This window comes from Remersonia thermophila, chromosome 3 (assembly GCF_042764415.1).
Source record: "Remersonia thermophila strain ATCC 22073 chromosome 3, whole genome shotgun sequence".
NCBI lineage: Eukaryota > Fungi > Ascomycota > Sordariomycetes > Sordariales > Chaetomiaceae > Remersonia > Remersonia thermophila.
In genome coordinates, this window is record NC_092219.1 from 3,130,766 (window position 1) to 3,603,023 (window position 472,258).

General features: G+C 59.9%; 141 protein-coding genes and 5 non-coding genes across 146 annotated transcripts; 76 read left to right on the top strand and 70 right to left on the bottom strand.

Moving 5' to 3' along the window:
* Positions 1-1,727: 1,727 nt before the first annotated feature.
* VTJ83DRAFT_3706 (uncharacterized protein) lies at positions 1,728-3,759 on the top strand (the record flags this gene model as incomplete). Its single annotated transcript, XM_071010114.1, has 4 exons — positions 1,728-2,207; positions 2,321-2,407; positions 2,476-2,539; positions 2,624-3,759. 4 exons carry the CDS (start codon positions 1,728-1,730, stop codon positions 3,757-3,759), a joined length of 1,767 nt encoding a protein of 588 aa, XP_070867584.1.
* Positions 3,760-4,075: 316 nt separating this feature from the next.
* VTJ83DRAFT_3707 (uncharacterized protein) lies at positions 4,076-4,444 on the top strand (the record flags this gene model as incomplete). The annotated part of the gene is made up of 1 exon (XM_071010115.1): positions 4,076-4,444. The coding sequence occupies one exon, from the start codon at positions 4,076-4,078 to the stop codon at positions 4,442-4,444; it is 369 nt and encodes a 122-aa protein (XP_070867585.1).
* Positions 4,445-7,174: 2,730 nt separating this feature from the next.
* VTJ83DRAFT_3708 (uncharacterized protein) lies at positions 7,175-8,641 on the bottom strand (the record flags this gene model as incomplete). Its single annotated transcript, XM_071010116.1, has 1 exon — positions 7,175-8,641. One exon carries the CDS (start codon positions 8,639-8,641, stop codon positions 7,175-7,177), a length of 1,467 nt encoding a protein of 488 aa, XP_070867586.1.
* Positions 8,642-8,813: 172 nt separating this feature from the next.
* VTJ83DRAFT_3709 (uncharacterized protein) lies at positions 8,814-9,158 on the bottom strand (the record flags this gene model as incomplete). The annotated part of the gene is made up of 1 exon (XM_071010117.1): positions 8,814-9,158. One exon carries the CDS (start codon positions 9,156-9,158, stop codon positions 8,814-8,816), a length of 345 nt encoding a protein of 114 aa, XP_070867587.1.
* A 2,061-nt stretch (positions 9,159-11,219) lies between these two features.
* On the bottom strand, positions 11,220-13,898 carry VTJ83DRAFT_3710 (uncharacterized protein; the record flags this gene model as incomplete). Its single annotated transcript, XM_071010119.1, has 1 exon — positions 11,220-13,898. The coding sequence occupies one exon, from the start codon at positions 13,896-13,898 to the stop codon at positions 11,220-11,222; it is 2,679 nt and encodes an 892-aa protein (XP_070867588.1).
* A 344-nt stretch (positions 13,899-14,242) lies between these two features.
* VTJ83DRAFT_3711 (uncharacterized protein) lies at positions 14,243-15,022 on the bottom strand (the record flags this gene model as incomplete). Its single annotated transcript, XM_071010120.1, has 3 exons — positions 14,243-14,380; positions 14,455-14,891; positions 14,950-15,022. The coding sequence occupies 3 exons, from the start codon at positions 15,020-15,022 to the stop codon at positions 14,243-14,245; spliced, it is 648 nt and encodes a 215-aa protein (XP_070867589.1).
* Positions 15,023-15,385: 363 nt separating this feature from the next.
* VTJ83DRAFT_3712 (uncharacterized protein) lies at positions 15,386-16,676 on the top strand (the record flags this gene model as incomplete). The annotated part of the gene is made up of 4 exons (XM_071010121.1): positions 15,386-15,415; positions 15,541-15,677; positions 15,741-16,094; positions 16,157-16,676. 4 exons carry the CDS (start codon positions 15,386-15,388, stop codon positions 16,674-16,676), a joined length of 1,041 nt encoding a protein of 346 aa, XP_070867590.1.
* Positions 16,677-20,417: 3,741 nt separating this feature from the next.
* On the bottom strand, positions 20,418-22,876 carry VTJ83DRAFT_3713 (uncharacterized protein; the record flags this gene model as incomplete). Its single annotated transcript, XM_071010122.1, has 3 exons — positions 20,418-20,495; positions 20,567-20,645; positions 20,730-22,876. The coding sequence occupies 3 exons, from the start codon at positions 22,874-22,876 to the stop codon at positions 20,418-20,420; spliced, it is 2,304 nt and encodes a 767-aa protein (XP_070867591.1).
* Positions 22,877-23,937: 1,061 nt separating this feature from the next.
* Positions 23,938-24,835, top strand: VTJ83DRAFT_3714 (uncharacterized protein; the record flags this gene model as incomplete). Its single annotated transcript, XM_071010123.1, has 2 exons — positions 23,938-24,223; positions 24,333-24,835. 2 exons carry the CDS (start codon positions 23,938-23,940, stop codon positions 24,833-24,835), a joined length of 789 nt encoding a protein of 262 aa, XP_070867592.1.
* A 1,247-nt stretch (positions 24,836-26,082) lies between these two features.
* Positions 26,083-27,600, bottom strand: VTJ83DRAFT_3715 (uncharacterized protein; the record flags this gene model as incomplete). Its single annotated transcript, XM_071010124.1, has 1 exon — positions 26,083-27,600. One exon carries the CDS (start codon positions 27,598-27,600, stop codon positions 26,083-26,085), a length of 1,518 nt encoding a protein of 505 aa, XP_070867593.1.
* Positions 27,601-29,112: 1,512 nt separating this feature from the next.
* VTJ83DRAFT_3716 (uncharacterized protein) lies at positions 29,113-30,044 on the top strand (the record flags this gene model as incomplete). The annotated part of the gene is made up of 3 exons (XM_071010125.1): positions 29,113-29,431; positions 29,532-29,700; positions 29,828-30,044. 3 exons carry the CDS (start codon positions 29,113-29,115, stop codon positions 30,042-30,044), a joined length of 705 nt encoding a protein of 234 aa, XP_070867594.1.
* A 2,152-nt stretch (positions 30,045-32,196) lies between these two features.
* On the top strand, positions 32,197-34,290 carry VTJ83DRAFT_3717 (uncharacterized protein; the record flags this gene model as incomplete). Its single annotated transcript, XM_071010126.1, has 1 exon — positions 32,197-34,290. One exon carries the CDS (start codon positions 32,197-32,199, stop codon positions 34,288-34,290), a length of 2,094 nt encoding a protein of 697 aa, XP_070867595.1.
* A 694-nt stretch (positions 34,291-34,984) lies between these two features.
* On the bottom strand, positions 34,985-39,112 carry VTJ83DRAFT_3718 (uncharacterized protein; the record flags this gene model as incomplete). The annotated part of the gene is made up of 3 exons (XM_071010127.1): positions 34,985-36,181; positions 36,275-38,975; positions 39,093-39,112. 3 exons carry the CDS (start codon positions 39,110-39,112, stop codon positions 34,985-34,987), a joined length of 3,918 nt encoding a protein of 1,305 aa, XP_070867596.1.
* Positions 39,113-41,215: 2,103 nt separating this feature from the next.
* Positions 41,216-42,540, top strand: VTJ83DRAFT_3719 (uncharacterized protein; the record flags this gene model as incomplete). The annotated part of the gene is made up of 4 exons (XM_071010128.1): positions 41,216-41,317; positions 41,396-41,719; positions 41,761-42,303; positions 42,487-42,540. 4 exons carry the CDS (start codon positions 41,216-41,218, stop codon positions 42,538-42,540), a joined length of 1,023 nt encoding a protein of 340 aa, XP_070867597.1.
* A 1,598-nt stretch (positions 42,541-44,138) lies between these two features.
* VTJ83DRAFT_3720 (uncharacterized protein) lies at positions 44,139-48,397 on the bottom strand (the record flags this gene model as incomplete). The annotated part of the gene is made up of 4 exons (XM_071010130.1): positions 44,139-44,350; positions 44,569-44,906; positions 44,995-47,653; positions 47,737-48,397. The coding sequence occupies 4 exons, from the start codon at positions 48,395-48,397 to the stop codon at positions 44,139-44,141; spliced, it is 3,870 nt and encodes a 1,289-aa protein (XP_070867598.1).
* A 1,176-nt stretch (positions 48,398-49,573) lies between these two features.
* On the top strand, positions 49,574-57,117 carry VTJ83DRAFT_3721 (uncharacterized protein; the record flags this gene model as incomplete). Its single annotated transcript, XM_071010131.1, has 3 exons — positions 49,574-50,071; positions 50,137-56,523; positions 56,641-57,117. 3 exons carry the CDS (start codon positions 49,574-49,576, stop codon positions 57,115-57,117), a joined length of 7,362 nt encoding a protein of 2,453 aa, XP_070867599.1.
* Positions 57,118-58,172: 1,055 nt separating this feature from the next.
* VTJ83DRAFT_t64 lies at positions 58,173-58,246 on the top strand. Its single transcript has one exon. It is a non-coding gene; the product is annotated as a tRNA-Asn (tRNA).
* Positions 58,247-59,021: 775 nt separating this feature from the next.
* Positions 59,022-59,597, top strand: VTJ83DRAFT_3722 (uncharacterized protein; the record flags this gene model as incomplete). The annotated part of the gene is made up of 2 exons (XM_071010132.1): positions 59,022-59,099; positions 59,196-59,597. The coding sequence occupies 2 exons, from the start codon at positions 59,022-59,024 to the stop codon at positions 59,595-59,597; spliced, it is 480 nt and encodes a 159-aa protein (XP_070867600.1).
* Positions 59,598-60,236: 639 nt separating this feature from the next.
* VTJ83DRAFT_3723 (uncharacterized protein) lies at positions 60,237-61,050 on the top strand (the record flags this gene model as incomplete). Its single annotated transcript, XM_071010133.1, has 3 exons — positions 60,237-60,269; positions 60,332-60,545; positions 60,788-61,050. The coding sequence occupies 3 exons, from the start codon at positions 60,237-60,239 to the stop codon at positions 61,048-61,050; spliced, it is 510 nt and encodes a 169-aa protein (XP_070867601.1).
* Positions 61,051-61,831: 781 nt separating this feature from the next.
* On the bottom strand, positions 61,832-63,137 carry VTJ83DRAFT_3724 (uncharacterized protein; the record flags this gene model as incomplete). The annotated part of the gene is made up of 2 exons (XM_071010134.1): positions 61,832-62,986; positions 63,057-63,137. 2 exons carry the CDS (start codon positions 63,135-63,137, stop codon positions 61,832-61,834), a joined length of 1,236 nt encoding a protein of 411 aa, XP_070867602.1.
* Positions 63,138-65,099: 1,962 nt separating this feature from the next.
* On the top strand, positions 65,100-66,526 carry VTJ83DRAFT_3725 (uncharacterized protein; the record flags this gene model as incomplete). Its single annotated transcript, XM_071010135.1, has 2 exons — positions 65,100-65,165; positions 65,222-66,526. 2 exons carry the CDS (start codon positions 65,100-65,102, stop codon positions 66,524-66,526), a joined length of 1,371 nt encoding a protein of 456 aa, XP_070867603.1.
* A 1,517-nt stretch (positions 66,527-68,043) lies between these two features.
* Positions 68,044-69,834, bottom strand: VTJ83DRAFT_3726 (uncharacterized protein; the record flags this gene model as incomplete). Its single annotated transcript, XM_071010136.1, has 3 exons — positions 68,044-69,474; positions 69,536-69,615; positions 69,732-69,834. The coding sequence occupies 3 exons, from the start codon at positions 69,832-69,834 to the stop codon at positions 68,044-68,046; spliced, it is 1,614 nt and encodes a 537-aa protein (XP_070867604.1).
* A 5,090-nt stretch (positions 69,835-74,924) lies between these two features.
* VTJ83DRAFT_3727 (uncharacterized protein) lies at positions 74,925-77,652 on the top strand (the record flags this gene model as incomplete). The annotated part of the gene is made up of 4 exons (XM_071010137.1): positions 74,925-75,632; positions 75,716-75,820; positions 75,922-77,293; positions 77,453-77,652. The coding sequence occupies 4 exons, from the start codon at positions 74,925-74,927 to the stop codon at positions 77,650-77,652; spliced, it is 2,385 nt and encodes a 794-aa protein (XP_070867605.1).
* Positions 77,653-79,194: 1,542 nt separating this feature from the next.
* VTJ83DRAFT_3728 (uncharacterized protein) lies at positions 79,195-81,021 on the top strand (the record flags this gene model as incomplete). The annotated part of the gene is made up of 1 exon (XM_071010138.1): positions 79,195-81,021. One exon carries the CDS (start codon positions 79,195-79,197, stop codon positions 81,019-81,021), a length of 1,827 nt encoding a protein of 608 aa, XP_070867606.1.
* Positions 81,022-82,452: 1,431 nt separating this feature from the next.
* VTJ83DRAFT_3729 (uncharacterized protein) lies at positions 82,453-83,171 on the bottom strand (the record flags this gene model as incomplete). Its single annotated transcript, XM_071010139.1, has 2 exons — positions 82,453-83,064; positions 83,133-83,171. 2 exons carry the CDS (start codon positions 83,169-83,171, stop codon positions 82,453-82,455), a joined length of 651 nt encoding a protein of 216 aa, XP_070867607.1.
* Positions 83,172-84,204: 1,033 nt separating this feature from the next.
* On the top strand, positions 84,205-84,761 carry VTJ83DRAFT_3730 (uncharacterized protein; the record flags this gene model as incomplete). Its single annotated transcript, XM_071010141.1, has 3 exons — positions 84,205-84,217; positions 84,339-84,625; positions 84,726-84,761. The coding sequence occupies 3 exons, from the start codon at positions 84,205-84,207 to the stop codon at positions 84,759-84,761; spliced, it is 336 nt and encodes a 111-aa protein (XP_070867608.1).
* A 440-nt stretch (positions 84,762-85,201) lies between these two features.
* Positions 85,202-85,662, bottom strand: VTJ83DRAFT_3731 (uncharacterized protein; the record flags this gene model as incomplete). Its single annotated transcript, XM_071010142.1, has 2 exons — positions 85,202-85,474; positions 85,546-85,662. 2 exons carry the CDS (start codon positions 85,660-85,662, stop codon positions 85,202-85,204), a joined length of 390 nt encoding a protein of 129 aa, XP_070867609.1.
* A 763-nt stretch (positions 85,663-86,425) lies between these two features.
* VTJ83DRAFT_3732 (uncharacterized protein) lies at positions 86,426-88,270 on the top strand (the record flags this gene model as incomplete). Its single annotated transcript, XM_071010143.1, has 2 exons — positions 86,426-87,306; positions 87,484-88,270. The coding sequence occupies 2 exons, from the start codon at positions 86,426-86,428 to the stop codon at positions 88,268-88,270; spliced, it is 1,668 nt and encodes a 555-aa protein (XP_070867610.1).
* Positions 88,271-88,647: 377 nt separating this feature from the next.
* On the bottom strand, positions 88,648-89,106 carry VTJ83DRAFT_3733 (uncharacterized protein; the record flags this gene model as incomplete). The annotated part of the gene is made up of 1 exon (XM_071010144.1): positions 88,648-89,106. One exon carries the CDS (start codon positions 89,104-89,106, stop codon positions 88,648-88,650), a length of 459 nt encoding a protein of 152 aa, XP_070867611.1.
* A 1,585-nt stretch (positions 89,107-90,691) lies between these two features.
* On the top strand, positions 90,692-91,975 carry VTJ83DRAFT_3734 (uncharacterized protein; the record flags this gene model as incomplete). The annotated part of the gene is made up of 2 exons (XM_071010145.1): positions 90,692-90,871; positions 91,031-91,975. The coding sequence occupies 2 exons, from the start codon at positions 90,692-90,694 to the stop codon at positions 91,973-91,975; spliced, it is 1,125 nt and encodes a 374-aa protein (XP_070867612.1).
* A 2,634-nt stretch (positions 91,976-94,609) lies between these two features.
* Positions 94,610-95,516, top strand: VTJ83DRAFT_3735 (uncharacterized protein; the record flags this gene model as incomplete). Its single annotated transcript, XM_071010146.1, has 3 exons — positions 94,610-94,619; positions 94,720-95,197; positions 95,279-95,516. The coding sequence occupies 3 exons, from the start codon at positions 94,610-94,612 to the stop codon at positions 95,514-95,516; spliced, it is 726 nt and encodes a 241-aa protein (XP_070867613.1).
* Positions 95,517-96,849: 1,333 nt separating this feature from the next.
* VTJ83DRAFT_3736 (uncharacterized protein) lies at positions 96,850-99,018 on the bottom strand (the record flags this gene model as incomplete). The annotated part of the gene is made up of 2 exons (XM_071010147.1): positions 96,850-97,341; positions 97,447-99,018. The coding sequence occupies 2 exons, from the start codon at positions 99,016-99,018 to the stop codon at positions 96,850-96,852; spliced, it is 2,064 nt and encodes a 687-aa protein (XP_070867614.1).
* Positions 99,019-103,536: 4,518 nt separating this feature from the next.
* Positions 103,537-105,556, top strand: VTJ83DRAFT_3737 (uncharacterized protein; the record flags this gene model as incomplete). Its single annotated transcript, XM_071010148.1, has 3 exons — positions 103,537-103,846; positions 103,939-105,412; positions 105,490-105,556. The coding sequence occupies 3 exons, from the start codon at positions 103,537-103,539 to the stop codon at positions 105,554-105,556; spliced, it is 1,851 nt and encodes a 616-aa protein (XP_070867615.1).
* Positions 105,557-107,480: 1,924 nt separating this feature from the next.
* Positions 107,481-109,777, bottom strand: VTJ83DRAFT_3738 (uncharacterized protein; the record flags this gene model as incomplete). Its single annotated transcript, XM_071010149.1, has 2 exons — positions 107,481-108,870; positions 108,984-109,777. 2 exons carry the CDS (start codon positions 109,775-109,777, stop codon positions 107,481-107,483), a joined length of 2,184 nt encoding a protein of 727 aa, XP_070867616.1.
* A 4,762-nt stretch (positions 109,778-114,539) lies between these two features.
* Positions 114,540-115,115, bottom strand: VTJ83DRAFT_3739 (uncharacterized protein; the record flags this gene model as incomplete). Its single annotated transcript, XM_071010150.1, has 3 exons — positions 114,540-114,807; positions 114,876-114,969; positions 115,055-115,115. The coding sequence occupies 3 exons, from the start codon at positions 115,113-115,115 to the stop codon at positions 114,540-114,542; spliced, it is 423 nt and encodes a 140-aa protein (XP_070867617.1).
* Positions 115,116-117,483: 2,368 nt separating this feature from the next.
* On the bottom strand, positions 117,484-119,974 carry VTJ83DRAFT_3740 (uncharacterized protein; the record flags this gene model as incomplete). Its single annotated transcript, XM_071010152.1, has 2 exons — positions 117,484-118,691; positions 118,840-119,974. 2 exons carry the CDS (start codon positions 119,972-119,974, stop codon positions 117,484-117,486), a joined length of 2,343 nt encoding a protein of 780 aa, XP_070867618.1.
* A 4,448-nt stretch (positions 119,975-124,422) lies between these two features.
* Positions 124,423-126,582, top strand: VTJ83DRAFT_3741 (uncharacterized protein; the record flags this gene model as incomplete). Its single annotated transcript, XM_071010153.1, has 1 exon — positions 124,423-126,582. The coding sequence occupies one exon, from the start codon at positions 124,423-124,425 to the stop codon at positions 126,580-126,582; it is 2,160 nt and encodes a 719-aa protein (XP_070867619.1).
* Positions 126,583-127,049: 467 nt separating this feature from the next.
* Positions 127,050-127,746, bottom strand: VTJ83DRAFT_3742 (uncharacterized protein; the record flags this gene model as incomplete). The annotated part of the gene is made up of 4 exons (XM_071010154.1): positions 127,050-127,101; positions 127,231-127,243; positions 127,361-127,504; positions 127,692-127,746. 4 exons carry the CDS (start codon positions 127,744-127,746, stop codon positions 127,050-127,052), a joined length of 264 nt encoding a protein of 87 aa, XP_070867620.1.
* An 852-nt stretch (positions 127,747-128,598) lies between these two features.
* Positions 128,599-130,133, top strand: VTJ83DRAFT_3743 (uncharacterized protein; the record flags this gene model as incomplete). The annotated part of the gene is made up of 3 exons (XM_071010155.1): positions 128,599-128,991; positions 129,456-129,626; positions 129,750-130,133. 3 exons carry the CDS (start codon positions 128,599-128,601, stop codon positions 130,131-130,133), a joined length of 948 nt encoding a protein of 315 aa, XP_070867621.1.
* A 3,508-nt stretch (positions 130,134-133,641) lies between these two features.
* On the top strand, positions 133,642-136,869 carry VTJ83DRAFT_3744 (uncharacterized protein; the record flags this gene model as incomplete). Its single annotated transcript, XM_071010156.1, has 1 exon — positions 133,642-136,869. The coding sequence occupies one exon, from the start codon at positions 133,642-133,644 to the stop codon at positions 136,867-136,869; it is 3,228 nt and encodes a 1,075-aa protein (XP_070867622.1).
* A 1,005-nt stretch (positions 136,870-137,874) lies between these two features.
* Positions 137,875-139,461, bottom strand: VTJ83DRAFT_3745 (uncharacterized protein; the record flags this gene model as incomplete). Its single annotated transcript, XM_071010157.1, has 1 exon — positions 137,875-139,461. One exon carries the CDS (start codon positions 139,459-139,461, stop codon positions 137,875-137,877), a length of 1,587 nt encoding a protein of 528 aa, XP_070867623.1.
* Positions 139,462-140,867: 1,406 nt separating this feature from the next.
* VTJ83DRAFT_3746 (uncharacterized protein) lies at positions 140,868-142,282 on the top strand (the record flags this gene model as incomplete). Its single annotated transcript, XM_071010158.1, has 3 exons — positions 140,868-141,007; positions 141,117-141,809; positions 141,889-142,282. The coding sequence occupies 3 exons, from the start codon at positions 140,868-140,870 to the stop codon at positions 142,280-142,282; spliced, it is 1,227 nt and encodes a 408-aa protein (XP_070867624.1).
* A 3,881-nt stretch (positions 142,283-146,163) lies between these two features.
* On the bottom strand, positions 146,164-147,624 carry VTJ83DRAFT_3747 (uncharacterized protein; the record flags this gene model as incomplete). The annotated part of the gene is made up of 5 exons (XM_071010159.1): positions 146,164-146,686; positions 146,797-146,966; positions 147,040-147,113; positions 147,193-147,423; positions 147,486-147,624. 5 exons carry the CDS (start codon positions 147,622-147,624, stop codon positions 146,164-146,166), a joined length of 1,137 nt encoding a protein of 378 aa, XP_070867625.1.
* Positions 147,625-151,095: 3,471 nt separating this feature from the next.
* Positions 151,096-153,908, top strand: VTJ83DRAFT_3748 (uncharacterized protein; the record flags this gene model as incomplete). The annotated part of the gene is made up of 7 exons (XM_071010160.1): positions 151,096-151,140; positions 151,237-152,319; positions 152,375-152,869; positions 152,934-153,024; positions 153,084-153,403; positions 153,483-153,699; positions 153,760-153,908. 7 exons carry the CDS (start codon positions 151,096-151,098, stop codon positions 153,906-153,908), a joined length of 2,400 nt encoding a protein of 799 aa, XP_070867626.1.
* A 670-nt stretch (positions 153,909-154,578) lies between these two features.
* On the top strand, positions 154,579-155,226 carry VTJ83DRAFT_3749 (uncharacterized protein; the record flags this gene model as incomplete). The annotated part of the gene is made up of 1 exon (XM_071010161.1): positions 154,579-155,226. The coding sequence occupies one exon, from the start codon at positions 154,579-154,581 to the stop codon at positions 155,224-155,226; it is 648 nt and encodes a 215-aa protein (XP_070867627.1).
* Positions 155,227-156,161: 935 nt separating this feature from the next.
* Positions 156,162-156,822, bottom strand: VTJ83DRAFT_3750 (uncharacterized protein; the record flags this gene model as incomplete). The annotated part of the gene is made up of 2 exons (XM_071010163.1): positions 156,162-156,524; positions 156,778-156,822. The coding sequence occupies 2 exons, from the start codon at positions 156,820-156,822 to the stop codon at positions 156,162-156,164; spliced, it is 408 nt and encodes a 135-aa protein (XP_070867628.1).
* A 2,772-nt stretch (positions 156,823-159,594) lies between these two features.
* Positions 159,595-160,158, bottom strand: VTJ83DRAFT_3751 (uncharacterized protein; the record flags this gene model as incomplete). Its single annotated transcript, XM_071010164.1, has 2 exons — positions 159,595-159,749; positions 159,819-160,158. 2 exons carry the CDS (start codon positions 160,156-160,158, stop codon positions 159,595-159,597), a joined length of 495 nt encoding a protein of 164 aa, XP_070867629.1.
* Positions 160,159-164,250: 4,092 nt separating this feature from the next.
* Positions 164,251-165,498, bottom strand: VTJ83DRAFT_3752 (uncharacterized protein; the record flags this gene model as incomplete). Its single annotated transcript, XM_071010165.1, has 4 exons — positions 164,251-164,447; positions 164,734-164,852; positions 165,120-165,279; positions 165,468-165,498. The coding sequence occupies 4 exons, from the start codon at positions 165,496-165,498 to the stop codon at positions 164,251-164,253; spliced, it is 507 nt and encodes a 168-aa protein (XP_070867630.1).
* A 3,408-nt stretch (positions 165,499-168,906) lies between these two features.
* On the bottom strand, positions 168,907-170,420 carry VTJ83DRAFT_3753 (uncharacterized protein; the record flags this gene model as incomplete). The annotated part of the gene is made up of 2 exons (XM_071010166.1): positions 168,907-169,140; positions 169,209-170,420. The coding sequence occupies 2 exons, from the start codon at positions 170,418-170,420 to the stop codon at positions 168,907-168,909; spliced, it is 1,446 nt and encodes a 481-aa protein (XP_070867631.1).
* Positions 170,421-171,022: 602 nt separating this feature from the next.
* VTJ83DRAFT_3754 (uncharacterized protein) lies at positions 171,023-173,011 on the bottom strand (the record flags this gene model as incomplete). The annotated part of the gene is made up of 2 exons (XM_071010167.1): positions 171,023-172,151; positions 172,218-173,011. 2 exons carry the CDS (start codon positions 173,009-173,011, stop codon positions 171,023-171,025), a joined length of 1,923 nt encoding a protein of 640 aa, XP_070867632.1.
* A 1,681-nt stretch (positions 173,012-174,692) lies between these two features.
* On the top strand, positions 174,693-178,005 carry VTJ83DRAFT_3755 (uncharacterized protein; the record flags this gene model as incomplete). Its single annotated transcript, XM_071010168.1, has 4 exons — positions 174,693-174,701; positions 174,801-174,914; positions 175,012-175,946; positions 176,010-178,005. The coding sequence occupies 4 exons, from the start codon at positions 174,693-174,695 to the stop codon at positions 178,003-178,005; spliced, it is 3,054 nt and encodes a 1,017-aa protein (XP_070867633.1).
* Positions 178,006-180,266: 2,261 nt separating this feature from the next.
* Positions 180,267-181,593, top strand: VTJ83DRAFT_3756 (uncharacterized protein; the record flags this gene model as incomplete). The annotated part of the gene is made up of 2 exons (XM_071010169.1): positions 180,267-180,648; positions 180,722-181,593. The coding sequence occupies 2 exons, from the start codon at positions 180,267-180,269 to the stop codon at positions 181,591-181,593; spliced, it is 1,254 nt and encodes a 417-aa protein (XP_070867634.1).
* A 460-nt stretch (positions 181,594-182,053) lies between these two features.
* VTJ83DRAFT_3757 (uncharacterized protein) lies at positions 182,054-183,655 on the bottom strand (the record flags this gene model as incomplete). Its single annotated transcript, XM_071010170.1, has 3 exons — positions 182,054-182,524; positions 182,584-183,118; positions 183,189-183,655. 3 exons carry the CDS (start codon positions 183,653-183,655, stop codon positions 182,054-182,056), a joined length of 1,473 nt encoding a protein of 490 aa, XP_070867635.1.
* Positions 183,656-184,124: 469 nt separating this feature from the next.
* On the bottom strand, positions 184,125-184,440 carry VTJ83DRAFT_3758 (uncharacterized protein; the record flags this gene model as incomplete). The annotated part of the gene is made up of 2 exons (XM_071010171.1): positions 184,125-184,339; positions 184,401-184,440. 2 exons carry the CDS (start codon positions 184,438-184,440, stop codon positions 184,125-184,127), a joined length of 255 nt encoding a protein of 84 aa, XP_070867636.1.
* Positions 184,441-185,316: 876 nt separating this feature from the next.
* Positions 185,317-186,966, bottom strand: VTJ83DRAFT_3759 (uncharacterized protein; the record flags this gene model as incomplete). The annotated part of the gene is made up of 4 exons (XM_071010172.1): positions 185,317-186,058; positions 186,120-186,244; positions 186,318-186,601; positions 186,669-186,966. 4 exons carry the CDS (start codon positions 186,964-186,966, stop codon positions 185,317-185,319), a joined length of 1,449 nt encoding a protein of 482 aa, XP_070867637.1.
* Positions 186,967-187,577: 611 nt separating this feature from the next.
* On the bottom strand, positions 187,578-189,320 carry VTJ83DRAFT_3760 (uncharacterized protein; the record flags this gene model as incomplete). The annotated part of the gene is made up of 1 exon (XM_071010174.1): positions 187,578-189,320. One exon carries the CDS (start codon positions 189,318-189,320, stop codon positions 187,578-187,580), a length of 1,743 nt encoding a protein of 580 aa, XP_070867638.1.
* A 913-nt stretch (positions 189,321-190,233) lies between these two features.
* On the top strand, positions 190,234-190,332 carry VTJ83DRAFT_t65. The gene has a single exon. It is a non-coding gene; the product is annotated as a tRNA-Ser (tRNA).
* A 767-nt stretch (positions 190,333-191,099) lies between these two features.
* On the bottom strand, positions 191,100-192,810 carry VTJ83DRAFT_3761 (uncharacterized protein; the record flags this gene model as incomplete). Its single annotated transcript, XM_071010175.1, has 4 exons — positions 191,100-191,483; positions 191,565-192,413; positions 192,492-192,569; positions 192,631-192,810. 4 exons carry the CDS (start codon positions 192,808-192,810, stop codon positions 191,100-191,102), a joined length of 1,491 nt encoding a protein of 496 aa, XP_070867639.1.
* An 817-nt stretch (positions 192,811-193,627) lies between these two features.
* VTJ83DRAFT_3762 (uncharacterized protein) lies at positions 193,628-194,860 on the bottom strand (the record flags this gene model as incomplete). The annotated part of the gene is made up of 1 exon (XM_071010176.1): positions 193,628-194,860. The coding sequence occupies one exon, from the start codon at positions 194,858-194,860 to the stop codon at positions 193,628-193,630; it is 1,233 nt and encodes a 410-aa protein (XP_070867640.1).
* A 687-nt stretch (positions 194,861-195,547) lies between these two features.
* On the bottom strand, positions 195,548-196,916 carry VTJ83DRAFT_3763 (uncharacterized protein; the record flags this gene model as incomplete). Its single annotated transcript, XM_071010177.1, has 2 exons — positions 195,548-196,501; positions 196,557-196,916. 2 exons carry the CDS (start codon positions 196,914-196,916, stop codon positions 195,548-195,550), a joined length of 1,314 nt encoding a protein of 437 aa, XP_070867641.1.
* An 828-nt stretch (positions 196,917-197,744) lies between these two features.
* Positions 197,745-198,836, top strand: VTJ83DRAFT_3764 (uncharacterized protein; the record flags this gene model as incomplete). The annotated part of the gene is made up of 2 exons (XM_071010178.1): positions 197,745-198,145; positions 198,281-198,836. The coding sequence occupies 2 exons, from the start codon at positions 197,745-197,747 to the stop codon at positions 198,834-198,836; spliced, it is 957 nt and encodes a 318-aa protein (XP_070867642.1).
* A 1,377-nt stretch (positions 198,837-200,213) lies between these two features.
* On the top strand, positions 200,214-200,696 carry VTJ83DRAFT_3765 (uncharacterized protein; the record flags this gene model as incomplete). Its single annotated transcript, XM_071010179.1, has 2 exons — positions 200,214-200,508; positions 200,611-200,696. The coding sequence occupies 2 exons, from the start codon at positions 200,214-200,216 to the stop codon at positions 200,694-200,696; spliced, it is 381 nt and encodes a 126-aa protein (XP_070867643.1).
* A 562-nt stretch (positions 200,697-201,258) lies between these two features.
* On the bottom strand, positions 201,259-202,935 carry VTJ83DRAFT_3766 (uncharacterized protein; the record flags this gene model as incomplete). Its single annotated transcript, XM_071010180.1, has 2 exons — positions 201,259-201,944; positions 202,008-202,935. The coding sequence occupies 2 exons, from the start codon at positions 202,933-202,935 to the stop codon at positions 201,259-201,261; spliced, it is 1,614 nt and encodes a 537-aa protein (XP_070867644.1).
* Positions 202,936-211,735: 8,800 nt separating this feature from the next.
* On the top strand, positions 211,736-212,380 carry VTJ83DRAFT_3767 (uncharacterized protein; the record flags this gene model as incomplete). The annotated part of the gene is made up of 2 exons (XM_071010181.1): positions 211,736-211,873; positions 211,976-212,380. The coding sequence occupies 2 exons, from the start codon at positions 211,736-211,738 to the stop codon at positions 212,378-212,380; spliced, it is 543 nt and encodes a 180-aa protein (XP_070867645.1).
* A 1,852-nt stretch (positions 212,381-214,232) lies between these two features.
* On the bottom strand, positions 214,233-220,488 carry VTJ83DRAFT_3768 (uncharacterized protein; the record flags this gene model as incomplete). The annotated part of the gene is made up of 4 exons (XM_071010182.1): positions 214,233-214,387; positions 214,452-218,919; positions 218,974-219,264; positions 219,844-220,488. 4 exons carry the CDS (start codon positions 220,486-220,488, stop codon positions 214,233-214,235), a joined length of 5,559 nt encoding a protein of 1,852 aa, XP_070867646.1.
* Positions 220,489-223,066: 2,578 nt separating this feature from the next.
* Positions 223,067-225,081, bottom strand: VTJ83DRAFT_3769 (uncharacterized protein; the record flags this gene model as incomplete). The annotated part of the gene is made up of 3 exons (XM_071010183.1): positions 223,067-223,193; positions 223,279-224,420; positions 224,479-225,081. 3 exons carry the CDS (start codon positions 225,079-225,081, stop codon positions 223,067-223,069), a joined length of 1,872 nt encoding a protein of 623 aa, XP_070867647.1.
* A 1,981-nt stretch (positions 225,082-227,062) lies between these two features.
* Positions 227,063-228,256, top strand: VTJ83DRAFT_3770 (uncharacterized protein; the record flags this gene model as incomplete). Its single annotated transcript, XM_071010185.1, has 3 exons — positions 227,063-227,362; positions 227,429-227,661; positions 227,734-228,256. The coding sequence occupies 3 exons, from the start codon at positions 227,063-227,065 to the stop codon at positions 228,254-228,256; spliced, it is 1,056 nt and encodes a 351-aa protein (XP_070867648.1).
* A 1,538-nt stretch (positions 228,257-229,794) lies between these two features.
* On the top strand, positions 229,795-229,995 carry VTJ83DRAFT_3771 (uncharacterized protein; the record flags this gene model as incomplete). The annotated part of the gene is made up of 1 exon (XM_071010186.1): positions 229,795-229,995. The coding sequence occupies one exon, from the start codon at positions 229,795-229,797 to the stop codon at positions 229,993-229,995; it is 201 nt and encodes a 66-aa protein (XP_070867649.1).
* VTJ83DRAFT_3772 (uncharacterized protein) lies at positions 229,925-231,441 on the bottom strand (the record flags this gene model as incomplete). The annotated part of the gene is made up of 3 exons (XM_071010187.1): positions 229,925-229,986; positions 230,241-230,356; positions 230,423-231,441. The coding sequence occupies 3 exons, from the start codon at positions 231,439-231,441 to the stop codon at positions 229,925-229,927; spliced, it is 1,197 nt and encodes a 398-aa protein (XP_070867650.1).
* Positions 231,442-235,281: 3,840 nt separating this feature from the next.
* Positions 235,282-235,859, top strand: VTJ83DRAFT_3773 (uncharacterized protein; the record flags this gene model as incomplete). The annotated part of the gene is made up of 3 exons (XM_071010188.1): positions 235,282-235,508; positions 235,581-235,732; positions 235,795-235,859. 3 exons carry the CDS (start codon positions 235,282-235,284, stop codon positions 235,857-235,859), a joined length of 444 nt encoding a protein of 147 aa, XP_070867651.1.
* Positions 235,860-237,828: 1,969 nt separating this feature from the next.
* Positions 237,829-238,604, bottom strand: VTJ83DRAFT_3774 (uncharacterized protein; the record flags this gene model as incomplete). Its single annotated transcript, XM_071010189.1, has 2 exons — positions 237,829-237,939; positions 238,002-238,604. The coding sequence occupies 2 exons, from the start codon at positions 238,602-238,604 to the stop codon at positions 237,829-237,831; spliced, it is 714 nt and encodes a 237-aa protein (XP_070867652.1).
* A 765-nt stretch (positions 238,605-239,369) lies between these two features.
* On the bottom strand, positions 239,370-240,506 carry VTJ83DRAFT_3775 (uncharacterized protein; the record flags this gene model as incomplete). The annotated part of the gene is made up of 1 exon (XM_071010190.1): positions 239,370-240,506. The coding sequence occupies one exon, from the start codon at positions 240,504-240,506 to the stop codon at positions 239,370-239,372; it is 1,137 nt and encodes a 378-aa protein (XP_070867653.1).
* Positions 240,507-241,194: 688 nt separating this feature from the next.
* Positions 241,195-242,368, bottom strand: VTJ83DRAFT_3776 (uncharacterized protein; the record flags this gene model as incomplete). Its single annotated transcript, XM_071010191.1, has 2 exons — positions 241,195-241,726; positions 241,794-242,368. 2 exons carry the CDS (start codon positions 242,366-242,368, stop codon positions 241,195-241,197), a joined length of 1,107 nt encoding a protein of 368 aa, XP_070867654.1.
* Positions 242,369-251,068: 8,700 nt separating this feature from the next.
* On the bottom strand, positions 251,069-252,842 carry VTJ83DRAFT_3777 (uncharacterized protein; the record flags this gene model as incomplete). Its single annotated transcript, XM_071010192.1, has 2 exons — positions 251,069-252,495; positions 252,551-252,842. The coding sequence occupies 2 exons, from the start codon at positions 252,840-252,842 to the stop codon at positions 251,069-251,071; spliced, it is 1,719 nt and encodes a 572-aa protein (XP_070867655.1).
* Positions 252,843-253,495: 653 nt separating this feature from the next.
* VTJ83DRAFT_3778 (uncharacterized protein) lies at positions 253,496-254,868 on the top strand (the record flags this gene model as incomplete). Its single annotated transcript, XM_071010193.1, has 5 exons — positions 253,496-253,668; positions 253,808-253,836; positions 253,930-254,056; positions 254,129-254,217; positions 254,279-254,868. 5 exons carry the CDS (start codon positions 253,496-253,498, stop codon positions 254,866-254,868), a joined length of 1,008 nt encoding a protein of 335 aa, XP_070867656.1.
* A 707-nt stretch (positions 254,869-255,575) lies between these two features.
* VTJ83DRAFT_3779 (uncharacterized protein) lies at positions 255,576-256,492 on the bottom strand (the record flags this gene model as incomplete). The annotated part of the gene is made up of 3 exons (XM_071010194.1): positions 255,576-255,750; positions 255,885-256,156; positions 256,232-256,492. The coding sequence occupies 3 exons, from the start codon at positions 256,490-256,492 to the stop codon at positions 255,576-255,578; spliced, it is 708 nt and encodes a 235-aa protein (XP_070867657.1).
* A 1,353-nt stretch (positions 256,493-257,845) lies between these two features.
* On the top strand, positions 257,846-259,413 carry VTJ83DRAFT_3780 (uncharacterized protein; the record flags this gene model as incomplete). Its single annotated transcript, XM_071010196.1, has 4 exons — positions 257,846-257,848; positions 257,902-257,961; positions 258,034-258,843; positions 258,907-259,413. 4 exons carry the CDS (start codon positions 257,846-257,848, stop codon positions 259,411-259,413), a joined length of 1,380 nt encoding a protein of 459 aa, XP_070867658.1.
* Positions 259,414-259,752: 339 nt separating this feature from the next.
* On the bottom strand, positions 259,753-259,861 carry VTJ83DRAFT_t71. Its single transcript has one exon. It is a non-coding gene; the product is annotated as a tRNA-Met (tRNA).
* Positions 259,862-261,288: 1,427 nt separating this feature from the next.
* On the bottom strand, positions 261,289-262,508 carry VTJ83DRAFT_3781 (60S ribosomal protein uL13; the record flags this gene model as incomplete). Its single annotated transcript, XM_071010197.1, has 5 exons — positions 261,289-261,427; positions 261,487-261,745; positions 261,805-261,858; positions 262,035-262,170; positions 262,488-262,508. 5 exons carry the CDS (start codon positions 262,506-262,508, stop codon positions 261,289-261,291), a joined length of 609 nt encoding a protein of 202 aa, XP_070867659.1.
* An 810-nt stretch (positions 262,509-263,318) lies between these two features.
* On the bottom strand, positions 263,319-264,338 carry VTJ83DRAFT_3782 (uncharacterized protein; the record flags this gene model as incomplete). The annotated part of the gene is made up of 1 exon (XM_071010198.1): positions 263,319-264,338. One exon carries the CDS (start codon positions 264,336-264,338, stop codon positions 263,319-263,321), a length of 1,020 nt encoding a protein of 339 aa, XP_070867660.1.
* Positions 264,339-266,412: 2,074 nt separating this feature from the next.
* Positions 266,413-266,866, top strand: VTJ83DRAFT_3783 (uncharacterized protein; the record flags this gene model as incomplete). Its single annotated transcript, XM_071010199.1, has 2 exons — positions 266,413-266,512; positions 266,592-266,866. 2 exons carry the CDS (start codon positions 266,413-266,415, stop codon positions 266,864-266,866), a joined length of 375 nt encoding a protein of 124 aa, XP_070867661.1.
* A 268-nt stretch (positions 266,867-267,134) lies between these two features.
* VTJ83DRAFT_3784 (uncharacterized protein) lies at positions 267,135-268,385 on the bottom strand (the record flags this gene model as incomplete). The annotated part of the gene is made up of 1 exon (XM_071010200.1): positions 267,135-268,385. The coding sequence occupies one exon, from the start codon at positions 268,383-268,385 to the stop codon at positions 267,135-267,137; it is 1,251 nt and encodes a 416-aa protein (XP_070867662.1).
* Positions 268,386-270,597: 2,212 nt separating this feature from the next.
* VTJ83DRAFT_3785 (uncharacterized protein) lies at positions 270,598-273,088 on the top strand (the record flags this gene model as incomplete). Its single annotated transcript, XM_071010201.1, has 4 exons — positions 270,598-271,362; positions 271,436-272,161; positions 272,230-272,341; positions 272,400-273,088. The coding sequence occupies 4 exons, from the start codon at positions 270,598-270,600 to the stop codon at positions 273,086-273,088; spliced, it is 2,292 nt and encodes a 763-aa protein (XP_070867663.1).
* Positions 273,089-274,645: 1,557 nt separating this feature from the next.
* Positions 274,646-276,064, bottom strand: VTJ83DRAFT_3786 (uncharacterized protein; the record flags this gene model as incomplete). Its single annotated transcript, XM_071010202.1, has 3 exons — positions 274,646-275,304; positions 275,394-275,653; positions 275,703-276,064. 3 exons carry the CDS (start codon positions 276,062-276,064, stop codon positions 274,646-274,648), a joined length of 1,281 nt encoding a protein of 426 aa, XP_070867664.1.
* A 752-nt stretch (positions 276,065-276,816) lies between these two features.
* On the bottom strand, positions 276,817-278,017 carry VTJ83DRAFT_3787 (uncharacterized protein; the record flags this gene model as incomplete). Its single annotated transcript, XM_071010203.1, has 4 exons — positions 276,817-276,992; positions 277,050-277,439; positions 277,510-277,766; positions 277,830-278,017. 4 exons carry the CDS (start codon positions 278,015-278,017, stop codon positions 276,817-276,819), a joined length of 1,011 nt encoding a protein of 336 aa, XP_070867665.1.
* Positions 278,018-278,643: 626 nt separating this feature from the next.
* On the top strand, positions 278,644-280,792 carry VTJ83DRAFT_3788 (uncharacterized protein; the record flags this gene model as incomplete). Its single annotated transcript, XM_071010204.1, has 3 exons — positions 278,644-279,638; positions 279,696-280,010; positions 280,066-280,792. 3 exons carry the CDS (start codon positions 278,644-278,646, stop codon positions 280,790-280,792), a joined length of 2,037 nt encoding a protein of 678 aa, XP_070867666.1.
* A 2,065-nt stretch (positions 280,793-282,857) lies between these two features.
* On the top strand, positions 282,858-283,601 carry VTJ83DRAFT_3789 (uncharacterized protein; the record flags this gene model as incomplete). Its single annotated transcript, XM_071010205.1, has 1 exon — positions 282,858-283,601. One exon carries the CDS (start codon positions 282,858-282,860, stop codon positions 283,599-283,601), a length of 744 nt encoding a protein of 247 aa, XP_070867667.1.
* A 179-nt stretch (positions 283,602-283,780) lies between these two features.
* On the top strand, positions 283,781-284,685 carry VTJ83DRAFT_3790 (uncharacterized protein; the record flags this gene model as incomplete). The annotated part of the gene is made up of 4 exons (XM_071010207.1): positions 283,781-284,161; positions 284,229-284,252; positions 284,345-284,430; positions 284,520-284,685. 4 exons carry the CDS (start codon positions 283,781-283,783, stop codon positions 284,683-284,685), a joined length of 657 nt encoding a protein of 218 aa, XP_070867668.1.
* Positions 284,686-287,083: 2,398 nt separating this feature from the next.
* On the top strand, positions 287,084-288,406 carry VTJ83DRAFT_3791 (uncharacterized protein; the record flags this gene model as incomplete). Its single annotated transcript, XM_071010208.1, has 2 exons — positions 287,084-287,365; positions 287,441-288,406. The coding sequence occupies 2 exons, from the start codon at positions 287,084-287,086 to the stop codon at positions 288,404-288,406; spliced, it is 1,248 nt and encodes a 415-aa protein (XP_070867669.1).
* Positions 288,407-289,180: 774 nt separating this feature from the next.
* VTJ83DRAFT_3792 (uncharacterized protein) lies at positions 289,181-290,037 on the bottom strand (the record flags this gene model as incomplete). The annotated part of the gene is made up of 3 exons (XM_071010209.1): positions 289,181-289,267; positions 289,345-289,928; positions 289,992-290,037. 3 exons carry the CDS (start codon positions 290,035-290,037, stop codon positions 289,181-289,183), a joined length of 717 nt encoding a protein of 238 aa, XP_070867670.1.
* Positions 290,038-292,266: 2,229 nt separating this feature from the next.
* Positions 292,267-293,701, bottom strand: VTJ83DRAFT_3793 (uncharacterized protein; the record flags this gene model as incomplete). Its single annotated transcript, XM_071010210.1, has 2 exons — positions 292,267-293,463; positions 293,522-293,701. 2 exons carry the CDS (start codon positions 293,699-293,701, stop codon positions 292,267-292,269), a joined length of 1,377 nt encoding a protein of 458 aa, XP_070867671.1.
* A 469-nt stretch (positions 293,702-294,170) lies between these two features.
* On the top strand, positions 294,171-295,051 carry VTJ83DRAFT_3794 (uncharacterized protein; the record flags this gene model as incomplete). The annotated part of the gene is made up of 3 exons (XM_071010211.1): positions 294,171-294,294; positions 294,348-294,555; positions 294,610-295,051. 3 exons carry the CDS (start codon positions 294,171-294,173, stop codon positions 295,049-295,051), a joined length of 774 nt encoding a protein of 257 aa, XP_070867672.1.
* Positions 295,052-295,890: 839 nt separating this feature from the next.
* On the top strand, positions 295,891-299,136 carry VTJ83DRAFT_3795 (uncharacterized protein; the record flags this gene model as incomplete). Its single annotated transcript, XM_071010212.1, has 1 exon — positions 295,891-299,136. The coding sequence occupies one exon, from the start codon at positions 295,891-295,893 to the stop codon at positions 299,134-299,136; it is 3,246 nt and encodes a 1,081-aa protein (XP_070867673.1).
* A 1,395-nt stretch (positions 299,137-300,531) lies between these two features.
* VTJ83DRAFT_3796 (uncharacterized protein) lies at positions 300,532-302,588 on the top strand (the record flags this gene model as incomplete). The annotated part of the gene is made up of 4 exons (XM_071010213.1): positions 300,532-301,072; positions 301,135-301,519; positions 301,584-301,762; positions 301,843-302,588. 4 exons carry the CDS (start codon positions 300,532-300,534, stop codon positions 302,586-302,588), a joined length of 1,851 nt encoding a protein of 616 aa, XP_070867674.1.
* A 1,936-nt stretch (positions 302,589-304,524) lies between these two features.
* VTJ83DRAFT_3797 (uncharacterized protein) lies at positions 304,525-306,127 on the bottom strand (the record flags this gene model as incomplete). The annotated part of the gene is made up of 2 exons (XM_071010214.1): positions 304,525-305,934; positions 305,999-306,127. 2 exons carry the CDS (start codon positions 306,125-306,127, stop codon positions 304,525-304,527), a joined length of 1,539 nt encoding a protein of 512 aa, XP_070867675.1.
* A 947-nt stretch (positions 306,128-307,074) lies between these two features.
* On the top strand, positions 307,075-308,874 carry VTJ83DRAFT_3798 (uncharacterized protein; the record flags this gene model as incomplete). Its single annotated transcript, XM_071010215.1, has 1 exon — positions 307,075-308,874. One exon carries the CDS (start codon positions 307,075-307,077, stop codon positions 308,872-308,874), a length of 1,800 nt encoding a protein of 599 aa, XP_070867676.1.
* A 799-nt stretch (positions 308,875-309,673) lies between these two features.
* VTJ83DRAFT_3799 (uncharacterized protein) lies at positions 309,674-310,972 on the top strand (the record flags this gene model as incomplete). The annotated part of the gene is made up of 2 exons (XM_071010216.1): positions 309,674-310,736; positions 310,809-310,972. 2 exons carry the CDS (start codon positions 309,674-309,676, stop codon positions 310,970-310,972), a joined length of 1,227 nt encoding a protein of 408 aa, XP_070867677.1.
* A 2,444-nt stretch (positions 310,973-313,416) lies between these two features.
* On the top strand, positions 313,417-314,062 carry VTJ83DRAFT_3800 (uncharacterized protein; the record flags this gene model as incomplete). The annotated part of the gene is made up of 2 exons (XM_071010219.1): positions 313,417-313,829; positions 313,897-314,062. 2 exons carry the CDS (start codon positions 313,417-313,419, stop codon positions 314,060-314,062), a joined length of 579 nt encoding a protein of 192 aa, XP_070867678.1.
* A 2,779-nt stretch (positions 314,063-316,841) lies between these two features.
* On the top strand, positions 316,842-316,949 carry VTJ83DRAFT_t66. Its single transcript has one exon. It is a non-coding gene; the product is annotated as a tRNA-Met (tRNA).
* Positions 316,950-317,426: 477 nt separating this feature from the next.
* VTJ83DRAFT_3801 (uncharacterized protein) lies at positions 317,427-319,001 on the bottom strand (the record flags this gene model as incomplete). The annotated part of the gene is made up of 3 exons (XM_071010220.1): positions 317,427-317,775; positions 317,846-318,523; positions 318,583-319,001. 3 exons carry the CDS (start codon positions 318,999-319,001, stop codon positions 317,427-317,429), a joined length of 1,446 nt encoding a protein of 481 aa, XP_070867679.1.
* A 3,717-nt stretch (positions 319,002-322,718) lies between these two features.
* VTJ83DRAFT_3802 (uncharacterized protein) lies at positions 322,719-325,998 on the top strand (the record flags this gene model as incomplete). Its single annotated transcript, XM_071010221.1, has 6 exons — positions 322,719-322,923; positions 323,013-323,174; positions 323,315-323,638; positions 323,697-325,139; positions 325,210-325,296; positions 325,361-325,998. The coding sequence occupies 6 exons, from the start codon at positions 322,719-322,721 to the stop codon at positions 325,996-325,998; spliced, it is 2,859 nt and encodes a 952-aa protein (XP_070867680.1).
* A 1,800-nt stretch (positions 325,999-327,798) lies between these two features.
* On the bottom strand, positions 327,799-329,341 carry VTJ83DRAFT_3803 (uncharacterized protein; the record flags this gene model as incomplete). The annotated part of the gene is made up of 4 exons (XM_071010222.1): positions 327,799-328,086; positions 328,169-328,564; positions 328,657-328,810; positions 328,893-329,341. The coding sequence occupies 4 exons, from the start codon at positions 329,339-329,341 to the stop codon at positions 327,799-327,801; spliced, it is 1,287 nt and encodes a 428-aa protein (XP_070867681.1).
* A 762-nt stretch (positions 329,342-330,103) lies between these two features.
* VTJ83DRAFT_3804 (uncharacterized protein) lies at positions 330,104-331,512 on the bottom strand (the record flags this gene model as incomplete). The annotated part of the gene is made up of 3 exons (XM_071010223.1): positions 330,104-330,982; positions 331,040-331,326; positions 331,386-331,512. The coding sequence occupies 3 exons, from the start codon at positions 331,510-331,512 to the stop codon at positions 330,104-330,106; spliced, it is 1,293 nt and encodes a 430-aa protein (XP_070867682.1).
* Positions 331,513-334,044: 2,532 nt separating this feature from the next.
* Positions 334,045-335,187, bottom strand: VTJ83DRAFT_3805 (uncharacterized protein; the record flags this gene model as incomplete). Its single annotated transcript, XM_071010224.1, has 6 exons — positions 334,045-334,439; positions 334,520-334,726; positions 334,795-334,868; positions 334,928-334,973; positions 335,047-335,097; positions 335,175-335,187. The coding sequence occupies 6 exons, from the start codon at positions 335,185-335,187 to the stop codon at positions 334,045-334,047; spliced, it is 786 nt and encodes a 261-aa protein (XP_070867683.1).
* A 2,018-nt stretch (positions 335,188-337,205) lies between these two features.
* Positions 337,206-338,502, top strand: VTJ83DRAFT_3806 (uncharacterized protein; the record flags this gene model as incomplete). The annotated part of the gene is made up of 2 exons (XM_071010225.1): positions 337,206-337,611; positions 337,688-338,502. The coding sequence occupies 2 exons, from the start codon at positions 337,206-337,208 to the stop codon at positions 338,500-338,502; spliced, it is 1,221 nt and encodes a 406-aa protein (XP_070867684.1).
* Positions 338,503-342,214: 3,712 nt separating this feature from the next.
* VTJ83DRAFT_3807 (uncharacterized protein) lies at positions 342,215-342,951 on the top strand (the record flags this gene model as incomplete). The annotated part of the gene is made up of 2 exons (XM_071010226.1): positions 342,215-342,623; positions 342,680-342,951. 2 exons carry the CDS (start codon positions 342,215-342,217, stop codon positions 342,949-342,951), a joined length of 681 nt encoding a protein of 226 aa, XP_070867685.1.
* Positions 342,952-343,771: 820 nt separating this feature from the next.
* VTJ83DRAFT_3808 (uncharacterized protein) lies at positions 343,772-345,334 on the top strand (the record flags this gene model as incomplete). The annotated part of the gene is made up of 2 exons (XM_071010227.1): positions 343,772-345,191; positions 345,255-345,334. 2 exons carry the CDS (start codon positions 343,772-343,774, stop codon positions 345,332-345,334), a joined length of 1,500 nt encoding a protein of 499 aa, XP_070867686.1.
* A 3,840-nt stretch (positions 345,335-349,174) lies between these two features.
* Positions 349,175-349,262, top strand: VTJ83DRAFT_t67. Its single transcript has one exon. It is a non-coding gene; the product is annotated as a tRNA-Tyr (tRNA).
* A 279-nt stretch (positions 349,263-349,541) lies between these two features.
* On the bottom strand, positions 349,542-350,655 carry VTJ83DRAFT_3809 (uncharacterized protein; the record flags this gene model as incomplete). Its single annotated transcript, XM_071010228.1, has 2 exons — positions 349,542-350,140; positions 350,211-350,655. 2 exons carry the CDS (start codon positions 350,653-350,655, stop codon positions 349,542-349,544), a joined length of 1,044 nt encoding a protein of 347 aa, XP_070867687.1.
* A 1,082-nt stretch (positions 350,656-351,737) lies between these two features.
* VTJ83DRAFT_3810 (uncharacterized protein) lies at positions 351,738-352,837 on the top strand (the record flags this gene model as incomplete). The annotated part of the gene is made up of 2 exons (XM_071010230.1): positions 351,738-351,975; positions 352,035-352,837. 2 exons carry the CDS (start codon positions 351,738-351,740, stop codon positions 352,835-352,837), a joined length of 1,041 nt encoding a protein of 346 aa, XP_070867688.1.
* A 1,620-nt stretch (positions 352,838-354,457) lies between these two features.
* On the bottom strand, positions 354,458-356,770 carry VTJ83DRAFT_3811 (uncharacterized protein; the record flags this gene model as incomplete). Its single annotated transcript, XM_071010231.1, has 1 exon — positions 354,458-356,770. The coding sequence occupies one exon, from the start codon at positions 356,768-356,770 to the stop codon at positions 354,458-354,460; it is 2,313 nt and encodes a 770-aa protein (XP_070867689.1).
* An 860-nt stretch (positions 356,771-357,630) lies between these two features.
* On the top strand, positions 357,631-358,611 carry VTJ83DRAFT_3812 (uncharacterized protein; the record flags this gene model as incomplete). Its single annotated transcript, XM_071010232.1, has 2 exons — positions 357,631-357,663; positions 357,727-358,611. 2 exons carry the CDS (start codon positions 357,631-357,633, stop codon positions 358,609-358,611), a joined length of 918 nt encoding a protein of 305 aa, XP_070867690.1.
* Positions 358,612-360,539: 1,928 nt separating this feature from the next.
* VTJ83DRAFT_3813 (uncharacterized protein) lies at positions 360,540-362,087 on the top strand (the record flags this gene model as incomplete). Its single annotated transcript, XM_071010233.1, has 1 exon — positions 360,540-362,087. One exon carries the CDS (start codon positions 360,540-360,542, stop codon positions 362,085-362,087), a length of 1,548 nt encoding a protein of 515 aa, XP_070867691.1.
* Positions 362,088-362,719: 632 nt separating this feature from the next.
* Positions 362,720-364,435, top strand: VTJ83DRAFT_3814 (uncharacterized protein; the record flags this gene model as incomplete). The annotated part of the gene is made up of 1 exon (XM_071010234.1): positions 362,720-364,435. One exon carries the CDS (start codon positions 362,720-362,722, stop codon positions 364,433-364,435), a length of 1,716 nt encoding a protein of 571 aa, XP_070867692.1.
* A 561-nt stretch (positions 364,436-364,996) lies between these two features.
* Positions 364,997-365,759, bottom strand: VTJ83DRAFT_3815 (uncharacterized protein; the record flags this gene model as incomplete). The annotated part of the gene is made up of 2 exons (XM_071010235.1): positions 364,997-365,329; positions 365,580-365,759. The coding sequence occupies 2 exons, from the start codon at positions 365,757-365,759 to the stop codon at positions 364,997-364,999; spliced, it is 513 nt and encodes a 170-aa protein (XP_070867693.1).
* A 716-nt stretch (positions 365,760-366,475) lies between these two features.
* Positions 366,476-368,024, bottom strand: VTJ83DRAFT_3816 (uncharacterized protein; the record flags this gene model as incomplete). The annotated part of the gene is made up of 3 exons (XM_071010236.1): positions 366,476-366,985; positions 367,073-367,873; positions 367,968-368,024. 3 exons carry the CDS (start codon positions 368,022-368,024, stop codon positions 366,476-366,478), a joined length of 1,368 nt encoding a protein of 455 aa, XP_070867694.1.
* Positions 368,025-368,549: 525 nt separating this feature from the next.
* VTJ83DRAFT_3817 (uncharacterized protein) lies at positions 368,550-369,005 on the bottom strand (the record flags this gene model as incomplete). Its single annotated transcript, XM_071010237.1, has 2 exons — positions 368,550-368,657; positions 368,724-369,005. The coding sequence occupies 2 exons, from the start codon at positions 369,003-369,005 to the stop codon at positions 368,550-368,552; spliced, it is 390 nt and encodes a 129-aa protein (XP_070867695.1).
* Positions 369,006-369,528: 523 nt separating this feature from the next.
* VTJ83DRAFT_3818 (uncharacterized protein) lies at positions 369,529-370,885 on the top strand (the record flags this gene model as incomplete). The annotated part of the gene is made up of 3 exons (XM_071010238.1): positions 369,529-369,591; positions 369,648-370,060; positions 370,129-370,885. 3 exons carry the CDS (start codon positions 369,529-369,531, stop codon positions 370,883-370,885), a joined length of 1,233 nt encoding a protein of 410 aa, XP_070867696.1.
* Positions 370,886-371,251: 366 nt separating this feature from the next.
* On the bottom strand, positions 371,252-372,553 carry VTJ83DRAFT_3819 (uncharacterized protein; the record flags this gene model as incomplete). Its single annotated transcript, XM_071010239.1, has 2 exons — positions 371,252-372,287; positions 372,363-372,553. The coding sequence occupies 2 exons, from the start codon at positions 372,551-372,553 to the stop codon at positions 371,252-371,254; spliced, it is 1,227 nt and encodes a 408-aa protein (XP_070867697.1).
* A 4,747-nt stretch (positions 372,554-377,300) lies between these two features.
* Positions 377,301-378,314, top strand: VTJ83DRAFT_3820 (uncharacterized protein; the record flags this gene model as incomplete). Its single annotated transcript, XM_071010241.1, has 2 exons — positions 377,301-378,102; positions 378,196-378,314. The coding sequence occupies 2 exons, from the start codon at positions 377,301-377,303 to the stop codon at positions 378,312-378,314; spliced, it is 921 nt and encodes a 306-aa protein (XP_070867698.1).
* Positions 378,315-379,022: 708 nt separating this feature from the next.
* On the top strand, positions 379,023-379,850 carry VTJ83DRAFT_3821 (uncharacterized protein; the record flags this gene model as incomplete). Its single annotated transcript, XM_071010242.1, has 1 exon — positions 379,023-379,850. The coding sequence occupies one exon, from the start codon at positions 379,023-379,025 to the stop codon at positions 379,848-379,850; it is 828 nt and encodes a 275-aa protein (XP_070867699.1).
* An 861-nt stretch (positions 379,851-380,711) lies between these two features.
* Positions 380,712-384,669, top strand: VTJ83DRAFT_3822 (uncharacterized protein; the record flags this gene model as incomplete). Its single annotated transcript, XM_071010243.1, has 2 exons — positions 380,712-382,204; positions 382,257-384,669. The coding sequence occupies 2 exons, from the start codon at positions 380,712-380,714 to the stop codon at positions 384,667-384,669; spliced, it is 3,906 nt and encodes a 1,301-aa protein (XP_070867700.1).
* A 622-nt stretch (positions 384,670-385,291) lies between these two features.
* VTJ83DRAFT_3823 (uncharacterized protein) lies at positions 385,292-386,361 on the bottom strand (the record flags this gene model as incomplete). Its single annotated transcript, XM_071010244.1, has 4 exons — positions 385,292-385,329; positions 385,501-386,148; positions 386,215-386,243; positions 386,300-386,361. 4 exons carry the CDS (start codon positions 386,359-386,361, stop codon positions 385,292-385,294), a joined length of 777 nt encoding a protein of 258 aa, XP_070867701.1.
* An 830-nt stretch (positions 386,362-387,191) lies between these two features.
* Positions 387,192-388,814, top strand: VTJ83DRAFT_3824 (uncharacterized protein; the record flags this gene model as incomplete). The annotated part of the gene is made up of 3 exons (XM_071010245.1): positions 387,192-387,585; positions 387,761-388,060; positions 388,129-388,814. 3 exons carry the CDS (start codon positions 387,192-387,194, stop codon positions 388,812-388,814), a joined length of 1,380 nt encoding a protein of 459 aa, XP_070867702.1.
* A 434-nt stretch (positions 388,815-389,248) lies between these two features.
* Positions 389,249-389,834, top strand: VTJ83DRAFT_3825 (uncharacterized protein; the record flags this gene model as incomplete). Its single annotated transcript, XM_071010246.1, has 2 exons — positions 389,249-389,589; positions 389,732-389,834. 2 exons carry the CDS (start codon positions 389,249-389,251, stop codon positions 389,832-389,834), a joined length of 444 nt encoding a protein of 147 aa, XP_070867703.1.
* A 2,918-nt stretch (positions 389,835-392,752) lies between these two features.
* VTJ83DRAFT_3826 (uncharacterized protein) lies at positions 392,753-394,213 on the top strand (the record flags this gene model as incomplete). The annotated part of the gene is made up of 4 exons (XM_071010247.1): positions 392,753-392,966; positions 393,024-393,091; positions 393,149-393,522; positions 393,592-394,213. 4 exons carry the CDS (start codon positions 392,753-392,755, stop codon positions 394,211-394,213), a joined length of 1,278 nt encoding a protein of 425 aa, XP_070867704.1.
* Positions 394,214-394,777: 564 nt separating this feature from the next.
* On the bottom strand, positions 394,778-398,899 carry VTJ83DRAFT_3827 (uncharacterized protein; the record flags this gene model as incomplete). The annotated part of the gene is made up of 4 exons (XM_071010248.1): positions 394,778-394,794; positions 394,974-396,849; positions 397,156-397,405; positions 398,865-398,899. The coding sequence occupies 4 exons, from the start codon at positions 398,897-398,899 to the stop codon at positions 394,778-394,780; spliced, it is 2,178 nt and encodes a 725-aa protein (XP_070867705.1).
* Positions 398,900-400,723: 1,824 nt separating this feature from the next.
* Positions 400,724-402,847, top strand: VTJ83DRAFT_3828 (uncharacterized protein; the record flags this gene model as incomplete). Its single annotated transcript, XM_071010249.1, has 1 exon — positions 400,724-402,847. One exon carries the CDS (start codon positions 400,724-400,726, stop codon positions 402,845-402,847), a length of 2,124 nt encoding a protein of 707 aa, XP_070867706.1.
* An 805-nt stretch (positions 402,848-403,652) lies between these two features.
* VTJ83DRAFT_3829 (uncharacterized protein) lies at positions 403,653-405,811 on the top strand (the record flags this gene model as incomplete). Its single annotated transcript, XM_071010250.1, has 3 exons — positions 403,653-405,028; positions 405,123-405,673; positions 405,765-405,811. The coding sequence occupies 3 exons, from the start codon at positions 403,653-403,655 to the stop codon at positions 405,809-405,811; spliced, it is 1,974 nt and encodes a 657-aa protein (XP_070867707.1).
* Positions 405,812-406,558: 747 nt separating this feature from the next.
* Positions 406,559-408,606, bottom strand: VTJ83DRAFT_3830 (uncharacterized protein; the record flags this gene model as incomplete). The annotated part of the gene is made up of 4 exons (XM_071010252.1): positions 406,559-406,732; positions 406,825-407,724; positions 407,796-408,204; positions 408,278-408,606. The coding sequence occupies 4 exons, from the start codon at positions 408,604-408,606 to the stop codon at positions 406,559-406,561; spliced, it is 1,812 nt and encodes a 603-aa protein (XP_070867708.1).
* Positions 408,607-411,454: 2,848 nt separating this feature from the next.
* VTJ83DRAFT_3831 (uncharacterized protein) lies at positions 411,455-411,766 on the top strand (the record flags this gene model as incomplete). The annotated part of the gene is made up of 1 exon (XM_071010253.1): positions 411,455-411,766. The coding sequence occupies one exon, from the start codon at positions 411,455-411,457 to the stop codon at positions 411,764-411,766; it is 312 nt and encodes a 103-aa protein (XP_070867709.1).
* A 1,502-nt stretch (positions 411,767-413,268) lies between these two features.
* VTJ83DRAFT_3832 (uncharacterized protein) lies at positions 413,269-415,033 on the top strand (the record flags this gene model as incomplete). The annotated part of the gene is made up of 2 exons (XM_071010254.1): positions 413,269-413,415; positions 413,561-415,033. The coding sequence occupies 2 exons, from the start codon at positions 413,269-413,271 to the stop codon at positions 415,031-415,033; spliced, it is 1,620 nt and encodes a 539-aa protein (XP_070867710.1).
* Positions 415,034-415,451: 418 nt separating this feature from the next.
* Positions 415,452-418,363, bottom strand: VTJ83DRAFT_3833 (uncharacterized protein; the record flags this gene model as incomplete). The annotated part of the gene is made up of 3 exons (XM_071010255.1): positions 415,452-417,989; positions 418,074-418,111; positions 418,189-418,363. 3 exons carry the CDS (start codon positions 418,361-418,363, stop codon positions 415,452-415,454), a joined length of 2,751 nt encoding a protein of 916 aa, XP_070867711.1.
* Positions 418,364-420,458: 2,095 nt separating this feature from the next.
* Positions 420,459-422,678, bottom strand: VTJ83DRAFT_3834 (uncharacterized protein; the record flags this gene model as incomplete). The annotated part of the gene is made up of 1 exon (XM_071010256.1): positions 420,459-422,678. The coding sequence occupies one exon, from the start codon at positions 422,676-422,678 to the stop codon at positions 420,459-420,461; it is 2,220 nt and encodes a 739-aa protein (XP_070867712.1).
* Positions 422,679-424,046: 1,368 nt separating this feature from the next.
* Positions 424,047-425,783, top strand: VTJ83DRAFT_3835 (uncharacterized protein; the record flags this gene model as incomplete). The annotated part of the gene is made up of 2 exons (XM_071010257.1): positions 424,047-424,165; positions 424,259-425,783. The coding sequence occupies 2 exons, from the start codon at positions 424,047-424,049 to the stop codon at positions 425,781-425,783; spliced, it is 1,644 nt and encodes a 547-aa protein (XP_070867713.1).
* A 524-nt stretch (positions 425,784-426,307) lies between these two features.
* Positions 426,308-427,730, bottom strand: VTJ83DRAFT_3836 (uncharacterized protein; the record flags this gene model as incomplete). Its single annotated transcript, XM_071010258.1, has 2 exons — positions 426,308-426,802; positions 426,870-427,730. The coding sequence occupies 2 exons, from the start codon at positions 427,728-427,730 to the stop codon at positions 426,308-426,310; spliced, it is 1,356 nt and encodes a 451-aa protein (XP_070867714.1).
* A 665-nt stretch (positions 427,731-428,395) lies between these two features.
* Positions 428,396-429,243, top strand: VTJ83DRAFT_3837 (uncharacterized protein; the record flags this gene model as incomplete). The annotated part of the gene is made up of 2 exons (XM_071010259.1): positions 428,396-428,601; positions 428,793-429,243. 2 exons carry the CDS (start codon positions 428,396-428,398, stop codon positions 429,241-429,243), a joined length of 657 nt encoding a protein of 218 aa, XP_070867715.1.
* A 415-nt stretch (positions 429,244-429,658) lies between these two features.
* VTJ83DRAFT_3838 (uncharacterized protein) lies at positions 429,659-430,361 on the bottom strand (the record flags this gene model as incomplete). The annotated part of the gene is made up of 2 exons (XM_071010260.1): positions 429,659-430,039; positions 430,125-430,361. 2 exons carry the CDS (start codon positions 430,359-430,361, stop codon positions 429,659-429,661), a joined length of 618 nt encoding a protein of 205 aa, XP_070867716.1.
* A 2,587-nt stretch (positions 430,362-432,948) lies between these two features.
* VTJ83DRAFT_3839 (uncharacterized protein) lies at positions 432,949-434,201 on the top strand (the record flags this gene model as incomplete). Its single annotated transcript, XM_071010261.1, has 4 exons — positions 432,949-433,121; positions 433,186-433,321; positions 433,488-433,512; positions 433,567-434,201. The coding sequence occupies 4 exons, from the start codon at positions 432,949-432,951 to the stop codon at positions 434,199-434,201; spliced, it is 969 nt and encodes a 322-aa protein (XP_070867717.1).
* A 6,517-nt stretch (positions 434,202-440,718) lies between these two features.
* On the bottom strand, positions 440,719-446,176 carry VTJ83DRAFT_3840 (uncharacterized protein; the record flags this gene model as incomplete). Its single annotated transcript, XM_071010263.1, has 2 exons — positions 440,719-445,930; positions 446,091-446,176. The coding sequence occupies 2 exons, from the start codon at positions 446,174-446,176 to the stop codon at positions 440,719-440,721; spliced, it is 5,298 nt and encodes a 1,765-aa protein (XP_070867718.1).
* Positions 446,177-449,154: 2,978 nt separating this feature from the next.
* Positions 449,155-450,864, bottom strand: VTJ83DRAFT_3841 (uncharacterized protein; the record flags this gene model as incomplete). The annotated part of the gene is made up of 3 exons (XM_071010264.1): positions 449,155-449,230; positions 449,310-450,654; positions 450,855-450,864. The coding sequence occupies 3 exons, from the start codon at positions 450,862-450,864 to the stop codon at positions 449,155-449,157; spliced, it is 1,431 nt and encodes a 476-aa protein (XP_070867719.1).
* Positions 450,865-451,476: 612 nt separating this feature from the next.
* VTJ83DRAFT_3842 (uncharacterized protein) lies at positions 451,477-453,088 on the top strand (the record flags this gene model as incomplete). Its single annotated transcript, XM_071010265.1, has 2 exons — positions 451,477-451,608; positions 451,673-453,088. 2 exons carry the CDS (start codon positions 451,477-451,479, stop codon positions 453,086-453,088), a joined length of 1,548 nt encoding a protein of 515 aa, XP_070867720.1.
* A 358-nt stretch (positions 453,089-453,446) lies between these two features.
* Positions 453,447-455,876, bottom strand: VTJ83DRAFT_3843 (uncharacterized protein; the record flags this gene model as incomplete). The annotated part of the gene is made up of 2 exons (XM_071010266.1): positions 453,447-455,789; positions 455,862-455,876. 2 exons carry the CDS (start codon positions 455,874-455,876, stop codon positions 453,447-453,449), a joined length of 2,358 nt encoding a protein of 785 aa, XP_070867721.1.
* Positions 455,877-457,402: 1,526 nt separating this feature from the next.
* Positions 457,403-460,150, top strand: VTJ83DRAFT_3844 (uncharacterized protein; the record flags this gene model as incomplete). The annotated part of the gene is made up of 3 exons (XM_071010267.1): positions 457,403-457,900; positions 457,959-458,708; positions 458,798-460,150. 3 exons carry the CDS (start codon positions 457,403-457,405, stop codon positions 460,148-460,150), a joined length of 2,601 nt encoding a protein of 866 aa, XP_070867722.1.
* A 1,051-nt stretch (positions 460,151-461,201) lies between these two features.
* VTJ83DRAFT_3845 (uncharacterized protein) lies at positions 461,202-462,615 on the top strand (the record flags this gene model as incomplete). Its single annotated transcript, XM_071010268.1, has 2 exons — positions 461,202-461,301; positions 461,573-462,615. The coding sequence occupies 2 exons, from the start codon at positions 461,202-461,204 to the stop codon at positions 462,613-462,615; spliced, it is 1,143 nt and encodes a 380-aa protein (XP_070867723.1).
* Positions 462,616-468,567: 5,952 nt separating this feature from the next.
* On the top strand, positions 468,568-470,632 carry VTJ83DRAFT_3846 (uncharacterized protein; the record flags this gene model as incomplete). Its single annotated transcript, XM_071010269.1, has 3 exons — positions 468,568-468,989; positions 469,048-469,247; positions 469,326-470,632. The coding sequence occupies 3 exons, from the start codon at positions 468,568-468,570 to the stop codon at positions 470,630-470,632; spliced, it is 1,929 nt and encodes a 642-aa protein (XP_070867724.1).
* Between the last annotated feature and the right edge of the window lie 1,626 nt (positions 470,633-472,258).

Sequence of the window (472,258 nt, forward strand, 5' to 3'; positions counted from 1 at the left end):
GCAGGCCAGGGGATCCGCCGTTGAACCCCTAATACCTTAGCGTATAAGTATGTCAGGTAGCATACTATAGGCAGCGTATAGTATGTATGGAAGCTTGACGCCAAACTCCAAGTGCCGCGGAACGAAACCTCTGGCATCAAATGTGTGCTAACCGCTACATTACACTAGTGCAATCATGGCATCCCGGTGGCGGCGGGGGACTTCCTGGGAGACGCTGGACCTCACCCCCGTGTTCTGTACACACCTCACCCACCGCGCCGGGCGAAGAAGCAAGAGCCTGCCAAGCTACCTAGCCATCCATGCAAGAAACGGCAGTTTGACATGGGAGTTTGCCAGGGGTTTTTTTTGTGGTGTAACAACCTGTGCAAGGAAGCGTACAAGCGTACGCATGAGGTGGGTTCATCAATCCTCAGTGCAATGCCGCGACTCCGTCCCTCCCATCCACTCCAACCACGCAAGGGCTCCTGACGACGGGATTCGCGGTCTCTTGGCTTGGTTCCACGTCCATGACTACCTACCTAGGTACCTACATAATGATTTTGTTTGTTGCCGCCGGCGATTGTTGCTACCTTGTACATACATACACCGTACACTCAACACGTCTGCAGGCTGGATGGGTCCTGCTTCTGGCCCGAAGCCGGGTCTTGGAAGAAGGGGCCCGGGCGGACAGGCTGGACACAGCACACACAGCACACACACACACACACACACACACACACACACACACACACACACCCTCCGTAATAGACTTTCTCGCGTCCCAATATGGTGTAGACAGCGGTACACAGTACGGGAGTTTCATCCAATGCTTCAGGTAAGCAGGTACCTAAGGTACCTACCCACAGTCACCCGACACTCTCTGCTCTTTCCTAGAGGCACCGACGGTCGGTACATGTATCGGGACCGAACGTGTATTTTTATTTCTTTGCTTCTTTTTTTTTTTTGGTCCAGTTTCCATTTCCTGCCACCCGATACCCGACGCTCCCCATCGTCGCCCACCGGCCACTCCAGCCTTGTCCTGGTTCCTTTTTATTTTTATTTTTAATATATTTAGGTGTTTTTGTGAACCCCTGCCTGTCTTGTTAACGCCAGACGCCCAGGCTACGGTGGTTCCTCAGTCGGCTAGAGGCAGGCCGTCAAGCTGCAGCACATTTACTACCTTAGCTACTGTACCTAGCAGCCGAGACGGGGCCCTGCTGGTGCTGCCGGGCTGCTGCCAGATTCTCCACTCTTTTGCGCTCCCCGGACAGGGCCATCGCGCAGCACATAAAACCACCAGCCCTTCGTCGTGGGTCCCGCCTGTCCTCCGGTCCCCCGTCCTCTTCCACGCTCGCCGTTGTTGTTGCTGTTGCTGTTGCTGTTGCTGCTGCTGCTCCTGTTGCTGCTGCTCCGCTCCTCCTGCTCCTGCTGCTGCTGCTGCTGCCGCTGCTGCTGCTGCTGCTGTTGCTGTTGCTACCTATACTCGAGTCTCGCTCCCTCTCCGGCCCGGCTGGTCTTGCAGTCGGTTTTCCTTCGCAGGCGAAACCTAAAGACAGGCAGCGAGCGACCCCGTCCCGTCTTGCAAAGCCGCCGCTCGCAATCCCGCCTCCATCGACGCACTCATGCTCCCGGCACAGGCACGACTCCACACGTGGACGCGGACGCTCGACTCCTCTCTCGGCTCTTAGATCGTCACGTTGCAGACGGACCCTCACCTCCTCCGCCCTCTCACAGAACCCTCCTCCGGCATGTTCCAGCCCGAGCCTCCAACCTTTCTTCACCTCACGACCGGGTATGCCATTCCGCAGGGTCTCCCCGATTACAACTTTGAACCCACACCGCTCGGTCTGAACCACGATCGGAGTGCTTCGGCGCCGGGTGCAGCAGGCGGAAATTCGGCGGTCAACAACCTGCTGTACGGGTCGCCTGGGCTGTTCGCCAGCGCCGGCCCCAGCTCTTGCAGCGCGGGTGTCGGCCCCGCCCCGCCCGTCTCCGCCCCGTTCCCTTTCCACTCCACCACAGCGGCAGCAATAACAGCATCAACAACAACAACTACGACGACGACGACAACAACAACAACACCGCCAACATCGTCCGCCGCTGCTCCCACCCTGACCACGTCCGCACATCGCCACCCTTCCATCCCCCTGCTGCCCCAAATGGAGTCGAATAACGACGATATCGCCTCGCAGCAGGAGGCGGCCCGCGGGTACCAGCCAGAGCTCCAGGTAATTCTTGTCATCGCTTTCTCTTCCCCCGTCTGCCGCTTCTTCCTTGCCGAGTGGGCGAGGCCCCAAGAATCCACAGGCTCACACGTGCGGAACCCGCGCCTTGCCAACAGGGCCCTCTCGTGGGCAAAAAGACGCCCATCTCCGCCATCACCGCCGAGTACGCAAAGGCCGACCCGGTCTATGTCCAGAAGACGTCGGTACGTAGAATGCCCGATGGGTGAGGTGCATGTCGTGCTGTTCAGCCTATCCTGACGCATCCTCTTAGGCGCTCCCGCAAACGTACTCTCATTACCGCCCCATCCTGGGAGATGGCAATTGCGGCTGGCGAGGTAAGATGGCGCCGACGCTCTCTCTCTCTCTCTCTTTCTCTCCCTTGCCCTCAGCATGGTCACGGCGATGCTAATGATGCGCAGCCATCGGCTTCGGCTATTTTGAGACGCTCATCAAGATGAGCAACAAGGCCGCCATCGTCGCCGAGAGGCAGCGCCTGGAAAGCCTCAACAGCCTGATCGAGACGGTCGGCGGGTTTTCGTCCCACGTGTACGAGGACTTCGTCGAGGAAACCCTCAACCTCATGGACAAGCTCTCGGGCCTCGCCGACCAACCCCACCAGGCCATCGCCGCCCTCGAAGAAGCCTTCAACTCGGACGCCACCTCCAACTCGATCTTGTACCACCTCCGGATGCTGGCCATCTCGTACCTCAAGGCCAACAGAGAGCGGTTCGAGGGCTTCGTCATCCTCGACTCGGGCGTCGACGGGTACTGCGCCGAGGTTCTCGGGCGCCACGGCGTCGAGATCGACAACCTCGGCGTGATCCTCCTGGTCGACGTGCTCCTCAAGGATGCCGGATTCAGCCTCGAGGTGGCCTACCTGGACCGGAGCGCCGGCTCCGAGGTGAACAAGTACACCTTCCCCGAGGAGGCCGCCGGCCGGCTGGGCCCCACCATCCACCTCCTGTACCGCCCGGACCACTACGACATGCTCTACGTCCCCGAGCCGGGGCCTGTCAACATCCAGGTGCACCGCGTCGCAACCTTTTCTCAGCCTTTCGCTGCCGTGAGCAGCTCCCCCATGGCCATGCACAGCTTCGGAGCCGTCAGCATGCAGGCCATGTCCATGATCCCGGGGTTGGGCATGCAGACGCCGGGTCTTTTGGGTCCCATGCTCCAGCCGACCCCGGCGTCGTTGCCGTACAACCCGGCCGCGGTCCCCTCCGCATGGGTGCCGCAACCCTACGTTGACCCGCTCCAGCAGGCCGCGCCGCCGCCGCCGCCGCCGCCGATGCCGATGCCGACGGCGCCCGCCACGGCCCCGGCGCCATCGGCCGACCCGATCCGCATCAGCGAGTGGTGCTGGCGCAGCGGCGACCATGCCAGCGAAACATGGCGCCGCGAGCAGACGATGCAGACGCCGTCGTTCAGAAACTCGCACTTCAACACGGCGCACTTCAATAACCCCAACTTCCAGCCCGAGGAGTACAGGCCGGACGTGGATGATCGGACCACCCCGCCGCAGGGCGGCGGGAGGAAGAAGTCGACCGGCTCATGAGCCGTGCAAAAGAGGGCTGGTTTCGCCAACCGCGGCCGACAACCAGGCCGCTACCAACGATGGCGCGCGGGCGCATGAGATACTACGACGTTACCGGGACATACTAATATCGGCATTGCAGGGGTGGGTGGGTGTAGGGAGTTTTTTTTCTTTCTTTTTCATTTTTTCCTTTTTTGAGTCAGCCGACGACGAAGAATGACCGGACCGACTTTTTATTTCTCTCTTTCCCTCTCTCTCTTTCAGGTCTCGACGAGGTGAACGAGAGAAACCCCTGTTCTTTTCAGGGGCCATACCCCTTCCCGCTTTGTGGACAGCGATGGGATGGTCTGAAGCCACATGTCGGCCGTGTGAGCTGAGTTCCAACTCCGTCATCTACGCCATCTTTCACGTCGCGGCTTTGGCTTCAACCGGCACGGGCACAGCCATGGGCACAGCCATGGGCACAGCCATGGGCACACGATATTCCCGTCTTGTCTTTTCTTTTTCTCCTCATTTGGTTGTTTCTTATCTACAAGCCCACTACGCAAGGTCTTCATGGTGCATGGTGTCTTCGGCTTCGGATAGGATTTTTTTCACATTCTCCTTCCCCGGTTTTTCTTTCTTCCTCTTTCCAGTTTATTGTCCAGGATATGGGATTGCATCTCACAGGAGAGGATGGAGGCCAAAAAGGGGGGTCGTTGGGTGACGAGGACTTTCAGGCGCGGCGGCCTTGCATGGACGAGGAGCAACGGGGGAAGGGGGGGGGGGGGGGGGGAGCCTCAAAACTGACAGAACAATCATTGTAATACAAAACGGTAGGGGGCAAAGTCTGCTCCGCACCAGAGAGGGGGAGGATGCTGGAGAAGACGGATCGGCCGAGAGGTTAGGCTCGCTCTGGTGCGGGATGAATGATGATGGTTTTAGATGTCTACGTAGCGATCATGATTTTGTATCTAGGTCCTAGCCTGTGGGGGGGGAGAGGGGGGAAAGGAAGCCAGGGCAGAGAAAGCCTAGCTTCTTGTCCAAGGAGGGTAGGAGGGAGGAGGAAGATGATATGAAATGGAATCGGTCACTTGGGCCTTGGTGCCATTCAGTCCATCCAAACCCTACGAGAAGCCACTTACCAGCTACCTGCCTACTTGCTTGCTTGTCTGTGCTGCCTGTCTGGCTTGCAAGCTAGCTAGGCAGGTAGCGAGCCAGCCAAGGTACCGTGCTTTGGCTGGATGTAGGTACCTAGGGCCGCACCGTTTGGGTGATGTGATGGTCTCCGGATGTGACATCTGCCCAATGCCGGCCCTTCAAACGACCCGATGCGGCCCGCTTGACGCTTGACGAAGGGGCATCAGGTGTATGTGTCATCCTGCGCGTGCAGCTGGCGAGCGGCGGGTGGGTTTCCGGTCAAGTGTCAGGTGGTCTCCGGGAAGCGGGGGGGGAGGAGGAAGAGGAGGAAGAGGAGGAAGAGGAGGAAGAGGAGGAAGAGGAGGAGGAGGAGAAGGAGGAGGGTGGGGGAGAGGGGGGAAGCTCCCACGAGGGGCGTGCCGATTGTAAAGGCATGGTATGGCGATTGTCTCACGCCAGCTTCGCGCATGCCATGCGCCGGGCGAGCTGCTAGCACTTTTTGGTAGATTACAGCCAGTAGATTACGGTCAGTAGATTACGGGAGAGCGGTGAGGTGTAGCCTGGTAGGGATAGCTGGATGGTTTTTTTTTTTTTTTTTTTTTTTTTTTTTTTTTTTTTTGAGATGGCTCTCTCTGGTGAGAGAGAGAGCCGGCGAGAGAAAGAGAGAAAAGAAAGAAAGAGAGAAAGAGAGAGAGAGAGAGAGAAAGATAAAGAGAGAGAGAGAGAGAGAGAGAGAGAGAGGTGTTCCATAAGCGGGCATCTCCCGGGCCTGCTTTGCCCACCGCCATGTCCGTCGTCATGACGTAGGGTCCGGTCCCCGTTGCTTGGAAACATGGGCACAAGAAGACGAAGAAAAAAGACGATAGTACGAATGTCTGACACGCACACACACACACACACACACACATTTCCCATCCTACGTCGTCCCACCTGACATCCTCCGCGCGCGGGCCCGAGGTTTTGGGGGGGGAGAAGGGTTGGTTTCCCAGGAGGATAAGCACCGAAAGGTGGCGTTGGGCAATGTGAGACACCCGGCCCGGGGCTGGACAGTAGCGGGAACCGGCTTGCCTCATCTGGGTTAAGAAACCTCCACGTGAAGTGAAGAATGTCGGGGGCTTTCTAGATGGGCGCGGCGGGAGGATTTTTCCTCCCCTCCCCCTCCCCCTCCCCGGGGATCTTGCCGAGGAGAGAGACGGGCTGCGTCAGGGATTGAATCCGATTATTAGGCCCGTCTTGAAGCTTGGCAGACAAGACGATGAACCCGTGGGCTACATGGCAGAAAGGTGCAGGCGGCATTGTGCACGTGTAGGTGCGGTATGGGGAACGGATTTTGTCGGCACGGGATGGCGGCGACGCGATGTCGCAGAACAAGCATTCCTACCAGGAGCGTTGGTTCAGCTAGGCCTGCGCTGGCCCTCGATATCTCAGGGCCGGGACCAGCGGCATGGTCCTTGTCTCGGGGCTCTCACGGGCAGACGTGACGTGCCCGGCTTGGGGGGAAAGGGAGGGGGGGGGGGGGGGGGAGGGGGCTGTCATCCCAACACGTATTCCATACTAATACAGCACACAATACTAACTACATAGGCGCCCAAGGTAGCGAGAGGGTTTGATCCTGCGAGGCACGTCCGGCCCGAATCCCGCCAGACGTTACCCTGACGGCCACGTTGTGTTGCAGTTGCAGGTCCCAGGTGGCGTTGGGAGGCGTGTCCCTGACCACCTTTTCCACGCGACCCTCTCCCTCGGAGCTGGGCCCGGGCGGGTTGGGACGGCTGTGCCACGGACGTACACCGCTGGTACACGGTACACACATACACACATACATATGCATACACACACACACGCACAGAGAGAGACAGGGACTTCTTACGACGACGAGGAGGAGGAGGAGGCTCCACGCACGACGCCGCGAGATTCGGCGGGTTCTGCGCCTTGGGAATTCGCGAGGGCGAGACACTCGTCCCATGCAGGTCAATGAAACGGGAAACCCCGTGGTTCGGCCCACTTGTCGGGTTGTGGATTGATATGCTGTGTAGTGAGGATGATGGCGGTGATGATGATGATGGTGAGGATGATGATGAAGTAAAGGAGGAGGATGGAGTATGCCATGTTGGAGGACAACATCCCGTCTATACCTCCAGAGACAAAAAGAAAACGGGAGTGATGCCTATGTACTGCGCACAAGCCCGTCTCTGTCCGGGGGAGACCTTGCTGTGGTGGGTGTTGAGAAAGGAGGGGAGGGGGGAAGTACGCATTCTTGCAAGCAGTCGTCGCCCTCCTGGAGGTTCCGTCATGCAGTTCTACAACGCATGGCCCGGAATCATGCCCCTACGCCGAGCAACCTCCGGATGCTGTCCAGATACTCGAGCTCCTCGCCAAGATGCTCCGCCGCGTCTGCTCCTCCTTCGCCCTCCTCGTCGTGGCCGGCCTGCTTGCCCCCCTGCTCCTGCGCCGACCGGACCAAGCGCTCCATCAGGCCCAGGACCTCCTCGGTACCGACGCGTTCCACCGCCCCGCTGCCGCGCCCGTCGTGCTCGAGCCCGATGCCCCGCGCAAACTCCTCGGCCCACGCGTCGGCCACGGCTTGCTCTCGGGTCCTTGCCTCCTCGGCGCCGAACCGCTGCTGCCGCAGGAGCATCTCGTCCAGGAGCTCGACCCCGCCGCGGAACAAGTCCCCGGCGGCGTTGACGGTGGCGGTGGCGGCCGCGGCCGCCGCGGGACCGTGCTTGCGGGCCCTCCTCGCCAGCTCGCCGGCCACGCTGGTCACGCCCTTTCCGGCGAGCCCGCACGCGACGAACCTCGACCACGGGTTCGTCCGCTCGTCCCCGCTCCCGTTCCCGCCGCCGTCCCCCCGGCTGTCCGTCCCCGGCAAGGCCACGTTCAGCGCCGTCCCCAGCGCCGTGATGTGCCGTCGAAGATGCACCCCCAGGGCGGCGATCTTGGCCAGCTCCTTGCTGCCAGCCTCCCCGATCTCCGCCTCGGCCCCAGCCCCTTCTTGCTGCAGTTGCTGCTGCTGCCGACGCTGAAGCAGCGGCTGGCGGACGACCCAAACCCCGGGATCCTCCGTCGTGACCGCCTCCAGCCCAAACGCCCGGCCCAGGACGGCGGCGGTCGTCGTCTCGAGGAGGCGCGCGTACGTCCGCACCGTCAGCCCGCCGCCGCCGCCGCGCAGCCCCGCGGGGGCGCAGCAGCTCAGGCGCGCCGCGGCGGCGGCCGCCGCCTCGGGCCCGACGGCGCGCAGGTCGATCACCGGCCACAGCACGACCTGGCCGGGGCCGTGGTAGGTGGTCAGGCCGCCGCGCGGGGAGGCGAGGACCCGGGGGTGGGGGTGGGAGGGGGGCGCTGGGAGGGTTCCTTGTCCTGCCGTGCGCGCGCGGGCTTGCGATGGCACGTGTGCTTGTGCTTGTGCCTGTGCCTGGGCTGGTGCCGGTGCTAGCGCTGGCGCTGCCGTTGGCGCTGGCGCTCCCCGAAGCCCGGCAAAGGGCGGAGGCGGCGCGATTTCCAGCGGGGCGGTCAGCCTCGCAAGCTCCCCCCGTGTCAGGGGCGCGGTCTGGCGGCGGCCGAGGGTGAAGATGGGCGACGGGGTGAAGGAAATGAGCGCGGGGGGCGGCGGAGAAGGCGGCCGCGAGCTGACCCCACCGTCCTGGTGGGCGGCGGCGTCCTTGAAGGCCAGGTGCTCGCGGCGGAGGTGCTCCTGGACCCGGCTGGCGAGGGTGTAGGGGACGTAGTGGGGGTGGAGGCTGGGGAGGTGCAAGTGCCGGAGCCGGAGAGGCTGGGGGGGCGCCATGGTGACGGCCCCGATCGTGGTTGGCCTGTCGGTGGCTTGTTTTCCCCCGGGAGGGGAGGGTGGAGGGACCTCGTTGCGGTGATGTCAGCGATCGTTAGGCGGAGAGGGGGGGGGGGGTCGACCGAGCTGGTGCTGGAGGGAAAAGGTTGGCTGCCAGCCCCGGAGATGCACATCACCGTTCCCCGAGCTGCGGTCGTATGCAACGGACAGCCACAGGAACGGGATGCACGATGCTCACTGGGCGAGGATCGGCAACCTCGAAGCAAAGGTACCCTGATCGGGGGCTGTCGTGTTCGCTGCAGGATGGCTTCTGTTGTTTCTTTTCCTCTTCTGCTCGTCTTCTTTCTGTGGCCGCTGTTTCTCTCCTCCTCCTCCTCCCCCCTGCGTCTCGTCCTGACACCGACAGAAGAGAAACGAATGCGTTTTCCAGGTTCTGGCCCGATTCGTTAGCGTGCGGTCTGGTAGGGGGGTGGGGAGGCCGACGGCCATGGTCGGCGTCGGATGGGGCATGCTTCATGTAGTTCGTGATGCTTGCAAGCACGCCGGCTTGCCACGACTCACCACCTCCTCCCCCCAAGCTAACTACTTGGTTGGGTGCTGCTATGTACCGCGTAGCGTCGGTCTTGGTGTTGTACTTGCAAACGCTTTCTTTTTTTGCGCGAGGTGGAGTCCCGTTCAACCCAAGGCCATGGGTCAGGAAGTTTCTGGCTCGCTATCAGGGCCCCCATGGATGACATTCCTGTCCTCATCGAGTCGAGGTCCCCGAGCTCACAAACCCCCCTTAACTCGGGTTTGTTGGATTTTCGCCCGGCTCGCTGGTCCCACCCCCTTCGACGCGAACGCCCCGCAGCGGTTCATGCCGCTTGCCAGGGGGGCCGGCCCATGCGCCGGCGGCCTTGGCTCTGCCAGGTCTAGGGGATCCCCCTGGCTCGGCGTCTTATAGCACAGCCTACGCAGTACTTACACAGTACAGCTGTGCTGCACGAGGGCACGCCCGTCGCGGACCTCGATCAACAAACCCGCATGCACGCCAACCACACAGTACACAGTATGTACTACTACAGGTAGATAGCTAGTTGGCAGACGGTACCGCCTCTATCGAGGCCAACGACACAATGACGATAACGTTACGCGTCCTGCATGCCAGGTCCCCCGAGGAGATCCCTCTCTCCGATCGTGATGCTCACGACGGCTCAGCGCAAGCATGCCCCTCATGATCAATCACACACACACACACACACGCTGCCAGGGCGAATCGCACCCGGTTCTCTCGTCGAATCTTCCCGCCGTGATGGCCCACGACGACGACGATCTTGTTTCATCGCTCCGATCGGCACGGTCCTTGGGGTGATAACCACGCAGTATGGTGGGCACCGCCCGTCTTCCTTCTTTCGGTCGTTCTACCATCATCCGCCGCACAGCGTCCGCACAAGCCGGCTGGCAGGAGGAAGAGGTGCGTCGGTCCGTATTCGCATCCATGCCCATCCCCTCCCTCTCAGCCAGCTCCCCAACCTGCAGGCAGGCAAGCATTCTAGCTACCTTTGTGGTGTATAGTTATCCGTTCCTTTACACGGCACTCCGTACCTACCTGATGGAGGTTGCTACCTGGCCAAAGGGATTCTCCAAGGTACTTACGTAACTACTGCGTAGGTCCGCAACGCACATCTACTACGGTACAAGTGCTGCTGCAAGGACGGGCTCCTCGGTTCTGCAATGCCACGACGGTCCCGCCCAAACCATTGGCCAACTGCCGATGCAAAGCTCACGTTGTGCATTGCTACTGCTGCTGCTGCTGCCTCCATGTGGCTTGAGAAGAGGGGGGCTAGCAGCTGTCTGCGAGGCACGTATAGTATCGTGCTGTGCTGTGCTTTGCTGTGCTGTGCTGAGCCTATAGCAAAAGACGGTCCGTATGCACATACTTATAACCATATAGAAGAGAGAGAGAGAGAGAGAGAGAGAGAGAGAGAGAGAGAGAGAAAGGAGGGAGAACAAACAACGTACGAGTTGGCAGATCCAGATCCAGAACCACAGCGGACGTCCCGGCGTTGCGGCACCTCGGCGTGGCGTGGCGCGCGCGCCAAGGCTGCCATTGCTGCGAACGGGCCGGGCATCACGTACTCTGCCTCTGCCTCTGCCTCTGCTTCTGCCTCTGCCTCTGCTTCTGCCTCTGACGACGCCCAACGATCCAAGGTTGTTGTTACATCAACGTCACGTCTCCATGAACGCAAGGGCCGGGACCTGCAACGCACGTGCTCTTGGTGTGCTGTGCACGACCGCTCTCTCCTCTCCTCGGAGGGCTTCTGAAAGCTAAACGCGGCCGCTTGCCATGCCGACCCCCCAACGGGGGCGAAGAAACACTACAGAGTAGGCATCTCTCTCTCTCTCTCTCTCATGCCTGGAGCTGGAGAAGCTATAGGAGCAAGGAAGCCTACCTGGTTGGGTGTACGTGCCGGTCGGTGGTTCATGGGAATTGCTGGGTTCATCATGTTTGCGTCACGAGGGGGAGGGTCGTTCATTCTATGATACAGCATGATAGATCGTATGATACAGCGAGCGATGCATGCCCAGGCTGGGCCTCTCACGTTTGCTTTCCCTGGCTCGTATCCTCCTCTTCCTGGGCCCCCTTCAGGTACTCGGCATCCTCCAGATCCTCCGGGTCCTCCACCTCGTCCCCGCCCATCTCCCTCCACAAATCCTCCATCTTGACCCGCTTCCCCCGCTTGTCGCTCAGCCTCGAGACGTCCTGGCCGGTCTGCCGATCCCGCGCGCTCAGCACGCCGAACTGGGGGTGCACGTTCACCTCCACCACCTGGGTCCTCTTCTTCTTGTTGCCGTCCTCCTGCTGGCCGGGCCTCCCGAGGCGGATCTTTCTCGGCGTCCGCGTCTTGGCCCCGAGCGCCCAGAGGTCGCCCCACGCCGCCTTGCGCGCGTCGTGGTAGGCCTGCTTGGAGAAGGACCGCGGCACGACCCAGCGCTCAATGTCGCCGGCGGGCGTGCACACGTCGAGCGTCACGTGGCCCCGGCGCTTGAGCGGGGTCAGGATGTTGCGCGGGAGGGACAGCGGATGCGGCGGCGGCGGCGGCGGCGCCTGGCCGGGCGGGTCCTGCTCGTAGCCGGCAAAGGCGCGGTCCGTCGCCTCCTTGCCCATCAGGTAGGCCGGCGACGGGGCCGGCTGGGCGCCGCGGCGGACGGCGAGGTAGCTGAAGTCAATGTCCTCGTGGCTGCGGTGCGAGGCGCCGAGGATCCGCTGGAGGAAGGGCGGGCGGATGAAGCGCTGGCTAAAGTGGCAAAAGTCCTTGCGGCCCTTGCTGAGGCCGGGCGTCAGGTACATGGGGCACTTGGCGTGGTTGGTGCAGGGCGCGATGATCATGCCGGGCTCGCGCACCCGCTCGCCCTCGGGCTGGATGGCCGCCTCGCGGGGCGCCGACGAGGGCGAGGGCGGCACGATGAACTCGCTCAGCAGCCGGTCCCGCACCTCGGCCACGGCCTCGAAGCCGCGCGGGTGGCCCTTTTCGACCACGATGAGCACGCCGCCCTCGGGCGAGAGCATGCTCCACAGGTTGTCGAGCAGCTCGCGCCGCTTGTACTCCTTGTCGAGCGGCATCAGCACGTGCGACGCGATGATGACGTCAAACACCTTGCGCTGCTGCGGCTCGCCGCCGGCGTCGAGCTTGCGCTCGGCGCCCTCGAGCGAGTGGATGTAGTCGGGGAGCCGCGGCAGGAACGTCGTGTTGTGCAGGAACCGCGACACGCGCTGCCGCAGGTTCTCGTTGCCCACCACCACGGTCCGCTTGCTGGGCGGCTCGCGGCCCGCGACCTCGCCCTTCTCGCGCAGCACGTCCCAGCCGGCCTTGAGGACGTCCTGCCACGCCGCGAGGCCCGCGCCGCCGGCGCCGACGTCGAGCACCCGCGGGCCCGCGCCCCCGGGCCGCGTCAGCAGCTCCCGGAGCCACGCCTCGCCGAGGCGCTTGCGCACCTCGACGAGCACGCTCGTGACGGTGGCGTACAGGCCCGGCATCACGGCGGCCAGGTAGGCATCCGCCTCGATCTTGGACATCCTGTGATGGCCGGCCTGGAGGAGGAGCGGCTTCTGCGGGAGGTTGGACTTGGACTTGGGCGTCGCCGGGCCGTAGGGGAGCCCCGGCCCGCCGAGCACGCGCTCGGCCGTCTCGCGGACGTGCGCGATCTCGGTCCTGGCCAGCAGCTCGCTGATGGGTTCGACCAAGGTGGCCTTGGGCAGCTGCAGCGTGCTGGGCTTGGTGCCGAACCGGCCCAGCCGCGTGTACTCGTGCAGCCGCCGCGAGCCGGCCACCTCGCGCGGCTCGACGAACCGGGCGTCCGGCTCGCCGTCGTCCTCGTCCATCTCCTCCTCCTCTTCTTCCACCTCCTCCTCCTCGGTGATGGTTTCCTCCTCGCGGACCCCCTCTTGGGCAGGCCGAAGCGCGGCGGCTTCGAAGTCGGCCTGCAGCTTGAGCAGCGCTTCGAGCTCGCGCGGGTTGTTGGCCGTGACCTGCAGGTAGTCCAAGGAGCCGCCCTGGGCCAGCGGGAACCGGCCGGCGAGCTCGAGGGCGTCCGCCGCGTCGAGAGCGTCCGCCTCAAGGCCCTCGACGCCTCCTTCTTCCTCCTCGGCGTACTCTTCCTCCGCGCCTAGCTCCTCTGCGTATGGCTCCTCCGCATCGTGGCGCTCTTGCGCGGCGACCTGCTCTTCCATCGCCGTGGACGGATCAAAGGTGTACTCGACCTCCTCGAGATGGCCCTGCTCCGTTTGCCGCAAGAGGGTGGGCTGGCCGCTCCCGCCGGCCGCGGCGCCTCCTCGGTGGAAAGGGATGCCCACATCTTCCGGTCTCGTTTCCCGCAGCGGCGGGCCGTAGAGCCTCTCGTAGACCTTGTATTCCTCGGGCGACAGGTAGCCCGGGGGCAGGGTGTTGCCAAAGGTCTGCCGCGCCTGACGGACGAGGGTCTCGATCTCCTCGGGGGATTGCGGGCCGGCCGGGTCTGTAGGGAGCTTCGCGGGATCCTGCCGGCGCGACGGGGTCGACGAGAAGTGCCTGGCGGTGCCGGCGACAGGCCAGGAGCGGGGCGCGGCGGCGGCGGCGGCGGCGGCGGCGGTCGAGGTCAGCGGCGGTTGGGCGCGGCGGCGCTGCAGAAACGGCTGCGCAGCGGGCCTTGCGCGCGGCAGCAAAAGAGCATCGTAAAAGCTCAGAAGCTGGGCGCGGCACCCGGGACACCGATGCTGCAGTTTTCCCGCCGAAAGCATGGTGCAGCCGTCGTCAATGTTGGGAAAATGGGTGCTGGAGGTGCGTGGCAGACAAGATGCAAAGGGAACTTTTTCTGGGGAGAATCGGCCTGCGATAAGACGAAATGATACCTGACAGCGTGGGGTAACGTTACAATACCGTACGGTAATGATTACGCCCGTCCCTAGGTAGCGTAGCAGGAGTGATTGCGCGGTGCGGCGCCCTCATGCAATAAAGGATCCGTGAGAAGAAAACAAAAGACCAGAAAGCAATGCTCGAAACGGCCCATACCACCCGTGATAACGCCTCAACACCCTACCCAACCATTCGTTGCTTGCCCGCTCATCCACGACGGAGAGGACGACTAGCTCGACCCCAGATCCGCCAGCGTCTTGAATCCGGGACGGGCCGCTGGCCGGCCGGAGCCCGGGGCTTGCCCTCGCGGAGCCGGGGGGTTCTTCAGGTTGAACGGCGAGTTCTCGGCGGCCTTGTACGGGTCGATCTGCCGACAGGTCAGCCAACACTACACACCACGCAGCGTCACGCCAACGACCGGTCATCCACAAGACCACCCACCGAAAACAGCGTCCAGAAATACAGCCCACAGAACGCCACGAGAGCCCGCCACAAGGACGCCAGGTCCCTCGGCAGGGGAAGCCTCGCCGCCGCCGCGGGGGCCGAGGAGGAAGAAGGCCGGGCCACCGGGGTGCCGCCCAGCCGGTGCCCCGCGCCCGAGAAGGCCGTGCCGCCGCCCGGGCCGGCCAGCTTGACGGCCTTGTCGACGGCGGCGGTCAGGGCCGGGGGGTTGGCGCCCTGGATGGTGTCGACGACGCTGCCGGAGCGCAGGACGATGAAGGTGGGCATGGCGCGCACGCCGTACTGCGAGGCGACGTCGCGCTGGGTGTCGACGTTGACCTTGCAGAAGGCGATCTTGCCGGGCTTGGCGTGCTTGGTGGCGAGGGACTCGAAGACGGGCGCGATCATCTTGCAGGGGCCGCACCAGTCGGCGTAGACTGAGTGAAGGGGTAAGCGCCTTGGGGGAGATTTGATCATGTTCCGAGGGGGACTTACAGTCGGCCACGACGATGGTGTGAGAGCCGACGATTTGGCGCCACTCGGCCGAGGACGAGATGTGAGTGGCCATGATGGTGCTTCTTGGAGCAGAGAGCGGCTGGGTTGGGTTGGGTTGGATGGGGATGGTGATCTTGGGTGGTTGAATGAGGTGAAGACGAGAGAGTGACAAGATGAAGCGGCTCAAGACCCTGACCCTGACCCTGGCAACTTGTCCAGAACCGATCGAGCCCAGGGTTAGGGTTATCCCAGTCGGTGGTGGTCGGTGCCCATATCGGGCAGGCGGTCAGGTTTTCTGGAGGAAATTCTGCCGGCTTCAAGACCAAAATCCAGGACGCTTCCAAGACGCTTCATCATCTCTTAAAGAGAGACGGATCATGATCAGCCTCTGACCATCTCAACGTTCAGAGCACCATTCAAAGTAATTGTTTTCAACATGCCACCATCATTCGAGCCTCGGCGGAAAGTGAGTGAAACTCCTTTTTTTTTTTTCGAAAAAAAAAAAAAAAACATGGGATGAGATCAAATCACACACACATAGTCGTTCATCATGACCCTTCATCGGCCGTCGCTAACACACACAATCTCCAGAAGCGCCGTCTGGACGACGAGATGCAGGATGCCAGCGAGGCCAAAGACGTCCACGTGCCGGAGCGCGAGCGCTTCAAGCCGACGGAGCCGAGGGAATGGACCATCTCCATGGCCGTCCCGACAAGCCTGATCACAAAGTATCTTTGCTCCTCCCCCTTGTCCAGCCTGGCTGTCAGAAAAAGAGGCTAACCTTTCCGCAGCTGCGTGACGCGGGAGCAGAGGACCACCGCCGTCGGCAACGTGGCCCGCGCGGCCGCCATCTTCTCGGTCGACGAGGTGGTCATCTTCGACGACAGCCCTGTCGACCAGCGCATCACCAACGCCGACCCGGACGCCTACACGGGCGACGTCGACCCGGCCCACTTCATGGAGCACCTCCTCACCTACCTCGAGACGCCCCCCTTCATGCGCAAGGTTCTGTTCCCCCTGCACCCCAACCTCCGGTCGCAGGGGTTGCTGCCGAGCCTCGAGATGCCGCACCACCCGCACAAGGACGAGTGGTTGCCCTACCGCGAGGGCATGACCCTGGAGCTGCCGCCCAAAGGCGGCCAGGGGTAAGCAAGCGAGCCCCGAGCCCCGAGCCGGCCCCTTCACCAGGCTAACCCACCTCCGCCAGCACCGTCGTCGACATCGGCATGCCCCAAACCGTCACCGTCGCCGAGTCCATCCCCCCCAAGACCCGCGTCACCCTCCGCATGTCGGACGACCCGCGCGGCACCCCGGAGCCCGTCCACCCCGCGACCCCGCGCACCGAGGGCGGCTACTTTTGGGGCTTCACCGTGCGCCGCGCCGGCTCGCTGTCGGCCGTGCTGACCGAGAGCCCCCACGAGGAGGGCTACGACGTGAGCATCGGCACCTCGGAGCGCGGCCTGCCCCTGTCGCGCGCCTTCCCGACCGACCAGAGCCCCCCGGACTTCAAGCACCTGCTCGTCGTCTTTGGCGGGCCGCGCGGCATCGAGTACGCCGCCATGAACGACCCGCAGCTCGGCGAGATGGGCATCGCCGGCGCCAGGACCAAGGAGCTGTTTGACCACTGGGTCAACGTGCTGCCCAACCAGGGCACGAGGAACATCCGGACCGACGAGGCGCTGCTCATCGCCTTGACGGGGTTAAGGAGGCTGTGGGATTACAGCTGACGGGGCCGGCGGGAGCGTTGAGTCACGGTTTTGGGGGTGTTTGTTCTCTCTGTCTTGTGTCGTGATGTTTCTTGTAGATCTTGGACGTTTGCCGAAACCGCGTCTTGATACCCTCCTTCTTGGCGACCATTCCTTTTCCCCCTTTTCATGACACGAGCTGAAGCATGCCGTTAGTCCATCGAGAAACCGGAGCTTTTCCTGGCAATCGTTCCACCACGTCCTCTTCTCTTCTCCTGGAACGACAACGGCGTGGTCTCAAAAAGTGTTACACATGGACTTGAAACTACCAAACTTGATATTGGGGGGGGGGGGGGGGTTCTCCGTGCCGTGAGCATATCATGAACTAGTACACACAGTATGCACAGCTTCGCTGCCCTCTTGCGAGCAAAACAAAAGCGAGCGAAGAGGGAGGGGGAGAGGACGATTAGACACACACCCCTTCCCCTTGTATTTCCTCTCTCCCATCCCAGAACCGAGGGCATGGGGAAACGGATCGGCCTCGGCACTACGCATCCTTGTACGTTGGTCCGTTAACCGTCGAGAAAACGGTCGGTTGAAGAGGAGTTGGGTCGGACAACCTACTAGTAGCCAGGGGTGTGTGTAAGAAGAACTAGAGGAGGAGGAGGAGGAGGAGCGTCAGCCCTCGCTTCGCTCATTACGCTGCTGCAGTGCGTGGGTCTAATGGAGGCTTGTGAGCTTTCGATGCTGCAGTCCCATCGCATGCATCGCCTCACCAATGCTGTGCCTTTTTTTTTCCTTTTTCATCCTCGCCTGCTCGGGCTCGGATCGACGGCCCGCGGCTCCTATGGTCATCGCCTCCTCCTCCTCCTCCTCCTCCTCCCAACATCGCATGGCGCGCCCTCTCTCGCTCGCTTCCACGACAGTCTTGCTGTGCATATAGCACATGCATATTTTTGTCCGAGCGGACCCTCTAGTGGAGGTGGTGCGCTTTGGGAGCTATTTTTTGTTGTTGTTGCTTTGGCGGGTGCACCGCGACGAGAATGCAACGTTCTCCCGTCCGCCATGCAAGAGAAAATCGACCTTGTTGATAGCCCAGCAGGAATGGGTTGTGAAGGTCGGTAGGCCGGTACGTAGGTGATGGTGTGGGTATTTTCCAACCCAATCTACACTGTTGATGGATGGGTTGCTGTGATCCTTTCACTCACCCTGGGACACACACACACACACACACACACATATATATATATATATATATATATACAGACACACCCTTTCAATGCGGGTTCCCAGATGGCGGTGCTCCGAAACCTCTCGCTGACGCCGACCGTCCTTGGTCCATCCGATGGGATTCGATGTATACCGCCAGCATGCCACGCTCACAGTCAGCGGTCATCCACAGCACGGCTCTCACGGCACGGTCCCGACAAAAAGGAAAGAGGAGAAGAAGCAGCAAAGGTGACCAGACCCCTCAGCGTGTACATACATACATATCTCCCAGCACGCACAGGATCTAAGCCGTCGCCGCCGCCGCCGCCGCCAGGCCGTGTAAGGTACCCAGCCGATTGGTGTGGTTGTGTGGATAGCTGCGCCTGGCAGGGGTCCAAGGGCGTGCTATAACGGATCCTGGATGGGAATGGGAAGAAGAAGACACGGGACGCCATCACGAACCGACAAGAAACCTTGGGAGGAGGATTGCTGATGCTGTGTGGAGGCCATTGGACTCATGCAGGAGGAGAAAAAGACGTGGCCGCATGGCGTAACTATTCGAAGGGGCAAGCAAGGAGCCCAGGAATGCTGACAAGTAGGAGGAGGAAGAGAAAGAAGAGTAGAAAAAAAAAAGAAAAAAGGGGGGGAATTCCTGGCCCGTCGTCTGACCCTCCTCAACCACGGGCCAGGTGTTGGTTTCATTCTCTAGCAAACCCGGTGCGCTTTGATGCTTTGGCGTCGACGCGGGGCGAGGACCGCCGCGGCGGCTTGCTGGCCTCTCCCATTGCTGTGCTCTTTATCTCAATGCTATTTGACAAGTCGACCTGTAAAACACAATGGAATGCTTGAGGCCAACGCCATTGCCATGGCCCTTCGCACCCAACCCGCCCTCGCAGCGTTTCTCGCTCCGCTTTTCCGCTCCGGGCCTCAAAACCTCGCATGCACCTCCCTCTCCTTCTCGTCCCACTGCAGCGCCGCCTGCTGCTGCTGCTGCTGCTGCTGCTTCGCCTTCTTCTTTTCCCACCAGCGCTGATCCCTCTGCTTCCCCTCGCCGCCGACGTACAGCGCCTCGCTCGTCACCTTGAGCTCCCCCGTGGCGGCGTCCTCGACCCGCGCGTCGATCCACAGCTTGTAGTGCCTCTTGCCGCGCTCCTCGGGCGGCAGCTCGGCGTCGTCGCGCACCCGGGTGCGCACGACGTAGAAGCCGTTGGCGAGCGTCGCGCGCCGGTAGCTGAGGCCGAGGCTGGCCGTCACGCCGGGCCTGCCGCCCCACGCGAGGAACGCCGCGCGGCCGCACGCCTCGTCGAGGATCGTCGCGAGGCAGCCGCCGTGCACGACGCCCGGCCAGCCCGTCGTCGCGGCCCCGAAGAACACCACCGACGCCACCTCGCCCGTCCGCCGGTGCCGCCACACCCGCTGGTAGCCCCCCACGCCGCGCGACCCGGCCAGCGCGCCGGCCGTCAGGTGCGGCGCCCGCCGCTCCGGCGGGAAGGACGCGTACGCGTCCCACGCCTCCCACTCCGGGTCCTCCCCCTCGGCGCCCGCGCTCAGCTGCTGCACGATGGGGAGCTTGCGGGCCTGCTCGTGCAGGACGCGGATGGCGTGCTCGTCCTCGGGGGTGCCGGGGGTCGGGGGGGGGGCGGGGAGAGAAGCAGGCGGACCGAAGAGCCGGCGGCGGCGCCGATGAGGAGGAAGCTGAGGGCGAAGATAAGGCGGGGCGCGAGGCGGCGGCGGGGGGGAGGGGCGGCTGGTGATGATGATGATGATGATGATGCCGGTGCTGCTGATCCTGCTGCTGGTGCTGGCGCCGGTGCTGGTGGAGAGGTTGAGGTGGGAGGAGGAGGAGGAGGAGAATTCGGAGCAGCAGCGGTGCTGGGAGGAGGTTGTTGTCCCTGATCTTGTCGTTGAAGTGGTGATGTTGAAAAGGCGAGCCGGCGGTGGGGCGTCAGGGCGAGGCGGGGGAGGGCGGCACCCCCGGACCGCGGGTGCCGGGCAGCTGCCCTGAGAAGCGGCTGTATCCTCGAGGCCATGGCAAAAGGAAAAAAAATGGCGTCTCGAGACTCGGCGACCCAGGTTGTGTGTGGTGTTTGTGGTTGACGACAGTCGAGATGGGATGTTGGTTCCAAGTGAAGATGCGGCTCCCTTCGGCACCAAAAGCCGAGGATCAGGAACCGCGTTTTGATTGGTCGACAACCCCTGTCGCCATGGCCGTTTTGGGGGTCTCTGGTGGGGCCCCCGTGGTTGTGGCACAGTACGAATCCAATAGGTGTACTGCGTAGCTTATCACGGAGCTTGGCATCATGGTCATGAAATGAAAACCACAAAAAGGCGAACCGTCTCGATGGATCACTCGTCATGGTCATATCCATTCCTCCTGATCTCTCCCCCGTCTCTGATGATGGCCTCTATAGAAAACACCAACGCACACTCTCGACAGGCTCTCTCAAAAGCCATGCCTACATCCCACAACGCCATGCATACTCATGTATCATCATCATGAGCCCCTCGCAACACCTCTTCCCAATGTGACCGACAGGGTATCACAAAAACACTGGCTTTTCTTTTGTCTTTTCTTCATGACTGCTCCACCGCGGCCGACCCTTCCGCGTCCTCCTCAAAGATGACCAAAACGGTTCCCGCTTTGCAAATGTCCTAATGGCGAAAACATCCCCTCGAGTCAGCCTTGTACATCTCCAGCAAGAGGGCTCGACCAAGACACTTACCCCTTCCTTATGCGCCAGCTTCTTGACCACGCCCTTCTTGGGCGACCGAATGACCGTCTCCATCTTCATGGACTCGATGCTGCGCGTGCGTGCGTGCGTTAGCAGGTTCCCGCTAGCAAAAAACCGACAAGAGCAGAACGAGGGAGAAGAAAAAGGCGCTTACACAACCAAGGGCGTCCCCTTGTCCACCTCCTGCCCCTCGGCCACCTCGTTCCTCAAGATCTTGCACGGCATGGGCGCCACCACGCTGCCCGCCGCCTCGGTCCTCCCCAGGGCGCGGTCCACCCACTTGGGCGTCGCCAGGGTCAGCTCCGTCTTCTCGCCGAGCTGGAACACGGTCAGCCGGTCGGGGGAGGCCGGGTCGCGGACGAGGGTCGTGTCGATGCGCGAGGTCGGGAAGAAGGTCGTCAGCCGGGCCTTGTTGGCGTGCGAGGTTGGTTCGGAGACGATGTTCTCGTACACCCGCGGCGTGCCGGACGTCCCGCCTCGGGCCACCGACACGCTGTAGAGCCCGCGCCCGCGCTGCTCCACCTCGACCTCGACCGTCTCCGGCTCGGCGCCCTCGGCCGCGGCGTCGCCGGCCCGGAAGGTCAGCTTGCGCCGGCTCAGCAGGCCCGCCTCGCCGAACCCGAGGGCGCTTCCGTGCGGCCCCGAGCCCGGGCCCGGGCCCGCGGGCGCGGCGGATGACGACGACGACGACAAGAAAACACCCAACGCGGCCTGGACAAACACCTCGTCGGCCACGCGGCGCGGCGCAAACAGCTCGTCGCGCCAGCGGTCGACGAACCCCGTCTCGACGTCGCCCTCGATAAAGGCCGGGCTGCGGCACAGGCGCTTGAGGAACTCGATGTTGGTGCTCAGGCCGGCGACCTCGTAGTCGCGCAGGGCCAGGTCGAGGCGGCGCACGGCCTCGTCGCGGTCGCGGCCGCGCACGATGAGCTTGGCGATCATGCCGTCGTAGGCCTCGGACACGACGTCGCCCTCGACGAAGCCGGCGTCGATGCGCACGTCGGGCCCCGCGCGCGGGGTCGCGAGGTGGAGCAGGCGGCCCGAGTCCGGGAGGAAGCCGCGGTCCGGGTTCTCGGCGTAGATGCGGGCCTCGATGGCGTGGCCGCGCTCGAGGATGCGCTCCTCGATCTCGTCCTGGGTCAGGGGCAGGCGCTCGCCGGCGGCGACGCGGAACTGCCACTCGACGAGGTCGGTGCCCGTCACCATCTCGGTGGCCGGGTGCTCGACCTGCAGGCGCGTGTTCATCTCCATAAAGTAAAAGGCGCCCGTGTCCTTGTCGAGGATGAACTCGACGGTGCCCGCGCCGACGTAGCCGACGGCGAGGGCGGCGGTGCGGGCCTTGTCCCAGAGGTCGTGGCGGGTGGCGTCGTCGAGCTCGGGGGCCGGCGACTCCTCGAGGATCTTTTGGTGGCGGCGCTGGACGGAGCAGTCGCGCTCGCCGAGGGCGACGCAGTTGCCGTGGCGGTCGGCAAAGATCTGGACCTCGACGTGGCGGGGGCGCTCGACGTACTTTTCGACGAGCATGACCTCGCCGCCGTCGCCGAAGCTGGCGCGGGCCTCGGCGCGGGCGCTGCGCAGCTGGGCGTCGAACTCGGCGTCGGACCGCACGATGCGCATGCCCTTGCCGCCGCCGCCCTTGACGCTCTTGAGCAGCACGGGGTAGCCGATGGCGCCGGCGCGGGCCCGCAGCTGCTCGGGGTCCTGCTCGGGCCCGTGGTAGCCGGGGACGCACGGCACCCCCGCGGCCGTCATGATCTCCTTGCTCCGGGCCTTGTCGCCCATGTCGGCCATGGCCTGGGCGGGCGGGCCGACGAAGACGATGCCGGCGTCCTCGCAGGCGCGGGCGAAGGCGGCGTTCTCGCTGAGGAAGCCATAGCCCGGGTGCAGGGCCTGGATGCCGTGCTGCTTGGCGAGCTGGACGATGCGGGGGCCGTCGAGGTAGGCCGAGGCCGGGCCGAGGGCGATGGCGTGCGGGGAGCACCTGGCGTGCTGCGACGAGGCGTCAACGTCGGTGTAGAGGGTGGTGGTGGTGATGCCCATGGCGGCGGCGGTGCGGGCGATGCGGAGGGCGATCTCGCCGCGGTTGGCGATGAGCAGCGACTTGATGGGGGTCACCTGGGTGGTGGAACCCGAGGCGCGGGGATCGGTGGTGATGGAGCGACGCGAGGATGGCGGCGGCGGCGGCGCGGATGGTGGTGACGGTGATAATGCTTGGGAAAGGCACCGGGCGAGGGGCGACGAGGCCGAGACCGGGGCCAGGGAGGCCCGGAGGCGGCCCGAGGTTCGTTTGAGCGACCTCATGGCGGTGTCGTCGCGTGTGTCGAGGGGTGGTTGGGGGGGGGTTGGCGAGGCTCTCTCTGTGTCTTTGGAGGATCAATGATGGCTCGGGAACGGGAACGGGAGGGATCTCGGAGAGAGAGAGAGAGAGAGAGAGAGAGAGAGAGAGAGAGAGAGAGAGAGAAATCGTAGAGAAAAAGCGGTGTTGACGGTAATCCACGGTAGGAATTGGATGGAGCTCTGGTTTGGTTTTGAGGAAGCAAAGATGGCGGCGGATGTTGCCCAGGGGAAGCCGAAGGGAAGGGGGGAGAGCAACGCCGAAGGTAGCCGGGCCACGGGATGGCTTAGCACGGGGCTTGGCCGGGGGGGGAGGGGGAAGGGTTAGGGGTCGAGCACGTGAACAGCTTAGACAGCTACATGACCATATTCGTCCATACATAGAGACATGCAGTGTAGCCGTCTTTTTGAGAAACCATTCCCACAAACACCAGCCTAGGTCGGGAGATGCGGCCCCTGTCCCCCGTGTCCCTTTGCCACCGGACGGCTTGCTAGGTATTATAGTACTATACACAAGCTGTTTGCCATGTTCGGCGAGAAGCGAGGGAGCTTCCCATGTCGGGTAGTTATGTCATTGGGTGACATTGGGGCGGGCATGTCCTGGTGGGGCCACAACGTCATAGGTGAGAGAGAGAGCAGCCAGTGACCCCGCCGTCTCCCGAGTGGATCCCCTCTCCAACGTTGTCCTCTTGGAAAATTGGGCTCGGGCAGACAAGAGATCCATCTCCACACTTTCGTCCTGGCTGGACTCGCGATCCGTCCGGGCCCCGTTGGGTCTCCACCACCGCCAAACGTCCCCAGGGTCCCCTGATCCGTCAATCCCCAAACAAAGATCCATCCCACCCGCTAGATCAGCCCACTCTGCCGACCCCCGAGGCTGCCCTGTGTCCTCCGTACCGGGGTGGAGGAGATTTTCCTTGCCTTTTTCGTCTTTTGACGACGCCATCGCCGCCGTTTCGGAGCCAGCCGTGCCAGAAGAGCAGTTCACGCTAGGTACCTGCACCGATTCCCATCTTATACGAACCACCATGGACCAGCAAATCCCCCTCAGCCATGAGGCCTCGGCCGGCGACACCAACATGCGCGTCACCACCTCGCTGCCCCCCGAGGTCGTCCAGTGCCTCGAAAACGCCCGCTTCCTGCACCTGGCCACCTGCTCCGACAACATCCCCCACGTCTCCCTCATGAACTACACCTACCTCCCCTCCTCCCTCTACTCGCGCAGCCCCGTCATCATCATGACCACCAACCCGGCCAGCAAAAAGATCAACAACCTGGTCGTCAACCCCCACGTCTCGCTGCTCGTCCATGATTGTCAGTAACCCCCCCCCCCCCACCCCTGTTGTATTTTCTTTTTCCTCTTCCCCTTGGACCTACAAGCTGACTGCTGCTTTCTCTCCCCTCCCCGCTCCCCCAAAAACAGGGGTCTCCCACCGGCCAACGCCCACATCGCAGGCTCGTCGTCTCTCCAGCTCGTCCTCGGGCGTTCCCTCCCGCTCCCCGGTCAGGGAACCCCCCTCGTCCCTCGCCGCCCTGCTCTTCAACCTCAACACCTCGGCCGTCAGCTCCATCAGCGCCACCATCAACGGCTCCGCTCGCCTGGTCGAGCGCGGCTCCGACGAGGAAAGGTACTACCGCGACGTGCACCTCGAGAACAACACGTTTGACGACGCCGCCGAGGGCCTGTTCGGCACGGCGTCCCGGGGCGCGGCGCCGGGAGAGGCGGGCGCCGAGAGCCATGCCGCCGGCCAACCACCGCAGCAACACCGCGGCGAGGGCGCGCGGCTGGCGTCGTGGAACGACACCCGGGTGATCGTGGTGTCCATCAAGGACGTGAGGATAGCGGACTACAAGGGGGCGGTCCGGGACTGGGTCATCGAGAGCCCGGGGAACGCCGAGGAGCCCCTGGTGAACGGGATCTCATGAGCGGCGGGAAGCCTCCATCGGGTCGAGCAAGAGGAGCAGGAAGAGCACCTACCAAGGGCAGATAGGTACCTTGCCGAGGTGCGTGGGACACGGGTTGGTTAGGACAGCATCGAAAATAACACACTTCGCAGAGGGTCACCAGGAAGTCTGTTCGTGATTAGGCGGTCGTGTCATCGTCTGATGATGCCAAGCTCAGAGAGCGTCCTAGCAACGACCCTCGCCCGGTCCTCGGCTGGGTGCGCCACCCCGTCGTCAGGGCTCGCCGGCGGTCCATGCCCGGGGCCCGAGCGGCCTTGCAAGGCCTTTGGGGGAACGTTATAGGCATCAGGTCCCGAACCCATCTCAGGAAGACGACATGCACCAAGCAAGCCACTTCGCTCTGAGCCAACCCTTAACTCACCTTGAACACATGCTCCCCATCGTTGCCGCCTCCAAGGCCCTCTCACCAACCTTCACCCACCCAAAGCCATACCAAAAAAAAAGATGTTCGGTCCCATCCGGCGGTGGTGCAGCAAGCGCCAGCTGGAGCTCGTCGCCATCGCGGTGTACATCGCCTTTCGCGTCCTCCGCCATGCCGACCGGCGGAGCAGGCAGGCCCGGGAGCTGCCGATGGAATGCCAGCCTGCGCTTCTCCTGCTTGGGGAGTTTGATTGACAAGGCTTGACGGAAGGCTTTTGCGGGATCCGGCAAGAGAGGAAGGGGAAGAAGAAGAAGAAGAAGAAGAAGAAGAAGAGGGGTTCCGTGCTCCTTGAGAGACACTCCAAAAAGCAAAAGAAGAAGAAAAAAACAAATCGGATCATGTAGTTTGAACCTTGCATAATGAAAGCCATGCCATGCATTCTCTCAAGCTGGCTTCCAAACGTTCCCTTCTCCCCGTCCGCCATGCTACATGATGCTCCCCTGAACTTTTGTCATGACCCTCCCCAAAAGATGCACACACTTACCTCCCCCCCTAAAAAAAAAGAGAAAAGAAAAGAAAATGAAAAGAAAAAGGAGCAATCGCGTACTTGCTTTGTGCCCGCCGATAAAAATGGTTGCGACAAACAGGGCCCCGACATGACTCCGCTTCCCAGGTATATACTATATAGCAGAGGTGTCGTACAAGTGACATGTCTTCCCATACCCACGTCTGCGATGGCCACCAAGATAGTTACCACCTAGGCGAGATGTCTATATACGCAGTAATCTACATCGCCAAGGTAGCTCCGGAGGAGGGGGAGCCCCCGTTCATCCCGCATCATGCCCCATCACACCGCCTCCCAGTCCATCGCGTCGACCATGAACCCCCACTGCGTCTCGTCCTCGGTGGCCGCGGCCCAGTCGAGCGCCTCGAGCATCTCCTCGTCGTCCTCGTCGCCCCACCGCACCGCGCTGCGCACCCGCGCCTCGGCCATCTTGGACGCCTCCGCGAGCCCCGCAAAGATGACCTCGAGCATGTGCTCGAGCCGGTACGAGTCGAGGGGCGCCGCCACCTTTTTCGTCGGCCGCCACGCGGAGCTCGCGGGGGCGGTTTTGTTGGTCGTCGGGTCGCTCCCCTTCCCTTGGGCCTCTTTTTTTTCTTCTTCGTCTTCCTCTTCTTCCTCTCCGGCCGTCTTCCACCGGTTCCGCAGATCCTTGGCCCGCCCGAGCTGCGCCCTCACCTCGCCCGTCCCCAGCGCCGCGTGCAAGGGGTTGGCCGGGTTGTCGAGCGCGGCCAGCACGTTGGCGTGGTATCGGTGCCGGCTCCTCTTTGGATCGCCCCACCGGCTGGCGGACAAGCCGGGGCGGCCGTGGCTGTTGTTTTCCCTCTCATCCTCTTTGCTCCCTTCTCTTCGTCCTCCTCCTCCTCCTCCTCCTCCTCCTCCTCCTCCTCCTCCTCCTCCTCCTCCTTCTCCTCTTGCTCCTCCTTCTCCTCTTGCTCCTCCTTCCGGTTGCTGCTGCTGCTTCTGCTGTTCGGAAGCAGGAGGAGCAAGGGGAGGAGGAGCCGGCCCGCCCCTCGTCACCTCGACGCCAAACACCCCGAGCAGGTGGACCAGCGCGCGCTCGATCAGCATGTAGTACTCGAAAAAGTCGAGCTTGAACATGAGCTCGGCCTCGGCCACGGCCACGGGGTCGCCGCCGAGCCGGTGGTCGACGGCGAGCCGGTAGCCCTGCGCGAGGAAGGGGAGCTTCCACTGCAGCCGCCGCATGATCTTGGTGTAGCGCGCCAGCTCGTGGTGCGGGGCCGAGCGGACGGTTGCGGATGAGACGGGGGCAGGAGCAGGAGCAGAAGCAGGAGCAGAAGCAGCAGGAGTAGGAGCAGAGGCCGGAGCAGGGACAGGAGCAGAGGCCGGAGCAGGGACAGGAGCAGAGGCCGGAGCAGAGGCCGAAGCAGAGACGGCAGGAGGCTGGGTTCTGGCGATGGTCAAGGTGGCGGTAGCAGCAGCAGCAGCAGTAGCGGCGGCGGCGGCGGTGGTGGTGGTGGTGGTAGTGGAGGAGGAAGAAGAAGGTGGTGGTGGTGGTGGTGGGTGGTGATCATGTTTGTGGTGAGGACCGCGACGCGAGGCGCGGCGGTGGGATGGCTTGCGAGAAGATTCCGGTGCCGGTGTTGCTGCCGTCAAAGAAGAAGCCGAAGCCGAAGCCGACGCCGAAGCTGAAGCTGAAGCGACGGCAGCGGGCGGCTTGGAAGACGCGGCTGCGTTGTTGGCGACGGCAGCAGGCGTGGCAGCGGAAGCATCATCATCGTGAGAGGCGGGGCCATGCCACCCCGGCGGGGCGTGTCGCGAGCTGGCGAGGCCGCGGGCCATGGTGAGAGAGATGGTGGGTGAGCAAGCCAATGACGGGAAGCTCAAAAACCCATGCTACCTCGAACCATGGTTCGGCATGCGAGCGATTTCGCTGTGAACCCTTCTCCAACGTCAATCGGGGTTGAGAAGGTGGATGTACTGCGTATGCATGAGCCACACCGCGCTGCAATGCCCGAGGTTGGGTCGGGTCAGGTCACGTCAGGTCAGCCCCCCTGGAGGTCTGGCCTGGCCTTCTTCGTCTCAGAGCAGAAGAGCAGAGCCTATGGGGCTGAGCAGGGTGGAAACCCCTTCGGCAAGCTCAGGCGCCGTACCCACAGCAGCCTCAGCTGGCAACCCAACGCCGGCAACCCGCTAATACCGAGCGGGTTTTCTTTCCGTCTCACCAAGAGCTCAAGAGACGGATGTGCTGGTCATGGGAGCTCCCGGCGAACAACAAGGGTTAGGTAGGTAGGGTTCATGAAGGGGGGGGGCACCTTGGTAACGGGTGCACTTCGTACTGTGGTGTAACATGGTTTTGGTGAGCCTGCGCACTGTGTGCTGTACTGTACGGCGCCATACCTTTTTACACAGTAGACACTAACGATATAGAGGGACCCTACTCAGTATACTATACTGTACCTATAGGGTAAACCTGACGTACCTGGCTGCATCCCCTTGCCTACCCATCTACGTAAGTTAACTATTGATAGATTCTAGTATCCAAGGTAGCTACCGACCTGGTTGTGAAGGCATCTAGATATCTACGCAGTATGCAGCAATCCGGCTTACACAGCAGAGCCTGATCGGCGACGAATACCTCCCGAATTCGAATCCTCATGTTCCCCATCCCCGGTCGGATCGTTTCTGAGACCCCCGACGACCCGTTCGAGGCTTGAACGGCGGGCGAGCCGGGGCCTGTCAAAGACATTCTGACTCGAGATGCGACGGCCGCGCGCTATCAATAAGCAAACCTGTGCGCACGACCGCCTGAGACAGGACAGCTCGGGGGCTTCCGACGACGCACAAGGACGTCCTATTTCTAGCATTCGATGATAAGTAGACGCCCGCGCGCCCCCCTCCCCGATCCATCCCTCTGCAGGGTGGATTGCGCAACCTACTGTGTACTAGTATAGTATGTGGCAAGGCTCGGATCGCGCGGGGATGCCTACGAAGAAGATGAAGGTGTCTTTGAATTGCCTATTTCTGGCGGCTGGCCACCCCCTGGCGGGATCCGCGGCGTGGGAACGGCTGGTATCGGCGTAGCGTGCTTGTCAGGTCTTCAACAGCCCTGCCTGTGTCTGCCAGGACGCCGAAAATGGAAACCCGGAGCTATCGTCAAGGTCTCTGCGTGCCCACCGTACCCTAGAGACGGGGAGAGGTCGGCGTGCTCAGCGGTCGGTCACGGTGCCGCCTCTTGGGCACGAGTCAGACGCGGCCTTGGATGTTTGTATTTATTCGGCCTGGTGAACGGCGGTTCTCGTCTTGTCCGTCTCGTCCCTCCCTCGCTGCGATTCACCAAGCATCCTTTGCATCATGTTCCCGCTTCGCTTGCTCTCCGCCCTCGCGTCCTTCCTGGCCGTCACGGCCCTGGCGGCCCCTCTCGACAACGTCACCCCCGTGGACGCCGGGCCGCATCTCCACTTCCTCGACGCCCGCCAGGCCCCGGCCGCCGCGTGCCCGACGACCACGGCGTGGGAAGTCTGCCACTACACGACCAAGTACCGGTCGACCACCACCGTGACGAACGGCATCATTTCCATCGGCCGCATCACGTCGACAAAGCGGGTCAAGTCGACGCGAACCATCGACAGCACGTCGACCATCTACGCCCCGACCCCCACAACGCTACAGCGTAAGTCGGTCCGAGGAGGGGGGGGGGGGGGGGGTTGGTTTTGTTGCTGCTTCCATGGGCGGCTTTGCTGACGCGCCGGTTGTTTGTTTCCCTTTTGCAGAAACGACCCAGATAACGGCCTTCGCTACCCAGACGGTCACGGTGACGTGGTGGTACTTCACCACCACCGTCCGATCCCCCGCCTACGCGCCGCCCGAGTCCTGCCGCGTCACGACCATCACCAGCAAGATCCCCGGCACGACCAGCGTGACGCTGACCTATGACCTCTTGTACGTGTGCCCCTCCTCGTCGCTTTGGACATGCCGCAAGGCTCCCCATGCAAGACTGCACACGTCCATGAATACGAAGGACTGACCCCCCCTCCCTCCCCCTTTTTTCCCCTTCTTCCTCTTCCAGGTACTCGACGTCTTGGTTCACCTCGGTCAAGCGCGACACGACGGTGACCGATATGGAGTACAGGATGCGCACCTTTACCGTGACGCGGGCCAAATCAACGGCCTACCTCACGACCGTCACCAGGCCCGTCACGAGCACGACCGTGAAGATTGTCATCGCCACCCACACGTCGGTGATATGGGAGAAGGGGTGCAAGTCGTGGGCTTGCGGGGTGTGAGGAACGGCGGAGAGGGCCGGAAAGAAAAGAAAGGGCTGGCCAGGCTCCTCGACGCCGTGGTGGGTGAGAAGAAGAAGGAGGAAAACAAGAAGAAGCAGCTCGAACAGCGCGTCGCGTCAAGTCAAGCCGAGTCGAGTCGAGTCGCGTCGAGTCGCGTCGAATCGAGGCATCGTCATCCCTGTCTAGATGAACCCCCCCACTTACCCGTTTCGGTATGTAAGATGTCTAGTGTGTACTGTGGTAGGTAGGAAGAATACCATAGGTACACACAGTACAGGAACTAGTTACTGCGGACACTATTATAGTACACTATAGTACTACAGTACACTACCCGAGGTCCTTGGCTTTCTGTACACAATCCCTTCAGCTGCCTGACCTATACTACAATACACCGGACCGTGTACCATAGGTAGCGACCTGCCTAAGTAACACAGCAGATCCTGTGCAACGGGGGTCTGGATCAACAAAAGCTTGTTCGGGTTGCTGCTTGCATCCATGTCGCGCGTGGATCCCATGATTCTCTGTTTCATTCCTCACCATGGCCGTGACCATGACCATGTCCATGACCTCGCACACGTGTACCCTACGTGCAGTGTGACTCGGATGGATCCGGGCCACGTGGTCAGCCTTGCTTGTTCTATCTGCTCTCCAGGTTGTCATGTTTCTTTTTTGTCCTGGTTCTACGATACAAAGCACTTGTTTCTTTTTCTCTTGTCAATCTTTTGCTGTCTTGTGTTTCTATTTTTCTTTTCGGGTGTGTATTTGTCTCTTCCCCGCTTTTCTGTTTCAGTATTTCCCCGTTCTGTTCTTGTTGCTTTCTTTTGCTTGTTTTTTTTTATCTCCAACCTCTCGGATCCATCCAGGTTGTCGGATTGTCGGTCTGTTTCGTCAGGGGACGTGATACGTACTATAGGTACGAGTCGATGGATTCCAGAGCAGTCCATCCCATCCTCTTGAGGAACATGGTGACACCATGCCCCTCTCTTCTCCCTGGATTAACCTCCCCGTTCCGTTCCGTCTCTAATATAGGAACGTACTATAATAGTACAGTAAAACCAATACTTTGTACAACCTGAATCGTCGGCTTGGCCCGGCTCGATGCTATACGCAGAGCTGTCCCCTCGTCCTTGCGTTCCCTGGGTCCATTGCCTAGGGATGACGCACCCGGCAAGGCCTCTGGGAGGACCTCTACGACAGGGTCTTGTTGGTGTTCGAGAGCTCAGTTGCTGGCGAAGGGTACATAGTTATCTATCTCTCCGGGAGCGGTAGACGGGGTGTCTTATACAGCACTTGTCGGATCCCGGGGGCGTCCCGGTTGCCCCGCATCGCCTAGCACATCTCCGAGCCTGTCTCGCAGAGTTGAGGATGGGGTATCCCATCCCACGACGCGTGCTGTGTGGTAGAGTGGTTGGTTCACCAATGGTTCTTCTGGCATTCCGTACCGCTTTTCGTTTTGTATCTCTCTGTGCGGTTGACGTGGCTGTCCCACAGAGGAAAACATCGGGTGAGGGAGCATTTTCGTCCAAGTCGGTCCAGCATCAGACACGTAAGAATGTCTGCCTCGCACTGCCGCTCATACTGTGTACGGACCTCGTCGGACAGCGAGCTCATGTCCAACGGAGCGAGAACATGTCGGCGGTTCGCTCTCCGACCTCCGACCTCCGACCTTGGCCCTCTCTCAGCCCTGACATGGGGTTGCTCGCTCGGAGCTCAAGCAGAGCTCCGATTCCACCCCGCGTCTGTTACATTCGCAGGACCTCTGCCCCTGGGGCTACCTAAGGTATGTACATATGTACAGCCAGGCGCTGGGATCGGAACCCCCCGATACGATGTTCGCGTCGTCAGACGGCGGAAGTTGGCAACACCCGAGGCCGCCCCCCCCCCCCCCGGGACCAGCTCCAACCGTCTCCGCGGCATGGTTCAACACGGCCCTGTAGTAGGTAAGCGGCGATGCATCGAGCATGTCACACGTAGAACGAACTCGGGTATTTAAGGCCGCGGAGCTCAGCAGAGGGACGACCGTAGGGAGCTGCCATAGACATATCCAAACATCATCGTCCAGCTTTTCGCTCGCTGGTCAACGCGATACCTCGCTTGCATCCACCCATCGTGACGTCAGTCTTGACGACCCCCCCCTGATCCCAACCCGCCCATGGCCGCCCCCTTTGACGTGGACGTCTTGATCGTGGGCGCCGGCCCCGTCGGCACCGCCCTCGCCCTCGAGCTGGCCCTCCACGGCGTGTCGTTCCGCATCGTCGACCGCCTGGCCGAGCGCAACGACAAGAGCCGCTCGCTCGTCGTGCAGCCGCGCACCCTCGAGCTGCTCAGCCGCCACGGGGCCGCCGACGCCATGATGGCCCGCGGCCGCATCCTCGCCGGCGGCTCCGCCTACGTCGACGGCCGGCTCGCCAGCCGCCTCGACCTGGACGACCTCGGCACCACCGACACCGAGTTCCCCCTGCCCCTCAACGTCTCCCAGGTCGAGACGGAGCGCTTCCTCGACGAGTGCCTCGCCCGCCACGGCGCCCGGGTCGAGCGCCCCGTCGCCGCCTCGGACATCGTCCAGGACGCCGCCGGCGTCACCGTCACCCTGACCCACCTCGCCGCCGCCGCCGCCGCCACCACCACCACCGCGTCGACCATCCGCGCCCGCTACGTCGTCGGCTGCGACGGCGCCCACAGCGCCGTCCGCCACGCCTCGGCGGCCATGAGGTTCCCGGGGGCCGCGTACCCGCAGGGCTTCGTGCTCTGCGACGCCCGCCTGTCCGAGGGCTCGAACCTGCCGCGGGACCGGCTGCTGCTGTTCCTCGCCGGGACCGACCTGCTCGCGGTGCTGCCCATCGACGGCGAGCACGTGCGCGTCGTCGCGTCGGAGCGGGCCGGCTCCTCTTCCTCCTTCTCCTCCTCCTCCTCCGACAACGACGACGCGGGCGCGCCCTCGCTGGGCCGGCTGCAGGCCCACTTCGCGCGCATGACCCCGCCCGGGTCGGGCCATCTGCGCGACGCCGCCTGGCTGGCGCGGTTCCGCCTGCACCGCCGCATCGTCACGCGCTACCGCGACGGCCGGCTGCTCGTCGCCGGCGACGCCGCCCACATCCACTCGCCCGCCGGCGGGCAGGGCATGAACGCCGGCATCCAGGACGCCGTCAACCTCGGCTGGAAGCTGGCGGCCGCCGTGGCCCTGGAATCCTCCGGCTTCGGCCCCAAACGGCCGGGCCTGTTCTCCTCCGAAGCCGCCGCCGCCGCCGCCGCCGCCGCCGCCTCGGCCCTGCTCGACACGTACGACCTCGAGCGCCGCCCCGTCGGCGAGGACCTCATCCGCGGCACCGACCGGCTCTTCGCCTTCCTGGGCGCCACGCCGGCCTGGCTCGTGCCCCTGCGCGACGCCGCGATCCGGCACGTGGTGCCCCGCGCCGTGCGCGGCGCGGACCGGCGGCGGCGGTTCTTTTCCTTCCTCTCCAACCTCGGCATCTCGTACCGCGGGCGGACGCGGTACGTGGGCGAGGCCCCCGGGCTGGCGGCCGGCGGCCGGGCATTGCAAGGCGGAGATCGGCTGGTCGACGGCCGGGTGTGGGCTTGGGAAGAAGAGGAAGAGGAAGTGGAAGAGGACCGAGGGCGAGGGCAAGGGGCCGCGCAGCAGCAGCAGCAGAAACAGCAGCAGCAGCAGCAGCAAAAACAGCTACGGCAGACGAGCTTGCAGAGGGTATGCGCCGGGCGAAAGCACCACCTTCTTCTCTTCGCCGCGCCGGGCGACGAGAGCGACGAGGACAAGCGGGACGCGCTGCGGCGGGCGGCCGAGGCGGTGGCGGACGCCTGCTGGGCCGAGGTGGAGGCGCACTACGTCGCCACCATCGCCGTCTCCGCCGCCTCCGCCGCCGCCGCCGCTGCCGCCGCCGAGGTGGTCCGTCGGGCCCGGTGGTACGCCGACCTCGAGGGCACGCTGCGCGGCAAGCTGGGGTTCCCCCCGGGGGAGGCCGGGTACGTCCTGGTGCGCCCGGACGGCTACGTCGCGCACGTCGGCCCCCTGGCGAGGCTGGATGCGCTGCTGGGGTTCCTGGAGGGGTACCTGGTGTTGGCGGACGCCAGGCCGGTCCGGTCCTGGTGGGCATGGCTGGCTCCTGTGGCTCCTATGGCTCCTGTGGCTTGGGCGGCGGTGGCCTTGGTGGCGGTCAAGATGCTCGCCGCGAGGTTGGGTCGTGGGGGAGGGGATGAGGGTGGACGTGGTTGGACGAGGCCGGCGTCATGATGCTCTCCGGAGACGGGCTTTCGACTCGTAAGGGCATCGGGGCACGCAGAATCGTCTTGTCGGTTTCTAAGGGGGAAGATTTGCCCCTCTCTCTCTCTCTCTCTCTCTCTCTCTCTCTCTGTCTGTCTGTCTGTATGCCTTTCTTTCCCTTCTCTCCTCTTTTTTTTTGTATTTCATTTTTTTCCATTTCGCTTTGTAAGTAACCTTTTGCTACGTTTTTTCTTGCATGCTTGTTTTTCGACTATTACCATCTTTGTAATGGAAACCATCGTCCCTCTGATGAGTCGAGAGGACGACAGACCCGGGCAGACAGACGTTGGGAATACAAGGCTGGCTAAAAGAATGTTGACGGGATACATCAATGGACATGCATGGAACGTCTAGTTGCCTACGAATTCACAACAACAACAACAAAAAAAAAAAAAAAAAAAACACGTACACCTGAGCTCACTCCACCAGATATAGTAGACGGCGCTACAAGGCGAAAAAAGGACAGACATTCTATGAACCGTCTAAACCATGTATTCAACGCAGGGTCCAAACCCAACAACCAAAAAAGCAGGACGGCGGGCTACTCTCCTCGGAGGAAAGGCATCGTCACCCACAACAATCTTTGCTCTGTTTTTTTTTTTTTTTTTTTTAATCCTTCCCCCCCCGGTTCCTCTCGTAACAGAGCATTCCGCCGGTCCCTTGTTTACTCTTGGAAGATGGGCTCCAAGCCCTCCCAGGCCTTGGGATCCCCCGAGGGACCCGCCCGCTCCCTCCGCTTCCAGTACTCCCCGTTGAACTTCCAGTACTCCTCGCCCGTGATCTCGCACCTCGCCTTGGCGAACCAGGCGGGCACAAACTCCTCGCCCTTGGCCTCCCTCTCGCGCCTCCGCGCGCGCTGGGCCTCTTCGAGGCGGTTCTTTTCGGTGGCGGCGAAATCGTACTCGCCCTCCTCCATGGCGCGCTGGTCCGGGCGGAAGCGCGAGTCGGTGGGGGCGAGCCAGGGGCGCAGCTTGTCGTCGATGTGGTTGAAGGTCAGGACGAAGGGGGTCAGGTTGAAGGGGATGCCCTCGGGGCGGGGGTTGGCCTGCCAGATGAGGTAGGCCTTGTTGGGGTCGGTGATGCCGCCCGCGTGCACGACCGAGTCGTCGCCCGCGTTCTTGCCGTCGGCGTCGACGGTGGCCTCGAAGCCGGGGGTCAGGCGGGCGTAAAGGCGCGAGTTCCAGCGGCCGCCGATGCTGAAGCGGACGCGGCCCGTGGCGTCCACCACCTTGCCCGCGATGCCGTAGGCGCTCGAGGCGGTCCAGCCGCGCTGCTTGAAGTCGAGGTGGCACACCTCGCCCGTGGTCCAGTTCTTGATCTCCATGGGGCCGTAGTTGTCGACGACGGGGTTGCCCGTGATGATGCCGACGACGGACGACGTGACCTTTTTCCACGTGTAAAAATCCTCCTTGCCGCCGTGGGTCGGGCGCAGGCGCAGGAACCAGGTGCCCAGCGGGTTGATGTCGAAGGAGCGGCCGTAAAACTTGGACTTGACGGCCGACTCGCCGTAGTAGGTCCACCTGGGCGACTCGGCCCAGGCGGCGCCGATGGGCGGGTGGTGGCTGACCTGCTCGATGAAGAAGCGGTAGTTCTTGTCCGGGCGCACGTACTCGAACGTCTCGCCGAGCAGCGGGTTGAAGGGCTTGGCGACGCGGTTGATGGTGGAGGCGTACTCGGACGCGGCGAAGGCGGCCACGTAGAGCAGCCGCTCGAGCGAGTCGGCCCGGTCGGCGGCGAGGTCCAGGAGGTCGGCGTACTCCATGTCCTCGCCGCAGCGGTGGAGCAGCGACGTGGGCTCGTTGAACGAGACGGGCAGCGTCATCTTGGTCATGTCCTTGCCGACCATGGACTTGAGGATGCCCTGTAGAAGAAAAGAAGAGGTCAGAAAAAAAAAAAAAGAAAAAGAAAAACAAGAACCAACAAGATCAGGACCGTGAAAAGAAAAACAACTCACCCAGAGGGAAATCTTGGGCCGGTTATCGGCATCCAGCTTGAGACGGGTGCGGATGCCGTTCTCGTAGCCCCGGAACGAGCTGGTGATGTCGTAGGCGTCGTCCGAGATGACCAGCTGCTTCTCCTCCTTGGCGGCGTCGACGTCGGAGGGCGGCAGGGGAGTCACCTCGACCTCGCCGGCGTCGACGGCGTCGAAGAACTCCTCCTCGCCGTCCGACTCGGAATCCGAAATGTCGGGGATCTGGGCGATGGCGGCGGCGGCGGTCGGGCGGCGGGACAGGGTGCGGGCCGGCGACTTGGGGCGGTCGGCCGGGGCGGCGGCCGAGCCGGCGGCCGGCTCCTCCTCTTGGTCCGAATCGGCGGCGGCGGCGGCGGCGGCGGTGGTGGTGGCGGCCGGGGCCAGCTTGGCGCTCTCGACCACCTCCTTGAGGATGCGCTTGGTCAGCTTGCGCTTCATCTCGGCCTCGCCGACGCGGGCCTGCAGCTCCTCCTGCTCGCGGGCGACCTGGGCCATGCTCTCCTCCCACATGCGGCGCATCTCGGACTCGCGGTCGAGGCGGTACTGCCAGTAGGCGTCGCGGTCCTTGGAGATGCGCAGGAGGTCGCCGATGAGGCCCGAGAGCGAGCGGATGGCGGCGTCGTAGGTGGCGAGGGCCTGGGTGGTCTTGGGGTCCGACAGGGCGAGGGTGGGGTTCCGGGTGGACTCGAGGAGGAGGGCCGACGTGACGCTGGCCATGGATTCGAGCTGCAGCCGGGCCGACTGGGCCGTGATGTTGAAGGCGTCCTTGTTGGCCGGCGGGGCCTCGCGGCCGCTCGACCCTTCGCCGTACTCGTCGTCGTCGGCGGCGTCGTCGTCTTCGTCGGGGTCGGCGACGGTGCCTGCCTTGTGATGATGATGGTGGTGGTGGTGGTGGTGTTGTTGGTGGGGCTCGGCGGCTGCCTTGGCATCGGGCTCGGCGCCGGCGTCGACGAAGACGTCTTCGTCGTCCTGGCCGGCGGCCGAGGCGGAGGGCGGGGCGGCGGCCTTGAGGGAGCCCGAGGCGTGGCCGGCCGAGTGCAGGCGGGACAGCTGGACGCTGGAGCGGGGCTCGGCGACGCTGGCGTTGTCGCTGGGGCTTTCGGACAGCTCGGCCTTGGCCTGCTTGAGCAGCTCGGCGTTGCGGGCGCGCTGGCGCTCCTCCTCCTTGGCCTGGTCCTTGGTCCACTGGATCGAGTTGTTGAGGGCCCAGAACCAGCGCTTGGCCTCGACCTCGTGGTTGGCCTTGAGGATGTACCTGACGGACGACTTGCCGTGAATCTCAAACTTTGTCTTTTCGTCGGCGCTCATGTGCAGCTTGGCGATGCGCATGTTGATGGCGCCGCGGCAGGCGGAGCCGGCGTCGTCCTGGTGCTTGTAGTAGCTGAGGACGCCGTCCTCGAGGACGAACCAGCGCAGCTGGTAGCCCTTTCGGTAGTTGGTCCACTTTTTGAGGTAGCCCTTCATCTCGCGGGCCTCGCGGCCGGCGAGGGGGTCCCCCGGGGTGGCCGAGGCGGCGCCCTGGGCGGTGGAGCCCAGGACGGCCTTTTCCTGGATGCCCCGCTGGGCGGCGACGGCGGCGGGCGACTTTTTGAGCATGGCGCGGGTGACCTCGTCCTTGGTCACGTCCTGGGGCAGCTTGCCCTTGCGGTCGCGGCGGAAGGGGTCGGCGCCGTGCAGCAGGAGCACCTGGATGAGGCGCGTGTTTTTCTTGCGGGCGGCCTCGTGCAGCAGGGTGCCGCCGGACTGGACGGTGGCGGGCTCCGAGGCGAACTCGGGGCTGTTGATGTCGAGGACCGTCTTGAAGCGCGACTCCTCCAGGACCTGCTCGAGGGTGGCCAGGTCGCCGTGGAGGATGAGGTCCTGGACCTGCCGGACCTTGCTTTCGGCGAAGAGGGAGCGCGAGAGCTGCAGCAGCTGAAAGATGTCGGGGTTGCGCGCCACGTCGATGGGGAGGCGGCCCTGGTGGTTGGCGATGGCGTCGTTGATGTCCTTGTTGTCGAGCAGCAGGCGCACCACCTGGGTGCGGCCCTGCTGGGCGGCGATGTGCAGCGGCGTGTTGCCGTCCTTGTCGCGGGCGTTGATGTCGAGCGAGCCGGCGCCGTCCGACAGGACGTACTCGACGACGGTCTGCTCGGCGCACTGGATGGCCAGGTGCAGGATGGTGGTGTCCTCGAGGACGGCGGCGGCGGCGGACACGGACGAGATGCTGGCCCGGGAGCCGGCGCCCTCGGCGGACTCGCGGATGGCCCGGGAGATGAAGGCCGTGTCGCCGTTGCGGAGGGCCTCGACGATGCGGAACTTTCGGACCGAGGACTCGAGGGAGGGGCCCTTTTCCGAGATGCTGAGGGAGCGGGCGCCGGCCACGGACGGGGTGTTGGAGGGGACGCGGCCGAAGGCCATGCTCGAGACGGATAGCTTGGAGCTGTGGCCCCTGACGGCGATCGGGTGGGCGGCGGCGTTGGCGGCGGCGTTGGCAGACGACGCGTCCGAGGATCCGGGGGCCGAGGGGGAGGCGGCGACCGAGGTCGAGTTGGCCAGCGGGCTCGCGGTGACGTCTTCCGGGGCCGACATGATGCTGTTGTTGTCGTTGTTGTTGTTGCTGCTGCTGCTGCTGTTGTCTCCTTCGGCGCCTTTGCGCATGAGACGGGCGAGGGCGGACGATTTTCTCCGGCGATGCGAACTGCTACAAGCAAAAGGAGGGTTAGCAGCAGCCCCCTTTGGCACGGATGGTGATGACGAAAATGTGATGACGACGATGATGATGATAAATCCCGTGGGATCAGGTTCTCTCTCGACCCACCTCTCCCCGCTCTCGGACATGATCCGATCTGGCTGAACCGCTCCCCTGGCCGATGCGGTTAGGCAAGGGTAAGGTAGGTAGGTAGACAAATCAAGCTTCAGGCGGCGTGGTGGTGGTGGTGGTGGTGGTGGTTGGTGGTGGTGGTAGTGGTGTGGTGCGCACGACTCGCGAGGTTGTGCCGTGTGTCAGGTGTCACGGTGTTCCAGGAGCTGCAGGTCGGCCACCCAGGTCAAGATGAAGAAGGAAGAGAAACAGTAAGGGACGGAAGCTAGGAGGCTAGGAGGAAAAGGATAAAAAAAAAAAAAGAACGAAACAAGAAGACAAACAACAGAGGATGCGTTCGAGTATGGGTAAAAGACGGTTGGGACTCGTGAGATGCTCCGGCCAGCTCACCAAGGTTCAGATTCCGGCCAGTCCGTTCCCCGAGTCCAGGCCCGTCAGTCAATCAGGGGCCGTTTGAGGGTGGAAATGCAACCTGCTCTAGTCCCGGCCAGGTCGGGTCTCGTCTCGTCCAAGTCCACTCCCAAGTCCACACTCGCTCGCTCGCTTGGGCTTGGCGGAGAGGTCCAGCGTGAACAAACAAGAACGCCAGGTTCAGGATTTGGGCGGACCAGCACGGGGCAACCCCGCGGCGGGCCAGGCACGGGGATTGGTTGGGTAAAGGCGCCTTGGGCGGGCAGCTTGGAAACCGAATGACGGGAGGGGATGGAATGGCGGCTGGCGGCGTGACATGACGTTGGTTGTGTTCCACTTCGAGGTGAACCAACTACCTAAGGTACCACAGTGGTTGGTTACGTGAAGTTGCCTCTTCTGCCGGTCGCTGGTGGGGGGTGGAGGGAAGATCCGCTTTGGCACTGTCAGCAGCCCGGCGGCGAGGCGGGAGTGGGGCAGGGCTGGATGGAAGGGCGCTTGAGCAACCCTAACCCTGATGAGAGGATGGGCACGGGGGAGGACCCACCCACCACGCCTGACCAGCTCTCGTATCGAAAGATAGCTAACTACTATACTTGTACGCTCACCAACTACCTACCTACCGTAGGGAACCTACATACTTGGGCTGTGTACGCAGTATGCGACCTACCGTAGGGGACCTACCGGGGCCCGAACACTATGTACTGCGTACACTACCTGAGCCACGCTGGAGCCCCACCAGGCCGCCTGGGCTGGCTGACACAAGTCAGGTAACGTTACCCTACAGAGGTGAATGCGAGATAAGATAAGATACCTTTGCCTCATCCGGACGGTACCAATACATTCATTACATACTGCGTACACTACAACCTGAATGCCATGGGACCAGACGACCAGACGGGCAGTCGGACAGGGAAGCTGATGTTGCAGCCGAAAACACCCTGCAGTTCGCTTCTTGACAGCTTCTCAGACGTCACAACTACAGAGTCCATGGTCCATGGGTGAGCTACCTTTGATTCATTCATTGATTCCTTCTTATTTTTTTATTTCTTTGCTTCTCCTTTCTTTTCCTCGGCTCCTGCGGCTGGAGCATGGGAATCCCCTCCCCCCAAATGACCGACAATGCCGGTAACGAACGTAACGTAACACCGTTCCTTTACAAAACGCCCTCCTCCCCCGGGACCGGGTTCCGTGCCGAAGGGATGAACCTCGGCATCCGTCAACGCTATAAGGAAACAGGGGGTGCTTCCATCAAGTTGCATCATGATTGAAATAGGGCGTGGAGGAATTCTTGCATGAGAAGCAGCCCATCATCATCAACATCGTCGTCAGCATCATCATCATCGTCCATTGTTTTGATCGGCCAGTTCTTTCTTTGCTTCTTGTTGTTCTTCTTGGTTTACAACAGCGGTGTAGAGTCCCTATCCTCATCCCGTGTCGGCTCTCTCTTATATACCTACACACGACTTGGACACGCCGAAAAGACCATCTTGGATCGCATCGCATTGAAGCCAACGTCGTGGGCCCAATCACCACGTACCGCCCTATCTACTCCTTGTCCCTACGGTCTTGACGACCACCTGTGACGGCCGTGTAAGCAGGCAAACAGGCCGACGGGCGGGCAGGCTGTCTGTGGTGGATATCACAGCCTCGAGAAACCTCGGCCGCTTCACCTCGTTCTCATCCTCCCAGAACCTTCCTTGCCTTTCGCCATGGACGACCGGCCGACCCTGCTCCGGCTGCCCCCGGACGACCCCAACAAGGCGCCCATCGAGAACGCTCTCGAGGTGACCGAGCTGGCCGTCCTAGGTCCTGTACGTGCCCTGCCAGAAACCCCCCCCCCCCCCTTATGCGACACGGAGAGAGGGTAGGCTCTGACCTGGCCTCGGCAGAACATCTTCACCAACGCCCGGCGCATCTGGCACCCCCCGGGCGCCCGGGGCATCTACGGCGGCACCGTCATCGCCATGTGCCTCGCCGCCGCCCAGCGCACCGTGCCCGCCGACTTCCTCGTCCACTCGTGCCACTGCTACTTTCTCCTCGCCGGCTCCGCCTCCCAGCCCATCCTCTTCCACGTCGAGCAGGTCCGCGACGGCCGCAGCTTCGCCACCCGCACCGTCCAGGCCCGCCAGCGCGGCCGCTGCATCTTCACCACCACCATCTCCTTCGTCAAGGACGTCGAGGGCGAGGGCGGCGACGCCGACCCGGGCGCCTTTGTGACCCACGCCAGCGAGATGCCCGCGGCGACGACGGCCAGGCCCTGCAGCCCCCGGCCCCCGGCTCCGACGTCGAGCCCGGGTTCATGGGCCTGGGGCCCTTCATGGGCACCCCCATCACCGTGGTCAACCGCGACAGCCCCAAGGCCGAGGACAAGAAGACGCGCCAGTGGGTGCGCGCCCGCGGGACCATCGCCGGCGGGCCCGCCGCCCACCTCGCCGCCCTCGCCTACGTGTCGGACAGCTACTTCATCGGCACCGTCACCCGCCTGCACCGCCTGTGGCGGTTCCCGTTCCCGCCCGAGCGCTTCGACGCGCTGCCCCCCGAGACGCGCGACAAGGTCGCCACCCTGCACCGCTGGGAGGGCATGGGCGACGACCCCCGCGACATGGTCGGCCGCCCGTCCATCGGCATGATGGTCAGCCTCGACCACACCATCTACTTCCACGCCCCGCGCAGGGTCAAGGCCGACGAGTGGATGCTGTCCGAGATGGAGAGCCCCTGGGCCGCCGACGGCCGCGCCGTCGTCATGCAAAAGATCTTTGCCAAGGACGGCACCTTGCTCGCCACGTGCGTCCAAGAGGTGAGCTTTTTTTTTTTTTTTTTTTTCCTTTTTTTTCCTTTTTTTTCTCTTTTTTTTTCCTTTTTCTTTTCCTTTTTTTTCTTTTTTTTCTTTCTTTTTTTTCTTTTTTTGTTCCTTTTTTCTTCCTTTTCTTTTTCTTGCAATGCATTGTTTGCTAACAAGAGAATGTTTTGTCACATACAGGGCCTGGTCCGCCTTCAAAAACCGACCCAGCCAGGAAAGGAGTCCAAGATGTAAACAAGAGAAACGAAGCGTGTACCACAGTATTACGTGCCCCCTGACCCTCACAACCGGATCCAACCGAACCGGCATTGAACCCACAAGCTTATCGATTTCGGCTTGCGAGATGCCATCCTATACACCCCGCAATAGAGCTTCCACCTTTGCAATGTCTTCCCTCTCGTTGCGCTGTCTTCGGGGGGGGGGTCCGGGAATCCTTTTCGCCATGCCTGCTTCATGAGCTCCCGAGGGTGTAGTTGGACCCAGATGCTATGCTCCTCCAGCCACTCCTTTGTAGCCTTGGCTGTAATATAGATGCGTGCGTTGTCGTCTGGGAACAACCTGCTAGGCCTGTAGCACGGCGCCAAAAACCCCTCCTCTAGAGCCTAGAGGCGCGACGCCAACGTCGGGGGGGGGGGGGGGTCCGAGATGAGGTCAAGTTGTTGTTGTTTTACCACGACCGTACCTTGCCTACCTTGGCTTTGTTGCAGAGCTGCATTCCATGCCATGCCAGTGTCTGCCTTCTCCAAGAATCCCATCAGGCTCGTTGCCAGCGTCACGATGCGGCGTGTCTTGTACAAGTCTTCCATAGAGGCGCGTGGTATTTTCTACAGAGGCTCATGGATTCCTGCTGGTTCCATCCAGTATTATGAACAAGGCCCTCGCGGCCGGTAACCTCGTCTTCTTCCGGGCCGTGGACCGACGCCGAAGCCCCGCCGGGATCGATGGATGGCTCGGTCGGTGGGGTGGCTAACGGAACTCTCTTCCGGCCCTCCTCCCCTCCCCCAGTCCCCGGCGTGAGGCCGTCATGTTAGGGTGGGGTGGGAAAAGAAAAGAAAAACGCTGGCATCTTGCTGTGCATCATATCTCTGACACGCCCGCCTCCCAACGGCGGGGAGAGGACCTTCCACTCAAACACTGCGATTCTTCCTCTTCATCCTCCTCCGCCTTCTCCTCCTCCTCCTCTTCCTCCTCTTGGAGTTACTCCAAATATGCTTTCGTTCGTCGTTCCCACACCCGTTAAGCATGTCGTGTTGGTTGCTGCTCTCCCAAGCTTTTCACCCAGGGAGGGCCTGGGTGTCTGTGCTCTGTGCTCTGTGCTCGGTGCTCTGTGCAATGCACCCATCCTTGCTGTCTCCGGGCCGCCTCCTCGTTCCCTGGGTCAATCCATCCCTCCTCTTACCATTTCTTCCCCCTTCTTTCCCTTTTCCCAATAGGGGAAAAGCGTGTCGTTAGGCCCGTTTCTCTTTCTCTCTTTCTCTCTCCGTGGGCGTGAATCGTCGTGATCGTCATGGCTGGCCCCGAAGTGCTCAAGCAGCGGGGCGGGGCGCCGTCTGCAGCAGGCAGGCAGGCAGAGAAGCAGCGCCCAAAAGCAGCAACGCGGAGGGCGGAAGGGAATAGCCGGACAAGAAATCTACTAGTCGGAAAAGAAGAAACACAAACAGACGGTCCAGCCTTGGGCTTGGACCCGAGGATGGCGCGCGCGGGGAGAATGAGGAGGCAAGGGGGGAAGAAGGGAAGAAAGGGAGGGGGGGGGGGGGGGGGTTGGGTGATATCCTTGGCTGTTGTGCGTGCTGTCAAAAGCATCCGAGGGGAAACGCGGGCGGGCTTTCATCTCAGATCTTGACATGGCCCAAGCTGAGGACTCTAGATGGATCCTGGAGGAACTTTGCGCGGAACTCGACGATGCCCCGCGCGATGACGTCAAAGTCCTTAACCTTGTCGGCCTTGAACTTTTGTAGCACCTCACACAGGCCGCCGACGAAGCGGACCTTTTCCTCACCCTCGAATTCGTCCGCGTTGCCAAGCTCCAAGAGGATGTGATCATCTGTGGAATGCGATAAAACACCAGGAGTCAGCTTCCTGGGGAGGGGCAAGGGGGCAGGAAGAGGAAGAGGTAGATGGAAAGAGAGAGGAGTGAATGGACGGAGGTGGATGTAGGCATGTATGCATGTATGTGTTGCGTGGATGCGCGGTGTGTGTATGTGTGTGGCGACGAGGGCGCTGGAGGTTAGCGGACCGCATGAGGGCCGAGCCGGGACTTACCAGCTGGGACGATGTCGGCAAAGTGCTGGAGCTCGCAGTTCTCGAGGCACTGTTGCTGGGTGAGTTCGTACGGGCAGAGCTCCTTGAAAGGGTCCATCTTGTGGCTGTAGGTCAGCGACTTGAGGCCGCCGGTCACCGTCTTGTGGAATTCGGGGTGGAATCGGTAGTTGCGGAAGCAGCGCAGCGGGCTCTCGTAGGGCTTCAAGGCGGAGGAGGTCGCCGTGGTCGTCGTCGTCGGCGGCTTGTCGTACACCTGCTTCCTGGTCAGCCCGAGGATGGCGCGGTCGTCGGGAGAAACGACCTCTACGTTGGCGGCAGCCTCGGCTTCGATTTCCTGACTGTTGACCCAACGTCAGTCGCTGTCGTCTGTACGATCATGGAATCCAGCTGGATCAAAAGAAACAAAAAGCTCCAAGGGCAACGTACGCTGCCTCGCGGGGGTGCGCCACGCTGGAGATTTGCTCCAGCGCCGAAACGGGGGGCTCCGTGTCGACGGCGCTCGCGGGCTGGGCGTCCGCGGCGCGATCCGGCTCTGTCGTCGTTTCGGGGCTGGGCGACCTAGACTCTAGCTCCATCGGCGTCGTCTCGTCGTTTCCATCCACATCGGCATCAGCATCGACATCAGCATCGGCATCAGTATCGGTATCTGCCTGCTCGGTGACCGCGAGATCGGCCGTGTCCTGATGCGTTGGCGCCTCCGCGGGCGGCGGAGCGGCCGAGGCATGGGTATCGACAGGCGGCGACGGGGACGGTTCGGACGGCGGTGCGTCGTTGGTGACGGGCACGGCCTCGGCGGCCACCTCCTGGACCGGGCCTTGCTCCGGATCCAACGTCGACGTCGTCTCCGCGGGCCCGCCTTGCTCTCGGGCGGGCTGCGAGGCTTTCTTTTCCTGCCCGTCGGCCTCGAGCGCCGGGGAGGGAGGCTCGATCGCCTCCGCCTCCGCCTGCGGGCGCGGGCCATCATCCTGCTGGCCGCCGGCGGCAGGAGACGCCGCGTCCAGCTGCAGCAGCTCGTCGGCCAGCCTCTTCTTCTCGGCCAGCTCCCTGTCGATCTCGGCCTTCAGGCGCGCCTCCTCGTCCCGGAGCTGCTCCAGGCGCCGCATCTTCTCCGTGAGGGTCGACTCGACGCGCGGGAGCTCCAAGCTCAGAAGGCGGCCGCGGAGCTGGGCGCGCTGAGCCGGATCCATGGCGGCGAGGTCGGACGGCTTGGGCAGCTTCGCCGTCGCCGGGTCCTGGCCGGGCTGAGGGGTCGCCGGGTGGGAGCGCTCTGGAGTGCTGACGGATCCGGCCGGCTGAGCCGTGGAGGCGCTGTTGTTCTCCTTGGCCTCGCAGGAAGGCGTGGCAGGTTTCGGGGTGATGGATCCGCCAGCCGCCTGCTTGAGCTTCCTCCTCGCCTCGGCGAGGGCGATCTTGCGCTTCATCTCCTCGATGGCCTTTTGCTTCAGCTCCAGCTCCCTCTGCGCCTTGCTGTTGGTGTTGTTGTTGTTGTTGTTGCTGTTGCTGCTGCTGCTGGTCAAAAGGCCGCTCGGGGGGGTCACGGAGGGCGCCGGGCTGGAGAACTGGCGCGGGGAAGCCGTCGCATCCGGGAGAGGGGGGAAGTCGCGGAGGGCGCGCCCGCGAGCAGAGCCGCGCGGCGACGGCGGGCGTGCCTGGTCCGCCGAGGTCTCGTCGGCCTGCGAGCCGGCTTCTTCCATGCTCACGTCGCCGTCGTCCTCGTCGTCGCTCATGTGGATGATCAGAGAGGTCTCGTGCGGGCGCGCTTGGCCGAAGGGCCGCTTCGGGGGCGGCACGGACGAGGAGGCGTAGTCGTCGACAAAGTCGGCGGCGACAGGACGCTTCCGCACGGGGATGTGGTTGGGATTGGACGAGATGGACAGCAAGCCGGGGATCGGAGGCGGCGCCGGCGCCGGCGACGGAGCGCCCCGGGGACCGGTCGGCGGCTGGGCGACGCTGGTGGGAGGCGGCGGAGGGACGGCGGTCGGGGTCCGAGCGAAACCGGGCGCCGGGTGGTGCTTGGCCGGCGAGGGGAAACAGCCCGCCCAGGGCGGAGCGGCGGCGGCGGCCGGCAGAGGCCCGGCGACGGCGCGGGGACCGGTCGGGATGGCCGAGGGAGGCGTCGCCGGGCTCGCCGCAGCGGTCGCGCCACCCCCGGGGCTTGCGGCTGCCTTTTTCTGGGCTTCCCGCGACTTGTTGAGAGCGGCGATCTTTTGCTGGAGCAAGCGCTCCGTTTCTCCCCACTGCTTGGGCTTGGGGCCCGCCGAGTCAGGCGCCGAGGCCGTCGCCGCCGAGGCCGTTGCCGCGGCCGATCCCTGCGCCGGACCCGCAGGCGCGGTCGGCTTCGGCGCGTTGTCGACGGCGGGTGGCTTCGGGTTCGCCTTGGCTCTGGCTTGCCTCTCTGCGAGAAGCCGGGCGATGCGGTCCTTTCGCTCCTCGCCCTTGGGAGGCTGCTCTGCCGGCATGGCGGAGGCGGGTTTCCCTGGCTTGGCGGACGGTTCTTGGGGCTGCGAAGCGGGAGAAGCGGCTTGGTCCGGCGTGCTGGCGTCGGTTGAGCCGCCGGCCGCTTGTTGTTTTGCTGCTGCTTTGGGCTCCGTCGTCGTCGTCGTCGTTGTTGTTGTTGTTGTCGTCGTCGTCGTCGTCGTCGGCTTTGTCTCCGTCGCCGGCTTGGGAATGTCGAGGTTGAGATCGCGAAAGAGGCGCTGGATGATGTTCTGGTCAAACCCTTCGAGGAGGTAGTCGTGGTACTTGACGTCGGGCAAGAGTTGCAGGATGGCTTTCTGCGCCTCCTTCTTGGCTTCCAGCAGAGATTTGCAAGACGCCAGAGGGTTCTTGACCTCGACGGTGCCAGGCGCGGGTCCGGCAGATCCGGCAGGCCCGGCAGGCCCGGCGAGGGGTGTGGAGGGCACAGGGGCCGCGTGATTCGCCGGCGGGAGGCTTGTGCTCGGAGCCGTTGCCCCCGACGATGCGTCCGCCTGCGAGCTGCCTGGGACGGGAGCGGGCTTGTCGGATCCGGACCGAGCAGGGGGGATGTCGCTGTGCGACTCGCGGGGCGACAGGAAGGGCGAGTAGGAAGCGGAACGTTCACGGGCTGCTAAGCATGGTTGCTGCCGTTAGCTCCAGGGGCGCGGACGCGGGCGCGGGCTCAGGTGCGAGGGAGGACGGGTGTTGTACCTTCAGGGGCTTCGGGGATTTCCCGGCGCTCCTCCTCTTGGTCCGACTCGTAGAAGCCTCCATCCGGGGTATCAACCGCACTCGCTGGCTGACTAGGATCGCCGGCGGTGGGCGGAGGGCACGGGAGGGGGCCGGGAGCCGGTTGCGCAGGGGCGTCCGGGGTGTAGTCGTCCTGCGGCTCGTAGAGGCTCTCAAACTGACCCTCGCTCAGCTCGCCCTCTTCCAGGTCCGAATCGGGTGCCGGCCGTGACGCCGGCGCGGCAGCCTGCGGCGGGTTTGCCTCTGTCCGTTGCGCCATGGACGACGCGGCTGCTGGAGGGAGGCCCTGTGCGGCAGATGCGCCGGAGCCGGGCGCCCCTGAACCCGGCGGTTGGCTCCATGGCGGCACGCTTCCTGGTTGCCAGCCGGGTTGTGTGCCGGGAACAGGCGGTGGCCCTATGCCTAGGCCCGGGATATGGATGGCATTTTGCTCAAAGGCGGCATGGGCGGCATCACGGTTCCCCTGGACGGCGGATGGGTAGTAGGCGGCATCGTGAGCGGGAGGCGCGTAGCCACCGCCGGGCATCGGAAAGGCATAGGGGTTCGGAGGAGGAGGAGGAGGAACAGGAGGTTGGCCATGGTACTGGCTGTGGCCGTGGCCGTACAGCGGATAGTGGGACATGGCGGGAGTGTCTAGTCTGGTCTGTCTTTTGTCAAGAGCCTGTCGCTACGGGCAGGACATGTCGCTCAGGGGTTGCTTCTCGTTATCGTAAGCAGCGCCGACGGTGATCTCCAGCCTCGCGTCGCGGGGTGAACGCGATGTGTGATGAAGACTCGGCCAATATCAGGTCAGGTCTGGGATGGAACAAGGGCCGGCGAATGGCGCATGGCCCCGTGAAAAGTGTTGTCGGCCGAGTCTATGCCTGTGTGCTCTACGCCGATCACAGAGCTGCTGGGACGGCGTGGTGTAGCTGAACCGTCTGAAGGAGGTTGTATAGTAGTTGTGGTTTTTTGTATTATTTTTTTGCTTTGGCTCTGAAGGGGCTGACAGCCGAAGAAGCGCGTTGACCTTGTTTCACACCCGACGGATGCTTGGTTCAAGGGTTCAAGGGTTCAAGGGTTGCGTGAGAGATGGCAAATGCGAGAGAAAGACGCCAATCCTGTTTCGCTTCTTTGCTTAAGTAAGCAATTGTTGGCTGCTGTGTGACATGAAATGCCAAGACATGTCTCCCTCCAATGGCCGGAGTTTTGCCGGGGCTGGGGGGGGGCTCCCCAATGGTTTGTTTACTTTGGACCGGGGTTTGCACGGGGCAACCAAGGGACCTCAAAGGCGGTGGGAGTTGGGCCTCTCTCTTTCTCTCTCGCTCTTCTATCTCTCCCTCTCTGACCAGTAAACGAACAGCTACCCTCTCATCTGTTTGTTTTCTTTGCTTTCCCCTCCTTCCAACCTCCCCCACCCCTCCTCCCCCCCCAGACGGATTCTTCCTCCCTGGTCCCCTCCCCTGAGGTTACGATTCGTGATCTCTTGTTGGGCTCCTACGTCAGGGATCTCATCCGTCTTCGTTTCTTTGGCCGGGTCATTGCATTGTCTTGTCTGTCTGTCTGTCCGTCTGTCTGACGGATCGCCTTGGGCGCAGGGCTCGCCGCATTTTTTTTCTTCTGCTTTGTTGACGTCTCCTGAATCAACGAATGTTTACACAACAACACAGTACATGCATGCCCCAAGTCGTCCCCTCCGACACCGACACCCCTACATCGCATTCGACAACGACATACCCTGGTCGCCCTTCCATGACCTTGCCGACCCCGCCGCCGCGTATCTGATCCCCCTCCCCCGCCCCGAGATATACGCGCCGCCATGTCGGTCCGCAACAATCCCTTTATGAGGAGCAACACCTCGGCCTCCACGGCCTCCTCCACCAGCTCCCTCGGCCTCGGGCGGCCCAAGTCCTTCATGGGGTCACCTCCCTCGCTAGGAAGCAGCGCCGCCGCCGCCCCTCCGCCACCCAGCCACGGCGCCGTCCACGCCCGCACGCAGTCTCACCACGCCTTGCCCCCCGCGCCGGGTCCTCCGGCAGGGCCTGGCGGCGGCATCGGCAGCCATGCGAGCCAGGGAGGCCACGGACGCGGCCTGTCCAAGGAGAACGCCCCCGGCTCCACGACCTTTGCGCCGTCGTACCTCAAGACCGAAGACATGCGGAAACCGACCGACATCGTCAAGGGCATCGAGGGCGAGAACGACTTCTCGGGCAAAAAGTATGTCTGGTTGAAGGACCCGCAGACGGCCTTTGTCAAGGGCTGGGTGGTGGAGGAGCTGCCAGGCAATCGCCTGCTGGTGCAGTGCGACGACGGGAGCGTGAGTTGCTTCCGAGATGCCACGGAGGCTTGGTCCGGAGAGAGGCTAACGACGGAACGTTGCAGCAACGAGAAGCCGACGCCGAGACGGTCGACAAGGTCAACCCGGCCAAGTTCGACAAGGCCAACGACATGGCCGAGCTGACGCACCTCAACGAGGCGTCGGTCGTGCACAACCTCCACACGCGCTACATGGCGGACCTCATCTACACCTACTCGGGGCTCTTCCTCGTCACCGTCAACCCGTACGCGCCGCTGCCCATCTACACCCAGGAGTACGTCAACATGTACCGCGGCCGGAACCGCGAGGACAACAAGCCGCACATCTTCGCCATGGCCGACGAGGCGTACCGCAACATGGTGGACGAGAACGAGAACCAGAGCATCCTCGTCACGGGCGAGTCGGGCGCCGGCAAGACGGAAAACACCAAAAAGGTGATACAGTACCTGGCGGCCGTGGCGCACTCGCCGTCGCCGGCCCGGGCCGGGGCCGTCCGGGCCCGGCCGGAGCACTCGACGCTGTCGGCGCAGATCCTGCGCGCCAACCCGATCCTCGAGGCCTTTGGCAACGCGCAGACGGTGCGCAACAACAACTCGTCGCGCTTCGGCAAGTTCATCCGCATCGAGTTCGACCGCGCCGGGTCCATCTGCGGCGCCTTCATCGACTGGTACCTGCTGGAAAAGTCGCGCGTGGTCCGCGTCAACGCCCAGGAGCGCAACTACCACGTCTTCTACCAGCTGCTCCGCGGCGCCGACCGCCGGCTGCGGCAGGCCTTCCTGCTGGGCGACATGGACGTGGCCGACTTTGCCTACACGCGCGACGGCCAGGAGACCATCGCCGGCGTGTCGGACCGCGACGAGTGGGAGTCGCTCCTCGAGGCCTTCGCCGTCATGGGCTTCTCGGACGACGAGCAGCTGGCCATCCTGCGCACCGTCGCCGCCGTGCTCCACCTCGGCAACATCGCCGTCGTCAAGGAGAGCCGGTCGGCCGACCAGGCCCGCCTGCCGCCCGACGCCAAGGAGGTGGCCGACAAGGTGTGCCGGCTGCTCGGCGTGCCCCTCGAGCCCTTCCTCCAGGGCCTGCTGCACCCCCGCGTCAAGGCCGGCCGCGAGTGGGTAGAGAAGGTCCAGACGCCCGAGCAGGTCCGCTTCAGCCTCGACGCCCTGGCCAAGGGCATCTACGAGCGCGCGTTTGGCGACCTGGTGCAGCGCATCAACCGCCAGCTGGACCGCGCGGGCCGGGGCCTCGACGACACGCGCTTCATCGGCGTGCTCGACATCGCCGGCTTCGAGATCTTTGAGCACAACAGCTTCGAGCAGCTGTGCATCAACTACACCAACGAGAAGCTGCAGCAGTTCTTCAACCACCACATGTTTGTGCTCGAGCAGGAGGAGTACGCGCGCGAGCAGATCGAGTGGCAGTTTATCGACTTTGGCAAGGACCTGCAGCCGACCATCGACCTCATCGAGCTGTCCAACCCCATCGGCGTCTTCTCGTGCCTCGACGAGGACTGCGTCATGCCCAAGGCCACCGACAAGACCTTCACCGAGAAGCTCAACGCGCTGTGGGACAAGAAGTCGCCCAAGTACCGGCCCTCGCGCCTCGGCCAGGGGTTCGTGCTGACGCACTACGCCGCCGAGGTCGAGTACTCGACCGAGGGCTGGCTCGAGAAGAACAAGGACCCCGTCAACGACAACCTGACGCGCCTGCTGGCCGCCTCGAGCGACCCGCACATCGCCCGCCTCTTCGCCGACTGCGCCGACCAGGACGACGAGGCGGGCGGCATGCGCAGCCGCGTCAAGAAGGGCCTGTTCCGCACCGTCGCCCAGCGCCACAAGGAGCAGCTGTCGAGCCTCATGGCGCAGCTGCACCTCACCCACCCGCACTTTGTGCGCTGCATCCTGCCCAACCACACCAAGAAGCCCAAGCAGTGGAGCGGGCCCCTCGTCCTCGACCAGCTCCGCTGCAACGGCGTCCTCGAGGGCATCCGCATCGCCCGCACCGGCTTCCCCAACCGCCTGCCCTTCGCCGAGTTCCGCCAGCGCTACGAGGTGCTCTGCCGCGACATGCCCAAGGGCTACCTCGAGGGCCAGGCCGCGGCCCGCCTCATGCTCGACAAGTTCGGCCTCGACCGCTCCCTGTACCGCATCGGCCTGACAAAGGTCTTCTTCCGCGCCGGCGTGCTCGCCGAGCTCGAGGAGAAGCGCGACGCCCTCATCACCGAGATCATGTCCAAGTTCCAGTCGGTCGCCCGCGGCTACATGCAGCGCCGCCTCGCCTACAAGCGCCTCTACCGCACCGAGGCGACGCGCGTCATCCAGCGCAACTTCCACGTCTACCTGGACCTCTGCGACAACCCCTGGTGGCAGCTGCTGGTGCGCATGAAGCCGCTGCTCGGCGCCACGCGCACCGCCGCCGAGGTCAAGAAGCGCGACGACATGATCCGCCAGCTCAACGACAAGATGCAGCGCGAGCACGAGAACCGCAAGCGGCTCGAGGAGGAGCGCCGCAACGTGCACGCCGAGCTGCTGCGCATCCAGCAGACGCTCGAGAGCGAGCGCGCCCTGGCCCTCGACAAGGAGGAGATCTTCAAGCGCCTGCAGCTGCGCGAGGCCGAGCTCGAGGACAAGCTGGCGGGGGCCCTCGAGGACCAGGAGCGGCTCGAGGACCAGCTCGACGCGCTGCTCGAGGCCAAGAAGCGCGCCGAGGAGGACGTCGAGCGGTTCCGCGCCCAGCTCGAGCAGGCCGCCGGCATCATCTCGCGCCTCGAGCACGAAAAGTCGGAGCTCGCCGGCCGCGTCGCCGACCTCGAGCGCGCCATCGACGACATCGCGCGCCAGCAGGCCGACCGCAGCGAGCAGGAGGCGGCCCTCGAGGCCGACATCAAGATGCTGCAGAGCCAGCTGGCGCTCAAGGACCGCAAGGTGCGCGACCTCGAGGCCAAGGCGCTCCAGACGGACCAGGACGCCGAGGTGAGGCTGGCGACGGCCCACAAGGAGCTGCAGGTGTCGCGGGCCAAGAACGCGGCCCTCAGCGGCGAGAACCGCGACCTCCAGCAGCAGCTGGCCCAGCTGTCCAAGACGTCGACCGACTACGAGGACCTGGTGCGCAAGAAGGAGAGCGAGCTCGCCCTGCTGCGCGCCGACAACCGGAAGCTCGAGGCGGAGCGCCGCGGCTTCGAGGACCAGCGCAAGACGCTGGGCGCCGAGCGCGACAAGGCCGCCGAGCGGCTCCGCGAGGTCCAGGCGCAGCTGGCGGCCATGACGTCGCAGCAGGCGCAGCTGCAGCGCGAGGCCGAGGACGCCAAGCGGCTGCTCGAGGCCCGCCTGTCGGAGGACGCGCAGGCCGACCAGAACCGCCAGGTGCTCGAGGCGCAGATCCAGGACCTCAAGAAGGAGCTGTACGAGACGCAGATGGCCCTCAGCCGGGAGCGCCAGTCGCGCGACGACGTGCAGCTGCTCTCGGAGCACCGGTACCAGACGCTCAAGGACGAGTACGACCACCTCAACGAGTCCAAGATCACCATCGAGAAGGAGCTGTACGCGGCGCAGGACACGCTGCGACGCACCAAGGAGGCGCGCGCCGCCGCCGAGCGCGAGCGCGACGAGGCGCGCGACGAGATCCGCCGCCTCCGCGTGGCCAAGACGCAGGCCGAGGAGGCGCGCCGCGAGGCCGAGCTCGCCGGCGAGCGCGCCGCGCTCAAGGTGGCCCGCGAGCGCGAGGCCAGCCTGCACAAGGACCTCGAGGCGGCCCACGGGCGCCTGCGCTGGTTCGAGGACGAGGTGGCCAAGCTCAACCGCCAGATCGAAGGGCTCAACAAGGCCATCCTCGCGTCGAGCGAGTCGGGGCTCAAGAACGACCAGGCCAAGGAGCGCCTCGAGCGCGAGCTCCAGACCGTCAAGAGCCGCCTCGCCGCCTCGGAGAACGACAACCGCGCCCTGCTCAACAAGCTGCAGCAAAAGGGCCTCGAGATCGCCCGCTCGACGTCGCGCGCCACCGAGGCGTCGCGCGGCCAGATCCTGGCCCTGCAGCGCGACAAGGCCCGCCTCGAGGAGCACAACGCCAAGCTCCACAAGCAGCTCGGCGACTCGCACGTCACCATCGCCTCGCTCGAGAAGCGCCTCGAGAAGCTGCAGCTCGACCTCGAGGACCTCAACCACGAGGTGGCCCGCGAGGTGCAGAGCAGCCGCAACGCCGAAAAGGCCACGTCCGAGTTCACGGTGCAGCTCGCCGAGGCCAACCGCAACCTCGAGTCCGAGAAGCAGCTCCGCCAGCAGGCCCAGGGCGCCGTCCGCTCCCTGCAGTCGTCCCTCGACGCCCGCGACAGGGAGCTCGCCGAGCTGCGCGCCCAGCTGCTCAAGGCCCTCAAGACGGTCGATCCCGACGCGGCGCTGCCTCCGCCCCAGGCCGACGGCGGCTCCGGCTCCGAGCAGCTGCTCAGCAAGAACTTTGATCTGGTCCGCAAGATCGAGGACCTGCAGCAGAACCTTCGGGTCCAGACGGCGGCGCGCGCCAACGCCGAGGCGCAGGTCACGGAGCTGCGTGCCGCCGCCGCCGCCGCCGCCGCCGCCGCCCGCAACGAGTCGCCCGCCCGCCGCGGCCGCGACCGCGACCGCGACCGCGACCACGACGAGGCGGCGGACGCCCTCTTTGGATCGTCGTCGTCGCCCACGCAGAAGCGGTCCAAGGCCAACGGGCGGCCCTACGGGGCGCCCCCGACGACGCCGCCGCCGCGCCGGTTCGCGACGGCGGCGGACGGGGACTACCACCTCCAAGACTCGGTGCGGTCGGACAAGACGGCCGACATCCTCAGCTTCAACAACCGCATGGACCTCAAGGCCGAGGTCGAAGAGCTGCAGAACCAGCTGCAGCTCGCGCAGATGCAGAACCGCCACCTGCAGAGCCAGCTCGAGCGGGCGCTGCAGGGCGGGTCGGGCGAGGGGGGGACGGCGGCGGGCGCGTACCCGGACGACAGCGACCGCGTGCGCAAGCTGGAGCAGGCCAACGGCCGTCTGCAGGACATGCTGGACCAGTCGTCCAAGCAGGTGTCGGCGCTCGAGAAGGCGCTGCACATGGGGGAGCTCTCGCTGCGGGACCTCCAGACCAAGTCGTACGAGGAGATCCTGGACGTGCTGCACAGCCAGGAGGCGGCGCGGCGGCGGCTGTTCATGGACCACAGCGACGCCATCGCCGAGCTGGCCGACATGAAGGGCCACCTCGAGCGGCTCCGGCACGACCGCGCCAAGCTCGAGGTCGACTTCCGCGACGCGCGCTCCGACCTGCAGGAGATGACGCTGGCGCGCGAGCAGGAGGCGGCGAGCCGCGGGCAGCTGCTGCAGGAGTGCGCCGACCTCCAGATCCGCCTCGACGCCGAGAGCTCCAAGCTCGCCGACGTGACGGCCAGCCTGAACCTCTACAAGAGCCGGGCCGACGAGTACTTTAGCAAGCTGGAGCAGGCCGAGATCGCGGTGCTCAAGGCGACGCGGGCCGAGCAGTTCGCCAAGACGCAGGCCAAGGAGGCCGAGGACAGCTGCGCCGAGATGATGGCGGAGCGGAACCGGCTCGAGGCCACCATCGAGGACCTGCAGGCCCAGACGCAGCGGCTCGAGGAGCGGCTCGAGGACATGTCGACGGACCTCGAGGCGGCCATGCAGGCCAAGAAGCGCCTGCAGCACGAGCTCGAGGACTACCGGAGCCAGCGGGCGCAGGACGTCGAGGACAAGGAGAGCAGCATGGAGCAGCTGCGCAAAAAGTACCAGGCCGAGTTCGCGACGCTCACCAAGGAGCTCGACCTGACGCGCGAGGAGAAGCTGTTCAAGCAGGCCGAGATCGCCCGCCTGCGCGAGGAGCTCGACGACCTGCGGTCCAAGTGGGACGACGAGGTGCTCAACAGCTCGACGTGGTCCAAGGAGAAGGCGCGCCTGCAGGCGACGCTGGCCGACGTGGTGGCGTCCAAGGACGAGGCCGTCGCCGCGCACAACGAGGCGCAGGCCAAGATCGTGTCGCTGCTGTCGCAGGTCCGCCAGCTGCGCTCCACCGTCGACGAGATCACGGCCGACCGCGACGGCCTGCTGCGCGAGAAGCGCAGCATCGAGGCCCGCCTCGAGGAGGCCAAGGCCGGGCTCGAGGAGCTGGCCAGCAAGGGCGAGACGTCGTCGCTGCGCGACGCCGCCACCATGGACAAGGAGATCCTCGAGCTCAAGGCCGGCCTGGCCCAGCAGGAGGACATCGCCGCCGCCGCCGTCGAGAAGATGCGCCGCGCCGAGGCGCTGGCGTCCGAGATGCAAAAGGACATTGTGGCCGAGCGCGAGGCGAGCGCCGAGCTGCAGAAGCAAAAGGCGGCCCTCGAAAAGAGCCTCAACGAGGCCCAGCTCAAGCTCATCGACCTCGAGACCAAGGGGTACTCGACGGCCAGCCAGGACATCAAGTTTTTGCATAAGAGAATTCAAGAGGTTTGTTTTTGTCGTCTTTTACCCTTGCCCTTCCCCCGCTCCAAAAAAAAAAACAAATAAAAAAGAATCAAAAATTACGGTTCGCAAGGATGCTGACACGAATCGCTTTGCCGGCAGCTTGAATCCCAGCTCGAGGCCCACGAGACCGAGGCCGCCAAGTCGCAGCGCTCGGTGCGCAACGTCGACCGCATCGTCAAGGACCTGCAGTCGCAGATCGAGCGGCGCGACAAGCACAACGCCCAGCTCTCCGAGGACGTGGCGCGCATGCGCGACCGGTGCGACAAGCTGCTGCGCACCATCGAGGAGCTCCAGCAGAGCGAGGGCGAGCACGAGCTCGCCGCGCGCCGCGCCGAGCGCGAGCTCCGCGACGAAAAGGAGCGCGCCCAGCAGCTCGAGCGCGAGCTCGAGGCCTGGAAGACGCGCGTCGAAAAGGCGAGCAGCGTCGCCGGCAGCGTCTACGGCGGCGGCGGGAGCATCCGGGACCGCCACGTCGGCTGGGGCCCCGGCGTCGGCGTCAGCGAGGACGGCGTGAGGGTGCCCCAGAGGAAGAGCAGCCTTAGCAGGGTGCCTTCGATGACCAAGGGGTTCTTGTGAAGGAGGGGTAGAGTGTGATTTTTGTTGTTTTTTTTTCGTCAAGGTGGTGTGTAAGAAGGGGGTGAAGGGACGGGGTTGGTTGTATTGTGTTGTGCCTGCGTGCCTGTGCGCTGCTGGTTTGCATGGGGGGAAAACAAGGGAGGTTCTTTATCTTGTACGAGGAACTGGCCTGGACTGGAACCGGACTGGACTGGGCTGGGTTTTTTTTTTCTTATGGCGGTTGGGTTGGTTCGTTCAGATTTCCTTTTTTTTTTCGGCTTCTTTGTTTTCTGCTGGGACGCTACCATGATGGTTGGGGCGGAAGAGAGTCGAGCCTCGATGAGAGACGACGACGACAACGACGACGACAATGATGATGATAATGGTAACTAGTTGTTATGGGCATTGTTGAAGACGGGACGGTTTCCGTCTCCCTCCATCTTTCTTTGTGCACCACGATCATGGAAAGTCATCGCAAGGACCCAAACACCACGGCATGATCATGACGACCGGTTCCCGTACACCCTTGGCCTCGACCACGGAGACAAGGTTGTGTGCTCTTGCACCTACTGCGTAGCCGACTCGACCTCGAGCGCCGAGCGCCCCCTCGGCCGACTGGCCCCCATCCCCCCACCTCGCAGAGCCTTGTCTGTCCTTCTTCATGTTTGCGCATGGAGCTTGGAGGGGAGGCTGGCATAGATGTATAGTACACGGGTGTCCGTGGGTGGACGTCCAAGAATCAGACGGAGGTGAAGCTTGGCATTGTTGTTGGTGGTGCGGACCGGAATCCCTTGGCTTGAACGCTGCGGAGTGAGGCCACGAGAGAAGAGGGAACTATGTATAGTACGTGGTGTGGTTAGTTCAAACCGGAGCAAGAATCCCGGTGTAGTGGCATTCGTTTGTTTACTAACTCCATAGTTAGTGCTACGCAGTATGGAGACTTGAAGGATGGACCCCCCCCCTTGATGGATCCCCTCGGCTCCCCCATTTTGACGTTCGCCTCTTGCGACATGGATCGGGTCGGGTAATATCTTGGATGCTACCCGCACGGGGATCCCAACTAGGAAATCAGGATATCCTTCGTGGCGCAATTGGTTAGCGCGTCTGACTGTTAATCAGGAGGTTGGAAGTTCGAGCCTTCCCGAAGGAGATCTCCTTTGCTTTTTTTTCCCTTTTCATTTTCTTTTTCTCTCCATCCTTGAGCCGTTTTGATTTCATCAAACCTTTCCACATGCTACTTGTTGTGGCTGGAAGGGTTTGCCTCCCGGCAGGGTAGAGCATGTCATGTCTGGCTTGGGAGCTGGGTGGTTAATGAAATGCAGGCCAGGGGCCATCCTCCAATGCGCATCGCCGACGCCCTGCATGACGGGGTGGCCGCGCTTTCAGCATGCCGTCAACGAGCCCCCATTTGCTCCCGGGACGGGCCAAGTCCTCGCCCGCCGATCCGTAGAGGCAGGGAGCCAGGCGCCCCGCGATGAGCTAGCGACGGGAAGCCGATCTGCTCCCTCGCGGCCCTCCGGGTCGGACAGCCAACGAGCCGCAAGAGCTCAAGGCTCTGCAATCGAAGCCCTCTTCCCTTCCCTTCGCGAAGCTCGGGGGACCCTGAAGGGCCGCCGGCGAATCACAGAACCTGCGGCCGGGGCTGGCGGGGGACGACGTGGTCCGACAGGACGCGTTCGTCTGAACGGCTCGGCCGGAGACGTTTGTTGAGAGCGTCAGCGTCCGGCGTGGCAGGGATCTTGGGTCCTGGGACCTACCAACCCCTCCAGAACCCAACGATATATATTACATCAAAGACATCACCGTCGACCGCAGCGCGGTGTTGGTTTTGGCGGTCTTTCCGCAGCAAATCTGCCCGCCATCCTGCCGGTAGCCTCTCTGTCTGTCTGATAAAACCGTCATCAACAACACGCAACACGCCCATCATGAAGAGCCTTGTCCTCCTCGTCGCTGCTGCCGGCGCGGCCATGGCTCAGAACTTTGAAGGCCAGCCGGCCTGCGCCGTACGTTACCGTCCCCTCCCCCCTCCTTCTCGTCCTTCCTCCTGCAACAACGCGTCCTGCGGGCAGCAACCCCCCGCTAACCAACACCGCTTCTAGACCGGCTGCCTCATCAGCGCCATCTCCGCCGCCGGCTGCGCGCCCGACGACATCGGGTGCCAGTGCGGCCCGACGCAGTCCGTCATCGCCGTCAGCGTCGCGCCATGCCTCATCTCGGCCTGCGCGGCCAGCGACCTGATCCAGGCCCAGAGCGCGGGGGAGGCCCAGTGCCGGAAGTACTCGGCCACGCTGGCTTCTACGGATGCCACAACCACGCCGGGGACGGCCGCCACGACCACGACGACGGCGACGACGACGACGGGGCCCGAGGCGACGGGGGCCACGGCGGCCACGGCGGCCACGACGAGCTCGAGCACGGGGGCGGCGGCGGCGGTTACGCCGGCCGTGGTGGGGGCTGGGGCTGCGCTGTTGGGGATGCTGGGGGCAGCTGGGGCTTTGTGAGAGGGAGGCTCGGGGGTCAAGATTGGGATGCGAGGTAGAATGAATGAATGTCTTGGTAATGCCGGGAAGGGTACGCGAGGGAGGTTGGGAGGAGAGACACGGGCTGAATCATTTCTGGGAACCGTAAGGGTGATGGATGGATGGATGTAATACAGAATGTTTCACGGCTCGAGCCTGAACGGGATCGTTTTGCTACATCCACCAGCACGGCGCCGTCCCCGAGAAACGCTCATGAGAAGGAAGAAAGAACGCTAGTTACTCTTCCCAGAACCCTCGAGCCGCCTTGCCAGGAATGTACTTATGTCGTTGCGGTCGTTGGATGCATCAAAGGAGGTTGCAACAGGGGCTTATACCAGCAGCGGCATCGTACCGTAACGTACATTCTGCACAGTAATAATCGTCTCCACACATGGCGGTCTTAGGCGGGCCAACCTCAAACACCAACACCACCAACACCAACACCACCACCACCACCAGGTCTCCGTGGCGGCGCACATATATGTACCCAGAGTCAGGTAGCTCAGAAATCTAGAAACAAACAGAGAGAATCACGGTCGGTTCAGGGAGCCGTCTGTTCCTTCGCCAACCTTTTGCACCGCTCCCAGGGCCGTCTCGCCGAGGGAGATCAGGACGTGCAAAATGGCAACCGACGTCGCCCTCGAAACCTCCATGGCAAGTCGCTTCCCCGGCAGCCAAGCCCTCCTCTCGGATCCCGCGGCGCTAATTCGCACCAGGGCACCATCGTCGTGGAGCTGTACAACCAGCACGCGCCCAAGACGTGTCAAAACTTTGCGACGCTGGCCTCGCGGGGGTACTACGACGGCACCATCTTCCACCGCATCATTGCCGACTTTATGGTGCAGGGCGGCGACCCGACGGGCACGGGCCGCGGCGGGAGCAGCATCTACGGGGAGACGTTTGAAGATGAGATTCGCCCTGATTTGAAGCGTGAGTTTTTTTTTTTTTTTTTTTTTTTTTTTTTGTTTATTTATTTCGTTTGTCTCTTCTGTTGTGTTCTCCTTTTCCCACCTCCCACCTCTCTCACACTCACAACTTCTTTTGCCCTTACCTTGAACCCCCCCCCCCCCCCCACACACACACAACATACACACACACATACAAAAGTTCCCCCCTCCCAGAAACCTAGAAAAAAAAAGCCAAACGCCAGGAGGGCTAACCAAAAAAACAAGACACGGGCGCCGGCATCCTCTCCATGGCCAACGCCGGCCCCAACACCAACGGCTCGCAGTTCTTCCTCACCCTGGCCCCGACCCCCTGGCTCGACGGCAAGCACACCATCTTTGGCCGCGTCAAGAAGGGCATCCGCGTGCTGCAGCGCATGGGCCTCGTGCCGACCGACGCCGAGGACCGCCCCAAGACCGAGGTCAAGATCGTCCGGGCCTACGTGGTGGACAAGGAGGAAGGGGGAGGAGGGGGGGAGGGGGCCTTTTGAAAGAAGAAAAAAGACGACATGCGCGTATACGCATCCTTGGCAACAGAAACGCCTTCGTGATTTTGATCGTTCTATAGATCTTGCTCAGGTCTCTCTGCCAGGCATGTCTGACCGGCCACCTGTGTTCCATGCTCCGGGAGATTCCATACGGACAGACAGAAGACAAGCTCGACGGCTCGCCCGGAACTTTGAGGGAGCGAGCCAAGTCGTTCCCATCTCCTCCGCGTCTCATGTTCATGTTGCCATAAGAACAGGGGCACGCCCGTGGCAGGAGGCCGAGGGTTGCGGCCGGCTCCTCCTCCCAGCCTCCCTCCTTTCGTGATTCAACAACCCGACCGGTCATTTTGTTTCCTAACGCCATCATGGTTTCCTGCCTCATCGCTGCCGTGAAAGAAACACGGTCTAGAGAATAAAAAAACAAGACTGTGCCTCGCGCTACCCCTGCCCGCTCCCGAAACCCGTCAAAGCAGGCAGAATACCATTGCCACCAAATAGGCCCGAACCCCCCCTCCCCCCGTGAGCACATGAAATGCCAAAAAACCAAGAGAAACGCCGCGACCCGACCAGCCCGCCGAGGGCAAATGCAATGAGGTATCTGACTGACTCGGGGAAAAACCAAATCGATGCAATGTGTTGGAAGAAGACCAAAAGAAAAGAAACAAAGTCGAAGAGGTCGGCCCGCAAGGCAACGACTCTGCAGACCGCGGGCTCGTTCCGACACACAAAAAGGACCCAAAAAGCGGGTTGGAGAAGACGGAAAAAAAAAAAAAAAGAACGCTTCTTAACGCGGAGGAGGCGACGACAAGGTACCGGACGATTCGCTCTCCAAGTCGCGTTCCCGCTTGGTCTTTTTCAAGCTGCCCGGGGATGGCAGCGGCGGCTTGGGGGGTCCCAGCTTGATCTTTTTGGACGGCGAGGCGCTCTTGGGCACCGGGGTGGGTTTCTTGGGCGCCACCTGCACGGTCGAGTCCTTGGCGTCGTCGGCGTCGTCGGGCTTTTGCTCCACGTTGAGCATGGAGCTGGTCTTGGGCTTGTCCTTCTTGCCGAGGCTGGCCGCCATGGAGGGCGGGACCTTGGCCTTGAGGATCACCTTTTTGGTGAGCGCGTGGGAGCCGCCGGCCGCCTTGAGCTTGGTTTTCTTCTTGGGGTTGCCGGGCAGGTCCGAGTCCTCGGCGTCGTCGTCCAGCTCGTCGGCGTCGCGCTTGCGGGGGCTGGCGGCGCGGCTGCCCGGCAGGGGGGTGCCTTTCTGGCTGCTGGGCGGGGTGTTGTCGTTGTTTTGGCTGCCGCCGTTGCTGCCGTTGCTGATCTTTTGGGCGGCGGCGCGGCTGGCGGTGCGGCCGCTGTTGCCGATGCACGAGCCCATGTGGTTGTTGAGACGCGTCACGAGGATGCAGCGCTTGCACTTGGAGCAGGTGGCGCTGGGGAAGCTGAGCACGTTGGGCGGGCGGTCCTTGGCGCTGCCCGTGTCCGGGGCGGGCGAGCTCGGGTCGTTGGGGTCGAACTTTTGGTCCTTTTTCTTCTTGCCGCGGCCGGGCCCGGGGGCGACCCACGTCTGGCCGTAGATGTCGTAGCCGGGCTTCTGGATGTAGGGATGCTTCTTGCAGTAGATGACGCCCGGGTCGGGCTTGCGCGCGCCCTTGCCGTCGGTCGGGTACAGGAGGCGCGGGAGGTGGCAGCGCGGGCACAGGATTTCCTGGGTGGTCTTGAGCGGGTTGCCCTTGAGCGTCACCTGGCCGTCCTTGTACACGGCCGCGTCCGTGTCGATGACGATGTCGGGCTTGGGGTCGGCGGCGGCGGCGCCGTCGGTGGCGTTCATGGCCAGCTTCTCCACCTTGATGGCGGCCGTGTTGGCGCGGGCCAGCTTTTCGTCGCGGTGCACCTTGATGAGGAGGTCGTGGACAATGTTGTACACGAGGTCGTCCAGAATGGCATGCGACTGCATGGGGGACCCCAGGTCAGCACGGTGCGGAGAGCGTTCGGCGCGGCGACGCTGCCCGACGACTTACAAGCTTGTCCATGGGCGATGCATCCTCGGGGGCGACGATGACGCCGGCCTTGCCGGTCCCGTCCGCGTCGGAGGATGACATGATGGCGGTGCTTTGTCGCGGTGGTGGTGGTGGTGGTGGCGGTGGTGATGGTGATGGCGGCGGAACGGGAGGGTTGGTGTTTACGGGGACGTTGCGATGGGGCACCTCCAAAGCGACAGGCCGCACCATGCACACACAACACACGGGTACACGGGTTGCGGATTGATCCGGGGCGTTGAATTTTTGGAGTCGGGTCTTGGTCTTGCAAGGTCTTGGGGCTCCTGGTCGGTTCCAAGTCCCGGGGGGGGGGGGGGGTGGTCGGGTGGGCTTTGGTCGGAAACGGCAAAAAGGGTGAACAGGAACCCGCCACCACCAACGAACGAACGGATCAACTCAACGGATGCAAAAGACGTCCTTTGGCCGCGCGACAGGCTCGAGACAACCAGAATCGCGACGATCCGTGGATGATAGTGGACGACAATGTCAATGTCTTGAAGACTTGGTTCTTTTTTGTTCTTTTCTGTGAAGAAGAAAAAAAAGAACGGGGAAAACACAACAGGCGAAACGGGAAGGCCGTAAAAAAGAGAGGGAAACCAATTCGTGTGTGTTCGTGTGTGAGATGCGTGCCGCGTGCTGCAGTGCTGCAAGTGCTGCAAGCGCTGCAGTGCTGTGTGGGCACTGGGTACCTAGGTACCGTACTGTGTAGGTATGGTGGACACAAAAGACGGCCCGGGTACCAGGGACCTGAGTTAGGTACCGGATGGTGAGGTATGGAAGGCTGCTTGCCCTTCGAAGTTTGCTTGGTGGTCGCCGGTCGCCGGTCGCTGAGTCGGTTGCAAGTTGCAGGCGAGCAGCTCGATGATGTCGACCGAGGCTCTCCAGCCCAGCGTCCCCTACTCGGCGGATTGGTATGGAGGAGGGAAGGGGGGGGGGAAGAGAGTGTTGAACACGACCTAACTGGCGAATGGTTGAATGGTGAAAAGTGTCAAGGTGGAAAAAAAGGCTGTCTCAGCCCGCTGTGATTTTGTCAGAAGGTCGATGCGCTGGGCAGGCGAAGGCGATCCCTGGGCGTCGAGTGGAGCACGCCTACGTCAGGTACAGCAGGGCAATACACGGACACGGGACTCCAACCAATGCACCGATGCGCCATGCGACAGGGCAGGCCTACTGCGTACTGTGCACAGGGACCAGAGAGAACCCACCCTGCTGCCATCCTGGCCTCGGGTTGGTCGCGGTGAACAATTACTATGTACTAACCTACCTGCCTACTACTACACAGTAGATACCTATTCATGAACCTTGAAAAGGTGGTGGCAGCGTGGTGTAGATGAATACCGAAATTACGGTACTGTACTGCGTGGGTTGTGTAAGTGGTGTTGCGTCCATGGGAAGAGAACAAGGACGGGCGACAACAGCCCTCCCAATCCCAAGACGCCAATCCACCAAAAATGAACTGTGACGCCATGAGATCCCCTGTTCCCCGGTTCGGTTGTTGGGATCTTCCAGCCACCCTCACCGCCCCGGGGATTCTGCCGGTCAAACGAAAAAGGGCGGTGTCAAGTCCCCGTCTTCCCGAGCCTGGAAACCTCCAAAGCGCGCCCCAAGAGCGAAAGAGTGGGGCCCCTGGATTGCCCCCCCCGATGGAGTGGACAATGCGCTTGCGCTCTGCCCGGACCCCGGTGCCGGCTTGGGGGGGTCCCCCGTTCCCGCGGGTCTGGCCAAACAGAGGCCGGTGGGCCGGTGTTGAGACAAAAATATATGACATCCAGCACAAAAAGTCATGCAAGCAGGGTGTGAGGTGGGTAGGCAAGCCACCGCCAGCCTGTTGGAATCCCGCCTTTAACAGCCTTGGGAGCCCCACGAGCACGAGACCACCGAGCCGCCGCCGTCACCGACACGGCCTAGCCAGACCTGAATCCCCCATCCCCTCCCCGCTGCGAGTCGACCACCCATCGACACAACCCACCTCACACAATCCACCCATCCACCCATCCACCCATCCATCCATCCCCCCCGGGCACCATGACGCGGACCCAGCAGTCCTCCATCCGCTCCTTCTTCCAGCCCAGGTCCCAGACCGAGCTCCCCGTCACGGCCCGGCCCCGGCCCCGGCTCCTCCCAAGGCGCCCCCGCCCGCCCAACAGCAACCACCCGTTGCGACGCCGCCGGCCGCGCCACCGCTTCCGCCGGCTCCGGCTCCGGCTCCGGCTCCGGCTCCGGCTTCGGGCAAGCCGGCCGGGAACGTCGTCGTCCTCCCGCCCGACGGCGTCCCCGTGCTCCCGTCCCCGCCGTCCCTCCCCCAGGGCGCCACCATTGCGCCGCTCGAGGCGCACCACATCCCCGCCCTGCGGCGCATCAACTCGCTCCTCCTGCCCGTCCCCTACCCGGACTCGTTCTACACCAAGGCCCTGGACCCGGCCGAGTCGGGCCTCTTCTCGCGCGTCATCCTGTGGCAGGACGCGGCCGGCGACGCGCCCAAGGTCGTCGGCGGCCTCGTGTGCCGCCTCGAGCCGGACCGCTTCGTCGACGCCGACGGCCGGCCCGCGGCCGCCCTCCCCGACCTGCCCCGGAACCCGGCCCCGATCACCCCGGACGTGCGCCACCACGCCATCTACATCCAGTCCCTCGGCGTGTTGTCGCCCTACCGCTCCCTGGGCCTCGCCGCCGCCGCGCTCGACCACGTCATCGCCACGGCCGCCATCCTGCCCGCCGCCGGCAGCTCCGTCGACGTGCGCACCGTCTACGCCCACGTCTGGTCCGAGAACGCCGACGGCCTGCGCTGGTACGAGGCCCGCGGCTTCCAGCGCGTCGGCGCCGGGCCCGTCCAGGGCTACTACTTCAAGCTGAGGCCCGACACGGCGTGGGTCGTGCGCCGCCACGTCGGCGCCAGCGCGGGGATCCTGCCCGCCGCCGCCGCCGCCGCAACGGCAACGACGACAGCAGCAGCAGCAACAACAACGGCGGCCTCCGCCCCTCCGAAACCCACCGTCCTCGCCGCGGCCATCAACCTCGCTTCCGGCCCTCCCTCCGCCTCCTCCTCCCCCGCCTCCCCCCAAGATCAATCGCAACAACAACAACAACAACAACAGCCGCCTCAATCGTCGGCACCGTCGACCTCCGCGACATCCACCTCCACCTCGGCCGGCGGCCCGCCGCGCCGGGGCCCCCCTTCCACGGCCGCCTCGTCCGCCCGCTCCTCGACCCTCTCCTTCCAAAACGCCCGCCCCGAAACCGAGTGGAACGACCTCCCGGCCGATATGATTAGCGGCGGGCCTCCCGCGGCGGGGTCGCGCGGCGGCGGCGGCACCGGCAACGGCAGCGGCAGCGGCAGCACCGCCGCCGCCGGCAACGCGGCGGGGTTGGCCAGCTCCAAGAGCGCCTCGTCCGCGGGGGGCAAGAAGCGAAGGGACAGGGCGTATCCTACCGCGGCGTTTGGGTTGTCCTCCTAAAGCACCTCTTTTCTTTCTCTCTCTCTCTCTTTCCTTCCCCCACCCCTTTGTTTTCCTCCTTCTTTTTCGATTTGGTCAGGGGATAGTATTGCTGGTTCGATAGAGAAGGTATCGTTAGAGTGTCTTTTTAATTGTCCTTTTTTTTTTTTCTCTTTTTTGTTCTTTCCCTTTTTTTGGGCCGTCAAGTGCCATGTATGTAGGTATGTACTGTGTACGTACGACGACTTGTCGTCGAACCTCACCAGGGACCGAGTAGGTGGGTGGGTGGGTGTGTGTACTTGGGTGTGTTGCGGTGTGTAAGATCAGAGGTACCTGTGTTGTAACGGTCAGGGAAATAAGGTACATATCACCTTGGGTACCAAGGTCGCAGGATAGATTTGGGGGAAATCAAGCGGAGTTGGGTGACTACATAGAAGTACCCACAGTAGAGCGGTAGAGCGGGAACGGAGAAGGGGGAGGGGGTTGGGCAGGAGTGCATGTAACTAGGTACGTGCTGTGGCCGGTAAAGTTATAGTAGACGCGAGGGCTCTTTACGACAAGAGAGACCTTTTCCTCAATGTCTTTGAGAAAGCCGCGGTGGATGAGACACCCAGTTTCACTCCTCCACCACCTGACTTACCGTGTACCCCTCACGCTCCACTCCATCGCGCGCAAACCTGGGAAGCAAGGCTTCGTTTGTTGGTGTTTGTTGGTGTCCATCACAGCCAGCACATCACCGCTGCGTAAGCATCCTCGAAGCTCGAGAGCAAAATCCTCATAAGCTCATTCATTGACCGCAGTACCCCTCAGTAATAACCATCGCTAAACTCCCATGGGACAAACTACCTAGTTTTCATCAAACAATCGCCATGCCAAGGCTTCGCACCTCTGGGTCTGGGTCAAGACAGAAAAGAAAAAAAAGCAAAACTCAAACAGAAACAAAAAAAAAAAAAAAAAGAACATACAAAACGCTAGGTGGCCACGCATTTCTTCTCCCCCTCCCCTAGGTCACTTGACCACGTGTGTGACAGGCAAATCATGAATGGTCGTTAAAAACCAACCTTCTTTCCTTTCCTTTCCTTCAGGCAATACAAATACCTTGAGTGACCAGAAGCAGAAAAAAAAAAAAAAAAAAAAAAAACACTGACCCGATCCTGACCAGTACACCACCTTCGTCATACGTAACCTACCCTACCCTACTCCTTCTCCCCTTCCTTCGCGGCCCAAAGACCAACGCAAAACGGCATAACCACAGAGGCCCGTCCCGCGACGACGACAACGACGACGACCCAAAAATAATAAAAGAAAAAAAAAAAAAAAACAGCCACCCGCCGGCTCGCTCGCGTGCAACCGCTCGCAAACTCTCGGATCGCCCGGCGTCCATCTGGCCGGCCGGGAAGGAGATATATACACAACGTTCACCACCTCGAAGGGGTCCTATCGACGCGAGTCGTCCGCGTCGTCACTTACATGACGACGCAGCACTTCTCCGTCCGCTTGCCACTGACGATCTGCAACACAGGCGCCACCCAGGCTCCCTAAGCCGAATGGGTGGCTCCAACCTGATCGCTCTCGTCCGAGACAGCGGCCGTCGCGGCGGTGGCCCGGGCCTCCTGCCGCAGCTCGCTTAGGATCTCCTCGGTGGGCGCGTTCTTCTCCGCCCCGGCGGCCACCAACGCGATGAGGGCGGCGCCGACGCCCGAGCCGTCCTGGGCCAGGCCGATGCGGATGCGCTTGGCGCCCTCCTCGCCGATGCCCTCGATGGCGCGGAGGGCCTCGTAGATCATGTCCTCAAAGTACGGGTAGTTCTCGACCAGGCTGCCGTCGACGCCCACGTTGACCGTGTCGTCGGCGCGCTCGGGATCGGCGAGGCGGCCCGACTTAAGAACCACGGCGCCGATGGCGACGGCGGCCAGGCGCGCGGCGCGGCGGCCGATAGCCTCCGCGATGGCCTTGAACGCCTGGGCGTCCTCGAAGGCCGGGGCCGAGATCTGCAGCGTCTCCTGCAGCGTTTCGCGAAGGACCGACAGCTTCGGCGTGTGGTCGCCGGCGGCGTGCGACAGGATGGACGTGTCGACGCCCCACGCCTTCCAGATGCCCGACGTCTCGGCGATGTCGGTGGTGGACCGGCGGTCGTTGGTGCTCGAGTTCTCGTCGCGGAAGAGCGAAACGTCGGGCTTCTTCATGAGGTCGTTGATGACGAGCCGCAGCAGCTCGCCGAGGAACATGCCCGAGACGCGCTTCTCGTACATCTGGAAGCCCGGGTTGGGCGTCTCCTTGTCCAGGGCCGCGTCCCAGGGCGTGTTGGGCAGCACGTTGAGCTGGTTGTCGAAGGAGCCCCACTCGGTGTTGATCACCATGTCGCCGGTCGAGGTATCGTACTCCCCCACCAGCGGCTTCTTCAGGTTGCTCAGCTTCTCCAGGTACGCGCCGTTGGTGCCGGTGCCGAAGATGGCGCCCAGGATGGAGCCCTGCGAGCCCGGCGAGCTGTACGAGTGGGCCATGAGGGTGCCCACCGTGTCGTTGACGAGGGCCGCCACCTTGACGGGCAGGTGAAGCTTGTCGATCTCGGTCTGCAGGAGGGCGCACACGTCCTTGCCGACGGCATCGGGAATGTCGAAGCCCTTGGTCCAGCGGATCAGGGTGCCCTTGTTGATGCCCACCTGCTGCACGGGGAAGCTAAAGGTAAAGCCCATGCGGAACACGTGCTCGTCCTTGTAGCCGTCGGGGGAGCTGACCGTCATGCGGCGCCGGATGTGCGCCTCAAAGTGGTCGCCGTGGTGCTTCTCGAGGAACTTTTTGATCTGCTGCGCGAGGAAGGCAAACAGGTCCTCGGCCTTCTTGGCCACCATGAGCTCTTTCGGGACCGCCACCTTGTCCGAGGTGATGTTGAAGGTCGTGTCGCCGTTGAGCTTGACGGAGCAAACGCGGAAGTTGGTACCACCCAGGTCGACAGCCATGTACAGGCCCTGCGAACAAGACAAGTCAGCCAAGGAGGCGCGCGCGCCCACGGCGGGATTCGACACCAACCTTCTCCTTTCCGGTCGGCACGCCGGTGACGTAGGTTGGGATCTGGCTCAGGCTCGTTCCATCCTTTTCCAGGCCCTCGTCTACGAACGAACGAAGAAAAAAAAGAGTCAGCCAAATCGCGGGCGGCGGTGTTGCGGCCAAAGGGAGGGGGGGAGCCGCGGTGCGAGCCGTGGTGCGAGCCGTGCGGCAAACATACCCATCTGACGGAGGAACTCGCGCACCGACTTGTTGACATCGTCGTCGGTAAACTCGAACTGCTTGACGATGGATTGTGTCTCAGCAAGGAGCGGCGACGCCATTGTGACGGGTGCGAAGACGATGATCGTCTGCGGTAGAGAGGTGCAGCTAGACGTGTGTGCGAGCGGATGCGAGGTGCGATCCTTGCTGAGAGGGACAGAAACCGGCGCCGATGTCACAACCCCGCGGAAAGAGTGGTTGTGTCTATCTTTCGCTGGGGAGAGTTGGTGGGAGGGGTTGGAGGGAGAAAAGACGGGCCGGGCTGTCTTTCAGGATGAGAAAGGAAGGATACCGAGAATTGAGGCCTGTCCGCGTAACTCTTGTTAAAAAAAAAAATTCCGAACGAAGCAATGTCGGGTTTTGAGATGCTCAAAAAGAAAGGCGAGAGGCGATGGGGGGTGTACATAGATAGCCGATTACCTTACCTAGGACAAGCGGCTGGCTCGAATGGATTAATGGTTCCGAGCCTCAGCTGTTGGTGGGGCCTTTCTGGAAGGAGGGGTGAAGCTTTCGGAGGCACAGCGAACCCACCCCGGCGGCTCCCAGGGCTCCCTGATCCGGCCCCTGAGGGAATTGCAGGGAAGTGCAGGGGGGCACATGCCCTGGACCGCCCCGGGCAGCCCAAGGTGACGTTTTGGGGGGCACGAGAATAGGTACGTACCGGAACCGACGGATATGCTCAGGGCCCAAGCCGCCAAAATCCCCACGGAATACGAACAAAACTGAGCTGAATGGTCTCCTGACCTGACTCCGTTGCGGATTGCCAGCTTGTCGTTTGTTTTATTTTTTTCTATGTTGAGAGGGCTCCACGGTCTTGATACGATGCTCCCAAGCTTTTTGAGGTCCAAGGAATCCACCCGGGCCTTAGCGTATGGGGAAAGCTATGACGTCCACCTCTCTCCCCCCCCCCCCCCCCCCCACAGTGGGGGAAGAACCAAGTTTGGGTGAGTTTGGGGTTAGCGCGCCCATAGCCCTGGCCTCGACAAGGGCAAAACGGGCCGGATTTGGGTCACGACTTGCCCCGGTGGCTCCCAGGCTGGCGTCGCTTGATGCGCGCGCCCTGCTGCCAAAATTCTGCTGCTGCGGTTTCGGCGGCGGAATAATCTCTCAACCTGAACCCCCAAAACCAGGCCCCAAGCCGGACCCCTTCCTCTCTCTCTCTCCCCCCCCCCCCCCCCCCGGGCCCCTTGGAAGAAAGCATGTATTGCGTAGTGTAGCGTACCTGACCGAAACACATCGGACGCGCAACATGCCCATGTCGCAGTTGGCAACTGACGCCACTGCCGTTCTGGAAGCGCCCGGCCGTTCCAGCGGCGCTAGCTCGGCCGTTCGCCACAGCAGCCGAAGCTCGTTTATGCCGGCTCGGGAAGGGCCTCGACAGCCCATCCTCGATGCATCTCCCGGCCTGAGAACCTGATGGATGTCCGGAGATGGACGGATGGACGGCCGGATGCCGAGGAGAGCTGGGGATGGATAGTCGCTCTGTACACAGTACATGGCCCTGGCAGAAGCCGGAGACGGTCTCCAAGAGACACACCACGACGCGATTCGTAACGAACTCGCCTACATACACCACCGTGGCATGCTTGAGTCGCAGTCGACGGTTGGCCTTGGGATCCGTGCGTGGGCCTTTTGACGGCATCCAACGCAACGCAATTAACCACCCAACAAGACTGACGTTATTTTGTTGGATGGGCCTGCATGCCGGGGTCTCAGCCTTCACCTGTCGCGACAATCACCATCGGGAGGCCAAGACCCGATGCACGCCGCCCTGCTACCCGGGTGTCTTTGCGGATGCACCCTAAATTCAGGTACCAAGAACCCGACGAGAACCCGCAATCACGTCGCTCCCCGCCAGGGGCAGCAGCAGCCTGCGGGACCTACATACATGGCCACGCCAACCAAACGCCGCGGGAGACCAGGGGAGAAGAGATAAGGGCCACCAGCCACGGATGTGAATATTGGTAGCTGGAGCTGGCTGCGTGCTCCACCGTGGACCTACGTCTGTACACTACGGTACGTACGCAGCAGCCAACAAGCTAGCGTACATAGCGTCATGAAGCCCGCTCAACAAGGAAAATGTCCTTTCCTGCCTGCTAGAAATAGCCCCAAGCTCGTGGGAAGCGTCATGGGGGGAATGTTCCTGGTGTTGTTGGTCGTCCGCGGCAACAGGGGGATGGTCCGCACCTATAGTAGGCTTCCGGCGCCCGACGGGATTCTGGGACGCCAACGCAACACAGCACACCATGGCTCGCTCGCCCTCGTCGCCGACCGCCCAGCAGAATCCCTGTCCGCGGGAGCCTCCACGGTGCTCGTCAAAATGCACCCAGGCGGCCAAGGTGGTAGCGTGGAAAGCGACGGATGGAGACTTCGGGATGTGGCACGCCGCACCTTGAGACCAGACCAGACCGGATCAGAGGGATGCGTCCCAACGGTCAAGCTCTGAATGTTTGTTTCAGAGGAGGAACTCGCGTTTAATTTGCAGCCGGCGCGCATTTTTTTTCCCACCCCCTGCGGTGGTCGCCTCTTGGTTCTGTGGCTGCGCCGCTCGACGCCCCCCATGTTTTGAACCCAACCCTCGACGAACGATTCCAGCAAAAAGAGGCCAAGCTGGCGCAACTCGAGGGGGGTGGAACCGCCGAGCGGGTTGGATCCATGGGAATGCGGCGTCAGGATGCGGCGTGTCTTGGAGAGAACGATGCCAATGCGACGAGGAAGAAGAAAGAACGCTCAAGCAAATAACTAATACACAGTACTCCCAAGCGTTGTTGGGCGAAGAAATGGCCCAGATGCTCCCAGATGCTTCTGTTCCCATGTCTTATCTGAACCCGGAGCTGAACCGTTGTGCTGGGTGTGCTTGGAGGCTCCCCAGCGAGACCTTCAAGAAGGATCTGCAACATTTACCGGGAACGTCGCTACCGCTTGTCTGAGGTGTCTTTCAACAAAACAAAAGGAGAAAAAAAGCAAAAAAAGGAATGGCAATAACGAAAACATGAGAAAAAGAAAAAAGAGAGGGAGAGAGAGAGAGAGAGACTGTACACGGTAAGATGGTAAGATGGAGGAATGGACTGGAAATCACATGCATTTGCTTCTCTTCTGTCTTGGGGCGAGAGGCCCATGACGTTTTGGGGAGATCAATGGAATGAAATGAGGTCAACATTTTTCTCTGAAGCCGGCCAGGTTCAGGGGGTGTGACCGCGTCTTGGCCCACCAATCAGCGGCGTCCATGATTACAAGCCGCTGATTGGCCAGATCCCGCGGGTGTCCGCCATCTGCGGCGTCGCTCAGCCACACACACGCTCAGCCACACCTCGGGCTTTTCTCTCGAGTCCTCCCAGCCCACAAGTCCTACGAGGTCCTACCATCACGACCGTCCCATCTAGGCCTAGTTCAGGCACCCGCGCCAAGCACCGCCGTAGCGTGAGTGGCCTTTAGGTTGCAATGGTCCCACAGATGACGGAAACCCTGGCGGCAATACATACACAGTACACGGTAAATGAATCTCTGTTGGCATGGGCGGGAATGGAGATGCGCTCGGGCCTGTCTGGAACTCCCAACAACTCCCAACGGTCGTGAGCCAGTTGCTGCGTACGCCGCAAAACAGGACGGCTGGGAAGACGATGGGATGGGAGACGACAGGATGGGAGACGGTGAGGACCTTTTCTAGGCCCGTCATCACGTCACCGCAGCAGGCCTAACGCGATGAAGACGGGTCCCACTGAGCTGAAAGGCGATGGGGGTCCGCAGCCTTTTCTGAAATCTCACCCACCTCGTGCCAACCATGCAAACCAAACCGCCGTTTTCCATGGTGTGGGTTTGTCATTCTCCATCCACCGGGCTGCTGCTGTACTCTCTGATGTCGGTGGTCGGGAGACGAGACGGGGCTTCATGGCCGGAGCGGTCCGGGGCGGCTTGGATCATGTTGTTCTCTTACAACGTGCTGTGTCACTAACTCTTTGGCAATGAGCGAGCCTCTGCGCCTCGAGTTGCCTCTGCTGGGTGCACGAGGGCGGGATCGTCACAACCATGTGGCGACAGGTTTGTCGTGCGCTCCCAAGTCCTAGGAAAGCTAACCGCCTCAAGGTACTTGGTTCTACACAGCAAGGTACCTTTTTATTAGCTAACCTTGGCCCCTTGGTTAGGACCTTGGACGGGACTGGGACCGGGACTGGAACCGCTTCCTCCAAGCCAAGCAACGCGTGCCGTGTAGCTTAGGTACATGGAAACCATGCTTCCAGTGCTTACGTTGTAAGGTGGCTCTTCCAGTTCTTGTGATTCTTTGTTGGTTTCGGGATCCCAGAAGGGCATGTAGGTAGGTAGCGAAGATGGGAAGATAGCCTTCTGTTCTTATATTCTCAACTTTCTCTCTCTTACTACGTAGTAATACACCCTCGTTTGGGCGCTCGTCTGCCCGGTCCATCTGGTGTGAGCTTCCCCCCTCCCCCCCTGCAAGGAACCATCCACGAACCGAAACCCACAACCCCCCCCTCCCCCGCGCTGGCGGTGCCAATGCCCTCACATCAACCCAACTTGCTCAGCCTTACGAGGGGGAGACTAAGCCCGAGACACGCAGCACCCGGCTCGTCACCCGCCGGCTTGTTCACCCGTTTGCCCTCGCCCACCCGCCTGTCGTTTTCTTTCACCTTTTCTGTCCTTACATATTTGGCGCATCACTCAGTCCAGCGCTGGCCAGCCGACCTACCCTCATCCAATCTCCAACACGGCATCTACTAGTAGCAACCTGGAAGTCGGGGGTCTCAGCCACTCGGCTGTCGAATGCTTTTGACCTTTGCACAAGGAAGCTTTGCGAACTGCGGCATCAGCACCAAAGCACCACGCTCCTCAGCGAACGAACCGCCATTCTCGCCCGTCCTGCCCACCGGCCGCATCTGCTGCTCCCTCACTCACTGGCTGCAACCCCGAAAGTCCTACCCCCCTCCCCCCCCCCCCCCCTGGTCGCAACGACACCCTCAGTCAATTTTCCCCTCTCGTTGCCCGTTTCAGCTGTTCCTCTCTTTGGGTTTCCGCCCAGCCTGCACGCCGCCCACAGCCTCCTCGCTCGACCGTCTCACCCCCTCCCGCCGATCCCCCGCCCCCTCCCCTATAATACTCTTTTTCCCTTCTCGTCTGACGCTTTTTCCCCCCATCCCTTATGAGTTCTCTGAACTCGCGCCTCAAAGGCTTCGGTTTCAAGCGAAAGTCGAGCGCCATCAACCCGCTCCAGGGGAGCCCCGGCCCCTCCTCCAACGGCAACGGCAATAACAACAACAACAACAACAACATCGCTCCCAACCATCCCGGCACCCCTCAGATCCAGCCGAACAGGACCTCCTTCCAGAACCCAACGCCGCCCCCGTCCTCGTCCTCGTCGGGTCCCCCTCACCTCCCGCCGCTCTCGTCGTCGTCGTCGTCGTTGTCGTCGTCCCGTCCGGCACCCTCCCTGCCGTCGGCCATACCCAACTCCCCCCCCACCAACATCCCAATGAACCATCCAGGCGCCGGTCCGCGACCGCCCAGCTACTCGGCCAACTATCCCCCCGGTCCTCCCGGCGGCGCCCTCGGACGCACCAGCCCCCTCGCGGGCCAAGGCCCCGGTCGCACCCCGCCCTCCCAGATGGTCGGAGGTCCCCCGCCCATCAACACGGGCCCTCCGCCGGTCGCCGGGTACCCGCCCCCGGTCATGGGAGGCGGCCCTCCTCCCGTCCCCGGCGGCCCTCCCGGCTACGGCGCCCCTCCCGTCGGCTACCCTCCCGCGGCGCCCCCGCAGCCCGTTGGCCCCGTGGCGACCTATCAGCGCAACGCCGCCGAGGTCGAGGGCAACAGCCGGAGCAAGGCCCAGCTCATCGTCGGCATCGACTTTGTAAGTGCTCTCGTGCTCGTGCTCGGCCAGGCTAGTAGAGCCTACGAGATACATGTACATGCTCACGCTCCTGCTTTCCCCAGGGTACCACCTTCTCCGGCGTGGCGTTTGCCTTTGCGACAAACAACGAAGCCAAAGAGGACATCATCACCGAGTGGCCCGGTGCTGGCTCCTACACCAAGCAAAAGGTAGGATTTTTTTTTTGATTCTCTTTCTCTTTGTCTCTTTCTGTCTGTCTGTCTGTCGGTCTGTCTGCTGACACGCACGACCTGCCTCTTTTTGCCAACAGATTCCTACCGTGCTCTACTATGATCAGTACCAAAAGGTGGTGGGCTGGGGTCCCGATATCGCTGATGCCCTCGCTCCCACCGGCTACCCCAAGCCCGGCGTGCAAAAGGTGGAATGGTTCAAGCTGCAGCTGATGCTCTCCGGCAACACGTACATCGACCCCATCAACCTGCCGCCGCTGCCGCCGGGAAAGTCCGAGATCGACGTGGCGGCCGACTACCTGTTCAAGCTCCGCCAGGCCATGCGCACGGCGCTCCAAAAGACGCTCGGCGAGGTGTTCAACCGCGAGGAGAGGAACATCCGGTACTACCTGACGGTGCCCGCCATCTGGAACGACGCCGGCAAGGCGGCCACGCGCGCGGCCGCCATCCAGGCCGGCTTCCTCCGGGACGAGAACGACAACCGGCTGACCCTCATCAGCGAGCCCGAGGCGGCCGCGCTCTTTTGCTCCAAGACGGGCCTGCTGAGCCTCAAGGTGCACGACGCCGTGCTCATCGTCGACTGCGGCGGCGGCACCGTCGACCTCATCGCCTACGAGGTGGAGGACGAGAACCCCTTCACGGTCGCCGAGTGCACGGCCGGCTCGGGCGACTCGTGCGGCTCGACGGCGCTGAACCGCAACTTTAGCAACATCCTGCGCACCAAGATCCGCAAGATGAAGCTGCCCGACGGGTCCAAGACGGCCGGCCGCGTCTACGCCAAGTGCATCATGGACTTTGAGAACCGCATCAAGGCCGACTTCCGCAACAACGGCCAAAAGTGGGCCGTCGACGTGGGCATCGAGGCCGAGTTCCCCGAGGCCGGCATCGAGGAGGGCTACATGACCTTCACCAACGAGGAGATCCTGCAGTGCTTCGAGCCCGTCGTCAACCGCATCCTCGAGCTCGTGCGGAACCAGATCATCGCCATCCAGGCGCAGAACCGGACCCTGCAAAACATCCTGGTCGTCGGCGGCTTCGGCGCCTCCGAGTACCTGTTTCAGCAGATCAAGCTGCACGTGCCGCCCCAGTTCCAGTCCAAGGTGGTGCGCCCCATGGACTCGGTCGCCGCCATCGTCAAGGGCGCCGTCACGGCCGGCATCACGGAGCGCGTCATCACGCACCGCGTCGCCCGCCGCCACTACCTCATGGCCACCCTGCAGCCCTTCAAGGAGGGCTACCACCCGGAGGCCTACCGCGTGCCCTCGCTCGACGGCAAGGACCGCTGCAAGTTTACGCGCCAGATCTTTGTGCAAAAGGGCCAAAAGGTCAAGATCGGCGAGCCCGTCAAGGTCTCCTTCTTCCGCCAGGTCGCCCCGGGCGCCACCCTCATGTACGAAGACATCCTGTACGCCTGCGACGACGACGTGTGCCCGGAGTATACCAAGGATCCAAGTACGTGTGTCCATTATTTTGCCCCCCTCTCCCCATGTTTTGTTGCTGCTCCCTTTTTTTTTCCTTTTTTTTTCGGGGGGTGTTGTTGCTGCTGCTTCACCTCCTTGGGCGTTTCCAAAGACGACAAAGCTCACATAGGCTGACAAAACAAAAAAACAGGAATCAAGGAGGTGGTCACGCTCACCTCGGACCTGTCGCGCAAGAACCTCGAGAAGGATTTCGAGCGCATGGACACCCCGCAGGGCACCTTCTACCGCGTCTACTTCGACATCTACCTGACCCTCGACGGCTCCGAGTTCAGCGCCGAGCTCGTCTGCCAAGGCGAGGTGATGGGTCGCTGCCGTGCAAGGTTCCGATAAACCAGGAAAAACAAAACGCAACAAGGGATCACGGACGCGGTACATGGCATGTTGGGACAGGGAGTTCTTGGTGCTTTCGATTGTTTTTCTTCCTTTTTTTCTCCTTTTCTTCCTCTCTCTCTCCCCATTCCTCGTTTCCCATCCGCATCGGATCTACTCCCAATGATACCTATTTCATGATCAAGAAGTAAACATCTGCGCAGTGGTTTTTTTTTTCCCTTGTGAGCATAATAGTGGTTGAATGAATGCGGAGGCCGGAGGTTTTTACATGCAACAAGAGAGACATGTCAATCATGTCCAAGGTTGGGTGGTTGGTTGGGGCCGGCAGTGCGTGCGAGTGGAGAGTCTTGTGGTTGTGGGTTGTGTGGGTTGGAGGGGGCTGGTCAACCAAGATGGTGAGTGGTGGATGTGGCGATGGAGACCGGCGATGTACATGGATATCAAAGGTTGGTGGAGATGTCCAAGGTGAATAGTAATGCAAGGAAGAGGCGCCCCCCCCCACACACACAATATGGTGAGCAAGAGGAGGCTGGAAGAAGAAGAAAAAGGTGGGGTTTGTTCTTGGATATCCTCAGCCAGACGTCAAACCATGTCTTGCGCAAGCCCAATGTACCGGCATGTAGAAGAGTGTTGGGTGTGGTATTTTGCGAGCCCGTGGTGTCTGCTGGAAGCTATGATGGGAGCGCCAGATGGAACAGGGCCTTTCCCGCTCTACCTCATGCGCTCGCGAAGCATCCTATAGCATGTCGTCAGGTCTAGGGCCAGGTTTCTGGGGAGCGATCGGCCTTCTCTCGTACCTCGTGATGAAGCTGGCGGCCGCCGTCGTCAGCTGCCCGGACAGATCCATCCCGCCGTGGATACAAGGAGGCTGGAAAGGGGTTGTCTATCGAGGCCCATGGAGAAGTCACGGAGGCTCGGCTCGGCGCCTCGGTATGTCTCCTCCTCGTCCTCGTCCTCCTCCACCACCACCACCACTACCACCACGCGACTTTCGCATCGTGATCAAGACGGCCAAGATGCTCCAGCCTTGCCTTACCAACCCCTCCTTGGCTGCTTTCCTCGCTTTAAGGTCCTGGGGGCCCCCCCCTCCCTCCTCCCTCCCCTCGCCAGGCCAACGCCGTCCGGATGTCGTCCACCTCACACGAGCGTCTTCCTTCATGATGGTGAGGACCCGGCGTGCTTCCTGGATCACGATACCTTGACGCGGGTTTCATGTCACTCTTTCAGCCCTTACTCACATCACAGCCTCACGCTCTCTCTCTCTCTTTCTCTCTGTCGATCCCTTGTTGAAGCCTCTTCCACTCTCCTTCTGTACTCAGACATCGCTGTCCTACGCTGGCGCCGTCTAGACACTCCTTGGACTTGTGATCTATCCGCCTTTGACAGAGCTGCGTCCTTCCCCCCAAGTCTCCAGGAAACCGAACAAACACAAACGAAGTCGCCTTAGCAGCCAGACCTCTCTCAACGCCCGTGGGCAGCCCGTGGGGGATCCGGTACTTTCTCCTGGGCGTTGTCCAGGGGAAGGCAGGCTAATACGCCATCATGAAACCCGCAGCGGTCCCTTTCCTTTCTCTCCTCCTCCTCTTCCTTACATCGCCGGTGGCCGCTCGTCCGTGTTCCAAAAAGTCTACACGTAGACGCTGCACCAAACGGACAAGCGTCACAACGGTCAGCAACAGCTTCGTACCTCCCATCAAAACCGTCAACAGAGTTGTCTCCGACCCCAGCACCGCCAGCTCGTTCCCTTCCTTTGACCCCTGGAGCCCAACAGCACCGAGCACAACCCCCTCGACCACCGCCTCGCTGCCCAGCTTGATCACCAGCGTTACGACCGACGCCTCGACGAGCGTCACGCCGGGCCGCGATAGCTTTCCGCCGTTCGACATCACCGCCACATCTTCCAGCAACGCTTACCACTCCTTTGACTCCTGGGACCCAGCAACGCCAAGTACGACAGCCGCTTCGCTACCTCTCAGCTTCGGCACAAGCGTCTCGACCAGCACCCAGCCAAGCGTCGCGCCGAGCGGCGATTCATTTCCGCCGTTCCACACCGCTCCTAGATCTTCCAGCGATGCGAACTCCTTCCCCGGGTCGAACTCCTTCGACTCCTGGGACCTGATCACTCCCAGCACGATCGCGACGGGGTCGCTGCCCAGCTTGAGCATCAGCGTCACGTTGACCAGCGACGCTGACACGTCGTTCGACGCCACCCCATCTTCCAACGATCTTAGTTCCTTCACTTCCTTGGACTCCTTCAGCCCATGGAGCCCGACGGTGCCAACCGTGACCTTCTCCTCCCCGAGCAGCGCCTTCAGCTTGGACGCTCCAACGAGCATGGCGCCAGCCGGCGAGACCTCTCAGCCCCTGAGCTTCATCAGCAAAGGCACCACGACCTCGGACGATCGGGCCTCTTGGATCCCAGCCCCCTCGGACTTGACGACGGCCCCGCCGTCCTTCCTGAGCACGGCTTCCACGGCCGACACCGAGACGGATGCCACGCTCAGCAGCAGCAGCAGCAGCAGCATCCCTCCATCGTTCAGCGCCATGTCGACCGAAGATGTCTACGATATCACCTCGTGGAGCTCGGCCGCTCTGGATGCGTCCACCTTTTCCGAGACAGCAGATGCTTCCGACGCAACGGCTTCGCTGGACCTGACAACCACCGTCTACTCAACCACCACCGTCTACTCCACGACCACCGTCTACTCCACAAAGACGCGGGATTCGACAGCTGGTCCAAGCTCGACGCCTAGTCTCGACCTGACAAGCGCTCTGGAGCCGACTTCTACTCCGGACACAACTCCTCTGGAACCGACTTTTACTCTGGAGACAACTACTCTGGAACCGACTTCTACTCCGGACACAACTCCTCTGGACTCGACGACGACCAGCCATGACTCGACGAGCCGTCTGGATCCCACAACCGCCCCGGACGCCTCGGACGCCACCACCATGACCCTCTCGACGCCGAGCACGAGCTCGACGACCTCCGCTCCGACGAGCGCCGCTTCGACGGCCGCCGCCGCCGACGCGGCGGAAACCCCGCGGCCCGGCCCCGACGCGCCGATCCAGCTCAAGATCACCAACGACTGCGGCGAGGCCATCTGGCCCGCCATCCTGACCCAGAGCGGCACCAGCCCGGGGACGGGGGGGTTCGAGCTGGCGGCGGGGGGCCGCAGGGTCCTGTTTGTCAGCGGCGACTGGGCGGGTCGCGTCTGGGGCAGGACCAACTGCTCCTTCAACGCCGACGGCAGCGGGCCGAGCGCGCCCGGCGGCGTCAACGGGCACGGCGCGGCGTGCCTGACGGGCGACTGCGGCGGCCGGTTGGACTGCCACGTTGCGGTACGTTGCATCCTACGCACGCGTTAGAAACCCACGGAACCTCCTCGTGGCGAAAGGAAGCCCGGGAGCCCCGGGTGGAGGCGGCTTGGAACGCGGAACAATGAAGAAGAAGAAGAAAAGAAAAGCTAACGGTTTGCCGCGAAACAGGGCCACGTGCCGGCGACGCTCGCCGAGTTCACCCTCCGGGGCGGCGACCGCCACGACCAGACCTTTTACGACATTTCGCTGGTGGACGGCTACAACCTGCCCGTGGCCATCGTGTTCCACCCGGGCGCGGACGCGGCGTGGATCCCGCCGAGCCTGACGAACCCGGCGTGCGTCGCGTCGCCGGGGTCCCTGACGTCGGTGGCCGAGGCGTACGAGGCGCCCGCCGCGCGGTCCTACGCCCACGACCCGCGCTACCCGCTGCCGTACGAGCCGACGAGACGGCCGCGTCCCTCGGCGCCTGGTGCCCGCGCCCGCTGCTCAGCCTCGCCCCCTCGCCGTCTCCCGGCGGCGATGACGATGACAATGACCGCCCGGCGTTCCAGCCGTGCCTCTCGCAGTGCAGCGCCACGGGGTCGCCCGAGGACTGCTGCGCCGGCGGCTTCAACTCGCCCGACGTGTGCCGGCCGAGCGCCTACAGCCTGCGCGCCAAGCGCGCGTGCCCGGACGCCTACAGCTTCGCGTACGACGACCAGGCGAGCACCTTTGTGGTGCCGGCGGTGGCGGGCGGGGCGGGCGACGGCGCCGGGTGGGAGGTGGTGTTTTGCCCGCGCGGCCGGAGCACCGACATCCTGGGGGCGCTGGGGCGCGAGTCCGGGTTCGTCGGGGCCGGCGGCAGGCTGAGCCCCGAGGAGCTCGAAAGGCTCCGCGATCGGGCGTACGTGGAGGCGGCGGTGGCGAGGGCGAGGGCGAGGAGAGCATGATGCCATAATACTACGCCGTCGTGGGCGGGACGGGGAAGGGGGTGGGGGTTTCTGACCGAGGAGTTTCTGGAAAAGCATCTATGCATTAGCGTTGGGCGGCTGTCGTCATGTTTGCGTTGGGTGGGTGGCGGCGGTGGTGATGGTAGTGGTGTGGTGTCGTTGAGCTGCTCGTTGGCGTTTGAGGTGTTGTCTATGTGTGCGTATGTGTGTATGTATGTATGGATGTATGTATGTATGTGTGTGTGCGTATGTATGCGTGTCGTTCTGGGGAGGCTAGGTGTATTCTCTCCCATGTCATGATATCATCAGCGTAGGGATTCCCTGGCTGGAGGTTTCTTTTTTTTTTTTTTTTTTTTTTTTTCCTTCAGGTGGCTAGTTCTTCGGATGTTGTAATGCGAGTTTCGTTTCCGTCCACAGAGCAATGCCATCAACAAGACAAGAAACAACCCCCCCCCCTATATGAGCCGGTGAAATTAGGTACACTTCCAAGGCAGATGCCAGAATACGAATATCTCTCCCCCTCTCTCCACAGCGCTCTCGTCGTCTCTCCTCACCCCCTCCTTGCCTTCCTCTGCCGCTCCCACTCGGCCCTCTCCTCCTCATCGCTCCCGCTGAACTCGGCATCCTCGTCGTCCTCGTGGCCGTGCGCGCCGGCCGCGGCAGCCGCTCCCTTCACGTCGGCCGCCGACACAAAGTCGCCGGCGTTGAGCGCCGCGTACTCGTGCTTCCGGATCACCTCCTTCAGGCCCTCGTTGCTCGGGTCGACCAGCTGCAGCGGGGTCAGGCCGGCCTTGTTCTTGGCGCGCGGGTTGGAGCCGGCCTCGAGCATCATGTCGACGAGCTCGTTGCCAAAGTCGCGCTGGGCCTCGGGCTCCGAGTTGATCCAGCGGACGGCGCTGTGCAGCGGGGTGTCGCCGTCGGCGCGGTTGACGGGGTCGCACTCGAAGCCGGGCTGGTCGAGGAGCATGTCGATGATCTCGTAGTTGCCGCGCAGGGCGGCCTCGTGGTAGAGGTGGTTGCCCAGGACGGTGGTGGTGGTGTTGAGGAGGTGGGCGGCGGCCTCCTCGTTGTCGGCGTACGGCGGCGAGGACAAGATCTCGGAGAGGAGGTCGGTGTTGTTGCGCCGGCAGGCCTCGATGAGGAGCTCGGCGGTCGAGGCGCCCTGTGGGAGTGAAACGAGATGAGCGAGCGGCTTGGCCGGGCTGGGGGAAGGGGGCTTTCGGTACTCACCTCGTGCTCCTCTTCTTTTGGTTGGTGACGGTGAGCCATGGTGGTGTATGTAGGTCGCAGCAGCAGCAGCGGCAGAAGTAGCAGCAGAAGTAGCAGCGGCCGGGGTGTCTTGAGGAGGGAGCCGTCGGCGACGATGCGCTTGAAGAAAGAGACGTAAAGTTGGGTAGGGAAAGGGGGGGAGGCCGTTGAGGTGTTGTTGGTGTTGTTTGTTGGTTCGGGGAGCTTTTTGGTGGCGGGGCAACGGGAAGAGTCGGTCAAAAGCTCTCCGGATACGCTGGAAGTCGCCGTGCTTTCTTTCTCTTTTTTTCTTTTTGGTCTGTTGAGGGAGTGGAAACGGCGTTGAAGGAGGGAGAAGGAGACGGAAGAGTGGAAAAGTCAAAGGTTGTGGTTTAGGTCGTTCTTGTCAAGGTACCGTCAGGCCTGGAGCCGCGCGGCTGCTTTCGCCAGGTCCACGAAGCCCAGCGTTTCAGCGTTTCAGCGCTGGCGCATCCACGGTCCTGGCGCTCTGACGGACGTCAAAGTCCAAAGTCTCCATGGGGGCGGCCCTGCCAGGAGGCGGCGCTGGCTTACTGCGTAGGTAAGTTGGTTATTAGTTAGTAACTCAGCTAGCTGAGTTAGGTAATTAACGGTAACGTTGGTGCACCAGCCCCGCTCATGTCCGCCATGGGAATGGAAAGGCGGGGCAGAGGGCCCCACTTTTCGCTGCACGGCCCGGATGGACCCACTGAAAGTTTGCTCCCGTCGAGAAAGTTTCCAGGACGGAAAGTCAGCGCAGGACGGACTGACTGACCAACCGACCGACCGACTGACTGGCTGACTGGTTGACTGGCTTTTGAGCAAGACGAGGGAGTCGACTTACAAGAGTTGCTGGTTGGAAAAGACAACCAAGACAAAAAAAGAAATCCCTCGACGTTGCGAGGTTCTACAGTTCAGCTTGAACCGTTTCATTCCATCCGAGACACCCAACCCTCTATTCTCTCATCCCCCGAAAGCCTTCATTCACATCCCATATTACCTCCCCCCCTTCTCCTTCTCCCCTCCCCCTTTCCAACCAAGTCCAACATACAACAAGATGCCCATCCTCTGTAAGCTCTTCCTCTTCCTCTGCCCTCCCTTACCAACCTGCCTCCTGTGTACAACAACAACAACAACGCCCACAAAAACAACCACCGCCAACACCCGCTGGCAGCTAACCTTCCCGCCCAGTCTGCCCCTACTGCGCCAACCTGCTCATCCTGTCGCGCATGGACACGGGCTACAACCGGCTCGAGTGCCGGACCTGCCCCTACCAGCACGCCATCGACATGCCCATCTACTCGCGCAAGTACTTCCCGCGCAAGGAAAAGGAAGACGTGTTTGGCGGGCCGGGCGCCTGGGACAACGCCCAAAAGGGCCGCGTGCAGTGCCCCACGGCGGATTGCAACGGCAACGAGGCCGCCTTCTTCCAGGTGCAGATCCGCAGCGCCGACGAGCCCATGACCACGTTTTACAAGGTTCGCATCCCTCTCTCCTCTGTCCTGGGTCCAAGGCGGGCCTTTCCTCGCATCCAGCGGGACGGCGGGACGGGCTGGGCTGATGATGGCGGGTTGACAGTGCATGACGTGCGGGCACCGGTGGAGGGAAAACTAAAGCAAAACGGTGTCGGGGAGGTATGGGCGGGCCATGGGGCTCGAGGTCGGGGCGGTCACTGCATGGCAAGGCGTTTGGGGGCTTGGATGCTTGTTGTATGTTGTTCTATTCTATGGGGTATCTTGACAAGAAAAAGGAAAACAAAAAGGCGATCCGGTACTTCTCGGAGGGTTTATTCTTTTTTGGGTGCGCCGGCTTTCAACCTTGACGCCCTGCACCTCGTCCTCTTTCGAGGGACAGCAGACGCTGTGGGTGGCGTGTCTGTCATGGCTATCCGTCCGCGCCTGTCATGTTGGCGGCTCGGCTCGGCTCGGCGGGGTGCTTCGTCCCAGGCGCCATCCGCAGGGTGATCACCAGGAAGAACGGTATCCGCGGGCGCCGAAACGGTGGTGGGTAGGCTGTGGCGTTGTTTGTTGCTCGGCCCAGAGACGTCGCCGCTCTCACCCCTCGACGTGCCACTCGACCGACGTCTTCATGCCTTCCAGCGCCAGCGCGTTGGCCAGGTCCGGGCTGATGATGTCCTGGCGAAACTTTTCCTGCTGCAGGAGCTCGAGCATCTTGAGCGTCGCCGTCGGGAACGTCAGGTACTTGAGGTAGGGCGGCCGCGTCCAGTACTGCAGGTAGTCGAGGTAGGCGACAAAGGCCGGGTTCGTCAGGAACTTGCGGGACGCGAGGTAGTTGAGGTATTGCGGATTGCCGAGCGCTTGGACGAACTGGAGGGAGACGGGCTTGTCAGCGAGGCTGGCCAAGGGAGAAAGAAAGAAAGAAGCTTGTTGCGGCGCACCTCCAGCTCCAGTTCGAATCGCGTGTGCCCTCCGTACTTGGGCTCGTCGGCACCGGTCTCGGGGAGCGGGGGCGGCTCCAGGGCGGTGCTGTCGACCGACATGGGTTCTGATTCCATCTTGGTCTGCGAAAAGATGGGGGTGAGTGGGAGGGAGTGAGTGGCAATGCGTCTTGCGCAGAGAGATGCGTTGGTTGGGTGGGAAAGCAAAAGACTGGAAGATGGGGGAATCACAAGCTCGAAACGAAATGGCAGAGGGAGGTCGAGGAGGCGCACCTCGATGGCTGGTCCAGGCTCAGGCTCAGGTCGGTTTTGATTGGTTTCTCAGGCCCAGGGCACATGGGCCGGGACCCGGGAGAGCCCCGCCAGCAGTAATTACCGATTCCGTTGTACTATAATTACACGCACACACGCTACCGTTATTACGCCGTCCACGGTGTACGCAGTACACAGTAATCGTAACAGCCACGACCACAACAACACCTGCTGCTGAAAGGGCGGTGGTATGAAATACAAAAGAGTCACTAATACAACAAACGCCCTTCTCGTCACTTCAAACAACCTCCTCCTCTCCTCTCCTCTTCTCTTCCATGTTCCGCTCTCTCCCCCCCCCTGGACTCACATCGTACATTGTCCTCGGGTGCCATCATCGACGCTGAATATCGTCGGCCGCGGCATGGTTCCGACCTAGTCATCCATCCGCCTTGCCCAAACCATTCCATTCCTTTTTTGTTCCGCCTGCCTTGCCCTCGGGATAGCCATTCATATCTTTCTGGGCCTACCAGGCCAACATCGGCTTGCTTCTGGCTTGCTTCTGGCTTGCTCCTCCTCGTCGTCTCGTCGTGCCCTCCCACCCGCCGGCCGCCCTTCTCCCGCGCGCATCATGCCTTCAGAAGACACGGCCACCGGCGAGGCCGGCGCACGGCCGAGCCTCGAGCCCGTGCTGGACGCGCTCGTCTCCATCCTGGAACCTCACTACTTCCTCATGATCCTCGCCCCGCTGGCCATCATCTGGCTCGGCGCCCACGGCTCGCTGCGCCGCCCGGCCTCGGCGGCCCCCGCCCCGCCAAAGAAGGGCGAAAAGCGGCGCGACGAGGAAAAGTTCGCCGAGGGCCTCGCCGCCTCGGACGCCATCCGCTACCCCTTGATGCTCGGCGCCGTCCTCGTCGGCCTCTACTACCTCCTCCAGTGGCTGCAGGACCCGGCCATCTTGAACAAGATGCTCCGCGGCTACATGACCGTCATGTCGGTCGCCGGCCTGGGCCAGCTGGCCGGAGACGCCCTGGACGTCGTGACGAGCCTGGCCTTCCCCGCCATGTGGGCGGACGATCGGGGCGCCGTCTACCACATCGACCCCCGCCGCCGCTGCCAGTACGCGCTGGACAGGGACGCGGGGGCCAGGGTGGTTCTCCCGGGGAGGAAGACGCCGCTCCCCGGCCGTCTGGACGGCTGGGTCCCGCCGGCGGCCGGGCCGTGGCTCTGGGAGCTGCGCGACCTCTTCGCCGAGGAATGGACGCTGCGGGCCGTCCTCTGCGGGAACAAGCTGGGCGAGCACGAGATTCGGCTTAACGACCTCTTGCGCTTCGTCATGGCCGCGGCGGTGGCTCTGGCGTACCACCTCACCGGCTGGAACGCCTTGTCCAACCTCTTGAGCTTTGCCATGTGCTACTTTTCTTTTACGCTCATCTCTCCCACCTCCTTCGGCATCGGCACCGCCGTCCTCGTGAGCCTGTTTGTCTACGACGTGGTCATGGTGTTTTACACGTACGTACCCCGCCCCCCGCGCCCTGGCTCGCTTTCTCCTCTCCTCTCCTCTCCTCTCCTACCCTGGGCCATCGCGCGCACGCACGCACACACACACACACACACACACACACATATATATATATATATATATGTATATATATACACAAAAGACTGACGGAACCCCCTCCTGTCCAGGCCCTACATGATCACCGTCGCCAAAGCCATCGACGCGCCCATCAAGCTCACCTTTGAAACCGCCAAGGGCGCCAGCATGCTCGGCCTCGGCGACATCATCATCCCCGGCATGATGATGGCGCTGGCGCTGCGCTTCGACCTGTTTATGCACTACCAGCGGCAGATCAAGCTGGAGCCCGTGCAGCTGCTGTCCGAGTCCGTCGCGGCACCCAACGACCCAACGACCTTGCCGACGACGACAAGGACGATCGCCGCCACGACAGGCCATCGCCGCATCAAGCCTACGTACATGGACACCCGCGGGCAGTGGGGGAACCGGTTTTGGACGACGCCCTTGGGCCGCCTCTCGCCCGTGCCCGGCGCCCCCGAGCCCGCCTCCGCGACGGCGTTTCCCAAGCCCTACTTTTACGCCTCGCTGGCCGGCTACGCGGGCGCCATGGTGGTGACCATGGTGGTGATGCTCGTGTTCCGCCACGGCCAGCCGGCGCTGCTGTACCTGGTGCCCGGCGTGACAGGGGCGCTGTGGCTCACGGGCTTGGCGCGGGGGGAAATCAAGGATATGTGGGCGTACACGGAGGATGGGAGCTTGGATACCGAGGACGTGGTGGTGGAGGTGGACGGGGAGGGAAAGGTGGTCGAGAGGGAAAAGGCCGAGGGGAACGGCGCGCCCAAGGAGGGCGACCCAAAGGCCCAGGACAAGGAAGACAAGCAGCGGGCGCCAACGGGGTTGAAAGAGCTGTTTGTGCTTTCGATTACCGCGCAGCGGCTTGTGGAATCGGCGTCTTGAGGGAGAGAGAGAGAGAGAGTGAGAAAGAGGAGAACGGGGTCATGGATCATGAGGGGACAGCGTTTGGTTTTCGTTTTGTCATCCTTCAAAGATGTATGGGAACTCTCTAACGCAGCATAGACAGACTTGACTTGACAGCAACAAGACAGCGATGATTCCGTTTTCTAATGGCAAGATGTTCTTTGATTGCTATCTAGAACGGCTCACCAAAAAACCCCATCAACACACTCTGCACAAAGCCATGCGCCCTTTGCGCCCGGCCTTCGAAACGCCAGGCCAGGCTCGGGCTTCTTGTCGGGTTGCCCTACTCTCGGCGTTATGAAGGGCTGACTTGGTGCGTCTCAAACTCAACATCAACTCGGTCAACTTCTCGAGCGTCAGGCGCTCATAGTGCCGGCGTCTCCCCTTGCAGCACCTAGCCGCCGCCAGAAGAAAGAAATTGCGGACCCGCCCTCTCCCGCCCGCCGCCCAACGCAAGCCAGCCGGGGCCTACAAGCACCCTTTCCGGCGGACTCTGCATCACTCGACGAGTGGAAAGAGTGCAACGCCTCCAAGGGGCCGGGCCATCCGGAGTGGATTTGCGTTTTGGCGGGCAGGCAAGGGAGAGGAAAGGCCAGGGCGGCGGCGGCCGTCTTTCCAAGTCCCCCCTGTTTCCCACGCTTCCTCCATCCATTCCGCACGCGACAAGACCGCGAACAGAAAGAGAGAGAAAAGCAGAGGGAGAGGACAGGAAGGCCGGGCAGATACAGCTTTCCATCGGCGAAAAGGACCAAGGACGGAGGAAACGAAGAAAAAAAAACATCGCAACATCCTGAGGCTAGCTGCGATCGCCTCATCGAGGTGCAGACCGAATTGCAGCTTCCCTCATGGCCGCGGGAGCCAACGGGCTCAACCGCGGCACGTCGAGGAGGAGAAGGAACTCAAGGTCAACTCGTCCGGCGAGAGTCTGCCTTCTAAGGGGCGGGAAGGGTTCCGCTCGACGCCGTCCTCCCCGGAGGGGGGAGGGGCCTCAACCCTCTCTGCATCTCCCCCTCCCTTCGCAACCCCTCCCGTCTCGGGGAAAGGAGGAGCAGGGAGGGAGGAAGAAGAAGAGAGAGAAGGTTGAGAACGGCGGAGCAGAGGGGTAACGCTCAACGCGGTCAACGAGGCGGCATCCCGACTCGACGGCTTCTACGGCCCCGTGAAGGGGGGGGAGGGCCGGAGCCGGAATCGGGGAACACCTCGGTCCAGCGGAACGGTGCGCTCAACGCTTGCGGGAGGGTTGAAAGGTCGTCAAAAGCCGCTCTGGCGAGAAGGGGTGGTGGTGGTGGTGGTGGTGGTGGTGGTGGTGCAAGACCGGGAGCGAGATTTTGACGGCCAGGGAAGCGGAACGCGGGAGACCACCCGCGAGGCACCGATGAGGAGGAGGAGGAGGGAAAGCCTCCGCCTGTTCCCCAGGCGCCGGGCGGGTGATACGGTGGTTGGTGGGTTGGTTTCTATGCGCTCAACACGTTGGGTGAGCCCGAGGTTTGGCGGTTCGTGGTCGGTCTCTTGTCCATCATCAAAAGAGGGGGGGGCGCGCATCCAAAGATGAGACGAGAAACCCCCGACGGGATACCCGCGGCGGAGCTGAGAACTTGTCGGGGGGGGCGCATTGTCGACACGACGCGGGGGAAAGCAGCGCCGATCGGGCGACGGAGGAGAGTTGCGCTCTTCCCCGATCAGCCGACGGCCGAAGTGTGCAAGGTCGTCACGGACGAGAGAGGGGGAGACCATGACGACCGACAATGTCCGGAAAGGGGGTGGTTGAGGGAGCATCAACCGTCCTCCCCCCCCCCCCCCTCTCTACCCCCTAAAAAGGGGGGGAGAGGGTCCCCCCGGGGCGAGGAGAGCGAAGGCCTCGGGGAGGGGAAAAGGGAGGGGTTGGGGCTCACTGACAAAACAACAAGAGGAAAATCCAGCGACATCCAGCGGGAGAGAGAGAGAGCCTTAAAATACCTGAACGCCGGCCGGCCGTATTAGTTGGTGCTTTTTTTCCCTCCCCCCGCAACGGCGGGCGATGGAACCGGCGCGGCGCCTAAGGTGACACTGCATGCGTTCGCAACCGAGCTCGCCGTGTGTCAGATCGAGGTCCAAATCGTCCGTTTAACGAGGTTCCTCCCCCGTCGCCGACCCTCCCCAACACCTCCTTCATCTGCTGGAGGAGGCTTTAGCCCCCGGTGCCCGAGACGCTCTTTGCGCTCATCATCAGATCATTTTTGTTGAAAAAAGTGAAACCCGCGCCGAACCTCAGCGTTGCCGAGCCTCAGCGTTTCCCCCCTCCCCCCCTCGGCGTGTCGCACCGCAAACGCCAAAGATCGTCAGCCAAAACGGCGCCGTCGAAAGGCGCACGGACGAAAAGCAACTCCACACCCTTTTTTTCCCTCCTCCCCCCCGGCGAAGATGCCTCCTGGTCAGCAGCCACCGGCGCAACAGCAGCAGCAGCAGCAGCAGCAGCAGCAGCAGCAGCAGCAGAAACAGGAGGAACCATGGCAGCCCGAAAACGCCAAAATCGGCCTCTGGATCGTCGACACGCGGAAATGGTACCCCGGGGTAACGGCGAGCAAGCAGCTTGAAACCCATGTACGTGGTGCTATCTGGTGATTCTCCGTTGCAACAGAAAACATACGATCCGATCCTCCCGATCCTCCCTCCCCCCCCCTTGACCTGAAACAAACCTACCCCCCTCTCCCCCCTGCCCTGGCTAACGACAACCACCACCGCCACCACACCAACCACCAGGCCGCCCGGGCCCTCAAGCTCATCCCCCCGAGCAGCCGGCCCAAGATCCTCCGCTACTACCACCCGCGCGACGCCAAGATGGCGCTCGCCTCGGCGCTGCTCAAGCAGTACGCGGTGGCGCGGCTGCACGGCACGCCCTGGTCGCGCACGCGCGCCGGCGGCGGCCTCCGCGCCGACGGCCTCCGCAAGCCCGCCTACGTCGACCCGGACACGGGCGAGCAGCCCGTCGAGTTCAACGTGTCGCACCAGGCCGGCGTCGTGGTCGTGGCGGCCGTGGCGGGGTACCGGCCGTCGTCGGGGCCGCCGTCGGGACCCGCGGCGGTGGAGGTGGGCGTGGACGTGGTGTGCACGTCCGAGTCGCGCGAGCGGGACCGGGCGGCGCTGCGCAGGCCGGACGGGTGGGCCAGGCACGTCGACACGTTTGCGGACGTCATGGCGCCGGGGGAGGTGGCGTTTCTGAAGCAGCGGCTGCCGGCGGAGCTGGCGGCGGCGGCGACGACGGCGGCGGCGAGGGACGACCTCCAGCTGCGCTACTTTTACGCCTTTTGGGCGCTGCGCGAGGCGTACGTCAAGATGACGGGCGAGGCGCTCGGGGCGCCGTGGCTCGCCGAGCTCGAGTTTCGCGGGGTCCGGCCGCCCCGGCCCACGGCCGGGTGGGACGCGCGGCCGCGCGAGAACGACGAGGCGGCGGCGGCGGCGGCAGCAGCGGCGGACGACGAGAACGGGCCGCCCCCCGACGAGGTGGTTCGCGACATGGAGATTTGGTTCCGCGGGGAGCGGCTGCGCGACGTCAACATGTCGCTGAGGTCGGTCGGGCCCGACTACATGATCGCCACGGCGGTGAGGACGCCGGGCCGGAGCGAGGATGCCGTGCGCTGGAGGATAGGGCCCTACGTGGAGCTGTCGCTCGACGAGATCCTCGACTTTGCCGAGGCGAGCGGGTGACGGGCGGGCGACGGGCGGCCGCCCCACGCCACGCCATGCCGGGAACCTCTGACAAGAGCAGCAGCAGCAGCAGCAACAACGACAACGACAACAATAACAGCAGTAACAACAACAACAACAGCAGCAGCAGCAGAGGTGGGGTCGGTCTGTGGAAAGAAAGGATGGGTGTACAAGTAGGCGGCCCCAGGTGAGGGTTGTGGGTTCATGTGTCTTGGTGGTTGAACATTCGTGTTTGAGATACAGCTTCTAGCGTGAATCCTTTTTTTTCCTCTGGCGAGTCCCTGAACCGTCAACTGTTTCTGATTCCCGCCACAACCTCTTTTTTTTTTTTTTTTTCTTATTGTTCATCTCTTTTCTCGGCTGAACGCGTTCCTGAGGTCCCTCCGTTCCCCCCCAGAGAAGAGTGAGATGGGGTCCGCGGAACCCGTTCATGCTCCTCCTTGCCATCCAATGCCCAAAGCTGAGATGCGATCGCTTTTACGTACCCTCGGGCTGGCGGGCCACCTCAACGTCACGACCATCACAGAATGGCAGGTTCATACGTTCGGGTGGTCGGGGGGGGGGGGGGGGGGGGCGTTGGCGTGAGTTCCCGAAACAAGGAAATCAACAACAATGCCATGCCCGAGAGGAAACGGTGACTTGAGCCATCTCGGCATGCGGGTGGCGGCGGTTGTGAGATTTTGCATGATCAAGTCAGCTTTCAGCTTTGGTGGTTTTACCTCTCTATCTTTCTCTGCCAGCCGCGCTAGATACCGACGCTGTGTATGCGTCTGTGTGTGTGTGTGTGTGTGTGTGTGTGTGTGTGTGTGTGTGTGTGTGTGTGTGTGTGTGTGTGTGTGTCTTCTTTTCTCGGCATCAACGCATGAACAGATAAAAAGTAAGCGTCAAGCCATATGGGCCAGGCCGGTGGGGAGCCGGGAGGATGCTTGATGCCCGTCGAGGGGGGGGGGGGGGGGGGGCCGACCCTCTTTCTGGGACCTGTAACTACTTGGTAGGCCCCGCCGCCCTACCTAAGAAACCAAGCAGGCCAGCTGGTGGTGACCTTTGCCCGGTGTGTGGGTGCGGCTGTCGGTGAGGCGCTGCGCTGGGTGCACCAGAGCTGCCAGGGCCACCAGAGCTCCCGGCACGGCAGACGGCCTGGTCCTTGACACGTCGCTCCACGGCGGGCGTCCATAAGCCGAGACCAATGACGCTGCGCCAACTGGAGCACCGAGAAAGCCAACGGCGAGGAGCGATTCGTTAGTCGGTCAGCAGCAAGCAGGCATTTCCGTCGCTGCGGAATGTGGCCCATCCCGGTTCTATTCATGGAAAGCCAGCAGTGCTCCCAGCACGAGAAACAGTTTGGCGCAGGTACCGTTCTTTTGTCAGTGGCCAAGCGGGGAGTCTTATCAATAGGTCATCGGAAAGGGAATCTGGAGAGAGAACCCCCCATCTTTTTTTTTTTTTTTTGTTCTTGTTGTTGGAGCCCGTCCAAGTAGGGGGGCAAAAAAAGAGAGAGACAGAGAGAGCAAGCAAGCAAGCAAGCAAGCAAGTAGCAATTGGTGAAAGGTACCGTCCAACAAGAATCCTCAGAAGAAGAAAAAAAAAAAAAGAGGCCCAACCCTGGAAGCAGCTAGTGTATACCTAGTACACAGCACACCCGTGGTGGCCTGTGGTGGCCCGTGGTGTCCCGTGGTGTGTGTGTGCGCTCGTTGGCTGCCAGAAATGACGTCAAGGGTTTCCCCATCCATCCCACCCTGGGGTCAGGGTCGGAGGGGTCATTCGCTCGTGATCACCGCCGGCCGTGTGGGGCCGATGACAAAGCCGACGATTGGCGCGAAGCATCGGACGCCAAGACGTGGCTGCCGAGAAAAGCCTGCGTCATCGCCCGCCAAGCCCCCGTCCCGGGCCCTGGGCGGACCCACTTGGCGGGGCCAGCCTTCAGCTTTGCTGTCGCCGGAAGCAGGTCATGGCACTATGTACTTACCTCGCTACGCTACACATGGCCCATGGGCTTGACTTGTTCCCATTCCCTGCCGGTGTGCTGGTTTGGTGGAGAGGGGGGGGCTCTGGAAATGGGAATGGGAACGGGGAACGGGAACAGGGAGAGCTGGCATGGTGACCGGGGATCACCGACCCGACCTGACCCTGGAGCTCCAGAGAGAAGATGGCCCGTTTTCAAGATTGGGCATGCATCCTGTCCATCATCTGCCCATCCAACGTAAACCACGACGTAAACCACGGTGGCTCGGCGGGACCTAGGTCATCATCATCCTCCTCCCTTCTTTTATTCTTCTCCCCGTCCCCCCCTCTCTCTTCTCTTTTTTCTTTTTTCCCAACCTGCCATGACTCGCCTTCCTTAACCCTCCCCGTCTCTTGGGCCTCCGAACACTCCCATTCTCCTTAGCGAGTCTTTTTTTTCTGGTTCTCCGGTGACATCCATATCCCATCCTCCTCTTGTGCTTTGCTCTGTTGTTCGTGTAGCAACTCGGATTCGCATCTCACGAGAACAAGAAAAAAGAAGAAGCAATTCTTGTTTCGAGCAACCACTTCCTACCTACTCTCACGCCCTCTCTCTCTCTGTCTCTCTCACAAACACTCCCACTCGAAACCACACACACACACACACACACACACCACACAAAGTAGCCCATCATGGCGAGATGTAAGCCTCTGCTGCCGACGCTCTCTCTCTCTCTCTCTCATCGACCAATGCCACCCGAGGAGACCGCAAGACTAACCGCCTCCCTTTCTCTCCTTTCCAGCGCTCGCCCCCGTGGCCCTCCTCCTGATGGCGGGCTCCCTCGTCCTGCTCTGGTTCGTCATCCTCTCGGGCCTCACCCGGACCTCGCCGCTGCGGCAGACCTACTTCCTCCGCGCCGAGACGCTCGGCATCGACGGCGCCCGCCCCGTCTCGCAGTGGACCTTCTTCCGCATCTGCGGCCTCGGCAACCTCGACTGCGGGCCCTCCCGCCCGGCGCTGCCCCTCGGCGACGCCTGGGCCTCCTCCGCCGACGCCGTCCCCGATGAGCTCATCGGCAACTTTGGCAACGGCACCACGAGCTACAGCTACTGGTACATGTGGCGCTTCGGCTGGGTGTTTTACCTGCTCGCCCTGCTCTTCGAGGTGATTGCCTTGATCGTCGGCATGCTCGCCCTGTGCAGCCGCGTCGGCTCCGTCCTCGCCGGCATCGTCTCCGCCGTCGCCTTTGTCTTCCTGGCCGCGGGCGTGAGCTTGATGACGTACGTTTTCCTCTCCCTACTCTCTCTCTCTCTCTCTCTCTCTCCCTCTCTCCCTCGCAACTAACCCCTTTCTCTTCCCAGCGCCACCTTCGTCAAGATGCGCAACGCCTTCGTCAACGACGGGCGCGACGCCTCCCTCGGCGCCTACGCCTTCGGCTTCAGCTGGGGCGCCGTCGCCGCCCTCCTCATCGCCACCGTCCTCTTCTGCGCCTCGAGCCGCAAGTCCAAGCGCGACGCGCCGCCGCCCCCCGCCGGCCGCCCCCGCACCTACCCCTGGAACCGGCACACGACCCACCCCGTCAAGACCGACTACGCCTAGGGGCCGACGCTCGGCGCCGCGGGGCGGGCCCGGACCGTCTGAATCGTTCTCATCCCGTCCCTTCCCCTCCCCTCCCATCCTGTCCCCTCCCATCCCATCCCATCCCATCCCGCACCAAAGGCTCTCTCCATCTACCCTAGGTACCAAAAACTACCCTCCCGCCCCCCCAAGCGGGTAAAGGTAGCAAGTCGTAGGGCCGGTCATGGAGATGTGTGGTTGTTGTTGGTGTCTCTCTTTCGGACCAAGTTGGGGAGGAGGGAGGTGCAAAAAAGGGGTGGAGCAGAACATGGTTGATGAATGACTTTTTCTTCTTTTCTTCTTTTTTTCTTCTTATTTCTAAAAAGACAATGGCGGAAAGTAATGAGATGGAACCATGGAAACGGAAATGGAAGGGGGATCGGGCCGATGATGATGATGATGATCTGAGTGGAAGCACAGCAGGGAAACGCATAAAGGTGGGGAGGGCGCGCGCGCGCGCGCGCGCGAGTTAACGCTCATTTCATGTTTTTTAATGATGATGATACCTGGAGGTGGTCAGTTGATGAAGACATTTGTTCTCCCCTGGACCTTGCGTATGGCTGGAATGAATTGTCGTGATTTCATTGATTCTATCGCCTTAGGGGAGGATGAAACCTTCACATCATTATTGGGCTGTCCAATCTGCTTTCTTACTCTCTCTCTCTCCCTCTCTTGCTCTCTCGCTCTCTCTCTGCAACGTGCATGTGGTCCCTAAATCAAAAAGAAAAAAAAAAAAGGTGGCGAGAGCCGTCTCGTGTAGTAATAAAACATTTTCAAAAGCCATGGAAAGAAACCATCTCTGCCGACCCCTCCTCCCCTACATGTCTCCTTCATGGTCCGTCCAATCCATCCCTAACAAGCTGCCCTGCAGACCCTCGGCCAACATGGCAAAAACACCAGATTGTCCCCCCCCCAACCTGACCCAAGTAGAATCATCATGATGCTAGGGTGGATGACGCATTACGCACCGGGCAAGACGGAGCACAGCTACCGCCTGGTAGAACAAGAAAACAATGTGCGTCAGTCCATCCGTCGTCTGGTCCTCAAGGTGGAGAGTCGTGGAAAAATCCTGGGCAGAAAACCGAGTGGAGAAGAGAATATGTACAAGAAGCGAATCGGGAAATCGTTCTCCCCGACGGGGAGCGTCTTCCGCCGTCTCTGCTGAGACCCCTGAAAGACGGGGTAAGGGCCGTACTATGTATTCAACCGGCCTCCGGGCGTCCAAGCCCAGCCAAACGGAAAAATCAAGCAACAAGAGCCCGAGGCTCGTGAGAAGAGAAAAGAAAAAGCAAACGAGGTGCACCGTCCATGAACATCACCGTTTCGATGGGGTCCCTACAGGGCTGACCGAGTCCAGCGGCGCGGCATGCAACGCGGGCTTTTTGATGCTCGCCGTCGCGCTGCCGAGGTTGTCCTGGTTTTTGCGCGCGAGCACGCCGCGAACCCAAGCCGCCACCACGGGGTCACCGTCGACACGCTGCTGCTGCTGCTGCTGTCCTGGACTCGCGTCTTCCGGCTTACCGGCGCTGCTGCTTGTCGAGGTGCCGTCAAGGCGCAAGGCGCGCTCCGCGGCATCGGCAAGGGCGCCGTCGCCAGCCGCCGTCTTGTCGTTCTCCTCCTCGGGGCTCTCTTCCTCCTCGGTGATGGTCTCGGGTTTGGTGAGCCCTTGGATCCACGGGTGGGCGAGCAGCATCGGATACGTGTGGCGCTGGTGCGGGTTCTTGTTGAGGCAGCACCGCACAAAGTCGTGGGCGTGGGCCGAGAAGCCCTCGGAGGGCAGAGAGGGCGGCTCGCCGTCTACGATGGCCTGGAAGCAGAAAAGGGGACAAGGGTTAGCACCCAAAGGGGAGGGATGACGAGGTCCGGCCGGGGAGAGAGTGGGGAGGGTGGGGGCCACGCGAGGGATACGTACGCTTAGCTGGCTAAAGATGGTGCTCGAGACCTCGGGCGGGTAGGGATAGCGGCCCAAGGCGCACTCGATGATGGTGAGACCCAGGCTCCAAATGTCGCTCTGCACGTTGTAGGTGCCGCTGGGGACGGCGCCGGGCACCAAGGCGCCGCCGTTGATGCGCTCGGGGGCCATGTAGCTCTGGCAGCCGATGTTGGTCTTGGCCATGCTGGCGACGAGGTTCCCCGAGACGCCAAAGTCGCAAATCTTGACCTGGCCGCGGGTGTTGACGAGGATGTTGGTGGGCTTGACGTCGCGGTGGATGATGTTGTGGTCGTCCTTGAGCGTCTTGAGGCCCATGACGGCGCTGTAGGTGATCCTGCGGAGCACCTCCTCGGGGATGCCGCCCGCGTACAGCTTGTCGATGCTCCCGGCGTCCATGCATTCGATGCAGATGTAGACGGCGCCCTCCTGGAAGAAGGCGCCATAAAAGTCGATGATGTAGGGCGAGACGCACTCGTGCAGGATGACGAGCTCCTTGAGGATGGTGGCAAACTTGGCCTCGTCGAGCTCGAGCCGGATCTCCTTCATGGCCATGATGGCCCCGGACGTCGCGCGCCCCGCCGAGGAGGCGGGCTGGGACGACGGCGACGCCTTGGGGGGCTCCTCGGGCGCGGCCGAGGCGGGCGGCTTCCGGAACTGGCTCAGGCCCTGGCCGAAGCGCGGGGCCTTGGGCCGCGCGTGGCGGACCTTGTAGACGGTGCCGTAGTTGCCCTTGCCCAGCTCCTCCAGCACCTCGACCTCGTCGAGCGATATCGAAAAGGTCTGGCCGTTGGCAAAGTTGACGCCGGTCCGGGTGATGGTGGCGGCGCCGTCGAACGTGATCCAGCCCTGCTCCGTGTCGATGTACTTTTTGAAGTCGCTCAGCCGGGAGCCCTGGCCCTCGCCGTTGAGCACCGGCCTTTGGGGTTCGTTCTTGGCGAGATCGGACAGCCGCGGGGTCGCGACGGGCGACGAGGCGTCGGATCCGGGCAGGCCGCCCAGCTTCATGGCCCGGCGTTCGCTCAAGCTGGGGGGCTTCTTCGCGGCCGGCACCACCGGCGCCGACTTGGGGAAGCCGGGCGGCAAGGGCCGGGTGAGCATCCCGGGCAGCTTGAGGTTGGCCGGGGCGCCGCCGGCAAACGTGCCCGCCGGGCTGCCCATGGGGCTGCCCATGGGCCGGGCCCCGGGAGGACCGGCGCCTCGGGAGGCCATGGCCAAGCGCTGCTCCTGCAAGGCGCGGGCCTTGGCCATGAGGTCGGACGGCAGGTTCGTGGCGCTCGGGGTCGGGCGCCTCGCGGTGCTGAGAAGCCCCGTGACGCTCGAGGTGGCGCTCATGTGGCCGGCGGCGGGGTCCGACACGGTCCTCAACGACGGCACGCGGCGGGGCGGGTCTCCCGGCGGGGGGAAGCTTGGAGAGGGGAAGTCGGAGTCGGCGCTGGGGGTGTCGAGCGGCGTGCTCGCCTCGGACGAGTCGTCGGGCGAGCCCGGCGAGGCTGGGTGGTGGTGGAAGGGATCGGCGGGCGCGGCCGGGTCGACGTTGCCGTGGGCCCCCATGGTCAAGGACGAGGGGCTGGGCTGGGGCTCAGAGCGAAGCGGGAGAGGTCTGGGCGGCCTGGGGAGCGAGCATGCGGCGGGGCGATTGGCGTAGATGACGGGCCTGGCCGGTGGTGGTTTCGGGCTTTTGGTTGATATTCTCGCTGGTTGGGAGGAGGAGGTGGTGGTCGTCGTCTCTCTGGGGGCCAGGACGTGGTCCAACAAGAGCCACGACGGGCCGGGCTGGCTCAAGCCCCGGTTTCCAAGGCACGCACCTTGACGCCGTCGCAGCGGACTGGGTCGTCTTGGCGAGCGATGGAGCAAGCGACGGCCTGGCCGAGCAAGTGGCCGGGTCCGTTGTTGCAAGACCCAAGCACGGGCGGGCGGGAAGCGGCTATTTTTGGTCCAACAAAGATATGATGATGAGGTGGTCTAGCGGCACACAATCGGCGACGAGATACGAGCGAGACCCGTTGACCGACGCGAGCGATCCAGCTGGGTCGGAAACGGATGCAGAAGGGAGAAGAAGCCACTCGCAAAAAAAGAACAAGAGCACTGGACAGCCGGCGAGCGACCTGGGCGGCTCCGAGTCCGAGTGCAGCGGATGGACAGCAACAAAGCAGCCTTGTTGTCCTTTTGTCCTTTTGTCCTTTTTTTTTTATTTATTTATTTGAGTCCCAAGGCGTCAAGAGCTGGAGAGAAGGGCTGCTCGCACACACACATACAGAGAGAGAGAGAGAATGAGAGAGAGAAGGAGGGAGAGGTAAAGAGAAAGGGAGAGAGAGAGAGGTAGAGAAATAAATCGGCTGCGTGCCCTGGATAGATGTGGACGGGCAAGCTTAGGACGACAAGGGCCGAATCCAAAGATGGAGGAACCTAAAAGAGCTGCTTGGGGGAATATCTCGAAGCTTGAGTCACGTTAGGTAGGTTCGACTTGAGCACAGAGGAAAGCGTAAGGTAGGTAGCATGTGGTTCGCCCGGCGGGTCCGAGCCAATCGAAGCCGGGGACGGGGGAAACGCGCTCAAGCAACCAAAAAAAAAGGTGCGGGAAAGAGAAGGAGGCAGCCAGCCCAGACGGCTCCCCCCTCCCGATCCCCCGAGACGACTTTGTGTTGGAAAGCTGGAAGCAGCAGCAGCCCTGTCTTGCTTTCAAGTCTTCTCCACACCGTTTTTTTGTGTGCCTCTCTCCGGTCTGGTCTCGTCTGGTCTGTTAGGTTCCCCCGTCCCGTCCAACAACATGGGAAGCCGGTGCCAAAAAAAAACCCCACCGCTGTCATTCGGTGAGGTCGGGCCCAGTGGTGGATGTCCTTGGGGGTCTCCAACCAATGCAATGCATCATGCACAAGCCCTATTTCAGGTTCCTCAAGTTCCTCGGGTTCCTCGGGTTCTTCGGGTTCCTCAGGCTCCTAAGGCTCCTAAGGCTCCCCAGGTTCCTCAGGTTCCTCAGGTGCTTTCTCTCCATTGCTCGGTACTGTGTAGGTCCAGAGCACCCGGGATCGGCGTCATCGGCGCAGGTTGGGTTCATCACCTAGGTACTGCCTAGGTAGCTACGTCAGGCCCCATGCAGACTCGGATGCGTACATACAGACAGCGGGGACGCGGTAGGTACTGCTTCGGTACAGAGTGGTCGACCGCCCTTCGCTTCTCCATCCCCCTCCAAGCTGCTTGGCTACCTGGCTACCTGGCTACCTGGCCTTGGCTGACTGACTCTGTCGGTGGCGATAACTACTCGGCATGCTGCGACCAGACATGTCAATGGCGGTGGGGCCCCCTTCTTTCGCCTTGGCCCCGCTAACTAGCGGGGAGCTTCCGCGCCCAAGCTTGCAGAACAAAGCGAACAAGGCGACGAGCATACCCGGATGGGGGATGGGGGATGGGGGACCACGGCCCGTCGTCTCTCTTTTGTCCCTGGCACGGCTGATGGGCCGCCCCCCCCCCCCCCCGGGCGATGGGCCGCTTGTGCTTGTGCCGACCACCTATAGTAGACGATCTAGGTAGCTAGTGACGTAGGTAGACGTACGTCAGGTACCCTCATGCGGCCCCATGGGTGGACGTCCCTCCGAGCAACAACAACAACAACAACAACCAAGGCTTTTCCCCCTCTTGTTGGTTGCCATGCATCGCCGCCTTCTGCCCGCCCTGTCATTTCCCGATCCGGCTTTTTTTTTTGTTGTTTTCCAACACTGGCGCCCACCTCAGCAAGCTGGTGGACACTAGCCAAGCACTGGACCCTCGGCGATGCAAGATGACGTCTTGGGGAAGGGGTTTGAAGGATCATAGCAGGGATGCATGTCGGTCATCCTCCCCCGGGTCAAGATGTCGAGACGATCCCGACATGGTCTCTTGACTGGAGAACACTACGACGCTATGCAGCTCCCAAGGGCACACTGCTACGTACAGCCTCGCCGAGTGGCATGTTGCTGAAACGAGTGGTGCTCGGTCTCGGATGTGTTGGTACGTTTTAGCGCATTTCCATGTCGGCACCTGAAACGTCGCTCATGGCTCGTGAACCCTCCGGCCTTTCTTGTTTTTCAATGTGGAGACTGGCGGCGTTCGCCGGGCCTGCGGCAGTCGTGTTGACGACACGACACGGACACGACGCGCGCTTTCAGCAAAGCCTTGAGCAACCGAGGAGATGCACAGGCAACAAGCTTGACATCACGGCGACGCAAACTTCTGACAAGATGCATGTGGGTAGTGCAGCCGAGCGATACCTTGCGGCCCCTCTAGGTCCCGGTAGGTACCTTACGTACGGCACCTAGGTTTCTCCTCGCAGGGCTCTCCGGGGACGGCTACCCGCCCACGTGGTGTGCTTAAAGGCACCAAGGAGCGAGCGAGACGGCGGGTGGAAGATCTGGGCGCCCGGCCCGAGATCGAGCAAGCTTCTATGGGGGGCATCCATGATAAAAGCATGCCGGTTGTTGACGTTGCAAAACCCACTTTTTCCCAGATGGGGGGTGGGTTTTGAAACAGGGCCGGCGATGGTCAGCGACGGACCAACCACATGGTCGTCTCGCCCAACGTCATTGGCTCCCCGTCATTGGTCGAGGGCGGCAGAATAGCCTCTTTGGGGCACAGCTCAGGGCGGCGGTTCCTTTTCCTCGGCGTCTTGACAGAACAAATTTCAATTCGCAGCGGAGTGGTCGGGTTGCCAATGGCTTTTCTTTTCTGGCTGTTCAGAGGGGCGGCTTGTCCGTGTCTTGTCGTAAGGAAAGCAGGTTGTTTAGTGAATCGTTTCTCGGTTGGTCCAAGAGGCAGCCAACGTTCGACCAGGCCCACCGTCTCGCAGTGGTGGTGACTTGGTACGGTGTAAGAGGAACAAAAGCCCAACACTCAGCCTCTTGGGCGACGTGGAGGGCCCTGCCGCAAAAAGGCAGATTCTTCTTTTGGGGGGGGTTCAACCTTGAAGCCTTGGGCTGTCCTACGCCGTATGCAAGTGCAACTTCAAGGCTGTTTGGGCTGTCTCCAAGTGTGTCAATTTCTCGGACGTGATTTGATGACGTTCGTGATGGAAGAACAGATTGGTTCGGGCATACGCCATCGCAAGAGTGGGTTCTGCGATGCAGGGCGCTTGCGCTGTTTCCCCACGGACCTGATCCGGGACCTGATCCGGGATCTGAACCCGGACCGCGGGCGGCATCCATCCATCCATCCATCCCACGGGCATTCAGCACGTTTCGCACACCTGCCATGCCCTTCCTGTTTTCCTGCCTTCGTGCCTTGTTGTTGTGACTCTTGCCAAGACGTGCCCCGCCCCAGCACCAGCAGCAGCAGCAGCAGCAGCCGGTAGGTGGTTTACTTCTTCAACAGGGAAACGGATGACGGTCGAAGTATCCAAGGGCTGATTTCTTTGACCACCAACAACAACAACAAAAAGAACAAACAGGTCCGAAACAAGCAGGCCTGAAGCTTGTTGGCCCTAGTCTTCCATATGTACTATGGGTGGTCATCTATCTATCTACAAGGAAAAACACATTCGTCATTCTCTTACCTTATTTCTTTTTTTTTCTTCTGCTTCGTTTTCTCTCCAACGACTACGGTACCTTACCCAAAGTGTAAACTTTGCCATCCATCGTTCCCTCGCAGGTCCCTTATCAGCCTCGCTGCAGGCTGCCCCCAGGCTCTTCACGGCACACAAAGTGGGACGGTGGTACACCTTTCCCGTCTCCAGCGCTGACCCCCCCCCTCCCCGGAACCCTCCTCCCACTCACATCACGCCGTCCAACCTTATCAAACCCTCCTGTCGCCGCAACCCACGTCTCGGACGGCCTAGACTGGGTCCCCGACTGCGCCATCCTACGCCATCCTCCGCCATCCCACCCCCCCCAAAACCCGCAGTTTTGCCATCGCTGCCTCTCCATCGTTTGTTTTCATAAAGATCCCCGGCCCCATCCGTCGGTCCTCTTTTTTCCCCCTGGCACTTACATCGCTCCGGGCCCTACCAATGCGCCTCTGTTAAGCCGGTCTGGCCATCGACATCTCCCACCCGCCCGACTCTGCTCCATCGCCAGCCTGCCGCCACACAGCCTCGATCCCTTGATGGGTTTCCTGCAGATACGCGCTCCCACCTCGTTGAGGCTGTCCATGACAGCTGCCGGGGACACGTTTGACCCATTGGCCATCACCACATCCTCCTCGTCGCCTTTTGCCGTCTTCCGCGCCCCCAATGGCAACGGCGGCGCATCCCATCCATCCCTCGACCGCCTGATCGTCTTGGTCTTCGGCGCCGTCTTGGAGGTGGTCTGCGTCAGCCTGCCCGGTTACATCATCGCGCGGCTTGGCCACTTCGACGCCGACAAGCAAAAGTTTCTCGCCAACCTCAACGTCATGCTGTTTACGCCATGTCTCAGTAGGTCTTCAACGCCCTAGCGCTTGCGCTTGCGGTTTCTTGCGCCATGCAAGAGAGAAATGGGGAGCGGCGCTGACCAGCGTCTTCTCAAGTCTTCACCAAGCTCGCTTCCCAGCTCAACGCCAACAAGCTCGTCGAGCTGGGCATCATCCCCGTCATCTTCGTCATCCAGACCTTCGTCTCGTGGTCCGTCTCGCGCATCGTCGCCCGCTGCTTCGGCTTCAACCGCCGCGCTTCCAACTTCGTCACCGCCATGGGCGTCTTTGGCAACTCCAACTCGCTCCCCATCTCGCTCGTCATCTCGCTCTCGCAGACGTTGAAGGGCCTGCACTGGGATAGGATACCGGGGGATACCGACGACGAGGTGGCCGCCCGCGGCATCCTCTACCTCCTCATTTTCCAGCAGCTCGGCCAGCTGGTGCGCTGGAGCTGGGGCTACCACGTGCTGCTGGCGCCCAAGTCGAAGTACCCCGAGCACGCCAGCGAGTCGGCCGAGGAGGGCCGCTTCCTGGATGGCGAGTCGCTGGCCAACGACGGCGACGACAGCGACAACGACACCGAGACGCAGCACCTGCTGGAGGGCGCCGGCATCCTCCATTTGGACCCCGAGGAGCACCGCCGTCACCACGACTACCACCACCACCATCACCACCACCGCCCGTCGAGCCCAACCCACACCGACGACTCCCACTCCCAGTATTACCCGGCCGGCCGGACGCCCGTCGCCGGCTCCTCGGGCGCTTCGCCGCACGACTCGGAAGACGAGGGCCACGACCCGGCCTGGAAGCCCGACGTCAAGCCCCGCGCCAACGGCCTCGTCCCGACCGGCGGCGACCTCGCCGAGCACGAAACCCTCGACCACATCCTCTCCTTCCCCCGCATCAAGCCCACCGACGACGTCGAGCTCCCCTCCGGCGTCCAGGGCGTCGCGCTTCGCTTCCGGCGGTTCCTGCGCAGGACGGAGCACCGCGCCTGCGAGCACCTCTGCGCCGCCGGCCGGCGCGCCTACGCGGCGCTGCCGGCTCCCGCGCAGTCGGCCCTCTCGGCCACCCTCCGCGCCTGGCAGCGCGTCTACCGCTTCCTCTGGGACTTTATGAACCCGCCCCTCTGGGCCATGCTCATGGCCATCATCGTGGCCTCGGTCCCGGGCCTGCAGTCGCTCTTTTTCCAGGAGGGCTCGTTCGTCAAGACGTCGGTGACGAGCGCCATCAGCTCGTCAGCCGGCGTCGCCGTTCCGCTGATCCTGGTCGTGCTGGGCGCCAACCTCGCCCGCAACACCCAGGCCACCGAGGACGAGATGGACCCGGAGGAAAGGGCCATCGGCACCAAGCTGCTCGTCGCCAGCCTCGTCAGCCGCATGCTCCTGCCCACCCTCATCATGGCGCCCATCCTGGCCCTCTTCGCAAAGTACGTGCCCGTCAGCATCCTCGACGACCCCATCTTCGTCGTGGTCTGCTTCCTGCTCACGGGCGCCCCGAGCGCCCTCCAGCTGGCCCAGATCTGCCAGATCAACAACGTGTACGAGACGGTCATGAGCAAGATTTTGTTCCAGAGCTATGTCATCTGGTGAGCTTTTTTTTTTTTTTTCTTTCTGTCCTTCTTTCCAAGCGGGCGTGACGGATGTGCTAACGCAAAGAATGCAGGATCTTGCCATCGACGCTCGTCCTGGTGGTGTGCGCGTTAGAGGTCGTCGAGTGGGCCACTCTCTGAGGTCCCTCCGACTCGCCTTTTCTTGTAAAAAAAATAAGGAGGGGTGGTTGGCTCATCCTACCAAGACTGGCGACCATAAACCGCCAGCTCCTTGACCCTTTCGGTGATGTACTATATAATCATTGTTTTACTGGCGGTCTGTATTCATAGTTTGGCGTTGGGCGTTGGAGAGCACCTCTCTCGACACGGTTGGCCTTTTTTTTTATTTTGGGGTAGAATGGGCAGGATGGATGTACCGGTGGGATTCTGTTTCCACTCTTTCTCTCTCCCTCTCAGTTCTTTTCGGTTTGTTTTGGGGCGGCAGCTCCCCCCCCCTTGGGTTTAGCCGGATGGTTTTTTTAGCGGGGATTTTCGGACACGACGTGCTATGATAGACGAGGCCAAACAAGCCTAACAAAAATGAGATGGGTGAATGCTGCGCATGAGAGATGAGGAGGAGGAGGAGAAGGTTCATTTGGAATGGGAGGGAGGACCTTGTGTAAGCTCTTACTTGGTTGAAATGCTCAGTCTGGATTGTGTGTGTTTGTGTGTGTTTGTGTGTGTCCACCACCGCCGTTGACATAGCGGGCGCTTGGAAAGGCAAAGTCCAAGGGGAGAATCTATGAAAGGTAATTGGGAATTCTTTGAAACATATATCCTGTTGCTTTACGTACATACGCCGTTTGTTCTCTTTTTTCTTTTTTCTCTTTTTACTTTCTTTTTGTGGGGCGGGGGGGGGGGGGGGGGGGGGAGAGGGGGACGGGTTGATGGAAACAGGGATGGAAGTAGCTAGCATCTGGGGCCGTTCTCACGAGGGGAGACAGCATGCGCTCTGCGTATTTCTTCTTTGGCTACCAAGTCTCGAGGCACTCCGTTGTCAAAGGGATCGATGGAGGGTAGAGCATCAAGAGGAGAATTGCTCTGGGAAGTCGCACTGGTACATATATATATAACTATATAACTAGTACAGAGGCAGCAAGACGTAGGCTGTGTAATCATCGAGGGACAAAAGAAGACCCCATGGGCAAAAGGAAAAAAAGCAAACAATAAAAAAAGGCTCGGGCATACCGAGAAGCATCAAAGACCAGACACACAAATGACGAATGACGGTTAGGCGGCATCCACACCATGGCAATGTCAAATCACCCATGAAGAACCAAGGAATGAATATGGCTACAATTGTATTGTAATGATTTGGTTTCAACGCCGGCTGGGTAAACCCCTACACTCCATACATATATATCTATCCCAGCTACTACCATTGCGGGCGACAAGGGAGAGAGACGGGGAAATGACAAAAACTACCATGATGACAATGGTGCCTGACAAGTGCTGCTTTGTTTTTACACACACACTCCAAGTGGCGCCGCTTCTGTGCGCGCCAGCTATCTCAAGACCTTGTCGAGAAACAAACCGCAGCTTGGAACGCAATATTAAGAGAAATTTCCTGCCGCCCAGAATGCCAACACCGAGACTTTGTGTGTCCTGCCCCTGAAGTCAAGAGAAATGGTCAAAAGCAGCCAACTGCCAAAGATATCCCCCCTTGCCCTGCCGAGATTGCAACCCGTAAAAAGAGGAAAAGAAAAAACCCCGAAACAAAAGAAAGCCGATGGTTGCAGCCGTATGATGCGGGCGCGCGCTATATATCCCGTTGTTCTGTACTGCCTACGAGGGTTGTGCCCAATCTGCGGGCGCCGTCGAGAGAGAGGGAATCCAACCCTTATTATACTCCAAAAGATCCAACGCCCCGATGCTCGCAAGACAAGGTCAGACAAAAGAAAAAAAAAATGAGACAGCAATATCAGTGAGAGCAGAGGCGTGTGGGGCGAGCGAGAGATAGGACCTAGACACCATCACGGCACGGTGGATGGACAGGCAGCGAGCGCGTCAAGCCAACCAGGCATCGTGGCGCTCCCAACACCTTCGACCCCTTGTTCCGGCGTGACTACCTCGCCAGGGTGTTGAAGTCGAGGTGATGTTCTGGAGCGATAGGACTTATGGCCATGGCGCTTAGCGGATGGCTCATGTCGGTGCTCGCTCGTTGCAAGGCGTGGAAATCGCCCACGGTTCGTATTTGGGGCAGGTTGCCCATGGCGGCGAAGCTGGCCGACCGCTGCTGCTGCTGGGGGGCCGCTCTTGACATCAAGTTGCCGTTCCCCGGCGCCGCCTGCTGCGCCAACCCGCCGTTCATGCCGCCGGCGCCGAGGCCTTGGTTGAGGTGCATCTGGGGCGCGAGGTTCATGTTGGGGGCCGAATTCGCGCCGTTCGAGTTCAACCCTTGCATGTGCGGATTGGAGCTCGGAAACGTCGACACGGGCGTGTGGGGGGGCTGCTGGTTCATGCCGCCGGGGGTGCCGAGGGCGGGAGGCGGCGCGTGGCTCAGAGGGCTCATGACCATCTCGGGCATCGAGGTAAACTCGGCCGACAGGCCGTGTTGCAGCTCGATTCCGGGCGACATGATGCTCGGGGAGCTGCCAAAGGGCGACGAAACGTCGTTGCCGCCCGTCGGCGGGCCGCTGGGGCTCCTCGAGTCGGGCGTGGCCGTCATGTCGTTGAAGCGAGGCACGGCGAACTTGCTGTCAAAGTCGCCCGAGGAGTAGACGCCGCCGGGAGGGTACATGGTGCTGGCGCCGAAGCCGTCAAAGATGTCCATGTTGCAGGCGGGCGCGGGGGCCGCCTCGGGGGCGTTCTCGAGCATGGGGCTGGCGAGCTTGGGGAGCGCCGAGGCGACGCGGCTGAGCAGCAGGGGGAGGAAGCGGTGGTCGCCGTTGCGGAGGAGGGTGACCACGTTGAGGATCTTGCGGAGCTGATCTTGGGGTCCGGGGGTGAAGGGGGTCCGCGGGGCCGGCAGCACCGAGAGGATGTCGGCGAGGGCGTTGGCCACGTTGAACAGGTGCTCGCAGAGGGTCAGGCCGTGCAGGCCGAGGTTTCCGGGCAGCTGGGACGCCATGCGGAGGAGCTCGTTGATGGGATCGGCGTACTGGGCCTCGGGGTTGGTGATGTTGCCGTTGGCCACGCCGAGGCTCCAGGCCTTGTGCTTCAGCCACTGCTGGTTCATCGACATCTCGGCCAGCTGGGCCTGGTTATCGTTCAGGTAGGGCGGCAAGACCTCCTGGAGCTGCTTCTCGAGGGTGGCAATGTACGTGTCGGAGCATTCGGCCCTCGCCTTGTTCCAGAGCGGGAGCAGGGCCTCGTTGAACCCGCGGAACAAGCCGACCAGGCGCAGGGACTGGGTACCGTTGCGGACGAAGGGATCGGCGTGGTGGTCCTGCGCCTGAGGCAGGTTGATGGTCGCCGGGAGCGTCAGGGGACGGCGGTGTTGGAGAGCGCAGGCGCTAGAAGAGGAGAGACCAAGGGTTAGAGCGGTTGGATTCTCACGCTTGCGCGGGAGGAGGAGGAGGAGGAGGAGGAGGGGGGGGGGGGGGGGGGGACCGGAGAGGCAGCCTACCGTTCCGTCACGAAAAGGAGCCAGTAGAGGCGGCGGCGGCGCGAGGCATCGATGCTGTCGTTGCTATCGTACTGCAGATACGCCTGCTCCTCGTGCATCCTGGCCAGGTAGGCCAGGGTCGTCGCCTCGCGCAGATGGAACCAGGCCTTGTCGTGCATCTCAAGGCCGTTGTGGACGGCAAACAGGAAATAGCTGGTGCAGAGGGTGTTGGGAGTGGGGTTGGCGGCGTAGTCGTAGCCCTTGCGCACGCGGAGGGTTTCCTCCATCAAAAGGGTGCTCGTCATGATGTTGCCGCCGAACATCATGTCCGGGCTAAAGGGGTCGTGGACGGACGCGGAGGGCAGCACCATGCCGGGCTGCAGGCAGACGAGGGCGCAAAGCGACGTGACGAGGCAGTAGGTCTCGAGGTTCTGCTCCATGTACATGACGTCCTGCTCGAGGCGCTGGCGCTCGAGGATGGGCATGGTGGGATACATGTGGTCGAAGAAGAAGTTGATGCAGGCGTTGAGCATCTCCTTGGACAGCAGCCTCGGGGTCGGGGCGAGCGAGATGCTGGGGCCGGCGCCGTTCAGGCCGGCGTGCAGCTTGGCCGTCAGGCTGGACTGGCGCTGCGTCTCCTTGAGCTCGTTGATGACCTTTGCGCGGGAGCCCTTGGGGCCCTTCTTCTGGGGGATGGCATTGTAGGTGCAGGCGAGCTGAGAGGCGGAGCAGTTGCGGCAGGGAGCGATGCCGTCGCACTTGACCTTGCGGCGGTGGCAGGCGTCGCACGCCCGCTTGACGGCGGTGGTGGTCATCTTGACCGCTTCGTGTCGTGTCGTCGTCGTGGTCTCGTCTTGGTCTCGACCCTCAGCTCGGCGGGCACGGCGCCGTGTGACCGCCGTGTGTCCTTGTGGAGGTTGGCTGGAGGCGGACAGCGGGCCGGCGCGTGTCACCGTGTCGGCATCCACAGCCTGGTCCGATGGCGAACGGGATCCGGGGCGCCGGAAATCGGGGCGGGAGGGTGGTGAAATCGTGGGGTTGGGATGGTTCTCCGGATTCAATGGCAAGCGATCTGGGGAAATCGGCCCGGAACGACGAGGTCGACGGATGGGTCGTAGGACATGGGGCAAGGGCTCGTAGCGTGTGTCTGTCTGTGTGTGAATGTGTGCGCTGGTCACCGGTGATGGTCGTGGCCGGGAAAGCGGCCAGGAAAGGAGGGATCGGACGGCGGTCTCGAAGAGATCGGATGGGATGGTGGTGGTGGTGGTGATGGTGGTGATGGCGATGAAATGGGAGAGCCCGGCCGCAGGAACGGGGGAAAAAAAAAGCTAGTACAAAGCGAGCGGGCGGGTAGACAGACAGCGATGGGGACTAGGACCGAGTAAAGAGCGCGGAAGAGAGGGGGATGAGACGGGAAATGAACCTCAGCAGGCGCTGGGAGTCGACCGGGACCAAACGGGCTTAGGGTGAAAACTGCAATGGGGGTCCCAGGGTTCTCTTGGTCCGGGGAGGCTTCTTGCCTGCAGGGGAAAGGGGCCAATGAGGGCCTTGCAATCCGGGGCCGCCGCCCTCCCATCTGAAAGCCGCAGCCAAAAAAGGCCCATGCCCGTTCATGCCCCGGGCCAAAACGTGCCAAAACGTGCCAAAAACGGAGCCCGTTTTCCCTTGCCCGTCCAAGGGCACCTCGGCGTCCACCTCACGCTCTTCCAGCGCCCGGTCCGTCAGCATCAGGTCCAGGTCGGTGCTTGCTTTCATCCTCGGCAAGCATAAACGAACCAGCGCGGGCCCGAGTTTGGCGGTTCATGCTGGCTGCTCTGCGCAGCAAGTGGTGGCGGGCGGCGCGCCTCAACGGAGCGTCCGTGATGCCATGCATTCATTCATTCCCCTCTGCGTCCCTCTGCGATGAAGGCGAGGCCAGGCACCTGGGCCTGGGCTTGCAATCCTTCGCCATCGCAATGCCGCCGGCTCGCGCTGGCCCTATCCGACGCCGATCTCTGCCCCGAAGGGGACGTCTCTTTGCGCTGGACACCCCAGCTGGCTGCAAATGGTTGGGGGGGCCAGTCACACGAGGTCCGAAAGATGGCGGGCGACAGTCAATTCCCCCCTCCCCCCAAGAAAGAAAAAACGGTGAAAGGTGGCCTTGCTGATCTGTCAAGAGTCAGCCACGGACGGATGGATGTCCGCTCCCGCCCGCCCGCGTCGTTGCTTGTGTGGTTGGCCCTGGCATGGCATCTTCATTCACCTCGTCGGTCGGTTCGTTGCCGTGGTTGCTGGCTGTTGGCGGCGGGCCATCTGTTGGGCTTCTTGCTTGTTCACAAGCTGAGCCCGGCCCAGGCTCACACCCAACACGGGCTCGTGGCGTTTGCTGTCTGTCCGTTTTCTCTCTCCTCTCCGTCCCGCGGCAGGTCCCGTACGTCCGCCTTGGCGCGCAGCAACGTTGCCGCTGCCGTTGGTTGGGGCTCGTGCTGGCGGGTAGGCCGCCCGGGCATCTTTCCATGTGTCTTCCAGGTCTCGTTACTCTTCCGCTGTTGGTCGCATGGGGCACCCAGACTCGCCAGCGGATGCTCGAGGGAATGTCTCACCAGGCCAGGGATGATCCAAGGCGATCCATTACCATCAACGAGCGACACATTATTGCGACCGTTTTTTTTTTTTCGGGTCTTCGACAACGCAAAGCCAGGTAAAACGGGCGCGGAGGGTTGCATCAAGAGCGGGAACAAAGCTGGGGTTGATGGAAGGGATGGAATGCGGAGGAGAATGGGGGACCCCAACCCATCCGCCCCACAATCGGTCCGATGAGGGTTTCCCGGCGCGTGGTTGGCTGGCGTGCGCGATGAGGACCCACGCACAGATCGCACGCAGGGCGGGGGTGGCCTGGACCCGACGAGCGGGTCCCCTTCTTGTTGTCTCCCTCCGCAAACCGCCAATTCCCAGCCCCAAGGGCAACAAACATGGAAGACCGCCGCAGCAACGCAGGCACAACGTTCAGCGGAGCCAGCTGATCTGCGACAGGTGGCCATCGGGTGCCCTCATTCATCCCAAAAGTCCCCCTTGCCGTAGGTACAAGGGGGGGGTGTGCTATTGTTTTTTTTTTTCCTGTTGCTTTTCAACGCTGTGCGACAGGAGAAGAAGGCTCGACGAAAAAAAGAGACGCACTCGGTTGGCCAGCGGCCACGAGCACGCTAACGACTTACGCAGTAAGCGACGCCTCCTCAGCCTTGCGAGCCTCCAGAAGCAACAGAACGCAAAAACCGTCAGCCTCGTCCCGACAATGGGACAACGTGCAACCGGGGGGGGGAAGAAAGAAGTGTTCAACTCCGGGCCGGCCCTCGTCGGCTCGCACCCGATGGATGCCCCGATGGACCGTCAGGAGCCCGGAACATCCTGACCAAACCATGAAAGAGACAGGAAGAGCAACCACCTCTCCCAAACGCCCGTCGGCCGGATTGTGGGCTCCGTTACGACGGTGCTCGACCCGGACGACGTCAACCCGTCGCCCGGCAGTGCGTCTGGCGACGCATCAAACAGCTCAACAGCTCTTGGCCCGGCCAAGAAGGGCCGATGCCGACGAGCAACGCATGTCGAGGGCCCATGCATCAATGAGGAAGCGCGCCTCGCCACAAGGCTCGCGGCGACGCATTCCCTACTATGTTCTGGCGAACCCGACGCATCGCCGTGACAAACTGACTCCCGTCGTCCCCGCCGGCGCCATCATGCACCGAGCACCCTGATGTCCCCGTGCTCCCCCGGGTTCTGGGGAATCCCTGCTCTCCGCCAAGACGAGAGAGACGGCCATGCCCAGCAACTACGTAAGAGGCGAATCGAGCAGCATGCTGTATTAGGTCCGGACGTGTCCAGAAGAAGGCATCACCGCCGAGGCATTGTCATGAGAGGCGGCCGGAGTCCGGGAGTTGCGGCCATGAGGGATCACCCGAATACGTCGGGAAGCAGAGATTTTTTTTTTTTTTTTCTCTTTTTTACGACTTTCCCTGTTCATCCAGCGTTTTCCCTGGCGTCCACACCCATCACATTCACATGCGCGCCTGGCTCTGGCTCGCTCTGGCTCTTCCTTTGGCTGGTTTTCTTTTTGTAGCTGCCAGCGACCGAGGGGTCCACGGACGGGGCGTTGGTGATGGCCGAGAGAAAGAGAGAGACTTCGAGCATGTAACGATGCCCGGTGCCGGAAACAATCTCAGACATCGCACCTGTGGCCCGGAATGCGTGTGTGCCCAACGAGGGAAGAATGATGCATCTGAGACAGGCATTTTTTTTCCCTCCCCACGTGGGAGCGCTTCCGAGAGCTTGGTTAGTGTGCAGCATGTATGTACGTCCGCTGCTGCGGATGTGGCAGCCGGCCCGGTGGTTTCTGTAGCTGTCAAAAGCGGTGAGATGATGACAACGCCGTGGTTGTTTGTAGTAGTAGTAGCAGCAGCAGCGGTGGTGGTGTTGGTGGTGGCCACCGCTGCGAGAGCTCCCGTTGCGCTCCTCATCACGCCGACGTTGGCCCTCAAACCATCCCCAATCAGGTGCCGTACAGATGGGCTGCCCAATTCTGGAGTCTTCGCCGATCCCGCGGCTTTGGTAGGAGCCAGATAGACGACCAGCTCTTCCAAAAAAACCACGCATGCTCTTATGAGGCGAGGCGAGGCGAGCTAATATTAACTAGTATGGAAACATGATGTCAAGCAAACACCACCGCCGTGAAGCCACCGAGCAACGCCGAGCATCCATCCCGGCGAAGCCCTCGCAATGGAACGACACATCCGGCCCCTTGGACGCTTATAGTACCTACCCCTCAAGGTGACTAGGTACATCGCCTATTCGGCGCATCCTGAATCCGGATCCCATACCCCCCCGCCTTTCCTAGCTTGGTTTCCCCGAAACTGCTGGCTCCTGGACGACCAGGGGGGGCCCAGCATCAATACCACCGTTTACAAGCGTCTCTGCAAGAGCCGCACATCCTGTGTGCCTCAGGTAGATGCAGGAGGGTGCGTTGAACCCGGAGGCCGAGGTAGGGTAAGGCGCCGCGGTCGGCCGAGGGTCCTGAGGACGTGGCTCAAGATGGGCGAAGTCCATGGAGAGATGCTTTGAGGCAAACACCGACCTGCTCCCATAGGTATCCCACTGGCTGGACATGGCATGAGAGTCAAGGACCCTGCAAGCCCGGGAGCGTCTCGTCAGTGCTGAGGATGAACCGCCGCACACCACAGGACCCGGGCATTGCAAGGGACTTTCGTTGCATGAGAGGCAGGACTCGACTCCAGAAACCTGCCGACGATGAAGAATCAGAAAGAACTCTTCACTCTGTTCATGACGTCCTTCGATTATGCGTTTGTTCTGGGCAGCCATGACGAAACATCATCAAGACCTTGCTCATGGAGAACAACAGCACCGCCTAGAAGCCCGCAAGCAACGGCCATTCACAACGATCATTACCAACACTACGAAAACAACACATTATGTTGACCAAAGCAAACTCTCCAGCACAACCAAGCCGACTGGCCCCAACCTCCCAGCCCCCTCTTCTCCCCCTCCTTGCCATCTCCTCCGCCCATCCGTCCCAAGCGCCGCCCCGGCTCAGGCCCGAATGCCGCACGACGAGAGCGCCACCTGCCTCACGTCGGCGTCGATTCTGCCCAGCTCCACGGCGCGACCGTTGGTCAGGTCGTTCATGGCGCGTAGGCCAATGTTGAGGCCGTTGGACGCGCGGTCAACCGCCAGGATGTGCACCGTCCGCCCGTTGTACGTCGCCGCCCAGCACGTGCCGCAGCTGGGCGAGTTCCACCCGCCAACGGCCTGGGCGCCGCCGATGTAGGGGAAGCTGGGGATCTGGCCCTGGGTTTGCCTGACCAAAAGAGAAAAAAAAAACGTCAGCATGCGGTACGAGAAGAGCGGGTAAAGAGGCAAACGTACCAGCCGAAGCGGGTGATGAGTCCGTTATGCCCATCCGAGCACGACACCACGCTCAGGGACCGGCCGGCATCGTCGTAGCCCACGTCGTAGCTCACTGTGCCAGAGGGCGTTAGCCGTGGGGAAGCAAGACGGAGGCAGGGCGTCCCTCCCAAGGACCTAGGTCTCCGTCCTGGACGCACCTTGGGCGGCCGACGCAGCGGCGAGGAGCGACGAGACGCTAAAGATGGCGGAGAGACGCATGTTGACGGTTGATGGCGAGCGGGTCGGAAGAACGCTGGCTAGCCGGTTGGATGTCGGGTGTGCGGATATGTGCGAGTGAAGCGTCGGAATGCTGTTGCTGCTCTTGATGGTGATGATGTTGATGGCGATGATGGCGATGATGACGATGATGGCGATGGTGATGGAAGAGAAGAGCAGAGCAGACAGGATTTGTCCTGCTTCCACCCATCTTTATATAGACGACGAGCCGCAGGCTTTGGCATCTTTGCTCTCTCTCTTCCTTGCCTCCCTTCACCTTCCGTCTTGGTATGTTGTTTCTCGTATGGAAGCTCTGATGTTTGCCCCGTGACGCAACTGCACTAGCCCGGGTGGGCTTCTTTTGCTCCCACGTCTCTCCTGTCCGACCCCCAACCCGAGATTCGTTTGCAGTCACGATACCCGACCCGGCCACCTCTGATCCCCGGGTGCCCACGGAGGGGAGGGGGGGAAGAGCCCCTCTCCCGCCCTCCACCTGCATCCTCCCCCGCCGTGTGAAAGCACCCTGGTGTCGTGATGGCCAGCTCACCGCATGGCACAGCGGGCAAGCGAACATTCCAGGCCTTGGGGGCCGGGTTGGACTTGGCTTCCGCCGAGCTGCGTCCGGACCGTCAGCTTCTCGGACAGGTCCATCCATCCTGCTTACTTGCTACCTCAGGTCATTCGAGACAGGTTGAGCTCGAAATGACATTCCTTCCGGTTGCCTCACTTCACTTCCATCCATCGAGGTACCTATCGCAAGCTTTCCGCCTGCCTTCCCAATGCGCTCCGCAGCAAGAAAGAGAGCCGTGGATGGAGGAAGACGGTTTGGATGGATACAACCCCGAGGGGGGCCCCCCAGGAATACGAGGTTCGGCAGCCGTCGATCATGCAGCCCTGACCTCATCCGGGGCAGCAGGTATTTACCGGGCAGTTTTCACCATGACCGCGACTACTACCCCTACTACTACTACTACCACCACCACTTGGTAGGTGGTAGCTACCTTACCCGCCGACCGGCATGTAACCATATGCCGATGGTGTGGTAACGCGCCGTGCTTCCCCGGATCTACGGTACGTCAACGGCGCATGCCCGATGCCGCAGGAGACGGCGGTGAGGGCAGGCCGTACGTATTTCGCAGCCGTTGTTGATGTTGGGAGATCTGGCCCGGGTGGAATACGAACCCCGGGGGAGGTTCGAATTGAGAGGTGCGCTGGCCGTCCGCCAGGGAACGAGGTTTCAGTCATCCCTGGGGGGGGGGGGGGGCGGGGGGTGGACCTTGAGGGCGACGATCCAGCCCAACTCCATTCCGGCGAAGCAGCCAGTTAATATCTAGGAAGAAGATGCGGTGGGCGACTGCGGTTGTGCTACCGCAGCACAGCCGCGCGTCTATCCCTCCAAGCCTCTCTCGGTTGTAGCGTAGGAGCTCGGATTCCTATTTTGGTGTGTCTTGGTGCTTGGTTGTACGCTGCAAGGTTCTTTGCAACGTTCTCTTTATCCCCCTCTCTTGTGCATCCTCTCAGCTTGAGATTTCAGCATTTCCCCGATGGCAAACCGAGGGACCTGGGACCTGGCCGTCTGAACTTGGACAAGGACAAAAAAAGATCCCCAGAAAGGAAGCTCGGGATGCTGTTTTGTCATGCAACGCTGCTGATCTATCTGGTTGCACAGTACGGCGATGCCGGGACCAGCGGAGAACTCCCCCTGCTCACACGGCCAAAGCCTGAACAAGCACCAAGCACCCAACACATCCCCATGAGGCCGGCAGACCAAAAGTTAGGGCGAGGGGAGAGAGAGACAGACAGACAGAGAGAGAGAGAGAGGGAGAGGGAGAGAGAGAGAGAGAGAGAGAGAGAGAAAGAAAGAAACACCGCTAGAACAAAGTCAAGGGCAATATATTCCTACATAATCCCTGAAACACCCATCCACATGGCACCCTATCCTTTCCCGCAACCCCGGCCTGTGTGTCGTCGTCGTCGTCGTCGTCGTCGCAGTCCGTGGCTGGTTTCTCAACTGCCTCCCCTCCCCCTCTTTCCTCCTCCATCCCCATCGAACTGCCCTTCTCCCCCTCATCGGAAGTCTCACGGAAATCATTTCGTCTTCCATTTCCCACAGACCTTCCGCCACCACAACGATACCGCCACGCGGACACACAAAACCTGACCACCTCCACCCGACAACCCCCCTCCCTTCATACTTGCACACTTCGCTGCACGCCCGTTGGGAACCAACAACAACCCCACCCCCCCACCCACCGAGAAACGCTGAACCAGACCCCGACCGAAGAGAGAGAGAGAGAGAGAGAGAGATCAAAAGACCCATGAAAACAAGACCAAGAAAACCGCAAAAAGAGAAAAGCGCAAGGAGCAAGCTTTAGCTCCGCCTGTCGCCGCTCGAGGAGCCAAAGTCGGGTTCCTGCACCATCTTTTTGTCCTTCCTCGCCTTGATGACCAGCTCGGCCATGATCTGGATGTGATCGGCCGGGAAGTGGTAGTTGGGGAACCCGGGGACGCGCTTGAGGTGGTCGCGGTCGGGGGGCCCCAGCAGGCTGACGATCTCGAGGGTGTTTGTCGAGTACCAGATGTAGTCGATGACCTCGGCGAAGCCGGGAACGTAGTTGGTAAAGGTGAGCTCGTCCGGGGTGCCGTTGAGGTGCACGTAGGCGGAGCGCATGCTGAAGGGGTGCTCGATGCCGTCGCGGGTGAAGCTGCCGTACTGGTGGCCGCCAAAGTCCGGGTGGCTGGGCGCCACGCGGCCCCGCGAGAGCAGCTCGTAGACGCTGCTGTCGTAGGTCGAGTTGTAGTCGCCGCAGATGAGCAGCGGAATGTCGGTGTTGTTGCGGTACTCCTGCGAGGGGCCCGGCTCGGGCAGCTCGACGCGCTGCTCGCCGTCCTCGAGCGGCGCCTGGATCATCTTCTTGTCCTTGAGCGGCGGCCACCGGGCGTACTTTTCGGCGAGGCGCGTGACGTTCTCCATCATGATGGCCGTCTGCACCAGCTTGACGTCGGCCAGGGTCGGCTCCCAGGCCAGGTGCGTGTTGACCACGATGAGGCGCGCGCCCGTCTGCCGGCTCTCGAAGAAGCAGACCAGGCCGATGTTGTCCTTGGGCATGACGCGGTTGAAGATGTCGTGCTGGTTCTTCATGTCGGGACGGTTGATGGCAATGTTGGCGTAGTCGAGCAGCTGCTTGTCGAGCAGGATCCACCTGTCGGCCTTGTAAAAGACGGCGCAGCCGTCGACCGACTGGGCGTCCTTCTCCGACATGGTCTTGGCCTTGGGCCGCGGCCAGTGCACGCCCTTGTAGCCGTCCTGCGCCAGGTTCGGGCTGAAGAAGTCGCGGAACACGTCGGTGGCGATCTCCTGGAGGCACAGGATGTCGGCTTCCCGCTCGTGCAGCTCTTGAATGATCCGCTCGCGGCGGTATTCCCACTGGAGGGCCGCGGGCGGCGTGTAGCCGTAGAGCGTGGGCGTGGCGAACTTCTCGCACAGGATGTTCCACGTCAGGATCTTGACGCGCTCGAGATTCGGCGACACGTCCTCTTGGATGACGATGCACTTTCGTTCGGCAGGAGGGATCGGAACTAAAGAGGCCGTACGGGGGGGGGTCGGGCTCGGATTAGCCACTCGTAATGCGTGCGCGCGCGCGCGCGCGTGCAGGGTGCCGGGGTGCCGGGGGGGGGGGGGGGGGGGAAAGGAGGACGAGGCGGAGCGGCAGGGCTCGAGACTTACCGGGCGCTTTCAGGAGGAGCTTGTTGACCAGGCTCTTTGTGTCTCCCGTCATGATCTCCTGCTTAAGGGAAGGGTCAAGGGGGTTGCCCTCGATGCCGAGCATCTCGAGCAGGTACAGCGAGCCCAGCTCCGAGGGGAGGTCGCGGATCTGGTTGTTGAAGAGGTAGAGCGACTTGAGGTTGGTGCACATGCCGATCTCCGGGGGTAGGTCGGCGATGAGGTTGTTGGAGGCGTCGAGATGCCGCAGGTGGCGTAGCCGGCCGATATCGGGCGGGAGGTAGGTGAGGCGGTTGGAGGCGATGTAGAGCTCCTGGAGGAACTCGTAGGCGAACAGCGGCGGGGCCAGGACGCGCAACCCCTGGCCGCTCATGTCGAGGTTGTACCAGTCCTGCCTCTTGTTGGTCTTGTCGAGGCTCCAGGGCCGCCTCCTGTCATCCTCGCCGTCGACCGAGGGGCCCGCGTCGCCTCCCACGCCGCCCGAGCCGCCAATTCCCCGGTTCTCGGCCGCCTTGAGCCTCGCGTAAAAGTGCGGCTGATGCTGCTCCGTCATGGTGGCGTGGGCGCGCTCGGCCTCCTTGTGCAGCCGCAGCTGCTCGGCCCAGTGCTCCGTGATCTGCTGGGCCTGGGAGCCCCGGACGGCCGAGCCGTGGCCGTTCTGCATGGCGGACGCGGTGAAGGGGCTCGCGTTGGACAGGACGCCGCTCGAGAAGGCCGAGTGGCCCATCAGGGAGGCGCCGCCATGGTCTTGCTGGAGGCCCTGGTGGTGCTGGCCGTGGGCCTGGTGGGGGTGGGCCGACTGCTGCTGGAAGTTGTACAGCATGGGCATGGCCTGCTGCCGGCCCGGGGCGCCATTGATGCGGGAATTGTGCCCCTGCTGGTGGCCCTGGCCGTACATGCCGCGTGTGTTGTGGTGGGCGGAGCCGGGAGCCGGGGAAGCGGAGAGCAACGACGCCGGTTGAGACGCGGTGGTGGTGGTAGAGGTGGTGGCGGAGGCAGCGGCGGCGGCGGCGGCGGCGAGCTGGGTGAGGAGCGAGTTTAGAAAGAGCCCGTTGGCGAGATGGTCGCTCGCGGGGCCGGCTTGGGACGGTGGATTCGAGAAGGCGTGCTGCAGCAGATGGCGCTGACCATCGGCCATCTACGAACGGCGCGGGGGAGGGTCGGGCGGAAGGGCGGTCGGGCAACGGATCCGGAGGTGGTCGCGGGTGCGGGAGAAGCGGCGTGGAGATGTCGAGGCTCGGAGCGGCAGGGTTCGCATGGGGGCACAGCAAGATGGTCGGTCAGGCATGGATGCAGTGCGCTGGTCGACTTGCCGCGGCGGCTGACAGGCAAAACGGCCGGCTCAGAGAGCCATCCACCAGCAAGGTCGCGGGGGGTGGGAGGAAGACGCGAAGGAGCAACGCAAAGCAGAGGCGGCGCCGTGGATTCGCTCGAATGGCTCCGGAGGGCGGCGGGTCGGGCGGTGACGGGATGGTTGGGATGGGGTATGTGGGATGTTGGGAGAAGGAGGACCGCCGGGAAAGCGGGGGGAAGAGAAGAGGATGTAATGTTTTTTTTTTTTTTTCCTTTTTTCTTTTTTCCCCTAACCTTTGTATCGTTGATGGTGGTCGTCCTTGGCTGGAATCCCGAGGCCTGCAGGGTGGACGATAAAGGAGGGCGGAGGGAGGGAAGACGGGGGAGATCAGGAAGGTTGGCGGTGATGGCTAAGTAAAGTGACGTGGTGACGATACTGCAGCAAGGGGGGGGGGGGGGGGGAGAAGGTGGATGTTGAGGTCGACGTCGGGTGTTGAGAGGCGAGTGGGTCTTTTGGTGTTGCAGCGACAAAAGCCCAGGACGCCCAGGACGCCCAGGACAGCAGCTGAAGCGACCGTGTGCAACAGCTGGGACGCCACACAATCCGGGTCTGGCCCCCCCCCCCCCTCACTGCCCTCTGGTGGTAGTAAGTGCGTACCTGTTGTGCACGCTACAATGGGCCCAACTACCTCTACATACTAGGTAGGTAGGCCTGTACCGGTTGCAAACCACCTACCTGAGGCACCTATGGAGGATGCAGAAGGAAGGAAAAACAAAAAGAAATTCTGGCGCTGGAACCACAAGCACAGGGAACCAGTCCAATGGACATTCCGGACCATGCATGACGGGACTGTATTATTGTATGTGCAAAGGGGGGACCTGAAGCAGAGGGGAGCACCTGATGGGAGAGGGGAGGATGGAGGCCGGTTCAGGGGAACCTGGAAATGCCCGGCGGAGAGGTCCAGGTGCCTAGGTACCTGAGGTTGCCCGGTGGTTTGTTGGCCGTCATGCCTGGTGGAGCATCGAAAGCGATGCATACATAAGGTATGCAGCAGGTCGGGTGGTTTGACCAACCGAATCCATGAAAAGTGGAGGAGGAACAGAAGAAGGACCTGGACTGACCTGCTACTGTACTGAGTACTGCGTAGTAACCTAACTGCTGCGTGCTCCGTGCTGCGTGCACAGTACCGCACAGTAGGTGGGTACAAGTCCGGTAACGCTACGAGACTGGGAGCAAGGCTGACGCCCGCTGCTGGGGGGGGGGGGGGGGGTTTGAGGGTTGAGGAAGCTCTTTCTGCCCCTGTCACGTGATCCATCCCTCCTCGTCGCCTCGTCTCGTCTTGGCGCCGGGGGCTGCTTTCCGGGTTGGGTTGGAGCGAGTTCGGTTGGAGCGAGTTCGTGAACTCCTTGTATGTACAAGTGACTCGGTGCTCCGAGCTCCGTACAGCATTTGCATTGTGGCAAGCCACAGCCTCGTCTTTGCCTCGTTCCCTCCGCATCGTCGTTTAGGAGGTGTACTATACACCGTAACGACAATACAAAGTCCCGAGGTGCAGCTCCCGTCACAAAGCGGACAGGCCAAGAGGTCCGCTCTTGTGTTGGGGATGTGCTGGTGCTCTGCATGATCGGCATCCAGGTGGACAGCCAGTGTCTCGGAAGCTTGCTGTCTCTCTCTCTCTCTCTCTCTCTCTCTCTCTCTCTCTCTCTCTCCGTGTGCTGCCCCTCGCCGCAGGGTTCAGGTTCCTGGGATGCTTTCAGCCACGACGTTGACGCCTTTCTGGGAGGAGGTACGGAGCACTCCGGGTTAGTATTGACTCTGGCCGATCGACTGCCGGCAGCAAGCGTCGTAGCCGGCCGCCACCAGTTGGTTTCCAGAGATGTGTATAGTACCAAGCGCTGCACGCTTCCATCGCTGCAGGCCGCTCCGTCGGTACCGGGCACCCAGCCCAGAACGGCATCCAACAGTCATTTATCCTTACAATGGGCCTCCTCGGCAATACTCCCGACTTGGCCCGGCGTGTGATATAGCCGTCAGCATGCGAACCCGCCGGCAGGCCCAAAGAAACGCTCGCCATGGGCGTGCAGCCGGACGGACAGGCATGCCGGTGGGTGCATGCGGGTGCAGCCAAAAGTTGCAGCACGACCGTTGACATCCACCCTTTCGGGCATGCCGGCACGGCCGCAGCACGACTTCCCCGGAATCTCGTCGATAAGAGAGAGACGCCCGGCGCGTGCCATGCTGCGCTGCAGAAAATGCCACGGCGCCGGCATGGATATCCCTCCACGGACATCCGTATGTAGCATGTGCAGAGCCCGCCAAACACCAATGACAGCGCTGGACGCCTCCTCAACGGCATCTTCTCCCAGGCCGGGGGACCAGCGCCGAGCCAGGGGATGGGGACCTGGCCAGAAGAGCGAAGCTGTTCCTGGGGAGACAACCAATCCGAGAGGCACGAGCGGTGCGGGGAAGCTCCAAACAGCGCTCCCTCAGCGCCGACGTCCCCACACGACTTGGACCACCAGCAGAAACCAGGCGAAGCTTGCGGCCGGTCGGGGGGAAGGGGGGGGGGGGGTTCCGGTTCGGTGCGAGGCTAGAGGACATCATGCCCTATCGAGCAGCATGCCGTCGCATGGCAAGGAACAGGACACATGGAATCGCCATGTGCTATGTAACCGGACAAGACGCCTCCCACAGAAAAAGTCCCCTCCCCCTGGAGCCCGGCGTCCGTGGGTTGTCCGTCGTTGGGTTCTTAAGCTCTTAAGCCTCCGATGCCTGTCTCATGGGCGCGCCGTGAGATCTTGCATTCGCTCTCAACAACAATTCGGAGCTCCCCCCCCCCCCCCCCCCCGGAGCCAAACCTCCCCGACGTGCAGCCCTCCCTCATCGCACGCCCTGTTGTTCCCCTCTCCGCCTTGCCGGCTCGCTTGAGATTGAATTCCCGTCCATAAATAACACGGCAAGCAGCCCTCGCAGCCAACAGCGGCGCGGGACATCACAACGTTTGTGGGTGCTTCGGGCCGTGGCGACCGTACCGCGAGCCCCACCAGACAGGACGGTTGTTGGAAAAAAGGGTTCATCGCCCAGGTGGAATCCCCTCCGTCTCGCCTGCGCCCAAGGGCTCGGAACCAGGCTGCCGGCACCACTGCGAGATTTTGGTCGGGCGACGCTCACTAGCTCGACGGCCGGCGAGAAATAAATCCTGGGCCCCGGACCACGCGCTTCTCCCTCTTGGGGCTTCTCCAGCGCCGTCATGTGGTGACCGACACCAGACACCTCGACAGCACAACGTCCAAGACGGTCATCCGCATCCGAAACAGCGACGCACTTGGACCCCAGAGCTGCCGGGTTCCAAGAGCCAACCTTGCGCGGGCGTCTTGTCCACCAAGGACATCTCCCAGAGGTCGGTGCGGCATTGGGTGCGCCCTGCCGGAGACGTATTGCTTTTTTCTTTTTTTTTTTTTTTTCTTGACGAACCAGGCGACTTGACCTTGACCTGCCCGCCTCTCTCGGCAGCGTCGGGCGGCCGGATTCCAAGACCCTCAACAGGGGCCCGGCGCCAGCGCCAGCGCAGCCATCATTGCCGACACGCTGCGGGTCTGACGACGGGAACCAGAGCCGCCGCTCACCGGTCGCAAGAGAAACAGCCGGTGGGGACAGGGTCGCGAAACAACGGGCAAAACAAACAGCGAGAGGAGCGAGAGGCGGCAACGAGTCCAGAGTCGGCATCACCGAGGCAAACGGGCGGGCGGCCACTCCCGTGCCATCGCTTGAACCGGGTTCAGGGCCTTGTTCAAGCATCGGCGCAAGGGTTTCTCTCCAACGTCTGAAAAAAAAAAAAAAAAACGACAGCTGTCGATTTGGGAAGGTCTGGGATTATTCAACGGCGTTTTTTTTTTATGTTTTGCCGGGAGGAGGGTTGACGAAGGACGAAAAAAAAAAAGGGGCCTGGAACAGCTCTTAGAGAGAGAGAGAGAGGGAGGGAGAGGAGAGAGACACCGATGGTACACGGTGATACACGGTGATACATACGTACGCAGTACAGGTTGAACGGTCGGTTTGAGCGGCTGGATCCTGCTGGATCCCACTAAATCCCACCTGGAGCTGCAGCACGCACCCAACGCACCGGAACACGCGCCGCGGACAGCCCCCCCGGCGGGGCGTTTTGGCGAGCCCCCGGCCCCCGGCCCAGCGTTCTCGCCCCCCCTTTTCCCGGGCCCCTCCCCGCCCCTGTGCTGGGGGACCGACATTGAAAGGCAAGCGACGCGGGAAATAGCTCGCTTGGGTGGTCCAGGATGGAGTTTCTCACGGGCTACGCCGCGGCCAAGGCCCCGTACCTCACTTATCAGGTCGAGGATTCTCCGCAATCGCGCTCCAAGCCCACCCGTTCCAATTCGACCTCAGGGGCCGGACGAAAGAAGCGATCGAGATTTCACGGCCACACCCGGACCAACAGCGCGAGCACCACCAGCAGCGGAGGGCGCCCCGAGCCGCACCCGCACGACCAGGCCCCCACCGGCTGGTTGCAGCAGACCCCCCGACCGGCGCCGGTGCCGACCTCGACGCCAGCGGGCCCGGCGACGACACGACGCTGGCGTCCGCCGCCCCGGCAGCAGCAGCTGGACCCGGCGGCGAAGCGACGTCGAGCTCCCGGGACAAGAAGCACAGCACCCTCGGCCGGCGCCGCAACTCGTTCAAGGATCGCGACCGAATCATGCCTTCGGGGCTCAAGTACTTCCACGACAAGCAGCTGCCCGCCACCCCTCGGCTCAACACCCAGGACGCCGGCGCAGGCAAGCCCCTCGGCGGCCCCGGCACCGCCTCGGAGCCCCCTCCGCCCGAACGCCCCGCCTCGGCCACCGCGACGATCCCGAGCGCCTTCGGAAGCCCGGCCGTGCCCCCTCTCCCTCCGACCGCCGCCTCCTCCACACCACCCCCGCCATGGCCCCTACGCCGCCGCCGCCGTCGACGCCGGCGCCGGCGTCCGCGCCGACAGCGTGTCGAGCATCTCGGGCGAGCTGACGACTACGATGACGGCGGCGACGACGACCGCGACGACGACCACGACGACTACGACGACGACGACGCACGAGTCCATCTACCACCAGCGGCCGTTCGTCGTCCGCAACGGGCGCACCTACCTCGCCGACCCCACGCTCCCCTACCCGCTGCCCGTCGACCTCGAGGAGCTGCACCGGCAGTCCCTCAAAACCCTGCTGCTGATGCAGCTGTACGGGCGGCCCATCTGCGCTCCCGCCTTCAAGGACAAGCCGCCGTCCCGCATCCTCGATGTCGGCTGCGGCTCGGGCTTCTGGAGCATGATGTGCTACAAGCACTACGAGGCGCGCGGCCAGCACCACGACATGCACTTCACGGGGCTCGACATCGTGCCGCTGCCGCCCCACGCCGGCCGCGGCGGCGCCGTCGCCGCGCTGGACCAGGACATGCGCTGGACCTTTGTGCAGCACGACCTGCGCCGCCTGCCGCTGCCCTTCCCCGACGCCAGCTTCGATTTCGTCATGGTCAAGGACATGTCCCTGGCCACGCCGTCGACCCACCACCAGCTCCTCATCGAGGAGTACATCCGCATCCTCACCCCGGGGGGCACCATCGAGATCTGGGAGACGGACCAGCTCGTGCGCATGCTGCGCCCCCACGTGCCCGACCTCCCGCCGACCTCGGGCCCCATCGAGGACGAGCCGACCCCCGCGGCCTCGGCCTCGGCCAGCATCATCAGCCACGACGACGACGACAACGACGACGGCGGCGGCGCTTCCTCCCCGCAGCAGCCGCCGCACAACATCAACAACAACAACAACATCAACGCCATCGGCGGCGCCTACATCCTCACCCCGCACACCCCGCTCAGCACGCCCATCAACAACTTCCTGTCCGAGTACAACGCCTGGGCCCAGCGCGCCCTCGACGCCCGCGCCCTCTCGCCCATGCCATGCACCACCATCGGCCCGCTGCTCGTGCAGGAGGCCGACGCCCTGGCGGGCTCGGTCGGCAGCCGCCGCCTGGCGGTGCCGCTGTCGGACGTGCGGTGGGAGAAGGAAGGCGTCGGCGGCGTGCTGACCAAGGACGGGAAGAAAGCGACGGTTTCTGCCGCTGCTGGCGGCGGCGGCGGCGGCGGCGGCGGCGGCGGTGGCGGTGGCGTTGGCAGCGCGGCGGGGGCCGGGGCGGACGCGGCAGGGTTGGGAGCGGCCGGGTCGGCAGGGAAAGGGGAAGGCAGGGTCCTGGACCCGGCGGGCGCGGCGCTGCGGCGGACGGCGTTGATGATCCTGGTGCAGAGGATCATGGGGCTCGAGCCCATGCTGAGGGAAGCGAGCGGGAAGAGCCAGGACGAGTGGGATACGTGGATGGGCAAGATGATGAACAACCTGGTCAGGGACCACGGGACCAGCTTGGGGGAGTGCTTGGAGGTGGGAGCTTGGTGGGCAAAGAAGAGGTGATGAGATTTTTTTTTTTCTTTCCTTTTCTTTTTTCTTTTCCTTTCCCCTTGTTGCATTCTCGTTTTCATGGCTTCCTAGGTTGCCCAAGGTAGTACCTAGGTACCTACCTACCTAGGTATGTGCCATGTCATGTGTGTATGGATCTGGGGAATCCGGTGGGACGACACGGCGGGCGTAGGCATCGGCATCTGGGAAGACTCAACTGGGCAGAAAGAAAGGGCGGCTGACAACGGCGCGGTGGCTGGTTCATCTCGCCTCGAGCAGGCGGGTGAACGGCCAGGTCGGGCATGCACGAAGGGACGACGGAGACTTTTGGATTCGTAACGACGGGCTCCATGGGACGAGAGCCATCATGAGCTAAGCATTCAAAGAAAAGAAAGCCATCTTCTGAACTTGACGCTCCGAACCCCGACCGTGACGATCTCACGTGCGTTATACCGAAAGGATGCCGGCTACCTAACCTGGGCTTACGCCCCGTCGTACCGCTGCCGCAGTGTCCGGTATCGTTTGAGGTAGTAGCTTGGGTGTTTTGGCGCATGGCCGTTAGCTGAGCGTCACCCAAATCCCAACCCAGCCAGCTCCCGAAACAAAATAAAATAATAATAATAATAATAATAAAAGGGCCTTGATTTCAGCGACGCGACTTACAGCGCTTCGATCTCTGCTCCGCATGGCGCCGTTCATCATCCACCACCACCACCACCGCCGGGTCAGCAACAACACATGCACACAGAGAGACAAGGATACGCTGGGACCGGGCTCGCGGCGCGGCACCCACCTTTTCTTACAAAGTCGGCGTGGGCGAGCGCCTTGCGGATCTCGGCCTCGTCGGTGAGGTGCGCTTTGGCGGCGAAGGCGCGGTGCAATCGCTCCCGGAACCATGCGTAGCCCTGGGGATAGTCGCGGCCTAGGAACAAGAGTTCTTTTTGAGGGGAGGGGGGGGAAGAGTTAAAGTGTCAGTGTAAGTGCAGGAGGTCTCTTGAGAATAAGGTAGGTGGGGCAGGTAACTAGGTAGAGACAAGGCCATATACCTGGGTATAGGCGTAGGCTTAGGGACCTAGGTAGGTAGGTAGGTAGGCGAAAGGACAGAGGTGAGAGAGACAACGTACGCTTGTAAATGGCAATGACCTGCCTCCGCAGCTCGGGGTTTGGGGCCGGGCTCATGGTGTTTTTTAATGGAAAAAGGCAACTTTGTGTGTGTGTGTGTGTGTGTGTGTGTGTGTATGCTGCTACGGTCCCATCATGGTGCGTGATGGTTACTTGCTTAGAGAGGTTTGCCACCACGCTGCTATGCCCTCTGTCGGATGCCCTCTGTCGGCCGGCGTGGTTGTCGTTTGTGGAGAGTTATGCTCTTCCCGTCCTTGGGTAGGTCCTCAGCACCAAAGGGCCCGTAAGTTACGGGTCTTGGCCGGTTAGGCCAGAGAGGCAATCTTATCTTATCGACCTCGGCCCAAACCCGGGACGTACCACATGGCGACAGGGGGGGGGGGGGGGGGGAGGGGGGAGGGGGACGAGAGGTTGACTCTCTCTCTGTCTCTTTCTGTCTTTCTGCTGTTACACTGGAACGAAAGGTATGGAACTGTCCTGGAGGTATATGACGAGGTTTCTTCTCTAGACCAGACATAGGCTCCCATTTCCTCGGTTTCTTCGTGGTCAAGAGGCATCACTACTTGTACATACGCCGACTATACTGCGTATAGTAGATGTGACTTTGACAACGGCGGGCTCGCTTCGGCGTCCCGCTCGCTCCCCGCCGTGCCGAAAGAGACCGAGCCGATTGCGACAGCGCCAAGGATGGAGCCCAGGAGACTTCAACCCACATCAACAATAGGGTAACCTGGAATCTACCATGAGCTGCCGTGTAAACGGAATCCGTAGCCTTTCTTACCTCCGTTCAAGAACCGAGCTTTGTTGAGTTTCATTCGAGCCCTCTTTGAGCCAGTCGACCGATTCAGGCCGCATCCCCCCCCCCCCCCCCCCCTTCTCCCCCTCGCATAGACTTCCTATTCGCCAGCCATGTCATCAACAACATTCTTCTCTCCCGGACCAGCCCGCAGATGGCTCGTCTCGGCCCGTCCTCTCACTCAACGACGACCTTTCTTGGCCGTCGGCAGCCCGCGGCTCTTTTCATCTCAACATAGCCCGGAGCCCAGCTCAAGCGCCTCGGATGCGTCCTCTTCTCTGCCACCCCCACCGCCGCCGCAACGATGGATCTCGGACCTGCGCGCCCGCGTCGGCAAGTGCATCATCTTTGGCTGCAACGAGGCCCAGATCGCCCGTGCCGCCGCCGTCATGCGCGCCCTGGCCACCGAGTGGCGTGTGCTGCTCGCCGGGTCCGAGGGCTATCTGACGGGCGGCCGGGCCGGGCTGGACGGGCGCGATATCGCCTGGGGAGAGCAGGATCCTTTTGTAAGTCGAGCCGTGCCGCGTGCTGTGAATCTGTGTGTGTGTCCCGTGCGTATGCAGGGTCGGCGCCGGGGGTGGGGATGGGAAGGGGAGCGGAACAACGACAAAACAAGGAGAGCGGCGACGAGAGAGCCGCCAGGCAGGGCGGCTTTTGTCTGTCAGGGGAGGCCAAGTCCTGCAGACGCACCTTTGGCGTGACAGCACCTGGACGGCTACTTTCGCCTTCACCTGCTAGGTTGACTAGCACGTCCCCAGACCAGGGAAATTCCCATCCCGTTCATTGGCTTGACCTGTCGGCCACGGGTCATGTAGATCAAGCACATCTACTGTTGACCAATGTTCCCCCCACCCACGGCCAGCCGATGGCTCGGACAGCTCTCGCCTCCACCAGCACCGTGCCCTCGGGTCGTGGAAGCAGCCTGTTCCTTGGCTATCAAGCTGACACCGGGTCGGTTCTCGCGACGCAGGGCCACATCAACAATACCAACTACTTCCGCTACGCCGAGGCGGGCCGCTTCTGCTGGATCACCAACCTTGCCGTCCACGTTGACCCGGAGAACCGCGAGCGGTGGCTCGAGCTGATGACGCCCCGATCGACCGGCTTGATCTTGCGCAGCATCAAGGCCGACTTCAAATTCGTAAGACCCGCCGCCCTCCGCCCTCCGTTCTGCCCGAGAGGCGCCCGCCTCGGACGTCTCGTTTCCCTTTTCCTCCCCGCGGAGCGCTAACCAGCGCCGCTGCTTTTCTTTCCCGCTCTGCAGCCGCTCGTCTACCCCGACAAGATCTCCGTCTACCACCGACTCTCGGCGCCCCCGCTCCCCGAAGCCGCCGGGCCCCACCAGGCCGCGCCCCAGCCCCCGAGCTCCTTCACCCTCACCTCCCTCATCCTCTCGCACAACCACCGCCGCGTCGCCTGCCGCCTCGACGAGGACATTGTGGTGTACGACTACCGGCGCGGCGCCAAGACGGCCCTGCCGGAGTTCATGGCGCGCGTGCTGCAGGGCGTGTGGGCGGACCAGGAGCGGGAGACGCGGCGCGCGAGGGAGCGCGTCTGGGAGCTCGTGGCCGCGGTGGAGGCGCTCGAGAGGGACACGTGGAACCGGGAGGGGGCGGTGGAGGACCTGGGGTCGGCGAAAAGGGCTTGATCGTTGGCTCTTCTTTTCTTTTCTTTTTTTTTTTTTTTTTTGGCTGCAGGTCAAGCAGGGTAGCAAGGGGAACCAGGCGAAGTGGGAACGTTGGGGTGAGATTTGGTGAGATGGAGGTGAGGGATGAGGGATGAGAGATGGTGGGGAGAATGGGCATGGCGTATGCTGCCCAGGCAATGCTTTGCCGTTGGAGGATGAGGAGAAGGGATTGGGAATTTTCGTCCAGATGAAAGCACCTCAAGGCCAGGTGCTTCTACAGAGTAGAGAGGGTGAGATACGGTATCTCGCGAGCCGGGACAGGGCAGGCATGGCCACATGGAGCCGAACGCCGACTTGTTTCGATGCCAACAGCAGGATCCCGCTGTCGTTGGGTGATCAACCTCTGCTCTTGTTGTGGAGAACGATCACGTTCGATTGGGCTTGCGGGCTGGGCCGTCTGATGTTTCCTCCAAGAGCTTCTTGGCAGCCAGGGGAGCGTGTCTCCGTTACGGACTCGGGGCCGATGTGGCACGTATCGGTGTATAGTAGCAGGTGATCATTCTCTTTTTCCTCTGACCACCGGACGTGCATGGAAGCGCATCCTCTGCTCAGGTGCACAAAGGCCGTGCTACGCGACGCTTGGTGAGGCAAACGCACGCCGCAGTAGCTCCCGGGGGCAGTGAGCGTTGCGCAGCTCCCCAAACAGGGAGCCCGCCGAGGCCAAGGCTCCGGGCGAGCATGAAGTGGCGACGGCCAGCATCAAATGCATGTGTCGAGACATAACGCTCGCCAAGTACGTAGGTATGTATTATGTACCCAACCCGCTCCCCCCCGCCGCCCTTTCACCCGGCGCCCGTCTCTCAAACGGCGTTATTTCCTTGGGGGGGTAAGCCAACAACTTTTTCGCAAAGGGCAAGCGGGCGAATGGCAGTTCGGAGAGTAACGTCAAGCTTTTCGTCTTGCAGCCTGCGGTGCGACCTTTAAGAAGGAAAATGGAATGGGGATAGTACGAGGTCGAGGGACCTAGAGCCCCGGGAGAGCCAAGAGATGATCGCCAAGCTTTCTTCCCCCCCCCCCTCGTCGCCCGAAAACGCTGCGGGTCTCGTCTTGTCGTTGCTTGTTTTCACTTCAGTTCGTGCGCGGGGGGGTTGTGAGGGGTGAGGGGGAAAGCTTCCGGAGCATGTACTATACTACGCAGTATAGCTACGCACCGTACTTACTTCCCGCCTGTGGCTGTATCACGGGATGCTCAGAGCTGGGTCTGGTCAGAGGGATGGCGACGGGCACCGTCGACCGTCGACCTGTGCGTGACTTGGGTTGTCGGGTGCATTGCATTGTGTTTACGTGGGCTTGCATGAACGGATGACGTCCCCATCTCCCCCTCTCGACAGCCATGTCCTCTCTGAACGAAAGCCTACCTTACCCACGCATGGGTTTTACCCGTGGCACTTGGTTCGGGAGGGGAAGGTGTCTTGACATGATTGCCGGATCCTAAATCTTTGAGGCGGGGGGGAGGGAACGGAGGGTTGGTTGGCCTGGCCAATGTGTGCGAACGGATATTGGCACCAAATGCCGAGCGAGCGAACGAAACGATGTCGCCGTAACGGTCAACTGCCGGGGGTGAAACCTTTTTTTTCCTACTTTTGTCTTTGAAAGCGACCCTCACCGTTGAGAGTGGGTGCACCGCTTTCTGTCTGGGATCACGCGCGGTTCGTGGACACCTACAACCTGGTGATTCCTGTTGTGTCCGCCAATTTCCCCCATAACCTCCTTGATGCGGATTCAGAAGCGAAAACCAGACTGAATACGATCCAGGTAGGTAAGGGAGAGGAGGGAGGGGGGATACCCAGCCTCAGGCTCACGGACTCCATCCTCCCCGGCCTGGCGCGCCAACGTGGTGCTTGAGCCAGGGATCCAAGGAGAGATCAACAACGATGGTGTAGGGGTGTCGGAAAATGGGACTACACTACTAGCCGCAGCCTCGGCATGGTGCTACTGAACTCCATTTGCTGTGCGGCATGGAGGGTTTCGGTCTTTGCCGGGAGTTGGGATTCCTCTATTCCCTGCCCGTCGCCTACAGCACCTCACTGAGAGTAGGTAGGTCATGTGTAAGTAGCGTACAGATGAGTTACATGGAATGAAAGAAAAGACTCGGCAGCAAAGTGGCGTATGCGTAGGTAGCCGGGGCGATTTCGAGCTTCCAGGTTCGGTGAACGGGTGTTCTCGACACGGAAAGTCTTCAGCTCCACGAGGCCTGGTTCACGCAGGTTCCATGCTTCCATGATCCACCCAAGGACGTTGTGATGGTGGACCCCGTTTCGACACCCGAAGAGGCCGGCGGTCGTGCAGTGGAGGTTGAGGGATGGATGTATGTGGGCCAAACCCTGGGCTGGGACATGAGACTCGACTCGTCGAAAGGCAAAGAAGCCGAACCGGTTGCACCGGAAGAGGAGCAGGTACGTATGTACACTCCTTGGTTGTTCTGTTATGGATAGACGGGATGGATGGAGGGTGACAGCGGAGGAGGCTTCGGTTGTCGTTCGTTTCCCGTGGGCTTCTTCAAGTCTTGGGGGTTCCAGCCATGGACGGTCAAAATTCTCGTAAACCCTGAGTCATAGCGCCGCTGCTTTTCTTCCAAGAGTTCGCTGGCCCGACCGGGCCATCTGAAGCACAGGACTTGGATGCATCGACCGCACTCCGTATGCTTGTACTGTGTAGACCTAGCACCCGACCTGCAGCAAGGTACCCAAGGATTCTGCCATCATAGCAGAACAGGAAGAATGTTTCCAGGGTTTCCCTCTTTTCTTCTCCTTCTTTTTCTTTTTTGAGAAAGAATCTATTTATTTTCTTTTGTTGTTTTACCGTCCGGTTTTTTTTTTTTTTTCCTTTCTTCTCTTTTTTTTTTTTTTTTGGCCCTGGACGCCGCCGTGGAATCATCCCGCGCTTCCAGGTTCCATGCTTTGCAATGCGACCCTTGTACGGAGGTACCCCGAGGTACAAGTACCTTGCGTCCAGCGGAGCGGAGCCCCTTGTCACAAGCGACCGACAGGCGTAGCCGCAGTGGACCCACGACGGAAAAAGACCTGAAGGTACGGAGCATTCATTTCCCTGCGCACTTCCGGCCCGACGATGCTGTAACTGAGGCTCCACCAAGCACAGTGCCAACTAGTAATGCCCGGTGGCTTCAACGCCGCTTCTCTGCCCCCCCCCCCCCCCCCAAATTCGTTGGCTGCCGTTTCTTCCATCCTATCCTTTCAAACCACCCACCACAACCCCAACCCCATCGCCAGCCTTCAGACCCCATCTCCTCCGCCCGGAAGTGCGACGACGACAGTGGCGAGCTCCGTCCCTCTGTCACTCCGAGACCCGTTCCGGGCGAAATTTGGGCCCGTCGACCCCGAGCAATTCCCGCCGACAAGCCGAGCATCACCACCGGTCCTCCCGTCTCCCGCCGACTCGACAGACGACACCCTCTCCTGCTCGCCTCGATCGTTCGGATAGCTGGCCCAGCGCCATTCTGGGTCGGCTGATGCGTATGCCTCGCGCGTCCAACGCAGGAAAGCGACAGCACGGATCCAGCAACCACCGCGACACCCGCCATGAGAATGGCCTCGTAGGCCCCGGCAAGCGCGTCGTCAAGCGAAAAAGTCAGGCCCAGCTTGACGACGGCGCCCGCGCCCGCGCCCCCGCCGACAGCGCCTCCGTCCCGCCCCTCCCTCCGCTGCCCGTCGCCGCGGCGAATGGTTCACCCATCCACCCCGACGACATGGCGCCCGAGCACAGGGCCACCGAGCTGCTGCGCCGGGGGTCGCTGGGCACCTTTTCCGAGTCTTCGTCCGCCGCCGACTCGCTGCCTGCCTCGTCCGGCCATGCCGCCGCCGCCACCACCACCACCACCGCCGCCGCCGCCTCCGAGGAGACCACGCACCGCCGCATCGACGTCAACGACGCCAAAAACACCAACGTCCACCGCGACCCCGGCCCCCTGGACCTCGCCATCACCGTGTTGCGCTCCTGCCCCCTCGCCGACACCATCGCCATCCTCATCATCCTGCTGCAGGCCTCGCCCGCCGTCCTCGCCGTCATCTACATGCTCTTCACCGTCTTGACCTTCGTGCCCCCCGTCACCACGAGCTCCGGCCTGAGCGTCACCGAAATCTTTGACGGCAGCCATGCGACCCCGTCCCTGTGGACCCTCATCTGGATGGACGGCATCATGCTGCTCATCTGGCTGTTCCTCTGGGCTCCGATGCAGCAGTTCATCCTGGACCTGGCCCACGTCGTCATCTCGTACACCCTGGGGGGCGGCAGCACCTCGGGAAACGGCACCACCTCCAACATCCTCCTCTGCGTGAGCATCGTCGGCGCGTCGCACTGGATCCAGCGCTGGAACGGCCTGGCGAGCCTGTCCACCCTGATCGGCCCGAACCGCTTCTTCTCTGCGGACCCCGGACCGCCCGACGTGCGCATGCTCGACAAGAAGGGCGCGTACAGCTGGGTGCGCAGCGTGCTGGCCATTCACATCCTGACCCAGGGGCTCGTCCGTTACATCCGCGAGTGGTACCTGCGGAGGGAGCGGCGGGATCAGCAGTCGCAGGGCTTGGCGGATCCCGAGTCGGGCAAGTCCGTCTCGTTCCCAGCCGATGGCTGCTCCGACGTCGCCATGCTGGCGGCCGACGGCGACGCCCACCTGCAAACGAGCGCGTGCCACCTTCCGAGCAAGAAGCGCCGCAAGCAGAGCGCCCAGGTCCGCATCAAGCAGCCGCTGTGGGCCGCGCTGGCCAGCACCAAGATCGTCATGGTCAAGGAGTACGAGCTGTCGCACGCCGCCAGCGAGTCGGCCGGCGCCAACGCCACCGACATCCACAACCTGGGCAACGCCCCGTTCAACACGCAGCCCGAGCAGATCTGGATCTGCTACGTGGGTTGCGACGAGGTGTGCTTCAACACGAGCCACTTCCCCGACGCGGCGGGCGAGAGCCCCGCTCCTCTCGAAGACAGCAGGCCCGGCGTCGACCTTTCCAAGCCCTTCTACGTCCGGGTCAACAACGCCGTCTGGCAGCCCACGCGCATCACCCCCATGGAGAACCCTGAGGAGGAGAGCTGCCAGGGCACGCGCTGGACGGGCGACATCTACGGGCTCACGCCGCTCTCCAGCTACGAGTGCGAGTTTGTGAGCACGCGGACCGGCGAGGTCATCTACTCGACGAGTGTTAGGACCGTTCCCGCGAGGAGCAAGGACCCCGAGGCCGCCCCGAAGGCCGCCGGCAACGTCCGGGCCCACGCCCGGCACGACTCCCCGGCGACCACGCTGCGGGCGTCCATCGCCGCCGCCGAGCTGAAGCTGGCCGACGAGAAGGCCAGGCTCAAGGCCGTCCGCAAGGACAACAACCGGCGGCTGAACGCCATGCGCAAGGAGATCGAGAAGCTCACGTCGGCCGTCCAGTCGGCCGGCGGCGACGACGAGAAGCTGCGCCAAAAGATCGCCCAGAACCGCATCCAGGAGAGGCGCGCCGAGGAGTCCACCAGCGAGCTCGAGGCCCAGCTCAAGGAGCTCGAGACGGTGCCCGAAGAGCTTCTCAAGCGCCACCGCGACAAGCAGAGCGAGTGGACGTCGGAGAAGGCGAGGTTCGACCAGGCCCGCGCCGCCTTCAAGACGTTCAAGGCCTCCATCGACAAGGAGATCAAGGCCCTCGAGGAGGAAAAGGTCAGCCTGCAGGCCAAGCGGAACAAGATTGCCGCCCGCATCGCCAAGGTGGACGACGAGCACGCCCGCATCACGGACGCCAACGTGCGCGGCCTGAACGAGGCCGAGCGCCGCCGCCAGGAGCGCGCCAACCTCCTCGCCGACCTCGCCCGCGCCGAGCAAAACCTCCGGGACAGGATCCAGAACCTGCGCGCCGCCAACGCCACCAAGCAGGCCCAGATCCAAGCCATGGCCAACAGCCTGCAGGAGTACCTGGCCACGTTCCACCATGAGGATCCGGCGGCGGCCTACGATATGGGCCTGCAGCCGCCGCCGCCGCCGCCGCCGTCGTCGTCGTCGCAGCAGCAGCAGCAGCAGCACAGCACCCACTTCGCCGCCGCGACGAGCCCGTGGGGCGTGCCGACGTCGGCTCCGGCCCAGTACGCCGCCGCCCCCGCGCAGCCAGCCTGGCCTCCCGTGTCGATGCCGGCCGCTTCCATGCCGCTGTCCGCCCAGGCCACCCCGCTGATGGCGCCCATGCAGCTCTCGGCCTTTTCGACCCCCATCCACGTGAGCACGCCGCCCCAGCCGACCCACCGCACCCGCGGCCGCTCCTCGTCCATGCTGAGCGACGTCTCGGGCTTCACCCACCTGACCGACGAGGAGGATGCCGTCCCCCATCACCACCTTCACCATTATCACCACCACCACCACCACCACCACCAGCAGATCCATTCCAACCCCCACGCGAGCGCCCCCGCCGTCGGTGCGATCGGCCCTCCCGTGAGCCTTTACCGGAGCGGCCCTCTCCCCGGCAGCGGAAACGGCACGCCCGCCGGCACGGCCACCCTCCGCGGCCCGGCTCCCGGGCTTCACCTCAAGGCCGGCTCGGGATCCGGGTCGGGCTCGTTTGGCACCATCGGCTCCGGCTTTGGGTCGGGCTCCGGGTCGGGCTCGGGCTCGGGATCGGGTTCGGAACGCAGCAGCGTGCGCTCGGGCAGCGGCAGCGGGGCCAGCCTCGGTGAGGCTGCCGCGGCTGCCGCGGCGGTGGCTGCCGCCACAACTGCGTGACGGAGAGCGAGCGTTTTTTTTTTTTTTCTTTTCTTTTCTGCCTCCTGAGCTCTGTGTGGGTGGGGTGTGGGGTGTGCAGGGAGGTGGTCGTGATGAGGCTGGCGTCTACGTGGCTTGTATCATGATGCCTTTGGCCATGGCAGCGGTTGAGCCTTGCAGCAGCGGCGACGGCGACGGCGACGACGACGATGACGACGGTAACATTGTGTTCTTGTCTCTTGTCTGTCTGTCTGGGTTGCTGTCTGGTCTGGTCTGGTCTGGTCCGTGCGATCTGTCCATTGTCCATAGAGATGCTGTTGGATGTAAAAAGCGCTTGCGTTGGTCCACGCGAAAAAAATAAAAATGTTTGTTGTTCCCCTGGCTTGGCTTGGCTTGGCTTGCCGTTTCATCATGTATGAGGCCTGTATGCTGCTGCTGTATATGAATCCGTCCAGTGTGTGTGTGTGTGTGTGTGTGTGTGTGTGTGTGTTTGCGTATGCGGCTTGATACCTTTGCCCAAGCTTGCATTGTCCAGCGAAAGCATCGTGCCATGCGGCATGGTTTCCTCGTCGTTGGACCCTCACCTACCAAGGCCTCTCCAGATCGTTGGGGGTCTCCATGCCTGCGTGGCCGGAATGAACGGTCCTTGGCCTGAAAAAGAGATTCGCGTCTCAGAGACAAACCATCCATACGCACCACCTCCCGAGGACCCGAGGAACCTCTACAGGCGGGCAGCTATCAGGCCGTCATTGCAACGAAGCGGGACCGGACTGCCTTCTGCCTTTCCTCAACACGGCATTTCTCCTGGAATCCACGTCCGAGTTGTAGACATGAGATGCGTTTTTTGTCTTTTTGTAGCGGGGTATCATTCCTCCCAATGTCGACCAACAACACACTATCAGATGCCATGATCTATCCATGCCATGTTCCGCCTCCTTGTAGATTCCTTCCGCCCGTCCGAGATCCGAGATATCCATCCCCATGCAAGCACATACATACACGACAAGCCAACAAAAAAAGGCTCTCTCAATGCTCCTCCCCGGACTCTCCAAAAGGATAATTAAACTTGAGCAGGCCATTCAGCCCGCCGACCCAAGAATCGTCGTCCTCGGACACGCCGTTCCCGTTCGCCGTCCCCGACGACGCGCGGATGACGCAGGGGACGCCGCCGCGCCAGCCGTCGGGGCCCTTTTCGAGCCGCTCGCCCTCGACGCGCACCTCCATGCCGACGCCGACGGCGACGCGGCGCTTGCCGTCGATGCTCACGGGCAGGTCGCGGCCGCGGTTGCGGCGGCTCAGCTTGAGCACGACCTTGGTGTGCAGGGGCAGGACGAGGGGGCGGAAGCTGAGGCTGCGCGGGCTGATCGGGGTGATGAGCAGCGACTTGACGAGCGGGTGGACGATGGACCCGCCGGCGCTGAGCGAGTAGGCGGTGGAGCCCGTCGGGGTGCTGATGAGGATGCCGTCGGCCACGGCCTCGGTCAGGAAGTGGCCGTTGACGTAGATGTCGATGATGGCGAGGTGCGGATGGGAGCCGCGGTCGATGGAGACCTCGTTGATGGCGTGGAGATAGGGCGGTGGCTGAGATGATGAGGAGGAGGAGAAGCATCCGTTGTCGACGGCTGCCATGGGCGGGCCGAGGTCGGGCTCGGCGGTCGAGGTGGGGAGCAAGTGCTCGTTGATGCAGCGGCCACGGCTGTCGTAAATGCCGACGCGGAGGCGGTTGCGGAGCAGGATCTTGGAGGTGCGGTTCGGCCCCATGCACTGGCCGTTGCCGCGGACGGCATCCCAGGCCGGCTGGGGGACGAAGTCGACGGGGACGGGGTCGGACGCGGACGCGGACGCAGCAGTAGCAGCCGTAGCAGCAGCCGCAGCCGTGCGGGTGTGCGGGTGCGCGAGATGCTCGACGGGGACGGAGCAGCCGCTCATGTAGCACTCTCGCCAGGCGCGCTTGTATTCGTCAAACTTCCACTCGCCGAGGAAGCCGAGGGTGCCCATGCTGAAGGCCAGGATCGGGGGGACGCTGTTGTGCATGGAGAAGAGGCTGGCGGCGCGCAGGATGGTGCCGTCGCCGCCCATGGTAGTCACAAGATCGATCTTGTTGGCGAACAGGGCGGGTGCGTTGTGGGGCTCGGTCGTGTAGATGGGGAAGGGCAGGGTCTCGTGGATGTCACGGGCGACGTGGCTCTCGAAGACGAGGTTCATGCCCGGGTAGTTGTTGTGGACGTGCTTGGCGAACTCGACGGCCTTGAGGGTGACGCGGGGCGCGTGCAGCTTGGGCATGAGCAGGACGTTGCGGGGAGGCCGGGGCCAGTACAGCGAGAGCAGCGATGACGTCTTGGTCTGTTGGTAATGGGGGACGATGCGGTCTTCCAGGGTGGCGGCGTCGAGGATCTGCTGGCGGACGGCCGAGGCGGAAAAGGGTCGTGCCCTGGGGGGGTGGTGGTGGTGGTGGTGGTGGTGGTGGTGGTGGTGAGGGTTCCGCCGGAGGGCCGTCCATGCGGGGAGTCGGCCCCCGGGGCGGCGCGGCGGCATCGTCACGGCGGCTGCCGAGCTCACGGCGGAGGGAGGGCAATGGCGGGTTCGAGCCAGGACGAGGAACGGCCTCGACATGGCGACATGGCGGTGATGCAGCCTGCCTGGTAGGTACCTTGGATTACCACCTATGCAGCAGGACGAAACGGGACGTGGTTGGGAGTAGACGGCTTGGCGAATTGGTTTGTGTAGGTAGGAAGGCTAGGAGCTATCCAACGCTCCCGCACAAAGAATCCATGACCCCAGGTTCCAGGTTGCAAGTTGGAGTTGGGAAGTTTTGGAGTTTCCAGGATTTCCTCCAAGCACGTCTTTGTGAGTGGAGTCGAGGTCTTTCCATTGTCATCATCATGATGCTTGTGACAGCGGGGGGACGAGCCTGCAGCCAACGGGAGCCAATGGGAACCCATGGAAGCTAGGGAAGCCAAGGTGTAGGGCGTTCGGCCGGCGTTCGGCTGTTGGGGGGGCGGGGCGGGGCAGAGTGCGGGGCAGCTTTGGGGGGCCTTACTGCCCATGTGTTAGTTCCAGTTGGAGCCTGAGGTGGCATGCTGGAAATGTCGGAGATACGGAGGGAATGCAAGGCCGATGGAGAGGCTGCATGGCAGGCGGGCTGGCCGGGCTGGACAGGACAGCAGGCTTGACAGTGCCAAGGCCCGCCAAAGGCTGCAGGCGGATGATGCAAATGGCGGGGCACTGGAAGGGAGCTGAGGTGGTGCTACCGTAGTTACCCGCTCGCTCTCTTCTTCGTCGCGTGCCTGTTCATGTGTCCACCAGTCCATGTCAAAACCGTCCCCGTCATCCCCCCCCCGGAACCGGGGCTAGGTCGCTCGCCAGGGACAAACCGCCAAAACGGTAGAAGGGCGACCGACCGACCGACCGACCGACCGATCCATGTGATCCGCCCCCATCTCGCTACAGCTTGTCGTCGGTTTCCCCTCCGCCCCCCCTTCACTTTTCCATACTCCCTCCCGTCGCTCCGGCGAACGTATCCCACCGTTCTACATACCTACGGTCCCGACCTACACTGCCGTGCACTCGTTTCGTTGCACCCTCGTTTCACCCTCGTGGCACGCTTGTGGCACCCTCGCTGTACGCTTGTTGGATCTTTGTGCCATCCTGCTGGCGGTGGGCGGCGGGTGTTGGCCCATCCTCTCCTTTGGGTGCCGCCGTTTTGGTTTGGGGTGCGTGTGGCTCCCGGTGGTCTGCCTTGCCGCTTAGACCTGCATGACTCAACGTTCACCTGCAGCTGGCGCCTGTTCTCATCATCAAGACGCCTGTGGAGCCAAATCCCAGGTTACCCGGTCGTCTTGTTGTTGACTTTCCGAGGGGCGGCTGCCCGCCTGTCGTCGGCTCGGCGTTTATAACCTGCCTACGTACTTACCTTACCCAAGCTCCTCCCATCTCTTCCTCGCCGCATCGCACTGCTGCCCTGCCCTCTCCCCGGGCCCAGGACGCTGACATCCAGCGTGCGACGCGCGTCGCCCAACATGACCACCACCAAGACCAAGCCGCCCTCCCCGGCGCCGGTACCCGGAGGCCACCCTTCGGGCCGCGAGAAGCACGGCCAAATCGTGCAGGTCCTCCGGGCCGTGTCCTTCACCCTCTACTTCTTGACTGGCGCCGTCGCGTACGAAGCCCTTTTTTCCTTCTGACTTCTCTTCCCTCTTCCTCTGTTGCGTGCTCGATGGATGTCGGGATGGACGGACCCATAGCTAACGCGGTCTCTGGCGCTCTAGCATCCACACCACCCAGCTCCTCGGTGCGCCCCTCTACTGGATCAACCGCAACCTCTACTATGCCTACATGTCCCTCACCAAGCAGTCCTTTGGCGTGCTCATCACCACCATGACCCAGTGGTGGGGCCCCACCACCATCCGCATCAGCGGCGATGCCTCCGTGGCCGGCCAGATCCGCAAGACCACGGACGGCCTGGTCGAGTTCTCGTTCCCCGAGCGCCTGGTCATGATCGCGAACCACCAGATCTACACGGATTGGCTGTACCTCTGGTGGGTCGGCTACGCCAACCGCCCCGCGATGCACGGCTCGCTCTACATTATCCTCAAGGAGTCGCTCAAGTACATCCCCATCGTCGGGCCCGGCATGCTCTTCTACGGCTTCATCTTCATGTCCCGCAAGATGGCCGTCGATCAGCCGCGCCTGGCCCACCGCCTCGGCAAGCTCCAGACCCCCAAGACCGCGCCCGACGGCTCCAAGTACCTCGACCCCATGTGGCTCCTCCTGTTCCCCGAGGGCACCAACGCCTCGCGCAACGGCCGCAACAAGTCGGCTCGCTGGGCCGACAAGATCGGCGTCAAGGATCCCGAGCACGTCCTGCTGCCCCGGAGCACCGGAACCTACTACTGCCTCACCCAGCTCAGGGGCACCGTGGACTACATCTACGACTGCACCGTCGCCTACGAGGGCGTCCCGTACGTGCTCACCCCTCTCGCCCGTCTTTTTCCCCAAAGCTTGCGTCCTGCTAACATGCTTCGCCCCTCGCCGTTCCAGCCGCGGGAAATACGGCGAGGAAATCTTCACCCTATCGGGCTCCTACATCCGGGGCCAGCCGCCCAAGTCGGTCAACTTTTACTGGCGCCGCTTCCGCATCGCAGACATTCCCCTGGGCACCCACGAGGAGTTCGACGCCTGGCTGCGCGACCGCTGGTACGAGAAGGACGCCCTCATGGAGCAATACGTCACCACCGGCCGCTTCCCCGAGACCCCGGTCGGCGGCGACGCCGACGCGGCGGCCGCCCGCGGCCACGTCCCCATCCTCGAGACAGAGGTCCGCACCCGCTACCCCTGGGAGCTCCTCAGCATCTTCACCGTCCCGCTCTCCGTCGGCCTGGTCGTTCACATCGGCCTCAGGATCTGGTCCCGTTTCGGTTCGGCGCTCTTCTAAGCTCTTTTGGCGTTTGGTGCGAGAGATGCCATGAGATACCCCTTCTCTTTCTTCATGGGCTGTTTGCATGAACGGATGCTCGGGGATGGCTTGGGTTGGAGGGCCTGCGCGGACAGGGTCATGGGCATGGACATGATACGACCACGGATATCGATGGCGTTGAAGAGGTTGGGTGGATGGTCGGACGAGGCATGTAGGGGCGGTCGGTCGGCTTTTTCATTGGGGAGCGGTTGGACTCAAACGTCCGTGTTGATAGCGCTTATGTAGTTCATGTCTTTCGGGCTCGGCGTTTTTCATGGGGGAAGAAAGGCGATACCTACCTTATGGATCTTTAGCGGTTGAGCGGGGGGGACGGACGGGCTATGCGGGACTCCGCTCTGGCGTGTCTTTATTGAATATGACTGATTTGAAATGGGAATCTCTCTCCATCCCCTTCTTGACTTGGAACAAGATGACCCTATACCGGAGTTGGATTTCTTTTTCTTTTCCTTTTTTTTTTTTTTTTTGGGGGGGGGGGGGGTGGTGGGTCTGCTCAGTTGGTTGGATAGGGAATCATATAACGATAGGCATAGGGGCCGCCGTCGATATCGAAAAAAGCAACAAAAAGCCTCTCGAGGCTGGGATTCTGAAATTTGTGTTCTTTCCGGGAGCTCGTTACACTACTATACGCAGTAATTACACCCCAAAGGTTGGCTCTTGTTTTGTTGCGGCTCTGGGGCCCCGCTCCGTTCCCTACGTGTACGCAGTACTGCGTACTAGTATGTACCCCGGTCCCATCCCGCCATGTGGGTCGGGGGCCGGGGCCGGGGCCGGGGCGTAGGACCCACATCGCCGGTCCCCTCAGGTCCCGTCAAGCCTCTTGTGTAACCCGGGGCTGGTTGGTGGTGGCTTATAATAGAAGAAGTATATGTACACAGTACTATACATAGTTAGTTACCCCTGAAGTGCAACCAAGCCCGCTCATGTTTTGCTTCTAGAGATTTCTTCCGTCTCCGAGCCGATAACGTATTCGCAACAGCACCTGGCCCGCTTTTGTAGGAGACTTCTATGTATTACCCTCAACCGGCTCTCGCTCTCCACCTCCAAGGCTGCAATCGATGCTTTTTCTTTTTTTTCAATCTCTCAAAAGGATACTATACCTCGTTGAGGTTCCTCCGCACACCGGGGGAGTTGCCTACGCATTGAAACGCTTGAAAGGGCCTTTTCAGCCGTGGTAAACGGGGTTCTGTCGTTCCGGGACCGGTGGCTGGCCTCATCCGCCACGGCGAGAGGCCGGACGCGGCCAGGCTACCTAGAGGGGGAAACGATGGGCAAATGGCCCGTTGTCACCCCCCCACCCTCCCCCCCCCCCCCCCCCCAAGAAAAAAAAAGTAAGAAAAAGAAATCTTTCGCGGGTGTGACGACAGGGGAGCGGATTCCTGTGTCCGGCCGTCGGTTCTCGTAGGCGAGCTCGGCGACATGCCTGTGGCGTTTCAGCACGGCGTCGGCGGACGCTTGGGCTGGACGTTGGGCATCAACGGCAAGAAACAAGGCGGGTGACAAGAAAGGCCACGCAAGCCCGTGGTCTCTGTTCCTTTGGCAGGTATAGCGTTGTGCGTAGGTCCCTTGGGCGCCTTGCTTGAGCCTCGCTTGCGCCGTTTCACGCTCGCCTCAACCACCGCGAACAATAGCGTCACCGTCGTTACCATCATTCCTATGTACTAGTACATCCTTGTGCTTTGGGATCGGTCGAATCAAAATTCCTGGTTTGGCCTCTCATCTTTCCCCCCTCCGCACTTTGTGCGCCGTATTGTTGATCCGCTGATCGCCCTGGCCCTCTCGGAGCTGCCTATCGGACCGTCGCACAACCACCGTTAATGATGCGCCTTGGTCAGTCCTTGGGGAGACGAAGGGAGAGAGAGGAGATTGGGGGGAGGCTCCCAGCAAGATGGTCATGGATGGAGGACGAAGATGATAGGAGGGGCAGCGGCTTTCAAAGAGGATGTTGGCGGGAGGAACGTGCGGATCGCCGTCACCCCCCGAACGCACGGCATTCTCCGCGAGCCGTCCCGCGGATTCCGGCCATCTGGCAGTCTCTCAAAGCTTCCAGGGCGTTCCACATGATTTCAGCGACCAGCAGGTGACCCGCTTGCCTGCAGCGGGCGGATCGCCCGGGCATGAACTTGGCGATGCATGGTTGGGTGACGCCGCGGAAGATTAAGCCATCCTCTCGCACCCCAACGCGGCATCCTACGCAACCAGGCGATCAGATACGCAGTATGTACGCAGTACTGGTTGGGAAAAAAACTAACAAACCTCATGGCTTCAGAAACAGGGTTCAGCATAGTTACTGTGTACATAAGGTGGGGGTAAGCCTGGGGTAGGAAGCTTGGATCCTTCCCTTCATTTCCCTGCCCCCCCCCCCCCCCCCCCCCCCCCCTTTTCTGCGCCTTGGCTTTCTTCGTTAGCTGCTCGTAACCGAGGATGCGACAGACCGTAGCGCCATGCAAGAGTTACGCGCACAACACGGTACGCAGTACATGCGCTCCCGAAGGCTTGCAGGCTCTGGAGAGCCAGGATTGCACGTGGGGAGATGGATTCCCTCATCGCAACCCCGACAGCTGAAGTTAGGGCACGGCATGCTCCGCCCGGTGGTTAGAAAGGGCCTTTGAGATGCCCGCAGAGGTCTGAACCAACGCGTGGGTGTTTACGGCTGGGAGCGGGCGGCCGGGGTCGGGGTCGAGGCTCAACTCCCGGACCCCCTTACTATAAGCCTTGTCCTTTGTTGTCAACTTGGGTGATTCGCCGGCCGCTGTTGCCCCTCCCGCCATGCTTGTAGGCCGTTTTTGATCCCTTTGGCAGATATGACGGCGGAGTGGCCGTTAGAGCTTGGCAGCCGGTTGCGGAGCGTCGTGGTCGCCTATATAGTACCATCCTTCGCTAACGTAATAGCAAGCCGGCCGTGCTTCGACAAGGCCATCTCGGGGGACAAACTAACTCCTGTTTGAGAAACGGGGATTCCAGCCGGTCGGGCGGTTGCCGCGTTCCAACCGGATTTGTCCAAGAACAACGTCCATCGGCGATGGCTGCCCGCTCCTCCCAATGGAAAGGGGCAGAAGAGAAGCTTCACGGCGATCGATCTACGGCTGCCGTCGGCAACCCCGCGCTGTAATTACAGATGAAGGCATTTTGCCTGCCGATGAGCTACCTCCCATCTTGGGCACGATTGCAGCGGCAATGGAGGGGTGTCAAGAAGGAAGACGGTAGGTGTCCCGATCGCGTCCCCGCCGAAGAATACCACCGCGGATCAACACCACGGGAGGGTGGTCAGCTCGGCAGGCAGCGGGCCAAAACCGGCAATGTACCCATCGTGGATCCTACGAGCTGAGGGCCAATGATGGCGCTTTGAATACAAATCCGAAGCTTGCCTCGTGGCAGTCGGTGGCCGTGGTTCGTTCATTAGGGTATGCGTTAGCTTGTCGGGTCCCCATGCTATTACTCGAGACATCTCAGGGCACACAGAGAGAGGTGCCCCGAGCAGTCAGCATCCTGAGTGCTGAGGCATGGTGGTTGCAGAGGTAATTATGGAACGGAGAGACCAAAAGACCCATCGGGAATCCCACGGTGAGACAGCAGGACGAGGAAATTCCAATTTCGAAACGGCTTGGATCTTTTCTCGTCCGGTGCAAGACCATGCTGTACGAGTTTCTTGACCACATTGATACAAGACACCGGTGTGGTTGGGCCTTGTCGCGGCATGCTTGCCCCTGATTTGCCACAAAGGCGGCAGCCCCAGCAGCCGCCGTAAAAGCGATCCTGCGCACCCAACCCCTTCTGACGAACATGCTGCGGGACCAGCCTGGAAGAAATCCAAACAAACGGTACTTGATCGTGGGTGTGCATCAGACTGAACCGCTGCTGTTGACGTCCTCGCTGTCGTCCAATATAAAGGCCGCCGAGCCAGCGGTGTACCTTGGCGGCTTGTACACAGGGTTCGGCAATGCCGGATAGCTCCTCTTCATCGCACGGAGCCCATCGCCACCGAATGCAGCTTCCCAAGGCGCCCTCATGGCCAGGGGGATATTCCAGGCGAGGTGCGGGTTGCGCAGCCATAAACGCACCACGTGGCGTCCCGGTCCGGTCTCGGAGTCAACGTAGGGGTCCCGCGCATGGAGGAGGGCCAGGTTGTTGATGAACACCATGTCCCCTTGCTGCAGGTCCAGCCGGTGGCGGAACTTGGTTGCCAGCTCCGAGAGAACCTCGAGCGCCATACGCTGCCGCCGAGTCAAAGCGGGAACGGGAAAGCCGCCGTCGACAGCGGCGGTCGCGGGATGAAGGCCCAGCCGTCCAGGATCCACGCTGATCAGAACCTTGTCGGAGATGTGCATGAGCGGCGCGACAAAGTACTTGGGAGGATTGACGGACCTGGGCGGGAACGTTAGCAGCGCCGAAGCCGAAGTTCCGGGGCATGGAAGCGAGGAGAAATCAAATGAAGCATCGGGCGGCCGGCGGTTGTGGGAAGGGGGGGGACGAACACTTGAATCGGCCAGCTCGGGTCGCACAGCTGCTCCAGAACGTCGGGATACGAGGCCATCAGCTCCTTATAGATGGTCCATGCCGATGCCACGTACGTATCGCCACCGGCATGTGCCTTGGAACGAACGTGAAGAGCAAGCACCTCCGTACCCATATCGCAGTGCCACGCCTGTGCGAGACTTATCAGCCCTGCCAAGAGCGCATCATCTGGCCTGTTGGCCGAGACGCTGTAGTAAACCTACAAGCCCGGTGGTGGTGTGAATGCCATGGCGCATCTCAGGCGGCGCTGTCCAAATCTTGGAGTCGGTGACATGGGCTAGGTGGCCAGGACGACCGTTGGAATCAGCGAAAGCCCAACATGAGAGCTGAGCCCAAGGAACCCGAGGCAGACATACTCAGCATGGAACCCTTTTTATCCTGAACGCCCCTCTGCTCTCCAAGATAGCTGGAGATGCCGAGGAAGATGATGACGTTGTCCTCGGCCGTGTAGTTCTGGGGGTTGGGTCCCCGGACAATGGCAAATCCTTGGCCTTGGTGGACTTGATGGCTTGCGCGCTCAAGCTGCGTCGCGAGGGTGGGGAGCGGAAAGGTTGCGCGTGAAACAGCGTCTGGATCCACCTCGGCCACTGCTTAGAGAGTTAGCTAGGAGATAGGAGGATCGAACCCAGAGCAGCCGAGCATGACTGACGCTTGCACGCTTCCAACGCGGCCTCAACCTCGGCAACGTCTCTCTCCGTGAGATCGACAACAAGAGGGCCGCCGGATCGGACCAGTTCCGTCGGTAGCCATCCCATCGGGTGGCTGCGAATGGCGGCACCTGGTCCCATTGTCTTGCCCGCTGCTCACGCTGTGAAAAACGCTGTCCAGAACTTCCGGCACGGGGCGAGCTTTTCTCTCTCTCGCACACACGCTCCCTCAGGAACCTTTAAGTCAATATCCGACCTTCTAGCACGCTTGTTGACCGGTCCTCGCCCTTTCCCGTGGTAACCCGGTGGCAGAAAGGCGCGGCGTCATAGTCTTATACTTCCACAGCGCCCGTGGACTCGGCTTGCCCTTCGGCTCTGTGTGGGGGTCTAGGGAGATCGGTGATCTCCACTCAGATGGCTACTATGGTGCTATGTGTAACTCCTCATCCCAAGAGCCAAGGAGGGAGGGTCGGCCAAAGAACGGGTTGGGTGCAGATGACATGGCGCCGTAGAAGCTATCGAACATGACCGGGCGGGAGGTGTGCTCAACCGCCATTCGCCTGGAGGGGGGGGGGGGGGGGGGGGGGGGGGAGGGGGGAGGGGGGGCAATGCTCATCACGGCCGGAGGGCGGGGGCATACACGTTACACATTGGTGGGTGTTGCGGCCAAATGCTCGAGGTTGAGACCCCCCGAACGGATTCACGCGGACCCAAGGGCCGAGAGAGAGAGACGCTGGAAAACTCCCGCGGTTACGACGCGGGCTGCTCAGCATTCTGGAAGAGTCCCCTAGGCCTACACAGGAACCTTCCGCCGGTCCAGCGGGAGGGGATGACGTTCACGACTGGAACAGGACAGATCGCAACAACAGCTTTCTAACCTGCCAGAATCAACCGAGATGTACCCTTGATCCCACCCCCCCTTCCCCCCTCGTCCCCTCTCGAACGAACATGACAGACCGCACAGTCCACGGACGAGGTGAGCGCCCAAAGCGCCGATCATGATCCCCCGCGGACCAACAAATGGAGATTACCTGCCTGTCTTGGACATAGTTAGAGCAGAGTTCGGGAGAGCAAGCACCACGACTCGGCTTGCAACGATTGGGCGTCACCACTTGGACAAACTGCAAATTCGCCAGCGATGCTCGAGCACCGAGCACATCCGGAAATCCTCAGCCGCACACAAGGGGCACGGTTCAGATAGCATGATGGAACGTTATCCTTTCGCCCTTTCGCTCCACCGCACAAACCCTTCGCGCGACCTGAGCGCTGGAGGTTGTGGAACCTTCAGCAAAGTCCAGGGCTTTCAGGCTTCAGGTCTCCGTCGCAGGCGGGGCCTCCTCTCTCGAAGGGGCTAGGGCTGAAGGAGGTCTGTTGGGACGCTAGGATGTGGTGGCAGGGCCAGGGGGGGGGGGGGGGGGCATCTTGTTCCGGCGCAAGATTTGTTGCCCAAGGCGGGTCAGAGGCATCGGATGGGTCGTATCGCTCGGGGCGGTCCGATGCCCGTGCCGTTAATGTGAGATGGTGCTTGAACAAGAAGTCAATCTCGCGGCGTTTGTTGCGAGGCATCACACGTCTTACAGGCGCTAACACCATTCCGACCGACCACGCAGGACATCGCCACCGATGCGTCCTGCAACGAGCCAAAACCAGCAATTGATCCCCGGGAAACCTGGCATCCATGGGGTTTGTCGACGTCTCGGGAACAGCGAGTACGGGCTGATTGACGGCTGGAGGACCAGGAGGGAGAACAAGGTTACGTTGCGACGCCCGGCCAGCCGCATTCCAGGAAACGTTCTGTCTCCGCCGCCACCCGCGCCCCGGAGCCCGCGTCCTGCTTCCTGCTCCCACGTGCTCCGTTGCTTCCAGCGGTGCTGCGCAGCGACCGTGTGTACTGCGTATAGTACTGTTCCCGCCGCGTTAGAGAATGCCCGGGAGGTGTATTGGTTTCAGGTGTCGTCCAGCCATGATGATCCCTCTGCGCACCAAGCCCGGTCCTTGCGTTCGGCACCCTCCCCGATTGGGTAGGTCCCGGTTCTGGAAAGCTGCTCGCCGTAGCGTTGGGCTAAGATCGACGGGCGACGGAATGAGCAGGGCCGGAAGCCATGGACAAAAAGGGAGAGCCGCATATGGGATTGCTGTTGTTTCCCATGGCGTGCATGGCATTTCCTTTCCAGCGTTCCAGACCCCATCTCTCCTTGGGGGCTGACCCCCGGGAAAAAGGTTTCCCCCAAGCCACAAAGGGGTCGGCCGGGGTGGCTTTCAACAGGTCATGGCCCCGTCCTCCCAACGTGGACGGAGAGATGGCCATGCTTCACACAATATTAGCTATTGACATGGAGCAGCGCACGTCGGGTTCTCAGGCTCTGGGAGCCGGCTCCCAGCCGGGCTCGAAATCGCACTTCACCTCCTCCTTCGCAGAAACAGAGCAGCAGCGGAATCCGGGGACGCAGTCTCGCTGGCTTGACGGCTCAATCCCTTTTGAGCAATGATGGGCTTCGGCCCAGGATGTGATGGAACGGGGGGGGGATTCGGCCGAGCTGTAACCCTCCCACACGACCAACTTCCCAACGCTAGCCAACCTGCAGCTAAGGCTGCCGTCAGCGACGTGAAAATGAACTCGCATCCACCATTGGCATCTCTTGATCTTCCAGCCCCATCGGTTTCGAACCGCTCGGGAAGGCGACCTGGGCGACCCAACAACAAATTCATTGAGCTAATCCATCGAGCCCAGGGCGCCGTGGCCCGGACAGGAGCTTTTCTCTCGTTTCCTCTGCAGCATGCTTGCTTCTTGCGTCCTTGGTGGGATGCAGCCGGCAGCGAGATTGGTGGCGTCTGGAATGCGACAGGTCTGATTTTTGTTGTGTTATCATTGCAGTGAGACGGGGGCTGTGTAACCTGGGAGCCATCATCTTTGGGAATCGTCCCTCTTCCAACTCGACAAAAACGAGTCTCTCGCTGTCTCAACGACTCGAGGCTGGATGGATGGTGAGCCGCCATCTGGGTGGCGTTGGTGTTCCCTCGGTTCCTCCTCCCATCCACATAACTTCCCAAACCTCACGTCGTGCCATTTCGCATCTTGCAACCCTCCTTCAAGTCCCCCGAACACCCCTCGACATTGCCTCACCTTACCGTTGTCGTACAGAGCAGAGTAACTGGGGGGAACAGCATTGACGGGCTTCTGCTCCTGATTCGTGCACTATTCCCCCCCCCCCCCCCCCTCTCCCCCTCCGCCCGTCGAGACGAGAACATCACTCAAGCTTATGTCCCCGCGGCAAGCGCCGACTTAATTCGACTCAACGCACCATCCTCGGCCTAGGCAACTCCACGGCCCGGCCGAGTCCTGCCCAGGTGCTGGGCCACTCACACAGACCTTGAACCACACCACGGCACGGCACCCGTGGACGACAACTGCCGGGTCGAATATCGCTCGTCCGCAGAGAGCCACAGGTCAACGTTGCTTGACCTAGATACACGGTCCCCAAAAGGCATTGCGACTGCGGCCACGTGACAGCGTGTTGCCTGCCGACGTGAGCTTCCGTGCTGCGAAGGCGGCTTGCTTGGTGGAACGTGGGGAGTTGCATCGAGCCCGGCTCCTCGGGCGGAACTGTCACAATGAAAACGGAGCATCAGGACTTGGGTTCGCCTATTTACCTGCTCGTAAACATCCCCGTCCCCACCCCTCCCCCTTGACCTTTCCCGGGGTTAATACGGCAGAGAGTCTCGCTGACCTCAGCTCACCTGTTCTGGGCCTAGCCGGCGAGTGGACATCCTGAGATCCTCCGAACCGGTGGGAAAGGGAACTCCGGCCCGACCCGTTCCTGGACCAGCGATTATCCGCCGCTCGAGGTGACCAAGGCTGAACGGGCACAACCCTCCACGCTCGCCGTGGACGCGAGCGGGCGGCCGGACGTCACCGCTTACCACTCGCCAGGCCCCGATTACCCGTCATGCCACCCTGCGGAGCATTCCGAGCCTTTGCCCACGGGGCCGACCGGCTTCGTTGATTTCCCTGCATGGTCGGGGGCTCCCGAACAAGGACGCTACGTGACGAGCAGTCTTCCGTTTCATGCGGTCCTACAAGCCTCGCTGGGCCCCCCCACGGACGGTGTCCTCCCTGGGTGGGGTGGTTGTCCTCGGTCGCCGATAGAGCTTCCTCCTCTAGATCCGTCGCTCTGTTGTTGGACCATGCCGGAACCTGCCAACTGGCCGCTGGCCTATGCCGGAGCGCCCTCCAGCCATGGATGGGATGCCCAATCTGCTTCTTCAGGCTTTCTTCCCCCACCGCTGCCCGAGCCAACGGCCTTCCACGCTTTCGCAGAGACCTCTCCGAATGGTCCGCGGGGGCACGGGCACTCAGAGGTGCTGGCTCCTGAGAACGGTGGTCCATCCAGGCGTGCGTCGGATGCCAGCACCGAAAGCTCTGCGAACGACAAACGCAGCCCTGGCGAAGCAGAGGAGCCCTGCGAGCACCCTCGCCCGTTGCTACCCGCGCCGGATATCCCGCCCGCCTCCACCGGGATTCAAGCGGTAGCTTTCGGCCTTGATGGAGCACAAGGTTCTCGCGTAGAGTGGGCCGCTCAGAGACACTTGAACCACCATGAACCGTTGCAAGCTGCAGGGGTTCGAATGGCGACTGGATCGGCGGAACGTCCAGCGAGCAAGCCCTCGGGAGGCCTAGCGGGTGGCATGCCGCGAATCCGCAGACGACCGAGTCGACGGGGTTCATCGGGCCGCACAATACAAGGCCAAGCCGAGACGGATGAATGCAGGTGGAAAGAGACGTCGAAAACCCGACAGCTGGGCGCTTGTCTCCGGTGTCATAACCAGCGGGTCCGTGTAAGTCGGGAGCGCCAAAGACATCGCTCGCTGCTCCTACGCTGACGGTGTCAAGTGTGTTCCGAACAAGCAGAACCCCCTCGATCCGTGTGAGACATGCCTCATGGTCCGGAGAGACACGAAGAAGACCATTCATCATCTCCCATGTCTGAGATTCAAGGTGACGTCAATGACGCTCTACCGACCAGGCGGGCTGGGCCTCACCGGGCGCTTCGACCACACCCAGATAGCCGATATCCCTGGCTGCTCCGACGCGGTTTTCGTCATCGACATTGCACAGGGGCTCTGCTCCCACCCGCTGCGCGTCAAGGTCCGGCGTTTCACGCCATGGGAGACCGACGTCACTTGCCGGAGATATGTGCACGGCGGGGTCGCCAGGTCGCAGGATGTCGGCGCGTTTTGCCTCGCAGATATCGAGACGACCGCCAAGGAGTTTGGCGAGTACGTCGAGCGATACGCGTTTAGCGGCCTCGTCGAGGCATTCCGGGGCTCCGACAGCATCGTGCAGGACGTCTTTTCCATGATCGCAAAGCATTACTCCTCCCTTCCGGTAAGAAGATGCCACGAGCGTGGTCGACAGCCTATGTACAGGGACTCACTACCGGACGGCTTAGGATGATACTCAGGACGTGGCCTGGGGCGCCAAAAGGTCTCCGGGGCAGAAGGAGTTCCTGCAGAAGCTGGTCCACCTCTGGTTTGCAATCCGTGAGTGGCCATCACCCAACGAGCCCGCGGCGAGGCATCCCTGACTGACTTTTGCGCAGGGCACGGGTCCGGCTCAGCATGGATTGCCGGCGAAGAGCGCCTGGGCATCGAACCGGGAAGCGGAGACGGCCATCCGCTCGTCGGACAGGTCTCCGTCCCGAGGCTGGTCGTGGCCCAGTTCGACAGCATCCGGTGCGAGCGCTTCTACAAGCCCTACGCGCAGGACGTGCTCCGACGGCTGGAGGCTCTTCTCCCATCACACCACAAGGAATCGTGGTTCACGGTGTTCTTGGCCACGTTTCTGCTGCTGCACCTCACATCCAACACCTCGGCGGATCGCTACCGCCACTCCCAGCAGAACCAACAAGTGAACCCGAGGGTGAGAGCACTCCTGCCATGTCCCTTCCGCGCTGCTGAGCTCCCAAGAGCCAAGCCAGGAGACTGATGGCACGCCGCAGGAAACCCGGTACGGCGCCCTCAACCATCCGCTGACGGGGTGGATGGAGGAAATCCACCAGAGCGCGGCTATGCTGCTGGCACACTGGCACTACTTCAGCCGCTGCGATCTCGCAGCGATCGACCAACCCGACTCGGAGGACGGCAGACCCTTGATGTTCCTTGAGCCGCATCAAAGAGAGTTCGTCAAGAACATTGCGAGCCGCATGAAAGCCAGGCGTAAGCGATTCCTTTCCGACGGGTAGCTGGGACATGTTCGGGTGCTAAGGAAGACTCTAGTGCCGTTCATTCCAGCAACGCCTGCTCAAGGCTGCTGGGAACACGAGCTGTTCTGGGTTTCGAGAATGTTTACGTCAAAATCGGGGAAGCGCGGCTGGTCGGCCCCCGAGACGTTCACGCGCGCCAAGCCGTCCGTCGGATGCGACTGAGCGTATAACTATTATACCCAAGAAACCGGGGGGGGGGGGGGGGGCGGTAATGGATGAAGAGGGGTTTAGACCCGGTGGTGTCTGTCTCTACGTAGAGAGATTCTTCTCAGGATGGGTTCCGACGGGCCAAGATTGATTTCATGCTGGGTTCGGTTGGCCGGTGTTATTTGCTCCGGACTTACACAAAAGGGTCAAGGTCGGATGGACAGGTGACAAGTGACAGCGAGTTGTGCTTAGTCATCACGTAATGCACGATAAGATAGGCGTTTTGCACTCTTGGCACGCAGCGACAACCGAACTCACAGCTGAGGTGTCCTTTTGGGACACATCGCTCCAAGTTTGCCTGGTGGCCATTGTTCCAAACAACAACTCCCACTTTTTTCTTGCGACTGATACCCAGCTTCTGGCTTTCGTCTGTTAGCCAGAGTCGCAGATCGCATACCGGACAGCTGACCTATCCATTGGGACATACGACAACCTTTCCGGACCAAGGCATCGTGGAGTCTTCTTTATCGCGAGCCACGCAGAGCCACGCATCGTTGACTGGCCCGGACCCGGTCACCAAAACCCCCCTCACGGCCTCGTCCTACCCTCGACATATCCACACACACACACACACACTGTGTACACAAGGAGAGAGAGACTAGAGAATCGACACCCCGCCGCCACCATGTCCGACCTCGAAACCTTTGATTTCATCCCCCTTCAAATCAACCCGCAATCCAAGGCCATCAGCGCCGCCCCGTCCGCCGCCACCACCTATCCCGCCTCCTTCAACAAGGCCCTCGAGGCCGAGCTCGAGGCCCTCAACGCCCTCCACCGCTCCCTGCACGCCCTCGAGCCCCCGCACATCGTGCCCCCGCCGCCGGTGCCCGTCAACCCCAAGCGCAGCGCCAACATCAACAAGCTCCGCGAGTCCGGAAACGCAGAGTACCGCAAGCAGCGCCACGCCGAGGCCGTCAAGTTCTACGGGCTCGGCCTGCAGATGGCGCTGACCCGCCCGGCGTGGGAGCCGAGCCAGCTGGTGCGCGAGGAGGTGCACGCGCTCTACAGCAACCGCGCCCAGGCGCACATCCAGCTCGGCAAGTGGCCCGAGGGCGCGGCCGACGCCGAGGCGAGCGTCGAGGCCAAGAGGCAGGGCAACGCCAAGGCCTGGTTCCGGCGGGGGAAGTGCCTGATGGAGATGGGGCGGCTGGACGAGGCGAGGGAGTGGGTGGCGCGCGGGCTCGAGTTTGAGGGCGAGGAGAAGGAGCTGATTGAGCTGCTGCGCGAGGTGGAGGGGAAACTGAAGGAGGAAAAGGAGAAGAGGGACGCTTGATTTTGCTGGGTGGAGGGCGCAAGGAATGGGAAGAAGAGGCAAGGAGGGGTTCAAGGCAGGGGAAACGGGTGGTGTCGTAGGGGATGAGGAGGATGAGGATGATGATGGTGATGATGATGGAGAGGAGTTCTGCTCCATGGGCGAGGGAGCAGCGCATGGTGAGAGCTGTGTCCTTTTGTGTATTTTTTTTTTTTCCTTTGCTGTTTGGCGTTCAGGTTCCTTTCTTTGGGTCAAGGAGTGATAGATATCCTGATCATTACAGAGTTGGGATTCTGCATCGTAAACCCTCGAGAGCCCTCCCAGGATATAGATAGTGCTTCCTGTTGAGAAGTCGGCAAAGCAAATCACTGCATATTGTCAAATGGCCTTCCCAAACTGGTTCACATTAACCGCCCCTGCCCCAAGTCTACCATGTCAACGGTTCCCGCAACGAACAAGACCTCCGTAGCCTCTCCTGGCTTCTATAGGCAAGACAGGCGTCCGTCCATCCTCGCGTGCCTGAATCTACCTCTCCCGATGAAAAGATCACAATGCTGAACCCGACCGTTCCCAACAAGTACCAAATACACAAAACACAAATGATGCGCGAGATCCCATGCCACAGACACAGCAAAGCTCGTTCCTCTCTCCTTCACGCCGATCATCCCGAATGATTAACCCTTCCATCGCCGGTCCTTCTGTCAACGCCGCGGTGGCGTTTCTCGAGTTGCTGGGTGGTTCAACTCCTCCCGACTGCTCCCGACTCCGCTCATGCCGGTTTCTTTTCCGAACGACGTCCGCATTTGCGTCGCGATGCCGCCTGTCTATCGTGCCTGGCTCAATCCCTCACACGCCCGCATGGATGGGTGGATAGACGCATGACCAGAGTTTTTCTCGTTTCGCTCGCTCCATCTCTTCTTGCCTCCCTCTCTTCCTCCCTCCACGTCGAGCGCTCCTCAAAGAGCCTGCTTCTCTTCCGTGACCTCCACATCGCCCGCGGCGGCGGCAGGAGCGGGCGGGACGGCGGCGACGAGGGTGACCGAGCTCTTGCGGCGGGGCCGCATGACGGCGTCTTGGCTGGTCATGCGGCGGTCCAGGGCGCGCTCAAGCTTGGCCTTGAGGGCGAGATCGGCCAGCTCGGTCGACTTGGTCTCGGTCAGCAGTACGCGCTGGTCGTCGGCGAGGCGCGGGCTGCGCATGCGCTCGAGACCGTCGACGATGGGGCGGATTTCGGCGTTGACGCTGTCGGTGCTGACCACCGTCGGGGTGATGGACGGCGCGTTCATGCTGTAGGTGCTGAAGCGGACGGAGTTGCGGGCCTGAGCCATGGTGAAGATGAGTGCGCGTGTGGTTAGCGAATGCTCAGTGCTGCTGCTGCTGCTGCTGCTCTGCTGCTGCTGCTCTGCTGCTGCTCTGCTGCTGCTGCTCTGCTGCAGGTAGTGGTGGCGATGGTGATGGTGATGGTGATGAGCGGTGGTCTGTTGGGAGCGGGCAGGGTTGGTGGGCTGAGAAGAGCTCCGCTGACGGGGGATGGGAGGAGAAAAAGGGTGGGCTTGAGTGGAAGACACTAACCGACGGGGCCATGATGGGACGCGACGAATCCAGCGAGGCAGGCATGTTTAATTCTCGGTGGCACCGATGTGGATTCCTCAAGGATTGATGGCCCTTGCTGATTGTGACGTGGGAACGTGGCTGACAGGCACCAAAAACATGAGACACGGACAGGGAGAAGGATGGGAGCGAAGCTAATCCCAGCCACGTGGAACGGTTTTTGGGCCCGGGGGGTTCCGAATTTCGGTACGGTGCCGGCTGTCAAAAAGAGATGGGCCGTGCAGTGCGTTCGTGAGGAGTTATGTACGTATGGACGTAGATATTTTCGATTGCTGAGACGAGCGACGGATTCGTGTGGGGAGAGGTCAAATAAACGAATTTCAGGAACAAACCACGGTGAATGGCTGTCTGTCGTTGGAGAAAGGGCAGTGACACAAGCCCCCCCCCCCGACAGGCCAGCCGAGACCAGAGAAACGAGCACCACCGCTGCCGCAAAAGTCGCTCGAAAAAAGTGGGTCCAGGGGAGGGGGGGGGGGGGGGGGGGGGGGCTGTTGACAGGGAAGGATTGGGGTTGTGGGCCGGAACCTGCTCAGCTCACCCCACGGAACCATGGACCAACAAGCGACCACCGGTCGATCACGAGCTCACATGAACCTGGGAGCTGGGATGAGGGGGAATCGCAATCAAGTTGACGTTATCGCAATAAGGCCAGCGAGAACGGTTGGCCTGGGAGGCAGAGGTGGGCTCTCCAGTACCTGGGTGTGCACTAGTTACTGCCTACCTATGCTGTGTACAAGTGGTCAGTTATGTGTACATACGGAGGTTAACCGCCCGATGCCATCCAATCTGCCAGTTTGGTTTAAGCCATTGTGCACCGGAGGCCGTACATAAAGTTATCCGAATCATACGCTCCCGTGGTAGAAGGGCAGCGCACCCTTGGTCACCCATCAACTATCCCGTGACTATCAGACATCCATTCGTCCGATCGTGTCGCCATTTGCTCCAAGCACCGAACAGCTTCGGCAACCCGCCGATCCAAATCTCTGGCCATCGACTCTGCATCAGCTCAAGACACGCAACTTCCGTACTATACATACACCACCGACCATGCCATGCTGAAAGTTGAAACATCTTCACCACCAGGCAGTCCTGTGGGGGGGGAGGATGGAGGGGGCCTTGCCGCGACACCATTCACCACCGCCCGGACGGCACGGAGGCCCTTTGGCGTGATGAAACACTCGGCAACGCGCAGGACCCGGCCCCGATGCCGAGCGTCGGACCCCGCCTGCAGGTCAAGTAAGCGAGGAAGAGCACGTGGCACCATTTCGTGCGTTGCAGACAGTCGTCATGACAGCACCGCGGAGGATGCGAGCCAAGACGGCTCAACCGGCATGGCGGGACTTGGACGTTCGGCGTCGCATGCCAAGGAGGCGAACACAACCTCGATGTCTATATCCAGGTTTGTTTTTTTCTTTTTTTTCTAATGTACAACGACTTCTGTAGGCACTCTTGTAAAGGTAGCACGGCCAGGGCCGGTCGACGCTGGATCGAAGAGGGTGAATCGGAAACCGGCGGCTCAGCCAGCCTGTTCCTGTCCTGTCTTGCCTCAACACCGGCCACCCTTGTCGATCCCATATCCGCATCCCCGTGGCACCGGATTTGTCTCCCTGTCGCGACTTGAGACAGCAAAGAAAAGGGTTCACGTCGGGCGGATCTTGCAGAATTGCGGTGTTGGACAGGCCGCGATGGGGGTTCTGTTCTGTGCCGCCACACCGAAGCTGAATATACAGGGTGCTTTGGGTAGGTAAGGGACCTACATAGTTGTCCATCGTCGTATTCAAAGGCCCCACGACTGCGGCATGTGGCGACGATCCTGGATCAGGTCTCTTCGCCAGCAGCTACACCGGGAACCTTGATGGGTCGACCGTTTGGTAGGGGAAGAGGTAACCATTCGAAAGGGTAACCCAGTCGCCAAGCCGGCCCTGACGTTGGGAACTGTGCAAAGATAAAAGACGCCGGATACTGATCGCTCTCCGGCTGGCCGGTCGAGCCCAAGTCAGAATTGAAGGCTTCCCATGTCGTGTCCTAAATAAGGTAAATGGGTTTTAGACATCTCGAGTTTCGTCGCATTGGATCCCCTCGAGCTTTAAACACTAATAGCAATCTATAATAAGAACACTAACCACCTCGACTTTCTACCTACTTGGGTAGGTTAGACAGCTCTGTTTTTTTTTTTTTTTTTTTTTTTTTTTTTTTTTTTTTTGCATTTGTGGACAGGGCAACCTGGAAACTGGAAGAAACCAGCATTCAATGCAACAACGTAGAGTCCTGAAAGGGCCGTCTGACCTCGGGCTACGAGACTTCTCCACCTCCAGATTGCCTCCATCTCACGTGCGAACCTCGAACGCTCTAGGTTGGGATGAGATGGCCAACTCTTCCAGCTTTGTTTGTCAGCCCTTGGCCCTCTTCCTCAAGATTTGTTTCATTTGATCAGTCTTATTCAATACCGGACGACATGTAGCCTCTGCCCAACAGCTTCCCAATCTTCTGCTAATCCCAGTCTCGAAACCCATCGAGTCTCCGCATAGTAGTAGAATTATCCGCCCTGAGTCTCTGCGTCCTGGCTCCCGTCTCTGTCATATGGACCAGCGGCAGAAAGACAACAACCTCTAGGTCCCAAAGCGAAAAAGTTGTGGCTATCACGGAGTCCTTGCTTCCTGATCTTTCCCATCTAAACCCAAGAAAAAAACGAAAAGAGAAAAAAACAGGTATTACAGTGTGTACAATCTTCGACCGTCCTATTGGCTCTTACGTTGTCTCGTGAACCCTCTTCTCTTCCTAGCTCAACGAGACGGCCTTTTCCTTGCCGCGATAGTCCAGCTTGATGTTGTACGCTGAAACGGAGCTTCCTGAACGGAAGGATGGCCGTCGCACCCGCGTCTCTTTTCCCTTCCTCCCGCTTTTGCGGTAGGTTTCCTCAGAACCGCACGAGGCTTGAGAGCCGCGTCAAGGACGAGGTCAACATGCGATCCCTTGCGCTGGGCGGGCAAGAAGCCACTTACCATCTTTGGCGCAGCTCACGCAACAGCCGTGATCGCATCGCTCGACCCAGTCCAAGCCCCCGGTCAACGCGTTTCTCTCCTGTCGCGGGCGCATGTTGCTGCACCATCCGCCGCCATTCCGCCCCCCGCATTGACAACAGGTCCACCCTTCACCGTAGGTATGCCGAAAGTCGCAGTTTGCCAACGGACAAGACGCCGAGGATGACTGCGAGACTGCAAACGTGATGTTCTGGCACGGAGTTTCATAGCCCGTCGACAGGTCGATCACGGCCGAGGGGCAGTAGTGCCATGTGACGGACTGGTGACCGCAGGGATGGTTATGGGGGTGTCCGTGGCACATGGCTTCAAGTCCCACCCGAGATGCAGCAAGCCGCGTGTGTGTCGGTGTGGATAGGGCAACGTCGTCGTGCTGGAGAGGAGAGGGAGAAAAGAGGAGCTTGGTAGCGCTCAAGCACAGCGATCGGACCACCTCGATGATAACCGGTTTGTGCACAACAGCGAAGCCGGCGCTAATCGGCCCAGAGGTATTTATACTCGTGTCGGTTGCCTTCTCCCGACCTCAACCTGGCACTTGCTGCATTATCCGGGCTCCATGAACAAGGCCTGACATGGCCAGCCACCTCGTGTCTGCCATCCCCGAACCTGTGGTTTAAGACTGCCGAGTCACCTCCAGGGGTTGTAGTCGCCGACTCAACCTTCACATCACACAGCAGATGGGCGATTCACGACGTCCGTATGGGCCATGTCCAGAAATCGATGCTCAGGATACTAGGCCCTTACCAAACCGGGTTTTGCGCCACTGGCCGTGCCATGAGAAGTTCCCTGTGTGGTGGACCTGCCCCCATGCCATGGCTTCAGGGCACATTCGACGTTTCTGTCTTTTGTCTGCTCAAACGCTACCTCGTACGGCTGATCCCCAGTGATGTCTTGGACGCCCGGCGAATCAATCCTCTCCTCCTTCAGTTCCCATTTGTAGCTTTCCAGCTTTCCAAGGTTTGTCGGCCGCTCGTAGCACAGCGATCCAAGTGGAGGGTTTCCACGTCCAAGCCAATCAAGGGCGCCGATTGGTCCCGACCGAGCGCGTCCTCAGCATCCAGGGTCGGCAAAAAGCAACACTTCCTAGCATCAAGAGCTGAAGCTGATCCCGAAGGCCTAGGATCAGCGCTATGGAATTGGACCGCGAAAAATGGGCAACTGTCTCCATGACGTATCTCGTCGGTGTGTTGGTGTGCCGTGTCAGACTCTGTTCGGTCCGGGCGGTGGGGAGGGGGGGTAGGGGGGGCCAGCAGGATCTCCGACTGTTTGCCAATGCAACACAAGATCTTGCAGTGATGAGCCACGATCACCTGCTGTAACGTTAACGTTACCATGGTCCTGGGAGCGGCAAGGGGGCTGCGTCCCCCGTGGTCCTGATTCTGCCAGTTCGTCTCATGAATGCCGCTCATAACCAGAACCTGGTCGAGATCGGCACGGATGCAGCCGGATATCTGAACGGGCTCTCAGAGTGCGTACTTCTATATTTATTTGCGGGAGCCATTGGCAGCTTGAAACCTGCCTCACACAGTAACATCAACTCATTCCGTCCTAGGCCATCGGAAGCCTTCACTCATACACCCGTTCCGCAGGACAAGCAGGGCCATGTGTCTTGCAATTCAACCTTGTACCTTCAAATCCTACCTTCGGAGTGTGTCAGAACCATCACCCTTCCCGCCCTCACCACTTTCCTGTCACGTAAGACAACAGGTCCACCTGTATCACGCGTTCATGCCCTTTTTTTTGCGAATCAAGGAACCGGAACGCTCAGGCTGCCATGGATTGGACGGAGAGCCTTCATCAGGCGAAGGGGAACCTGGTGGTGGCCAAAGTACACGGCTTCTTGCAGCCAATGACTTGAAAGAGCATTCTCCAAAGGAAAAGGGGGGTGACTCAGTGTGGCTCCTATCACGGAATGGGCTTTGAGTTTGCCACGCTAGGAACAATGGCAAGATCGGTGCTTTCTCGCTGTGTTGTCCTGGATTCTACGGTGAAGGACGTTTTCACCGTAGCGGGAGGAGTACCATAGGTCCCTGAAGGGCGGTGAGAATTCCGTGGGGAGGACGGTACGTCGAGTCTCAACCTCGTGCTACCTTCCTTCTTTTCATACTGCATCCACCCAGACGTCGGATACTCGGCTCTTTCAATGCAACTCGGCGTCTACATCGGCTCAATAACCCAGCCGCCAGTCCTCCCGTTGTAGCCTCCCGTCATCGGATCTCAGTACGTGATCGGCTTCCTGCATACACGAGTCCTGTGTGACCTCAGTGTCTCCATCATAGTGGGAGTGTCTGGGCGCACATTCATGCCTGTTTGGGGAAGAAGATTCAACTTGCTCCGCCCGCCCCATCACCTCCTTGCAAGCGTCATAGGCATCCAAAAAAAAAAAAAAAAAAGACCTTACCAACCTGAAGGAAACGTCCCCAGGGGCTGACCAGGCCTTGTACGGCCTGATCATAACCAGTGGGGGCCAGATCCTTCTCGCCCTCCCCGGTGCGGAGAGCTTCCCGCTCTGGCCCGAAAGCGCGGGTAACACGCTGTTGGATCGTCCGGAAACGCTAGCCGGCAAGGTGCAGTGATGGACACGCCACGAAAGCCCAGCAACCGCTCTGGGGACCCGGAAGGCGTCAGCCTAGGCTACCGCGGGTCTCAGAGCCGTGACTGGCTGGGAACGACGGCGCAACGTGCTGGGGTTCCCTGCGGCTGATGATCGCCTGCATCGCGGCTGGTCGGCTCCGCGCTTTGGGACGCACGGCTGGCACGTAATACTGTGTATATACACGGGACACCAATCAAAGCGTCCACGACGGGACGGCGTGGGGGGCTCCCATGGGATGACGGCGTGGGCTCCGGGCCCGGCTATGTCCGAAAGTGGAATCCAGCTGTTTGAAGCTCTTGAATCGCCGCTACATATATATGAGGTAGGTAGGAAAGCATAGTAACCAACCTTGGCAAACAAATAGCTATTGTACCATGTAATAGGTCCTCAAGCAGCTTCGTTCGGTATTGCCTACTGATTATTGAACGGTTCAGGGTTCGCTTGGCCTTATTCCCACCAGCCGTTACGGATGGCCGGGAGCAAGCAGCCCCCAAGTGTGAAACCAGATGCATGGGTGCCTCGGCCGGCCTTCAACGCCTCACTCTCGCTCTCGTCAACGCCTTGAACTTTGGAAGCGCCAATCGTTTGTCATCGCCGCTTTCAGACGGAATCTGCAGATGGCACTTAGTCACTGCGCACAGTCGTGAAGCATTTTGAATCGCAGCTGTAGACGACACACAAGCTTTACAGTACGTGTTGTTTTAGGCACGGCCTGTCGTGATGGTCAGTGTGCTTTTGCGATAGTGTGACAGCAAAAACGGATCCGCTGATGCTGCCATCAGCTAGTGCACCATATATACCTGCTACTGCAACACACCCCCCAGACCGAGGCGATTAGTCGAGGTCTGAGTCCCCTGGTGCACTTCTTTTACCTTGACTTGGAGTTAGAGGAAATTTCATCTCTATCCTCCATCGCACCCCCCAGCGGGTGCCCGGGTGTTTTATTTATTAGACGCCACCCTAAAAACGTCCTTTTCTGGGTGTCAGGGGTGCAAACACAGGTTTCGAACTCAGAGCCTTCTCATTGTATATGACTTTTACAGTACAGGTAGCACTAGTTATCAACATACCGCTGCGTAAACAGAAGAGGACCGGGCTCATAACTGTGACAGCAAAAACAGATCCGCTGATGCTGCCATCAGCTAGTGCACCATATATACCTGCTACTGCAACAGATAGCGAGGTAGAGCTGTGGCGTTCTGTCAGGCAACACCCGTGAAGCCGTCTCGTAAACCATCGAGCGGGCATCGCCACCGGGGATACGGAGGCTAATATAGGTGTCCCTTGTTAATCCCTTTTCAGCCCAGGAACTCAGGGAGCTACCGATGAACTGGTACCAGCACGCCTAGGTAGTATGCCTTGATACCTCAACCAGGTAGGCAAGCGGCCACACCGGATGAAAAGGTTTCAGTACCGTAAAAAGGTCTATGCCATGAAGAGAATAAAGTCGTATCAGAAGCGACAGCACAGGGGAATCAACGAGAGGAGAAATCGGACACTTGCCCAGCTGTTCCCGCGCTTTTTCTTTTCTTCAGCCTTGCCCCGGCCTCACCTTTGCCAAGATTCTCGTTATTTCATGATGGTCATGCCCAGATCTCAGATCTCATTTGCCCAACCCAGGGGCTCGCCATGTTCTCTCATCTGGTCCCCAGGTATCACAAATCCGTCAGTTCGTCAGCCTCACGGAGGCTCCCGATTTGCCCCAGCCCTCCCAGAGGGAAAATGCGCCATCCCCTCTCAGAGAGAAAGAAGCACAACGCCGATGGTTGATCATCCATCCCCTAACGCACCCCGCCCGCGTCACCACCGCCTCGTGCCGCTGCTGCTCATCCCAGACCTCGACCCCGCGGTTGACGCGGACCCCGCCGTGGCAGAGGAGGAGGGCGAAGCCGAGGATGGAGAGGCGGACAACGCCGCGCCGGCCGGGTCAGCCCTGCAGCCCTCGCAAATCTCATGATAGCAGAACGTGTCCGGGCTTGAGCGCATTCGGTGCATGCCTGGTGGGTGGGGGAGATGAGGATAATCTGTCAGACAAGGCTTCCGAACCGAGATCTTGCGGCGGGTTGGAGGCGGCTTATGGTGGATGAAGTGGGTGGTCAAGGAGGGAAGGGTAGTGGGGGGTAAGAGAGGGGGGGGGGGGGGGGGGGCCGTTTTCGCCAAAAACTTTGATTGATATGGGGTTTGCGTTGGGGGAACTTTAATCCTGGGTTTGAGAGGCCGGGGATATAGGTCTGCATTCCCCTCTACCTAGGATCGATAATCAAAGGGAAATCAGCGACTTACATTGGCGAGACTCGTTGCCTTGCCCGCCACACTGGCAGCAAATCCAACGGCCGCCGAGTTGGGCCACGCGACAGACGCCCATATGGCAGTCGGGGGAGATGAGGCAGCCTCCGATGGCGCTGTGGTGAAGAAAATGCAGCGAGTTAGCCCTGGGATGTCCATGACAAGTTCGCCCTCCGTATTGATGTCTCCCATCTCCTAGTCCTCGGGTTTGATTCTGGGCTCGGCATGCAGCGCCAGTTGAACCGGAAGGCCGCGCTACATGGACCACGGGGTAATACCGGCGCTCGTTCTTTGGTTCTATTCTTCCTTTCTCTTTCCCACCATTTATCTTTTTCATCTTTGCCCTCACGACCACTTGCTCGACAACTCAAAGTAAGACATACCATGGATCGTTGTAGTCGATCTGATTCAACAAGGCAACGTCGTCGCCAAAGTGGGTCGACTCACAGGGTATGAAACCACCGGTGGTTGGATCCTTGGTGGCGAACTGGCAGTAGCTGTAGTTGACTGCCATTTCGATTGAGCGATTACAAGGCGGGAGGTCTGGGATATAGCTGTCGTTAGCTGAAAGTCATGCTAGGACTTTGATTGATTTGCATATCCCAGTCTGTCGGTTGAAACCCCACGTGAGACCTGGAGAAGCGAGAGTTTAAGGCAATGAGGACCGGGCAGGCCAAGAGAGTAGTAACCAGCGTGAACCGGGGAGACTGGAAAGAAAAGAAGACACGTACGATGATAATGGGCATAACTCCACGTGCACATCTTTGCTGTTCCTCTCTACCGATGTGTCTGCTGGCCGGCCTCGCCGCCTTTGACGCTTGCCCTGGTTGGTTGCCTGATGCTTACGGGAGTCGATATTCTTGTCGCCTGATATGGTTGGGTTTCCGCAGCCCTCCTTTGGCGTCGGCACTTCAGACCACGAGGGGAGGCTCTTGATGGGATGGGCACCAAGGCCGCCGGCCGGATGTCGTCCAATGTACAATGATATCGCGGAGGGTGCTCGTGGCGGATGTCGACCGGGTGATACCTCGAGCGCCAGGGTTTGTTTGCTGTAGAGTTCTTCGATATGTTGCTCTGCTGGCTGAGATACGATGGCGAAACTGGGAGCAAGAATCGGCGTCCAGGCGGCGGAGACCCGGGATCTCTGCTACCTTCTTATCGAAGTCAAAGAGAATAAGTCAAGGTCTTGATCTTCGATCCGGGCCACGATAACGTTCCGATGCTCCTCGATGTTAGGCTGGTCGATGATGGCTGATCGACGACAGCGGGTCCGTCGAAGGGTATGGTGTCCCAGGGAAGATATATATCGATAATATACCGCAGATGCTGGCAGTGGATGCATACGTCTGATACCGTGTGCTACGCCGGCTTTCCTCCTGCGTCCTGGATTGGGAGGTCTCACCGTGTCTTCGTCTCCAACAGCCGTGCACTGGTCGTCACCAACCCCTCGGTGTTCCGCCTAGGAGGGGGTTTGTCGACATACTCAAGTCTCCGTCGGTGGCTAAGCTCCCAGTCCGAAACGTTGGCGACGTCCTGCTTAGAGATTGATATCCAGGAGGAAAGGAGAGCATGGTCCTCATCGATACAGATGGGAAACACTAGGCGCTAGGAACACCGCCATGTTTCTCGTCCAACCCCAAAGGGGCCCCCCGTTCTAGACGACAGCCACTAAGGCTTTCAACCTAGCGGAAACGGTGTGTGGGTGGAGTTGCAACCCTCCATGCACCCGCTTTCCGGCGCGGTGGGTGCATGGCGAGGACCTGGCCCAGGGCTGTGTGCTCAATCGAGACAGGAGTGACACAGAACCTGAGACATAGCCATCTCTCCCCGCCCCCAACAGCGACAAAATATGGTCGGTAACGGTATCATGAGGAACCACGGCTTGCAGAAACCGCGGGGGAGGTTTTCCATTGTGCACATGCGGACTTTGCCAGAACAGGGTTGGCCTGGTCACCTCGATTACCCGACATCAAAGCCCGGGGATGGAATCTAGAGGGCCCTTCTCCCAACACCGAAGGCCCCGCGACCGGGCCCGCCATCACCTGAGCAAAAGTCCCCAATGGCATTCCTCGGATATTGTCAGTAGTTGCGCTAACAATGAGATGGTATCCCATTGGTAGTCCATACGCTAACGCATCCCTTTGGCGTTACTCTCATTTGCGTCTCTCCACCAGCCTGCTTTGCGGCACACCAACCTTGCGATAGGTATGGAAGAATAGGAGGTTGAGCTGGGCGACGGGAACTGCTGGACAATGCGTCCAGAACACCACGGGGCCAAAGCCCATGCAGGTGCACCGCCACGGTTCTTGAAGCATAGCGAGGATCCAAGATCAAAGCGGTGGAGGTTCGACATCACGACGCAACGACGGGCAACCCATCCCCCTTCCCCCCGGGCCTGGTGGTTGGACGGACTTTGCCATCCGCTCGTCTCGTCACATCGCTCATCTTCCGGCAGGCATCAATCGCCCATGGCAATCTGCGAGGGACCGTCGTCAAGTGGGCGACGGGACGCGGCTCTTACACACGTACACCACACAGCCACCCCCGTCCCCTTCAGGCTTCTATGCAGCATGCAAGGGTGCCGCTTGGTCGGGGAGCAGAAGATCTACGCCCAATGACGATCGCCGAGACAAAACAAGCTCAACCAAGCCTTTGCCCAGACCCTCGCCCGGGGATAGCGTCCGTCATCCAAACCTCTCGGCATCAAGCTACCACGGCATGATACCAACGTCAATCGTGGAGTTGTGGGACTTCAGGTCTTCGTCGTGGCCGGGCGGTCGGGCGCCAGCGAGGACATGTTCACCGAGAGGGCCGCGAGAGAAAAAAGCAGGCTTTACGTTGATTAACAATTTGCGAAATTGCCCTTCGGCGCGAACCTCACCTCTCAGGCCTCGGCGTTAGTTATCATCGTCTCCACACCCCTCGACCCTCGCCGTCTAACCCCCTCCAAGTACACTAATGAACCAACTACCCGATTCGCCATCCGCCTGGTGTTCCCCAGGAGCGGGTTGGCTCCGCAAACCGCCCTCGGCCGGCGCCCCTGGGTTCGCGCCAACATCGGACAAACGGTAGGCTTTTGTTGTTTCCGCTGCCATCCCGCCAAAGCGATGCTTGCGATTGAGCCCTCATTCGAACAAGTCGGAGTCCTGGCGTGTTAGGACGCTTCGTTGGGTTTCGGAACTGGCGTCTACGCCCCGAAGCCTTGAAACGAAACAGACCTTCTATAGGCCGCACCGAACTTTGACGTGGATTCCGGAGCGTTTCTCTGCGTTGCGTCGCCTTCAACTCCATACCGCCCATCACCAACCGCCGTTTCAGACATCTCCTCCCCTCGGTGCACCCTTCACAGTCACTTTCGGCACCTGGGTTCAGGCTTGCCGTCCACGGCTGTCGAAACGGGTCTCAGTGCCGCAGCGACTTGGCTTGCTGTTCTGGTAGACACCCCCTCTTGGTGAAACAAACGGCAGTGCCCTCTGCTCTGCTAAACGTACGTTGCGTGCGTGCGGCATAATCGTGCGGCTCCTCAGCCACGCTGCCGAACTGACGGAGGCTTCCCGGTCCCAAGCATCGTCAAAGTGACCACGACGCACAGGTCCACGAGGTTGCCAAATGCGACAGAGTGCCGGGCGGCATTGCTCTCAGGGCTGCATGGCGGGGTGTCACGTCGATCCCGGCCCACGTTGACAGGAGAACAGCATGGTGAAGAAACGTAAAAGATCCTCGGTCTACGTCGAGACAACGTTACGGCTCATCGAGGAACGAGGGATGTACATAGGACGAGCGGACGAGGGGCCGCGTGGCGAGCGCAGCTGTTACACAGTAGACAAGCACGCGGCAAGGCGCCCGCCACCCAACCCGCCTCCTGGGATACAAAGGCCTTGCTTTTTTTTTGTCTCATCTCATCTCATACGCACCCGCCGGTATGTCTCAAGCCAAGAGGCCGGTAGCGGCCTCGTCACGACAGTCGTAACACCCGCGCGGGTACCCGTGCCGCTGACGAGGCTGTGATGGGGAATCTATCTGTCATGAAATCGGCTGTTCTATCTGCCTCAGGTATGTCAAAGAAGAGCCTGGTTCGACCGTGCCCGCGCGCCACGCACGCCCCCCTGGATTGGATTGGGAGCTCGTCTATTCCTTCCCTCCATCTCGAGGAGGTGGTTGGGGTTTGGGCTATGAAGTCGCCTGGGAGAAGGACACGACGGCCCATTTCCCGTTCCACGCCCACTTCCGGGCCCCCGTGTCGCCTCCGCCACCTTCCGTCTTCCTCAGCTCCTCGTCCTCCCCGGGCTTGAGCCCCACGACCACGTCGGCCTTGCATGTCCTCAGCGACAGCACGTTGACCCCCGACTTGGGGCCCAGGGGCCCAAGGGCCTCGGGGAAGGGCGTCGTCGGGTCCCAGGCGACCTGTTCGCGCGTCAGCCAATGCCTTTTTCTTTCACGAGGCCATGTTTGTAGAAGAGAGCACCACTTACATCCCCGACCAGCTTTCGATAGTTCAGATCCCCCTTGAAGATCGTCAGGACGCCTTGGCGCAGGTCCTCCACCAGGTCGGGCGCCTCAAAGGGCAGCCTCCAAAAGCTCCCGGGGCCCGTCCAGGCGCGGTTCGGCCGCAGCACGAGGCGGCCGTCGGCGTGCAGGCGGCTCCAGTCGCCAAACAGGAACTCGAGCTGCGCGACCTCGTCGTCGGTCAGCTTGGGCGGCGTCACCCCGCGCAGCTCGTCCTCGCCCGAGGGCGTCTCGAAGAAGGCGCGGGGCGCGGCCAGCGCGTTGAGCAGCGCCGCAAAGTCGGACGGCAGCACGTCCGACACGAACCACGGGATGCTCTTGGGGTGGAGCACCACGGTGGTCGCCAGCCCGGCGGCCAAGAGGTAGCCCGCCAGGACGAGGTCGACAAAGAGCTCGAAGCCGGCGTTGTCGAGCACGATGTCGACGCGCCGCTCGGCCTGGCCCGACGCCCGGAGGCGCTCCAGGTGCTCGTGCACGCGCGGCAGGTCGTTGACGAGAATGTTCTTCTCGGCCGCGCGGCGCGCCTCGGACCCCTGGATCTGCCCGATCGTGTCGTACGAGAGCACCAGCAGCAGGGACAGGTCGCTGGCGTTGCCCCACAGGCAGACGTCGCACATCTCGGCGAACAGCAGCCTGTCGGCCTCGGCGTCGCGCGGCGGCGCCGCCGCCGCCGCCTTGTCGCGGAGCTGCGGGATCAGCTCGTGGTAGCGCGCGGCCAGCTCGAGCACGGCGGCCCGCGACGACCGGAACGACTTGATCTTTTGCCGCGCGAAGACGTCGTAGCTCTTCCAGTGCTGGGAGAGGGTGAAGGAGGTGGACATGCGCCGGAAGAGATAGCACTCGGTGAAGAGCCAGGGGGCGTCCAGCCAGGTGAGGTTGCCCCCGCGCCGGGCCAGCTCGTCGTTGTAGACGGCCACGTCGGGGAAGCCGTCGTCCCGGAGGGGCGTCAAGGCCCGGTTGTGCTGGAGTTCGTACTTGAGCTGGGCGAGCTCGCCCAGGATCTTCTTGCCCTCAGCCTGCTTTTCGGCCTCGGTGGCATCGTTGCTGGCGCCGACGGTGCGGTAGACGTCGTCGATGGCTTGCGTGATGATGATGGGCCAGCGCTCTCGCGAGGTGGAGTAGGCGAAGGAGGTCGGGTCGCCCGTTGAATAGGCTGGCAGCTTTGGGTCGTGATCCATGGTGGTAGGTCGAGGCTGAGGTGTTGTCGAGCGGTGGATACGGTGACGAGGTGGGTAGGTTGGAAGTGCGAAGTGGGGAGGATGTTGCCGTTGTTGTTGTTGTTGTTGTTGACTTGGACCTGAATTGGTTTTGGCGGGGCAGCTTTCTCTCTTTGGAGGGGCCATCCATTGGAGTTGGGCAAGGCGGGGTTCGGGTTGGGGTTGTTGACATGACGAGGGGCACAGTGGCATTGGATGGTGGGGGGGCACAGAGCGGGATGCCTGACCCTTGGTGCTCTTCACAACAACACCACACACACGCACATACTGCATTTGGAGCCAAGATGTGGTGGATGATGAGGTCTTTATATCATGAATCAATCTGTATTCTTGTAATGTACCTGATCTACCATGATTTCATCTGGATTGTCTGACTTGAGAGGGGTTGGTGTCCCGATATGTTTTGATCTGATGCCCGTTGACTCCCTGAACTCCAAATGGTATCTCAAACGCCTATACAATGAAAACGAAACAGAAAAAAAAAAAGAAAAACCCAAACAAAGCCTTATAGAACCTGCCGAGAATCACATCGATCCGGCAACGACAAGACCCATTGTTCTTTTTCAATACCCCCTCGCCGTAACCGCCCCAACAGCCAACAGCTCCACCCGTCCAGCATAGAGCCTCATCATATGCGCCACGGGGTCTCCCCACAGGACACCGCGCAGCTGCGCGTCCGTAACCACCTGCGCGATGGCGCCCTCGCCCAGCCGTTCCTCGACCGTCCTCGATTTCTTTGCCGTCTTGACGCGACCCGGATCGCCCGAGCGGAGCACCACGATCCGGCCTGCCAGGCTGAGGGTGCAGTCCGGGACCGGCCAGGTGGGCTTCTTGGTTGGCTCCGGCGAGGAGGACGATGGGGAGGGCGGCGACGACGGCTTCGCCTTGGCCTTGGCCTTGGCCTTTTCTGCCGTCGTCGTCGTCATCGTCATCGTCGACGAGGACGGCTTTCGCGACCTCTTGCTCTCCGGCATCTTGACGACCGAGGTTGCGACGGGCTTCGACTTGGGCGCCGGCGCGGCAAACAGCTCCAGCAAGCTCCTCACGTAGCCCCGGTCCGCCCGCGTGACGGGGTCGCCCTCGTTGACAAAGGCGAGGAAAACGCTCTTGCGCAGCTGCGGCCGACGGCCCTCCTCGTCCGCGGGCTTCACGATGGGCTTCACGCTGACAGGCGGCGCTCCGAACGTCACGCAGTGCACCCGCTTGAAGCACCCCGCCACGGCGGTCAGCTCGCTCTCGGCCTCGGGCGTCGCGGCGAGCATGTGGGCGTAGAGCAGGGCCGCGATGGCGCCGCCCGCGCTGTGGCCCGTGATGAGCAGCGAGTGGGACGCGCGGCCGGGGTCCTCTTCCAAGAGCTGGCGCAGGCGACGGGCGACGGGGCCGACCATGTTGCGTGCGACCGACAGGAAGCCGGCGTGGCATAGGTTGTTGTGGTCGTCGAGGAAGCCGCGCGGGGAGGTCGGCGTCGTGTCAAGATTGACCGCCCAGTCCATAAAGGTGGCGGTGCCGCGGATGGCAAACACGATGGTGTTCATGTAGTCCATGGGGACGGATTTGATGACCATGGTTTTGGTGCCAGAGAACCAGCTCGCGTTGATGTGGGTGTCGCGCTCGGCCTGGCTAGACGGGGGTTCGTAGACCCGCTCCGAGTACTGCGCAGCCAGGCAGAGCAAGGGGTAGGTTGGGATGTACCTGGGAGGCGGTGAGTGCCACGCCCGTCGTGCTATGGCCAGCAGGGAGGGCCTAGGGTTGACGTACAGCTTCAGGGGCGGGAGATCCATGGGCAGCTTGGAGTTTGCGTAGAGGTCGACTTTCGCAAAGAGGCCGCCAGAGCTTCCTCCTCGTGCGGGAGCACTTGTTGGGCTCTTGGAAGCGTGCCGTTTCGAGGGTTTCTTCTCGGTCTTGGAATGCGCCTTCTTCTTCGTCTCCGTCGCAGTCGCAGCTTGCGAGGAAGCCGACGGCGTGATGGCATCCCCGGGCTGCCATGCGTAGATGTCATGCTCTCGGCCATTGTACGCTCCCTGGTCAATGGCCGTCAAGACGTTGTCGAAGCGGTGCGAGATCTCGGTCACGAGGCAATTCCCCTGCTGGACGAGCTGGGTGCCCGAGGCGTGCCACGACGGCAGCACATCGCCCAGCCAGTGCGGCAGCCCTTGGTAGAGGTCCTTGGCCAAGTCGACGGCCGTCTCGAGATGTAGCTTCCCGGAAGGCGGGGAGGGCGTCGTGGCGATCGATGCATCTGGGCGAGGCGGCAGCGGGGGAGGGGCCCCGAGGTAGTAGTGGTGCTGATTCACAATGATGGGCGGATACGTCCCCGGTTGGGCGTATGCCGGCGGCGCCGATGGCCCTCCGTTCCAGCCGGCGGGTGCAGGGAGAAGGCCGGCCGGCTGGAACGGCAGCGCTAGCTGGTGCGGACTGCCGGGGCCCGGTTGCCAACCTTGGGGGGCTGGGTTGGGCGGCGCCGCGGTCGAACGTTTCTGCTCCCGCTTTCGGTCTTTGGACGGCTGCGACGGCGACTTCTTCACCTTCTTGTATCTGACGAAGAAGGCCATGCCGGAGGTTGGTGGTGGCGGTCCAGCATTGGCAATGGCGCGTGAGTGGGTTCTTTCTCGCAACCTCTAGCAAGCAGCGAGCTGTTCACCGGGAGGGAGAGGACGGGGTTGGGTCCGTGATACGTGATAGCTGCATCCTATGAGAGAGGACCTCGGAAGAAGAAAGAAGAAAGCAGCCAAGCTTGCCCAGGGCGACAGGGCCGCATCCCAGAGGTCTTATGAACACGGGCTCCCCTCCCCTCCCCGATTCCTCGGACGTCGCGGGCAAACGGCCGTGGGTCTGGTCCCGGCGGGAGTGCCTTGCCGGCGTGGCAGCCAAGCCATCGTCGCATCCCGGTCAGTGGCGACATCCGGCTCTCATTCGCCGGAGGCCAGTTGCCTCGCCTCGAATCGCCTTCGAGGGTGGCGGATTTGCAGCGATGCACGCCAGACACACCGCTGGAATCACGGGCCCGTGTCTTTCCCCAAGCCGGGGCCGATGGCGGTCGTCTCGCCCACCACCGGCGAGCTAGCCGCCGCGGCTCGCGCAGGTCGAGAGCGGGGAAGAGCTGCCCGACCCTCGTCGACCTCTCTTGGTCTGGGGGGGATCGAGATGCAGGTGCCCGCATGCATGCAAAAGACTGGATGTCCAGTAACGGCGCGCGGGGGCCTGCATGATGCATTCTTTGATGTGCCGAATTTGGTTGACGGTTTCAAGGCGAACGGGTGGACGAGGCGCACCCTGACTCGTTCCCTTGCAGGGAGAGGTCGCCTTGAAGCTGCATTCAACGCCATCTCCACCCGCGTCGAGTCATAGGCAGGGGGAGGAGTGCCGTGTGGGGATTGCATCATGACGATTGGGACGATTGGTACCCGAAACAATGACCCCACAGAGAGATAGGTACCTAAAACTTCGTTCCAGGTACGTAGGCTGCTTGGCTACACGGAAGCCCGGCAGTAGGTGACGTGGAACGGCGGGACGGTGGGAAGAAAAGCAGGGCGGACAGACCCTCCCTTGAATGGGAGCCAGGCCCTTTGCTGAATCTTCGGAGCCCAGGTCATGCGGGGAATTGGGCCGAAGAATCAGGCATGGTTCTTGGACGAGGTGCGTACGGAGCGACTAGTGTACCCTCGAGCCAAAGACTCTTTCGTCCATGACATGCTCGCCGGGGCGGTTGTTGTTGCTGCTGCTGTTGCTGCTGCTGTTGCTGCTGTTGTTGTTGCTGGATGAATGGAATGTCCGATTCCCGGGTTAGGTTAATAGGTCCCCAGGCCCAGGGGAGGGCCATTGGATGGACGGTCCGGCCCGGGGCTTCTGGCTGCCGCCGGGTGCCTGCCACATGCCCGGACCGCCAGCGGCCTGGCCTGGCGGGGCCCTGAGGGGTTCAGGGCCGTACTATACTGTGTGCACAGCAGCAGGTTCGGGGAGGTTGCTTGGCTCTGGCGGGGCCTGAAACCGGCACTGGCTCCAACCCCCCTCCAGGTTGATTGGACCAGAGCCAACCGCCCCCCAAAGCAGGCCAATCTTATCTGGAGCATCCACCATCACCACCTTCGCGTCCATTCATGCCGGCCATCATCCCGACTGCCACCTACCTTTGTGTAGACGGCGACGTCTCCCGTTGTTGAGACACCCCCCCCCCCCCCCCCCTAGAGCTGAGCTGCAGAGTCGGGCAGGCTCCGAGATGCAGCCGCAGACGCCATGGATTTTGTATGTCCCGCACCGACGACCCTGGGTGCCGATGCGGTATCAACATCATATCATCGTGATCATGCATCCGCCCTGACTGACGTCGACGCGCCTCCGTAGTGGTCCCGCCTCCTAGCCCACACGCCGCTGTCGTCGGCCGGCTCCCGCAAGGACTTTGCCAAAGATCCCGCCCGTCGCCTGCATCGCTTCGAGAAGGAATACAACCAGCTGCTGGTAAGCCGCATGCCCGCTTGCCGCCCTTGATCGCTGGCCACGGCCCCTCGGGACTCTGACCTTTGCCTGCCTACCTTCCTGCCTGCCTGTCCACCAGCACGCATGGCGCACTTCGTCCAGCCTTGCCAACGACCAGGAGGCGGCCGAGCACGTCGAGATCCGCCTCCAAGAGCTCACCAACCTTCTCAACGACGAGTCCCGCCGCCCGCTGCCCCATCCGTGCATCTCGTTCGCCGCCGCGAAGCAGGTCTACATCCCCGTGGCCAAGATCGCCATCAGCTCTGCCAACGAGTGGATCGTCAAGGAGGCCGTCCTCTTCTTTGCGAGCCTCATCGACAGCGAGGAGGAGGCCTTTGTCGAGAACGACGCCTTTGCCACCAGCCTGACCAACCTCTTGGTGCGCATCACGGGCCCCAGCGGCCTCCGCCTCAGCGCCGACACCGAGAGCCGCGTCGTCGAGCTTGCCTTCAACATCACCACCAAGATCCGCCTCAACCCGGACATACTGAACGCCTGGTTCAAGACGCGTCAAGATGCCCGCCCGGGCCCGCGACAGCTCGACCACCGCGAAAAGTTCGCCGGCAGGACCCAGAAGCAGGACTTTCCCCTCTTCTACCTGCTCATGGACTACATCCACCACGAAGGCAAGGTCGGCGACTTTGCCCGAACCGGCCTCCTGTACCTGATCGAGACCGCCTCCAGCTCCGTCCTTCTCGAGCAGTGGATCGTCGAGAGCGACCTGTCCACCCTGATGGCCACGGGCCTCGGCGCCCTGTACAGCCAGCTGAGCCGCAAGCTCGTCATCGATCATCCTCCCCACGAGCTGCCCCCCATCCTCGCCTTCTCCGACTACCAGCACCCAAAGTCCAACTACGACGTCGTCAGCTCGTGCTCCTTCCAGTTCCAAGCCCACCTCGACACCTTCCTCTCCCATCTCCTCTTCTGGCAGGACGTCCTGAACCACTGCCGCTCCGTCGAGGTCAAGTCGACCCTGCTGGAGCATTTCCAGGTCATCTTTTTGCAGCAGCTACTGTTTGTGGACCCCCCTTTTGCCAGCTCGTAACGTTCGTTGCTCACCGCGCACGCGCCCCGCAGATACCCTTCCTTGCTTGAATCGTCCGACGTGGACGGCGGCTCATCGGTGGCCGTCTTGACCTATCTCCGCCGCATCCTCGAATCGCTCGACCACCCAGACATGGTCAACCTCATCCTCCACTATCTCCTGGGCCTCCCGGACATCGTTGCCGCGTCCGTCGCCTCCGATGCCGGCGACGTGGTCAGCGCGGCGCGGAAGCGCAAGTCCCTCGACCTCGCCACCATGATGGCCTCCAAGGGCGAGGCCGCCGCCGACCCGTTGCTCTTCAACCTGGTGGACCTCATCTTGTCCTGTCTCCGCTCCCAGAACGAGCAGACCGTCTACGTGACGCTGCAGCTCGTGTCGGTGATCCTCAAGAGGCATCACCGGTACGCCGTCATCACCCTCCTCTACACCGAGGGCGTGCTGGACGACTCGCACCACCGCACCTCGGGCGCCCACCAGCAAGAGATTGAGTACCTCATGACGCTGGCCGGCAGCATCGGGGGCCAGGACAACTTCGACGAGGTCTACGACAACGTCCTCAAGGACACGCTGGTGCGTCTCGAGAACCACCCGTGTTCCGTCAAGCTGGTCATACCCAAGGCGGCCACGCGCAACCAAAAGCTGCCCGCCGTGCCCGATTCCCACCCCGGCGCGCCGAGAGACGTGCGGTCTCACACGCTCCACCCGAGCGACCCCCTGCTGAATATCGTGCTGGACCGGCTCGAGACCTTCTTCCTCAACCCCGTCGATACCAACCTGGCCCTGACGGAGGCCATCTTCGACCTGGCCGCCTGCGGCTTCATGCACCTCGAGGGATGGTTTCTGCGGAGCCCCATGAGCTACGTTTACGAGGAGGACGACGACCCTCCGCTGCCGGATCCCCCTCTCGACCCGGAATCCCAGGAGTTCATCGAGTACAAGCAGATGCAGTCCATGCAGGAGGCGCGGCGGCGTCCGCGATGGGTGCCCTCGAGCCTGCCACGCCTCCTCAAGATCCTTCACACGCTGTGCGACCAGGTTGCTGCTTACCGCGAGACGATCCCGCGTTTTGACGACCTGCTCCAGCAACGGCGCGAGGCGTTCCAAATCGCCGACTGCGCCAGCCAGCCGCTCCCGCTCTACCCCGCCCGCACCGCCACGCCCCTCTCGCAATCCTCCACCATGCCCGGCACGCCGGCCCCCGAGCGGACGCTGCAGCCTGACGACTCGCGTCCTTCGACCTCGCGCGAGCGGCCTTCCGGGCTCGAGGGCTTCGCCCAGCGCCTCCTCTCGGAGCTCAGCACCCCGTCCCGCGCCGGCAGTCCTCTCAGCCGCAAGGAGGGCCGGCGCGTGCAGGATCGTCCCTCGGACTCTCCGCTGCGCCCGCCCGCGCACATGGCAGGCCGCGCCGTCTCCCCGGGCTACTCTCCGTCTCCGAGCGTCGTCGGCACGCCCGGGCCGTGGGACGCCGCAGCCAACAGGCCGCTCCCGCCGGCGCCCATGCCGCCCGACGATGTTTTTTCAAGCCAGGCGCGGGCGTTCCAGGCCATCGACCAGAGCCTTCTCGCTCGTCGGGTCGGCATCCCTCGGGTTAGCAAAGCTGCCGGGTCAGACAAGGTGGTGCATTCCGAGCCTGACGGAAGCGTCTTTGACCGGCAGCGCACCGCCGGCGGGGTGTCGGAGGAGGATGAGAAGCTCGCGGCCGACGAGGAGGAGGCGACGGCGGCGGAAGGGGGCGGAGAGGACGCGCTGCTGGCGCCGTCGGAGGATGGGTCGGTGAGCGACGAGGGCGGAGGAGATGGCGGCGGCGGCGGCGGCATCGGCGACGGCGCCAGCGGGCCAGCGGGCGGTGCGGGAGACGAGGATCTGCGAACCCCGACCACCGCCACGGCTCCGACGGCCGAGAAGTCGACAGAGGTGTCGGTGTCGCATGTTTTGACCAACGCCATCGTGTTGCAGGCGTTCTTGTTTGAGCTGGCGAGCCTGGTGCAGGTGCGCGCAGGGCTGTTTGATGAGGTGCGGTTTGCTTAGAGGGCAGCGGGAACGGCTGCTGCTGCTGCTGCTGCTGCTGCTGCTGCTCTTGATGCTCCTCCCGCCGCCCGATGGGGGTTGGATCTGGGAGAGCGCCGGGGCGCCGGCGGTTTGCCAGAGCAGGAGAAGGACATGAAACTATTGCACCGGCGGAGAGCTACTGCATGTTACGTCAGGCCTGGGCCCGAAGATGGGCCCGCAGGTAGGCCCAAAGATAGACCTGGAGCTGGATCCGGACTTGGGCCGGGGCCGGAGTCGGGGTTGCGGACAGTCTCGAAGGGCACACGGGTCATGTCGGCTGACAGCCAGTGGTTGGGTCCGGAATTTGAGGCGAAGGCTGTGCTGGGGGCTTTGTTTTCGAGGATGGGTCGTGGTAATGATGGGGGGACGTAAATTGTGCGTAGCAAGCGCCTGATGCATTGCTTGGTGTTTTCGGTGAATGTCTGGCATCCAGGTTGGGGAAAGCAGATAGGTGTTTGATTGCGCTTAGTTCGGAGCAACTAGTTAGTTCGTGTACTGTGTAGACCACGGTCGCAAGCTTGGCCGCATTTTACGGCCATGTATTCGTTGCGACGTTTTGTTGTTGTGATTACTAGTACTGCGTATGCCTACTGCGTACGCCTATCGCGGCTGCGCACCCTGCTTTCGGGGTGTCTCAGGAACGGTACAAGGATGTCCGAGTTACATTACGTCGTTGTGCATGCCTGGGCGCTCGTCCGCTCGGTTCTGTGGGTGGCACCGACTGTCCAGTACTACGCAAGGTACCCCATCGACAATCACGGTGAAGATAACTTTACTCGGTGCTGCCGAAGCTTGCCCGGGGTGAGGTGGGTCGGATTACGTACAGCCCGGGCGTCAGTCGACCTGTCCATGTCGCCTTAGCCTGGAGCCCATCCCCGGCGCCGGGAAGGCCTCGTGCCTCGTGCCTTATGCGTTGACGCTGCAGCAGGGCGGATGCCACTGGCCCCGGCTTCTCGCAGAAAACACGCGGCTTCCACCCTTCGATCCGCTTGCATTCCGGCACTGGCCTGACCTGTCTGTCTGAGCCGCGGAGCTGGAACCGTCCGGGTTTGATGAGACGGATGGGGCGGTTGCCAAGCTCCCAGGATCCCGGGCCAAGCTGCCGATCAGGTGAAAGGATTCCAGGGCCAAAGAAGATTGGGAAAAAAAAAGAAAAGAAAAGAAAAGAAGAAGTTTGATGCCCGAGTACAACAATGCATGCTGCTGTTTGTTCATGCCTAAGAGAGAGAGAGAGAGAACACACAAGTCCACAACACAATGCCGACAATGGGGAGCCAGCACAATCAATCCTCATCACACCCGGTGGGCCAAACAGCCTGCTTAGCCCTCATGCTATCCCTTTTGTGGCTGAAGGATTCCTGACGAATTTTTGCTGCCATCAAATGGGGACAAATGGTTTGCACTTGGCCGGGACTTGGCTGGCACGCCCAGAAATCCGGGAGACTTTTGGGGCGGTGAGGTGATGTTGTGGTACGTCAGGGGGAAGACGCGACATACATATATGGGTGCCCCCCCCTGATGAGACGCACGCCGCGCTAAGCTGGGGCTTACGGCGTCTTGGCTGACGAAATTGGCGTGGTGCGGTGTGAGGAACGTCAAATTTAACTTAATAAATGCGACAGGCTCCCCGCGCGCGCCCTCGCGCCAGCTCCCTCGGCAGCAAAATCCGAGGACGGGACATGATGTTTGGAGCGCGACAAGGCTTTCTCTGGAGATTTGCATCCGATCTATCTCTCCTGACAAAAAAACGCACCGCGGTGGGACAAGGCGACGGACAGGACGCACAGCACGGACAGGACCGGGCCCTGCGAATCATTTACCCACTACGGATACGTCACGCTGCATAAAGTGGGTTTTGGCGCTCTTTCTTTTTTGTGTGGCTCCGCTCCCTGAGCCCCAGCCTCGCGTCGCCGACGACGACGACCTCACCAAGCCACGACTTTCCCTCGCCGTGTCCATGACTCCGTTGTTCGGCGCTTGACGGAATCTCGACAACGCTGCGCCCCGCCGGCTACGGGACTGAGAGCAACAACTTTCCACCATAGCAATAGCAACAACAGCAACAAACAACAACTACAGCAACAGCGACAACGGCGACGGGGCAGACGTCAGGGAACGAGGCCCCCACCCCCCTAGTTCAGCCGAGGAGGACCAACCACTACTATCGCCACTACTATCGCCACTACTATCACCACTATCACCACCACCCACCCATCCCATCCCATCCATCCACGCACGCCATGGCCAAGTTCAGACGAACTCTCCTGGTGGCGACGGCGGTTGCCGCCGTCGCATCAGCACAGCAGCAGCAGCAACCACCAGAAGATACAACGCAGCAGCCCGAGGGGCTGCACGCGCTCATGTTGTCGGCGGGAAAGCTGTATTTTGGCACAGCGACCGACGTCGGCAACCACAACGACGAGAAATACCAGGCAATCCTGGCCCACCAGGGCGAGTTTGGCATCATCACCCCCGAAAACTCGCAGAAGTGGGAGGTGACGGAGCCGCGCCGCAATCAGTTCGTCTACACGACCGCCGACACGGTTGCCGAGAAGGCCCAGGATAACGGCCACCTGCTCAGGTGTCATACGTTGACCTGGCATTCGCAGCTGCCACCATTTGGTAAGAATCATCCGCTCAGCAGGAGCGCGCACCCCTGGCACAAGACTAACACCGCCCCTCCTCCTCCTCCCAGTCTCGAGCGGCTCTTGGAATGCCAGCGACCTCACCGACATCCTCACCACCCACATCACCAACGTCATGACGCACTTCAAAGGCCGGTGCTACGCCTGGGATGTGGTCAACGAGGCGCTCGAGGAAGACGGCACGTACCGCGAGTCGGTCTTTTACGAGGTCCTCGGCGACAAGTACATACCCTTGTCCTTCAAGATCGCCGCGCAGGCCGACCCGGAGGCCAAGCTCTACTACAACGACTTCAACCTCGAAACCTCGCCCAAAAAGGCCGACGGCGCCGAGCGCATCGTGAAGCTGGTCCGGGACGCGGGCGAGCGCATCGACGGCGTCGGCTTCCAGGGCCACCTCATCGTCGGGCAGACGCCGTCGCGCCGGGCCCTGGCGGCCCTGCTGTCCCGCTTCGCCCGCCTCGGCGTCGAGGTTGCCTGGACCGAGCTCGACATCGCCCACGACTTCTCGTCCGCCGCCTCCAACGGCTCGTCCGCCGCCAACGCCACGCAGCTCGAGCAGCAGGCGGCCGACTACGTCAGCGTCGTCGGCGCGTGCCTCGACGAGCCCCGGTGCGTCGGCGTCACGGTCTGGCAGTTCACCGACAAGTACAGCTGGGTGCCCTTGGCGTTCCCGGGCCGCGGCGAGCCGTGCCTGTGGACCGCCACATACACAAAGAAGCCGGCCTACGACGCCGTCTCCAAGCTGCTGAGGGAGGCGGCCGCCAACAAGACGGGCGTGAGCACCTCCTCGGCGCCGACGCTGCCGACCCCAAGCTCGATCTCGGGGGCCGCAGCGGCGTTGAGCCGAGGCGGAAGCGGCGGTGCGTTGTTGTCGCCGTTGCTCGGCGTGGTGGGAGGCTTGATGGCCATGTTTGTGTTATAAACAAAGAAGAAGAGGAGGAGGAGGAGGAGAAGGAGGGCCGCGGAGGAAAGTGATACCCAGTACTCAGTTGAGCTCCTGAAGAAGCGGGGGATGTATTGCATCTGCACTGCACTTTGCATCACACACTGGCGGGGGTATGTTTGGGTTTCTTTTTTTTTTTTTTTTCTTTTGTCGTTTTTGTTTCTTTATTGGACCCATATATAGAAGGTTTGGTTTGCTTTCCAGCAAAGGGGTATACCAATGGCATAGTATATATATCGTGTAGCAACTTGGGGACGAAATATTCAACGCTTGATACCTCTTCCTCTTCCTTCTCCTCCTCCTTCCGTCCATACCATGGTAAACTTGACACGTATTTCCATTGTGTCCCGCACGTCGGTGCGAGGGGGAACGGAACTACCTGAGCTCTCCGCCTAGGTAACGTTTACCGAACGCAGCACCCAACAACGCCTGTCCATTCTCACGCGGGCAACACTCCCTGCGGGAAATGGAACAGGTCCTCCGGATCCACCGCCTTCTTGATGGCCTGCAGCCTCGGCAAGTGCCTGCCCCAGTAGTTTTGCTGAGCCTCCTCCTGGCCGAGCCGGTGGTTCGGGTAGTTGATGTACATGCCCCAGTCGTCCCTGTCCATCCCCTGGGTGATGTTGCCGACAAAGTTGTCCATGAGGAGGTGCCCGTCGGCCGGGTACGCGACGCCGTGGTCGACGCGGTCGTACAGCAAAAACATGAAGAGGGCGTCGCGGTACGCGTACGCCGTGTGGTCCGAGGCGGGCTTGGAGACGGCGGACGTCTTGCCGCCGTGGAAGTCCATCTGGACGTGCCAGTCCCGCGGGCTCGCCTTGGCGTGCTGGAACCAGTAGCCGACAAAGGCCCGGAGCTGCTCGTCGCTGAGGGCCTTGGTGTAGAGGCTGGTCGAGAAGAAGGTGTCGTGCTGCCGGCTGCATGTCAGCGGGGGTGGCTCGACGCGCGGCGGAACGGGGTCTAGCTCACATCCTCGTGGCCGTGCTGCTGATCAATGTTGGTCATGCCGCCAAAGTGCCTGGCCTGATCCACCCAGTCGCCCGTCTTCACCAGGGCGAGGTTGGCGCCCGTGGCCTTGAGCAGCGGGGCGAGAGCCGCCTGCAGGCCCTCTCTGCCGCCGTGATACAGGCCCTCAAAGTTGACAAACCGGCGGGCGATGAACAGGCGCATGTTCAGCTCGGCCGGCATGGTGTCGGCAAACTCCTGCGCGGCCTTGAGGCCCGCCAGCGCCCGCTCCTCGGTAGGCCACTGCACGGCCGCGATGAACCACGTCACCTTTTCGGGCACCTCAAACGTCCTGAAGCGAAACTCGGTCACGATGCCCATGGACCCGCCGGCGCCGCGCAGGGCCCAGAACAGATCCGGGTTCTCCGTTTCGGAGCACCTCACCATCGTCGAGTTGGCCAGCACCACGGTGGCGCCGACGAGCCAGTCCGAGGCGAGGCCGCGGGTGTGGGAGCTCATGCCGAATCCGCCGTGGAGGACGTGGCCGCCGGCTCCGACGCTGTGAGCTGTCAGCAACCGCTCTTCCTCTCCACCCCTCCCCCCAGAACGTGTCCAAGCAAGACGCTCACCCTGGGCAAGTGCCGTGGCTGATAGCCCTCTTCCCCTGGTTATACGCCTCCCAGGCAAAGTGCCCCAGTCGGGTACCGCCCTCGGCCGTGACGATGCCCGTCTCCTTATCCAGGACGACCTTGTTCATGCGCGACATCTCGATGACGACGTGGCCATCCTCTCCGCCAAGCCCAAAGTTCGCATAGCTATGCCCGCCGCACTTGGGGGTGGCCCTGAAGCCGTTCTCCCTCGCGCACGTCACGGCGTCCTGGATGTGCTTGACCGTCGTCGCCGCGACGACGGCAGCCGGGGTGTATCTGAGAGCGAGGTTGAACCCCGTGGCATCGAGCTTGTACTCTGGAGACCCGACTTCGTCGACGGGTACCTCGGCTGCAGCCAGGCAGTCGAGCAGCGCCGCGGACCTGGCGGATACAGGCGAGCTGGTTGCCGCGCCCAGGAGGGCGAAAAGGGGGGCGATGCGGCGCATGAGGGTTGGTGGACGGGTGGCGTGATGCGGACCAGAGAGAGAACGGGCCGGTGTTTCGGCAGACGTTGGTGCCCCGTGGGGATGGAGAGCCGCGGGTCTTAAGGCGTCTGGGGTCAGATCGTGGGGAACGGCCTGGACAGGCGGCGCCGCCCGAAAGATATACGTTGCAGGGCAACTGCGGGAATGCGCGCTGCGATGGCTCTTCGGACGGCTCTCCGCCGTGGATGGCGGGCAGCGAAAACGAACAGACAGGCGCCATGACGCCACCCGAAATCATGGATCGTATGGAGCTCTCTCCGTGGCGATGCCTCGCTTCTGCCCCGTGATCCTCCTCTCGGTGCCAGCAGAGCCATGGATCGGATCACTGAGCGTTTTACCGGCCGTGGGATAGATTAACCAGGGCTGATCTCGGGGCAGACGGGGAGCACGCGACAGACGTCCCGAAAACTCATATGCCCTTGTCGTGGGTTCAGTGAGGCCGGGGAGCTGGAACGGAGCGGAAGATGAATCCCGCCGGAAACACGTCGATCTCCCGTGCTCTGCTCGGGCGTAAGGTCTCGGAGTGCGTCTGGCCATTGCGGTTGCGGGCGCAAAGCTCGAGTCGACGTCCTCCCCACAGCGTTGGCGGTGATAGACTCCTGGCCGTGGTGTCGGGAACGATATTAACGTGGCATTGAGAGGGGCCTGGGGAGGTCAGCAAAGCCACGGTGCGCCGGTGAGATCCGGGATAGGATCTCCGACGTACCTATCGCATGGAATGTTCGATGCTTGCTCGTGGACAACATCCACGAATGCTGTGACCCCGAGGGGCCGCGCTTCTCCGCGTCAGGGGCAGCAGAGATGCGTCCATTGCCTCATAATGGGCCGATTCAATCGCGGTTGTCGTCTAGACTGGACGGCTCGAAATTATCCGGCAATCACCTCCAAAAAGAGGCCCATCAGCGACGAAGTTGGTATCTGATGTTCATCGCTGGTTTTTCTGTTGCGCGATGAGTTTAGCCCTAGATTACCATAGCTGAGACCAGTTTCATTCGTCCAAAACCTCACGAATCGCTTCATGTTGGATAGCCTCAGATCATGAAGACCAGCTGGTTGACGTCGGGTAGTTCCGAAGTCAGCAGAAGAGGTCCGGAGCCGAGTGTCTGTACGCGGTAGTTATTCCGGTGTGGGGGTGCATGCAACGGTTGGAGCCTTGCAAGGCTATATAGTACTTCAGGCTGCCGGCTCAAGAGGTCGCTCACAAATTTACCCAGGCCCATCTCAGACCTGACCGAGCCGGCCGTCGGTTCTGTGTTCCGATGTGCTGTGGCCGGGAGACGGACGGGTTGCGCGGCTCCAGATTTCTCTATGGATCCATCCTCATGGAAGAGCTATGATAGTCTCTCCCACGCGCGCTCGTGGTGCAAACGACCATCCAAGAAACCCGGGCTTTTCAAGACCTGGTCAGGCTGTACAATCTCGCTTGAGTTTTCCCTGATGCGGAAACGGGAAGAGGGAAACATGCCGGATGAGCATTCATGGTCGTTAAGGAATATCCGCCCCGTGAAGCCAGAGTTTGTACCAGAGGTGACGTTGCTGACCCGAGAAAGTGATGCCAGGGGCCCGTGCAAACTTTGGCAGCGGGATCCCCAGTAAGGTGCCTGCATAAGAGGGAGTATTGTTCAAATGAACGGTGAAGAGATGCTGCACCGCGGTAGGTGAATCGCTGGATCGGGCGGGTTCTCAGGAGTTTTCCCCTGGAACAAGGCATCCCAGTGAAGTCGATAGAGAGCTCCGCTCTGGCGCGACTCCAGCCACAACACGCTCTTGAGCCGGGTGAGGACATCATCCCAGGTGTTGAGCTGTAACGACGCCGCCACGTCCTTTGCTGCGTCACGGATCCAGGAGTACAGAGGGGTGCCGGCCGAGGCCGCCATCCCAACCGCGAGAAGCCAGACACACATCGAGGGATGGGTAATAGATGCTGTTGGCTCTAGTTGCTTTAGGTGACCGTCGAAATGACGGAGGATGCGGTTGAAGATTACTGCATGGGAAAAGTAGGTCGGCCCTTGGAGCATAAACATGAACAGGATAATGCCATAGCGAATTGCTTCCGCCAACGGCGTCGTTGGCCCCGTTGAAAGATCAGAACTGGTGAGCAAGAGACGGTGAATGACGAAGCAGGTTAAGTCGTGGAGGCGTGCGCTCGTGAGAGGCGTGTGGCTGGCCCGCCGGAAGACGCCATGGAGGCGGGTGAGAGTGTTGGCTGGTTCCCTGCCTATGTCGAGACCACCGGGCAACTCTGGGTGGTCATGGAGGGCGGCTGGGCTGAATAGCCACTCCGGGATGGGGGGTATTCCGGAGCCCGTTCCGGCATCGTCTTGGGTGTCGAACTGAGGGTGGCCCATGATGAGCATTGATACCCTTGCTGCCTGTCAGCCGCTTCTAGTGCGAAGGAAAACATGAGATACGGCGATCGACTCACCAGCTAACCATCCTCGCCGTTAGGGGACTGGTCTGGCGAACCTGGCTGATCCCGCCTCGCATGTCCACCAGCTTCTTCACTCCATTCACATGCATTTCGGCGACTTTGATGTTGCCCTTGCCAAACTAGGGGGTGGACCGTCAGCGGCGTCTTGACAGGGTCCAGATACATGAAAAGGAAAAAACGGGAAGTGCTCACTTCGATGGTTGCCAAGGTGATGACGGAGTTCATGGTGCCATCCTGCACAGCCAGCGCCGTGTCCTCCACCTTGCGCCTCAACAGGGCCACGGAGTCGGCCATGAGAAGCTCGGACGTGTGGAAGCCTTCTTGGGCGTGCATCTCCTCATCCAGACACGCCGTCTGGAGCGAGACGTTGAAGAGCGCCGGATCGCCGAGAGCGATGGGCCACCATGAGACCAGAAAGGGGTTCGTGGTGGCGTCGAGGTCAAGAGGGTAGTATTGAAAGGCGATCTTGTGCAGGACTGCTCTGGGGGGTCAGCGCAGGTCCTCCAAGGCGAGAGGAGGGCAAGGTGCATGGCCCTTACGCACAGCTGTGAATGAGGCGCTGGACGTGGTCTCGTGATAACCTCGTCGGAGGGTACGACTCAAAGGGATCGACTGGAGCGAACCTGTAGCAGCCCGTCAGGGCGTATGGCTGGCATGCCATGGGCCTGTTATGGAGGACTCCATTTGGAGTCGCAGGAGCCGTCGGCGCCGTGAGGGGCTCGTTGGCGTAGGCACACTGGATATTACGTTTGATGCAGCGGGAACAGCGGGGAGTGGCGAGGTCACAGCTGTGCTTGGACCTGGCGCACGCAGCACAAGACCTTCGAAGCGTGTGGCGCATTAGAGATGGGTGAATGACTTGCTTATTGTATTCCTGTGGTTCTGGCTTGGAGAGGGAGGGGGGGTGGAAGGGGGGGAGGAGGGGGGCCAAAAGAGGGTTCCCTCGATAGGTGAGATGTGTGATGATGAGACGGACGCGATGGGATTCGACGGGCTTTCCCCCCAACCGAGCGACTAAGGTATCTTGCGTAGGTAGATACAACCTGACTACCTACCTAGGTAGCTTCAGGGACCTATCGGGTGATCAGGGAATCTCCGTGGGGTTGATGTGGTGAGAGTGAGAGTGAGGTGGGTGGGAGTGCCAGGTTGGGTGAGATCTGACAGGCGCTGCGAGACCCGCCGATGGACCAAGATGATGCTGCATTCCACTGCGACGCAACGGCTCTCGGCGCCTAACTGCTTCAGGACTAGTCTCCGCCGCGATTGTGCAACCTGCGAGCCGGCCTCCCGGACGCTTTTTGGAAGGCAACTCAGGCTTGGCAGCCCGAACAAGGTAATACCTCAAGGTATCGATGTGCTGCAAGGACCGAACCATCTCTGATTCTACATAAGACTGGCCTACAGAAGCTAGTTACTCGGTAGTAATGACCTTCTTCTTCACCATCCCTTCACCTACTTCCCAATACCCTTCCCCGCCCTCACCACCTCCGTCTCCGAGACATACTGCCCCAGTCCCGTGTATCTCCACCGGGTGAAGTAAGCATCCGGGGTCCCCTTGGGGCAGTCAAGCCCGCTGCCGGCCCCGTTGCACGTCGCGTAGACGCCCAGCAAGGTACCCACAAACGACCCGGTGCCGCCGCTCAGAAGCTCCGCCGACGCCCGGCCCACCTCGATCCGGCTCGCCCGGTTGCCCGCCCGCGACGCCGAGAGGATGTACTCGGTCGGCTTCTCCATGGCGATCTCCAGCCGCACCGTTTCCGCCCGCCCCCACGACTTGGGGATCTTCCGCGTGGTCACCACCCCTGACGCGTTGAACCGCAGCGTCGGCTCGCCGTCCAGGCGCACCACGCCCAGGTGAATGTTGGCGTGCTGCGTCAGGAATGCCACGATGCCCGCCTCCTCGCCGTTCTTGCGGGGTGAGAAGGACAGGTCCACCTCGAAGCGAAACACGCTGTGGGTCTGCCGCCGGCCGATGAACGAGATGGCCCGGGCCGCGGGCTCGCTGCCTCCCGGCGCGCCTTCGAGGTCGTTGCGGCTCAGCCGGACCCGCAAGCCCTTTCCGCGCACGGCCGCGATGTGCCCTGGCCGCGGCACGCGCCAGTACACGAGGTTCTTGGGGATCGCGCCTCCGCCGGTGAAGTCGTAGGCATCCGGGTCCTCGTTGAACGGCCCGTCCCCCGGCACGTCGCGCGACCGCGGCGGCAGCGGCCAGCCCGACATCACCCCCCTCACGGGCTCCAGGATCGGCCATTCGCCCTCGCGCCACGTCACGGGGAAGAGCACCGTCTCGCGGCCCATGGGGTACGACTTGTACGCCGGGCCGGACCGCGTGGCAAGGCACATCCCCCACCAGTTCCCCTGCGCGTCCTGGAAGAGGTCCCCGTGCCCGACCGTCTGGAAGTACTCGTTGGTGCCGCGGTTCGTCAGGATCGGGTTCCCCTCGTACGGCTCGTAGGGGCCCGTGATGTTGCGCGCCCGCGCGATGGTGATGGCGTGGTCCTCGGCGGTCCCGCCCTCGGCGATCAAGAGGTAGTAGTACCCGTCGCGCTTGTAAATGTGCGGGCCCTCGGGCCAGACGCCGCCCGTGCCGTTCCAGAGCTCCACGGCGGGGGTCATCTCGCCGGTCTCGAGGTTCATTTCCTGCAGGATGATGCCCTGCGTCGCGACGTAGGCCTTGCCGTCGTCGTCCCAGAACAGGTCGGGGTCGATCTTGGGCGCGTGGAAGAAGACGGGGTCGCTCCACGCCTCGTCGCGGAACGGGTCGGTGGTTTTGAAGAGAACGCCGGCTTCCTTGCCCTCGACGCCCAGGTACTCGCAGATGACGTAGAAGACGCCTTCGCGGAACCGGATGGTCGCCGCGAACATGCCGTATTGCTGCTCCGTGGTGGCCCAGCTGTAGCCCGGGAGCTGAGACTCGCGGTTCCATGCGTGGCTTGCCAGACGCCAGTTGATGAGGTCGCGGGAGGCGTAGACAGGGAGGCCGGGGAAGGAGATGAAGGTGGACGTGACGCAGTAGAAGAGGCCTTCGACGTATATGCAGGACGGGTCGGAGTGCCAGCCGGGGAGCACGGGGTTGTGGAAGGTTGAGTTGGCCACGGCCGAGGTAGGGGCGGCGGCGGCCGTGCCGGGCATCGCCACCATGATGCCCTGGACCAGGGCCAGCGCCGGGTAGAGGAGACGGGTTAGCGACTTCATCGTGCTGCAAACCCACCCGTGGCTTTCGGGAATGGACCGGCGAGGTTGAGCCTGGCTGGCGATGGCAGTCAAGCGGGCATCTGCTCCCCTTTTTATTCTGCCGCGGCAGCAGCCGGCAGGGGGTTGGGATCTCGGCCCATGACCGCCTGGCGATGGCGACGGAATGGCATTCACCGGCGAGAGCTCGGCCGTCCGTTGGATCCGTACCCGGCTCAAATCAACACCGCATAACCATACATAGCCCGCGCGGGCAGGAACACGAACCACGAAGCGACACCGAGATAGAACGCCAGACGCGGGGCAGCGGGTATAGAGCTCACGGGCTCCGTCGACACGAAAGCTCCCTCCAATAGGATCGCCATGAAGGCCCATTCGGTTCTCTCGCACGGCGGAGGATATACCCGCCAGCCGGGTTGAGCACGCTCATCGAGCATGGTAGGTGGTAGTTCGAGACTCGCTTGCCGCTGGACGGTGTCATTGGCCGCGTCCCCTTGCACCGGCATGACCCGCGCCGCGCAGATCTGGTTGGAGCGCTTTTAATGTCGCCAGGTGAGGTGAGCCAAGGCCGGATCGGGGTGCGCAACGGGCTGAGGGATCGCTGCCGCTCAAGGCCCGGAGGAGCTTGCCGTACACGGCATGTCTTGAGAGCGTGGATCAGAGAGAATAAGGAGTCCGCACCATCAACAAATGCGCCCAAGGAGTGGTGGATGCAGCACATTGGAGCACTTCGGTGAAGCAATAAAACTACAAGAACGATCTCGTTGGAAGTCTTGGGAGTGGTTTGAATAAACAGAACTTCAGAAGAGGGGGACACACATCGAATATAATGCTGCGCTCAACTGACCTCTATGCTGCTTGACAGAGAGCGCGTTTGGGTATTTAAGTTTGTATACAGTCTGTACGAACCAAATCAGTCACTTTGGCGGAGTGGTTAACGCGCTGCCCTGCTAATCTACAGTTAGCATGTTAGGCAGTTCCTTCGGGAGCGTAGGTTCGAATCCTACAGGTGACGTTGTTTTTTCCTCTTTTCTTTTCCACCCTTCTGGGCGCCAACTTTTTACCGGAAAACATTGAACACCCTTTTTGCTCCATTCTCACGAAAAAAAAAAAAAAAATAAAAAATAAAAAAATAGGAAAGCAGATTGGTCGTTTTGGGTGCCACCGTTGGGATGTTTTTTTTCTGTTCTCTGGATCAAGAGGTCTGATGCGCAACCAGGATCCCCAGAAGCTGTCAGATCTGGTGGATGTGCATGCATTCCACTCCAACCCACCACCTTTGTAGATTCAGTGAGACCAGCGGAGCAGCAGACGGTACAGAGGACGGGACTGCCTGCCCGGGCCTCTTTCTATCCTCGCCTCCACGACGTTGCTGCACCTGTAGCACCGCCATATGGCGCCTTTGCCTACCTGGCGAACAATCTCCCTGGCACTCCTATATCAAGATTGGCAGGATGTAGGTGGTAAGACTGTAGTTGACCACTATTCCTTTGCATCTGGACAAGTTATGGTGCGGCTTGTTCCCAAATCAGGATTAATCAATTCGCCATGTAATGCCAGTTACTGATCCAAAGTATGCTATCCACTAGCTACGCCGTACTGATGCAGTCCAGTGTGCTGTATGTTGTTTTTCTCGAGCTCCAAGCCATCCGCCAACTCCATCCCATGACGCGCCATGACCAGCCAACCCAATGCAACCCGAAGGATCATGTGTACGGGTACCATAATGAAACATCTCTCATCCAGAACCTTTTCCCTTTCCCTTCTCATCGAGTGCGCCTCTTACGCAACCCGATCGTTATTGTTCCCCCCGACCGTGCTCGGGCTGCTCAGCGACCCCTCTTCTTCGTCCATCGTCTCATGCCGCAGCAGCTTCCTGCGAGACGCGTGTTCCTCGTCCTCATCGTCGCTCACGAGGCCGTCGAGCTCGAACTCGTTGGCGTCGCGAAGGTGCGCGGCGCTGACCGCCTGCGGCTGGCGGGCGCTGCCGTTGCGCGGCTGGGCGCGGTCGTAGACGTGGATGAGGACCATGACGAAGAGGAACATGACGGCGGCGACGCTGAAGAGCACGAGGATGAAGGCCACGGCGTCCATGCTCGAGGAGGCCATGAAGGCCATCTGCTCCTCGGTGGCGGACATAAAGAGGAAGCCGGCCGAGTAGAGGAGCTGGGAATCGCGTTAGCCGGGGGTGGTTGCGACGGAGCGGGGGAACGCATGCGGAAAGGGAGGGGAAGGGGAGGAGCGTACATAGACGGGAATGTACTGGAAGCTGTGCGTCTGGGTTTCGTCATGTTCGTCGATGGTGGGACGGTCGCGCAGGACAAAGGCGACCTCGATGATGCGCGCCAGGCCGGCGGCCATCAGGGTGTAGCCAAACATGGTGTGGGTCATGGCGCTGTACATGAGCTCCTGCGGGTGGGCGGACATGGCCCAGCCGGTGATGAGGATGACAAAGCCCGGGATGAAGTTGCGCTTGGGGTTGCCATCGCGGTCCTTGCTCAGCCAAATCCCCACCAGCCCCGCGCTCCACCAGATGATGCCCATGGTGGTGTGCTGCCAGTCGTTCTTGACCCAGTCGGTGCCCCAGCGGTGCTCGGTGAAGGTGTTGACGCAGCCCCAGGCAGCGATGACGGCGCTGTCAAAGAACTCCTGGCTGCGGCCCGTGCGGCGGAGCCACAGCTGGCCGACAAGCAGCAGGATGGTCAGGACGATGCCGTAGGCGATGAAAGCGCCGCCCATGATGAAGTGGGCCAGGCACTGGCCCAGGTGGTCGCCCTGGCAGAAGCCGAGGGCCGTGATGCCGCCGAACACCATCTGAACCCACGCGTAGAGGGGAAACGCCTTGCCGTTGATGCTGTGGGCAAGGCGGAGCGGGGGCCGGATGACGGCGTGGATGCCGCGCTCGAGGTGCAGCTTGAGGTAGATGCCCATGACCACTTGTCCGATCATGAGGAAGAAAAGAGGCGTCGCGGCCATGGCGTGGACGTTCTTGGGGTGGAATTGGCGGCCGCCGTGCAGGTGGCCGAGGGCGTACCCGATCAAGGCGATCGCGGTGCCAAGGGATTGTAGCGGGACATGCCATCGGTTCTTGATGATCTGTAGAGCAGAGCAGATTGTCAGCTCGATAAACCTTTTCTGGGCGGGACCATGTGTGCCGGCCGGGTTCCCACGCACCCCGAGAACCATGCCCAGAGGGAAGAGCACGCCAAAGGCGAGCATCTGCAGAAAGATGTGAATCCATAGGATCGTGTCCTGGAAACCGTCAGCCACCGTCGTGGTGTCGCGTGGTTCAAGCTGGGCTGGTTGGACGAACGAGCGGATCAACAGAGACGGTCATGCCCTCGGGGATCTTGTCGGTCTGGTGACCTTCGTGTGCGAACGCTGCGGGCAGGAATGCGGCCGTGGTAAGCAGCATCACCCCGAGGGGCGAGACCCGGAGAGGGAAAGCTGAGCGGGACGCTGCGCTTCCGCACCGGAGACCGAGGGCTGGCATGGTGCAGGGAGGGGGGGGACCGAGTACGCGGCCCGTTTTGACGTTGGGGGACGGGTCCGGGGCGGAAATCGACGGCGGGGGAGGCGCAGAAGCCTTGAGACCCAGGCCTTTTCGGCGGCTTGTGGTCGCTGCTGTGGACGGGCGCGATGGTTGGGTTTGTCCCACGGTGTAGACGTGTAAAGCAGAAGAAAGCACAGCAGCACTCAGGAGAGTGTCTACGGCGGTGGGCCGTAAGCGATTTGGTGCTGTCAAGCCGAGAAGTACGGATGTCTCGGGATTCCGAATCTAAGAACGACAGTCCAAGATATCATTGCCCGGAAAATGCACTGTGCCAAGACGGTCGCCATGTAAAGACGCGCCGGTGATTGGCTGTGCAGCTGTGTATAGTACGCAGTAAGTAGATCAGTGGGGCTCCGTCTCACGCTAGCGCCATTCCTTCCCAAGGACGAAGACAAGATGAAGGATGGACGTTACACCGTAGAGAACAGGCGTGTACTGTGGCATTCATGCGTCAGGAGATGGGATAAGGCACGGAGTTTTGGCGAACAATCTTGATCATCCGGATTGGCAGAAAACGTTGCGAAATGCGGCTGAGGAATGCACTTTGGAGTTGACTGGAGCAGAGCGAAAAGCAAAGCTGGTTTCGGACGTTGACTAACACAGCAAGTCCCGTTGTGTTATCGCAACCCTAACCCCGGTCGTCCCGCTCAGGTACCTTGTACATCGAGCGCCCAGCATGTGATACGAACCGACAAACAGGTAGTCTACCTTATCCAGCTGCCGAAATCATGCATGCGTTATCTCTCCCTGACCCATCTCACTTCCCCTCGGCCGCCAGCTTCATGTCCTCCTCCCACTCCTTCTGCACCAACTCGGCAAACGCATCGTCCTCCAGCAGCTTCCACGCCACGCGCGCCATGCCACGCCCGCAATCAATGGCGCGGGCCAGCGCGTCCTCGGTCCCCGCCGACGCCGCGAACCCGGGGGTGTGGTTCGACGCGCCGGCCGGCGACTCGATGCCAAACACGCCGTGGAACCCCGGGCACTCGTAGCAGACGTTGCCCATGTCGGTGCTCCCGGGCAGCACCTCGGCGGCGCCCGGCCCGTCGAGCGCCACCTTGCCCTCGCACCCGGCCTCCTCCATCGCCTCGACGTAGGCCTTGCAGATGGCCTTGCTCGGCCGCACGTCGGCGTACGAGTTGAGCGGCTCGTAGCGCACGGTGCAGCCCGTCGCGAGCGCCGCGCCGTCCATGCAGTTCTTGACCCGCTGCCACAGCGCCTCGGCCGTCGCCCGCGTGGCGCTCCGCACGTAGTACTCGAGCACGCAGTCCGCCGGGGTGACGTTGGGCCGGGTGCCGCCGGCGCGGATGACGCCGTGGATGCGCTCGTGCGGCCGGATCTGCTGGCGGAGCATGCTGACGCCGTTGTACGACAGGCACACGGCGTCGAGCGCGTTGACGCCGTCCCAGGGGGCGATGGCGGCGTGCGCCTCGCGGCCCTGGAAGAAGGCCCGCATCTTGACGTTGGCCAGCATGCGGATCTGGGCGATCCCGCGGACGCCGGGGGGCAGGAGGCGCGCGGAGCCCGGGTGCACCATGAGCGCGGCCGACGCGCCCTGGTACGCCCCGTTCTCGATCAGCTTGAGCTTGCCGCCGCCGCCCTCCTCGGCGGGGGTGCCCAGGAGGCGGAGGCGGCCGGGCCGGCCCGAGGCCTTGAGCGCCGCGGCGGCGCCGAGGAAGGCGGCGAACGAGGCCGACGAGATCAGGTTGTGCCCGCAGGCGTGGCCGATGCCCGGCAGGGCGTCGTACTCGGCGTTGAAGATGACGAGGCGCCCGCCGGAGCCGATCTCGGCGGAGAAGGCCGTCTCGAGGCCGTAGGCGTGGGGGGTGACGTTGAAGCCGAGGGACTGCAGAGCGGCCACGAAAGCGTCGTGGGCCTTGTGCTCTTCGTAAGCCAGCTCGGGGTTGTCGTGTATGTGCTTGTTGAGAGACGCGATCTCGGCATGACGCTGCCGGATCTCGTCGTCGATGGTGTTGTTCCGATGGGCCATGGTGATCGATGTTGTCGTTGTCGAACCGGGAGGGGGAGGTGGAAGCAGGTGGTGCACAAAGGGGAGATCTCGATGGGTGCGGCGACTGTTGCAGCTGGGCTTCACCTCTGTCCTTTTTCACTCGCAGGCCGAAGTACCCGATTCTTGCATCACCCTCGTTTCCCTGCCTCCATCCGCTCGGCGTGCCTGGCTTTGCAAGTTTGCGGACCCAGACCCGCGGCCGGCATTGCCTCTCCCGATGCGGTGGCGGGGCGGGGGAGCATCCGGTGGGGGCGTGCGGGCTGGTCCAGGCTGCGGCCCGCTTCGTGACAGGGTCCAGTAAAACTGTCAGAAACCCCCGAGGCATCTCGGTTCGGTGGGGACCGCGGATTGCCGCCCTCGGGACTGGACCTTTGCCCCAGCGTCGTGTTGGCATGCAACTATTGGCATGCTCACGACCAGGACACCCTGCTCGTGGTGACCGAGGCAGCTCCCGAGCCCGCCATGTTCACGGTCTGGAATGCCCCGACGCAAGCGAGGCCACGGCTGAATGCGGGAACCGCATGGCCCGGATATTGTCTAACAGTCCCCATGACGTCACGTTGCCAGCATCGAAAACGGACAGCCACCACAAGGTATCACGCCTGTAGCATATAGACCAACCGCTAGTTATCCACAACCCCAACGTTCCATTCAGGCCAAGCCGGGCTACAGATCCACCTTGAGCGCCACGGCCCCTTGCGACATGAACCCGGAAACAAACAACCACGCCTTCCTCTTGCCATCCTCCTCCTTCGGATCCAGCGCCACCAGCACCCCGCCGCTGGCGGTGCGCAGCCGCGTGCCGTCGTCGTCGAACAGCACGCGCTTCTCCCACCTGCCCGGCGCCACGGGCCGCATGTACGTCACCATCACCGGGTCCTTGGCAGCCGGGTCGCGCTGGTTCGCGGCGAGGTGGATGGCCCGCGAGACGCCCGTCTCGAGGAACCCGCTCCTGTCGTCGTCGGCGGTCGCGTAGGGGTCGGCAAAGTAGCTCGGGTTGTCGGCGACGTGGCTGATGTCGACCGACTCGACGACCGTGATGTTGCCGGCGGCGTCGCCCGCCGCCAGGAGCCGGCCGAGGTGCATGACCCCGCTGGCGGCGCTCGAGATGACGATCTCGTCCTCGGTGCGGCCGTGGCCGAGGCCGTTGGTGTTGTGCAGGCCGGTGAGGACGATGCGGGCGGTCACGCCGTCCGAGGGGTCCGCCGCCGCCTCCTTGACGGAGCCAAGCTGCAGGTGCACGATCTCTCCCCACGTAGAGCCGTAGTAGAGGTCCTCGATGGTGCGCATCAGGCCGTGGTCGCGGTGGCGGTGGTCGTTGCTCACGTAGATGGAGCTGGGGCTCCGCGCGAACACGTCGTTGGGCGTCCGGACCAGCGGGTGCCAGACAGAACGGAGGTGCTGGGCGGACGAAGAGCCGAGCACGTGGCGGAAGATCTCGAGCTGCGAACGGGCGCGCGGCCCCTTCTTTCCGCCGGGCTGGGTCTCGGGGAGGTGGTTGATGGCGATGATGTACACGGCTTTGCCGTCGGCGGCGTCAGGGTCAGCGATGACGTCGATTCCGTGCGTCACGAAGGCACCTTTGAAGCCTTCCAGCTGGAGCCTCTGCGATGTGAAGGTCTGCACGGGCCGGTTAGCCCGGGAACGTCGCCGGTCTTGCGTCCGCGTCACGCACCTTGGGATCGATGACGTGGATGGAGCCCTGGCTGCGGCCTCCCAGCTCGGGATCGTCAAAGTTGGCCAACGGAGGGAACCACCGGAAGCGGACGCTGGCGTCATCCTCGCAGGCCGTGAAGATGGTGCCGCTGGGGGCGTAGTAGTGGAGGTCCTCGCAGTGGACCGTGTCGGGAATAACGGTGACTTGGCCCTCGGCAACGGCTCCGGGGGGATACTTGCGGAAGACCCCGAGGACAACCACCGCCCTTTGGAGGTGGGGGCCAACCGAATACAGCAGGTAGGCGAGCAGCGCTCCGAGGAGCGAGACGGTCAACGATCTCATGGCGGCAGCGGATTCCCGTCTCCAGGGGCGGTTCATACAAGCATCCGATTGTCGAGGAGGGAAACGAAGCGTGAAAGATCGGCAGCAGGCGGCGGCGCCCGCTAATAACGCTCATCGCACCGGTAGGCACCCCGCCGGTCTGCACCACGCACGACATGAACCTCGGGCCGGGCCAAGGCATTGGGCACGGGGGGAAGCCATGGCACGTTGGGAGCTGCGGGGAAAGTTGGAGAACATTGGAGACGGGGGAGACGAAGCCAAGCATGGCTCCCTTGCGCTTAGGGCCCTGCGAAGCCACGTCAAAGCAAAACATTGTTCGGGGGTAGCTTTTCCATCTTAGACACCCATCCGCCGAGGGAGGCGCTCTTAGGAAGTCGTGAGATCCAATGGTAGCTATCTGCATTTGTCACATCGAGGTCCGGCTTCCGATGCGCGTCAACGAGGTCACCAGACGGTGAGGTCGCCGTCCTCTGTGCCAAGTAGTTAACTACCTTGTACGACGTACCTATTCGACGGGTAGCGATCCGTCGGGTCCACCCGGCAAACCTTGTGCACCCCTGCCGCGCCACGCCCGACGACCCTGATCCAGCAAAGGGTTGCTGCGTACCCACGAATAATTACTACGTATAACTACTGCTAGTACGCAGTACATACCTTTCGCGGCCCCACTTGGCAATCGGCCGATCCCGACATCCGACACCTGAGGTGATGCCCGGACCACCTCACTCAGGCCATCCACAAGCCTCAAAGCCTCAACAGCCGCCTTCCCCTTCACGCGACGGAACCTGTATATCCAAGGAGGGCTCAATCTTGAAGGTAGGAAATCCATTGTTTTTTTTTTTCTCAGCAACAAAACGACCATATATGGGCTCGATAACCCCTCCAAGCTTTGTGCCCCGGCCGCCCGCTGCTGCCCCGGCCCGAGATGATTCCTTGCCTTCTAGCCTAGGGGCCAGCGGCCCGCCCAACCCTCCGAACCGGCCCAACGAGCAGCTCGAGTCGCCGCTCTTTGGCATGCTCCCGGCCGAGCTGCGCGCCATGATATTCACCGAGCTGTTTGGTGGCCGACGTGTCCATCTCGAGTTCATGACGCACCCCAGCCGCGCCGACAAGGTGGGCAACCGTCGACGATGGCGCCACGGCGTCTGTGAGGATGACCCCTCCTCCGTCTCCTTCCGCCGCGTCGTGGCACGCCAGCATTACTGTCTCAACGTGTCACGCCGACGAGTGCTCGACATATCTATGCTGTTTACTTGCCGACGAGCGTGAGTCTTGTCTCTCTTTTGCGCTCTCTCTCCCTCTCTCTCTCTCTGGCGCGTCGCGCGCGCACGTTGCGGACGGATGTTAGGTCAACGTCCGTCCCCGCAGTCCCCACGCTAAACCAACCCCCATGGCCCCAGGCTTGTCGAATGCATCCCCATCCTGTACCAGCGCAACAGCTTTCTCATCATCAACACGGGCAGCCGCCGCCTGCCTGTTGACGACATCCGCAGCCTCCAGGCCAAGGTGCCCAAGCACTGGCCGCTCATCCAGTCGCTCGAGATCAAGTGGGAGGTGGCCCCCTTTGACCGCAACCAGGCGAGCATGGTCCCGCACTTTGGGGGGCGCGATGCCTACGAGGCCTTTTGGGATGCTCTCGCTGAGATGCCCGCCCTCACCCGCCTGCGCATTGCCCTGCTGATGCCGCGCTGGCTCCCGACCCTTTTGGCACCCTCCGCCGTCGATCTGAAGGACTCGTATCTGGGACCCATTGGCCGCCTCAAACACTTGCGTGTCTGCGAGGTTATCATGCCCAAGTCGTACATGCCCCTGTTTGGTGATGGAGAGTGCGACTCCTTTGTGGCGAGCCCAGGCGGGCTCCGCCATCGTATATTTTGGGTTGATGACCCGGGGAACCTGGCGACGGGGCCAGCCATGGCCAACATATTTCACCTGCTTCCCATAGCGCTGACCTGAAGGCAAAGTGCATCATCATCATCATCCTCATCATCATGGTTGCTCCCGTTCCTCCAGGATTCGAAGCAGGCATCCATCACCGATGGTCCTATGCCGTGAGGTATCACGTTGGCACTCAGGAGGTCTAGTTCCGCCTGCGTGAACAACCGAAATATCCAACCCGACCGAGGGCCTTGAGGCGTTTGCTGCGATGTAGGGATAAGGGATCAATGGAGCAAAAAAGCCGACCCCGAAACACCTACTGTGGAAGAAGCGCCTGCCGGAGGATACCAATCTCCAAAGCCCCCTCAACGCTCCTGTCTCCCACAGCAGCATTCTTGAGAATGCCTCCTTCGACATTCAGGTGGCACTCTTACAGATGAGCCCGCGCATTGAGCAGAAGTGGGTTCCTCCTTAAGACATCCTTTGGACATGGCTGACAGGCCTGCAAGTTCGCTGCTTCCCTTCTCGATAACGTGCTTGCAATCGATCCGAATGCCACAGTATCTACCGCTTCGCGCCCTACTCATCCACCGGCAGTGGCTGCAGCAGCGGTGGCGGCAGCGGCAGTTCGCCGCGCGCCCACCGCATGTGACCTGGCTGCTGAGCGGGAAAGCCAAGGAGAACGAGGAGCAGAAAAACGCCCGAGGGAGAAACAATGGGGATGCGACCTGGTTCCGTCGCAGAAGTCAATCATCGCACCCACCAAGTCACGGGCCCAGTCAAGATTTCACCGACAAGACTATTGTGGGGTTCGATGGTGATGGAGGATGGTGGACTATGCGCTGCATGCTGCCAATGTCTACTTCGATGCTGGGTGCATGCTATGTTATGGGATTGCTAGTTGTTGAAGAATCTTGTCGGCGATGTGAGACAATCAAGCTCTCTCTCTGTTGACTCTTGATGTTTGCTGCTTGCGACCTTCAGGGGCTGGCTGGCTTGGATCAGCTGGTTGCCAGCTGTTCCATTCGCCTTGGCGGTCCGGATCTCGTTGCCGCCGGCAATTCAGACCCACTAAAATTTCCAGCGCCAAGGTCGAACAACATCCTCTGAACAAGCCATCAAACCATCCCTCCTGCCACCCCTTTGGATGAGGCCATGTCCCACCGTTGAACTGTTTGGACGACCAATGCCCCCTCTTTACGACTAGTTACCTGCTTCCCCGGCCAATCTTTGAACCGACCAGGCCTCCAACGCCCCTCTCTCCCAAGAACCCTGGACGACTGAACGACCAAAAAACGGAACCCCCCCCCCCCCTATACCAACATCGGCCAGCCGGTTGACCGAGACTTTCCCACCGGGGCACGCGAACATTCAAGAACCGAACGGCCGAAAAGAGGCCAGGGCAGCAAACAGCCCTTTTAAACACAGAGCAACAAGGAGGAAAAGAAAACAAAAATGTCGTCCGTCAAGAACCCCAACTTCCTCTCCAAGAACCGCCTCTCTGCCCGCGCGGCCAAGCGCAAGAAGCAGCGCCAAAAGGCCGCCGAGCGGAACCGCCTGATGAAGCTCCCGGGCGGCGAGGAGCTGGCCAAGGACGTGAAACGGGGCGCCAGGCCCGGGCTGCTACCCACCAGCGGGCCGCGCGCGGCCATCAGCAAAAAGAAGCAGAGGAAGCTGGAGAAGATGAGGGGGTATGCCTTGAAGAGGAAGCTGGAGCAGGGGCTGATTGGGGAGGAGATGGCGGTGGATGGTAGGTTGCTTTTCTTCTTTTTTTTTTTTCTATTTTTTCTCTGTTTTGGATTGGGAAGGCAACAATGCCCCATGCGACGGTGCTAACATCCGCGACTCGCAGATGTCCCTCAGGACGGCAAGGGAAAGCAGCAAGACAAGGAGCAGGATGTGCAAGGCGGGGATGCTGCCGAGATGGACATTGAGTGAAGGGGCCAGCGGCCGATGAGCTTCTTGGATATATACCCTATCCCCCCGAGGAACAGATCAAGCAAGCAAAGGGTGAGCTGAGGAGGATATGGCAAACTTCCAAGCAACCCGGCGGGCTGAGGTCAGTTTTAACGATGGCACGCCCACGGGTTCGGCCTGGCTTGGAGAGCGCGGGAGGGTTACAGAAAGATGCCATCGATCAAACGACTACGGCACAGCCATCGTTGCCGTGAAACCCCTCCCGCGTCGGTGATCTTCGAGCCCATTACGCCCCGCCATCCATGGCATGGATGGGCGGGCTTGGTGAAATGAAGACTGGGAAGAGGAGGAAGAGATCACCGAGATGCGACGCGCTGGAGAGATTTGCACGAGGCCACCACAAAGCAGCACCACAAAGCTAGCATTACGCAACTACGATGTTGTAAATAGGCAGGCAAAGTAAAAACTCTAAATTGAACCACCAACCCACACGCCCATGGCCTTTTTCTTGGCTTAACGAGACAAGAGCAGAACAAAGCAAAACCAACCCTGGGTTGTTCCTCCCCACGCCATGTTCCGTTATTTACAAGAGGACCATGGACGCGCCGACGGCCATGGCGACGACGACGTACATGCCAACGGCAAGCTCGCCGAGCATGAGGCCGCCGCGGGCCGGGCCAAAAGCAACGCCGGCGTTCTCGCTCTCCTCGGGGCCATCCTCGCCGGTCGAGGTAGCGGCAGCCTCGTTCACAGCGCTGGCGCTGGCGAGCAGAGTCGCGCACTTGCCCTCAGCCTGGCCGGAGCCGCCAACGAGGGTGGCCTTGCCGCCAAAGTCGCAAGCGCTCGGATCGCTGTTCTGGAGCTGGTAGTACTGGTCGAGGACGAAGGCGAGCTGCTCGCGGGCATTGCACATGCTGTAGGCGCCGTAGACGCCAGTGGTGGCATTCCCGCTGATGCCGACGCAGGCCTCGGGAGCCGCGCCGCAGATGTAGTTGAAGATCTCGCCGTAATCCTTGACTTTGAGGCTGTCGGCAGGGACGCAGGCAGCGGCCGAGTACATGCAGTCGCAGGTCTCGCGGTCGGGCTTGGGAGGAAGGACCGAGCCCGTGACCTTCCAGTGCTCGTCGATGGGCGGGCACGGCTGGGGGCTGTTGGTAGGGGTGTAGGCGCTCATGGAGGTGGACGAGGGGTTGACGGAGGCCATGGCAGTCTTGAGAGTATCAAAGTTCTTCATCGTCTTGGCCGTGTTGCCCTTCATCTCAACGAGACCTGAAAGCGGGAGGTTGTCAGGAAATTGGCATCATAACGATACGAAGGGAAGAAAAAGCTCACCATAGTCGTTCGCCTCCTGGTGGAACATGTAGACGATGCCGCCAGAGAAGACGTCGGTCATCTCGTCCGAGTACAGGGCCTTGGTCTCCTCCCAGATACGGCCATCGGCGCCGTTGGGCAGGTTGCAGCCGTACTCGGCAAAGAAGACGGGGACAGAGTAGTTCTGGAAGAACTCGACCTGCTTGTCGAAGCCCGACAGGGACATGCTGCTCTTGCCGCACCACGAGTAGATGTTGTAGCCCCAGTAGTCAATCGAGTCCTCCTCGGGACCGCAGTTGAAGTAGTGGGAGCTCTGGATGCGGATATCGGGGTCATCGTTGGCGGCGTAGCCGACGCCCATCCAGCGGTCAAAGTTGTCATTGATGTAGGCCTTGGTATCGCGCACGGCAGCCTTGACGTAGGCCGACGCGGGGGTGTTGGTCCTGTTGTTCGACACCTCGTTGCCAGCGAAGAAGCCAATGACGTTGCTGTACTTGCTCAGGCTCTTGACGACCGCCGTGTAGCGCTCATACAGCTCGACGTTCCACTTGGGGTCGTCACGATTGATGGAGAGCGCGGGCTCGCTCAGGTCACTGATGACGTAGATGCCAGCCTCGTCAAGCAGCTTCATGCACTCATCGTGGTCGGCATCGGGGTCGATGGCATAGGTACGAATGGTGTTGGTGCGGAGCGCCTTAAGGAGAGGAACGTCGCGCTTGCAGGCCTCGGGATTGGCGAGCGGATCGGCGTACTTGACGTTGCTCGCGCTGGTGCTGGTGCTGGTACCAGGAGCGCCATACTCCTGCTGGTAGGCGATGCCGTTCATGAAGAACTGGGTGCCGTTCTCGTAGAAGAACTTGGTACCCTTCATGACGATGGGAGGGAGAGCGGCCGAGGCCTGCCCCAGGAGGAGCGAGGCCGACAGGAGGGACGCAGACGCGGTGCGCATGGTGAAGGTGTGCTTTGCGATTAGAGGTTTCTGTCAATAGAGCGGTTCCAAGTTCGAGTCTTCAGTTGGAGGTTTCGGATTGTCGTGTAGACGTGGACGCGGTCGTTGGCCAAGACGCGCAAAGTGAGACAAGGAGCGAGCAGAAAAAGAAAAAAAGAAATCTTCAAAAAGCGATCAGTGTCAACGAGTGTCAGGAATAGAAGGCTGTGCAAACCTGCACCGGTTGCAGCACCCTTCGTTGTGAATTACAAAATGGACTAGAGAGTTGCCCAAGATGAGAGAGAAGTCGGAAGGGGATGGGGGTTCAAGAAGGCGAACAAGATGAGAGTCAGGAGAACGGGGGATGCACGCTAACTTAAAAAGAGACCCGGCGACGAACCGCTGCTCCTCATGAACCCTGCCGGCTGGGTCGGGACGAAACTGTTTGTGGAAAGGCAATGTCCAATCATGAGCGCTAGCGCAGCCGTTCGCACGGGGTACCGTCTCCACCGCATGCCTGCAGAAGGGGCGGCCACAAGCGCGAGATGAGAATGCGACATTCGTCAGGGGGAAACGCTCCGGGGGCCTGCGCTTGTGGAACAACACAGCCTGAGCCACTTAGCAGCACCGCGCGAGGATTGGCTTCCTTCTGATCTTGCCCTGCAGTAACGTACACTACTGCGTAGAGACTGGGAGAACACAACGACTCGTCCGCCGAAAAAAAATTCTTGAGTTGCCGGCCACCTCTGGTCTGGTCGGCCTCCTGTCCATTCCTTTCAGAGCACCTAGGCAAGAGGCGAGCTGAAAGCTGCACCAAAGCAGCCATTTCTGGGTGGCCATCTTCCGTCCGAGTCCGCAATCTGCAATCCCTGGCCAATCGACAGGGCATCCGGGGTTGGCTGACCGCTCAGAATGCCCAGGTCTCGCCCAGAGGATGCCCAGCTGGAGCGAAATTGAGTAGCGGCATGGATAAGTTCTCGGCCTGGACTTCCAAGCAACAAGACAATTTCCAGACCCCCCCCCTCTCTCTCTCCCCAGGCCCCTCTCGCTCATTCGGCCTCTGATTGCTGGCTTCTGGCTGCTGGCTTGAGCGGCTCGGTGGATCGGCCGAGTGCCGCCGTTGCGCAGACGCCATGGAGCTTCTGGGGCAACACGACATGAACATGGAAATCTCGTATGGCATTCCCACGCAGATCGGGAGATGGGCCGCAATAATATGCCGAGCATGCAACGCTGTTTGACTGCTGCTTCAGAACCTGGGCTTGGCTCCGGCGTTCCGCGGCATGCACCTGGCTGGGCAGATGTCCGGTCCGGGGAATGCATGACCTTGGACAAACAGTTTGGTTTGAGGACCTCAGCGACCGACAGTCACCGCCCCTTGGGAACCCTGTTGCGCCATGCCAACTTCTCTTGCCGATGGATCGGTTTTCACTTGTCCTGTTCTTGGCCCTCCCCCCGAGTTGGCTTGGCCATGTCCCGTTCTGCCGTCCACTTGGGCAGCGGTCCTCAACGGCAAAATGTCCATTCGTCGCCTCCTCTTGGCGCTGTCGGACATGTCGGACCTGCAGGGATACCCTTCTCCACTGTCAGGTTATCGGTGTCAGGTGCATCCAGTCGAACCTTCCCAGTTGGTGGCAGATGGTTTCAAGGTGTTCTTGGAAGGGACGGGGTATCCTTGTCGTGTGTCGTCGGGTCCGCCAGAAGCTGGGCAACAGGGTTGAAGAAGAGAGGAGAGGAGCGGAGAGGAGAGGAGATGGACTTGGCGCTGAACAAAGGATACGGGGGTTTACGCACCTTCTTTCTTCAACTTTGCCACAAACGGGCTCACTATCTGGGAAGGCGAGGGGGCTCATTAGTAAACGTCCCACGCGTAGCCATACAAGATCAAACAACAAAGTGAACGGCCGGTAGATGCATCTCAGATTGGATGTTTGTCGATCCTGGTGCGAGGCACTCTGTGGCTTAATTTGACGCAAAACGAAAAGGTTTGGTTCATCATAGCATCGGGGGGCTGGATCAAGGGGAGGACATGAATCTGTGCTCTATACCTACCGGTACACAGTGGGACGCCATCGTCTTGGCCTCTCGATCAAGAAAGTGAGGCTGCTGCATGTCACCGTCGGCGGTTGTTGAAAGGACGACATCAAGGAGGGGGGGGGGGGGGGGGGTCCTGAAGAAAAGCAAGATTAGTAGACATCTAGTCCTGATGGCGATGGCAACCCTGGTGAGCGAGCGCAGTTGAATGGCGGCCTCGAATCAGCCATTTCAGTCTTGCCATCGTCTCCACGGGGGATTAGTTAGGAGACTCGGCGAGTCTCCGTCCCCGATTCCGTGCAAGAAGCTCCAACCAACGCAAACAATAGTCATCCTCCTCGGGCCAAACCCTACCAAAAAACACAAGAAATAGGCAAGATGCTCACCTTTGCCATCTGCGAACTGGCACACGAGGATGGCTCGATCCACGCCCTCTCGTGCCCCTACCACATTGGTGGAACTTTGATACGCGAGCATCTCAGAGACGAACCGATAGTCAGCGCAGTCCAGAATCGGCCTGTGTGATCCAGGAGACTATGAGTCACGGATGACGGCCCAAAGACTCAGATCAACTCTCGTCAGTTGGCAGCATGTGATGGGGAGTTCCCAGGCTCAGATGGATTCTAAGCATTTTGTCATCATATGATGCCGCCATCCTGTGATAAGTGAAACGGAAAACTGGCGTACCTTTTCTCATTAGGGGAAGGGTCGTTCTGACGTTAGAAGTTTTGGGCGACAAATCCTGAGAGCATCATAGGTCAGCAGGCGTCATGGTCGTCGAAATTGTGGAAGATGCTTCGCGGCCGTTGCGACATATCAGATCGAGCAGTTCTATTGGATATCATGGCCTTTTCGGGCTCAAATGGATATTACGGAAATATTGATCATCATTATCGCGGGGAATATCGCCATCACCTCAGGAAGTGGCGCTCAAGGGGGGAGAAGGCTCACCTTCATCCACAGGGAACTAGATCTCGAGGAAAGCGAAGGCATTCTCCAAGAGTTTCTGGGAGAATCATCTTCACAAGTCAGCACATACCATGGTGGCCAAAACAGCGGGGATATAATGGCGGTTAGCGGGTGCTCATGGCTCAGAGCAAGAGGGATGATTTGTGCATCAGGGCCTTTGCAGGCTCACAGCAAGGCTGAAATCAATGATCATCATTGTCGCGAGGAGGGTCGTGGTGAACTTTGAGGAGGGGGTAAACTCGCCTTCGTTCGCGGTGAGATGGGCTCCAGGTCAACCCAAGGCATCCAGGTTGAAGATTCTGGGGGAGAACTTTATAAGTCAGTAGATGTCAAGACCACTTAAGGATGAAGGGAGTTGACGACGGGGAGGAGGTTGGCTCAGAGGGAGAGCCCTCCTAATTTCATGGACTTGGGCATTACCACCAGCTTCAAATGAAGCACAAAATTCATCATTGCCAGGCCAGATGGTGTTGTTAAATGAATAAGACTCACATTGGCATTTTCAAAGGTATGCTCGCTGCATGGCCCTCGGACAAGCCCCTGAGAGAAGTCAACTATCAGCAGGGCTCCGGAATGACCAAAGACAGGAGGAAAACATGACGACGTAGGGCATTGTCAGAACATGAAGGCTTCAGCTCATCGCCGTAGTGTTCCAGAGGCTCGAGAGAATGTCGTCTTTCATCATGATATTGCCGAACCGGAGGGGAATGAAAAGGGGGAGAGCATGCCTTGGTTGTTTACCTGGTGGTCCTGGTGAAAGGCTCAGAAGTTAGCCAATGTCATGACGAAGAGAATCGACAAATCCACGCAGACCCAAACCCGCAGTGTCAGAGAAATGAGTACATATCTGTGTTCTTGTCATTGCCTGGGATCTCCAGGCTCAGACCAACAACAAATAGAATTTCATCATCCCAGCGCTGGACAGAGGGAAGATTGGAGGGGTTCTTGAGCATACCTTCAGCGTTTCTCTCTTAACCGTGACTTGTCTATACAGCGTAGTGACACAACTGAGCCTTGAAGAGAGACAGATGTGAGCATCTTGATATTCTGGGGACCAGAGGAACCACATAAACACCAGGGGCTGACACAAGAATCAGAACAATGAGAAGCTTGTTGTCGGTGATTACCATGTGGCGAATCCCAGGCTCCCCCCGAGGAAGATGCTTCATCATTGTCGCGAAAACAGAGAGGAACGAAAGGGGAGGCTTGCCTTTGTATTCAAAAGAAAGTCGCAGGGGCCGGTATGGTTGACACTAACGAGACGGCAACGGTCAGCAAACGTCATTCTGGCGGCCTTCACCTCGAGGAAAAGAGTCATGGCAACCGGGGTGCGTCTTCAGATCAAGAGAACCAGGCTTTTGTGCATCGTTCATTCCCTGGGTGTAGGTTCCCAGGCTCAGAACAGACTCGATGTTTTGGCTTGTCATCATGGACGCGCCGGACCGGACAGAGAATCAAGGAGGGTTGGAGACTTGCCTTCGAAGTCTGCGGGCGTGGTCCCCATGTTCAGGGCATGATCCGATATGTCTCCTGGGTAAACTCAGCGATCAGCCAACGGCCATATCCAGAGCGACACAAGTTGTAATTGGACTCAGCAGCGGCCGGAAAATGTCAGATCAACTGTGGTTGTGTTTCTCATCACCGCCTAGCACGTGCCAGGCTCGAGTCGATGAGGATTGTTTGTCATCATTGTATGCCGCCAACTGGTGTCTGGAAAAGGGGGGGGGAGGGGGGGGGACGGGGCTGCTTGCCTTAATAGCTTTGGCTCTTGCTTGCGTGTTAGAAGCGGCGCTGTACTGTACGTTCCTGAGCCTGAACTGTGAGCAAAGGTGTGACCGTCGTGGTAGGGTTGCGATCGCCCGGGGTGAAGAGAGGTTGGGGAAGAGATATGAAGCTTGCCTAAGTGACTGTCGATGCCACATGGGCCAAACCGGACCATGCCAGATCTCCATGAGATTTCGTCCAACAGGTTTCTAGGGTGACTTCAACGGTTAGCATGGATATCAGGGCGAATCAAGCAGCGGGTGAAGTCTCTGGTTGGCCAGGGAAGTCTCAGAACAAGCGCACTACTAAGTGGGTCATCAACGCCCTCGAGGAACAGATCCCGGGCTCAAAGTGATGTTCGACTGTATCATCATGACAGACCAAAGTGACTCAAGGGAGGGGAAGGGGCGGGATACGTGCCTATGCCATGTCGAAAGCTCAGCCCTGAGCTGAGCTGGGTCAACTTGAACCGTCTATGCATAGTCTGGCGCTTTGCAAGGCACGGCGTGGAAATCTTCTATGAGATCCTCAGTTAGTAGGGTCCAGAAGCGATTGATCGCGGAAGTGAGAGGTCACGGTCAAAACGCTGCCTCAGAGTAAAAGTCTGGTTGATCATCATCATCTCGGACCGGATCATTGGACTTTTCGTCTTCGGTTCAGACCATTGTCTTGTTTCATCATCGGCGCGCTGAAATGAGACAAGTAAGAGAGAAGGATTGACTTGCCTGAGCTGGCATCGGCCTGGGATGGGAGACTTGTAAGCTCCCTAATCCCCTATGTCGTATGTGCGGAGCTCCTGGAGAGAGAGGGCTGGTTAGCAGACTATCGATGGACCTCGACTCCGCGTAGCAAGTGACTCGATGACCGAGGAGGATCAGAAAAAACCGAACGATGGAGGTGTTTTCAGTGCCTTCATGAAGGCTCATTTTAACCTGCTGTTTTCATCATGACCGGGCCAAGCAATGGCAAGCCGCCAGAGGATCAGGGGATGACTTGCGTGAGCTCTCGCTGGACTTCGCTCTCATCTTGGACCAGGTGTGTATTCTTGATGGGCGGCGATGATGATATCCAACAGTTGCCGGCGCTCGATCGACGACTCTCGGAAGAGGGAACTGGATGTTTGGCCCATATTAGCAGACGAAACGCTCCAAGGAATAAAAGGACGGAAGTGACGAATGAGAGGTCATCGCTCAGACACCGCCTATAGCTTGTAGTTAAGTAGTTTTCATTGACCAACACTCGAAGTCGAATGTGGTGCTCGTCAATACCGGTCTCCTCATGGCAGGAGACGGTCAGACAGGAGGGGAGTAACACTTGCCTGTCGTCGGTCGGACACCAAACTGATCGAGGCAGCTTTGATGTTCTGTTCGAACTTGACGATGATGATCTCGTCAAGACAGGTGGCTCGAAGGCCCGTGGTAGCAGAGAAAGAGGAGAAAGGTGAGAAAGGGAGGAGGACTGACTAGGAGCCGGTCGTCCTCGATGAGGTTTCATGGCCGACCGACTCCGCGAGCGGAGCCGAGACGACGATGAGGATAAGCAAAGAGAAAAAAGCAAGCTACAAATAGAAAGAAAAAGAGGGAAAACAAATACCATGGTGATAAGCCAGAGCCGAAATCCTGGGGTGCCCGACGGTGGGTGGTGTTGGTGGTGGAAGAGAAGAAGATGACGAGGAAAGATGGGACTTCCAGAAGAGCGAAAAGAAGATATAGACAGCCGAGGAAGGCAAAGAAGAAGCGAATCTTCCAAATGTTGAGCTCGCAGACAATAGAAATATCGCTGGAGAATAAATCAAGGCGGCTGGCGACAAACATCTCGGCGGCGACTCACGGTCTGATCACCAAAGGCGGCGAATAGCGCGGTTCCGTGGAGATATTTCTTCAGGGCACACATTCCGCAGGATTCCGCGGTCCAGATTCCTCAAGAAATACAGAAAGAAAACAATATGAACAGAAGATTTCAGGTTTGAAGAGTCAGGCGCGGGTCCAGCGCCCGTTTAGGCCGTCAGCCCGGTCGTCCCGGCGATGTCGTCGATGGGGCGAGCCCTGCAGCTCGAGCAGCGCTAGCACCGCAGCCTGGATCTCGTCCAGGAGCCTTCCAGCTTAGCGCCATAGTCATAGGCCACGGAAACTGGACGTTGGCGTCGACAGCGCGGAGTGATGAGGTCATAAGAGGATCGCGTAGATTCAGGGGGCCATTCAGGGGTAACACAATTCTTTGGCAGATTCGGCGGAATGTATGTTCAGGCTAGCTCAACCGTCACGAGAGAGGACACCGGAACGTATCTGAGACTCTGGGTTACTTATAGGAGGGTTACGATAGTCAATGTGTTGGGAGATGGGTGATGCAAACTTCAACAGGATGTATTTGTGAACGACTTGAAGGTAAGCGGATAGCAGTGCTGCTGGTTGTGCAACCCATTTGACACCAAGGACAGCTTACAAACGACGACGAAATTGCAAAGTAACGGCCTCGCCAGGGCGTAGGGCTTTTCCATGCATGGATGTTCAGAAACAGAATCGTCGCTGCCAACTTGTTTACAGAAAGACCATAGTTCGTTGTCGTCATCACGCAGCGCCTGGGGCTCACCCCTGGTTGTCAAAGTCTCCTTGACCGTGACCCGTCCCTACGGAGGGGAGCCGAGCAAGAAGCACTTTCGGAGAGGGCATAGGAAATGCGACAGACAATGACTGGAAGTCAAGGCTTCCAGAATGGTAGTTGCTGATAAATGACTGCCTTGGCCCCCAAGGAGGTTCGACGCAGCTGGACGAGATCGTCGATGGAAAGAGTTCTGATCCTGCTGTTCCAGCAAAGAAATCTCACATAGAGATGCTCAAGCACAGTATTTCATTTAGGAAATAGGTTACCTGAATAAAAGGAGCATAGGTGGTGCTGCTTGGTACTCAGCCCACCTAGGTCGTTAGGGTATGAGCTTAGACATGACCTTCATAGGCGGCGGCTGCTCAGACCAGGCCTATTGTTCAACCCAGGCACCCAGCATGCGTCGACAGCGGCTCATTATATGCCAAAAAAAAAAAAAAAAAGGAAAAGAAACGATCATCAGAACAGCCAAGTACATAGCTTTCCCGACCTTGAGGCAACGATTGTAGCCGACTCAAACGTTGCCATGGTTGGTGGACTGTGGCGATCTTCTACAATGAGAGTTGTCCCTGATCTCAAAGTCGTTGCTGCCGCATTGCCATGTGGTTACTGGCATTGATCTGCCCAAGGCCCCTTGTTCTAAACCACCAGTGGCACGCAAGCGTTCCCAGCTTGTTCTTTGAGACTCACCAGCCATGACCAAATTGTTCTCCCAGTGGCTTTGGAAACCTCAGGGGTTGCCTAAGTCAGCTCACGATCAAAGCATAGATCTCATTTTCAAGGAAGCGGAGCAAATTTCTCGCCATAGAATAGGTACTGTGGGCCAGTCGATGTTGGTGGCATTGATTGCGATTGACCAGCGACTCCCAATACCATCCTTGAGGGTGGATGCACAATATATTGTGTTTTCTCATCTCGCAGCCAAGCGTAGGGGATCCAGGTGTAATAGTTGTTTATCGTCAACGGCTAGGTAACTATACGTTGCCCGAGAAACCGCAGGTCGAGGGTGATGCCAACCGCCAAGACGGGCCATTTTCCTGGGTGCAAGCTGACCTCGTTGTTATAAGATAGTCCGAGCTCTGTTTGCATTGCTTTGCGTGTCCTGATGAGAGATCTGGGCCAGCAGCGAAGCATAATTACCTGTCGCCAAGCACGCAGCCGGGAAACCTATCGGGGACGAACAAGGAGCTGGCTGTCTCAGCGCCAAGCCAGGCGGCTAGTGCAGTCGGTCCGACGTCATGGGTAGGTGTGCTCCTTGAACCTCACGACCTGGGACCACAAGAAAAAGCTTCGTGTCTCACGTTAGCCCACAAAACAAAAACCTGTACCCTTTCCAGGAAGCTCTCGGTTATCCTCCTGCATATGACCAAGTAGATTTGACCGCCTGCATCACGCATCCCGCGTCACGCTGAACACCACGCGCGCCTACGCGAACCCGGCGTCCAATTACACCATGTCCTCGCAAGAGAGCATCATCTCCAGGTTGCTCGGCTCGGCCCAACGCGTCGCCGACAATGTCATACCCCCAGAGACCCGGCAGAGGGTTTACACCCAAACTCGAGCCTTCGCTGAACAACGCCCTTTCCTTATGGTAGGTGACAACCGGGCAACAAAGCGGCCTGCCCCAAACCTGGAGCGCGGGCCCTTCATTATCCCAGGCGAGAAAGCAGATGCTAATAACAAACCCGCCCAGACCTTCCTGACCCTCCAAGCCCTCTTCGCCGCTTTCCCGCTCCTCCTCCTCCTCGCCACCCTCCTCATCTCCTTGGCCTTCTTCGCCGGCGCGGCCCTCCTCGCCTTCGCCTTCGTCTCCAGCGCCGTCTGCCTCGCCCTCTTCTTCACCACCGTGTTTATCGTCTTCCCGGTGTTCGTCGTCACCTCGACCGCTGCGACGTTCACCGGGGCCGGTGCGGTGGGCGCGTATGTTGTTGCGCGGTGGGCCTGGAATTGCTGCGTCTCGGTGCGGGCTGAGAATGGTGGCGCGCCTCGGGCTGGGACGTTGGGGATCGACAAGAAGATTGAGGATGCGAAGAAGGCGTTTGAAGGTTACACCAACGGCGGAGGAGGATGGGGCGAAAAGGCGTGCAACGGGGAGTAAGCGCCGTTCTTCTCCCCGCTGCTGCGCAAGTCAAAGTCGAAGACGGAGAAGATATCTTCGTCCACAATATGGAGATGGATCAGGGACATCTTTTTGATTGGGGTTTGGATGGGAATGAGAGGCTTAAGCGGTGATGGGCTGAAGACATCTCGAGATAGACTGTCCCGAGAAGAGAGCCGTTGTCAATAATGAGCTTGATAATACCCCATAGTACAGGCTTTGAATGAATCCACCTCGCAACAACGCTGTATCTGCGTCCAACAAGCCTTCGCTTTCCCACTCAGAGGCCGTTCGGGTTGTATAACGCGATTTGGGAATACTCCGCATAGTAACAATCCCACGAGGCAGCCTGGAGTTCGCCCTCTACCGAGCCACATCACCGCATTTCAGCCAGTAGCAAAACCGCACCTGACCCTCGCCCTTGTGCGCGCTTCGACATGTGCACAGTAAACTACCCAGCGCTCTTCCAACGAGTCAGTGCCTGCGAAGGTCCTGGGCTGGGACCGGGTACATGACTCGAAGCACTCGAGCACCTCTGGGTGGGGCCGGGGGGCTGCTCGGTGAAGCAGTTCGTACCGGTAATTACGGAACTTTTCTCGCTTTCGCCAGCACCGCCGGTTGATCCTCATTCTTTTCTGCATCTCACGGACCAAGACGCCGGCCGGTGCTGGGCGAAGCAAACATGAGGTCGGCGCCTCCCCCGTCCTTCACGAATGCGGCAATCCAGCATCGCTTGCAGCTCAGCCGTTGGGCGATCTGAAACAACCAACATGAGCCACAATCGCTCGCTGGGCGGAGCCATTCCGGGCCAGATGCTTATGTCTTTATTCTCATCCCCCTTCGGCTCCCCGGGGGAGCAAGCGGCCACGCAGCAAGCCCAACCGACGTTGCATCGCGATGTTGTATGCCCGTCAGCGTCGCTGCAGGCAGCAAAGATCGTCCTTACGTGCTGCTCGTCCATCGGACTGCAGCTCCGCGGGATATCACGGCATGGAGAAGAGTCATGGTGCATAGCGGAGTCAACGATGCAAAAAGGCCGGGTTGACGACCTTCCATAGAAGGAAACTAGGTTGGCTTTGCCATGTTCCCGCGATGAGGCGATGGAATATGTGGAAATATCTGTCTCATAATTTACCCAACGTAGGTACCTTGGGTACCTTGCCGACGGTACCACGGAAGGTAGGTCGTCCTGAGGCGTCATCACCGTAGGGGGTATGACTTCTAGAAATGGAAACATCCCAACGGCACATACCAATGTACGATCGAAGGGTTGCGGGATGCAGCTCTTTCAATTGACCAAGCCAAGATACTATCTAACTCCTGTAGGCGAGGTGAGGTGACCCTTGATCTAGTATTATTATTGCCTCTGAACCACGGGCGTCAACATCTTTTCTCTCCCCCTCCCGACTTCCCCCCTTTGACCGATTCAGCACGCATCAGCCTAACATACATCAACACAACCTACGTAGTAGAAAAGTGTGAAGGCTTGGAAGAAAAAAAATAAGAACAATATGTAAAAGAAATAACAAAAGGAGAGAACACCTCGCTGTATCTGCCCGATCCTTGTTCCGATCCGTCCATGTATGCGTGTGTCCTGATGTAACATGTATGATACCTTCCACTCCCAGCCCCCTCTTCTCTCTCCTTATCCGTCCGGTCGTAACCACATACAGCACGGGAAACAACCCCGCCCCTTTTTCCTTGCCGTGATGCATAATCTTACAATTCCTCCTGCTTTCGTTCGCTACGCCAGAGGTGCTGGTGCGATTGGACCTCCTGAAAAGGGCTGTGGGAACGAACGAGCACACCCCCATCGCAGCCTTCCCAACCCCGATGAGCTCGACCCCATCTACTAGATGTCGATCTCCCCATCGGCGATCGCCAGCTTCTGCTTGGTCGTCTTTGCCTTCTTGCTACCAGCCTTCTTGCGCTTGCCGGCACGTCCGTCGACTTCAGCGCTTGGCGTGGCCGTGCCGGAGGCCTTATTATCATCGAAGTGACCCTCACCTGTTGAAGCCAGTTAGCAACCCGGTCGGAAGACGAAAACCGCCAGATGCGGAGAGACACTCACCCTCATGATACATATCATCCAAGCTAAGCTCTTTCCCTTCGGTCCGCTTCCGCTTTCCGCCCTTCTTCTTCTGGAGCTTATCCAGCTCGCCGCTCTCCAGCAACTCCTTCTCCCTCTTCTCGATGAGCTCCGCCTGCTCGTCATCGGCAAGCCACATGGCAATATCGCGGTTCCGATTCTCGGGCAGGCGCCGGCCTGAGAAATCGACACCACCGCCGGAAGCGCCGCCCGTAATAACCACGCGCTGCACCTCCTCCTTCTGCATGGCACGCTTGCGAATCCGCTCTTCGATGGTGCCCCTCGTGATAAGCCGGTACACGGTAACCTGCTTTGTCTGGCCCAGGCGATGCGCGCGGTCCATGGCCTGCGAGTCGATGGTGGGGTTCCAGTCCGAGTCGTAGAAGATGACCGTGTCGGCGGTTGTGAGGTTGATACCCAAGCCACCGGCACGGGTCGAGAGCAGGAAGATGAAAATCTCCGGCCGCGTCTGAAAGTCTGCGACCGTGTCTCTGCGATCCTCGAGCTTTGTCGACCCATCCAACCGGCAGTACTTGTAGTTGCGGTACGTCAGGTACTCCTCCATCAGGTCGATCATGCGCGTCATCTGGAAATAGAGCAGCACGCGGTGGCCCTCCTCCTTGAGCTTGCGCAGCAGCTCGTCCAGCTTGGCCAGCTTGCCCGAATCGGTGACGAAGCGCTGCATGGACGGCACCGTGATGTTGGTGAAGCGCTGCTTTTCCTTGTCCGGCGCGGGCAGCAGCGGCGGGAGAGGGTACATGTGGACGGGCACGTTCTGCGTGACGAAGGCCTTGGCCTCGGCCGGCGTGGGACCGAACAGCGCCTTGCGCATGGGCGCGTTGAAGAGGATGCTTTCGCGCTCGATAACGGCGCCGCGGCTGCTGCAGACGACGTCGATTGGGGGCGCCGTGGCGCGGTACCTAGCCGCTTGCTCGAGACGGGTCAATCCCATGTCATCCCAGCTTGACCGCGACACGTTCATCAGGTTGTGCAGGACACCCTGCTCGGTGATGTCGGCCAACGGGCGTGGATCCTGACGCTCGCGAATCTGGAACATCGCATGCGCAGGCGTCCAGCGCTCGTCCTCGGGCTCGCAGTAGACGATCTTCATGGCGCCAAGGCGGTCCTTCTTGGAGGCCAGCTCGACGGCACGGGCAAACATGTCCTGATGGCTGGCACGGTACGCCTCCTGCGGGCTCACGTCGGCGAAACGGAGCCACGAGAACTGGTCGGCGTTCTCGGTGCTGTCACGGAGGTTGTGCGGCGACCAGATGTTCATCAGGTGATCCAGGTACTGGCTGCGGAAGCCGGCAGCTGGGTTGTTGGCGCTGGGCTTGTGCAGGCGGCCGTCCTCGCGCCAGACAAGACGCGGCAGCTCGTACTCGATCAAGCTGCGAGTGGAGTAGCCAACTGTGACATTGGTGCCCTCGCGAACAAACGAGGCCGTCTCGGCAAAGTAGCCGCACGACAGCGGAGATGAGGTGTCGGCGCGTTCGAAGAGGTCCGGGTGGTTGCAGACCTTGCGGAACTGCATGACGAGGTTCATGAGGCTGGCCGAGTCGTCGCTGTCGCCGATGGTGGCCTTCTCGATCAGATCCATAATGCTGATCTGGTTGCGAAGATTCTGGTACATGGCGCGCTGGCGGTAGGTGAGATCGCAGAAGACGTCGAGCTCGATCTTGTCGCCGAGCTCCTTTTGGACGTGCTTCTTGACGCGACGCAGCATGAAGGGCTTCAGGATCATGTGCAGGCGCTTCAGCTGGTCCTCGTTGAGCTTGGTGTTGCTCTGGGCGTGCGACTCGATGTCCTTGGAGAACCATTCGCTGAACTCGTCGTGCGAGTCGAACAGCGACGGCATGATGAAGTGCAGCAAGGCCCACAGCTCCTGCATGTTGTTCTGGATGGGCGTGCCCGTCAGCAGCAGGCGGTTGCGGCAGTGGAAGCCAAGCAGGCACTTCCAGCGCGAGCTCTGCGAGCTCTTGATGGCCTGGGCCTCGTCGAGGATCATGTACTGCCACTTCATCTTCTGGAAGTAGGCCACGTCCGAGACGACGAGCTGGTACGACGTGACCATGACATGGAAGGGCGCGTCCTTCTTGTAGGTGGTGTGCTTGCGGTCCCAGAACTTGCGCAGCACCTTGCGGTCGGCGGCGGTACCCCAGTACGGCAGCACCTTGAACTCGGGAACGAACTTTGTGATTTCTTGCTGCCAGTTGTGCAGGGTAGACGCCGGGGCGACGACCAGGAAGGGGCCCCAGATGTCGTAGCGCTCGGCCAGGTAGGCCATGACGGAGATGGACTGCACCGTCTTGCCGAGACCCATTTCGTCGGCGAGGATGCCGTTGATGCCCTGCTCGTAGAGGTTGACCAGCCAGTTGAGGCCCTTGAGCTGGTACTCCTTGAGCTGGCAGTTGAGGAGCTTGGGCTGCTCGATCTCGACGTCGCCGAGGCCCGTGGGATTCTGGAAGTTCATCTCGCCGTCCTCGTCGAGCTTGGCCTCGTCCTTGTTGAACTCGCGGGCCTTCTTCTGCGCCTCGGCGATGGCGTTCTGGGCGTTGGCCATGGCGGCGGCGCGGAGGGCCGACTCGTCCTCGTTGTCGAAATCGAGGCTGTCGAAGTTGGTCACCTTTTCGCCGATGGGCCCGGTAGGCTCTTCAATGTTGAGCGCCAGTTCCGGAATCTTGTCCTTGTCGGCGGCGGCGGCGGCGGCGGCGGCCTCGTCCGGGTGGTCGGTGCTGCGCTCGACCTCGTTCGTCTTGATCTTCTTGCCGATGAAGTGCGAGTACAGCTCGGTCTGGGAGATGAGGAAGTTGAGCTTGCGCTTCTGCCGAGCCGCTTCGCGATCCGCCTCCTCCTTGCGCGCGTTCTCGAGCTCGAGCTTCTCGGCGGCCTTGCGCAGGTCGCGCTCCTCGCGTTCGTTGCGCTTCCAGAAGCCCATCATGTCGCGCATGACGCGCTTGGCGCGGGCCTGCAGGTCCTTGGTGCCCTTGTTGGTGCGCAGCTGCCACCGCTTCGCCTCCTTGGAGGCCAGGATGGCCGTCTTCTTGAGGTTGGACGCCTTGGTCGCGTACGAGTCGGTGGCGAGGCGGAACACCTTGCCGACGTCCTTGCGGGAGAGGTCGCGCCAGATTTGGTCGTAGATCTGGTTGAAGCCCTTGGACTGGAACTTGGTCTCGAGCGGGTCCTTGGGCTCCTCGGGGGCGGCCTTCTCCTTCTCCTTGGCATCCTTGGGCTCCTTGTTCTCCTTGTCGCCGTCGTCCTTGGACGGCTTGGACTTGGTGAACTTGATGCGGACCTTGGCCGTCTCTTCCTTGCTCGGAAGCTCCTCGCCGGCATCCAGAGCGGCCTGTGCGGCCTCGGCCGTCTCCTTCTCGGCCTGCTTCTGCTCCTTGGACTTCTTGAGCCGGCCGCCGGAACGGCCCTTGCCCTTGCCCTTGCCGGGTTCCATGCCGTCGGCAGAAAAGGTGGCCATGGTGCCGCCCTCGAGGTTCGGCTCGATGGGAGGGATGTTGCGGGCGGGGCCCTTGATTCCCTTCTGGAGGATGTACTTGGTCTGCTGAACCTTCTTCTCGGCGCGCTCGGCCTCGCGCATGTACTTTTGACGCTCCGCCTCGTCTTGGGCCGCCTGAGCACGGGCCAGGGCGGCGGCCTTCTGGTCGAGGGTGGTGGCCATGGACTTCTCACGCCGCCGCTTGCGTTGCATGTCCTTCTTGCGCTCCTTCTCGGCGAAGAGCTCTTGCTCGCGGACCTCCTGGAGCGCGTCGTCGTAATTGGCCTCGTAGTACCGCGTCTTTCCGACGTCACCCAGCTGCTGCAGCTTCTCGGCCTCGATCTGGGCAAAGTCGGCCCGGCGGACCCGGTGCTGGACGAGATCGCGACGGTTCATTTCGCGGCGCCGGCGCTGGGCGCGTTCCTGCCACGCCTGGAACTCGTCCTCGAAGTCCGTTTCGTCGACGTCGTCAAAGTCGAGCTGCTCCATGAGCTCCCGGATCTTTTTCTCTTTTTCGGCCGGGAACGTCTTGTGCTTTGCAACGCCGTTGGCGAGCCGCTTAGTCGGGATCTTGATGGGGGTGGACACGTCGGCTTTTGGCGGGGCGGGCCGTCGCGGGATCTTGGGAGTCGACGACTCAACGGTCCTGATATCCACGATCCGCGGCGGCTTGATGGATTTGGTGCTGCTGCCGCGGGCCTGCTTCTTCTCCCCATCTGCGGCCTTATCTGCGGCCTTGTCCGCCTTGTCCGCCTTGCCCGCCTTGTCCGCCTTGCCCGCCTTGTCCGCCTTGTCCGTCTTGTCCGTCTTGTCCGTCTTGTCGACCTTGATGTGGATCTTGTCGGATCTGGCGGGTGTCGCGTCGACCACGGGGGAGGTCGGTCGGGGCTTTGGAGCCGGCGGCTCGGCGCTCGACAGAATGTTGGAGAACGACATGACGCCCGCGGCACGGCTCGGCGTCTGGGAATACGTTAGCAAGGGCGTTCCAGGGACAACGTGCCCTGCTGGACTTACGCTCGTCCCGGATGGGGCCGGCGACTCGGTCCGCGTCAGGGAAGGCAAGGCCGACGAGCCGTGCCCGTTGGTGGTGGCGCTGGGCATCGTGATATTCCGCAAGCTCGGCGAGGTGCTCGCAGCCGGCCTTGGGGGAGGGCTGATGGAACCGTGAACGGAATGATGATGACCGCGGGAAACGGGGCTGCGCGGTCGATACGACGCGCCCGACGGCGATGCGTAGGTTCCGTTGTTGCTGGCGTAGTACTCAGAAGCGGCGGATGGTTGGGGGTAGTTGTAAGGATCGCGAGGCTGACGAGACGCGAAGAAAAACCATCCGGTTAGCAAGGCATGCGATCGATGTGGGTTGAGTTTGATTAAGAATTACAAAAGGAACTAAAGCATTTGAGGGCGCGAATGGAAGACGATGATGATGTTGAGGATGTTGGATTGTGGTGTGGTGTGGTGTGGTGTGGTGGGAAATGGATCGGGGCGGCGAGGTTGGGTTGTGGGAAATGAAAGAGTGCGCGGGACGCGGAGGTGAAAGGGGGAAAAAGAAGGAACTGAAACCCCAAAAGCCCTGGGGCCTCGACGTCGTGGTTTGTTGGTTGGTGGAGGTGGGCTTTTTTTGGTGGTGCTGTGTCCGTGCAGCAAGGGAGGAGGAGGACGGGAGGAATGGGATGATTGACAACGTTGAAGGATGGAAACCCGTTGATCCGCTGCCGCTAAAAACGACGGGATACCGCCGATATGCAACAAGGGGGAACAAAACGCAAAGACGAGCGAGCCGTGTTGGTGGAGTGACGGAAGTGATAAAAGACGTTGGAGCTTTTGGCCCCTTGAACAGGAAAAAGTAACAAGATGCCTAAGTAGGAGATTTGCGTTGCTTACCTGTGGCTTTGGCGGAGATGTCTGCGCGCCGGTCCGCCACGTCGAACCCGTGTCCGAGCCCCTGCTCCGCGTGTTGTCTCGACTGCTGCTATCCGTGGTGGGATCGTAGAAACCGCTCGACGTCACGGGCTTTTCGCGTATCGGCTCATGGTCGCGCCGCTCGGCAGGGAAATACACCGGAGGCGCGTGCAGCGGCGATCGGGGTGGCTGCTGGTGTTGCTGCGCCGTCGTCGTCGTCGTCGTTGTTGTTGTTGTCGTCGCGGCCGCCGTGGGAGCCGTGGACGCGATCCCTGGTGGAGCTTGGAGGTGTGGCGGCAGCGAAACCGCGGACGACGCGTACGGAGTCGGGCTGTTGAGAATCGATCGGGATGTTGGGGCGCTTTGGTGATGGCGGTAGTCGGTGGGTTGCGTTGGCGATCTCAGGCTGAAGGGCGGCGGTTGCGGCCGAGGCGGTGGCGGCGCAGTCGCAGGCGTCGTCGAGCTGACACTGACAGGATTGAGAATGTCGCGCAGGCCCCCGCGCGGGCCACGATCCTCGCTGGCGCCGACCCGCGAGTTGCCGGCGTTGTTGTTGTTGTTGTTGCTGCTGCCGCCACCGTCCTCGTCGAAATGAGGAGGCCGCTGCAGCACCGAATATCGCTCCATGACAGCAGGTTGGGCTGGGACTTTACTCTCTGGATTCTACGTTTTGTCCCCGGGCCATCGACTGCCCAGCAGCGCGGGTCACGTCGAAGGCACGGCAGGTTCGGGGATCGAGGATGGGCAGCTAGCTTCCTGCTTGACCGAGCTCCAATCGCACAGAGGGCGATGTGGCGGATGGGGTCGAAACAAGAGAAAAAGGAGCCGGGCTGGTGGTTACAGCACCTGACCTCGCGGTGGAGGGGAGTCGAACGCGGCGACGATGCTGCGCGTGGTTCCCGTCTCTACGGCGTTGAGGCTCGGCGCAGATGGTTTCGCATCGAACGAGATGAGAGACAAGTAGATAGGTGGGTAGGTAGTAGGTAAGGCAGGTTACGCGGTTGCGATGGTGCTCAGGTCTGGCCTCCGTTTTTGGTTCGCTCGGAAAATCATCAAGAACAAAAGACAATCATGGAAAGCGGCATCAGGCCCCTGGCGAGCAGCTGACTCGGGCGGTGCGACTGGCGATGACGCCGGGGATGTGGTTGATGGGGGGGTATCGTGGGTGGGTGTGTCCTGGTGGTGGTGATGGTGGTGGGTGATGAAGATGGGGAAGAGATGGAAACACGGGGGCGACGGCGATGGGATGGGGGGGAAAGGATTTTTGGTGGTTGGCAATCCCCGGCAGCCGGGCGTGGGCTGCCCGGCTGCGTCGCTGCACTCGGTTTGGCCACATCTGCGTCGCTGCGTTGGTGTGCCGTGCAGAGTCTTTCCCAGAAAATGCCCCCTTTGACTTCCGCTTCTGAGCTCCTCTTCGCGATCCACCCATGCGACCGATTCAGCAAAGTTGGGTGCCACGCGCCCCCGACGCCCGCCTAGAACGCGGACCCCCCGGGACCCACTGTTAATGAATTGCCTTCCTTTGAGAGTTGGCTCAACGTCTTTGCATCGTTGCTGCACGGCGGCTTCGGGGCATCTCGAGGACGCAGAATGCGCAGCATCATCGAGGCATGGTTCTCCTTTACCGCATTGCTCGTGGCATGTCTGCAACTCGCCGGCTTCCTTCGTTGTGCTTCGCGATGGTCCATCGCCTCCCAGCCCAGTACCGGCAACCCCCTAGCACCCTCCGCACACCCCTCCCCTGCGACCCAGGAACGACCCCATCTCAGCCCCGGCCCCAATTACCCGCTGGGCTGCACGCGGCTTGCCCGGAGGAGCCTTGTTTCTCCCGCGTTTCGAGCCAACCAAGAGCTCGGATGGCGTCAGGCATCGCACGTCAGATCTCGAGGCGTCATCTTCCCTCGGGTAGGTTGTTTGGGAAGCTTTTGAGCCCTTCCTGGATTTTCACCTCAAGGTGGACACTTGACTGACAACACAACGCCCCATCCGCACGCACGCACGCCCCAGGTTCCATCGTCGTCATCTGGGCTCCGTCATGCGCCAAATGGCGATTGATTTTGCGGAGCAACAGCAAGCCGCCGACCTGGCCGGCGTCGCCTCGCCAGCTCCCCCCACCACCCCCCCCCCCCCCCCCCCCCCCAACGCGACGTGCTTCCATGGATTGTCCGCCGGATCCACTCACAACCGGATTTCGGACAAGGGTCAGATTCAACGCTTCACGATGTCCAGAAGAAGACAATGAAAAATGGCAGACGCTAGGGCCTCGGCTCCTCTTTGTCCGTGGACAAACAAACGCGAGGATGCGGACAGTGTATTTGATGCAGACTAACAGGAAATCTATTCGCCATGGTCAGACGAAGCAGCAACTCGCGCAACTCGAGATGGACAATCTCCATTGGCTGGGCTACCCGTCATCCAATGGGAAGGAGCTTAAAAAGCATCTTGCTGACACCCGCCGACGAACTGACTGCCATCATCGCCTTGACAAGCCACGTATGAACAATCAATGTGCAAAGACGAAATGTCAACGCCGAATGCTCCATTGTCAGAGACTAGAAAAAGCCCGGGATAGCTATCCCCTCCCTTCCATGTCTGCCGCTGTCTGAACATCGAAACGCGTTGATGACAAGTTGCTCCGAGCTTTGGGGGTTGACTGATGCATCGGCACTGGCCACCTGACGACTGTGGGGGGTTCCATCGCCGCCGCCACCACCACCACCAGCACGTAACACACGCACCCTACTTTTGAATCGCCAAGCATGCACACCCCCTAACGCTGAGTACATACTGCGTACTGTATAGTACTGTCGAGTAACACAATGCTGAACACCACGTTTCATTGTCATCAAGGCCCGGTTGCTTTTTTTTTCTAGGCAAGCTGCCAAAACATGCGTCTAATCCTTTCGCGGAACGCATCACGCGAGAAAAGGTCACAGTCTATATCCACCACCATCCCAGCAAGAACAAAGACACAGAGCAGATTACCGCCATCCGATGTATCCATCCAACCGCCCACTCCGTATTTGGTTTGCTTTCCCGTGACCGCTTGCAGCCCTACCCTCCCTCCTGTGCGTTGCGCTGCGCGGCTTGCGCATTACTGCCTCGCGGCCGGGCGTGCTGGTTCGGACGCGGTGGTTTCAACCCCGATTCCGCTGTGGATTGACTCTGCTCGCATTCAACTCAATGATGCAGCTTCGCCACCGTCTCAGACGGCGCCCGCAGAAATCATCTTCTTCCGCAGGTAGTTCTTGTACTCGGTGATGGTGCCGTCCCATGGCTTGATGGTCCTGTTCTCGCACACCAAGATCTGCTTGGCAATCTTGTCCAAGAGCCTGTCCCAAGACGGTTAGCTTCGGGTCACCTTCGCGCATGCCATCGTTTGCGTGGATCGAAAAAAAAAAGAAAAGAAAAACTCACCGGAAGTCGTGGGAGACGACAATGACACCACCGCTGAAGGCATTGATGGCCTCGGCCAGGCTGTCAATGGTAGGAATGTCGAGACCGTTGGTCGGCTCGTCCAGCAGCAGCATGTTGGGGCCGTCGATGGCCAGCAAGGCAAACACGATACGGCTCTTCTGACCGTCCGACAGGGTGCCGATAAGCGACGTCTGGGCCTCGCCCGTCAGGCCGTAGCGGCCAAGCTGCTGTCGCCAGTACTGTATGTCCTGCGACTTCTCCTTGTACTTCTCACGCACAAAGTCAAGCGCCGACTTGGTCAGGTCGAGCTGCTCGGCCGAGTGCTGCGAGTAGAGGCCGAGCTTGAGATGGGTGTGCCTCGTGACGGAGCCCGAAGTAGGGGAGAGCTTGCCGGTCATGAGGCGGAGGAGCGTCGACTTGCCCACACCGTTGGGGCCTACGAGCGCCGTGCGCGAGTCCATGTCGAAGCCGAGGTCGATGTTGCGGTAGAGGTCGTCCTTGGGGTCGCCAGAGTACGAGAAGGTGACGTCGTCGAACGACAGGACGGGCGGCGGCAGCTTCTCGACGTCGGCGAACCGGAACGAAAACACGCGGTCGGGGATGACGGGCTGGATGAAACCCTCGGCCTCCATCTTGTCCAAAATCTTTTGCCGCGACTTGGCCTGCCTGACCAGGTTGGCATACGTACCGGCGCTGGCAATGAACTTCTTGATGTGGGCAATTTCCTCCTGCTGCTTGTGGTAGGCCTTCATCTGGTTCGTCTCCTGCTCGGCCCGGGTCTTGACGTAGCTGTCGTAGTTGCCGCCATAGTACATGAGCTTCCTCTGCCTCATGTCGATCATGGATGTGCACACGCCGTTCAGGAAATCCTGCGAGTGCGAAACCAGCACGAGGGTCCGCTCCCACTTCTTGAGGTACTCCTCCAACCACACGCAGGCCTCGAGGTCCAAGTGGGCCGTGGGGTCGTCGAGAAGCAGCAGCGACGGCTTGACGAACAGGGCCTTGGCCAGGGCAACGCGCATCTTCCAACCACCGGACATGTCCTTGGTCTTCTTGTGGATGGTCGTCTTGTTGAAGCCGAGACCCGTCAGGATCAGCGAGGCACGCGTCGCGAAGGTCGAAGGGTCCATCTTTTCCATGTGCTGCATTGGCTCGTTAGCATGGTTGTCTGTTGGCGTCGGGGTGTTCGCAACAACTCACGTCGTAGAGATCCATGAGCACCGGCGACTCAGGACCTTCCTCCTCGAGGATCTTCTCCGCCAGCTTCTCGAGGCGCTCCATCTCGAGCTCGGCCTCCTTGAGAACCCACTCGAGGGCGCCCAGCTCGCTTGCAGGAGCACCTTCGTTGAGGAGATAGATGTCGATGTGCTCGGGGATCGGGAACTCGCGGGCGGCGATGGCCTTCAGGAGGGTACTCTTGCCGCAGCCGTTTTCTCCCAGCAGGCCGTACCGCTTGCCCATGGTGAGCTCGAGAGTCGAGTCGGTGATGAGCACGCGGCCGTGGAACACCAAGCTAGCGCTGGTGATCTTGACGTCCTTGCTGGCGGGGGTGGATGCCAGAACACCGGTGGTGACGCGGTCGGAGAGGCCGTGGCGGTCCATCTGATCGGCGAGGCGCTTGACCTCATCCATCTTGTCGGCCGAGGTAGCGGGGGCATCCGAGTCTTCGCCGTTGACCGACGCAGCGGCGCTGGCATTCTTGGAATTGGCCTTTGACCGCGACGCCACGGTCTTCTTGCCTTCGGCGGCGGCGGCGGCGCGCTTAGCGAGGCGCTTTTCCTTGGAGCTGGACGCCGGCGGCATCTTGGACGTGGAGGCGGGGTGAAAACGATGTGTTGATGGAGACGAAGGAAGAGATACGCCCAGGGATGCGATCAAAAGTCGCCGGCAGTTTCAACGTTCAATGAAATGAGCCTCGTCGAGGTCTGTTCAGCCCTGGAAGAAGGGGGGGGCGAGACGTTGATGCTGCGCCTTGTGGTTGGTTTGGCCACGGGCAAGACTTGTAAAGGTGGGGGAGTTGGGCTTGGTGGGGCAAAGAGTTTCTGAAAATTTCTGATAACCGATAGCAGCCTGAGAGACATCAGGCATTAAGGCACACACACCAACGATACCTACACAGTAGGTAGCTGTTTGCCGCCACGCTCGCTCGCCCCTGAGATGGAATGTGGCTGAGTTTGGGACAAAACCTCGCAAAAGCACCATGTTTTTATTGTCTAGCATTTTCATCACTTTGTGTTTTTTCTTGCTGCTTTGTTGAACGGTTACATTCGTGGCGTCGGCCTTTGGCTGTTTAAAGTCGGTCATCTCGACGTCATTCCGTCTAACCTCCTTCACGTGATCTAACTGGCAGCTTGGTGTGTGGATTTTGCAGGTGCCACAAACCGTTGCACAGGCGCTTCTTGGAATACTGCCCAGACGCGACGACTGCTGACACTTCAGCCAGGAGAGGGATGGCGTGGAAAGATGGATGGATTCAACTGCATCGAGATGTCATCATGCCCACCAGATCATCGATGCTTTTTAACACCTGCTTGTCTGGTATGCCAGGTAGGCAAGGTACTTACACAGTATGTCTCGCGCCCGGACAATTAGAGTGCATGCACGGGAACACACCAACGAAACCTTTTTCTCAAAACCCACCCACGGTGCTGAGCCTCAGGTTCCCAACTTGAATGTCTGAAGATGATACATCACCTCAGGCACGGGGGCTGTTGTGCTATTGCAGCTCCATCATACAGGGGCATATCGTCGCAGCCCTGGAGTTTATAGAAAGGTACGGCTAACCCGCGCGTCGCCTCGATGCCACCTCGATCGGCATCCTGAAAAGCGTCATGTCCTATCCTGGGCAGGCAGGATGGCCAAAGGATGCAAAGTCGGCAGACTGTGTCAAGCACAATCGGAACCGAGACCCACCCAAAAAGCGACCCGACAAACGACCGGCCCGGGTAGTGCTGACGGCCCGGTTGGGGTCCGTTTGGTGGGAACGCGCGTGTGCTGCGGGAGGCGCAGTTGGGAGCAATGCGGTGGCTGTCCTCTGGACAACGGAAATTGGCACCGCCTGTCAAACAAAGAAACCCGCTCTGGGACCCTCGACCGGCTCGAGATCGAATCAGGGGGTTCCGAGAAAGCGTGCGGCTCTTTTCTGCGACACGAAAATGCCATTTTGCCACGGGCCAAGAGAAAGAAACGTGGAATGGGTGTGATGATGATCCTCAGCAACCCCCGGACAGGGGCCCGTTACACGGGTGCCTAAATGACCAGGTCGTCCGCTCTCAAACCGAATCCCAAGAATCCAAGCGCCCACACCCCCCGGCGTAGGGTGCCCGGCCGTGTCGAGGGGGAGTTTTTTTGGGGGGATTTTTCTTCATTACAAGAGCCCAGCGTCAACGGTCGGGTTCGTTGGTTTGGTTTGGTTTGGTTTGGTTTGGAGCACAAATCCCATCCAAGCCGTTTGTTCGCCGACTTCTCTTCATTGATTCCGGTTCTGGCACGCAGCTAGACATGTGCGCCATTCCTCGCTGCTGACGCGACTTTTGCACGGTATTGGGGTCCCATTCCGTCCGCTGCGGGCATTGGGTGCAGTCTCCCGAACAGCTGCTGCGAGCATGCTTCTTCCCCCGACGAGGCAGTTTGTCCAATTACACGGAGCCGTTGAAACCGCATCTCCTCCAAGGCGTGCACCGGCTCCCGGAGGCTCGATATGCTGGGAACCAGACGCAGAAGAAGAGTCGCTCCAACTCTCCCAGCTCCGTCCTAGCCCGGCCGTTCGGACGCATCCCCCTCGATGTGGGGGAACAAGTCTCGCCTACAGCCGTCCCGGCCGCCTCCTCCGTTCGACCCCTTTGTTGAAGCCTGGCTCGAATCGCTCCCGCTCCCGGCCGTCAAGCCGTCGCGCAAGGAGCTTCGACAGTGGAAGCTCACCGACTACCACGGCCTCGGCAAGAGCGTCTTCGTTACCTGCCTCATCCTCCGGGCCGCATCGCTGGTGGTTGCTCTGACGGTGACGGTGTTGACGGCCTCCGTCGTAGCTCGCCGACCGGCCGTCCGCGAGGCCCACGAGCGCCTCGTCCCGTGTCTCGTTGTGGTTTGTGTTGTCCACCTCCTCCGCCTGTCTGCAACACCCACGCTGACCAAACTCGTCCCACGACAGTGCCCCATGGTGGCGCTCTGGAACATTGCCGAGTTCGCCGTTGCGTACGTCGTCCGCGATGGCGGGTTATCGCCCAACTTCCATGTGGTGGTTGACAGCCTTCTCTTCGTGGGTGTGGCCACGGCCATGGGCACGCTGCTTGTCGATGTCATCTGCGGCGTGACCGAGTTTGGGGCCTCCTTTAGCTCGGCCAGCGAGGAAATCGCCTGTGTGTGCTTCCTCGTGGCGCTCATGTACGTCCGCACCCTCTACAGGACTACAATCATCACATTGATTTTGGCTTGCCGGCTGACATCGGCACACAGGGTCATCCATTCTTTCCTGCTATTCTTCTTCGTTTGCAACTTCGTCGAAAACAAGCGGCGACAGCTCCAACCTCGGGTGACGCACCGCGCCGTGGTTCCTCACTACGCACAGGCTGCCCGCTATGGGCCGCACGCCGGGCTTTCTGGAGAAGGCATTCAGCCACCAGCAGCCCGCGATGCGTTGAAACGGGGACCGATGATGACAGCCATAGAGATGGATGAGTTCCGCGTGTCCCGGCAACATCACCATGGCTTCGGGACCGTCTCGCCCCCACTGGCCACACCTGCCATCCACGAAACAACAACAGCAAACTCCCTCGCCGCCGATGCGGGCGCCAGCGAAAGGGCTGCAGTTGCCCAGGCCATGTCTGGGCTGTGGGACGTCGGGGGGAAACCCTCCTACCAGCATGGGCCGCCTCGCGTGGGGGACGGCGAGGAAGAGGAGGAGGGGGAACTTGGAGTTGACGCCCGGCCTGCTCCAGAACAGCCCCCACCGCTTCCTGCAAAGATTCGGTACATGTGAAGGGGTGGTGGAGATAGCGATGTGGGACCCAAGGCCCCCCTCTCCTTCTGGCAAAGTCCTCGTTGCGGTCAATTTGGTTGGTTCCCTTCGGCATGAATGGTGGTGAGAACCACAACTGGACGTTCTGTGGCATATCGTTGGGCCTGCCGCAGCGGAGCATCCAGTGGGGACTTTTGGTGCTCTTGGATGTTGTCTATTATTATCTACACTTGATTTCATTTTTCACGCGTAGGATACCCCCGAATGGCAATTTGATTTTTCTTAGCGAACGCGGCGGGATTTCCTGGATGGAATCGCTAATTCCGACAGCCATCGGAGCATGGCTTGCGAACTCCCCAGCGGCGGAGTGCTGCGTTGTGAGTAGGGACTGGCGGCCACCCTCCAAAGAGACCGGGCACGGAGAAGGAGGTGAAAGCACAATTGCCGTTTGCAAGATGCGAGATGCGTGTGGCTGCCGTTGGTGGAGCTCCGGCATTAGCATTCGTCTCTGACCAATGCTGTTTTAGAGAATTCTGGTGCCTAACGTCAGGCCATGCCCGGTGCTACCGTGACGGCCCTCTGGACCCGTCACGCCTTGTCCAAGCTGGGCCAAGTCGCTGAACGGAACCGGGCAACATGCTGTAAGGGGGACAAAAAGGAGGTTGTGTTGATTGTTGGTGCAGGCGAGAAGGGGATACGTCATTGGACTGGTCGTAAAGAGGCCCTCGTATAGAGGCCCTCGTAAAGAGGCTCTGGAATGGGAAATGGGCCACAGCTGGTAAAGGCCCAGCTGGCCTTGAGCAAAGGATGTGTCGGAACTCCAAACACAAAAGGAATAAGCACCGCTCTTGCTTGTGGCGTTTTCCTCGGATGACGACGGTGGCGATAGCATTCCCAGGTAGGTTGTCGAGAAGAAGACGAACCGTCGGGATGGTTGCACGAAAAATAAACCAAACAACACCGCCTTGACGCCATGACGGCCCTCGAGTTACGACGTCTACACCCTCGCCGCCAACCAACGAAACGGCCGACTGACCGCCAGACCCCACGACGCCGAGCGTCTTGCCTACGTGACCCTGCCCTTCCCAACTGCCCCGGCCCGCCCATCAGTTGCGACGGTGCAAATTGTATCCCCCACCCCGATCTTCCCGACCAAGGCATCCCCAGCAGAGAGGCGAGCTGGACCACGTTGAGCCACTCCTTGCGACCGATGTCGATGCCCAAGTTGCTGCAGCCGCTGCATGCGATTTCTGGATTTCAGGATACCAGAACGGAGAACGAGTTTGGGAAACGGACGACCGAACAAGGGAAAGAAGCGCAGGAGTAAATTGAACCTGGGAAAGGGGGCGTCTATCACCACACGCCCCGCTGGCATGGCATCAATGATACCGCAGCGGCCCATAGGGTCGGAAAGAACCCGACAGCCACCACACTCCCCGACGCTACAGCGGGAGAGAATAGGGGATGTACAAGTATAGAGAAGCCACACAAGTCGACGCGGGTGCGGACCGTGGGTCAGGCTGAACGGTGGCTCCCTAGGATGGCAGCCTCCATCGGAGATGGGTAGCCAGTCGCCTACAAGCCGTGAGCCAGGACTGGTTGGTTGGTTGGTTGGCTGGCTGGCTGGCTTGCGGGATTTCGTTAACAGGCGCACGGTGGCAGGGGGTGGGCTCTCCCGTCTCGGCTTCTTCAAAGATCTGCGATCTCTTGGATCCAAGTATACACCTTTTCCGCCACGGTCTCGCTGTGATCTGGTTTGATGGTTAGCTTTGGTGACAGCTACCTAATGTCAAGATAATTGAACACTTCAGGCTGACGGGTTTGGATAGTCATCCTGGCTTCGTGCTTGCGACATTCATAAAAACACCAAACGAGCCGCAAGCAATCCCTATTCAGGCAGTACAAAAATGGTGCCGAGATAAACAAGGAAGCGGACGGCCAGGGATAATACATTTCTGACACGCGGATGGATGGGAGGGGGGGAAGGTTGGACGGTAGCACTCACGAATGCAAAAGGCATGCGGCAGCCCCGCCTCGTCGACCACGACCTTCGCCCGGCCCTTTTCATGTTTCTGCCTCCGCTCGACAAATTCGGCCCTTGCCTCATCCGCCACCCAATGGCTGAAACGGAACCTGGTTAGATCTTGGAATACCATGAGCGGGGGGTTACGGGCGCAGACGACGTACTCTTTCTCGCCAAAGAACAAGAAGAATTTGCTTTTCTTGTTGGCATCCTCAGCGCCGACGGCGTCGTCTTCTTTCTCCTCCTCCACCACCTCCCTAAGGTCCCCCTCCCCCTCCCACATTCCCTCCTCCCACTTTTCCTCACCAATCTTCCTCATCTCATCGGCGCCCATGTGCAACGCCTGCCAAATGGCGTCCCTTTGCCTGAGAAACCGTTCCGTCGTGGCGGCCGCGTCCTCCGGAAACCCGCCGGTGAGGCGCCGGACGATGCTCGTCCGCAACCACGATGGCCAGAATGGCAGGTCGAGGAAAAAGAACAACAGGTCAGCGGCGGGGCGGGTGACGAAGCGGTTGAGATTGTACGGGGAGATGTGGTTGGCAAGGAACGTCATGACTTGGCCGCGCGGGGACAGGGCGATGTGCGTCAGGGTGGGGAAGAGGAGGATGGCGGATGTCAGGGGAAGGGCGGCGAAAGCGTCGTGGGATGGTGGCTGCTGTTGCCGGTTCCGTTGTGCCTTGCGAGCGAGGTAGTGCCGGTGGAAGACCTCGACCGTGATGTACGCGCCAACGGAATGGCCCATGAGGATGATCTCGTCGAACCCCCCGGCGCGGCTTCCATGCTGCGGATTGTTGCCGTCACCCGGGGGAGCCGACCGGTTGAGACGGCCGAGGTGCTCGCACACGCCGCGGATCTGGTCCTCGAGGTTGAAGGGCTCCGCTGCCGCCGGGCCCTCGGGTCCATCCGTCAGGGCACCAAAGGCTGGCTCATGGTCTTCGTCGGCGAAGCCCAGAAGGTTGCGGCCGTGGATGTGGAAGGCGTGGCGGCAGCTAGGCTGCGCTTCCTTCTCGTCCAGAAGCTGACGCAGCGTCGCAAGGAAAGGCTCGTAGTAGCCTATGAGGCCAGGGTTTCCAGGAATCATGCAAATCAGAGAATGCTTGCGATCGGTGTCGTCCCGATTCCGAGACGGGAAATCGAGAGTTGGCACATGGTCAGGCTTGAGCGTTGCCGTTCGTGTCCCCATCTCTTCGCCAATGGTGACTTGAACGTTGTGTGTTGTTCTCGTTCTTGATGAGAGTCAAACCGCGCCGTTTTCTTCTTAACTGGTCGGTTTTTTGGTCTGACGTTGTGTTACCCAGCTCATCTTCCTGGGCCTCACCACGGAGCTGCTGAAAACAGGGCATCCATTGAGCCAGCGAGCTTGTGAGAGTGGGCCCCAGCTGCTCGACAAGATCCCCCATTCGTCCCAGTCCCTCCGCCGGTGCCGAACTGCCGAGGGGCATGGGTGATGGCCAGGGGTGTTCACCTCCCTACGCCGTAATTGGTGTTCTAGTGTTGAACAAGACGCGGACCCGTTGACCATGTTGATGGAGGCGAAACTCGAGACTGAAAAGTGACAAAAAATTACAACACCCGGCATCCGCTCCCTCCATGCTGTGGTTCTTTACTGTGCCCTCAGGTTGGGGCCAGATTTTCTGCACCTGCGTCGAAAACGACCGAAGAACCGATGAAGATGCCGGTACTCCGGTATGTCCTTGATTTGTAGGCTCCTGGTATAACTACCTGGTTGATGTCATCATATAATATAGGGTACCTCGACGGGATTGGCGCATTTGCTACTGTTAGCGCACAACAGTGGACACTATCACAGGGCTGAAACGCTGGAACGCATATCTCCATTTCTCGTGCGAGCTACTCTAATTACAATTGTCTTTGCAACTTTCCTCCACTCTTACTCATGGAGCGGGCTAATGGGACCTCCAAGGTCCTGTCGCCCGTTGAAACCCTGCCAGCTTTCTAAACATGATGATATCCACCTTTGGTTTCACATAGTTCGGGGCAAAGTCGAAATGGCGTCTCAACAATGTCCTCCTTTCCTCATATTTCCTCTGCTCGCCAAGTTGTTGTTCTTGAAGGCGCTTTACCGCGATAACTATAGGCAGAGCGTTTTGATACCCGAGCCCAAAACTTTCTTAGTAAGCCGCGCAAGGAGGCCGATCGTGACATAGGGCCTTAGCTGCTCGTCACGCAGCATAATATTCAGGATTCTCACCGTTTCCTCAAGGTTTGGTAAGTTAAAAAGGGATGTGGAAGGGAGCCCGGCGTATGGCAGCGGGATTGATGCCCCAAGGAGCGTTATTCGCCAGGATGACGAAGGGATTACGACGTTGATCTTTGTCGTTAGCTGCGCCATCCCAACTTCGCAAGAACTCGAGGAGCGAAGTACGGGCGTGTTTTTGTTCGTCCTGGTTACGCCTACCAAGGATACCGTCGGCGTCATCAACGAATCGGAGGTGAGGGTAAAGTTTGCGCACCAGGTGCTACCAAAGATGTTACCCGGCGAGATGCAAATCATGCTAAGCCGCCGGCACTTGGCCATGCCTGCGCCAGGAGAGTCTTCCCCGTTCCTGGAGGCGCAAAGGACATGACCCCTGGCCCGCGATTGTGTTATAACACGCCGTACTTCAGCTGCTCCGCGCGCACCATTGACACGTGGAGAATGCGTTCAAGCAATTCAATGATCTTTTGGTTAATGTATATATTGGAGGAGTCGTCCGGAGTGATCTCTGCCACAGAAAACACGCCCAGGACGCTGCAAGGTCAGTTCATGGTTCACTGAGCAGGGCTGACTAAATCGTTCCAGGCAATCACAGGTATTGGTGTCGTTGCATATTAAAAGTGAGCTGAGTCTCCCGTTCATTCCATCCAATCCTCTCATAGCTGGATCAGTTGAGGCTCTCCTGCTCGCTCCATCTACTGATCTCATCGCTAGCTGTGCTGAAGAATTTTGGTCCTGATTTTGATCACAAGGCTTGAGGTGGTGTATAAGGGTGTTGCGACACATGAGGTCATATTGGCATGAAATAACCTGCATCTTCCACACCGGGGATGTGCTCGGTGGCGTTGTGCACATAGAGCTGTGCTCAAGGAATACGAGACGCCTGGCTCCTAACTATCATAGGTATTCTGGTCCTCGTCGGCGGGGGGCTGGCCATCGGCCCTTGCATCAGTGACTGTTGAAAAGGCGTCGGCCCATTCAACTTTACAATATATGCTTGGTAGCTCGGTGCTCTCTGTCTACTAATCGCTAAGGCCAGCCTGGTCGAAGAGTAATCATGGAACGATTTTCTCTACCGGTGCGCGAAATGCCGCTCTGTCTCAGAGCTCCGCGCTGTTACAGGGATTGATGGCCAGCTGACTGTTGCTAAGCTGCTGCACGATGAAATGGATCTCGATCCTCGAGACACGGGGGTTATTCAATACAATATTCCGGAACAAGTATGACGGCGGCTTTTCTATCGATGTCCCAATAACGAACAAGACGCTGCTTCTAAGCGGGTTGGTTATGATTAAGCTTGAGGAAGCTTTGGGCCACGCCCTTGTGTGTCTGGATGTGAGAAGGGGGGCTGAGCAGAGCGTCATTGAACATCGTGACATGGGCACCAAGAGGAAGCGGTCAGTCTGCCGACAGATCGACAGGCTTGCTCAAGCCGCTTCAACCGAGGTCAACAACGGGGCGCCAGCACGCCAGTTCAGGTTTCCACTGAAGGACGATTGTTTGGAATGGCGGAGGGTTTGAGGTGTTTATAATGTTCTGGATGCGGAGTTCATCTGACGGCGCATATGGTTGTCTTCGCTGTTTCTTCGTCGCCTTTCATAGGTAGCAAATTACTTCCAGCATCACTTTCTGTCTTCTTTCCTGCTCATTGTATCGTATGAAAACCAGGAAGCGATCGTTCACCTGATATCAAAGATCAATTCTTCACATCACGATTATAAACCAGATAGTGTTGATTCTTAATGTTCAAATCTAACAGTCAATATATGATATACGAGCGAGTGTTTACTGTGGGCCTTGGTTATTCCCTGGCTTGTCCTCCTAAGCGCAACGCCACAAGAAACTTGATATCGTCGAGAACGCGCAGCCAAAAATTAGTTCCTACCAAAAGCAATCTACGGTAGAGGATGTAATGCTCTCATTGCCTCTGCCAGTGGAAACGACGGTCCACATCCCGAAGATAGATGGCCATGCTACCCTCTCAACCCGAGATGGTTGCATCCGAGTGCAACCCTCAGCTGGGTTGTTGTCCATCGGCTATCTGTTGTGTATCGTGCCCCCCCCCCCTGTTGTGTACGGTGCGTGGCCGACCGGATGAAGGAGAGCCCGCATGCATATTGTCTTCACCGCCGCACCCTCCATCCCAACTCCCTATCTGGGGCATTTCTTGATACGACAATCAACAACCTCATAAATGGTTGACTTCATCTTGAGGCTCAAATACTGCAAGCTCGGCTCTTGCCAACTTTGGCCAGCGCCGTCCGACTATCAATATTGCCGGCCAATCGCCGGGTGTATCGTTAAGCTTGCTGCCACCAACGGGTCCCGCCCGTCTTGATTTATCCGGCCACGCTTGATTAAACGAGACTCTGGGGCGTCCGGGAGTGTTCATCTATTATTAGCTTCGCTCCCGGGACCGAGAGGACGAACCTCTGTTTTGGCGGATATCAAAGCAGTGCTTCCCCGGTAGGCCATGCTGTCCATCAATCACCCAGAAAGCCGGATCCCGATTGACACCGACTGACCACACCACCCTCACCTGCAGCCGCACCTCCGGTACCCCTCAATCAAGCCGTCTTGTCCCTGACACCAGCTGCTACCTTGCGTTGCCATCGTCTTTATTAAGTCGGGGACGATTGACAGAGAGACGGGAAGCGGCTTGGCCGGCCATTCATGCGGACGATCTCAAATCGGTGGACGTAGAAAGATCGCGATATAATAACGCGCAGATCGGAGCCTGCCCGGGCTATCAGCCATCGCTTTGGACCCTTTAATACGACCCTGACTTACTCACCGTTCTTCACGATGAAGTCGGCTCTCTCCCTCTTGCTTCTCGGCATCGGCGCCTTTCAGGGTGCCATGGCCGCCAACTTCATCAGCTCCTGCGATGCCAGCTCCGTCAAGGTCAATGGCCGCACCCTGCAAGCCAACTGCCGCAACATCTTTGGCCAGCTCACCTGCTCCAAGCTGGACCTGACAAAATGCCTTAAGAACGTCTCGGGCAGCTTGCAGGCTGATCCAACAGGGGCCGGGTAAGGAATTCAAAAGGAGACCTCGCGGAAATTGTCGCCGCGAGATGGCCATACACTGACTCACCTTGACAGGCCGCATCTCGACCAGTGCGTCAAGTGCACCAACGGGAAGCCTGACGGCGCCCTCGTCATCGGCGACCCGGTGCCGCAACTGCTCTACTGCCAATGCAACCCAGGGGGTGGTGTAGCCCAGTCCAACTGGCCCACTGCGGCGTTTGATCTCAGTTGGTTCCCTTGTTCTTGTTTGGCCAGGGCATAGTCACGTCGCTGACAACCCTTCTCACAGATACCATTGTCGACAACAGCAACGGGGTTCTGGAGTGTTACAAGACCAGAGGCACCGCGTGCTAATCACCAACCTATACGACGGCTTGCTCTTTTTCTTTGCTTCGCTTCGCTTCTTGTACAGTCGGTTATGGCGGTTACGAGCTATGAATTATGACATCCCGGTTTTTCTTCACATCAGATGGCACATCTTGCCAGTTGGCTCAGTGTTGAATATGGTGTGGGCGGGAGCAGACAAGCTCCCAAATCGTAACACAACACTGATTCTGGATAAAAGACAACCGCCTCGAAGGCCATTTACTAGCCGTCGCTCATGCCGCGCTCAGATCGATGAAGCGAAAGTGGTTCCAACACCTCACCCGGCACTAAGGTGCTCCTCAAAGTCCTTCCGGATGATTTGAATCTACCCAGATTTCCAACTTTCATGTCATCAAGATTCTTCCGTCTTGATACAAAACGGGTGCAAAAGCGAGATCAAGGGGCGCTGACTCCACCGCTCTCGCCACTCTACATCAAAACAACTGGAATCGAGGACCCAAGTCCAGACTCAAATCCAGAGTGCGTTTTTATCAAGGATGCCAGCAGTGTGGAGGAACCATGCGTTACGGTAGTCGATACTGGGGGATGCTGTTGGATGCTGCTCTCGCTGCCGCTGCCGACGTCGAAGCTAAGAATGGCACCATTGCTCGCACCCACGCTGAATCCAAGTTGTAGCTGGATTCGGGACTGGGGAAGAAACTTCCGGAGCTGGCGCTGGCTGCGTCTCAGAGGGGCATGGCGGACTCGTTGGTAAGGATGGTGGTGCTGAAGCTGCCACTAGGGTCTTCCGTGCTTGTTGCCGAGTGTGTTCCCGGATTGTCGCTAAGCACCTGAACGCCGGATACCCCACGACTTTTAACGCCCGATGTAATGATGTAGCCTACTCCAAGTGATTTGAGACGGTCGGCTAGGTTTGCATGAGGTCACTGACGTCTCGTTAGACTCAGCCAGGCCAGTGCCTGTGCTGAAACCCCCGCTTGGGACAACGGTACTGACGGCAACGGACGTCTCGGACGTTAAGGTGAGCGTCAAAAAGCTGACCATGTCCTCTTCATTGGTAGTGGAGGTTGTCCAAGTTGAATTGTGCCAGTGACCAGTTAACGTCTCGATGGGATGGACCGAGGAAGTCGAGTTGACGTGCGCCGATGGCCAAGGTACGTATATGGTGGTAGTCTGGACGATGCCAGTAGTGTTCCAGGGCGCGTGATGGACGGTGATGGTTAGAACCTCAGTCGCTGTGACGGTGGTCGGCTCACAGGGGGGAACGGGATGATGACTGTTTCCAAGCCCCACGCCAAGGGCGAGGGAAGGACTTGGCCGGTTGGTTAGGTATCCCCCCTACGACTATCAGGAAGGTTGAGATTGGATCGGATTGGGTGCCCTCGCCTGATGCTCAGAAGAGCTAACGAGCGCAAGACACCTGGCATGGTGACGGGAATTCTTACGGTAAATGCTAAAATGAAGAAGCTTTGAAGGACTACGGAACTACTTGACGCAAAAATGACAGCGAGAGATGTCGTGGCATTTTATAGTGATGAGGTTCTCAGCGCAAGAACGGGCACGACGCGTTTGTATCCTGAGCACTTTCGGGTTGCGATCCACTACAGAGTCTTCTCTGCTCGTGGGCGACGGATCTACTTCCTAAAGTACATGATAGCTCATTGCTGCGACATGGTACCGATGGGTCTTTCCCGTCCATGCAATGTTCGGCACCCGAGGACGACATAATTGAGGGACCGCGATTAGCGCGATGGGCTGTGAGCAAACAGAGCATGACGGCTCCGCCGCAAGGCGAATTTTGCGAACCTTGCTCGATAGGCAAGCTGCCGTGAGACTTTTCCACGCATGCACTTAGGTTCGCCATGCAGAGAACACCGCAGAGGGCCCCGCAACCGGGCTTGTGGCACACAGCGCTTGGCAGCTGTCGGTGGTGGGCATCGAAATACTTGCGACAGGTTGGGCCATTATGCAAGGGAATAAATAACAGAGTCGTGGTTCACAGCTCCGTTTTCTCATCAGGAATCCCCCCCACGAACCGCTCCTCAGCGGTCTTCCAGTTGATGACATGCCAAATGTTCTCCACATACGCCGCCTTGCCGTTCAGATACTGTCATCGCAGTCAGTCAACGCACGCAGCTCTCAAAAGTTCACAACCGACGGGGCACCAACCTGAAGGTAATAAGCATGCTCCCACATATCCACGCCCAGCACGGGTACGTCCCCTCCCACGACCGGATCCTGATCCTTGGTCGTCACAATCCTCAACCTCCCGCTCCCTTCCTCCTTGACCAACCACCCCCATCCACTCCCCTGGATCCCCAACGCGACCCTCCCAAACTCCTCCTTGAACCCCTGCAAGCTCGTCCACTGACGCTCAATCGCCTTCACCAACCTCGGCGCGACCTCCTCCGGCGCCTTCGCCTCCCTGCTCCCCGGCGGTGCCAAGTTCTTCCAAAACAGCGAGTGGTTAATATGCCCGCCGCCGTGAAACCGGATATCCCTCTGGAGCTCGATCTGACGGGCAACGTCTCCCGCGGCAACGGCCGCGACGTGCGCGTCCAGAGCGCGGTTGAGCCCGGCCACATAGGCGGCGTGGTGTTTGGAGTGGTGAAGCTCCATGATTTGGGCCGAGATGTGCGGCTCGAGGGCATCGTAAGCAAAGGGGAGGGGTGGGAGGGTTTGGGCGGTCAGGCCTGTAGACGAAAGGTTGCCCGCGGCCTGGAGGGGGTTTTGGAGGGCAAGATAGTGCCAAAGGGTGCTGAGGTTGACCATGTTTGATGGCTTTGTAGGACGCTTGTTTCCGATGTCCGTGTTACTAAAGATGGTGATAAGAGCGGATGAGTTTAGGACCGTGAGTCGAGTGTGTGGGTTGGAGAAGTGGGTTGAAGAAATGACCTTGAGGTCGGTCGGCTCAAAGCCACAGTTGAATGTCGTCACGTCGCGTTCCAGTGCATTGAAGTCGCACGCGTTTGTCAGCGGTCCAACGGTACCATGAACCCTGAAACGGCCGTTTCAGGGGGCCACAGTGGGGTTCACCCCGGGATTCCACCGGCTGCCAACAGCCGCAACAGGCGTCCCGAAGCGGCAGTCCGGGGAACAGTCCAGACGGTTGCCATTGGCCTCCCAGCAGGCTGTCGTTGTGTCGTTGTCATATCTCAAGCGGCTGTTCGTGTCAACCAGGACCGAAGGTCACCTCGTTGGCCATTCAGGCAACCCAATGCCAATCCAGTGGCTTGAGAAGGCGAGCCTGGTGGGCCTGGGCAGGATACCCCCGTGCCTCGTCGCCCGGGGTTTCTTTGTGTTGACCACCAGAAGGCGAGGTCAAGGGGCTACCATGCGAAATGATGGTTGAGACATCCTACGCAACGGATCCATGAAGAGAACAAAGAAGTGAATTCGAGTCCACAAAGCGGCCTGCAAACGCAAAGATGCAACTAATTGCTTTCCAATGACCTATATATAATCTTAGAGAGTACGCCGCGAACTCCATGCCCAAATCCATCTCACAAACCCTCCCCCGGATCAGTTTGAATCAAATCAAGAACACAACGCCTCATCCCAATCCGACCACCGCTTGATCACCTCATCCACCGCCCTGACCGCATCGATCGTGGCCTCCACCTCGAACCACTCGCGATGCTCGCGCCCGCAAGCCTCGCACTTCTCTCTGTCCGCCACGCGCAGGCCGCGGCCCGTCAGCTCGATGTGCACGAGCCGCTCGACCTTGTGGCTGTGCGGCATCTTGCGCGGCCCCGCCGCGACCCCCGAAGGCTTGGGGCGGGTGCTGCTGCCGCCGCTTGACGGCACGTACGGATAGTACCGGACCAGCGAGAGGTTATACCCGCACTGGCGTTGCCACTCGTTGAGGCGGCGCTGGACGTTGGTGGCGCGGCCGATCTTGAGCAGGATCGTCTTCTTCTTGCCCGGCGCGCCTCCGTTGTCGGCGTCCCCGTCCCCCGACCGAGCGAACGCCGCGAGCAAGTCGCTGAGCTTGCGCACGGTATCCGAGCTGGGGGGCGCCAGCAGCGAGCGCGCCGCCTCACGCGGCGGCGTCGACGCGTCCGACTCGGACGTCAGCCAGAAGATGTAGATATACCCAGGCTCATCTTGCTGCGAGATGGGTTTGGCGAGCTCCTCCTGCAGCTTCGCGGCCGTCTCGGGGGGCGTGTCGGGTGGGATCAGGACCTTGTTCTTCGACTTTCTGCCACCGGGCTTCGAGGACGGCTGAATGGGCGTCGGGGCCGGACGCGGCGGCGGGTCGACGTCGTCAAACGGAATTGAAAGGTTGAGACAGCAGCAGAGCGAGAACAGCCTCGGCTTTGTGGTGGTAGGGCGGGAGTCGTGGTTTCCGGAGGAAATGTGGGAGAGCCCTAGCCTCTCGGCCAGCGTGTCGATGCTAGAGCGCTGTTGGAGGATCAAGTGGGATTTCTTGGGTGGGCTGGAAGCTGCGGCGGCGGCGGCGGCGGCAGCCTGGTCCTTGTGCTGCCAGCAGTACTGGCTCTCGTCGGTCGGGTCATCGCGGTGTTTCTTCTTGGAGGGTCTGGGTGCGTCTTCAGAGACGAGGGATCGCCTGCACGGGCGGCCGCTCGAGGTGATGCCTCTGCATGTTGTCGCCGGGTCCAGGGAGTCGGTGCGGCCCAGCCGCGCCTCGGGCGTGTTGGCGTAGACGGGCATTGGGAGGGGTGGAGGGTGTCGGTCGCGCTTCCAACTGGCGATTGTGTGACGAACGGCTCGAGCAATGCCGTCGGCCAAAACTAGGGGAATTTATGGAGGAATTGGTGGAAGAAGGAACCGATGAGCTGTCACGAGTTCAGGGCGAACATTGTCGTGGGCCTCCATGATGGGCTGCTGGCCTGGCCTCGTTTTGAATCTTAGCGCCGGAGTGGACTCGGCTGACTGGAGCGACTCGTCTCAGGTCCCAATCCAGGGGGCGGAGATGAGGCTGGGGCTGGCGGGACGACTGCGTGGCTGGGCTGGGATCCTTGGCACCGACGATTCGCCCCGTTGCCACATAAGATCGTCAGGCACAAACCGGCATGCTGGTGCCAGCGAACCCATGACGTGACTTTCCTTGGGTACCTTTGACCTTGCGCGTGTATATGAGTTGTCCTTGGGTGCAAGCATAACGGTTGCGGTCCTAGATTCCTATCTCGAGAACAATGTTACTCCCAATCGGAATACCAAAACCTTTGCTCGAAGGGGTATCAGAGTGCTCCAAAGCCGCCAAAAAACATATGCCACTAGCAACGTTCAAGCATAGTCTCACCAGATGCTTAAGAGGGGATGGGCGATGGTGAGCAAGCCAGGCCAAGCAAGCAAGAAAAAGAGACATGGAAAGCTGTCCCCAACTCCCCACCCACACTTATGACCACGAGGCCTCCTCATCACCAAAGACGTCCGCGCCGCTCCTGCCCTTGGCCTTCTTCCCGACGACCACCTCCTCCACGGGTCCGCCCCTCACAGACCCCGTAGCCACCGCCGTCGTAGTCGACCGCGCCGCCGTCAAACCATCGTCCGAGTCATCCGTGTAGGGCTCGTGGTCATCTTGCTCATTGTCGACAAACAGGCGGGCCGGCTCCTCCTCCCCGCGGCGGCCGCGCATCCAGCGCGGCACCGTGATGTTCCAGTCGCGCTTGGGGCGGAGGGCGGACAACCCGGGGAGCTTGCTCCGGACGGACGTGAACCCTAGCAGCGGGGGAGGCCGGCGCACGGCGGGCAGGCGGGGCCGCGAGACGGTCTCGTACCAGGGAATGGGCGGCAGGGAGTCCGGTCGTAGGCGGTGGCCGCAATGCGGGCAGTCGGCGGGGACAGCGCGCCAGGCGGCGTACTCGACCAGGCCAGGGAGAGCCAGGCCGGCGCTGAACTCACGCAGGGCGAGGGAGAGGTGGATCAAGCTACGACGCAGTTAGCTTCGGCAAGGATGGCGTATCGAAGAAGGGGAGGAAGGGTGTTCCATCTCACAAGTTGACCAACAATGGGATGGTGCAATACGCCGCGAGCATGGCCAGGTCGGCGCGGGGCGGACCACGCTGACCGCGCCCCTCGGCCGCGACCCCGATCCATGTGAAGACCAGCACGACCATCAAGGCGGCCGCCAGGGCCAAATCCACGATGAACACTAAAATGCGGTGCGTCCACACAGATCCGCTCTTTGTCCCATTGGCTTCGGCCTCAGAGCCACCCTCGCCGGGATCATCCTCCAAGCCCCCCTCAACATCCACCTCCGAGCGGTGAGGCTGCTTGCCCTTGCCCGAGCCTGTCCGTCGCCGCTCGGCAAGCAGTAGAAGCAGCGAAACAACAGCCGAGAAGAAAAGAGGGACCAAACCCAGTGCGGGAACCACCTTGTTAGACAGAACGCCGTGGGTGATGCATAGCGGAAGTGCTGGGATGAAGGACAGGATGGCTGCGGTGCGGAGAAAGGGACACGACAGGGTGGTGGCGGCAGGGCTGGGCGGGTTGCTTGATGCGGGTCTGGATTGGAATCCGGAAGGGTGACGGTACGTCGTATGGGGTGCGTCGGGATCGGTGGTTGACATGATGGTGACGGCTTTGCTGGTATTCTATGGTGGTTGTGGTGGCCGTGGTGGTCGTGGCGGAGGACCCGACGCTGCTGTGATAAGCTGGGGGGGGACCGCGTGGGATCGTGCAGTATCCAAATGCGGGGGGGGGGGTTGATTTGGACCACAATCGTCGACCTGGGGCCAAGAGTCACAGCATCTGCCTCTTGAGGGAGTACGAAAGTTTGCGTCCAACAAATCAAGGTATACGATGCGATGTTTGGGCAACCGTGGATGAAATAGGCGTCGGAAGTCTCTCCGGCTAGGCATGTGAATGCGAGGACGGAGAGGTTCCGCAGGTCTCACTGATAGCGCGGGTTGCGGCGGCACCCGTGATTGACCGGCCCGCGAAGCGATAACCGTCGTTTGGGTGGAGCTCCAATCTGCTGCAGAAGTTGGAGTCTGAGCGGAACGCCCCCACTCACTCAGTCGTCGCTGGGCTCTTGACCTACACTAATTCTATGAAGGGAAACCCACTGCTCAATCGACAAAACACCCGCCATCAAGCGGTCGCAGCGATCGTTTACCAAGCGCTTTGATCGCGCTATCCGAAGGTCCAGCGAACGCGTCAACACAACTCAGGTGCATCTACCCGGCTGGGTTATGCAGCTTTCCGACGTCAGGGTTGGCACAATAAGGTAGAAGATGGACTCTCCATGATAACTCAGAAAAGCAGCTTTTTTTGCAGAGCAACCTGGGCTCCCGGCCTTTACCGGGCCTCTCAATTGTACTTGTCCCGTCCTTCCCGGCCCCACAGGTTTGCCCGATGAAATGTACTGTGTAATCTTGCTGAAATGTTGCCCTTCTGCCGCGGACTGTCGCCGCTTGACCGGGTTACGCCGGACCACCCTCGGCTCCGAGGGATGTGGTTGTAAATGACTGGTCTGCAGAAATAGAAGCGTGCTGTGCCAACGCATGACATTTCAACTCGCATGACTCCTGGCGGAACCAACCAGGTTGGGCAACTGTCGTACACCTCACGGAGCCCGGATCGTTGTGACGAACACCGAACGAGGCTGAGGGGCGACATGGTGGCGAACCGAACAACATCAGGTTTGCGATAGAGATCCAGAACGTGATGTCCGGCAGTGATGCAACATGCATGCGGGCCAACACCTGTTGAGCCGCGCGGGCGGGGATTGAGAGTTTGGCCCAGCTGATTCCTCCTCTCCTCATCAGGTACTACGGCGTATTCAGAACGCGCACCGGGATTTCAGTGGAAAACGTTTGTTGAGGCGCCTGAGCGGAAGTGGCAGTCCAATGAGACGCCTCCCTTCACTATGGTTCCCGTCATGCCACAAGAGCGACAACGATCGTGCAAGCCAGCTTTGATACTTGGACATATACACTTAAATATCATGCTCGAGGTACCATTCTTAACCTCGCACAATGATCTTCGACTTTACACGACAGCCTTCAACCCACACAGTTGTCGGCGAGTTCACACAGGTTTTCCCCCAAGTCTATTTTAGTCTCATCCAGGTACAAGATGTGTAAGTGACACCACACACTCCACCAATCCACCAGCCAGCCTCTGCGGTCCCGCTGATCGCACCCACGCAGCTTCTCAATCAGACCCCACCAACAGCGTCGTGAATAACACTACCGACGAAATCCTCCTCAGCAGCATCGGTACATCGACCGATAACACATCCTCCTTCACCAACGTTCCGGCTCCCGGCCCCCAGGAAATCGTTGAACCTTCAAGAACCCACACTGCCTCCTTTCCCAACACTACGGATGTTGACCTTCTGAGGGGTGTTGGTGCCTGGGCAAATGATGTTCCCTTCCCTGCCAGAGTTGCGGGTCGCTCGTGTACGTCGTCCATCCCAACCCTTTCTGAGCGGGAAGCACTGCCCGCGAACCAACGCCATTTAATGCAAATTCCAGTGAACGCCTTATTTGAGGATATTATACGCGAGCCTTGCGAGTATCCTCCTCCGTGGTATTCCTTCGTTGCATTTTACGAAGGGCGATATCACTGGGTTGCCAGTCGGCCTCCTCATGTGGGTTTGGATACGGCGTATCCCTCCCAGGTGGTTCTTGACGAAGACATCGCTCTATCAGAGAGGCAAGCCGGTTCGTTTTTCAGCACGGGCGATTCAGGGCCCGAGGCTGAAGCAGGCTCGGCTTCCATCATGACCTCACTGGAGCCCGAGGACCACAAGCAAGGCGCGGAGGAACACTCGGCTGCCCACGCGAATGCAGAGGTGGTGGGAAGTTCACGGGCGCAGGTGGATGTGTGAAAGGTGAAACGAACCCAGCCCGTCACGACTCAAGAACCGTTTGGGCGGGGTGTGCGTTCGTCATTGGCTGCGGCTGCACGATCACTTTCCGGGATGGCGGAAGGGCCGCAGCTGGGCAGAAGTCGGGCACTCCCATCCTGGAAACGCCAGACTCCGGGACCCACCCATGCATCCGTTTAGCCCCACTCGGCCCGCTTTATGGGTCACACTCGGCGCCGGCTGAGGAGGTTTCCAGCCGGGATTTGCTCCGAACCACCCCCCCCCCCCCCCCCGCCCAACCTCCCGATGTTCTCTCCCCTACATCAAACATCAAATGATGCATTACGTTGTGGAAATAACAAGGTTCACAAGGCAAATAGAGCAAGGAGACTGCGAGACTACACCGGGTGCAACTTTCTTAGCGGTGCCAAGCGAGGTCTGCTGCCAGCTGATCTCCTGCGGTCCTGTCAGCTGGTGGCTACCGGCAATCCTTCGCCCAGCCGATGCTGCCGGCCCGGCGCCATCAAACCGACACATTGTGTTGCTTCAGCCGAGCGAGTACCTGCAGATGCCTGCATTCCAATGCGCGACGCGCCTTTTGTTGCAACACATGATTGTGGAACAACGTTCTGCGTGGGCCGTTGCGACGCAGTGCTATCGTTGAAAGGGGGTGGAATACAAAATGTCTGCTGCAGATTGTTCTGGCCGTGACTTCGTCGCGGCACACAGATTGACACCATCCGCTGTTGTGTCGGATGGTAGCCATAGATGCGGCGGACGGTGGTTTGGTTATATTGCAATGCCCCACCTTGGTTTACAAACACCAACGCAACATTTCCAGCATAATACCCGTGAAAAAGCAAGTGCACAATGACTGAGCGCAGGTCTATCAACAGCCCAAGCCACTGTTACTCAAAAGGCAACGAAAGGCAGCCGGGTTCACGCGGCTGATGCTTCGGTGGTTTGGGCTGGGAAATCCTTGGGCGGTGTGATTGTCAGGGAGACGGGGCCACCCGCCCTCCCTCGAATCCCAGCTCCGCAACCGCAACCCAACCACATGGATGCTTCGACGTAACGCCCTGTTTTCACGTCCCTAATCTGTGGTGATCGTGCGCTGTGCGACTGTCCTCGTAACGCCCTAGCCAGGCGGCTACGAGCCGAACCGCTCCATCCTGCCGGGGTCTGGCGCTGATCGGCGGATTGTACTCGGCCAGAACAACTAGGCAAGATAGGACGCTGATGTTGTATGTCTGGGGGGGAGGCTCCGCGACGGGCAGTAGGGTGGCAAGTTTGTTGGAAACAGCCCCGTCTTATTGATCTTCAACAGGATTGGATTCCTGGGATGGCGTTTTCAGTCCTGCCCTATCTATCGTCGGATCCAACCTGTATTGAAGGATCCTGACAGGGGCCTGATGTTGGTTTTCTCGCACACCCATAGCGCCCCTTGGGTCCACCCACGTCACTGCCTCGGGGGAGGGATTTGCTTGGCCATTGTGATCCTGCCACTTCCGTTGAACTATGGATCTGATGGCCGTTTAAATGGGGGTTTGGACATGCGAGGAGCATCCGTCGGAGCGGTTGAGAGGCGACCTCTTCGACGGGGTGGGCGCTCCATGGGGGTCTCGAGGGCAGCTAGAGGCGGGGCATCGCCGCTCGCTAGTTGGCGTCATTGCGTGCATCGCAACGCTCGCTGCAAAGGACCCCGGGGTTCCCGCTGCAATCTGGATGGATGACATGCATCGGAGACAATATAAAAGGGACAGGCACGTCTGGCGTTTGAACCCGAGGTTTCTGCGTCTTCGCCGACATTGTTCAGGAGTGGACCTGTGCGATCAAGATAGTGCACCCTCAAAGCGCGATTCAAAATGGGTAAGTACATGTGATGAATTATTTTGATGGATTGACTGTGAAGCTAACAACAGACCTCTATGAACCTCACCACCCATCTAGCTTCTCTGGCTCAAAGCCATGCTGCTGATGGTCTGTTGGTGGGAATCGGCGCTTGGGCAACCAGTGCTCCCGACACCGTCGGTGAGCCTGACCCGCGGCAAGGTATGGTGCTATTATCTTTCCTCTGTCCCCCTAAACTGCATCCAGACAGTTGAACGGCACCAAACTCACCCTTGCCTCAGCGCACGCTGCCATCGAGAACGTTATGCACCGGCCGTGGGACTATCCTCCTTCATGGTCATCTCTCCTCGCCCACAATGACAAGCACCTCTCGGAAAGCGCTGGCCCCCGTTGGGCGGAGCATCATCCCCTCGAGGCAGTCGGAGAGGATGGTGGTTTGACGGGTGAAGGAGCGCATTTACAATCAAGTCTGGGCTATCTTGAACCAGAAACAATGAAGAATGCGGGAAACGAGGCGGCATCCCCACAAACGTGACTGTTGGGCAACACGTTAGAAACTCTAGAAGTTAGAGGCAGATGGCAATTGGAACGAGCAATGTACGATAATTAGGCAGACGGGGCGCTGGTAATTCCAACATCGAAAGCACTTGGTGATGGTTAACTGCCTCAAAGTGAAAAAACTAAAAAGAAAGAAAGAAAAGAAAAAACACCGGCCTTTTTTGGACATTTCTCCATGAATCCGACAAAGTTCAAGACACAAACTCCCTTTTGGATTGAATAAGATAAGTAGGCCTATTTTTTCCGCAGAGCCTCACAGCAAATTCTGTGAGGCTCTCAGCAGAGCGCGAACCAGAAAAGCTCGGCTTCCTTCACCTAGCCTCATGGCTCTGGTATTTTGAAGAGGCAACTTCGAGGCCAGCCCCTTTTTCTTGCATAGGCTCTTTCTAAAGTTAGAATTCGCTTCGTTTCTCCCCAAGAAACAGGGGCTGGCAGGCCATGTGGGCCGTGTAGGTCGAGTGCTGCTGCTTGACTGCCCTGTTGAGTTCAGACACCTAGGTAGGTAGGCCGTGGATGGAATGAGGGATTCCTATGGCATGGCTCAAGCCCAGTATCACACCTACTGAGGGGTCGGACTGGACTGCGGCTGCGGCTGGATCCAAACGTGCCGCAGAAAATGCGGTAACGGACGGCGTACAAGATATGACATTGTCCTTCAAAGGCATGGTAGGAGAATGAATGATGTTGGCCGTTCCGGCGTTATGCTCCAGGGTTCCATGGAAACGCTTTGCCCCGCTGCGCAGTGCTGAATGATTGCGCTGGTTGGTTCAGTGAGACCATCTCCGACGGCGGCTATCTCAGGGCCCAGCCCAGCGTCGCACTTCGCTGAGGGCACCATCATCACGAAGCGTAGTCGTGGATGCCCCTTCGTGAAATTGGGCTGGTTGCCTTGTTTCTTTTGCTTTTTTTGTTGTTAATCAGGCGACATATGTTTGGTCTTGATTCGGGCACTGTGATGGCCCGGACCTGTGAGAGTGTATACGGCGGAAAGGAGCGGTTGGAAGCTGTTGTTCCAAGGAAGAAAACAACTATCTGATATGCTTCTCCTGGAGGCTCCTTATATATACGATGGATGCCTAGAATAGCGGTCTGAGCAGGCAGAATGCCTGCGAGGGTTCAGGACCAGGGTATAAGTCCCTATAGATCCTGTTACAGGCACCTAGTAGCGACTTTCCTTCAGATCAAAATCAAATGATCGGAAATGGGAAAAAATGGGCGTTGACGCCTTCTGCAAGGCGGTTACGCTACAGGCAATAGTTCAACGTCCAAGTGATGCAAAAGTAAAGAACCCGTCAGACTGGTCAACCAAGCGACCTGGGAAGTGCTGAAATTGGGTCAGATGGCGTAGAATTTGCTCAACAACACAACCGCCCGCAGCTAAGCTTTTGGGGAGGCTACAGTAGGTAGTGATCAGCTTGGTCAGATGCCTTCTCGGCTGTATTTGTCGTTTTGGGGAGCAAGCGAACAGGCTGGCACATGCGCGAACTGAGCGGAGCTGAGATCCAAGAAGATCAACACGACTCAGGACTCCTTCTCTCCTGCAGTCCTATTTTTGTTTGCTTCCTTCGCCCTGACCTTTCAATTGTGTCTTCTTACTAGTACGCCGGGCGTCACAAAGCGCAGTTCATCTGATCGTTGGAGGAATCGGCCAGCAGAAAAATCGGATTCGGGAACAGGGGCATCAGAACCAGGGCTCGGGGCTTTCGGGCGGCGAGCCTGTGTGGGTTTCTGAGGAGGACGGCTTGGTGCGCGGGCTATTCCCGCCTTATTTGGGAGTTCCCATAATAGTTTTCTGATCCCTAGGTGAATCCAGACGTTTATGCGCCTAATTACCGAATTGGACATCGAGGCCCCGATCGAACACCATCAACAGGGGCGGTTCTGCACCGAGGCCGTGACAGCCACGCCCCCCGGTTGATGCTTCGCCCCAAACGCCTTCCAACATGCACACTTGCTTTCGAAATCAACGCCAGAACGTGACCAAAGTTGAACCAACTGGACAACTAATCTGTCATAGCCATGCCGTATCTGAGCAACACTGTTTGCCATCTATCAGTGCCCGGGGCTTCCCCCCCCTTGTCTACTCCTTCGGCCTCGGGCTTCAAAGAAGATCAAAAGCATCGCGCGCGGGGGGAGGAGGGGGGGCTGCACAGGCTTAGAACGCTGAGCCATTTCACGAACGCAATCAGTACCACATCACCGTCCGTTCGGACGTTGGCGGGCTGGATTCGAGATCACTCCCTAGCTGCATGTCAAGAAATGGCCCAGCAACAAGGCTGGTGAGGCAAACTTGTTCTATTTTCGGAGGTAAGTATTCATTCTGCCCAAGTCACACGCCAGTCTCAACCACTTCCGGTGATCACCGTTGCAATGGGCCCATGCTTCCGTCGATTCATTGGGAATGGCATGGAAATTATGCGAGCTCAGGCTTCAGCAGACGTGGCACCAGTCCAGGCTCACATCTCTGCTCCAGAAACCGGGATCCGGGGCACCACTGTCGCCACGGACAGGTGGCGCTGGGCTGAAACAGTCCCCATTTTCACACGTTCTTGGTGAGCCCAGGCGTGTCACCGTGCCATCGGTGGCGCTGGAGGGGGGGACGCGTCATTTGTTGCTTGGTCATGCGGCGGCCCTCGCAGAGCGGGCTTCCCATACCCGTCTGCCGTACCTTAGTCACTCAAGACGAGACTCAGAGGATGTGTGTTAGCCTAGCATGCAGGCTTAGGTGGTGGGCCAGATACAGAGACTGCACGCAAGGCTCCGGGCTCTCCCGTGAGCGCATGAGTTTTGGGAGCAGCTGCCGGCAGTGAATGGTTGATGCCTGGTTGCGGGTAGACTGTTCTGGCGCCGAGCGCACGGCCATCTCTATTACAGCCTTACGACCGCAGCTCTGTGGGTATCCAACCTCCACTGATCCGGATTATTCTATGTTTGAATGTCCTACTGCGTACACCGCCAGTAATCCAGCAAAGTTCGTCCGGTTCTATGGAACACCGATCCGTTCTGTCGATCTAGTAGTAATAGACCGTGAACGGTATACTTCCCGGCCTCTTCCGCACGGACGGTTCAGCTGCAGAAGAGCAGGGTTGGTGATATGCATGCATTAGCCCACTGGTTGGTGCAAACCCCCTGGTTTGGTTTGTCCAAAAACAACTTTGGCATTCCGTTTCTGTAGCCATTCTGGGACGCATCCGATCCGCTGTCGCCGGCTGGATCTCCTCCATGGTAGTTATCGTTCATTCATGCTTCTATGTACGCAACGCGGGAACGGAAGGTTTGCATCCCGAAGCGGCAAGACATGCCATGCCATATTTCATTGCTATTTTCCGACGCGAGATGAACGCATCAGCCCGGATGGAGGTCACTGGGATATCAGGTGAATGCAGGGAACTGTGCCACCCAGAAAACATCTCCGCGATTCGCAATCATGACCCCAGGGAGTCGGTGACGCCGGCTCCCAGAAGGGGACGAGCACAATGTGGTCCAGTGAGTAGAGAGGGCAGCCGAGGACAGACACTACTTCAAATCCGTAAAAAAAGAAAAAGAATCCTTTTCTGGTCAAAGAGCGCCATCAAAGGTGGCGCCTGAACAGAGCATCCGAGATAGCGTAAGCCAAAGATGGCCAAATGTCGAAACCTGCAGCGTAGGGCAGTAGGCATGGTCCATTTCTGGAGCTGGATGGCCCATGCCAACGACTGGAAGACTGGATGCAAAGAGCAAGGAACAGGTGACGCTGCACGTGACATGATTCGTTTCCCATCAGGTCGTCCGGCGCATGTTTGTTTTACCTTGGAACCAATCTCTGACCCTTCAAGCCCGCCTTCGTCCCGGTCGTCTCCCAATCACCTCCCAGTCACCTCCCAACCTCCTGGTTGTTTATCTAGGAATTTGCCACCAACGCCTCAAACATGCAGAGATTGATATCACAGACGCCGATATGCTGCCCAACAAGAACCCACCAAAAAACAAAACCCAAACGGCACGCTCGTGGCGGATCTAACCCATCCAGGCTTGCCATCCCCCCGTTGTACACAGGCAGCCCAGTCTACTCCTCCGGCCCCGACCTCCCATCCAACCACTTGCTCATGTACGGCCCGTCCAGCCAGTAGCCCAGCTTGGCGTAGTAGCTACGCACGCCCACCCCGGAAATGACGCTAATCTTTTCGCTCCCATGCTCCTCTCTTGCAATGCGCTCCGCCTCCTCCATCAACAGCGTCCCGAATCCCTGATGCTGAAACTTGCGCGGGTCGCGCGCATGCACTGGCACCGCCATGCCATACACATGCAGCTCGCGCACCAAGCTTGTCGGCTGCCCAACAAGCTCCTCGCGGAAAGTGTACTTCTTGGAACACTTGCGCAACCTCAGCAGCGCGACGAGGATGTCCTGCTCCGGGTCCTCATACGCCAGGAACGTCTCCCAGCCGCCGTTCGCCATGTAGTCTCGACGCACCAGCTCGATCTGGCTTGGCCGGATCTTGTGTTTGACCTCGTTGATGCCCACCTCGCGCGTGCGCACGTCGCGGCACGTGGTGCCAAAGTCCTTCATGCGCGCAAGGGCCAGCTCGCGGAGGTTGCCGTTCTCGACGCCCGACGTGACCAGCGGCATCGGGATATCGCGCTGGACGCGGTAGATGCGGGTCCACGGCGGGACGAGAGCAAGGATGCGCGCGACGAGGTCGATCAGGCCGTTGGGCGTGTAGTTGCGGTAGCGGCCGGTGCGCCAGAGCTCGTAGAGGCCAGTGCCGCGGATGACGAGGGTTGGGTAGATTTTGAGCCCGTCCGTGCGAAAGGCCGGGTTTTCGAAGTACTCACGGAATTGGTCCAGGTCGCGCTCCATGCCGACGTTGGGGAGATCCGGCATCATGTGGCTAACCACCTTAAAGCCGGCGTCTTTGGCGAGGCAAAACGTCTCGGCCACGGCGGCCACTGTGTGGCCGCGGTTGGTGTCGCGGGCCACGTCCTCGTACAACGACTGCACACCAATCTCTAGGCGCGTGCACCCGTACCGCAGCATGCTCGACAAGTGCGGCTGCAGGCAGTAGTCGGGTCGTGTCTCAATGGTAATACCAACGCACTTGATGCTGCTCTGTTCGCCGGCGCGCACCGCCTCATCCACGTCGAGGGTCGAGTATCCGCTGAGCGCGTTGTGCAGCTGAGAGATGAACTCGTCACGATAGGACTCTGGCAGCGACATGAAGGTGCCACCCATGATGATGTATTCGACCTTGTCGACCGAGTGACCCAAGGCCTTGAGTTGGTCGACGCGCCCGCGCGCCTGTTCAAAGGGGTCGTACCGCGCGCGGATAGCCCGCATCGACGTCGGCTCGTACCCCGTGTATGACTGGGTGCTGTACTCAAAGTCGGAATCCGGGCCACCAGGGCAGTAGACGCAGATGTTGCCCGTGTAGGCGATATGCGGACATCGGTGGGGCTTGCACATGACGGCGACAACGGCGATGCCAGACGAGGTGCCTGAGCTGCTGTCAGAGCGGTGCGGCCAACAGAAGAGAAGTTGGGATGAGCGTACGAATGGGCTTTGCAATGAGCCTCGGAAGAATGTACTTTTTGTAGTGCTCCGGCACAGCGGCAATGATGGCTGTCAATGGCGGCACGTTGTTGATCTTGTGCTTCTTTGCAAACTTGGCGCGGAGGGTGTTGAGGTTGATGTCCTTCCGGGGACGGCTTGGATCCTTGGAAGCTTCATGGTCCTCGATGAGGGCGTTGGCGATGTCGGCGCAACACCGGAGGAAGCGCTCGTTCTCTGGCGGGAGGTTGGCATCTTTTTTCCGGGTAGTTGCCGTGACGGTTGTTGTCGCCATCGTGGCGGAGGTATGTGTGCTTCGATCCCGGAAGTTCTCTTATAGACCCGCGTATTTTCAGAGACTGCTGTCCTGATTTCTATGAACCTATGTGTGGTCAATTCCGACGTTTGGTTGACAATGGAGGTTTGCCGGATGATGTCGAGGCCGGGACGAATTTTGGTGGGGTTAGAGGGGCGTCGTAGCGAAGCAGGCGGGGGAAATTGACTAAGCGCGAGACCCGCGCGTCAAGGAGCGCTTGTTAGACGCGCCGCCATCCGATGATTGCCGCAGCCAAGGCCGAGCCTGAGATCGGAAAAACACTGCCGCCGTTCATGGGCGGCATTCCCTGGTTCTGGCCAATGAGAGCATGTCGGGCCCCCCCCTTGCAACCTGGGATCAAAGAGGGGGGGAGGGCCCGGTTGGCTGGGGCTTTGGCTGCCGCGACAATTTTGGGACGATGGCGGTTTGGGGCCATGGCCATGACGACGGGTTGCTGCCGAATCCATCCAGTACGGTTCCAATCTTGAATCTCGGTTTTGATTTCGCTGCCAAACACCACTACCGCCTCGGCTCTGCGCTCTGTACCTATCGGCGTGCTCCCGATCTTTCTTGTTTTCCCTCCTTCCCTTTGACTTCTTTTTGCTTTCTTCGATTCCTCAAACCACGCCGCCATGCGGGCATTCTCGAGGCATTCGCGGCCCACGGGCGCTCTCCTGCGCCAGCTCGCCCAGCGGAGCTACAGCTCGACGTCGACCCCCTCTCCCTACGCCGCCACCATCAACAACCTGAAAATCAACAGCGACACCAAGGTCATCTTCCAGGGCTTCACGGGCAAGCAGGGAACGTGAGTTGCGACCATCAGTCCCCTTCTCCGCCGTCATTTGCCCCTTATCGCATGCGCGACCTGTCCCGAGGTTTGCAGGTCAGGGGTAAAGGTGGTCGAGTCATCCGAGTCATGTGCTCATGCAAGCCGTCACCAACAGGTTCCACGCTCAACAAGCCATCGACTATGGTAAACACTCCCTTGCGACGGCGGACCGCCCCGAACTATGGCAAGATGCGCTTGTCGACGGACTCGGGATCTGATTATTCGCGCGATTTGTAGGCACCAAGGTTGTCGGCGGCACAAACCCCAAGAAGGCCGGCCAGACGCACCTCGGCCTTCCCGTCTTCGCCAACGTTAGCGAGGCCGTGAAGGAGACGGGCGCTACTGCGACGGCCATTTTCGTGCCGTAAGCCAGCCATCCATCCATAGTCCACTGCCGCGATCAACCGCTGACCAGCGACCGCGCCCCCTCCCACAGGCCCCCGCTTGCCGCCGCCGGCATCGAGGAGGCTGTTGCCGCCGAGGTGCCGCTCGTCGTCTGCATTACCGAGGGCATTCCCCAGCATGGTCAGTCACGCAGCGCCGGACGCCCGAGAGCAGCACGTGGCAGGTTCTAACCGAGCGGCAGACATGGTCCGCATCACCTCGATTCTCAAGTCCCAGAACAAGACCCGCCTCGTCGGTCCCAACTGCCCCGGAATCATCGCCCCCGGGCAGTGCAAGATTGGCATCATGCCCGGCTTCATCCACAAGCGCGGCCGCATCGGCATCGTCAGCCGCTCCGGCACGCTAACCTACGAGGCCGTCAACCAGACCACCCACGCCGGCCTGGGCCAGTCGCTCGTGGTCGGCATCGGCGGCGACCCCTTCAGCGGCACCAACTTCATTGACTGCCTCAAAGTGTTCCTCGAGGATGAGGAGACGGACGGCATCATCATGATTGGCGAGATCGGCGGCTCCGCCGAGGAGGACGCCGCCGAGTTCCTGCGCCAGCACAACACCAAGAACGGCGGCAAGCCCGTCGTCTCGTTCATCGCTGGCATCTCGGCGCCCCCCGGCCGCCGCATGGGCCACGCCGGCGCCATCGTCTCGGGCGGCAAGGGCGGTGCGGACTCCAAGATCCGTGCCCTCGAGTCCGCCGGTGTCATCGTCGAGCGCTCGCCCGCTGGGCTTGGCAAGGCGATGCGCGATGAGTTTGTCCGTCGGGATCTGCTCTGATGGACGACGTCAGTTTGAGAGCCATGTTGCGTTTCCGTGCACTCGATAGCCGGCCTTGTACATGTTGATATCTTCGTCGTCGCTTCCACACCATGGAAAGTGTGGGGAAGGATGGAGAGCGTGGTTCCACGACGAGCTGCGCACCAACCGCAGCGTCTTGCAGCATCTCGATTCTATAGACTTGGGGGTCGGGAGTCCGGCATAATAATCGTGCTTTTCGAACCTCTGTCCCTCTCGTTGAACTGCGTATCTCGTGAACTCCAAGCTGCGCTCATCTAACGACGACGCACGCACGGCAAGGCTACAAGCGTTTGGCAACGTCGCAAACCACCGTCGGATTCCGAAGCCCATGGGTGCGTTCCCAGAATCCAGGCACCTATCGACGACGCATGGAGCGATTCCCTGTATTCTCTGCCGGCGAGTAATCGATGCCATTACAACAAAGCCAAAAAAAAAAAAAAAAAGGAAAAACAAAAGCAAAGATTCCCCAGGACGTCCCAGTCCGCGAACTCCTTTCCCGATGCTTTCTAAACACATATTCATGATGGATGGTGGTGGTGGCGGCGATAAGGTCCTTTATGACCAGCTCCCCGCACCGTTTCGCGCTCAAGTGCTGACCCAATAACCCGTCTTCCTGCCCTTTCTGCCTATCCTGTGCCTACGATCTCCCACCGCCCGCGACCCATTCCTGGAGCGGCCCGGGTTCGCTACTGCTCGCCCAAGAGCCTTGCTGTAATGTCGCCCATGTACGCCTCCTCCAGTTCATAGTCCTCGCCGCCGTTGCGGTCGATCCCCACGTAGATGAACGCCTCGACGACGGCGTCCACGTCGAAGCCCATGTTGACGAAGCGGTCGACCAGGTCCTTGTTGTACCCTTTGTATCTGGAGCCGGGGGGTCGAGAGAGGAGGGAAGAGGATTTGTTAGCGCGACGTCGGTCGACTTGATTCCACATGGCTTGTGTCTGCAAGGCGCTGCGGGTCTCGCGGTTTCTCGCCGGGTACGGGAGGCAACATACCTGGACGGGTCGTCCTTCTTGGGCGGCGGAATGGCCTTTTCGTAGTTGTGGGTGAGGGTTTCCCTCCTTGGGGCGCCGGCGTACTTGACGGCCCAGTCGTGGGCCTTCTTTGCAAACTCGTTGGGCGACTCCATCATCATGGACGCCACCTCGGCGTCCTGCGGATCCTTGGGGTTCGGCGACTCGAGGAGCATGCGCAGCGAGATAAGCGCCATCTTGATGGTGCCCACCGGCGACCAGCCGGACCCGAGGGTGTCGAGGCAGATGGCGCCCTGTTGGAGTCAAGCGTTAGCCCTCCCTCGGTTCCTAGCTTTCCCTTCCACCAAGATCTCTCGGGCCAAGCTCACCGTGACGCTGCTGACATTGGGATGCCAAATCTTGGTGTCGAAGCGCATGGTGGGCGACTTGAAGGGGTACATGTCCGGGATGACAATGTCGACCTGGAACGTGCCGCCGGCGTACGGGGTGTCGGGTGGCCCGATGAAGGAGCCCTTCAGGCGCGTCAGATCGGCCGGGTCGACGGGGCTAGCGAAGACGCCCGAGTTGTCCTTGTCATTGTTGATGTCGGCCAGCTCTTTGGCGATCCGGCGCTCCCGCGTGGTGGCCATCCTGCGGGCGGTGTATGGAAAGAGGCCCAGAGGCGGAGCGTGGGTGGGTGATTCGACGAGACGTTGACGACGGGCGCGGGGCTCGGGGAATACGGCGGTGGTGCTGCGGCGCACAAGTGGACGGCAGGACGAGAGGTGCTGGCCGCGAGGATGCGCAAATGTCGGGTGTGGTGGAGAGGGACCTGAACGACCCGAGCGAGGCAGCGCCCGATGGGTTTTGGTTTCGGGAGCGGCAAACGCGCAGGGAAAACGGCTGCCCGGTGGCAAACGGATCAAAAGTCAGGAAATTAAGGAAACAACGCGGAGGGTGAAGATATCAAGCTTTCAACTACGATAAAAGTGGCTACTTGTGTGTGTCATGTGCGGAATACGGGGGTTGTAAGAGGGTAAGAAGTGAACGGTCCGGAGAGGGCGGCCGGGAGCATGACCCAAGCGTGACGGCATGTATGTACACAGTAAACGGGATGGAAGAGTGCCCCTCCACCGGCCCTGTCTCATCTCTCAGGTCCATCGTGGTGGGACGTGCTGGGACGTGCTGCGTGGGGCTGCCTGCCTGTGGTGGCTCGCCCATTCACCTCCAACATGCCAAACTCGATGAAATCACGGGCAGCCGGACGTTGGGGTCCCGCAGCCCGACAAAACTCCGCTGGGCCAGATTGGCATTCCGTTTTCGGTTTACTGGGCGTTTGTTCCATACGAAGGCTGATTGCACCCCATCCAACGTTTATCTTGGGTTAAGACTCGGAAGTTTTGTACGACTTGAAACCCCAACCCAAGTCCTTGTACTGTGTATGTCCTGTCTGTCGCAGCCAAGAGCAAGGGTGGCGGCTACGCGTGGTTCCATGGCTACGAACGGATAACGGCGTGCTGGGAAGAAATGAGGCTGATGCTGGGTGATCTAAATCAGCGCCGGCTGCTCTGCTCGGTCTTGGAGCTTTCCGACGCTGGACGTGCTGTGTGGGATGTAGCACGGACAGAAGCAGATCGAGCTGATGGCGGGGTGAAACTGGGCGAAACTGGGAACCTTGGAAGCGGCATGCGCCTGGCAGCCTGAGGGACCCACCATGCTTTCCCGTTTGGGTTTGAGGGTGGCTCGTGCCGCAGTGGCTCATGGTTGGCGCGTCCCTCTGCCGCCTAGCAGCTCCCAACGATAGCGAGCTCATCGCAGCTCAACCACACAACATCATCTCCTGACCTCACCAACCAAGCCAGCCTCCCCCCCGAATCGAGATTCCGCCCGTACCATCCGGGTCGCACACTCGCCGCTATCTGGTCGAATTTCTCCATTTCCGAATCAAACCGTCATCTGCACATCGCCTACCCTTGACCGCCGGGGTGTAACCCATCGTCACCATGGTACGGCTCTTTGGATAGCGGGGGTTCGGGCGTTCGTTGCTAACTGGACGCAGGGTCAAAATCAGTCGGGAATGGGGGGTGGTAGAGAAGGGGGAGGTGACAAGGACAAGAAGGTGTGATACCCATGGACCAAACCGCCCGCCGCCCGAGCAACCACTGCTGACAGGCCCATCCCGAAAACGTAGAAGGACAAGCCCAAGTACGAGCCGCCCCCGAGGCCGACAACCCGCGTCGGCCGCAAGAAGAAGAAGGCTGGTGGCAGCAGCGCTGCGGCCAAGTTGCCTCCCGTGTTCCCGACCAGCCGATGCAAGCTCAGGCTGCTGCGCATGCAGCGCATCCATGACCACCTGATCCTCGAAGAAGAATATATCGAGAACCAAGAACGTCTCCGCAAGGCGAAGCTGGCCAAGGACGACACCGCTCCTACCTCGGAGCTGGACTCCAACGACCGGTTGGCCGACGAGCGCAGCCGTGTCGACGACATGCGGGGCAGCCCCATGGGCGTCGGCACGCTCGAGGAGATGATCGATGACGACCACGCCATCGTGTCCAGCACCGCGGGCCCCGAATACTACGTCAGCATTATGAGCTTCGTCGACAAGGACCTGCTCGAGCCAGGTGCCAGCGTGCTGTTGCACCACAAGACTGTCAGCATTGTCGGCGTGCTCACCGATGACACGGACCCCGCCGTCAGCGTCATGAAGCTGGACAAGGCGCCGACGGAGTCGTACGCAGACATTGGAGGCTTGGAGCAACAGATCCAAGAAGTCAGGGAGTCGGTCGAGCTGCCGCTGCTCCACCCGGAGCTCTACGAGGAAATGGGCATCAAGCCGCCCAAGGGTGTCATCTTGTACGGCGCTCCGGGAACTGGCAAGACGCTGCTCGCCAAGGCCGTGGCAAATCAAACTTCGGCAACATTCCTGCGCATTGTCGGAAGCGAGTTGATTCAGAAGTATCTCGGCGACGGCCCTCGGCTGGTACGCCAGCTTTTCCAGGTAAGAAAGCCCGTGCTCATCCCACGCTGCCCTTGTTTGCGAAGCATTCTAACGGGCCAACAGGTCGCCGCCGAAAACGCCCCGTCCATTGTGTTCATCGACGAAATTGATGCTATTGGCACCAAGCGTTACGATTCCACGTCGGGCGGCGAGCGCGAGGTGCAGCGCACCATGCTTGAGCTGCTGAACCAGCTTGACGGCTTCGACGACCGGGGCGACGTCAAGGTTATCATGGCAACCAACAAGATCGAGTCGCTCGACCCCGCGCTGATTCGTCCGGGCCGTATCGACCGCAAGATTTTGTTTGAGAATCCGGACCAGAATACCAAGCGCAAGATCTTCGCCCTGCACACGAGCAAGATGTCGCTCAACGAGGATGTCGACCTGGAGGAGTTTATTGCGCAGAAAGACGATCTCTCGGGTGCCGACATCAAGGCCATTTGCTCTGAGGCGGGTCTCATGGCTCTGCGCGAGCGCCGCATGCGCGTCCAGATGGCTGATTTCCGGGCCGCCCGCGAGCGTGTCCTGCGCACCAAACAGGAGGGCGAGCCTGAGGGATTGTATCTGTAGTATCCTAGGAGCAGTAGCTAGCGTGCTGGAAGCGGTCGGGCATGCCAGCGGTCAATAGACATTCGATCTAGGATGACACCAGTGTCTAACTTGTCGCGATTTTCATCGTCCACAGAAAAAAAAAAAAAAAACAATCCAGACCATCGCCGTCATCTCATGCTTTTCCAAATCCCGGACAGAGCTGAGGAGGACCTACCCGACATGTGCATGATCTGCCCAAACCAGTTACACTGTCAACAACACCATCGTCACACAACAACAGCATGAGGCACAATACACCCACCACCAAGAAAAAAAAATCGCAACCGTTCCGTTATCGGGGAACGGAGGCAAAAGTTATGGGAACTGTGAGGCTCGAACTCACGACCTCAGGATTACTCCAGCGTCTAGCTGGATCATACTCTTAGACAGTATGAGACCTGCGCTCTTCCGACTGAGCCAAGCTCCCTTGCTTGTTCGCTTGGTGGTGTGAAGGTCCGGGATGTCCCTCTATCTTCGGCATAATTCCCACCCAAGCTCCACAACAGACAAACAGACGCTCTCCCTGATCTTGTATGGGTGACCCAATAAATATCTCACAGCTCTTGGGTGACGCCGTCTGTCCCCTCGAGGCCGAGAAACTGCGCGCCGTGGAGAAGCACCCGGCCCAGACGCCTCGTGGCGGTCGATGGAGAGATACCCTGGGAGGCGTGACCGAGGCGAAGGCCGTGGACAGGCTCCGGAGAGCGGCCAGGGTTGCCGGGAGGAGGTGGACGACGATTCTCTCGTCGAAACAAGACAAGCATCTAGCCCCCGCGGCTGACAGAGCAGGTGAGGCTCGTTTCCATAGTCCCTTCATGTCACCACATACCGACATCGACGCAAAGGTGGGAACACTCCAAGACCATATCTGCCTCTCTACGGAGGCATCGCCGGGCTAGCCCACCCGGGCCTCATGAATCTGCCACAGTGACACGACTCCGAACTGCTCAGGTACCTATACAACCATCCCAGACAACCTGAAACTCAGTCAGTACGTCATGGTACCCACCTGCTTTCCCGGCGAGACCCTCCACAATGCTCCATCAGGTGTTCCAAGGCAGCTCAGGGTGTTTTGCCCAGGCAAAGGTGAGTGCTCCAAGAAAAACCCACAAACGCGTCTCGTAAACTCGCAAACGGTCCACCACACCTCGTCTACCAGCAGTAGAGGGGGTTCCACGCAGGAGTCGGCAAACAAGACCGCATTCCCGGCACATGGCAAAGGGCATCACCGGAAACAGCACGCGGCAGCAGGTCAGAGCACGGTCAGTCTTTCGTTCAGCCAGCCCACCAGGCTCCAACATCCTTTCTCATTCCACTTCACTGCTGAACTGGCGGGCCAGAGTCCAGGATTATCGTCGTGTTATTCAGCATGAGCGGGGCCCCTGGCCGGACAGAGGTGAGCCGCTCGCAAGCGTCAGGTGGTGAGAGAGACAGAGAGGAACAGATCCTGCCGGTCAGCTGGCCGAACGAATAGCCAGCCAGCCAGCCCAGAGCCCGTCCTGACGTCCCTCTCCCAAAAACACCGAACGAGAAGCAGCCCCCATCCGCCAGAGAGCCGGGTATTGTTTTTCGTTTTTTGTTCTTGTTTCTCGAAGCCGTCGTCATCCCGTGCAACCTCTTGTGCTCCATTTGGTTGATCTCATGGTATTTTATGAGGTCCCGCCCAAGCCTGAGGGAACGCACAGTGAGAGTCAGATAGCCCCGTTTGCCATTTCCCCTCCCCGAGGTAGCCCCATCCACACGCAAATGAAGTTTGATGCCCTGAACCACCGCGCCAATCTAGAGTGAAATCGCATAAAGGACAAGGAGGAGGTGTGCGAGAGAAGAGAGAAGTTGTGTTTCGGACCACTATCTCTAGTAGCCGAAGGCCGCGAGGGCCTCGGTCGTCTTCGCGTCGACGTTCGCCTTCTTCTTCGCCTCCGAAAGCTGCCTCGCCGCCAGCTTCTTGCGCTCGTAGTAGGCAGCGCCCTTCGCCTTGCGCCGCTCCTCGAGCCTGTGACAGAGTCAGCATATCCACGTGGTATCAAAGCTAGAGTTCTCGGCTCCACGCACCTCTCGACAACGTCCTGGTACTTCCAGCCGACCTCGTGGCTGAGACGGCCGACGGTGCAGTACTTGCGGCCGGGCTGCAGGCGCAGGACACGGAGAGCCTGGGGCACCACCATCTTCTTCTTCTTGTCGTACGGGGGAGGGACACCCTCGAAGACCTTGAGGCGCTCAAGAGCGGCGGCACCGCGGGCGGTCTTGTGGGGGATCATGCCGCGGACGGCCTTGAAGAAGATGCGGGACGGAGCGCGGAAGTGGAAGGGACCTGCAAGCGGTCAATATCGAGGCATCGGGAACGGACCGGGTCGAGGGGCTTCGACTCACCACCGCGAGTGGGGTTGTACCGCGTCATCTTGCGGAGGTAGGCGTGGTACTTGACTGCAGCGGAGAGTCAGCGTCTGCCGTTCACGAGGGTCGTTGTTTTTCCAAAAGGATATCCCCAAGGCCGGTGGCAATCGTGGCCTGGGGTCTCCTCCCTAGCACCTCGCGCTAGGCGTTGGTCGCGCGACCAAGATACCAAACGGGGATTCGAAGAGAAAACCGGGGAAACGTACGCTTCGCGCGGAAGAACTCGCCCGAGATGTTGAGGGCCTCGCAGCGAACGACGACAATCTTCTGGCCGCTCAGCAGCTGCTTGGCAACGATGCTGGCCAGACGGCCAAGCAGGTGGCCCTTGCCATCGATCACGACCTGTTGTGTGCAATACCTTGTCAGCGTTCTGTGCCCTTGCTTCGATTTGTGCGCCTTGTTCGAAGCCCCCTCTATCCTCCAGTCGACGGTGTCGCTCCGCCCCTCCTCCAACCACGGCCGCCCTCGCGTCTGAGATGGTCGCTCGTCCGGCGGTGTCGTGTTGTGCTTCGCGTCTGACCGCATCGTGAAAGGACGCTCGAGGCGGCTGGGGAGGGAAGAGAGGACGTGGGCTCCGCGCCGGGGCGGGCAGCTCTTCACGAATGCGATGCGTGCGTGCGTGCGTCAATTGCGCAGGGCGGGGAGAGGATAGAACGTACCACAGACTCGAACGAAGACATGTTTGCCGCGGTGATCTGGCTAAAGGAAAGAAAAGAAAAGGTTGATCAGTCACAGTCCGGCTGATCGAGTAGCAGCTGGCCTGCTTCCTTACCCTCGTGGTTGTTGATGGTCGTGCGTCTTCGGACTTTCAACAAAAGTGTGTGATTTGAAAATTGGCCCTTGGGGTCAGTTTGCGATACGGAAATGCGCTAGTCCTGATTGGGATGCGATGAAGGCCCACAATTGAGCTCTGATTGCTGCCTGAGGCGAAGATAGGGTTAGACCTACGGTGCCCGGACAGTGGGGCTCAGCCTGGTCTCTTCCCCGGACGCGCCGGCCGCCAGCGGGCAAACTATTGCTGGCAGCCGGCTGGCTGTGGTTCTCCTTGGCATCGACACGCGGGCAGCCCCTCACCAGCTCGTGTCACATCTCTTCATTCCACTTCCCATAGAACGGACCTCACTGATGATAGGGCATTTAATTGTCGGGTTTGTGTTCCTGCAGCATCTTCGGAGCAGCCATCGAAATGTGGATGGGGAGCACAGGATTGCAACTTGAAACAGACCTGTGATGCAACGCTTCGAATGCCGAGATGATCCAGATGGGAGATGAGCACGTGCCGTAGGTCAACGGTACAAACAGTATTACTAGTACACCGGCCAACCCTGCCGCCATGACTGCGGGAACAAAAAGACGAACAGCAGATGCAAAGAGGTACGCTCATGCCAAAGAGTGGGCGAGAGAATCCCAGTTCCGCGCGCAAAACGATAGCATCTCCTGCAACGCATATCCAGTTGATCAGACGGAAAGGTCTCGGTCGCCGACGCCTCTCACGTCGCTCTCATCTTGTTAGCCTCATCGAGCTGCCTCATTACCCCCTGTACCTCAATGACAAGCTCCTTCCTCCTCTGTTTCGCTCCCCTTTCCACGTCGGTATCCACAACCCCGTCATACTTGAGGAGGACATGCTGCAGCAGCGTCTCAGAGAGCCTGAGGTACTCTTCGCCGCGCTTCTTCTCGTCCTGCGGCGGTCGAGCAATGAACTCTGCGCACCTGGGCAGATACTTCTTGTGGAACTCGGCGGCGATGGCGTTGAGCCTCTCGATAGGTCCACCAGGGATCCCGACGGGTGGTGAGGACGGGGGCGCGCTTGCCACCGAGACGGCGGAGCCCGAGGGTGAGTGGGTGCGGACCATCGAATTGGCCCTCCTCCTGTTGCTATCCCGGGGAACCTCGAGGCCGACGTTGGAGCCGCTCTCGCGAGGACTGTGCGGCTGTCCTTCCCACCCGCTGAAGCGGCCCACCCGCGGCGAGGTGGCCGTAGATGTCCGCCCTTCGTACCCAACAAGGGAAGACTCTGCGCTGCTCTCACCTCCGTAGCCCTGATCCTCCAGGACCATGAGGATTTCGCTGTTGTTTTTGACGCCGTACTCGCGGATGGGCAAATCGTTCTTTTTTAACTTGCGCCCCTTGTAGTAGAGCTTGAGGCGTTTCGCCTGGCGATCCGAGAGGTTAAGGATCATCTGGATGCGGTCGCGCACGTCAGAGACCCGGAGCTTGCCATCGCCAATGGAGTAGGCCGGAAACGCTTCCGGGTAGCCCACGCCCTGGTGCTTGATGTGCAGGATGTCATCCTCAGGCTGGTAGTGGTCGAACCCGGACGACGGAGCAGACTGGGAGTAGTCGTCGTATGACGGCTGCGAGGCGTACGGCCTGGGGATGTCTATGCCATGGTCCTCCAGGTCTGCCGAGGTGATGTAGCTGTAGTCCTGTTCCGTGACGTGGGGTACGCCATCCTGAGAACTGAACGGGGACAGAGTCCAGCTGTTGGAAAAGCCGTATCGTGACATGCCTTTCCTGTTGCCCTTCCCGATTCGCAAAGATATGGCCTGAATGAGACTGAAGAGGAGGATAGCCCCAAGGGTGGTGTAAAGAACGGTCGGGGACAGCCCGGTGACGGACTGGAAAGAGTCGGATATGCCCGCCGCGCGATCAACTGCAGCGTCCAGGTAGGGCTGCAGGGAAGTGGGGAGACGGGGCAGAGCCGATGTGAGCCTCACGTGGAGCGTTGCGAGGTAGGCACCAAGAGATGCCCAAGCTGCGGAGATGGACGACGCCACTTTGGCGGCGGATTGGGTGGTCTTACGACAGAACTGCCGTCGACCGACAAGGCAAAAAAGGGAGGTAAAAAACCAAAGACAAAGGGAAAGATGATTATATCAGCCGGCTCGCCGCCGGGCGCGGTGGATGCGGAGACGCAAGGGATCGTGAACTGTAGTGGGCGTATGCATCAGTCGGACGGAAGGACTGGCAGTCGAATGACCACGTTGAGGCTCAAAGCCGTCGCCGCGGGAAAGGCGCACGAGATATGCGCTGGCCTCGCGCAAAGGGACCAGAAATGAATAAGAAAACAGCCGACGGTTCTCGTCAATGGCCGCCCTCGGCACAAGCAAACCTGCTTTTTCGTCCTTGGTTGTCACTGTTGATGGTCAACTGATGCAATGTGTGGCGGGTTTCGGTCAGCTTTTGGTTGCAGGGGACTTGAAGCAAAAACAGAAACGGGCATGTGGATAAGACGGGCCAGGGCATGAACGTTGGTTAGTTATCGGACGGCCCCGCATCCAAGAGCAAAGTGGGGTCCATTCCGGCAGCCGGAAAGCTGCGGATTTTGCAACCAAGACGGGAGGACGTTGGAGCTGCTGAAGGCATGAACCAATTGCGACCAAGCGGTTTCCTCGCCTTACGTACAAAGTTCAGACCCAACTCACCAGGATGTCACCAAAGGGATGAACCTGTTGGCGCGTTACGCGTACGCCTCTCTTGAAAGGTGCTTGGTGGGGTTGTACACACTACTTGCACATGCGATGTGCCCTAGACAACGACATTCCGGCTGTCCGGTTGAGGCGCATCTTGAGATAGCTGGTCGCCTTGTTGCTACTGTAGATGGCTTTATGCCCGAAGAGCTCACCGGGCCTAACCGTCGTCACCCGGCATCGTGCTTCCATGAAGCCCCAGAGGTGCCCGGTGCGTACCTATCCAACAGGCCGAGCGAGAGCAGTTGTTCCTGGACGCGTGAGGCCATCACAATCGCCAGGGCTGCATGTCATCGAGACATTTTCTACTGAGTCACTGCCCCGGCCTGTGCGTCTCAGCGGGCGCTGGCAAACCAAAGAACAGCTCTGGAGCTCGTTGGTATGAGGTCATCCATGGATACCGTGTTGTTTTGCCTCGGGGCCTCGTGTCTTGCTCGTGGCTGGGTAGCCCGGATGCATGGCTGGCTGGTGGTGCTTTGTTGCCTCGATGATTCGACGCCGATCCCAGGCAGCTAAAATCCGCAGACAGGTCCCGAAACCCCATCGAGGGCCTATATAGGTAATCACATTCGAGACAAGCTGGGATTCAGCTGGTGAAGAAGTCGAACCTAGCGGAGGAGCATCCTTGCACAGGCCGCAGCTGTGTCATTCCTGGATGACTAAAGACAGCAAAGCGGGATCCGCTTGGAATCCCGAGCTTGGCGCGGTGGCAGCGGATCTGTTTCGGCGACATCCCTAATGACGGTTCAAGATTTGGAATCGCCAGTCTCGCAGATTCTGGAGCCAGCCCGCTCGCCCGTGGTACAAATATTTCTGTTTTTATTCCTCAACGTAGACGGCAAATCAACCCATTGTTCACATCAGGGGGTTAGCAATTGCTTAGACGCTCTTTAATTCGTCAGCTGCCAGGCCCAGACCGAGCTGCGCTTGACAAATCCGATCCCGCTTTCTGCATCCCTCTGGTTGCAAATACGTACATCCACTTGTGAGGATAACTCGGTCGGCAGCGGCTGCCCCAAAAGTCCACTCTTTTTGCCCCTCCTCCCCAGCTACCGGCCTGAGGTACATAAGCCGCACCGGGCACGTCAACCACCCCGCATCATCCGCATCCATGTCCTTCATCTTCCGCAGACTCTTCGGAACCACGCCCACGGTCACCATGGAGGCCGCTCAGAAGAAAGCCCAACAGCTGATTGACGACAATGCCGTCAGTAAGTTTGCGTTTGCCGCTCGCTCCCCTCTCCTCCGTACCGCCCCGGCGCGGAACTGAGCCCTGACAACTCTCCGCAGTGGTGTTCAGCAAGTCGTACTGCCCGTACTGCAATAACACGAAGCGCATCCTCAACGGCCTCGACGCCAAGTTCACGACCTACGAGCTGAACCAGGAGGCCGACGGCGACGACATCCAGAACGCGCTGCATCAGATGACGGGCCAGCGCACCGTGCCCAACATATTCATCGGCCGCGTCCACATCGGCGGCAACTCGGACCTCGAGAACGTCGTGAAGAACGGCAAGGACGGAAAGAGCATCACGGAGCTGTTGACCGAGGCGGGTGCGCTTTGAGGGAGGGATACGGTGGGCGGCGGTGGTGATGATAATGGGCAAGGAGGGGGGTATCTTGGTCGCAAGAGATAGTTTTAAGGATACCCTATGCAAAGAAGCATGGAATAGACGGACGGTTTGGCTAAGGGTTTGCTTGCGGTGTATACGTGCATGCTTCATCGCCTCGGCTTTGACGACGACGCGGCATTGCAATGCATACCCTTCTGAGCGTATTGCGCCTGACTCCAGGATTGCTGCACGCCTTGTAGTTGTACAAGAAAAAGCGCTCTCAGACGTTCGCGTTCGCCACTGGCAGAACCTGCGACGCGACAGTGCCCACAGGCCTCTCCACAAACCCCATGATGCCCTCGACGATATTCGTCCTGGCCGGCTCGCTCGCCACCTTCTTGCCCGCCAAATAATTCAACCACAGCGTCCGCGATACGCGTTCGTCCTCGATAACCCCAATCACCTCCCTCCCACTCGCCTTCTTCTTCCCCGGGCCGCTGCCATCATAAGCAATGCTCAACCGCCCCTTCTCGTCCCTCACAAGCAACAGTTCCCTCTGCTTGGGCACGCTCCCCCTGTTAAACGCCGTCCGGAACTCCCTAACCGCCTCCCCAAACTTGTCATCCATCGCCGCCCCTTCTGGCGCGCGCGCCTGGATCGCGCGCACGAACCCGTCGCGCAGGTGGTGGAAATCGGTGTCCCGCACGGGCACGACGCGGAAGGCGGAGCGAGCCGGCACCCCGCTCGCGAGCAAGGCGTCCCAGGTTCGCTCGCTCTCGGCCGGATCGAGGAGCGCGGCGCGGAGCTGGTCGCGCTCCGAAGGGACGAGGGTCGTGGCGAGCGGGTTGACCTTCTTGACAAGTGCGTTTTGCAGCGCGGCGATATCGGAGGTCGCGACGTAGTACCCGACGACGTAGACCTGGAAGTTGAGGAAGGTGACGGTGCGGAGGCCGAGGCCGACGAGGGTGTACTCTGTCGTGCTGCCGTCAGGCGTTGGCGGGACGACGAGGGGCTGAGACGTTTTGTCCGAGGGGAGGGCTGGCGATTTCGGGGCCGTGAACGCAGGGAGGTGGAGGACGCGCGGGAAGAAGGGCACGGTGCCGTTACCGGTGGGGACGATCTCGCGGCCTTGGTCGTCGTGGATGACGACCTTGCGGTCCGCGGCGGCGGGTGAGGCGAGCGGATCGGACGCCGGCAGGTTGGAGTCCAGCTTGTGACCCTTTTCGAGCTCGAGCTTGAGCTTCCACGCGGTGTAGACGAAGGAGACGACACCGGCGATGGCGCCCGACCAGAGGAAGATGCGGCGGTTGCGATGGTAGTTGACAGCCTGCTCGGACATGCGCTGGATGTCGAGAGTCTCAATGGCCCTGCCCGATAATCTCTCTTGCCGGCGGCGGCGGTTGAAGAGCGTCCGGCGCGGGGTCCAGCTCAGGGCCGGGAGTGAGCTATGAGAACCGGCGGCGGTGACGGCGGCCGCCGGGGACCGGGCCAGGCCGGCAGTTCGGCCGATTGTGCGACGTTGCAGCAACATGATCGAAATGTAGAAGCGGAACAGCCTAATATTCCTTCCTTTTCAGCAGTGGCTGTCCCTCATGACATGTATTTCAGGAGTTGTGTTGCCCCCGTCTACTTCTACAGCCTTCCTCAAGGTCGAGTCGATGATTGCGGCATCGTTCGATCCTGGCAACGAAGATCCAGACTTTTGTCGGGTGTTGACATCATTCCGCCGAGCCCTGCCAAGACCCCGCTCCGGTGCCGTGCCCCGTTTCATGCACATGCCCCATCTTTGCCGGTGATGCTTCTATGGAGGGATAAGAGTGGAACATGTTCAGGATGCAGCGTATCCAGGCGCGAACACACAAGTCCGGGTCGTTGCACGGTAGGACGACCTGAGGTAACACTTCATCATCTTCATCACGACAGCAAGACCTTGAACCCCCTTGCGGGGAGACGAGGTGTTCTGGTGCCGCTGCTGGCTGTGTGGGTCAAAAGGGAACTTGGATGACCTCATGGTAAGAAGTAGCAGCTCGGCTCGACCGAACCAAGCCCGGGCCAGTAGGAGCACATACTGCGTACTATAGTTCATCGACGGCACAATGTCTCGCATGCGCAAAGCTGCATGGGGCTGTCCTCGTGGTGCAGGGTTGGGTTGGCAACTTGAGCCGGCAAAAGCATCTTCCAACCAACCATGGTGATAGGGAGGTAACCAAGCTCCCATCCCTCTGCATGAGCTTCTGAGCGAATAACATACCACCAAATCTTCTCTCCATCTTCTTGGACCACGTGCAGCAGACATTACAGGCTCGGTGGACCAGGAGCCTGTGTCCAATGTGGACGCCTCATCATGGCTGGCGGTTGGAGCCCAGACCCTGCCGCCACCTCGAGCGGGCAGCAAAGAGTCACATCTTGGGCCACGCGGTTTGCCGCAGGTTGTAACGTACTCAAGGATTCTCTTTGTCCCGAGACTGGTGCGAAACACACCAAGGAACGCAGGAGAGGTTGGAGAGGGAGAAAACAGGGAGAACTTGGCAGGGCTTTCCAGCCTCGACGATGGGCGGGATACCTACCTACGAAGAGGACAAACACCGGCAGGCACTGAATTTACGCTCGGGTTCTTCAGTTGAGCTAGATAGCGTAAGGTCATCTCGGGATCTGGGTTTGGGTCCAGTACGATTGCCGATGGGAATCAACAAAGAACGCATCAGGACCCCGGTGCACCCTTCCCATTGCCTGTGTGCCTGCCCGTCTGATGTGTGACAGGAACTCAGAGACCCACTCTCCATCCACCACCTACTGCGTACACAGTATTGGACAGAAGTGGATCCCGCCCGCCACCAACCAAACCCCCGCCTCCGTCCAGCACGACGCCGCAGCTCCCATGCCCATCGGCTGCAGCCAACTTCCATGCTGCGCTACTGCTGCCAGACTCAGCGAAGAGGACGGGGTTAGTGATGGAAGCCACCTATTTTTGTTCTAGACGGCATAAGGGCGCGAAGTTATTGGACGACTGGTGAGTTTCGTCAAGCAACCTCAGCTGGGGCCAGGAAGGTTCACAGTGCCCACGGAAGACTGACCTTACCATGACCAACATCTGAGGCACGGCAGAACCGGGCGAACCATGCGAACCCAAGCGGCGCCCTGAGCACCAGCCTCACGAGGTCCCCACGCCGCCCAAGCCTGTGAGGTGTTTCACCCAAACGGCCGCTGCCAGCTGCCTCTCTTCACCTCAACCTGACCCTCCCTCAACCCAATAACACCCCGACGTCAGCTTCCCGACTTCCGGCCCGCCTTAACCCCGTGGCTGCTCCAAGACGCATCCTTTCCGGATCCGAACAGCCTGATCCCCCCCCCCCCCCGCCCGCCGTGGATGCAGCACAACCCGTGCAGCACAAACAGGGCCCATCGCGACAGGCCTAGGAGCCGCTTGTGTGGTGCCTGCGATCCCTCCGACTTCGTCTTGACGACATCAAGTCCCGGGCATTCCGCCTGCCCCCAGCCCTTCACTGACTGAGCCTGCGGCTCTGCTTACTATTTCTTAAGAACAACTAGCGACCGGGATCGCCGTCGAGCAAAACATCCACACCCATCGATCTCGGCCGGTTCTGCTGTCGGCTGCGACCTCGTCCGTTCGCGGAGACATCTGCATCGGCAGCCGATTACCTGTTGCCTCGTCTGCGCCCCCTCTTTTCGTCCACGCGACACCTTCCCGACGCCATCCCTCCAGGGGGCAGAAAGCCGCAACCATGCCGCGCAGCGCTTCCCGCAACACCGCTTCCACGACCCCGCGGAATCCCGCCAACTCGCGATCTTCCTCGGGCAGCAGCTCGCCCGCCCCGGCCGAGAACGAGGAATCCGACTTCTTCGCCGCAGGCAACGAATCCGAATCGTCGCTCGGCGTGCCAAACATTCAAGATATGCGAGTTGACGACGACGCCTGTCTCCCGCCCGTCCACAGGCTGCCAAATGAGATACTCATCTCCATCTTCGCGAGGCTCAGCAGCTCGGCGGACCTTCTCCGTGCCATGCTAACATGCAAGCGTTGGGCTCGCAACGCAGTCGACCTACTCTGGCACCGCCCGTCGTGTTCCAGCTGGGAGAAGCATAAGAAGATCTGCCAAACCCTCAGCCTCTCGGATCCCTACTTCGACTATCGCCACTTCGTCAAGCGCATCAACCTAGCTGCCCTGGCGCCCGACGTCAGCGATGGCACCGTGATGCCTCTGTCCGAGTGCAACCGCGTTGAACGCTTAACGCTGACGGGATGCAACAAGCTGACCGACACTGGCCTCGTCGCCCTCATCACCAACAGCCACCACCTGTACTCGCTCGACGTCTCGGCTCAGCCTCCGCTCTCGACGGTGACATCGAACGACCACATCACCGACGCCTCCATTAACGCCCTGGCCGAGAACTGCCCGCAGCTCCAGGGCCTCAACATTTCGGGATGCCACCGTATATCGAACGAGAGCTTGATCCACCTGGCCAAAAGCTGCCGGTATCTCAGGAGGGTATGTGCTCTTGGCTTGCTCTCATTGATCCTCAGAATCATCTGCTAATACCTTGCGCTTTGTTGTCCTGCAGCTCAAACTCAACGACTGCGGCCAGGTCCAGGACGAGGCCGTATTTGCGTTTGCCGAAAACTGCCCGAACATCCTCGAGATCGACCTCAACCAGTGCCGCCTCGTCACAAATGCCCCAGTCACAGCTCTCTTCACACAGGGCACTGCGCTCCGCGAGCTTCGCTTGGCCAACTGCGAGCTGTTGGACGACGAGGCCTTCCTCGCTCTGCCGTCCAACAGGACCTTTGACCACCTGCGGATCCTCGACATCAGCAACTCGATGGGCATCACGGACCGCGCCATTGAGAAGATTATCGAGGTGGCCCCGCGCCTGAGGAATCTGGTTCTTCAAAAGTGCCGCAACCTAACCGACGCCGCCGTGTACGCCATATCGAAGCTGGGCAAGAACCTGCATTTCCTGCACTTGGGCCATTGCAGCCACATCACAGACGATGGTGTTAAGCGTCTGGTGGCCAGCTGCAACCGGATACGTTACATCGACTTGGGATGCTGCACAAATCTCACCGATGACTCGGTCAGCAAGCTGGCAATCCTACCAAAGCTCAAGAGGATCGGCCTTGTCAAATGTGCCAACATTACGGACGCAAGCGTCATCGCCCTGGCCAATGCCAATCGCCGGCCCCGCGTTCGGAAGGACGCGCAGGGAAATATAATCCAAGACCATTTCACCACCATGAGCTCCCTTGAGCGGGTACATCTCAGCTATTGCACCAACTTGACCCAGGCTGTAAGTATCCCTGCCGGCCTGGTGAATCTAGCAGAGAGAGAATGAGAGGTACTAACGCCTCTTGCCAGAGCATTATCCGTCTCCTGAACTCGTGCCCTCGTTTGACCCATCTGAGCTTGACCGGAGTCCAAGCCTTCCTGAGAGGCGACTTGGAGCAGTTCTCACGGCCTGCCCCAGCAGGTAACGATCCCCTTGTTTGATCCAAGCACAGGGATGGCCGCTAACATTCATGCTACAGAGTTCACAGAACACCAAAGATCTGTCTTCTGCGTCTTCTCGGGCCAGGGCGTGGTGAATCTCCGCAGGCATCTTAATAATATCTTGGCTGCAGAATACCACGAGTCCCGAGAACCATCCGCACCGCGGAATGCACCTCCTACGGCGTCTGTGGTGAGCCAGATATTGCCTCCGGAACTGGCGTTTGCGGATGGCGATGTCGATGCGGCAGAAATGGAGGACGAGGAAGGAGATGATACTGCCCCCGATGGCCCGGCCGTGGCTCCACCGCCAGCTTCTAACCCAGTCATCCCCGTTGTCCAGCAAGCCATGCCTGCACATACGGGAGTTGACAACGCCGAGCTGGAGCCGTTCTCTTTCGTCTACCCCCCGCGATATGGGCCCCTCAGCGCCATGGCAGCCCCTGCGGGGCCGTCCAGCCAGACGCCCAATCCAGGTTCTAGCGGGACATCCACCCCTTCCGCTTCCCAGGCTACCATCGTACCGGCGGGTCATGCAGCGATACTAGCTCAAGTTCACAACCAGACTGCCGCGGGGTCCTCGGGGAATGCTGCCGTCACGGCAGCAGCGGCAACGAGCAATGATCCCCGCCCGCATGTTCCCCTCGCTCATCTCGACGCAACAGCCACCTCGGAGCAGATTGAGCAGGTCGTGGACCAGCAAAACGTTGCTTTGTCCTCGGGGACGTGAAACGGGGATTGACCTAAGTACACAGGATAGAGCACCCGCGTTGAGTTTGTGCGTTCCGCAGGGGTCTCCGTCAAGGATGGCTAAAGATTGGTCGTTTTTTATGTTATTTCTTTTCTCCTGGCAACTGAGCAAGCCTTAGAGAATGGTTTCCATGCTGCTTTCCCCCTCCTTGCTGTTTATGTGTTCGGCATTTCTCTTTCTCTTACGTCTAGACTTCGGGGCCGGGGTTTCGCCCTCCTCCCCCCTTTCTTTTTCCTTTGGGGAACATTGGTTTAGAGGCGTGGCATTGGGATTACGTGGATGGATCCTCTAACCCTCCACGAGCGTTGGGAATAAACAAGGTATGGAGGAGAGGATCGGGATGGGAAGGAGGGAGAAGGTAGCATTACAGATGGATGGACGGAGGAGGGGAGTGTCTGAAGCTATGATTTCATTACTCCTAAGGATCTGTATGTGATGGTTTTGATACCTACTATGCATGATAACCCACCTACCTTGGTAATTAGGTTCTTCTTGTTTCATGGCCCCGATGATGACCCCGGTTTTATCACACAGCTATGATTTCCCCCACTCAAAGTGATCCTCATGGGTCCGACAGGAGACGATTTGTAACTTATCGTTGAGAGGACACGCTGGCTGGCGGGGATACAAACGCAATGCACTAACAACAACGTATCGGCCCGGTACAGATGGGATATAGGAACATGGATCGTGACCCCGCCCCCGCTGGCGAACTTTTGGTAAGAAAGACGGCCGATAGTTATATACACTGGTAACCCAGATGAGAGCATGGTTTGCCTTTTCAGCTCATGTCAAACCGGGAGCTGGAGAAGAGAGATTGAAACTTCCTAACATCTCCATGGAGATTATCCAACGCCAAACACGAGCGTGACTGCTGCCCCTTCCAGATTGCTTCATGTCTTGTGACAACGTCTTGAGGAGCTGGGTTGAAAAGTATGGTTGCAATATCAGACGTTATCCCCCTCGCGTCTATGGAAGGAAGCCTACCATAATTACCTCCCTAGAGGAGGAGCAGATCAGCAACAGGATCTTAAACCAGGTTCAACAGTGGTTCAGTGATCAAACTTTTATGCAGATGCAGAGATCGATCAATCTTGGGCTATGATGTATACTTGGTTAACGCTCCATCGAGAGCTCACCAGACTTTGACTCTTGTTATATCATTACATCCAACTACAATTCCTAATGCCCGAACCGACACGGCCGTTTTCCGCCTCTCCCGATATTATACGCACACTCACGATGTACAGTCTACCGACCAACGCCGCAGTCTCCTGTGTATTATCCCATCTATTTGCCGGGGATTCGCGTTCCAAAGTCGTCGCCGTTGAGATGGCACCGGCCAGCGGCGAGGATTGTGTGTAGGTAGAATCGTTTGGTAAAGTTTCTCTGTCCGCCAAACAATACCGGAAAAAAAAATCAAAAAATAAAAAGGGAGAGAGAGAAATGTCCAGGGGCTTGGAGAGCCCACATCAAGCATTATCCCCCTACCCCTTCTTGCCCCCCACAACTCCCGTACCGACCTCCGCATTCCCCTCAGGAGCCCCAACTCCTGCTGTTCCGCCCGCCCCCAATCCTATTTGTCCCCGCCCCCGTCGTGGCTGACACCGGGGTCGCCCGGACGTTTACGCTCTCCAGCTCGGCCCGATCCAGCCCGTTCGCACCCAGCTCCTGCGGCACCTGCGCGTACACCTCGGCGCCATCGTACCCGGCGTACAGCTCACTCGGCGGCGGGCCGCCGCCCGGCGCGGCAGGTGGGGGGACGTAGTACCCCGCGTAGTTTGCGTAGGGGTGAGACGAGGGGAGCTTTTGATCGGCAGGCCACGAGCCTTCGACTTCGTGCGACGCGCCGGTGGAGCCCGGGAGGTAGGTGGCCGTGGATGGGGCGCCGGGCGGGAGGCCGTCGGGGTTGAAGTCGCCGTAGGCTTGCTGCTGCTCGAGCTCTCGAGCGCGCTTTTGGCGTCGTTGCCAGAGGTACCAGGCCAGAAAGGCGAGGAGGAGGGCGGAGACCGCAGCGCCGACGGCGATGCCTGCCGTTGCGCCCACGGAGAGGCCTGCGCTGCTGGAGGATTCGGCGAGGGCGTCGTTAGAGCTGGCGGCGCCGGGGTTGGTGCCGCTCGTGATGGTGCTGCCATTGGCGTCGGTACGTGGCGGAGGGGTGGTGGTAGGGAGGGAGGTGGTGGAATCGGTAGTGCCTGTTGTACATATCGTCAGCCCGTCTTGCAGGTGGCCTCGGGGGAAGTTGTCGGTGGTGGTAATAGGGGGGGGGGGGGGGGGGCTGTACCGGTCGCCTGCGGGAGGTCAGAGGCCTTGAAGTTGAGCTGGTACATGGGCGCGAGTAGCACCATGTCCCGTGTTCTCGTCACCACCTGTCCCTCTGAGCTTCCGTCCGTGGCGGTGAAAGTGACGAGGTCGGGCAAGGTAGCCGGCCCGACGTTGACCATACGGCCGTTGACGCAGCTGCCCGTGGTGACGACGGTCGTGTGGCCTCGGTCGGCGTCCGCGACGCACGTGTTGCCGTTACGGTTGTCGCAGCGGTAGCCCCTAGAGAAATCAGCCGAGGCTTTGTATCTTTTCTTGAGCTGCGACATACACCGGACAGCATCCGATGGCTGTCTCTCCGGGCACCAGGGTGAACTGATGCGCCCATTCGGACCGCCCGCCATGCTCGGCGGTGCACGCCGTCGTGTAGCCAACAGGGCAGGATATCCCCGGAGAGTAGTAGCCCCATCCCATAAACGGCCATTGCGGCGAACCGGCCGCGGCCGTGGCGGGCGGCCAGCACCTCGTGTGGTCCTCGGCGCGTCCCTCCCCGTTCGACACGACACATTGTTGGCCCCGGAAGCCCTCGTCGCAGGTGGAACAGAGGACGATGTTCACTTTGCAGTCCTCAGGCATGGTCCATGCCGTCGTGAGAGGACCGAGGGCGGTGCCCTTATGACCTGTGATGGTCATTGTGAAAGCGTGGTCTGGATGGCGACCGCGAGTCGCGGCGGCGATGGACGGAGAAGGAGTCGGTTGATGATGTGGCGGTTTGAAGGATTATCACCGTGGGATCAAGCTCACGACGGGCGTCAGGTTCGGCATTTTTTTGACATGAGCATGGACAGAGAGATGACCATGGAGCCTTTGCACCCCCGGCCGCTGAGATGGACTGTAACGGTCACACATGCGGCCGGCCCCCTGGCGATTCTTAGCGTCTCAAGGATCCGCTGAGGTTCATGGCATTGGTTGATGGGCCCTCTGAGCCGCGCTGAGATCCTCTTGATCCTGGGAGGCGCCGACCGAGAGCCCAATCAAGCCTGGCGCATCTGGTTTGGCCGTTGCTACGCCGCTCTCGTGCCTGGCCCTAGGTTTCTTTCCCTCCACTCGTGGGTTCCGGCCCCCACGGGATCGGCACTTACGGGTGTACCGGAGCTGGGGTGCGAACAGCTGAATGCACAGCTCTGTGACTCCAGACGAGGTTTGCATGCGTGCCGGGATCTGAACGGCAGTCGACCGTATGCGTGCATGTGGATGTGGATAAGTGAGGGAGGAGAAAGGGAGAGGGGAGGGGGGGCGGACACGATATTTAAAGAGCATGTAAAGATTCGCGAACGGGGGGACATGGTAATCAGATCCTAAGAGTCTGCAATGCAATCACACCCGTAAATATCAAGCTTACACACCAAACGATCGAATGGTCAAATGGTGAAAAACACAGACAGCTAAAACAGGGCTAGAGCATTGGACGGCGAAGCAATGAGCCCTGGATGGTTGAGCGGAACCGACGTCAGCAAGAAGCTGTAGCGACCCGTCCTTTTGCAGTACTCGCTGAGAGCCCTGAGGTCCCAGAGCTCGCCGATTGGCATACCGAACTGGTTAAGCAGCCACCGATGCAAGACTGCCACCAACATGTTAGCTCCATCGCGCTGTAGCCGCTCCAGGAACTCAAGCTCACCTAGATCCTCCATCTTGCCCACAGTTCCGTTTGGCTTGACCGGCGGGAGGGCTTCAAAGGCGATAGCGTCTCCGGCGACGGCTGCGAAGCGGTGATTCCACAGCCAGCGCGCCGTCTCCTCGGTTCCGTGCACACCCGAGAGCTTCGCGGCTTGAAACTTTGCCATATCCTCGGGTGTTGGGGCCTCGAGCATCTCAGTGAAGCCGGTACGGACGATGAGGATGTCGCCGTACTTGAATTCGACACCTTGATGCTTAGCCGCTTTTTCGAGGTCTTCGGCAGTGATGCGGTAGCCGTCAAGAGGGTGATACGGGGTCCCTGTGATGTGCTCGTGATACCGTTTCCAGTCGATGAAGACGCCGCGGCCGGCGATTGCGCCCCGGGCATGCCCTGGATGGTGTCAGCCAAGCCTACCGTCACATTAAAATCCGTTGTTTGCTAGCAGTGACAGGTTGCTTACATTGATCCACTGTCGGAAGGGTGTTTTCGGCAGTTGATTGCACCGAAAAGTCTTCCAAGGAAGCCCTCAGGCCATTGTAGGCGATCCCGTTGACGGTGAAGTGGCATTGACTGTCCCACTGGCTGCTGGCCTGGGTGTTCAGCTCAAGCTCCTCGTCGAAAATTTCACAGTCCACGCCGACCTCGTTCAGGTGCATGGGGCGATGGACGGGAGGCTTGCGGCCCGTGATGGGGATCTTAACAGCATTGAGAGGCCAGCTGAAAGAGGTCAGCTGTCCTGCCCTGGACTCGTTGGTATCGTCGCGGGCGTTGTGGGCTTACTTGAGTGAGATGGAAACGCCGTCCTTGACCTCGGCGGCGGCCGCCGCCACGACATTGGGAGTGAGGAAGTTGAGAGTGCCAAGGACATCTTTATTGCCATCTTTGTCAAAGAGTCCCCAGGTGCACCCTTGGGGTTGTCCCTCGACCTTGGGAAGGTTGTCGAAGTCGGGAACCAAGGCGGGATCCATGAAGAACAGCGGTCAGTGCTAGTCATTGATGGTGTTTTGTTTCACGCTGCTTCCCACAGCAAGAGGTTGTGTATTGTGCTAAGTGATGTAGGTACATGGCACCACAGGCCGGGTCTCCTCAGACCCCGAGGTTGAAGGACAAGGCATGCAGGATTCCTGCATTGGAGATGCACTGCTGCAATGCAGCAGATGTAATTACTCCGGAGCCGTGCATGACTGCAGCCAGCCCCATGACTCCCCGATGCCCCGCTCGATAAGACGCGTTCAAGACGGCATGTGTGCGGCGTGGTAGGGTCTGGAATCACGCCTGATATGGGCGGAACACCGTATCTGTCGACCAGCTGCAACGCTGCATAGCTCCCCTCGCGTTCCCGCCTCAGCATCGTGCCCATGGCTAGGCACCTGAGCGGCGAGCAACGGCCTTGTCGAACCGTCCGAGCCAAGAGGTGATGGCGTCATGTATGTATATACTGCCTGCCACCAAAAGGCTGTGCCCGAGAACCCGCTCGAACCATCCTGGCTGGCATAGGTGCTGTAGCCGTTCGTCCTGACACCAGGACCAAACAATAACGTCAAGTCTAGACTGCTCTCCCTCTCGCCTTTTCCCTCTCTCGATATCCATCAACATGGCGTCCAACTTAGATCCTCTCAATGGCTCTGCTCATAACGGGTCTGCTTCCGATGACACTCACATACTCCCCAGCCCGGAGGATCTGAAGCTGTTCAAGCTCTCGCAAAAGTACACCGCCGAGGCGACCAAGCGCCTGCGCCCTGATGGCGTAGACCAGTTTATCCCTCTCAAGAAATCCGGGGGTGAGAGACTCCGTGCTCTGGCAGAGGACCCTTGGGTGGACCACACTGCTCTGAACGCCAAAAAGTGTCCCGTTGCTGAGGGCACAATATACAAGTTCCTGATCCTAGGTGCTGGATATGGCGGCCTGCTCCTTGCTGCGCACCTGATCGACGCCAGTCTCGTCACCGAGCCCGACGATCTTCGTCTTGTCGACGCCGCTGGCGGCTTCGGCGGCACCTGGTGGTGGAATCGCTATGCCGGCCTCCACTGTGATGTGGAGAGCTACACGTACATGCCGCTGCTCGAGGAAACCAGCTATGTGCCCACCCATAAGTACGCATCCGGTACCGAGCTGCGCGAGCACGCCGACCGCATCGCCACTCAGTGGAACCTGCACGACAAAGCCTTTTTCCGCGCCACCGTCAAGACTGTGCGTTGGGATGAGGCCTCCCAGCTGTGGAAGGTTGAGGTGACCGAGGACCGGGGCCCGTCCGAGCCGAGCCGGGAGCTAAGCCTGCAGGCGCAATACGTCTTGCTTGCGTCGGGCATCCTCGCTATCCCTCAAGTCCCCAAGATCCCCGGCCTCGACTCATTTTCCGGGCCTATTTTCCATACGGCTCGCTGGGACTACAAGCTGACCGGCGGGACCCCCGAGGATCCGACCCTGACGGGCCTTGAGGGCAAGCGCGTGGGCATCATCGGCACGGGCGCGACCGCCATCCAGGTCGTTCCGAAGCTGGCCAAGTACGCTAAGGAGCTCTATGTGTTTCAGCGCACACCGTCGGTGGTGTCGTGGCGTGGTCAGCGTCCGACCGATCCGGTGAAATGGTGAGTGAGCTTCCTGAACGGCGGCAGCTGGTCTGATGCTTACATTCTCGTCCCCAGGAAAACCAAAATCGCATACAAGAAGGGCTGGCAGCGGGAGAGGCGCCTGAACTATGACTTGTACCAGACCGATGCCGCTGAACAGGGTCAGGAGAATATGGTGGCCGACGGCTGGACCGAGATGCCAGCCTATTCTGGCCTTCTCGGTTCGCCCAGGCATCCCATTGTGGAGCCCACACCCGATAAGATCGCCGAGCATGTTGGCCGCCTGTTCAAGCTGGACATGGCTCACTCGGAGCGCATGCGCGCGCGGACAGAAGAGATCGTCAAGGACCCGGAGACCGCCAGCAAACTGAAGGCGTGGTATCCATGCTGGTGGGCATCTCCCGAATCCGGTCTAATTCCAAGAGCAGGGCTTACTTGGAAACAGGTGTAAGCGGCCAACTTTCAGCGACGAGTATCTCCAGGCCTTCAACCAGGAGAACGTCCACCTCGTCGACACGGACGGCAAGGGCGTCGACAACGCAAACCAGAGCGGCCTGGTTGTCGCCGGGAAGGAGTATCCCCTGGACATCCTCATTCTCGGCACCGGGTACGTAACCCCAGCCGTCGGTGGCGGCAGCCCTGCCGCGCGCGCAGGTATCGAGATCTATGGCCGCGGCGGCAAGTCCCTCGACGACAAGTGGAGGAACAACCACGGAGCCGCGACGCTACACGGCATCTGCACGAATGGTTTCCCCAACCTATTCTTCATGCCCTTGGCGCAGTCAGGCCAGGCGGTTAACAACGTTTTCACCTTGGATGTCGGCGCCGAGCACATCGTTCACTTTGTCGCGTGTGCCGAAGCCAGGGCTGGACAGGGGGCTGTTATCGAGGTGACGAGCCCCGCCGAGGAAGCCTGGACGTTCGAAATTGTGAAGCAAGCGGCTTGGCATAGCTCGATGGCGGGATGCACGCCAGGGTATCTCTCAAACGAGGGCGAGTTCCTGCGGCATCAGCAGCAGCAGGCGAAGCAAGCCCAGGACCCGGCCGCACAGTTTAGGCAGGCAAGACATGGGACCTGGACGAGAGGGATTGCGTCATATCTGAAAGTGCTGCAGGGGTATCGCGATGAGGGGTCGCTGCAAGGGGTCGAGGTAACGGCGAGGACGACTTGATGGATGGTAACGCTGAGATAGTTGAGAGGTTGTTGGATATGATTATCTCACACGCCTGGAAGAAAGGGTGTTCTAGATAGAGCTAAAGTACATGATCCTCATGTCTTTCAGGGGTTATAGGAGGCGTCTTGTGAAACTGCATAGTGGTGCCTACCAACTCTCATGGAGTGGCTGACAGGAAGCCCACCGTATATCGCAAGCTGGCGATAACGGCCGAGTCGTAGCCATATTGTAAGTGAGCAAGGGAAATGAGGAGGGTGATGAATATCGCGGTCTTTTCTGAAAGTTAAAGGCTGCGCTGCCGCGGTTGTTGTGCCGGCAGAAGGGGGGAGGATGTCACGATGATAGAGGTAGATGGCGGTGGGCTGTTGAGGAAAGCCGACTAGAATATGTGTGGCGAGTCAGGAGTACTTTGTGACAGGATGGAGGGGAGGGGATGCTCCTCATCTAGACTATGAGTTACTCACGGCAGGAAACTTGGGAAGCTGACAGGTCCAGGTACGTATATCAGCTACTCTGGATTAAAGACGACCGCTAGTTGCTGTCCAACAGCAGAGCATCAGGATTTGGCTAAGCCCCAATAGTGCATTTAGTCATATGTCTACATGGGCCAATCCTGATGAATCCTCCCACCAACGAAGGTTAAATAAACCAATGGGTCGACCTAGGTTACTAGGACACAGGAATAACACAAACTTGATGACAAGGGCGTGAGAAAATCGCACACGAAGGCATGGAATACTATAATAATGGATAGTAAGGGATACTTGTAGGTGACGCCGCCAATGACGTATCATGCCTTGCTGACGGCCGTCGTGACAAGACTATAACCACGATGGAACTATGGATAAAATCTCGTAATAGTACAAGACAGGAAAGGCTATTATTGTACTCTTGATGGCGACAGCCAACCCGGAAGCGTCTGGCCAGGCTGTGGAGTTGATAGCCAGTCCTGACGTATTACTACTCACTAGAAATCCTTCCGGTCGCTTCCGATCGCAGGGACTGCATCATGAAATCTCCGACACGTGAGATAGACTATTTCAGCATATCAGATCTCTTGGCCTCACCAACATCAGCATGACCACTCGCACCAGCTGTACGCATTCCGGATATGCGGTGGAAGAGCATTCTCATACACAGGCAGGATACTGCTCCCTCTGGAAAGCAATGACACCACAGTCCGCTGCAACCTCGTAACTTTCTTTCGGGCCCGCCAAGAATCCAGGGTTCGTTACATGATCTTATTCCCGTTGGCTGGGTTGCTAGCTATTCTCCGACTGGTCACAGACGCGGCGCTTGTCCCGTCCATGTCTCCGGGGCATGATGTTGATTTTCGGAATACCTAGTGTCCGACCAGGGACCCCAACATGTCAACCAGCTCTCAGCAGTTGACTAGTCCAGGCCTATGGCGCCATGTTAACCATGATGCCGGACGCATGGTGGGAGGGTTCCGAGACGGAGGTCGCCCGTTCTGCCGGTGAGGGTAATTATAACAATGGTTGCAAGTTGGAATTCCAAATGTCGATTCCTTGCGACGGGAAGAACGGCCCGATACCCAAGTAGCAATTGCTGGTTAATGTAGAGAATGTGTCACCTCACCCACGCGACCTGAAGCCTTGGTCTTTCACGAGGTTTGGTTTCATACGGCCGAGTATTTCGGCATTTAACAGTGCATGACGAGACGCTGGATATGGGAGGTTGCTTCACACAGAAAAGCAGAGAGCATCAGGCCGAGCATTGAAAAAGACCATAAAAGAGGAGGGCGCCAATTCCAGCTGACATCAGGGAGAATCAAGGCGGTCTATGCTTGGACAGGTGAGGTTGGGCACGAAGAAAACATGACGAAAGCAACAGGATGGCATGCATTCCAGGGTTGACGTCGAACCCGAGGGTTAATTTAATGCCCCACTTGTTAGGATGAGAAAGCGGGGCATGCCGCCTTCGCGGGACATCCAAGGCTCCTGTGAAGCTCCAGCCCAGAGCTGCCGTCCTCAACCCAACTTACAATCTTCAGCTGCTCCTGTCGTCGGGAACGATAAACGCGCATCCACAGATCATCACCATGGGCCGGTCAACTCCTCGCAAATCACGGCAACGCAGCGGCGGCAACGGCCCGCGGCAAGTTGCGGCATCCGACTACGAGTCCGACACGGCGCAATATCTGGAGCGGCGCGAAGCCGAAGCACCCACCGCCAACGCCAACCCGCAGCCTGCACGCGATAACACCGAGCTCAGCCTGCGCGTCCTGCGCCGCTATCGCCCGAAGATCCAGTCCATCCTCGCTGTCGCCGCCAACGCCGTCGCCTACCACTTCCTCGAATCCACCCAAGGCTGGGAGAAGCACGGCGTCGAGGGCACCTTGTTCGTTTGTGACCAGGACCCCGTCATCACCCCCACCGGCCACACCCTGCCGCACGTCTGCGTCTTTATCCTCAACCGCCGTTCCATGGATAACCTCGTCATCGACCTGCTTAACGTCACGGATTGCGAGGTGGTGGGCGAGCTGATTGTGTTCCGGCTGGCTGACGAGGCGAGCCAGAAGGCCCCGGGCGAGGAGGACGGAAGCGCCAAAAAGATCATCGGGCTGTGGCTCCACGCGGACGAGAGCAACACACGCGAGCTGCATGCCAGCCTGATCACGGCGGCGTGGCAGCAAGCACGCCAGGCTTACGATGCGTACCTCCAGGCCGCAACGGCAGCCGTGGTCGCCAACAACGGCCTCTCATCGGGTGGCGACTACGCCGGAGATTATGGCGGTGGAAAGAGGCTGAGCATGTCGGAGCTGTTTTGCAAGAACGGAGCCTGATGGGGCCTGGCTCTATCGAGCTGGCCCCAAGCGCCGTACAGTGTTCTGGCGCCGTTCTTCTCACTGTACCGTCCCGATGATGCTGTACCTGCCCCCTCTCAGCCTGAGCACATCAAACGCCACCACCAACCGAACTCGCCATCGCATTCCATTCCGTCTGGGCTCGGATGCGCAACACGATGGCAGCAACTGACGCTTCTCTCGCATCGCCAAGCAGCAATGTTCTAGAATCAGCGATCCGGACCCAGATGTCCCTGGTATCATCGTTCGATTCTTGGCTAGCCAGCAACGCAACGGCGGCCCCTCCCGGACCGCTCCGCGATGTCATCGCCAAGGTGCAGCGGCGCCTTGACAGGTACAAGCGCTGGCTGGCGGCGGCGGTGGCGGCGGCGGCGAGCAAGACACCGCGCAACTTGTCAGAGGAGGAGGTCGACGGCCAGTCTTGGGACATGGAGGCACGCACGCAGGCCGACGACGGATCCATTCTCGTCACGGTCCCGGGCTCTGACAGGCCCATTCGAATCACGGCCAAAGAGAATGACGCGCAGGACCTGATAGGTGTATGTAATCTCGGGATCCCAAAGAAGCGAGTCCATTTCATCGCTAATGGTCCCGGCTTTGCCGCAGGTTATCGGTTCCATGGCCCAAATCGTATGCGTTTCCTTGCCGCGTCGTAACATGCATTGGCGCGCTTCGATTCGAGTTGCTGATGCTGGTGTGTTCATGTTTCCTTGGCGATGCAGTGTGCTTCTTTTGCCAAAGCAGAGACGGCCTTGCAGACCCTGATCCAAACTGTCGACGAGGCGGAGAAGGAGTCGTCACATTTAACGTAGGCACACCCAACCTACCAGAGATTTTCCCGCCCGAAACCGATCCATGGATCCAACCCGTCGTTAGTGCTGACATACAAGGCTGCAGCCAGGACCCTGATGTCACGGTCAAAGCGTACATTCGCAATCTTCAGGAGTACAACGAGGTCAAGGACATCGGGCAGCAGCTCATCAGCCTGGTTGCGGAGAACCGACGAGTGCCGGTCAGGGCGCTCTATGAAAGCAACGAGTTTGGCGTGGGCCTTCCTCAATGACGGGAAGGAAGTTGCCGAGATGATGGAGTCGCGGTCGGAGTTTTCTTGCATGCAGGACATGGTAGCGAGGGCGATGAATTGCATTGCAGGATTTGCCCCGGATAACGACTCTTCTCAGGACAAAACAAGGTTCATGCAAAAAAATGTACTCGCCTCTGGCACCTTCTCCGGATTAGTGTAGAAGGGTCGCACTGACGGCTAAATACATGCCAGACATCACCCAGGCTACATACGTCCAGCTTCTTGGTGAGTTTCGCCTTTTTGGGGAAACAGAAACAAAACAATTCCAAAACAGCGAGTGAGCCAGCGGATGATCTCGTGTTATTGCACGTGTTTATGCGGCCCCAAACACCGGCCGCGTCTGGGCCCAGTTCCCGAATCCCAGCAGCTTTGGTACCGTGAAGGCTGTGTTTTACAGCGCATCGTCAAGTAGATGCTCCGGTCAGGAGAAGTACATACGGTGTAGTGACATACGCAGTACATACCGTATCAATCAGCAGAAAACTTTTTTGCTCGCCATTTTATGCGCGGGATGGGGCAGCCGTAGAAAACCTTCTTTCAGGCATGGAATGGTTGCATGCCGGCGTAGCGAAAAACTGGGCCGCATGCTGGCGTTACATAAATAGTTAATCTTGTCAAACTCGCTCGCTTGCAGACGATGATCTTGGGCCCCGCGTCTTCGAAGCACCCTAGACCATAATAACCAGAGAGAATCCGGATGTGGCTAAGCAGGCCGACCGCGATGCTGGCTTGGTTCGTCTTGCCCTACTTTGTGAGCTATACATAACTACCATCCGCTAGTTAACTTACTCAGTCGTATTTGTAGTTCGCGAGCAGAAGCGGTCGAGAGTCCGGCGACCGGGGAAACAGAGCACAGTGCCGAAGACTCACACTAGTGTCGTGTAGAGAGGCGCTACACTGCACTAAAACAGACAGCATCATCCCTGGAGGCAAGTGGACTCTCCCGGGACTCGGGGTTTCAACCCGTCCTCCCGTCCAGCAATCACCCAAACGTTGCGGTTCAGCCGCGACCAACTGGACGGACGGGTAATCTTGTCTGACGGCCCAGAGTAGCATCGTAGGGATCGTTGGTAACTTGGTAAGGCGTCCTAGTTCAGGCGAACTACTTCATGGTTAGCTTGGTCTCGCGCCCCAAGACGCCAGGGGACTCCGGGCGCTCTGGATCGTTCGTCAAATTTTGTTTCAAGAACCGACCGAAGGCAGGAGAACAGGCGAGCTGCTCAACACGGTAGTCGGGACTTGCCACAGAGCAACAGAGCGGCGATCACTTTACTACAAACCTACAAGCAGCGGGAGTCTCCGTGGCGTGAGGTCCGAGGGTCATCTCAGGGGCCCTCATCGGTTGCCTCGACGAGATGCGCTAGGGAGGCCTTAGCGCTGCGCGGCTGGAGTCGAAGATTGTTCGGCATTGCCTGTTGGTAGCTGGGGGCACGGACCGAGGTGATTCTAGACCTGATCGGGATCCGATGCCAACGATACGACCGTCTCCCGATTTGGAGAGCAAAAGGTAAACATGTGTCTACGGCTCTTGGGAGATGTTTCTGGGGTTGGCATGGCATGGCAGCGACGATGATATCAACTGGAAAGCAGTTTTGTGGCCTCTGGCCATGAAGATTGCGGATCATGTACCCAGCTCCCATTGTCAAAAAGCAAATCGTAACGCAAACCGTTCCCTTTCTGCACGAAGAAAGGGGTCCTGACGAACCAGGGACCTTGTTACCCCAGACATGAAGGTGCCATGCATCATGACATCCCGGGGGGGGCGGCGCTCTGTTGCTGACTCGGTGACAGCCGCACGGACCTTCATCAGCAGTGGAACATCTCAGGCATTTCCGCGCTTGGCCTAGCTTGAGGGCTAGCTAGGGAACCTAACTTTTTGGTACGTAACCCTCTCCGGCAGCTCAGGGGTCTGCGACCTTGGTCCAAGCCTTTACGGGGAAATTCATGGCGTGTACGATCGTCCTGAGACTCCGGGTGCTGACAAGACTAGCAGGGACAGGGGCTCAACCGTTTTCCATCCCTCCGCATCTATCCCTTTTCATGGGACGCACGATGGCACCATGGATCGCCCAGAAAACAGAAAAGGAGTCAAGATCCCCCTTCCTCCTGTCTCGCCGTTGAGCTTGCTGTTGGGAAGTGCCTGGTGGTGGCTCGAAGGAAGATCTCCCGCGCCTGTTTTCCAATCCGTCGTTTGCTCGTCTCGACTCTTTTTCGTCACCCTAGTGTGTCTGTCAGCTACGGAGGGAACGACGAAGAGGAGACAGTGTGTTCACGCGACCCCTTCAACCGAGAACGGCACCTCAGGTTAGGTGCGGCAGGTCCCATCAGTTTTCATCATCAAGCCGAAGCACAACGAGATCGTCGAGCCGATTCCGATATGGACCCATCAGCAGCAGCAGGTCCCGGTGGCCCGCCCGGCGGTGCGCCCGGAGGCGCCCCCGGTGGTGGCCCTCCGGGTGGTGCTTTCGCCGGCCCCCCGGATCCCAGGTTCATCCCGGCGCCTCCTTCGCCGGCCGCTGAGAGCTTGGCGTACGCATTCGCCAAGGTTACCATCGCCCTGAACATCATCTCGTTCCTCCTGCTGCTGGCCCGCATCGCCACGCGGTCATTCCCGGCGTTCCGCATGGCTTGGGATGACTATCTGATCGTAGGAGCTTGGGTGAGTGTTCCCCTGAGAGGACGGCGGGGATGCTGCGTGTATATCGGTGCTGACGCGGTCATACCTTATGGGTAGGCCTTCATGTTCGCCAGCTCCGTTCTCCTCCTCCGGACGCTGCCATACGCCCTGGGCGGCGACCCCTCCACCTTCACCTTGGCCGACGTCATTGAGGCCAACCGTCTGGCCGTGCTCTCGCTTCCGCTCTGGGCGTGGTGCATGGCGCTCATCAAGATGTCGGTGTGCGCCATGTTGTTGCGCCTGCAGCAATCCGTCACCTGGCGCCGCTTCCTCTGGGGAATGATAGCCGCCACCCTTGTCGTCAGCGTCTACAACACGCTATTCCAGGTCCTGCAGTGCATCCCTTTGCACGCCGCCTGGGATCTCCTCGGCCTCGTCAAGGACGCCAAGTGCGTCAGCAAGGAAGGAATCCGCATCAACCTGATTTGCATCTCCGCCTTCAACATCCTAACCGACATCATCTCGGCCATGATGCCCGTCACCTTCCTCAAAAAGGTCCAGATCCCCCTCCGCGAGCGCATTGTCATCGGATTGCTCATGGCGCTGGGTCTCTTCGCTGCCGTCGCCTCTACCCTCAAGGCCGTTTACTCGGCCAATTTCGGCCGCACCGATGACTTCAACCTGGAAGGCATCACCGTCGGCACCTGGTCCGTCATCGAGGAGCATACCGCCTTCATCGCGGCTTGCATCCCGTGCCTGCGCTCGCCCTTCCAGCGCCTGCTCGAGCGCTGCGGTATCCTGACGCCGCGCGGCACGACAGTTGGCGCCTCGGGCGCGGTTCCCGCCAGTGGTGGCTACGGACGTATGACGGGGGACCGCGACGGAACGAACCTGCGCGGCGCCATCAGCATGCGCAGCATGAAGAGCACGGGCCATGGAAGCGGACAAAGCGAGGAGGATATCCTCTCAAGCCAGAAGGCGAAGAACGGCGAGATCTGGTGCACGACTGAGGTGAATGTCGAGGCCGCGGAAGGCAACGGCCGGGCAGTGAACATGCCGCGGAGGGACTGGGAAAACGTGTAGGCTGGATAACATGAGTGGTCGATTTTTTCTTTTTTTTTTTTTGCGTGCGGGACTGCTGGAGGGGACAAAACTCCGGATCGTCTTGGGTACTTTGGCATTTATCAAGTTGCCGTAGGGAATTTTATGTCTGAAGCTGCGCGGAAATAGATGGATTATTACCATTATGATGGCATCAGTTGATGTTACAACAGTTACGTGTGTCTTGGGAACATAGTAAATTACGTGATGTGTGAAGACTCTTCGAAAGCAAAGGCAACGTCACGAGCTACGCCCGCTCCTTGATGTGCGATAAGACGATAAGAGATAGCGAGGGTGGCGCTCAGTGGTCCGAGCGCCCAGACCTGGTTGGTCTGTGCACCCAGGTCCCTGGTGGGGTTTTATTCGCCACCGAGGGCCGTACTCTGGTTGTGTTCCCTCGCGCAACCACACCATCAATAGAACACCGGTAAGGTACGCGATCCAGCCCATGACAGGCAAGAAAGGTATCACTCGTTCAAACGGTCTACATCCACAAGGCACCGGATTAGATGTACCAAAAGAGTCAATATATACTATATCGAGCATCCCCTCTTCGTACCTGAGGAGGCCAACCCGCGTCTAAACTATTCACAAGAAGTTTCAAGAGAATATATGCCAGATGACACAACCCCGGAGCACAAAACAGGTTACTCCTGACCGGCCTCCCTGGACGCAAAGATATCCCCTCGCCTAGCATGCACTACACAGCACCACGCCATTCTCCACGCCGGCTAGATGCACCCAGTTGCCAAACGTTTAGCACTGGAAGACATCCGGGCCGGGGATGACGTAGTTGGTGACGGGCGGCCACCAGATGCTGATCTTGACGCCGGGGTCGGTGCCCTAAACAAAACGTGTTAGCCCTTTGATTCTTCCCAGGCTCTCGATGCTAGCATCGTGACCGCAGGAGTCCGACGTACCTTGTAAGCACCCGGGAAGCTGACGGTGTTGCTGGGCTTCTTGGTGCCGGTGCCGCCGACAACGTTGATCTGGGCGCACTCCATGTAGAACTGAGCGCCGGGGTAGTTGCCCGCGCCGTGGAGCGCGATCATCTCAGCACGCAGCAGGTACTGGCCGGGCTCGATGCACTCGGGGATCTTGATGTTGTGGCGGCCCTGGCCGTAGATGACGCGCTCGGTGCCCCAGGTGGTGCCATCGAAGCCTTCGTGCTGGATCTTGAACCAGCCGCCGCCGACGCCCGAGTCGGTCCTGGCGTCGTTGACCTTCTTCAGGTAGGCGAGAGTCGGGCCCTTGTGGCTGCTGTCCATGATGTCGTTGGGGGAGGTGCCCGTCGTGCTAAGCATGTACCGCCAGATGGCCGTCACGTTCTGGCCGGCCTGGACGGTGATGACCGTGTTGGTCGGGGAGGTGGGGTTCGGCGGGCCGTTGCAGGCGAGCGAGTTGGAGGTGACATCCTCGATGGGGCCGTTGTACGAGGGGACGCGGACGCCGTTGCCGGTGCCGTAGTTGACGCCGCCAACCTCGAGAGAGGTGAAGATGGTGTCTGGGAGGTAACGTCAGTCAGGTGCGCTCTAGAGCCAAGATCGGCGCGACCGGGGGCACTCACGGGCGCTGGCGGCACCGGCCAGCATCAGAGGAGCGAGGACCTTCATGGTTGCGGCTTGGCTGAGTGGTTAACGAGGCGAGGTGTGTCTGCAGTTGCAACGACCACGGCTAAGCTGTGCTGCTGTCACCTGGACCGTATCATCGTGTGGGAGACACGCCCTGTATTATATGCTCCCACCATCTCACGCCTCGCGGTCGTGCTTCCACGATTTTCCTTGCCATGCTTGTTGGCGAGGGACCTGTGGGGTCTGGGGATTCCTCCCTCCAACCCCTGTCTCAACGGCCGTGAGGTTGCACCCGGACTTAGCTCCCGGCGAAGTGGATGGCCAAGCTCCAACGGATCGCAAAACCTGTAGTTCATGTGAAGGCTTGCGCGTGGAGTGACGGCAATGCCGTGCTCGTCGAGAGGCGGAGGAGAGGCGGCAACCATGCCGAGTTGGTGCAGGCGCCGGCCATGCTGGGCGCACTCGAGCGGTCACACGGAGCCTGAAGGTCCGCACAATCTAATTTACACCCTCCGGCAGCCTTACCGATAACTCCTAGAGCGGCCGAGCCAAGCTTCTGGGCCTTCGTCAGCGGAGCCGCTGTTGGGCTTCCTGGCCTCCGTGCCGTGTCTTGGCCGGGGATGTGAGAGATGTTGTCACCGCCTTGACCGCCGTCACGGTCGAAATGGCAGATGTTTGGTCTTGATGTTCCTGGTTTCAAGGAGGCGGCAACCCCACGCCTCTTCCCGCTGACACCAGCGCACGGCGACGCGCTCAAGACGGACGGAGATGCTGGCCCCGCCCTCCGATTCCTGCGATCGGCGATGCAATGCCCCAACAACGCGGGGATTTACAGGTCAGGAAGGCTCATTGGGCCGGTGTCCGGCCCGGAGCGTCCAGGGCTTCCGGGGACGAGTGCTGTGATGGCGCCTCCTGGCCGGACCGTCGTCCGCCGAGCGGCATGTTACGAAATGCCTGCCTTCTGTACATACGCAATACACAGTATTGGCAAAGAGTCAACCCTCGCTTACAGTTGTTCAATGACCAGGCGGAGCGCGTCCGTCAGCATGAGTAAGTTGCAATTTCCATTGGAATCGTCAAGGGTGGGTGGATGGAGTAGATCCACTGGATCTCAAGGGACGCGATGAGGCGAAAGCCGACAACACCATCTCGCGTCCACACACGCTCACGCATATGGTGCATCGGAGGCTCAGATGCCGGAATCGGCGAGTAGATGTGAAAGAAGAGAGGACTGTGCCTTGTTTGACGGGCGCAATCCCCAGATGGGCAGGAGAAACAAACGAAAGGATAGGCGTTCAAGTTTAGCCTATTAACCGCCGCTGCGCTCTGCTGCCACAAGATCTTTACAAATCGCTGCGTCATTACGCGCTGCGATGTTTGGCAGTAACCTGAATGGCCTGACGGTTGCCCGAAAACCGGGTTCACAACCTGGCATTGGTGAAAAGGGGGCTAATCAATGCCGACCCACGACTGTGGTGTGTGATGTTGGTTCGATGACGAGAGGCGTCTGGCGCGGCAACAAAATGGCGCACTTCATTCTGCCCCGCGTTAATTTAATACTTACGGCTTCTCTAAGCTTCGTGACTTGTAGCCGATGAACAGATCTCTATTCTTTTCCATGCCCAGAGTCATCGCAATTTCAAGATTACGATAGGATGGAATCCAAAAACTCATCCAGTGTTGATTAGAAACCCCACCTGACAGTACAGACATGCTAGTTTTGTGGCAGTGCTTTAATTAGCAGGCCGAAGACGGAGGGGTCATGTTGGACATCTCATCTAATTACAGGGTGTTGTGGCGGAGAAGCAGCCGTCTTGGATCTCCGCTTTTGCTGTCGTACTAGAGCTATATGCCATATCTGCACAGTGGCCGACGATAGATCATCTTAGTCTTGACGGGAGCGCTCTCCAGATGCGGCCGTGGACGGACTACTTGTACGTCGTGTCCATCACGATTCTCACATCCACGCTTTTGGCATAACAGCAGCGGGGGCAGCTAGTGCGGCTTGTCTCGTTTATACAGCCTCGGAAGACCCATACCTTTAGCGAGGCAAGGGATCACATACGCATGTATATAGTAATGTGTAGAACAGCCACAGATATCCCCCCAATCACAGCCAATGTCTCCGGAACAGAAGCAGAAGCTCAGGATTGGGTCTCCTTTTTCACCACAGAAATGATTCAAGCAGTTAATCCCCTCCGCATGCATGATTGACTGCTGGTATACCCATTACTGGATTACACATTCCTGTCTCTCTTCCCATGGCTCAACTCAACTATAGACGCGTACCCTCGCAGTCTGGGATACCACTTCCACCAGAACTGGCACAAAAACAGTCACTGCCATGATCTGTCCAAACCCCCAGTCATCACCCTCATAGCTCTCACCCGTGGCCCGGGTCAGCTGCATCTGAAATGTTCGCAGCCGCCAGAACCCCCACAGCAAGGGCGCCGCAAGACACATCGGCACGGCCAGCACGGCAAACACCGCAGGCGGTCTCCAGCACGCGGCAAATGCACCACGAACCGCGATCATCATAGCCACGCCCTCGTCACGGGGTGGACCATCTCTGATGTTTCCACGTCTCGTCCTTCTTGCAGCCCCTTGGTCTTCCTCGTGTTGCTCCTCTTGACCCTCAGCATCCGACCCATCTTCTCTTGGCCTCCCATCATACGGGGGATAAAAGCACACCCTATGCAATACCGAGCGCACCAGCAGACCCAGCGCGAAGAGTAGCACCAATACTGAGCTTGCCAAGTGTGCCGCGCCGAGGACCGAGCTCTCCCTCTCAGTCAGCCACTCCACGCCTGCGCCCTCCCCGTCGCCAAAACACAACCTGGACAAGGCTTTCCACTCCTCCATTGTGGGTTTTGGCACACCGCCATCCCCTCCGCCGTCTCCACCGTCGCTGCCTATCTCAGCCGGCGCCCAGACACGCACCGAGTGTGAGAGAAACGGATAGGCAGACGCAATCACGCTCACGGCGAAGAGGGCTTTGCGAACGATCGTACGGGGGCCGTCCTCACGCACACGTGGCTGCTGCTGTTGTCCCAGTCCCCATCCCCGTCCCTGCAGTTGATGATCCTGCCCCTGAGGGCGAGGCCCCCCATCGCTTGGAAATCTTACAATCGACCTTGGTGCAAACGACAGCACCGCAACGGGATACACCAGGGGCAATACCGTCGCAGCAGAGGCTAGCGCAGCGGCGCGGGCGTCGTAGTCACCGACGAAAAAAGCCCGCGGTGAGCCCGCAGGGGCCCAGTCTTTGGGGACGAGGACAACGGTGGTGGCGGCGGCGATGGCGAGGGCGAAGTAGACGGCTGCGTCGAAGAAGGCGGCTAGGGCAGCGGTTAGGATGGTTTGGAGGGCGGCTTTGCTGCGTCGGGAGAGGCGGAGGAAGGGGGTCAGGAGGAGGAGAAGGGAGAGGAGCGGCCCGAGAAAGTTGGAGAGGGTATAACCTATGGCGACCTGTGGAGGGTTAGCGGTGCGGAAGGGCGAAAGGAGGGGGATGGAGACCGCCGCGTACGCCGATGCCCGAGATGTCTGGCACCCCGTATCCCCACAGAGCGCCGCAGATCGGGACCCGGCACTGCTGGAGTGTTTCGTTGAACGAGGTCCTGCTCCGCACTTCGTCCAGGTATGTTCCAAAGTTGCGGAAGGCCTCCAAGCCTGTACAGTCCATGAACGCGACAAGGTCGGCTGTCATGATTGCGGATCATCACATATGATTCCGCGATGACACCGAACTTGGTGTGCTTGTTTGAGCTTATGTTGGAAGCATGTCCAAGACACCCCGTGTGGTCGGTCTTATCAGGGGAACCAGCCGCACTCGTAGCATCGGCCAGGCAAGGCTTGGCCTTTTCAGCCTCATTCGCCATATCGACCCAACACAGCTGCTTGGTACGCCTGAGCTGAGCTTCAACCTGCATTAGCGGCATCGACCACCCGACTTTGAGCGATGCGCATGAACTGAGCTTGCAGCCGCGTGGCGTCCAATGAGAATGACAGGCTCGGTGCTTCCTGGAACCCCTGAATGAGTACTGCGTAAATACTGCGTAGGCATCGTATGAACTAGGACCTTAAATTTCCCTTCCGTCATCTTCAGTCGTGATGAAGCTACTACCGAGGAGACTTCTCGCCCTTGAAGTTTCATCCTCGTGCTGGGCTGCGTCGCGATGGATATTGCACCGACACGTGGTGTGACGGCTACCGGCATGGCCATCACACCACCCCCGTCCATCCGCGGGCCCAAAAGAAAATGGGCACGGCAAAAAGAGCTCGACACGTGCGGAGTGGAAGGTAAGCCGGCTCCCTTGAGCGGCGGACGAGACGATTTTGACCCGACATTGTAGCAACGGATTTGGATCGCGGGTTGGTCTGCCGTGGCGATCGGACTTGCGCAACTGCGCCAACGGCCATTGGTACCGCCTTAACGCAAACTCGCCTGTTTGTTTTTTGTTGTGAGTTGAGCGAAGATGAATGCACACCGCCTTATACGGCATGTATCGACTCGTCCGACGTTGGGACGTTCTTAACTTCAGACCCAAACGCCCTTACCTGGTAGGCTTTTCTCTGGAATTGTGATTAAAGCCTCACCATCTGATGATAGACTAGCACCGCTGCCGGCTCGACGCTCTGCCAGACATGGAGTTGGGTTTCGGATGGGGCGCTTGGGTTCGGCTGTGGCAGGACGGGCGGTGTCATACCGATATTGCCCGAGCCTACCTTGACAACTTCAAGCACGACATCTACTGGGAAGACCACCACCAGAGCCACTACTCCAGGCACTGCATCTCCCACAGATGACGCACCCCCAACGCTTACGGGGGGTGTAGGCCCATCCCAGCCTGGGTACAGCGCCCCGCTGAACCGGGATACCGCGATCGGTATCGCGGTTGGTGTTGGGCTTCCCGTGGTCATTGTTATTTGCCTTGGCATCTTTTTGGTGTACAATCGCAGGCAACGGAAGAAGGCTGCGGCGCAGCAGAATACGCAACCGTCGCTGCAGGGTACGAACGCGGCAGTAGAGACGAAGCATCGAGTGGCAACCTGGTAAGTTAGGGTCAACGGAAGGGATAGGACCTCACGGCATTTGCAGCATCAGTTCCTAGGGTACAGAGGCATCGCAGGACTGGCTGTGGGACATGGACAAGGGGAAAATAAGCGTCTTGAAGGATGAGCAGCCTCGCGCCGGGTTGTTGAGGCAGCGTGTAATCTTGTTATTTTTTCGGGATAGCTTGAGACCTGGACATTTCCTCATTGCAGCACACATGAGAACATATATGGACTGGGCCTGGGCGGTGGTAAGTGAAGCACCGTCGTTGCGTTGACCGGGAGGATCAACAACCTAGTAGTAAGTCGGTCAAGTTGAGCGTGTGACCCGCGAAAGGTAATCTGCCTTTGTCAGGTGGGCACAGAGGCAACTGTGGACCCTTCCTATAAGAGGATTAGCGCAACATGGACAGGGTTGCTCCAAATAAAGGTCAGGTCCCTGGCTGCCCCACCGATGACATGCCTTATGCATCCCACCACAGCCGGCGTCATCAATGCCTCGATGGCTCGGAGCTCATGCACAAGCAGACGCCTTCGATTTGATGGTTCTTCGACCAACTTGACTCTGTCAATACCCATACGTGTTCGCTGAGATCACACCGTCTGCAGCCAGCGGCCATGCAGCCACCAGTTGCCAAGCCTCCTCCTACAACATAGCCCCGCTGTCCGCGCTGCTTGACTCGAGAATCCGTTTCTCAGACATGTCCCGAATGCGACCTTGTTGACCGAAGCCCCCGAAATCCACTCGACGTTTTGACACGGCGTCTTAACAGCGCACCGAGATACACAGAGCCTCTGTGTTTCTTTTTTGCTTGTTAACCCGCCTCGCATCCCCAGGCCGCCATGGCCTCGTCTGGGACACCTCCGCACTCCCCGATGCCGGACACGCCCGACCCGCTCTCGACGAACGCATACTCCCTCCACCGAGCCGTGCGTGCCCGTCGCGCCGAGTATATCCGAAGCCACCGTTTGCGCATCAAGATTGGCACCTGGAACGTCGCCGCGTGCCCCGGCACCGACAAGGACCTGGCGCGGTGGTTTGTTGATGGCGAGGGCCTGGATCCCGCGCTCGGCTCATCCTCAAAGCCCCCAGATGCTGGAGCTCCAGAATGGACCGGCTTCAACCGGGGTTCTTCAACGCCCCAAGATGACGAAGCTATCCAACTTGCCGGCGACAAGATCGGCCTGTACGTGCTGGGACTCCAGGAGGTTAACGTCCTCACGGCCCCAAGCCAGTACATGACGTGGATCTACGGAGCCGACGAGGAAACGCCTGCCAAATGGAAGGAGGCCGTGGAGGCAGCTCTGCCCGAAGGATACCAGCTTGTCGTCTCGGAACTTCTCGCCGGAATGCTGCTTCTCGTCTATGCCTCCCCAGAAATCGCCCCGATTGTGAGCAACGTCAGCACCAGCGCCGTTGGCGCCGGAGCCCTTGGGTACTTGGGCAACAAGGGCGGCGTGTGCGCCCGCATCGTTTTGGGCGAGGCCACCCAGCTGGTGTTTGTCAATTCGCACCTGGCGAGCGGCGTTGAAGACTATTATCTGGAACGCCGCATTGGCCAGGTCGAACAAGTAGTGGCCCAGGCTCGCTTCGAGCCTCTTGTTATCTCAGGCGTTGCGGAGGAGGAATCAACAAAGCTCGGTGACGAGGACTTTGCCTTCTGGTTTGGCGACCTGAATTTCCGTCTCGACCGCCTGCCTGGCGACGACATCCGTCGCTTGCTGATGCTTCACACTCGAGGCGAATACGACCTGTCTAAAAAGGGCCTGCGTCGGGAGAGCTCCCTTGACGGTGAGCCCATCGTTGTTCACCACGAGGTTTCTAACGGGAATGAGGAGCCCGACGCGCAGCAAAAGCAACCTCCCGAGGCCGGAGATGGCGACGATGACTCTCTAAACCTTCCCGACCCCGACGAGTTCCCTGAGAATCCCCATGACGACCCGGCATCGCTCCAATCTACCCTTGACTCGTTGCTCCCACACGACCAGCTGAGACGCATGGTCAAAGAACGCAAGGTGTTCCACGATGGGTGGCGTGAGGGTCCGATATCCTTCCTGCCGACCTATAAGTACGACGTTGGCACCGTCGCCCTGTTCGACTCAAGTGAGAAACGCCGTCCACCAAGCTGGTGTGACCGCATCCTGTATCGCACACGCCGAGATCTCGAAAAGCATATCCAACAGGTTCAGGAGGAGGAAGCGCGGCGTAGGCGGGACGAGGAGCTCAAGGCCCGGGGCGTCGGAGAAGATGACGACGAGGATGTGTTGTTTTCTTACGATCCAGAGACCGACGGCGAAGAGCAGCCCAAGCCGCAGACCGTGGGATACGATGAATACGATGATGCCGACGATGGACAGGGCGATGGCCAGGGTCCTGACCAGGCCTCCAGCAGGATACACCTCGAGCTTTACACGTCCCACCAGAGGATCACTTCCTCCGATCACAAGCCAGTCAGCGCCATCTTCCACATTCACTTCGACGCTGCAGTCCCCGAGCTCAAGGCCAAAGTTCACGCCGAGGTCGCCCGCCTTCTGGACCGCGCAGAGAACGAGGGCCGGCCCGTTGTCACGGTGGTTTTGGACCATCATGACGGGCGTCCTGCGCAGGGCGGCTCCGAATCATCCGCTCCACAAGTCGACATGGGCGACGTTGAGTTTCTAAAGAAGTATACTGCTTCGCTTACCTTGGCCAACACTGGCGGCGTGCCGGCGACGGTATCCTTCGTCGAGAAGCCTGGCGCGGAGGATTCCGGAGACGAGTCGAACCAGGTACCGTGGCTGACCACCTCTTTTGTTCACGCCGAGACTCCTGGGGATGACCCCGAGTCCGTGGACCTGGAAAAAGAGGTTACATTGCAACCGGGTGAGACCCTGGGTGCCGTGTTGGATGTCCTGGTCGACGACGTCAGATACGCCAGGATGTTGAACGAGGGCGAAGCGGCCCTGGAGGATGTCTTGGTTCTGCGGGTCGCCAACGGCCGCGATCACTTCATCCCGGTTCGGGCGTCGTGGTCCCCGACCTCCGTTGGTCGCTCGGTCGAGGAGCTCATTCGGGTTCCTGACGGCGGCATCCGTTCCTTGGCCCGCTTGTTGTTGGAAGAGCGCGGCAAACTTGGCGCTATCCCTTACAGCCTTCCAGTCCACCGCCCAGCGCCTAAGGAATTGTTCCGCCTCACGGAAGCTGTTGAGACCATGACCCAGCGAGTCGTGGCCGAGTCTCAAATGCTTGACGATCTCATCATTCCGGCTGAGCCCGGCTGGCCATTTGACGAAGATGCTTGCGTCTCGGCAGACTCGGACACGCGGAGGGCCCACGTGGTTTGCATCCTCCGCGCCTTGGACCTTGACCAACCGGTCCAGACAGCGTTTGCTCCCGAGACCCCGGCCTTGGAGCGTCTTGAAGCTGTTGCCCAAACCCTGCTCCTCTTTCTTCGCGGCCTCACTGACGGTATCATCCCGACCCCGCTCTGGAACCGTATCGACCAGGCCGCACTCTCCATCCCGGCCCTGGCCAACCCCTCCACCAGCACCAACGTTAGCGCCATCCCACCAACTATCGACGATACCGCTCTTGACAACGACCGCACCACCGTCCTCGACATACTCCAGTCTGCGCCCAACCACAACATCTGCTTTGTCTTCCTAACCACCACCCTCGCTCGCATCGTCTCGGAGCTATCACCCCTTACGAAATCTGAATGGGATGCACTTAGAAATGACCCTCCCACCTCGCCGACCGCGGTGTCGTCGTCAGCGGCCTCCGTGGCGTCTTCCTCCATTTCCACAACCTCCAGCGCCTCCTCCGGGGCGGCAGCCGTCGCCCGCGGCATCGGCGGCGTGTTGGGCGGTGTGGGAAGGAAGTCGCTCAGTCTGGTACGGCGGAACACGGTGGGTACCAACGCGCAGGCGATAGCGGCGCTGGAGAGAAGGAGAGCGAGGGAGAAAAGGATTGCGGAGGTGTTTGCGGATGTCGTCTGTCGCAGTGGCGGGTTGGATGGTGCAGAGGGGAAACTGGGTGTGAAGGAGAGGAGAATTGCGGAGGCGAGGAGGCGGGCGGTGTTGGAGTTGTTTTTGATGAGGAGGGAGTGATGCGTTAGTTGAGCCCTGGTACTGCGCCTGGCCTTTTTCCTGTTTGTCGGCGAGAGAGTGACTAGAAGGTGTTTTATGGTTGGCGTTCAAAGTCAGGAGATGGGGGCGTGGGATGGGGAGGTACTTAAATCTATAGTACATGGCGTTTCGCAGTGCGTCGAATTGGCGGTGAGAGAGAATTACAATGCCGTTGCCTGAGATTCAGCAGTAAGGGTAGGTAGGTACTTAGTTAGTCATGGAGAAATGCGCACACCACGTCTGAAGCATCAAGCCTTCACAGAATTACATCAAGAATACCTCAGCATAATATGCCCCCGGGTACCAGTGAATAACAATGATGCGGAAGACACCGTCTATGGCTCCCAGCCTTGCGCAGCTGCACTTTCGTTGCTCATGGTCCATCTCCCCTGGGGAGAAGCCTGGTGCACAGGCAATTTGTGCCTTCATTGCGGCGGGCGTTGTTACCACTCAGTATTTCTTGATGTCGAGGGGATCCCGGAGACGTTACAGTTCATAGCTAGGTCCTGATACTTTCACGCCAAGTGTATGTGGAGGATTGCTTGAACAGTGGGTGGAGTACTATGATGATATCTATATATTACCTTCTGGAAACCTGCTTGGCCGAACGTCGGCCGTACCTCATGATACTCCTGCGCTACCCTCTTGAGTGACGTAGACCATTCAATCAACATTAATTACGTCAAAGGCTACGACGCGATGGGACATCGAAAGGTCAAAGACCTTGGAAGGTCTGGTCAGCGAAAGTGCCTACCACTGGAGCGTAATACCGTGGGGTTGACTCGGCCAACATGGGGCAGGCCAGTGCGTGGGCCCAACGCACAGAAGCGAGATTTATTTGCCCGGAGGATAGTAATATACTTTGCTATTTCCAGGAGACACAATCTATCCAGCTTGGCGTCCATTACCCGGATCTATGTACCGCCTGCCGGGACGAGAACCTGGGATGCTACCCTGGGTAAGGAGACGCATATCGGGATGACGACGCAAGGCCGGCCGGATCGAACCCGGCCCTTGGTTCTCCGCACACCGTGGAACTGACATGGCACGTTAGCTGTCATCAGGAACGACACTATGCAGGCCATGCCGGGCAAAGTCCCGAGACGACTGGTGTCGGTAGGATCCATGAGTCCAGACCCCTCCTTGAGGCGTCCGTGTTAAATTGTTGATGCTGTCACGAGCGCACGAGGTGAGCTCCGAGGTTTCGTCCGTCAGTGCAACATTCCGCCAGCTCCAGCGGTCGTTGACCGATTGGATTTAGGTATATCAGTCGAGGGCCCTGTGTTAGCTTCTGAGGCTCAGTATTCAAAGTGTGTTTATGTAGACCATCTGAGCCTGGCCGCTGTTCAGAGCTTACACCAGCCCTCCGCCGTGAGGATGAAGCCAGCCCAGGGTCTGCTTGGTCTGACGGCCCTCCTACCCTTCGTCGCGGCCAGAGCGAACTGTCCTCTCTATGGCCCTCTGCTACCTTTGCCGAAGAACCTACTCCTTGAGCCAGCCATTTACGGCGTCGCAGGCGCTCTAAACGACGTCTTTCATAACGCCATCGACAATGACACAAGCACTGGGTCCGAGCGTTTCTCGTACGCCGTCGAGGTCTTTTCTGGCAGCGAGGACCGACCGCTGTGGGCGCGGTATTGGACCGCGCCGAACCTGGCTACGCTGAACACAACGGGCGTCAGGGAAATTGATGGAAACACTGTGTTTCGGATCGGGAGCGTGACCAAGATCTATACGGTGCTGGCGTTCTTAGCCACTGTCGGTGACGGTGTCTGGAACGACCCGGTGACCAAGTACGTGCCTGAGTTGGCAGAGATTGCTGCAAAGAACATGGGGAGATCGCCCATCTATGCGACAGACTGGGAATCCATCACGGTCGGTTCCTTGGCGAGTCAGACATCAGGATTGATACGGGATTGTAAGCCGCTGCACCCACAGCTCGCGTTCGCGAGATGCATCAGAGTCGCTGATCCAACTTAGATGCGCTCCTCGGTGAGCTCAGCTACCAGATGAACCTCACAGACCTCCATCCGCTCGGCTTCCCACCGCTCCCCCTGGAGTCATTCCCGCCATGCGGAAGTTGGCCAACCTGCAACCGGACACAGCTGTACGAAGGCCTTTCGCGGCTCCCACCGTCGTTCCCGCCCTTCGTCACGCCCGCCTATTCGGATCTGAACTTTGTGCTGCTGGCCCACATCGCGGAGCAGATTACAGGCAAGCCTTGGAAGCAGCTGCTCGAAGACTCGGTTCTGAAGCCGCTTGGGCTGAAACACACCTTCTACGAGACCCCAGAGGATGAGCTGGGAGTTATTCCGGGGTCGCGATTTGCGACGTCGTGGGCGGGCAATCTAGGGGAAGAGTCGGCGTAAGTGTCTTGAAGCTTGGCGTCGTGAGACCGAACGTGCCCTAAAGTCATCGTTGGCGTGCAGAACCGGCAACATGTACACCTCGGCCAGTGATATGTCGGCCTTTGGCCGCGCCATCCTCCGGTCGACGTTGATCAAGCCGGCCATGACCAGGCGATGGCTGAAGCCGGCGTCCTTCAGCTCCGACCCCCGGGCTGCGGTCGGCATGCCTTGGGGCATTCGGCGAGTTCAGTTGGAAAAGAGTAAGCGTTCCCATGTCGAAATCACGAGAATCGCCCCGGCCCCAAAGGTTGCCTTAGCTCACCGGAGTCAACCTGCCCAGACGGAACCTACCAATTTGTCCACACGTTCAACAAACTCGGCAGCATCGGCTCCTACAGCGCCATGCTCGCTCTCATCCCCGAGCTAGATCTGGGCTTTTCGATCCTCGCAGCAGGTGTGGTCCCCGCCGGCTTACCGACCGGCATCGCCGAAGCTCTCAGCGAAACATACATCTCCACAATGACTTGGATTGCCCGCTCTCAAGCAACTGCCACCTACGCGGGCCGCTACGTGCACGAGAGCCTCCTGGCGCTGGAGAACGGCAGCGACACGCTACCAAAGATGGACAACGACACGGCGCCGTTCCTCAACTCCTCCCTCACCATCACCGTCGACCCCTCCGTCCCTGGCCTGGGCGTGGAAGCGTGGTTCTCCAACGGCACCGACATGTCCCTCGTTGCGACTGCCATCACGGCCAACGTCTCCAGCGAGTACTTTGCGATGCTGCAGCCATCCGTGCGGTTGTACCCAACCGGCCTGGAGGAGACATCCGGAGGGAATGAAACATTGCCCGACGGGCGGGTGGTGGCAAGGAAGGTGGCATTCAAGGCCGTGTTTGAGGATATTTCGGCGCCGGACATGCCAGGCGGAAACTACGTCACGGAGTGCGCATCGTGGGTGGGTGTCACGGGCGTGGTGTATGGGTCGATCCCCCTGGATCTATTCGTGTTTGAGTTTGGGGAGGATGGGAAGGTAGTGGCGGTGGTGAATGAGGGGCTGAGGGTGCGATTGGTGAAGGTGGGTTGATGGAAATGGAAGGCGATTGTGTACTCAGAGAGAGAAGGACGAATGCCCATGCGTGATCATCAGGGGCGCTGTACAGACTAGCAACGAGGTGCGCATTGCGAGTAGGAGAGCCGGTAATACAAATACATCATCAAACGCCGACCCCTTTGCTCGTGGCCTATCTTGGGTGTCCTCTTGAGGTAATACCGAAAGCAAGACAGGTCCCTGAGACAGGCACATGCCAATATAAGCATCTGCAATTCGGCTTGAAAGAAGTTCCCTAAGCATCTGAATTGTCTTCAGGAGCCAGCCCTCAGACCTTCTTCTCCTTCCCCTTTCCGTGGCCCTGCCGTCTCACTCTGAACCACACGAGTCGCCTAGCTACGGGTCCTTTGTGGCAAGACGGCGCGGATTTCACTGCGACGGGGCTGCGCAGCGGAGCCTTGGGTGTGTCATGAGCCCACGAGGGGAGGAGCCCCTTCTCCTCCAGAGCCGCGAGGGAGGGCCACTGGTAACATGACTATCGTGTACCCCAAGCAAATCATAGCAGTTCTTGAGTTCGGCTCGCATCAACAGAACGCTGTTGTTGAGAGCGTTCTTTCTTTGGACATGCTCGTCAAGTATTCTGGCGGCGCGTTCAACGAGAGGCGCCCACTCCTGAACAATGCGGGGGATTTGCCTGTTGTGAAGTCTGCACATGGATATCCGGGCCAGGTTTCTGAGGTCGTCTCGCGTGACCTTGCTCGGCGTGTTGGCGGCCATCTTGCTCTGCTGAGCCATGATGGGATCGGCGGCTTCGCCCTCCTTCCACCCGCACCGGGCGTTGTTTTTACTCGGAGCCAGGGCGATGCACTGGACCGTCTTGGAGGTGTAGGCGTCAGTGATCTTGAGGCTATTGAACCATAAAACGTGGAAAAGCCCCGGGCTTCATGTCTCGCACTGCGTCCTCAACCATGTTATGGCGCAGGAACGTTGATAGATGATTACATCGCCGCCTCTCACTGGTCGTGGACGGTTCTGATAATCCAGCTCCAGTGCCCGATGTTCACCGTAACGTCGCGTCCATACTATGGTTGACCTCCTGAGAAGTCTCTGTGCCGGCCAGCACTTGATACATTTGTGCCATCAGGCCCGCTTCCACGAAGATGGCTGCAGCCACCGGTGCCGAGGGACCCAGAGACATGTACGATAGCTATCTAGCTCGGATATTATGACATGTGCAATTCTATGCCCCCACCATAGTTGGACCCGTGCAGAGCAGGACGCTGTATACTAGGAGCCGATGGGTCCGAGCACTCAAGGTGTACGTTGTGGTTTGCCATGTTGTTGCAGTAGCAGGTATATATGGTGCACTAGCTGATGGCAGCATCAGCGGATCCGTTTTTGCTGTCACAGTTATGAGCCCGGTCCTCTTCTGTTTACGCAGCGGTATGTTGATAGTGCTACCTGCACTGTAAAAGTCACATACAATGAGAAGGCTCTGAGTTCGAAACCTGTGTTTGCACACCTGACACAAAGGACGTTTTTAGGGTGGCGTCTGATAAATAAACACCCGGGCACCCCTCGGGGGTGCGATGGAGGATAGAGATGAAATTTCCTCTAACTCCAAGTCAGGATAAATAAGTGCACCAGGGGACTCAGACCTCGACTAATCGCCTCGGTCTGGGGGGTGTGTTGCAGTAGCAGGTATATATGGTGCACTAGCTGATGGCAGCATCAGCGGATCCGTTTTTGCTGTCACACATGTAGGTACAAGAGAGGGGGTTTAGACATGACACGGGGACCCAGCGCCCTCGGCATTTGACTCTACAAAACATCGCAGACTGACCCACCAAATCCTGGATTCAGTGAAGACGCATGCTGAAAGTTCATTCAATGTGATCGCTTTCGTTATTACGGGCTTAGTATCAGCTCCGACGTGTTTATGCCCATTTCATCAAACGATCATATTAACGCGTCAATAATTCCCCGCGTTTACCACAGCGTACCGCAACAGTCCCATGGTGGCACCGAGGAGGATGCACACCGGGGCGTTAATGCCAAAGTACCTGCCTCCAACGTAGCTCGTGGCCGTAATAACGACCCACCAGGGGTCGTCGGCAAGACTGCGGCCGGACTGGAAGCCCTCGTCAATGTAGCCCACGAGGAAAATGCGGTAGACGGCCGTGTAGATAAGCCCGACGGCGCCGGCGTTGATGCCGCGCAGAACGCTTTTTACCCAGCGGCGGTTGCGCACAGCGCTCCAGATGCCCATCGTCCCATGCACAAGGACCATGCCTGGCGTGAAGATGCCGATCCAGGCAATGAAAGCGCCGGCGACCGAGCTGTGCCCGCCGTTGAGCGCCGTCAGGCTGCCCAGAAATACGGCAAAGTTAAAATTGGGCCCTGGGAAGGCTTGGATGATGGCGAGCCCGATGAGGAAGTCACGGGGAGAGACCCAGCCCTCGGCAACAACGTACTCGCGCAGCAGGGGCACAACGACGGGGCCGCCGCCGAAGATGATGGTGCCGGCGAGGTACATGTTGGCAAAGAGGCGGTAGAGCAGAGGCTGTTCGGGCAGGGCGCCGCGCAGCGCTGTCGCCACGATGAAGGTGACAAAGAACGTGCCGATGATGGCGGTGCCAGTCTTCCAATTCAGCGAAGCAGGGAGGGTGAGCTGATGAGAGCTTGGGATGATGCGGGGCTCCTCCTCTTTGGTCGATGCTTTCGGCTTTTCGTTCTCGGCGACGGGGAGATCCGACACGGGGGCCGTCGTGGGTGTGCCGCTGAGGGATTGCGTCTGGATGGTGTTAAGCTCTTGGGGGGGCGTGTTGGTCTGGACCTCGGGCGCATCCTCGGGCTCGACCGCCTTCTTCTTCCGGGGCCGGAGCTCTTTGGCAGCATTCACTACCTTAGCCAGCGGGCGATGGATCCACCGGTAATCCCAGACGAGGGTAATAATGCCCGAGATGATCATCAGCACAGGGAAGTACCACAAGGCGTTGTACAGCATGCCGGCGGCGCCGGTCAAGAAGACGATGAAGCGAGTAATCTTGTCGGTGACAGCCTTGCGGGACAGCTCAACGGCAGCGAGAGCGATGACACCGACGGTCGCCGCGTTTAGACCAGATAGCAAGGCGTAGACAGGACGTGGCAGGGTCTCGTTAATGTTGTGGACGCCAATGGAGAGGGCGAACATGCCGATGGCGCCAGGCAAACTCCAGAAGAGAAAGCTGAGGACGGCAGCCCACAGACCATCACGGATCAGGTTGATGCAGTAGAGCATCTTGGTGCTGGCCGGGCCGGACAGCGACTGGGAGATGCTGAACAGCTCCTGAAAGATGCGATCGTCAATCCATTCTATCTTTTTGACGAACTTGTCGTTGAACTAAGGAGCAGAGGGTCAGATGGGCCTTGGGTTCCGGGTTTCACACGACGGCGAAGCAACCCACAATCTTGAAGTGGACAGGAGGACCGCCAAAAGCTGTGATTCCGAGATGCCAGTTGGCGCGGAACACCTTGGCTGCGCGGCGGGCCAGCGTCGCGATGCGGCGACTCATGTTGGCGGCGGCTGGGCTCATTGCAGTCGGATGAGGTCGAAACAGACGGCGGTGGAGCCGTCAGCTACGGAGCAAAACAGCTAACGGAGGTCATGGAAGAGAGGCCGAGGCGCGGTGCGACCGCGTCTTCTTGAAGAAAGGCGGGTTGTCATGGATGTTCACCTTGTACCGGGGATTGCCATGGCCGGGATCGATGATGCCATCGGCAACTCGCCTAATTGGGCCGACTGAAAGGTGCCGACACAGTGGCTTGCCACAGGGCTGGCTTTGGAACCGCGCCCGGACGTCCCCGCGCGGCACGTTGTCGTGGGACGGATGCTGAGTGGCTGTTTGGGATCCTTGCCGAATGGGCTCCGCGTTTGTCAAGGTATTGATCGTGGGGGGTGGGGGTGGGGGTTCGTTGCAGGGCTTTGTGCGACCACCAGAAATACGTCGTGGTTATGATTATAAAATGCCCAGAATGAGAATCTCCCGTTCATGCCAGAGATCCCACACCCAGCAAAATACCAGCAAAAACCTGAATTGCGCCTTGCTGCCTGAGGCGACAAAGGGAGGTGCTGCGGACCGTCGCGTCGGTATGGAAGGAGAGACGTCTTGTGGCGGCCTAAAAAGGGTGGAGCGGCAACGCCCGACTGGAGCCAATCAAATTGTCAGCAAGAGCTGAGACCAAATCTTGGGCCCGGTACTCTGTACACGTGGAGGTGGCTTAAGAGTTGGGAGAAAAACAAACCCCAGAAAAAGGGCGAGACAGATGCGGCTGCTCCCGCGCTTCCCTTGGTTTAGTGACACTGGAAGACCGACTTCTGTTTCTCCCCCACGTGCATGTTTATGTTTCTGTATCCCCTGTCTTAGACCTCCCACCATCCCGTGCTCGTCATTTTCACGCCGCGCCGCGCATTGCATCGCGTCTCCGATGCACCACGCCAATCGATAACGGTGCTGTAATTAATATCTATCTCTTTTTGACCATGGCGATCCTCGGGCGGCGGAGAACAGTTCTTCTCTTCTTCTCCTGCATTTTTCTCTTTTTCCTATATTCGTCCCGCCGCCTCCAGGATGACGCTGCCTGGTTGCGCTTCCGTGGCGCTGGCGCCACCGGAGATGCCGCGCTCTTCCGACCAACGCGATGGAGCCGTATCAAGCCGCTATATCCCGTCACGGACATGCGCAAACCCCCATCAGGCCGCCCGCTGTCGCTGCCCAAGGTCCAGACGGACTTTGCTCCCGAGTCCGAGTCGGCTCGCGCTGTACGTCTCAAGCGCCGCGACGCCGTCCGCGATGCCATGAGGCATTGTTGGTCCTCGTACCGCAAGTATGCTTGGATGAGCGACGAGCTGAAGCCCGTCTCGGGTGGCAAGCACAACCCCTTTGGCGGATGGGGCGCCACCTTGGTTGACAGTCTTGACACCCTCTGGATCATGGGTCTCAAGGAGGAGTTTGAGGAGGCCGTCGCCGCCGCCGCCACCATCAACTTCGACAAGGTCCCGAACCAGGAGATCAACGTGTTCGAAACCAACATCCGCTACCTGGGTGGGTTCCTCGCCGCCTACGACCTTAGCGGCGACAAGCGCATGCTTGCCAAGGCTCGGGAAGTCGGCGAGTTGCTCTACGCCGCTTTCGATACCCCGAACCGCATGCCCGTCTCCCGCTGGGATACCCGGAACGCCATCTGGGGCATCGGTCAGGTTGCAAGCCACCATGTCGTTGTTGCCGAGATTGGGACCCTATCGCTCGAGTTCATCCGCCTCTCCATGCTGACTGGTGATCCCAAGTGGTACGATGCTGTGGACCGCATCACAGAGGTGTTCAAGGAGCAGCAGCAGTCAACCCGCCTGCCAGGCATGTGGCCTTCCATCGTCAATTCTCGCGAGAAGAACTTTAGTGACCACCCCGACTACACCCTCGGCGCTCTGGCAGACTCGCTGTACGAGTATTTCCCAAAAGCCCATGCCCTCGTGGGCGGCCAGCTTCCCGTGTACCGCGAGCTCTACGAGACATCCATGGATACCGCGATCCGTCACAACCTCTTCCGACCCATGCTCCCGGACGAAAAGGACGTGCTCATCTCGGGCCACATCTACGTCGGCAAGAACAATGGACGTCTCAATGAGCCTCAACTGCGGCCCGAGGCCCAGCATCTGGTGTGCTTTGCCGGTGGCATGTTGGCCCTGGGCGGCAAGCTAATCCAGAACGATACCCACGTCAAAATCGGCGAGAAGCTGATGGACGGGTGCGTCTGGACCTACCAAGCCATGCCTACCGGCATCATGCCCGAGTCCTTCCACATGCTGCCCTGCGAGTCGGCCGACCACTGCCCATGGGACGAGGACAAGTGGCGACAGGCCGTGCTGAAGAAGGCCAACCTGAACCCCAACATGGATGCCAAGGATGCCGACGCCGAGATTGCCCGCCGCCGTATCCCAAAGGGCTTCACGGTCGTTTCCGACCCGCGTTACGTGCTGCGCCCCGAGGCCATCGAGAGCGTCTTCATCCTGTACCGCATTACCGGCCGCAGCGACCTTCCCGATACGGCCTGGAACATGTTCGAGGCTATACAGGAGCATACCAAGACGGACCTGGCCAACTCGGCCATTGTCGATGTTTCCATCACCGAGGGCAAGGCCGTGCCGAACGACTCCATGGAAAGCTTTTGGCTCGGTGAAACGCTCAAGTACTTCTACCTCATGTTCAGCGAGCCCGACTTTATCAGCCTGGACGAATACGTCTTCAATACCGAAGCTCACCCGTTCAAGCGACTGCTCCCATGACCGATCATCGGCCTTGGCTTATCGCTCACCGCACCTTCTCCCTGCAGCGGCTGGTCACGTCGTCGGGATAAGTACGATATTGCATGGTTGCATATGTCTTGCATGCTGGGTAATTTTGGCAAAGTGTCTCACTGCATCTGTTACTAGATTTCCGGACTCGATGGCTTGGAATGGAAATTATTGTTTCACGGGCCCGTCATCCCCGCAAACACTGTCGGCAATGAAAGACCTTCGCTGCCTTTGAGCTGCCAGAGCCCAGAAACGATACGCTTTTATAGACGCAAGTGACAACACTCTCTCAATCTCCACACCGCGTTGGCGTTCGACCCGTCTTGACCCGCGTGCGGCCGGGATGATACTCCGGGGTATGGATCGGGGCCGTTGCTGATGTGGGCTTTTGCGGGGCCGTGATACCGACCATGTCGAGCACGCCATTCTCTGGTCTGATTTGCAACTATCCTTCGACGGCAAGAGCAGCAACAGTGCGATATGCAAACATCCATCGCTTGTCGTAGTGGAGATGGTTAGAAGCACCGGGTACCAACTACCGCCGTATCGGTCTATGCGTTTCGGACCATGCCATGACGCAATCCCGAGGTGTTTGGTGCTCATCGAATGCCAGGGAAACAGTAACGCCGTCCGCCAACGCAAGAATGCGCATTTCGAGTATAAAGCAGCTCTTGTCCCGGGAAGAGGGGGTTGCTATTTTTCAGAGCCACCGGCATCCAGCAGGCGTTTCTTTGTCCCAACCCTTTCGCTTTTGTTCAATTTGTCGATCAAAATCCACGCAGGCACCTCCATGGCCCCCGGCATCCTCGTCGACGAGCCGCAGCCGGCCGCTGCTCCCGTTGGAGCCATCAAGCGCAATGACGGCCTGCCTCGTGAACTCTTCCCCGACGGCATCCGCACTTCGGGCCAGCATCCTCCTCTTTACGATCAACTGAAGCCTTACTCGGCCTTCCCCCAAACCATCACCGGTCCCACCGTCTGGCAGCGCTCTGATTTCGAAGGTCATCCGGAGCGTTGGGTGCACCGCTTCACCGCCGACGAGATCGCCGAACTCTCTTCCGCCGCCGACGCGTTCCTCGCATCGGGTGTGCCGTTGACGGGCATTGCTAAGGAGCTCTTCCCTCTGCCCGCCTTCTCCCAGACCTTGCACACCATTCGCAACGACCTGCTCAACGGCAAGGGCTTCGTCCTCTTCAAGGGGTTCCCCGTCGACCAATGGACCATTGAGAAAACAGCCACCGCCTACATGGGTCTGGGCACGCACCTGGGCTACCCCGTCTCACAGAACAGCCGGGGCCACGTGCTGGGCCACGTCAAGGACGTGGGCGACGACCCGACGCAGATCCACTCGGTCCGCATCTATCGCACCGCGGCGAGGCAGTTCTTCCACGCCGACGAGGCGGACTTTGTTGGCTTGCTCTGCCTGCACCGGGCCCAGGAAGGCGGCGAGAGCGATATTGTCAGCGTGCACAATGTCTGGAACGTGCTGCAGCGCGAGCACCCCGATGTGGCAGAGCTGCTGACCAAGCCCATCTGGTATTTCGATCGGAAGGGCGAGCTCTCTCAGGGCCAGGACGAGTGGATCCGCAAGGCCGTCTTCTACCTGGAGAGAGACGACAAACAAGATGGCACCGCGCCGAGGGTGTACGCCAAATGGGACCCGTACTTCATCAAGAGCCTGCAGCGGTTCTGGGACGCCGGCGTCGTTCCTCCGCTGAGCGACGAGCAGAAGCGCGCGGCGGAAATCCTGGAGCAGGTTTGCCAGCGCGAGGCGCTGCATATGATTCTGGAGGTGGGGGATATTCAGATTGTCGCCAACTCGCATCTTTTGCATGCGCGGACAGCGTACAAAGGTCAGTCATCTCACCCTCTGGAATTGGCCGCCTGCGATGGATGGCTTTGCTAACATGCCTTCTCTGGTACAGACTTCGCACCCCCGGCCCCTCGGCGCCACCTGATGAGGCTGTGGCTGTCCACGCCCGAAGACGAGGGCGGCTGGGCTTTGCCCTTCCCTGACAGTCATGAGAAGAAGCGCGGCGGTGTCCAGGTCGACAATACCCCACCAAAGGCGCCGCTTGATGCTGAGTAGGAGGAATTCCAATGTTCTAGGGAAAAGCCTGGGGTTTAGGTGTTCGTGGCGTTGGCATGGGCACTATTATTAATCTTTGGTGTTTGAAAGTTGGTTCTGACTGTTGGGACTTTTCCTTCTCATTTGCTTGCGCCGGGCTGTACATTCAATCAGGGCCATGACTTGATGAATACATATAGTGACTTCCCACTCAAGGAAGGGAGGACATTGTGCAGACTGCGGTTATCACGGGATGCTCAAGTACTCTCCGAAACAGAGTCATGGCTTGTGTCGGCTGAAGCACCATCCCCCTTGTGGAACACCCGTGCGAGGCCGCATATCATGAACAGGATACCTTGACTGTTTAAACCCTCGTCAACCCCTGGCTCCTTCCATCAACCGGGGAGGGGGGTGGGAGAGACTGAAAGTACACACACAGTAAGACACGACCGGGGAAGACGCTCATGTAGAACACTGATCAACCAGTAATTGAACTATGAAACTTCTCAAACATCCAAACATGTACCAAATTCCACGTATCTGTATGCCTATTCTACTCCAAGCCAAATGAAAGAGCCCGGTTTATCACATGCTGTTGCGGCAGGGACTTGGACTGCTCAGATCACATGAGCTTCGTGTCAAGTCCTGAGTTGGGCCAACTTCAAGAACAGTGAGTATTAGTTTCTGTCCCAGCTCTCGCCCCGTGCGAGTGCCGCGGCTCCTGGACAAGGCTAACTGAGACATGCTCGAGTTCAAAGACAAGGGGAGGTCACCCTAGAATGCCTCGCGGCGGTTTGTTTGACTCAGCTGTCTTCCTGACAAGGGAGTGAGGGAGAAAGGGGCAAGTTGCATACCAACGCGGCATGGTTCCCACGGTAACTACACTTTCGGGTGGAAAAGACAATTGAATTCCTTGAGCGGACCGCAGGATCGCTGTCCTATGTCGATTTGTTTTAGCGGTCAAGACGCAGATCATTGCAGAGATGAGCAAGCGCATCGCCATTCTCAGCGTGGCGGATGAGAAGATTGGCGGAGGTAAGCAGTTCGGTACCTGCCGCCAAGCGCTGGGGGACATCGGATGATCATCGAAACCCATGCTGACGTTTATTGATCCACCTGGGGCTCGATGCGCTGCCTTGTTTTCCTACGGGCGTGCAAGCAAATACAGGGGCGAGGTGCCCTGGGACAGAGGGGTCCCACACGCAGCCAGGGCTAGGTACTTAGTAAGACGCGGCGTCGCCACCGCTCTGCCATCCACCTAGGTAGTAGGACGGGGCGTCGCCACCGCGCTGCCATCCTCTCTGGCGGCAATTACACACCTTTCCTGAGGTAAGGTGGTCAGGTCAGTGCGAGAAAAGCCGATGAACCGTGGGAATGGTGAGTGGGCGGCAGGAGACCAAAGTCATTTCCAACGACAGACCAGATCCTGCTTCACTGCAAAGAGCTGCGCACAAACTAGCGGTGAAGCTGTGTTCGTCGACCCGAAGAGTTCAGAGTCATGATCGTCCCTGATGCGGTGGCCGGGTCGGTGCCGAGCCTGGGCTTGCAGAAGAAGAGGCTTTACCCTACTGCCAAACCGTCAGCCAATCAGATGCCCTGGCCGCTTCCCATCAGGGCAGGAGTCCAGGGGCTCCACTCTGGCAACAACGGCGCCGGTTCAAGCCGCGACGGATCCATCATGGGATGGTGTCAATTGTGTTGTCCAGAGAGAGACTCGGAAATATAGCATGGTTTGATCGGGTTGCTAGCTCCCAATACGCCGAATTCACTGTTGCAAGCCCGTCCATGCAGCTCATTCTCCGCCTGGCCACAAAGATGTGGGGTTCTCTGGCTGCTTACCTGATCAATACGAGCTCTCCACGTCTGCCGGGCGTCGGCATGTAGCACCGTTCAGCGGGTCACGGACCACCCGGAAAGTGCCCGCAGGTTCAACGGTCGCAACCCAACCCGTAATTAGGTATCTGGTCCACCCAATCCAATTGCTCTCAGTCATCCCCTTGCCACCCTCGGAAATCTGGAGTCAACCCACCCGACCACCCTGCTTGCGACATCGGTTACAGCTGCTGGGCTGGTCCCACCACCCAGCTACTGTCCATCCGATCGGAACCCCACGCTGCTATCCATAGTCGCCTCTGGCTCTCCTAGGTAACAAGCCGCACCGAGGTGAGGCAATGGATCCAAAGCCACGCTTACGGCTGAGACTGAATGGGCGGTTACCTAGGAGATGGATGATCCTGGAATACCAGCATAGGAAGTTTGGTCAGAAAACAGTATATAAGATCTGGCCTCGCCATGGGAATTTGCAAAGGTGAAAACCATCCATCCTGTTTCATCATTCTAAGACATTCAAGAGCAGCCTGAAAGCCGGGCGAGGTACCATCAGATCTTGTCAACCACCACCTTCCATTCCAATCAGTTTCACACCCACAAGACACCCCTAAAACGACTTGAACGTTTCCGTCAAGATGTACTTGCACCTATCCCTCGCCGCCTTGCTCCTGGGCCTCGCTGCTGCATCACCCGTTGCTGCACCAGCTCCCATCAGCGTTTCACCGGCAGGTTGTGCAGACAATTCGTTCAAGAACTTCTCTTGGCAGGCTCAGAACTTCGACTTCCAGGCCTCGTACATCTTCACAACGCCCTCCCACCAAAACTCTTGGGGCTATGTCAGCTTCGATCTGTTCAACCCAGCCGTTCAAAAGACAACCCGCTGCGAGGCCGCGAGCAACCAACTCAGCGACTTCTTCTACGGCACTGTCCAGTATAAGTGCAACGACACGGCTCTTATCCGCGAGACGAGCTTCGACTTCAACCGTCCTCTAAACCAACTCCGCGTCAAGCAGAGGTGGACCTGCGACGACCGTAATCCCATGTACCCGTACGCTTTTATCCGACGTGCCCTTGATGGCGGTATGCCGTTTGTGTGCCAGGCTAACCAGAAGCAGCATCACCATCAATGCACAGGGCAATGTCAACCTGACTCTCTCATGCACTGACAATACGTGGAAGAACCCGAGCTGGCAGATCGGCCAGATCTACTCTAGCCGCACCATTCAGTGTCAACCGGTGAACAGCCCCATCCTACCTCAAGAAATGAGCGCTGTGATGTAAAGTTGGGGAATCTCTGGTTTAATGACTATACGACTGGACGACATTGGATAATAGCGATGTGGAATTGCATTTGCTAGGGGATCATTAATCACGTATATGGCTGGGGAACTGGGCAACGTTAGTAAATCTAATGAGAACATGTACATTCCTAAACCTCTTGTCTGCTTCAATCTCATCCCCTTTTGTGATTTTCGAAGCCACTTCTGCAACAAGCTTTATCATGGCGACTAATCTTTTAATACTTGCATGTGCTCACGACACGATAGCCCCATCTTCTCAGAGAAGTCATCTTAACCGTTTCAGCATCCACCCCCAGGATGCTCCCTGCTGGTCCCACCTCCTGCCCGTTCTCCCGGTGCGATAACCCTATTTTCTTAACCAAATGTCATACCCACTCCAGTACCCACCCCCGGCAGTATGGACCTCCCTGCTGGCTCCACTGCCTAAACCTCACCCTTGCCTGCACCGCTGTTACCCCAAGCACAGGCCCCGAGCTATTCACACCCACTTCAACGGCGCCACCTTCATCCACAGCGGATCAGCCTACCCGAACGGGTAATTGCTCGATCCTCGATCGTAGTACTTCAGGTGCTTGAGATCTGTTAACAACGGGCCGTGCGTAACAGGCTGCCCCTGGCGGCCTGCGCCTCCATCTAGATCCAAAACTGCCCCTACGCCTCGGCAGGCCGCGAACGTTACGTTGGAAATCTCCATGTGACGTAAATCATGGCATGAAAGAAAAAAAAAAAAAAAGAAAAAGAAACTTGAAAAATGGCACTGGTTTTGCGGACAGTCTCATTAAATGCGAATGAATGTGGAGCCTGATGACCAGTGTCAATGTCCTGCAGCAGTTATCGGGATGCCTCTAATAATCGGCAATGAAACGTCGAATAATGACCGTATATCGGTGCCTCTCCTGGAGGGCCTATAACCCTATAATGCAGGGTACGGCTACAACTATGACAGGATCGTAGGGTTGACCTCTATCCTATCCCTGCCAAGAAGGGTTCCCTGGGTGCTTAAACCAGTGCTCTGGGCATTCTGCTACCCGAAACCACCCGTATAGGCATCTTCGTATATTTCTCAGCTCTCTTCAGGGCAACCACCGGAAGATTCTCTTCTTTCAATCGAACGACGGCTGCCAACCACTCCGATCTGCCATATACACTCTCAGGGCCAGGGCTCATCACATCAGCCCAACACATGACTGCCGGCATTGCTACGGAAGAGGGTTGCTAGCACCCTTGTGCAGGGGCAACTTTTGGTGAATGTGGATGGGCCATCTAGTAGTGCCAAGCAGCTGTCGTCAGGTCACTCAGAGAGCCTACCGATGCACAAGCGCCTACTGTGTAGCCTGAGATCATGGAGAAAGTAAACAGCTCGGGAGGCCACTAGCCAAGGCAGCCAGTCACCTCACCAAACACAACAAATCACGAATCATACATCCGAGAGTTGCAAGCGGCCGTCCTGATCCTTGGATGACATCGCGGCCTAGACCACAGTCTCCGGCCCTGGTCTCGATCTGTTCACGATGTCACGACGTCATCCATGACTTTTTGACATCCGATCCTCGCACTCACGGATCGGTGATAAAACCACCACGGCTATGATGATGGAAACAGCACGGCAGTTCGCCGTCCACTCAACACAGCCGTGAAACTCTCCTCCTAGCAATAGCGCTCCCAGCAAACGCGGCGACCCGGCTTAGCGGAAGGAAGCCAAAAGAGGAAAAGCAGGCAAATACAAACATCTTGAGCCGCTGTCCCACGGCTGCTTTGGACCTAACCGTTTGCCACCATGGCCCACAAGCCCCTCCGCCAACGGGCGGCGGAAAAGGCTCGCGGCGACAATCCCGCCAACCCCTCGCAGCTTGGGGACCCCATTGACCTGAAAGCCGAGACCAGCGACGGGCCAGATCCTGTCGAGAGCGGCTGCGATGCCGAGGCCCTGGACAACGTGCTTATCCGGTCCCCTGACGGCAAGCACCGCCACTACGCCATCGCGAGGTCCGCCATGGAGGGGCATGACTTCAACGAGCAGGGAACGGAGGAGGTAACGATTGTTGGGCTTGGGGATGGAGCCGGGCCGATCGGGGGCGCGGTGGTGAAGGTGAGATCCAAGTTGTGAGCTGGTGGGGTGGAGGCGAAGGAATGGGGGTTGGGCAGGTTTGTCTAGGTTCGTCATGGGGAAAATTGATCGGGCAGCTCATGGGAACCGAGACTTATGGCGGAACTAGCGGAGAAAAAAAAAAAAAAGTGGTGGCAAGAACAGTTGGAGAACAAACATAGGCCCATCAGGGCCAGGGGGGATATCAGACTCCGGGACTTGGAGATAGCTACGTAATGAGCCCAATTATAAAAAAGCGGAGTCCGTGTCTTTAATACACTCCACTACGCCACTCTTAACCTTACCTCACTCTCGGGACCGACCCAACATAGCGGTTTCCCCACAGCCAACTCCGCAATATCGCTGATGGGTCCATGTACAAGTACTAGTTAGTACGCAGTTTGTACGGAAACAAGGGTTGCTGTAATTATAGGTGCGATAATCACACGTTGCAGCACCGTTATTACCAAGATAGCTAGCTGATTTCCCGTTCTGTTTGGCATCAAGTTATGCAAGTATGAAGCATGCAACTAGGGTCTAGGGAAACAGACTGAGATGAACAATGTTTGGACGTGTGCATGGGAAGAGCGACGGCAACAATAATCACCAACGCTCCAGCTGGCCCCGTTGCACGTGCGCTTATTAAAGCTAAAATCGCCAAGAAGGCTCTCAAGGGAGCTTGGCTCAGTCGGAAGAGCGCAGGTCTCATACCGGATATGGTATGATCCAGCTTAACGTTGGAGTTATCCTGAGGTCGTGAGTTCGAGCCTCACAGTTCCCATATCTTTTGCCTCTCCGCACACGGAGGTCAGATATTTTCTTTTTTCTGTTTCAGCAGCGTTTTGCTTTCTGCATGACGGGGTTTTCTTCAACGAATCGCCCGTGGGACAAGGCTTGGGGCACGTTGCAGATTCAGAGGCAGCAAACCCCTCTCGAGACCTTATTTGTTCCTATGGCCAACACACCTCGCTTTGTCATTTTAGTGAATGGGATGAACCAAGTGCGTAAAAAAACAACATTTCATTTGACTATGGTATCTCCGCAAACGCGTCCAGGCAGTACCAAAGGAAACAGGAATTAAAACTAAGTATCGCCTGCTAAGACCGCATGGCTGGCTTCGCAAGACAGGTATCACAGAAGAAGCAGAAAAGCAGGCCAACTCCCCATCCCCCAGTGATATCCATCTCTACCCAAGACACCCCATCACTTCTTTCGGCGCTTGTCACCGCCAACGTACCAGCCAAGCAAACCCAGGCGTTTAAGCCTTGTCAGAGCCGACGCCCTTGATGGAGGCAGCAGGGCTGGTAGCGGCGGGCGGGGTGCCGGCGTGGTCAACCGATCGGGTGATCTCGACGTAGTCGTAAGCGAACTCGCCGAGCTCAGCGTCGTCGAGGCCAATCTCCTCCTCCTCAGCTGAGACGCGCAGCGACAGGCCGGGGATGAGGTTCATGACGAAGAGGATGAGGCACGTCACGACGAAGGAGTACGAGAAGCCGGCGACACTATCGGCGAGCTGGTAGGCAAGCTGGATCCAGTTGCCGTTGACCCAGCCACCGGGGATCGCGCTCTCGCCAAAGCTAGAGCCATCCAGAGCGGCGATGTAGTCGCTTTGATTCCGTTAGCATCTTGCGGCAGAATGTGGGTTGAAGGGGCAAGGGAGGACTGGCGGAGACGTACGTAGCAAAGATACCCGTGAGCAGGTTGCCGACGATGCCGCCAACGCCATGCTCAGCAAAGATATCCATGGGCTCGTCGATGCCGATCAGGAACTTGATCTTGGTGGCAAAGTTGCATACGATGCCGCCGACGACACCGAAGATGACGGCAGCCCAGGGCGGGACATAGCCGGCAGCCGGTGTGATGGCAACGAGACCAGCGATGGCGCCCGAGCAGAAGCCAACGGTGCTCCACTTCTTGTCGAGACGGTAGTCGAGCAGGCACCAGGTGAAGCCACCGACGCCAGCAGCGATGTGGGTGACCAGGCAGGCCATGACGGCGCGGAGGTTGGCAGCGAGGGCAGAGCCACCGTTGAAACCGAACCAGCCAACCCACAGGAAGACAGTGCCGAGGACGACGTGGGTGACGTTGTGCGGGCGGTAGGGAAGGCCGTTGACCTTGTTGTAGCCGGTGCGCTTGCCGAGCATGAGCGAGTAGGCGAGGGCGGCAGCGCCGGAAGCGATGTGGACGGGGGTACCGCCAGCGAAGTCGAGACCACCCATCTTGAAGGACCAACCGTTGCCGTTCCAGGTCCAGTAGGCGATGGGGTCGTAGACGATCGTCGCCCATATGAACATGAAAACGATGCACGGCAGCATGCGGCCACGGTCAGCAGCAGCGCCGATGGCGAGGGCAGGCCTAGACAAAGGTTTGTCAGCAAAGCTCAGGCACGCATCCAGCTGCGGTCGAAAACCTACGTGAGAGCCGCAAACATGCCCTGGTAGAGGCAGAAGAGGAGGTCGGGCAGCTTGCTGGAGCCGACGCTGGGCTGGGCAAGCACCTTCATCAGGCCGAAGTTGGAAAGGTCGCCGATGAAGGAGCTGCCGGTGTGGGAGAAGGTGAGGGAGTAGCCCCAGAAGAACCACTGGAATCCTACTACGGCTGTTGAAATGAACGCCAGCCAGATGAGGGCCAGGGCCGACTTGCGGCGGGCGAGGCCGCTGTAGAAGAAGCCGATGCCGGGAATCATCAGCAGCACGAGGGCCGAGCACATGAGGATCCAGGCGAAGTCGCCCGTCGAGTAGTAGACATTGAGGTCCTCGATCATCGGATTGCCGCCAGGGTCGGCGACGGCCTCCTCGGGGCCCTCCCACTCCACTAGCGGGCCGGCGGACATGGTGAGAGATGGATGGCGAGTCCCGGAGCGTCGATGTAGGATCCGTAGGCGTAGAGATCGGGGACGAGGTCAACAGAGAGCTTGGCTGCTGCCCCCTTGGGTGATCTTGGTGAGATCGACAGCGCGACGGTAGTCTGGGAGTATAGTAAGGAAGCCACCTTCCAGCTGCAAGACATTCCGCTGGGAGCGACCCGGGGTCATATACTGCAGACATGCCATCCATCGCCCGCCAGGTTATCCGTGTTGATCCGTGGCTTACCCCCATGGCGCGCTGGGGCCTGTCGCGTCGAAACGATAAGACCATTGACTGAGTCGTTATCACGCATTACCCACAGGCGATCAGTTTCATTGATTTCCATTCCAGACATACATCGCGCTTGGTTCGGGTCGGCGTCCACGGGTTGGATGTGACCCACTGATAAGAAACGCCCAGGTCGGGGATGGTTGGTGGGGGTTCGGCGGGAGGAACTAGCTGCAACGACACCCACCTCAGTGGGCGATGCAGGTCGGAGTGGGTGGGTTGCCAGTCGGTGCGGAGGTTACATTGCCAAAGGTTAAACCGGAGGGCCATCCAGAACCTCGGTTCACTTGAACGGGCCGTCTGTCAAGTGTCTTGCGGTGTGCTGGATCGATGTTAGCTTGACATCGCAGCTGGTTTATTGGGTTTTTCTTATCCGGGTTGCATTAACCAGTTAGAGCTGAGGTAGCAAGACAGCATGCTCGACTCGGACTGGACAGAAAGTCCCAGGATGGAGACCTACGGGCCGTTTGCTGATGAATGTGAACATGGAAACTCCCGTCTGCGTCGCGTGCTTGGTTCCAACGGGTTGGACTGACATTCAGTACGGTGTAAGGTACCTCCCAGTGCCTACTGGACCAACAAACTCAACGACAAACCACCAAGCTTGCTGGAGATGAGATGAGATGAGTGACTAGACACCTCCGCAAATTACTCAGTCATCATGCCTTTCCAACGTCTTGCGTGTCCCTCCTGACGAATCACACGACGGGTGATAACGGCCATGTCCAGCTTTTGCTGCATTTAGGGAGGGGGGGGGTTGGTTGGACATTGATGCCAGTAGCGTGCAAAGCACCTCACAGCCCAACTTGCTGTTTTGCGTTCTTTCGCTTGCGACCTACAAGATCAATCAGAAGAATCAACGACGAGATCAGTGTTGGCATACCCCCAATATTCTTTACGTCTCAGCATCTCAGACCACCACCCGATATGTTGGACCCTAGGGGCTGTTTGGTCGGGCGATGCTTATCAGTGACAAGGGCTTGCGGGCAGCCCTGTGATGGTGGGATCGTTGTCACGGGCGTTATCTCTTGGCGTTTGCCCCACTCCACCTTGGCGTCCTTCTTGGCGCGGCGAGCTGAGCTTTGTCACGCCTGATCGGCAGACGGGATCCGACTCCAAATCGGGGAGGACCGGGCGACTCGGAACAGAGGTACGGGATCTTACGTTGAAACTTGCGTTGTACTAACCCTCAACTCGGCTTCACAATCGCGACTGATGTCATGCCCGTAGAAATGTCCGGGAGAAGCGTGGTCCCCAGCGTTGCCGCCACACCACGGCGATGGCTCGGGGTCTCAGTTCCCCCTTGCTTCTCCACGCATGTGGCGCTCCCGCGTTTGCTTTTGCCAATCCTCCGTAGGTGGAGCCTGCGATCCGCCTTGGCAAACCTTGTTTCGTCTTGAGCTGAATGGACAGCATTTGAACCCTTGGTTGGCGTGGTGGTTTGGTCGTGGCCCACGAGGGAGCAGGCCATGACATCACCGGCGAGCCGATTTTGGGGCGTGGAGGGCAACGCGCCTCAAGCTCGCAGCTCTTTCTCTTCGTGGCGGTGTTACGGGGGTGTGAAACATGCAACAGACAGGAGAAGATAGCGAGGGCATCCGTAACATGATGGATGGCCAAACTACATATGTGCCCTTTTGCATCAAAGTCATGCCGACGCAAGGGATGAGTTTAATGAGCAGGGCTGTGTTGCACTCGGCTGAAGCCCAGCCGCGTGGGAGGTCGTGGAGAGCAGCCTGTCATCCAACACTGGAACCCCGACGCAGCCAGGAGTGCGTCGGAGGCAGTGCATGTGCAGGAACAACGTCAGGGTCCACGTTGATTCCTCTCAGGTACATAGCTGCGCTCCCCAAAATTAGACCATCTCCATCGTCTTCCATCAGAAAGCCGCTAGCCCTGTGGCTGATGTTGGAGCCCTCGAAGCTTCCTTGGTCGCTAGGTGGCTTGGTGCAGCCAAACCTTCGTTTATAAAACAGACTGGCTCCACGCTGTCGCACCTCGAATGCTACCAGATTTGTTGCCTGGGTGCTGTGAGAATGAAGCCTCGCCGGATGTCATTCATTCTTCCTCTCAAGGCGGTCCTTGGACATCGTCATCCATTGGATGATGCTCCCCATGGGCAAGGCGGGCGGCCATCTTCAACGGTCCTCGACAGTATGTTTTCGGCCCTGGTGGGAGTGTCAGCTGGCAGCACTAAGCCATTGGAACCGGCAATTGCCGTCCATCCCCTCACCACTTCCGGCCAGCTGCCATGTGTAATACAGCACGCGAGCAGCCAGCCCCTCCAATCCACGCGTAGGTGGTAGGCGGCCCTGATGACCACGAGACAATTGTACGGAAGAAAGCAGCTACCCCTCTCGTCAACCTGCAGGCAGGCTCCGCAGTTTCGCTTTGCCCCGTATGCATGTTTGCACCTCAAACAACGCCCGACCGCATTCAGGAATTCCTACCTAACGGTCTTGTCCTCATCGCCCACGGCTGGGACTGCTTGCCGTCCGGTTGCCCCCCCAGGTCCAGTCTGCCTACAAACTCTCCCCTAGACGACTCATCGGCCGACCCGACCTTGCGGATCCTTCCCCGTCCTACTTGGGCCCAGGAGCTCTGCCTTATCGTTACCTGAGTTCAATCAAGCCATTCAGTGTTCCTCTGATCGTTTCGAGAATCCGGTCCTCGGTCGAGTCCAGGCTTCCTGTCGTCTGTGCCCGGTTGATCCGGACTAGGTTCATTCATGTCTTGTGTCGTTTGATACTGTAACTTGGAAACGTTCGGTCGAAAACACCCCGTCGCAGTACATTTCATCCCGACATTGGGCGTCCTAAACCTTGCGCGGAAATTAAGCTCTCATCCCGACACTCACGAGCGGATTAATCCTCGGGCGTGATCGGGTCCAAGTCGAGAATCCAGGTTCTTCTGGCTGTTATCTTGACGCTTCCAGCCTGGTCCCTGTTCTGCCTGGTAGGCATCAAACAACAACCAAGTGCATCTGTCCCACAGCTGCATCCCGTCATCTTTGATGGCCTTGATGCTGTGGGGGGTTGTGCACTAATAGCTGGGCCCATCGATCACCATTGTGCTCACTTCTCCGCCTGGTACGACGAAAGGTTCTCTCCCTACCTACGTCGTCGACACCCCAGGGCGGTCTTTATTCATCCAAGCTCCATAACCATATGTCGGTTGTGGGTTAAGCTCGGCGCTCCCCCGACGCTTCGTCTCGTCTTTTCTCCGTGACGCTTGGTCCCGACAACACGTCACTTTGACGAACCCCGACTTGTGCCTCAGTGGGTACCTTGATGAGCTTGAAACGAGGATTGGACGACTCTCCCAAGGTCATAGACCATGTCAAGACCTCTATCTTTCTCCTCCATCACTCTTGTTGATCCTTTTTCCTTTCAGTCTTCTATTCCCTCAACCTTGTAATGGTCCCAACTAGATCACCCAGTCGTGCATCGCTTGTTTCCCATATCATGACCCTCCTTCACTTTCGACAAAAGCTCAAGGCAGCAGTGCGAAAGTGGAAGACGCTTCAGGGAACACATCGAGAATTTCCTAAAGACAAAAGCCCTGTGTGCACCGAAACCTTGAATAGTAAGGAGGATCATCCGAAAAGCGCGTCATTCTCCAGTAAGTGAGAGAAGACCTAAGCTCATCTTGTTCTCCTTGTCCCGCTCTGTCCTCCTCTTCCCTCTTGCCCACCGTTAATCCGCCCTTAGGTGTCCTCACTGTCACGGGCACACCGAAACCTCCCCGCACCAACTCGTTGGCCGCACCGGCATCCCACCTTAACCATCCATCTTTAGACAGCTCATCCAACACCGCCGCGAACATCCCTACAGATACCCCAAAAGAAATGGCGTCTTTGGCCTACCCTATGGGTAAGCGCTTGCTAGATCTATTCTTGCCACCACAATCTCTTACATTCCCTTGAATCGATCTCTGTAACCCGACTCCTTCTTCTCCCATCGATACCGCTCAAGCAGACTTCTGTTTGGCAACCCTGCTGACCTGACGACAGACAACAGTTGTTGCTCGCAAGACTCTGCCTGCGAGCTCCCGCCTTCCGATCCCATGGACCTCGACGACACGGAACCAAACCCAAGCAATGAACCTCGGCATGTAGTTCTCTCCCCATACCCAATCCTTGACCAGGGAGACTCCTCCGAGCGCTTTGTGATCAGATGGCAATTCTTCTTCCATCGACCCTCGGCGGTCAAAGACGGCCCGCTTTCCGACTTCCGCCATCTCCTCAAATCGGCGGCATGTGTCTCCTGCAAGACCCCGTTCAAGCTGAGCGCCGCCGACATCAGAGACAGGACCAAAGAACTTGTCACCAACCTCCGTATGTTCCACTGCAGCTTACAGGTGTCGAGGTAGAAACCCAGGACTGACAAACATAGGCATGATGCACTCTTACGTCCTCTGCTGCACATGCCAGCGCTGGAGCTGCATCGGAGGTGACCAGTATCATGAGTACGAAAGGTTCTCTGACGAGAAGCACCAAGTTCAGCGATGCTTCAAAACCACACGGTGTTGCAACGGAGGAACCTTGTTTTTGGTGTTTTCTCTGCTTTGTGGGCCACCCACAACTTCGATGCCACACAACGCAGCACCAAAGCCGGTCTCTCAGCAAGGACCATCAGCTGCAGGTACTATCTTTCAGCACAAGGCCAAGGCAAAGCCCAAGCACCAGGTATCTTCACTCCCAAAGGGTACAGGATACGGCCCGGAATCCGGCCCCCATTCAGAGTACGTTGGCGCTGCGTGGTCCCGCCATCCTGGAGGGGAAATAACTGCAACTTTACAGTTGTATTTTGAGGCCCTTGCGGATGCCTGGCCGTCCACCGCAGCGCAATGGTTTGCTCTGGATCCTCCCTTCCAAGAAGCCTTAATGGCCATGCTGTCCAGGAGCCCAATGCTTCATCATGCGGCCGATCTGCTTCGGTATGCCTCTATCGAGGAGATGGCCAACTTTCTGGACCCGATTCATGCGGTGCTCGATTTCTTGGAGGCGGTGTACCGCAACACCCACACCTGCCAGGTCCTGCTCTATCCTCTTCCTCGCTTGCCGGAGAAGGAGCAGCTCATTAGTATCGTTTTCGAAGACACCAAGAGCCACAGGCATCTTGGGACTGCAGAGCCAGAAAAGGCCCAGCCGCTGGCTGCTGTTATTGAACATCTGGCCATCCCTTGCCGCAAGTTCCTGGATGCGGCTCGCAAGTCAGGAGATGCCGTATCCGATATCGACGATCCCATGCTTGGGCTGATTGAGAGAATGTGCACATTTGCCAACCTTATCGGTGCCCTCCGTCAGCACTCGAGCCCACCCGAGGAGTCGGAGCCCCGCGAGAGTCCGAGGCTCTCTCTACCGCGATTCTTCGGGCCCAATGTGACCACACGGAGGATGCGCGCCGCTGCGGAGAAGGACGCCGAGCTCACCGTTGCCCTGGAGCAGGCCAAGCAGCGATCGGAATGGCACCGCGCCAACTGCGTAAAGGACGTCCCGGACGACGTGATCATGAATGCCTCCTACTTCGGGGGAAAGGCCAAGGCCATCGATAGCTCGAGTCTCACGCCGGGGCGCATGAAGAAAATTCTTGCCCAAGTGTCGTCGCTGAGCACGGACCTACCCGAGGGAATCTACGTCTGCCATGGCGAGAGCCGTCTCGACGTGCTCCGGATCATCATCATTGGCCCTCTCGGCACACCTTACGAGCATGGCATTTTTGAGTTCGACATGTTCTGCGGCCCCGAGTTTCCCCAGAAACCGCCCGAGATGTTCTACCGGACGACAGGAAGCGGGCGCTCTAGGTTTAATCCCAACCTGTACAGCAACGGAAAGAGTACGCCGAGCCTCAGTTCTCAGTTGTGGGCTCATGTGACTGACTGCGGTTTCTTTCAAACGTATTATAGTCTGTCTGTCGCTTCTCGGCACATGGCAAGGCCAGCCCTGGGAGCCCCAGAGTTCGACCATCCTGCAAATTCTGGTCTCCATACAAGGTATGACTTCATTACCCTCATTGTTGCCTGTGAGCTAGCCCGGAGGTCTAACAGGGGTGCCAAGGCATGATCTTCACCAGCGAACCTTACTACAACGAACCGGGCCACGAACTTTCCCCCCAGCCCGACGTCTCTGCAAAGTACAATAGAGAAATCGACTTGATGACGGTTCGAGACGCCATCCTGCCTTGGCTGGTGGCCCGCCTGGGGCCCCCTCCGCAGCCGGCGTCTAAGGAGAGCGGCCCAAGCACCTCGGAGAATGCCACGCCATTCCCGCCGACGCAACCAACACCCTCGCTCGAAAAGGGGCCGATGTCTTCACCGCCAGGAGAGCCGATGGAAGGGGTGATTGTGACAACGTCCGGAGCCATCTCAATCAGTGCGCCCCCGGTTCTGCCATCCGGCATTGCTCCCGCAACCACCGGTTTGGGGCCTCAGCTTATCCTTCCGCCTGCCCTGGCGTATCAACTTCCGGAAGGGATTCCTCGCCCGCCTCCGCTCCCGAATTCTGAGCCGGAGAAGATAGAAGACCCCATCTTCGGCGACGTCATCCGCAGGCACTTCGAGTTCAACGCCAAAGAAATCCTTGAGACAGCGCGCGGCTGGGTAAAGAAAGCTGAAGGCCATAGCACCCATGCCAGGCTGGCCCAGGCCGTCCAAAAGCTTGAGAGCCTGATGATCGCGCACCGATTCAGCAACTAGGAGACCGATCCTGTCGTCTGCTCGCGAGCTGGCGGCAAAGCCTGACGTTGGTACAGCGAAGAACCTCTGATGACGACGAAGGCTGACAGCAGCGGAAAGGCATTCCAAGACAATTTCCCCACGTTCGGCCCTCCTCCCTGGTTTTCCTCCACCGTCGCTGAACAAAGAGCAGAAGGATGCACTCAAGATGACGATCAAAGACCTTGATGCTAAAATGGCAGGGGCCGCATCGACGTCTTTAAGTAGTGGCTCTGTTCCTGTCCCAGCTCCGCTGCCACAACTCGCATTCGTTGAAGCCCTGGATGAGATCCCTTCCCGGCCAGCAATGCCATCGTCGTCGATGTGCCGATCGGCTTCCGCCGCGCCTCCTCCACCGCCACCGATATCTGCGTTTTTTACAGCCCAGGGCAAGATGATCCCGCATCCAACTCCATGGGTGGGCGGGTCTTCCAGCCACAGCCCGGCTCCTATCCTGCTTCCGCCGCCAGATGGCCTCATCATGCTGCTCTCTGCGTCCCACCAGGCCGGCAGGCACGGATCGGAGGTCGAGTAGCAGCAGAACGCCTCAGATGGGGAGGCTTTGACGCTGAAGAAGACGGGAAGAGCAAAGAGTCGTGACACACAGTGAGGAGGATTGCAGCGGGCCCGGAAGAACAAGATTCTCTGTTTTTCGTTTCTGTTTTTAATTCCTTTTCTTCTCTTTTTCATCCTTGTGTTCTGTTTTCATCTTTTTGCTTTCGTGGCTCGCTGGGTATGGCCTCTACGAATGGAGCAACCCGGCTCGGATGAAGCGGTGGGTTTCCTTATCATGACAGTTTTTTATGAGACTAGCCTTGGGGCAGAGGGGTAGGTCACATTGGCAGAAGAGTGAATGGCAGGCGGGATGGATGGAACATGGAAGACATAGGCGTAGGAGAATATGGAGCGGATTCGAGGGAGATTTGCTGGGTGGATGAGCTGCCTCAAGCAAGGGTCCAACTCCGCCTGAGACACGGCACCGGAGCCTCAATAGCATAGGTACGAAGTAGTTAGGCAAGTAAACCGGGAGGTCTACTGGCGCTGGGCAGCAGCGGTGACGTGTGATTCTGTTCGTCGCCACGTGAATATGCAGACATTGAAATCCCTTCTTATACCATTGCATAGCTGGGTGCATACTACGATACTACGTACCTGAATATCACCAGCAACCCATGCTCCAAACCCACAACCTGTGTGCTATCCAAGGTGTACATCAGCTTCGCCGCTGGCATCAGTAGTGCACGGCTCCCATCTCCACTTTAGCTTCTATACATGGCCTCTTCATAGGCACAATGGCTATGGGCCCATCAAGCTCGGGGTAGGGCCTTGGTGACCGGCTGCGTACCATCCTTGATCCACGCGGCACCAAACCGTCAATTTTGGGGGCGGTTGGAGATGCCCTGGCGTAAAGTGCAGGGTACGTCTCCCGACCCGGACAGCATCGGGGACGTTGCTCCTTAGAAGCTAGCGCTGCTGCTGTGACCTCAGGTAGGTATCATCCAACAACACACCGCAAATTATTCTCTTTCTACCACATGCTCTCCGCATGCGAATTCCCATAGTAGCCAACCAGTCGAGAAGTCCAGCCGGATATCACACCGTCACCATTGACTCCCGGAAACACCGGCTCCCGACCCGGACGCGACGCCAAGTCCCATGGATCCATGGCACGAGATTGAACTCTACCGCCTCCCTCTCTATATCCCCAACCTCAGGTGCAAAAAGGAAAAAAGAAATAAGAAAGAAAAGAAAACAACGCCATTGTCCCATTGTCTGCAAACCTCACAAAGGCGGACCAAACGGGTCCCCCAGCCCCCCGCCCCCTTTCCCATCCCTTCCTCCTTCCACTTTTCTTCGCTTTGCCGCCCCTAACGGCTCGCCAAACACGGCGGCATCGGCATCGAGCGAGCCCTTCCCTGACCGACCCCCGTCCTCATCTTCCGAGTCGACGTTGCGCGCGGCCTGCTCGCGCCGTCTCCGCTGCAGCTCGACCAGGTTCCAGCGGTCCGGGTCGCGGCAGGCCTTGAGCTTCTTTCTGAGAGGGGCGATCTGGGCTTTGATGACCGCTTTCTGTTTCGAGGATGCTCGGTTAGTCTCCGGGTCATGCGAACAAGGTAAGGAATGCGGCAGTCTGTGGGTAAACGAGGCGTACATTCGTCCAGTGCTCCCTCCGCTCGGGCAGCTCGCGGGAGAGCATGTCGCGACAGGCCTCGATGGCACCGAGGACCTTGTCACGGACCTGAGAGCCAATGACCTCGGCCTTGTTGTCTTCGCCGGAGCGGCTCTTCTTGGACGGTGCGGGAGTTCCGCCGCCGCCGCCGCTATCCGGAACCGGCGTGCCAGGGCCCGAGCTGTTATCGGCTGCCGACGGCGGCGCCACGTAATGGAATGTCTTGGTAATGAAGCGCTCGGCGAGAGCCCGGTCGGCCAGGCTCAGCGCGGCGAGCATGATCTGGCTCGGGGTGAAGTGGAAGTAGGCGTCGGTGATGAGCGGGCTGAAGCGGAGGATCTCGCGGGCGCGTGCCTCGGCGGCCCCCAGGCGTGCGGGCTGGCCAGAGGGAAGGAAGGGTCAGCAATGATGGCCCCGTTATGGCTGGATAAGCAGAAAAGAGAGAGAGAAAGAGAGAAAAAAAATCCCACGTCAATGTCCGGCAGCGTCGCAAGCTCCATGATGGCTCCCCGGAGCGCGCGGAACGGATGCTTCACGTCAAGCGCAAACCGCAGGCCCTGGCATAGCAAGAACTCGCCCGCGAGAATCTCCTCCGGGTGTTCCTTGCCAAACGTCCTCCCAAACCTGGGCGCGCAACTCTGTCAGTCAAAAAAACTCCAGGGCATTCGCCCGTCCACCCCGCACGCGAAGAGGAGGAAAAACCGACTCTGATATGCTCACAAACGACCCCTCGGCCTTGCACCCAAAGAAAAGCGCCACGATGAGCATGTCCTGCGGCGGGTACGTCATGATGCTGTTGGTCACGTAAAACCTCCGGAAAAACACCGCCGCCGTGGCCTTGATCTCGTCCGACATCTCGGCGTGGTCCCCCGCGCGCAGCAGCTCCGACGTGAAGAAGGCCACGAGCTGGGCCTCCTCGGCGGGCGTCAGAAACTCGGGGAGCTGCGGGCCCGGGGCCGGCGTGCTCCCCGAAGGATCGGGAGTATTCGTGCTCGACGCGGCGGCGGAAGGTGGTTGTGAGTAGGACAGGCGTTCGGCGATGCGGGCGCGGGCGGCAGCGTTGGTGGTCTCGCGCATGGCGGCCAGCTGGGCCGGGGAGAAGGACCATAGCTGGTACTGCGAGGTTTGCCGGTAGCGGGCGTCCTCGGTCGCCATGGCGGCGGGGGCGGGGAGGGTGTCGAGGGGGTGATGTGGGCACTTTGTATGAGAACCGTCGCCGCCGCTTGAGGTTGCTGTCGCGGTATCGTGTTGGTCGGGTCCGGAGCTTAGGGGCAAGGCCAAAGGAGTTACGAGTCGTGCACTTCGTAGAGCTCGAATCGTCGGGGTAAGATGTCGGGGCGTTACCCAACGTAACTAGGGAGGAGAGCTGTGCGATTCAAGTTTGGGAGGGTTCAAGTGGCATTACTGCGTATGCATGGAACAGTTTGAAGCTTCTTCCATGTTTGATGAGTTCCAGATGTTGCAACCTCAATGGCGGACGCTGGAATTGACATCCAGGACACCCCACAGTGCCAGCCGGGGCGGTTGCTTGGCGGCGCAGGGGTGGGCCCGCCCAAAGGCCCACCGTGGGTCCGGGAGCTCCAAGCGCGAATGGCTTGCGACGCGGCGCAACTTTCTCAAAACCAAGTATTGACCTCTACTTGACCTAAACTCTGCATTGGGGTGCGCGCATCCCCGTGCGCACTCTATTTCATAGGGATGATTTACCCAACCAAAGGCTTCCATCTGACCACCCTGACCACCCTGACCACCCTGACCACGCGGGGCCCGCCGACAAACCGACAACCAGCGATCCCCCGAGAAGACATGAAACGCCAAACGCCGTCCCGAATCTATCACCGACCATCCCTTCGCTTCCAGCCGTTCCTTGCCGATCATGAACCATGCGCATAACATCACGACGTTCGTTAAAGGTGTCTAGAAACGCCGGGCAGGCACCGGCGGTGCTGGCTTCTTGGCCCGGCTGGGGGGTGGCGGCGGCGGCGCCTTCTTAACGCCCGTGACCAGTCCGCCTCCGAGTCCGGCGCTTGCATGGTGGCTTGGTGTGTGGCTGAGACTACCCGCGCTGGTGGCCGAGCTGACGCTGTGGTTGCTCCAATCCGGGCTGCCCGAGTCACTCGCCGTATCAGATTCGCGGTCGCCAAAGACGTCATCGTCACGCGCCGGGACGCCCCGGTTGACGGGGCGTAGCTGCCCACGGAGGGCGCTCATATCGATGGGCACCGCTTGAGCGGCGGCTGGAGGGGCGATATATGACAGACGACTGCGTTCGCGGTCAAGAGCAGCGCCGCCCTGAAAGCTGCCGCTGTTATCCCGGCCGATCGACGGGCGCGTGGGGCCGTCGGGCTGCTGCGTGCGAGGGTTGGCGCGAACGGGCATGCGCACCGCCGGGGCAGTCGATTCGAGTTCTGCGGAATTCGGCCGGTAGGAGCGCTCCTTGATGCTTTGCGTCGCGCTGGTCTGGCTCCTGAGCGCAGGCCTTGATTCGGCAGGGCTGTAGCTACGAGGAGATGCCGAGGCAGGCCAGTTCTGCCGGGCGCGACGGAGCTCCTCGACACACCGCTCGTGGTATTCCAGCTCGGCATCCAGGAACCTCGTCAGATCCTGCATGTTGTCGGCCTCGGCGTCCTGGATGTCTTGCATGCGGCGCAGCACATCATCCGTCGACTCTTCGTATTTGACCTTGGCGTTGCGGAGCTCCTCCTCGAGACGAGGGTCGTCTCGCTTAGCCTTCTGGACCTTAGTGATGCACGCATCATAGTTCAAACGCCGGTTCTCCAGCTTCTTGCGGGCAGCCTTCAGGATTCGATTAGCATTGGGCCGAAGAGAGACCGGGAAGCCGGGAGAACCCACATGGTATTCCTTCATGGTCGCCAGAGACCTCTCGAGACACTCGAGCCACGTTGCCGTTGCTTCGTTGACGAAGGCCTCTTGGATCGACGAGATGCGCTCGTTGGCGCGGCCCATCGTTATGAGGCAGTTGCCATAGTCGGAGTCGGCCTGGAATTCCTCGCCGTGGCTGACCATGGTGCGTCCCAAGTACCCAACAGGGAGCGGCTTGTCCTTGTCCTCGGCGGCCTCGACACGACGGCCCATCCACTTGACGTACTGATTCATGGATCGTTGGAGACGTTCCATGCCTGTGACGAATACATCAGCATGACTGCGCTCTGTTAAGCTTGGGGGGTTTCAAGCTCACCATCGAAGCGGAGCGCCATCTCGGCCTCAAGCATCTTGAAGTCCTCCGACATGTTGGTCTTGGCTTCGGCGCCCATCTTTTCGCCGGCCCATTGGAAGGCACGGTCGAATCTCTTGCTGATATTCATGGCTGCTGAAAGACTATGCGACGATGCAATCGACTTTGACGGTGTTTGAAGGAACGTCCTCTCCAGGAGGGAAGAAAAAAGAGCCGAGTTTAAACTTCTGGCGTGTGGGGGTTGTCAACTCGGCGGTGACGTTTACCAGCCTCGCGGATTTGGACTGGTGGTGGTTGGTGTAAGTCAGGGATGTCAAGTCCCAACGAATGTACTTGGCCCACGCGTGAGTTGAGGACAACAAGGCAAGCAGATGGGAAGCAAAACGAGAGGCTGGGAATTCATCCAAGGCGGGATGCAAAGGGTATATAAAAGCTAAACGAATGTGGGAGAGTGCCCAGCGGTCTGGGTCTGGCTCTCAAGGGACTAGGAGTGGCAATGAGATGGATGTTTGGATTGCGAAACTCTTGGTCAAACGGTTGAATGGGAGATGCGGGTCCCATCTCCAGGGGCCGAGGGGTCTCGCCTCTCTGGAGCCGTGCTGGCCAGTCCATCTGCAGGCGCGGGTGGCCCGCGGCCGCCGGACTCGACCCACCCAATCTTGGGGGTCGTACCTGGACGGAACGTGCAACCGACTCCTACCTTCCATGGCCACACCCACAACAGGAAAGAAGGAAGTAACCTACTGCGCGGGTGGAAGCAACGCAATCTCCCCATCGCGTCCTCATGGAAGGAAGGTTTGAACGGGAGGTTGAAGCGCTCACTCGGAAGCCCGGGTTGCCCATCACAAGCCCCCCCAACAAATCCAAACACCGCCTTTCAAATCCCCACGTAGATCAAAGTTTTAGCCAGGAGAACCCCTTGGTCCAAACAGACAGCACGCGCGCCTCTGCACATTCCAGCGTCAACCGCCCCGTCCTGGTCTCCACATGCCTGGTCTGCGCCGCCCCATGGAACCGCCCGATGCAGCCGGCGGCAGGCTGCTTCGTATGGCCCAGAGCAACCCATCTACTGTGTAGAGACCCGAGACCAGGCTGAAAAAAAATGGGGAATGGGATGTTGCCGGCCAGTGGCCTTCCCAGTCCACCGGGCCTCGTTCCGTCAAGTGCGCAGCATCGGATGACACTTGAACCTGCATGATTTCAACGTCGATTTGACGACGATGGCGAGTTGCGCCTTGTGTGTTTCGACGCCAGGACGGACAGTTGGCAAACAACCAACCTACAGCAAAGTTTCCATTTCCCGCTCCGGCAAAAATCCCCATCCATCAGGTCTTCGGCAACCGATCCGTCGCGTCGTCGTTGCGCTGCAGGCGCTGCAGGCGCTGCCGGCGTCGCCAGGCGAGAGGGTCAGTCGGCCCGGGAAGCCCGAGGCGTTGGCTGGCTTTGTGATCCTTTTTCCCCATCGGCCTAGGTACCTTCTTTCAGCCTTGATTCTCCCTCAACGATAAATGTCTTGTGTGATGTCTCCAAGGCAGGCCGGCGCCATGGTGGTGGAGGTGACACAAACACACCTCCGCCTTCTCGTGCGCACTGCAGCGTGGGTGTTGTAGGCCCTGAAACGTCTAAAAGCGCTTCCAGCGCCTCTTGGAGTCCTCCAGTTGGCATGTACAAACAAAGCATGGCGGACAAGCTGTGGGTTCCATCCAGGGGCAACCGCCAATCCCCGCCAAGGCATATGCGGGTTCCGAAACGCGTTGTAAACCCCACGATCGTCCCCACGCCGACGCTGCACAAGGGTCCCTGCCATCCGAACCGGGAAGTCCAGTTTCATCTCTAGGTCGTGTTGCCATGGCAAACCAACGCGGTTTGGGGATGTCCGTATCGGTCCCTCCGAGGAAAGGCTCAGGCTGAGTTTCCATGTCAAGGCCAAACCACAGAAGAGGTCATTGGCGCCAGCGTCATTCGGCAGACCTAGCCTCTTGTCTTCCAATGGTTGGAAGGTCACCGTACTCTGTATTGCGGTCCCGTATTCGACGGTTCGATCGACACACCGGTCATGCCCCTAACCGGACGTGGACGAGACAGAACTTCTAGTCAACCCCAAGCGTCAATGCTCCAGCTTTAGTTCATCCGAACAAGCATTCTACATAGTATACAATCCATGGACAGCTTCGGGGCTCCACGCCCTCCCATCTCGCTTCCATTGACGCGACACACCGCACGCAACAGCCGGGACCAGGTCATCCCCTGGAGCCGCCGATCTCCCGCTAGGCGGGCGTTTGGATCTCGATCTTGGGCGTTTCGGTTGGCTGTTGGCCTGTTTGTGTCCACTGTAGGCCATCACAGAAGAAACCGACCCGCTGCAGGGCGTAGGACGCTCTTGGGCAACGCACGCAAGTCTCTTTGATCAAAGTACAGTAAAAGCCAAGACAAAACAAGAATAGAAGAAAACAGCTCCATCGATCGATGGGACCGGGACAACAACAGACATGCGTCTCTAACCGAGACCCTTCCTGTTTACTCGCGGCACCCTGCCTGCTTGTCTACATTAACCAATGCTTTCCCTTACCCATACGCCGAAAACAGTGTCTGTGAGTGTGTATGCGTGCTTCTAGGTGTTCAAACCCGCCGCTTCCCTCCCTCGCAGTTCCCATCCCGCTGCTCAAACCGTCCCGCTGATGCTCAGCTCCCTGATTTCCTGCAATACCTGCTCGACCCTCGTATCCAACTGGCCCTGCGCGTACTGCTCGCGCGTGTCCGGATCGAGGTACTGCTGGACCTGCGCCATGCGGCTGTAGGCCTCGGCGCAGAACCGCAGCTGGATCTTGACGAGGGCCTCGAAGGAGGGATCGAGGTAGGGCACGCGCAGGTCGATGAGCTGCGGCAGCTCGGAGCACAACTGCTCGTTGAGCTGCTCGTACGCCGCCTTGGCCATTTCCATCTCCTTCTCGGCGCGAGGCAGCTTCGTTACGTCCTTGTCGGGCTTTTCGACGAGCTTTTTCACCTTGGCGCGCAGGGCGTCGTAGTCGAGAAGTTTGTGGCCGCGTTTCTTGATACCTGTAGGCGAGGAAGGGGGGAGGTGGGTGTTAGGGAGGATGGCGAACACGAGACGGGCAGGGAGAAGGAGGGATGCATACACTCATTGACGTCCGGGAAGTAGGCGCAGAAACGTTGGATGGGCTCCAGCACAGTGGTCCGATATGGCCCGTCCAGCGCCTTGATGGTCTCGGCGTCGAGGTCCTCGACAGCTTGCTTGTAGCTCCTGCTCACGCCGTCCTTGGCCCCGGAGTCGCCGTAGAAGGCGTCGATCGTCTCGGCGATACGCATTTGTGATGCGGTCATGGCTGTTCCAGGGGTGTCAGACGTCAGACGGGGTCCATCCTCCTCGATATGCTGGCGTTGAAAATCGCACCTCGTAATGAGTCTAGGTACCCCTTGGCCTCTTTTTGTAACCGCAACGACGCCGCTTCCATTGTCCTGAATCGCCTGCAAGCAGTCTCAGTACCTGGGTCGTTGGGGTCGGTGTCCCGCATCCCTCCTCGTACCTCTCCTCGACTTCATAGTCCCGGTCGTTTGTCTTTTCGACATGGCCTGATCCCTCCAGCATCAGCATCGCGGTCGGACGGTCGAGTAGGCGGCGGAAAGCCTCGGGGAGGCGACGTACCGGTCTTCATCATCACCTGCGTCGTTGCGCGATTGACATTTTTCTTGAAACCTGCCGTCCGCCGCCATTGTTAGCATTGCGCTGCGCTGACGCGACGGACAGGAGACGGGTGTGGCGGGGTTACGTACCCGCCCACGACATGTTGGGCGATTGATGCTGTAAACGATGCGGCGAGAAGGGACAGGGTCGTGATGGAGGTGGAGAGTTTGTCTTGACAGCAAGCGCTGCTCCGATCGGGTATCGTTGAGTCGGTATCGCTGGAGTTGATGGATTCAGGGAGAGATGCTTCTCGGAGTGGCAATGACGCTTTGGATCCTCGATGAGCCTGCGCAGTGACGATGATGTGTGGCGGTGCCCGTGACGGGAACCTGGAAGAGCCACGTGCCAAGCCGCCAGTTGGGCAGGGCCCAAGCCACGAGCGGACATGACGGGATACCGAAAAAAGGTGGGTCCACGGAACGTCAGCGCTGTTATAGCCGGTCCACCAGGCCCTTTGAACAAGAGCAAGATGACTTGTGTGTCAGGGCAGCGCAGTTTAGCATGAGACACGATATGCCTACAGGATAAAAGTTGTCTACGAGGGACTAGGCTTGCTGCTTCGTGGCAGCAAAGCCTCCACTGCTTCCACAGAGCCCCGTTTCCCACCGACTTCACTTCTCATTCAGCTTTCTTCACCACCATTGCCGACTCACCATGACTTTTCCAAGAATTCCTGACATTGCAACACGGGATTGCACGTTAGCAGGACTGGCGTTATTACAGCCGCATCAAAAACCACAGAAACCAAAACTTAGCTAAGAATGGGCGTTACACTCTCGAAACCTTTCACCGGGAGTAAAGGTATCAACAGGTGAAAGAAACCCCAATGCCTTTGCGAATTCTCTTTGTCCACCTGCGTGTTTTCAACCACGCTATGACCAGCTTCCAGGAAAAGTCGATACGGCTGGTTGTGCCTAATTGCCTGCTGCATAGACCTTTGCGAAGCTTTCAGCAAACGGCTGAATCATTTCCCATCCAATTGTAACACGGGAGTCCTATGCAGCGTCCATGTTAGCTAGTTCAGCAGGGTCAGCTACATCACTTTCATAAGCTGCCCCACGTCCGTATCACAGCCCCAACTTGATTCTTATATAACGACAGGAAGCCTCAAACGCCGCAGCCCTTTTAGACGACAGCAGGAGCGCACTGTGAAGAAGATATAGAGTCCTTAATGTCCTCACCCCGACTGCTGCGAGCATAGTGACACCCCGGAGACTCGCGACAGCGTATCTTTCTGTACATGGCTATGTCTATAACAACTGTAGGCCTCGCTATAATTATGAGAACAACTTCATGGTTCACCGATCCCGTCCGTCGGGTTTCTACCTTGGCTCTGCGCTCGATTTCCTGGCGCAACAGGTACGACCAGCCGGGCACGACACCCCTTGGTCACGAACCTGTTTGTCTCAGGTGCTGTTTATGGTGTGTAAGGGATGATGAAGTAGAACGAGAAGTGTAAGGAAGAGAAGGAGATGGGCGCGGTGACAAGAGGGAAGAGAGAAACGACTTGGAAGAAGGGGCCTATAACCTTAGGGTTGGGGTTGGCTGCAGGGTTTCGCTAGCAGCCGAACACACCAGGAGAACTCCCGTTCATCAAATCGCTTCTTCTCACTTGGCGGCGGCTCAGGTTGCCCCGCATCAAGAACACGCGAGGGGACCTATCCATGGAGAAGTCTCAGTGGGCCAACCCCTATACGGCTTTTCGGGCTTAGGTTGTGCAACATTCTAATCTTTGACCCTAACATTTTGGCGTTGTGTTTTTTCTTCCTCGGACTTTGCTCGTGACCGCTCTTTTTCTGGACCCTGAACCATGATAGCCCAGCCACTGTACTGCCATAAGCCAGGGCCGCGATCGGCCAGGCGGCGACGACGGGGCGCTCCACGCCACCACTCTTGCAGCTTATCGCGGCAGCCCTAGCGGGGCGGTTTAGCATTGGATTACGACCATAGCAGCAAAATTCCTAACCACCCCGCCTGCCGTCTTGTCGACATCATCAGTGAGAGAACCACGGTCAATATCTCTGGGGCACTGCTCGTGATTCCCAAAGTCGGGCCCTAACACCCACAAGAGGACCCACGCCACGCTGCTTGGTGCGGATCCTACTGACCGTTCCCCTGTCATGGCGGAGCCGACAAACACGCCGGTACCCCCGGCCACCCCGGATCTGGAGTCGGACCCGATGGCCCGGTCAGCCGTGCCTCAGCCGTTGACTCCAAAGCGGCATACCGTCCTGCACATTGGCGACCCCATCAAGTACAACCCCAACACGTATGCCGAGTTCGCCGATGCCTTCAAGGTGATCCGTCCGAGCGCCGCCGAGCGCGAGCGCGGCGAGTTCATACGCGCCCTCAAGGAACGCCGCTGGGGGGACTTTAGCGCTATCTTCCGGCCCTTCTGGGGCAGCGGCGGTGAGATGGGCAAGTGGGATGCCGAGCTTATCTCCCTATTACCACACACCGTGAGAGTGTTTGCCAGCGCCGGCGCCGGGTTCGATTGGGTGGACACGAGGTTGCTAGGAGAGAGGGGTGAGTCCTGCCATCCGGCCAATTTTTTCATTTTTGTTTTCGAGATCCTAGGAGCAACGCTACTCACACGATAAAGGAATCATCTACTGCAACTCAGGCCTTGCCGCGGCCGAAGCCGTGGCCGACTTCGCCGTGGCCATGATCATCTCCACCTTCCGGCACCTCCCCTGGTGCATGGGCGCCGCAACCATCGGCGCCACCATCAGCCCCTCCTCCCCGGAGGATTCCTTCAGGGCATGTCACCTTCTCGCAACGGCCGTTAGCCACAACCCACGAGGCCACGTCCTCGGCCTCATCGGTCTGGGTAACATCGGGCAGCAGCTCGCCGCCAAGATGGGCTCGCCGGCTTTCGGCATGCGCATCGCCTACTACGACGTCGAGCGCAAGCCGATCGCACTCGAAACACAACTTGGCGCAACCTTCCACCCGACCCTTGACTCCCTCCTCGCCGCCTCTGACTGCGTCGTGCTCTGCACACCCGCCTTCCCAGACGGCAAGCCGCTGCTCACGGCCTCGACCTTCTCCAAGTTCCGCCGCGGCGCGCGCTTCGTAAACGTTGCGCGCGGCTCGCTCGTAGACGAGGACGCCCTGGCCGACGCTCTGGAGAAGGGAGGCATCAGCGCTGCAGCGCTGGACGTACACGCCGCAGAGCCTCGAGTGAACCCGAGGTTGCTGCGCATGGCGACAGACCTTGTCCCTCGCGATGGCCAGACGCACCCTCCCGGACCGGGGAGGGTGATGTTGACGTGCCATAATGCGGGCGGTACGGTAGAGACGCACGAAGGGTTTGAGGAGCTGAGTATGAGGAATATTCTGGCTGTTTTAAGAGATGGCGAACCGATTACGCCGGTGAATCTGGGGTTTTTGAAGAAAGTGGAAGACGGAAAGTAGCACGAACTAAAGCCATGCTTGAATGCGAGAGCAGGGGGGGATATATGACAGGAGGAACGGTTTCTGGTCCAGGTAGGGACTGTGTCTCATGGAGAAGTACTCCTGACTACCTAGAAACCTGCCTTGCCTGACAGTGCGTGGATTGCCATGGAGTTAGGGCTGGCGGGGAGTGGTTAGCGCATTCCTGCGTCTTCCCAGGTCGACATTCTTGATCATGCGTCCTTGTTCCTCTCCCATCCGGCACAGTATCATACGTACGTCCAGAGCTGGCTCAACAGTGCCGTACATGACACCAACTCCTTGGCCATACTTTCACGATAATTATGGGCGGTCTCAACAGACGTGCAGGAAGATGGTGACTTGGCACTGGTGGCCAGCACCGCCATCCACATCCTCGATATCCTCTCAGCCGCGTCTTCCACCATATGTCTGGCTAGCACAAATGTTCCAGGCCATGCTTGCTGGTCGGCTGGATGTTGCCCATAGCTGCAAGATGCATGAAGTACCATCGTGGGCTGTAGGCGGGGTGGTAGGCTGCGAGGCGAGTTCAAAGGATCACCAAAAGAAGAATGCCGTCAGCTTCCGGGAGTTGGGGTGCTTGAGCGTCCATAGCTTTGTGAAGCCTAACAGGTAACAAGAGCTGGGCCTTTGGGCTGGACGAGCGGGCGAGCCGGGACCAGGGAAAAAGGAACCCAGAGAGACGAGTGTTGGGTGGCAACCCACCTGCCTTAATACGTACCCAGCTGCTGGCCTTGCATCCTTCAAGGGTCGGGCGGTTGGCAGACCTCCAGTAGGCTACACATGGATAGAAGAGTAGGGTCGTGACACAGGCCTGCAAAACGGACGCACCCTACGGCGCAAGGCCCACTCGCCGCCATCCAACACAAGAATCTCCTTCCCCTCCTCCGCGCAGCCACGCACAATCAAAAGAGTTGGGCAAACATCGGAGGATTCTGGAGATGGAAGGAGCTGAAGCTACATGTCGTGGCAATAACAGCATTGAGAGTTCTGTTACATGTGTTACTAGGACGGTTATTGCTGGTCCATACGTGCGCCACAGGACGGAACGTTTGGCGTGGGATTCTCCGCCGGCATGGCGGTTGGGTGGCGCGCCATTACATTGGTTGTTGCTCCGTTCCCTGCGGTTCCGCACGATGATCCAGGGAATGCCGCTCGCGCTGATCCCCAGCATGGCGAGGCCACCCAGCGCGCCGCCGATGATAGCGCCATTCGGAGCACTACCACTTATGGTATAGCTTTCGCTGGTGCTGTTCGTGTCGCTACTGCTGTCACTCGTAGTCGTGGAGGAAATGCTTATAGGACGGGAGATGGTAACCATGGTTGTTTTAGAGACGGTAACAAAGGCTGTGCTTGTGTCAGAACCGAGCCAGGGCGTGGTGAGCAAGGCAGAGACGGTGTCAGTCTTGCCACACAAAATCAAAGGCAGGGTACGACTCCCAGACAACAAGATATGCGTTTCACACATGGGGTATTTACTCATCCAGCTGCAGCTGACGTGTTAGTGGACAGGACGGTGATGCGCGGGGCCAGACACCAGGGGGTAAGGAGGGACTTACCAACAACCAGTAGACTCGCCCATATTCTCACGAGCGCCTCCTAGAACTCGTAATAATTCCAACAGGTAGTAGGGAAAAGGTTCGATTCGCTCGACAAGCAAACCATTGCACTCATGCCTGTGACGCAGGTGAGACCGGGCGGGCAGGCATGTGCGGACGCTGTTGGAAAAGCTCAGTTGCGAGATTGAATTCGCCTTCAAGGGTAGCTTTAAGGGGTAATAGACTCATATATCACACTGCAGTACCATCCACAACCCGGACCCGGATCCTTCTGTCTCTTCGCCAAATCCAGGGGCGGTCCGTCAGTTGGCTTTGGAGTTCACCCATCCGCGTTGCTGGGTGTCGGACCGGCCGTTATCCTGGGAGGGGGGTAGTAGTTAACGCCGCCAGGACGGCCCAGCAGTTCCTTGAGGCAAACAAAGGCATTCGCGCCTGATGCCGCGAGCACTCAGAGGAGAGATCGCATGGCGGGCTTACAATCCGTGGACCAGACCGTATTAACGGCTTGGTATGATAGCGGTACGAAAGAGTCCCTGGTCGCATCAAGACGTCGTCAACGAGTTCTGGAGGGTTGGGACGTTGGAATGCCCAACAACGAGCCTCATATCAAGTCTCCATTGACATCGGACAGAGTGTAAGTGAGGTTGGCCTCAATCTGATAGAGCAGTTGGCAAACTGGAGCCAAGCAAAGAAAAACAGAGAGACAGACACTGGGAGATTATGCCCCCCCTCGCCCCCCCCCCCCCCCCCCGAATCTGCCACACCCATGAGGGCATTGGGCTTGATCGTGGGTGGGCTTGGGCTCTTCGAGGCTCCCGAGCGGGTATGCGCAGCTGAAGAGATGGACAAGCAGGGGGGAGGACCAGGTTTGGTGCTGGTGCTGACGAATGAAGACTGCTGAGGCGCACACTACCTAATTAGTCTAAGATAGGAGGTATGCAGCCTGGCCGACTCGTCATGCGAGGCGGGACTCTCTTTCGTTGCAGCATACGATTGCGAGTTGAGGGAGCTGTGTTCAGATGGTTGCCGCCTCGGGGCATGCCAAGTCCAGACCCCAGGGCCAAGATCACAACCTCCACGAAGGTAGAGTATTTAGAGGTACCTCTCGGCTCAGGCCCGGGGCCCAGCTGTTCACCTCCCATCCTCCATTGCGATTTTGCGATCGGGTACTTCCAGCTTCAGGTTGCTACTGTGTATAGTATTTTTACAAAGGTAAATGACAAACTTGCCGAACTGTCTTAAAATTACCTCGATATCATGCTTTCCGACTGCGAGGTATCGGATTTGACTCTGCTTCTAGCCGCCATGCTATATTTATACCAATTAACTACCTCGCTTTGGGTCCATTTGTTCCAAGTGGTCCACTAGTTAACGTTAACTAGTTAGCTGGTAACTAGTCCATACAACCTTTGCACCTTGCCTCAGCTGTGGGGCTACCCTTACGCACTGTCTCGCTGCTGGGCTTCACGTGTTCAACCTTGTGGCGTCGATTGCCGTGGGCGCGGGAGTCAACTGGATGCGCCGATGGAGATGGCGGTGAAATGACAATGTCTTGCCTTGTTCTAGACAGGGTGATGCTAGTCGGCATACCCATCTCAACAAAAGACAGCCGGTATCTCTAAGGTATCGAGATAGGTAAGCGACCGGCAACCGCGCTTGGGAAGAAGATGCGGTTTGCGGGCCTTGGCCGTTCGCTTCTATGAATGTGGCTGAAGATGACTTGGCTTCGAGCGAGCGCAGTCAAGTCCGTGTCCATCATGTCAGCAAGACGGCCGCGGCATTTCGACAACCCCGCGACAAAACCCGAGATGCCGCTGCATCCAGTTCAGCAGGCCGATTCTATAGGCACTTCAGAACAAACCTGATCTACTCATTACTGTGTATGGACATTTCCATCTCGGGGTCTCTGCCGAGTGGCTGCTGACTCGTGACACGCAGTACCCTAACCCTTATGTCGTCCTGTCCCCACCACAAACCTGCAAACCATGGGAGCGAATTTCCATGACGAGCAGACTCCTCATGTCAAGCGCCAGTCTCACGAGCAGATGAACGAGATCCGGGCATTTGACCAAAACCTGACAGCCACGAAGCCATTCTCTCCGTTACCAACATCCCCTCCTGACCACTCCGACACCATGGCGCAACCATGTCGCATCCTTGTCATGGCGAGCGGGAACGGCTCCAACTTCCAGGCGCTAATTGATGCCGTCGCCGACGGTCGGATCCCAGACTCCAAAATCATCCGCCTGGTTGTCAACCGGGGGAAGGCATACGCCACGACCCGGGCAGACCGTGCTCACATTCCCTGGGAGTACTTCAACCTCATCTCAAACGGTTTCCAGGCCAAGGGCGAGACCGACCCAACCAAGATCCAGGAGTCGAGGAACAACTATGACGCGGCGCTGGCGGAGAAGGTCTTGTCCTGGGACGACAAGCCAGATCTGATTGTGCTTGCCGGGTGGATGTATGTTTTTGGCACGCACTTCCTCGACCCCATTGCTGCGGCGGGCATCAAGATTATCAACCTGCATCCGGCGCTACCAGGTATGGCGTAACCCTAGAAAGCCCTACTCAACCATTCACCAGCTGACCGTGTTAAGGCAAATATGACGGGGCCGGGGCAATCGAGCGGGCCTTCAACGACTTCAAAGCCGGCAAGCTAGAGAACAACCGGACGGGCATCATGGTCCACTATGTCATCGCCCAGGTGGACCGGGGTGAGCCGATCTTGGTCAGGGAAATCGAGTGTCGCGAGGGCGAAGACCTACATCAGCTCGAAGAGAGAATTCACTCTCATGAGCACGAGCTGATCGTTGAGGCTACTGCCAAAGTTGTCAAGGAGATTGCAGCTGCAAAGGCTGCAGCGCAATAGAAAGGTGCATAGGTAGCTTCGCCAGCAAAAGTCCAAAGACATCCAGTTGGGTTCCAACGCTAGATGCAAAACGTCACTAAGGTACCGTACCTTAGCTACATAGGTACCTATAGCCTGCGATGGCAAATGGTTTCGATACGCGTCGACGTTCTATCTGACTCGGTGGAGATACTTGAACTCAGGGAGCGTCCGCCGAAGTGCCCGGTAAGTGCTACGGTAATCTAGGTACGTCGCCTAGTGTACCTTCATTTATGGGGCGATCTTGCCTGCCTCCTGCAAAACAACCTAGGCAGTGCTCGAATACAGTTGCCATTGCCAAAGGTAAGGTGCCCACCTGACCTTACCTAGGTACCATATCTTGTATCCCTAGCCTTCGGGAGTCACACGGAACGTATCATAAATGATCATCTCTAGGTACACCAGGTTCAGGAGGAAAAGCTTGCCATTGGTACTAGCTACCTAAGACCTGCCTTAGAGTCGAAGGGCGCAAGCCCACTGCTGTATTTGGCAGGATCCACCTCCGCCTGCCTAAGCTCGTGGGGCGGCCATGGGGAATCATTTAGCTTTGTTTAGGCAGCAGCCCCCCTAGGTAACTAAATGTAAAGCAGAGCTTCACAACCGCCCAAGGGTTCGCATCAGACCTGGGTTGTCAATAGGTATATAGTAACCATCACTTTCCGGATTTTCTTGTCAAGCTGTAACAAAGATTTCGGAACACGCAGTTCTAGCCCATGCTTTCAGCCGCCAGCGAGCTCGCAATTTCCACCCCGCCATCCGAACCGGGCTCACTGGACTCGTCACCTCGACCTCGACCTCAATCATGAGCTCCCTTGTGGCTCGAAACGCATCTGATGCGTCGTCGCCAACATCGTTGCCGTGTGCCATGGACCCCCAGTCAACATCCGCGCTGGTTCACCTCCCACTCGAGATCCTTCTCCGCATCACGCACCACATCTCGACCGTCGATCTTGGCAATGTTCGATTGACCTGCCGCGCCTTGGAGCGGGCAACCTTTAGCTTTTTCTCACATGAGTTCTTTCGCAAGAAGCAATTCATGGTCTCCACCTTCAGCCTGCAAGCGCTGCTCGACATTTCTAAGCATCCAACCCTGTCTCCGTGTCTCAAGCACCTCATTCTTAGCACGGACCGCCCAGAGGCCATCGGGATGTGGGGTCTAAACGGACAGCCCATGACTGAGGAGGAAAGCGCCCAACTCGAGCTTGCCCTAGCAGATCAGATGCAGCTGATGACCACGGGTCGTCTTCGCGACCTGTTGACAGAGGTCTTCACGAACCTGAAACACCTCGAGACGGTCGACATTCGAGACTTCGACTCTCCGAGCCGCCGTCGTGACCGTACCCAGTGGAGGAGCTACGGTGCCCGTACGCTTGAGGCCGCAGCAAGGACCACGGTGCGCTCCCGCGCATGGATCATCAACGATCCTTATCCGAGCCAGGTATTCACTGCCACCACAGCCGCCCTTGCAGCGGCGCAGGCCCGTCCCAGGAGCATTGAGGTCCTAGAACGGAACCGAGGCGGTAATGGGCCCTTCGCTCTTCAGGATGCCGCCTTCTTTATACCTGGACACATCGACTCGTCGATGGCCTCACTTCTTGGCAGCCTCCAGTCGTTGCACCTTTCCGTGTCGTTTCACACTCGCAGGGAGCCCTTCATGATTCAGAAGTTCCTCGCGCTCGCGACCAACGTAACCTGGCTGCGGTTAAACTTCCACTGTCCTCAAATAACGCACCCAGAGTGCGTTATCTCGTGGCTAGGGCAAGACCCGGATTGTTCACAGGCCAGGCCGTTTGAGACACCATCTCCCAAGCTGCCCATGCTTGAGCGACTTGATCTCGGGGATGCCACACTCAGCTACAAGAGCGTCCTACGGTGTCTGGCCAAGTTTGCCCCGACTTTAAAGTCGGTATATCTGCGACGCATTTGCTTCCAAGACGACGACAACATTAACAGGGATGAGCCAATTAACCCCTGGGATTCGTTCCTGAAGGCTATCCCCAGGACTTCGAACCTGGACCTGAAAGTCCTCGACATCAGCTATCCCCGGACATCAACCTATCAGTGGTGGATCGACATCACGTTCGACAAGCCCGGCGGCCGAAATCCCGCAACCCAGTGGCGGTGCACCACGAGCACATTGACTATGGAGAAGGCCATAGAGCAGGTCCGGGGGGCCATCAGAATCAAGTGGCCGACTTCGGAACAGTCAGTCCCCACGGAAGGTAAGCTGCTGGAATGGCAACGGTGCAGCGTCCAGTTCTGAGACTAACTTTAACAATCTACAGAGAGCGATACTGAAGAGAGCGAAGAGACAGAAGAGGAAGAAGGCAACGAGAATGACGGGAGCGAGCAGGCCGCGGAATAAGACCGAGCAGGAGGACAGGGTCTGAGATGTCTTGTAGAAACTTGCCCATACCCCCGCTTATTTCCCTCGATTCTTCGCTTCTTGGGCAGTAATATTGGTCAGCCACCTTAAACCGAGCTTGGATTTTGTACCAGTTGGTTTTGCTGGCCCTCCAAGTTTGCCTTGCTGTTTCATATTGTGATGGCCCGGACCTGTGAGAGTGCATACGGCGGAAAGGAGTGATTGGAAGCTGTTGTTCAAAGGAAGAAAACAACTATCTGATGTGCCTCTTCTGGAGGCTCCTTATATACACGATGGATGCCCAGAATGGCGGTCTGAGCAGGCAGAATGCCTGCTGGGGTTCAGGACCAGGGTATGAGTCCCCATAGATCCTGTCACACATATCCCGTGGCCGGAGTCCCTACAGGGTCTGGCAAGTGAGATAAAAGCCCTTGGGCACGCAATTATTGAACCCACAGGGCAGACCAAAGCAAACTAAGGACCGAGATCGTATTCTAACCACTGGCAAAACACACCAAGAAGAGACAAACAAGGTGTGACAGACGACTCGCCCCCTTATCTCCATCGCTAACCAACCCATCTTCCTGTCAAGAACCTGCAGACATCGGCCCCCGTAAGCCTCAGTATACTATGAAAGCCCTGACCTCCGTCGGATTTCCGAGTTTGTTTTCTCCCGCCTTTCCCGTGAAAAACGTGATCCGACAGTGTTCATGATTATGGAGCTCGAATCTGGTCGGTGCAGTTGTCGATGGCTTAGAGCCCGGGGTAAACTTGACGCTTTTGACCGTTGGGTATCTTCCGTCCTTATGGACGAGCTTCCGACATCCACGGAGGTCATTGGAAGAATGGATGAGCGTCGGGCCCTCTGCCGTTCGAAATTCGAGCTTCCAGGCGGAGATAAGCGTGCCTGGTACAGGCAAGAGGAGGAGGATGAAGGTAGCCTTCATTTTTGCAAGGCTGGCTGGAGAGTTGGTGGCTGTTAGGGACGTTTAGCGAGCGAGATTTGGAGACACATTCTATCAGTGAAGACTGACTTAGAACAATTTGTGTTCTTGACGCGGTGGGGTTGAATTTTTGGGTTGCTAGGTTGACTTGGAGGTGTTGATCTGAACTTTCAATGACTGTTAAGTGCCTTATATCCTTTTTCTTCGCTGGCATTGCAACCATCCGTTGGATGTGTTGAATATGATGTGTGATCAGGTGAACTGGGGTCGATCATTCTCCTGCCCGTTATGTTTCACCCATCAATATAAATTTCAAAAGTGAACCACACACCGGGTTTCCAACCACTAGCACAAACCGCCAAGGAAAACGATTCACTTCGTTCTCTCTTACCTCCAATTATTCTCCCTTCCCCGAACACCTTGAGACAGATAGCTTTCTCTAGTGCCTCTCACCGCCAACTAACCCACCTTTCTCAGAAGCTCCGAGACAAACAGCTCACCCTCCTATCCCCCACCGTCAACCAATCTACTTTTCCCAAACACGCTGAGGCAAACGACTTGCTCTATTATTATCTACCACTGATTAACTTGCCTTCCTCAACAACCTAAGACAGATGGCGTACTCCCTTCTATCTTCTATCCTACCGCCAACGGACCTATTTCTCCCAAACACACCGAGACAAGAAACTCGCTCCCTTGTGCCCTATTGCCAGCCAGCTCATCTCCCCTCCTAGAATCTCACGAAACCCATCTCCCCCACCCCCCCCCCCCCCCCTTCTCCCTCTAAGCCTTGATATACATTGAAGGTCCCGATCGGCTTCGGGGCATAGGTATGGCCCTCGCTCCCGTCGGGATACGCTGGTTCCTTGCAGGGCTCATCGGAAGATACTCAGTAGCGTAAACCGGACGGGGGTATCCCCTTCCGGTTACTCCGGTTACTTGGTATACACATGCTAATACGGCTCTCTTGACCTTACGTCTCGATGGGTCCAGGTGGGCTCCCGGCATATCGTTTGATTGGGAAAAGCACCAGACAACGTATGCTTCCTACGATTTGTCGTGTAAAGGTTGAGCTTCCTGGCGGAGGTTCGATACGGTATCTTGCCGACTCGGACCGATGTAACAAATCTCCTTCTGCACATCATCATTTAGTTTGAACTCACGGGCTATCTAGCGGCATGATAGAGTAATAAGGGCGAGTTCCCGGCAAGGACCCCTCTCCTAGCCTTCAGGGCCAGCCTGCGGATAATGGGGGACGTCTCCTCTGAAGGATCGGTCTTACAGTTAAGACATACCTAGAACAAAGCCACTTGTGCTCTGATATTCAATGATGTATTTCAGGATACTACAGATGATCAGTAATATCTTACCTGACAGATCAATGCATTATTGTTTACGCCTGATATTTGAGCTAACTCTGGCCATCTATACAGACAGTGATAGGTGAGGAGAATGTCGACACAGGAGGGTGAAAAGGGAATGAGGATGACGGGAGCGGACAGTCTACACAGTGAAATTGAACCCGGAACGCAGATCAATGCGAACAAAGGATCAAGCTTTCTTTCTAACTACCATCTTAAAACGACCGAGACGGACTTGTTTCCTCATCCCCCACCGCCAGGTGCTCCGCCTTTCTCCTTCCTTACAGGCGTTAGGACAGACGATCCACCGAGAGATCTCGGAGATCAGGAGGGAACGCTTAGGCTTTCGGGCTACCTCGCTGAATGCCATGACAAGCACATCAAGATTAATACTCCCAGTGTCTGTGTATCATGAGATAGATGCCAACAAGCACTAATCATATAAACATAAAAACATCTCTATAAGAGTTACTCTCACCAAACTGTCGTAGTCTCAGTGTCGCGGAAAGCATTGCAAGATATCAGATGTTGCGAGGTTGATCCCTAGATTATTTCTCTGTACCACTGTGTGTGTGTTGGGGTTGGGTAGAAAAGGGGAGAGGAGGGGGGGGGGGGGGGCGTGGCTGAGTGAGACGGTACGGGTAGCCGACTGGCTGCCAGTGCGAACAGATTCAGAACAGATTGAAGGAGAGAATTGCTGCAACAGATAAGGGGAAAACCATGAAGGTTGGTTGAGCCTTCTACTGTATGACTACATGCCACTGTGCCACCGACCCAGTGTACATGTTGAGAATGAGCCCGAGACATGAAAACCATCGTAGAATTGAGTCATGTTTGTAAATAAAAGGTAGCTGACCAAGCCATGTCCGTCGCTACCTATACTAGTGATTGACTCGCCGACATGTTGATCGAGTTCTCCTTTGGAACGCCCTTGGTTCAGCAGGTTGATTGACCAATGAATAGACCTACATCCATGAAGATAATACACCGTCTTGGAGCTTACAGAACCTACCCATCTGACCGGCCATGAACCAGCTGGTCATAGGGGTGCTTATCTATTAATTAATTGATTAGACATAATTACAAGGAACTGTGCAGGCAAAGGAGTTCGACGTTGAGCCAACCTACCACCAACTGCTTCCATCTTGATTCTTCACTGACTTGCTCATTGCGTACTTTGTTCACCTTTTCGACATCTTTAAGGCGGCACATGGAGTAAAGTCAACGTCCTTTCGCTCAGAGGTAACCAACCTAACTGCCCTTGGCATATCCATGGTATGTTTGTTGGTCGAGGATGCATTCTCTACATCGATGGACGCTTATGAGCCTGTGGAAGGATAACACAGAATTAAATGCCATATCAGGAGGTTGTTGGGGATAAAGAAAAGCTACATGATGACCCTGTCCAGATCTTTTGGAAGTTGTATCAGCGAACTGGCAATGGCCTGGGATGTAGTTTTGAAAAGCTTGCCAATGAGCAATCGGACAGGCTAGCCAAATGAGGACGAAACAGGACATCCGCCAATCACAAATAACCCCTTGTGGTGTAGTTGGCTATCACGTTCGGCTGTAATGGAAATTATTGATACCGAAAGGTCACCGGCTCGATTCCGGTCGAGGGGACATTTTGTTTTTTTCCATGTTTTTTTTTTCTTTTTCTGCCCACGTGCACATATCGCCGGCAGCACCGCGGCGCCTCAAGTGCCATTCTAGCTTGCTTTATTATAAGCTGTTTATATACCGCAAACACTCGTCTGACGAGATGCTACAGTAGAACTTACCCATATTACAAAAACATATCCCAAACAAAGGGCCGTCTGAGAGGAACCGTGTAAACCCCGCGCCTAGAGATACCGACCATCCTCAAGCCCATCCTACTGTATACGCATTATCCATAAATATTTATACCATCTCTCCACCCTTTTCGTTCTTCCAAGTGCCCGCGTAATGGTGCTTGACCAACGGCGGGGGCACATGGAAGTCTTCGCCAAAAGCTTGCTTGAACTTATTGACGCTTGCAGAAAACGAGTACCCAGGGAGAATCAAAATGTCGCCAACAAGCTTCGGCTGGGCGAGCTTGATGACCTCCGCGTCCCTAAAGTTGAAGAGCTTCCTGGCGCTTTTCATGACGCCCCTTGTAAAGGCGCGCGGGCCCGTGGCGTCGACCACGTCGCCCAGCATGTCCTTCTCCAAGTCGGCCGGGTCGGTGATGTTGTGCTTCTTCATGCCCTGGCGGATGTTTTCCATGATGTGGTCGAGGGCCGCCTCGACGTGCGGAAGCCCCGGCGTCGCCACGATGGTCCACGTCGCAAACTGCCGGATGATGTTGTCGCCCCATCCCGCGTCAAACTCCCATCCGACAACGAGCTTCGCCTTGCCCTGGTACTCGGAGGGGATCCACTTGCTGATCGGCTGCTCGCAGGACACGTCCAGGTCGAGGTAGACGCCGCCCTCGGCGAAGAGGAGCAGGTAGCGGAGGATGTCCGCTTTCCAGATGGGGACTGGTGGAGAAAGGGTCAATTAGCAAACGGCCATGGGGAAGAGGAGAAGCACCAAGGGAAGAAAACATACCTGTGAGTTTGAGAAAGGTGTCGACCAGCTCCGGGTGCGTGGCGCTGAACCGGGTTTTGACGTATTCGTCGGCCGTCGGATCCGACATGAAGTGAACAAGGTGATCTGGGTTCTTGCGCACGCAAGTCTCGGTCCATTTGCGCGTCTTGTCTGTCAGGCCCATGGGGCCGAGCTTGTACCAGATCTGCTTCGGGATATCGCTGATTGGCGCCTGATAGCTGATGTGGCTGCCATCGGGCTGGTGCTGTTGTTGATGCTGCTGCTGCTGGTTTGCAGCCTCGGGTGATTGTTTTTGTGGCTGTGATCCCCATGCAACGGATTCAGGAGCACCAAAGAAGAGCAAGAATAGCGTCAGCAGGCTGCTGATGGCGATGAGAGGAATGAGCTTCCATGAGAGCCGCGGCCGTAGGCCGGTGGGCATCCCGGCCTGGACAGTTGCCAACATATGGATGGTGGTGATGGTGAAGACGTCACACCATGGCCGTGGGAGCTGATGGGGGGGCGAAGAAGCCGAGCGACAATCGTGCAGGTGCGTCCTCCTCCAGAGCAACGCCTCCTGGAATCTGCAGCCGGCTTGGAATATCAAGGAATCAGAAGTTCCAGGTTGTTCTGGAGTTGCTAGATCCAAACGAACGTGAATGTGTCTGTTGTCAGGTCTACTCGGTCCCTGGGGCTGAGCTCTTTGCTGTGCACATTGTCAGCCCGAGGAGAGAGCGGGATATCCGACACACGAATATCAGGATGCTCGTGTTCAATCACGGCCCCTCAGCTGAGGCACGAGATGCACATCAGCGGCTCAGCCTTGGGATGGCCCAATGGGGAGGGAAGGCAGCGGGATGCAGGATGATTTCGGCTGGGAACGTTGCCACAGACGGCAACCCCCTGACGCAGGACAAGGGCTGTTGGCACTAATCCACTTCTGTGTCCCTTTTTCTCGCTTGGCGACGCAGGGCTGGCATCAAAAGCAACCAAGGCCTTCGGGGCCCTGAAGAGGAACGATCTGCTGGCACTCTGACGCGCCAGGGGCTTGTTGGGTAACTACGCAGTAACAAGGGTTTGCTGCAACGGGAAATGCGTCTGGGGCACAACCCAGTCGACACACCTTCAACGCGCACAGTGGATCATCAATGGAACGGAGGACGATTCTGGTCTGGCGCGGGGACGAAGCTGTCCACTGGGTCCTCATCTTTCTCCAACGGTCTTAAAAATAGAGTCGCGAGTGGATGGCCGTGGAGATGGGTCCCCACGGTCCTGGTGGGGATACTGTGGTAATGGCGGCCTTCGGTCCTGTTTGCCGCCCACCCCGGAGTAGCGCGGCAGTTCAGCGGCTAATGCGACAACACCGCAGCCAGGAAATAGCATCGGCGCTTCGAGGCGCCGAGTAATAGTAGCACTGAATCTCCCTTATGGGGAGTTCTGCTTGCCCGCTTCTCGTCGTCGCCTTTTGCCTGTAGTCGTTCGCCCTTCACCATCATCATTGTCCCTACGAGTTCCCGGCGGCGACAAAGGGAGACCACCCTCGCCGCCATGCGTCTCCTTCCACTTCTTGCTGGGCTGCTGACGCCGGCGTTTGCGCTCATGGAATTTATTATTCCTCCCAAAGCAGGACCGGTGGGAGACCTGCGCGGCATCCCGACGTACGAGGTCGGCAGCTTTCTCGAAGTCACCTGGACCGCCGGCAAGCCTGGGAAAGCGGCCTCGGTCACCCTCTGGCAGCTAGATCCTAGAACCTACGAGTGGTTTGGTAGCATCGAATATGTTATCCGTATGCTCATCAACCAAGATTAACGAGATAGAATCGTTTACTCACAAAGACCATCACAGAAAACACCGTCGATGTCACCAGCGTCTCCTGGGTGGTGGGCACCAGGAAAGACCTCTCCGTCTCCAACCTCTTCATGATGAGCGTGTTCGAAGCTGGAAATACGTCGCCTGATTCCAACAGCCAATACTTCTACATTGTCCGACCAGGCCAGACACCAACTCCAGCCACCACAAACAGGAACCTCCGCACTCAGACCGTCTCCAGCAGCTCTGCCCCAACCCAGATCCTCTCTGCCACGGGAATCTCAACCTCTTCCTCCACTGAAGCTTCCTCAGCAAGTGCTTCATCTAAGGAGGACGACGACAACACCACCACCAGCACCACGACCTCCATCACCACTAGCGCCGAACCCACCAGCACCACACCGCCCCCCTTTTTCCCCGCCGACAGCGCCCGTCTCACCGACGAATCCTCCACCAACGACGGCCTCAGCACCACTGCCAGGATCACCATCGGCGTCTTGGTCCCGTTCGGAGTCATCCTCGGCGCCGTGGTCATGTACCTCTGGCACTTGAACCATCGGAAGCGGGATCTGGAGGCCGGGCCCCCTCCATGGAGCGGGCAGCAGCAAAACGTGAACGTGAACCTCTCTGCGCCCTTGGCAGGGTACTACAAACTTGAGGGGGGGTCTATAGAGGCGCGGGTGACACCGCCGCCGGAAACCTATCAACGGGATGATGGGACATATCGGGGAGGGTCAGCAAATCAGGGGGCTGTCAATGGCGGTAGCGGGTATACGTACCCGTCGGCGGCGACGGTGAGGGAACCGCAGGGGATGCCGGCTGAGTTGCCGGGGAGTTGAGACGGGGGGGCAAGAATACCCATCGTACGATAGGAAGAGGGGGGGTGGGTGATGCGGCAGGTTTGGCATTTCGCTCGATCTCCTGGGGTTTGGATTCATGCTCATTACTGTTTCATGGCATTTTTTTGATATTTTTCTGTCTCTGGCGTTTTTTCTAGAATCAACGGACGCCTATCTTCTGGGTCTTTGTGGGTAGGTTGGGGTATTCAAGGGGTGAGGTGTTCGGACTTGTCATTATTTCAGTCAAGCATACGGCGAGATACCCAGATCTGTCACTCTTATGAGCGAGGGCTCCCATCATCATGTTATGAAAAGAAATGGAACCGCCATCAAAGATAGCTTTCTTAATCTCGACCATTCTTTTTTTTTTTTTTTTTTTTTTTTTTTTTTTCATGTGCAATCCCGATTGACCGTGTTCACCTTCGGTGGTGACCATTCGGTAGCAAGCCGACAACTGAGAACAGTAGTTATCGCTTACGACGCTCACTCCGAAGCCTCCAAGACCACCAGGTCACGTCGTGGACGCATCTCCTCGAGGCATGATCCGCAATTCGATCCCCCGGGGCATCCCAACGTTTTCCAGTGTGTTTCGGTTGCTCCGGACACTGTGAGGGATGTGGTGACGATACGCGCTCTCGCTTCGCTAATGCAACCCCCCGGCGGCTCCGGCGGCAGTTGGGCCAATCAATGCCTTGCAGGTGGCCCGGATTTTAGTGTCCGCTTGCATGGCAGGCAGGCTTGGGAACTTTGTGGTTGTTGCTGACAGCGTCAATATCCAATGTTCATGTTGGGGGAATACTACTAGTTTCTGCTTCAGAAGCTCAAAGCTTCCTTGGGTCAATCAACGTAGTTATCACGTATAGAACCCAGGACGCAAGCCGACGACGACCAACCCCCCTTGCTTATGCAGGATTGTGCTTGTGTGTTTCGAGCCATCTTGCTGTAATCACCAAAACTTCGTCCAGGCTCAGCATAGAAGTACGAACCCTGGCCCGGGGACAGGACACCTGGCGTTGGATCATTGACATCCCAGAGACGACGGCGACCAGGGTGATGAGGATGCGAGCACAGATATGCATTTTTGCCGTTGGGGGGTCCGAGGGTTGAGAGGTTTGACCTGTGACGAGGGCAAGGGTATTCTTTGCTTCGGTTGCAAGAACACAGACAGCGTTACGAGAAAGTGGTATATTGCCTCCCCCACGTCAACGTATCGTCAGGTCGTGGAACAGAGTTCTCAGATGGCTCATCTCAACCAACTCTCTCGTGAACTGAGTATTCCTGGTTCTTTCCTGAGGTTTTGGACAGGCCAACGTGATGTGTCCCAGATTGAATCTTTGCAAGCAGGAATAAAAAACTATCACGTAAGGTACTTCCCGGCCTTCGTCCTTCGGAAGGGACCTTAGCAAACCTGGAAATGGTGGAAATGTACTATTCAGCCTGGGAATGAAAACGCTCATCGGCCCCTCTCCTAAGTTTTTGATATCAAAATGCCAATGACTATATACAAACTCCGGACCAAAAACCAGAACGCCAATGTCATGCTCCCAGCGATCCTCAAATCGTTGCGTCAAAACATCAAGAAACCATATCCATCATGCGACTATGCTTTTGCGATCATGATCAGCGAAGCATGTACGTCAGATCCGGGAGGTTCCTGAGGATACGCTCCGCAACGTCGTCCGGATCTTCATCATAGCCGAGTTGCGTCCCATCAGCGTCGAGGCTTGGTTTGCCCCTGCGGGGTTCGGGAGAAGCCTGAAGCGGTCCTGTCGTTGGCGATGGTTTGTCCAAAGGTATTGCAGCAGGAATATCAGCGAGAAGGGCAGCAGCTGAGCTTTGGGGTGCGGGCTCCGCTGCCGGCTTTGTCGGGGCCGGGGCCTCAAAGATTGAAAAGTCGACCGAGCCCCAAGGATCTTCGTTCGGGGCCGAGACGGCAGAGGCTGTCGTGTCGACGGGGGGAACGGTCGGCGGTTCTGGCGTGGCGGACACAACGGCGTTCAATGTGGTTGGAATGGCGGAAAGGATCGTTGCAGGAGGCGGCTGCGACGTGACGGGCGATGAGACCATCTCGCCCCATTCGTCCTCGTCCTCGTCGTCCTCCGTGGCAGGTTTTTTCGGGAGGTTGTTCAGCGCACTGACAGTAGGCCTGAGGACCGTCGGCGGTGCAGGCATCGGCGGAACCTTGGCTGTCGGAACATCGGGGGTTTGTGGGGTGTTCATTAACACGCTAGGCGGTTGATGGCCAGGGGTAATGTTTGCTGGCGGGTCCGACACGGGCGAGCTGCTCCAGCTGAAGGATGCAACAACCGCCGACCCCAGACTGCCCGACGGTCGATGGTTCCCCGACGCTTCGATCCCAGCCATGCCGTCCAAGCTTGTCTTCGGAGGCTGAAGCGAGCTGTTCCGCGAGTGTGCTTTTTTCCTCCCGAAGACGGCCTCCAGGGCAACAGGCTCGGCGGTCGAGTCCCAGCCAAACATGTTCTTCTGCGTTTTGGAAATGCCGCCGCCGAGTTGCACGCGCCCCGCAATGGAGTCTTCTTCCACCCAGCGGCGGACGATCTTGATGGTTTCGCCGTGAACGGTGGAAGTGGACCATGTCACACGTCGGTAATTGTCATCATCTGCGGCGTCGTGCCGGCGGGACGAGCCTAGCCTGGAGATGCGATACCAGGTCTTGCGCTGCGAGATCTCGGTAAAGCTGTCCCGGAGAATGTAGTCCGGCACGTCGTCCTCCACCTTGGGGTTGCGGGCATGCTGCTCCACACCCCCAAAGATGTTGCCTATCAAGCTCGGATCCACGGCGAACTTGAGAGTGCCGAACTTTGCGGCCGGGCTCGTTGACGAGCGTGGCCTATCTGCATTTTGAAAGGGGCTGGTTGCGGCAGCGTCGATTTCCTGGTTGCGCCCAGGCGAACTCGGCGGTTCTGATGCTGGCGGTTCACGAGGCGCTGGCTCGTCATCGTCTGCTTCCTCAAACTCCCCGAAATCGATGTCGTCCGAGTCGTCTTTCTTCCCCACGCTCAATGGGCTCTTGGTGCAGGCCCTGATGGTCTGTGGCTCTTCGATGGCTGCCTTGGCGAGACTATCAAACTTGTCGACTAGCTCCTGAACCTTGCCGGACACCTTCCTCGCGACCGGGAGGTGCGGCGTGAGCTCTTCGTCGACAGAGGTATGGGGGGACTCCTGGCGATCTTCTTCGTGGTCGGTGGTCTCGTTGGATGGTGTGGAGGGATGGTCCTCTTGCGAAGGTGCCAATGATTCGGTGCTCAGGGTCGTGTCGTTGGTAGCTAGCGTGGCTTGCGCAACGGGCTCCTCTGCCGCGTCCGACGTGACCAGAGGAGGGACCGCATCGGCAGTTGATACGTGGCATATTGCTCGGGCTTCATCCCCCGGCGTATCCCAGACAGGCTCATCCACAAGCCCCAACCCAGCCGCCTGCAGGGGTTCCGTCGGGGCATCAACGGATGACGCATCGTGAACGACCAGGCGCGGGGTGTTGACGGCATCGTCCAGGGGCGGCTCGGGGGAGAATTCGCTGGCCCAGGGGTCGGGGGACGGCTGTCGGAGGGAGAAGCCATTGGGCTGCTTGGGTGTAGCGAGGGTTGCGGGCCAGGCAATCGGGGTCTCTTTCTCCAATGCCTCGTCACGCGGCGTGGGAGCTCGATGCGGGCTCGAGGACCCGGACCCCCATCCGCCGGCCCAGATCGAGTGTGCTGGGGGCTCTGGCACGCCCCATTCTACATGAGCACCGCCGTCGTCACCTGCCCATGGCGACGGGTCCAGGGCGGAGGGGAGCCGCGGCGAGTTGGACGGGGAGAGAAGGGCTCTCGGAGGAGGAACAAGGTCCGACTTGGCGGGAGAGGAGGCAAGCTTCGAATCCTTCGCGTCGGCGTCTGGCGCGGCCCATGGCGAGCCCCACGGATCGTCCATCATGCACCGCGGCGATGGTCATGTTGCGGGCGCGCGATCTCTCGGGCTGGTCTGTCGACGCAGCGAGGAGGGACGGGATGGAAAGCGCGCTGCGAAGGAGTGGGTAGACACACTCGATAAGGGTCGGGATTACGCAAGCAGCGTTGAGGACATTTTCAGCGAGCGAGGTCGGGAAGACGGCTCGACACGGAGCGGTGGCGGGTTGGGATGAGAGCAGCGTAAGGAAAGGAATTAGGGGGTTGAAGATGTCCCTGAAGTGCGCCGCGTGGCGTTGGCGGGTCGCAGCGGCAGCAGCGGCCGCAGCGGCCGAGCCGGGAGGTTGTGCGTCAGCGACCAATCCAAACTCGGGTGTGGATAAGGAGGCTTGACCGTCCTTATCCGATCCCTACATGCCTTCGTTAAACGGAGCGACGCTGGCACTGAGGATGGGAAGTTTCAATCTTCCGGCTGACAGCCACCTTCAAAACTTCCAAAAAATAAAAATAAAAAAATCTGGCTTGCTCTCAAAAGGGAGCAAAACTTCTCAGGCTCATCGCTAGCCACCTCTGTTTTCTGGTGATTCGGATGTTGGATAGGTACTGTCTACTAACGTTATCACAGGCAAGCAAGGATCCCACTTGGCTACCTACCCCCCCCCCCCCCCCCCCCGCCGCGGGCCTCAGGTCCCATGTGCTTGGCATGCACCTCAACAGGTCGTTGAAGGCTGCTCCACCTTGCTGAGAAAGCAAACAGGCCGATCATGGCCGATGGTGGGGGAGGGGCACCAATGAATGACAGACTGCCTCCCTTTCTTCATCGTCCCAAGTCCAGACGGGAACGCCGCGAGCTTTTTGTTATCGACACCCACCCTCTCGAAGCCCATCATGTCGCTTTCTAAAGTCAGACACATCATCCTGGTGAGTGAGCTCGCCCCGCATTCCCATGGGTGCTGCTTTCAAATAAGCTAATGGCCCCTTCAGGTGCTCTCGGGGAAAGGAGGCGTCGGCAAGTCCTCGGTGACAACCCAGCTGGCCTTGTCGCTCACCTTGCAAGGCCACTCGGTCGGCGTCCTTGATGTCGATCTCACCGGCCCCTCCATCCCGCGCATGTTCGGCGTCGAGGACGCCAAAGTAACGCAGGCGCCCGGCGGGTGGCTGCCTGTGACAGTGCACGAAGGCGATGCCGCTGCCGGCCTCGGGCCGCTGCGCGTCATGAGCCTGGGGTTCCTGCTTCCCCGCCGCGGCGACGCCGTGGTGTGGCGCGGGCCCAAGAAGACGGCCATGGTGCGCCAGTTCCTGACCGATGTCTTCTGGGACGAGCTCGACTACCTGCTGATCGACACGCCGCCGGGCACGAGCGACGAGCACATCTCGCTGGCCGAGACGCTGCTGCAAAGGGCGCGCCCCGGCCAGCTCGCCGGCGCCGTGGTTGTGACGACCCCTCAGGCCGTGGCCACGGCCGACGTGCGCAAGGAGCTCAACTTTTGCGCAAAGACGGGCATCCGCGTCCTCGGCGTGGTGGAGAACATGAGCGGCTTCGTGTGCCCCAACTGCAGCGAGTGCACCAACATCTTTATGAGCGGCGGCGGCGAGGTCATGGCCCGGGATTTCCACGTCCGGTTCCTGGGCCGCGTCCCCATCGACCCCCAGTTTTTGGTGCTCATCGAGACTGGCAAGACCCCGAGGTACCCCAAGGGCACCGTCGTGGAGGGGCAGGACCTGTCGTCGGCTGATGCAACACCTGTTGTTGAGGGTGGGGAATCACGAGACTCTGCGTTGCTGGTGCACAAATACAAGTCCTGCTCGCTCGCGCCCATCTTTGCCACCATCACGGCCGATGCCGTTGCCAGCGTCGTGGCGTCGTAAGGACCAGGGAGCAACACCATGCAAGGCGCATCATGGATGGCTGGCGCCTCGAGCCGTGGCCTGTCCGACACGGCGAGGGGCGATGGTGGCTGCCGCGGCCGAGATGATCGTTTGCAGCCCCCAACAGCAAGGTGGTTCGGCGCCCCGACCACAACGACGCAAAGATCATACGCCGCGGCATCGCGTTGGAGGGCGCCGTCATCCGGTGCGCGGGCCGGAAATGCCGTCGTGCAGCCGACGCCTCGCCTACCAGCAGACGTATCACCGTCATTTTGGACGGCCTGCATCTCGCTGACGCTGAGCGATTTTTCGGCGCGTTGCCAACGTCCATCAAGACCGGAAACGGGGATCCAGAAGACAGGGCTGCCCAACGGTCTCGACATGGGCTTGGAGCTTGGATGTTACCTACGAGGGGCTACCCCCGGCCCGTTGCGGCTCTAGGCTGAATTGACGTCGGCCAAGGTGGCGGTGCCAAGTGGTGGTGCGAAGGAGAAAAGGCTGAGCCCTAGTTATCATGTGAATATGGAAAGAGACCGTGGGAGAGCTCAGCGGGGCCATGCTGTCGGGGAACAGGGCGTTACCTACTATACAGCCCCCTTCCAGATAGATCCACGGATCATGCTCTGTTCATTTGGACGGCAACACCACAAGTACTAGTATGTACTGGGCGTTTACAAGACCCCACCGGGGCATGTTCCGAACCTCAGAGGGCTCCCCGCCTTCACCACAGGTGCGAATGGACTCTCTTCAGTTCCATGGCACTTCCGTCTCGTCAGGATTCTGCCCGACGTATCGCCGTGCTCGGCCTCAATGCCTCTCCAGACGTCAGCGGTGTACAGAGGACAGCCATCCATGGCTACTACCATGACCATGCAAACAACAAATGGGCCGACATGGACACAGATGGATATGCAGAGTCGGGGAACCAAGACAGCTCGGTGGGGACCGGCGTTGAGGTTCGCGGGTCCTGCCCTGAAGAAGCGGGGCTTGGCATGGAAATTTCTTGCCCCGCCGAACTTTTGGATTCTTTGCAGGCCTCTTGAAATACCGAATAAAAACCAAACCTGGCCCAACCTCACGCCCACTGGCCACTCGAAACTTTCGGCTCGTGTCCCCCATCTTAGACCATCCACCCAGTTCGCAACCCTCCCAATCCACCCCTAAATACTTGCCTTGCTTCCCGCTGTATCTTTGCTGCAACCTCGACCGCCCGAGAAAATTTCCCTCACACCCTCCGCTGCGTGCACCCGGACCGAATAAATCCCTCCCCACCTCTCCTCTTCCGCTGCCATGCGCGCCGCCTGAATCCCGACCATCTTGCTCAACCTGCCGGACTCGTCGTCTCTGGACTGGCAGCTCTGGCTCTCTTCTTCTTCTTCTTCTTCCCTGCGTCTCTCCCCGGTCAATGACCGCGACTGACCTCCTGCGCTTCCTCTCGAAACCTGCAAAGTCGGTCCTCAAGCATTGATTTGCTCGTCCCGCGCGCCCGAGCTCCAGGAGCCCCCGCTGACGTTGTGCTCCCATTGTACCCCTCAGGCCCCGATAGCACGCCTCCCCGACGGGCCCTGAAACCCTCCCGAACCGCTCCTGCTCGACACCGCCCTCGTCGGCACGGTCGAGGCGCGCCAGCACACCCCTTCACCCGCCCGTGACAGCGCATCCCTCCAAAAGCTCGCCCACCATTCCCCTCCTCAAGTTCTACCACATCCCCGTCCGCGGCCGCCCCCCCTAACGTCCCCTTGGTGACGTTCGATTCCCGCTCCCATACCCTGCTGCTGGCGACACTCGCAGTCCCCAGCGCACCACTTCCTGTGGGCCTACTCTCTCAAACGGACGCCGCATAGTTCGTTTGAGCGGCAGTTAGTGTCCCGCGGACGCCCTCGCCAGGAACCACCGTCGCTGCCGGAACCCTTTTCTCGCCCGCGACAATGCTCCGCCACGAGATCCCTGACAACTGCACCTTCTCGCCCGCCCCGGGCAGCCTCCAGCTCACCATCAACCACGATGTCGCCGCCGACCTCGACTCGACCAACGCCTTTGAGGGCCCCGAGAAGCTGCTCGAGGTCTGGTTCGCCCCGAGCCCCAATGCGCTGCCCAGCACCGCCCGCGAGACCGGCCTAAAGGCCGTCAGCCCGTCCACCTGGGAGGGCATGCTGGACCTGGTCAACTGCAAGGTCCTGTCCATCGTCAAGTCGGACCACGTCGACGCCTACCTGCTGTCCGAGTCCAGCATGTTTGTGTTCCCCCACAAGATCATCCTCAAGACGTGCGGCACCACCACCCTGCTGCTGGGCCTGCGCCGCCTCCTGCGCATCGCCGCCGTCGACGCCGGCTTCCCCTTCCACAACGCGGCTTCGCTCGAGGATGTCCACGTTGCGGCCACCCCGTACCGCGTCTTCTACAGCCGCAAAAACTTCCTCTTCCCCCACCGCCAGCAGGGGCCCCACAGCAGCTGGAAGGAGGAGGTCAAGTTCCTGGACGACACTTTTGAGAACGGCAGCGCCTACCTCGTCGGCCGCATGAACGCCGATCATTGGTACCTGTACATGACGTCGCCGTCCAGCGCCGCCCTGACGCCGCCCCTCACCCCGCGTTCCAGCCACGCCGGCAGCCCTGCCCGCAGCGCCAAGATCCCGACCGGCATCGTGACGGCGTCGAGCGCCGCCGTCGACAGCGACACCGACGAGACCCTCGAGATCCTTATGATGGACCTCGATCCCGAGCTTGCAAAGCAGTTCTACCTGGAGCAGGCGAGTGCGGTCGCCAGCGAACGGGTGCCCGAGCAAGCCGAGGAGGCGCGTCGCGCGGCCCATGACAGCCTGGGCGATATCGACGCGACCGTCGACGTGTTTGCCAACTGCGGCGAGTCCGACCTCACCGGCGGCGCCGCGGCGGACCGCGAGATGACACCCACCGAGGTCCAGACCACCGAAGGCCACGCCCTCGGCACCGTCGTTTCCGAGACGTGCGGCCTCGCCCAGGTGTATCCGACGTCGGACTATCCGGACGCGCGCATCGACGCCTACCTCTTCACGCCCTGCGGCTACTCCGCGAACGGCGTCGTGCCGGCCCCCAACGCCTCGGCCAACGACCAGGGCAACAAGCCCGCCCACTACTGGACCGTCCACGTCACTCCCGAGCCCATCTGCTCGTATGCCTCGTTCGAAACCAACGTCCCGAGCGGCCAGAACGGCCGCCAGACGTCGGATATCATCGAGCACGTCGTCAACATCTTCAAGCCCGGCCGCTTCACCGTGACGTTCTTTGAGACCAAGAACAGGCGGGCCGACGACGCCCAGGGCGTGCACCCCGCCGCCCACGGAAGCGGCGTCAACAAGCGCATGGATGGCGTCAAGGGGTACCGTCGCATGGACCGCATTGTTCACGAGTTTGACGATTATTATCTCGTGTTCCGCTACTTTGAGCGTGAGGGGTGGCTTGGCGACAAGCGCGCTCGAGTTGGCGAGGATTGCTAGTTGCAAAAGAAGGGTTGGCGCCAGGGGCGGATGGCATCTGGGTGGCAAGTTATGCTATCTCTCTCTTGTACCTTTCTCCTGGTTTTCTTTTTTTTCCTTTTCGCTCGCCGTGCCTCCTCTCGGCGTTCTTCTGGCATGTTGCTGTTTTGCTTGTTCTGTCGCTTTGGCTTCTGCTGGGTCTTGGCCGATTGTATCCTCCCTTGGTTCAAATCAACATTGGACATTATTACCTTGTCGAGTTCATGGGGGTGGCTTTTGCTTCCTCCATTCCAGGCGTGTCTCACCCCTGAAGCATTCCTTCAGCACCTGACTGACCACCCGTTTTCTGTTGGTGGGCTTTTTCTTTTCTTTTCTTTTTTTTTTTTCCGACATCGCCCGCCTTGACGAAGAATGCCGTCTGAAATACATGGCAGAACATTCTCTGCTTCCCCGCCACTCGTTATTCCCATGGCTCCCATCATGGCAGGTGGTTGGTGACCTTTTCCAATGGAGCAGCCGATCTTCTATGAGAATGTACCCCTTGCCTTGGTGCTTGCGACTTGAACTGTGCCTTTTGCGTCCGGTTGCTGCATGACAGGTACCATTATCACGCTTGAGATCGTTGGCCCCCGGGGTGTTGCGACAGATCAGAGATGGCTTCGCTTGCCTCCGTTACGGCAAGCCAGACCGAAAGTCAGAGTTCTCGAGGGCCACACATCACGCAGTGGCTTCCACAGCTGGTCCTAGGCGCCTTGATTTCCGTCTGCGGCGCTTCAGCGATCGGCCTCGCGCTGTCCGCCGTGGTGTTTAGCCGTCCAGAAGAGATGTCGAAGAGGGGACATGGCATCGCGCAGAGCTTCGTTATGTTCGCCGTGAGTACACTCCTTGTTCACGGGTCCACCATGTCTGTCCTGACATCGATTGAACCCATCCGCGTCCACTACGCGCTCCAGTCCATGACCTCGCTTTTCTACATCCCCCTCCATCTCCTTGCCTGCCGCAGGGGCGAGTCTCTCTACCTCTCCATCGACATCCCCTATTTCCTCCACGAGCTGCACGCCTGGGCCAACATGGCCATCCAGGTCACCGTGGCATTGTGGGCTACGGCCATCATCCCCGTGGTCGTGGGAATCCATCGCGGGCTGGATGCCCAAAGCACCGTGTACCTCAAGGTCGACATGTTTGCCTGCGCCACCGGGCTGGTCTTTAGCGGCATTGTGCTTGCCGTGCTCCGTTTCGCTCACAGGCCATTTGCACTGCCTTGGCTCTCCCCGCTGCCCTTCGACGAGGAGGCGGGCACAGAGCGGGATTTTGACAGCCTCGAGTTCAAGGACAAGTCACCTCCCTCTCTCTCCGAGGAAGAGGAATCCACGACGACAAGCAGCTCGCCCCGCGGTATCCGAAGCATCAGCCCTCCCAGCATCGCCAGCGGCGGATCAACGGCGAGCCAATCCGCCTCTTCTTCCTCCTCCTCCTCCGGCCGCCGCGCGAGGGCGCGCTCCCGCAGCAGCAAGATGGCGCTCCAGAGACGATACGTCCGAGACGGCTACGCCTCCTCGCCGGCACCCGTCGCGAGCATTCCCGTTCGTCTGGCGATGCCTGCGCCGGCCAAGCGGCAAGGCAGGCAGAGGCCGGGCTCGTCGTCGGCGGAGTCGGCTTCTGACGTCGCCTCCGCCGCGGAAAGCAGCGGCACCGGCGGCACGGCGCCGACGAGCGCCTGCTCGAGCACGGCGGACCCTGCGGAAGCGAAATGCGGCGACGGCAACGGCGGCGGCGGCGGGTACGGGCAGAAGCAGCGGCCGGCGAGGGCCAGACAGAGCGGCCCACAGCTGTTTTTCGCGGCTGCGGCCGCGGCCAAGGGCGCGGCGTTGTCGTTGCCGTCCTCCGGACCGCGGTCGACGGCGGGTTCGGCGGGCTCGTCGTCGGGAGCGTCGGGTCCGGGGCCGGCGAGGAAGAAGCTTAGGTCGATCGGACGGGTGGCGGCGGCGGGGCAGGCCGGGTCTTCTGGAGAGGGAGGGTCGAGAGGAAGAGGGGACAAGGCGGCGCCTCCGTCGGTGACGCAGGCTGGGGCGGGGGAGGGTCCCTTGGTGATTCGGTTCCGGAGGAAGGCGGCTGCGCAGGTGCCTGCGCTGAAGCCTGACGTTGGGGACGGGCAAGGGAGTGGTGGAGAGGATGGTAGGGGGGACGGACCTAGTGCTGGTGGTGGTGGTGGTGGTGGTGGTGGTGGTGCTGATGCTGGAGCAGGTGAGATGGATAAGGCGGGCTCTGACGGCGGAGACTCTCCTCCTAGTCCCGCATCGCAGCGTATGTACAGAGTTCCAGGAGCTTGGATATCGCACGGAGTGCTTGGTGAGGGTGCTGAGGAGTAATGAGTTTTCACGATGTAGTATTTGTCTTGTGTATTCCCTTACCCCCTTTCGGGGGCTTTTCACCCCCTGTAATGGCGTAATCAATTCAATTGCAACGGGGAAGGAATGGAATTATTTGATAATACTGTCTTCTCTCATTCTGATTCATGGGTTTACTCCTTTACAGATATTTACATAGGCGTTTCATCGCTCAAGACTTGTCCGCTGTTACGACACGAATGGCTCTCAGCGTCCAGATCTTGCTCAATCGGTTCAAACCTTTCAAGTATGGTTTTTCTCACCTTGATTATTTGACGCCCGAATCATCCGAGTACGGATCAACAACATGGAACAACGCTGGCAGTCCCACCTTCAAGAGAGGAAAGCGTCATTGAAAACTATCAGTGGCTACAGCGACGAAAGCAATACTCTCTGACAGACGCCAGAAACTCCCCTCTCCCCCGGGGAAACCGTCCCGTTTACCCCCCCCCCCCCCCCCAAACCCCCCAGGCCTCAAGACCGCGCTCTCCAATCCAAACACCGGGGATATCAACCAAGCAGAAACTGACCACCAAAGATGGTTCACACCACCCGCCGCGTCTTGCCCGTCTCAACCTCGTACACCCACCCGCTGATCGTCACCTCGCCCGGCACCAGCCGCGAGGCCTTGAGGAACTCCACGTCCTTGCGCACCGCCTCCTCGAGGTCCGGGAAGGCCAGGAAGTCGAGGTTCTTGGCCTTGAGCTCGGCCGAGGCCTCGGCGCCGAGGCGCTGCTCGACGAGCGCGTAGGCGTCGGCGTTGGTGAAGGTCAGCATGCCGCAGCCCGTGTGCTTGACGAGCAGGATCTCGTTGGTGCCGAGGAGCTGCTCCGAGATGATGATGGAGCGGAGGGCGTCGACGGCGGAGGCGCCGGCCTGGAAGGGAGGAAGGGAGAGTAGATTAGGGATGGTTGCTCGTTGGTTGTTTACGATCCCATGTATGATGATTACACCATGGAAGAACCGGCCCTCTCTCTTGTTCTGCAGGGACCTTCGCATTGGGAAGCCATGGAAAGGAAGGGGGGGAAAAGCGCTCAAGGTGTGTGCGTGTGACACAGGGGAAAGAAACCCTGGTCATAGCCCACCCGCTAGAACGCTTGCACATAGAAAGAGCATGATAACTCACATTGCGAATGACGTGGGCATCGCCGAGCTCGATGCCAAAAGCCGCCGCCGGGTCGATACGGGCATCCATGCAGGTGAGGACGAGATACTTTTTGGCGGGCGGCAGGGCGAGGTGGCCCTTGGTGAAGGTGGCCGAGTAGCGCTCCGAAGAGGCCTCGAGGTTGGCTTGGATGGCGGACATGATGATGGTCTCGTTGGTTTACGGGAAACTGCTTTCGCGAAATCGAGGGGAAGACAGACTGCGACGGATGCAGAACGTGGTCCAAAGAGTAACGAAAAGACGTGGAAAATGGAGAGTTGGTTCGTCAACACCAAGGCCAAAGTACAAGTCGAACTACACGGCGAATATTATATATACACGCATTCGCAGCACCCGGACCCCACAGCGCGGGGATGGGGCGGGACCGGGTGGGCGGCGCGGCATGCTCCAATCCGGGATGCCCAGATTCCATGACATCGCGAGAAGGGAATTCGCCGATGGTCCCCATTCAAATCCCCATAACACAAAGGAGTCTTGGCGGGGTACGACCGCTGCATTGGGAATAGCAGCTCGATGTGCCGATTGCGTGCTTGCGGGTTCGGCGATTCCCCTCATTCCCCCGTCCCCAATCACGGTGCCGGTGTGCGTGGGCGGGCACACACACCATGAAGCCACCTCCTCTCATCATCCGAGCGATCTGCACCTTGCATGGACGCATGCCAAACCGCGTTGTTGGAGCCGTCGCTGTTGAGAAAGGCATCGCGGTTAGGCGAACCTGCGTGGGATGGCAGCGGCCCATCCTTGCCAGATAAAGTCTCCGACACCAGCTCGCGATGTGCGCTCTTCAGCATACACATTGAGACATGCATATACCGTTCGCTGGCGCTATCCCCGCAGCAAGGGCGACAGCCCCGCGCTCAGTGCCGTTGGTTCCTCCGGCGCTGCCTCTCGATGCGGGCGAGGAGTTGCTCCTTCTCCTCGAGCGACCGCTTCTGCTCGTACTCTTGCGCCGCCTTGCGGGCGCGCTCGGCCTCGGTCCTGTCGGCGCGCTCGTTCATGGCCTTCTTGGCGTCGTTCAGGGACTTTTTGAGGCTGTCAAACATGCTCTCGGACGCCGGCCGGGGCGCCGAGTAGACGGCCTGCCCGACGCGGGGCGCGCTCGCGTTCAGGACGCGAGGCGCCTGCCACGTGCCCTCCACCGCTCCCTTGGGGGCGGGGACTTCCAGCCGCCTCAAACCGGTCAGGCGGCGGAACCACGCCTGGTGCATGAGCCAGGTCTGGATGGTGTGCAGCACGGCCGAGACGAGGAAGTACCAGGTGATGCCGGACGGGAGGAAGACGGCGACGACGGTGGAAAGGGGAATCACGATGAGGCTCATCATGCGCACCATCTTCTGCTGCTGCTCGGCCATGAAGGGAAGGGGTATCTGTTGCAGCGCAAGCGCGTGGAGGTCAGCCAAGAGCACGGGGGTGAAAGCCGGTCACCGCCGGAGGGAAAGTGGGGATGCACGCACCCGCATGCCAATGCTCATCATGATGCCGGTTGCGATGGGCAGGATAAAATAGGGGTCGGCGATGGTAAGGTCGGTGAACCAGAACAAGCCGCCCGTCTCGAGGGACGGCACCGGCAGGGCCGACATGCCCTTGATCAGGCGGAACATGCCGATGCCGAGAGGCAGCTGGATGAGGGGAATAAAGCCCTTGAGCATGCTGTAGCCACCCTCCTTGTTCAAGAGTTGCACCTTGGCCCTCGACTGGGCGGCGGCAAGGTGGTTGCCGGCGATCATGTTGTGCTTCATTTCCTCCATGGCGGCGATGTAGCGCGGGTCCTTGGAGATGCTCTGGTAGCGGAGAGCGTTCTCCGAGGCGTCGAGCTGGGGCTTGATGAGGACAAGACGGACGGCGAGGGCGACGGCAGCGATCGAGGCCCACCACGGCAGGCCGGTGTAGACGTAGATGGATTCGAGCACCGTCTGCATCAAGGAGGTCGGGCCCCATCCGAAGTCCAGGCCCAGGGTCTTGAGGAAGCCAATCTGTTCGGGAATGTTGAGAAGGTCGCTACCGCTCAGCTCGAGGGGGGTCGCGGAGACGTCAGGGAGAGCCGAGGGGTCGGCCGGCGCGGCGGGAGGGGTGGTGGACTGCGTCGAGGCGTTGCGGGCTTGGCCGAGGGCGAAGAGCTGTTGGGATGCCGCCGTGAAGGCCAATGGGCCCCCTATCCTCCTCGTGGTAGATGCGCCATGGCGGGCGGCCCGGCTGCTTTGCAAGGCGGTGCTGAAATGCCGGGGGAACGGTCGGGGTGACGTCTTAGGGAGCGTCTAGCAGGAGCCAGCCGGTCAGTCACAGCAGAGGGGGGGGAGGGGGAGATGGACGAGATAGCCGCCACGCGGTCACACTGGAAAAGTCACTCACCGTCCTCGCCAGCCCCAGGACGGGACTGGACCGTAGAATTCCTCGGCTGGGGAGCATAATGGCGTGGCTGCTGCGGGGAAGACGGGCGTGCTGATCGCAAATCCCAAAAAAAATCGTGAGAAGTGGAAGAGCCGCGACTTGGCGGGAAAGTTTTGGGTGGGTCGTCCCGGTTTCCGGTGGCTGACCCCGGGAAAAAGTGGGGCGCGCGCGGGACATTGACCGAGACCTGCCGATTCATTGCGACAGTCGGGCAGCTGGAAGCCGATCCCGACGGCGCGGGAGCCCGTGCATAGTTTGAACAAGAAAAGACAGTGCCTTTGCCATGCCGAGTTCAACGTAATCAACTATCCTGCCCAGTCCGCCCCCCCCATGAGTCCCATATCTACACAGAAGAAAACCTCAAACATCTTGAGGGTTGCCCCTTGCTTTCCCCTCACCCATCCCGCCGTCTCTGGTCCGGGAGCGTAAAAGACAGGATGGGGTGTGTTGTTTTGCTTGATTTTTGTTCCCTTGACTGCCCCAGAAAATGCCGCGCGATCGATACGGAGGACATGACAATGCCAGCGTGCGCCCGCGAAAAAATCATTCCAGGCTCGTCAGGTCGTCGAGCTCGTTCCTCCCGTCCAGCTTCTCCACGACCTCGATACCGGGGCCGATCGCGTGCGCTCGCCGCCTCGACTCGGGGAATACCTGTGCACAATGTCGTCAGCCAGCGTCCAGAGACTTATCCTCGTACAATCCCGGAGGCGCACGCACCCTCGTGTTGCTCCACCCTAACCTATACGCCGCCTCGTGGGCAAACAGCTCGCCAAACCCGAGCATCATGCCGTTGATGAAGGGAAGCAGCAAGTTGATGGCGGCGCCGCGGATGATGGACCAGATGGTGGGCGGCCGGTAGAGCACAATGGCTCCGCTGCCGCCGCTGGGGGAAGCCGAGGACGAGAGCGGCGACGCTTCGTGGGCCGAGTACTGCTCGCTGTCGGACCGGATCGTCACCCCGGACTCGGCCATGGGGTTTGGCGGCTCTTCGGAGGCCATGATGCAGGGTCGCCGGGATGAGCGGTGTGACGTTTGACCGGAAGGGAACGAAAGGCGGTTGTGGCGGAGGATAGGTTGGCCGGTGACGCCAAAGAAGGTCGACGGGAGGCACGAGGGTTGAACGGATCGAGGGGACGGACCTGAAGGCACCCGACGTTCGTTCCAAGCTTTGGGCGGGCTGTTGCAAGTGGGTCAGCGGCTGACAGGGGTAGATCGGAGGATTGCCCCACCGTGAACCAACGCAGGCTGTCTTATGTAAACCATCTCTCCGCGGGGCTGACGCGGGGCACCTTCACGCGGGACGTCCATTCGCAAGCGGCAGTCGTGGCTCAGAGCTGCCTGATTGCATCCAAGCCAATCCATCCAAATCCAACTTGGAACCTCTGGAAAACAAAACTGCAAACAAAATCTGTCCACCTTTCCAGGCTGCACCTTTTCCTTTTTTTTTCAACTTCACCAGATCAAGGTCTGGCATTGCCAACGAAACTCCGCCCTCCTCCCCCCTCCCCAATTTCCCGTTGCAATGGCAGACCACGACACCCTGATCAGCAACTTCTGCGAGCTGACAGGGACCTCTGCGCAACAGGTAACGCTGCGCTTCGTTGCCAAAATGCTGGGTCCTTTTTTTGCTGACCGCCACAGGCCACGGAGTATCTCAGCAGCAGCAACTGGGACATCGACGCCGCCGTAACTTCCTACTACGCCGACATGGACGAAGGGGATCACCAGGCTTCCGCTCCCGTACCCGGTCCCGAGTACACAGGGCCGCGCACTCTGGATGGCCGGCCGGCTCCCCAGTCCGCCGCATCCTCATCTTCGTCGACTGCTAAGAAGCCGCAAAAGCGGACGGGACTTGCGACCTTGAGCTCGCTGCGCAGCGGGCCCAGCCATGACCGCTCCGATGACGATGAGGACGACGATGACGACGACGAGCGCCGCGGCCCTCGTGACCTGTTTGCTGGCGGCGAGAAGTCAGGGCTTGCTGTTCAGGACCCCGCCCAGCGCTCTTCGGACCCCCGGAGGTTGATCAATGATATTTTCGCCAAAGCCCGGTCGTAAGCATCCCTTCTCCATGGCAGCAGCCCGTGGCGACGCGAGCTTCATCTGACACAACCCTGCACAGCAACGCCCGGCAACCAAGGGAAGAATCCGACGCCGGCCCCTCTCGGGGGTGGGCATTCCGCGGCACCGGCCACACGCTTGGCGGCGACGGCGTCGAGAGCCGCGAGATTCCCGACCCCCGCGGCAGCGCCATCCCGACGGCGACCAGCAGCCAGCCGGTTCAAGAGCGCACTCTGCATATCTGGAACGACGGCTTCAGCGTGGACGACGGGCCGCTGCACCGCTACGACGACCCCGAGAATCGCCAGGACCTCGAGATGATACGCCAGGGACGCGCCCCGCTCCACCTGATGAACGTCCAGGTCGACCAGCGCGTTGACGTCAAGCTGCAGCAGCACAACGAGAATTACAAGCCTCTCCCCAGGGTCTACCGCCCGTTCAGCGGTCAGGGCCGGCGCTTGGGAAGCCCCGTTCCGGGCGAGTCGGTGCCCCCGGTTGCTGCCGCGGCTCCTGCCGCGGCGGCCGCGGGGTCGACCTCGGCAACGGCCACCACGGGCGTCGACGAGTCGCAACCAACGCTCATGCTCCGCATCCAGCTTCCCGACGGCACCCGCCTCCCGGCACGGTTTAACACCACCCAGACGGTTGGCGACGTTTACGACTTCATTCAGCGCGCGTCGCCATCGCTCGCAAGCAGCACCCGGCCGTGGGTGCTGTCAACCACATTCCCGAACAAGGAGCATGAGGAGAAGGGCCTTGTGTTGGGCGACATGGCAGAGTTTAAGAAGGGTGGCACGGCCGTTGTGAAGTGGAAGTAGATGGGCAGATGGGCAGATGGGCAGGGCGCTACATGGCTGCGGGATGGATTTCGGCGTGCCGAGGTGGTTTTCCATTGTCATGCGAGACGGGATGAAGATGGTGTAGCTCGGCCTCCAGCTGCAAGGTCCTGCCGACTGCCTCCGGCAACGAAAGGAGCCACCGCCAGATCAATGGCAGACAGAGGGTTGTCGTAGACAATGAACCTTTCCAAATGTAATGTTCTCAAGTGTGTCAGATGGTCTCAAGCCAAGACCGGGGTGATGAAACGCCCATAACGCCGTGGTATCACACCTCCCTTCCACACGCTGACATGTCGAGTCTGTACCTGATCTCCCCTTTCCCACGCTCTTGGGTCGGCTGATTTCTCAAGCCTCCACAGCGTTCGTCACCTCCCCATAGCCCGAATACCCCGTCGCCTGCGATGGCTGCGCCTGCACGACCGGCCCATCCAAGAACTTGAACCACGACCTCGCCGCCGCCACGTTCAGCTTGGCGCTGTTGAACCTCGCCTCCCCCGGCGGCATGCACACGAGAATGTAGGTGTTTGTGGTGAACTTTGTCGCGAACATGCTGAAGATGGCGCCCATCTTGTACTCAAAGTCGGAAAACTGCTCGGCGTTGCGCGGCGTCCCCGTGTACTTGGAGCACGTGTGCTTCCAGCTCTTGAGGATGTTGCTCATGCGCTCGAACCGGTCGCCGTACGGGTTGCGGTCGCCCTCGCGGGAGGTCCAGCGGGAGACGACCAGGAACGAGGTGCGCTCAAAGAGGAGGATCTCGTCGGCGTCGATGGCCACGCCGAGGCTGGCCAGCTGGGTCTCGATGACCGACAGGTTGGGCACGAGGTCGTGGATGATGGACGCCCAGGCCTTGTACAGGGACTGGTCCCAGATGGAGGTGGCGAAGAGCTGGAGGTGGATCGAGGGTTCCGGGGTCGGGCTCGGGGACGGGCGGCCGGCCGGGTGCGGATGCTGATGCTGTTGCTGCTGTTGCTGCTGCTGCTGCTGCTGCTGCAGGAGCAGCTGCTGCTGTTGGTGCTTGCGCATGACGGCCTCGGCCTCGGCCGTCTTGCGGCGCACGAGGGCCGCACGCTGGTCGAAGACGTCCTCGCGCAGCGAGGGCTGGATCAGATCCATCTTGTGGATGAGGACAAAGACGCGGGCGTCGCGAGAGTACTGAACCAGCGCGCTGACCACGTTGACGTAAGTGGCCAGGTCGCGGTCCACGTCGCGCGACTCGATGTCGAAGACGTAGATGAGCACGCCGACGTTGCTGAAGACGTGGGCGCGCTGCTGGGAGAGGTAATTCTCCATAAAGGCCTCCTGCCCGCCGCAGTCCCAGAGGTTCAGCGTGAGGTTGCCGAGGAACTTGACATGGGAAAGGTCGATGTCGATGGTGGCGCCTCTGAGGAAGCAGGTCAGCGGTGTGTGTGTGTGGGGGGGGGGGGGGGGGTTGGTGAGCATAAGTTTGAAAACTTACAGTCGTCGCGTGTCTCGGGCGAGATAGTTGCTAAAGATGATGCTTCGCATGCTTGACTTTCCCGATCCGCTCTTGCCCATGAGCAGGACCTTCTGCTTCTTGACCTTTTTGAGCTGAGCCTGAGCCGCCGCGCTCAGCGCTGCCGGGTCTACGGCAACCCCGGGGGCGCCCGTGTTCTCGAGATCCGACATGGCGGTTTCGGTTAGGTCATCGGCTGGTATGTCTGAGCGAGAGGAGGACGAAAGGGGAAGCCTCTGTTCCTCTTGGCAAGCAGTGAGCTGTCCCAACTTGTGATGAACAGCGACCCGGGGCCGAAGGCTAGCGATAGCGATGCCGATGTGAGATGCGGCAAGCCAAGCCAAGCTTCAGCCAGCCCGATGGACACGCCCCATGCCATCATGAGGCAGGTGTATCACGTGATCAAACAAGGGTTCGGGGGTTTCCTCCGTCACCACGGTGAGACCAGGAAGGGAGAGAACATGCATCACTTCAGGGCCAATCATCATGTCACATACTATGGGAACCCAAGGCCGAGTCTAAGTTGAAGCCGTTGAGAGATCTGGGAGACCTTGGCTTGTCGTAGTTGGCCCGACTACGAAAACCACGGTACCCAGCTACCTTGCAGCTTGTTCTTGTCCTTTTTTAGCCAGGCTATCCTCTGTCGTCCCCTCGCCCCGCCTTGGGGCTGGGCCAGGAAAGACGGTACGTATTAGCGGCATGCACCCAAGATTCCGCGAATTCCGCGTTTTGAGAGTGCTGCAGGGTGTCGGGTTCCCAAGACCATCGTTTAAGTCTTCGGACAAATTCCTGGCCGTGAAGGAGTAAGACGTCCATCGATTGCCTATCGGCGCATGGGGTATTGCTGTTGTTGGTCGTCGTACACACTCTGGCTCTCGCTTAACTATTACCGGATTGAGTTGTCATTTAAGAGTCCTGTAGTTTTCTGTTAGTCATAGAAAATGGAAACACCATTCTGACAGTTTATCTGCTTTAAAATTAAAATACTTAATCGGTATCTAATAATATCGTTTAAAGATTCTATATAGGTAGTTATAATAAACCTTTAGCGTTCGGTTTGCTTTCCTATTTTAATTATTAGATTAATTATAGCCTTAGTTACCGCCTTTTCTATTATTATTCCTACCTTTTCCTCGTCTATAGCTACCCTTTAACCTAAAAGACTTGCCTTTGCCGTTACCGCTATTTTTCTTATTAGACTTTTATTTTAATAAGTCTTACTAGTTAGATAACTGCCTATATCCTTCGAAAGTAGCGTAAATATACGGTAAAATACGTACCCCGGCTCCGTTCTAAAGGAGAAATCGGTGTAGCTAGTTTATATATACCTTTATAGTTTCCTTAGAGTCGCTTCGGATAACTCTGTTAGCTAGAAATATATATTTAATATAGGCTTATCCTAGAGCAATACGCTTTTAAATAGTATTTAAAAAAACCGTAATAACTAAGAGACTAATTATATCGGTAACTCCGTTTACAAGTACGTTATAATACTCGTAACGGAAGTCTATAAACTATTTAAAAGGGTTTATAGCTGTTTTAGCTCTGTCGAAAACGTTAAGGAAAGCCTTACGAAACGCCTTTATCTTTACCGCCTAAATAGGAATAATTTAAGCTTCTAGAATACGTAGAACGTTATAGTAGATCTATAGCTGTCTTATCGACGTAAAGAGATTAAAAGCGTTTTCGAGTAGATCCTTCCGAACGGTATTAAAGATAAAATAATATATTATATTATAAACCTTCCTCTAATCGTTCGAATCGTTTTGTAAGGTCTTTAGGAAGTATTGGAAGAGGTTCTACTCGTATATATAATTTACGTCGGACTTAAAGGGTTCTTTTGGTTTTTCCGGTTTAGGGCCCCTTTCCTTCGGATTAGCGTTCTGCTAGTCCCAAAGCTTTCGCTAGTATTAAATCCTAAGCTGTTGCTAGACCTTTAAGTAGGCGTTTGCGTAAAACGGCTTTTAGTTATTATTAAAGATCTTTAGAACTGTTTTAACGTTTACTTCTAGTTTATAAATCTGTTATACGCTGTAGGTACAAGCTTCGTTTCGGACGTAATCAAACTATCGTCCCTAGTCGCGGAAGGTCTCTAGCTGTACGACGCTAAAAGTGTAATCCTTAAGGACTAAGTCCATTTTACCGAGGAAGGTACTTTAATAGTTAGCGACGGGTTTTAAGAGAGAGAGGAGTAAATAAACGAGCTAAGCGCTTTAAAGATTAATTTAAAGGTTTATAGTAAAAAGGGGAGGTTCTCTTTCTGCGTAGCAGGAAGGCACCGGGCTTATAACTATAATGGCCCGGACCTGTAAAAGTATATACGATGGAAAGGAGTGGTTGGAAGCTGTTATTCAAAGGAAGAAAACAACTATCTGATATGCCTCTCCTGGAGGCTCCTTATATACACGATGGATGCCTAGAATGGCGGTCTGAGCAGGCAGAATGACTGCTGGGGTTCAGGACCGGGGTATAAGTCCCTATAGATCCTGTTACACAATGAGACTGAGACTATGAAATAGCCAACAATGAGCCTGCCTCGGTAAGTTCTGACAACTCCTTGCGGCGTTTTTGTATTTCTATTTCCCATTAATAAGCTTCATGGTTTCTTGAGCTCTCTGAGGTGATTTATTTTGAGTATGGTAATCAGTCGCCTGGGCAAGGGAGCTAAAAGTCAAGGACTTGGATACCTAGCTTAGAAGGACGGCTGCGGGGAAGGACGTTGTTGGTTCCTTGACCCTCATTGTCATGGATACCGACAACGCAACATAACAGGGACAGTGCATAATGGTTATTGAATCGGCATGCAGAAATCCTAGGAACCTTCACAATAGTTTCTATGTATACCAAGTGGTAATTAACTCAAAGCATGGATTCTTGGCAATGGTGTCCTTACGCTCGCCCTTTGCGCCACCCCCCCACCCCCCCCCCCCCCCCTAGAGAGACTTTACACTTTCCCTAGCCGAGCCTACGTTCCAAGCTGTTCCTTCATTGTCCACCACCCTACAACTTGCTGGACGTACAGGAGCTGTCCCGCTTGCATTGAGAAAAGGACTGCTATCGCTCAACCCTTTATATCGTTCTGCTACGTAACAATATGGGAACATGGGAGCGACCTGGTTCGTCCTTGTCTCTCCTGTCAAGCCGCGTCTAACTCCCGAGTCCATGTTGGTACCAGACCAAGGCACAATCCTACTCCCATGAAGGACCTAGAGTAACTAATCCAGATTCCCTAACGCGTGCCACCTTTGGAATCGGGCCGTTCATCTAATTGACGCATGCTCCTCTCTGCTGCAGGTGTTAACCCGATCCCGAGAGAGGGAACAACTCGGAGAGCTAGACTCAAGCAGATCCCCTCCGCGTCACTTTGACAGATTGCCGCCGAAACCAATCTTCCTTGTTTCCATTTCCAGTTGAGTCGTCTGATGGCATACTGTCTTGGCTCCCATTGCAACCATGCCGATGCACTCAATATGTATGATTGCCGTCATTGCAAGATTGGCACCCCTATGTCATTCTCGTCAAGTTGCATCCGCTATATCTGAAGGATGAGGGCTTCCTTCAAACCATAAAAGGACCGCAGGACTCCCTCCGGAATAACCAACTCACCTCCCCAGAGACAGACTCTCTGGACACTTCACCCTGTCAGGATTGAATCTATTGCCCTCATAGTTCCAATTTCTTGCACCCCCAGTCTGTTACTTGTCCAACATGTATATTGCCGCAGCTCTTCTCCCGCTTCTCAGCACCCTGGCTGCCGCTATACCGGTGGCTAACCCAACGCCGGCTCCTGGCCAGGGAGGCGGCATCGCTCCGCGTATACAGAACGGCGAGCACATCGTGTTCTCGACTTACACCGTCACGGTGAAGCCCGGGAAGAGGGGCGCGACAGCAAGCACCATTGTGAATCTCCCCACCGTCACGGTCACTCTGGGCAACGAAGTTGTAATCGGTGCCCTGTAGTAGCCGGGGCCGACTGTCAGCTATACTGTTGAGCTGTCGACGGTGGTCGTGCACCCGATCCAGACCGGCGTTGCGTACGTCAAAGCCCGGGGGCAGGATGCGCCGAGTGTTTAGGATCTTCCCGCAATGACAACGAAACACGGCAACTGGCGGAAGGCGGAGTTCAATAAGCTTAAGAGCTACCATGACCGTCAAGCTGTTCAACTCACGAGCGGAGAGGGAGGGTATCCTTGAGGTACCCATCCTACCTGGGCACTGGTTTGGATTTGCGGTTGGCTTGCAGGGAAAGGGATCTACGTGGTGGATTCAAGGACATGTATATGCATTCAGTAGGGAGTTCAGTCATAGCCAAGAGCCTTTTCGAACCAAGACACTGAAACCAGCCTACCTTTGATGTCCTTTACTTCCTTTCCTCAACATAATGGCATGATTGCTGCGGCATGACAAAGAAGCTCTTGTCTTCGAAAGGTATCGAGCCTGTGATGTTGTTATGTTTCTTATCCACTGTTTCTTTCATACAGGTGATTATTAAAGTAGGCTATAATGCACGGGTATTTCTCGCCTGTGTTCAAGCTGCCCTTTGACGGTGGAGGCACACATAATGGAAGAGCCTGGACGCTTCCGACAACGATACTTCTTTGGCATTGCCTCTGTTATTCAACGGTAATCCCCCACCATTGCTATCGTCTCTTTGTAAGAGGCCAGAGATCAAGCCAGGCACAAATCCCTTGGCTGGCCAACGAGTTTGCGCTGTTCCTTTCCTGCCGTTGCGTCACATTCCATGTCAACAATACGCTTGTCTTTATATCGTCACAATTGCTTGTACCCAACAGACCTGGCCTTTATCACCATGTCCCTCCTCCAAGGAATCATTCCTTCGTTTCTCTTTCCATTGCCGTTCCCATCGAACCTCAACGTCGAAGCTATACTCTTCCCATCTCACCAACAACCGCCATCAACATGAAGATCTCCAAGCCCCCACACCCCCTCACTCTCGCCGCTCTCCTCGGCATCGCCGCCCTGACCGACGCGCACATGATGCTTGTCTACCCTCAAGCCCTCCGTTCCAAGCTTAACCCTCACACAACCCCCGACATGATCGATTACAGTCTCACCTCCCCTCTCAGCAACGACGGATCCGATTTCCCTTGCAAGGGCAGCCTTTCCCTCCTCGGCACCCTGAACGGAGCCTCCGTTGCCAGGTGGACCGTCGGAGGCGAGTACAACTTTACCCTGGCCGGCGGCGCGACGCATAATGGCGGCTCATGCCAGGTAGCGGTGTCCGTGGATGATGGGGCGAGGTTCTATGTGCTGCATAGCTACGAGGGAGGGTGTCCCATCGTCTCTTCTGCTCCAGGCACAGGGTCTGGGGCTGGTACTGGGGTCGGGAGTTCGTTCCGCTTTCGGCTGCCCCGGGATACGCCGCCGCGGAAGGGGGCGGTGTTTGCGTGGACGTGGTTCAACAACCTGGGGAATCGGGAGATGTACATGAACTGCGCGGTGGTGGATGTGGTGGGTGGACACGGAGGTAGCGAGAAGGTGCCGTTTGAGAGCCGGCCGGCATTGTTCATGGCGAACATCGGGAATGGGTGTCGCACGGTGGAGGGGAAGGATGTCAAGTTCCCGGATCCGGGGCCGGATGTGGATGTCAACTCGCGCGCCGGACTGATGACGCCTCTGGGAAACTGTGGAGGAGGCGGCGAATCCTCCAGAAGGGGGACGGGCAGCGGCACTCAGGACGTCGGAAGCTCGGAGAATCAAGGTGAGCTCCCTCTTAAAGCCCGTCGAGCGTCCTCACAGCGTTTCCCGTTCTAGTTACGATCACAGAAAACGGCCGCTGACCATAATCGAACAGGATGGACGCGCGGAAACTACTGGCCTCACGGATTCATGTCCGCCGCCGTGAAGCGCCACGGGCCCCTCTACCTAGTTGTGCTTCTTTGCATGGTCCTCTTTGCATTCTTCCTTTCCTAAGGGCAACTCAGGTGGAGGGTCGGGTTCCATTGGACAGGAGCTGGCTTTCGTGCTGCCGACGGAGAGAGGCAATCAGGGAAACAGAGTGCCTGGCATGATGGCAACGGGGCCGGGACGACGGTAGATGTGACATCTGAGCACCTCCAAGATCCCTACAGAATACTGAGAATGCCCGGAATCTCAGAACTCGTCTTTTCTTCGCTTTTCATCTTTCGCTTGCAGTGCTTTACCTAGTTCGTTGATCAACATGTCGAACCAGTTGACTCCGGGTATCATACGGCTAAAGTTATTGAGGGCAAATGTTCACGAAGATGTAATACTGTCGGATTCTGGCAAGGAGCTGAATCCTTCTGGCCGGCCTTGTACCCAGTTCAGGCTCTTGCCAAGACAATAACTAATGAACTAAAGTTCAGCCTGCAAGGGACTTGTGCAGTCTCCACTGTTGACTTTCTAATTTGAGGGCTGCTCAGGTTGGTCATCGCCTGCCGGTAGTTACCCCTGAAGTCCTCAGCTAAGGGTCCACTCCAGGAGATTCAGGTGGCGGCCTTGGACTTGGTGGTGCAGTAAAAAGTCACGGACCTCGACCATCAGAACGAGTATTGCATAGTGAATGATTTCTGAGCTCCTCTCCTACCTGATCGCAGCCACAAGAACATCTACATCCTAGGTACCTAAACTCTAATTCATAATCCCCGCCAGCCTGCGGAAATGCATTCATCAGCAACCCTCACCACCTTCCTGGCCCTCGCCAACCTCGCCCTGGCCGCTCCTAATGGCTGGTCCAAGACCACCTATGCCGACGACGGCCCGACGAAGCTCGACGATTGCGGCTGTGAGCCCGTCTACGAGGCCATCCTCCGCTGCCAGACCGTGCCTCGCGACAACACGGGCGACAAGAAGGTGCGCGAGTGCGTGTGCATCCCCAATCCGGACGGCTGGTACCCGTACATGAACACGTGCCGGTCCTGCCTGTCCCCGGGGTCCTACGAGGAGAACGACTTCTTCGACAACTTTTCGCGCCTCGTGACGCAGCTGTTTACGTCGTGCACCGAGTTTGGCGGGGCGGTACGTTCGACCGGGGACAGCTTGTGCGCGAGCAACGCGTACCACGAGACGTGCGTGTCGCTGGGCGTGAGCGGGCGGGCCAGTTGGGCAAGCTACGAGGTGTTCAGGGAAAAGAGGGTGGACAATGGGACGTATGTGCTGGCGCTAGGAGAGATGCCGCCGGGTGGATGGCCTCAGCCGTCGTCGAGTTCCTCAAGCGAATCCAGCTCGTCGAGCTCGTCAAAGGTGACCAAGACGACGGCGGCGGCGACGGCGGCGACAACGACGGAGACGGAGGGAGCTGAGGCTACGAGCACCGACACCAAGGCCCCCGACGCGACGGCGACGGCGACGACCACGGGCGCTACAACCACCGGCCCTGAACCATCATCCCCCCCCTCCGACTCATCGGCGACAAGGCTTGGGAGCGCATGGCATGCCGTGGGTATGGTTGGGTTTGTCGTGGCTGGAGTCGGGGCCGTTCTTTTGTGATGTGGATGGGTGCAAGCTTCAGGGGCTTAAGAAGTCGGATTGGCCAAATCAATCAAGCCTGTCCGGGGTCGGTCCATTCATAATTATATATCTCTTCTCTGTTCTCTCGCTCGCCTCCAGCCGCAGGAATGCTGTAATACCGTGTATGACTCGCCAGCCGCGCTTTTCCACTTTGGCCTCCGCTGAGGCTGTTGGCGCCGCAGCGGCATGGGTCGCGTACCAAGGTGTTGCCGTCGCGTCAAGCAGGATGCTGGGGATGCTTGTGACGCTATCTGGTGCTGCATCTGGAAGCTTGCAGCCCGGGCGCTTACGACGCTCCCGCCGTTGGTGATTTGCGGCTGTTTCAGCGGCTACCGATGCACTTCAGAAACGACTGGTTGGTGTGGCTCCAGCTTGACACTGCAGATCGACCCTGCATGAGACTTGAAGACGCTCAACCCGCCAATCGAAGGCGACTGCTTTTCCCCGCCGCAGGCGATCGAAAGCCCGTTCTATCCTCCTGGGCCCGGACACAGCGTTGCTGTGGACCTGGCCTGGCCACGACATGCCTCCCAATGCTGACAGCTGCATCCCACATGCAGCCTTGGGTTCAAGGCGGACGCCCGCCCGACCTGCAGCATGATAACTGTTGGTTCCGGCATCCGGCATCCGTCGATGGATACCATCTCCCAAGGCTCGGCCGAGCATCTTTTGTAGCGACTGCTTGTGTGATAGGGCTGTCCCCCAAAGGCTCGACGAATTCCCAAGAGATATTTGCCTCTCCATGCCCAATCCGCAGATCCCGCTCTTCACATTGGTATCCGTCTCTGGCGACTCCCCAAGTTCGTTCGTCATGAACCATCACGCATAACCCGTGGTGACATGGACTCCGAATTCAACGAGGCCACTCGGCTCCTCGAGGCCCAGCGGGCTCTTGAACGGGGCGAGCAGCCCCTGGGCTGGATCCGGAATCGCCTGTCTTCCCAAGCCGGCACCACTTACACGCCCCGCGAGGTGAACAAGGTCCTTGCCGAGGTCGTCGAGAACGATGGCTCTGTCGGCCTCGTCAAGGCCTTGCTGGCCATGGGTGCCGATGTCAACTTCCGTCGCCGCCGCTCCGCGTCCTGGTCCAAAATTACAAGCCGCAGCGTTCCGGAAGACCGAAGCGACATCCTCCGCCGCGCCGTCATCAGGTGCCGCCCAGAAACCGTCCACGCCATCGCCGCCCGGGCCGACCAGGTCAATCTTGACAGCGTCCTCCACGACGCCGTTGTCCGCGGCAATCTCGCTGTGCTATCGGCCCTTCTCGAGCACGGCGCCAGCCCTGTCTCTCTCCACGACGACTTCCAAGAGGTCGTCTACCACAACAACCTGCCCCTGCTCCGCGTTCTCTTGTCCGGCCACCACCTGCCCTGCCTGGCCTGCCGCTCCGCCGGCCTTCGCATCGCCATTGAGAACCGATCGCCCGACGCCGTCCGCCTTCTTCTGGACCACTGGGCAGACGTGAACTACGCAGATGGCATCGCCTTGACGCGGGCCGTGGAGCTGGCGCGTCCCGACCTCGTCGCCCTCCTGCTCTCAGGCTCTGTGCAGCCCTCCTCCCGCTCCCTGGACGCCGCCGTGGGCAAGCTCCGCCCGCTCCTCGGTGGGGGATCTGATGACCTCATCACGCGTGACATGCTCGAGTTGTGTCTTGCCGCTGGCGCCAGCGGGCTTGAAACCGCTCGCCTCATCACCGAAGACTTTATCGAGCTTGTCAGGCGCCGGCATGTCAGCTTCATCAGGACGATTCTGCAGTACCAGAAGCCGCCAGGCCAGTACGAAGCCGCCGCCTTGGTCGAAGCCATTCGGGCGGAGCAGCTGGATGTGGTCACAACGCTTCTTAGCTTCAAGCCTTCCCCGGGTAATCTCGCCGCCGCCATCTCGCAGGCTGTTGGCGTCGGCAGCCCGCTCTTTCGCTACGAGGCGACTCGGCTCCTTGTCCAGTCCGGGGCTCAAGGCTCCTGTGCCGCAGAGGCCCTGGTCAAAACGGTTCATTCTCTTGTTGCGAACATTCGACGCGCTGATAAAGCTGGTACGGAACGCGACAGGAAGATATTGTCCCTCCTGCTGCACGAAGGGAGAGCCGATGTCAACCATGGGAAAGGCGAGGCTTTGCAGGTCGCGGTCCGGACAGGATGCGCCGACGTTGTTGACGAGATCCTGGCAAAGGAGCCGTCTCCAGAGTCGCTGGGCCCGGCATTAGCGTGGGCTGTAGAGGTTCGTGACGAGAAGAACAAGCTACGGCTGGTCGAGGCGCTTGTTCGGCGCCAGGTGCATGAGGATGCGGCAAGCAAGGTGTTGATCCAGGTCATCAAAATGGAGCCTGATAACGTGTAAGTCTTACACCCTTCTCGTGCTCAAGACACGAGCTGATGGCATTCTCAGGAGCGTTGTCGAGCTGCTCCTTACTCGAGCATCTGTCAACTACAACAGCGGCGAGGTCTTTGTCCACGCCATCCGAAATTTCCGCCCCGAAACGTTCCACATGTTACTCGGCCAGACCATCAACCACCAAGCGTTGCTTACGGTCGTCACAGAAGCTCTCAAGTCCCCAAGGCCGACCAGGAGGACGCTATTTGCAGACCTTTTGGCTCGGCTTGAACGAGATCACCTCAATGCGGCCCTCAGGCACGTTGTGTTTGAACAAGACTCGGACATTACCTTGCTGAGGATGCTCCTCGACGTTGGTGCTGAAGCAGCGCACGATGATGGAATATGCGTCAAGCACGCTGCCTCCGCACTGGATAAAGATGTTTTGCGTGTTCTTTCGGAGCAGCTTTCCCGTCACAGCGCCATTTACAGCCAGGCCCTTGCATCCATGGTCTCTCGTGGAAAGCAGTGGATCGCCCCAGAGCACATCGAAATCCTCGAGCTTCTCCTCCAACACGGAGCATCTGGGCCGGCCGCCAGCAAGGCCATGATCGAGGTTGTCGATCATCTTGCTGGAAAAGACGGGCCCAACGCCGCTCTGGCCAAGACGCTGCTCCGAAAGCTCTTTGCCGCCAACATTGATGTCAACCACGAAAACGGCAAGGCCATGGGCCTTGCGGCAAGCCGAGGCGACCCATTCCTCCTCTCTCTTCTGCTGAGCAACGGCTCCACATCGTCAGCAGCGACTCTTGCCCTTACGGCGGCCATCCTGGCTCGCCATGAAGAGTCCCGATTTCTTCAGCTCATCGCCGTTTTTGCCGACAGGCGATCTGCCATGCCGGACTTCAACCGATCTATTCCTGGCATGCCGCCGCCCATCTTCCAATGCCTCAGGGCGTATCCGGGATCGGTGGCCCTTCTTGAGAGTCTCGTTAAGGCTGGCTGCCGGCTCGACCTGACGATTCCAATGCACGTTTTGCCTAAGGAAGATAGAACGGCTAGTCTCGAGCCCGAGCCTGTCTCCGTGCTCATGTGGGCCATCCTGCAAAAGGAGGATATCTGCCCCTCCTCCATCGTGGAGGCGGTGATCCGATTTGGGGCAGATGTTTCGTACACCACTCCCAAGTCCCGGACCAACCCGTTGCTGGTTGCCGTCCGCTGCGGAAACACAGACGCCGTGCGCATCCTGCTCGCGGCCGGAGCAAAAGTCTCAGCCAAGGATGCCGCGGGAAACTCGGCGCTATTTTATGCGTCCCGTGCCGGGCGCGCAGACCTCGTCAAGCTCCTGCTCACCCGCAGCCCTCCTGTTAACGACGGCAGTCTTCACGAAGCGTCCCGCAGGTTCCACGTCTCGGTCATCAAACTCCTCCTCGAAGCCGGCCACGACCCGAACTTCCGCTGCAGCAAACACGGCGGCCGCACCGCTCTCGGCGAAATCGCGCTCACTGCTCTGCCACCAACCGACGCCGACGCAACCGCCGCGGCCGAGCAAGCCTTGGACCTCCTCGCCGCTGCAGACGCCAGTCCCTTGCTCAAAGTTCAAGGCAAAACAGTCATCTTCCTCGCCCTTGATAACCCTCACAACGAACCCATCACGCGTCTCCTCCTGCGCCGCATCCTGCATCGCACACTCAACAGCCTCGAGAACACATACGAACAAGATAACCTGCATTACTCACCTACCATGTACATCGCCAAGGGCGTCCTTCTCGGGCCGTCATCCATGAGCCTTCTGCAGCTCCTGCTCACCCACGGCGCGGAGCACCGCTTCCATGCCTCTCTTGGGCACCCCCAACCCCACGACGCGGTCGGGCTTCCGGAGGAGATCCGCGAGCATGAGCGCGAGCGCGCCGCCCGCGAAGCGGAGAAGCCTCCGTTTCCGGCGCGGGTGGAGGTAGAGGTCCAGCATCGCGAGCTTGCTACGCCGGCGCCGCCCCCGCAGCAGCGCCGACCGCCCCATCCTCGCCCGCACCGCTACCCACGGCACGGGGACGTCGGCGCCAAGCTCCCTCCCACGTACGAGGACGAGGTCGTGCGTACCCCTGTTCTCCCCCCGCAACGCACCACCCCCGACCCCCGACGCGGGGAGGGTGCCGCCCAGCTCGCGCGCGAGAACTGGCGCATGGTGCAGGAATACGAGGCACAGCAGCAGCGGTACTACCTCCAGCAGCAGCCGCAGCAGCATCACCACACATCCCCGCAAAACCAGGAGCAGAACCAGCCGTGGGACCTCGGAGGACATGGCGACGCGATGATGACGGAGCTGCGCACGCACCGCGGCAATGTCATTGGCGTAGTGGACCTGGAGGAGCTACGCCGTTGGCAAAAGTTGGAGAGTGAGGAGAGGGTGAGGAAGGAGAGGGAAGGGCTTGGGAGGGGCAGGGGGCTCGGACGAGGCATGGGACGGGGGTGGGTACTGGTTTCGTGATCGATCTATCTCTTTGCCTCTCCATGATTTTGTTTTCATGGTCATACTTTTCTTCGCATTTTGTTTGGGGATTGTTCGGCAGGGAGTTGCCATTTTCGGGCGTTCGTCTGGGGTCTGGGTGAGGAGTCTTTGACTTTGTGATGCTTGAGCGGAATACCTAAGGGATGGAGAGGCAATGGCGTTGGGTAGGGATGTTTATTTTATGCATTCCATCACGAATGTAATGGCATGGACGTTTTGTTGTCTTTCAATCAATAATGACAATGTTGACTTCATGTTCTGTCTTTTCTTGCTATCCAGATGAACCCACGGAGGAGGTTCCTGTGGCCGATATCCACGGAGGGAAAAGCATGCTCCCAGGCTATAGGATTCACCATCATCCATCCATCCTTCTCAGAGCCATATGCTACATATAAAGCTACACCAAATACTTTGAGGCCTTTCACACTGCTATGAGAATTATTTTAACGCTTGCTTTTTCGGTCCCTCGCTCTCAAACCGACACCAGTGCAGCAAACGTGCATCGAAACCAATCTGATCCTCCTCGCAATGTGTTTTGACATGCTATTCTTAGCAGTCCAGCCTACCGCTAGTCTTTCTTTTTAGCCTTCGAGCCTCCGCCTTATTGGCGGCGGTTCTGCGCGTAGATGAAGTTCGCGCCTGAAAATAGAGCTGTCAGTACGTGGCGGGCTTGGAACCTGCAAGGCTCGCGAGACGCCGGCGGACAGCTGACAAGTCCACAGCATCTTAGCGGCGCGTAGAAGCTTCCATAGCCTATTATGGCTCACCAAGTAACGAAAGAAGAAGAAGCAAAATCGTGGCGATACTCACCGACAGGCGAAAGCCCGTTCTCCCTAGCCCACTCCCTCACGCCCTTCGTCTTGCCATCCCCTTGCCGGGCCCCTCCCGCCACCTCATACCCCCACCTCTGCCTCTCCTTGGGCCTCGACAGCCTCAGATCGTCCGTGGTCCCGTTGCTCGGCACAAATGCCAGCAGCACATACCGGTGGGGCCCCGTCTTCTCGGGCGGCGTGGGGGCCTTGTAAGAGACCACCTCGTGCAGCTCCCTCAGCGGCATCGGCAAGCAGGGCGTCGGGTCCTTGGGGTCGCACGGCGGCTCCTGCGGGCCGTGATGGTGGTGCCCGTGCTTGTGGTGGTGGTGGGCGCGGCCCCAGGCGATCCAGTGGCAGTACTCGGAGAACTTGGGGTCGTCGCGCGTGGGGGCGTCGGGGTCGGTGAGGACGATTACGTAGGTGGTGTTGGAGTGGGATTTCTTGCCCTTGGCGTCGTCGTGGGCGACGGACGGGGTGACTGTGGGGTGGACGGGTTTGTCGGAGGGCAGGGAGGCGGGGATGTCGTGCAGGGTGATGGAGGGCTCGTCGTGGAGTTTGTTTGGGTCGATGGTGTTGCCGAGCTCGGCGCGAAGGTGGGAGGACCAGTTGGCGTGGAGACTAATAGAGGGAACGAAGTTGTCGATTACTGGAGGAGCTTTGGTCAGTTCGTTGGCAAGGAGGGTGGGAAAAGGGGTTGGAGGGGTGTAAATACCGGTGGGAATGATCTCGGCCTTCTTCAACCTGCCAGGGTAGTTGTCAGCACTTGGCTAATGCCATGTGCTATGCTAGGGACGTACTTCTTACGGACTGTCTCGCCCGATTGCGGGAGAGCCTCTTCAACAGCTGCCTCCTCGGCCATGACGTGTTGAGGATACAGTTCGTAAGGGTGAGGAGATGATTTAGCTGTTGCTACGACAACGGCAACAAGAAAAGAGTAGATACAAAACATTGGCACCATCGTGCAAGGTTTTATGCAGAGAAGTCCGAATCTATCAATTCTTATAATAGATCTTTTAGAATCGTCTTCATTCTCAATTCAGGTCTTCCCATAGTCACAACGGCCATTGCGAGAGAGTCGAGTTGTCTCTTCGGAGTCAGTGGGACAATGATGTCATCTCGTTGTTCTCCCATCAGCCCACTCTCATACGGCGAGGTAGGCGACGATCTGATGTTGCTGTCGGCGTTTATTGAATCGCGATGATGTCACCCACACGTTTAAACGCATACATCCTGAGTAAAAGAGACATGCACAAATCTGGTTTGCAGGGAATCACAGACCAAACACTGGGGCATCTCTATGGAAACCGAATACATGGGATAAAGATGAGAGTGATATTGGCCCCTCTGTCAAAATATTTCGTCATCTCTAGACCACCATTGACAACATATCCATGGGCGAGACTCGGCTTAAAGCGGCTGGTTGGGGCGAGTGTCGACCTGGTAAGGTGGTATAGAGCCAGTTGGAATGATCGAGGATCTTCATCTCCCAGAACACCCATGAAGAGCCTCGCCACAGTCTCTAGGGCCTCAAAACAGGCATCATTATTATACAAAGGCACATCATTTGTTGTTTGCCTGAAGGACGCAGAACACTCGCAACGATCCAGACGCTCCCAGTCCATTCGTATCACAACTTGTCAACAAGCTTCCCTCGGATATCACCCGTTCAGGCATATGCGGAAACTCAAGATGGCCCCCCCAACCGACTTACAGCTGGGACTCGGGGTTCGACTACTCCGCGAGAATGTCACCCCCTTCCCGCCCCTCGACGACCCAGAGTCTGAACGAAGGCTCGGGGGCTTCATTTCAAATCTCATCGCTGGCGACGATGTCCGGGTGGTGCTGATTGGCGACGGATCCCACGGCACGTCCGAGTTTTACGAGGCGCGCGCCGTCATGACGCGCCGCCTCATCGAGCACCACGGCTTCAACATCGTCGCTGTCGAAGCAGACTGGCCAGACGCCGAGGCCGTTGATCGCTACGTGCGCCACCGTCCAGGTCCGGGCCCGCGCGCAAGCGTTGACCCGGTGTCGGAGGCGAAGCGGTCGGGCAGAGAGCCTGCGTTTATGAGGTTTCCAACGTGTGCGTGTACCTCCTTTCCTGCCGGCATCGATCCATCGCCGATTCTCCAGGGATATGGTGTTTGAGAGTCTCACTGTTGATTCAGGGATGTGGCGTAACCAAGAGGTTCAGCACTTCATCGAGTGGCTGCGTAGGTACAACCACGGTCGAGACCCCAAAGCCCCTGACGCGGTAGGTTTCTACGGGCTGGATTTGTACTCGCTGGGGCCCTCGATGCATGCCGTTGCCGACTATTTGGAGCACGTGGACAAGGAGATGGCGAAGCAGGCGCAGAAGCGCTACAAACACCTGATGCTCTGGGCCGATGCCCCGCACGATTACGGCGTCGAGGCCCTCTCCGGCGGGTTCCGTGACTGCGAGAAGGACGTCGTGCGGATGTTGCATGACGTGCTGTCGAGAAAGGCCCAGTACGCCGCTTGGGATCACGGCGGAGACGAGTTCCACAGCTGCGAACAGAACGCACGCGTCGTCCAGGGTGAGTCGGGCGTAATAGTCTCCCGGAAGACCCCCGCGACGACAACCAAGCTAACACCCCACCGCCAGACGCTGAACAGTACTACAAGATCATGTGCCACGGCCGTGACGAATCTTGGAACCTACGAGACCGGCACATGTTTGACTGTCTTTCGCGCATCATCCAGCACCGCAGCGTCAGGACCGGCAAGAACCCGGCGGGCATCCCCGGACGCGCCGTGGTGTGGGTGCACAACAGCCACGCGGGCGACGCGCGGGCAACCAGCATGGGCTGGGCGCGCGAGGAGCTCAACATCGGGCAGCTGTGCCGCGAGGCTTACGGGCGCAGCGCCGTCCGCCTCGTCGGCTGCTGTACCCACGGCGGTACCGTCGCTGCCGCGAGGAGGTGGGATGGCGACATGCAGATTATGAGGCTGATGCCGGCACTGCCGGGGAGCTATGAGGAGATGATGCACGCTGCGGTGAGTTGGTCGCAACAGGGGGATGGAAAGCCCAAGAACTTTGTGCTAGATCTGCGTGAAGGGAAGTGTGATGAGGCGCTGCGCGAGGAGCTCCTGAAGAAGCGGCTGGAAAGATTTATCGGGGTCATCTACTCCCCTCATACGGAGAGGCAGTCGCATTATTCGATGGCGGTGTTGCCGGAGCAGTTTGATGGTCTGGCTTGGCTCGACGAGACGAGACATGTTGGTGCTCTCGAGGTTCACCAGCCGCATGTGGCGCTCGAGTACGACGAGACGTGGCCGTTTGGGCTATAAGGGTGATGTGGAAGGAGAACATCAAGGAAATGGCAATGAAGTGATGAGTGCGCTATGAGGGCCAGGAAAGGTTGTTGATAGGAGTCGAGGAGGATGGAGGGCGAGGTGAAGAATATTGTTGGGAATGGGAGAATCCGGACCAGGGCGGTCAAGATTGAAAGCCCAGTACGTCATCTGGGTAAGTCCTGCGGGGTTTTCCATCGCAAGCTTTTTGCCTGTGGACACCAGATCAAGTATCTAAGGTATGATACGGGATGTATGGAATTATGTCACTTTGGTGTCTCTCCGATGATATCTGCGGGGTTGTCTTCGGACCGCCGCCCTCTACGTCATTCCACTCACCGTCCACTGGGATACTGCTCCAGAGTTCGGGCGATTTGCTTGCTTGCTCTACTTCATCTTCTCATGACCATTGTGGAAATCTCATAATCACCATGTCCAACGCACACAGCAACCGCGAACGTGGTCTTCGCGCCGCGCTTAACAACCCTCGCGTGTCCGAGGAGGCGAAGCAGCACGACCGCGAACTGCTGGCCAGCGAGTTTGGCGAACACATGGAAGGAGAACCCCAGCCCGCGACGCAGTCCAAGCGGCGGGCGTCGTCCAGCAAGAAGGGCGCCGGCGCAAAAGTCGAGCCACCCAAGGCCGCAGCAACCGAGGCTCCCCCTGAAGCCCCGGCGACGACGGGCCGCAGGACGCGCCGGACATCGAGCGGCGACACGGGAATGCACCCGGAGCAGCAGGTGAAGAGTGAAGAAAAGGATAAGCATAACGTGTGAGTGCTTTGTGCCTTCACGCCTTACACGGTCCTTGAGTGGCGCAGTGCTCAACCCTCGCTCACTCCGTGCCATTGTATACTTTCTCCCTTGCCACGCCGCCCTTGTCATGCACACGTCTTGGTTGACTCTGTCCCAAAGCATCCGAGGACTCAAGGCCGCCCTCAAGAACCCCAACGTGTCGGAGAAGGCCAAGGAAGCCGACCGCAAGAAGCTGGCAGAGCTGGGCGAGCCGGTGGAGTGATGGAGAAGGGGCTTCCCCAGGGCGTGTATAGCGTGTCATGGTGTTTTAGTTAATGCTTTTGCGTTCTTGAGTACGTTCTCGCAGTGTTTGGAAAACGATGTTGGGAAGCCAGATCCCTCGCTAGGTAGTACTTGGCAAAAACAACTCTCGATAACTATCCGGTTTTACCCCTGAGTTGGTTCCTCGTTCTTTTGCACAAAGCAACACCCCGTAGCAAATGCGACATAAGCGGATAAAGAATTCAGCCTTTGCTGACCAGTGGCGTGATGTCCTTCGATTTGGAGTTCAAGCATGACACCATCTCCTGGCCGTGGCCCCTTTGGGCTCACCACAACCCCTCGCCCTCCAACATCTTCGAACCATCCTGGATCGTCGTGGTCTCCCATGCCCGCCGCTTAGGGTGACATGCGTGATTATCCGTCAACAAGGTCAGCGGCAAGGGACTCGGGTACCTGCGACCACTGTGATGGCCATTGGCGAATGGAGACGCGGGATCATGGTGCGAGACCAACAGAAAGGATCGGAGAGGAGACCTGAAAACAATTGACGCGGACAACCAACAGATAAACCTGAAGATGCCGGTGTAAACCAGCTGTAACCTATATCACGCTTCTTTTCCGCGGAGCATGCATGCTACGTTTCCCCCGTCCCGAAGCACATGGCCAACCAACTACCACGTACACCAACAGAGGACCAATTACACCCTCGGTCACCTCGAAGAACCACACCGGCAAGGATGAAGTAGCATAGGCCCCGGAAGAAAGAAAAAACACACAAGGTTGAAACAATCCCACCCAAAAGATGAGCTCCGGGTGCAGTTTCCGAGTGGCGTTGGGGAGGCATCGTGTTGGTGACATGCCTTACAGGTCGGGAGGTGACTGATGTGGCATCAGGCTCCCGACCAACGGCATGAGAGATTCATATGAGATGGCTCTTGGCGGCAATCAGGGCAGAAACAATTCCACACTCGGGCAGCTCTGGAGCACACTGAGTTGTTACATGCACTGCTGTGGCAGCCTGCGGGTGCTTCGAGAAGCACTGGATTATATTATACGTAGAGGGCTGGGTGAGGGTTGCAATGCCGCTCCAACGAATGCGCATCTAAATTGCCCAGGCAAATTCAGGGGTCTGATACTACCTTGGGTACCTCGCACGTCCTGCGTGCGATTCGGTCCCTGAGAGCAAACCAACCCCAGAATGCGCCTTTGACGCTACGTACTATAGTATACGGATCGGCCTACAAGCAGCGATGCGTCGTGGAGGTGCAAGCGGTATCGTTCATCACCGGCATTGGAAGCCTGAACCATGACGGCACTCACGCCGCACCGCACCAAGCATCATGACGAACCATGGTACCGTGCAACGTTGGTACGTAAGATGGCCCGTATGTAGAGCATAGCCTGCCGGGCAGCCGGATGCATCTCTGGTGAGTGCCGGGATATGACGGTCGGGCCGGGGCCCGTCGTGCTGACCCGGCGTCCCCGCCCATCGCGCGCAGAGACAATGGTGTCTCGCTAACAGAGCGATTGTGTGGGACAGCCCCTGGCTGACAACGTGGGATTGGGATCAACCAAATACCACGCCATGATCGAACGCGTGGATTCGCTTTCCTCCACTCTCCACGGTCGTCCCGCCAGTCGGTGAGCGAGCGCCTTGCAGATGGTGTCTTGTTGGATCTTTTGGCTGGTTGGAGAAAGCAGAAGAAGAGACGGGAGGCTCAAGCATTCAGGTCAGGGAAACCGTCTTGGCACGGACCAACCTTCGGGCGTTTCCTGCAGCGCTTGCCTTCGGTTAACGGTTGTGCACCGTCCCTTGAAAATCCCTTCCGCAGTTTTCCGCTCAAGCTCGACTTCCGTTTGGGGAGAAAGACCGAGTCGACCGAGGAAGCGGAAAGGGCAATGGAAACGAAAACGAAGATCCTTGAAGGCAGGGGGGGAAGGGCACGGAAAATTCTTCAGCGCCTGCCCTGGACTACGCACGTGCAATCTCGTGAATCGCTTGCCGGAAGCGGCAAGCCCACAGGGTCGCGCTGCAGCCCACGAGATGCAGACCCAGCATCGGCCAACCCTAGAACCAACGCCACAAACGGCCGTTGGATCATGCGCGTTTCTCCTTCCAGTTTCGCAGGGACGCTTGCCAGCTCACCTGTTTCACCGCGGCTTGCTTACGTACTCTGTACACAGTAACTAAGGTACCTAGGTACCTACCTATATACGAGCAGTGTACAGTAACTATGTAGGGCCACCCGTGCGTCCATCGCCATGCGAGTGTGGGCTCGGCTCTTCAGCACCAAAGAAAAAACCCCGGTCACACATATAACCTTTAGCACCACGCCGTCGCAGGATCTTCGGCATCGTAGCATACTAGTACGCAGCCACGCCAGCCAAGATCCCACCTCCGCATCGCATAACCTCGAGTCAACGCCACGCAGTAGTGGGACTGGCAGAGTCTCACCCCGTCCGCACCACCTCCGCAACCCGCCAACGGCGCTCGGGCTGCCAAGCGGGCAACACCCCTGGTTTTCTGTTTCGTCGTTCTGTACTTCGATTGGGTACCGTGCTGAAGCGATGGGGTTCGGCCACGCCCCCCCCCCCCCCCCCCTGTGTACCGCTCCTTCGTCACCACACCACGGGGACATGTTGCAACTCTAGGCCAGGGGCCGTGCGCCCCCCTCATCGCGTGTGCTGCATGCAGCCCGTCAGTTGACCCTTGCTTATAGTTACAGTGCCGGGTCCTATGTTCATCCCCCGCCCTCAAGATATGTGGCGGCGATCTTGCATATGTTCTGGATCTCCCCGCTAGGGCTCGATTTCATAGCGACCTTGCTCCATCCTCCCACGTGGGAGCTTTCCTCAACGACGCATGTAGACAGCTCTCTCCCGCATCCCATCAACATACATCCCCGGAGGTCAAACGCCATGGCCGGCTCAAGTCCCGATCCCGCCCGGGACAACGAGTCCCGGGTCACCGAAATCATCGTCATCCTCTCCGTGACCTGCACGCTATCGACTCTGGCCGTCTTGTTGCGAATCTACTCCCGCGCGATTGTGCTGCGGAGCTTCGGTGCCGACGACTTTATGATTGTCCCGGCTCAGATCTTGACAATCGCATCGGCAGTCGCCATCGGTCTTGGTACGAAGGCAACAAGCAGCCCTCGGCCGCGGATGGATCATGCTAACATCGCAACAGAGGCCAAGTATGGACTCGGCCGCCATGTCTGGATGATGCCCCCCGAAAACTTTGTTCCCTACATGAAGGCAAGTAGCGTTGGGCCCCCCTCCCTCTTCGGGCGTGTTGTATTGACGGTCCAGCAGTCCTTCTACACGTCCATCGTCGTTTACAACGTCGCCGTGTGCCTGACAAAAATCTCCATCCTCCTCATGTACTACCGGCTCTTCTCGAACACGGTCCTGCGGCCAATCATCTTTGTCGGCCTTGGTTTTCTCGGCAGCTGGGCCGTCACGCTGTCTATCCTGCTGCCCATGGTGTGCATGCCTGTCCACAAGTTCTGGGAGCCCGACGCCCCAGGAGTCTGCCTCAACCAGCTCGCCATTTGGTACGTCATGGCGGGCATCAACGTCTTCACCGACTTTTCGCTCTTGATCATGCCCATGCCGCTCATCAAGTCTCTCAACCTGCCTGCGCGCCAAAAGGCTCTGCTCTTTGCCATCTTTACCCTTGGAATCTTGTAAGTTGCCACCCGCTTGCTGCTCCGCCCTCGCATGGAGCACATGCTGATATCCGCTCCTCCCAACAGCCCCTGCGCCGTTTCCATCTACCGCATCCGCACCCTCGGCGCCGCCGCCGTCGCCACCGACCCGACCTGGGACAACGTCGACGCCGCCACCTTCTCCTTCCTCGAGCTTTCGGTCGGCGTCGTCACCGTGTGCCTGCCCACGCTGCGTCCGTTCCTCGCCCGCGTCATGCCCGGCGTGTTCGGCCACCTGTTGCAACAATCGTCAGGAGGGCACCGGTCCGGTCCCGGCGGCTATGGAACAGGCGCCACGGGACGCGGGAGCCGGAACCCCAGGAGGGGAGCGAGCGGGGTCTCGGCTTCGTCGCTCAGCGGTGCTCGGTCTCCGGTGCTCAAGAGCAAGATACTGTCCGAGTCGGATAGTACGGAGGAGCTGAGGTCGGCCGCGTCGATGGGCTCGCATCATCTGAGGAGCATCGGGGAGAACGATATCGAATTTGGGGCCATCGATCCCCGCCTGGAACGGAAAGGAAAGCCGGGGCTCGTCTACAGCGTGAGCGTCGTGGGCGGGCCGAGCTCGCCGGGAGGGAGGCCGCGGTCCGACTCCGCGGGCATCAAGGCGACGACGACGGTTACGCAGCAGATCACGTTCAGCGTGGAACAGACGGAGAAAACGCAGTACTGACTTTAGCTAATTTTTCCCTACAGCTGTATTACCACCATTTTAATTGGTTTAGGAGTTTCCAGGAGTTTAAGATACCCGGTTTGATTTTGGCTTGGATTTTGGCAGTGTGCTTTTGCATCAACATGATCCCGAGTTTTCTCGTAGGCGTTGACGTCGTTTGTCCAAGGCCTGAATGCGATAGCTTGGAACGGACAGCACCCCCTTTTCCCCGATCATTGATTGCCCCGGACAACTCTTGTTTACGGTCCCAACGCAGCATCACGAGTCTGGAATGATATCATCGGATGTAAACGGCAGTCTCCCGCGCTACCGAAACGACGATTCCAAAAATTCCATGAAATCAAGCCATGTTCAAACAACGACCCCAAAAATACCAAACCAACTCCTTATTCCCAACCGTAATTTTACGAAACCATTCATCCTTCACGTGCTCTTCAAGCTTCTCAACTTCTCAACTCCTGAAACATCCTACCCCCTTTCTCCCCCTCCACAGCCACCCCGCGTATATCGGAACGGTCTGACCGCACCCCGTCTCAAGTGTTTCCTCCAACCAATACCCGTTGCCTAGACCCCCATAGCCCCTGGCGTCCACGTCGTGCGGTCGCAAGACGGTTTCTTCTCGCAGCAAGGGAACTGGGCGACCTTGGCCTTGTAGTTCCCACGGCAGCCCGCATAGCCGCGGCTTGATTCTGTCCTTCTCCTCCTCCTCCTCCTCCTCCTCCAGCTCCATCCCCATCCCGTTTCCCATTCCCGCTTCCACCCCCTGCCTTCGCGTCGGTCGTCGCCTTCGCCTTCGGCGGCGGCGGCGGATACAGCCCCGTCGGCACCGGCGGCTTGGCCGTGATCCTGCGCGCCCCGTGGATCGCAAACGCCGGGTCCAGCCTGATGGCGTCCCGGAACCGATCCACGTCCGCCGCGTAGCTCCCCCCGTCGCGCCACGCGCCGCTCGACGGCAGCGCGACGGGCCGCATGGCGCGGTGCAGCGCGTCCCGCGGCCTCTCCAGGCTCTCCCAGCGCAGACGGTTGTAGCGGGTCAGGAACGCCCGCAGGCGCGCCGCGGTGAAGTCGGCGTGCAGGGAGCGGCCCGAAGGGGCCTTGCACACGCCGAGCGGGGGGTGGGCGCTGTAGAAGCTGCGGTGGTGTTGCTGTTGTTGTTGTTGTCGTTGGGGCGTCGGGTGGGATGGTCTGCCGGGTTTGACTCCGGCTGTCTTGTGCATTTTGATGGGCTTTTTCGGTAGCGGCAGCGGCGGTGGTAATTGTTGCTCCTGTTGCTTTGATGATGGGGGCGGAGCCTTTTGGTTCTCTTGCCTCTTGTCAGAGGGCCCTTTCTCTTGCTCCTTTCTAGGATGCTCTTCGTCCGGGTGCGTTGTCCATTTCGTGCCGGGAGCTTCCGAGGAGGTTTCGGCCACGGGGGCCTGTGATATGTTCACCTGGACGAGTGGCTTTCGCGCTGGCGGTATCGGCGGCGGTCCTAAGGGCCCCTCGCCATCGGTCTTCTGCCTCTTCGGGGGTGACTTCGGCATCGAGCCTTCGCGGGTACGCTTTGTGGAACTCTTCTGCGTGTCCGCCGGGGCCAGGGTCGGACGGGCGGTCCCCGGGTAGGTGACCCCCATCAGGTAGTGTAACGAGGTGAGCAGTTCGGTGACCATCTGCCTGGACGCAGTCCCTTGCCAGGCCGGTATCTTGTCCCAGCCGAGCACCTCAAAGCGGAGGAAGGCCATCGCGTTGGCGATGGTGTGGAGGCCGCAGCTCCAGCCGTCAACTTGGTTACGTGTAGACACGAGCACCGTTTGGCCATTTGGGTGCGGCGGATGTCCAGAGGCACGAAGCCACTTCTCCAGAGCCTTCCGGGCTTCGTTTGCACGTTTCAGTGCGTTTCTGCCCGGCATGGAGTCGAAGTACCAGCTGTCGCCGGTGTGGCGCCGGTAAATGATGACACCCCAGTGGCTCCCGAGGAAATTGAAGAGGTGAACGGTAAATCTTGCCTGGAGAAACTTGCTCCTGTACTCATCCCTGTCCTGGGGCTCGAGGAAGCCGTGCGGATCAGTCAGGGGTTGAGCCTCCATTTCGGTGCTGAGCGTGAAGGGGATATCTGGAGCGATCCACCACCTTGCGGTCTGGCGGGGACCCAGCCTCGCGCCCGGCTGGTCCTGAATCCATGTCATGAGCCGTTCCAAGAGGTGATAGATCTCTGGTCCATCGAGCCAGCCGTCCTCCACCAATCTCTTGTCGTCGGGGATCATCATCCCCTCCCTCGCTTTCCGGAGACCGTTGAGGCACGTAACAAAGCCCTCCTGCCTCTTCCACGTTGGGTTGCTGGCTTGGCTGGGCTCATGGATATCCAAGACGGGGTGCGAGATATTTGGCCAGATGTAACTGTCGAGGACCTTTACGGCTTTGGCGGCTTGTCGCGCTTTGGCTTGTTTAGCGGCCTTCTCAGCCGCCCTAAGCTGAGCTGCGGCGGCTTCCTTTTCTTTGGTAGCTGCGGCCGAATCGGAAGAGTTATTGCCAGCGGCTCTCGCCTTAGCCCTGGCAAAGCTGACAGCCCGGATGGCCTTCCAATCTTCAGCGTCTTGGGCAGCATCGGCGGCCTTGCCGTCTTGGCTGTTTCCGCCCTCCTTGTCATCCTTGCTCTTCTTCCTCGTGCCGGGATGGGCCGTAAGCTCAACTTGAAGCAGTGGACTGCCTGATGATATCGGAATGAGGGCCCCGGGGAAGGGCACGGGGTGATTGGAACTGGGTAACTGGAGGACCAGGGATGCGGCAGGCGTGGGTGTTCCACCGAACTCAACCAGATAGCTGGGACTTATGGGTGGTCCTGTTGACGTCGGCGGTGCTGTGGTGGGGGCTGGCGGGGCTGGCAATGCTGTAGATGTGGTGGGTGACGTTCGGCCTTGTCCTCCCGCTGATGCCGGCACTGGTGACCCTGTCTTGGCCGGTACGTTAGCTGGAGCCGCGGTATTTGTGGCTGGTGCCGTCGTGGGTGAAGCATTGCTCTTGGCGGGGTCCCAGTTGCTGATGCCCATCAGATAGTGCAGCGAGTCGAGCAGCTCCCTGCGCATCTGATCCGGGCTCGATGTGTTCCAGCCCGAGATTCTGTACCAGCCCAGCGCCTCGTAACGAAGAAAGGCCACGGTGTTGGCGATAACGTGTAGGCCGCAGCTCCAGCCGTCGTTCTGCTCCTTTTGATCGCTGGGAAGGACCGAATAGTTTGTGCTATTCGGAGGTGCAGGAAACCCGGATCTTTTGAGCCAGTCTTCCAGAGCTTGTCGCGCGGCGTCTGAGCGGACCTTGCCGGCGCGTTTTACGGAATCGAGATACCAGCTATTGCCGGAATCACGCGCCAGGATGATGACACTCCAATGGTTGTCCGTTGTGCTGTGGACAAGGTGAACAGTAAACCTCGCATTCGTGAAATAGTCCCGGTGCAGTTGCTGCTCCGACGCTGAGACCAAGCCTTTCTCAGCCAGCGTCGGGGTGATCTGGCGTCGCCGATGGCGGCCGGGCCTGATATGGAGCGCATAAGGGGTGGGGGGCACAATCCACCACCTCCTCTGTGGTTGCCGCCGGTCTCCCAGCCGCGCCCCCGGCTCGTCTTGCAGCCATGTCACCAGCCGCTCCGCTAGATGATAGACCTGATCCTCCGACAGGAAGTTGCTGTTCCGCGCGTCCAAGAGTCCGTTATGGCAGCATGCCCAGGCCTCTTCCTCTCGACCGGCGTTAGCATTGTCGAGTGCATCCAAGACTGGATGCCGAATCGTGGTAAAGTGTGGCCTAAGGGCGTTCATCTCAGGGGTTCCTGGTGTGACTGGCTGGTTCAACAACGGTTCACTTGCCAGAGAACGCAGCTGGAAGCTCGGATGTAGGTCAGTTGGAGGGTGACTGGGGCCGGGCAACTGAAGAGATTGAGGAACACCCTCCGTGCCTGTCGCGTCCAAGGCATCGTGGTAACACCTCTCCGCCCTGCGGAATGCTGCTAAAGTCGCCATCTTGAAGTCGTTTTTCCAAGACCCTTGCGATGGGCTTTAGGTTCGTGAGAATTGGTTAATTACAGGCCCGGTTGGGATATAGCAGCCATGAAGGCGATCGAGCGTTGTGATGAAGAGAAGAGATTACCGAAGTTAACTCCAGAACGGTGGGCAGAGAAAACCATCTCTCTGTAAGCCTATCACAATAACTATGGGTATTCCCGTTTCTTTGATGAGCACGGTCGGTACTCGACCCACGGTGAATGGCGACAGGAGAAAGAAACAAAGCCAGTCCAATGCCGGACTGGGCCGCTGCGGACAGATCCGGCGCGTTGAGCACATCTTTGCTTTGTTCAGGTCAATCGGCTCTCTCATAAGGGTATTATTCATTCCGCCCCAGGAATCCATCATGACTGTTCATGCTGCTATGAGCCTGGCAGCGTGTGACGAGTCATGTAAAGCTGAGTGTATATTATTGAGTTTCTACAATCCAGCTGCGGTAGCTGCGCATTAGTTACACAATAGCGACCGTCTTGGTATCTACACCCGCCCAAACCTTCTAGCGATGAAAGGCGTGCACCACCAGACACTTTCGCACATACACATCCAACCGCTCTTCCCCCTTAGCCACACCAGGAATGTTCGCCACATTCGCGCTTCTCCCCGGATCCGCCCTTGCCAACAGCAGCGACACCACCTCGGTGCTCGGCGTCGACATGATGCCCTGCCACATATTATACGTCGCTGCACGCAACATGACGTGCGGGCGAAGTGCGGGCGCTAAAGTGAGCGCTGATCCACGGTGTTGGAGTTGTCCATTTGCAAGATGCCGCCGCGGCCTCCCTGAATGGATGGGCAGTTGCCAAGATGGAATGTCTTAGGGGGAGAGACGGTGCGCAGGCTTGAGCCTGCGTAGCAGGACGCGATGGGTATTAATTTCCCTGCTACAGGAGAAGGCTGACTGCCCATCACTTAACCCTATTCCTCGGCTTTTGTCTATTCTTGGCTGGCGGTTCACTCTTTGGCTCATCTTGGCATTTCCACGAGTCAAAAGCTCACAGCCGCTATCTAGAGCTGGCGTGATGCTGCAGAGGACGCGGCTCTCGCAGGATTGATGTCTAATCCACCCCCTCCCCTTGGCCGCTGGGTTGAGTACCCGCCTAGATATTTAACGTCATCATCATCAAGAGGAAAGCCGTGCGCTGCGAGAAACAGACATCCCTTCTCCAAGCCATGGAAGATCCCAGTGACCGACGAAAGGCCACTGCCCGGCACTGGTCGACTTACGGCCAGCCGGATGTGGCGCCTAAAAGTCGCGTCGTGCCCGAGGAGTGGAGGCATTTCCCTTCCTCGCAGCCCGAGACCACCTTGTGGTATGTACACGATCGCGCCTGACTAGCTTCCGCTGCTGATTCTGGAGTTCAAGCCTTGGATGAGCAACGCGCCGCGCGGCAACAAGCTCATCATTCTCTCCGTCCTGGTGGGGGATGTCATCAAGCTGCATAACCTCTTTTCGACGTCACAGGATCCAGACATGCACGCCTCCGAGGACAGGTGGTTTGTGTACAGCGAAGGGGTGAGCTCGTGATGCTGGCGTTATCATTTTGCGCCAGGAATCCATCACAACTGCTCTTGCTGCTATAAGCGTTGCAATCTGTGAGGCCAGCCATCTTCTGTGTTTTGATTAGAGGTGCAATACAGCTTTCCTTGTCGACAGTTCACAATCAAATTGGCTTAGCTCGTCTGATGTTGCTATGAAACTTGGTCGCTTGCGGAGTGATGGCATCCTTGAACGTCCCTCACCCTTACATCATCTTGGACATATGGACATCTGGTCCCCTCGTCAATGCCGAATAGACAGATGGCACCCCGCGCAGAAAACGCTCACTGACCTCGATGACGGGTGTCCTCTTCCACTCCGTCGCATCCACCCCACCCCGAAACCCCAACACAAGGTGTTGTGACAGCATCGAGAACCGGGATGCCGGAAGCAGAGAAGGCAGAGCCAGAAAAGGCCGCGGCAGTGGCCAGCACCGCGAACGAGTCGGTTGGCCAGGTCACTATCGGGGTACGTCGCTGGTCCGCTTCTATGCAGCATACGTCTCTTGGGTATTAATGCGGTCTCTGAGCCTAACCCCCTGAGTTTGCTCAGCCATCAAGCGCCGGCAACAACCAAGCCGCCGAACATTGCGAGACCCGCGAGGCTCTCAATGTGACTGAAGCCGACTTGGCTGAGGCTATGCAAATCGCCAGCAGGTTCACCCTTGACGATACCAAGCGGGTAAGCGTTGCCACAACCCCTTGTGCCTTAGATATCCAGGTTCTTACGGCTGCTCGCTCCCAGTTGATGACTCAGGTGCACAAGCAGCACTCTCGGGATGCCAACTTCCCCATTCAGATCATCGAGAAGATTGAGTCCTTTCTCCGTTAGCACCATGATCGTCCTGTGTGGGTTGCTCAAGCAGAACAGACTGACCAAAGCAATTTAGACAATGAGGACGTGTTCAGAAACCGCCACAAGCATGCGCATCTGATCGAGGAGATGAAGATCCAGGCCGCCTTGATTACCAACAATTCGCCCTACGCCGAAGTCCGCTCCGTAGTCGACAACCACGACGACCCGTCGATGCCCGTTTCCACCATTCGAGCGTGGGCCATGGGAATCTTCTTTGCCTGCTGCATTTCGTTTATCAATGCCTTCTTCGACGTTCGCCTTCCCAGCATCACCGTCGTGGCCACCGTTCCGCAGCTCCTTGCCTACCCCCTGGGCAAGTTCCTCGAACGTGTGCTGCCCGACGCTGGTCTCACCCTGTTTGGCGTTCGCCACAGCCTCAACCCCGGGCCCTTCAACAAAAAGGAGCACATGCTCATCACCATCATGTCCAACGTTGCCAAGAGCGTGCCATACACCAACTACATCGTCTGGATCCAGCTGTTGCCGCAGTTCTTCAACCAGCCGTGGGCCATCAACGTTGGGTACCAGGACCTGATCGCTCTCTCTACCAACTTCATCGGCTACGGCCTCGCAGGCGTCTGCCGGCGGTTTCTCGTGTACCCCGCGTCATGCGTGTGGCCGTCGTCCCTGGTCACGATTGCCCTGAACTCGGCCTTCCACGATGCCTCCACCGAGACCGCTACCGTTGAGGGCCCATTCAAGTTCTCGGGGAAAATGACCAGGCTGCGCTTCTTTAGCTGGGCTTTCGTTCTCATGCTTGTCTACTTCTGGCTTCCCAACTACCTCTTCGCCGCCCTGAGCTACTTCAGCTGGATGACGTGGATCGCACCCCACAACATCAACCTCGCCAACATCACGGGCGGCTCCACCGGCCTCGGGCTGAACCCTCTTCCGACGTTGGACTGGAACATCTTTACGTACCACATCGACCCCTTGATGGTGCCCTTCTTTTCGACGTTCAACTTTTTCCTTGGCGCCCTCGGATCCATGTTGATCATTGTTGCCTTGTACTATTCCAACGCCTTCAGCACCGCCTATCTCCCCATCAACTCGAACCGGCCGTTTGATCACTTTGCCCAGCCGTACAATGTCAGTTCCATCATTGACGCCAGGGGCATCTTCGACGCTGAGAAATACGAGGCGTACTCGCCTCCTTTCCTGTCGGCGAGCAACATCGTCACCTACATGTTCTTCTTTGCGGTGTATTCGGCCACGGTGGCCTACGGCGTTCTCTATCACCGGCATGACATCATGCTGGGTCTCCGCGACGTCTGGACGAGCGTGAGACAATGGCAGGTTCGGCTCGGCAAGCGACGAGGCGCCAGGCTGGAGGCCGATGTGGAGGAAAACGTCAACATGTTGGACGTGCACAACCGATTGATGCGCGCGTATCCCGAGGTGCCCGAGTGGTGGTACATGATCTGCCTGGCCATAGCCATCGCCCTCGGCATGGTCGGCATCGCCGCATGGCCAACCAGCACGACGCCGTTTGTGGTTCTCTACGGGATCGCGCTGTGCGCCGTCTTCATCATCCCCATCGGCATCATCATGGCCATGACGGGCGTGCAGGTGACGCTCAACGTGCTGGCAGAGTTCATCGGCGGCGTCTGGGTCGAGGGCAACGCCATCGCCATGTGCTTCTTCAAATCGTACGGCTATGTCACGTGCGCCCACGCGCTCTCGTTCAGCGCCGATCTGAAGCTGGCGCACTACCTCAAGATTCCGCCGCGGTTCACGTTTTGGGCTCAGATGGTGCCGACGCTGGTTTCAACGTTCATCAGCATCGCCGTCCTGCAATACCAGGTGCACATCGAGAACATCTGCACCCAGGGTGCCCCCTTTCGATTCACGTGTCCCGGGCCCAACACCTTTTTCACGGCGGCGGTCTTTTGGGGCACCGTCGGCCCGCGCAAGATCTGGGGCGCGGGTGGCCAGTACGTCATCACGCTGCTCGGGTTCCCGTTTGGCGTGCTTCTGGTGGTCTGCTTCCATCTTTTGAGCAAGAAATGGCCCAAGAACCCCGTCGTTCGCAACGCCCATCCCGTGGTCATGATGAACGGCGCCTTGTCGTGGGCTCCGTTCAACCTGGCGTACATTTGGCCGGCGGTGCCTGTGGCGGCATTTTCGTGGCTGTATCTCAAGAAGAGGTACCTCGGTTGGTGGTCCAAGGTAAGACGGCTCTCGCTGCTGGGACGTGAGGAGGATGGCTGACAAAGAGTGTGTCAAGTACAACTACGTGACCTCGGCAGCGTTCTCCTGCGCCATCGCCATCAGCGGGATCGTTATCTTCTTTGCGCTGCAGATTTTCGATATCGAGCTGAAGTGGTGGGGGAACACGGTGGTTGGCCAGGGCTGCGATGGGACCGGTGGATGCGTGTTGAAGGCGTTGCCGGCAGGGGAATACTTTGGGCCAAGGATTGGGGAGTTTCATTAGACGGATGTGGTTGAAGCCGACGATGCGGAGAGGTTTTTCTTTTGACATCATTGCGTTGATTACTTGTAGGTGATCTTGGAACTGGCTCTTTACGGTAACTCTAGCTTTATTGTTTCCAATGTGTACCTAGTAGCAGGTCTCGATGGGACATGTTTTGGCAGGGCAAAGAGTGATGGGGGAGGGCATCCGATGAGGGGCCAGCCCCAGCACACTACCATAAGAAACGCCTTTTCTGATTGTTTGTCCACCCTTACATCTGGAAACTATGGCTCTGCCTGAGAATTCCTGCCCTTCTAGTTTGTCCAAGTCGAGCGTGGTGTTGGCATGGACATGAGAGCAGCAAGGCGAACAGCGGAGAAAGAAGGTCGAGGTTGCGCCTGGACGGCATGTTCCGCGCCCCGATGCGGCCAAGACGTGCCCCACTTACCGGTTTCAGCAACCAATGGGGCCGGGCTGCAGGGGTGTGCCAGCGTGCAGTCTCGCTGAGATTTCAATTCACGGTTCCGGTTGCACTTGGCTTCACTTCTCTTCTTTTTCCCATCTCACCCATCTGCACCTTTCTTCAGAGAAAGGAGCCTTGGTATGTCGGCTTGGGTCCCCATCGTCCGAAGGGTCCATCCTGCTTCGATTCTGACTCCCTTTGGGATTTCTGGGACGCTGTCTCGCTCTCAATTTCGCCTGCGACGCCTGACCAACCTCCCCGCCACGTCGTCCATAGCCACTCTCACTCCTCTGACCAAGACCGCCGCCATGACGGGCGAATCCAACGCCGAGCGCGTTCCCTACGCGCAATTGAACGGCAGGCTCAAGCCCCAGCTTCTCCAGGCTCTCCAGGCCCACGGCTTCACCCACATGACACCGGTCCAGGAGAAGGTGCTCCATCTGCCAACCTTCACCCAGGACTGTCTCGTCCAGGCCAAGACGGGCACCGGCAAGACGCTCGCCTTCCTGCTGCCTGCTCTTCAGAACCTGCTCGGCATCAAGGACCTGGATCGCTCCTCGGTCGGCCTGCTGGTTCTCGCCCCGACGCGCGAGCTGGCCCAGCAGATCCGCGACGAGTGCGACAAGCTCACCAGCGCTTGCCGCCCGCCCCTGGAGTGCCACATCGCCGTCGGCGGCAGCAACCGCAAGTCCCACCTGACCAGGTTCCTCCACGGCAACCCCGCCGTCCTCGTGGCCACCCCGGGCCGCCTGATCGACTACCTTGGCGAGCCCGCCGCGCGCGACAAGCTGACCAAGATCCGCTGCCTCGTGCTGGACGAGGCCGACCGCATGCTCGACGCCGGCTTCGCCCCGGCCCTGCGCCAGATCCTGCAGCAGATCCCGCCCAAGGCCCAGGCCGGGTGGCAGGGCATGTGCTTCAGCGCCACCGTCCCGCCCGAGATCCAGCAGATGCTGCCGCTGGTGCTGAGCAAAGACCACGTGCGCCTCTCGACCATTGACGAGAACGAGGCGCCCACCATCGACACGGTCCCGCAGTGCGTGTACCCCGTGGCGTCGGTGGCGGATGTGCTGCCGACGCTGCACTCGGTCCTGTCCTGCGCCCGCGCGGACAACCCGGCCCTCAAGGCCGTCATCTTTTGCCCGACGGCCCGGCACGCCGGGTTGCTGTACCACGTCTTCGGCCACACGGGCGGGGCCGCGCCGCCGAAGCTGCCCGTCTTCCAGATGCAATCGCGCATGTCGCAGGCCCAGCGCAACCGGACGGTCGAGGAGTTCAAGAACACGGACCGGGGGCTGCTGTTCGCGTCCGACGTGGTCGGCCGCGGCATGGACTTCCCCGACGTCAACCTCGTCGTGCAAATCGGCGTGCCCGCGGAGAAGGACCAGTACGTCCACCGCGTCGGCCGCACCGGCCGCGCGGGCAAGGTCGGCGAGGCCGTGATGATCCTCGCCCCGGAGGAGATGTGGTTCGTCGAGACCAACCCGGACTTTCCGATCCGCAACGCCGGGCCTTTGTACGTCCTTCCCCCGAATCTCCATCCCACCTGACCTCGCCTCCCCCGCCTGGTGACGACCTCATGAAGCTGACCAAGAGAAAACCGCGCGCAGCAACCACCCCAAAGCCTCCACCTGGCCCTCCGAGAGCATCATCCAGTCCGCCCTCGCCCGCGTCCCCGCTCAGGCCAAGGAGCAGGCCTACATCGGCAACCTGGGCTTCATCAAGTCGCTCATGAAGCGCTACCGCCTCGACCCCCCCGGGGTCGTCGCGCTCGCCAACCGGTTCGCCGCCGCCTTTGGCTGCGACGGCATCCCTGTCCTGAGCCCCATGCTCGTCGGCAAGATGGGCTTGAAGAACGTTCCAGGGCTGGTGGTGGAGGGGAAGGGGCTGATTGGAGGCGGCGGAAGGCAGGGTGGTGGTGGTGCTCCCTCGGCGGCTCGCGGCGGCAGCAACAGCGGCCCTGGAGGGAGGGGCGGCGCGCATCCCGTCGCTGGCCGCGGCCCTAGAGACCAAGCCTCTGCCCCGACGCCGGACGGCAGTGGTGAAACACGCGCCGGTGGGAGGGGCGGATTCAGGAGGAGGGGTAAGGGCCGCGGAGGCGTCGCGGGTGGGGCTGGTCCCGGGCCCAACCCTGGCGCGGGCAGGAGCACGAGGGACGATGGTGAGGAACCCAGCCGGAAGAGGAGGCGGCATTAATTCATGTACTTGTGTTTTGTGTGTTGGGCTAATCTTTTCTGGTGTCATCTCCGCAGGTATGGCTCGCCGCCAGGCTAGGGTGGGTCTGGAGGTTCAGGCCTGAAGGCCTTTGAAGGGCTATGTGTTGTCGTTTCTTGATGATGCTTGATGGTTGATACCTCTCTCTCTCTCTCTCTCTCTCTCTCGCAACTACGGACTTCAGGGTTGGTTCGGATGGGGTATTGGGGCGATTGCTGGCTGGATGGATGGCGCTGGTCAAGGAAACAATAGAGGCATTCGATACCATAGGGGGATGGGGGGATCGGCTGGATCTGAGGAAAATGCACCCGGATGCATCGATGGCACTTTGAGACCGTGATCATGGGCTCCACACTTTTTTGTTTTGTCTCCGTCTTCTTGTCCCCCGGGCCTCGATGGGGGTAGTTATTGTTCTTCTCACAATCGACTCGTTTCACATCCAAGATGGTGAAAGTTCAGAAGGAGGAAAAGGTCCTACTTTGACAGCGGTGGCGACGCGCCAGTATCACGAGGTTCGTAAAAGTTGGAAAATTCAAAAAAAAAAAAAAAAAAAGAAATCTAATTAATACACGAGTTATAGCTGATATGTACCTATATATACAAGAAATCACAAAAAGAAGAAAAGAAATGCCCAAGGATTGTTATATGCTTCGCCACCCGTACGCCGAATAGTGTTTTGCTTCTCAAGTGTATCCGTTCCAAACCGTTTCTAAGGAAAAGACAAGATGAAGATATGAGAGAAAAATAAAAAAAAAGGAAAACTTGTGAAGGACTGTAAAGGTAGTTGGGGGTTGTGTGTCACTAAAGTTTTTTTTTTTTTTTTTTTTGGGCTCTAAAGCTTCTTGCAAAGCCTCGTGCCCGTCTCGATCTGCTCCCAGTTCTCGGTGCCGGGGGTCGAGACGGCGTAGAAGACGCCCTCGGGGTCGTACTTCTTCTTGATGTTGAGCAGCTTGGGGTAGTTGGTGCCCCAGAAGGCGTCCTGCCAGTTGGGGGTAAAGGGGTCGGCCTGGCGTGGTTCCGCGTCAGCATTTCTGTCCCTCTTGTGTTGGAAAAGGCAAAAAAAAAAAGAAAAAAAAAAAAAAAAAAAGAAAAACTCACCTCGTTGACGTAAGAGCAGCCGTTGGGGGAGGCGTCGCGCAGGGCCTTGTCGACCACGTTGGTCAGGCGGTTCTGCGCCTCGGCCTTGACGTTGAGCGGGGCGTTGCCGCCGACGGGGACGATGGTGATGAGCTTGTCGACGACGTGGCGGAAGCGCGGGTTGATGGCGCTCTGGGACCACTGGCTCTGGGGAAGGCCGCGGCCGGCGTTCCACATGTGGCCGACCATGAAGCTGCCGGCGGCGAGGACCTTCTTGAAGGCGTCAACGACGGCGGCCGGGTTGGCCTCGACGTCCTCGCGGGCGAGGGTCCAGCCGCCCGTGAGGGCCGAGTTGCCGGCGACCTCGGCCTCGAACATGGCGTTGTAGAGGTCGTAAAAGGTGGGGAAGGAGGCGTTGCTGGTGGTGTAGGGCACGCCGAGCGCGTTGAGCTCGTTGAACATGGGCTGCAGCAGGGCGGCCAGCTCCTGCGGGGTCTTGCCGATGCCGACGAAGGGGTGCACGCGGAGGTTGTGGCCCATGGTGCCCAGCTCGTAGTAGACGTACAGGCCCTCGTCGACCCACTGGGTCGAGTAGCTGTGGAAGATGCCGACGGCGTTCCAGAAGAGGTCGACCGCGTTGGGGTCGGTGCTGCCCGAGAGGTTGATGTCGAGGTTCACGCCGGCCGACGGCTTGTCGTCAAAGAGCTTGAAGGTGGCCTCGACGATGACGCCGAAAGCGCCGGGGCCGCCGCCCTTGAGCGCCCAGAAGAGGTCCGAGTTGGTCCTGGGGCTGGCGGTCCGGAACTGGCCGTCGGCGGTGACCACCTTGAACTCGAGGGCCGTGTCGGCAAGGAAGCCGTGGAAGTTGGTGAAGGGGCCGTGGCCGCCGCCCTGGACGAGACCACCCGAGACGCCGACGGTCTGAAGGAGAAAAGGTTAGCAACGGCGCGGAGGCGGGAGACGGGCACCAAAAAAAGCGGCATAAAACGTACGGCGCACTCGCCGGTCACGACGACCTTGGGAGGGTTGAGCTTGTTGGCCTTCTCGAGAACCTCAAACGCCTGGACGCCGGCGCCCAGGGTGACGGCGGGGCCGGAGTAGCCGCAGCCGCCCATCCACCTCTTGTGGAACTTGATGTCCTTGAGGCTGTGGGTGTTGATGATGAGGGAGCCCCAGCCGACGCTGCGGCCAAGGAAGTCATGGCCCGTGTTGCGGATGACGAGGCGGAGGTTGTTCTGGCGGGCAAAGTCGACGCCGGCCTTGATGTGCTGCATCTTCTTGGCGTTCAGGACGATCGGCCCGTAGTAGCCCAGCGTGCACGAGTCAGAAGGGTTGGTCGTAGGGCGGCACGTATCGTTGGTGAAGTATGTCCAGAGACCGGCCGCGGCGAAGTGGTCGATTCTGAGGGTTTGTGTTAGTTCGCTATATCGGAGGAGGAGGAAGAAGAGAGACGATTGGGGGGAGGGGTACGTACTGGAACTGCTCATCGTACCAGTTGGCCGTCACCGTCTGGCACTCGGCCTCGTTGTACGTGTTCACCACGCCGAAGGGGCCCTCGAACGTGTTGTAGCAGGCGGCTCCCGGCGGGATGTGAACCTGGAGGTTGCCGTTGACGGTGTTGTTGAACCGACGCCATTTGGCGCTGTCCGGCCAGCACGGGTCGCCGGGGTGACACTTGCAGGCATAGTTTTGGCCGTTCTCGGTCTTCATGACCCACTTGGACGGCGCGGGGCCGGGAACGGCGGCGGCATCCTGGGCGAGCAGGAGCGCGCCGCTCACCAAGCCGAAGACGGCGCTCTTCATGGTGGTGGTGGTGGTGGTGGGTGGTGGCTCAGGGGGGGGGGGGGGGGGGGAGGGGGAGCCGCCGGGTACCAGAGGCGAGGAGGGTGAGGATAAGATCCGAGCTTCCGCGGGAACGAAGATCACGGGGAGATGATGGTGGTTTAATAACACGGCTCTGCCGCCATGTGCATCCATGTCTATGCCCCTTCGCCGGAACCGTGGGTTGTTACCGAGCACCATTCAGTTCCAGAAGCCTTGAATTCCCCCTGGGCAATCCCACGAATCGAAACTCAGGGTTCCTGCATCGGTACGACGCTGTTTCGTGGCTATATCCATGTCCCGACGCATGGCTAAGATTGCACGGCGTTGGTTCAAGCAGCGCAACGTTGCCAGGGTGTTGAAGAAATCACCATGCCAGGGCCATCCCGGGCCGCCGCGTCCGGGTTGCCTCGGTCCGGCGCCCGGGGGGGGGCAGGGGGGTGCTATCTTGGGGGCTAGCCGGAGAATCCTGAATGGACCGCGGGCGCTTGTACATGCTTGTACGTAGGGACCAACAAAGAGACGCGCCTAGGGTCGCCTATGGTTGCCCAGGGGGCAGGGAGGTTGCGAGGGCGGTGTAACCCAAGACTCCCATCCGGCCGGTCAGCACACCGAGCGAGCCTCGCTTCAGGTCTCCTGCCTAGGTATACTATGGCACGTTAATAAGGTCTTACGGCTCGGAGGCTCTCCCCGAAAACGTCGAATTTCCCGGCAATCTGGGTTGGGCACGATATGGGCCATTTGATTGATTTCCCTTGGGCCGTGGTGTACTGTGTACTATACTATACGTCGTGGATGAGGGGTTTTTTTTTTTTTCTTTTAAATATGGGTAATGGTGATCTGACTGAAAGGCCCTGCATCTCATCTGCAAACCGCCGTTGTTGCCGAACCAGCCGCGAACTAGCTACGTTGCTCAGTGAACGTTACATGTTAGTTCACGTTAGCGTCGTGTGGCCCTCAACTGTTTGATCGTTTGACGTTTCATGGAAAATGAACGGAGGCGGAGAAACGTTGAGGAAGTGGAGAGTGAAGGGGAGAGAAGGGTGAGGGCGACAAACACCGCGCCACCTTCGTTGGTTTGATGTTGGTGTCGATGGTGTGTCCTCGGCGTGGTTACTGCGTAGTCAGGAGCAGGGGGGGGCGGGGGGCGGGCTTGACTCGGGCATCGCGAGATGAGATGAGACGTTGTCGATCCAAACGCCCGCCGGGGGGTTTTTTTTGGTGCGGAAAGCGGACCCGTGCCCCAGAGCAACCGAGAAAGCCAAGCATGGAGCGTTACGGTTTTTGTCCTAGGCCCTGAAGCCACACGGCCCGTCGTGGTCAGCAAGCTGCTGCTCGGCGGCGGGCGTGGGGGATGAGTCGCACGATGCCGCTCAACCGGTGTCGTACGACCGTACGACCGAGGATGCCGCAACAAAACAACAAAAAACCATACAAGTCGCTCGGGATGGCGACCAACACACCACCATGATTTGAATTTGTTTACGTAGAGAGTAACGCTTGCGCTGCATTACCAACCAACCCCCTTCGGCGCGACATTGTGTTGCAGGAAGCGTGGTTTGGAGACAGTCTGGCCAATGCGTGTGGGGTAACGGTACATCAAATGTGACGTCGCGATCCAATATTATATCCCGATACGTCTCAATATATGGGGCGAGGTAATCTCTCTTGCTATGTCTCCTTGCTCTGTTGGTTCAACCGAGCACGTGAGAAGACTTGAACAGGCCCAAGGACTCCCTGTGTGCTCGTGCTAGACCTGTGCTCATGGCAGGGGAACTGGCCGTCTGGGAAGATGGAATTGGAATCGGATGAAGCCTCAGAGGAGCGGAAACCCGACGTCGGATGAACCTCGAGGATCACCACGTGTTTGGGTGGCTGACGTCACGAGAGGCTCAAAATCATGAATCTCCCCGCGTCAGCCGTTTCCAAGAGAGAGCGCTCTGTTGCACCGTTCTCCTTGGCAGGGCTTGGACAAGGCAGCCTCTTCCACGCTCACGCTCGACGGGCCCTGCCACCACCGCCGCTGTCGGGCGCGCCTTTTGCCCGACCGTTCGGTGTGTGTGTGTGTGTGTCAAGTCGCGGCGAGCAACGACTGAACATGGGCATGCATCGCTTGCTTTCACTTTCATTCGAGCTCCCGTCGTCTTGGCTTGATCTCGGCGTTCTGCAAAGACGGAGCGAGCGAGAAGAGAACGCAGCTGCGTACGAGCTCTGCTCTATCGTCGGGGGGACGGGACCCTTGGATGAGCCGGAAGAGTGTACCTCCCGCGGCCGAGGCGTTTGACGGAGGGCCGCAGGAAAAAAGGCAAACAGGAGCAGAGAAGGGAGAATTCGTGGGATAATAGTGCACGTTTTGACCGCAGCAAGTTGCCCACAGTAAGCCTCAGTTACACGGCCTTCCCAGTTGGGGTGGGTCATTTCACAAACCGTCATCTCTCACGGAGAGGCCGACGTCCAATGAACCGGGGGGAAAACGAGGGAACCGGGCAAACGCCGCGATGTCATGGTGTGTGTGTTTTAAAAAGCCGTCGCGCGTCCATCGTACGCCTGGCCGGGCGATAAACAGACAGGAACCTGTCCGGTCGGTGTTCTTGTGTCACTCATTCCCAGGTCTTTCTACTACAAGGAATAAAGTTTCTCTGCGCCAGCTACCGGCTTCCCTACCTAGGTACCTACCCAAGACCTAGGTGCTTGAATTACTCGTGAAGCCAGCCCAGCCCAACGCACCTAGGTTTCTACCTGATCGTTGGGAGTCACCTTTTCTCCACACACCCGCTTCGTTGCTTTGTCCTGAGCAAGCGATCGCATAATTATTCCACCGCCCATCGATATGGACCGCCCATCCACGCCCCCTTCGCACCGCCGCCGCATGGCCATCTACCACCCCCGCATGAGCCCGACTCCCCTGGAAGATGCGACCAAAATCATGCTTCCCGTCGGCCTGCCGCCGCTTGCTTTTCGGCCAGAGGCCTTGAGCCAAGCCCTGGACAGCGACGCCGACCGCAAACCCGACTTTTCGAGCTTCTCCTGGGCCCAGCCATCACGGGGTCCCTTTTCGGTTGTTCCCATGTCGCCACGGACGGTAGCCGCGGACGCGAAGACGGGTGAGAGGTTCGAGAGCGTCCGGCCTGGTAATGAATAGAGGAGCTCGAGGGGGAGCGATGCCAAGGTAGGTGCCGGTTTTCTTTTCTCTCTCTCTTTTTTGCCCTTTTTGTTTCTCTTTTTTTTTTTTTTTCTCTCTTTTTTTCATTCCTGTCAGTTGCAACCTGTTTGTCGTCGGTGAAACGAACCAACTGACAACTCCAGCGGGGTTGGAATGCTAGGTTGGGTACATTTTGTATAATAATTCGAGTGCTGCTGTCTAGGGGATGGATTTCATTCATAAGCGGCCTGGAGGAGGGAGGACACATGGAAAAGGAGGGAATCATGGCGGTTCATTCATGGTTTGGAAGGAGTTCGGAGTTGGAATGGGTTTGCTGTTTGTTGGTTGCTTGCCCGTGGAAAGAAATCACCGGTGCACCTGGTACACCTTGAGACGTTACTATGTCATTATGATAAGCAGCTGCGATAATTATACCCGAGGCCCCTTGTCTTTGAATTCGATCCTTTTGTGAACGGCTTCTGAGACCCAATCCAGCGCCGCCAAGATCCCTCTGCAGCCTGCAAGTGTCCAAACTCCCGTCTCTCCGGGCTTACCGCATGCTGTATTATCGCTTCGTGCGTTGGATCCATTTCATGGGCTTGAAGAAAGCAACTTCTCGCTGCCTGCCAACCTCGACGGGTTCCCATCCCAATAGACCTTGCCCGCGTGTCTTGGGCTTGTCGTTCCGTTCTGCGGGCGGTCAGCGCTAGTTCGTGGCGAATGGGTCGGTGACGCAGCCTGGTCTTCGGGTCACCTTGCTTCCGAGGCTGGCGCGGGGTCAGCTGGCGCCCTTCAGGTCCCGCTACCCCTGGTTAGCGTTTGTTATCTGTTGGGCTACGGTGCCATGGCCTGTACTATATAACTTTGTTCTGTTGTGGATGCATGCGCGGAACCGCATCGTATTGGTGGTGATCTCGGAGGCTGAATCCAGCTCATCGTCCTCCAGCCACTCATCAACCCCCACCACCATTCTCCCCCGTCCCGTTCATCCACGGGCAGAGCCCCAGAAGCAAGCGTGAATGTGATGGTTCCCGGGAAACACAATATCCGCGCTGCTCCTAGGCCGCTGGGCCGATGGGATCCCGTCTTGTGATTGCATCTCGGGAGATGTACCACCCCACCCCCCCCCCCCCCCCTGCGTGCTGTATCTTCGCACCCATCTCCTTCTCCTACGGGCAGGCTTTGACATGGGACAGCCCGCTCAGAGTCCCGGGACAGAAAGAAGCGCAGGCGTGCTGCCGAAAACATATTCACCTTCGATGCAAGCCTACCACCGCCGCATATTCCCTTTACCAGGTTGGCGGCACGGGAGCTGATCTCGGTGGGGGAGGGGGACCACCTGCAAGCGAGCGAGGTACTTAACCTCCATCACATCGCACAGCGTCCAGCTGGTTTGACCCGAGCATCAATCATGGCTCCGTTGTCATGAACCCTCGGGTGTTGTTGAAACGAAGGACGCCCTCCCCAGCACGCCCTCTTTCCGTCCATCTCCTTCTCCCATCATGATATCACCACGGCTTCTTTTAGCCCTCGCCTGGGCGTGGCTTCTCTTCATGGCTCTCCCTGTCGACGCCGGGGACGGCAAAGGGAAAGGAAAGGGGAATGGGAAGGGCAAAGGGTCCAACGGCGACGGCGGCCCCGAGGACATTGTAAGTCTTGGTTGCCTCGTCCCCGCCCTACGTAATTTGGAGTTATTACATGCCATCCACCACCACCACCACCTCCTCCTCCTCCACCGTCACACACGCCTCCCCCTCCCTGCCGGCCAAGCTAACACGGCTCTTCCGCGCGCAGTGCACCCTCCTCACCCACCACCTCCCGGCCTCCCAGGTCCACCCGGCCACCTCGCCCCTCTACGCCGAGCTCGGCAGCTACTGGTCGGCGCGCCAGTCCTCCCGGCCGTCGTGCTTCGCGCTCCCCCGCACCACCGCGGAGCTCTCGGCGCTGCTCCGCCTCCTGACCGACCGCGGCGCGCCCTTCGCCGTCAAGGGGGGCGGCCACACGACCTTCCCGGGCGGCTCGGGCACGTCGCTCCCCGGCAGCGTCGTCGTCGACCTGTCGCGGCTCAACCGCGCCGTCGCCGTCAGCGCGGACCGCGCGACGGTGGCCGTGGGGCCCGGGCTGCGGTGGTCCAACGTGACCGACGTCCTGGACCCGCTCGGCCTGGCCGTGGTGGGCGGGCGCGCCGCCTCGGTCGGCGTCGCCGGGCTGCTCCTCGGCGGCGGCATCTCGTACCTCTCGGGCCTGCGCGGCTGGGCGTGCGACAACGTCCGGGCGTACGAGGTGGTCCTCGCCGACGGGCGCGTCGTCCGGGCCACGCCCCGGCGGCACGAGGACCTGTACTGGGCCCTGCGGGGCGGCGGGGGCAGCGCCTTTGGCGTCGTGGCGCGCTTCGAGCTGGCCGCCTACGAGCAGGGGCCCCTGTGGGCGAGCCGCCAGCTGTTCCCCGCGGACGCGGCCCGGGAGCTCATCCCGCTGATGCACGACCTGCTGGTGGCCCGGCTGCCCGCGGACCCGGCCGCGCACGCGTGGCTCGTCGTCGCCGACGTCCCCGAGCTGGGCGGGCCGGTGGTGCTGGTCGACCAGTTCCACGCGGCGCACGCCGCGCCCTCGGCGGCGGCGGCGGCGGCGGCGGCGGCCCCGCCGGCGGCGTTCGCGGCCTTCCACGCCGAGGACATCCGCTCGCGTGCCTTCCTCACGCACGTGCGCCGCGCCACCGTCGGCGGCCTGCTCGTCGACGCCGACTCGCCCGGCGGGTCGCGGCAGACGTGGTGGACCACGACGGTCAAGGCGACGGGCACGCCGGCGCTGCTGCTCGACGTGCACGCGCTGTACGCGGCGCACGCGGAGCGCCTCCGCGGCGGCGCCGCCGCCGCCGGGGCCTTTGTCTCGGCGGGCTTGGTGCTCCAGGCCATCTCGACCAACGTGCTGCAGGCCATGCGGGTCAACGGGGGCAACGCGCTGGGGCTGGCGCCCGACGAAGGGCCGCTCATGCTGATCCAGCTGTCGGCCGTGTGGGCCGACCCGGCGCTCGACGACGTGGTCGAGCGCGCGTGCCGCGAGACGATCCGGAGCATCGACGCGCTCGCGGCCGAGCGCGGGGCCAGGACCAAGAACGGCTTCGTCTACATGAACTACGCCGGCCAGGGCCAGGACGTGCTGGCCGGGTACGGCAAGGCGAACCGGGACCGGCTGAGAAAGGTCGCCCACAAGTACGACCCCCAGGGCAAGCTGGACAGGTTGTGGAAGGGTTACTTCAAACCGTAGGGGAAGGTTTTGGATACCAGAGGGAAGGGGGGTGGAGGTGGATGTGAGGTCATTGGAGACTACCCTATATGAATTGGATGGAAATTCATAAACGGGAGGATGCCCGCCGAAGAAGCCCCCGAGAAGGAAAAACATGAACCATGACGATGACGATAATGTGTTGTAGGGAATATGTAATCGGCGCAATGAACAAGGGCTTCTCACCTCGCTGGATTCCATCATGCAGGGTATCTTATTGTTTGGCGAGTTAATCCCCAACTCCATGAAACACGTTTTGTGACCCGAGAACCCAAGAGAATCCGATACGTTCATTCATTACATTAATCACACACCCACATCCACACCCACACCAATGCACGTCATACCCCTTCCATCCTGTCCCTTGTTCCTCCCCCCTTTTTTTTTCTTCTTCTCTTTTTCATTCCGTCGGGTGAACCAGCATCTCCTTGCACACCCACAACCTCTCCTGCGCCTCCTGCAGCAGCTCCGAGTGCGCCTCGGAGAACACGTTGCGCAGCGCGTCCAGGAGGTCCGGCAGGCCGTCGGCGAGGCTCAGGGCCGCGCTCTCCGTCAGCTCGGGCAGGTTGCCGATGTTGCACAGGTACGCCGCCACGCGCCGGTGGTTCACGGGCGGGGGCTTCTCGGCGCGGTACCCGCCGCCGTTGGGGTGGCCCTGCGGGGGGTCCTGCATCAGGTCCTGCCGGCTGAGGGCGCGCACGAAGGACCAGATGCTCAGCGCCGCGTAGTACATGACCCAGGGGCGGTGCGGGTCCGGCTCGGTGCGGCACGAGTACGTCTGCATCTCGACGGACGGACCGCTGCTGTTGCTGCCGCCGCCGCCGCCGCCGCCGCCGCTGCCGCTGCCATGGTTACCGCCGCCGCCCTCGCGGTCGCCCCCGATGCTTCCGCTGCGCCGCGGCTCGACCAGGACGCGCTGGAGGAGCCGGAAGGCGTGCAGCACGGCGTGCCTCGTGGACGGGAGCGCGGCCCACTTCCGCATGCGGGCGACCACGTTGGTGTAGTCCCTGACCGACACCTTGCGGCCCAGCAGGCGCTTGGCGCCGGCGTAGACCTGGCAGTCGATGATGTCGACGTGCATGCTGATGTGGGCGAGGTGGTAGAGGACGGCGGCGCTGTGGACGGGGCCGTTGGAACCGGGGGCGTCGGCGCCGGCCACGTTGCCCGCGGCGCCCTGGGCCTCGTCGAAGCTGCACTTCCAGTCGTCAAAGGCCTTGAGCAGGATCTTTTTCCACACCTCATGCGTCTCGGGCGACGACGGCGCGAAGTCGATCCACTTGAGGTGGGCCTCGCGGCGGCTGAGGTGCCAGCCGACGCTCAAGAGGCCCGACATGATGATCATGCGGCCGAACGAGTGGGTGCGCACCTCCTTGCCGTGGAGGGCGCGCTTCAGGCCGTCGAGGAACGAGATGGGCCGGACGCCGTACATGCGGAGGTTCTGGTCGAGCTGGCGCACCGTCTCCGGGTTCGACGCGGTCCACATGTTGTTGTCGCAGGGGAGCGGCAGGCGGATCTCGTGGGGCGCCATGTCGGCGGCGTGGCCGAACATGGCGGCGTGGATGATGTCGAGCATGAAGGCGGCGAACACGACGCGGTGCATGGCTTCCGTCTCGGCCCAGCGGCACCACCAGGCGTGGGCGTCCATGTTGACGCCCTGCGGGTGCTCGGCCGAGGCCATCTCCGGGGGCGACTCGCTCCCGGAGCGGCCGATGAGCGGGCTCCCTCGCCGGAGGAGCGTCAGGGCGACCGTGTGGTAGATGTGCGCCCGCTCGTGCAGCCGGCGCGACGAGTACATCTTTTCGTAGAACTCGAGCAGCACCAGGGCCTGCGAGACCCACAGCGAAACGGGGGGCTGGGCGTCCTCGGCGTTGAGGATCTCGGACCTCACGCCGAGGATGAGCATGTCGGCGAACCCGCCGTAGTCGGCCAGGTTCCCGGTCGAGTCGCGGGTGCGCAGCGAGATGGCGCCCAGGGCCAGCATCACCATGAGCAGGAAGATGGAGCTTCGGTTGCACGAGAAGGTGGGCTGGTGGACGATGGGGAGCCGCGGCGACACGCGCTCCCAGTATTCGTTCAGGCAGTCGCGCATCATGTCGAGGCTCAGGGCGGGTATATCGCCGCTGCCGTCGTGGACGAGGTTGGCGACGAGCGGCTCGGCCTTGGGCTGCCGCTGGCGGAACATCTGGAACCACCGGAGGATCTCCTGCCGGCGGAACTCGGAGATGAGCTCGTCCGTCTCGACGAAGCGGGTCGGCGTGTCCAGCTGGGACCGGCCGCTGGTCAGCGACTCGTAGTCGTAGGCGATGTTGTTGTTGAGGGCCGATTCCAGGCCGCCGTCGATGAAGGGAACGTTGGGCACGCTGAAGTCGCCGTACGTGTGGGGGTTGAACAGCCACAAGGCAAAGTTTTCCCGCGCCATGACGCCCTGCTGATACTCGGAGGCGGCGGCGGCGGCGGCCGCCGCCGCCGCCGCTGCTGCTTGTGCTTGGTACGACATGTGAGGAGGGGGAGGGGGAGGAGGATGAGGAGGAGGGGCTTGCTGGTCAGGAACCCGCTGCTCCTCGGGATGGTAGTAGCCGGGCTTCGGGCGGATGATGTTGACGGCGCCCATGTCGGGCATGTGCGGATGCCATGCGGGGTGGTGCGCCATGGGGCCGCGGGAGCCGGCATTCGCGGCCGGCGACGGCGCGGGCGCAGACACGGACGGCGGCTGGGACGAGGAGTCGGAGCGGAGGAGGACGGCGGCGTCGTGAGGAGCGCGGCTCAGGGGAGGACGGGTCTGGCTCACGGGGGTATGCGGGGACGTGGCCGAGGTCGGAGGCGAAGGGTCGAGGGGCGGCGGCCCAAAGCTCGGGACGCGGTTCCGGGGTATGTAAGAAGCCGAGTGCCGTTTCCTGTGGCGGGCCAGCAGGTCGGCTCTGACAAACTTTTGCTCGCACTACGTCCGGGGGGGTGTCAGGGTCAGCGCCACGTGCTCACGGGAATCTCGGAGGCTCGGAGGGCGGATGGGATGACGCCATACCCCGGCGATGTCACAGCGGTAGATCTCCTTGGGCGCGTCTAGACGGCATGGTCAGGTCAGCAAAGGGACGATGGGGGGAGGGCGGCAGGCTCGGGGTGGACGAGGGCCATCGCACGATTTAGCTGGTGTCGCTGGAGGTGTTCGGCCCTCGAGTAGATCTTGTCGCAGCCGGGAAAGTCGCAGGCGAAGCGGCGCGGAGCGCCCTTCCGACTTGCGCGCTTGTACGAGGAGCCCCCAGCAGGGCGGTCCTGAGCCTGCGAGGTGGGCTGGGGGGCGGCTGGGGTTTCCATGGGCTTTTTCAAGTGTCGGCGACGTCTCAGAATGCCGGCCGGCTGCGGGATGAGGTGGCCTTCATTCGGAGAGGACACGCCCTTGGGGGGTGTGGGCGGCCGGGATGGACGGCGGAGGACGGGAAACGAAGCGAGCGAGTGCGAGGTGCCTGTTGGCGCGTGGTATGCGTGGTTTGCGTGGTGTGCGTGGTGGGCGTGGTGTGCGTGGTGTGTGTGATGCGTGTGGTGGTGCGTGTCGTGCGGACGTTGGAGCGTCGGTGGGAGGACGGGAACCAAGGGAACAACGGGCTGGATTCAGACCACGCGACGCGCCTCTCGGCAACGAGTGGACGAGGGCATGAGGAGCCTCCGGAGATGATCTTGGGCCGGGTTCAAAGGCGCTGGCCCGGAACCGTGCGCAAGATCCGGGTGTCGAGGGCAATAATTCCGTAAGCTGAAATGCGCGGGAACGCGGGGAAAAGCGACTCGAGCTATGTTGGAGCAGCGCAGCCGAGGGGTTTGTCGTCCCGGGAAGCCCTGGAGCGCCTGGGATGCGAGAGCGATCTTCTTCAGCCCCCCCAGCCGGTCGGCGGGATACCCCCACGCCTCTTTTCCACGGGCCCGCCGCGCTCGATGCGCTCCCAAGCCTATTCAGCCCCCCTCGGCGCGTGGCGGTCCTGTTGGGTTTCATGCGCATCCACGATGCACACAAGCAGCGTACAGCATTTGTCCACCACCGTTCTCGTGCTGCTGCTTTGCTCAATCAAAGAGAAAACCAAGTGTCTCCCTGCTGGTTGGGTGGTTTGGGTTCCAAAGTTGCCGTCGTTGTCTTTACACCGGTTCAGGGCAGGGCAAAAGCGTCAGTACATAGGTAGGTTGTAGTGTAGTGATTTCTCTCTTTTTTTTTTTTTCGACCATGGAGGAAGAAAGCGAGCAGGGGACGCTGGATGGGAATTCCAGGCCTTCCCGCGGAGGTTGCCTGCCTACGGAAGATGAAGAGCCGGGATCAGGGGTTTTCACTACCCGTGCAATTCCCCCCATGGGACCTTCTCCATTTCACTTTGCTGTCTTTGCGGGGGTGGTGGACTTTCCCGCGTGGGGGTCGATTCTACATACCTACGCAGGGCAGCGAGTGTGCAATTGAGGAAAGGCCTTTTCTTGGTTGTATTTTTCTCCGTCCAAAATAACACAACCCAAAGGGGGTTCTCCCCCCTCTTTGCTCTCGCGGGACGATCCGGGTGGAGATTTTATCAACTTTAACTCTGCAGAATTTTCAAGGTCAGGGGTCCTTGAGGTATTACACACTAGCACTAGGTCGGCAGCAGCTCGGCTTCCACCAGAGAGACTCGGCTACGTACCTCTGGTAGTCTGCAAGGCTGCATACCGCAAATAGAGCTCGACGTCGACGAGGGTAGTGGTGGGGTTTGTACGTGTGCATACTATGTACTTGTAGAGTCCCTCATGCTGTTCGCTGGGCTCCTGAAGGAGCTAAAGGAGGCGGGCTGGCCAATCCAAGCTCCCAGGTACAATAATACCACCACCCCGCAAGAGGTAATGCTCGACCACGAGTGGTCGGTGACGTGAGCTCTTTCCAACCAGCAGGTCAATCATCTTGTCAAGCAAATCTCCGGCTCCGGCGGAGAGCTTGGAGGCTTGGAGGCTTGGGGCTGGGCAGCCTGCGTCGTCCCACGCCCGTCTTTGGGAGCTCCCAGGACATTCCACATCGTAAAGCCAACCGCAATCCTCCAACCTGGCATGCGATGGACGTACATACACACATGTCCCCTGAGGCTGCGGTGCTGCCTGCCTTCCGTGGTTCCAAGATCTGCGACCCGCGGCGATCGCCCTGCGATGCAAGATTCTTGTTCTGCAAGATGATCATCATCATTGACTGACTGGCCCAATGACCCTGGCCTGATAAGCTTCCAGTTGATCGTATCCCCGGAGTTTTCATGCATATCCCCGCCGCCTCTTGCATCCCAGTCCTGTCCGACCCATGACGCCGTGTGTTCTAAGACCGCAGACAACCGATGTACCATCCAACGCCAACGCCGCCGCCAGCCATTTCCCCCCCATCCAACCATGCCCTCTAGGGTACACTGCAGCATACTATACATCACCGGTTCCGATTCACCGAAAACCGCCTCACCATGACCTCCCGGATCTTATACCTCTTCAACGCCGCAGAAATCCCGCCACGCTTCATCTCCTCGTCAAACGCCTTCGGCGACGGCACGTCCACGTACACGAGCACCAAGCTCTTCAAGACGTGCGAGAGCACGCGGTTGACCCCCATGAGCCACGACCACGGCCTCCTCGGCTCTTCGTGGTCCCCGTCCTCCCAGCCCGCATCCGAGTACGCCGGCATCACCATGATGCCAAACTCGCTGTGGTCGAACACGGGGCCGCGCTGGTACAGGATCCAATCGACGCCAAACTTGATGCCGTGCCGCGGGACCCAGCCCAGCGAGCGGAAGTGATGGTAGACCACGTAGTGAACGAGGAAGGGATCGTCCGGTCGGAGCTCGTCCGACCCGGCAGCGCGAGGTGGGAAGTACGAATGGGCCCGGAAGAGGGAGAGGAGACGCTCCGTCGAGAGAGGGGAGCCTGTCGCAGGATCCACCACCTTCAGAGCGCCCAGGGAGAAAGCGAGAAAGAAGGCCTCCTCGGGCGCGAGCTGGAAATGCTCCTTGTTGTCGACGGCCAGCGGCTCAACCGACTCCACGTGGGACGCGATGGATGCCTTGGGGAGATCGGTCTTTTGCACGCCCAAGCGGCGGTTGGGGCTTGGCGGGTCCGAGTGCACAAAGGTCGTCGACTGCACCGTCGGGGAGAAGCGGACGCTCTTTCTGCGCTTGGTAGGCGTCGGGCTCTCCGAGTTGACAGCCGTCGTCGCGGAAGAATCGCCCGACGGCGACGAAGCAGAAGCAACAGGCCCGCCATGGGCGGCGGGCTGTTCATCCGCGCTGTCTTCGCTCGACGAAGCGCTCGCGGCCTCCGATGCATCCGCTGCAGAACCATTCACTTCGGACACGCTCTCCACCAGGTTGTCAACCGCACGGATGGCTTTGTTGAGGGTTTCTTGGAGCGCTGGCGGACCAGGGGTGGTCTGCGGCACCCCCAACACGACAGGCTCGGCCGACGTCCTCACGGCCAAGTCCGCCTGCGAGTTGGGAAGCCGCAGCAGTTCCATCGGACCAACGGGGGCTTTGAGTTCCGCAGGAGCCGTGGGAGATGACTCGGGAGGGAAGCTCGTCGAAGCGGCCTTCCACTCTGCCAACGAGTTGGGGAGGGCAAGCAGCTCGGCTGGCCCAACGGGAGGCTTCATTTCAACGCCACGAAGACCATCGGGCGAGCTGCTCACACCTGCCAGGGAGCTGGGCGGGGCCGGCAGCTCGGTTGGTCCAACGGGGGGTTTCCGCTGGGACCCGCCCGAAGGCTGCTTGGTGGAGGTATCACGGAGCGCGCGGCGGTTCGACTCTGCCGGCGAGTTTGGAAGGGCGAGCAGCTCGGCAGGGCCGACTGGTGCCTTGCAGGTCCGAAGGTACAGCTCGGGCTCAGGCTTCGCCTGATCCGTCGGGTCTGTATCGGTCATGGGTGCGGCACGTGTCAACGCCTCGGCACCATCCACCGGGGCAGACTCCTGCTCAGCCTCCGCCGCCGAGGGGGGCTCTTCCGAAGCAGGTGCGGCGGCGTCGGCGTCGGCGTCTGCAGGGGCGTCAGCCGAGGCTGAAGGGGCCGCCGAACCAGCGGGCTCGACCGGCCCGCTCCCGACGCCGTTCCTGATGCCCAGGGACGCGGCGGCGGCCTCTGCCAGCCTCTGCCTCTCGACGGCTTCCAGCTCCGCCTTGGCTCTCTCCCACTTGGCCAGGCGGCGCTCCTCGCGGCGCAGCTCCGTGCGGGCTTCGCTGACCGTCTTGCCCTCGGGAGAGCCGCGCCGCGCCAGCTCCCTCTTCAGCCAGTTCGGCTCGCTGCGGCTGAGGGATCCCTTGCCGTAAAAGCCCTGCTCCCAGAGGGCGCGGATCGACGCCTCTTCCTGGACGTGCACGGAGCGCGTCGCGGGGTCCCAGACTCCTGTGTGCACCACGGACGGCTCGGCCGAGGGGGGACGGAGAACCTGGCGCAGCCAGGCAATGGCGAGGTAGAGGAGGGAGATGGGGTTGTTGGGATAAAAGGTGGGAAGCGGAAAGGTCCGGATCGGAGCCGGGAGGAGGTAGATTTGGTTCAAGGGAACGTTGGGTCGCTCGCTGGCATGCGCCGGCGATGACGCCGTGCCCACGACCTTGGGGGCATCTCCAACAGTGGCCGGCTCACGGACTGCTGTGGTTTCGGCCATGTCTGCGGTGCCTCATGTCTGCCTCTGTGCTGGGTTAGCGCTCCTGGCGACCAGAAACCACAAGATACAGAAAACAAGCCGCCCGGACACCCATATGCTGTTGCTCAGATACCGTTGTAGTCTATGATTGATGGACATTCATCGAGCGTGCAATGAAGCACATTGCTCTATGCAACCGGTGTTGTCATCATGGCAATAGTGGCGTCCGTGGCGGCGGGTGGTAGAAAGAGTCAGAACCAACCTTGACGAGGGATATTCCACCCGGCTGCCGTCCAGCGCAATCGTACGACACACGGGCGGTGCAGGAGAAAGGCGTTCAAGAATGCTCTGGAGAGCGTGCCTCACATCTGGGAATCACCGAGATGGTGGTTGGGGCATGGCGGACCAGCAATGGAAGCTTGGAAAAACCTTGACCGGTGTGTGGGAATGAAAAGTTGTGTAGCGTAGCGTAGCACGTTGGATTTTTTTTTTTTTTTTATTCTTTTTGCTCCCGTCCAGCTCAAAACGGACGGGTGGAGTGGAGTGCCTGGTGGGGGCGATGGTACCAAGGGAGGAAGGAGCTCGAGCTGCCACCTCACACCTCGCTGGGCAAGGCACGTGCTGGCCAGACACGTGATGAAAGCTTGGACCTCCCTCCCTCCCTGTGGCTGCCTGAGGCCAGAAGAGCCGAGGCCTTCCAGCAGGGCCTGAACATCGGAGCATCTTGCATTTCGACCCACCCTCCATCTCGGAAGGGTGGGGCGGACGCCGGCAGATGCCGCATTGGCACAGCTCGCCCGAACCGGACAGCCCACCCAGCCCCAGCCCCAGGCGCGTGGGGACCTGGAACCCTCCTAATCCACACGTTGCATTCCCTGAACGTTGGTTACTTGCACGGGTACTGTGTAGGTTCCAGACGGACAGCAGCCGCTCTGGCACCGGAACGCCACCAACCTACGTCGGGTCCCCCGTCTGCCGAACATCGACGCCAACCGCAGCCGGATACCTATAGTACCTGCGCCGTACCGTTGTACCTAGCACGGCGCCTATGCACTGATAGGTAGGTTGGGCTGCCGCAGTCCCAACTTCAGCCAACCAACACCGGGCAAGCTTGGTTCTTTTGTCTTTTCTTTTTCCCGCCCGCCGGGTGAATGGCCCCCGGGCTGCCCGGATCCTCCCCTGTCCCTTGGAAATTGGTACGGGTGCATCGGCTCTCTGGAGGCTTTGGTGGCTTTTCTTCAGCGCTGCCCCACCCCTGGATTTGCGGTCAGGCGTGTGGGCGTGTTGGGGTGTTGTTCCTGGGTCTCCTCGCGAGCCGTTGCCGAACCTCCCGTCTCTGAACCTTTGCCAAACAAACTCCTTCTCTCCCGCCCTCGCACCCCAGCGACGATGGTCGGGATGATGGCCGGCGATGGTTCCTGGGGGTTCGCCGTCCAGGCGGCCGCCCTGACCAGCCTCATCTGGAGCTGCGCCGTCTTCGTCGTCCAATCCATCGGCATCTACCAAATGTACGTTGTTGTTTTTTGCAGCATGCGTTCGTCCCATCTCGAAGGCCCCCCCCCTCCCCGGCCTGGTCGCTGGACCGTGACTGACTTGGGCAGCTTCCGGCACAATTCCGGCCCCCTTCCCCAACCCGTGTCGAGCTCCCTGGACGAGGACGACGTGCCGCACGTCACCATCCTCCGGCCCGTCAAGGGCCTCGAGCCCCGGCTCTACGAGTGCCTCGCGTCCACGTTCCGCCTCGCGTACCCGAGGTCCAAGCTGACCATCTACCTCTGCGTCGCCTCCGCCCAGGACCCTTCCTACCCGCTCCTCCAGCAGATCGTCGCCGACTTCCCCGGCTTCGACGCCCGCGTGCTCGTCGAGGAGGACGACCCCCTGCTCCACGGCGCCGCCGGCCACGTCAACAACCTGGGCCCCAATCCCAAGATCCGCAACATGAGCCGCGGCTACCGCGAGGCCAAAGGCGACATCATCTGGATCGTCGACTGCAACGTCTGGGTGGGCCCGCATTCCGCCGGCCGCATGGTGGACAAGCTGTGCGGCTTCGGCCCCGGAGGCCGCCGCGCCGTTCCCTACAAGTTCGTCCACCAGCTCCCTCTGGTCGTCGACCTCGGCCCGTCCCCCGCCGCCAGCGACGCCAACGATGCCAGCGACGCCACCCCGCTGCTTCCGCCCGGCCAAGGCGACGCCCCCGAGCCCTCGGCGACGCCTTCCGCAGCCCCCCGCTCCCTCCTCGCCCACGGCGGCCGCGTCGAGGAAATGTTCATGTCCACCTCCCACGCCAAGTTCTACAGCGCCATCAACACGGTCGGCCTCGCCCCCTGCGCCCTCGGGAAGAGCAACATGTTCCGCAAGTCCCACCTCGACCTCCTGACCGACCCGTCCCGCAACCCCTCCATCCCCGCCTGCTCCCGCGGCCGCCGCGGCCTCGACTTCTTCTCGTCCTACATCTGCGAGGACCACCTGGTCGGCGACCTCCTCTGGCGCGCCCCGGGCAGGCTCCTCCCCGGCGCGCCCTTCCGCAACCACGGCCTCGTCTTCGGCGAGGTCGCCCTCCAGCCCGTCGCCGGCATGACGGTCGCCGCCTACTTTGCCCGCCGCGTGCGCTGGCTGCGCGTGCGCAAGTGGACCGTGCTCGTCGCGACGCTCGTCGAGCCGGGCATCGAGCCGTTCCTGTGCTCCCTCCACCTCGCCTTCGCCGCCGCCACGCTGCCCTGGTTCCGCCCCCTCGTGCCGCCCACCTGGTCGGCCATGGCCGCCGTCTGGCTGGGCGCCGTGGCCGTCTGGATGGCGGTCGACCGCTGGGTCAGCGGGAAGCTGCACCGGCTCGAGAGCGTCGACGTGGACCAACACACGCCCTCCTTCGCGCTGGGGTCCCGCCGCCGCGGCGGCAAGGAGGGCGCGAGGCACAGGCGACCGTTCCGGGAGTGGCTGGCCGCGTGGCTCGGGAGGGAGGCGCTGGCGCTTCCCATCTGGACGTGGGCCGTGCTCCTGGGCACGACGGTCAACTGGCGCGGGCGGTACTTTCGGGTGCGCATGGACATGAGCGTGGTGGAGGTGGAGGGGGCTTCGACAGAGTCGAGCCGGCCGGGTTCGCGGAGCGGTAAAGACCGGCGAGACTAGACTTACTAATACTACTAATACATTAGATGCGGGTGGGGGAACATAGGCGTTGGGATATATGTGTGTATACCCTTACTACATAGAGAAGCAAATCCAGTAATCTATTTGCCGCAGGGCTCCATGAACTCTCGTACCACCCCCGACGCCTCATGAACACCACCGATATAGATCGCCATGATCCTCGTGGGCCTGAATGCAAACAAAGCTCCTTTCAACGCGCCGTCCCCCCATGCCCACCGCCCAGCCCGTGACCGTGCTCTTGCGTAAAAACCCCGCCGAGCATCCTTCTCTCGGAGAGAGCACCCTGTGAAGGAAATCGCCGTAGATGTTCACCCAACCTTCTTCCCTCCCGTCCAGATCCGACTCTCCGCCTCCCTCCAAACCCCCTACCGCTCGGCATGTACCAACTCAATCCCACTTCTTGGCCTCCACTCCCTCTGGCGGGACCGTCTCCACCTTGCGATCCTTCACGTCGTTCCAATCCGTGCTGAGCGCGGTGCCGTTGCTCTCGATGAAGCTCTTCATCATGGCGCGCTGCTGCTCGGGCGTCGCGTTGCGGTAGAGCTGCTTGAAAAAGTAGTTGACGTCGCCCTTCTCGAGGTCTTCCTCGTCCTCGCCCAGCTTGTCCCAGTTCTTGGGGCCCTTGCGGCTGCTCGTGGGGTAGGCAGGGGCTGCGGTTGTCGCCGGGGCTGCGGCGGCGGCGGCGGAGGTGGTGGATGGCTGCGACGGCTCGGGCGCCGCTGCGGGGCCGGGGTCGCGGCGCCGCCGCTCTTTTCTTCGTTCCCCTCCTCCTCCTCCTCCTCCTCCTCGGCCACCGCGCCGATCTTCTCCTGACCCCAAGACGCCCACTTGGCGCCAGGAGCGGCCTTCTGGAGGACCAGTTCCACCTTGCGCGGCGTGACGGACCAGCGGCTTCGCGAGGGATCGATCTCGCCGCCAAGGATGAGCGTGGAGGTGGCCTCGCGGTCTCCTGGCTTCACGTAGGGAGCTGCTGCGCGAGGGACAGGGGAGACTTGAACCTGCTAAGAGTTTAGAAAGGAACATCAAAACATCATCTTCTTCTTGCGCGGTCAATGGGGAGCTTGCCTTCCTCCTCGAAAAGTGGACTTGCAGGTCCTCCTTCTTGACATCCTTGGCAAACAGCGAGATGGTGACGTTCTGGGCGGTCTGATAAAAGTCGACGCGAAGCTTCATTTGCTCGTCGGGGACGCTGCCAGGGGCAGGCTCGTTCTTCGGGGCCTCCTTGTCCTTCTTTTCCTCGGCTGCCGCGGGCTTGGGCTCCTCCTTCTTGGGCGCCGTCTTCTCGGGTTTCTTGGGCACCTTGGCGACCGTGACCTTCCACCCTGGGTGGTCCTTGGACAGCCCCTTCAGGGCACCCAACGCCTGGCTCCTCCACGAGTAAGCGCGGTTCCAGTCGGCCTCGAATCCCGTCCTGGGGTTCCCGCCGCCGGACTGGCCCTGGCTCGCGAGGCCCATGATGCTATCCACGGTCGCCCCTTGGTTCGTCGCGCCAGGCTGACCCAGCTTGTCGGCCACCGCTTGCTCGAGCGTGACGGTGTAGTTGCCGTCCTCGTCGACGTTCAACTCAATGCCATCCTTCTCGCCCGCCGGACGGCCCTCGGCGAGGAGCATGCTCCACTTGGCACAGCAGTCGGCGTTGGCGTACTGCCCGAGGCGGAAGTAGACGACGGCGCGGCGATACTGGGCTTCGATCATTTGCTTGCGCGAGGTGCCCGAACCTCGCTCGGCAGCGACGTGGTAGGCAAGCTCGGCATCGTGCAGGGCGGCTTCGTAGTTTTTGAGTTGCAGGTGAGCTTGGCAGCGGGCCAGAAGCCAGGCCGGGGAGTTGGAGGACTCCAGAGCCTTGTCAAGAAGAGGAATGGCACCAGCCCAGTCCTTGTTCTGGACGGCTTCCATGCCCTTATGGGCGAGGGTGGTCGCAGACATGATGAGCTGAGTGGCTTGTGCTCTCGCGGTGTTTCGGTGTTGCTTCGATAAATAGGTAGGTATCTAAGAGGTTGACGGCTGGGGGGGACGGTGCAGGTGGGGTGGAGTGGAAGTCTGGAGGAAGATCTGGAGCGTGTGGGAGGCGGCGATGGATGGATCACGATCACTAGGTCAGATCACGTCAAATACACGGCAGGCAAAGTCGAGATTGGACCCCTCCAGGCTAGGTACAAGGGAAACCCCATTGGATGCAGGTAAAGAGATGACTTTTGGGTCGTGGCCTAAAGCAGCGAAAAAAAAAGACCAGACAGTTCCACGAGAGGGTGGTGGAAATCGGCAGAACCTCGCCAGGGCCCCAGGCAGGCAAACACCACCAACAACAGCTCAGCGCATCCCAGGCAGCTCTTGGGATCATGGCGGGGTAGCTTTTGCCCCTAACTAGGGAACTATTCTGCCGGCCCCAAACGCCCGAGCTCCAGGCTTCACCGCCTACCGAGAACGGAGCACCAGTGGGGCGCTTTCGAGTCCCGTCTGGGCGCGCCCGGCCGACGTCCCGTTTCATGGGGCCTGGCATCGCATCGCCTGCGACCAACCTTGATGAACGGCCGACGACGAGACTCTCCAGACACCTCACCCAGGATCGCGTCGCCGCACATCCCAGCAACATGTCACACGTAGGGTCGGGGAAGGCCGCCAGCAGCAAAGAGCAGACGGGCCTCCGGTACCCGTCCAATGGCAAAACCATCTACCACCGCCCCTTGAACCGCACCAAGACGGCCGAGCTCAGCCAGGCCGCCTTTGCCTACCTCTTCTCCGAGATGGTCATTTATGCCCAGCGCCGAGTAACAGGCATCCAAGAGCTGGAAAAACGGTGCGTCCAGGTTGCCCTCCCCGCGGCGCCGTCCGCGTCCTGTCTCGCGCTCTCTCTCTCACTCTCTCTCTCTCTCTCTCTCTCTCTCACACACACACACACACCCCACTCGCTCTCTCACTCACGCTCATCACCTCTCGCTCAATGTCCTGTCCGCCGCCCTTCCTAATTCTTCTCCTTGTCTCCTGCAGCCTCAACCTCCAAGGCCACCCCATCGGGCTCAAGCTCCTGGACCTGCTCCTCCTCCGCGAGCCGCCGCGCTCGCAAACGCGGCCCCTGACCATCATCGCCCTCCTGCACTTCATCAAGATCAACGTCTGGACCCACCTCTTTGGGCGCCAGGCGGACCGGCTCGAGAAGAGCTCCAACCCGGACACGCCCGACGAGTACATGATTGTCGACAACGAGCCGCTCGTCAACGCCTACATCAGCGTGCCGCGCGAGATGAGCCAGCTCAACTGCGCCGCCTTCGTCGCGGGCATCATCGAGGGGGTGTGCGACGGCGCCATGTTCCCCGCCCGCGTGACGGCGCACACGGTGGGGGGGAAGGAGGAGGGCGAGATGTGGCCGGGGAAGACGGTGTTTCTGGTCAAGTTCCAGCCCGAGGTGCTGGAGAGGGAGGCGTTGCTTGGGAAGGGGTAGGCGATGGCGGCATCACGGGAAGCCGATGGGGTGGAGCGAGCGGGGGCCGTCAGGACGGGGTTTCTTTTTGTTGCAGGGCATTTTGTGGGTTGATTTTGGCGTCCGGCACTCACGGAGCGGTCTGCTTGGGTTGGGGTTCCGATGGTTTGTTTCCTTTCTCCATGCCAACGTCCCAGAAGGGGGCCGTCGTTCGACAGGTCGTATTCATCCTAATGCACTGGGTACCCATTCCCATGTCCCTCGACGCCTTCCCGTGCGCAAGCCTGCCGTTCCCTTCGTTTCCCCCAACGCCCAAAGCCTAAGTAGCAAATGCATCCAGCGCCGAACCCCATGATAACCCTGATAACCCCCCCTTCCCACAAACAACATAACCGACCGTGGCCGTAGCCCATGAAATCACGAGTCATGCGTCGCGTTAACGGGGCAACCCTCGATACCCTCCCGCGGCACCACCCCGCCTTCTACCCGGCGCTCCCGTCCGCCTTCCCGTCGGGCCCCCCGCGCCTGACGCCGCCGCCCCCGTCGTCGTCGTCGACGACGACGGGCCGCGAGTCATGAGCTCAGACAGCCCAAGATCCCTCCACGCGGGCTCGCGGGTCTTCTGAGTCGCCTTTTGCACGCCGTACGCGGCATGCTGGTCGGGCACAACGTCGTCCTCCTCCTCCGGGTTCACCGGCTGCAGGTCGGGCGGGACGTAAATGTCATCCTGCGGGAGGCGGTCCTTGCAGAACTCCTCGAGCAGGTCGGCGTGGTGCGAGTGGTGGAGGTGGACGTAGGTGAAGCAGCCGTCCTTGTTCTAAGGTGGAGCGGGGAACCAAAATTAGGGTCGATCTTCAGCCAAGGTTTGCGTTGCCTTCTTCGACTCGGCAAGACGTACGTACCATGGTGGAGGTGCCAAGGATGGGGCCGCGCGAGACGGACTTGGGGACGATGACGTTGAGCGGGCCGATGGGCAAGAGGGTCGGAGCCTCGGAGCGCAAACTCGAGGTAAGCGGAAGACGGAGTTGCGGAGGGATCAGCGTGAAAGTCGAGTCCGAGTCGGTGGTCGATTCGATCTCAACCGTGGGCGGGCTCCTCCACCGGTTGGCCGGTGGGTCGTCATCCGCCGGTTCCTGCATCTTGGCACGTGTCAAATGCACTCGAGCTACCGGTTGTGGCGGTGGTGGCGGTGGTGGAGGTGGTGGAGGTGGCGACCGATTTGCGGTGTGGCGGTGCACTTGATTTTGGTTTGGGGCGCCGCAAGCTGGAAGCGTTGTGCCCTGTTTTGGGTGGAGATGCTGCACCGGCATTGCTCCGCTCCGCCGGCGGCCTGTGAACAGCATCCATTCTCCATGAACTATGCCAAAAAGGAACGACTGACAAAGGTTTGTGCATAACGACAGCGCTTCTTCTTCCCCTCTGCGAAAGCCTTTACTTTTCTCAGTTCCATAGGAGATTTCACTGTTCCTCAGGAGAGCACCTCATCTCTCTCAAGAGCCACAATCCCCAGATGGATCTCGCCCACCGAAGACCCTGGTGCCATCTCTCATTAGAAAAGGAAATAATAATATGAAAATGTCACAATCGTCAAACCTCAGCCCGGCCTTGGTCAACAGATTGACAGTCCCACTCAATAAAAGGCTTATCATTCTTGCCGCAAGGCTACAACACAATGGAATGAGAGCTCCATTGAGCTTTTTCAGCTCCTGCTCCTCACTGCAAGGTTACATGGTCAGTCTCAGGGAGGCCGTCCCAGGTTCCCAGGTTCCAAGTCTCTTGGCCCCCGGTCCCGTCTCCCAGGCTAGGTGGTTGAGGGGTAGTTACGTCCAGCAGCTGGACAGCCGTGCACCTATAGGTAGTAGAGACCGACTCCACCAAGTACCGTGGGTAGGTAGGTCGGACTCTCCTCACCGCAGGAGCCGCGATCGGGTGCCATCCGCAGCAAACCACTGCGCTAAGGCTTCAAACAGAAAACCATGACGGCATCCAAGGCAGCTGAAAGTCCATTTCCGCCGTGGCAGACAGCCCCGTGATCGTTGATGAGGAAATACCAACACCACCTGGCGTGCATGGTGTGATGGAGCAAAGCCATCCCCGTTGGAGGAGCCTCTTCCCCGCCAACTCGGCACGGCCTAAATCTCGAACCCCGCAGTCATTGCTGCGCCTACCAACAAGGCGAAACCATTCGCTCCGCCACCTGCGTGCTTCGTCAAAGACGTCCATGGGGTTTGCCTGCCGTCAGAGAACCGTTTCAGAGAAGACGCAGCACAAACATGCCATGAGCGAACTGGAGCGGACAGGAACACATGCGCGCCTGGTTTCTGCAACCCGAGGAACCCTCCCCCCCTCACCGTCCCAAACAACCAGCGGCAGGCTTTTTGAGCGGCGGCAAAAGTCGACCAAACGCGGTAATCGCCCGCACTATCGGCCCGCGTCGCATGTTACCGTTTCATTGGTCGCTGGCGCTGCCGTGCTGGTCAGGAGCACGGAACCCGGCGTGACGGCGCGGCGACGCGACAGCAAGTCGCAGTCGGTTGTGCATCCCGCATCGGTGATTGTTGGACTTCGGGCGCGCTTCGGTGGCGTAAATGGCTTCGATAGTTAGCGGGTTGTTGCGCGTTTTGGGCAGCTAGCTTGAATGGCTTTTTCCCGCGTCATTTGTTCTTTGAGCGTTGATTTTTTTTTTTCCCCGAAGGTGTCTATTGACCGTGCTTTAAATCCGGTAATTTCCCAACCATCATGGCCATCGCTGTCGTTCGGATTCGACCGAGTCCAAGCTCCGTCCGGGGTGGAGGGAGGGGGCCAAACAGCGTGGTCCTGAGCGGCGGTCCCAGTTGGATGCAGCGCGGTGGATCTGCATGTGCGCTTTGCGGCGTGGTGCAGCGGACGTGCGCGCAGCGGCGACGCTGCGACCGATCCGGCAAACCCACCACCTAAGAGAAACTCCTTCGGGTGCGCCCAGGAGAGGCGATAGCAGAACAGGAAGCGGCCTCCTGCCCGACAGAGCAGGCGACCGATCACAAGGCTGCGGCAGCGACCAAGGAATTCTCACTCGACGTGGGATTCCCGTCCGTTATCGCATCGGAGGGCATCCAATACAATAGGTACTTGGGGCGCCGGGCCCGTCTGGGCTGTTTGATAGCCTTGACCGGTACCTGACCTGGCCTGATTGGCGGACCCAGGCTCCGGCCCGGCTCATGACTGGACAGCGAGTCAAGACTTACTCGCGGGTTGGTGGACGGAAGGTTGAGCCGTCCCCTCTGAGCACCATGCGTCGCAGGAGAAGGATATCCATGATCAATCGCGGAGTCAAGCATCGTTTTGGCTGTGCTGGTCGTTCCTTGTCCGCAGTAGTTGCTGCGTATGCAGACATAGCAGCTCCAGCGGCCAACCCGGCAGCTGTTGGGTCCTGGGAAAGCAGCTCTCCATGCAGCCAAGCCAATCAAGATTCTGCTGACTGGCCAAGAAAAGAAAGTGGGTCCGGAACTAGCCCGCAAACCGCAGGTTACAGGGATCGGACAGGTGGGGCCTAGCGCCCGCGGAAGAGAACGAATCATGCAGCCCCTGACGGGATCGGCTCATGATTGGCTGGGCATCAGATGGGCCCCACAACCTTGTTAGGAGACCGCCAAGGTACGTACCCTTCCTCCCCCATCCCTCATCCTGGTCTCCCTGCTCCAATCCCATGCCATGTCCCGTTCATTTCTCCAGGCCGCCTGCCCTCTCATGACCTCCCTCCAGAGCCCTACTTCTTCTGTTCCGGCCCAGGCTCTTCCTCGCCAGCCCTCCGCCTTGATTCACCGCTCGTCTGAGAGGTGGAATGATCCTCAGACGGCGCTGATCGCGGAAGCAAAAGAGCCAACCCAGCCAGATAGCGCCAAAGGACCACCTGTTTTAGGGTTCCAGCGCCGCCATTCTGCCTTTTCTGACCTCCCGCCTGGCGCCCTCGATTGAGTTGTGAAGGCGCTTTTCGCTTCCAGCAACGTTTTGTTCGGCTCCTGCTAGGAAGAGGGTTTTCGATTCCGATCCCTTTCTTTTTTCGAAAGATTTTTTTTATCAAGTTGACCCTTCCAACGGGAAACGCAACCCGTCGCACCTGGTGAGTTTGTCCCCCCCATGGTTTGGAACGTCGCCCAGAACGGCGAGAACGGCGGAAACACGAAATGGCGGCGTGCGATGGCCGCTCCTTTCCCCGCTGCTGTCTGGTGATTCAGGTCAGCTCTTCCGTCCGTAATCCTCTCGTGCTGACATGTTACCCGCCTCAGACTTGTATTCAATCCTTATACAATCGTCATCCATCGCATTCATAAATCCCACAATCCATCCATACCGCCTATACCGCAGGCGTCGCATCGACTCCGACAAAACAGTCTCGCAGGTCATTTGTTGAGGGTATCATTGAAACCGTACCATCAGCCGCTCGCACATCCAGCATCCATCCGCTTTTCCCAGCGCACCTCTGCATACCACCAGCCATGGCGGCTCCAGCTCCCGAAAACAGCGGCCAGCTCCAAGCCAAGGAGACGCAGCTCGCCCACAAATCCTCCCACGAGTCGCTCTCGCCGCAGCCGTTCCCCGCCTTCGACGAGAAGAATGCGCTGTGCACCGTCTCGACGCCGGCCACGACCCGCGCCAGCCCCTTCGACGCCGATCTCGAGGCGGGCGCCGCCGTGCTGCCCGTCTACTCCCAAGGGTCGTCGTCCTCGTTGACGGCCAACCGCAAGTCGGCCGAGTGCACCAAGGGCGGCAGCGATTGCCAGGTGTGGCCGGGCCAGGACCACTGGCGCAGGAAAGCCAAGGACGCCCGCAAGAACCGCCACTCGTGCCGCTGCCTAGCGGGCATGAGCAAGCGCAACCGGATAATGATCCGCATCGCCATCATCGTTTTCATCGTTGGCATCGCCGTCGCCGTGGGGTTCGGCATCAGCAAGCCGCTCGGGGCTCCCATCTGGGGAGACGAGACCAAGGGCGCGCGCTAAGCCAGCCGGCTTTCTTTCTTCATTTCGGAGGGGGCACCACGGTGGCGTATCCTACTTGGGGTTTCGCTCGATATCATGGTCTGGCCAGGTTTCGGGGTTCTCTCGGCCATACAGGCTCGGCGTTGGGATTTCTTTTTCCTAGTGGTTTTCCTCATTTCCTTGGTCCGGAGCATTTGCAAGGCGTTTAACGGAGGCCGGCGTCACGACACCACAGTACGATGCTTTCTTTTGTCTTTTTCTTTTCTTGCATTCGTTTCCAACATGGTCGTTCGTCGAAGGAAGTGGGCGGCGGCAGCGGCGGCGGCGGCGGCGTGTTACCACGGTACATAGAACATACGGACTATTAATCACTCGTGAGGGTCCGGAAGGAGTTGAGGCGAGTCCTATGTTTATTGGGCATTGTGGATGGTATTATGCTATTTGGGATGGGACGCAAACGGGATTCTCTTGCGCTGTTGCTGCTGCTCTTGATTTCTGTATGTTTTTTTTTTCGCTCGTTTGGTGTCTGTCTCATGGGTTGGATGGCAAACAGTTCTTCTGTACGGTGGGCAACTCTCTCACTACCTATTAGAGAGAGAGTGGGCATCATCGTCATCATCATCGAACACAATGGCAAAAGAGAGGGGTCTTTGTACTGATCTCTGGGGCGATACGGTGCAGGTACCAGCCTCCCGGTACCACCATGACAAACAATTAAATCGCTCCCGAAAGAGTGGGCAGACAATATTTCTGTTCCTTTTTTTTTCTTTTTTTTTTTTTTTCGTGCCTTGCGCCATCCTTACCCCGCCCCCGTCGGATGTCTGCTCTGAACCGATATGCCATTTTTGAGCTGATTGCTACGCAGTATGTACATGTGCGCTCCCTGACCGGTCTAATTGCATGTGGAGCGTGGGGGTTGTTGGCGTGATCGGACCTGTAGGCTTGCGCCTTTGAGTCTAGTAGTATGTGTGTGTCCAGGTGGAAGTGGCCCACGCCCCCCGTCAACATTCGACAACTGATGGTCGATCGCAGCAGATCATGGTTGTACTCCCATTCGGCTGGGATGCCGAGAGACGGGAATGCTGTGCGTGTTTGAACGCGACAGCGGTGCTTCGTCGTTGGAGTGGGTGGGCCATGAGCTTAATTGGTTACTACTGGCTGGCCTGGCGACAAGGGCTGCTAACACGATGACGTCTTTGGCCCGAAAGGACCATGCGGGGGTGGTGCGTCCTGTACGTCTGTGTGACAAGCTTTGGAGGGAACTTGAAGCTGAAGGTTGTGTTACCTGGGAGAGGACAGAGCCTGCAGTTGGGAAATCAAATCACTACGTAAGGGGGTGAAGGGGTGGCCAACCTGCGAGACCACCGTGTGTATCACCATGTATTTTGCCAGCCGCGATGAGGAGCGGACCTGGCTAGCTTGTATAAATAAAGGTGACCATAGGTCTAGACGATATTGGCTTATTATCGACTTGACCTGAACTAGCTCATCAATGATGAAGTCGTCAATTTCGATATGGCTTTGACTCGGGGGTTGTTTTCTCGTCTTCAAGACCCGTCGGTCAAATACTATGCCAGTCAGCTATGATGCACTGCATCAGGCCATGGTGATCAAACATTTCAATTTCGTCCGCTGCTGTTCAGAACGGCCATCAAAGAAAAAAAAAAAGGTAGAAAGGCTTGGGAAAGGCCGGACAGCCCTGAGAAGGTATACAACATCGTAGCAAGGTTGGGTGTCTACGCATTATCAATAAACCATTCACTATTACATGATAATTATACAGGCCTTTCGAGGGTATTAGGTCAACAATCAATACAAACAAGCAAGCACAACAAACGCAAACCCTGTTACAAGGTCTCACGTCTTCCCGCCTTATTTTTCAGCTTCGCCCAATACGGTCCTCCGTTCCATCCTCGCCCGGTCTCCAGCTCCGGCTCCGGCTCCGATTCTACTGTCGTTATCGTCTCCTCCGAGCCCCACGACAACGACCCGTACGAGAGCTTGCTGCCGCTGCTACATGACCCGTCGCTAAGGGTTGGGCTGGCCGGCCTGCTCGAGCCAGCGCTCCGATCCCCAGAAGCCCGCTGCTCCAGCCCCGGCCCGACGAGGGTGGGCTCGCTCGGCAGGAGCGGCGTCCTCTCGGAAGGTCTGCCGTCGTCGTCGTCGGCGGCGGCGGCCTCCTCATCGCTGCTTCTCCGCTCCCGCGATCGCCGGGCCGGTGATGAGGCCGGCGATGCCGTGGGCGACGAAAGCGAGAATGACGACGACTGGCTCTTCATCCGTGACTGCCGGTCGCCCACGAAGACGGCTCCGAGGAGGAAGAGGGAGATGACGCAGAAGAGGGCTAGAACGGCGGTTTGCTCGCCGAGAATGAGAGGGATGTCGTCGACGTCGCCCGAGGCGGGCGGTGGTGATGAAGGTGGGGGGAGGGTGGGCGCCATGGCTGACGAAAGAAGCGCCGTCCCGGTTTCCAAGGTTCAATGCTCAAGTCTGAGTTCAAGAGTGGGTACCACGGCAAGGAGGGGATAGGTGATGAGATTCTGAGAAGTGGTTGATTAGCCGTTGCGTGCGTCGAACAACGCCAGGGAGCCAGACAAAACCCGCTCAAAACTCACTTGAAGTCCACGAGAAAGAAGACCCGACCCGTACTTGAACCTAGAACCCCCTAAAAAAAATCCCCAGTTTTTTGTGGATGAATGGCCTCTTGAGAAAGTGGACTCGAAGCCCCGCTCGAGCTGGCGTTGCCTCGCGGACGAAGGGGTTCACAGCGAAAGGCTTGAAAGACGGAGAGTGGCGAAACAGCGAGCGACAGGCCGCCCGCCCGTTACATGGTTATCAAAGTCAATGGCAATAGGGGCAGCCATGACCCAAAACGAGCCTCAAAAGTGAAAAAAGGGGGTGTGCAGAGACGGCAAGAAGGAAGAAAATGCCCGCGGCAGTGCTTGCCACTGCCCTGCAGCGTGCGTGTCCAGACGGGGAGCCCGGGCGGCTGGGTTGCGAGGCTCAGCATGCCTAGAATACGCAGTAATAAGCCGTCTGTTGACCAACCTTGGCGCGAACGTGGATGAGGGGCCAACCAGGTTACACAAGGCTGACCCCTCCTAGAACGCATTTCCCGATCGGGCGATGACGATACGCAGCAACTATTTGATACATCTCTGGCTGACACACGTCGCTGGTTTGAGATCAACCATTTTCATGCTTGGTTCTCTCTTCAGGCCAGGTTCCTGGCATTCTCGTCGCTTGCTTGGGAATCACAGCTTTCTGTTTCGAGGCCAACCTTGAGAAGTCGGGCCTGGACGGCCACCGTTTCATCGGACAGGCGGGTGGCCAGGCCTCGCCATCCAGGATCCGAGTGCCTCGGGTGCCCAAGCAAGGTGCTTTAGTCATTCATACATCCTACCGTTCCTGCTTCAGGGCATCATGATGACGCCGGAAACAAAAGGCGCCCGCGTTGCCCGGAGGACTTCCGAGTCCTTTTGAGCCTGCCTTCCTCAGCCACCATGATAGGCATCTATAATCTGGCTGACGGACGGCAGTGTGCACAATACCGCCCGCTCTCCCTACGTCGGCCGTCTCTTTGGGCCATGTAGGCTTTTCGCGTCAGGCCGTCTTGCACCGCGGCTTGCACCTCACATGCGAAACGCTGGGCTGTTCACTCACCCCACAGCCCTATACCATCACATCACACGTCTAGGACTTGTGCAGGTCTTGGAAATGCTCTCTTTTTTTAAGCAGCGGCTCTCTGAAAACTGGCGTGCCTCAGGTAAGCTCTGGGACTTGTTCTCCGCCATCCCCGCTCCACCACCGCGAAACCCCCACGTCAGGCATACTCGGCTCCTCCTCCTCCTCCTCCTCCTCCTCCTCCTCACCCTTCCGAGGCTGGCCTCCCCCGATGGATAATCTTACCCCAGTGACCATCCTTGGTTGTGAGTCCCTTTCCATCCTCCCGTGGACACAAATGCGAGCATCCACCCTTTCTTCTGCTCGCTCCAAGCTTGCTTGCTTGCCTCCTCTTACCGTCGCGTTTGTAAGCCTTGCCCTCTCTGCTCCCTCCCACTTCCTTCCTCTAATTACGGTCCTTCATCTTTCTCCATCACGAAGTCTTCTACGGCACATGCAGAACACCAACGGGAGGAGGACGAGCGAAATGACCACGGCGCTGATGACCCATGCAATGATCGCCGAGGATTCCATTGTGCCAGCGCTTGATATTCGTACCTCGATGCAGTGGTTGTCCTTGTGAATAGAGAAGCCCGGGTCGGATTACACGAGAGGGTTGCCGGTAGTAAGTTGACAGAAGGCAGGCCTCTCCGGTAGATGGAAATTTGCCCGTCGTAATTCCGTATGAAAAAAAAAGCGAGTTGAACGTGTAGCAGGCCGTGAGCTATAAATTATGCTATCATCAACACACGTACGTCTTGCCAGGCCGGAAGCGTTGTTGCCCAGGCTTACCTACCTTTGCCTGCAGTGACCGGTTGTTGCAATAGAGATGGGTGATGGAACGGCCTAAACGCCAACTCTCGACGTGGAGAAGAGGTATCTGATAGTCAAGAATGCGCTGGAGGACAGGCCGGGCAGGGGAATGGGAAGCTTGAACTAATTATACTCTGCCGTGCTTGAGGTCCAAAGGAGACCTGGAGGGCAAAGGGATATAGGCTGGAGATCAGAAAGAGAGACGATGTCAAACACCCATCCACGTAATGGATCGGGCCCGAGGAACGTCACACGTCCCCTTGGGGGAACATGGGATTCATTACCAACGCAAACAAACCCGCCAATGTTTGAAACCGCAGCGTCAAGTGACCAAGACGAGGCAACCCCAGAAGGGACCCGCCTGGGAACCTCGGGATGGCTTCCTGGCCGCACCAGTTGAAAGATGCAACTCTTTGCGGTGCGGTCTAAAGTAACCACCGTCGACCCGAGGAATGAATTTCGCTGATCATTATCGCCTGCCATCAAAGATCCAGGGGAGCTCAGATGATCCTGATCCCCCACAAGAAATTAAGAAAAGGACAGTTGTATTCGTATAGCTGTTATCAGGGCCAACGCCGTGCTCTCATCATGTAAACCACCGTGGCATCTCCTCCGTGTAACGCACCGGAGAGTCTCCCGATGGAACCTCCAAGCTCTAACAAGGCCTCCTCTCCAACGAACCACGCGCTGAGAGCCATCCCTTCTTCTCCAGCCTAGGCACCCCTTCCGGGTCCTTCCCCCCCAAGCCAAGCCAAGGTCCCTCCCAGCAATCCCTCCCATCCCTCCCTCCAACCCTCTGCCATCTTGCGATCCTGCTGCTGCTGCTACTGCTGCTGCTACCGCGTTCTCACCGCCGTATCCTCTCGGCGACGTTCCCACCTCCGCTGCTCCAAAACCAAAAGGGCCAGCTCGCCGCAAAACACCAGCCCCATCACCAGCCCTAGAACCAGCCGCAGCAACGCTAGCCCGAGCACGGCCCACGCCATGAGGAGGATGGCCTTTTGCGTGCCGTCGAGGGAGTCCATGTTGTCCATCGTGACGGCTCAAGGGGGATGGCGGATGGCGCGGCGAGCCCTGACGCTCAGAGTGCATAATAAATAATAACTAGTTGGTAACGGCGGATCCGAATGGCCAGGAGAGGGCGTAGGATATCCGCGACGAGCCCGCACCCCCCCGAAATGGTGGCGGTCCTAGGGTTTCAGGGACGTCGTTTCGGACGGCGTCGGCCTTCTCGCGCTGGGACGAAAGCGTGAGCAGAGTCATGTCCATATACCCTTCCTGGCCAGGTGGATGGATGACTTTGTGGACGCAGCACTTACACGTCAGCAAACACAGGAACAAAACCAGCTACACAGCATGTACCTTAGCCAGTTCCTCCCCCTTGCCTCCCTTGCCCTGCCCAGCTACCGAGGTAGGTAGGTCAGGAGTTAGCAACGGCGACTTTACCTGATGTGTCGACTTCGTCTGGGGGAGCCCACCGTAACCCCTGAAAGGACCTCTCGTTGACCATCACCCCAAGAGGTGCTGTGCTGCATACGTGGTCATCATGTCAGTACATTTGTGTGAGGCAACCATGTCGAACCATGAGACACAAAAGCTTCTGTTTCTGCAGGCATGTCAAAATATACTAGAAAGTAAGCCTCTACTTTGTACAATGCAACCCCCCCCCCCATCGCGCGCTCTTCCGACCCCCCCTTCTCTCATCACCAATGTAACCGATCCCCGTGGTAATCATAATGATAACTCGATATACGTGTAATTATATGTTGATCGGCTTGCCAGCCTTTCCCGCCAGCCTGCCCCCTGACACCTCTTTTTTTTTTTTTTTGTGCGCCAACAACCTCCCAAAACACTGCCCCAACCAGGCCGTATAAACCATTAAAGTTTTCTACCATGCAGGATTGACATCTGCTCAGCAGTGTGCTGCACCGCTTGTACCTCCGAAGATTCGACTCCGTCTTCTTTCTCTCGTTTCTCGCGGTCAATATTCTCTTGACACGCACAACACGCCAAGAGGGGTGGTGCAGCGTTCCGGTTTGCCACCGGGGAAGCCGTCGTCGTTCTATGACGCGGTCGTGGCCCTTTCCTCGGTCTCGCCAGCCAGCGGTGAACCATCCTCAGCTGCCGCCGCAGCCGCAACGGAGGCATAAGTAGCAGCCTCCTCCGTCGTCGCCGCCGCCATAGGAGCAGCCGCAGGAGCAGCCGTTTGCCCCTCGTCCCCATCGCTGTTCTCCTCCTCTTCATCCTCATCATCATCATCGACATCCACCAATCGGGTCTTCCTCCACGCCGCCTTGGCCGTCTCCTTTAGCGTCGCCAAGTCCCCGCTCATCTCGCACATGCCCCGGAAGCTCCCTCCCTTCTTCCTCATCAGCTCCCACGGGTGCCCGTACTCGACCACCTCTCCCTTGTCCAGCACCAGCACCTTGTCGTAGTCGGCGATCGTCTGCAGGCGGTGCGCGATCGTGATCGTGGTGCAGCTCAGCTCGCGGATGGTGGCCTGGATGGCCGCGTCCGTCGCGTAGTCGATCGAGGCGGTCGCCTCGTCCATGACGAGAACGGTGGGGCGCTTGAGGAGGGCGCGGGCCAGGCACAGGAGCTGGCGCTGGCCCTGGGAGAGGTTGTTGCCGGACTCGGTAACGGGGGAGGAGAGGTCGAGGAAGATGTTCTTGTTGGTGATGGAGGCGGGGCGCGAAGCCTGCGGCTCGCTGGCGGTTTCGACAACCGTGTCGGACGCCGTGGTGGACGCCTCGGCTTGGGCGCTCTCGGAGGCCGCCGCCAGCGGGATCGCGGCGGATGCGGTAAGCTCCTCGGGCTGGATCAAGTGGACGCGCTGGAGGACGGTAAAGATCTCCTCGTCGGTGTGGAGGTTGAACGGGTCGAGGTTGCTGCGGATGGTACCCATGAAGAGCGTGGGATCTTGCGGCACGATGGTCAGGGACTCGCGCAGGTCGCGGAGGCCGATCTCGCCGATATCGACACCATCGATGAGAATCTTGCCCTCGTCGGCCTCGAGCGCGCGGAAGATGGCCAGCGTGAGCGAGCTCTTGCCTGCGCCGGTGCGCCCCACGATGCCGACCTTCTCGCGCGCCTCGATCGCGAAGCTGACGTTGCGCAAAACCGGTTCCAGCTCCTTGCGATAGCGCGTGCTGTAGTTGCTGAACTCGACGCGGCCTTGGGCTGGCCAGCCCGCGGGCGGCCGCTTGTCCTCGACGACGGCCGCGGCCTCCTGCTCAACATCGAGGTACTCCTTGATGCGCTCCACCGAGTTCATGTTTTGCTCGTTGATGGCATACAGGCGGACCAGCCAGAGGATATTGTCGGCGAAACCGATGGCGTAGCTCAGCGAAATGCCTGCCGAGCCCGGGTCGATGCGGCCGACGCTCAACGTGACGAAGACGCCAGCGAAGAAGGCGACGAGGTCGCCGAGGCAGTCGGTCCTGAACGCGAGCCACCTGTTAGCCGCCCACAGGTAGATGAAGGGCCGCAGCTGCGTGTTGATGCGGGCCAGGTTGTCCCGGACGAAGCGGCGCTCGTCGCCGTAGGCGCGGATCGTGGTGATGCCCGTCAGGGTTTCGCCAAACTGCTGGAACAGCGGGCTGCGCTCGACCGACTCGAGACGCTTCAGGTCGCGCGACGCGTGCAGGTAGAACTGCCCGAGGAAGATGTAGGCGAGCGTGATGAAGACGCCGGCGATCAAGAAAGCGGGCGTGATGTAGGCGATGAGCACGACCGTCACGACGATGCCCAGCGCGCACGACAGGACGCCGATGGCGATGGGCGCCACTTCCTGGTCGACGGCCTCGAGGTCTTTGCTGAACCGGTTCATCATCTGGCCGAGCGGCGTGACGTCGAAGAACTTGAACTTGGCGCCCGTGACGGAGGTCATGAGGCGATCGTGGAGCTTCCACGAGGCCGTGAGCGAGCCGATGAAGATCCACAGGTCCCGGAGCAAGGCCGACGCGGCACCGGCCAGACCGATGATCGCAAGAACGGTGAGGTAGTAGGCAACATTGACATCGTCGGTTCCGGCGGCGCTCAAGTTGTCCTTGACATAGGTGGCGATGGACGCAAAGTAGGTCGGCGACAGGGTCTGGGCCGAGTAGCTGTGCGAGTTCATGCTGAACCGGATCTTGACCGTCTCGTCGGAGGTGTACTGGTTGGACCACTCGCGGATCCAGAGGTTGGAAGCGACGCCGGACAGCTGCTGCGCTCCAAAGACAAAGCCCGTAACGACCCAGAACCACCAGCTTCCCATAGACCGGAGGTACAGCTTCATGACGGGCCACTGGACGGAGCCGACCGATTTGTGCTCCTCCATGGCGTTCTGCTTCTTGTGCTCCTTCTTGGCGGACTCGACGCGGGTCAGCTGCGGGCCGCCGTCCGCCTCGTTGACCACGGTATCGCCGCTCTCCTCGCCGACGCTCGAGGGGACGCGGGACGGCACACGCGAGACGTGGGCGGAGCCGGGGGCCGACCTTTGAACGGCCGCGTCCTCGGGCAGCTTCCCCGCCGCGACCAGCTCCTGCGGGGTCCCCTGGCCGGTGACGCGGCCGTTGGCCATGGTGATGACAAGGTCGGCGGGCGGCACGCAGAGCGGGATGTTGTGCGAGACGAGGATGCAGGTGCGATGGCGCATGAGCGGGCCCATGATGCAGTTGTTGAAGATCCACTGGGCCGTGTGGGAATCCACGGCGCTGAGGCAGTCGTCCAGGAGCAGATGCTTCGAGTTGGAGTAGACGGCGCGGGCCAGCGAGATGCGCTGCTTTTGGCCGCCCGAGAGCGTGATGCCCTTCTCGCCGACCAGGGTCTCGTCTCCGTTGTCGAGGATCTCGAGGTCGCGCTCCAGGGCGCAGGCGACAATGACATCGCGGTACCTCCGCTCGTCGTACGGGGCCGAAAAGAGAATGTTGTCCTTGATGCTGGCGTTGACGAGCCAGGCCTGCTGGGCGACGTAGGCGCACGTCTCGGCAAGCCCCGTCTCGGGGTCCGGGCGAACGTCCTCGCGGCTGCGGCCGCCGGGGAGGAAGACGCGGCCCTTCATGATGGTCATCTCTCCCAGCAGCGCCATCAGCATGGAGCTCTTGCCGGCGCCGGTCGGGCCCGTGATGACGTTGAGCTTGCCGATCTTGAAGTCGACGTTGAGATCCATCAAGCGGAAGGCCATGGACCCGTCCTCGGCGACCGCCGTCTTGCTGCCCCAGATAAAGGTGGCGTCCCGGAACCCAATGACGCGCTTGCCCGTCTCGTCGACGTTGTCGAGGCCGAGCTGCGCAAACTTCTCCGTCTCCTCCTCGGCCAGGAACTCCTCGATGCGGTCGATGGACACCTGGGACTCCTGGACGTGGGCGATCATGTCGCCGAGCTGGTCGAGCGGGTAGCGCAGCAGCATGAAGAGCGAGATGGCGGTGAAGGCGACCGACGGGTACAGGGGCTTCTTCTCGACGACCGTGTAGATGAGGAAGCAGAAGAAGGTGATGAGGATGGGCACCGTGTTCCAGACGCACACGGCGGCCGCCCAGATCATGAAGCGGAAGCGCAGCGCCTTGAGCTCGGCGCGCCGCTTCTCGTCGACGATGTTGGCAAAGCGGTGCTCCCAGGCAAAGTACTTGATGATGCGGATGTTTTGCAGTATCTCGTTGGTGGTGTGGATCCGCTTGTCGGTAGCCGCCATGATGCGCTTCTGGCTCGAGTTGAAGCCCTTGCCGAAGGCGATGTTGACGGGCAGCAAGAGAGCCATGACGACGAAGCCGGGGATGGCGCTGAGGCCCATGACGTTGTAGAGCAAGACGATGGAGACGAGCAGCTGGGTCGGGGCCGAGGCGACGAGGAAGTGCAGGTACGAGGTGACCTCGGAGACCTTGAAGCTGTCGACCGACATGAGGTTGATGATGGTGCCCAGGTTCACCTGCTCGTCCGAGCTGTCGGTCACGTCCTTGGCCGCCCCGTTGGCGGCGCCGTTGGACGCCCCGGCCTGGTTGTCCTTGGCGGCGTCCTTGCCCAGGCCCAGCAGCCGCTTCACCTTGGCGACGACGCCCTTGGGGGCGCCGCCGTCCTTGTCCTTCTTGCTCGCGCCGAGGTTCGTGTCCTTGCCGGCGGCGGCCTTGCGGCGGAGCGCCTTGGCGTAAATTTCGCCGACCAGGATCGCCCGGATGTTGATGCAGATCTTGCGGCCGATCCACAAGGCCTGGCCGTCGGCCACGGAGCGGAGAATGTCCGACAGGGGCAGGAGGATGACGTACAGCCACAGCACGTTCCTAGGCGCCATTCCGGGATCCTCCACGTAGCGCAGGATCGCCCTCAGCAGCAGGGTCGGGGCGAAGGTGAGAAGGCCGCCCACGACGGCCCAGCCGGCCTGGGCCAGAAGCAGGCCCTTGAAGTACAAGAGGAGATGCACGGCGAGGGAGGTGGTCTTTTTGAACTGGCGGTAGCTGGCCAGCACGGCGGCGGCCTTGTCCCTCGGAAGCAGGTTCCAAACCCTCTTGATGTCCAGGGGCTCCTTCCAGCCCTCGTAGACGATGGAGTCGACCCACGAGAAGGTGTAGTGGGAGAAGAGCGAGGCCAGGTTCTCGCGCCCGGGCTGGATGCCGTTCTCCCACTCCAGCAGGATGGTCTTGTTGCCCCTGCGGGTGCTGAGGGCCGTCACGAAGAGCAGCGACGTCAGGGAGAACTCGACGATCACCACGGTCCGCGTCGTGTCCGACGGCGGGTGGATCAGGACGGAGCGGAACGCAACGGTGGAGAAGAGCCACATCAGGCTGTAGATGGCGGTCGTGTGGCTCCATAGACGCGGCACGCGCCATTGCGTGTTGCCCAGGAACAGACGGAGCGACGTGAGGCCGAGGACGTAGACCCAGGCGATCAGACCGGCGATGGCCGAGATGCCTCCGCGTTGCTCCTTGCCGTCGGCATCGGTGGCGAGGGCCAGGACGTTGAGGGCGACGAGGCAGGCGACGGCGATCTCCTCGACGAGGACGGTGAGCGTCTGGCCCGAAGGGATATCGGCTTGGACGATGGTGCCTTTGGAAGTGGTCTTTGCAAGGGCGAAGCGGCCGCCGTTGATGGTCAGGGGCTCGTCATCGTCGCTCTCGCTGACGGGCTCCTCGTCGTGGGGGAGCTCGGTGTGCGTCTCGGGCGTGAGGGTCGCGGTGCTGTCGAGGATGCTCTCGTAGCCGTGGGCGCTCTTTTTTCTAGCGACGTAGATAAGGCCCTGGGCGAAGAGGCGGAGAAACGACAGGCTGATGACAGCCAATGGCAGCAACACACGGAGGTAGCTGTGGTGTTCCAGACGCAGGCACGGATCAGCTCTCTATCCCATGGAGCGCTGCTGCGGTGTCGGCTCTTAGGGGGGGGGGGAGGGGGGGAGGAGACAATAGACGGACGCCACGCGCCGGGGCAGCGAGACAGCGGCCGGCGTACGACAACTTGACTTACTCCTGCTTGAAACAATGCGTGAAGTCATCGACCTCCCATATTGGCCACGAGCACGAGGCGAACTCCATGGAGGACGGTTCGCCCATCTCGCCCGCGTTGGCGAGGCGTCTTGCCTCAGAAACTCAGGTTGGGGGTTTCGGCCGTGTGTATGCGTGTATGTGTGTGTGCGTGTGTGTCGTTAAGGAGCGATGCCGCGGGAAACCGTTGACGGGAGGTTGGACTGCGTAAGGAGCGGACGCCACCAACAGCGGGAGCACGACGGGAGAGGACCGGGGATCGAGCCGAGGGCTGCACGGGCTTGCGTAGGGATGATCGGGAGCGCGTCTCTCCGAACAAAAAACAGCGAGACGCTTTGTTTTTCTCCGTGGATCAAGTGGGCTTGTTTTTATTTTTCTCCGTCGATCCAGTCAACTTTGTGTCTGAGTTGTCTGGGGGCAGGCGCTGCAAAAGTCTGGCCCCCAGCTTATCAGAAAACCCAAAGTCTAGAATCCCTGGTTGCAAGGTGCAAGGTCTCTGCCGGCAGCAGAAGCAACGGCGTGCTAGCGTGTGTATACTGCGTAGTAAATGGTACGCTGGGAAGTTAGGTGGTAGGTAGGTAACCTGAGACTGCAAAACTCATGCACGAGACGGGAGCTATGGGATTGGTAGCAGGACATGCGCCTGTCAATTCGCCCGACCCTTGGTCCAGGTCCCCAGGGAACCGCTCGATGACGAATGGAAGTGGACACCTTGGGGGAGAGAGAGAGTCTTGCGAGGCGACGTCGAAGGCCCGCCTTTTGTTCCCGGGTGGGACTTGCAAAGGTGCAGGTGCAGGGCGGACCGGCCAACTTTTTAGCTTCCCAAGGCGCAAGGCGTGGTGGAGTGTGGGGGCAAGGCGGTAAGCAAAGGCGTCGAAACCGCAGGCACCTCGTTGGTCCGACCAGGCAGGTCGGGAACCAGCCGATGGAACCTGCCTGCAGCACGCGATGCCCCCCAAGAAAGACAAGAAAAAATCGGAGACGGCCTGCTCCAGGTCGGTCGGACATGTCCTCGGCCCGAGATGCTAAACTCCTTGACTCCTCCGAAGCTTTCCAAGTTCCTGTATATTTTGCGCCCTTTGGTTACCTAAGTGCTATACACCTGACCTAGGTTTGTTATTCTTTGGGTGGGGTAAAAGGGGGCTCCAAAATTATGTATTTGTTTTGTTTTACTCCATACTTTACTTATTTTCTCTTGTATTGACCCATCGCCCCAGTCAAGTCGCCGTTGAGACATGACAGTTTTTCTGTGGTTACACAGACTCTGGGGAGTGGGGAGCTTAGACGACCTGAAATTAAAGTAACGTTAGTTACTACAGTATGATGTCAGATCTGGTGTAGCTTCCCCTACTCAGGCCCCGGGGCAAAATAGAAAAAAAAAAAAAAAAATGGCCTTCCACAGCCTCCACCTGGACCGGGGGGAGCGGCCTTCATCCACGCCTTCGATTTCAGCAGGGCTCCTAGACAGGGGAGCACTACCTACGTGGACTTACCCTTCACGCTTGGACAGGCATGGGCAAAAAAAAAAATATTGACACATCACCACCGCTGCAATTCCTCTCCCCTCCCCTCCTGTCCGTCCTCAAACAACAGCGCCGCCACTTGCAGTAGTCCCCGCACGTCCGACCACCACTAACCGGCGGAGCCAGGGATCAGCCTGCTGGGAAGGGGGGGAGGGGGCCGCTGCTGGTGCCGTTTTGTCATCTGCAGGCCCGGCTATGGACCTGTGACCCGGGGGAGTCATCCGTCCGCATCCATCCCAAGCATACCTTCGGTGATACCGTCCGTATCCATGGGTAGATAGTATATATGGATACCCATCGTCGGCTTGCGCCGCCTTGTGTGTCAGCATCCAATGGACTACCACCGTACCCTACCGTGTACGCATGCCGTAACGCAAAATACGTGCTTTGTATGTTGCCGCTGAAACCACACCATGTCCTGATCACGGTCGGCCCCTCTCATAAGCCGCGCTCGACCTAGCTGACGTCCGCCCACTTAGGTTGTCATGACCTTCCTAATCCATCCATCCTTAGCTTACCTGATCTCCTCCCCCTCCCCCTTCCCTCCCCCTTCCCCCTCCTCCCGAAAACTCTCCCAATTCCAGCCTCCGTGAGTCATTCAGAAGGAACACACGTACGTTGAGGTCACATACACGGCATCCAGGAGCAGACATGTGATGATGCATAGTCGCATTGCAGCAATCTGCTTTACCACAGCGGTGGGAGCTATCTGAGGCACAGCCTGCCGCCCTGTCTGCCACCTTACCGATCACTTCCTCGAAGCATGCATGCTCTACAGTAGAGAAACCCTCAGGGCCGTCAGCCTTTCGTTCGCGTCCCATCTCTTTGCGTATCAAGAGAAGGGCGGTTCGGCAGATGCTAAGGGGCACAGCGGCGCGACACCTACGGTGCACCGAACGGGTGCGGTTCAGAAGCCAAGGATCCAGAAGCCCCCAGAGCCTCCATTGCCGGGGACCTGCGGGCCTACGGTCCTGTACTGGACTCTTGTGCACGCATGTCCCGGCGGAACGTAACGCAACGCCAAGCGCGGATGCCAACGCTACAAGACGCTACAACCCACATCGCAGATCCACAAGACGGGCATCACTAAGAGGGCGCGACACGGTAGGTACGGTAGAACCGCCATCGGAATTACGAGAGCCAACCCGAGCGCCGATTCTCCTCCTCTTCCCTACCTAACCTCCCTCCTTGCCACCCCTCACATTGATTTACTACCTTTCCCTTCCCTTGTCATACCTGCTCAAGATTCAACTTGCCCGCCAGGATAATACCAAAAAGAACCCCGCGCCGCGTTTTAAAAAAGCCCTCCGTTTATGATGATGATGATGACGTGTTGAGTTTTCGTTTCTACTATACAAGGGGACAAGCCAGCGCTGGACTCCTCTCAGACAAGTACAGACAAATCGGCACGGCCGGCACGCGCAGCGCAAGCGCTCGCGGACAGACCCCGCCGGTGAAGGGAAGTTGGGGGTCGCGGCGAAAGAAGCCGCAAAGAATCCTGAGTTGTCTGTCGCAAACGACCGCTCAGCCCATGATCATGCCCTTCATGCCAGCAAGGTCACCCTCCTTGGCGGCAATCTCAAAGTAGCCATAGATGATGCTGTTCCGAGGGTTAGCATGTTGTTCGCTGCGCTGCTGCCATGGGGCGTCACATGTCGATCATGGGACGGAGTACTTACGTGACGGCAAGGAGGGTACCAGTGCCAGAGCCCAGGGCGCCCATGAGATCGCTGGCGACCGAGAGGGCACCGATGCAGGCGCCGCCAAAGGCAGCGGCCGTGGGGATGATGCGCTTGAGCTCCTTGTACATGCTCTGGTCGCGGTGGCCGGCCATGACGAGGCCCTGGTCCTTGAGCTGCTTGGCCACGTCGCGGGGGCTGGAGCCCGACACCTCGATCCACGTCTTGGAGAAGACGGCGCAGGCGGTCAGCATGTAGGCAATGTAGACGGCCGTGTGGATGGGGTCCAGCAGGGCGTCCTTGAAGTTGAGCGGGGGCGACATGTAGTAGACGAGACCCGAGACGGCCGAGAGCTGCGACGAGCCGTCCTTGGCCTCCCAGACGCCAAAGAGGCGCACCAGCAGGTTCTCCGAGAAGCGCGAGTAGAGCATCTGGCTGATGAGGAAGATGTTGGACGACAGGGCCGACTGCAGCATGATGGGCATGTTGGAGGTGTAGAAGAGGCGGACGGGGTACGAGCCGCGGGCGCCGCGCTGGCGGGCCGACTTGACGGGGATCTCGACGCGGAAGCCCTGGAGGTAGATGACGGCGGCGAAGACGACGAGGGTGGCCAGCAGGTTCATGATGTTGGGCAGGTTCTGGCGGTAGAAGGCCTCCTGGAGGGCACGCTGCTTGTTGGGCCAGGTCATGAGCAGGTGGAAGAGAGCGATGACGGCGCCCTCGTACTCAGGGCCGCGGCCCGTGTTGATCGAGGTGGGCGAGAAGGCCTTCCACATGATGGACTCGCAGATGTTGGTGGCGATGAAGAGCGAGATGCCGCTGCCGAGGCCGTAGCCCTTCTGCAGCAGCTCGTCGAGGAGGATGACGATCATGCCGGCCACGACGAGCTGGAGGATCAGCAGGAAGACGATGCCGGCGCCGAGCTCGCTGGGCGGGCCGTAGAGGCCGGTGAAGACGTAGACGGTGGCGGTGCCGACCGACAGGATCAGGGCGAAGAGCTTCTGGGCCGTCTGGTACAGCTCGCGGTCCGACTTGAGGTCCAGGTTGACATCGATCATGTGGGTGCCGGCGAGGAGCTGGAACACCATGCCCGACGAGATGATGGGCGTGATACCAAGCTCCATCAGCGTGCCGCGGTTGCTGGCCATCATCATGCGCAGCCAGTACAGCGGATCCGACGTGTCGGACGAGACGATGCCGTACAGAGGCATCTGGCTCATGACCAGGAAGATCAGGAGCGTCAGGCCCGTCCACATCAACTTTTGGTTGAAGGGAATCTTGGTCTCGGGCTGCTGAACCTCGGGGAGGAACGGCACGAAGGGCTTGACGAGGTCGAGGAACCGAACTGCGGAGAGCGAGGCATGAGGTCAGCGCATTGTCGAGGAGGCAAAAGCGAATTGGCAACGACAGGGAGCTCGATCGCTCGATCGCTCGATCGCTCGACCCAGCTCCTCGCAACGGGCTTGCAAGCTTTGCGACGTCGTCCTGTTGCAGAGCTGGCCTGGCCCATGTGGCCAGGTTGCCATGTCGCAAGGAAGCACTTACGGGAACTCATGGTGGGCAACTGTGCAGGAAAGAAAAAGAAACCAAGTATTAAATCATCCAGAAGAAAGAAGAGGCAAAGTGAGCGACAACGACTCTGCGCTGGGGGCGGCGGGCGAGTTGTTGTCGACGCAATTGGGCTTGGGGGGGGGAAGAGAAGGGGGAGGGCGAGACGGATGGAACGAGACAGCTCCTTAAAGATGTGGCTTCAAGGGTGAATCTGTGATGTGTCCAATTTGAAGGAGAAATGTGGGTCCAGCACGTGACAGCTGCCGCGAACCGTCGCAGCCAAGTGTCCAGTACTACTAGCTATCTGCTAGGTCTGCATGCTCCAGCTGGAGCGACGGAAGCTCCATGCGGGCTGCAACAACGTGAAAGCCAGGCTTGGGCATGGTTGTGCCAAGGCCCCTAACCCTGAGCTTCCCGTCTTCGCATTGTTGAACGCAAAAGCTCGCTCTTGGTCCCGCATCCAATCGACTTTACCGGATTGGGACATTTTCATGGTTTCCTGACGGTTACCAACACGACCACCACGACAAGCTCAACACACTGCGGCCCGGCCACGTTGACGCATCTTCTCGACGCTCTTTGCCATGTCGATGCAATGGTGCGCTGGTAGACGCCGATGGGTTTTCGGTTCTGCTTCTCTCCCGCGTTGAAGCCAGCAGCAGCCATCCACACAGCCAGGGCCGCCGCGTTTCGAACCATGAACCCCCTCATCGTCATCTACGGCTCGACCGGGGCCGGCAAGTCGGATGTGAGCGCCAGCGGCTTTTCCTGACGAAAAAGAAAAAGAAAAAAAACCGTGCTAACTGCCGCAGCTTGCCGTCGAGCTTGCCACCCGCTTCAACGGCGAGATCATCAACGCCGACGCCATGCAGATGTACAAGGGCCTGCCCATCATCACCAACAAGCTCCGCGACGAAGAGCAGCGGGGCATCCCCCACCACCTGCTCGGCAGCATCGGGCTCGACGAGGACCCCTGGGCCGTGACCCATTTCCGAAAGGAGGCGACGAGAATCATCTCGGAGATCCGGGCCCGCGGCAAGCTCCCCATCGTCGTCGGCGGCACCTCGTACTACCTCGACGGCCTGCTCTTTGAGGGACGGGTCGTGGAGGACTCGCCGACGGCCGGCGGCGACGGCGGCGGCGGCGGCGTCGCTTCGGTCCGCGAAGAGCTGGCCGCCAAGCACCCCATCCTCAACGCCTCGGCGGAGGCGATGCTGGCCAAGCTCCGCGAGGTCGACCCCGTCATGGCGGACAGGTGGCATCCCAACGACGTGCGCAAGATCCGCACCTCGCTCGAGATCTACTTGTCCACGGGCCGGCGCGCCTCCGACATCTACGCCGAGCAGCAGCGCGCCAAGCAATCCCGGCGGGCGGCCCCGGACGAGGACGACGACGGCGGCACGGCGCCGTCGCCCCCCCACCCCCTCGGCGACCTGCTCCTCTTCTGGCTGCACGCCCGCCGCGACGTTCTCAACGCCCGCCTCGATCAGCGCGTCGACAAGATGGTGCGCTCCGGCCTCTTGTCCGAGACGGCCGAGGTCTACGACTACCTCCAGCGGCGCCTCGCCGCCGGCGAGACGGTGGACCGCTCCAAGGGCATCTGGCAGTCCATCGGCTTCCGGCAGTTCGAGCCGTACCTCGCCGCGCTGCGCCGCCCGGACCCGCCGGGCCCGGACGCTCCGGCGCTCGAGAAGCTCAGGCAAGCCGGCATCGAAGACACCAAGACGGCCACCCGCCAATACGCAAAGTACCAGCTCCGCTGGATCAGCATGAAAACGCTCCCCTCGCTCCGCGAGGCGGGGCTGCTGGACAGGTTCTACGTCCTCGACGGCACCGACGTTTCCCGGTGGGCCGCCCAAGTCCTCGACAAGGCCGTCACGCTCGCGCGGCAGTTCCTCGGCGGCGACCTTCAGGCGATGCCCTCCCCCGAGGCGCTGTCCGACGCGGCGAGGGAGGTGCTCTCGGAGTCGGCCGAGCGCGGCCGTCGCGCGGCGGGGACGCCCTGCCGCAAGACGTGCGACGTGTGCGGGAACAACAAGGTGCTTCTCACCGAAGAGCTCTGGCAAGCGCACCTGGCGAGTCGGAAGCACCAGAAGGCGGTGCGGGCGAGGAAGAGGCGGTCGCTCATCCCGGTGGGGGACGCGCCCAAGAGAGACTTGGCGGTGGTTGAGCCCCAAGGGTCCGACGAAGAGGGCGACGAGACGCCAAAGTCCATAGAAGCGCCATGAAACCATTGCGATCCGGTCGGACTTTTTTTTTTTTTCTTCATTTTGCGCGTGTTGATGTTGATGTTGGTGGACATATCCTATCATGTGTGTTCTATCCGCCCCCGTTGGACTTTTGTTTTCGCTTGTGCCCTAAACCACCGCCCCCTTTTGATCATAACAGACCGCAAGACGGGAAAACAAAGAAAAAAAAAGAAAACACAAAAAGGTATCGACACACTGCCACAGACGAAAGCCATATATATACACAAGGTGAGATACACATCTACTCTCCCCCCCCCCCCCCCCCCCGCGCCAAACCTCACCGTCTAACTCCGCCTCGCAGACCTTCCCAGGGTCTATCATAATAGAGCCTAAGCGCTTAGGCCTGGGCCGCAATCTGGCTCTTGACCCACTTCTCCAGCCCGCCCTTGGCGATGATCTCCTGCACGTTGGGCGGCAGCTCGCCGACCTTTTGGCTCCACGTCGGGCCGCCCTCGCCCTCGGTCACGACGACCTTGCTCCGGCGCACGTCCCACGTCAGGGTCCAGCCGGTGCGGCGGGTGGCGACCTTGTCGGCGCCCGCAAACGTCTCGCGCAGGCGGCGCACGAGCTTGGGCACCTCGACGCCCAGGAGGGCGTTGTTGATGCTGTTGCGGCTAAAGATGTTGCCGAAGCTGCCGGCGACGACGAGCGGGATCTTCTTGGCCAGGATGGCGGTGGCGGCCTGCTCGCGGGACGAGCCGCAGCCAAAGTTGAAGCCGGCCACGAGGATGTCGCCGGCCCGGGCGACGGTGCGGAAGCTGGCGTCGTAGTTCTCCATGCACACCTCGGCCATGGTCTCGGGCGGCACATTGTCCTGGTACGTGTACTTGCCCGGGTAGATGCCGTCCGTGTTGATGTTGTCGGCGTCGCAGAAGACGATCTCGCCCGAGATCTTCTCGGGGAAGCCGGGCAGGATCTCGGTGAGGGTCTCGTCGGCGGCTTCGTCGGCGGCGGCGGCGGCGGTCTCCTCGGCGGCGGCGGGAGACGCGCCGAGCTCCTTCTCGGCGTTGGCGATCATCGAGTCGGCCTGCGCGATGATCTTGTCCAGGGCATCCTCGATGCTCTGCGCCTTGTCGGCCTCGGCGTTTCCGTGGCCCTCGCCGATGATGACCTTGTCCACGCCCTCGGGCTTCTGGTACCACCCGGGGCCCGCGATCTTGCCCTGCAGCGCGCTCGCCGCCACGACCTCCGGGCTGGCCAGGTACGCCTTGGCCTCGGTCGATCCCATCCGGCCCTTGAAGTTCCGGTTGCTCGCGCTGATGCCCACCTCGCCAGGCTCCAACAGCCCGGTCCCGAGGCCGATGCACGGTCCGCATCCCGACGGCAGCGGCGTGGCGCCGGCGTCGAGGAGGACCTGCCAGTCGCCGGCCTCCTCGGCGGCCTGCTGCTCGAGCAGGGAGGCGGCGGCAATGTAGAACTTGACGCCGTCGGCGACCTTGGGGATGACGCCGTCCTTGGCGGCGTCGCGGAAGACCTTGGCGGCGGCGGCGATGTCGGAGGCGCGCGAGTTGGTGCACGAGACGAGGTAGGCCTTGTTGATCTTGATGTCCTGGGCCTCGAGGTCGCGGAGCGGGGTGGCGACCTTGACCGAGTTGGGCCCGGCGACGAAGGGCGACAGGGTGGACAGGTTGAGGTAGAGCGACTTGGCGTAGGTGGCGCCGGGGTCGGCGGCCAGGGGCTCGCGGAGGAGCTCGTCGATCCTGGCGTGGGTGAAGCGGGGGTTGTTGCGGTCGAGGACGGCGGCGGCGGTGGCCTTGGCGCGCAGCCAGGACTGCAGGACGGCGTCGATGGGGAACAGGCCGCTGAGGGCGCCCCACTCGGTGGTCATGTTGGCGATGGCGAGGCGGTCGTCGACGGGGATGCTGCGCAGGGTCTCTTCGGAGCCGGTGAACTCGATGGCGTGGTTCAGGACGTCGTCGTTGTTGAAAAGGCCGCACAGGGCGACGATGACGTCCTTGCCGGTGACGCCGGGCGGGAGCACGCCGGTGAAGGTGACGCGGGCGATGGGGGGGATCTGCCACCACGTCTTGCCGGCGGCGTAGATGGCGGCGGCGTCGGTGCGCACGACGGGGGTGCCCAGGCAGCCGACGCCGCCGTACATGTTGCTGTGCGAGTCGGAGGCGACCGTGACGGTGCCGGGCCAGGCGTAGCCCTCCTCGACCATGATCTGGTGGCCGATGCCGCGGCCGGCGGGGTAGAAGTCGACGCCGTGCTTCTTGGCAAACTCCTCGATGTTGCGGTACTTGGCGAGGTTGGCCTCGCTCTTGTTCTGGACGTCGTGGTCGAGGGTCATGACGACCTGGCGGTTGTCGTGGATCTTGGTGGCGCCGATGGACATGAACTTTGTGGCGACGGGCCACGAGTTGTCGTGCGTCATGAGGTGGTGCGGCGCCAGCGTCACGAAATCGCCCGACTTGACCTTCTTGCCGGGAGGCAGGCCGACCGAGTAGCGCTGCACGATCTTCTCGGTGAGGGTCTGCGGGGTGGACGGGGCGCCGCGGGACGGGGCGGACGCCGCGTTGTCGAGCTGCGTGTGGAAGGCCTCGGCGCGGAGGCTCGCCGTCGTGGTGTACGAGGCGACGAGGCGTGCCGGCCGGGGCGCGACGGTCCGGGTCCGGGCGGCGACGACGAGGGCATTACGGCGACAGCCCGCGCGGGCGGCCAAGGCCAAGCTTCTTCTCTGTTGGAACGGGACCTAGCGTTAGCAGACCGAGACTCTCTCGTCCGGAGAGGGAAAACGCTGGCAACGTACCACGGGGGCAAACATGGTGTTGGACGGTGGCCAGGCTGTCGAGTCTCACCCCGGGACCCCCAAGCAAGTTTGTGTGTGTGTGTGTGTGGGTGTGTGGGTGTTGTTGAAATGTTACAGACAGCGGCATCGGAGTCCCGCCATGGCTTGTAAATGCATCCGTTGCGAATGGTGGCAGTAAATTTTGGGTGGGGTGGGTGCAGGGGTCCGGCTGTAGCATTACCCGCTCACCGCCTTTGCGGTTTGGCCATTCGTTACGCAGTACGCGCCAGCACGCCATGCTGCTGCGTAATTTCGAGGCCGAATCTTACCGGCATCTCGATCCTGCTGGAAGGGAGGTGGGTCATGTCCGAATCCAAGATCAGGGGCCCTTTTTACACAGTACGGTGTACTGAGTAACTACCTTACTATACGCAGCACACCACCACCTACGGGAGGGGACTTATAAGCTTCCAGCCTCGTGCTGCACCAACAGGCTGGGCTGAACATGCCACTTCACACCAACACCATCATGGAACCCCAGGAGAAGCGTATCTCTGAGCTCCAATGCATGATGGTATGATGATAGAATTACACATTGGGTCATATCCATTCTCACTTTCGTCCAGTTCTTTCAACCTCCCCCCCGTCCCCCTATTCCCTTCTTTCCAAGTTCATGACGGTAACCAATGTACGCGTAGCTTCGGTCACAGCTAACTACCTACTATGTACAGCTGGATCCCCACTGGTCCGAGGTCCCCCAATGGAACGGGGGCACCCACCTCGCCGACGCCCCCCCGATCAAGCACCACCAACCGGATCGTGCCGCTTTCCTGGGAGCGCCGATGTGGGGCCCCAATGACGCTTTTGCGCAGCCGCAAAGACGCCCAGCAAAACTCGCCGTCATTAGCCCGACTTTCAGCCTCGATGGTTGGAATCGGGTGGAAGGTAGTCTCCGAATCCACCATTTTTTCTCCTCTGTTGATAAGCAATTCATGACCCCGTCGAGAGACAACCCACCGTTGCGCAATCCCGGCCTTAAGCCCTTGCACCAGGAGGGCCCTTTTGTCTTTTTTCACGTCTCGCCCGCTTTGGCACACCCTCCACCGGAACGGGAACCGTCTGCCCTTCGCTTTCACAAGGAACGCATCGTTTCTGACTCGGCCTCGCTTTCTCTTCAACTCCTAGGTCCGTGCTAGCCCGAGGGGAAACGGCCTATCTCCAAGAGTTTGGCTCCGATGGTGTCTTGGATCCGCGCATCTCCCAATTCGGCACCCAGGAATTGAGCGTTGGGAGCGGCACCATCGCCGTCAATCGAGCCGCGCGTGCTCTCTGCCCCCCCCCCCCTGGCGTTGGCTCGTGACGCAGGGTCATGTCGTAAGCCTGCCGGTTGGCGATTCGTGTCCACCTTGGGTCCCTGCCAGCGTCCTTCAGCTCGAAACCTGAACCTGCTTGACAGGACGAGCTCCCGCCCTCGTTGCTGTTTACTAGACAGTACACGGATTGGCCTGCACCCCTCTTGCGGTCTTGCTTATTCATCGTCTTTGCATGCGCCGCCCGAAACCATGGACAACCCCCCGGGGCCCCCGTCGGATGTTCGAACAATCCATGGTGCGGGCTTGGACGTGACAACCCGCGGCGCCAAGGTGTCCGACGCTATAATGGTCGACTCGAAAGCGCTTGACGACGAGCTAGACGCCGGCGAGCTCACGCCGGGAGGCTCCGATGCCGGCGACTCCTATTCTGAAGCATTCGATGCCCGGGCCATGCCCGGGCCTCTGGCCGCGGCCCCCGACGAGGACGCCTCGGCGGTCAAGGACTCGACCTCCACCGCATCCGCATCCGCATCCGCATCCGCGTCCGCATCCGCGTCCGCATCCGCGCCAGCCTCGGCTCCGGGCGCCACCTCGTCGACGCCAGCGACCCGACGCTCAAGCGTGAGCGCGAGCGCGTCCCCAGCACCCACCCTTCTCACCAAACCACCTCGGGCGTTGGCCTGCGTCCAATGCCAAACCCGAAAGATCAAATGCACAAAGACGATTCCCTGTCCCAACTGCGTCAAGGTGGGCCGCTTTTGCTCGCAGGTCTCCGTGCCGACACCCCGCTGACAGCAGCCATCAGGTAGGAGCCCGCTGCGTCCCGGCGACCCCGGCACCGAGGACCAAACGCAGGCGGCCGCATCAGGTTCTTCAGGAGCGGCTGCAGCGCTGCGAGGAGCTGCTGGCCAAGTACATGAAGATGAACCCCGAGCTGGCCAGCAAGAGCCCGGATGCGGACCCCGAGACGATCCTGGCGCTGGCCGGCAGCGCAAAGCAGTGGCAGCCTGCCGGAAAGCTCGTCAAGGAGGGCGAGGACATGCGCTTCATCGACAGCCCCGTGGCGGCCACCATCTACGAGGAGGTCCGCGCCATGCGGGACTTTATGAACACGGACGTTGCCGACTCCGAGTCCGAATCTCCCGACACGCCAACCGTCGACGAGAACTCGAGCCTGCTTCTCAGCGCCGACGATCCGGCCGTCGACCTGGCGACCCTCTGGCCGGACCGCGACCAGGTCACCAAGCTATGGCGGTGCTACCTGGAGAGGGTGAACCCCCTGATCAAGATCATCCACGTCCCTACGCTGCAGCCGCTTGTGGACGCGGCATGCTGGGGCTTCGGTCGCGTCCCCAGAAACGTCGAGGCGCTGCTCTTCTCCATCTTTTTGATGACGGTGGTGTCGATGACGCCCGAGGAATGCAAGGCCATCCTGGACAGCTCCAAGGAGGCCGCTTTGCAGAACCTGTCGCTGGCCGTCCGCCTGAGCCTGATCCGCATCAGCTTCCTGAGGTCGTCCGATTTGACCGTGCTCCAGGCTCTCGTCCACTATCTGGTACGTCGTCGCCAGGCGCGCCGCAAGCCAGCGTGATGCGATGCCGCCGTGCGTTTGGGTTTGCTTGCTTGCTGACGCTTCTTCCCAAGGCCTCGCTCCACGGCCGGTACAACCGCCACGCCGTGTGGGTTCTGAACGGCGTCGCCATCCGCCTGGCGCAGAAGATGGGTCTCCATCGCGACGGCACAACGTTGGGCCTGTCGCCCTTCGAAACCGAGATGCGGCGGCGTCTCTGGTGGCAGATCATTCTCGTGGATGCCAAGTACGCCATGCTCTCGGGCCTCACGCACAGCATGCTGCCCACCAACTGCGACACCAAGGCGCCCACCAACATCAACGATCACGAGTTCGGCCCGGCCACCCTGCAGCCCCTCGAGGGACGGCTGGGTCCCACCGAGATGGTCTTTTGCCTGCTGACGTGCAAGTTTGCCAAGTTTTTGATGGCCGTCCCTGGTCTTGACTGCATCCTGATGCTGTCGGACGCTCCGGCAACGGGCGACCCGAAGAGGCGGCCGACCCCGGAACAGCAGCTCGAGTACCGGCGCGGCCTCAAGCTGTTCCGCGAGGAGCTCCTCGAGTTCTTCCGAGATTACTGCGACAAGAGCGCGGGAGCCGTCCACGAGATCACCATGACCATGAGCAAGCACATCGTCGACATGCTCAGCGAGATGGGCGCCCCTCCCGAGGAGCGCCCCGACGAGCGCCCCGACGAGCCGACGAACGAGGTCAAGACGTCCGGCGACCAGCTGTTCAAGCACGCCGTCTCGCTGCTCGAACACCACGAGGACGGCTACCAGGCGACCAAGGGCACAGGGTTCGCCTGGTTCACGCTCATGGCGTTCCAGGTCGACCTGTTCCTGTACGTGGTGGGGCAGCTGGGCCAGCGGCTGGAAGGTCGCCTGGTGGAGCGAGCCTGGAGGCAGGTCGGCGTCGTGTACACGTTCCACCCGGAGCTGTTTGACCTGAGCAACCGCGTGCATGCGGCGCTGGCGCTTCACGTCCTGACGGCCTGGTTGAGGCGCAAGCACAAGATGACGGAGCAGGGCGACGCGCTCGCCATCGAGCCGCCCTTTTACATCACCCGCCTGCGCAGCACGCTGCGCGAGACGGGGTTCGCCTGGGCGGACGACGAAGAGGACCACCACGCGCCGCCTCTCGTCCCCTCGGCGCCGCCGTCGAGCCTCTTCGCGCAGGACCCTCTCTTGGGCATGGGCGGCTTGGGGTACGGCTCCGGGCTGGATATGATTGCCAACTTTGGATCGTCGGTCGCTTGGGATCCGTACATTCCTCCCATGGATGGAGCCAACGTCGTCATGCAAGACGTCATGGCCCTCGCGCCGGCTCCTGGCTCGGCGATCGCGTCCGCGGCCGCCCCCGCGCCGATGAACCTGGAGGAGGGGTGCATGGACTGGCAGACGTTGCAAGGCTTTGGCCCGTCATGAGGTCTCGGAACGACCAAGCCGTGATAGGATGCCAGCGTCGGTGTAAGCCTCGGATCTCAAACCAGGGCGACCCGGGTTTCTTATGCCACGGAGCTGGTTCATGAAGGTTGGGAATATCGACGACGAGTTTTCGAAGAGGATCAAGACGTCGTCCCACACCCCCCCCCCCCCCCCCCCCTCTCCATCACCCTTGGCATCCGCTCCAGCGGATACACACATACACATCCAGCTCAAGGATGCAGCCAGGCAGGAACGCGGATCGCGGCCCTGAAGAGTTTGCCGAGCCGCGGGCGACGACGGCACCGTTTTCACGGTACCAATCCTACCGGGGCGGACACTGGTATATTACCCTCAGCTTCGGGGTACATATTCCACTTCCGGTCCTTACCACCCTGACACCCTGCTGCGTCGTCGTCCTCAGCCTGGCTCTCGGGTTGGACCCCGTCATCAGGCCTCGGCAACGGTTGCCGTGGCAAACGCAGCGGCGAATCTCGCCTCAGGGCGAGCATGATTTGTACGAATAGTCTCTATCCCAGGCATACGCGCAGGGCATGATTTTTTTTTTTCAACATGGGAATACACAGGCGGTCAAGTCGGTACAGGCAGGGCATTGGGATCTTCGTAGGTGGCGGGGGATTGGAGAAATGGTTGTATTCTATTGACAAGAACTCGCTACTCAGTTTTGGCTCTGCTTGGGAGGTTGGAACCTCGCACTCGTCGGGATAGGTAGGGCTCGGGCATGCAACAATACCTGTGCTTTGCAACAGTGTGTACTGAAGGAATCCATCATGTTGATTTCAATGCTTGATTTCTGGTCCGCTTGTCCAAGTTCAACCCCCCTTATTCTTCTCCCTTTGATCAAAAGCACAACGGCTCGGGTCACAGGCGGGCAACCCCGCACTGTGGGGTCTTTTGAATGAGCTGTTGTCGTGACATGGTTGACCAACTTCCACTTCACTTGGCCAACCTGGAACCTCATCTCAGAACTTGTAAAGAGACGGCGCCATCTCTCTTGTATATTCCTTTCCATCTCAGGCATCACCGTCTCAAAATGAGCAAACCGACAAACGCCACCGAGATATCCAACCCCAGACGGATCCTGGCCGTGACTTTGGCCGACTCGGCCCACCATCTCAGCGATTTCATCCAGAGTATGTAAACCGGGGAGTTTGAAACCGTCACCACCACTGCCGTTAGAACGAAATGAGCCCTCATTCTCAATTTCTTTTACTTTCTTTCCATTTGTTCTCATTATCGTCATCGCAACGGCCTCAGGCCGGAACTGTCTCATCTCACTACACTCCACCCAGCCACGACGGAACAGCGACCCGTCGTCTTAACACACACACACACACACACACACAAAAGAAAGAAAACAAAAGCCACGAAAAAAAAAGAACATCCGCTGACCGATCCTTCTAGACCTCACCGGCACAGCCCCGATCCCTGCCCTCCCGCAGTCCGACCTCGCAGAAGACACCACAACCACCACCACCACCACCACCACAGACCAAGAAGAGGCAGAAGAGCCTACCCTCGCCGGAACAACCCACCACCTCCCGCTCCAGACGCCCTACTACACCGCCTCGGTCCCCGTCTGGCTCGACCTGATCGCGGACCACCACGCGTGGGCGACCTCGTTCCTCGCGCCCGAGGCCAAGGAGGTGCTGGCCGTGCTCGGCGGGGTGGTGGTGGTGTTCGCGGTCCCTCCTCGCTCGGGCGCTCGCGGCCCGGCGCCCTCCGGGGACAGGGCGCGGGAGCTGATCGCGCAGGTGGGCCGGGTCGTGCGGGAAGGGCTGGGAGGGTGGGAGTGGGACGGGGTCGGGCTTGCCGTCGGGGTGAGCGCCGGTCGCGGCCGCGACGGCGGCGGCGGCGGTGGGGAGGAGGAAGAAGCAGGAGAAGGCCTGGAGGAGTGGGAAGATCTGTGCGCCGAGTGGGGGCTCGAGTTTGTCCACGTCGCTGCGGGGGAGCTGAAGGCTTGTTTCTCCGGGGACGGAAAGGGCAAGGAGGTGAAGGCGAGGAGGAACGCGTTTGGAGAGCGGGTGGGCATGGCGAGGGTTCTGGAGGCGTTGCAGGCGAACGACTGGTCGGGCGGGAGCGGCGGTGGCGGTGAGGGAGCGGGGCAGGAGGAGGAGGACGACGACGACGACGACGACGAGAGAGGTGGCGAGGATGATGACCACGACGATGGCGAGTTCGATCCGAGCAAGCTCGGCTTTGGGTTTGACAAGGCCGACTTTGAGGGGCTACGGAAGGCCCTGTGGGCCGGCTCGGCCGGGAACGATGAGGAGGAGGAGGAGGAGAAAGAAGAAGACAAGATCAGCGAGGAAGACGTCGAGAAGCTGGAGCGGATGATGCGCAAGCTCCAGGCGGTCAGGGAGGCGACCGCGGGCTTGCCCGAGGAGCAGCGCAAGAGGATGGCGGCGCGGGCCGTGGGCGAGGTCATGAAGGAGCTTGAAGGGTGACGGCACGCTCCTCGGCGAGGCGTCTTGGGGCACAGCTGCATTCAAGATGGTTGTGATGTCTTACGCTACCTACATGCACACCGTCGCATCAAACACATGGGACATGCAAAGATAACCAGTCGAACATGTCCCGACGTTAGAATCAACATTGAATGACCCCAGTCCTTCCAGATGGAATGATTACCTTTCGTAGCTGTAACGTTGGAACGGGGTCACATAGCACGGGACACTTGCTCTCAACACCGCAATCACCTGTTGTACCCCGTCCTTCGACTTGGAACGTCCCGAACGGCCAGCTCAGGCCAAGCATCCGCTGCGGTTCGGGCCCGACGGGCGCAGGAACGCATCGCATCCATCATACCCGACGAATGCACGAGACGTGTGAACCTCGCAGCAACCGTGCTCCCGGACTTACCTAAAGGCACCTACCTGCCTACCTATCCTGACATCTGCTCTGCAACCAGGCCGGTCCCAACCTACACCGCATGGACAGCCTGTCTCCCAACCCAAACGCCATCTCCGCTTCCCCTCACCCGCGTTGGATACCTGCGCCCGTCGCCCCGTAACGGGCTACAGCTCCGGGCCGTCGATATGGTCTGTGCCGCCCGGGCGCTGGCGTGAACGCAGGGCGCCGGCGCCAAGCCAAGCGAGCGAGCAAGCAAGCACGGCGTCGCCGTAACCGCACCCCAAAAATAACGTTACCGCTTGCTTGATCGACTGCACGATGCTTGCCGCCCGCGCATGAAGGCGGGAACGGTACAGGCCGTTGGTCTTGGCAGGCACGGATTCGCGGGGCACGGGGACAAGCGGCTTGGAAGACGGATTGGAGAAGAAAGGTGGGGGTAGGAGGGGAAGGAGGAGGAGGAGGAGTGAAGAGGGGAGTCGCTGGAGGATCTGGCTGGCGGTCGAGCTGAGCATGTACCGCGCGCCGTGCTCCGCTGGCGGACTTGACGGTCCGTACCGAGCGTGCTGCGTATGTACTGCGTACTTGGACGCACAGCAACATCTCAACGGCTGCGGCCGCGCGAGGCAAGCATAACCTTCCAAATGGACGTTGTTACAGATGGACAAGGGACTCCAGCCGAGCGTTCTGAGACAGGGTGCAGGGCTTGGAACGAAGGCGGTGAGAGTCGCAGGATGCTGACCTGCGGAGCGATGGCAACGGCCAAAAGCCGGAAAGCCGGTGGGGTCGCTTGTTACAGCGCAACGCAGCATTGACGTTGTGGGGAGGGGAGAGGGAAGAAACTGACAGATTGGGCTGTTGTTTGTTTCGCATGTCGCGCCAGGACGGCAGTCGCATGAACAACACGCGCTGATGTGGCTGCGACCTTGTCGCTTGTGTTGTCGGACGGTTCTTGTCGGTCGTCAGATCCGGGGTAGGGCTCTTGGTGATGCGCCTATCGACAGGGGGCCTCCGATCGAGGCGGCGGCATCGAAAATCGAACTTGGCTTTTTTGGCGTGGAAAGACGATCGTCCTCCGATCCCTCGGCGTCCCTGGTACCACGGGGGACGTGTTTTGTGTTTGTCCTGGCACGGCGACGCAGTTCGGCACTGAGACTTCGGACGAGGGAGATCTCTCGTGGGCTTGGGTTGTTCCATGCTGTTCGAGAAGCGGGCTCATCGGAGGGTTCGGTTCGGATGGCCGAGGGATCGGGCCCAGGGAAACGGATGGAAACCAGGACTTTTGCTCCGCCCGGTCACTTCTACATACATTACTTACACGACGGAGCACTACTGCACTGCGCAGTCCGTACATACGCCGGCGAGATCCGCCATCGCGGGTCGCCAGCCAGCCCCGAACCACAGGCGGCCGCCCCTGATGGGACGAGTCAGGCAAACCGGCGAACGACGCTGACGTCGGCTCGAAGCTGAAGAAGCGCCATGGTAGCCCGCGACCGACCGATTGGTCAACGGCGGTGCCGCCGAAAGGCAAGCCACTCGCGTGGGTGAGCCGTGCCATCCAATCGACATGCTCAACGGCGGCGTCTTTTGGGTCGTTTGATCATTTCATGGCGGCCACATGGCACGCCGCAAATCGCGGGAACGATGCTGACAACGATCGTGGTGTTGGCTTCGGCCATGATGGCATGGTGGTGCCCAGGCCATGGCTGCCCGCATGAGCGAGCGAACGCCTTGCCGGGCGGCCAATCATGCCTCGGGCTGCATGGTGGAATGGTGTCCGCTGCGCGCATGAACCCTCCAAAAACCCGCGGTGGGATTTCGCGCCATCCAACGTGCCCGACACGCGCTGGTTGAAACGGTTGAAACGAAGATTTCCCATGGGAAAAAAGCTGGGGCCCAGGGTGCAGGCAGGTCACGGGTCCGGAACGAGGGCCGGGGTGCTACGGAAACCTGGGAAGAGGAGCCGAGATGCCCCAGCTCGAACCATCTCGGTCGATTTCGACTCGGCGGAGGCAGTGTAGCGTAGTGTGTACTGTGTAGGGGCTCGGCCCTCGGGCTTTTGTCTGATGGTGCGTGTGTGGGGAGAGAGAGAAAGGCTTTGTCCAGGCGGCTGGCTGGGTTGACGACGTGCTTTGGGAGGCTCCGGTTCATGAGGCGTCGGCCTGCTCGAGAGGATTGGACAGCCTCCCGGCGATCTCGCCCGTCGCCAGTGGCACAACGTGTTCAGTTCAGTACGGCGAACCACTAAAATTGGACGAGTTTTGGCTGGGAACCAGGTGCGTTTCTGTGTCGTCTTGCTGGACGCCAGGATGGGCAAACCAGAAAACGCAGACGGGCCGAGAAAGGTTTAGCGTCAGTTCCAGGCAAGAAAAAAGGGGAGGAGGCCTGCCGCCTCCCACCCTGGACGTTGGCAAGTTCCGGCGATGGTGGGCCCTTCGGTCCAGCATCAGGGAAGGGGAGGAGAGGGGAGGGGGAGGTCGCGGGCCGGGGAGCGGGCCAATGGCAGGCGGCGGTTCGACCTGTTCCTGGCAGGGACCCACTCTGGCCCGCCAGGCCGCAGTTCGCTCAGGGGTAAAGTGGGCCAGGGAGGTGGGGTCTTGTGACAGTCTGCGGGAAACGCTCGACACGGTCGACACGGGTCCTTGTTTTCGATGCGACACTGCTTTTTCTCCCATCCTGTCCAGCCTTCCGTCATCCACCCTCCGTCCTGTAGTTACTGCGTACTGTGTGTTTGGCGAACGGCTACCGTTGGGTCATCTGATAACAGCCAGATTTTTGGTCGGTTCCGACCCATCGACACCACGTCTTGGGTCCCGTGGCTTTCCCCCGACCGTCCTAGAGACGAGACGGACTGCCTAGCCTGATGATGCATGAGTTGTGGATGATGAAAAGATGTACACAGTACTCGGAACCTGAGTGGTGAACGTTAGAACTATCACGTTCAAACACGCGCGTCCTCGACCGGACTGCGCAACCGGCTCGAGCCTGCAGGCCGGTGGCTGGCTGGATAGCAGGAACCTCATGGGCTCGCAGCACATGCCTACTAGTGACTATGGAACTAGCAGCTTCGTCCACAACCGCAAGGGGTGCGCCTGTCAGAGCCAGCGCGGCATTGGAGCTAACGCAGGGACGCACAGCAAGTCGCACAAGGGCTGACATGGCCATCGGGCAATGGGGCAAATCCGTGGACAAGGTGGGATGCACCCCCTCCGCGGACGAGGAAACACCAGATCCGTCGTGCCGCCCCGGCGGAGGACGATGCGCTCCCGGCTCACGATCATGTTGCGTTCAGTGGATCTGGGCCCGATGGCAGGCTGTGCCCGGTCATTCCCACGCCTTTCGCACACAACGCAAGAGCCGTGGCGCCTGTGGAACATGACACGTACGAAACAGTTTGTCGCGGGTGGTGCATGGTGCATCGGGGGGTTGGGGTTGGAAGAGCGCGAAGCACACCACAGGTCCCGGGAACGGAACCGAACCGGGGCGGCCGACGTTCACCTCGCCACCTTCACAGTATCGGCATCCACGCAAGCGACGGGAGAAAACTGTCATGATGGTTACACCACCGACATCGAGTTCACTTGCCAGGCCACACACAACCTAAGCACATACATATAGTACGCAGTACGCAGCACATCCTGTCCCTGACCCCGCCAACCTGTGGCACCATCCTCAGGCAAGGGACCGGTGTGTGTGTGTGTGTGTGTGTGTGTGTGTGTGTGTGTGTGTGTGTGTGGGCTTCCGACCCCCCAGCACGGTCCAGCGCCCAGACGCAGACGATCGCGGCAGACCTGGGGAGAGGTGTGCAGCCGCGTCATGGCCCCCGTCCGCCGCCTTGGGGCGGCGAGAATCATTCCCAATGCCCGGGGTTGGCAACAGCTTACCACACCGTTGTATCGCAGCACATCAGAACAGCTTCTCAGATGTCATGCCTCAATGTGGAAGTCCTTGCGGAAGCAACATCGCTCGCTCGACAAGGTTTCCCGTCGTGGTCCGAACCTCGACCCGATGCTCCCTGGACGCCGTGTGCTACACCACGCAGAACGGCGTGGTACGGTTTTCCCGTTTCATGCGGTGCACGGCATCTCAGCAAGATGCTGTCACCCGATCGACGGCGCCCGCAGTAGTAGCAGCAACAACAGCAACAGCAGCAGCCGCCGTCGCCGCCGCCGCCGCCGCCGCCAGCGGCGGGTAATCCGCCGACCAGCGAGGCCAGCACCGCCGGCGTTTGTCGCGGGGTTTCGCGGCGGCGCAAAACAGTTTCACCGCGTCGCGGGTCGTGGGCTAACTCAGGGAACGGCTGTCGACGACAGGAGCCCGAAAATCGTCGCGCTGTCACCACCGAGAGAAGATCGTGTGGGGCGACGTCAGACAGGATGAACGGTAATGCAGCCGGGACCTGGGCTGGTGGGAAGTCCCAGAGACGCCTTCTCTCTTTTATTTTTTTTTTTTTCTTTTTTGTCCAGGGCCAGCTCGGTTTTCAATGGTTGATTGTCTTTGACCCTTTTGCCCGGTGGCCTTGGAAAGGCAGGCCGCATCCTTGACGAGGCGCACCGGTCCTGGAGCATGGATGCATGTCAGCGTGTGTGCCGGTGGCGATGATTGGGCGCATCAGCTGGAAACGAGACGTTTGGGCCCGTCCTTTTTACCTACCTACCTGCCTACCTATGGCCGCCCTGGACCCTTATCCGCACGGTGCGGTTCCCTCACGCCTGCCGCCCAGAATCCTGAGCGGGTGGATGAACCGTCCCCCCCCCCCCCCCCCAGTAGCAGCAACACCCCAAGAGACAACCCCAAACGGGCAGGACCCACTGGAACCCTCAAGCCCGCCCACAAGCCAGCTCCGACGAGTCCACGCCCGGGTCTCCATCGTTTCGCTTTTCCTCTTCAACCCCCCGTCCTGACTCCCCCCCCCCCCTAGTCTCTCTTTTGCTCCTCCACCTTTGTGATCATCGCCTCACCGTTGTCCATCCCTCAACCACGCTACTCCCTTCCCCTTCCTCTCCCCACTTTCTACCTTTCACTTTTCTCACCACAGTCACTCCTTGGAATATCGTTAGCTGTTGTTCGCTCTCTCACCATCTTCAAACGGAAGCCCGCCATTCCTTTCGGGCTTGTTCGCCTCGTTTTAGTCTGATCATATTTTCTTTCTTTTTTCTTTGGCGCGGTCCTCGCCTGACGACCGTTCACCTCTTTTTGTTTACCCCCTATCCCACTGCTACTGCTGCTGCTGCTGCTGCCACCACCATTACCACCAACAACAACAACAACAACCTCCTGTCGATTAACTCGCTCAGGACGACGCTCCTTTAGACGCCCCACTCCTTTTTCATATCGTCTGCGATCACAACCCTGTCGAACATACCCCCCCAGCCCCTTCGCCGCCGACTCGATCGACCATACCCAGGCCCGACATACGCTATCGCCTGAGAAAAGACGGTTGTCTGTCGCTGTTTCTGCTGCTAGGATCGGTTGAGTGGAGGAACAAACAAGGGTATCTAGATACACCCGCGTTTGACGGATAGACCGAGTCGAACGGTACGGGGATCATGATGGCGACCGACGTCGTCCAGCAAGACGACTTCACCTTGGAGGTGAAAGAGGAAGGCCGGGACGAGTCTGTCAATCAGGAGGATGCTCTGGCGCCAGCGGGATCGACACATTCCATGTCGGCCTCTCCGTCCTCCAAGTCTCCCTCGCTCACACCCTCGACCACGGCCTCGGCGAACCCCGCGAACAAGATCGTCAAGTCTCCCAATGGCTCCAAGACGCAGTCGAAGCGGCCGCCGCGGAAGAGCACCCTGACGCAGCAGCAAAAGAACCAGAAGCGCCAGCGTGCGACCCAGGACCAGCTCACGACCCTCGAGATGGAGTTCAACAAGAACCCGACGCCCACCGCCACCGTCCGCGAGAGGATAGCCGAGGAGATTAACATGACGCAGCGGTCCGTTCAGATCTGGTTCCAGAACCGGTATGCATCCCCGAACCTCTCCTTCTCGAAGCTCCTCCCCGTGACTGACGCACCGTAGTCGTGCCAAGATCAAGCAGCTGGCCAAGAAGAGCCTCGAGAACGGCGAGGACCTGGACTCGATTCCCGAATCGATGCGACAGTATCTCGCCATGCAGGCCATGGAGTCGGGTAAGGGCCTTCCGGGCTTCCTTGGCCGCGGCCTCCTTCCGTACGGCCACCCGGGGATGATGGGCGATCAGAACGGCCCGGGCAAAGTTTGTAAGTGTTTTCGTTCGGCCTTGGCCGCTTGACGCCCCGTTCTCGGCTTCCCCGTCCGTGCTAACCGCCGCCGCCCAGTGATTCATCACCTCAACTGCCGGTCGCTCACCATCGGAAGGTGGATGCGCGTCGGCCAAAACGCCATGGACCTCATCATCTTCTACTCGCCCGATAAGTGCACCATGACCTACTACATCAACAACGACCAAGCCGGGTACAAGATCGAGTACCCGTTTTCCTACATCAAGAACATCTACCTGAACAACGGCGAGGGCAACGACCAGCTCGGCGGCGGCATCACGATCGAGCTCCTGCAGCCCCCGCTGTTCTACATGGACTCGTCCACCACCGCCAACTTCATCCAAGTTAGCGACTTCACCGAGGAACTGCAGGCGTCCCGGGTGCTTACGCACCACCTCGGTGGAAATCCGAAGGTGTTGAGCGGCCAGCTGGCCAAGCTGGTCAGCTTGGAGGCGTTTATGCACCGCCACTCGGTTCCGCCTCCGATCCCTACCCCGATCCCGGCCCCGATCGCCACGCCTACCGCCGCGACCTTTGACATGCACCCCATGTCCGTGTCGGCCCCTGTGTCGCCCGCGGCGCGGCCGTCGTCGCAGCCCAACTTCGCCCAGCCTCACGTGGGCATGTTCCAGGAATCCCAATGGGGCATCGCGGCGCAGCACACCATGATGATGCGCGGCCCGGGCCACAAGAGGCAGCGCAGCCGCTCCGTGCCGGGTCCTATCGACTTCCAGACCCTGCAGCTGCTGCAGAACCCGCCCAGCTTCCACATCACGCAGCCCGACCAGCAAGCGCCCGCCCACAACCCCAACATCTTCAGCCCCATCCCCCAGCAGCCCAACATGCTGAACCCGCTGCCCGACCTCCGCATCGACACTCGCGCGGGGTTCGGCGCCCTGGATATGCGCGCGTACCCGCTTTCGGCCACGACGGCGCCCTCGCCGTCCGAGTTCCCGAGCCCCAACTTCTTCGCGACCCAGCCCCCCGACAACAACAGCATCCCCGCCCCGGCCTTCACCCCGTACAGCGCCACCTTCTCGCCGCTGGTGAATCCCGCCAACCTCGGCGTGCCGCCCCCGTCCATGTCGCCGCTCTCGTTCAACCACCCGGACCCTGCCATCGTCGGCGAGTCGCCGCCGATGTCGATGCCGACCATCTGCGAGGGCTCTGCCATCTCGGACGACGCCGCCAGCCTCAACGAGATGTATCCCGGCAGCAAGACCATGACGCTCCCGATGCACCCGCATTCGCCGTTCCCCGAGCCGAACCAGGCCGACATCGAGCTGAACCAGTTCATGGACCTGAAGCGCTTCGATGCCGACCAGGCCTCCTTGTCGCCACCGGAGAGCGTTCAGGCCCAGTAGAGAAGGGCGGCATGAAAGAGCAAACGGCGGCGGCCTGGTTGCGGATTTCCTTTTATTGTTTCGTCTCGGCGTTCCTAGAGGTCGTTTCTGTTGTTGCATATACCAGGGGGCTCTGCTGTCAGGGCTACCTACTGCTGCTGTTTTGTTTTTCCTTGTTCTTTGTGGCGACTCTCAAAATGGGCACGACAACCAACTCGCATCTCCTCTCTCTATCCCTCTCGACATCCCCCACCACACCCACTTATACCACACACCACACACCCACTTCGAACCTCCCTCTTCGTCTCACCATTTCATCCACCAGCCACGACCCCGCCATGACGAGATATCCCCTCCCTGCTGCGAGGCACGAGCGGCTGCGGAAGCGTTTTGTTTGTTTCTGACCCTTTCCTATATTCATCTCGAGACCTCGCATCATTGGTTTGCTGCGTTTTCTTTTTCTCTTCTCGCTCCGCCTTGGCTGGCAGGAGCCGGGAACCTCTTCAAGGTCGTGTTTCCTACCGCACCTCTTGGCAGGGGTTCCCTTTTAATACCTTATTCCCTAGTCTGACGTTGCTGTCTCGTCCGCAGCTTCTGCCGGCTGCCCTCTCTCCCTCCCTCTCTCTCTCACTTCACCGTCTGGGAGAGGGGAGCGGATTGGAACGGGAGGAGGTTTTTTTGGTTATTTTCGGACAACAAACAACAACAACGTCTTGTCCGAGGTCAGTTCGTTGGCTGCGGGAACAAAGGATGAAATTGGCCCCTCTGACACGTCCCTCCAGAGCCCAGGCGGCTTTGATTTTGGGGGGAGAAGAGGGGTTTTGGAGTAATGCGGTTTAATACTTTTTTTTCCCTTTATTTTGTCTCGCTGTCGCTATTTCTGGCGGTTGGTCTTGGGAAAGCATCCTCTTTTGTCGTTTTGTGTTTTCCTTTGTTGTCGCGCAGGGAAGAGAGGGATTGATGGAGTTGAGATATCTGGTTTGCTTGTAGGTAGCAGTTGTTGCTAGATGGAGAGGGGAAAGAAAAGAGATATGTGTGAAGGCGAGTTGCTGAACATGTGTGTACTGTGCATGTATGTGTGTGTATGTGTGCGTGTTATGGATGCTCCCTACGTGTATAGTACATGGGAACTAAGGCATCGACAACCTCGGAATTTGTCTTTGCTTTCTGTCCAGACAAGAAACGCCTCTGGCCCACGTCACATCCTATGGCGCTTGGGAATTACATCATACAGCCCTCGATTGCCGGTAGGGCTGAGGGAACTCATCTCGCCAAACCAGGGTGGGTGTCAGAGGCACAACGGCCGCTAACGCGCAACGTTTAATGAGACGGGGGTGTTGCGGTGCCATATTGCTGCTTATTCTGCTCCGAACCTGGATGCACAAATGGAAGCGACCTAAGTGGGTTGTGGGGTTGAACGTTGATGGGCTTTGGTTTTGCAGAGCTGCTTTGGAGGACAAAGAAACAAGCTCTACCTTAGTTATTCGCAGTTGGGTGTTGTTGACGTGCAACCGCCCCCCCCCCCTCCTGAATACTACAGTACGTTCTACATACCACCGTATGCAGCCAGGGAACTTGGCGCCGTCCCCCTGGTTGGTTGTTGGTTATGGTAACACAGCATGAAAGTCATGCGAAGGGGGGGCTGCC